At 37.2% G+C, this 456,165-nt stretch overlaps 3 protein-coding genes across 25 annotated transcripts; 1 reads left to right on the top strand and 2 right to left on the bottom strand.

Moving 5' to 3' along the window:
• The first annotated feature begins 42,764 nt into the window (after nt 1–42,764).
• DNAH7 (dynein axonemal heavy chain 7) lies at nt 42,765–305,522 on the top strand. Of its 12 annotated transcripts, none has more exons than XM_021075816.2 (65): nt 42,765–42,917; nt 48,754–48,816; nt 62,472–62,534; nt 68,043–68,151; nt 69,179–69,326; nt 78,815–78,902; nt 80,324–80,504; nt 82,218–82,293; nt 83,544–83,669; nt 89,118–89,237; nt 96,928–97,111; nt 97,738–97,917; nt 100,881–101,153; nt 103,387–103,514; nt 105,652–105,730; nt 109,845–110,069; nt 112,187–112,333; nt 113,763–114,448; nt 116,670–116,856; nt 130,004–130,197; nt 131,834–132,032; nt 142,150–142,290; nt 147,965–148,177; nt 151,803–151,912; nt 156,940–157,108; nt 158,652–158,754; nt 158,875–159,002; nt 165,323–165,535; nt 168,312–168,410; nt 171,278–171,526; nt 174,699–174,848; nt 176,765–176,947; nt 177,576–177,752; nt 181,470–181,601; nt 182,900–183,124; nt 185,684–185,881; nt 187,870–188,025; nt 189,042–189,210; nt 191,681–191,807; nt 193,349–193,568; nt 196,617–197,489; nt 198,718–198,947; nt 202,365–202,695; nt 205,118–205,464; nt 207,139–207,319; nt 211,034–211,219; nt 216,151–216,314; nt 228,406–228,560; nt 235,350–235,540; nt 239,343–239,476; nt 240,202–240,537; nt 246,255–246,381; nt 247,594–247,788; nt 249,260–249,352; nt 256,938–257,114; nt 257,847–258,008; nt 260,486–260,686; nt 266,431–266,592; nt 274,745–274,930; nt 276,457–276,594; nt 280,474–280,704; nt 283,835–283,987; nt 285,377–285,554; nt 302,918–303,021; nt 305,182–305,522. In XM_021075816.2, exons 1-65 carry the CDS (start codon nt 42,903–42,905, stop codon nt 305,386–305,388), a joined length of 12,075 nt encoding a protein of 4,024 aa, XP_020931475.2. In that variant the 5' UTR covers nt 42,765–42,902; the 3' UTR covers nt 305,389–305,522. The 12 variants fall into 12 exon arrangements, 11 of the variants coding, with proteins under 11 accessions (XP_020931475.2, XP_084856351.1, XP_084856352.1 ...); XM_085000227.1 differs by lacking the exon at nt 42,765–42,917 and adding an exon at nt 43,945–44,055; XM_085000225.1 differs by lacking the exon at nt 48,754–48,816.
• Nucleotides 305,523–305,606: 84 nt separating this feature from the next.
• SLC39A10 (solute carrier family 39 member 10) lies at nt 305,607–445,913 on the bottom strand. Of its 12 annotated transcripts, none has more exons than XM_085000272.1 (12): nt 445,809–445,913; nt 425,134–425,222; nt 418,692–418,790; nt 353,354–354,375; nt 350,049–350,256; nt 328,518–328,687; nt 326,533–326,721; nt 321,383–321,503; nt 319,777–320,145; nt 318,311–318,391; nt 310,462–310,652; nt 305,607–308,389 (listed from the first exon to the last, which is right to left on the bottom strand). In XM_085000272.1, the coding sequence occupies exons 4-12, from the start codon at nt 354,362–354,364 to the stop codon at nt 308,231–308,233; spliced, it is 2,499 nt and encodes an 832-aa protein (XP_084856398.1). In that variant the 5' UTR covers nt 354,365–354,375; nt 418,692–418,790; nt 425,134–425,222; nt 445,809–445,913; the 3' UTR covers nt 305,607–308,230. The 12 variants fall into 12 exon arrangements, with proteins under 12 accessions (XP_084856398.1, XP_084856400.1, XP_084856402.1 ...); XM_085000274.1 differs by lacking the exons at nt 418,692–418,790; nt 425,134–425,222; nt 445,809–445,913 and adding exons at nt 360,089–360,251; nt 361,341–361,464; nt 361,775–361,840; XM_085000276.1 differs by lacking the exon at nt 318,311–318,391.
• Nucleotides 370,548–375,621, bottom strand: LOC146396060 (uncharacterized). Its single transcript, XM_085000279.1, has 2 exons — nt 371,811–375,621; nt 370,548–370,869 (listed from the first exon to the last, which is right to left on the bottom strand). The coding sequence occupies exon 1, from the start codon at nt 375,595–375,597 to the stop codon at nt 375,097–375,099; it is 501 nt and encodes a 166-aa protein (XP_084856405.1). The 5' UTR covers nt 375,598–375,621; the 3' UTR covers nt 370,548–370,869; nt 371,811–375,096.
• Nucleotides 445,914–456,165: the final 10,252 nt, after the last annotated feature.

Genomic DNA, 456,165 nt, shown 5'->3' with positions numbered 1-456,165 from the left:
ACATTACATTTTTAAAAAAGATGAATAAGTTTCTTCAGGAGGTTTACAGTCTGTTTGTGGATTAAGGTGTAATCAATTCCCATTATTTATTGTAGTTACGTTCTAATACATTTGCACAAAGAAACAGTGAATACTGAAGCATTACTCCTAGGGGAAATACAAGCCTACATTCCTGCAAGCTTCTGTTCATAACATTTTTGTAAACTGATCAATACGTAATTTTGTTTTATATGTGTTTCTATTTAGAGACATTTAATATATATGTTAATTCATGAACATTGAACTCAACCATCGGCTCTATAATTTACACTTGAATGAAGCTTATCTATTTTCTCCATGAGCACATTACAGCCTTGCGCATTATTTAAACACTGCACAGCACTTCAGAACTGTGCTTTGGAGCCATTTTGAACTGTGAAATCACCAACAAAAACACAAAAATGCAGAAAACATGACACTAAATAGACTGCAGAAAGGACATCAGTATGAAATCTAAAATAAAAAGGCGAAGCTTCATCTTGCACAACCTCAGCTAGGAACATGTGTATTAGGCAACTCAAAATTTTCACCACTGTGAACATGTCTGCAAATGACTGTAAACGTACCAGGCATGTTGATTTGGGAGTGATAAATACATTTTAGCAAGTACATGAATTCACAAATACAGAATCCACAAATAATGAGGGTTAAGTGCACATGCTAAAATCACCATGGAAGATGTATGAAGTGTGACAAGAGAGAAATGGTGTCCAGATCTGAATAATTTAAACAATAAATCAACCCTGAGAGACTCCCAGTTCTGTCTCAAAGGTAAAGATAAAGTCTACTGCACATTCCTCTGTTTTTCTGCCAGAAACCATACTCCAACCAGACAGAGTGGTGATAAGCACATAGCCTCCCCTGACTGGCTGGAGCCTGAAGGTTGATAATGTTAACCTTTGACCTCACCTGGTTACCTCCTCACCCACCAATCAGAAAATTGTGCAAGAACTGACCACGTTCCCTATAACCCTCTTCCTCACTTTGTCTTTAAAAACTCTTCCCCCAAAGCCATCAGGAGTTTGAGTCTTTTGAGTATTAGCTGCCTGTGCTCCTTGCTTGGTGTCTTGCAATAAACACTGTACTTTCCTTCACTACAACCCAGTGTCTGTAGATTGGCTTTGCTGTGCATCAGGCCAGCAGACTCAGGTTTGCTTTGGCAACATCTTGAAGTTGTTTCCTTGATAAAAAGACATTGGTATCACTTTCTACTGGGGATTCTAAGCTTGGCCATGCCTTGCTTGGCTTCCAGAACCAGCAAGCTGCCCTCTCACTGCTCCTTCATCTCTATCAATTTAATTCATTAGTAATACATTCCACACCTAAAGGCAAAGGTCTTATACTAGCTATCTCTCCAGAAACAGAACCAGTGGAATATACAGATATATGGAAGAGAAGATTTATTATAGGAAACGGCTTGTGATTTTGGCTGCTGCTAAGCCCCCCACCCCCACCTGTATCTATGAGCTGAAGAACTAGGAAAACTCAATGGTGTAATTCCAGGCTGAAGCCCAGAACACCAAGAGGGCCGATGTTGAGAGCAGGAGGAGATGGATGTTCCAGCTCAAAAAAAGAGAACAAATTTTACCTTCCGCTGCCTTTTTGTTTTATTCAGGCCTTCAACTGACTGGATGATGCCACCCACGTTGGTAAGGATGATCTTTACCCACTCTACCAATTCAAATGCTAATGTCCTCCAGAAACACTCTCACAGACACACCCAGAAATAATGTTTTACCTTAGCTGTGTCAAATGGACACATGAAATTAACCATTATAGGTCTTTCCATATTTTCTGATTTCTTCCTAATGTATCAAAGCTTTCCTATAATAGAGAAGTCCCAACATTTTCCCATATAGTTTCCTCACCACGCACACACACATTTCTATCTTCTTAGACAGAAAAGTAAAGGTTTTACTTACAGAAAACAAATAGGTCTTTCAGCTTATTGAAATAAAGTCCTTTCCTTTAAAATATATTACTAAGAAATCTGTTTAAGAATCTCTCTAATGTGCAACGGTGGATGCAAATGTGGCCAGTATCAAATGAATAATCTCTCAGTTTTAGATCCGATGCCAACTCTATGCCATGGTCAACTTTCAGAATAAGCAAAAAAAGGGATTGTTTTATAATTAGTCGGAAGGATTCCGCCCTCTGTGGTTCACCACTGGAATTTAAATTTAGTGATTGTAATACCACTTTGGAAAGGCCAAAAGAAAGATATGTGCCTATTATGCCAATATTTCTAACCAGATCATAAAATACAAAAGGGTCGTCAATTACAGATACAATTGTAAGTTTCACAGTCTCTCTAGTTATACTGAATAGTAAACAAATGTATGTGGGCACATTTATAAGACAATATTTTTTAACAAAAAAATATATATTCTCCATGTCATAGAAGGCCTATCACAGACCTCTCTTCCCCTATAAATCAATCATTGTAAATAAATTTATGAGATTTTCCTGCTTATAATTGAATTAAGTGCCTATATTTTCATATGATATCGTTTCAGAGATGAAACATTGCAATTTGTTTCTTCCTTTGAAAGAAGTTGTTAACCCAATTTATTGAGAACGTGATTGGTTTTTTAATTGGGATTTGCACAAAAAGGCTTCTGAAATAAATGAATATTTAAGTAATCACAGACTAAAGACCATTGAAAACAAGTTATAAAAGGAGAAAAAGAGCTGGGCCATTTATTTAGAGGCCTTTTTGGCCATTTCAACCTGTGTGAACATCAATTACTTTCTTTCACAAAACAGTAGTAATCAACTGTTTGCTTCTTTGATTAGTTCTGGTCCTAATTCATTTAATACTAATGATTAAGCATGGGATACTGCAAATAAACCTGTCTCCTTTCTACCCAGAAGTAGAATAATTATAATGGCCAATGGCCGGGCCATTTATATCACTAAATTTGTAAGAGATTTAATTACTTTGGCTTTGCTCCCATGTGGCAAACAACACACACAAATAGTCCCACAATATTGTATCTAAGTATCAGTTTAATTCTGCAACTATACCATGTGTGTGTATAAAATGGAAGTTTGCATGTCTATGTAAAAATATTGCCTGTGAGTTTTCAATTCAGAAATATATGAGATATAAATTAAAAGAGGAAGAATAAAATTTACTAAGGGCCGACTATGAATCAGGAATTATATTTGGCTCTTTTATTCATGCTGTTTTATTTAATCTTTACAACTCTCCAGATTAAATACAGTTGGCCCTCTTTAGGCACTGGTTTTGTATCCATGGATTCAAGCAACAGCAGGGGGAAAATAGTTGAAAAAAAATTCTGGAAATTTTCAAAAAATGAATTTGAATTTGTGGTGTGACAACCATTATTTATGTATCATTTACATGGTATTTGGTATTAAAAGTAATCCAGAGATGATTTAAAGTATACTGAGGCTATGCATAGGTATATAGGAATATGAAATTTTTTAGGGGACTCAACCATCTGCAGATTTTGCTGTTTTCAGGTGTCCTGGAACCAATCCTTCAAGGATACTGAGATATGACTGTATTATCATTTTTTAGGTGGGGAAACTGAGTCTCAGAGAGATTAATCAATTTTTCAAAGTTACTTAGTTTCCATGTGTGGGGCCTTGAGCTCAAGTCCACCTGGCTTCAACTGCCCTTTCTATCACAGCAGATTTGAATTAAATTTTCCAGGATTAAATGAGAGAAAAAAACAAACAGGAGAAAGTGATTAGAATATATATCATTCAAAAAAATGTTTGGGTTAAAATTTTTAATTCATACATGTTTCGAACATGTATCATAAAGTTAATCAAAGTTAGGACTGAATAATCTAAATTGCAATATTTACTGTTTATGGAATGCAGTGTTTGATAAATAGAAAAGAGAGACGTATAATTCACTAGTGTCTCCTAGTTAGCCATGTGTACCATACAAGTAGGTATTGTACAGAGTGCATTTATTCACACATAATTTTCTGTATGTGAAGCATAGATGGGTTTAAAATGAATCTTTCATAATTCTTTATCTATAACAGCTGAGAAACCTCTTGTTAAAGAGCCTTCACAGGAAGACCTTCTCCAGGCAGAATTGGCTCCGAAGCACAGAATGCCTGAGTAATTCAAGGAACCGAAAATCTCCAGAGAGGTGAGACAAGGGGCTGGAGGAGTGGGCAGCCGCCACGTCAGTAGTTTTGGCTTTTACTTTCATGTAAATGAGCATTTCACATAACCTTGACTTGTGTTTCAGAAGGATGGTTGTTCGGACACTGTGTGGAGAGTGTATTGAACTGAGGTAAAACAGAAGGCAGAGACTCACCTAGGAGAATTATTTCAGTCATCCTGGCAAGAGATGGTGGTGGCTGAGGGAAGCGAAAGAAATGGACAGCTTCAAGTGCGATTTGGGAGTTAGAACTGAGTTTCCTAGTTAATTGGATGTGTAAGTTGATGGAACATGGAAAAGATGAGTCTCAAGTGTTCTTTGTCTTTTTTGTTTTTGTTTTTAGCAGCCATTTCAGCGGTTGTTTATGTAGTAATACAGGCAACAGTGGAGCATGTTTGAGAGGAAGATGAGTTCGGCTTTAGAGGTGTTGATTGTGATGCTGGTTTTTGGTTATATGGATTTGGCTCCACAGTGTGGCTAGCCATGGAGCTATAAATTGAGGTGTTGTCAGTGCACAGTTTATTGAACAAGGTGACTAACTCAGAATGGACCAGTGAACTTGAGCAATGCCCTTCAGTGCCTTCCGCAATTCAGAGCTCCATTTTAAAGTCATATTAACCTGCTATGAAGTCTTCAGTAGGATGTGGTTAGGGAGAAGCAGAAAGGTAAAAGAGGATGGAGAGAAGTGATTGAAGAATGGAAGGAATTCAGAGTGTTTTTTATAGCATGCCCACCATTCCTACCAACAGAGAAGAATAATTAGTAAGCTAAAATGGTGTGGAGGGGAGGGCAGTTACATGGTCATGGGTTCCCCACAAGAGCTGGTGGTAGGTAAAACCTGCCTCTACTTCTGTAAGCACCTCATTTCTTTCTTTCCTCTGGGCTTTCTTCCCAATTCCTTTGAGGTTTTTTTGTTTTGGTTTGGTTTGGTTTGGTTTTTCGGTTTTTGTCGTTTTAGGGCCACACCCATGGCATATGGAGGTTCCCAGGCTAGGGGCTGAATAGGAGCTGTAGCTGCCGGCCCATGCCACAGTCACAGCAAGGAGGGATCTGAGCCATGTCTGCCACCTACACCACAGCTCATGGCAATGCCGGATCCTTAACCCACTGAGCGAGGCCAGGGATGGAACCCACAACCTCATGGTTCCTAGTCAGATTCGTTTCCGCTGCGCCACGACGGGAACTCCCCTTTGAGGTTTTGTGCTCAGCTTCTCTCCTTCTTATGGAAGTTTTGTCTCAGCAAGGATCTGAATATATTCATGCAAAAGTGCAAATGACTAATACGAGCTTCAAAAGTCAAGCCTGGTGGCAAGTTATATTTTCTGAAGAATAACCAATATTTATGGCCCCTCAGGTTCTTCCACACCTTCCTCCCTACCATGTGGCTGCGCACAAATAGGTGGCATTTGTGGCCTGTCCAAAATGCTTGTGAAAATTAAATGCCAACGAAATTAAACTGGCTAGACTACATTTATTCTTAGACTGGCTAGAAATGGAAATAACCTCACTATGTGAGATTTATATAGACTTTTTGTCAAAAATGATGGCAACGTAAATAAATCATATTCCAGTTCCTGGATGTGGAAAGCTCACATTTACGTTGAACTTAGAGTAAAAGCCTGTGAATTAGATTAATTTCTCTCAAAAATAATTCTTTATTTTCACTTGGGAAGCAGAAACCTGACTAGGAACTTAAATAATTATTGCCTGTGACTATAAGAACATCTCAAACATGTTTCAAAAAATTTGATACCGAAGGGTGCTTTGCAGCCAGGAAAACTGTCTTGCCCAGAATATGGTGGGTCCATTATTGGTACATTTAAACTGTGAAAAGTCAGCCCAGGGTCTGAACAATTCTCACAATGTGCTAAGATACCCTTTTAAAATAACAGCTTTATTGAAATATAATTTTCATACCACACAGTTCACCTATGTAAAGTATACAACTCAATAGTTTTTTAATATAGCCACAGAATTATACAATGATCACCACCACCTAGTTCTAGAACATTTTCATCTCCCCACAAAGAAACCTCATACCTGTTAGCAGTCACTACCTATTTTCTCCCAGCCTTCTCAGCCCTAGATAACCACTAAACTATTTTCTGTCTCTATGGCTTTGCCTCCTCTGTACATTTCATATTAATGAGGGCAGAAAATAAATAATCTTTTGTGACTGACTTCTTTGACTTAGCATAATGTTTTCAAGGGTCATCCATAGGCTAGTATATGTCAGCACTGCATTCCTTTTTATTGCTGAGTAATATTCTGCTGTATGGATAGATCATGTTTTGTCTAACCATTCATCAGTTGGTGAACATTTAAGTTGTTTTACCTTTTTGGCCATTAAGAATAATGTTGCTAGGTACAAGATTTTGTGTGGATATGTTTTCATGTCTCTAGGGTGTATACTAGGAGTAGAATTGCTGGGTCATATGGTAACTCTGTTTAACAATTGAGGAATTGGGAGTTCCTGTTGTGGCTCAGTGGTTAACTAGGAACCATAACGTTGCAGGTTCGATCCCTGGCCTCGCTCAGTGGGTTGGGGATCCGGTGTTGCCATGAGCTGTGGTGTAGGTGGCAGACGTGGCTTGGATCCCGCGTTGCTCTGGCTGTGGCATAGGCCGGCAGCTGAAGTTCCGACTGGACTCCTAGCCTGGGAACCTCCATATGCCAGAGGTGCAGCCCTAAAAAGACCAAAAAAACCAAAAACAAACAAAAAAACAAACAATTGAGGAACCACCATTTTCCAAAGTGACTACATCAATTTACATTCCCACCAATAGTATATGGGTTCCAGTTTCTCAATATCCTTGCCTATACCTGTTATTGATTTCTTGATAATTGCCATTCTAGTGGGTATAAAGTTAAATCTCTTTGTAGTTTTGATTTGCACTTCCCTGATGGCTAATTATGTTGAACATTTTCTCATGTGCTTACTGGTCATTGGTATATGGTCTTCAAAGAAATATCTGTAGAAACATTCTGCCCATTAAAAAAATAGATTACTTATATTTTACATTTATTTTTAGGAGTTCTTTGCATGCCCCAGATACAAATGAGTCTCCTTAATTTTTGAGGAACTTCATCAAAAAATGTATAAGGTAAATCAAAATATCTTGTGTCAGTACCCAAAACTGAGATGCACACATATATGAACAAGTAAATATAAGGTACAATTCTTTCATCTTTTAGCAAGAAAAGCTCCTCATTACTTGCAATAAGAAACATTCAAAGAGCGTAAAAATGTACAAAAGAATGTGCAAAATATACAATAACTGGAAACAGTTAAGCAAAATGATAATTATGAAGCATTCTCCATGACCTTGGATAATTCTATGATACACTAAGTGAAAACGTGTGCATGCACACACACAGTGTAGTTTCAACTAGTTTAAAAAATATATACGTAGGAAAAGTCAAGAAAAAAATATGCCAGGATCCTAATCATATTAGCGCATGGGAATGATATTTCCCCATGCTTTTCAGTTATCTACAGTAAGCATGAATTTCTTTTCTAATCAGACATTTGAAGGGTGGGGGTGAGGCTGTCTTAGCAGTAGCACACAGAAAAGTAAAACTAAAATTATATACTGTCTTTACTGTCAAATTCTGATGATCTTGGAAGTTCTTCATGGCACTGTGTTCTATCTTTTTGAGTAATGCCAGTAAGCTAGTCATCTTACCTACAAAATCCCACAGCCATTTATCTTGGACTGTATTCCTCCAAAAGTTTAAGATACTTCTCAGAGAGGAGCTTGGCACCGTGAAACATATTTCCATGGTATTAAACAATATCTTACAGTGTGAACACATCCCTCCATTTTGAAATATCTGAAATCCTGATCAAGAACAATTTTCTGTGCTTATTTTTTGTTTGTTTGCTTGCTTCATGTATTATTGCAAGAGAGGCCCATAAAGCTTTATTTTGTACCACCGTAACTCTGTGCAGCTTCTTTTTTCTTAGAGGCCAGGGATATTCCCATAATGTAGGCAGGCCGTGGGTCTCTGGCCACAGTTCTTGCAACTGCTATCATTTCAAGACAAACCACTAATTGCTGAGGAATTCGCTGGGAGCTAAAAAAGAACTTTTCTTCACCGTATGCTTCTTGAGATCGCCAGCAGATTTCTCTTGTTCTCAAGCCCCAAGTTCTCATTATCCGCGACACTTTGCATTCCCCGCTCCCCACGTGAATGTATTTTAAGGCAAAACTACTTTTGCAAAACAAAATGTTCTGGTGGGTTTGGATCTGCAGCAAGAGAGTGATGTTGGCGCCGAGCTGTGGACACATGTCCAGAACTGCTGTGTGTAAATGTGATAGCAATTTTGCTAAAAATAAGGACTTTTCTTTGCAATTTATAGAGGTATGGATAGAGGAGAAACTGGAGTTGTCCTTTAGTTTTCAAATGCCCTTTCATTTCCTGCTGTGCTGATGTTTCAAAGCCTCCACATGAATTAAAGTTCCAGTGAGATTTGCCATAGCGGTTTCTTGGGAATGTCCATAAATATTTTTTTGCTTTGGTTTTTGTTCTCAGCAGAAAGTGTTGCTTGTGATTATCCCTTTTCTAAATTATATCTCTTTTTAAGATCTGAAAAAATAAGCTTTTGTGTTTTTCAGGAAGCAAACAATTTTTCCCCCTGCCCTGCTCAGAGCCAGCGTTTTCAATTATTGATTCAACATGAAGGCAAGAGTGAATTTACCAACCCGGTCCTGGTTTAAGTAAACTTTTCTTACATTTTTTTTCCTATAAGTGATCCTTGTTTTAGCAGGTTAATTATTTTACCACATAAAGTAGTCACTGTTGTCAAATCAAGCTCAGGCTTCAGGACTTGCCGTGCCCTGGGACACTCAACTCCAGGCTTCAGCAACATTTACTAGTTTACTTGGCGACTTTCATCCATCCAGAGACTTAAAAGTTTGGTAACATTTGAACAAGCTTAAAGAGAAAAGGGTGAATACAAAGAGGATTCCTTGAAGCCTAACCTAACCACTGCCAGGGCGCTGGTTCACAAAGCAGTGAGTATATTACTCCCCGAGGTTTTGCAGTATTAACTGTGGTGAATGGCGCCTCTTCTTCCACTGCTTTTTTTTTTAAAAAAACAAACAAACAAACAAAAAAAGTGCTTCCATTAAGGCAAATGCACAGATGTGGGCATACACGCGTGCATGCACATAGAAATGCAAGGGCATTTCCCACTTCAATTCCTTTCCAAGGATTGCATTTTTTATTCCCTGCGGAACATGAGGAACGTGGAGGAAAGTGGGAGGTTGTTGACTGATTTTGCTGTTTGACATCTTGCCTGTGGTCCAACCTCAGATGTGCCGATCAGCTGTGATGAACCTATGGATAGGGATTATAGCTAAAGTTTATTGGCTACTTATTTGCCCTATGTAATACAAATTTTACCTTTATCACTCATTATCTCATTTAAATCTCACAACTGCCAGAAGGCGTAGAGATTATGTCATCCCTCTTTTGCTGGAATTCGGTGAGTTGGCCAAGGTTACAGCCAATGAGGGGCAGCAGCAGGAATTTTAGTACAGGCCTCCCCAGACAGCAATGAGTGTTGACTTACTACCCCTATTATTTTGGACTCAAAAATACCTATATCTGTCAGCTCTTCCTATTATTTCCACGTGCTTCCCATGGACAGGAGTGCAAGCTTGCAAAACCCAGCTGTCCACTGAACTGGTGCAAAACCACCTCACATATTGTATAGAATGTCTATGCATTTACAGCATGTTCAACAAATATTACATTTTTCTATATTACTTGGAATTAAATTGATAAAACTAGTAAAATGTAAACTTCAATAAATTTACTCTCTCAGATTATAAGGTGAAGGCCATTACATATTTGCTTGAATAGCATTTAGAAGTTTATACAAATTTAAGAAGCATTACATTATGGTTTATACATTTTCTTATTGAAAATTATAGTTTACAAGTCTTTTTAAAGTAAATGCATTCAGGAGTTCCCATCATGGTTCAGTGGTTAACAAATCCGACTAGGAACCATGAGGTTGAGGGTTCGATCCCTGGCCTTGCTCAGTGGGTTAAGGATCGATGTTGCCGAGAGCTGTGGTTTAGGTCGCAGATGCGGCTCAGATCCTGCATTGCTGTGGCTGTCGTGTAGGCTGGTGGCTACAGCTCTGATTAGACCCCTAGCCTGGAAACCTTCATATGCCACGGGAGTGGCCCAAGAAATGGCAAAAAGACAAATAAATAAATAAATAAATAAATGCATTCATCATAAAGAAAAACAAAAAATGAAAAAAAATAACAAATCAACTTAGATCACTTAGGTATAAGCATTGCTTATAATGATGTCTTTCACTTAATACATCATAAATATAATCTTGCCGCAAAATATTATAACAACATTATATTTAATGGTTATATACTATATTGATATATGGATATAACAGTTTTATTTAACTAATCCCCTATTTTTGGACATTGAATTTCTTCAACTATTCATTATCGAATATGATTCAATACAGCAACTTTTTTTAAAATAACGATTTTCATTTTTTCCATTATAGCTGATTTACAGGGTTCTGTCAATTTTCTGCTGCACAGCAAGTCACACATATATGTATACATTCTTTTTTCTCACATCATCATGCTCCATCACAAGTGGCCAGACATAGTTCCCAGTGCTATACATAAGGATCCCATTGCTTATCCATTCCAAAGGCTATAGTTTGCATCTATTAACCTCAAATTCCTAATCCCTCCTACTCTCTCCCTCTCCCTCTTGGCAACCACAAGTCTGTTCTCCAAGTCCATGATTTTCTTTTCTGTGCAAAGTTTTATTTGTGCCCTATATTAGATTCCAGATGTAAGTGAAATCATATGGTATTTTTCTTTCTCTTTCTGACTTACTTCACTCAGTATGAGAGTCTCCAGTTCCATCCATGTTGCTACAAATGGCATTATTTTGTTCTTTTTATGGCTGAGTAGTATTCTGTTGTGTATATATTACCACTTCTTCTTAATCCAATCATCTGTTGATGGACATTTGGGTTGTTTCCATGTCTTGGCTATTGTGGATAGTGCTGCAATGAACATGTGGGTACATGTGTCTTTTTTAAGGAAAGTTTTGTCCGGATATATGCTCAAGAGTGGGATTGCTGGGTCATATGGTAGTTCTATGTATAGTTTTCTAAGGTGCCTCCATACTGTTTTCTGTAGTGGTTGTACCAATTTACACTCCCACTAAAAGTGCAGGAGGGTTCCCTTTTCTCCACACCCCCTCCAGCATTTGTTATTTGTGGACTTATCAATGATGACCCATTCTGACTGGTATGAGGTGGTACCTCATAGTAGTTTTGATTTGCATTTCTCTAGTAATCAGTGATGTTGAGCATTTTTTCATGTGCTTGTTGGCCATCTGTATATCTTCTTTGAATAAACGTCTCTTCAGGTCTTTTGCCCATTTTTTCCGTTGGGTTGTTGACTTTTTTGCTGTTGAGTTGTTTAAGTTGTTTGTATATTTTAGAGATTAAGCTATTGACAGTTGCATAATTTGAAACTATTTTCTCCCATTCTGTAAGTTGTCTTTTTGGGTTTTTTTTTTTTTTATGGTTTCTTTTGCTGTGCAAAAGCTTGTCAGTTTGATTAGGTCCCATTGGTTTATTTATGTTTTTATTTCTGTTGCTTTGGGAGACTGACCTGAGAAAACATTTGTAAGGTTGATGTCAGAGAATGTTTTGCCTATGTTCTCTTCTAGGAGTTTGGTGGTGTCTTGTCTTACATTTATGTCTTTAAGCCATTTTGAGTTTATTTTTGTGCACGGTGTGAGGGTGTGTTCCAGTTTCATTGATTTACATGTGGCTGTCCGGTTTTCCCAGCACCACTTGCTGAAAAGTCTTTTTCCCATTTTATATTCTTGGGTCCCTTATCAAAGATTAATTGACCGTAGGTGTCTGGGTTTATTTCTGGGTTCTCTATTCTGCTCCATTGGTCTGTATGTCTATTTTGGTACCAGTACCACACTGTCTTGATTCTGTGGCTCTGTAATATTGCCTGAAGTCTAGGAGAGTTATGGCTCCTGCTTGGTTTTTGTTCCTCAGGATTGCTTCGGCAATTCCAGGTCTTTGGTGGTGCCATATAAATTTTTGGATGGTTTGTTGTAGTTCTGTGAAAAATATCATGGGTAATTTGATAGGGATTGCATTGAATCTGCAGATTGGTTTGGGTAATATGGCCATTTTAATAATATTAATTCTTCCATTCCAGGAGAATGGAATATCTTTCCATTTCTTTGAATCCTCTTTAATTTCCTTGATTAGTGTTTTGCAATTCTCAGCATATAAGTCTTTCACCTCCTTGGTCATGTTTATCCCAGGTATTTGATTTTTTGGGGTGCAATTTTAAAAGGTATTGTGTTTTTGTATTCCTTTTCTAATATTTCATTGTTAGTATACAGAAATGTGACTGATTTCTGAATGTTAATATTATATCCTGCTACTTTGCTGAATTTGTTGATCAGTTCAAGAAGTTTTTGGTTTGAGTCCTTATGGTTTTCTACATATAGTATCATGTCATCTGCATACAGTGACAATTTTACCTCTTCTCTTCCAATTTCAATACCTTTTATTTCTTCTGTTTGTCTGATTGCTGTGGCTAGGACTTCCAGTACTATGTTGAACAACAGTGGTGAGAGTGGGCATCCTTGTCTTGTTCCAGATTTTAGTGGGAAGGCTTTCAGCTTTTCTCCATTGAGTGTTATATTTGCTGTGGGTTTGTCACAAATGGCTTTGATTATGTTAAGGTATGTTCCCTCTATACCCACTTTGGTAAGAGATTTTTATCATGAATGGATGTTGGACTTGGTCAAATGCTTTTTCTGCAACTATTGAGATGATCATGTGGTTTTTGACTTTTCTTTTGTTAATGTGGTATATGACATTGATTGCATATGTTGAACCATCCTTGTGAACCTGGGATGAATCCCACTTGGTCGTGGTGTATGATCTTTTTTATATATTGTTAGATTCAGTTGGCTAAAATTTTGTTGAGGATTTTTGCGTCTACATTCATCAGAGGTATTGGCCTATAGTTTTCTTTTTTTGGTGGTATCTTCGTCTGGTTTTGGAATTAGGGTGATGGTGGCATCATAGAATGTCTTTGGGAGTGTTCCTTCTTCTTCAACCTTTTGAAAAAGTTTAAGGAATATGGGTATAAGTTCCTCTTCGTATGTTTGGTAGAATTCACCTGAGAATCCATCTGGCCTTGACTTTTATTTGTAGGGAGTGTTTTTATTATATATTCAATTTAATTTCTATTGGTCAGTCTATTCAGTCAATCTATTTCTTCTTTTTTTTTTTTTTTTTTTTTTGTCTTTTTGCTATTTCTTGGGCCGCTCCCACGGCATATGGAGGTTCCCAGGCTAGGGGTCCAATTGGCAGCCACCAGCCTACTCCAGAGCCACAGCAACACTGGATACGAGCCGCATCTGCAAGCTACACCACAGCTCATGGCAATGCCGGATCGTTAACCCACTGAGCAAGGGCAGGGACTGAACCGGCAACCTCATGGTTCCTAGTCGGATTCGTTAACCACTGCACCACGACAGGAACTCCTTTTTTTTTTTTTTTTTTTTCTATTTCTTCTTGATTCAGTTTTGGCAGGCTGTAAGTCTCTAGAAAGTTGTCCATTTCTTCTAGGTTGTCAAATTTGTTGGCATACAATTGTTCATAGTATTCATAGTATTCTCTTATGGGTTTTGTGTATCTATTGTGATTTATCCTTTTTCATTTCTTATTTTGTTTATTTGGGTTTTTTCTGACCTCTTCTTGGTGAGTCTGGCCAGAGGTTTGTCGATTTTGTTTACCTTTTCAAAGAACCAGCTCTTGGTTTGACTGATTTTTTTCTATTGTTTATTGAATCTCTATTTCATTGATTTCCTCTCTGATCTTTATGATTTCCTTCCTTCTGCTGCCTCTAGGTTTTGTTTGTTCTTCTTCTTCTAATTCATTTAGGTGATGGGTTAAGTTGTCAATTTAAGATTTTTCTTCTTTTTTGAGGAAGACCTGTAATGCTATGAATTTCCCTTTGAGCACTGCTTTTGCAGCATGCCATAGATTTTGAGGGGTTGTGTCTTCATTATCATTTATCATTATCATTATCAAGGTATTTTTTAATTTCCTTCTTGATTTCCTCATTGACCCATTGGTTTTTTAGTAGCATGTTGTTTAGTCTCCATGTAGTTAGTTTTTTCTCATGTCTTTTCCTGTGGCTGATTTCTGGTTTCATGCCATTGTAATCAGAGAAGATACTTGGAATAATTTCTGTACTCTTAAATTTGTTGAGCTTAGCCTTGTGTCCCAGCATGTGATCAATCCTTGAGAATGTTCCATGTGCACTTAAGAAGAATGTGTATTCTGATTTTTTTGGATGTAATGTCCTGAAAATGTTGATTAAGTCTAACTTTTCTATTGTGTCATTTAGGATCTCTGTTGCTTTATTGATTTTCTGTCTAGAGGATCTGTACATTGATGTGGGTGGGGTGTTAAAATCTCCTACTGTGATTGTATTCCCATCAATTTCTGCTTTTATGTCTGTTAGTATTTGTTGTAGGTATCTGGGTACTCCTATATTAGGGGTATATATATTGATGATTGTAATGTCCTCTTCTTTAATGGATCCTTTAACCATTAAATAGTGTCCTTCTTTGTCTTTCTTATTTTTTTAAAAAAAAACTTATTGTTATTTCCCCAGTACAATTTTTTTTCTATTGTATAGCATAGTGACCCAGTTACACATACATGTATACATTCTTTTTTCTCCCATTATCATGCTCCATCATAAGTGGCTAGACATAGTTCTCAGTACTACACAGCAGGATCTTATTGCTAATTCATTCCAAAAGGAATAGTTTGCATCTATTAACCCCAAGCTCCCAATCCATCCCACTCCTTTCCCCTCCACCTTGGCAACCACAAATCTATTATTCTCCAAGTCCATGACTTTCTTTTCTGTGGAAAGTTTCATTTGTGCCATGTATTAGTATTTGTTGGAGGTATCTGGGTGCTCCTATATTAGGGGCATATATTTTGACAATTTTAATATCCTCTTCTTGAATGGATCCTTTACCCATTAAATAGTGTCCTTCTTTGTCTTTCTTCATGGTCTTTCATTTTAAAGTCTGTTTTGTCTGATAGGAGTATTGTAACTCCTGCTTTCCTGTCTTGTCCATTGGCATGAAATATCTTTTCCCATCCCCTCACTTTCAATCTGTATGTGTCCTTTGCCCTAAGGTGAGTCTCTTATTGACAGAAGATTGAAGGGTTTTGCTTTTTTATCCAATCTGCCACTCTGTGTCTTTTGATTGGAGCATTCAGTCCATTGATATTTAAGGTGATTATTGATATATATGTATTTATTGCCATTTTAAACTTTGTTTTCCAGTTGGGGTTCTATGTTTCTCTTTTCTTCTTTTCTTTTTTTTGGTTAGATGGTTTCCATTTGTTTTATGCTTGAGTACTTTTCTTTTCAGCTTTTTTTTTCTTTTCAGCTTTAGTCTGATAGTCATAAAGGCTCAAACACATCATTAAAATAAAAAAAGAATCTGTATTTTCTTACTTTCCTTCCCCATACTGTATGATTTTGATGTCTTTTTAAATTTTATTTTAACACGTTCATGTTTAGATCTGTATGCTGGCTTATTTAAGTGACTGCTTTCCAATTGTTGTTTCCTCCATCTTAATTCTTCTTACTTTTTTTTTTTAAATTTAAAGAAGACCTTTCAGTATTTCTTTTAGAATGGGTTTAGTATTGCTGTACTCTTTAACTTTGTTTGTTGGAGAAATTCTTTATTTCCCTTTATTTTTTAAATGATATTCTTGCTGGATAGAGTATTCTAGGCTGCAAATATTTTTCCTTTCAGCACTTTAAATGTGTCTTGCCACTCCCTTCTGGCCTATAGTGTTTCTGTAGAGAAATCAGCTGATAGCCTTATGGGGGTTCTTTTATAATTAACGCTTAGTTTTTCTCTTGCTGCCTTTAGAATCCTCTCTTTGTGTTTAACTTTTGCCATTTTTATTAGAATATGTCTTGGTGTGGGCCTATTTGGGTTCAACTTGTTTGGGGCCCTCTGTGCTTCCTGTATCTTGATATCAGTTTCCTTTAGATTTGGAAAGTTTTCAGCGATAATTTTTTCAAATATATTTTCAATCTCCTTTTATTTTTCTTCTCCTTCTGGAATTCCTATATGCATAGATTGGCCCACTTTATATATCCCACAGATCTCTTATATTGCTTTCATGTGTTTTCATTTGGTTTTCTGTCTGCTGTCTTGATTGATTTCCATTATTCTATCTTCCATGTCACTAATTCATTCCTCTGCATACTTCATTCTTCTCTTTAGTGCCTTTAGCTCAGTTTGCATCTCTGCAAATGAATTTTCTAACTTTTCTTGGCTCCTCCTTATATTTTTAAGTTCCTTTCTAAAGGAATCTGCATTTCTTTTTATCTCTGCTTGTAATTCATTCATATTCAGCCTTAATTCCTTCAGTATTTTCACTACCTCCCTTTTGAACTCAGTGACTATCAGACTGCAGAGGTCTGTTTCATTGTATGCTACTTTAGGTGAATTCTCCTGTTCCTTTAACTGCGAATAGTTTCTGAGCTTATTCATCTTGCTTATGTTTTACTTTTTTTGTCATTTTAGGGAAGCCACACTGTAGTCTTGGGGGGCTACTTCTAATCAAGACCACCCCTTTGTATTTTGTGGGAAGTTACTATTTATTTTTGCTGCGGGAATTTGAATATTAGTCAATACAGCAATTCTTCTTGAAGGCAAATCTTCGTGTACATTGATAATTATTTCCTTTAAGATCATTCCTTAAAAGTAGAATTTTAAGGTCAAAGGACACATAAAAATATTAGGTTTTTACCCCTTCTGGAAAAATTATGCTAATATTTTAAGGCTCAACAGCAAAGTGAGAGTGCCTGTTATTCCACTCCTGCCAACATTGAGTATTATCAATTTTCAAGTAATTACCAATTTTAAAGGAGAGAGATTATATTTTATTTTTCATTTCTTATATTATGATGAAGCCAGGCATATTTTCATAGTTTATCAGCCACTTATATTTTTCTTTTTTCACACTTTGGTTCTGTCTGAGCAACATCAAATATCATGATGATAGGTTAGCAAAAATCTTTATTATTATTTTTGGAGTATGCTTTCTTTATGTAGATGCCACGGGCATACAATTTTGGATTTGAAGGGGTCAAACCTTAAAATTTGACACCTTGCAATGACTTTGGTCAGCTTGGTGGGTTTTTGTGCTCTGGGTAGACAAACACATGGTAGACACTAAATGAAATTCCGAGGAAATGTGCAAATGAATGACTAATCAGACCCAAAGTGGAGATTTTCCTGACCGAACTCAAAACTAAAATGCTGAATCACCAGGTTATTTGTGGCTACAAAAATATTATTGGCAAATAGTCAGTTCCATCTGTAATTGAATTAAAGATTCACATTCTTCTCTCCAAGGAGATTGGTGTACCAAATCTGTCTTTGACCTTGGAGAGTACTAAACAGGCTTTCAGCCAACAAACAAAAATTTCTATTTATGGAAAGTGTCATGGGTGATAAGCATGAAGCAGTAGTAATACCATTATTTTCTCTCACTAACTTAATAATTGCACAAGAACAGTGAGAAAATTTCTGCCAAACAAACACAAATGTTCTGTGCTGAGAAACCACGTTACAGTTTTGTGGCATCTTAAATAATGCAGAGCAAATATTTCAGATGGGGGCAATTATAGGTAGAAAGTCCCATGGAAACATACATATGCTCCAAGTTGGGGGAAAAAAAGGAACTGTTTCATATTTCTGAAAGTGATTGGCCAAGATGCCAGCTATTGTTCTCCTGTTCATGGTTGGTGTACCTTCCAGAATTTGAAACTTGTTCTTTGTAATGGGAATATTGGCTTCTGGTCTTTCCCCAGCCCTGCAGTCTCATGAAGGGTTGCACCCTTCAGTCAGGCTTGCAGTTCTTCTGCCCAAAATTCCTCAAGGTAGAGGACTTTGCATGTCCCCCAACCCACACTGATCATGCGTGGCACAGAGCAGCTGCTCACCAAGTGTGCGTTGCAGAATGAAAGCACAAAGCTGCCAGAGTGCGCCAGAACAAAGCATGCAGGAAAAGCAAGACTGGCATCATTATCTCTGCTGTCAGGTGAGAAGACAGAGGCTGATAGCAGTGAGATTTATCCAGGGGTGTATGGTTAGTGACAGAGCCAAGACCTGAACTGTAGCTCCTGGTCCTAGAATTATGTTCTTCCAACTTCAAAAGAAAGCCAGCTTATGCATTTTTAAGCCTCCACTTAGTATCATAAAAGTGGATTTATTAATATGATAGAGGCTATTTTTCCAGAGAGAGAGAAAAGATTACACACTGGAAAATATACACTAGAATTATAATAGTTGACATTAATGTGCCAGGCAATGTTCTAAGTGCTTTACATGGATTAATTCATTTAATACACACCATGGCTCTGTGAGGTATGTACTACTATTTTACAGTTTTACAAGCATAGGGAATGAAGCACAGAGAATCCCATTTATTTTCTCTGGTCACAAAGCTAATATGTTGTGAAAACTAGATAATAAACCTAAGTGGTCATGGCCCTCAGAGCCCTGCTCAAGGTGCTATCCTAGCCCACTTTCCAAGCATCCTTGGGGATCCAAGCCCAGGGAAGCTATGCCCCTATATCTACCCTCATGCTGGTTCTGAGAACCAAACTCTAGTTTGAAAACAAGAATAATCTCTAGTGGTTTCTAGATGAATCAAAAACACCTTTAGATATCAAGTATTAAAAGAAGAAAACCTAGATCATTACTATTGCTCCTCTACTAGGTCAAATATATGACTGTTAGTATCATCCAGGCAAATGAACAACATTTTCATTTTTCTTTCTGGACATTTGAACCAAGTAGAGCCAGAATTGCATTAGCATACTGCCTCAATACAAATTGGTTTTTTTGGAGAATTTTTGAGTTTCATGTTTTGCATTTACCATAAATTAGCTTCCTTCTTCCCTTTATGTATTTTACGATTTTACATTCTTGAAGGCACTCTTTGGTTTACTTTGCATCATGAAATCTATAATGTCCCATCTTTAAAAAACTACCTAGCTGTGCTTAACCTGCACTGTCACCTCTGAAACAATTCAGATGATGGAATTTTTGTCCCTTGGTGTAGAAATTCCTACTATTTTGTAGATGATTTAAAAAGCACTTCAGGACTTCCCGTTGTGACTCAGTGGTAATGAACCCAACTAGTATCCATGAGGACACAGGTTTGATCCCTGGCCCCACTCAGTGGGTTAAGGATCTGCCATTGCCTTGAGCTGTGATGTAAGTCACAGATGCAGCTCGGATCCCATGTGGCAGTGGCTGCAGTGTAGGCTGGCGCCTGCAGCTCTGATACAACCCATAACACGGGAACTTCCATATGCCATGGGTGTGGCCCTAAAAAGACCAAAAATAAGTAAGTAAATAAATAAATAATAGAAAGCATCTCAATCTTTATTGCAGTGCCAGCCAACCAAGCATAATGGAGGTGCCAGCAATTGCAAGCACCATCTCTCCTGAAGGGAATCATAACGAATTTAACATGAAGTTCATTACTGTCGGTATCTGTATGTAAGAACGAATGAAATAATTTATGTCCATTATATCCCAGACCAGTAGCAGTGAAGTGGATAAATAGTGATTAGAAAACCCCAGCAGGCAAAACATAACAACATGAACCTTTTTTGTCTAGAATATTTGTGGCACAGCATCTCAAACATGTTTTTAAAAGAAGATGTTCATTCAGAGAAAAGTCAAAGTAATTCTACAAACACATAAGAGCCATTCAAAATATTGGTCTCCAGCTAGGGAAAGCTGAATGATCTTGCTTTCAAATCAACTCTTTGACATCCCAAGTTTTTTCACTGGTTTATGACTGTTGGATCACACTTATAAAGTTTTTCTGTTCATATATTTCCCACAAACGTACTTTTCATTTTGTCCCATGTTTTCATCCACTGCTTAGTTTATGTTTGACTGCTGCTTGTATTGTTTAATTTTACATCAAAAAGAATACCATTGAAATATAATGCAAAAATTCCCCTGTAGTGTATACCATGTATCAGGCCATTTTTCCTAAATTGTTTTTGTTTCTATTTATTTATTTACTTATTTATTTAATCTTTTTAGGGCTGCACCCACAGCATATGGAGGTTCCCAGGCTAGGGGTCCAATCCGAGCTATAGCTGCCAGCCTACACCAGAGCCACAGCAACACCAGATCCAAGTCACATCTGTGACCTACGCCACAGCTCACAGCAACACCAAATCCTTAACCTGCTGAGCGAGGCCGGGGATCAAACCCGCAACCTCATGGTTCCTAATCGGATTCGTTTCCACTGTGCCATGATGGGAACCCCTTTATTTCCTTTTAAAATATCATTAGACCACCACTCTTTGCCTTGGCTTAACCTTATCCAAGGAGGAAGTTATGGATTGGCAATGGTTTTCCTTTCTGTGACTGAATTTCTTCCTTTATAAAATGGAGATTAAAAACAGTACTAGTTCATATAGCTGAAGTTAAATGGGTTACATGAAGCCCTTGGTATAATGACAGGCTCAGAGAAAATGTTATGTAAGTGTTAGTATTTTTATTTTTTATTCAACCAAACACAAATATCTATGCTAATGAAATCTCCAATAGATTCTAAATACCTGCCCAACTGTTTAGAACCAAACAATAAGAAAATAATAGCATTAGAAGCATGAAATAACAATCGTGTCCTTTGATTCAGTAGTCACTTATTTAGGAGTACTGTAAGCAAAGAAAAATATTAATTAAATGAATGTACTTCCAGGTCAGCAGATTTTGAGCAAAAACAGAGAGGGTTATGGCCCTTGTCTCTTTTGGAAGATTTTTCTCCACGATGCTGTGGACTGCTCAAACAGGACCTTGAGGAGGAAATGTGTGTGTTTGCTACACACCATCTAATGTCCTGCTTCCTGCTCACTAATACAGCCTAGAAAGTAGGCTGCAGAGGACTTCAGTGGGGTCTGGCCCTTCCTCTGTCCCGGAGCTGAATCTTAATTCTGTTCTCCTCCCCACTGACTGATTTAGAAATCGATGAATCATGCAATTCTTGCTAATGGCACAAGAAGCAAAGTTTTCTTGACAACTTCTGGGAAACTATTCTGGTACGTAAAAAGTGACACGTAAAAGAAGTTACTTTATCTTTCATACTTTGGACATTCATGTGTAAGGTATAGTCATTAAAACCACAGCAACCATTTTTGACCATGAGTGGACCAACTTGAAGAGATAAACCTTCATGCTGAGAATGGGAGAGCAGGAATTTGGGGGGGGGGAAGAAATGTGATCTCTGATGATGATATTGAGTTCTCGAATAAGCCAACCTACAACACCTCAGCTCTGTTACTCTGTTTCTGATATATAAGATAAGAGATCCCTTAAGCCATGTTGAGCTGAGGCTTCTGTCACTTGCAGCAGAAACATCCAAAGACGGGATAGGGACGTGTCTCACCTGGTTAGCCAGAAATATTAGTTTCTTATTGCTGGTGTAAAAAATTCCCACAAACTTTGGCTTAAAACAACAGAATTTTCCTCTTACAGTTCAGGAGGTCAGAAGTCTAAATTCAAGCTGTTGGCAGGGCTGAGTTCCTTCTGGAAGTTTAGGGGAGACTCTGATTCCTTGCCTTTTTTAGCTTCTAGGGGCCACCTGTATTCCTTGGTGGTGGCCCCTTCTTCCCATCCCTGCTGTCCCTTGCTCCCATGAGCACACCTCCTTCTACTGATTGTGGTCCCTTCTGCCATCTTGTAAGAGCACTGGGCCTCCCTGGGATAGTCCAGGATAATTTCCCCATCTCTAGTTCCCTTTCTTAATCACCTCTGCAATGTTGCTTTTTCCATGTAAGGGAACAGGTTCTGGGGAGCAGGACCGCTGTCACGGCCACGTCACCCCTATATGCTTGTGGAGGGAATGAGTGTGATGAAGATTGTTAAACTGTAATTATTGTCTCGTTTATACATCACCAATCTCAGCCATAACCTCTTCTTGGTTTCTAGCAGGTAGCCCCAGTTTAGCCCACAACCATCAATCCTTCTTGCCTCCTCTCCATAATAATAACATTTGACATTTAAATTGAGTCTCTTCACTGTGCTCTATTTTAAGAGCTTTATCTGGAGTTCCCATTGTGGCACAGTGGTTAACGAATCCGATTAGGACCCATGAGATTGAAGGTTCGATCCCTGGCCTTGCTCAGTGGGTTAAGGATTTGGCGTTGCAGTGAGCTGTGGTGTAGGTCACAGATGCAGCTTGGATCCCGTGTTGCTGTGGCTCTGGCGAAGGCCGGTGGCTACAGCTCCGTTTAGACCCCCTAGCCTGGGAATCTCCATATGCTGCAGGAAGCGGCCCTAGAAAAGAAAAGGGAAAAGAAAAAAAAAAAAAAAAAAAGCTTTGTCTGTACTAACTAAATTAATCATCCTATTGTTACTACTTCTAAATCCATTTTACAGATGAGCAAATTCAGCTACAACTGCCTCAGCTCACATAGCTTCCCATGTATATTTTCTCTGCTTGTATAAAAGCTGATAGCCTGTGGCTTTGCAACACTCTTCCAGAGATGGAAAGTAAATTCAGGTTCCTACCACAGAGAACCAGTAAGCATGCTTAAAAAAAATTTTTTTTAATTAAAGTATAGTTGATTTACAATGTTCTGTCAATTTCTGCTATACAGCAAATTCACCCAGTAAGGATGCTTTTTGTTGCAATTTCCACCATATCCAATGGGATTTAAATCTTAAGAAGTATATCTTCTCCCTAGACAGGAAGTTCAGAGGTAGGATGACAGGATGGGTTAATTCAGTGGCTCAGTCTTGTCAAGGTTCCTTTTATTAGGAAGGAAAGCCTATTACAAAGCCTCTAACAGTGTTTCTTTTTCTTTTCTTTCTTTATTTCTTCATCTTTTTTTTTTTTTTTTAATGTGATCCTTACACCAATCACTGGTCAAGTGGACGGGCTGCTCATGAATCATCCCTAGGCCTGAGGCTAACTGCTGAGAGCACATTGCTGCCTGATCCCTGATTGAGGCCAGAGGTCTGTAGGCACAAGGAGATGAGAGGGAACCATGGGGCTCCCACCTGTGACACACCCCCCCACACAGTGCAGAAGGGAAGCTGTCTGACACATTTATGGCAAATAACTCCCCAGGTGAACCCCAGGTATGTCCTGACATGTGGAACTTACAGGCCCTGGGACCATTCATTGGCTGGTACTGTTGTGGCAGCGCATGAGGCGGGGGCGTGCTGTCCCCAAAGCCCAGCAGAGTGTCACTGGAAGTAGTGTCTGCCTCCCCCCTTATCAGTGTGATACACAGGGTCCATGCTGTAAACAGTTCTCGGCAACTTTGAAGATAACATTTTTTTCACAAGGAAGGAAGACATTCTTGTCATGGCCCAAACATGCACCTTTTCTGATAAGGACTTTTAATATTGACTGGAATTTTTTTGAAGTTACTTTCTACATCTTTCCCTAAATAACCTATTTCACCAAGAGTAAAGCACATGGCACCCGATTTATCTTCCCAGAGCAGAAGCAGAGCTGAGTCACTGACACAGGGATTCAAACCTTGACTTTTCGTGGTCTCAGGAGGCCGAGCCAGAGTGTGTGCTCAGATAGCCCAGTTCTCCTGCTCTCATGACATCGGCTCAGGTCAGAATCCGATTCGCATGTGTCAGAGTTAGTGAACAAACCGTACCTGCATCAACATGCCTGTTGCCATGGGACCATTTCCATGTTCATCTCTTAAGAAAAGTAGGATTGTTTAGCCTGGAGGCTCAATTGACTAGATGCACATATTGAAGCTGTGTTCTTTCTTACTGTCTGAACATCCAAACAAGGTTCAGAGTCACTTAATCAGTAACCAGACTGTCTGCTGGGGAGGACTTCTGCTCCAGTGGCCTAAACCATGCCTCGGGCACATCCAGAGACATGTGGGCTGGAAGTAGTTGACACAGTTGAAATATGAAAGGAGGCAAGTGTCAGGGGATGTTACCAACCTGGGTCCTTGGCATCGCCATTCAAGAGAAATGGATAAAAGGCTAGACGAGAAATTTAGGCAAGGCTTTGCTGGGACTCATACCATAATGCATAGCATGAGGAACGAGATCAAGTAACAGGTGCTCTTCCTTGCTCCATGAGGGGGCGAGAGCTGGTCTGTTAAGTGGGGTGAGGGTAGGGGCAGGCCCAGGGTCAGGCTGGATGGATGACTTAGGCAATTGGCCCACCCTTGATGGTGCCAGGTGCAGGAATTATGCCTAGTACCCTGCTTTTTTTCCCAGATACCTCAGAAGTGGCAGTTGGGTTTTTGGTCTTTTTGCATCTTGTTCATAATTTGCCCCAACTGTGCATGCATGTGGTTATTTTTATTCCCTTATAGTTTCTTTGTGTTCTGTTGCTTGAGGAGATGTTTGTCCAGAGGTAAGCACTGCAGCCTAGGGTCCCAAGTCCCAGTCTGCCTCAGGGCCACCTCTTGTCCTGACTGCAGCTTTTATCACCCAGTCCCTTTCCTGCACTGCCTTTTCTGCCTTTCTCCAGTGGGTCAAAATCCCAGAAGTGATTACCCCTTAGCAAGTTCAACAGTGCCCTTTGTACAAGTGGGGGTCCTCCTTGAAGTTTGAGCCAGAGTGTGTTTTTAAATATAAATACAACATTACAGAGAGTCCAGGGAGTCCTAATAACTCCTAATAAATGGTCTCGTGGATCTGCAGAGCCAAGGACAATGTTACATGGGGCAGTTTGAATTTGGGGAAGTATAAGAGCTTCTTGGCCCGTTGGGTTGCAAGAGTGCCCCTAGAGCCTCTGCCCTGGGCTGAGGAGCAGTGAGTGATGGTGCCAGGTGTTATCTACTTCAGAGTAGCCTTTATTCTCTTCATCACTTCTACAGGCCTCCACCAGGACTTGGCCAGAACTCTGGATGCTGGAATATCAAAGTCCTTTTGCATGTTGGTCATCCATGTGGAAAGCTAAGGGAGGGACTGGCAGCAGTCTATTTTTCTCTCCCTCATTTCTCCCTTCACCCTATACTTGTCTTCACTGCCTTGATATATCCACACAGTATGCTGCTGGCAGGTCTAAGATAATTTCTCTAATTGAAAGCCAGAGGTTATCTGATTTGCTTAGTTTAGCATGAGTCACTGTATGCCTGAGAAGTGAAGTCCAAGCCTCCATTATTGACACTGGAAACTGTACAAAAGGAATGATTCTCTGAAGTTTGGAACACACATCACAAACCAGTGGTGCCTTGGCTGTTCAGAGAGATGGAACGAGAGAGTCAAGTCCCTAAGGTGGAGGTGATTGCGAAAATCCCAGATTTTATTAGAGAGATCTTTTGAGTACATAACATACTGAACTTCAATATTATGGGCTTGAAGGAAAATATTTCCTTTGTAGTAGGAAGCCTCTATTATGTTTTGGAGGAATTTTCCAGTAAATCATCTAACAGCTGCTTTACTGTACAGCCTTGAAATTTTATCCTTTCATTGGTTACATACTCTTTTGCTTTTGGAAACTTCACATGCTTCTCTTTACCAGTAATATTTTGTTCCCAAAATATCAGTTCCTGGGGAAGATTTAATAAAGGCTGACCCAACAAGAAATGTTTTGGAGCAAATCTTCTAGATATCTTTGGCTAAGTATCATGTCTTATTTAAGTATACTTTATGTAATATTATTACCAAGAATCCGAAAAGCCAACCTATAGAGATAAAGGTTTTGTGATCGTAAAAATGTTCAGCATCTTATGACAAAAAAGGATTTTGTATCTGTGAGTATAGAAACGGTAACTATGGTAGGTGACTATAGTAGAGGTATACAGTGGGGTGTGTGTGTGTGTGTGTGTGTGTGTGTGTGTGTGTGTGTGTGCATGCACTGGAGGAGTGTAAAGCCATGCTGGGACAAAGCCTTGGCAGAAGTACATCCAGTGGAAACTCTTTCCTTCAGATTGCAGATGGAAGCTTCCCTTGACAGAGGAGAGCCATTCAATAAACCCCTCCAATAGAAACAGCTTGCTCAGTGCCAGGTTATTGAAATGAGTCTGCATTTACCCAAGTTTGTTCCACATGAAGGTCACCTGGAAGGTACATGCTGCAGAACAGAGACATGTTGTGTTGATTTCTAGAAGGGGCTTCTGGCCAATGAAGACTGAAAAACAGAGGGAAAAAAAATAAGGCTGATAACTTACCAAGCATGACTTCAGTTCATGGGGCAGATTATTGTTGGAATCCTTTAAGAAAGTAAGATTCCCTACTGACATTGCAAGAAAGAAGTGGAGGGAGGGAGAGGAGGGTAAAAAGCTATGCTCTAAGAGGTCCATCAGATGCTGGTCACACTGTGTTATGCAGAAATATAGGAGGACAGGTGGCTTAGAGTGGAGTTGGTCAATGAAAGAGTCTTCTTGAAGATTTTTCAATGATAAGTTAGAGAGCATGAGAGCCTCAGTGGGGCCATTTATGAAAATTTTTGCAGTAGGTGAAAGTTTGCAAATTACTGGGGAACCTGGGTTCGATTTTGGCTCATTATCAATTTTGATTCAGAGCAACCCCCCCATTTTAGAAATTATATGCATTGATCTATTAAGGAGTCAATAAACAAAGTAGCTCTTTCCCACTTAGGTTCTGGACCAGTCAGACCAAGGGAGGTAAAAATTTTTAGCTCGATTACTGAAAACAATTACAATGGGAGGGTATGAGGAAGTGGTTAAAGAGGCTTGCTAATACTGCGTCTTCCACCTTGGCCTTGATTCAGCCCAACAGAGGGAAGTTTGCATTTGCAAAACATACTCTTACCCATGATTCTTGTGTCACATTAATTCAGTCATGGAAAGAAAAGTAAATTCCTAGTAGTTACCAATTTTAAAAATTTTAAATAGAAAAGGTCTACTCAAATGAAACCAGTGAATTTCATCTACTAATTAATAGAGGTAGAATGATAGGACAAAAGAGTTACCCATTTGGGCAGAGCTCATCTATTTTTTTAAAGATCTCTGCTTTTTCACATTACATCACATGTAGAAAATTATACTATTCGTACATAACAATAGAAAAAAAATGAATGAAGTTGGAGAAGAAACAAGTTTAAGGGGTCCATCCAGCCTTCAGAAGCCTTCACAACCTTGGTACACCTGTCACCCAATTGCAATCCACTGTGTGCATTGATTTGGGATCTAAGCAAATAGGATTAAAGGATCTGCCACTGATTTTCTTACTATATTTTTGAAATAATCATATGATTTGTATTTAATTTATTAATTAGTGTGATTCTTTCCAGCAACAATTCTCTGATTCTCTGATGCCAATTACGTGTTCTACCAGTCAATTCAATTCTGCCACTCAGCACCCTGAGTTAGCACAGACCCCCACAGGTTAAGGGCTCATTGCCACAAGACTGACCTCACTTCAGATGTTAGTCACAAGTCACAGGGCCCATACCTCCCACTTACTTGTATCCAACTGGATATAAATTCAAGACTTCCTATGACCACCACACTCAGGTTCCATAATTCCGTAGAATGACTCACAGATCTCAGGAATGCTCTATAGTTCTGATTACAGTTTTATTCCAAAGGACACAACTCAGGAAAAGATGGAAGTGATGCATGGGGCAAGGTACTAGGAGGTAGAGGAGGGTGGGCACAGAGCTTCCATGCCCTCCCCAGGCACACCAGCATCCCAGCACACTGATGTGTTCACCTTCTGGAAGCCTCTCAAATCTTATTGATCAAGGAGGTTTATCAAGTCTTCATTAAATAGGCCTGATTGTTCTACCACCAGTTGTCAATGAGTTCATCAATCCCCAGACCCCAGTTCTCCCCTCCTCAAAAGCAGGAAGGTAGAACTGAATGTTCTGAGCTTCTAAGTCTATGCTTTTCTTTCTAATGACCAGCTCCCATCCTGAAGGTCTGATAGGGCAGGGCTCATTATGAAAAACAAAAAACACTCCTGTCTTTCAGGAAACTCCAAGGATTTTAGGAGCTCTCTGCCAAAACATGGGGCAAAAGAAAAAATATATTTTTTATTACACTACCATGAGATAAATTATATTAATAGATTTTTCTAATGTTAAACCTTTCTTACAGTCTTATATTTTATATACCATGCAATTTGGCCTACCAATATTTTGTTTAGGGTTTCCCCATAGTGAGAATTGCCTATAGTTTTCCTTGGTCAACACTGTTACTGTCTGATTTGATTAGTTTATTTAGTTAGGGGTATTTCCTTCATTTTCTAATCTTAGGAAGAGTCTGTTTAAGATTAGAACATGTTCCTTATACGTTTCATTGAATTCACAAATGGAACATTCTGTGCTGCTTTTAAGAAGTATTTTAGGAGTTCCTGTCATGGTGCAGTGGTTAACGAATCCGACTAGGAACCATGAGGTTGCGGGTTCAATCCCTGGCCTCGCTCAGTGGGTTAATGATCCGGCATTGCCGTGAGTTGTGGTGTAGGTTGCAGATGCGGCTTGGATCCCGCGTTGCTGCGGCTCTGGCGCAGGCCAGTGGCTACAGCTCCGATTCGACCCCTAGCCTGGGAACCTTCATATGCCACGGGAGCGGCCCAAGAAATAGCAAAAAGACAAAAAAAAAAAAGTATTTTAATTACTATTCAATTACAATGATGATTATAAGATCATTTAGGTTTTCTATTTCTTCTTGAGTCTGTTTTTACAAGTCATATTTTTATAGGGATTTGTCTATATGATTTATTTAAACAAGTGGACATGTTATTCATAATGTTTTCTTCATCTAATATTTGTTGCCATTGTAGGTGTGCCCCTGTTATGAATCTCAGTGGTTTTATTTTCCTGAAGTATCAAAGCAGAAGTCATAGATTATAATTCAATGGAACTATTGCTGCGAACCCTGGCAAAATTTCCCTCCTTTGGATAATGAGGGATAGCACTCATTTCTGCCATCTGCCCCCAGACCACCTCCCCATCCCAGGATTTGATGCTTGTTTTGATATGCTTCCTTTGCTGGAGGTGGAGGGAAGTTCCAGAGGCTTCCATTTGGCCTTCCTACTATGATAGCTCTTACCCCACAGACCAAGGACCCAATGCGGTAGTTGTACTAACTGCCAAGTATGCAAATCCCAAATATCTAGTCAGAGACAAAATCAGCCATTATAAAAAGAATTAGAAATAACTGTGTTGATGAAATTAGTGTAGTATATGAGACCTTAGAACCACTATTATAAATATATTCAAGGATTAAAAGGAAAGCACAAACATGTTGAGGTGACAACCAGAGACTGTCAACAGAGGAATGTTGTCTTTAAAAAAGGAATCAAATAGAAGTTCAAGAACTGAAAAATAAAACATATAAAATGAAATTATCATAAGACAGGTTTAACACTGTAAAAAGAAAAAAGACTTGAAGACAGGACACAGGGACTATCAAAACCGAAGCACAGAAAGCAAAAACTGGAAAAAAAAAAAGTGGATGGATCCTCAGGGGCATATGTATATATATAATATACACTTTATATAAATTTAGAATATATATAAAATTGGATTATCTGAGGGAGATGGCATAGACAGATATTTGAAGAATTGCTGTCAAATATTTTCCAAATGGATGAAAAATATAACCCAAGGAAACTGGTGAAGATGAAGCAAGATAAACACAAAACCATATCAAAACACATCTCATAATCAAATCGCTGAAAATCTATGAAAAAGAAAATATTAAAAGCAGTTATAGGAAAGGCACATTACATACAGGTGAACAATGTTAAAAACAAGTGCTGATTTCTCAGTAACAATGCAAGCCAAAATCAGTGGACATCTTTGGCCCATCACTTGGACTACTTCCATCCATTTCATTAATTCAGAGATTCTAAATGTTGCTCTAATACAGAGAGACTCTGGATGGTGCTACTTCCAATCAGCCTCCACCTCCAAGTTTCTGGCTTAAATAAACCCAAATTGTAAGTCAGGACCCGATCACATGGCAGAAAAAAGGATTTGTTGAAACACTTTAATATATGTTCTAATTAAACATCAATGTGTTCTATAACTGTATGCATGCTGCTTTATAACTAAAACCACTCTTAGATAATGATCTGATGTGTTCAGAAGAGAAATAGTACAAGAAAAACAGAGATAGATGCCTCTGTGTAAAGAGACTATTGTATAGATAATTGGGAAGTCTTATAACTAACTCACTTTGAAGCATCCTGAGAAGGGATATCAAGAACTCAGATACAAATACCAAGAAAACAATAATGCAGCTTTAGAAAGTGATAAAGGAAATGAGTTTATTCAGGCTGCAAAGTGAAAGATGATGGAAAACTTATAAATATTGCTTTAAGATAAAGCGGTTTATATTAGGTGATTATTAAATATTTTATTGTAGAAGAGTATTTAATGACAGGGAAGATGCCTATAATATATGATTAAGTATTTTAAAAACTAGTCACATAATAATGGGTAAAGTACCATCCAGTAATAGATAGATAGATGATAGATGATGAATGGATAGATGGATAGATAGTTAGATAATAGAGAGACAGAATGAATTATAGATAGACTGAAGGGATACCAAAACAAACCTTGGCAACAATATATTAGTAGGCTTAAAGGTGTTTTTAATTTTTTTCTTGTGCTCTTTTACAGGACATGGTGCATTTTGTACAATAAATGTTACTTTTTTCATTGACTTTATTTTTTTGGAGTAGTTTTAGGTTTACAGAAAAATTGAGTGGGAAGTACAGAGAGTACCTATATGCCTGCTTGACATCCCTACCCCAGTTTCCCCTATTACTAGTATTAGTATTAGTCTGGCACATTTGTTGCAATGATGAGCAAATATTGATGCATTATTTTTAACTGCAGTCTATAGTTTATATTATGGTTCACTCTTTGTGCATTCTATGAGTTTTGACGAATGATTACATATGTTCACTGTTATGGTATATATCTGTTATTTTTGTAATTAGAGAAAAAGTTATAAAAGTAAAACTAATGATTATTATATATACTGTCTTGATAAGCACTTCAAAGATTGTAGTGATAAGCTATTGCTTGATTTCACAGAAAATAGAATAACTCTTAAAAGTTCATTTCTATTTATTGCTTCTACTAGTAATACCAGTCTTAACCTAGAAAAACATCATCATCCCCAGTTAATTTACGTATGTATCCTTTGGGTCTGAGAAGGCAATTAACTTCATCGAGGTCATTTTTCTCCAAAATATAGAACAACTAGAATATCTTTGCACCTGTTCAACTGCACGTCTAAAACTATGCCAGGTATGGGATACCAGTCCTGGGAGGGCCAGGGAAGACTTTATAGAGGAAGTGATCTTTGAACTGAGACTTAAAGAATAAGTAAGTAGAAATAGAAATGTAGAAGAGAGAATAGCATCATTGCAAACAATAAAAGTTAATAAATTGTAAGATTATGCCATGTGAATTCTTGTTTTTATGAAGAATAGACTGGTGATCTTTTGAGGCACAGTGGGTTAAGGTCCAGCATCACTGCTGTGGCTTGGTTTGCTGGCGTGGTGTGGGTTCAATCCCTGACCTAGGAACTTCCACATGCTGTGAGCAAGGCTAAAAAAAAAAAAAAAAAATCTTAAAAAAAGACCATTTTGGACATTCAAGCAAAAGCTTAATTGAGGGAATGCCTTTGAGCTTGATTGGAATAAAATTAAAGAAAGATACAGAGGAAAAGTAAACCCAGTCAAAATGTGGAGGATCACAATCTGAGTAGAAGTCCTATGCCACACAATATAGAGACTGCAAAGGGAAGAGAGTGGTGGGAAATAAGGCTGAATTGGTAAAAAGAAAGAAATTGAAAGATTATTCTGAAATAGAGTTTGATGACACCAAACACAACATGGAGTCATTCTGGATTGTTTTACTGGTTTTTGTTTTTGTTTTTTTTTCCTTTTCTAGGGCCGCTCCCGTGGCATATGGAAGTTCCCAGGCTAGGGGTCTAATCAGAGCTGTAGCCACCAGCCTACGCCAGAGCCACAGCAACGCGGGATCCAAGCCACGTCTGTGACCCACACTACAGCTCACAGCAACACCAGATCCTTAACCCACTGAGCGAGGCCAGGGACCGAACCCACAACCTCATGGTTCCTAGTTGGATTCGTTAACCACTGCGCCACAATGGGAACTCCTATTTTAGTGATTTTTTTTGCCTTTCAGTGTATATACTGGATACAGTGGGGACCATAACCAAAACCAAACAAAAGAAAATGAATCATGGAATTCCCTTTGTGGCTGGACGGTTAACAAACCCGACTAGGATCTATGAAGATGCAGGTTCAATCAATCCCTGGCCTCGCTCATTTGGCGTTACCGTGAGCTGTGGTGTGGGTAGCACACACGGCTCGGATCCCGTGTTGCTGTGGCTCTGGCGTAGGCCGGCAGCTACAGCTCCAATTAGACTCCTAGCCTGGGAACCTCCATATGCTGCAGGCGCAGCCCTAGAAAAGGCAAAAAGATAAAGAAAAAAAAAACAACAACAATCAAACAAAAGATAATAAATTTAAAGACTCATACAATTATCTAGATGTTCAGATAAGTTTAAAAAGTGGCAGTAGGGAGTTCCCGTTGTGGCTCTGCCGGTTGAGAATCCGACTAGAATCCATAAGGATGCAGGTTCAATCCCTGGCCTCACTCAGTGGGTTAAAGGATACAGCGTGGCCCAGAGCTGCAGAGTAGGTCTCAGACACAGCTCGGATCTGGCATTGCTCTGGCTGTGGCATAGGCTGGCAGCTGTAGCTCTGATTCGACCCATTGCCTGGGAATTTCCATATGCCACAGGTGCCACCCTAAAAAAAGACAATAGATAAATATGTAAATAAAAATAGGCTGTACCTACATAGCTACTCTTTATGAGTTTCATTGCCAAACTGCATGCCACAAAGAAAGTTGAAGGAAAGCTAACAAGGAAATACATCCAAATACAGCCTGCTTCACCTAGAACACTGTGAAATGTGTTATGGTGAAGCACTATGAATATGACATAGTGGCAACCATGCCTTATAAGAACCTACCTGGTTTGGGAGACACATGTAGATGGAAAGGTTAAGCAGCAATGCAAGACATGAGTGGCCAGATGGCTGAACTGGATAAGCACTTTAGGTGTTTGGAAAAGTGGGAATACCTCTTGCAAAAAGGAGGATTTGAACTGGATCTTTATGAGAGGGTGAGGGGGTGGAATTTACCTTTGCGGAGGGAAAAGACAAGTCATTCCTTAACAATCCACCCCAGATTTTCAGGGCCACCCCACTCCTCTTCCAGCCCACAAGCCCGTATTTATGAGTGGTTGATCACTTGGAAAGGTCCTATATCTGTCCTGGTCATGTAGAGCACAGGGCAATGCAGCTGCCATGTGGCCCAGGTCACATTCTGTACACGTCACCAGCACTTGACACAATCCATGAACAAATGATTTATAGGGTTATTTTAGAAAGCCTTTCACATAAAAGTAAAGAGGAAGGCCCAGGGAAGTTGCAATGCCTACTTTTTACTAAGAGCTAAGCTTTCCTTACAGTATCTGAATCAGGCCCCAAAGCAGTTCTAAAACGTTGTGATTCCAGTTTTGAGAAAAGAAAATAGTACTTCAGGAATGCAAAGCAATTTGTTATCCTTCAACCAGTACAGACAAGGTCTGGATTTTTTTTTTTTTTTTTTTTTTTAGATACAATTGTCATATAACACTGTATTCGTTTTAAGTTGTACAATAGAATGATTTGGTATATGTATATATTGTTACATGATCATCACAATATGTTTAGTTAACATCCATCCAAAGTCAGGATTCATACTAGCTTTGATTCCAGAAAACAGCCTCTTTTACTACACTATACTCCTTCCCTAGAGACAGAAATCATATCTTTCCTCCTTCAATTACCAGAAGCATTTTGGTGTTGAAGTTACAGAAAACAGGACTTATTAAATTAGTTACAAGGTCAAATAAAGTATTTGGCAGGCTAAGAATTGTTGGATTGGGCTTATACTCAACCTTTGATCAGGAAAAGAGGACACTTTACAGTATGTTCTTTGGAAAGATTACCAAAGTAAATAAAGAGAAAGTTTTCTAGCTGCCCCAAGCAATCATGAAAACACTGCATATCTATGCGATTACCTAGCAAAGTCTAAGAGCATTTTATTGAGCAAATAAAAAGTCCAGAGCGAAGTCAGTGCCAGTGACCTTTAAGCCACCTGAAAAACGCTGAACGTGATGAAGTACAGCACGTTCCCAAAGTCCATAGACATAAGGTCGAGAGTCAAAGCTTTTGACTCTTTGGCTTACAGTGAGCATATTACCAGAATTCCTGGGGAGGAAGAACTGATGTTTCTCCAAATAAAAATGGACTGATTTTTTTTTATTGCTTCACATAGTCCAGAAGAAAAATGATTCAAGCATCACCTGAAAATATAGCATATCATAAGCATATACAAAATAGCCTTTTAGTAAAACCTGGTTCAACAAAGAAATCAGGTTACTTTCCAAACGTGTAATTTATTTGTTAGCACATGACTAATTTCTTGATGATTGTTAATGTATTAATTTTAAATATTCTATGAACCTGTGGTAAATGAATACTTTTATAGGGGAAAAGAAGTCTTTTTTTCCCCTCTGATTTGCAGGTGTATAATATCTCCCTCTAGTGTTCAAAGAAACCATGAACAAGAAACAAAGAAACCTGTGTTTTTCCAGATCTGTTTGTGATTAGTCAAAGGTCAAGGTGTGGTAATAAAACAGCATCGTGACTTGTTTTTAGGGGAACTGGTCCATATATAGCTCTGTAATTTCACAAACAAATACTGCATACATGAATTGTCAACCAAACGTCATAGGATTCTTTCTTTTCTAAGCTATCTGTTGTAACCCTAAATTTGTACTTGCATAACTATTTGTTAAAGGGTTGACAAAATATGTAATTTTTGAAATTCTAGTTTCCAGAAAGAGAATGTGAGAGCCTTGGGGCCTGAACCTTGGACCACCTTTCTTTTTGTTTCTATTTACTCTCTTTCACTCAATTTCATCTAAAACTCATGGCTTCAGTTACCATCTACCTATGGATGTGGTTCTAATCTGTTCCTTGATCTGAGCTATATCTAGTGCTGAATAGTTTTCAGTCCCCTCAATGTCTCACTTGGAAATATAATAGAAATCTCAAACTTCACATGTTTGAAAACCAAGTTTTTATTTTCTTGCACCTTCCATAATGTGCCCCAACCCTCACTTTCTCCATTTCAGTGAAAAGTACTACCATCCACCAAATAGCTCAGACAAAAGAAAAAACCCAACAGTCATTTCATCCTATTCTCATCCCTTACATCTTGTCCACCAGCAAGTCCTATCTGGTTTTTCTCCAAAATATTTCCCTGATTTGTCCCCTTCTCTCCATCTTCATTACTTTCCCCAAGTTCAAGCCACCATTGTTACTTCCTGAACAGTCCCTTGGAGGCTCCTAATTGGCATTCTTGCTTCCCCTCTTGCCCCATTTCAAATCATAGTTTCTCCACCTGATTAAAATGAGATCCTTCCTCACTGGGTTCCCGGCCTTCTTCAAGTCCTTGAATGTGTCAAGTTCATTCTCACATCCAAGCTTGCCCATTTCCTGGGAAACTCATTCTCGACATCTTTGAAAGGCTGGTTTCTTTTTGTCATTCCAGTCTCAGCTCAAAAGTCTTCTCCTCAGAGAGAATTTCTTTGACTGCCCTCTCTCTCATTGCCCGGTTTGATTTTCTTCAACTTTTCATCATCGGAAATAAAAAATTAAATAATGTCCTTTTTTCTCACTAGTTCTCTGTTTCTTTTTATTTGAACAGGAGCTGAGGTCTTGGCTTTCCCTGTCTCTTGCATGCCTAGAATAATGCCTGGCCCACAGCAGGTGTTCAAGAAATATTTGTTGACTGAGTAAATAAGGACAATGAAGATGAGTCCAGGTTCACAAAGAGAGAAAGTCATGGGCAGAGAAAAGAACACTATATTCTGGACTCTAAGTTGTACGTTCTATTTTCTCAACCTTATACTGTGCCCTTCAATCATAAAAAGTTGCCATACCACCTCAAAAGGAGCATGTGTAACTCACACCAGTACTCCTTCCTTCTACACATGCTATAGTTTCAAAAACTGAAGGTAAAAAAATTAAGTGGTGACAAATAAAAACATAACTCAGAACTCAGCTGCATAAACTTATATTTTAAAGGCAAATAAAATATTGTCTCATAAAAGATTCCCTTAGAGTCAGCAGAAATTTGGGCATAAAATCCTTAAGCAAGCATTTGGTTCATGTCTAAAAAAAAATCATTTTAGCAAAAAAAAAAAAATGCCTGGAACTGTCAAAGAAAACATAAGATCATAAGTGCAACTGACCTTGACACTGAGGGAACCAAAATATCAGCAAGTCAATTTCTGTTCTCCATGTGGTCTTTCGTATTTGATTAACTGAGGTAAACAGTTTCTGTTCCCAGATTTCTTCTCTTAAAATGGACTTCCATATTTGTAGATTAGTAAATCAAAGGTGTAAGTTACTGTATAAGGCAGTCTTTCAAGGAGATAAATAACAGAAGTAATAAACTGCCTTTCTAAAACTTGAGAGATCCAAAGGTCTAACATGTCTAATCTAAGATTAATTCACAATTCCTAATATTTTAAAAAAATATTGATTCTTGTCAGGTTTTTTGAACTGAACAGTGAGGAGAGGGGTAATATCTCAGCAGCTGTCTGGTTGCTGACATTATGACTGAATGCAAATTCATGTACTTGACTCAGGCCAAACCTAAATGTCAGCATTTGGAGCAGAGAATGGTTTATTGCCAAGCCATGCAAGGACATGGATGGTTCATGCCTCCCAAACCCTGAACTCCTGAAATGGTTTCAACAAAGCATTTTTAAAGGCAAGGGGAGAGAGAGGTGTGGTTGGTTGTTGCAGATTTCTTAGTGTAGGTATCCTTTGTTCTTACAGCTGAACACATAGGTCAGGTCATGATGTTCTTGTAAACCTTCAACAAAACAAATGTTACTCTCTGTTCTGCAACTTTTTATCTCTATATGAAGGGGGGGGGAGGAGTGTTATACCTTTAAAGTTAAGAGCCTTGAGAATAGGCTATTCTGTATATTTCAGGCTATTGGCAATATCTTCTTACAAAAGGTATAGCGCCAGCAAAACTAGGCACAGGCAACAGAGAACAAAGGTTCAAGGAAAAGGAGTCAGATTTGCTCTTCCTGTTACAACATTACTGACTGCTATGAGAATTGTAATGGGAATTTAGTCCCAGGAGCCACATTCCTCTTACTTGACAGAGATCACAATAACTGACAAATACAAAAGAATTGTCTTTGCTGATTTTTATAAAAGTACCTTTCCTCCCATAATTCTGGCAAGGTGCCCTATAGAAGACAAATTTAGATATAGGGTTCTACGAATGAGAAACTGACCTGTAGAAGAGATAGAAATTGAGGCAGCAGAGAAAGTCAGAATAACCTGATAGTTGTTTATTTCAATTATGGCTTTTGAGGTTGGGGTGAATGGACAGAGAGACAGCAGAGGACTGAAGAAGGAAAATTTGCAGCTGGGGAAAGGGTGAATGACTGACTTTTTTAGACTCATCTCTGTCTATGCCGTTGCTATGACTCCTAGCTCTCACTGGCTGGCTCATGTTGACTAGTACTCTCTCTGAAGCAATCCAGTTGATGTTGAGTTTCTATCAAGAAACCTAAATATCTTCTAAACATCTGGGAGCTGTTGGGACTAGTTCTTTTGGCAGCATGTTGGCAGGCTTTAAGCTAATCACACCTTTATATCTCTTGGATATTGCCTGGGATTTGAGCCCTTAAGGTCATTTTTTCTTCTTCTTCTTGTATTCTTACTTTCTAAGTACCTTTGCTTCTCCTTGGTTGACTCAACCTTACAGTACTGTAGGGGTTTTTATGTCTTTTCACTGTGCCCTTGGGCTATGAAAACACTCTATATCTTCAGCTGAGTTTCTGAACCTTACCCCTACCTCCAGGTTTCTACTGAAATTTGTCTCTCCCTCAAGGCTCTGTTTGTATGTGGGAATTTCAGTTCTTCCACATTCCAAGCTCAGGAGATAGGGTCGGCAGCATTTTTTCTGTTTTCTAGTTAAAAATTCTAACTAATTTTACTCACAGCATCTTCTCTCCTTGTCTCCTGCTTCATTCATTGAAGACCTTTGGCTCATGGTTTTCCTTTCCACTCTGCTACTTCAGCATCCATGGGAAAAGCCATAGCCTTAGCAGCTTAGGTCCCTGATCTTCTATGGTCAAACTCCTGTAGTGTAGTCACCCTCCATGGCTAAACTGGGGGCCTTGTCAGGGTCTGGAATTATTCTACTTCTGAAATCACAGAGTCAATACGCTTACTCATATCCTTTCTGCTTTGACAGTTAGTGCCTCCCATTGTGCCACTCTCATGAAGACCCCACCTGCCCTGTTTAACAAAACTTTCTTCCTCTATTGATTTCAGGTTCTGCGATTTTTTTTTTTTTTTTTTTTTTTTTAGGGCCTAACCTGTGGCTTAGGAGAGTTCCCAGGCTAAGGGTCAAATTGGAGCTGCAGCTGCTGGCCCTATGCCACAGCCACAGCAACACAGGATCCAAGCCACATCTGCAGCCTACACCACAGCTCATGGCAACACCAGATCCTTAACTCACTGAGTAAGGCCAGGTATCGAGGCCACATCCTCATGGATCCTAGTCGGATTTGTTAACCACTGCGCCACAAAGGGAACTCCAGGTTCTGTGTTTATTTATTTCAGCTTTACTGTTATCAGATTCCTGATGATCCTCAACCTTATTTCTCCCTTTTAAACATCCGAATTCTGATGAAACTGCACTCCTCTCTAATACTTCCCTCATTAGCCCAGTTCTAGTCACCATCATCTCTTGCTGAGCTCTTTTAATAGCCTCCTACAGGACTCTCTTTTGCCTTCATCTTACTTTTCTCTCTCCACTATAATGAAGAGAGGATGCTGTTTCAAAAATGCAAAGGTGATCTTGTCATTTCTCCTCCTCCACCTCTTCTCCTTTTTTGGCTTCGGCTTTCCTCTTTTTTAAAAGAACTTTTAAAACTTTTTAAGTTTGTAAAATGTATAACATAAAATTTAGGATTTTAACCATTTTAAGTGCAGTTTCAGTGGCATTACCTACATTCACATGGTTGTGCAACCATCGCTGCCATTCATCTTCAGAACTTTTTTTCATCTTGCAAAACTAAAACTCGGTACTTTAAAAAAAATAATCTCTCATTCCCTCCTACCCACAACCCCTGACAACCACCATTCTGGTTATAGGAATTTGGCTATATACCTTAGGTAAATAGAATCATACAGTATATGTTCTTCTGTGACTGGCTAATTTTAGTTAGCTTGATGCCTTCATGGTTCATATATGTTGTAGCATGTGTCAGAATTTTCTTTTTAGGGGTGAAAATTGTTGCCATGTTATCTATCACTAATAGACTGGTTGAGAAATTGTGGAGAAGCTGCACTGGAATGCTATGCAGTGTCCGAAGGAATGAGAACATGATATGGATCCATCTCTGAGCTATATTGTGAGAAGGAAAAACAAATTACAGACTAGATTGTGTAGTGTTCAAAAATTTTTATAAATAAAATAGTTATATATGTCTATTTATGTATGGAAATGTCTAGAGTCTGCCAAAGAAACTAGTAACACTGGTTGTCTCCAGAGAGGTAAAAGATGCAGCATGAATGGGAGGGAGACTTATATCTTGCAAAATTTTGTTCTATTTGAGCCTTTTTCGTATGCCTTAGAACTTTTTAAAATAAATACCAGTATGCACACTATGAAAAAAATTCCAGTTTTATTACCACATTTTGTTTATCCATTCATCTTTCAAAGGACACCAGTTTCTTCCACCTTTTGGTGATTGTGCATAATGCTGCTATAAACATGGGTGTGCAAATATGTTTGATTTCCTGCTTTTAGTTCTTTTGGGCAAATACCGGAAGTAGAATTGCTGGATCATATGGTAATTCTATTTTTAATTTTTTAAGGAACCGCCATATTGTTTTCCATAATGGCTCTGCTGTTTTACATTCTGACCAGTATTGCATAAGTGTTCAACTTTTTCCATTTCCTCATCAATGCTTTTTATTAATAATAACTCTCTCTCTTCTTAATAATAACCACTCTAGGAGTTCCTGTCGTGGCTCAGTGGTTAACAAATCCGACTAGGAACCATGAGTTGCAGGTTTGATCCCTGGCCTTGCTCAGTGGGTTAAGGATCCAGCATTGCTGTGAGCTGTGGTGTAGGTCGCAGATGAGGCTCGGATCCTGTGTTGCTGTGGCTCTGGCATACGCCGGCGGCTATAGCTCTGATTGGACCCCTACCCTGGGAACCTCCATATGCCGAGGGAGTGGCCCAAGAAATGGCAAAAAAGACAAAACAAAAACAAACAAACAAAACCACTCTAGTGCATGTGAAATGGTATCTTCTTCTTATTATTATTTTTTCTTTTTATGGCTTAGGTTCCCAGGCTAGGGCTTACCTCGGAGCTGCAGCTGCTGACCTATGCACAGCCACAGCAACGCTGGATCCAAGCCACATCTGTGACCAGCCGCAGCTTGCAGCAACACCAGATCCTTAATCCACTGAGCGAGGCCAGGAATCGAACCCACATCTTCATGGGTTCTAATCAGGTTTGTAACCCAGTGAGCCACAATCGAAACTTCTCATTGTGGTTTTTATTTTCATTTCCCTGATGATTAGTGACGTGAGCATCTTTTCATATGCTTATAGGCCATTTGTATACCCTCTGGCAAAATGTCTTATTGAGTCCATTGCCATTTTTTAAGTCAGATTTCTTTTCTTATTGTTGTTGTTGAGTTTTAGTAATTCTCTATATATTCCGAATATTAGTCCCTTACCAGATATGTGATTTGCAAATATCTGCTCCCATTCTGTAGGGTGTACCTTTTACTCTGTGGGTATTGTTCTTTGACGTATAAAGATTTTAAATTTTGACGAAGTCCAGGGTCTGTTTTTTTCTTTTGTTACTTATGCAATTGATGTCATTTCCAAGAAATTTTTGCCAAATTCAATATCATGAAAATTTTTCCTAAGTTTTCTTCTAAAATTTCAATAGTTTAGCTCTAACATTTAGAACTTTGATCAATTTTTAGTTAATTTTTGTATATAGAGACCGATATTCTTTTGCATTGGATATTGAATATCCCAGCTACATTTGTTGAAAAGACACGGTTTTTGAATTCTGTAGCTTTGTACTAAGTTTTGATACAGGAAATGTGAGTCCTCCAACTTTGATATTTTTCAAGAGAGTTTTGGCTCTACCAGTTCCCTTGAAATTCCATGTAAATTCCATACCTCTGCTACCAAGTCCAAGCTCATACTGCTCATTGCATGACAGGCCAATTAATAAAGAGAAAAGTTGTTGGGGCAATGAATAGTGACTTTATTCAGAAAGTAAGCAGACTGAGAAGATGGTGGACTAGTGTCCCAAAGAACTAATGTACCCAAGTTAGAATTTAAGCCTCGTCTATACTAAAAGTATAGGAGGTGTAGCTGGTTGTTGCAAACTCTTGAGCTAGAATCCTTTATTTTTGCAGGCATACACATAGGTCAGGTCACAGGTCACGATGTTCCTATAAACCTCTGACAAATGTTATTCTCTATCTGCAAATTTTTATCTCTATATGAATGAAGAAAGTGTTACATCTTTAAAGGTCAGAGCATTGAGAATGGGCTATCCTGTATATTTCAGGCTATAGGCAACATTCTTGTAGTGAAAGCAAAAGAATACAAAGGTTAAAGTAAAGAAACAGATAAAATATGAAGTCAGATTTATTCTTTGCTATTAGACCATATTTCAAGGGTCCTTTAAGATATAGCACCAGCATGTCACCTTGCTTCATCTCTAGATTTTTCTAACTCCCTTTACTCAAATCTACTTTGTAAACTTTCAGAACTTCTTTCACCAGTTTCTCCACCAGCCATTCACACTAGTCTAGAGTCTTTATATACATGTTGGTTTAAATGAATTCTTGCAGGTTTATATATATATATATATATATATATATTCTTCTAAGGAATAGTTTTCTAATGTGTGGGAAAAGTCAAGAAAAAAAGCTGGAGTTGGAAATATATGGAAAACAGAAAAAAGGTGTTTACTGGGTTCAGCCTTTGCATGCTTTGGTTTCCTAATTCGATTCTCCCACATCAGTATTTAAATTTGCAATCCTTTCATTCCACTAGCCCTCTGCGAATTCTAGCCACAGAAAGTTAAATAGGAAAATAGGAGTTAAGGCAGGGACCTAGAACACCCAGCTAAATTAGGCGGAGGGTGTAGAAGTGGCCCAGGCGCCACCAATCGGTGAGAAAGCACCTCCCGTGGGAACGCACTGCCAGTTCCCCAGCACTGTCTCAGGAGCAGCAGACGACCGGAAATGGAACTTGCGAGGGCCTGTTGCTTAGCAACAAACGGAGCCAGGACGCTAGACGGCCCCTGCGGAGGGAGCGGAGCCTGCCCTGTCCCCGTTGCTGCATCTCTTGTCTGAGGGGTTCCCGGGGCGCCGGGCAGAAGCAGTCCAGGAGGCACCGGGTGCTGCCAGTAAATCCTCGCAGCCATGAGCAGCGAGCAGGTGAGAGGGCGGCTCCTTCCCAGACTCTTCCGGCCGCGAAGCTTCTCTCACATTTCTAAACGGATGGAAACCCGGTCTTCTGAACTCCCCAGTTGTAACCCCGCTGGGTACAGCTTCCTTCACCCCACTTATGATCTGGGATACTGAACGTTCTCGGGGAAAGCTTTTATATGTTCCCTTCCCAACTGTTTGACTTGGTGTTGTCGTAACAACCAAACATCAGCGGGGCAGCGGACCAAGGGGTTTAAATTATAGCCTCAGAATGCTAATAATAGTAGGTGTGTTTGGGCGGGGGGCAAACTTGGTGGGGAGTTGCCTTGGATTTGGTTTCTAGGGTTGGAATCCAAGCCCCTCCCTGGCTGTGAAACTTTGGGCAAATCAATTGGTCTAAGCCTTCTCTCCCTTTGAGACAAAGAAAAAGAATCAGAACTACTTTTCCTCCTTTCTAAGGTCATGAAGTTCAAATAATATGATACCATGGCATACCATGCTACACATGAAAGTGTTTGGTAAATGGCAAACGGAATCTCAGGAAAATATCCCCACGCCATGTAACAAAAGATGCCAGGTGAAACCATAGGTAATCATTAGTCAAATCCATTTCACCCACCTTCACAAATCAATTTTGCGTTTAATTGTTGCTGCGAAAGACTGGCGTGTCCTCCAAGCAGCATGGAGCCTAAATAATAGGATGCTTGCCTGAGTTGTTTCCAAGAGCTTGGAGTCAGCTGTGTCTATTTTGGGCTGAGGTAGTTAAGACTGGGTAGCTCCCCCACCTTCCAATTGGGCATGTGCAAGTATCTGGCTTGGTGACCTTTTGAGGACTAGAAACTCCATCCTCAGATCATGTTAATTGCCTCCGTTTTTCAAACTGGAGAGGCCTATAGGTTAATTATATCTGCGCAGAATGATAACTACGGCAGCTACCACAGCATTTCCCAATCATCTTTCCCCACGTTCCCCACGCCTTAGATGGCCCTGCTACTTTCTTTTTTATCCCATAAATACCGCAGCCCCTTGTCTTCTGGGAGCTAGATTTGAGATCTCCTTGGCTGCTGCCTGAATAAGTCCTCTCTCTGCTGCGAACCTCGATGTCTCAGCGTTTTGGCTTGCTGAGCTTCTGGCAAAAGGAACCTGGGTTGGTAACACACTGTGCAGTGGCTACTTTTCACAACTCTTTCTTTATTGAGCTAAAGAGTAATTTTAAACAAAAGAAATGCTGAACAATGATCGACCATTTTAATACCAGAACAGCATGGGAAGATGTTAAATGCAGGCATTATTCTGGGCTAGCTTAACTCTCTAGGTTTGCCTTTTAGCATCCTGGTTTTTAATGGAAAACAGTTGGTTTTAACCCTGCAAATTTTGGTTTGCTGTAGACTGCAGCTTCTTAAGTCTGCAGGTTGTAAGCCTGCAAATTTTGGTTTGCTGTAGACCACAGCTTCTTAAGCCTGCAGGTTTTAAGCCTGCAAGATAAATTTGATTGAAGTCTGGTTGATTTATAATGTGATGCTTTCTGCTGTACAACAAAGTGATGGTTATACATATATGCATATCCATTCTTTTTCAGATTATTTTCCTATATAGGTCATCACAGAATTGTGGGTGGAGTTCCCTGTACTATTCAGCAGGTCCCTGTTCTTGTTTTGACATTGAAGTGTAATTCTTTCCTTTTCAAGGGTTTATAAATTTTTTTTTTGGTAGTGTTCTTGTGGAAACAGCGTTAAAAGTAACATTGAGTTGTAGACTACTACAGAAAATGTCAAAACCCTAATTCGTTAGTTAATAAATAATTTGCTTGATGCTTCCATTAGCCTTTGACCTGATCTTGAACCATATTCTATGGTGTTGAACTTTAAAATACACATCTACTGTATTTGCAGTGGTATTTCTGCATAGTTATTTCACAAAGCCCCAATTAACCAATTACACCTAAAAAGCATCCACTAAAAACTTACTGGCAGTTAAGTTTTAAGTTTTAAGTTTTGTTCTATCTTAATAAAAGTGATGTTTGGATTGACACCTCCTCACCCCTACTCCTTCCTCTCTCCAAAGGGACCTATAGTTTTGAAAAGGCAGTGGGATCTTGTAAGAAGTGGCGTGAACCCATCAAGGATTATTTCCACTTTTCACATACTATTTTTAAGCAGCAGAGGTCCCTCTCTCACTGTAACTTTAAAACTCTTGATACTTTCATTTATCCTAATTTTGAGTAGAGTTTTCCTTTTGGGGGGGGGCATTTTTATATTTTAACCTGGAACAAACAGAATGGATTATATTTTTGGAAAAGCCATTTTTTTGGGTGACATTTACTTATGTATTCATTTAGTTTGAAAAAGTGAGCAGGTGGTAAAATCATATTTGCTGAAGGAGATTTTCATATATTCCCCTCATTAGTGGAAGGTTGAGAATGACATGGCATTTTTCAGGAATTGCAGTCTGAACTCGTAGGTATTTTAGAGAAATATAAATCTCTTGCAACTGCTCATTTCATCCTTAAAGTTAGTTGAAACATAAGACATTTTGAATTTCAGTCGAAGAATTTTCAGGGGGTTAGAAATACAGATAGCCAAAAAGCATAAGCTCCCCACAAAATCCACCTCAGATTGTGAGCAGAGAAAAAGGAAAAGCTGTCAGCCTATCTCTACCCTAGTGTTCTTTCTAGTTGTTAAATTAAGTAGTTTTGCATTTATGTGATGCTCATTCTGTTTCCCTTCATCATATCTTCTTGATATTGCTCAAAAAGGAGATCAGAGTGAAAACAGTTGGATATGAGGCCAACAGCATGGTGATAATTTTAACAACCATAACTCAGAACATATGACTATATTTAAATCAACCCCATTAAGTTTTGAGAGGTTGTTGTTGATTTAACCAGATAACTTCATAAGATTATTGTTGATTTTAACCAGACACATTCATAGATTCTGGTCACTTTTTATCAGAATATTTAAATTTGGATTATACTAGGTTTAAAATATCCCTTCCAATAGATAAGTAGTTGAAAAATCAGCAAAATAAAAACTAAGCACCCAGCCAGACTACTTAAGGAAGACCTTGACTCTTTAGCAATTTTTATTCTGGTAATGCAAAATTATATTAGTCAGGATCTCAATGGAAAACAGCATGCTCAAAAGGATTGAAGAAAAATTATAAAAGACCATTTGGAGAGGTGTGGGCAAGGTTAAGGGATGGAAGAGACAGGGATAAGGAGGCACCCAAGGATTAATAACAGGATGTTAGTACGATTCACAGGCCTGATGAGTCAAAGAAACAAAACCCCATAGTCACAACCCGGTGAGAGCTGAGGGCTTGGAATTGTAGTTTCCTGACAGGAGCTGAGCTCTGAAAGAAATAAGTCACTATCAGAACTATGGGAAACAGGGAATGCTAGGAAAGAAATAGCCCACTCTCCCCTCATCCTCTCTAGTTCCCTCCTGGTGCCTCTTACTGCTTAATCCCCACCAGAAACCAAAGGGCTGGGAGCCCAGATGATGCCCATAGTAAGAGTTAGCCTTCCAGGCACAGAGCTGGAAGGAAGACATGGAGACTGGACTGGGGCAAAGAGAAACCATCACAGAAATTACTATAATGTAGATACAGCCTTTACAGACCTCTCCCTGTTTACAAATCAATTGGGATTAAAAATTTGTAAATCAGAGTTCCTGCTGTGATGCAGTGGGTTAAGGATCTACCTTTGCCTCAGCTGTGGCTGGGATTCAATCCCTGGCCCAGGAACTTCCATGTGACACAGTTGTGGTCAAAAAAGAATAAAACATTTGTAAATCAGTTATTTAGATCTCCTGATACTCTTTTCACTCAAAATCTTTATACCTAAGAATAGTCTTGATGGTAGATGTCTAAGAGTATTATAAAACTTTGTTTGTAATATGAAGAATATTAAAGTTTTGTTTTGTTTTTTTGTTTTGTTTTGTTTTTTTTTTTTTGGTCTTTTGTCTTTTAGGGCCATACTGATAGCATATGGAGGTTCCCAGGCTAGGGGTTGAATCCGAGCTGTAGCCGCCATCCTATACCACAGCCACAGCAATGCAGGATCTGAGCCACGTCTGTGACTTACACCACAGCTCACGGCAACACCAGATCCTTAACCCACTGAAGGAGGCCAGGGATCGAACCTGCGTCCTCGTGGATGCTAGTTGGGTTTGTTAACCACTGAACCATGACAGGAAACATTTTTGAAGGACATATTCCCAGGATGTGAATTAAGAAATATATTGTATTCATGAAGAAGAGTCAATATCAAAATAATGTCAATTTCCTCCAAATTATTCTAGAAACTCAATGTATTTCTCTCAAAATCCCCCAAAGTTTCAAGCAGTGTGGATCCCAAAATTAACATGGTAGAGGAAAGGTCAAGATTGTGTATGATAATTTTTAAACATACTAAGGTGGAGAGAATTGCCTTACAGATTTCAAAACCTGTTGGAAATCAGAGTAATTTAGACAATGTCATAAAATTTTTTTACGAATAGATAAATCTACTAACGTGACAGAAAGATTTTCTGTGTTCATATGTGTATTGTATGTATATTATATAGACACTATGGCATATATGCATGTGAGATAAAATTGCGTGTGCATTAAAATATATGCCTAAAGATGTTTATTGAAACATCTTTTGTAATAGAGAAACATTGGAAATAAGCTAAATTTTTATTTATAGGAGAATATAATGGATAAATTGCATTATATTCATACAGTGGAGCACTATACATCTGTAAAAATCAGTGAGGAAAGTATCAATATGGGAAAGGAGAAACCATCTTGCTTGTATGCTGAAAAATTTCAAAGTCTCCCTCTGTAATAACTTGAGGATGTATTAGCTTGAATACATTGTTACCTTAGGAAGTAGAGAATACTGGGAAAAGAAATGAAGTTTTAGCCATGAAGAAAGGAGGTGGGGGCTGAGTAAATGGACACTAATTAGACTCAGATAAATTCCCAGAAGAATATATGACCAAGATATATATAAATAACAGGGTCAGTATGCTGTACATCAGAAATTGGCACAACATTATAAATCAACTATACTTTAAAAAGTGAAAAAAAAGAACCCAGAAATTTTGAAACCGAAAAAAAAGATTGCCCATAAATGTATGGGTTTATTTCTGAACTTCCAATTCTATTCCTTTGATCTATAGATATATCTGTTTATCCTTATTCAGTCTTCATTACTGTAGTTTTGTAGTAAGTTATGAAATCTGCCAATTTTCTATTCCTTTTTCAAGATTGTTTGGCTATTTGGGGCCCATAATATTTCCATATGAGTTTTATGCTAATCTTGTTAATTTCTACAAATGAAAAAGGAGCTGGGGTTTTGATAGGAACTGTATTGAATCTGTAGACTATTGGATGAAGAGTATTGCATTTTAACAATATTAGTCTTCCAATCCATGAGCATGGGATGTCTTTCCATTTATTAAGGTCTTTAGTTTCTTTCAGCAATGTTTTACAGCTTTCAGTGTACAAGTCTTACACTTCTGTTGCTTATTCTTAACTACTTCATTCTTTTTGATACTATTATAAATTGTTAATTTCAGGTTTGGATTTTTCATTGTTAGCATCTAGAAATGTAATTTTTATGTATTGATCTTGAATCCTGCAACCTTGCTGAATTCTTTCATTAGCTATAACAATTTTTTGTGGATTCCTAATGACTTTCTGAACATAATATATCATCTGTAAAGTATGTTTTAAAGTATTTTGGATAATATATGCTTTAATATTGGACACTGTAATATTTGGTTGAATGAACCTATTTTGGCATTAACAGTAAATAGTTTGGGTTTTTTATTTTTTGTATTTTTTAATGCAGGATAAATCACCCAGCAAAGAAAAATTCAAGACACCAGGCAGGTTTTTACCACCGTTGTCTATGGTAATTTACCAGTATCTCATTGTACTTTATTGATTTTGTAATAATGTTATTTATTTTTCAAACTTGCAAATAAGTTAGTTAATGAATTTCTGATTTTAACTTTCTGTGATCCATTTATTTTCTGATGGATAAGATCTATGAGGTATATATCTTGGGAAAAACAACTATCTTAATAAAGGAGCTGTAAGCTATAGTTAGCTAATGCATATAGAACATTTGAGTATTCAGAATAAAAGAATTGTGAAGATGGGCTAACAGAAGCAGGGTGAGTGTTGGGAAATAAGGACTTGGATTATAGATTTTTGACTAATGGTTCTGTGATAGTTGGGGAGTCACTTACCTCTCTGAGCCCCAGTTTCTGAATTTGAAATGAGAATAGTTGATGTTCTCTGAAGAGATGCCTCTTCCAAGGCTTTTAGCTATAGGAGTGTTCTTATATCATGGCCATCCTGTTTCATTATTTTGACATTAAATTATCACTGTCCTGTGGAAGAGGTAGTTCTGGACAAATGACTTCACTGTTAAATAATTATGTTGAATTTAATACCATTGAGTTTAAGTGAGGTTTAATGCAAACATTATTTGTTTTGAAACCTATTTTAAAAGCTCAGAATGAACTATAAGATGGAATTTAGGTGGCTTCATACAGAGAAGATTTCTAATATCTTGAAGTATTCTTTTAGATTAAAAAACTACAAAAGAATTTTAGGTGAGTACTCTTAAATGTTTCAGAGTATGCATTTTAATTGTGAACCTATTTTGGGGGGGGACCTCACCCATGGCACATGGAAGTTCCCAGGTAGGGGTTGAATTAGAGCAGTAGCTGCCAGCCTAAGCCACAGCCACAGCAATGCCAGATCTGAGCCACATCTACAGCCTACACCACAGCTCACAGCAATGCCAGATCCTTAACCCACTGAGCAAGGCCAGGGATTGAACCCACATCCCCATGGATACTAGTTGGGTTCATTACCTCTGAGCCATGATGAGACGTCCTGTGAACCCATTTGTATCACACCAAGGTTATTACACCATGTTCTATAAAATCATAGCATTTTAAAAAATTCTGTAAATATCTACCTTAAGTATTCTGTGTTTAGAAAAATACCTGAAATGGAATTGACATTTTATTTTCTCTTTAAAAATTTAACAAATGTTAAAATGGAATAAAATTTCCACTAGTTTAAGATAATGTTATTAGTATAGAGGCTTAGAAATATCGACTAAATTAAAATTACCTACTGGATAAATATTCAGTGACTGGTACGAAAAACCCTTTCTAGACAGTGAAGCCTATAATTGTTTAAAATGTTTATTTGGCAGATTTAAACTTTGTACTGTGCTCATTTTTTACTTAATCCTGCAATTTTTCTTCCATATCATTTGAGATCTATGTCTTAGAACATAATATTTTAAAAATATTCCACTGATTAAAAATAGATTCCTTTGAATAATAAGGTTTGCACTTGGATAAAATTTTCTGTCAGTAATGTTTTATTGGAGTAATAATTGCATTTATTTACAATTTTGGTAAATAATCTTAAATAATGGACATTGTAAATGTTTATAAGAATAAATGGCAGAGTTAGAGCCATCAGGCCATTTTTAGCAACACACAGCTTTTTTTGAGGAGGTGGGGTGATTTTTGCAGAAAACACTGAAGTTACATACAACTTTTTAAGCCACCTCTACCCTCACAGATTCCATGGAAATAAACCCTTTCAGTAATTAAAGAAAGGTGCTGTGAGTGGGGGTGAGGATAGTGAGGGCTGCTCTGACAACCCAAGTCATAAAGAAATGGACCGCTTGCTCTTTAGCTTCTAGCAAAGCAACCATTTTTTTTTTTCCAAAGTCAACTTCAGTGTTACATCTAAAGGGTTCTTCTATATACTGTGTGATCACCCAAAGTTTGGAGTTATCACAACTGGCAGAAGATGGAATTGTCCTTGAAAAAGTAATGGATTTGCATCCCAGAAATTTGATGAGAAAAATAATCCCCAGGGATCTAAGCCCACATGAGGCCTTTCTATCTGGAAGACCTAGAGTGACTTTAACTAGAGAACTTTGTGCTCCCAGAGGTGATCCTTGAACTAGAGACTCTTATACTAAGTAAAGTAAGTCAGAAAGAGAAAGACAAATACCATATGATTTCACTTATATCTGGAATCTAAGATACGGCACAAAAGAACCTTTCCACAGAAAACAAAATCATGGACGTGGGGAACAGACTTGTGGTTGCCAAGGGGGAGGGAGTGGGATGGACTGGGAATTTGGGGTTAATAAATGCAAACTATTGCCTTTGGAATGGATAAGCCATGAGATCTGCTGCTGTATAGCACTGGAAACTATATCTAGTCACTTATAATGGAGCATGATAATGTGAGAAAAAAGAATGTATACATGTACGTGTGACTGGGTCACCTTGCTTTACAATAGAAAATTGACAGAATACTGTAAACCAGCTATAATGGAAAAAAATAAAAATCATTTTTAAGAAAAAAAAAACTGAGGGTGACCCAGCACTGGTGGCTCCCAGCCTCTCAGAGCTTGTAACCAGATTCTTGCCCTTTCTACACACCTCATCATAACCCTCCAAAGAATCTAAACTCCTTTATGAAGTAAGATGAGAGTGGGAGAATGGAAGCGGAGATGGAAGGATGGAAGAGCACTGCTTTTTAAAGTAGTCTTAGCTTATTTTCCTTTGAAAGAGGAGCCTGAAAATAGGATATGTGTACCATTGGAGAGGTGATCCCAGGAAGCAGGAGTAAAGGATTGGGGAGAGTAAAACTAGGAAGAAGGAGAAGCCAGTAGGAGGCAACTGGGATGATCCTGCCATGACTTTCTGAGTTGCATATAGAATGCTTCCTGGGAAGTTATCTGCCCAAGGATGATCAGGGTAGTAGCAGTTATCCATCACCTCTCATCCCAGGTTCATGGAAGCTGCTCCCAAGCTGCTTCTACCTACTTCTGGCTGCTCATGTGTGAGTGCATAAAGGACTGCCCTGGGGGTCCCATATTATGTCATCAAAGAAGCCCAAAGTAAAAGACATTTTCTTGAGCTGAGACACTGTCACCCCCACCTGAATTGAAGCCAGTGCAGAACTGTTCACTGCAGCCATGTCTGGAATGGAGAAGTGGGGCCAAAAGGATGTGAAAGGAAGTGACATAAGAATTATCTGCTAGTAAAGCCAATGGAATTCTTAGTCCAGCCTCACAAAAGTTGCAAAGTGGAGGGAAGGAATGGCGTGTGTCTAAATCATCATCTGAAATACAAACAGACCAAAATGGAATTGCTTATCAACACTAAGAAAAAAAAATACGGATGTTACCTTAAAATCCATCCCTCTGGTTTTTGTGAAGAAAAGCATTGCTCATCTAGATGGTGTTCTGGCTTAGGTGTGGCTGGTCTTTTTGGTTAGCCAGAGGACTACTATTTATAAAATATCCTATTATTATATTATGAAATATATAATTATATATAACCTATGTAAAATATATATAAAGTTTTTTCTCTGCAGTGCAGTGTAAAGAGGAAATATTACCCTTACTACCCTTCCCCACCCAGGGCACTGAGGATACTGGGGGTGGTAACTCAGCATGCAGAATGGGTGCTGTAGAGATCCTAAGAAGTTAAGTGTGTGGGTATCTGTGTGGAAGGCTGTGGTTAAGCAAGGTGTTTTGTACATTTGTAGTAGCTCCAGTACAATAGACCTCATTTGAATTGCCTCTGTATACCAGCACGAAAATTCTAGGGCACTTGAACCATATATCTTTTCCTTCTGTCATCTACAGCTGTGTTCTTATCAGGTCTTTGCCACATCCTCATCTTCCCCCAAGGGAAGCCTTCCACTCTGAGAATACCTATTGCAGTTTTAGCTTGCAAATGTTGTGCTCACATTTCCCTTCATACCCTGTGGTCCACTGGAGATTAAAGAAAACAGCCATTTGTGGTACAGCACTGTATGTATATGAAATGTTCACTTAATTTGGTGTTTGTACTTTGGCAAGTTCTGTCTGAAGCTCATTGCAATTTTCTTTACTTTCCCTTCCCTTATTGAGATATAATTGACATTCAACAACGTACAGGTTTAAAAAATATGTACAACATAATGATTTGACTTAACATACATCATGGTTAATACAATAGATTTAGTGAACATTCAACATCTCATATAGATAGCAACATTAAAAAATTATAAAAAAATATTTTTGTCCTGCGATGAGAACTAGAATTTATTCTAACAACTTACCTACGTTCCATATGGCAGTATTATATTTATCATGTTGTACATTACATCCATGGTACTTATTTATCTTGTAACTAGAAGTTTGTACACTTAGACTACTGTCAATCCCCCCGCCCACTACCCTCAGCCTTACTGCGTAACCACGAACCTGATCTCTTTCTATGAGTTTATTGTTTATTATTTTTTTTGAAGTGTAACTCTTACAATACTGTTAGTTCCTGGTACACAATATGGTGATCTAATGTTTCTATACATTTCAAACTTATCACCACCATAAGTCTGTTACCATCTGTCACAGTGTAAAGGTGGTACGTAATAACTAGCTTCCCTATACTGTACTTTCATATCCATGATTCATTTATTTTGCAACTGGAAGTTTGTACCTCTTAATCTCCCTCAACTATTTCCTCTTCCACAGTCCCTTCCCCCTCTGGCAACCACCTGTTTGTTTGGTGTATCTATGACTCTGTCTGTCTTGTCATTTTTGTTCATTTGTTTTTTTTAGATTCCACAAATAAGTGACATCATATAGTATTTGTCTTTTTCTGACTTATTTTACTTAGCATAATACCCTGTAGGTCCATTTATGTAGTCACAAATGGCAAGAGTTCATTCTTTTTATAACTGAGTAATATTCCATTGTATTTATATATACCACATCTTTATCCATTTATCTGTTGATGAACACATAGGTTACTTCCATAATGTGGCTATTGTAGATAATGCTGCAATGAACATTTTTAAATGTGTTTTCATTTTCTTTGGCTAAATACCCAGGAGTGGAGTTACTGAATCATATGGTAGTTCTCTTTTTAATTTTTTGAGGAATTGCAATTATTGGCTTCATCAATTTACATTTCCACCCTCTATACCCTCACCAAAACTTGATATTCCCCTACCCCTGTCTTATTGAGAGATAATTAACATACGGCACTATATAAAACTAAAGTGTACAGGAGTTCCTGCTGTGGCACAGTGGGTTAAGAATCTGACTGCAATGACTTCGGTTTCTGCAGAGGCATGGGTTCAATCTTTGGCCCAGCACAGTGGGTTAAAACATCTGGTGTTGCTGCAGGTTTGGTGTAAATTGCAGCTGCTATTCAGATCTGTTCAGATTCAATCCCTGGTGGTTGGGGCACTTCTATATGCCATGGGTGTGACCATACAAAAAAATACTAAGATGTACAACATAATGATTTGACACACATGCATCATGAAATGATTACAATAGGTTTAGTGAATATCCATCATCTCAGACAACATTAAAAAAACAGAAAAATTTTTTTTCTTGTGATTTTCTTTCCTTATCTTTTTAACAATAGTCATTCTGACAGATGTGAGGTGATATTTCATTGTGGTTTTGATTTTGATTTGCATTTCCCTAATGATTAGTGATGTTCAGTATCTTTTCATGTACCTATTGGCTATCTGTATGTCTGCTTCAGAAAAATGTTTATTCAGATACTCTGCCCATTTTTTAATTGGTTTATTTATTTGATGTAGAGTTTTATAAGTTCCTTGTATATTTTGGATATTAACCCCTTATCAGATATATCATTTTGCAAACATCTCCCATTCAGTAGGCAGTGTTTTCATTCATCGATAATTTCCTTTGCTATGAAAAGATTTTTAGTTTGATGTAGCCCCTTTATTTTTGCTTTTGTTTCCTTTGCCTGAGAACACAGCAAAAAAATATTGCTAAGACTCATGTCAAAAGGCATACTGCCTGTGTTTTCTTCCAGAAATTGTATGGTTTCAGATCTTACATTTGTCTTTAAATCCATTTTGAATTTAACTTGATATATGGGATGGGAAAGGAGTCCTATTTGATTCTTTTACATGTAGCTATCCAGTTTCCCAATACCACTTATTGAAGAAACTGTCTTTCCGTATTGTATATTTCCCTCCTTTTTTGTAGATTAATTGCCCATATAAATGTGGTTTCATTTCTGGATCAGTGGAACTCATTCTGCTTCATCGATCTATGTGTCTGTATTTGTGCCAGTACCACACTGTTTTGATTATTGCAATTTTGTTGTGCAGTTTAAAATCAAGGAGCATGATACCTCTAGCTTTGTTCTCTTGCTCAAGATTATTTTGGCTCCTCAAGTTCTTTTGTGTTTCCAAACAAATTTTAGAGTTATTTGTAGTGAAAAAAATTCCATTGGTATTTTGATAGGCATTATGTTGAATCTATAGGTTGCTTTGAGTAGTATCGCCATTATTTGGATATTAATTCCTCCAATCCATGATGCTGAGAGTCAGAGATACTGAGTAATATCTTCCAAACTGAGAAGGAACTTTAAGACTGAGAAATGAAGTGGACAACATCATAAAGTGCAGTTAGAAAGTGTATTGTGGATAATTTACACGCAAGCAGGAAGGATTGGGTAGACAAGAGATCCAGAGGCATTTGCAGCTGCACTTAGCAACACTGCAAGGGGTGCGTGGGAATTGAAAGGGGCCAAAGCTAAAATTAGAATTTGACTACTAGAGAGAAGCATGTCTGCACTGATGGGAAGTGGGGGGTTTTTCCTTCCTGTGGATGTCTCATAAACATTAACCATCTGCATCAGCAAAAGGCGCACTTCGGTTTTCATATCAGATGCAGACAAGGGTAAAAGCTGAATGGGAATTCATCTGGCTTAGATGCATTCCTTGTTAGTTAAAATAAAGCTCAGTCACAAAAGGGGAGGGAGGGGATAGGGCAGTGGGTCTAAGAGCTGACAAAATGGAGTCAGTTTGGTTCAGCCACACAAGTGAGCACGGATTATCTTTCCATTTGTGTTATCTTCAATTTCTTTCATCATTGTCATAGTTTTTCAAGTATCTTTCATCTCTTTATATTTTTCTTGTACATTCTTTTTTGGTTGCATTTTAAAGGGATTGTTTCCTTTATTTCTCTTTCTGATAGTTTGTTTTTAGTGTATAGAAGCACAGCAGATTCCTGTGTATTAATCTTGTATCTGGCAACTTTACTCAATTTATTGATGAATTATAGTTGTTTTTTGGTAGCATCTTTAGGATTTTCTGTATATAGTATGATCTCATCTGCAAGTGACAGTTTCACTTCTTCCTTTCCAATTGGGATTTCTTTTGTTTCTTGTCTGATTGCTGTAGCAAGGACTCCAGTGCTGCTTTGAATAAAGGTGGAGAGAGTGGGCAACCTTGTCTTTAGCCTAATCTTAGAGGAAGTGCTTTCAGCTTTCAGCTTTACACTGTTGAGTATGATTTTAGCTGTGGGCTTGTTATATATGGCCTTTATTATATTGAGGGATATTTCCTCCTTAGCCACTTTGTTGAGAGTTTTTAGCATAAATGGATGTTGAATTCAGTCCAAGATTTTCCTGCCTCTATTGAGATGGTCATATGATTTTTATTCTTCAGTTTGTTAAGAGTATCATGCTGATTAATTTTGTAAATATTTAAACTATCCTTGCATCCCTAGGATACATTCCACTTGATTATAGTGTATGATCCTTTTAGTGTATTGTTGAGTTTGGTTTACTAATATTTTATTGAGAATTTTTATATCTGTGTGCATCAATCAGCCTGTAATTTTCTTTTTATTGTGGTATCTTTGTCTGGTTTTGGTATCAGGGTGATGCTGGCCTCATAGAATGAGTTTGGAAGTGTTCCTTCCTCTGCAATTTTTGGGAATAGTTTGAGAATGACAGATGTCAACTCTTCATTAAGTGTTTGACAGAATTGACCTGTGAATCTGTCTAGTCCAGGACTTTTGTTTTTTGGGAGTTTTTGTTTGTTTGTTTGTTTTATTACTAATTCAGTTTCAGTACTAGTAGTTGATCTGTTTATAGTTTCTATTTCTTCCTGATTCAGTTTTGGGAGATTGTACATTTCCATTTCCATTTTCTGTTTCCTCTAGATTGTCCATTTTATTGGCATATAACTGTTAATAGTAATCTCTTGTGATCCTTTGTATTTCTGTGGTATAAGGTATAACTTCTTTTTCATTTCTGATCTTACTTATTTGTCCTTTCTTTTCCTTTTCTCGATAGGTCTGGCTTAAGCGTGATCAATTTTGTTTATCTTTTAAAAGAAAGCTCTTGGTTTTATCTTTTCTATTTATTTATTTTTAGTCTCTGTTTTGGCTCTGATCTTTATGACTTTTTTTCTTTCTACTAAGTGGATTTCATTTGTTCTTTTTCTAGTTGCTTTAGGTATAAGATTAGGTTGTTTATTTGAGATTTTGCTTGTTTCCTGAGGTAGGCTTGTTTTGCTAAAACTTCCCTCTTAGGACCGCTTTTGCTGTGTACCATAGGTTTTGGATCATTGTGTTTTCTTTTTCAACAGTCTCCAGGTATTTTTTTATTTCCTCTTTGATTTCTTCAGTGACCCATGGGTTATTTAGTAGCATATTGTTTCGTCTCCACATGTTTTCTTTGAAATGTTTTTGTTTTACTTTTTTTTTTTTTTTTTTTTGTCTTTTTGCTGTTTCTTGGGCTGCTCCCACGGCATATGGAGGTTCCCAGGTTAGGGGTCAAATTGGAACTGTAGCCTCCAGCCTATGCCAGAGCCACAGCAACGCAGGATCCGAGCCGTATCTGCAACCTACACCACAGCTCACGGCAATGCTGGATCGTTAACCCACTGAGCAAGGGCAGGGACTGAACCCACAACCTCATGGTTCCTAGTCGGATTCGTTAACCACTGTGCCACGATGGGAACTCCTGAAATGTTTTTCTTGTAGTTGATGTCTAGATTCATGCAGTTGTGATCAGAAAAGATGCTTGATATGATTTCAATCTTCTTAAATTTACTAAGACTTGTTTTATGGCCTAGCATGTGATCTAGCCTGGAGAACCTGGAGAATGTTTCATGTGCACTTAAAAAATATGTGTTCTCCTATTTTTGGTTGGACTATTCTATATATGTAATCTATTAGGTCCATCTGGTTATGTATTATTTAAGGCCAGTGTCTCCTTAATGATTTTTTTTTTTCTGCCTGGGTGATCTGTTCATTGACCTAAGTGGGATGTTAAAGTCTCCTACTATTATTGTTACTTTTAATTTTACTACTTTTATCTTTTACTCTTCCTCTAGCTGTAAAAGTGGTTTATTTACCTTACCATACATTTTTCCTAGCCAGTGAGGTTTTCCTTTCATAATTTTCATATTTTGCTTAGAGAACTCCCTTTTAACATGTCTTATAAAGCATATTTTGTGATGCTGAATGCTTAGCTTTTGCATGTCTGTAAAACTCTTGATTGCTCCATAAAATCTAAATGATAGCCTTGCTACACAGAGTAATCCCAGTTGTAATTTTTTTTTCCTTTCATTGTTTTACATATATCATGCCATCCTTCTGGCCTGCAAGTTTCTTCTGAAAAGTCAGTTGATTGCCTTGTGGAAGTTCCTTATCCGTAATTAATTGCTTTTCCCTTGATGCTTTTAACATTCTCTCTTTATTTTTAATTTTTATCTCTTTTTTCTTAGGGTCACACCCATGGCATATGGAAGTTCCCAGACTAGGAGCTGAATCAGAACTGAAGCTGCTAGCCTATACCACAGCCACAGCAATGTCAGATCTGAGCTGCGTCTGAGACCTATATTATAACTCATGGCAATGCCAGATCCTTAATCAACTGAGTGAAGCCAGGGATTGAACCTGCGTCCTCATGGATACTAGTTGGGTTTGCTACCACTGAGCCAGTGGGAACTAAAATTTTTCCCACTTTAATTACATTGTGTTTTGTTGTGGCCCTCTCTTTGGGTTGATCTTGTTTGAAACTCTGTTTCCTGGACCTGGATATCTTTCCTTTTCCAGATTAAGGAAGTTTTCAACTATTATGTCTTCAAATATCTTCTCTGCTTCTTTCTTCTTCTCTTCTTCTGGGACTCCAATAGTGCAAGTGTTCGTAAGCTTGATGTTGTCCCAGAGGTCTCTTAACTGTCCTTACTTTTAAATTTTTTCTTTTTTTACAGTTCAGCTTGAGTGATTTCCACTATTCTGTCTTCCAGTGCTGATCTATTCCTCTGTATAATCTAATCTACTGTTGGTTCTTTTTAGTGTATTTTTTATTTGAGTTATTGTAAGTTTCAACTCTATTTGGTAGTTCTTTATTTTCTCTTACTTTTGTTAGAAGCTTCTAACTTCTCATTCTGTTTTATCCATTCTCTTGTTGAGTTCTTTTAGCATCTTTATGACCTTTACCTTGAAGTCTTTATTGAGTATATTGCTTATCTCCACTTCACTTATTTCTTCTTTTGGGGTTTTATCTTGTTCTTTCATTTGGATCATATTACTCATCTCCTAATTTTGCCTAATTCTGTGTTTCTATTTCTATGTATTTGTAGGTTTATTAATTTTTTCAGTCTTGAAATGGCCTTATGTAGATGTCCTGTGGGGCCCAGAAGTGTACTCACCTCTGGTCACCAGAGCTATATGCTCTAGGGTGCCCCTCTATGTGTGCAGACTGTGTAGTCCCTTCTACTGTGGCAAGCTGACTACTGACTACCCTCCATACTGGTTGGTTGCCAGGCATTTCCTATATAGAGGTTACTAGCTACTGGTGGATGAGGCTGGGTTAGGAGGAGAGATTATCCCATGAAGTCTGATGTGACTCAGTTAGCCCTCCTTCACTGTATAGCAATGCCAACAGAAACACTTGGCCTCCCCACTGGCAGTGGCAGGGATGAGAAAGCTGTGCACCTGCTTTTAACTACCTGTCCTATGGTGCTCCCATTTCATTGGCTGACTCAAATCCCTTGGCTATGCAGTAGTTACAAGAGAGGCTGGAAAGTGAAACATTTAGGGCATATTGAGAAGGCTTTAAAAACCAAGGTGAAGATTTGTGTTTACTTTAATATGGGGCTTTTCAATATTTCTGACCAGGGGAGCGGATGATCAGAGCTGTGCCTTAAGAAAATTGTGATAACATTCAGTTCCTAGCATTTTATCTAAATCAAGCCCATATCCTGTTCCCTGGTTTCAAAGCTATTAAACTATCCTCAGTGATGACTCTAGTCTCCTTCTCACTTATTTATTTCTGCCAGAAATGTTAGTAAAATAACCCTTTGTATGTCCTTGTAAGATATAAAAGGTGACAATATAATTTAATCACCTAAACTGAGATGCCATTGAAAGTGAAAATGCTACTAATAATGCTTGGGCAAGAGATATGAACTAGGACTGTCCCCAGCAAACTGGGACTGGAGGTCACTCCAAGAGGAGTCTGTGGTGGTTATCTGTTACCAGTGTAGCCAGTCCTCCACACTCATGTCTTCCATAATAAGGCAGTACCCACCTGTCCAGCCCTCCCTTCTCCTTGATTTACATTTCTATTCAAACATAACCTCTGAAAGAGGCCTCACTACCATCATCTAACTGAGCACTTCTCTACTTTTTCCCTTGCTAGCTTCCCCAGTTTTTTTTCCACTGTACTTATTACTTCCTGACATTATGTTGTATACTTACTCTGAAATAACTGTCTCTATCCCCAGTATAATGTAAGCTCCACCAGGGGAGGAACTTTTTTTTTGTCCATGACTCTATATCCAGGGCCTTAAAGAAAAATTGACACATAATAAGAGTTCAATAAATCACTGTTGAATAAGAGATTTATTATACCTCCTACTTCACTTGGATCAATCCCCTCACCATCGGCCCCCACATCCCTTCCAAAGTCATTGTTCCTGAGGCTCCCTCTGTCTTTAGTGAACTTGACGCTATTCTTCTGGGAGCACCAACTGTGCCTCAAGGCTTAGCTTATACCTTTTCTCTTTTTGGAACTTTCTTTGAATACTCTGTTCCACACCATTTCTTGTTCTGGATGAAAGCATATAGTTTTTAATAGCAACTGGACTGTGTGTTTTGTGAGCAGAGACTACATCATATAAAAAGTCCTCATCTGTACAGTAGGCACAGAAGTGGGCACTATTTAACCTTGCAGAGTCATAAAAAGAACTGAATGAGATAATTCATGTAAATTTCTTGAAACTATACACAATGTAAATAATATAAAATATATTCAGTATAAAGATAGACAAGATAATTTGAACTTTTTGTATTTTGTATTGTCTTCAAAACCTAGCATATATTTTACACTTAAACACAGCTCACTTCAGAGCCACACTTCAAGTGGTCAGTAGCTACAGGTAGCTAGTGGATCCTGTTTTGGAAAATGTACCTCAAAAAAATGTAGAAATAGCAGACATAAGGAGTAGCCATTCCTTCTAAGACTAAGGGAGATTGCTCAAAGAAGAAATTTGGAAGGTTAATTTCTTTGCCAAAGCTTAGGTTAAGACCTCTTGGAGGTGGAATGGCTGTAGCCCACTTGAGCTTCAAAGACATTTGCTGAGGCAGTGCAGGCTTAGGCTGGAAGGTGAGAAAACCACCTGCTTGCATGCTGAAAAGTTTGAATGTAACTTATGATATAAGGGAAACTTTCTGGAAAGCTCCCTTTAGGGATGCCTGTGAAACCTGCAACCCTGCTGGAGGGAGTCTGCTGCTGGGTCAGCCACATACCATAGGCTGCAAAGGTGCCCATGGGCAAGGATGCTGACTGCTGGCAGCCACACCATGGGAGCAATGAGAGAAAGCCCTGGGACCAAAGAGGTGTCCTTTCTTCTCATGATGTCATTTTTTAAAAATTAGAGGTAATAGTTGATTTACAGTGTTGTATCAGTTTCTGCTGTACAGCATAGTGACCCAGTCATATTCATACACACACACACACACACATGTTCTTTTTCTCATACTATCCTCCATCTTTATACTATCCTGGTTGGTAAAGGAGAAATGTTTGAGCTCTACTCAAGAATGACAAATGAGAGCCACAAGGGTATATTTGAAGTTGAGAGGCAATAAACTGAGAATGTGCAAAAGCACAACTTGTTTTACCTGCTTTATAGATCAAAGTAGTATTCTCAACAATACTTGCCTCTTACTTAGGGGAAATCCCTACTGTGGAATCATCCTCTGCTTAAAGGAAGTATCAGACCTTTTCCCTGAAAGTTGCTGCTAAAAATATGTTACTTATGGCAACTTAAATGTATGTAATACTGAATACGTTGTCAGCTTAAGAAGTAGAACATTCTGGTTATCAATAAGACAAAAATGATATTTTAGTAACAGAGAAAGGAAGTGTAGTAGAATGAACTCTGAACATTAACTAGGTTTGGATAAATTCCCAGAAGGTGATGTAATGGATAAAAGGCTTTTTTTTTTTTTTGCATATTGTCATAGATTTCTGATAGGTATTATTGGATAACAGTTTCTTTTCTTTCTTGCTATAAAAAAAAAAGCAATTCTAAGGCAAACATTGAGAAATAGAAAGGTAGTAGAGTGTGTCTTTGAATATTTTGGATACTAAGTTCTTTACCTTAGAGTATATGCTCTTAATCAATTTTAGCATTAACAGAGTAAACATTTTTCTTTTTATGTAGGATAAAGCAGCCAGCAAAGAGAAATCCAAGATGCCAGTAAGAATTTTACCGCAATTGGCTATGGTAATTTACCTATACACTCTGATTGTATTTTGCCCTTTTAAAAATGTTTATTTTCAAACTTGTAAATAAGTATGATTTTGAATTTTGTGTTCAGTTTGACTATTTTCTGATTGAGAAGTTCTGAGGTACACATAAAAGGAAAAATAACTATCTTAATTTCTTAGTAGTACATACAGACCATTTGAATATTCTGAATAAAAAGTATTTCCAAGATGGTCTAGCAGAAAATATATCGGTGTTGGAATTGGAGAGGGGTTTTGGGTTACAGCCCTTTCACTTATGGCTCTGCCATCTAAGGGGGTCACTTACTTTCTGAGCCTCAGTTTCTGAATTTGAAAATAAGAAGAGCTGATCGTCTTTTGAGATGCATCTTCCAGCATTGAAATGCTGTGCCACTGAGGAGGTTCCTTAGACCTTGCTGTCTTTTTTTTTTTTTTAATGACTATAAATTTTATTGTTGGGAGTTCCCATTGTGGCGCAGTAGAAACGAATCAACTAGTATCCATGAGGACATGGGTTCAATCCCTGGCCTCGCTCAATGGGTTAAGGATCTGGCATTGCCATGAGCTCTGGTGTAGGTTGCAGACAAGGCTCGGATCCCACGTTGCTGTGACTATGGCATAGGCCAGCGGTTATAGCTCAAGCCCTAGCCTGAAAACTTCCATATACCTTGGGCATGGACCTAAGAAAAGCAAAAAAAAAAAAAATTGTATTATCCTGTGGAAGAGGCAATTAATAATAAGTGATGGGTAAGATATACTTGACTATAATAAATTTTATCATTTAGCAATTACATTTGAATTTAATGCCATTGAATTATGCTCTTGTAACTCTTGGAAGTTGAGCTTAAGTGGAGGTTCATTTTCTTTACCTATTCATCTATTGATGGACATTTAGTTTGCTTCCAAGTCTTGGCTATTATAAATAGTGCTGCTATGGACATAGAAGTGCATCTATCTTTTCAAATTAGAATTTGTCTGCATATATGCCCAGAAATAGAATTGCTGGATCATATGGCAACTCTTATTTTAATTTTTTGAGGAACTTCCATACTGTTTTCCATAGTGGCTGCACCAATTTACATCCCCACCAGCAGTATAGGAGGGTTCCCTCCTCTCCATACCCTCTCTAGCATTTGTTACTTATGGACCTTTTAATGTTGGCCATTTTGACTTGTGTGAGGTGTGAGGAAAATTTGTTAAATTTTCATTTCTCTAGCAATATTGAGAGTCTTTTCATGTGCCTGTTAGCCATATGCATGTCTTCTTTTGAGAAATGTCTATTTAAAGAAATAACTATTCTGCCCATTTTTAAAATGGTTGTTTGAGGGGGGCTTTGTTGAGCTGTATGAGCTGTTTGTTTTGTCTATGATTTCCTTTGCTGTGCAAAAAATTATAAATTTGATTAGGTCCCATTTTTATATTTTTGCTTTTATTTCTATTGCCTTGGGAGACTGACCTTAGAAAGCGCTTGTATGATTTATATCAGAGAATGTTTTGCTTATAATCCTAAAATTTATATGGAGCCATGAAAGACCCAGAATTGCCAAAGAAATCCTGAGGTTTTTCCTAAGGAACAAAGCAGGAGGCAGAACCCTCCCAGACTTCAGCCAATACTACAAAGCTACAGTAATCAGAACAGCATGGTACTCGCACAAAAACAGACATATGGATCAATGGAACAGAATAGAGAGCCCAGAAATAAACCTACACACCTACAGTCAATTAATCTTCAACAAAAGAGATAAGAATATACAATGGAGAAAAGATATTCTTTTTAGCAAATGGTATTGGACAAGTTCAACAGCTGCGTGTAAATCAATGAAGTTAGAACACATCCTCACATCATACACAAAAATATTCTCAAAATGGCTTTAAAGACTTAAACGTGAGACATGACACACTATAAAACTCCTAGAAGAGAACATAAGCAGAACGTTTTTTATGTGTAGTAGCATTTTGTTTGCTAATATTTTGTTGAGAATATTTGCATCTATATTCATCAAATGTAATGGCCTATGATTTTCTTTCTTATAGTGTCTTTGGTTTTGGTATTGGTGATAGTGGTTTCATAGAATGACCTTAGGAGTGTTCCCTCCTCTTCATTCTTTTCTAAGAGTTGAGAAAGATCAGTATAAGTTCTTCTTTGTATATTTGCTAGAATTGCCCAATGAAGCCATCTGGTCCTGGACTTCCATTTGTAGGAAGGTTTTTTTGTTTGTTTGTTTATTTTTATTACACTTCCAGTGGTCAGTATGTTGAAATTATCTATTTCTTCTTAATTATGTTTTGGTTAGCTGTATCTTTCGAGAAGTTGTCTATTTCTTTGAGGTTGTCCAGTTTGTTGGGATATAATTGCCCATAGTATTCTCTTAAATTTTTTTTTTATTTCTGCAGTTTCAGTTGTTATTTTTCCTGTTTTGTTTCTTATTTTGTTTATTTGGGTCCTCTCTCTTTTCTTCTCTGTGAGCCTAGCCAGAAATCAGGCATTTTTTACCTTTTCAAAGAACCAGCTCTTTGTTTAATTGATTTTTTCTATTTTTTTAAATCTCAGTTTTATTTATTCTCTCTCTGATCTTTATGATTTCCTTCCTTCTGCTGACTTTGGGTTTTGTTTGTTTTTCTTCTTCTAATTCTTTCAGGTGGTAGGTTAGGTTGTTTATTTGAAATTTTTCTTGTGTTTTGAGGAGGGCCTGTATACTATGAACTTCCCTCTCAGAACTGCTTTTGCTCCATCCCAAAGATATCATTTAGTTGTGTTTTCACTAAAATGTTTGGTTGACTGATTTAAACCTGGTTTTATGTTCATATTTGGCCATATATTATATTTTTCAGCATTCTTTGAGCTTTATATGTTTTAAGGGTGAGCATATTTTTAAGAGATTAAAAAATCAATTGAGAGGTACCACTTCACATTGGTCAGAATGGCCATTATTAAAAAGTCCACAAATCATTTCTCCATTAATAGTGGAGAAAAGAGAACCCTCCTATGCTGTTGGTCAGACCGTAAACTGGTGCAGCCACTATGGAAGACAGGATGGAGCTTCCTCAAAAAACTAAAAATGGGAGTTCCTGCCATGGTGCAGCAGAAATGAATCCGACTAGGAACCAAGAGGTTGCAGGTTCAATCCCTGGCCTTGCTCAGTGGGTTAAGGATCTGGCATTGCCGTGAGCTGTGGTGTAGGTCGCAGACGTGGCTTAGATCTTGTGTTGCTGTGACTGTGGCATAGGCTGGCAGCTACAGCTCTAATTCGACCCCTAGCCTGGGAACCTCCATATGCCACAGGTGCGGCCCTAAAAAAAAAAAGAGACAAAAGACAAAACAAACAAACAAAAAAAACCACCTAAAAATATGAATTGATATATTTGTGTGATTGATTCACTTTGGTATACACCTGAAACAAATACAACATTATAAATCAATTATACTCCAATAAAATTAAATTAAAAAATAAAGACTAAGATGCTAAAAAAAAAAAAACTAAAAATACGTGTTTCCATATGATCCAGCAGTGCCACTCCTGGGCATATAAGCAGATAAAACTCTAATTTGAAAAGATAGATACACCTCTACATCCACTGCAGTACTATTTACAATAGCCAAGACTTGGAAGCAACCTGAATGTCCATCAACAGATGAACAGATAAAGAAAATGTCCACACACACAATGGAATACACTTTAGCCATAAAAAATAATAAACTAAGGCCATTTGAGGCAACATGGATGGACCTAGAGATTATCATACTAAGTGAAGTAAGTCAGAAAGAGAAAGACAAATATCTTACTGCTTAATTGTGGAATCTAAAAAATGATACAAATAAAATTATTTACAAGCCCAGAAACAGACTCACAGTCACAGAAAACAAACTTTTGGCTACCAGAGAGGAAAGGGGGTGGGGGGAATAAATTAAGAATTTGGGATTAGTAGAGACAAACTATAATGTGTAAGTATATATACATTGTTTATATATTTATGCATATAAACAACAATGTTTATAAATATATCAACAATGTTTATAAATATATAAACAACAATGTCCTACTGTATAACACAGGGAACTGGAATTCGTGTTGTGGCTCAGCAGCTTAAGAACTCGGCTAGTATCCGTGAGAATGTAGGTTTGATCCCCAGTCTCACTCAGTGGGTTAAGGATCTGGCGTTGCTGTGAGCTGTGGTGTAGGTCACAGTTATGGCCTGGATCCTGCATTACTATGGCTATGGCGTAAGCTGACAGCTGCAGCTCCACTTCAGCCCCTAGCTTGGAAGCCACAGGGGTGGCCCTAAAGACAAAAACAAACAAACAAAACCAAAAAACACAAGTAACTATATCCACTATTCTGTAATAAACCATAGTGGAAAAGAATATGAAAAAGGAAAAATTTTCAAGCCTCAGTTAAGACCTAGAGTTATTTTCATTACAGGGCCTTTTGCTTCTGGTGCTGATCCTTGTTGAAATCGAGGGTGACCCAGTGCTAGTGGCTCCCACCCTTAGTGTACACCTTGCTCATAGCTCTCTCACAAATCTCCTTAATGGAGCAAGATGAATGTGAAAAAATGGAAAAGCAGGCAGCCAGATGGAAAAGCATGAACTTATTAATTGACTTAGCTTGCTTTCCTGTGAAAGAAGAGCCTGAATAAAAGCACTTGTGTGCAAGTAGTTTATTTTGAATGTAGGAGTAAAAGATTGCGGAGAGTAAAACTGGAAGCCATTACAAGCATGGGCGATCAAGTTGTTCTTGACATGAAAGAAAGACACAGATCCAATTGTCAGTGTTTAAAAATATGTACATTTTACCTTAAATTCCACTCATCCGGGTTTATTGAAGGGCCATAGGTTCTAGCAACAGTGGGTCTCTGTTTTGGTATTGAAATAATTGGCTTGAGCTAATTAGTTTTTACCTTTTGAGGAGACATGGGGTTTCTCCCATCAGCCAAAGTCCCCAGCATCCTCTGTTTCTTAGCACTGAAGCTGAGTGCCAAGTAGCTATCATCACTAGCCTTCCTCCCTCTTCTATGACTCCTGCCCAAATCATGTAAGTATAAGAATTTATGATCCCTGCTTTAAATGATGGAATGAATTTGTGAGTTTCAAGGGTAATCTTGAGCTGCTGAAGCCTGAGAACAGGAAAATCCTTTGGAACTGGAATAAGGGGAACTTAATAGCATTGGAGCCCAGCCAAGAGTGCCCCTTGTTAAAATAGAAAGCATGCAAATCACTTGCCAGTGTCTGGGGGTGAGTAAACTCTCTGCAACCAACACTCCAGTGTCAGGTAACGGGCTCCCACATCAAACAGCAACAGAGCTTTTGGTAATGCCTCCCAAATGTCTACACACAATGCCATTCGCAGACTTGAATAAGATTTAATATTGGGTGTTTGTGCCTTCTTTCCAAATGTCCTAATTTGTTTGAGAAAATGTCTGTGTTTAGACATTCTCATGCATTTTATGAAAAAAGCTTTTTTTCCTGATCTTGTTTGGTTAATGATATTTCAATTTCATATTTCAGGTGAGTACGAAGCCCCAGTGGCAGCAGACAGCTCCATCATTCCATCTGAATGTAAAGCAGGATGATGATATTCCAGAGCAGTTTAGTATTAAAAATGAACAGTCTTATGGTAAGAACTTTAATATACCAACTTAGACTTAGAAAAATTCATGTAACATTTAGTTTGAGTAGTGAAATTATAACATTGAAATCTTTATGTTGAGTAGAAAAATTTACCCCAAATATTTTTCCTCTCAGAAAATAATTTAGTCTAGTTCATAATTTCAGGCTATTGTAAATGCTATAAAAACTGATATTTTAGGAATTGAGATGTTTATAATAAAATTTTGATTTATTGTGTTCAAATTTTCCTCTGCATCAAAGACTAAAGTTTTTTCTTCTTCCTTTTTTTTTTTTTTTTTTTTTTTTTTTTGTCTTTTTGCCATTTCTTGGGCCGCTCCCGCGGCATATGGAGGTTCCCAGGCTTAGGGGTCTAATCGGAGCTGTAGCTGCCAGCCTACGGCAGAGCCAACAGCAACTTGGGATCTGAGCTGCGTCTGCAGCCTACACCACAGCTCACAGCAACGCCGGATCCTTAACCCACTGAGCAAGGCCAGGGATCGAACCTGCAACCTCATGGTTCCTGGTCAGATTCGTTAACCACTGAGCCATGATGGGAACTCCTAAAGTTTTTTCTAAAAGGGATTTTAATATGTTGTAAACATTACTTCTAAATTAGTCATATTAATATATTTTATTTTGAGTTATCAAATTGGTCACATTAAATATTGAGTTTTTCATCATGGTTCTTTAAATTTTCTGAAATAGTTATATATTCTGTTTTTATAATAATTTTTATTCATTTTGAGAAGGTTCTATGCAAATGTAATTGAAAATTTGAGTTTAGTAGCATATTAATCAAAATGTAAAATAATGAACATTCTTGAAATGAAAGTTTTTATTATGATGAGATAAAACAAGAGTAGTTTAACTTCCTGATAGTGAAAGAAAGTAAATTATGCTTATTGTTACTTGAGAACTTAAAGGAAAGTAGGGTTTTTTTTTTTCTTAAAAAGTGCTTTAGCATTTTATTCTAACCACATAAATCGTTTAGCTCATTTATTAGATGACTTAGTTTTGCTTTCTTAAAATTCCAGCTGAATACATACAATACTTTGGAAAAAAGGGCAAATTAGCCGATCAAACTGATGAGAGTCAAGCTGGACCTTCTACTTCCAAAACAAAGAGCAAATCTCCACATAAAGGACGAGAGAACTTTAGAAGCACTCTTGTTAATGTTATTATGTAAGTTTTATATGCTAACCAGTGTGTGTTACCCTTGCTGGAACTTTTAATCTAAAAGCATAAGAATTCTACATACCTTTAAGGATACCTGAAAGCCTTGTTGGAATGAAGTCAGGGTATAAATAAATGAAAAATTGAGTTTAACTCTATTAAGGTGTCTCACTTTTAAATATCATGAGCTGAAAAGGTATGTTGATGGAAATAATAAAAATATCTCTAATAGGAGTTCTTGTTGTGGCTGAGTGGGTTAAGAACTTGACTAGTATCCATGAGGATGTGGATTTGATCCCTAGTCTCGCTCAGTGGCTTAAGGATCTGGTGTTGCTGTGAGCTGTGGCATACATAGGTCATAGATGCAACTTGAATCCAATGTTGCTGTGGCTGTGGTGTAGGCCAGGAGCTACAGCTCTGAGTCGATCCCTAGCCCAGAAACTTCAACATGCCATGAGTGTGGTCCTAAAAAGAAAAAAAATCTATCGTAGGAATAGGAAAGAGTTTTATTTGAGCCAAACTAAAGGCTATAGTCTGGGGGAGACAGGTTAAAGAAGCACTTGAATTGTGTTCCACTGAACTACAAAATGGGGGAGGCTCTAAAGGCAAGGTTAACAGTTAGTTTCAAGAGTTGTTGGAGTTCCCGTCATGGCTCAGTGGTTGACAAATCCGACAGGAACCATGAGGTTGCGGGTTCAATCCCTGGCCTTGCTCAGCGGGTTAAGGATCCAGCGTTGCCTTGAGCTGTGGTGTAGGTTGCAAACGCGGCTCGGATCCCGAGTTGCTGTGGCTCTGGTGTAGGCCGGTGGCTACAGTTCCGATTCCATCCCTAGCCTGGGAGTCTCCATATGCCACGGGAGCAGCCCAAGAAATAGCAAAAAGACAAAAAAAAAAAAAAAAAGGAGTTGTTTATCAAGGATTATAATTGATTCTGGTGAGAGGAAGTGTGCTTGTTAAATAAGGATTAATTGGGGTCCAAAATGGTTGGATAGTTACAAGGGGAGACTTAAGACCATAAGATAGAAGCTAGCAGCTGCTGACGAATACTGTTTTGAGCTCACCTGGTGGTGTCCTGGATGCTGGTGCAGTTCAGAAAATTCAGGTTCTCAGGGATACTGTAACACATCTGAAACCACATCGACAATGGCCCCCTGGCTCCATTTCAAATGCCTGAACCACAGTTACTCCATTTAGATTTTTAAAGGCAGTATTTCCTTTAATGGTTAAAACAGATGTATAATGTATGTTTGAAAGGCCATAAGACATGCCTTTCAAGACAGTTCTGGTTAGTATGAAGTTCAAGCCAAATCATCTATAAGCCAGAATGACTTTCCACTACCTCAATACGTGAAAATTTTTTCCATCAGGTGCAAATGTTAATACTTGATATTGGTTGAGAGTGGAGTGTCTAGGAGTGCTGGTTGTAGGCATGGTAGTGGTAGAACACTTGGGGGCAGTTTTACCCCCATCTTGTCTACTCAGGTAATGTGAACACTTTCCTGGCATTAAGGGCTTTCTTGGGTATGAAAGGTGAAATGATCAGCCATGTGAATAGGGCAGGGCTTGCCCAGTCTGAGCTGCAGATCTCTTTATGGAAGGCAGTGCAAAAGCAAGTTGCCAGTTCCTCTTTGCTTGTTTTTTTCACAGCGTGGTGCTAGTTGCTCAGTAGTCTCTTTCTTTTGTTGTGACTCCCAAGGCACACTCACTGCCATCTGTAAACAGAATTCAGTAAGTCACTCACCCACAAAGCCCCGTTTTACTCTGCCCACATGATATCTTACTGGCCAGATGCGCATCTTGATTTGTGAAGATTCTGTGCAGTTAGATCTGTGTATTTGCCTCTGCAAGAGGATTTGAGTTGCTTTGGCCAGGCACTGCTAGACATGACCAGCTTGGTTCACTTCCGTCACTTTCTTTAATTAAACACTCCCAGACTGCAAAACTGTAAAATCAACACCCCAAGCCATGGGTGAGAAGGCCTCTGTTTACAAATCATTAGAAGCAACTTTTTCTCTCCCCAGTATTCTGGCCAGGACAGATGATCTTGACACAACTTTCCTGAGCCTGTCATGTTTGGTCTTCCTGTGGTTGCAGATAAAAGCCCATCTTGGGTTTCATCTTCATGCACGTTTGGATTTGAATTTTCCATTTCACTCTGATCTGCAGAATCATGTCCTGACCTAACTGGGCCTTAAAGGCCAAGGCTCTGCCCCACAATGGCAGGTGTAGCTTGAGGGGTTTGCTGTTGCTCTGCCTTATCATTCCATTTTTTCTCTCCTGAGTATTTCCCCTTTCTCTTGCAAGCTCAGCTTTGTGTTCAAAGGAGCTCTGAGACATATTATCCAGTATTTATAGAATGAAACTGGGGAGTTTTTCAGATTGTCTTTGCTGCTGTGCTATAAGAAAGAGAAGTTTCTTTTTAAACCATTTATGCCACTTTTTAGTTATGCCTTTAATAAACACAACATGGATGGACTAATTAAAACTCAATCTCAGACCTTTTATATTTCAATAGCATGTTTAATCTCTTTTTATAGTTGATATTTTTACACATGTGGGCTTAACTTCCAACAATTTATTTTGTGTTTTCTATTTACCATATGTTGCCTTTGCTTATTTATTTTTTCTTTTTTATGCTTTCTGTTGAATTAAATTTTATATCTTCTCCCTTTATTCTTGTTGGCTTAAACGCTGTCACACATATTTTTATTCCTTTAGTGGCTAGCCTTGCATTTATAGCCATAGATTGTAATTTATATTTTTTAAAGTTTAAAATTCATTTGATTTATCTTCCCCATGAGTAACATGAAAGGACCTTGGGATGCTTACCTTGGCTCTGAACTTTCCTTTGCATTTTTCATATGATCATTATTTATTCCTTCCAATACTTCTGTAATACTTTAGTTCTACTAGGTCCTTAAATTCCTTATACTCTTTTTTTTAAGTTAACACTTACATAGATTTACTAACATGTTTTCCTATTTCCTAGAAAATTGTTCTTTGCATTCCATTCTTCGCTTCTGTGTTCATTTTCTATTTTGCTGAAGTTCCATCGCTAAGTAGTTCTTTCAGTGAGGATGTGTGGAGAGTAAACTTGAGACTTTCATCTCTACTAAAAGTCTCTACTATTTTGCCCTTACTCTTGAATTAATGACTATGCTGGCTACAAAGTTAAAGGATAATAGTTTTTTCCTTTTAAATCTGAAAGATATCAGATTGAAAAATATTAACCATTTTATCCAGCTTTATTGACAGTTGTAATATATTTAAAGGGTACAATGTGATTATTTAATATACATCGTGAAAGGATTTCTACCATCAAATTAACACACCCATCACCTCACACATTTACCTTTTTTGTTGTTAAGAACCTTAAATTCTATTGGCACATGATGGTAAATCAACTATACTTTAATAATAATAAAAAAAGAGAAGCTTAAGTTCTCTCGTAGCAGATTTCAGTAATGCACTGCAGTGTCATTATCTACAGCCACATGAAGACATGTATTATTTTTTATGAGAAGCCTATGTTGCTTTGTTATTACTTTGCAGTGTGTGTGTGTGTGTACTGTCAGCTTGTCTTTTCCTTTTTCTTTTTTTAGCTTTTTATTTTCAAAGCTTTCTACCTAGGCTTTAAGAAACACAACTAACTTTATTGAGATAATTTACATAGCTTTAAATCCATCCACATTAAATGTACAATTGAATGAATTTTAATCTTTTTTTTTTTTTTTTTTTTGTCTTTTTAGGGCTACATCTGCAGCATATGGAAGTACCCAGGCTAGGGGTCTAATCAGAGCTGTAGCCACCGGCCTACACCACAGCCACAGCAACATGGGAAATGACCCATGTCTGTGACCTACACCACAGCTCACAGCCACTCCAAATCCTTAACCCACTGACCAAGGCCAGGAATTGAACCCACAAGCCCATGGATACTAGTCACGTTCATTACTGCTGAGCCATGGTGGGAACTCCTGAATTTTAGTAAATCTCTTCAGTTGCACAACTTTACCAAAATCTAGTTTTAGAATACTTCTGTCATCCACAAAATTTCCTAGGCCCATTTCAATTAATCCTCTCTACTGTGGGTGCCCCAGGCAATCATTGATCTGCTTTCTGTCTCTATGGCTTCATTTTTTCTAAAGTTTGATATAAACAGAATCATATAGTATATATGTTTTTGAAATCCATTCATCTTGTTTATTGTTTCTTGGCCAGGGCTATTATGAATGATGCTACTGTGAGCTTTGCATGCACGTCTTTTTGTAGACATAGGCTTTCATTTCTCCTTGGTAGTTACCTAGTTATAGAAATTCTGGGTTGTGTAGTAGGTGTATGTTTAAATTTTTAAGACATTCCTAAACTGTTTTTCAAATCATAGTACCATTTTACATCCCCACAAGCAATGTATAGACAAGTTTCTGGTTTTTCCACATTCTTGTCCACATTGTCTTTTGCTCTTCTAGCCATTCAGTGTGCTGTATCTTATCATGGCTTTAATTTATATGTCCCTAATGACTAATAATCGTGGGCATCTTTTTTGTAGTTGTTTGGCGTTCACATAATTTCTTTGTGGAAGTGGAAGTGTCTATTTAAATCTTTTGCCCATCCCTTTTATTGGGTTGTTTTTTGTCTTATTGCATTGTAAGAGTTCTTTATTTTCTATGTAAGTCCTTTATCATAAATATCTTTTGCAAATATTTCCTCCTACTCTATGGCTGATTTTTCAATTTCCTTAATGGTATTTTTTTGAAAAGCAAAAGTTTTAAATTTCGATGAAACAATTTATCAACTTTTTTTATTGTTCATGCTTTTGGAGTCATGTCTAAGAACCTTTTCTTATCACAAGAGCATAAATGCTTTCTCTATGTTTTCTTAGAAATTTCAGCTTGGCTCGAGTTTTATGATTTATGTCAATGATATGTCTGTGGTGTGAGGCTTGTTTTTTTGCCTATAGATATCCAAATATTCACCGTCATTTGTTGCAAAGACAGTTCTCATTGAACTACCTTGGCATCTCTGTAGAAAATCATTTCACTCTACATAGTGTTCTATTTCTGTTCCATTGATCTATATTTACATAATAATCTATATTTACATAATAATTATGTTATCTTGATCACTGTAGCTTTATAGAAAGTTTAATTGGGGCATATAAGTCCACAACATTTATTATTGTTTTTCAAAATTGTTTTGGCTATTCTAAGTCTTGTGTTTCCATATACATTTTAAGATTAGCGTGTCAGTTTCTGCATAAGAAAAACGCTTACTGAGATGCAATAGGTGATACATTAAGTCTATAGCTCAATTTTGAAAGAATTGCCACTTAAATAATTTCAGCCCTTCAGTCCATGAACATGTTATTTCTCTCCATTAACTTAGATTTTTTTTAATTGCTCTTAGGAGCACCTTATATTTTTAATGTACAAGTTTTAGACTTTAAAAATTTTCATTTTTCTTTTTGAGGTAAGTAAAATTATTTAATTTCATTTTCTGATTGCTCTTTACCAGTTATAGAAAAATCAACCGGTTTTTGCTTGTTAATTTTATATCCTAAGACCTTACTAAACTTGCTTACTAGTTCTGGAGGTTCTGGATTCTAAGATTCCTTAAAATTTCCTATGTTTCAGTCATGTTATCTGCAAGCATAGTTTTATGTTTTTATTTCAATTTAGATGCTTTTCATTTCTTTTTCCATTTTGCGCTTGTTTGGTCCTTCAGTACATTGCTGAGTAGAATTGCTGACAGTGAAATTTCCAGTCTTAGAGGAAAAGCATTGGGTCTTTCACATTTATGTAGGATGTTAGTAGTAGGTTTTCTAAATACTCTTTATTAGATTAAGGAAGTTACCTTCTTATCCTAGTTTGATGAGACGTTTTATCATAAATGGATGCTGAATTTTTGTTAAATGCTTTTTTGATGTCCATTGAGATAATTTGATTTTTGTCCTCTTTTGATATATTATATTAATTGCTTTTCAATTAAAGCAAATTATGTTTAAATTTTCTTTTTTCTTTTTTTTTTTTTAGAATTTTACTCATTTATTTTCAGTCTAAATTCTTTTTTTTTTTTTTTTTTTTTTTTGGTCTTTTTGCCTTTTCTTGAGCCGCTTCCGCAGCATATGGAGGTTCCCAGGCTAGGGGTCGAATTGGAGCCATAGCCGCCGGCCTACGCCATAGACACAGCAACGCGGAAGCGGAGCCGCGCCTGCAACCTACACCACAACTCACAGCAATGCCAGATCTTTAACCCACTGAGCAAGGCCAGGGATCGAACCCACAACCTCATGGTTCCTAGTCGGATTTGTTAACCACTGCGCCACAACGGGAACTCCTAAATTGTTACTTTAGCAATGTTAAAGAAAATTTGCATCCCTCCCATTTAGTCATTATGTATAATCCTTTCTATATGTTGCTGGATTTGTTACTTTTAAGGATCTTCAAGTCCATATTACTGAATGATGTGGGTCTGTACTTTTCTAATTTTTTATTAGAGTATAGTTGATTTACAATGTTGTGCCAATTTCTGCTGTACAGCAGAATGACTCAGTCATACATATATATACATTTTTTCTCTTCTATTATTAGCTAAGTATAGTTGATTTACAGTGTTTCATCAAGCTCTGTTGTACAACGAAGTGGCCCAATCACATGAATTTCCTTGTGCTGTACAGTAGGATCCCATTACCCATCCATTCCAGATTCTCTCTTTTTTTTTTTTTTTTTTTTTGTCTTTTTGCTATTTCTTTGGGCCACTCCCGTGGCATGTGGAGGTTCCCAGGCTAGGGGTAGAACCAGAGCTGTAGCCACTGGCCTGCGCCAGAGCCACAGCAACGCGGGATCCGAGCCGCGTCTGCAACCTACACCACAGCTCAGGGCAATGCCGGATCGTCAACCCACTGAGCAAGGGCAGGGACCGAACCCGCAACGTCATGGTTCCTAGTCAGATTCGTTAACCACTGTGCCACTACGGGAACTCCCAGATTATTTTTCTTTTGTAAACTTCCACCATAGTTTATCCCAAGAGACTGGATATAATTCCCTGTACTAATCCTGGGATGTCTTTGGCTGGCTTTAGTATCGGGGCACTACTGGCCTCATAAAATGAGTTGGGAAGTGTTTCTCCCTCCTCTGTTTTCTGAAAGAATTTGTGTAGAATTGGTAGTATTTCTTCCTTGTGTTTGATAGAATTTATTAGTGAGGCCATCTGGACCTGAGCTTTTCTTTGTGGAAAGATTATTACTTACTCAATTAGTTTACTTGATAAAGCTTTATTCATAGTTTCTATTTCTTCTTGAGTTATGTTTGGCACTTTTTTTGTCTTTCGAGAAAGTATTCTTTTCATTGAAGTTGTCTAACTTGCTGGCATTAAGTCATTCAGAGAACTTCCTTGCTTTCAGCCTTCCTACTCCTTTCCTCCCTTGGTACCTGCTGACTGTGAGATCGCAGATACATACAGGTCTTCTGGGAAGATTGGTTTACTTCTTGCATGAGTTATGGGCTGTGGTGTTTTCAGCTGTTTCAGCTTCCCTGTCATTTTTTCATGTTCCAAAAATTTGTTGAAATATCTCCTCAGCTGATGACCCACTAGTTGATTCACAATCATGGGTTAAAATCACTTAATTACTATTTTCACAGGGAAGCTTGAAAAAAAGGGATGTTTATGTTACCACCTTGAACCAAAAATCTGTAATGATTTAATAGAGAACAATATCAATATGATTCTTCCATTTTTGAAAGACAAAGTACATCATATTTTCCCTTGAACTAGGTAAGGTGTCTCCAGCGTTGATTGTTTTGTATCTGCATGGAATGTTGTTTGTTTGAAAAAGCACGGCAGTTTGGAAGCACATATGGATAGACAAATCCTTGTTTTAGTATTAATTAAGGACATGATAAAGTCATTTAATCTTTCTGACATTGTTGCTTCATCTGTGCAATAGGGATAATTATGTCGTTGTCTCATAACAATAAGTGTGAGAATTAGAGATAACATATGTGAAACTATCTAGAGTCTGACCGAGTGATTGATAAAAATCTTCTGTTATTGTTCCCAATGAAGAACATCTTTGCCTGTGGCCACAAAATGGTCATCGTAGAGTTTTAGAGCTGAAAGGATCTTCATTCTGGCTGCAAGAACTTCTGCAGCCTCTCTGACGGGCCCCGACATCTTCCTCCTCACCTACCCTGACCTTGCTGCTTCCTTCTAGGCCCGAGTTATTCACACAGAGGATGAAGTTTGAGTCTCAGGGTTTTGCCAGGTAGATTAAATAAGCATTTCTGCCATTAAAAAAAATTAACGAGAACCCAGTTATTAGGATCATATACTTTTACAGTGGCTGAATCTGAACCCAGACATCCTGATTCCTGAGGTATGTTCCTGTCATTTGTACCTTTCTACTGTGCAATCACCAAAATAGGGAGATAGGTTTTGTAGTTAACCCTTCTCTTTCCAATCACAGAAAATCTTGAACATCTCCCACCACTCCCTTCATACTCTTATTCCCTCACTTGATAAATGTTTCCTGAGTACCTACTAGGTACTTACATAAACTGAAACATGGCCTTAACTGTTTTCTCTGGTCCAAAGAGTAAGTGCGAAGTTCACAAAATATTGGATGCCTGGATTTGCAAAAGACGAAATAATTCAGAAGTTCCATTCTGAGGTACCTACTTCATATTCTCTCTCATACAGATGTTCCATAACCCTCCAGTTCCCACTCACTGGACAGTTAGTGGGAAGAAGTATTTTATTACACAGCATCACTCACTTGTATCTATCCCAGATGAAGTTGTGTCTAGAGCACTAGACCTTCACTGATAAAGAGGTTAAAACTATCTCAGAACAACTGGATTTTTCTGAAGATGTGATCTATGACTTTCTACACATTGCAGCCCAAGAGAAAGTCACATAACGTGGCTCATGTCTGGTAGAGGTTTTGAATTGAATTATAGCTATAAATAAAATAGTATTATATGAACAGATAGCCAGTAATAAATACATGGGTGCCTACGAGCTTCTATGTCACTTGTTGCTAATGTTTAACATGTGTCTCTAGAAGTCCAAGAAGTGGTCTTTTGAAGAATGTATCTGTATCTTTGGCAAAACTACATTTAAAGGCTTTCTCATCGCTGCTCTTTTAAACCTCATATTTATAAATAACCATACATGCGTTACAAATAATTCAAGAATATTCTTATAAGATCCAAGAAAAAAAGAAAGCTTGATTTCAGAGCAGTGAAGAAGATTGAATAAAGCCCATCAAAAAGGATGTGCCCTTTGAATTAAATCCTTCAAATCACTTCTGTGAATAAAGAGGAAGTATTCTGGGAGGAATAAGTTAACAAATAAATTTGTTTACTATTGTTTAAATGTTTAACAATGCATTTTTCCTTAGGATTTTATGGAAGACAATCTGATATTTTTATATCCATTGATTTATGTTCTAACTGCCCTTTATACATATTTGAATAGTGTGTTTATCATTTTTTTAGGCAACAAGATGCTGTCTTAGACTCAGCTACTTCTGATGAAAGCACACTTCCAAAAATGACCTCTTCTGTGATAGAGAAGGACGTCTTGGTAATGAGCAATTTCTTTTGTCAGTATAATGCAAAGTAAAGGAAGCACTTGAAGATGCTTTTATACTTTTGAGATTATTCTGTGCTCCTTCCTTAGGGAACTGTGTGGTTGTAGCAGCAAATATGAAGTTGTATAAAATTGCTCTATTGGATTAATGGAGGAAATCATTCTCCCTCTTGTCACCTAAGACCACAGTCAGAAAATGCTCACTCTACCTGTACCTATGTTAAAGCTAGCCAGAGTCATGTGTAGCTCTTACATGTCTTTGTTGTTTTAGGAGAAATTGTCTTAATTTTATAATATATACCTTACAAAATATATTAACTTAAGAAAAAGTAATTCTTCAAATATTTCAAATATAGAATTTTTTTATGTATGTGTGTATGTATTGCTTTTAGGGCTGCACCTATGTCATATGGAAGTTCTCGGGCAAGGTGTCTAATTGGAGCTGCAGCTTCTGGCCTTCACTACAGCCACAGCAATGCAGGATCTGAACCATGTCTGAGACCTACAACATAGCTCACGGCAACGCCATATCCTTAACCCACTGAATGAGGCCAGGGACCAAACCTGCATCCTCATGGATACTAGTTGGGTTTGTAACCGGCTGAGCCATAATAGGAACTCCCCAAATATATATTTTTAAAAAAATAAATAGCAAGGACTTTAGCATTGCTAATTTGAAAGCATTTTTTAATTTTAATTTTTTGTTTTTTGGCTCTCCCAGTATATATAAGTTCCCAGGCTAGGGACTGAATCCAAGCCATAGCTTTGATCTATGCTGCACCTGTGGCAACACCAGATCCTTAATCTGCTGTGCCATAGCAGGAACTCCAATTTGAAAGTATTTTAATGTTTAAATTTTTTTCTAATAAATGACATGTTAACACTTGTGAAAATACTGTGAAGTTAAATGTCCATTGTTAGAGAAGTACTATCATGTCTTAAATTTTTTGTGCACATATCTAACAACATCTACAAATTATGGTATGGAATATTAATAGGCCAGTTGGAAATTTCCTAAATCTTGTTGTATAATATTTCTGAGATTACTGTATAGGGATACTGATTCAGTTATAGCTTTTAAAATCTGCTTATAATTGCAAAGGACAAAAACTAACATACCAGATTTTCACACCTTTATAGAACACAAAATTCTACTTCCACATGGGTTCTATTTAGTGCATCATATATTTGATAATGTAACTTTATGTTTTAGAGTGGATTTATAAATTAAGAGCTTTAATTTTCATGAAAGTTTTTAAATTTTTGGAGCTCTCCAGTAATGCCAACATGAATTGAACAAAATAAATTTATATGATTTGTAAATACTTTGTTATTTTAATTTTGCTCAGTAGTTTTATTTTTGGTAAATGCTTACATACTAAACCCATCTCTGTTTCTCCATCTCCTTTGTGTAGAGATATTACTATTATATCCATCATGGAATTGATACGGACCACGTAGCCCCAATGGAAGATTCTTGGCTGGAGCATGTATTGAATTTAGTCCCTCAACATCTGAAAGTCCTCACTAACAGCATACTTGTATTATCTGATGAAATGAGAGAAGATTATCTTCTCAGTGTAAAAAAATCCATAGGTAAATCAGTATTTCTCTTTGCTTTCTTATTTGAATGTGTCTTTCTAAAGATAAATTTTTAAAAATTTAAAGTTAACACCTATACTTGAAATTATTTATTGTATGAGTTATGCTGTTTCTCGTGTTACTGTTATTGCTTAACATCTCAGGCAAATTTCATTAATAAAGTATAGCAAACAGTTTTAAAAGCAGTCTTTATTTTTAGGGATATATCTCCTCAACAGACCTAACTGAAGAAAATTAGAGAATATTAATTAGAGAATGTTAATATTACTGATATCATGAACTAGAATGTAATTATTTACAGAATCATTGCTATGGACCAAGGGTTGGCAAACTACGGCTCGCAGGCCCAACCTGGCCCACTGCCCATTGTTGTTAATAAAGTTTTATTGGAACACAGCCTATACATTCATTTACATATTGTCTATAGCTGCTTTTGAGCTGTAAGAGATTGTTGAGTAGTTGTGATAGAGATTTTGTGGCTCACAAAGTTGAAAATACTTGCAATCTTGCCCTTTACATAAAACTTTGCTGACTTGTGTATAGACCAATAGACTCTAAGACTGACTAATCATCAGAATAATTTTAAAAATACTCATTTCTGGACCTATCTGAATTAAAATCTCTTGAGGCAGGTCTTCTAAATCTATGCTTTTAAAAAAGTTCTCCAATTGGTTGTGATAGTAAGCCTGGTATAATTGATGCTATATTCAAAGTTGGAGAAATCATAGTGCTTTGGAGTTTTCTGGGTACCCTTCGAGGAGGAGGGCATTCATTCCATTTTAGACTCCTATTGAGTGTCTTAGTAACTTAAAGAACCAATTCCTTGCTCCCAAAGAGTTCATGGTGTAAAGAGGGCATGGACAAATCAGTAAATTATACAGCAGAGTAGCAAGTGCAATGAGAAGAGAAAGAGAGAATATGTTCTAAGGGAAAAGAAGTCATGCTTGACTTCTTAGGGCAGGACCCAGGAGCACCTGAACTGACTTGTAAAGGATGAACATGTACTAGGGAACATGCATGGCCTAGAAAATGGCGTGAATGATGGCAGACATGCATGAAAGGCTCTTCCAGGTTTGCAAGCTGTTCTGATGGCTAAAGTGGAGGGTGCATTTGAGGAAGGGGACAGAACATTAAGGGTCTTATTTGCCTTAAGCGTGTGAAGGTAAGGGAGAGCCACTGACGGATTTTAAGCAGAGAGGTAATAATGTATTTGCATTTTAGAAAGATCATATTCAAAGAAAGGCAAGAAAATTAACTGAATTAAAGACCACAGAAACAAAAGTAGCTCACTTGACTGACTTCATAACAAGATTGTTTTACACTCTTAAGTAATTTAAGAGAACAAGAAAGCAATGTGTATCTTTCCTTAGTGAAGGGGAAAAATCTGCTAGTCTGTGCTGCTGACCTTCAGTTCAACAAGAACTACTTTTGGTGGAACAGCTATAAAGGAAGATTAATCTCAAAAGCAATTATTTTCAAATGAAAGAATAAGGACATTGTTAAGAAAGGGTACATATATTGTCAAAGACACAGACGACTAGAGACTTTCTCATCAAATTTTTAACATTTTCTTGTGTTCATAAATGCACAATGTGCTCATGTTGCTAAAAGTCTTAAACACTTTTAAAGGAATTAATTTTGCAATTACTTGGGAACAAACTGTTATTACTGTGAGGTTACTTATCAGAACTTTTCAATTTTTTTTAGTTGATTTTGTTTTAAAAGATCCTAGAGAAAAAGAAGATGATAAAAAAGATGAGGAACTTCCACCCCATCGTGTTGAGTAAGCAATCAAGTTTCTCCAAGAATAATGATTTTTTTGACCAGTTCTGTGTATGTGTATATATTTATACACTGGTTATATTTTCTCATATATGTGTTTATAATTTGTGTACTTAGTATGAACAATTAGTTGTATAGTCATCATCTAACACACATTTATTTATGTATTTAAGCCCCAACATGTTAATGTTTACAAATTGCAAGGTAGGTGGGAAGGCAAACAGACACGCTGACAGATGGACCCCTAGGTGGTTAAGACATGAGGTACTCAGTCAAAGAACTTGATGCAGATCTTCGTATCACCACAGCTCCAAGCACAGGCTTCAGATATGACAGGGACTTGAAAGCTTGACGGCAATTTGAATACCCCCAAACACACTGGGAACATTGCAGAAAATATGCCCATGTAGAATATTTTTCACTTTATTACATGGATTAAAATATAGGACACGTAATGAGAAAATCTACTTGCTATACATTTTCCCTAGAATAATTAACCTTTAGGAATAAATCTCTTAAAATTGTTTGAAGAATGGAATTTATATTTATATGATTAAGTAACCACCTTCCTTTTACTTTGTTCCTTTTGTTAAGTATAAAGGTAGTTTGGCCCCAAAAAAAAGCTGAATTAAACTTACTATGCATTAAAACAAGACTAAGTGTTTAAAATCAATGAGAGTTAAAAAATTATAAGCATAATGTGTAAATGTTTAAATATACAGTGAAAGATAAAGATGACACATCCTTAGCATAGAAAAGATGATTATTCAAGTCAGAGGAGTTACAGAATAAATAAGAATGTTAGTGTTTGTGATTTTCTAAGTGACATTTCCACATTCAGAGGGGAAGTTTAAGATTTCCAGGTTGGACTATGTTCTTACAATGTTTTAAAAATAATAGGGACATAAAACTTTTAAATGTTTCCTTTAAAAAAATCTTTCAAGATGTATATGAAACACAGTTGGCTACTGTTTCTATTTGATCATTATTAGTTATTTGTGGATTCAATCAGATCAAGTATTTAGAGAAAAAAAAGCCTTACATGATAAAAATTTAAATCTCATTTTATATGTGTTAGAAATTATATGAATATGATTTTTATGTATTTTAAAATATAATTGCATGTTTTGTTATCATGAGGGTAATTTTTATTAAAATTAAACCATTATTACTCAAAAAGGTATTTTGATTATAAAAAAATACTTTTTGATTTTTAAAGATGATAACTGAATATTTACTCCTTGCTTTCAGAATGAAAATTCTTCCAAAACCTTGGAGAAAATCTTTTTTAGCTGCAAGCAGTTATATTAGGGATCACTTGAATGCAATGAACCCTACAATGTTGGCTGTGCTAGATTTGTGGCACAGTACTTTTAAGTAAGTATTTCTGGCCTTACTGAGGTGTTTTTGTTTTTTGTTTGTTTCTGTAAGAGTGATGAAAGTTATTACAGCTGAATTATTTCTTTTACTATTTTAACTACACATTTTTAAAATAGTTACACATTTAACCTAAGTATTTAAACATGATTTTAAGTAGAAGTATATAGAGTGAAAAAATGAGGGTGGGCACTCTCTCTAGTCCAATCCCCACCCCTACCACCACCAGATTACCATGAATACTTGAAGGGGTGATCACAGTTAAGGGGCTGAGGTGCTCTGCCTTGTTTTAAACCCCACAGAACATTAGCTACTACAATTATCTGCATTGTTTAGAAACCTAGGGAAATGGTGCCCATGTGAATGGCATGAGGGGAAGTGTCTAGGTGTCAGTGGGGGTGGGGGGTGGGTCATGCATCACCTTGTTGGTGTTGTCAAGGTGTGAACAGTGCAGAGCTGGATGTGAACACTGGTGGGCGCTGTGGAGCTAAATACCTGGGCCCTGGGGCTGAGGACAGTTTGCCTCCCAATTTAGAAGCTCCAGCTTCATATTCCCTCCCTTGTGCCACCCCTTCCGAAACACTGAGGGGCAGCCTAGCAATGAGTACATGTGGCCATAGGTGTTTACAAAATATCCAGTAGTATATGAATTTACATTATTTTTCTTAAAGAAGGCCTCTCACCAGGCCCCTCAAAATCTGGATGGGCCCTTGTCTCATGATAGAGGAGATGATACCAGGGTCTCCAACGTGGTCTGTAAGTCTTTTCTCATTCCCCCCGCCCCCCGGCCAGCTGCAGCCCTGGTTTACGTGCAACCTGCTCTCCATCCAGGGTCTGCTAGTTCTTGACTGCTGGTATTGTCCTAAAAACACAATAATGAGCACGTTTTCTGGCCACCTGCAGGCCAGCACTGGGAAGACTAAGAGCTTTGTGCGTTACACAATAGGAAGTACCCAGGACATACACTAGGGGGCCTCCCATATTGACTTCTCTGAGCTCCTTTCACAGTTGGATCCTTGATGCACAGGAGCACCTAATCCTCATCCTGCTAATCCACCTCCCCCAGGAAGCCAAGGATCGTCAGCTTGACCCAGCTCTGCCACCCTCTGGTCAGAGGCTCTCCAGTCCCACCTGTGAGATGAATGTGGGTTTGCACTGTCGAAAGATCCCCCCTCACATCATCCCTCTCTCCCTTTTTGTTATTGCTCAACAAATTTTAATTTAATTTTTTATACAGATATGTATGTAGTTACATATGATTACGCAAATGTGATCATATATACTTTTTAAGTGCAGTTTTTGTTTCGTTTTGGCCTGACTGCTACCAATTGGGCCTTTCTTTTCCTCATACCTGCCTTTCATTCCACTAACCCTGCCAAAGACATGGTAACCATTAGCGGGGTTATCTTCCCACATTTTTTCATGTAGCCAAATATATATGTATGTCCATACACTCGTGTGTATATATGTCATAGATATATATACTGCGGCATTCAGATTATTTACTGCTAGAATTCTTTCAACTTTCCATTTTATCATGTGGATTTCTTTGTCTTCTTGAATTTGTCTTATAGGAATAGAAAGAGGCCATCTCTCGGCCCCAGGCTTTTCTCATTTCTTTTCTTTGGGGTATTGGAGCTCAAATTCCTGTCCCTGACAAGGCCCGTGATCTTATTTTGCATGCAGTGGTGAGGTCATACAGTATAGCATGTCATTTTCAAAAAGGATGTTTACATGTAGTGGTACATTTGATTTCCAAAACATCAGAACACACTGGCCTGGACACTGGAGGCCAGGCATCATTGCCTAGTATTGTCCTTAAAGGGCTAGACTTTGTTGTGCAATGTCAGGAGGCAAGAGACAAGAAAATGAAAGGAGAGAGGGGAAGAAGGAAAAGTAACAAAGCTGAGATGAGAAAATAGTAAACAGTGGATGTGTCCAAAATGAGTGTCTAGGGTTAGGGTTTTGGTTGCAACAGGTGAAGCAAACCTCAGAGCTCCCAGGATAAAGAAATGAGAGAGAAGATTTGCAGTCTGGGGGTAAGAAGAGAGCCCCACCAATTCCCAATGTTGCCTTCACCAGCATAAGTCGTTTTAACTCTCTAGGCGAATATTAAGAGCAGGATGGGCAGTCACCAGCGCTTCCTCTCTGTGTCGAAGCCAGCATGGAACACATGGCTCATCCTTACTCTAGGTTAACAGTCATTCGCCCTGAACCTCAGCAGCTCTTGAAAATATAGGACATTGCTATAGGGATGGAGGATGGATGTGCAGCAAATCATCTCAATGACTCTACAATGCTTGAATGCGGAAACCTAAAGGAGTGCTCTCTAAACAGAAATGTGCAAATTCAGGCCATTCAGTATTTATGCTCACAGAACCCACTTAATGTCAGAGATGGCATTTTAATACAGTCACAATTTGCATAGCATAAAGGTATTTTTACTTGAAAATAGTATATGTAGAACATGTATATACAGTGTATATATGAGTTTGAAATTGTCATGGGATATAAATTACAGTAGTTTACTATAATGGGATTTTGTCTGAGAAAGTAAAACTCAACAGTTGAATATAATGGGAGTATGTATAAGAAAGTAAAAGTAAAACTCATCTTAAAAAATAAAATGGAATTCATGATTTGACCAAGGTGAGCTCAGGAAAATATTACTAGAACACTTTGAATTCACTTCCTGTACAGTACTTAGAGACGATGCAACTTAAATTACTCTTAAACGTATTTAAAGGATACTTAACCTAACTTGTAATAAGAGAAATGGAAATAGATTAAAACTACAACAAGATATTCTATTTCCCATAAGACTCAACAATAATCCAAAATGTTGTTGTCACACATTACTAGTGAAGTTTGGAGAAAGGGGCAACCCTTTTGAGAGGAATCCAGTCCTCTATCAAAACTACAAATTATAAATACTTACATTTGAATCCAAAATCTCACTTCTGGGAAATTAGCCTACATGTAGGGAATTGTAGGGAATGATAGAGATTTAAGGTTCTTTATTGTGCTGTTGAGGAGTATAAGCCTGGAACCTACTAAGTAACCACTGATGGTGGACTGGTTCAATAAGTGATGGCACATTCACAGAGTGGAATATTACACAGCTATAAAATACAAGTGAAAAAAATATCAACGTGCTAGTATGAAAAGGTCTCCGGGATATAATAGTAAGTGCAGAAATCGAGTGCAGAGCACCACCTAGCATGTGCTATTTTGATTGTAAAGAGGACAACTGGCAAGAACAGAACATGTTTCTAAATTCATGGAGCAAGCAAGAAATATGTCTACTTGGAGTGGGATCTGAGGGGCAACTTGGGCCAAGTGAAGAGTAAGATGAGCTTTGAGAGCTGGAGATTCAAGTCAGAGACTGACTTAGTGTTGACTCCAGAGTGTAGGGCCAGGACTATTGAAATCCCTCCTGCATGAAATCGGTGATGGCCCAAGGGTCCATGTGGGTTTCAGGCTGTGATGAGCATCAGCCTGTGAGGAGGTGTGAGGGTGCGAGGGATCCCTGACTTGACAGCACAATCTCCAGAAAGTGCCGTCTGCTGGAAGAGATGTCAAGAACTAGGAAGAGTTCGGAGAGAAACCTGAGGGTCACAGTCTGGGTGATTTGGGGCTGTTATTTGGTTGAGTAATCTTCCTTCTCCTGACTCTTTCTATGGTCTTAAACCAGTCATTAAAACTCTTGTTCTATTGCTTAGATTATTGTAGGAGTTGTCCTGAGATAGTAGGACCAGTGTCTGGTAGTATTTTTCCCATCTGCTTAACAGTTCAGCCTATTGACCAAACAGGGAATGTTATCTGCAAAGATTTCATGGGCAAGTTGTATTGTAAAACTTCTGTAAAGGCCTATCAATCTTAAAACGTGAAAGATGGGTAGCCTGTGCTTACAATTCTGTCTCTAAATCAAACACTGACAAACTGCAGAGAAAGTTTATCTGGTTGCTCAGAGGCAGAGTGAATGATAAGATTCCTGCCCTAGCAACTGCTCTTACTCAGTGCTGCTTCACATGGCATGCACCTGTACCCTGATTTATAGCTACAGCTTTAAAACATAAACTCATGTGGAAAATGTGGACCAAGAAGCATGAAGAGAGCAGATTATGTTTAGTATGTGCCATTATGCTACATTTTAGAGGTATTTTATTTATTTATTTATTTATTTATCTTATGTTTTTTGCTTTTTAAGGGCTGCACCCGTGGCATATGGATGTTCCCAGGCTAGGGGCTGAATTGGAGCTTCAGCTGTTGGCCTACACCACAGCCACAGCAACACAGGTTCTGAGCCACATCTGTGACTTACACCACAGCTCACGGTAACACTGGATCCTTAACTCACTGAGCAAGGCCAGGGATCAAACCTGCATCCTCATGGATGCTAGTCAGATTCATTAACCACTGAGCCACGATGAGAACTCCTAGAAGTATTTTATTTAAAACATTGCTTTAAACTGTTTGATTTTCCAGAATAACGCCAAAGATTCTCCAGCAATGGTTATACCTACTTTGTGACCCAACGTTATCATCAATGTTATGTACTGAATGCACTGTAATCTAAAAGATGGACTTTTGTTCATGAAAGCAACATAAATATGTGAAAGGTGTTTTGTTTACTAAGCAGTATTTTACATTGGTCTTTAGGTAAAAAATAAGATGTTCTTAATAGTGTTTACTATCTTTCAGATGACACAGAAATCATTTAATCATGTGGAAATTAAATAGTAATTCCTCTAATAGAGAAGGGATCTATAGTTAAATTGGGGTGAATTTCACAATGATGCTAACAGGTAATATTCTTTCATTTTAGTTAAGCTGCCAGAGCTTAACTAAAATGAGTAAAGCATGTATATAACTAAGTGTATATATTAACAGAGTAAAGCATTTATATAACAAAGATCATAGTGGTTGTAATCAGAATAGGAGTTGTATTAAAAACTGTTGGCTGAACTAAAAACTGTGTGTTCTGAAAAACTCAAAACCAGACAAGTTCAAAAGATTTTTATACACTGGGTTTTAATTAGATGTGAGAATTCCCCCACCTCACAGTTCCCCAGTATCCAGGGTTGCTCTCTTCTCAGAAAATGTGCAGTTTTTGCTTTAAGAGAAGTGGACCCTGTAAACATTGAGCCATTTTTCTTTTCCTGTTGTAACTGTTTCAGTTTGAAAGCAGAATTCATGCTAAACTATCCATCAAATTTTAGTTATTATATCCTTTTTCTACTGCACAGCACAGTCTCATAATATCATACAGTTTTCCTGTTGAATTTATTATTTTTAAATTTAATTGTCTTATGTTGTACATTTTTATAAAACAAATTTTAATGATAAAACCTAGGAATATCATTTTCAAGAGGGATCACTTAAGAAAATACTCTACACAAAAAATGCCTCTCATACTTAAATCTCCATTATTTTTATCTCTTGCAGAAAATTACGTTTGGTTGATGTAGAAGAATTTCACAATCGCCAGGATGCATTAGAGCTGTCGACTTTTCAGACCATTGTCATGAGACACATGGAAACTGCCAAAGAAACTCTACTTAAAATGTAAAGTTTTGAAATTTCATGTAGGAAAACATAAGTTTAAAAACATCACTGGTGGGCTACTGCAGTCTTACTGCTTTGAGAAAGTCTCATTTTTTTTTTTTTTTTTTCTTTTTGGCCACCTTGCGGCATGTGGAGCTCTGGGGCCAGGAGTCAGATCCAAGAAGCAGCTACAGACAAAGCCGCAGGTGCGGCCATGCCAGATCCTAAACCCACTGTGCCAGGCATCGACCCACATCCCAGAGCTTCCAAGATCTGCCAATCCTGCTGTGCCACAGCAGGAGTTCCAAGAAAGTCTCATTTTAACAAGTTTGTAATCATTTCTGATTACAAATCAGAATTAAACATGATTTCGTTAACTGCCTGCTCTGTAATGCCTAGTGTAGTTTGTACAGAAACTAAAATAGTTATAATTGACTGTTCTTTCTCAGTGTCTGGTTTCCACCCTTTGCTCTGAGGGTTGGATAACATGGGGAAATGATTGTCAACTAATCGTTCCCCAGGTATTTTTTTGATATCTACTATTAATACATGCAAGGTACTGTGCCTATTTCATTTTGTTTTTGGATGGGGTATGCAGAAGAGTTTAATGATTAGGTGGGGAAAATATGTTCTTTAAGGAGTTTACCATCTTCCTGAGAGGTTAGATCAAATGATAATTAAACATCATCTTGGCCCTCTAAAGTGGGATAGCCACATATATTACTGTACTAATTATACAGTATATTATTGATACTGGTGCCAGAAAATTTTCTCCAAAACAATACAGGAAAGTTGTCTCTGTCCATGAGTCATTAGGTTGTTATAGATGGGACATTAAAATTAGATCAAATTTAAGAAAACAGAGTACATGAATCTCCAGCATGTCTTCATAATTTCCAAAAGGTACTTAGAGATGTATCTTGACAGTTTAAAACTTTAAATCTTTCCTTTATATTTTTCTTCTTTAATATGTTAGAATCAAATTCTTTGCCCAACATAACTTGAAAGAACTTTGGATTTTTATTTAATATTAGTATTTAGTTCACGTAAAAAATAGAGAAGTGCAGAATGAAACTTCGTAATTAATGGCAAAGAAGAAAATGATCTCGTAAGGACAGAATAAAAATAAGTTATCTTGGTCTATAATTTCAAGTTTATGCTCCAAGAATACATTTCCACTACAAATTTTAGTGGACTGGTTGTCAAAGTAAAGAGTAGAGGATAAATCTTTATTGAATAATTTTCTAAGAGATGTAGATTGATTAGCTGTATCTCTTGATGCCTCCTGATTGATTCTAAGAACCCTCTGACCATACTTTAAATAGTGAGCCAGATGTGTTTATCCTGGCTGAAAGGCAGAACATCAGCTCTCTGTAGTGGAGAAACAATTAGTAAATGACTAATTATTACATCTGCACCAGACCCAGAAATCTTAGTCTTCATCCTCTGCTCAGCGACTGCTATGGTTTATCACTACCACCTTCTCTTAAGTCTCTATTCTGTGTTCCTATTTCCTTTTTTTACATTCTGTTTTGATCTCTCCCCTTATCTCCCCACCTCCCAAAGAGCCTCTGGAAATCACTAATATAATTCCTGACCTTATGGATTTCCCTACTCTGGACATTTCATCTAAATGGGATGACATAATATGCAATATGTAGATAGCTATTTATGTCTGACTTCTTATACTAAGCATAATGTTTTCAAGGTTTATCCATGTTATAGCATATATCAATACTTTATTCCTTCTCATGGCCAAATAATATTCCATTATAGGATATACCACATTTTGTTTATCCATTCATCAGTGTGGGTTGTTTCTACTTTTTGGCTATTATGAATAATTCTGCTATGAACATTTGTTTTGTATAAACATATGTTTTCAGTTCTTTCGGGTATATACCTAGGAGTGGAATTGCTGGATTTTGTGAAAACTCCGTATTTAACTTTCTGAGGAACTGCCATGATGTTTTCCTAAGAGATTGTAAGATTTTACATTCCTACCAATAATGTATGAGGGTTTCTGTTTCTCTATATTCTTGCCAATACTTGCTATTGTCCATATTTTTTATTATAGCCATCTTAGTGGATGTAAACTGCTATCTCATTGTGGTTTTTATGTGCATTTCCATAATGACTAATGATGTTGAACAAGTTTTCACATGTTTATTGTCTGTTTGTTTATCTTTTTGGATAAATATTCAAGCCATCACTCATTTTGTACTCACTTATGACTTTTTGAATTGTAAGTGTTATTTATACAGTTGTCCCTTGGTATCCATGGGGGTGTTGGTTCCAGGACCCCCATCCAGCCTTTGCAGATACCAAAATCCATGGGAGATCAAGTCTTATATAATATGGCATAGTATTTTAATAAACCCATATATATCCTCCAAATTATCCCTAGATTACTAATAAAATTTAAATAGAATGTAAATTGTGTGTAAATAGTTGCAAATACAATATAAATGCTATGTAAATAGTTGCTGGCACACTGAAAATTCAAGTTTTGCCTTTGGAACTTTCTGGAGTTTTTTTCTCTGAATTTTTTTTTTTTTTTTTTTTTTTTTTTTTGTCTTTTTGCCATTTCTTGGGCCGCTCCTGCGGCATATGGAGGTTCCCAGGCTAGTGGTCGAATCAGAGCTGTAGCTGCCAGCCTATGCCACAGCCACAGCAACGCGGGATCCGAGCCATGTCTGCAACCTACACCACAGTCTCTGAATATTTTTAATCTGCAGTTGGTTGAATCCAACATGGGGAACCCATGGATATGGAGGACTGACTATATATTCTGAGTACTTTATTAGACCCTTGTCAGTTGCAGTTTTCAAATGTTTTTCCCATTATGAAATTTGTTCTTTCATTTCTTGATAGTGTTATTTGAAACACAAATTTTTAAATTTGATGAAGTCCAATTTATTTATTGTATGTTGATTTTATATCCTGCAACCTTGCTTATTAGCTCAAATAGTGTTTGTGTATGTGAATCTTCTCTCTTTTTTTCCCCTTTGTCAGTCTAGCTATAGGTTTGTCAATTTTGCTGATTTTATCAAAGAACCAACTTTTGGTTTTATTGATTTTCTCTATTTTTCTATTCTCTATTTTGTTTATTTCCATTCAGATCTTTATTTCTTCCCTTGTGGTTTTGAGTTTAGTTTTCTCTTATTTTTCTAATTTCTAGTAGAAATTTAGGATATGAAGATTTTTTATATATTTTATTTTTTATTTTTATTTTTTAATTTATTTTTTTATTTTCCCACTGTACAGCAAGGGGATCAAGTTATCCTTACATGTATACATTACAGTTACATTTTTTCCCCACCCTTTGTTCTGTTGCAACATGAGTATCTAGACAAAGTTCTCAATGCTATTCAGCAGGATCTCCTTGTAAATCTATTCTAAGTTGTGTCTGATAAGCCCTCCCCCTCCCATCAGGCAGCCACAGTCTTTTCTCCAAGTCCATGATTTTCTTTTCTGAGGAGATGTTCATTTGTGCTGGATATTAGATTCCAGTTATAAGTGATATCATATGGTATTTGTCTTTGTCTTTCTGGCTCATTTCACTCAGTATGAGATTCTCTAGTTCCATCCATGTTGCTGCAAATATATATTTTAATATATTTATAAAGTTCCCTCTAATCACTGCTTTTCTGTATCCCATAAATTTTGATTTATGCTATTTCCATGTTCATTCACCTCAAATTATTCTCTAATTTCTGTTTTTTTTTTTTTTTTTTTTTTTACTCATTCCTTGTTTAGGACTGTGTTGTTTAATTTCCACATAGTCGTGAATTTCCATAGCATTCTTGTTACTGATTTTCTAATTTTGTCTTATTTCAGTCACTGTAAATTTATCAAGACTCCTTTTATGAAACCAGCTATTCTTGATCCTCTCTTGGAAGCGTCTTCCATGTGTACACCTTTCTCATAATTCCCATTGCTACTATTCTTGGAAGGCCATGTTATCCTCCCACATAGCTTACAAACCACTGCCAGATGAATCTTAAAATATCCCTCATTCAGTGCCTATCTTTTACTGTCCAAATTTCCTAACCTGCCTTTTAAGGTCTTCTGCAACCTGGATTTAACCTATCTTTTCCATTCTCAGTTCTGAAAAAAACTTTAATCTTGGGCCATGCCTGTAGAAATAGTCATGTTAAGTTAAAAAGGGTATAACTTATAAGATTAGCCTGCAAACCATACTTTAGCCTGTTACTGTAACTTACCACTGTTAAATATCTATCCAGTGGGTAAATTTGTAGAGTCTTTGTTCTACTTTTTAACCAACTGTTGATTTTTTTAAATAATTAATTACTTATTGTTTGCTTCCATCTCTGAGATAGGAATTCCAGGGAAATTTGAAAATTGCTCAGTTGCTCCCCACTTAAACTCTGTAACTCTTAGCATTGTCATCTTTGCAGACATAATTGTATCAGATCAAATGAGAGGTTAAGGGGATATAAACAGAATAAGAAACTTTTCCTTAGGTACTATTAGCATAATTTATCCTTATTATAAATTATATAAATTATTAAAAATAAATTATAGGAATAATGTATAATTATATAAATTATTATAAAATAAATAATTTATTACTATTAGCATAATTTTATATTTTAAACACATATGTATGTATTTAAAACTTTATACAGCAAAAGCAACTATCAACAAAATGTAAAGGCAAGTTACTGAATGGGAGAAAATGTTTGCAGCTATATATCTAATAAGGAGTTGATATCCAAAATATGTAAAGAACTCATATGATGTGTTGGCAAAAAACAATTAAATTAAAAAGAGATCTGAATAGACATTTTTCCAAAAGAAGCCATATAGGAAAATAACAAGTACATTAAAAATGCTCAACATTACTAATTATCAGGGGGATGCAAATCAAAACCACAAGAGATATCACTTCACACTTGTTTAGAATGACTATTATCTAAAAGAAGAGAAATAACAAGTGTTGATGAGGATGTGTGGGAGAGGAAACCCTTGTGCATTCTTGCCGGAAATGTAAATTGGTACAACTGTTATAGAAAACAGTATGGAAGTTCCTACAAAATTTAAAAATAGAGCTACTATATGATCCAGCAATTCTTCTTCTGGGTATTTACTTGAAAAAGATGAAAACATTAATTTGAAAAGATGCATGCACCTCCAAGTTTATTGGAGCATTATTTATATAAGCCAAAACATGGAAGCAATCTATATGTTTATCAGTGGCTGAATAGATAAAGAAAATTTTGCAACATCATGGATGGTACTATGCTAAGTGAAAAATGTCAGGCAGAAAGACAAATATACCATATGCTCTCACTTATACATAGAATCTAAAATAGCAACAACAACAACAAAAACCAGGCTCATAGATAGAGAGGGCAGAATAGTAGTTGCTAAAGGAAGGGAGTAGGGAGGTGGACAAATAGGTGAATAAGGATAAAATGTACAAATTTCCAGTTATAAAAAAATAAGCCATGGAGATGTAATCTACAGCATGGTGACTATAGTTAATAATAGCGTATATTTAGAAGTTGCTAGGAGAGTAAATCTTAAAAGTTCTTTTCACAAGAAGAAAAAAAATTTAAATTTTATATAGAGACCAAAGTTGACTTATTGTGATCATTTTGCAGTATATACAATCATAACATTGTACAGTTAAAACTGATATGTCAATTATACTTCACTAAAAATATATATGCATTACATTATTTATAGTACTTAATGAAACTCATTCCTGGAGAAACTTTACCTTATGCCCTTAAATACCCAGCCCAACTGACCCTTCTTCCATGAAATCTTTGCTGTTACCAGATCAAAAGTGATCCCTTCCTTCTGAATGCCTCTAATAGTTTATTCTCTTATTAAACTTTCATTTTACAATATGTATTTATGCATATGCCTTTTCCCCTCTACTATCCTGTAAGCACTTTTAGGACTGAGTAATATTTACCCAAATGTTTTGTATGTAATAGGGAACCCTCTAAGTATTTTTGAGACAATGACAGCACGAATACTTTTTAAAATGTATTTTCTGTTATTTGCCCTTTTTCCAGTTCTCTAGCCCTAGAACTGTTCCCTCTCTTGCCTCAACTACTGGCAAATTTTCAGTCCCCTTCCTTAATATGGCATTGCCCTTATCTACTTACTATTTGCCACTTATTCTTTTTACCTATTGCTTTAATGGTGAGGCCCCTCTGCAGAAGGATCTGCCATGTGTTCATAGAGAATGAGCCTGTCCCAAGTTCTTGTGTTTAGCTCCCAAATACTGCAAAATTCCTTCCAGATTTCCCCACTTATTTATTCCTCTTTTCTAGCCTATAATCTCTATCATAGACAGCGAAATGATCAGCTATATTATCCCTATCTCTCCTTCATATTGTTCTTATTATCTTTTACTTCAGATCCTTTTCTCAGGGTTGTCTCATCTCATTTTTATCTATTCTTCAGTGAAATTGCCCTCTTCCCTATAAAACCCTTCTCTATTACTCAAATAGAAAATTATGTTTCTATCCTTTGACATCAAAGCTGTTTGCTATGATACATTGCCTTCATTACTATAAAATAGAAAGGATGATGTCATATCATTTCATATCTCCCATGACACTATCCCTAGCACAGAGTAGACACTAAACACATATTTCTTAAAGGGATGAATATGTCTGTTGAAAAGTTAAGTCTCTTTTGGAGCATTCTGGCAACTCCTGAATTTATGTAGACTCCCTATTTAAAAACTCACCATTATCTCTTTTGAAAGAGGTACCAATATTCCCTAATTTTGTAGTGTTGGAGAGTAGTTTTGTAAACTGAAAACTTCACTTGTTGTCATAATGTGTCTGTATATGAATTTTACTGTTTTCCTTTTATTGCAAAGATGCATACACATTTGAAACTTGTTTTAAATCAGTTAACTGATATCAAATTAAGGAGCACAAGAAAATAACATACTTGATTTCATTGATTTGTGTCTTGTTTTCAAGTCATTGTAAAACTAATAAAATAGTGTAAAATACCAAGTGGGTTTAACTGAATAAACCCTCCATTGATTTGATCAGTTAATCACTGAATAAACCTTCCATTGATTTCATCAGTTAATCACATTTTTTTCCTTTTTCTGGCAGCTCTGAAGTGTGCAGAGTTCCCTTTTTTGGCAGCTCTGCAGCATACAGAGTTCCCGGGCCAGAGATGGGATCTGAGCCACAGTCGTGACCCATGTCGCAGTGCCAACACTGGGTCTTTTAACCCACTGTGCAGGTCCAGAAAATCAAACCTGTGTCCTGGCACTGCAGAGACAACACCAATCCCATTGTGCCACAGTGGAAATTCCTCAGTTAATCACATTTTAGCTTTAAACTAATAAATCCATTCCCTGAAGAACATTTCAGAGACTGGGAAGTAGTATCTTGTAATAGCCAATAAAGTTAATTGTCATATTTATTCAAAAAGTGCAGGAATCATGGTTCCAGAAGTTAAATTTATCTTTTTCTCACAGCATCATGTCATTAAGCCATTTTCCATTGGCTATGATTAAAATTTATTTTCCTAGGAGAAGTGAAATATGCTAGAGCTTACATTTTGGAGAGTGGATAATGTCACTTAGCAATATCCCTCTCTATGAAGACCTTTGGATGTCCAGAAGTTACTGTTAGTGCTTAATGTAGAAGGAGTAATTCACTGGAAGTATTAACTTTTAAAAGTCTTTCATTCTCTCAAGGTGGTTTCCAGAAGTACAGAATATTTATTACCAAGGTAATAAAAAAAAGTTATTGCCAACTGGTGACAGCAGTGCCAAACTGGAATCTTTTTTCAACTGTGCTGCTGCACTTATGACTTTACAACTGCAGGACCTGGCTTTGGTTTCCATGCAAGATTTCACAGACTTAATTGCACAACCCCCGGTAAGTATGGTTCAGTTGTACTCATATACCACTTTGTTTATTTTCAATTCTTTTAAAGTGGAAAGTGATAAAATAACCTTTACTAGTAGGAGAACAGAAAGTAAAACTTTAGCCCTATTGCGTTTATCTGTTTAAAAAAAAAAAAAAGAAGACCTTGTATCAACCTGTATATGTAGGATAAATTATCATCATATTTATGAAGTTAGTGGAAATAAGTGAAATTCCCATAATTGGGAAATGTGGGTCATGATAGCTGTAAAAGGTTTCTACTAGGAACTCTTTTCCTTCTAGAAGAAGATCCTGTTACAGTGTGAGCAGAGCCTGGGAATTTGAATGCTCCCCTCCTCGACTCCTTCTTGCATGATTCTGAGCCCCACTGTTATGCGTGTCTTCCATTTTCTGGAATCTTAACACTATAGTTGATCTGTAGGCCCAGTGGATACTAGATACCAACAGATCTAGCTGGGAATGGTTCTTGCCCTTTTTTGGTGGAGCCCCTCTTCAGCATACCTGTCTATGTCCTAAAAGGAAAGGTGAGTTCCCATGTATCCTAATTGGGACCAGTGCACTCCTGAGACTATCACAATTCATTACTTTATAATATGTATATAACTTCTTTGTTGCAGGATTCTGTCAGAGCTTTTGAACATCCAGGTTTTGTCATGAGGCTAATTCTTGATAATGACACCATTAAGTTTGAACCTGAGTTCAGTGACTATATACACATCCTTCTAAACGTTTATGATGTCATGATTAAGGCTGTCAGTTTTGTGCCGAGAGTTGAAACCAAATTGTATTCCAAGTGGGTAAGTCACAAAGATATTCTGATTGCTTGAATTTGCATGATGATATTTAATGCAAATAACTTCTGAAAGGTGTAGACAGATGTCTTCTGCTTTACAGAATATAAATGGCCTAGTAATATTGGCTTATAAGGAACTTTAGTTTCAAAAAATACTGTTTTCTCACTAGCCTCTCTGATATGCCAGTGTCTTAGACCAGTCTTCCATTGAAGGTAGCTAAAGACTTTCTGAGGGGAAAGAGTTAAAGTTGGGATCAGATTTGAAGCAGTCAGTGAGCATTTGCTGTAGCACTTACACAATGCTGTTGACCTCCATTATACCTTCAGACTCATTAAGGTAAAGCTTAGACCCCCAGGGATCAGCAGAGTGTCCAGGGCAGCTGCTCACATCCACACACAGTTACCTCCTAATTCATGTTTTCTTATTATTTTGCTTCCTTAACTATGCATTATAAAAGTTATTTTTGGCATTTTCCCTTGCATATTTATGTGTTTTAAACTAGGTAGTTGTTATCGGGGTATCCATGCATCATGTTGCCATCAATAGAAGTATGTCAAAAACTTACTGTTTACTTTGTTTTTTGTTTAATCCCAGTTCACCTATTGTATCCTTTTCTCTTCTATTTATACCCTACATGTCCACAAGAGTGACTAGACATAGCTTAATTAAGCATAAGTTCAGTTTATGAAACAGATAAAACAAGTTAGGGGTCCTAGAGAAAGTTGAAAATGGAGAAAAGTATAATCAAAATGAATTAGAGTTGCTAGGATTTTATTCTTATAAAATATAGCTCTAAGCTTCCTGGTTTCCAAAGTGAAGAGGAAAATATGACAAGTTTTAGACTGCTCAGTTTATTTTTTCTGGTATCAAATTTTGAGAGATAGGTCTTCCATGGGGCATTATACCTGGGGTAATGATTCTAAAACCCTATATACCAGCACCATGTGGTGATATTTTAAAAGTACAAATCCAGGAATCCCCTCACCACTACCAAAGATTTACAGTGTCAATCTGTAGTCAGAAATAGATACTTGTAAGATAAATATCTCTAAATGATTCAGGCAACCAGTCAAGTTCTGAAACAAGTGATATAGATGGTACTTTGAGGAAGATGGTTGAGGATGGCTCAATGATCTTTGACAGCAACTGCAGAACTGGAATTCATGTAGCTGTTTCTTATCACAATCTTTGATAGAAACATAAAGTGAAATTAAAATACACTTTCCCCTAAGGAAGGAAAACCTGCAAAAGTCTAAAGTGTCATGAGTCCAAACACATCACCATCTCATGATATAATAGGATGTGCTTTTGAACATTTGAGTAGCCATATACAAAATTTCTCTTAACTCTTGATAGGAACTTACTATAATTCACAGCAAAAGTTTACTTTGTAGTAGAGCTATTAAATACCAGTGTGCAGTTCTTTTAAGAAAGATAGATCATCTATAGGCTTTAGAAATTTTGACAGGCTGTTAATAAATTTAAGAAATATTCTTTTAATGTGCTTCACATTAGATCTAAAAATTTCACATTGCCTACGGTACATAATAAATATTGCTTTATCCTAAAGTTCCTTTTTTGGAAAGGATGACACCAAGCATCTACTATGTCCTTGGGGGTGAGGTGGGGGTTGATGGTGGGATTCAGACATGTTCTCATGAAGCATCTAGTTTTTACAAGTTGTGATTTCCTGAAATGCCCACTAGGAGGCATAGTGGGTAAATACATGCTGGATATCTGAACAAATTAACCCAGTTCTTTAAGAAATCCTTTGATATTCTCAATTTGGAAGCTGTAGAATATCCACTACTGGCAATGATTTTTGTTTGTTACAATTAAAAATCCCTCATTCTGTATGGCAAGTAGAATGTGGGTGCAGGTGCCGGTGCGTGTGTATAGTGTAACTTGTTTCAAGATAATAAACCATGTAGGCACATTTGCTTGTCCTCTTATTTGAAAAGAGAAGGAGACAAGCTGTTGAGACTTGTTTGCTTATTTAAAACTCTTGCCCACCGTTATTGTAATGGTGGTAGCAGAATGCACATTTTGTAACTAGGGATTTTAATCTGCTCTAGTTGCTGTTCACAGAAGATAGAGGTCAGTGAATGAATAAACAATCTTTTTCTAGTTACATTACTCCTCAAGGTGAAGAAGTATTATAATCAAAGAGTGTAATGATATGACATTGAACTCACTTATTTTTTAAAAATAAAGTACAGTGCAAGCAATACCTTTTAAACTGGCATGTACAATTGCACAAATAAAATGTAGGTTTTGCTGGTTTTGTATTCTCTTATTTTGTGTATATTCTCAAATGACTGCTCTTTCATCCAAAATGAAAAACAAAATACACCTAGGCAGTCTTAAAGAAAAACAAAACATTATATGAAACCTAGATAGAAGGAGGAATTAGGAGGATGGCAATAACATATACACACTACTGTACAAAATAGATAATTAACAAGACCCTACTGTTTAGCACAAGGAAATCTACTCAATATTTTGTAATAAGCTATTTGCGGAAAAAAGAATGTATATTATATATATTTATATATATATTTATAAAACTGATTCACTTTGCTGTATACCTGAAACTAATACATTGTAAGTCAACTATACTCCAATAACATTTAAATAATAATAAGTAAAATTTAAGCTGGTGTTAAAATTTTTTTTTAATAAAAAACCACTCTGATTAGATTGAATATCTTTCTATACATAGATTAGAAAATCCAAAAGACTTTGTGAATTTAAAAAAATAACAATATGAGAAGATGGGCATCTTTTTTTGGCCATATCTGTGACATGTGGAAGGGACTGAAGCCGTGCCCCAACAATGACAATGCTGGAGCCTTAACCTGCTGAGCTACTAGGGAACTCCAGGATGGGCATTTTTACAAAGCTAAATGATATGGTTAATTTAAGATATTTTAAATAACTCATGTTGTTTTTATCCTTCTGTTTAGGAAAGTAAGTCTAAACCAACAACCTTGAAGCCAATAATTCTGAATGAAATTGTCGAAGCTCACAAAGAAAAGATTAAGGAGGTAGTTATGCATGAGAGTGTGGCACCCACTGAGCACCTCAGACTCTATGACAAGTATGACTTCTTAATTACTAGAAAAGCTGAGCAAGATGCTGACGCTTTCCTTGCAGAAAATCATAATTATGAGAAGATAATACAAGAGATTCGCAAATACCAAAAACTAATAGAAGAGATACAGTATACATCTAGAAAGGTAAATGACCCATTTTGTACAACTGTTCTTTGTACCTAATGATATTTTCCCAGTTGTATTGGGCTATGTTTCTAGACCATACAGTGAAAGAATTAGACCGTTATTATCAACAAAAAACTATTTAGTCTCTTATGTGCCAGGCATAGTGGTAAGCCCTGGATATATGGAGATAGACAAAAGAGTTCTTGTGCTCATAGAGCTGAAATTCTGTACTACAAGCCTGACTTTTAAGTACTTTATTCAATTTGATCTCTCAAAAATATCAAGAACTAATTTTTTAAAACAAAAAGACAACCTACGGAATGGGAGAAAATAGTTGCAACTGACAAAGGCTTAATCTCTAAAATATACAAACAACTTAAATAACTCAACAGCAAAAAACCAACAACCCAAGTGAAAAATGGGCAAAAGACCTGAACACACAGTTCTCCAAAAAAGATACACAGGTGGCCAACCAGCACATGAAAAAATACTCAACATCCCTAATTACTAGGGAAATGCAAATCAAAACTACTATAAGATACTTCCTCACTCCAGTCAGAAGGGCCTCACTCCAACAAATAACAAATGCTGGAGAGGGTGTGGAAAAAAGGTACCCTCCTACACTGTTGGTGGGAGTGTAAATTGGTATAACCACTATTGAAAACAGTATGGAGGTTCCTCAGAAAACTAAATATAGAACTAGCATATGACCCAGCAATCCCACTCTTGGGCATATATCCAGAGAAAACTTTCATTAAAAAAGATAAATGCACTTGTATAGTCATTGCAGCACTATTCACAATAGCCAAGACATGGAAATAACCTCATGGAAAACAGTATGGAGATTCCTCAGAAAACTAAACATAGAACTACCATTTGATCCAGCAATCCCACTCCTGGGCATCTATCCAGAGAAAACCACGACTCACAAAGACACATGTACTCCAGTGTTCATTGCAGCACTATTTGCAATAGCCAAGACATGGAAACAACCTAAATTTCCATCAACAGAGGAGTGGATCCAGATGTGGTACATATATGCAATGGAATATTACTCAGCCATTAAGAGGAATGAAATACCAGTATTTTTAGCAACATGGATGAACCTAGAAATTATCATGCTAAGTGAAGTCAGTCATACAATGAGACACCAACATCAAATGCTTTCACTGACATGTGGAATCTGAAAAAAGGGCAGACTGAACTTCTTTGCAGAACAGATGCTGACTCACAGACACTGAAAAACTTATGGTCTCCAGAGGATACAGTTTGGGGTTGGGGGATGTGCTTGGGCTATGGGATGGAAATCCTATGAAATTGGATGTTATGATCATTATGCAACTACAGATGTGATAAATTCATTTGAATAATAAAAGAAAAAAAAGAATAAACTCTTCCCCTATCCACTAGACATATCAAAGTCAGTTTGGTATCTACTGTTTGCTAAATCTAAAGTTTAAATTCAAATCAATAAAAAATAAATACTGCCAAAAAAAAAGAAACAACCTCAATGTCCATTGACAGATGAATGGATTAAGAAGTGTGGTATATATACACAATGGAATACTACTCAGCAGTAAAAAAGAACAAAATAATGCCATTTGCAGGAATGTGGATGGAACTAGAGACTCTCATACTGAGTGAAGAAAGAAAGAGAAAAACAAATACCATATAATATCACTTATATCTGGAATCTAATATATGGCATGAATGAACCTTTCCATAGAAAAGAAACTCATGGACTTGAAGAACAGATTTGTGGTTGCCAAGGGGGAAGGGGAGGGAGTGGATAGACTGGGAGCTTGGGGTTAGTAGATGCAAACTATTGTGTTTGGAGTGGATAAGCAATGAAATCCAGCTGTATGGCAGGAGGAACTATATCTTGTCACTAGTGATGCAACATGATGGCGGATCTTGTCCTTTTTGTATATTTTACAAAATTGCTATCATGAACATGCATTATTTTTTGTAAAGAGCAAATATAACATTTAAATCCCATGCTATGTAGCAATAACTCAGTTTTCCAGTTTTTATGTCCATTATTATACTGAAATAGAATTAGCGTCCAAGTACAATGTTCAAAGTGATTACCCAGAAGATAGTTGTAAAATATTTACAAAACCCTGCCTGCATCATATTAAAAAAAATCATAGTAGATCACACAACAAAAATCGATATGATGAAAAAGGTAAAACTGTAAGGATCTTTTGTCATTTCATGTTTATTAAAATTTTAATGTCTAACATTGCAGACTATTCGTTTAGGAATGTTTGAAATGCGCTGTGAGGAATTAATCAGAGCTTTGGTGAAGCGAGCAGATGTTATTTGTGGAAAACTTATAGCTAAAATGTTCAGAGACCATCAGGAAATAAATACAAGGTATTTATGTGATATTGATTATCTTTTTATTTTGGAGAAAGGGGACATAAATAGAATTCACTGTCATTCAACTAAAGTAATAGACTAGAGCAGTGTCCTAAATGATTTAAAAGCAAAGATAATGCTAAACCTATTTCTACATGGCTCTGTTATTTTGCAATATTTAGTAATTTTTTTCCATCATGAATGTGCCTTCCCAACTATCTGAGTTAGGATGGTATTAAAATATGTTTGTATATCTTTTGTACAAGTCACATGGACATTCTCTAATTCTACATTTTTAAGTTTGTGTAATCAATACACAAAGTGGGTTTTCAGAGTAGATATACACAGGTGTCAAGGATCCCAAATCTGGTACTTTGTTTTACTGTACTTACCCTTCGAGGCCATGATAACATGTTACCTTAACAACAGATTCATTTGTTGTCCAACCTGGAGATGTTTGGGAAAACAGACGCATGTTTAATAAACTCACAGAATGCTAAGATGTAAAGCAGTAAGCCTGTTTATTTAAGATAAGACATTTGATTAGTTTTCTAACACTAGTGTTTCTGTGGCTTCAGGAACCTCTTTTTGGGTATCAGTTACATGGAATTAAACCCTAGAATAATCAGAATATTTTTATAGTTATGACATTAAAGAAAAAATAGGTCATAGCCTGTCTAGCAGCCTGGAGGATGCCTCGTTTACCTACTGTATGTCAGGCACAGCTCTAGAGACTTGGACTGAATATGGACAAAACATTGAAGGAAAATCACTGTAAAAGCGGAAGGAGACGTCCAATCCAGTACTTTACAACAGGGTGCCATGAGTGCTGTACTGAACCACAGGGGTAGAACAGTAGAGAAGGAAATAATTAATTCCTTTCAGAGTGAAGGTTAGAGGAGAGGGGAAAATCAAGGAAGGCTGTGAGGGGAAGTGGTGAGTGAATTCATTTTGAAGGAAAAAAGAACTCCAGGCAGAGGAAATAATATGTAGCCAAGAGTGTGGTATGAAAATGGCATGATGTAGTCCAAGAAGTAGGCGTGGTTTGTGTTGCTTTCACAGATACTGTGAGGGATGGGAAGCAAGGGGTGGGAGGATGAAGAGGGAAAAAGGGCTAGGACTTGGGTAGCTTATCTAAGAACCAGAACTGTATATTCAGCTTAAAACACCATTCCCTCTAAAAGCACTGGAAGAGTAAAAATGTCTTTTACTTAGAGTGTTTCATGCTGAGTGAAATTCTTATTTTAATTTCATTGCTATTTCCCTGCCTCTTAACTGTCTTCTGAGCTCATGCCAGTTTTGCTTTCCCTCTTTTCTCTTGATTATGCCTCTCACCGGGCTCACTGGATGAGCAGAGATCACATCAGGACTATTACAGGAACCATTAGATCCAAGTGCCCTCAACGCCTTGCCCCTACATGTCACAACTCACCTCTCCATGAAGCCCTTCCTCCCTGCCTCCCCACATTGTCAGAGGGCAAGAGTCTGTCAGCCATTCACAGCTCTTCTCTCCACCTATGAGCTCAACCTCTTCACCAGCCATCCCTCTGGACCCTCGTTATCTCATTTTAAATCTCTCCATCCTCCGGCCCTCCACGTCATCAGCATCCACTCCCATCTCCTTCACCTCACAGCCAATTAATCTTAAAGAAATTTCTACTCATGTTATCTGAACTTCCTTAGCTCCCACTACTCTTAAAACAACAAAAAACCTCATAGTAAGTTCACTATTTGTATTACCCACAACCCAAATCAATAGGGAATATTTGCATATTACTAGAAGTTTCTGGGCACACAGGCCCATTTTAACTGTGTCCATCTCAACTAAATCTCTAGTAGAGACCTTGAAACTATAGGTTAGAAGTGATTCTTCATGATCTTGTCTTCTATACTAGATTGGAAACTGGTTGACAAGCAGTTATTGCATCTCATACATTCCTGTATCTCTGTCACTTAATACTGTAGTTGGGAATGTAATGGATGATCATTAAATGTGTATTGAATGAACAAGTAACTGAGCACAAATTTGCTTTTAATTAACTAGATGTCATATAGGTAATACTGTATTTTTCATGGAATGGGACATTTAAATAGTATACAGGAGTACCTTTAGGAATAAAATTTAATTATATGAGTTTTGTCTATGTTTCAGATTATGTGAGGAATTTGAGAAGATAGCTGAAAAAGCTCTTAGCACTCCTCCAAATACAGCAGAACTAATGGAAATGAAGGTATTATTTATAAACTCTCTATAGTCATGTATTTATATGTAAAGTGTTTTTTTCCCAGATTTGATCATTATTGACGTGATAATACAACAACAAATCATTCTAAAAGTTAAAAGAAAGGCCTTAAATAATCAGTCACACGCACTCACCCCCACACACGCTCATGTCTGAAGTTTGGTGATTCAGGCTGGGCACTCCTTGATGCTTCTTCAGGTCAGTTGGGTTCTCTCAGTCAGAGTTGGGTCAGCCAGTTCGCAGTTGGATTGATTAGTGTTATTATCTTTAGCAGCTTGACTCTGTCCCACTTGTCTCCCAAACTCCAGCAGGCTCGATCTGGGTATGTTTTCCTGGTATGGTAGAGGAACAAAAGCAAGCCCAATTGCATAAATGCCTTGCAAGTTTCTGCTTTTGTCACATTAGCTAATAGCCTGTTGCCCAAAGCATGTCATGTGGCCATAGCGTCAGTGAGAGGATGCTACAAGGATAGATAGTGGGAAAGGTGAAGTATTGGAGCTAATAATGCAGTCGTCTACAAGGGTATTTTTGAGAGCACTATTGAGAATCACTATGCTGGAGTTCCTGTTGTGGCCCAGCAGAAATGAATCTGACTAACATCCATGAGGACACAGGTTTGATCCCTGGCCTCATTCAGTGGGTTAAAGATCCGGCATTGCCGTGAGCTGTGGTGTAGGTCACAGATGTGGCTCTGATCCCACATTGCTGTGGCTGTGGCATAAGTCAACGGCTATAACTCCGATTTGACCCCTAGCCTGGGAACCTCCATGTGCCGTGGGTGCAGCCCTAAAAAGACAAAAAAAAAAAAAAAAAATCACTATTCTGATAAGCATGAGCCAAGACTGTCTTGAGCAACCTGAGATACATGGTCATCCTTCATTTTTTCAGTCAGTAAATATTTAATTCTCAAGTAATATTTTATTTTGTTTTCTGTAGGCTTTCTTTGGTCAACATTAAAAATTTCTGTGGTAGTCTTGCTGAAAAATGTTTTGAGCATAAGACAGTACTGAAAATATTACATAAGTCTCACATCATTTTTCTTGCTACTTCTGTGCTTGATATCTACCTGATGGTGAATAAAATAATATAAAACACTTAGTTAATCATCGTTTCATTTTCTTCCTTTTCCATTCTTAGAACATTAAACTTTTACAGGATCTTCTTCCCTTTTTTAGCAATCTCAAGATCCAAAATAGAACCCTTTTATTTCTAGAATTTTATTTATTTATTTATTTATTTATTTATTTATTTATTTATTTATTTATTTTTGCTTTTTTAGGGCTGCACCCATGGCATATGGAAGTTCCCAGTCTAGGAGTCAAATTGGAGCTGTAGTGGCTGGCCTACACCACAGCCATATCAATGCCATATCAAGTCATGTCTGCAACCTACATCACAGCTCATGGCAATGTCAGATCCTCAACCTAATGAGCAAGGCCAGGGATCAAACCTGCATCCTCATGGATCCCAGTCGAATTAGTTTCTGCTGCGCCATGATGGGAACCCCCTAGATTTTAACATATTTAAACAAAACATTTTTTAAAACCCAGAAAAGTAGTTCCCGTCCATGGCTCAGTGGTTAACAAATCTGCCTAGGAACCATGAGGTTGCGGGTTCGATCCCTGGCCTTGCTCAGTGGGTTAAGGATCCTGCGTTGCCGTGAGCTGTGGTGTAGGTTGCAGACGAGGCTCAGATCCTGCATTGCTGTGGCTCTGGAGCAGGCCAGTGGCTACAGCTCCGATTGGACCCCTAGTCTGGGAACCTCCATATGCCGCGGAAGCGGCCCAAGAAAAGTCAAAAAGACAAAAACAAAACAACAGAAAAACATGTAAAATTATTCAAAATGTTGTATAGGTAGGAAATTACAAAAGAAGTTCTAATGATTATGTACATTCAATTATTCATTTAAAAATTTCAAATCATTAGAACCAACTTACATATCAACCTCTAAAGAGTTCTGTTTCCTCTGAAGTATTTGTACTTGGATTGGGTTTTTTATATGTATGTATACATGTATGTGGGAATATATATATATGGCACTAGATAGGGAGATGAAAAGGGAAGGCCAGAGAATGATAGATTTAGTGATTTAAAAGAAGGTAAAAGCATTTTTATTTTTATTTATTTTTTTTTTTTAAGGGTAGAGAGACTTTTTGGAGTGATAGAGACTTTCTTTCTTTCTTTCTTTCTTTCTTTCTTTCTTTCTTTCTTTCTTTCTTTCTTTCTTTCTTTCTTTCTTTCTTTCTTTCTTTCTTTCTTTTCTTCCTTCCTTCCTTCCTTCCTTCCTTCCTTCCTTCCTTTCTTGTCTTTTCTATGGCCATACCGGTGGCATGTGGAGATTCCCAGGCTAGGGATCCAGTTGGAGCTGTAGCTGCTGGCCTACACCAGAGCCACAGCAATGCCAGATCCAAGCTACATCTGCAGTCTACACCACAGCTCACAGCAACGCCAGATCCTTAACCCACTGAGCAAGACCAGGGATTGAACCCGCAACTTCATGGTTCCTGGTTGGATTCATTAACCACGGAGCCATGACGGGAACTCCTAAAAGCATTTTTAAAAAGAAGCCTTTACTTCAGAGACAGGAAGGTGTGGGGTGTAACACAGGGAAGGTAAACCCAGTTAGTTACAAGTAATTGTCAGTTTTCTCATTTCTCAATGGGGTAGCAGGTTTCCTTCAGTATTTGTACTATCAAGATATATAAATAAATTAATGTGTCTCAAAAGAGCTTTGAGAGAGCTACCCGTATACATTAACCCACTCACACACAGAGAGAGGTTTGATTTTGCAAAGATAGAATCAATACTCCCGCAAATTATTTTATTCACCTAACAGTATACTTTCTCTGTACTTCTACTAAATAAACTGAGCTCTTATTTTCTTTCAAAATCAATAGCCAATTACTCCAATAGAGTTTATTAAATGACTTGTCATTTCACTCCTGTTTTGACATAACTCTTTTTTAACACTAAATTTCCATATGTACTTGGATCTCTTTCTGAGGTCTGTTTTGTTCCATCTTGTACTCCTGAGCCAGAACAGCAGCTGTTTAAATGACTGCATCTTTATAGTCTATTTTGATATTTAGCAGGCCTACTCGCTGTCATTTTCCTTTTTCATAATTATCTTTGCTACTTGTGAATATTTACTATTTCAGAGACTTTATAGAATTATATCAAATTTAGTTTTTTAAAGTGACATTGCCATTTTGACTTAAATCGCATTGGCTTTATATTCTAATTGGAGGAGAATTTACATTACAACATTAGGTCTTAACATGTGCTTCTATATTTATCCGGTAATTTTAAAATGTCCTTCAATAAAGTACTGTAGTCTTCCTCATATAAATTTATCACATTCCTTGTAAAATTTTTTTATAGTTATATTTTAGTTTTTATAAGTAGGTATTGCAATACTGGTGTCTGTTGCAAGTTTGCAATTTTACATTTGTTATGGCGGTTATTGGATGAATTGTCTCCTCCACTAAAGTATAAACTCTGTGGGGAAAGCCCTCAATTGTCTCACTAAATTGCCCGTACCAGGCACATAATAGGTGCCCTACAAGGTTATTATGAAAGAAAAAGATATCACTGATTGTATGCTTCTTACCTACCAGAAAACCATACCAGTCTTTGGTTTTCCAGTGCTTTTATAGTGTTGTTTAATATTTCTGCTTTAGCCCCTGCTCTTTTAGTAAAGATGTTAGAGATAGATGAGCAGACTGCTACAGTCCCCTGTACTTCTCATAAGACTCTATTATAATTTGTACAATATTATTTCCTTAATCTATTTTTTTTCTTTTTATGGCTGCACCTTCAGCATATGGGAGTTCCCGGCCTAGGGGTTGAATTGGAGCTGCAGCTATGGCCTGCACCACAGCTATGGCAACACTGGATCCAAGCTGCATCTGTGACCTATGCTACACTTTGTGGCAACACAAGATCCTTAACCCACTGAGTGAGGCCAGGAATCGAATTCGCATCCTCATGGACACTATCGGGTTCTTAACCTGCTGAGCCACAATGGGAGCTCCCCCCACAAGTTGTTTTTCAATATGAGGTGTTCATTAAAATGCTACCTGTAATTTTTGTTTTCCCTCAGGCTTATATTCAGAAAGTAGAGACAGTCGATATGATCGAACTGGAACAGAGATTGGTGGATTCTAAAAACTGTCTCGCCTTCCTCATTGAGTGTACCAACTTTTCACCAGCAGATATTAGGCTAAATAATAATGTCTTCCAGTGGTATGGAAGAATGGATGAAATTTTTGATGAACACAGGAAAATCATTAAAGAGAAAACAGAACAATATCAAGAAGGTCTTAAGGTGGGCATCATAGATATTTTAAATTATTTCCATTTTCTGGAAATATTTAAGTGTTAACTTCTTAAGCAGTGTTATCAGCTCCTCTCTTTAACAGTTCATATATCTTAGCTCCCTCCTCCCATAAGTCTTAGAAGAAGACAGTACCCATATTGGATCAATGTGGCATCATTTCTTGATTTTTCAAGCAGAAAACATTTGAATATGTTTTCCACAAATGACTATTAATAAAAAGAGTATTTATAGTATTGTTAACAGTTTATAGTACTCTTTTGAGCTATTGTATTTTCATTGTTCAGTGTTAAAATTCCCTTGGTAAGATGTGCCTTCACAACTCATAGTCACCAAATTCATCTAAGTACTCTGCCCAGGACCATCACTCTCGTGTTTAATAACTCAAGCTTTCTGTGAGTGTGTCCTGCATGTAAGATGGTTTATGACTTCCCTTGTCTATCTGCCCAGCCTCATCACCTTCCTTTCCCTACTCCTTGCTCTGGACTTTTCAATAACCCTAAACAACTTCTGGTCCCTGCTCTCCTTCACCTCTTCTCTCTGGAGCGCCCCACTGACCTGCATACATGTCTGTCCATCTTGCAAAGTCAGTTGACTTTCTGGGAAGCCGTTTTAGTCAGACCTCCGTGCTGCTTCTCCTCTGTGCCCATGACACTTTTAACACAGCTCTACGGGGCCAAATTGTCTGATCATTATATAGCTATTTTCAGATCTATCTCCCCATTAGTCAGTTAGCTCCTTGATGGCAAGGCTGTTCGCTTTTACCTTCTCTCCATTTATAGCCTACTGGCTAAAACAGTGCCTGATGCACAGAAACGCTATGAGCACTTCATAGCTGTTATCTGAATAAATGACAGAGTATTTTCAGTCTCACTTTACAGATGAAGAGACTAAGGGTTCCCAGGTGAAGGTGAAGAGGTTTGTTTCAGGTTAGCTGATAGAGCCATTTTTGATAGCAATTTTAGCTTCTTTCTACCATACCATAGCAAATACAGTTTATTGGCAGAATATGTTATTTGGAGAGTAAATTATAACTTAAAAAAATGCTAATTTTAAACTGTCAGTCTATAAGTCTTTATCTCTGTTTTACATTCAGGCCATTTCAGAATTTTTAAAAACCTATAGAAAATATCATGAATATTATTAGATGCTTATGCTCCAATATAATATACATTTAGAAGATTTCTAGGTGGCCCAGAGGTATGTATACTTTGTTGGAATGTATACCATTCTACAAATGACACATAATGTTGATGAATTTTTCCTCTCGTTTTCCTTCCCCCTCTGGACGAGAGCAATAAATTGGCCAGGAAACGAAAGAAAAGAGGAAAGATGTCAACCTAGATAATATATAAAATACAAAATCCATTTTTGAATAACCTAGATTTGACTTCTGAATATTTTATTAAGAGCTTCTTTTTAAAGAGCCGTTTAATATGGAGTACCTTACCAATGACAATTTTGTATGATTTTCTCATTAAAAACACACACACACCTGTTTTATACTAGAAGGATATAGTTTTTAGGTATTTATATCTGGATTTATTTACTTATTTCTGATGAAGAGAGCTCATAGGACAAGGAAAAGAACCTTGGGACACATTATTTTAGCACTCTAATTGAGGAGATATCTGAAAATCAGAACACAGTTAAAGAAATTCTGTTTTTCCCCGTTGCTTGTAAAAACACTGCATATACCTTTACAGTCCTTAAAAAATTAGAGTTCACTTTTAGCTCCATACTAGATTATTAGGAGATTTTTTTCAAGTGCTTATATTTCATTAGTGTAGGAAGGAATACCTTGTTTAATACGTTCGTATTCATTTCATAAATGCCAGAAATTCCCTACATTGATGATACAAGGGTAAACATTCTCTAATTTATGAATTACAGGAATCTTGATCCATTAATTTAAATCCCGACTTAAAAATTCTATATGTTTTGGATCCCTGTCATCTTCCAGATCATCCCTTTCTTTATATTTTACCAGTGATAAAATATAATAATAATAATTCTGATAATCCTTACAAATAGTAAAATCTTCTCTTGATACCTAGGGAGTTTTGCTCTTAAAAACAGTAACAGCAAAGAAAATTTTTTTTTATTAGTTACGGTGTGAACGGTTTGTGGAGGAATTGGAGAGTTATGCTAAACAGTCAGAAGAATTTTACTCATTTGGAGACCTTCAGGATGTACAGCGATACCTGAAAAAGGCACAAACACTGAATGGAAAGTTGGATTTAGCAGCAGACAAGGTAGGATTTTAAAATTCCTAAAGAGGATGAGTTAGTTCAACAGAAAGAACATTTGAATTTGGACTGTGTATCTACCTTTAAGAAATGGAGTCAAGTAAAAGAGCTTAACTGCATTGAATTAGCGATTAACATAGATGACATAAATGGATTTTACAGATGTGCTTCAAGGCGGAGCAGCATTGCTGTTTTCTATTGGTAGTGATAACAGTTTAGTGACTTTCATCTTTCGTTTTAAAGATAGAAAGCAGATGGAAATATAACTCTTAAGTTTGATTTTGTGCCATTTGGTCATTTACATTATGTCATAGGGCCTGGTTACTGTTTTGTTTTCCCATCTTCATGGAAGCCAGTTTATATTTGATGGCCATATTTTTAAATTAAGCCCACTATTTTCTTCCATTAAGGCACTTTGTTTCCAATACCACTATTTTAGAAATCAGCGTTCTTATTAGAAGCTGGATAGAGAAAAGCCATACCCTTTGCCATGTGAGATGCTTGAAATTTTTAACTGCATTTTTTATAAAAAAGGGAAATATGAAAACAGACCATATTATGATGCTCTACCTTTTCTATATATTGCTAGATTTTTGGTATCTAGTTCAGGGAATTAAATAATTTATAATAACATATTTGTAAATATGTGTTGAGAGAAATTAGAGGTTTTTAAAAACTGATGGCGCTGAAATTTTAAGTAACCTTCATAATTTATATATCTAGCTCACTCTTTTCAACTCTATAGATTTCTCCTTTATATCGCCCACATTCTTATAACTTTACTATAAACTAAGAGGAAATTAATGCTTTCTTTGCCTTTCTTATCCTACTTATCTTCAAGACCTAGCTTATCAACAGAAGCATCTGTGATTGCAGTATTTCAGCAGGCTCTCTTGTCTCTGAGGGAGAGCATTTTTTAAAATAATACTATTCATTATGTATTGAATGTCTACTGCTCTGAGATATTTATTCTATTGCCTTATATTATTAAATAATTGGTACTTAACTCCCCAGCTGGATTACTGACTACTTGGAATTGATAGTTTGAAATATACTTTTTTCTGTTTTCCATGGTACCTAAGACAGTGATGTGTTTATTAAAAGTACTTAAGTTCTTGTTAATTACTCAACGAAGCTATATCCTCAGAGTATGTAGATGGGCAGATACTTCTTTATATATATAAAGTTACTGTTTTAACTAACTTAACCAGTCATTGTTCTCTGGAAACTGTAATAAAAAAGAAATAGTAAAAGCAAAAACAAACAAAATGCATAGGAAAGAGAGATTACTGCTCAGTTTATCTAGTTATGACCTAATTTAAGTTTAATTTTAAGGTTTAATAAAAGGTTTGGGGGTCGAATTTGATATTTTGAAAAACTTAATTTTGAATATCATTCACTTTCAGAATAATGTATTTAATACTTGTCCTTCCAGATTGAGCAGTTTAATGCTGAAGAGGAGGCATTTGGTTGGCTACCATCAATATATCCTCAACGTAAAAAAATCCAAGATGGCTTGAACCCTTATCTGCGTCTCTATGAAACATCTGTAGAATTTAGCACCAAATATAGAGCTTGGACAGAAGGGCCATATCACAAGGTGAATCCAGACCAGGTAGAAACAGATGTTGGAAATTACTGGCGAGGACTCTATAAGCTGGAGAAAACCTTCCATGATTCTCCAAATGCACTGGCAATGACAAAAAAAGTAAGAGCAAAGGTGGAAGATTTCAAGCAGCACATTCCTCTCATTCAAGTGATTTGTAATCCTGGGTTGCGCCCCAGGCATTGGGAGGCCATGTCCAGCATCGTGGGCTACCCCCTGCAGCCAGCAGATGATTCCACTGTCTTCTCTTTCTTAGACATGAATCTGGAACCATATTTAGATAGGTTTGAAGGGATTAGTGAAGCAGCTAGCAAAGAGTATTCTCTCGAAAAGGCCATGGAGAAGATGATTAATGAATGGGATGCAATGGAATTTGTCATTCTTCCTTATAGAGAAACTGGGACATTTATTTTGTCATCGGTTGATGAAATTCAGATGCTGTTGGATGACCACATTATTAAAACACAAACTATGCGAGGATCTCCTTTCATTAAGCCTTATGAAAAACAAATGAGGTAAAGTGTTTAAACCTTGTTACCAAAATCATCACTTGTATATAATACACAGTTCTTTTTGAAAATTGATTCTGTACTTCATACCTAATATTTTAAATGTTTCATTGTAAGGAATGAGAACTTTTACTGTTTTGGGGACTAGACCTAAAACTTTTGATGTCATCTATATTCTCAACAAATATAGTAGAGTCAGCCTCCACATACTTATTTTTATTACCCACAGTAAATATGGGCATATTTATGACATATATATATATATATATATATATAAACACACACATATATATGACTCAAAAAAAAGCTCATGCCTATGAACATATAAACTATAAAACTAAAGATAAGTGATTTTCCAAACATACTAATTAGTTGGTTATAGATGATCCCTGAAAGTCTGTTGTAATTTCCACTCATATACATGAAGGATGGCTAGGTAAGTACAAAAGAATGAAACTATGATTCTAGTCTGGAATCTTAAGCATCTGTTGCAGTTGATTAAATCTGACCTTTATCCTGTCAATTTTTTCAGCTTTTGTAATTTGTGTTAAGCAGTTTATATTTTACCTTCAAAAAAATTGTAAATCCAAATCAGACTGCCTTTCATCAGTGTGAATTTGCATGGCAAGAGAAAGCTAGCTGCTTGGTGGTATCGGCCTCTGGCTATTGATATGGCATCCTAAATTTGAGCATCCTCAGTTGTTGCCATTGGCTCAGTCTCTGATTGCTCTGCCTCCTGCCCAGCTTGCTCCAGTGGCTCATCAAGAGTAGATTTTGAACTTCCCTGAAAGTGGTATATCTGGATTCTGTGTTTAGGGAGTTGCTGTTGTGGCACAGTGGAAATGAATCCTACTAGTAACCACGAGGTTGTGAGTTCAATCTCTGGCCTCACGCGGTGGGTTGAGGATCCAGCATTGCCGTGAGCTATGGTGTAGGTTGTAGATGTGGCTTGGATCCTGCATTGCTGTGGCTATGACATAGGCCAGCAGCTGTGCCTGTGATTCGGCCCCTAGCCTGGGAACCTCCATATGCTGTGGGTGCAGCCCTCAAAAGCCAAAACAAACAAAAAGAGTCTATGTTTAAGGATATGCATGAGATCATTAGCTGTGAGAAGTTTTCTTCCTTAGTCTGGGCTTTGATGGGGAAGGGGGAAGAGCATCAGAAGAAAGCAGAAGCAAATTTATTCATCAACATGAAAAGAAAGGTATGTTAGAAAGACATTTAAAAATGCCTGGGACTTTTAGAACTCCTATATACATTTATTGGTTTTAATGATCAAAAGTTACAGATCACCACCTACAAATGATGAGTAATACATCAATCTACACATAAAGCCATCCCATCTCTAAGTTTTGTTGCCATTAACCATCATTCTTCTTTATGGCTATGTTGTATAGCATAGTGGTTACAGCTGTCTGGGTTCAAATGTGGCTCTGTTTTTCATTAGTCGAGTGAGCTTGAACCAGTAACTTAGCTCTATATACCTTAGTCTCTCTACTGGTAAATAGATAATATACTCTGGACTCCGCCTTCTACGGATAGGAGCAAACACAGAGACCTTAGAACTATGCTTATAAAATTGTTAGTTAATACTGTAATTATAATATTCTTGATGAAATCAAGTTATCATTTTTGTGTTCCCTATTTAGAAATGATCTGATAATACTGAACACTCAAAAATGCTTCCTTCTTGGGAATGCAACACTTATGTATTTAAATTTCTGTAGATTTTTCTTTAAATGCCAGTTACATGTTCTGAATTGAAATATTTTATTCTGAAAATAAAGCCTTAATGGGCCTAAATTTTTTTAAAGGAAAAAAAATAGATGAATGATAAAGGAAATGAATCTTGGATGTAATTAGCTTTCCTAAGACGTTCAGAGTGCCCTTGATTGAGAACACCATCACCATTTCCAAAATCTCATTTTTTAATGTGTTCCCTCTGGTCCTGGGATTGGATTGCAGAAAGGTTTATAACTATGACATATACAGAAACCAGCCCATTTGTAGATAGGTATATCTTAACAGGTAGATATACCTACATGTTATTTAGAAATTGATTTTGTAGAAAACTCTAGTGATTTACCTTTGATTGTGGGTAGATGAATGGAAATTGGAATAACAACCTTTCATACAAGATTGACAGTGTAGTCACGGTTTTGAGTTTTATCATCTGAAACACTGCTTAGTTTGCTGTTGATAAGAGCCACTGTGTTTTGCTTCTCAGGGAATGGGAGGGCAAACTTTTGCTGCTTCAGGAAATTCTGGATGAATGGCTCAAGGTCCAAGCCACGTGGCTGTATTTGGAGCCCATTTTTAGTTCTCCGGACATTATGTCTCAAATGCCTGAGGAAAGCAGACGATTTACAACTGTGGATAAAACATGGAGAGATATAATGAAGAGTGTCACACAAGTAGGTAAAAAATCTCTGAGAATGGGATTATTTTGTTGAAGTGAAATAATTTTTGTTTCCAGAACAAACCAAAAAAGCCATTGTCTTTTTTCCCACATAGTCTTCTTTTTCAGTTATTATTTTAGAATGTCAGGAGCAAGAAATATCAAAAGGAAAATAGATATTTTGTCCTGAATACTTCTTGAGGTCCAAGCTGAATTTGCATTATTTAATGACAGAAGTTCTAGCAGTGGCTCCTACCAGATGCTCTGGTAGGAAGACACTATACTCAGCACGTGCTCTCCCATTTATTCTCTGACTCCCTTTTTGTGGGTTGCACCTCCAATGAAATGCGCTGTGATGGGAAAATGTCAACATGCCAGCCACTCAATCAACAAGTTTCTCTGTGGGAAGCTAAAAAGAAAAGAGCTGCAAAGATCAATGTATCTAAAGAGCCCAATAAATACAAACAAAATGCAATCTGTAAATCAATCAATCAACACACAAATACTGTGGAGAACTTAAAATTTAAATTGAGGAAGTTTAATAAAACCCAGTAACTCTGAAAAAGGCATGATTTTTATTCAGTTCAAAAGACATTTATTTTAAATAAACAAATCTACCTGCAAAGCATGGTTTGTGCATTAGTGGAAATTAAGACTAAAATAGAAATATTAGTTACTGAATTATTCCATTAAATGAATGTAAACTTCTCCATTGGTGTTTTGATCAAATAGAAAATTGTAAGATAGGAAGAGTGTTAAACTTTTTCTACTCTAAAATGGAAATATGCATATTTTTATTATTTAAACTTTGAAAGTTGTGACTAACTCTAAATCCTGATAATACTGTATCAATGTCAACTATTTGATTTGATAGAAAAATAGTGAGTAATATTGACATGGGTCTTTTTTTAATTTAAATTTTATTGAAGTATTGTTGACTTACAATGTTGTCAATATTGTAGGCAGAGGTCTTTTTATTTAATGTTTAATTTGTTTTATGCAGTAATACTTGAAACAAAGATTTTGTATAAACCAAACTTTTCTAGAATTAATCACACTGGAATTCCATATTTAAAGGACCTACTGGTGAGGAGTCACTTTGCAATAATTTACTCATTTCTAATTTGTTTTATGAATTTAGTCTTTCCTGTATTGTTTCCTTAACAACAGGCAAAACCCTTACAACATGTATACATTTTTGTTTGAAAGTGTATGAAGTAGAATTTTTTGTTGCTCAACAGAGAAAAAAGGAGATGCTTGTATTCTCCTAGTTAATATAATTTTAAAAGTTAAATTTCCTCTTTTGGCATTCTATCAAAAAACTCTTCGAAGTCCACATTGCTAAGGAAATTTTAGAGATAGTTCAATGCCTAGGAAAGAATAGCGAGGCTGGGACTGGTAAATAAAGGAGAAAGATTTTCAGTTCTATAAAGCTACTGAATTAAAACCATAGTAACAAAAAAAGCATTGCTTACTCTCATTCCCAAATAAACAGTTTTCTTTGGATGACACTTCCTTTACTTTTGCTATAAGACTTGATTATCTTCCTCAACTGGCTTTACATATTCTTTTTCTCAATATGTTAGTATTCAGGACAGCTTTTGTCTGTACTCTCCAAAGCTTTGAAAATAAATGTAAATCCTTATTCTCTCAGGAAAGCTAATGAGGATGACCTGTGTAGTAGAGGCGGCTAGATTAAGTGCTTGGTACAAAGAGCATCACTCTCAGTTGTAGGGATTCCTATTAAATGTTCTTTTAGAACTATGCCAAGAGAAAAAGGCTCAGAGGTTAAAAATAGAATGTAAATGATATTGTTAATAATATAAATGGCCTGGTTGAGGTTATCTTGGTTCCTTAAGGCATAAACATTAAATAATTTTATGTTTTGGAGTTCCTGTGGCGGCGCAGTGGTTAACGAATCCGACTAGGAACCATGAGGTTGCGGGTTCGGTCCCTGCCCTTGCTCAGTGGGTTAAGGATCCGGCGTTGCCGTGAACTGTGGTGTAGGTTGCAGACACGGCTCGGATCCTGCGTTGCTGTGGCTCTGGCGTAGGCTGGCAGCTACAGCTCCGATTCGACCCCTAGCCTGGGAACCTCCATATGCCGTGGGAGCGGCCCAAGAAATAGCAAAAAGACAATAAATAAATAAACAAACAAATAAAAATAATAATAATAATAATAATTTTATGTTTTGGAACCTGCTCCCAAATACGCTTGGCTAAAGGCTGTTTCTCACTAGCGAATGCTCCTTTGTTAACCTTTCAGGGTAATTCCAGAATTTTCCAGTCACCTTTGGTTATTAAGATAGTTTGGCCTTGGAAGACTAAGCTGAGTCTGTTTCAGAACCTTGATCTTATGTTCTACTCTGAGCAATTCTTCTCCCCTTAGAGCAGGTAAACCCGAGGCTTCATTGGGGGTTGGGGGCAGTGGGGACTGTGCTCTCATTCCCGTGCTCCTACTGGGACAGGGAAGAGGTAAAGAGGATGATAAAGGCAGGGGAAGGTGAGAAAGGTAGGAAGAGGGAGGGGCAGGGAGAGAGAATTTTCCCATGTAACTGATTCAGCTAAATTGGTTGTTATTTCTGTTGGGTGTCATTGTAAAGTGGTAACCTCCTGTCAGTGGTGCCCATGCACTGTGCCTTTACTGTTGGCCATCACAACTAGTCAAGCTTTTAGACCAGTTGTAGACAGGTGACATCTGCAGATTAACTCAGTGTGGACAGATGAAGACCCCAACAAGCTGCAGCTTCTGAGCGACTCTTATCTTAAGCATCTCCTCTAAACGTGGTCATCCCCTGCCAGGTTTGGCTGCTTCTTCAAAATGACCTACCAACAGTGGCTTTTGCCGCATTCCTCTCACAGGTTTGTCTTTCTCCCCTTGGTACAACAGTATTTCACAGGTCTATGGCCCTTAATCTCACCTGGGGTCTGTAGCAAGGTGGGCTCCATCTCTAAGTAACCTTGAGCACGTGGTCTTTGCCCCTCCTTCACCTAGTCATCACACCATGCCACCCTCTCCCAGGGTTCTTTTCCTGCTCTGATAGCACTGAAGCAGATCAATACACTGGTGATGGTGAAGACCTTCAGGTGGAGAAGTCATCATTTGCAGTTCAAAGAAGTGAATAATCTTGCATCATGTATATTGCATGTACCCCAAACCGATTTTTGATCCATGTTGGATGTCTTTTGTTTTTCATGCAAGACAGAAAAGGCGACTCTTGAATTTCTTCCCAAACCTTTTATTTCTGTAGTTTAACCCCATCTCAATAATTTTGAACACCATTCTCCCTGTTTCTGAGGCCAAATACATAAGAATCTTTCTTTTTCTTTTCTTTTTTTTTTTTACTATAGTAAATATGATCACTTGGCACTAAGCATCTCACCTCTTTCCAGTGAGCTGGAAAGCTCAAGTCTCCCAGACTCCTTAGCATTTCATTTCCCTGAAGTACATTTGATTTTAAAGAGTAGGTTCACTCATTTGGAAGGCATACAGTGGCCATCTTCTTGCCATTTTAGCTATTTCTGCTGTCAAAGTCATAGACACTTCACTTTTTTTCTTTTTTTTAAAGATTTTTATTTTCTATTACAGTTAATTTACAGTGCTCTGTCAACTTCTGCTATACAGCAAAATGACCCAGTCATTCATACATACACATCATGTATGTACATTCTTTTTCGCACACTATCCTCCATCATGTTCCATCACAAGTGGCTAGATATAGTTCCCTGTGCTATATAGCAGGATTTCATTGTTATCTATTCCAAATGCAGTAGTTTGCATATACTAACCCCAAACTTCCAATCCATCCCACTCCCTCCCCCTCAGCAACCACAAATATATTCTCCAAGTTAATGTGTTTCTTTTCTGTAGGTAGTTTCATCTGTGCCATATATTAGATTCCAGATATAAGTGAAATGATATGATATTTGTCTTTCCCTTTCTGACTTACTTTACTTAGTATGAGAGTCTATAGTTCCATCCATGTTGCTACAAATGGCATTATTATGTTCTTTTTTATGGCTGAGTGGTATTCCATTGTGTATATATACCACACTTCTTAATCCATTCATCTGTCGATGGACATTGAGGTTGTTTCTATGTTTTGGCTATTGTGAATAGTGCTGCAATGAACATGTGGGTGCTTGTATCTTTTTCAATGAAAATTTTGTCTGGATATATGCCCAGGATTGGGATTGCTGGGTCGTGTGTTAATTCTATATTTAATTTTTTGAGGAACCTCCATACTGTTTTCCATAGTGGTTGTGCCAATTTACATTCTCGCCAACAGTGTAGAGGGTACCCTTTTTTCCACACCCTCTCCAGCATTTATTATTTGTTGACTTGTTAATGACGGCCATTCTGACTGAAGTGAGGAGGTACCTCATAGTAGTTTTGATTTGCATATCTCTAATAATCAGTGATGTTGAGCATTTTTTTCATGTGCCTGTTGGCCATCAGTATACCTTTAGAAAAATGTCTATTCAGTTTTTCTGACCATTTTTTGATAGGGTTCTTGGTTTTCTTGCTGTTGTGTAAGTTGTTCATATATTTTAGAGATTACGCCCTTGTCAGTTGCATCATTTGAAACTATTTTCGCACATTCTGTAGATTTTTTTTTCTTTTTTTTCTTTCTTTTCTTTCTTTTTTTTTTTTTTTTTTTTTTTTTACAATTTCCTTTGCTGTGCAAAAGCTTTTAGGTTTGATTAGGTCCCATTAGTTTATTTTTGTTTTTATTTCTGTAGCCTTGGGAGTCAGACCTAAGAAAACATTTGTATGGTTGGTGTCAGAGGATGTTTTGCCTATGTTCTCTTCCAGGAGTTTGATGGTATCTTGTCTCATGTTTAAGTCTTTAAGATATTTTGAGTTTATTTTTGTGCACGGTATGAGGCTGTGTTCTAGTTTCATGATTTTCATGCAGCTGTGCAGTTTTCCTAGCACCACTCGCTGAAGAGACTGTCTTTTTCCCATTTTATATTCTTGCCTCCTTTGTTGAAGATTGATTGACCATAGGTGTCTGGGTTTATTTCTGGGTTCTCTATTCTATTCCATTGGTCTGTATGTCTGTTTTAGTACCAGTACCACACTCTCTTGATGACTGTAGCTTTGTAATATTGTCTGAAGTCTGGGAGAGTTATCCCTCCTTCTTGATTTTTTTCCCCCCTCAGGACTGCTTTGGCAATTCTGAGTCTTTTATGGTTTGAAATAAATTTTGGGGTTGTTTGTTCTGTTCTGTGAAGAATGTCATAGGTAATTTGATATGGATTGCACTGAATCTGTAGATTGCTTTGGGTAGTATGGCCATTTTAACAGTATTAATTCTTCCAATCCAGGAGCATGGAAAATCTTTCCATTTCTTTGAATCCTCTTTAATTTCCTTCATTAATGTTTTATAGTTCTTAGCATGTAAGTCTTTCACCTCTTTAGTCAGGTTTATCCCTAGGTATTTAATTTTGGGGGATATGATTTTAAAAAGTATTGTATTTTTATATTCCTTTTGTAATATTTCATTGTTAGTATACATAAATGTAATTGATTTCTGAATGTTAATCTTGTATCCTGCTATTTTGCTGAATTCATTGATCAGTTTGAGTAGTTTTTGTGTGGTTATTAGGGTTTTCTAATATAGTATCATATCATCTGCATAGAGTGACAATCTTACCTTTTCTCTTCCAATTTGGATACCTTTTATTTCTTGTGTTTGTCTTATTGCTGTGGCTAGGACTTCCAATACTATGTTGAATAAAAGTGGTGAGAGTGGGCATCCTTGTCTTGTTCCAGATACATCTTTTTCTTTTCCAGCAGACTTGAATGTCTCTTGACCAGTTTTGTGGGTATTTAGAGGTGGTAAGATGGCGGTTTCCTGGTCCTCTCTCTGATCCTAGGATCACAGCCACCACAATATGTTCTTGAACACAGTGGTTCCAGTCGTGGAATCCTTTGTCCTCACTGGGGCAGAGGTAGCAGCACTCCTGGAAGATAAGTTCCCCAGTGTTCCAGCTGTCTTTCCTGGAACTCCAGCCTGGAGTGTGCACCTCTAGACCTTCCTGTGATTTTGTAATCACTTAATTCCTTGTATTAAACTTCTTTTTTGCTTATTTACCCAAATTCTTCACTGATCTCTGAAAAAAGATATTACAACCTCAAAGACGGGATCTAGGATTGTTTATATGACCCAGTTGGGTTTTAGGATAGTGAAACTCTAGTTACCATTTTAAAAATGAAACATTGGTTGTACCTGGCATGCTGCACAAAACTCACTTATTTAAATCATGGTGTCCTGGAATTAAGAGTCTATTTTACAGGCAATGCTTTGGTGGACCAAGTGTATGCTGGGATAAGTTAATACAGTACAAATTTGAAATACAAGTGATGTGCAATTGACTGAGTTTTTTCTAAAGCCCTGGAGACATTAAAGAAATGGCACTATTCAGGGTGCAAATTCTCTGCTCAAAATGTAGTCAGAGGACTAAGGTGCTTCTGTGATTGCCCTCAGAGAGCCTTTTAATTCTCATAGCTATAAGCGTGATATAGCCAAAAGTTAGTTATGGATTCTGATGCAATGGGTTGCCAAATTACAGTGTAATTTAATTTACAGCCTTGCCAGATCTGTTATGTGAAAGGCAATTTACTTATTTGGAAACAGCAGGATAGTGAGAACCAGGAATGGGGACATTTGGGTGGATTTGATTGACTTGAGTATGCTGATCCTCACACTGCAAAGCCTCTCTTGCCAGAAGCCTTGTCAGAATCCTAAGGAAAATCAGCAGTATGTATTACAATGGTGCTGGTCTAGGGAGAACCTAAGTTAGATGGAGTCAACTGCGCTGATGTGAGTATACTAGCCAGAGATCTTGTTTCTATGTGCTAGTCAGGGAGATGGGGATGGTTTCAATTGCTTTTATGACCAAAACCTGTCTTCCATGATGTCCTACCTATATGAAATTGAAATGCCAGAAAATCCTTGATATAATTTTAAAAAATCAAAGACTGATCTATAAGTATTTCTGCAAAGTATGCTTCCATCATCCAGAAGTAGAAATTACAGCCTCCTTTTCAGGGGTGGCCTAAAAAGGTATTGTTGAAGGAAATCCTTCTAGTGGGCACAACTTAAATAAATGTTAGACATAAAAAAGAAATAAAACCGGAGTTCCCATCGTGGCTCAGTGGTAACGAACCCAACTAGAATCCATGAGGATGCGGGTTGAATCCCTGGCCTCGTTCAGTGGATTAAAGGATCCAGTGTTGCTGTCAGCTGCAGTATAGGTCACAGACATGGCTTGGATCCAGCATTGCTATGACTGTGGTGTAGGCTGGCAGCTACGGCTCTGATTCAACCCCTAGTTTTTGGAATTTCCATATGCCATGGATGCAGCCCCCCCAAAAAAAAGAAAAAAAAAAAAAAAAAGACAGCACTGCAAAGCAGAGTTTAGGACTTAGGGAAGGACTTGTCATCATGGACTATCCCTTACCCAACAATGCTAAGTGCCCAAGCTGCCAACAGGGGAAACTAACATAGTGCTTCTGATACAGGACCATGCCTGAAGGGACCAGGCAGTCATTTAGAAGGAATTAAATGCAGTGGACCTTTTTCAACCGAAAAGGGGTCAGTGATTTGTGATTAGTCTGTACCAGATGGATTTTCCTTTCTTATCCCAAGTTTCTGCCAACACTGTCATTCATTGACTTACTGAATGACTTATTGTCACAGTTTCCACACAACATTGCTTCTGCCAAGGAACTCACATTACCAAGGAAATGAGGCGATTGACTGATACTCAGATGATTTACTGGTCCTCATGTGAGCATTGACCTTATAAAAAGTGGAATGTCTCATGTTGAAGACTCAGTTGTTATACCAGCAGGAAGAAAATTGTTGGTGAGTTTGGAGTGAAGTTTTAGAGGATATATCGCATATGTTCTTAAACCAGCTCCGAATAAAAAGGTTCTTCCCTAGGCAGAGTACATGGGTCTGGGAAGTAAGGAGTGAAAAATGACAGTGACACTTTTGCACCAATTCACCCAATTAAATACAACAATTTTGCTTCCCAACTTTTGGTTTTGCTAGTTGAAATATTTTAGTGTCCAGGGGAGAAATAATTCTGTATGGGACACATCAATGGTTTCATTGAACAGGAAGGGTTTTTTTTTTTTTTTTTTTTTTTTTTTTTTTTTGGTCTTTTTGCCATTTCTTGCGCCGCTCCCGCGGCATATGGAGGTTCCCAGGCTAGGGGTCCAATCGGAGCTGTAGCTGCCAGCCTACACCAGAGCCACAGCAACGCGAGATCCAAGCCGCGTCTGCAACTTACACCACAGCTCAGGGCAACGCCGGATCGTTAACCCACTGAGCAAGGGCAGGGATCTAACCCGCAACCTTATGGTTCCTAGTCGGATTCGTTAACCACTGTGCCATGATGGGAACTCCAGGAAGTTCTTGATTTGCTCTCTCTACCCTTTTACCTCTCCGTTCTTATAACTTTCCACCTTACTTACTCTATTCGAGCCACACTGGCTTCTCTTATTTTTTTTAATCACACATGCCAAATACACTCTGCCTTAGAACCTCTGCACTGACTGGACCCTATTCCTGAAAGGCTGTACCTCTAAATATCTGAGGAGCTAATTAATGCTTTTGCTTCCTTGAAGTCTTTTTTTGAATATTACCCTTATAAAGAGTCTCACCTCAGGAGTTCTGCTGTGGTTCAGCAGAAATGAACCTGACTAGCATCCATGAGTACATGGGTTCAATCCCTGGCCTAACTCAGTGGGTTAAGGATCGGGCATTGCTGTGAGCTGTGGTGTAGGTCACAGACATGGCTTGGATTCTGCATTGCTGTGCCTGTGGCCAAGGCCGGCAGCTGCAGCTCCAGCTCCAATTCAACCCCTAGCCTGGGAATTCCCATGTGCCACAGGTATGGCCCTAAAAAGAAAAAAAAAAAAAAAAGGCGAAAAAGAGTCTCACTTTTTTTTTTTTGTCTTTTTGCCATTTCTCGGGTCACTCCCACGGCATATGGAGGTTCCCAGGCTAGGGGTCGAATCAGAGCTGTAGCCGCTGGCCTACACCAGAGCCACAGCAACTCGGTATCCAAGCCTCGTCTGCAACCTACACTACAGCTCACGGCAACGCCGGCTCCTTAACCCACTGAGCAAGGGCAGGGATTGAACCCGCAACTTCATGGTTCGTAGTCGGATTCGTTAACCACTGCGCCATGAAGGGAACTCCAAGAGGCTTACCTTGAACTGGGACTTGCCTTTGCCTTTCCTGACAATCCCCATCCCTTTTCTTATTTGTAGTGTCCATCATCTTCTAACTTACCATATGATTTATGAATTATTAATCATTGTTATTTGTAGTCTGTCTCCTCGTGGAAGCTGGGAGCTTTGTTTTGTTCACTGTTGTGGCCCAAACACTAAGAACAGTGTCTGACATGTTAGAGGCTCTCCATAAATATTTGTGGAGTGAGTGAACAAATAATTAAATTGAGATTGATCCTTGAATTATTGCAACTTCTAAGAATTCTGAGTTTATTCTGAAAAGCCTCTCTGAAAATTCAGTTTTAGATAACTGAGTCCTATGTGCTGGATTAATCCTAGAAAAATCCTGCATCTTGAAAGACTTTCAATTCTTGGTGGAGGTCCAAGGATCTGAAAGTTGTAAGGGAACATAAACGTCGGCTCAGTGAACATTTCCTTTCTTAGCACCTAAAAGGTTTAATGAGGATCTTTCAAGTTTTCTGTCATCAAGGGATTTCTGATTAAGAAGTTTATGCTTCTGGAAGTTTACTGAACTGGCTTGAGCTTAATTCCATTAAGTGTGCTTTCTGCGAAGCATCCTGGCAGCAGTAATTAGAATGTTCTTTCTATGTACCCCAATTAAAGTTTCAGGCCCTGATATCACAGGCATTTGGTTTGGAAATGTAGATCAACCAGTACGTTGTCATTTGAGCTGATGAGAGTGGTGATACTTATGAAGCAAAAGAAGACATATCAAATTTGTAAAATTATTCCTTTAACCAAAAAATATGGCAGTTAATAATTCCTTTTCTCCTCTAGGAGACAGAAAGTAATTAAAGTGTCAAAGGAGCCGTACTTAGTTTCAAATTTCTGGTAGCTTCCTGTTATAACATCTTATTGTTCTATCTTGAAAGCATTAACTAATAATGGTACAACAGGGAGGGTTATACATTCTTTGAGTTTCTGTCTGTCTGTCTGCGGGCTTGACTCACCCTCATTCACTCAAGTATTCAACAAATGTGCATGGCATGCCTGCTCTGTACCAGAATTTTGTGGCAATGCTTAAAGGAACTTAAAGCCAGTTTTATTCTTTTATGATAACTACCTTACTGGAAGGATGGCAGTTTACAAAATGTTCATTTTAACTCCATTAAACTGATGGAGTGATATAAGTGCTTTATTCTATCCATTCCAGCAGAGTAATGTCTGTCTGTCTCTAGCTCTTCAAGAGGCAGTTATAGAAGGGGAAATGGAAAGGGTAGTTTCAGGTATAAATTTGAATTTGTTCCTCATAACAGCTTTGAGAGAACATTTTTTTTTCTTTTTTGGTCACCCCGCAACATATGGAGTTCCCAGGCCAGGGATCAGATCTGAGCTGCAGTTGCAACCTAAGCTGCAGCAGCTGCAACGTCAGATCCTTAACCCACTGTGCCAGACTGAGGATCAAACCTGCGTCCCAGTGTTCCCAAGATGCCATAAATGCCCTTGTATCACAATGAGAACTCCATCCCTATTTCATTTATTTTGTTTTATTTTATTTTATTTTATTATCTTTTTAGGGCTGTGCCCATAGCATATGGAGGTTCCCAGGCCTAGGGGTTGAATCCGAGCTGAATATGCTAGCCTATGCCACAGCCACAGCAACGCCAGATCCAAGTCACATCTGCAACCTACACCACAGCTCACAGCAACACTGGATCTTTAACCTACTGAGTGAGGCCAGGGATCAAACCCACATCCTCATGGATGCTCATGGATACGCCGAACAAATGGGAACTCCTATCCCCATTTAAAAAATAAGAAAGTAAGAGACTCAGGTTAATTAAGTGACCCAAGGTCACATGGGTAAGAAGGAGCAATGTGGGCTAGGAATCAGGTCTATGCGTTCCTTCATCTTATGCAGTCTCTATTTTGTTCATCTTCTCGTGGGAAGGGAGTGTTCAGTTTCCATAAGGAAATGACTACTTTTCTATGATTCTCTTAAGTCCCTATACCACGGTATAGATTATCACCTCTGTTCATTCACAACTAGCGTATTTGGCTCAAAGTCATTGAGCTGATCTAGACAAATAGGTTTGACCTAAAGAATTCAATAAAAAATTTTGCTTGAATGCTAAGTGCTTCCAGAGGTATTTCTTCTCTAATTATAATGTTCAGGAAAATAAATATGAGCTGTTGTTTTAAATTATTTTTAGCTTTCAAATCTTAGATCCAAAATAGCAAATTGCAATAAATTTTTTGGCTAAGAATGAAATAATTGTTAAGTAGTGAAAGGGATTTTTTTTTTCCTAACAAAGAAAGGCGTACTTTTCCAGAAGGTGGCACTCTAAGAACATCATTTGGGTTTTTGAATTTTAGGAGTACAAGAGTATTTATTACTCCATACTTTTTGAATGTACTGAACATTTAAATTATGACCTGAGTCTCTGTCATGCTTCTTTTTATGTGTATTTTAAATGTTTATTTGAAACAGAACTTTTAGGAAATATAATATGCCTTTAAAAATTGTGCCTCTTTAAAGGTAAGTGAATCTCGTCATATGTTGCATATTTCACAGGAACCTGTTTTACTGAAAAAAATGTTGTTCTTTGATTAAATTGCTGTGTTCTCAAGTTACATTGTTATAACTAAAAACCAAGCAAAAAATTCTTTCCTTTCCAGTCACATTGAAAGTATGTTAACAAAAACTTATTCCTGTGGTAGAATAAAATTTCTGTATAAAACGATTTACAGCTGATGTTTTGGTTGACCTCTCAGTGAGTACCAAATTCACTTTGGCTAAGTGCCAAAAGTAAGTTTAGTGAGTTAATCTTAAAATTCTATTTAATTTTTAACAATATTTCCTTGATGTAATTCCATGTAAATTTTCTAAAATGCCCTATAAATGTGCCAGTATGTTCTCATGAGGCTTAAAAAAGTCTGGTGGTTAAAATCTCTAACGTGTTGTAACACCTCTTTCTAATACCTTTATTTAGTAAAGAATGTTTCTAATTTTGTCACTGAGTTTGGCATTATAAGACCTAGACTAGACCTGGATGACATCAATCATTTCAAAGAAAAAAAGTTAAAAGAATTTTATTTTAGTTCTATCTAGATTGTGTTTGAGTATGTATTTCTAAAGATGTTCATAGACCCGATGGTTACTTGCATAGGTATTTAAAGAAATCAATAAACTATTTACTTAAGATATCAGTTCTTAAGATCAGCTTTTGGTTATAATTCTTCTTTTGAATCCCACAGCATAAAAGAAAGCTTTTTAAAATACTTGATTGAGTTTGAACCACTTTAAAGCAAAGAGCTCACAGAGACACTGTTGAGTGATAGAATGCTCAGAAATTCATGCCTTAGAGGTACAAGTCTTAGTCTCTAGCGAGTTCAGGAAGACACCTTGAACTTAAGTCCTTCAGCAAGCAGTGTTATAATGCAGTTCTAAAGGTAGTTCTTTGCAGCGTAAGATCGTTATCTAAAGCTCCTTCCTCCCTGCTCTCAAAACCTTATTTCTATCTATAGATATAAAACAGAAATTGTGTTGTTTTTTATTGATAATAGTAATATTCAAAATAATAATTATACCAATGACATCTTTTTAGAGTATTTTCCCTCAAAGAATAAAAGACAAACATAAGTCATACTATTTTGTTTCCTCCTGTACTTCTTGAATAATTCAATTCAAATTCTCGCCTTGTCTCTCTCAGAATTCCCAACTTAGAATGAGAAATTTGTGACCAGCATCACTGAAGATCAAGTCAGCATCACTTTTACATAATTAAAGAGGCTGGTTCCGTTTAGACTGTGCGAGAACACTTTTAAAAAATATTCACTTTAAATTCTGTATAGCTTTTATTATATTAAATTCATGTGATCGCAAATATAATATGACTATAAAGTTAATATCTAATATTTTTGAGTTGAACATCTTCTCTTATTTTTAGGATAAACATGTTCTAGCAGTTGTAACTGTTGAGAGAATGCTGGAGAGGATGAAAAAATCTAATGAACTTTTGGAACTCATTCTTAAAGGACTGAATGAATATTTGGAAAAGAAACGTCTCTTCTTCCCCAGATTCTTTTTCTTGTCTAACGATGAACTTCTTGAGATACTTTCTGAGACTAAAGATCCCACTAGGTAGGTTATATACACACCTATATAATATATAATGGCTAAGGCTATCTACTTGAATTTAATTTTCAAAATAATGCAGAACTTGAATATGATTATGTTGTTTTTTCAAGACCATTCTAAATATTAACAATAATCAGCTTAAAATAATATTGAAACCATAAGTAATATCGCTGAATATTTTGCAAATGTGATCAATCATGGAGTGGATTTCTTTTTTTTAATTGAAGTATAGTTGATTTACAATGTTGTGTTACTTTCAGGTGTACAGCAAAACAATTCAGTTACACATATATATATTCTTCTTCAGATTTTTTTTACCATTATTACAGGATGCTGAGTGCCTATCCTCTGGATTTCTCATTTTATCGCATGTTGCTATACAGATCTTCCAGAACACATCACTCTTTCTATATCCCATGCAGAATAAAAGTCTCTGTCTCTTAGTGGCTTGCATTGACTCACAAAGGTTCTCCCACAGAATCTTTCCTATTCATTTCCTGTTGGTTTTCTTCTTGCTGTCTCTGCTTCAGCCCTGGCAATTCTCCCATGAAAGGGGCAGCCTCCTTCCTCCGTGTACTGTTATCTTTGCCTAAGATCTTCCTTATCCAAATATCCATAAGACTTCTTTTACCTCCTCTAGATCTTTGTGGAAACCTACTCAAACATCTGCCACTCAAGACAGCCTTTCCTGGCCACTATATTTAAAGTGACCACCCCTTTCAGCACTCTCTTGCCAACTTTCCTGGTTTTCTTTGCCTTATTTTCCTTCAGGATACTTTGAATCATCTGGCTTACTCTATAGTGTACTTATTTGTTTACTGTTTGATTTTCTCTAGCAGAATATAAGCTCCTTGATGGCTAAGATTTTTGACTGATTTTTTTTCTCACAGCTGATTTCTCAGTTCCTTAGAAGAGTGTTTGGTGTATAGCAGACAAAGATATTTGTTAAATTTGTTAATTTTGTCTTGTTCCTTCAAAGTAGGAGACAAGTAATCCAGATAAAAGGATAAATTTAGGTTCAGACTTCCATCTGAGTTCTTATACTCCGCCTCCCCCCCCCCGCCCTTTGAAAGATGAATTCAGCTGGTCATTGGTAATGTGTCAAAAATGAGGAATTTAGTCTGTTCCCTCAATAGTACAACAAATAGACTAAAGTTGGGCACCTTCAAACTAGTTGATTTCCTTAAGCCCTAAAACCAGTTCGTAACTTGCAAGCAGTCTCTGAAGTTCCCAGTTTAAATGTCTACTTTTGTGCATTTGAAGATTCTTCAGATTAGTGTATTACCTGTTAGTCAAAATTGGTTTGATCCTTACTTAACTTTAACATCTTTCAATTCATTGCATTGGAAACAAAGCCTGATGGATTCCTCTTCTGTAGCTCTTATTAAAATTATAATTTTACAGATATTTTTGTGATTTTTCAGTTAATGATAATCTCCCACTGGAATGTACAGTCCACACAGGCAGGGATTATCTTTTTTTTTTTTCCTTAGCACTTCATCTCCAGCATCTAGCAGGGACCTCACACATAGTGCATGTTTATAAAGTTCAAATGAAGATTGGAACACAAAGAGCACTGATATTTAGGGAAGTGCTTTAATTTTGTTAGCTCTCTTAAACTTTTTTTTTTTCCTGACAGGGTGCAACCTCACTTGAAGAAATGTTTTGAAGGAATTGCAAAGGTGGAATTTACGGAAAGCTTAGACATAACTCACATGAAGAGTAGTGAAGGAGAGGTGGTGGAACTTGTAGACACCATTTCAACAGCCAAAGCCCGAGGTCAAGTGGAGAAGTGGTTGGTTGAGTTGGAGAGAATTATGATTAAATCTGTCCACAAGGTAGCCAGTTGTATTTATTTTTATTTCTAGTACATATGATAGAATATGAATATATTACTGATAAATGTCCCGTTATTTAGACAGGTCGACGCATGAGTTACCAATTCAGTTGTGATAAACTGACAGCAGAGATGTGGTCTATGATATTAATTGCATAGTGAGTCACTTGAAAAGTGGGATGAAACACTCTCCATTCTACAGAAAACTTGAGTTTTTAGTCATGAGTCTGTCTCATTTCCTGTGCTTTCAACATTAGACACACTTTGTTCTACATGGTCTCTCTGCATAGTCTTTCCTTGAGAGTAAGCCTCTCTCTACAGTTCCACATCAATCTCCTTGACATGTATGTTTCTACAGTGCATCCTTTTGTTCTGTGTATGTATAAAATATGTACTGAAATGTCAGAAAATCATAAAACACTTTCTACACTTAACGGTAACTTCATATTTTCCATAGATCTTGAAGCATTATTAACTGAATTATTTGTAATTTTTTTTTCTTTTTAAATAAATTTTATTATAGTTGGTTAAAAAATTTTATTATAGTTGATTTTGTGCCTATATTCTTTTTTAAATTAATTTATTTATTTTTATTTTCCCACTGTACAGCAAGGGGATCAAGTTATCCTTACATGTATACATTACAATTACATTTTTTTCCCCACCCTTTGTTCTGTTGCAACATGAATGTCTGGACATAGTTCTCAATGCTATTCAGCAGGATCTCCTTGTAAATCTATTCTAGGTTGTGTCTGATAAGCCCAAGCTCCCGATCCCTCCCACTCCCTCCCTCTCCCATCAGGCAGCCACAAGTCTTTTTTCCAAGTCCATGATTTTCTTTTCTGAGGAGATGTTCATTTGTGCTGGATATTAGATTCCAGTTATAAGTGATATCATATGGTATTTGTCTTTGTTTTTCTGGCTCATTTCACTCAGTATGAGATTCTCTAGTTCCATCCATGTTGCTGCAAATGGCATTATGTCATTCTTTTTTATGGCTGAGTAGTATTCCATTGTGTATATATACCACTTCTTCTGAATCCAATCCTCTGTTGATGGACATTTGGGTTGTTTCCATGTCCTGGCTATTGTGAATAGGGCTGCAATGAACATGCGGGTGCACGTGTCTCTTCTAAGTAGAGTTCTGTCCGGATAGATGCCCAAGAGTGGGATTGCTGGGTCATATGGAAGTTCTATGTATAGATTTCTAAGGTATCTCCAAACTGTTCTCCATAGCGGCTGTACCAGTTTACATTCCCACCAGCAGTGCAGGAGGGTTCCCTTTTCTCCACAGCCCCTCCAGCACTTGTTATTTGTGGATTTATTAATGATGGCCATTCTGACTGGTGTGAGGTGATATCTCATGGTAGTTTTGATTTGCATTTCTCTTGTAATCAGCGATGTTGAGGATTTTTGCATGTGTTTGCTGGCCATCTGTATATCTTCTTTGGAGAAATGTCTATTCAGGTCTTTTGCCCATTTTTCCATTGATTGATTGGTTTTTTGTTGTTGTTGTTGTTGTTGTTGTTGCTATTTCTTGGGCCGCTCCTGCGGCATATGGAGGTTCCCAGGCTAGGGGTTGAATCGGAGCTGTAGCCACCGGCCTACGCCAGAGCCACAGCAACGCGGGATCCGAGCCGCGTCTGCAACCTACACCACAGCTCATGGCAATGCCAGATCGTTAACCCACTGAGCAAGGGCAGGGACCGAACCCGCAACCTCATGGTTCCTAGTCGGATTCGTTAACCACTGCGCCACTACGGGAACTCCCTGATTGGTTTTTTTGCTGTTGAATTGTATAAGTTGCTTATATATTCTAGAGATTAAGCCCTTGTCAGTTGCATCATTTGAAACTATTTTCTCCCATTCTGAAAGTTGTCTTTTTGTTTTCTTTTGGGTTTCCTTTGCTGTGCAAAAGCTTTTCAGTTTGATGAGGTCCCATGGGTTTATTTTTGCTCTAATTTCTATTGCTTTGGGAGACTGACCTGAGAAAATATTCATGATGTTGATGTCAGAGAGTGTTTTGCCTATGTTTTCTTCTAGGAGTTTGATGGTGTCCTGTCATATATTTAAGTCTTTCAGCCATTTGGAGTTTATTTTTGTGCATGGTGTGAGGGTGTGTTCTAGTTTCATTGCTTTGCATGCAGCTGTCCAGGTTTCCCAGCAATGCTTGCTGAATACTTTCTTTTTCCCATTTTCTGTTCTTGCCTCCCTTGTCAAAGATTAATTGACCATAGGTGTCAGGGTTTATTTCCGGATTCTCTATTCTGTTCCATTGGTCTGTCTGTCTGTTTTGATACCAGTACCACACTGTTTTGATGACTGTGGCTTTGTAGTATTTCTTGAAGTCTGGGAGAGTTATGCCTCCTGCTTGGTTTTTGTTTCTCAGGATTGCTTTGGCGATTCTGGGTCTTTTGTTGTTCCATATAAATGTTTGGATTGTTTGTTCTAGTTCTGTGAACAATGTCATGGGTAATGCGATAGGGATTGCATTGAATCTGTAGATTGCTTTGGGTAGTATGGCCATTTTTACAATATTGATTTTCCCAATCCAGGAACATGGAATATCTTTCCATTTCTTTACATCTTCTTTGATTTCTTTGATTAAAGTTTTATAGTTCTCGGCATATAGGTCCTTTACCTCCTTGGTCAGGTGTATTCCGAGGTATTTGATTTTGTGAGGTACAATTTTAAAAGGTATCATATTTTTGTATTCGTTTTCTAATGTTTCATTGCTGGTATACAGAAATGCAACTGACTTCTGAATGTTAATCTTATATCCTGCTACTTTGATGAATTTATTAATCAGTTCGAGTGGTTTTTGGGTTGAGTCCTTAGGGTTTTCTATGTATAGTATCATGTCATCTGTGTACAGTGACAGTTTTATCTCTTCTCTTCCTATATGGATGCCTTTTATTTCTTTTGTTTGTCTAATTGCTGTGGCTAGGATTTCCAAAACTATGTTGAAGAGCAGTGGTGAGATTGGGCATCCCTGTCTTGTTCCAGATTTGAGTGAGAAGGCTTTCAGCTTTTCTCCATTGAGGATTATATTTGCTGTGGGTTTATCATAAATGGCTTTGATTATATTCAGGAATGTTCCCTCTATACCCACTTTGGCGAGGGTCTTGATCATGAATGGATGTTGAACTTTGTCAAATGCTTTTTCTGCGTCTATTGAGATGATCATATGATTTTTGACTTTTCTTTTGTTCATGTGGTGTATGATGCTGATTGATTTGCGTATGTTGAACCATCCTTGTGAACCTGGGATGAACCCAACCTGGTCATGGTGTATAATTTTTTTGATATGTTGTTGGATTTGGTTGGCTAAGATTTTGTTGAGAATTTTTGCATTTATATTCATCAATGATATTGGGCAATAGTTTTCTTTTTTGCTGGTATCTCTGTCTGGTTTTGGAATGAGGGTGATGGTGGCATCATAGAATGTCTTTGGGAGTATTCCTTCTTCTTCAACCTTTTGAAAGAGTTTAAGGAGGATGGGCACCAATTCCTCTTTATATGTTTGATAGAGTTTGCCTGTGAAGCCATCTTGTCCTGGACTTTTATTGGTAGGGAGTGATTTTATGACCTCTTCAATTTCATTTCTAGTGATCGGTCTGTTCAGTTGGTCTGTTTCTTCTTGATTCAATTTTGGCTGTAAGATTCTAGAAAATTGTCCATTTCTTCCAGATTGTCAAACTTGTTGCCATATAGTTGTTCATAGTATTCTCTTATGGTTTTTTGTATTTCTGCTGTATCCATTGTGATTTCGCTTTTTCACTTAAAATTTTGGTTATTTGGATTCTTTCCTCTTTTTAGTAAGTCTGGCCAGGGGTTTGTCAATTTTGTTGACCTTTTCAAAGAACCAGCTCTTGGTTTTATTAATTTTCTCTATTGTTTTTTGAATCTCTATTTTATTGATTTCCTCTTTGATATTTATAATTTCCTTCCTTCTGCTGACTGTAGGTCTTTTTTGTTCTTCTTTTTCTAATTCATTTAGGTGGACGGTTAAGTTGTCGATTTGGGATCTTTCTTCTTTTTTGAGAAAGGCCTGTATTGCTATAAATTTCCCTCTGAGCACTGCTTTCGTAGCATCCCATGGGTTTTGAGAGGTTGTGTCTTCATTATCATTTGTTTCAAGGTAGTTTTTAATTTCCTTCTTGATTTCCTTATTGACCCATTGGTTTTTTTAGTAGCATGTTGTTTAGTCTCCATGTAGTAGGTTTTTTCTCTTTCCTTTTCCCATGGTTGATTTCTAATTTCATGGCATTGTGGTCAGAGAAGATACTTGAGATAATTTCTATGCTCCTAAATTTATTGAGATTAGCTTTGTGTCCCAATATGTGGTCGATTCTTGAGAATGTTCCATGAGCATTTGAGAAGAATGTGTATTCTGATTTTTTTGGATGTAGTGTCCTGAAGATATCAATTAAGTCTAACTTTTCTATTGTTTCCTTTAGGATCTCTGTTGCTTTATTGGTTTTCTGTCTAGAGGATCTGTCCATTGATGTGAGGGGGGTATTAAAGTCTCCTACTATGATTGTATTCTCATCAATATCTCCCTTTATGTCTGTTAATATTTGTTGTATGTATCTGGGTGCTCCTATATTTGGGGCATATATGTTGATGATAGTAACATCCTCTCCTTGGATGGATCCCTTAATCATTAAATAGTGTCCTTCTTTGTCTTTCTTTATGTCTTTTGTTTTAAAGTCTATTTTGTCTGATATGAGTGTTGCAACTCCTGCTTTTCTGTCATGTCTATTGGTGTGAAATATTTTTCCCCACCATCTCACTTTCAATCTATATGTATCTTTTGTCCTAAGGTGAGTTTCTTGTAGGCAGCATATTGAAGGTTTTTGCCTTTTTATCCACTCAGCCACTCTGTGTCTTTTGATTGGAGCATTCAGTCCATTGACATTTAAGGTGATAATTGATAGATGATTATTTATTGCCATTTTGAACCTCTTGTTCCAGTTGATTCTATGCTTCTCCATTCTTCCTTTCTTTTTTTTTTTTTTTTTTTTTTTTTTTGGTTGGATGGTCTCCTGTTATTATCTGCTTGAGTGTTTTGTTTTGTTTTGTTTCATTTTTTGTGAATGCAATATTTGGTTTTGGCTTGTGGTTGCCCTGTTTTTTAAGTATGCTAACCCCTTCCTATAATTGTGTGTTTTAGCCTGATGGTCCTGTAGGTTCAAACGCTTCATTACTATATTAAAATTAAGAAGAGAAACATACAAAAAAACAAACAAACAAAAAGGGTCTATTTATTTCCTAACATCCCTTGCCCATATTTTATGGTTCTGATGACTCTTTTTTATTTTTTTCTTTTTAATTTTATTTTGTCTGAAGCATGTTCATGATTAAATCTGTATGCTGGCTTATTTGAGTGACTGCTCTCTGATTGTGGTTTCCTCAGTCCTAGTTCTTCCTTTTCTTTTTTTCTTTTTCTTTTTTCTTCCCTTTCCATCCTTTCTTTTTGGTTTAGAGAAGCCCTTTCAGTATTTCTTTTAGCCTGGGTTTTGTGTTGCTGTATTCTTTTAGTTTTTGTTTGTTGGAAAAAATTTTTATTTCTCCTATTTTAAATGATATTCTTGCTGGATAGAGTATTCTAGGTTGCATATTTTTTCCTTTTAGCATTTTAAATATCTCTTGCCATTACCTCCTGGCCTGTAGTGTTTCTGTAGAGAAATCAGCTGATAACCTTATGGGGGTTCCCTTGTAGGTAACATTCTGCTTTTCTCTTGCTGCCTTTAGGATCCTCTCTTTATCACTAACTTTTGCCATTTTTATTATGATGTGTCTTGGTGTGGGTCTGTTTGGGTTCAATTTGTTTGGGGCCCTCTGTGCTTCCTGTATCTTGAACCCAGTATCCTTTAGATTTGGGAAGTTTCCATCGATAACTTCTTCAAATATATTTTCCATCCCCTTATCTTTTTCTACTCCTTCTGGAATTCCTATTATCCATAGATTGGCCCGCTTTATATTATCCCATAGGTCTCTTATATTGCTTTCCTGTTTTTTGATTCAGTTTTCTGTCTGCTGACCTGATTGGGTGATTTCCATTATTCTATCTTCCATATCACTGATTCGTTCTTCTGCATTATTCATTCTGGTTTTTACTGCCCTTAGTTCAGTTTGCATCTCTGCAAATGAATGTTGTAGTTTTTCTTGGCTCCTCTTATATTTTCTAGTTCCTGTCTGAGGGTATCTGCATTACTGTTCATATCTTCTCTTAATTCCTTCAGTATTTTCACTATTTCTCTTTTGAACACCAGGTCTGTCAGACTGCAGAGATCTGTTTCATTGTTGACTGTTTTAGGTGAGTTCTCCTGTTGGTTTGGCTGGGGGTGGTTTCTCAGCTTCTTCATCTTGCTTGTTGTTTTCTTTTTCCTGAGGGAGTTGTACTCTCCGTGACCAGGCAGTGTTTGCCTTGTCAGTGCCGTGGAATAGTTCCTGAGGGCTGGTGTTGTTGGTCCGTCTTTTTTGAGGCAGTGTGGCTTTTCTGGAGTGTTGATGGGGCTAACAGCATCTCTTTGAGGCAAAGAAGGACTTGCTGAGGGCAGACAGGCCTGGGAGGTCCACACCACGATGGTAGCAGATTTCACTTTGTCATGCAGAGCTTGCTCTGGTGTTTTTAGGCTGTGGGGTTCTTGCAGGGGGTTGGCGATATTGGGAAGCTGTTCCTCAGGAGTGCAGCACCCCCTGAGAGCTGGAGCAGATATCTGGGCCACTGCAAAGCCAGGAGGCTCCTCCCCAGGGCAGCCTGACTCAGAAAGACCGTCCGAGAATTAGGCAGATCTTTTCACGGCCCAGCCAGGCTTGTTGTAGCTTTTCTGGGCTGCAGGGGGTCCTGCCTGGAGCTGGCAGCCCTACGCAGCTGATCTGTGAGAGCTCGGCACCCCCCTGGGGGCTTGGGCAGCTAGCTGGGCCACTGCCAACCCAAGAGGCTCCTCCCCAGGGCAGCCCGACTCAGAAAGACTGTCCGAGAATTAGACAGATCTTTTCAAGGCCTGGCTAGGCTTGATCTAGCTTTTCTGGGCTGCAGGCCTTTTCTCGGGGGCTGGTGCTGTTTGGTGCTGCTCTGTGGGGTGTAGCCCCTCCAAAGGGCAAGCAGGCGTGTGCAGGGACAGCCCCTGTGGTGGTAGACTTCAGGCAATTGTTGAGGCCAACCCTCCTGCATGGCAGGCAGCCCCAGGTCCAGCGAGTGCGTAGGGGGTGGCGGGGGTGGGGGGAGGGGGTGCACTGGGAAGCACAGCTTTCTGCTAGCTAGCAGGCCAGTAAGCTTGCTGTGACGTGGGGAGTATTCTATGGGGACCCACCCCTTCTTCCCTCCCCTCCCCAGCATGGGTGCAGACCAGGCTCTTCTCCCAGGCTCCCTCTGATATGGCTTTCCACTCCCCAGCCCCTAGAGTATTGCTCCCTTCCCCTGGGACAGCTTTTCTTTCTAGTCTCCCAGGCAGTCTCTGCCCCGTCAAACTTGACAGACCAGTTTCTAGACCTCCCAAGCAGTCTCTGCTCCACCCCGCCCCCAGCCCTTTCCTGGGGACTAACCTCCAGAGCCGAGGTCTCAGTGCCCAGCCCCCACCCAGGCGTCTCAATTTTTGGTGACTGCGCCCATAGTTTAGACGGTCCGTTCAGTTCTCAGTCTACTTTTCAGAACTCCAACTTACTGCTACACTCTTCTCTGCATCTGGAGATTCCTCTGGTTCATTTGATCTTTCCCCCGAGTAGGTGACTTTCCAGGGCACAGGATCCCTTTCTCCTCCGCAGTTCCCTTTCGGGAGCACCCGTCCCACTCGGATTCACCTTCTCTCACTCTCCTCTTTTCTCTTGTTTTACCTAGTAATGTCATGAACTTCTTGCCGTTATTGGAGTTTAGGTTCTTCTGCCAGTGATTGGTTGCTGTTCTGTGAGAGTCATTTGTCCTGTAGATGTGGTTTTTTTTGTTGTGTTTGTGGGAGAGGGCGAGCGTGTCCCCCTACTCTTCCACCATCTTGTCTCCTCCTTGTAATTATTTTTGTTAGTAGAGAACCTCAAGTCATGGAAACAAATAGTGATTAATGGAGCAGTTAGTCTTTTTTCTTTTTACTATAATGTAGACTTTTAAGTTCTTTATTAAGAATAAAAATCATTATTGATCAGGGACACATGAGGGGAAGAATAAGAAGGAAAAATGGCATCAGATCCTAATCAATAACAGTTTTTATTTTTCAGATTCTCTCACACATTACTGAAGAAAATCATTGGCATCTAGGTGTTTAATGTACATCATGTGTCTTAATGCTGCTTTCTCTTCTTAAAAATAGTTTTGATATCTATCTACATTATATTTTTTCCTATTGACATAAAATCTTTTGGACAGTTTCCTATTTCTCCCTATTATGGATTAAATATGAACACCCTTATGCATAAAGGTAGTTTCTTTGATTGTTTATTTGTTTTCTTATGATAACTTCTCATGTGTAGGACCACTGGGCCAAAGGAGATGTGCTTTCATAGACCTTGATAAGTATTGAAAATGGCATTCTCATTCATGTAGGTGTTAGTATATAAAGGAATTACGCTTTGACCACTACTTGGCAGCATTCAATTGGGTTATATGGTTTGTTAATTGATGTTTACAGTAATAACTCATTATTTTAGACCTATATGATATGATTTCAACAGTTCCTTTTTTTGAAAGTACTTAGAGAAAATATTTTGGTTATCCTTTCAGAGCACTAAGATGGGATGACAAGGGTGTAGGAAATATCTCCCTCAAATGTTTATGTGTAAGCTTGTGTTGGTGGGAAATTCAAGGAAATGCAATATAAACTACTCAAACAGGAGACATGTGTGTCACTGTGCAGTGCTGTATGTATTTGCATACTTGAAAGGCATGCCAAAATTAAGTTAATTTTATGTCATTTGTAAATAATTAAAAAATCATGCTCTTGGCCCCTTTGTCCCTTTGTCTTGCTTGATCACCATGAGTTTAATGTAGCTTGCAACCTCCCAAATATACACATATATATGGGATGGATAGTTATAATAATATATTTTACATATGATATTGTAGAACTTTATGCAATCATATTTCTCCTCATTCCACTATATAGAAATTTGTGATTCAGATGCTGATGACTTCCTCTTGCTCTCTCCACAGTGTCCTTCTAAAATACATATTCATTCCATCCTTGGCATTTCTCTACTATACCTTCTATTCTTTCTCCCAGCTTCAGTTCCTTTTCACCTGCTCTTTCTGTGGCTCATCCTGGCCTTTTACATTTTCTTTATTGTGAATAGTCAACACTGACCTTCATCTCTGTTCAGCTCCATAGATATGCTAACTAAACTAGAAATCCAGAAATGTTCACCTGTCCTTAAGTATTTCTCAGAAAAATAAAATTTAGACAATATTTTCTGAAAGTCAAACATTAAGATGGTTATCCCCTCACAGATGATGTTGCTGTTTTTGGTTGACTATAATAGATTAGAATGTTTCCCACTGATATAAACAGTGGATTTATGAATCCACTGAAAACATGTACACACCTTCTTCCTGCATTTACAGCTCTCAGCTGTCTGTGAATGCGTTATATATCCATCATGATCATCATAGCCTTAGGCATCAAACTACAGGATTGAGAGGGAGTGAGGTTTGGAGATATAGGAGAAACTTCAGAGGAATTGTGTGGTTTGTTGAGTACGCCTATACATATATGCACAGGGCTGAGTGGGGATCCAAGTTCAAAGAAAATTACTCATAAATAATTTTGATAGATCTTATTTTAGAATTATTTGAACTTACATTTTACAATAAAATTGCTTGTTCTTGTTCAGTTTAAATGTATCTAGGACATCTCTGACTACAACTGGTCAAAGAAATATTTTATGTAATGTGGTTCACAAAAATAGATTGTGCATCAGCAAAATAAAATGTTATGCAGTATACTTGTTTTGCTCACAGGTCTATGAATATACTTTAGTCACATGTTTTGAAGCTTCATAATTGGATAAAATGTAAGAAGTTGAGCAGTGCAAGTTAATTCATTTAAGAGTTTAGCTCTTCCTTGTTTAGCTTGTCCAACTAAAGTGTGACAATGCTTACCTTTAGCATTTTCTTTTGCATTTAGGTTATCAAAGATGCAATTTTTGCCTATACACAATGTGAACGAATTAATTGGGTAAGGGATTGGCCTGGACAGACAGTTCTCTGTGTGTCCCAAATCTTTTGGACTTTAGAAGTACAAACAGCAATTTCAAAAGGACAAGAGGTAAGCTTTTTATTATGCCCAGGTTTTTTTTAGCATTTTTTCAATAGCAATTATAGCCAAAATACAATTAATCTAAAATATAAAGGCAATACCCTCAAAAAGTCGAGGATAGCTGAGCCTCAGTCTTATTATTACATACATTTTTGTGCCTTTAAAATAGAGTGATAATAGAACAAGGAAACTTCCTAAACTCAGACAAATTAGGAAAAAATACATAATATAATTCTCATTTATGCTTTTAGTAAAACTACTTTATGAAGACAAGGGATATTAATTGACTTATTTTGGCTATTTTTACTTTAATGTATTAATTTTTAATAAACAATGTTTTGAATGATGCTTAATTTTAAATATTCTAATATATTAGCTATGTAAATTTAATAGTATTAATTAGATTGCTGTTATTAATTAAAAACAGAAACTACCTTCCAGGAAACTTTCTGATCCTTGAGGTAGGGTTTCAAGCAGATCAACTTTCAGTTGACTGATGGAACAGTCGGAATTCAGCAATTGCTGATCTTGTTTAAAACCATGAGTTTTTAATGTATTTTTGACATGGAGTTTTGTATTATTAAGATATTGTTGAACCCTGGTGAGTATTGGGTTTGAGAGAGACTTGCATTTTCTATAAGCAGGCAGAGCTCAAAGAGGAAGGAGCTGAGTGATAACATGCTTAGTTCACTAAGACTTACCCGCCAGTTACTTCTTTCTCCTCTGGGTAAAGCATAAGAGCATAGGGGCAGGAAGTCAGGGATTTTTAGGAAAAAAATCTGTCTTTATGGAAACCATAACAAGGGGAACGAGGGTTCCCCTTATAGCCATAAGTCCTTGGGCTACTACAGGGCTTTGGCGTTCTTTCCCCATGTGCATTTTTTCTTATTTCCTCAGTAAGTCCAGAAAACTCATTTTGGCTTTTCATTTTTAAACTACTACACATCCAACCTACCACACAAAGGGGTTTCTCCATCACCAGCAAGGGTTACTGGGGGGACATGTAGCCTCCTGGAGCTCTCTCCACGGATGCCGGGCCCCCAAACCACCATGACAGTTTTTTCATTCATCACTGTGGGAAATGGAACAAAGAAGCAAATGTGAGCAATGTAGGCGTCTTGCAAATTTCTTCAGTTTAGAGGTGGTGGTTATCAAACCTCCACCTGTCTCGCAAAAACATATTTTGCTCTGGAACAGGTAAGAGTTGAAATAGAACATTAAAGAGTAGTCTGTAGCCCTTTCATGCTTCCACCTATCTGCCATGCATAATTTGAATCTCAAGGGACATGCAGTTTAGATCACTCCATTTCAGTGTGTCCTCTGCTTAAAGCTATCTGCCTACAATTCTTACCATATTGTATACAGATACAAATAGTTGTGTGTTGTGTTGGTCTTTTTTTTTTTTTTAACTGAGATAAGGTTATTTATTTTCTCATTTATTAGCCTGTTCCATCCATTTTTCCCCCACTCGTGTAATATAGTGCATGCATGGAACCATTCACAGAGAAAGCCAAAATGAGAACCTGTGCTTTGAGTGACTGATACTCCAGGGAAACTCAGCTTCATAGACACAGGTCCTCTGAGCTATAGATTAGTGAGTCTTAGCGAATCACTCCTTTGTTGTTGCTACCTGCTGGATTGCTCTCTTCTTCTATGGTGTTTTATGGTGCTTTGTTTACATAGCTAAATTTCATGGAATGAAATGAAGCTTTGCATGTGTCTTTAAAAGTTCTTTTTCCTCTGCTTGTGCTTACTCTTCTTCATCACCTCTTTATTACTACGCTCCATCTGCTGCCTGTGGACCTCGTTCACATTTCACATGAAATGGCCTGTTCACATCTCATGCATGTTCAGGCCATTCAAGTTCTGTAGCAGCATCAGGAGGGGCTGACCCATATTTTAGTATTCTAAAGCATTGATGATTTAAGGATATTTAATATGTGGGTTTTTTGTGGGATGATGGCATAGCTTTTAGTATTCTATGTGCTGATAACTTTTTCCTTAATTAATGTGTAGTTCGCATTTGAAGCTGATGACTTAGGTTGAATAGCTAGAGACTCTTGGTAGCCTTATAGAAGATAGACATTTTTATATTCTACAAATACACCATATATGTAGAGCTTAATGTTATAATAGCACTCTTACTACCAGGAGACCTAGTCACCCCAGGATCTGCTTCTATTTATTTACTCAAAGAATATTGACTTTGGAATTGGTCAGTATGAGGTATTATAGGAGGTAAAAATGAGTGAATCACCACTTTCCTGGAGCTTTGGTTATTGCAAATATTGATCTGATTTTGAATCAGTTTATCATTATATATGTAGAGGAAGCCAGCTGTGATAAAAATGTTTGATTCCAGATGGGGTTTATTTTAGCCAACTATATGATAAAATAGTAAACTTTAGATTCATTAGTTCACTAATTAGTGAATTATTAGTGAATTAGTTCACTACTTCACTAATTAGTGAATTCATTAGTTCACTGTACATACAAACTGTTCACAGTTTATGTGCAGTTTACAAGGAATAAAATGTAGCAAAAATAATTCAACATCATAATTTTCTCAATTTAGCTGATCTGACTTCTCATTGATTCATATAATATAGTTCCTAAAGAACTTAGCATATCACAGCTTGAGGTGAAATTTTAGTTCTAAAATTGCTTTTATAGTATAGCAGAATACATTCTGCTAATGTAAATAGCATTGAATGCTTATAGATGTATAATTTATACTGATGGGTGTAAACATTATATTTTTAATCTTATACCTTGTGTTGAGCTATAGAGTATGAGCAATGTTAAGGCTTGCAGAGATTTTGACTTTTACGGATGAGGAAACTAAGATGCACCAACTGGCACAGCTTGTGTTACTTGGAGCAAAACTATTTTTACTAATTTATATACTCAGTATAGTTAAATTCTCTAATTGGCTCCAAGAATTTAAACAGTTAGGGTTGCTTAAACATAGATGGGACAGAAGTTTTTTTTCCTACCACTTATGAAGCAAATGAATAGCAATTAAAATGAAAATGATATAAATGGGAGTTCTCACTGTGGCACAGTGAGTTAATAATCTGACTGCAGCAGCTCAGTTTGCTTCAAGTTGTGGGTTCAATCCCTGGCCCAGGAACTTCCATGCACTGTGGAAGTGGCTATTAGGAAAAAGGAAGGAAGGTAGGGAGGAAGGAGGGAAGGATATAAATGGAATAGTATATAAGCACCAAGCTTCTGAAAAACTGACTTCGTTTAAAAAAAAAAAGTATAAAATATTTCAAGGAATAATAAAAGTTTCACTTAAAGAAACATAACTCCAATTCTGCCTTTTAAGCTTTTCACATTCTTGGAAATCCTCACTTTTAGTTCCATTGCTACCACTTATCTGGTCCTAAAGGAGTGAAATAAACTCATGGGTGCACAATGTTTATTAAATATTAGTAAAGTGTTCAGCCTGCTAGAACACATTGACACTTCCCTTAAGCACAGCAGTTTTCATTGATTTTCATTTGATTTTCTTAAACCCTCTTCTCTTTTTAAAATATTAACCGGATTTACCCACCAGAAAAGAGACCTTCCTCTTCCCCATCCAGAGCAAGCCTGGTCCTTAGAGGTGGCTTTAGCTCACCATAAACTAAAATGTTAGGTGTTTTGTTGATTAGGATTTTTACATTTCAAGTGGCACAAATCCTACTCAGAAGGTCACACAAGAATGCTAGAAGGACTCATGGACTCCAAGGTGGAGCATTTGGAATCAGAATCTTGGGGGTTCATCACTTTGGCAGTTTCTCTTATTTTCTCTACTGGTCTCTGACAGGCTTTATTCTGCAGTGAGGAATGATGGCTTTTAGTCACTTCAGATTGGCTGCTCAAAGTCTACCAAGACTAGTGAAAAGTACTTCTATTCCTGTCTGTATAGCAGTCTCTGAAAAGAACTGTAATGGGCTCTGCTTGGGTCACACATGCCCTCCTTCATGTTGCCTTGGAGATAGGGCAGTATGACTGACAGCTCACCACAACCACAGAGCATACAGGGAGGCACAAACCATTTATGTCCACGATATCTGGCCTGCTTGAGTTTGTTCACTGATACCTTCGTAGTAAGAAAAATTGATTTTTTTACAGTTCTGTCATTTGGAAAATTATGATTAAAAATGTAGAAAATACCCTACATGCTAGGTCAAATTTTTTTAAATTTATTTTTATGTTTTTAATTTTTATAGAATGATTTTTATTTTTATTTTCCATTATAGCTGGTTTACAGTGTTTTGTCAATTTTCCACTGTATAGCAAGGTAACCCAGTTACACATACATGTATACATTCTTTTTTCTCACATTATCATGCTCCATCATAAGTGACCAGACATAGCTCCCAGTGCTATACAGCAAGATCCCATTGCTAATCCATGCCAAAGCAATAGGCTGCATCTATTAACTCCAAACTCCCAATCCATCCCACTCCCTCCCCCTCCTCCTTGGCAACCATAAGTCTATTCTCCAAGTCCATGGCTTTCCTTTCTGTGGAAAGGTTCATTTGTGCCTTATATTAGATTCCAGATATAAGTGAAATCATATGGTATTTTTCTTTCTCTTTCTGACTTTCTTTCACTTTGTATGAGAGTCTTTAGTTCCATCCATGTTGCTACAAATGGCATTATTATGTTCTTTTTATGGCTGAGTAATATTCCATTTGTATATATACCACATCTTCCCAATCCAATCATCTGCCAATGGACATTTGGGTTTTTTCCATATCTTGGCTATTGTGAATAGTACTGCAAAGAACATGTGGGTGCATGTGTCTTTTTTAAGGAAATTTTTGTCTGGGTATATGCCCAAGAGTGGGATTGCTGGGTCATATGGTAGTTCTATGTATAGTTTTCTAAGATGCCTCCATACTGTTTTCCATAGTGGTTGTACCAATTTACATTCCCACCAACAGTGCAGGAGGGTTCCCTTTTCTCCACAGCCCCTCCAGCACTTGTTATTTGTGGACTTATTAATGATGGCCATTCTGACTGGTGTGAGGTGGTATCTCATGGTAGTTTTGATTGGCATTTCTCTAATAATCAGTGATGTTGAGAATTTTTTCCTGTGCTTGTTGGCCATCTGTACATCTCCCTTGGAGAAATGTCTATTCAGGTCTTTTGCCCATTTTTCCATTGGGTTGTTGGTTTTTTTGCTGTTGAGTTGTATAAGTTGTTTGTATATTTTAGAGATGAAGCCCTTGTCAGTTGCATCATTTGAAACTATTTTCTCCCATTCTGTAAGTTGTCTTTTTGTTTTCTTTTTGGTTTCCTTTGTTGTGCAAAAGCTTGTCAGTTTGATTAGGCCCCATTGGTTTATTTTTGCTTTTTCTATTTCTTTGGGAGACTTACCTGAGAAAACATTTGTAAGGTTGATGTCCGAGAATGTTTTGCCTGTGTTCTCTTCCAGGAATTTGATGGTGTCTTGTCTTATATTTAAGTCTTTAAGCCATTTCGAATTTATTTTTGTGCATGGTGTGAGGGTGTGTTCTAGTTTCACTGATTTGCATGCAACTGTCCAGGTTTTGCAGCAATGCTTGCTGAAAAGACTGTCTTTTTCCCATTTTATGTTCTTGCCTCCTTTCTCAAAGTAGGTCAAAAATCTTTTGTTCCAAAGGATTCTGATCACTTTGAGTAATTATATCTTATTTTCTTTCAGGCTCTTGAAGAATACTTGGATAAATGCAACAAACAAATTGATGATATTGTCACTTTGGTTCGTGGCAAATTGTCCAAGCAGAATCGTGTTACTCTGGGAGCCCTTGTGGTGCTGGATGTCCATGCTAGAGATGTCCTCACAACACTTGTTAAAAAGAAAGTTAGTGATGACTCTGACTTTGAATGGTTAAGTCAGCTTAGGTACTACTGGCAAGTAAGTAATAGCACTGAATGTTTTTACACAGCAATTTTAGCTCATAGCTATTTAATTTGTGCTTGCTAATTCACATGGGAAAAGGTATCAGTAATGTAGGACTTTTTGCTGATGACTAACTATATACCTAACAAAGCACTCTCTAAATTGAAGATTAAGGCAGCCAAAAACTATATATCATGTGTATGAAAACTATACAAATATATAGTTGCATATAAATATATATAGATGCACACAAACTGAGTAGTTATTTTAAAAATTACTCATTGTAAATTAGTCATCATGCTTGCTGAATTTGCAGAATGTTGAAACTAATCAGTTTAAAATGATGTTTTTAGGTTCCTGATACATCTAAAGGATGTCCGAGTCAGACTGTTTTAGTCTGATTTAGTCATTAAACTTTCCTCTTATTGATCAATTGGAGGAACCAGAAACATGGTCTGGAAGGAAGGTTCTTATCAGGGGATCTGGGTGGTTGGCGATGGCAGTCTCCATCAGGAAGGCAGGAGGAGCAGGAACAGTACAGTGAACACAGTTGGGCCTCTTGAGAGTGTTAGAGAGAGAGCTGATAATGGAGATACAGTATTGAAAGTTCTCATCATAATCACTTTTGTGAAAGGCTTTGGGAGAGACATGGTGCCGGGAGAGGAGTTACAAGAACCAGAACCCTGGAAAATGACATGAGGTCGTGTGTACAGTGGTTAGGAGCTCAGACTGTGGAATCATTGTTTCAAATGCTACATTCTCCCCTCACCAGTTGTTTGGCTTGAGCAAGTTACTTATCTCTTAAGGGACCAGCTTCCTTATCTGTAAAATGGTGATAATGATGACACGCCCTCTATAGTGGAAACAATTGAACAAATGTTGAAAATAGAGGAGAATAATGAACTATCAAAAAGAGAAAATAAGGAAACAATCCCATCTACAGTTGCTCAAAAAGAATAAAATACTTAGGAATAAATGTAACCAAGGAGGTAAAAGACCTGTAAACTGAAAACTGTAAGATCCTGATGAAAGCAGTTAAAGAAGACACAAATAAATGAAGTATCTGTGTTCATGGATTGAAAGAATTAATGTTGTTAAAATGTCCATACTACCCAAAGCAATCTACAGGTTTAATGCAATTCCTATTAAAATTCCAATGGTATTTTTCACAAAAATAGAACAGTATTAATATTTTTATGAAACGAGAAAAGACCCCAAATAACCAAAGCAATCTTGAGAAAGAAAAACAAACCTGGAAGAATCACACACCCTGATTTTATTTTTATTTTATTTTTTGTCTTTTTAGAGCTGCACCCGTGGCATGTAGAGGTAGCTAGGCTAGGGGTCAAATTGGAGCTGTAGCCACCAGCCTACACCACAGCCATAGCAACACAGGATCCAGGCTGTCTCTGCAAACTACACCACAGCTTATGGCAATGCTGGATCCTTAACCCACTGATAGAGGCTAGGAATCAAACTGTGTCTTCGTGGATACTTCATCAGATTTGTTTCTGCTGAGCCATGACAAGAACTCCCTGATTTTAAATTATATTAAAAAGCTAAACTAATCAAACTAGTATAGTATTGGCATAAAGACATACACATAGATCATTGGAACATAGTGGAGAGTCCAGAAATAAACCTACACACATATGGTCAACTATGTCAAAAGAGCCAAGGAATATACAATAGAGCAAGAACAGTCTTTTTAATAAATGGTTTTGCTAAAACTGGACAGCCACATGCAAAAGAGTGAAATTGGCCCACTATCTTACATTCTACCCCAAAACTAACTCACAATGGATTAAAAAATTGAGTGTAAAACCTGAAACCATAAAACCTCTGGAAGAAAAGAGAAGTGGTAATAATCTTGACATTTGAACTAGTGACTTTTTGGATTTTACGCCAAAAGCAAAGACAACAAAAGCAAAAATAAATAAGTAGGACTACATCAAACCAAAGAACTTTTGCACATCGATGGAAACCATCAACAAAATGAGAAGGCAACCTACCGAATAGGGGAAGATATTTGCAAATTAAATATCTGGTAAGAGGTTTGTATCCAAAATATATAAAGAACACACATATAATTCAATAGCAAAAAAAAAAAAAAAAAAATCCAATTAAAAAAATGGGCAGAGTACTTGAATAGACAATTTTCTGAAGAGAATATATAGATGGCCAGCAGGCATATGAAAAGATGTTCAACATCACTAATCATCAGGGAAATGCAAATCAAGACCACAATAGGATATTACCTCACACTTGTTAGAATGGCTGTTATCAAAAGACAAGAGGTAACAAATGTTGGCAAGGATGTGGAAAAAAAAGAACCCTTCTGCACTTTTGATAGGAATGTAAATTGGTGCAGCCACTATGGAAAATGGCATAGAGGAGCCTCAAAAAAAAAAAAAATTAGAAGATAGAACATTATATGACCCAGCAGTTCCTCTTCTGGGTACTTATCTGAAGACAAAAACACTAACTCAAAAATATATATGTACCCTCATGTTTATTGCATTACTTTTTACAATAGTCAATCTGTAGAAACAAACTAAGTATCCTTTGATGAATGGATAGATAAAGATGTGGTGCATTACATATATTACTTATCCATAAAAAATGAAATCTTGACATTTGCAACATGGATGAACCTTGAGGATGTTATGCTAAGTGCAATAAGTCAGAAAGACAAATATCATGTGATCTCATTTATATGTGGAATTTGAAAAACAAAACAGGTGTTCCCATTATGGCTCAGTGAGTTAAGGACCTGATGTTTTCTCTGTGAGGTTGCAGGTTCTGTCCTTGTCCTCACTCAGTGGGTTAAGGATCTGGCATTGCTGTAAGCTGTGGTGTAGGTGGCAGATGCAGCTCAGGTTTGGTGTTGCTGTGGCTATGGCATAGGCCCCAGCTGTGGCTCTAATTCGACCCCTGGCCCAGAAACCTCCATATGCTGCAGGCGTGGCCATGAATAGAAAATAAATAAAATATAAATAAATAAAAAACAGAACAAAACCAAAAAACACTACAACAACAAAAAAAGCTTATAGATACAAAGAAGAGATTCAGGGTTGCCAGAGGCTAGGGGTAGGGATGAGGGTGGTGGAGTGAGAGAAATAGGTGAAAGGAGTCAAAAAGTACAAAATTCTGTTGTAAAAAATCATTTATAAAGATGTAATATGCAGCATGGTGATGATGGTTAATAATACTGTATTGTGTATTTGAAAGTTACTAAGAGTAGATCTTAAAAATTCTCTGGATGTTGACCTATTGTGATCATTTTGCAATAAATACAAATGTGGGATCATTATGTTATATCCCTGAAACTAACATAATGTTGTATGTCAATTACACATTAAAAAAATAATGTTAGCGAGTTAAAAAAACAAAATATGAGAGAGATAAAGGACAAATACATTTTCCAAAGATTTTTCTGGGAAAAATTGAAGCCAGAGACTTTAGTTATTATCAAAAGAAAGTAGATATTGAATTCTTCTATCAAATTAAATGATTTCTGAGAAGTGAATTTTAAAGATGTTGTTTAGAACATGGCTTATAGTTATTAAGGAGATTGAGATTTTGTATAATTTGCATTTTTATTATTTAAGCTAACTCCGTTTTATCTGATTTATACTAGGAAAATCATTTGGAAACAAAGATGATCAATGCTGGTTTACGATATGGATATGAATATTTGGGTAATTCCCCTAGGCTGGTTATTACACCACTTACTGACAGATGTTACAGGTAAACTCAATAACTTAAGGATCTATTGGAAATAACTTTCACTCACTCCTAGATTGCTATTTTTTTTAAAGTACCCAATTATCTTCCATCTGGTAAATGGATCTTCTGTTATCTTTTCCTAGACCCTTAATTCTTTTCTCAACTTGATCTTCAATTCCTTTTTGTCTACTGGCTTCTTCCTCTCAGCTCTATAGCTTAAGTATTATTAGGCATTGCTGATTTGGGGGGTTTTGTTTGTTTGTTTGTTTGTTTTACATTGTTCATTTCTCTGTCCTCTTTGAAACTTTCTGACTCTTCCTGTTGGATCATTTGAGACATCCTGTTTCTTCCCCTAAAACATGGATTTTCTAGGATTTTTTTTTTTTCATGTAGTGTTTTGTCTCATGCTTCATGGTTTCCTGAATATTCTTATCCTCTCTCAGGCTTTAACAGCCTACATCCCAAAGATCCCCAAACCTATACCTCCAGCCGAAGTCTCTCCCATAAGATTTCACCACACACATGCCTGCTGGATATCTCCATTAGATATCTCATGTACATTGGGTTTGGTTATTTTTTGGAATAATAAAAGGGCTTTAATTATTTCAAACTTAATTTTCCATCTCCTATATTCCAAATTATTGTCAAATACTAAATTAAACTTTTTTTCATTTTCTTCCCATTGTAACTAGTTTATTAACTAAACCAGTCTTAGGATGCAAGCAGAAAGCAATTTTAGTCTTTCTTATCATCATTCTTTTTTTCATTCTTTTTTTTTTTTTTTTTTTTTTTTTTTTGGTCTTTTTGCCATTTCTTGGGCCGCTCCCGCGGCATATGGAGATTCCCAGGCCAGGGGTTGAATCAGAGCTGCAGCCACTGGCCTACGCCAGAGCCACAGCAACACAGGATCTGAGCTGCATCTGCAACCTACACCACAGCTCACGGCAACACCGGAACCCCAACTCACTGAGCAAGGCTATGGATCGAACCCACAACCTCATGGTTCCTAGTCAGATTCGTTAACCACTGAGCCATGACGGGAACTCTCATCATTCTTTTAAACTTGCTCTATCAAATATTTTTCCCTATTTCTGGGTGAAATCTAGGGTAGATTCCTGGTTACTTTAAGGTATAAATGGATATCATTATTCTTACCAGATATTTAAAGTCCACTTAGATCTAAAATCAAAGTTGGTATCTTTCATCCAATTTAAAATAGCCCTCTTTCACCACCCTCCAGCTTTAACCTAACTTAAACTTGTGGTCTGTATTTGGGAAAGTAAATGTGGTCAATCTTTTGCCATTGTTATCTCTGTCCTTTAAATCCCTTCCTCAATAGCTTATCTTTTGTCTCCTCCAATGTTGGGTGTTGATGGAGGAGGAGGGCTCAGGTCTGACCTTTTCGATTGTGAATGGCTATTATTTGTTTAGATGTTAGTTGGATTAGTCATTGTTGAATGGAGATTATACGGTTATTAATTAGTCCTTTGAATGTTGGAAATAGTAAACTAGGGAACATAATAATTAAAGTGACAATAGGTAGTCCTATTATCGTAGGAGAGGTAGGTTTGTGGGTGACAAGCATCTTGGCTGTTCACTGCCCCCAGTGATCCCACAAGTCTGGATGCCCCAGATCTCCCAGGGAATGTTTATGTGCTTCTTTGGAAGCTTCTTATCACTGGATCCTCCCACCTGCGGAAAATGCCTCCTCTGGCCGGCTGCTAGTGACTTTTGCTTCAGCTTCTGTCTGAGGTCCACCACACACAGATCCTCTTCCTGGCGTCTTCTCTGATTCTAGACCAGCCTTTTGCACAGGGTCCCATTCAGCATGACTCAACTCCAGCTCCCTTTCAGTGGGATCTAGGTCAGGCCAGATGATACACACACATTTGTTTTACCTTCAGTAAGAGTATGTCTCTCTTATTGTGCCTGTTTTTTCCTACTCTGCCACCAGGAGAAGCTGCAGGCATTCTCTTGACTTTAAATATTTTAAGTTGTAAATCAGCTACCAGTTCCTGTATTCCACAAACTCCAGAGACCAGTGTGCCAAGTTTTCTGAGACATTTTCTAAAGCCCCTCAGTTAGCTTGGCAGAGGGACAACTGCTGCTCTCTCTTCCTCCACTGGGGAGAAGAAATATACCACCCACCGACAGCAGCTCTTCCCAAAGAAATCCTCCTCCCTGGCCTCTCATTTACAGTCTTCCTAGCTGATTTCTCTATGCCCTGACTCTAAGTGACCAGTTTCATTTTCTAAAAGATGATCTGGCATACATTGCACTCAGCTTGGGATCTTAGTCAAAATTCTAACACAGAATGCTCCTTATTTATATACTGTTACATATTGTTTACAACCAATATTTTTGAAGGTTTACCAAAAATTTTATCATTGTCTTTACTCAGCATTGCTTCTTCCTTTGTCTTATTACTGGATTAATTTTCCTCTTTACTAGGCAGTAGCCTTTAGTGATTGTTCAGGTGAAGCCCTGCAAGTAGTGAGCTCTATCAGTATTTGTCTAAAAATGCCCTTTTTTCTTTTCTTCCTTTCTTTTTGATATTTACTTGATTATTAAATGATAGGTTAACATAGGTATAAAACTAGATGAACTGTAATTTTCCCTTAGCTCACCAAATATATTATCTCCTGGCATTCATTGCTTCTGCTGTGTTGTCTATTTTTCTAATTTTTATTCCTTTATAAGTAATTTTCTCGATTATATTTTTTAAGACTTTCTTTTTATTGTCGATGTTCACTGGATATTATTAGAAGTGGATGAGTTTTTGTTTATCCTGAAACTTTTTCAACTAATATCTTCAGTTTTAGCAAATTCTCAGCCATTTTTTAAATAATTTTTATTTTTCCCATTATAGTTGGTTTACAGCAATCTCTCAATTTTCTATGGAACAGCAAAGTGACCCAGTCTCTCTCTCTCTCACACACACACACACACACACACACACCACCCACCACAGGAATGTATTTATCACATTATCCTCCATCATGCTCCATCACAAGTGACTGGATATAGTTCCCTGTGAAATATAGCAGGATCTCATTGCTTATGCATTCCAGATATAATAGTTTGCTTCTCTTGACCCCAGATTTGCCGTCTATCCCACTCCCTTCCCTTCCCCCTCCCCCTTGGCAAGCACAAGTCTGTTGTCCAAATTCATGAGTTTCTTTTCTGTGGAAAAGTTCATTTGTGCCATATATTAGATTCCAGATATAAGTGATATCATATGGCATTTGTTTTTCCTCTTTCTTTCTTCACTCAGTATGAGAGTCTCTAGTTCCATCAGGTTCCTGCAAATGGCATTATTTTGTTCTGTTTTATGGCTGAGTAGTATTCCATTGTGGATATATATACCACATCTTCTCAATCCATTCATCTGTCAATGGACATTTGGGTTGTTTCCATGTCTTGGCTATTGTGAATAGTGCTGCAGTGAACATGAAGGGTGCATGTCTTTTCAAGGCAAGTTTTTTTTTGGACATATGCCCAAGAGTGGGGTTGCTGGGTCATATGTTAGTTCTATATTTAGTTTTCTGAGGAACCTCCATACTGTTTTCCACGGTGGTTGTACCAATTTACAGTCCCACCAACAGTGTAGGAGAGTTCCCTTTTCTCCACACCCTCTGCAGAATTTGTTATATGTGGACCTATTAATGGGGGCCATTCTGACTGATGTGAGATGGTACTTCGTAGTAGTTTTAATTTCCATTTCTCTAGTCAGTGATGTTGAGCATTTTTTCATGTACCTATAGGCCATCTGTAGCCATTGTTTTTTAAAATTTTGGCTTTTCTCCATTCTCTTCCTTCTTTCTTCTATGTCTCTTAACTTCTCTTATTATTGATTTTTTTCCCTGTGTGATTTCCTCATATTTATCTTCTAGTGCATATTTCTATATTTTTATGTTTACTCTGATTTTTATTCCATTCACTGAATTTTCAAAAGTTTAATGATTTTCATTGCTAGATTTCAGGTTGTCTCTTTTATGAAACTGGCTTCTTTTCCCACAATTTTCTGATGTCTGTTGCTTTTTATTTAAAATATTATTAAACAACCATGAGGATACCAAAGAAAGGCAAAGTGCCCTGTATGCAATAACCCTCCCAGACATTGTCCAACTGCCTTTGTCACTGCAAGTCTAACTCTTAGCTTTAATCTGTCCAGTTTTAGCTGAGAGCTCATTTTAGGAGGGATTGTTTCCCCATGTAGTCTTTCATTTTCTTGGCTGTGGAGGTGTAAACATGAAGCAGTTTAACATTCACCTCTGTGAAAGGCTCTAGGATTTTCTCTGGCCCAGAACAAAATTTTAATGTCAGTTTCTCAGTTTGTGTTCATGTGCCCATTGGCAATGAAAATTTGATCCCACCCTCCATGAATGATGTAGGCTTCCCTTTGGACACCCATGAAGGGTAAGCTTCCTGTTTCTTCCATAACGGACTGTGTCTCTTGAATAGGTTGGTGGGGGTAATTTTAGTTTCCATTTACAGACGAGGCAGCCTTTGAAGACTTCTAGGTTTAAATAGTGAATCTATCCCAGCTCCTCACCTTGCTCAGTTCTGAACATTTATTTTTCATTTCTATGTGGGTGTAAATACATGTGTTTATATGCAGATTTCAAAGCAGTGTGAACCTCTACTACTTTAGCACTGAATTACTTTTCCACCTGTGCAACCCTTCTTCATTGATGATTTCCTTTTCATTCTTTCAAAAATGGCTACATATTTCAAAACATTATTTTCCTTTTATGTAGCATTTCCATATGCTTGCAGTAGGGGGATTGGGTGGTTCAGGATTGGCTGAATTCTACATATTGACCAGAATTCAGCACTGAAAAGTGAATTTGTTCTAATTTTGTCATATATACAGATATCCAGAAGGAAAATATAATGACAAAGTAATGCACAAAGAATTTCAGAGGTTAGTAGGAAGGAAGGAATTATTGAAGAGGAAGTGGAAAAATTTAGCTAACGTTTAATTTTTTCCTCTTTTCAGAATGTATATAAAACTCACATTATTCAACAAAGATTGTTTATTTCAGAACCTTATTTGGAGCCCTTCATCTGCACCTTGGAGGAGCACCTGAGGGGCCAGCTGGCACTGGAAAGACTGAAACTACCAAAGATTTAGCCAAAGCTGTAGCCAAACAATGTGTTGTTTTCAACTGCTCTGATGGGTTGGATTATCTGGCTTTAGGAAAATTCTTTAAGGTTTGAATTGGCTTCTCATTTACAGTATGATAACTTTTTATTTATTTATTTATTTTTTGTCTTTGTCCTTTTAGGGCTCACCCACAGCATATGGAGGTTCCCAGGCTAGGGGTCTAATCAGAGCTACAGCTGCCAGCCTACGGCAGGGCCATAGCAATGCCAGATCCAGGCCACATCTGTGACCTACACCACAGGTCATGGCAATGCCAGATCCTTAACCCACTGAGTGAGGCCAGGGATCGAACCCGCAACCTCAGGGTTCCTAGTCAGATTTGTTTCTGCTGCACCATGAGGGGAATTCCAATATGATAACTTCTCTGAGAGAGAGGTCCTTTATGATAAACATAATTTGATGCAAGTAAAAAAATTATTGTTTTAAAATTAAATTTTATTACCTCAATAATGCCCAAGAGAAGTAGGGTGATATCAAAAGCTTATTCGAGAAGCAGCTCTACCTCCCTCTCCAGTTCTTGCTATACCGGGTCAGTTTCACAGATGGAAATGAATGTGTGGTTTCCCTTTAATACTGCTAAAAGTTTGGGAACCTCTGCATCATGTAAAGATTGTGGTATCTCAAGCCTTCTTTAACCTGTAGATCTTATTAACAAGTTGTAGTTCAATAATTTACTCTTATAGCCACACTCTAGTTAATCTTGATGATGAACTTGAAATCCTTCTGTTCTCTGTGATTTCTAATCCTTTTATGTCATGTTTTAGAGTTCTAACTCATAATGAAAATATACTCTAAATAATGAAATATACTATTCTCTAAATAATGAAATACATACTATTTCTCTAAACAATGAAAATATACTATTCTTTGATGTGCATGAAGTTCATGTTTGATCCATTGTGTTTCAATAGATTGAACTGTACACAAATCCCAGGTCAGCCACTATTAGATGTACTAATTACTTAACATTTTATGTGATATAGCCTTAGTTTCCTTGCATAAAAAACATATACAAAGTGCCATGCAACAAGCCTGACATATACTAGGTATTCAGTGAAACACACATACGTATACAGTCTATAGAATGTACATTCAATAAGGCCAAATTTCAACTTGATTTTGCGGTTTTTCCTTATGACCAAATGGCACATATTTATTAGGTATCTGTGAGTTTGAGCCTCAGACTGTGTCAGTGGGTCATTAACGTGTTCAAGCAACAGAAGTCATCTTATTTAAAGGATTGTTACAATCCATTTTATGAAGTTCATATGGAAAAAGCATATAAATAAAGCACTTAAATAAAAAGTAAGAAAGGCTTGGAAATTATAGATATGCATCTAAATGCCAACAGATAAACAGAAAGTAAAAAAAAAAGTCAATTGGAAAAATTTCCAATTGATCAAACTCTTTGTTCATGTAGAATAATGGCTTGGTAATAAAAGAATAAGCCATCTTTAAAGATAAAGGTGAATAAGCAATTTCTTTGATAGGATATTATTAAATCCTTGAAAAGATCAGGTGAAAATGCAACATTTCAAAGCAATATTCAATCAGATAAAATTGAAAAATTTCATTACTCTTTTCTTCCAGGGACTGTTATCTTGTGGAGCCTGGGCTTGCTTTGATGAATTTAACAGAATTGATTTGGAAGTACTGTCTGTGGTTGCTCAACAAATTCTTACTATCCAAAGAGGTAATAGATGAATTTGTCTTTGCATTGTGTGAAAACAGTAGAAATACAGGAGGTAATGAATGGCACTAGTCACATTTATATGTGGAATTGCTAAGTCATTTCATTCTTGATTACCCACAGGTATTAATGCAGGTGCTGATATACTGATGTTTGAAGGAACTGAACTAAAACTTGACCCCACATGTGCTGTCTTTATAACAATGAACCCTGGATATGCAGGGCGATCAGAACTGCCAGATAATCTGAAGGTACAGAAAAGCCAGTTATATCCTCTATTTCCTTTCTATAATTAAAAAAATTAATACGTAAAAAGAAAGAACATGCTGTTCTTGAACTTTATGTAAAATATTTGCATTTAGATGTTGTATTTTAGAAAACTGTTTTAGAAAATAATTTCTAAAGCTTTGAGTACCTTTAGAAAATAAATATGCAATCTAAAATATTTTTAACCTAGTGGTAATTATAAAAAATTAGAAAACACAGGAAATACTGGAAAAAGCACCTATTCTATGGCTTATTATATTGTATCCCCCCAATTTTAAAAGGCTGAAATCAGCCGATTGTAAATACTGGGTATTTTTTTCCAAGTTAATACTATGATATGAGCATTTTCCTATTTTTATAAATATAATTCATACTGTAAATAAGTTTACTGAACTGTGCTTACTTATTTGACATTTAGGTTGCATTTAGATTTCCTTCATTATAAATAATATTGCAATGGACAGTTTTTACTTAAGGCCCTTCTCTATTTTTAGACATTACCCTAGGTACAGTCAGAAGACCAAGAGCTATGTTCCTAAATTGCCTTCTAACAGAGATTAAAATAATTTACAGCCCCTATCAATTCTCAATTCTCCTTAATACCCAGCACTATTTTTTTCTTTTTGCAAGAAGAACAATAGAGTTTGCTAATTGAATAGACTATAATCTTTATTTTATAGATGATTAACGAGAACCTACTGTATAGCACAGGGAAATTTACTCAATAGTTTGTAATAACCTTTATGGGAGAATTACTCACTTTGTGCAACTGAAACTAATACAACATTGTAAGTCACCTATACTCCAATAAAATTAAAAATTTTTTAAAAAATCTTCATTAAAAAAAACTTCTTTGATTATTAGTGAAGTATGACATTTTCCCCATATCTTTTGGTTAGACATTTTTCGTCCTTTATCTGGTGAATTGGATGTTTATGGCTAGCACATGGAGAACAAGGTTGAAGAATAATGCAGTGGTAATTGCAGATCCAAAACCAAGTCTCCTGACTCTAAGTCCTACATTCCTTCCACTATTCACTTGTTTACAATTCACTTGTTCTTGCTTCTCAGACTAGTTGAGGAACTTTTCTTTTCCAAGAAAATACTTTTGATTGGAGTGACTGCTGCCAAGTATTTTTGAGTTTTCTCCAGTCCATGCACTTTTATATGTTAGATGTGATGTTTTAGTACCTTGCCTTAATGAAGGAAGGTGTGATGTAAAAACAGAAGCTGGTAAATCCTCCTTCATCTAAGAAACATTTTGCAACCTTTTATTGCAGTTTACATTTGGAAGGCTCTTTTTAGAGCAGTTCTTTTGTTCACTCATGTTTTCCTTTTATTCAGTAGGATCTGAATACATAAATATTTGTAAAGGAAAATTCTGTGGGTAGCTAATCACAAAAAGCTGAGACCGTTATTGGTTGAGTCTGTTAATGCCCTTGAGGACTCTTCTGGTTTTTGTTTTGTTTTGTTTTATTGTGCATGTTGAAACAGTGTCAAAATATTCACCTTGTGGTCCTTGGAATATTTTCGTTCTATCTTAGGCCAAAAAGCTGCTCTCAAATTCTCACAGCTTTTTGTTGTTTCTGTTATGCAACCTTCTTGGTTAGAGCTGTTTTTAAGTATGTATGGAAATACCTAATAATTCTGAAAAAATGTCTTAGTCTGAAAAGAAAGATAGATATATATATATATATATATGTATATATATATATAATTGAAGTGTAGCTGATTTACAAAGTTGTGTTAGTTTCAAGTATACAGCAAAATTATTCCATTATACATACACATGTCTTTTTTCAGATTCTTTCCCCTTATAGGTAATTTCAAAATATTGTGTATAGTTCCATGTGCTACATGGTATGTTGTTGTTGGTTATCTATGTCATATATAGTAGTGTTTATATGTTAATCCCGAACTCCTAATTTATCCCTCTTCACCTTTTACCTTTGGTAACCATAAATTTTTTCCTATGTCTCTGGGTCTATTTCTGTTTTGTGTATAAGTTCATTTGAATTTTTTTTAGATTCCACATTTAAGCAATATCATATGATATTTGTTGCTCTCTGACTGGCTTACTTCACTTAGTATGATAATTTCTAAGTCCATCCACGTTGCTTCACATGGCATTACTTCATTCTATTTTATGGCTGAGTATATATGTACCACATCTTCTTTATCCATTCATCTGTCAGTGGACATTTAGGTGGCTTCCATGTCTTGGCTATTGTGAGTAGTGCTGCAGTGAACATTGGGGTGCATGTATCTTTTAGATTTATGGTCTTCTCTGGATATATGCCCAGGAGTAGGACTGCTGGATCCTATGGTAGATGTGTTTGTAGTTTTTTGAGGACCCTCCATACTGTTCCCCAAATGTTTTTTTAAAGCCTGCTGAGGCCAAGAGAGTCATCAGTCGTCAGAGTCATCCTTAAAGCTTCCCTCTTCGTCACCCAGTGATTGAGCCAGTTACCAAAACCAATGATCCTATTTCACAAAAATCTTATAATTCCTGCTGCTCCTGTCCAGTCTCATGGCCACATCTTTCCCCCACCCCTCTTCAGTCTTCTCTTGTGTGTCTTATTGCAAAAGCTCACTTGTCACCAAGAATCTGAAATTCCTTGTAATGAATTCCCCCTTGTGATGCTACCAGTGTCATCAAAAGAAAGCTAATCATATAATTTCCAGACTTAAAAAGCTATCAGGTTCCTTTTGCCTACAGAAGAAAGTTCATATTTCTTGGCCTGATCTGCAAGAGCCTTGGCATTAAACCTAATTGCATCTATACCACCATCCCCTTGTATAGCCTCACTAGCCTCTGAAGGTCCCATACCTTTGCACATGCTGTTTACCCTCTCTTGAGTGTTCTGCTAAACCACTTTTCCTGCTTGACAATTTCATACTGATGCATTAAGTCAACAGTGAGCCACTGAACTTACATACAGTTCAGACAAGACCTTCTGTGCAGTCTGTGGAGCTGGCAGAGGTTTACAGATGAGTCTTTCTATCCTGCACACATCATGCGTTCTTCAGGGACTGCTGTTAGGTCTCCCCACTTGCAGCGCCTGAGACTTGAGTAATGGATTCTGCTTCTCCAGTTGTCATTCTCTGCACTCTACGTGGATCTGCAGTGGGTGATTCCACATGGATTTGCTATTGGAGAGCTCTCACTTTGCCACAGGTCACTTTGGGCAAGACTTAAAATGGCTGCAACTTGACTCCCTCTTTCCCTTATCATGTACATCTCATGCACATTTTGTCCCAACAAACTGTAGGAATGAAGTGATCCTGCTGCCACAGGCCACTTTTGCTTTCTCACACCTGAGTCAGGCACCAATCTATTCCCCCCACCCCCCACCATAGGGAAGACACCCATCAAGCTCTCACTGAATGTGGGAGTGAGGAGAGGGGCTTGTGGAGACACAGCATAAGACAAACTCCCATCAATGGAAGTCTTTTCACAGATCCTCCCTCCTTCCTTCTTCTCCCAAATAAGTTGTGGTCTTCAAGTAAATGGGAAGGTTCAAGAATGGCGCATATACCCTTTGTACAGTATTGGACAGTTCGTGCATACTCTGGTAACTGATGTGTATCATGTCATGCAGAAAGAATCCTATTTTGACATCCCGTACACCTAGATAAAACCTGCATGGTGGGGGCACGTTCTTAAACACGTCTCCACCTTAGAGAAGCTATATTTAATATTGAAACTATTCTAAGGAATCAGTATTCAATAATCGTTTCAGAATAATTAAATGCTAGAAGTCATGGTAAAATGGGCATTTTCTAGATCTTCTGATTCACAAAGTCAATAACAGGATAACATAGCTATCCGGAGAGTATATAACATGAAATATGTGAAGTAGATCCTGAGCCTTCCATTTCACTCAGCTAAACCTAGAACATTTATAGACAGCTCATAACACATAAAATCTATTTCTAATCTCTAAAGAAAAAAATGTTAAGAAGTTATTGTTTGAGGTTTTGTTATTGTTGTTCTAAAATGCAGTCTTTTGGAAGCATAATCCTGGAAGTGTCTATCATTCCTTAGGTACCACCTGATGTCGTCCACCCTATAGGGTGGAGCAATAGTATAACTATTCTCGGAGTGCCCATCGTGGTGCAGGGGAAACAAATCCGACTGGGAACCATGAGGTTGCAGGTTCAACCCATGGCCTTGCTTAGTGGTTTAAGGATCTGGCATTGCCCTGAGCTCTGGTGTAGGTCGCAGATGCAGCTCGGATCCCGCATTGCTGCAGCTATGGTGTAGGCAAGCAGCTACAGCTCCGATTAGACCTCTAGCCTGAGAACCTCTATATACTGCAGTGTGGCCCTAAAAGGACAAAAGATAAAAAAAAAAAAAGTATAACTGTTCTCAGTCATTTATTTCTGCTGAGGTAAATATGGAGGGTAAAGCTCATTTTTATTACATGAACTGGAGTTTATTCAAGCCCTGGCAGGTTACCTGGATCTATATCCTCCTGTTTTCTTTTTTATACTCAAAAAGTATGCCATTGGTTAAGCCAGAATACAAATTAATTTTTTAAAGCACTTAAATTGCCTTTAGACTTACTGCTATGACTAAAAAATTATTTGACACATCCCAAACCATATCATGTCAGTATTTCATTCACTGCATTTGAGAACCATTGAATGAGAACATCTACCACCATAGCAGCTTAGGCCTAAATAATATTTTGACCAGGCCGCTTTTCTCTGTGAGAATAATCTGCAGTGACCCCTTGAAGCCTCTGTACCACACTCTATTTTTTGTTCTCTTGGCCACTGATTTGTCTGTTTTAGGGTCTTCCACAATCATTTTGCTAACAGTGCTGAGAGAATGTGAATAGGAGTTTTCAAAATACCTGGAGTGTCAGAGGGAGACCTGCAACATAGAGACTTGATGTGGATCCCAAGCCAGTAGGAATTTGTACTGTTGTAGAAAGACTGTATCACCTTAACCTGGCCATTGACCATCTAACTCATTTAATTCATTCATTCTCTATTTGATTCATTTTTAAAAAGTTGGTGAGAACGTACCCTATAAAAGAGGTGCTGTCTGTATGGTAATTCTCTTACATTCTTTTTTCCTCAGGTATGTAGTGGTTTATAGCACTTGCTTAAGCTTCTCTGTTATTTGCTCCTGCTATATACATTTAACATTCTATTCTTTCCTTCCTTGAATGGTGACCTTATTTATAAAGTAACAGTACTAAGGCCTCTAGCTAGTAATTAACATAACATGTTGTAAGCATCTTGTTTGATGCAAATGTTTTATCCTCAACTAAGAGTCATAAGAGATCACTTATGCAAAATGTTCTCGTTTTCTATTTGCCCCTGTGTTTTTGGTAACTCAGCTAATTCCCAGAAGGTATTTATTAACTGTCTGAATATAACTGTCATTCACTGCAATTGTTATTCACTATATGAATACAATTGTCATTTTTCTGGAATATGTTGTTTACTTTCTTTAGTACAAGAAAGCTACATTTTCATGCTTCCATGAGCTATTGAAATAAGTCCTGACACATACCAACATTTTATAGTTAAATTATCTTATTAATTCCTTTAAAATCTATTCAGTTTCTTATTTTCTTACTATCATGCAACATATATTGGTCCCACAATATTTAAAATACCATGAGGAAAAAATATCCATAATTTGGAAAATTGATGTATTTGTAATAATAATTATCCATGACTTATTTCCAGTTATTTTCCCTTTATTTTGTTTGGTAAAAGACTGATATGATGACTACAAACTCAAAAAGGTTAAAAATAGGTCAAATTATATCATTTATCTAACATGGCCTTTTTATTAGGAGTCACCTGATGAGCCCCAAATCATTTAATTAATCAGATGCCTAGAGTGCTTCATTTGAAGCTCAGTCTTCCAACACCAGGTACTTTCTCACCAGCCGAGATGAGAAACCCAGCTCTTAGACATCCCAGCAGAGTTTAATGCTTTTTCCCTATAATTTGTTGCTTCCCACAAAAAAACAGAATGTAATGTGTGCTTAACACTTATGTTAGTAATTCACCAAAGATCCAGATAGAAAGTTGAGCGTGTTCTTGAAACATAATTTAAGGAAAAATATTTATATGGAAAATAATGTATGTTTATTACCCAACAGGAAATGCCTTTAAAGTGTTTTCATCTATATGATCTGGACACTACAATTTAATATCATTGTGGAAAAGCTATAACACCATAGCATGTTATGAAATAAAAGAGTAGGGTTATCTTCGTGATGGTTTTTTGTTTGTTTGTTTGATTGTTTAATGCACCTTTTCTCCACTCCAACAGGCACTCTTTCGGACAGTAGCAATGATGGTGCCTGACTATGCCATGATTGCCGAAATAGTCCTGTACTCCTGTGGCTTTGTCACAGCTCGGCCCCTGTCTGTCAAGATTGTGGCTACATACCGCCTGTGCTCAGAGCAGTTATCATCGCAACATCACTATGACTATGGGATGAGGGCCGTGAAGTCAGTGCTTACCGCTGCTGGGAATCTAAAGGTAGAAAACTCAAGTGGCTTCTTATTCATTTCCTATTTGTAAATCTCAGGACCATATGTCTTCACAGAGTTCCAGTAACTGGTTGCATTTATCAGCTGAATAAAAGTTCAATTATTGTACAAAAATAATTGATTATTTGCACATGTGAAAAAAATCATTTTAAGATTGGTAAAACCTTGGCCATGCGATTAGTAATTTGAGTTCCATTCCACAGTTTTAACTATATGAAACTAGGTACTCCCAAGGAGTAAAAGTCCTTGCTGCTGAGAAATACTTTGAAAACTCTTAATCTATATGACCATATATAGCTTTAAAGGAAATAATTGTGTAATCAATACATACAAATGTCCCTAGATATCGTTACCTAATATCATTATACAATTGCAGCCAACTGTAGATTAGCAGCAGTAAATTTGCAATATAATGTTTGCATTTTAAGATGGTATAAATCATAACTATATCAGTAAAAAAATCCAGATATTTTAAGACTTAGTTAACTTTTCACTGAAAATATTTTGTGGAAGCATGAAATATAACTGTACATTTGTTCTTTATGAAAGTTAGCAAGATAGGCTATAATTAACAGCACGATGCAAAATGTGACCTTGGAGCTTATAAAATTTTCATATCCATGACTATAGAAGATAAAGATTTTAAAATATCTCCTATGTGATTAAGAACAATGGCATGCATTTTTATCTTCTGTAATAATGTTACCAAGAATTCTGATATATAATGGTGATATTCTATTTCACATTAGCCTAACATGACTTCAAGTCATTGTTTTTGTAATAAACAAAGGCATCTAGGAGCAACAATTTGTATTATTGTTGGCATGTCGTGATTACATTGTGGTCAGATAATGGGAAAGATGATGCTTTGTCATAGTGTATGTCATCGTTGACATCCTGACTATGGAATTGAGCTATTAAAGTTATATAGCAAATGAATTCTGCAAATGAATCCTATCCTTCTTTGTCAAAAAGATAATTTAGAATTGTTGAATGTGTTGGCTTGAATATTTTGAAGTTTGTTTTTATTATATCAAGAAACAATTTAAACATTTTCTTTAAGATAAATAGCCTCTTGAAATAACAAAATAGACTTCTGACACTTATGTGTGGTTAGGTTGATCCAAAGATAAAGTCCATATGAGCAGGACTAGTTTTGGCTTTGGGAGCTCTGGAAATTCAGAGATAGCTGAACTTGACTGCCAGGCATGACTGACTTTGTAAGGTTAAAGCCAGTTAAGTAGGGGCATGGAATTTATTAGAAAAAGAAGACGGTTCTGGAAAATTAAAGGCATGATGGTAGTAGAAACTTTGGAGTGAGATGTTGTGTAGAGGATGCAAGTTGGGAGAAATATTTCTGAGTTCAGAATTTTTTGTGTATTATGTGATACTCATCTCATGGGCATGAGCAACGAGTTCAGAGTACAACCAGATTTTTAGTAAACTTTGGGTTTAATACTGGTGTTCTGTAATTTATTGTAAGTTTTCTGAAATACCTACTGAAGTGACTTGGCATGTTAACTAGCCCCTTGTACTCTGCCTGGGATATGCACTCATGCAGGCTGTTACTGAGCTGCTGGGTCCTCCCCCTTCCTAGCAGAGGAGTTTCATTCCTACCCAGAGTCAGGTGGCAGCTTCCCCAAACTTTCTGAAGCCAGTCAGACGGGTTACTGTTGTTAGATCATTTAATTAACTGTCAGTGAAACTGATGGTATATAAATGTGAAAAAAAAGAGTTTTGTTTTTATGAAAACTAAGTTCATTGTTTAACAAAGAATCAATAAAGATGAAGGGCTAGAAAAATTGACTTTGAATTAGGTGTGGATAAGAAAAGTAAGTGAGGAGTTGCCGTCGTGGCAGTGGGTAACGAATCTGAGTAGGAACCATAAGGTTGCAGGTTCTATCCCTGGCCTTGCTCAGTAAGTTAAGGATCTGACATTGCCATGAGCTGTTGTGTAGGTTGCAGACGCGGCTCGGATCTGGGGTTGTTGTGGCTCTGGTGTAGGTAGGCAGCTACAGCTCTGATTAGACCCCCTAGCCTTGGAGCCTCCATATGCCATGGGTGCAGCCCTAGAAAAGACAAAAAAAAAGAAAAGAAAAGTGAGTAAGACTAAAAAACGACCTGAAAAATTCATAAGGGTGCTACAAGGATGCTAGATTGTCTCACAAGTGTTATTGAAGAGCAAGATCATCTTCAAAAAACAAAACTAAAACAAAACATAACAAAATTGGACCCAGCAGATGATTCATTACTGATGTGTGTTTTTGTAAGAAAAATAGTCCAGAACTCTACCCTCAGAGAAATGGCATTGGCACCAAAATATGTGCAAATGAATCAATGTTTTAAATTTAAGTGCATCTTTTCAAAATGATTGCCCATTTTTAATGATTATTTTCATGTTACCAACCCACTGCTGCTCTTGAATGCAAAGGGCAAGCACACTTTTACCCAATATAGAGGCAATGGTAGCTCTCAAACTATACCAAATGCATAGGCAATAGCTTTTTACCCAGAACATCTGTGGAAAGGCAGTTAGTTCAACTTAGGTTTTCATTACAAACTAGTAGAAAAGTCAACAAGTATAATAATTAGTTTCTAAAATGAATAACAGTCCAATTAAATGAAAATAAATAAGAACAATACTTTTGCAGGGACTTAAATTGCCTCTTGGGCCTGGGTACTTGTGTGTGTGTGTGTGTGTGTGAGAATATTCAGGGGTTGTACTTAGCAGATACAGATATCACTGTGACTATATTTTCTTTCAGCTGAAATATCCAAATGAAAATGAAGAAATTCTGCTACTTCGATCTATTATTGATGTAAATCAGCCCAAATTTTTATCCCATGATTTACCACTCTTTGAGGTAAGAGCATTTGTTATTTCCGTGTATCCAAACTCTTACAATAATGTATTTATCAAATGTCTGAATTTGCAGAACTCCCTATGAGAAACTTCCACTGTAGAAAACAATGATATGGCACAGAGAACCACAGAACATTCCTTGTTTTATTTGAAGTATGTTTATAGCTTTGTTGTTTCAGATAACTTTTAACAACTTGGGATTTTTAAGTAGTACTCTTTTTTTACTGAATAATATAATAAGCACACAAAAGTTACAAAATATGTTTGCTTACAAATTTCACTAGAATGTAGGCTTCTTGAAGAAAAGTAATTGGTATAACACACCACTGAGTCACTTGCACAGAAGGGGTACTTAGTAAGTGTTTGTCAAATTAATGATTGAAGAAATTAAAAAGTAAGTAAGTTAAATTTCTTTAAAAGAGTACAATGGCTTTGATGAAACTGTTTCTGCAGGATAATTTAAGAACTAGGCTTAATAATCTCATTATAATTTAAGATTAAATGGTGGGTAGTAGAGAATTTTTCAAATGCTGATTAAAGTTTCTATGTTGTCATGTGATGGCTTCCTTTTCCTTTTCCTCATTAGTAGGTAGAAAAAATTGGGGGGATGGAGAGTAGGCTCCTGACAAATGCTAGATGTTGCTCTATCTTGTGCTGCCTTGAGGTCTGGGCAGTTAGCTTCCAAGGTGTAAAGACTGAAGTCCTAAGGCTGTCATGGGGGGAAGGAGTGACACTGACACTGGAGTGTGGTCCAGTGCCATTAGCTATCCACAGCAACCATGTTTCATTATTCTGAAAGGAGCTCTTCCCTAGTATTTAGAGTTGACTGTGAAAGTACTTTATAAATCAAATCTGCAAGGAATAGGTTTAAACTTTCTTAAAAATTTCCCTCAGTTTCTTTGGTACTAGTTACACCATACAGATTTTCCAGGAGAAAAGCTATATTTATTCTTATAAAGCGGAAGTATACCTCACTTGGATGTATTGTCACATGATTGTGTACTCACTCAGGGAACATTTATTGAGCAATATTTTCACAAATGGAGCATAATTGGCATTTTCAAATAGGACAATTCCTGTCGTGCAAGACTGTCCCATATGCTACAGAACATTAGGCATCTTCGTTCCCCCAGTGTCCCTAGACTCTTCCAGTATGACAATCAGAAGGACAATTCCACATATTTCCAACACTCTACTTGGCAGGAGAGTGAGAGGAACTGGTCTTGGTTGAGAACCACTGGCTACTAGACATGATTGATTAAAATACCATTGAACAAATTTTTGTAAATAGAATGATACGTGGATTGAAGTTCCTTATTTTGGCAAATCCAGATATTCTAGCATAATTACTTCAAGACTATCTTTTCTCTACTGGAGTGCTTTTGTGTTTTTGTTAAGAATGAGTTGTTCACATGTGTGTGGATCTATTTCTGGTCTCCCTATTCTGTTCCATTGATATATTTGTCTATTTTATACTAATATGACACTGTCTTTATAATAAGCCTTGAAATTAAATACTGTTCATTCTCTAATTTTTTAAATTAAAGATATTGTAGAATTACAACATTTCTAGGTGAAAAGAGGAAAAATGCCTTGTGAGTTTGTTAGGCAAAAGTTTCTTAAATATAACACCAAAACCACAATGCATGAAACAATGAATTGATAAAATAAGCTCATCAAATTTTAAAAGTTTGCTCTCTGAAGACACTGGTAAGAGAATGAAAGACAAGTTAGATACTAGAAAAAAAATTTGCAAATTAGATGTATGATGAAGGACTTGTGTGCAGAATATTTAAAGAATGGTCAAAACTTACCATTAAGAGAATAAATCAATTAAAAATAGGCAAAAGATTTGAACAGGCATTTCACTAAAGAATATGTACATATGGCACATAAGTACATGCAAGAATTTGAATCTTTGGGAAATGCAAATTGGAGCCACAATAAGATACTGTTCCACAATTACAAGTTTGCTAAAATTAAAAAGATTGACCATACCAAATATTGGAACTCTCATACACTTCTGGGGGGGAATGTAGAATAATACAACCACTTTGGAAAGCAGTTTTTTTTTAAATGTTATACACACTCACCATATTATCCAGGTATTCCACTCCTCAGCATTCACCCAAGAGAAATGAAAGCCTTTGTCCATACAAAGACTGGTATACAAATGTTTATAGCAGCTTTATTTGTAGTTGCCAAAAACTGGAAACAATGAAAATGTCCATCAACAGGAAAATGGATTTATAAACTGGCACCTCAACACAATGGGCTACTTCAGTACTGTGAACTGTTGATATATTCTTTGACGTGTGTGAATGTCCAAATCTTTATGCTGAATGAAAGAAGCCAGACCAAAAAAAAGTAGTACATACACATAATGTGTAAATTTATCCATGTTAAATTCTAGACAATGCAAATAAAAATAGTAATAGGAAGCAGATCGTTGTTTGTTGGTCATCTGGGGATGGAGGTAGGAGATGGCAAGGGGAGGAGAGAAGGCGGATTACAAAAGGTCACAGGTAAATTTTGGGGGGCGGTGATGGATATGTTTATCTTGCTTGAGTTGGTGGTTTCACTTATCAAATTGTACCTTTAAATATAAACAGTTCATTGTATGACAGTCATATCTCTATAAAGCTATTAAAGATACTGAACTATTATTTAATGGTTCTATTTCCATCAGTGATTAAATATGAGGGAAAGAAAACTGTATCATGTTTTTGTATCTCTGTGTGTATGTATATGTGTATATATATGCATATACTCTATATGATGTAATTACTATATATATAGATAAAGAGAGAGAATATGAATGAGAATGTATAGATAGATAATGTAACTCCCCAAATCATCTGTCTTCAGGGAATTACTTCAGATTTGTTTCCTGGGGTGAAATTACCAAAACCAGATTACAATGATTTGCTGGTAGCTATCAAAGACAACTGTGATTCCATGAATTTGCAAATGACCAAATTCTTTTCTGAGAAGATTCTCCAGATATATGAAATGATGATTGTGCGTCACGGTTTTATGATTGTTGGAGAACCATTTGGAGGAAAAACCAGTGCATATCGTGTCTTAGCTGGAGCACTAAATGATCTGTGTGAAAAGGTGAGTATATTATCAATGCATTCATTTCTTCATAATCAACTTTGTGCAAGATAGAATATATGGACATTTAAAAATTTACTTTAATGCTGCAACTTGAAATTATGAAAGTACAGAGAAAATAAAACTAGAAAAGTAATACGAAGCAAGTAGGAGGTTCAATTTATAAAGAGTACGACAGATTTGCCTCACAACCTTTTGTTTCTTTTTTAAAAAATTTAATTATAAAGGTAACATGTTCATTGTAGAAAAAAGTCTGAAAACCTGAAAAAAAAAAAAAACAGTTTTCTGTTTTGTGCTTTCAGGAGAGAATTTTTTACTTTTCTGAGTGGTCAGATTTATAATGCCAATTTCTGTTACTGACTCCTAGTGGTATTGAATTGAAGTGGTGTGTGTGCACACGTGTGCATGCTCACGCATCCTTTATATTGCATATGTATGTAAATATAGTGATGGTGATTATATTATTAAAAATCCCTGCCCCATACATCTCTGGTCTACTTTGATATGCTAAAGGAGTGAGGCAGTTTCAAAGTCCTGATTTAAATTCAACCAATACTGCATTTCTCTACTTCCCCTTGTATTTCAAATAGTTTTTGCTTCATTTATTTCACTATCTGTAGCCAGGTGGGATATGTGGTCATTAGGCTTTCATTGTGGAGTCTCCTCTTCAGCCAATATAAAATTATGTACTTGCTTTGTTATTTTCCTTGGATCCCCTGTGTCTGATTGCAGTATCACTGCCCTTCCTTTCTCCTTGCATATATATTTGCTCATGTCTTTAATTGTGGCTCTGGCTGTCACTGTGATTTACTTTTTTTATGGAGAGTAAATAGTTTGACTTTTATTTTCTCCAGTTTGATGGTCTTTATCTTCTCAAAGGGGAATTTAACTTTGTTTGTATTTATTATCATACAAACTGATATGCTACTTATTTCTGTCATCTGTTCCTTTATGTCTTTATCCTTCCAGGCTATTTCCTTTCTTCACCTCCCTTCCCTTCATCCTTCCTACCTTTCTGCCATCCTGCCTTCCCTTTCTCAGTTTTTGTTTGCATTTTTCCTGTTTTGTTGTTTTATTGTTCTGTGAACACTAATTTTTTTGCTATGAAAAATAAACAAGTCTCTGAAAGAGCCAAACATGGTGCCACTCAAAGATTAAAGAAGGTGAAGGTACAAGTACATATTATGGTCCCATATGAAAGCCCCCAAATGATTTATTACCAGGAAATTCTAAGAGTAACTCTGTAGTGACATAAAAGAGGAAGGGCTCCATAGCCACTGCCTCCAAGCTATAGCTTCACACTAGCCTCACTTCTTTTGGGACAAAAACCCTACTTTGATGGCAGCACCTTGATCCTGGCTAAGATGATAGAGTTTTCCAGTACTTCTGAATTAAGGATGACACATTGTTATTCCTGGGTACAGAGAAGGCAAAGACCTGAACTTGTTTCACTGTCTAATATTATTATTATTCCCACATCTTTTTTTCAGTGTGGAACTTCTTTTCCCAAACTCTGGTGGTGGTGGGCAGAAAGCAGTATGGGCAAGAGTTGAAGTTATGTTATTATACAAAAAAAGAAATGATTGTGAATAAGTAGGGCACAGGGGATTTTTAGGGCAATTAAAACTATTCTGTATATATTGTTATGGTGGTTACATGACGTTATGTATTTGGCAAAATCCACAGAACTGTCCAATACAAAGAGTAAATTTATGTAAACCTCAGGCTTTAGTTAATAATAATGTATCCATTTATCAGTGAATCAATCATAACAATGTACCACACCAAGGCAAGGCTTTAGTAATAGGGGAACCTATGTGTGGGATTGGGGGGTGGAAAGAATATATGTGAATCTCTGTACTTTCTTGTTCAATTTTCATAAAACTGAAGCTACTCGAAGTTGTCTATGAATTAAAAATATAAAAAAGCCTATATCCCGAGGGTAAGCTTTCAAGGTTCTGGTGGAAATTATCAACTGAAGAGTATTAACTTTTCCATACCATGAGAATGATACCTATTTCCCTATATTTAAATCATTTAATTTTCTCTAGGAGATGGCTTTGTAGTAGAGTCAGCCAGTTACAGCCCATGGGACATATGCAGCCCAAAGCCTGTTTTTGTAATGCCTTGAGCTTAGAATAGTGTTAACATTTTTAGGGTTCGTAAAGAAAAATAAAATCAGAGATGAAGATGTAACTTGTAAAGCATGTAATATTTACTATCTGCCCCTTTGCCAAAAAAAAAAAAAAAAAAACAAACAAACTTACGAACTCCCATTTCTAGTTTTGGATATATAGATCTTGAACAACAATTGCTAATTTATTCCTATTTTATGAGTTTTAGAATCATATTGTAAATAGTATCTTTAAATTGCTCTTTTTCTTTTTAGGGCCACGCTCGCCTCATATGGAGGTTCCCTGGCTAGGGGCCAAATCAGAGCTTCAGCTGCCAGTCTACACCACAGCCACATCAACACAGGATCTGAGCCACATCTGCAACCTACACCACAGCTCACAGCAACACTGGATCCTTAACCCACTGTGCAAGGCCAGGGATTGAACTTGCAACGTCATGGTTCCTAGTCGGATTCGTTTCTGCTGCATCACGATAGGTAAATAGCAAGCCCAAGAAGGGAGAATAGCTGAGCCTTGCCATAGGGGCTTGCTATTTTATTTTTCAGCTGTCCCTTGACATTACATAGAAAATACAGTTGTTGGGTTTTTTTCGGTTTTTTGTTTTTGTTTGTTTGTTTGCTTTTTAGGGCCATACTTGCGGCATATGGAAGTTTCCAGATTAGGGGTTGAATTGGAGCTACAACTGCCGGCCTATGCCACAGCCACAGCAATGTTGGATCTGAGGCACAGCCATGCAAGCTACACCAGCTCATGGCAATACCAGACCTTTAACCCACTGAGCTAGGCCAGGGATCGAACCTGCATCCTCACAGATATTACTCGGATTCATTTCTGCTGCACCCCAACAGGGAACTCCGACAATTGATTTTTATATAATGACCTTGTACGGTAGATTCTTATTAAATGAACTCCTTACTTCTGGTAGTTTTTTTGTGGACTCTTAGGAATTTTCTACACACTCAACCATCTTTTCCTTGAAGAAAGACAGTATTCTTTTAAATAAGTAAGTTATCGATTTTTTTTTTTTTTCTGTTAAGGGCTTAATGGAAGAAAACAAGGTTCAAATTACCGTTTTAAATCCCAAGTCTGTCACCATGGGTCAGCTGTATGGACAGTTTGATTTAGTGTCCCATGAATGGTCTGACGGGATCCTCGCTGTCAGCTTCAGGGTGTTTGCTGCTTCATCGGTAAGTGGTCACACTTTGCGCATGCGTATTTAGAGAGTCTGTGATAGCTTGGATATTTTCAGTTGTTTCAAATAAACATTCATATGTATAGCTCAAGGTACTTATTTAAAACACGAGTGGAGAGCCTGGCAGTGTTTCTGTGAAGAGCAGTGTTAGTGCCTACAAAGATGCCAGAGCCCACGGAGGCGGGCACCTTTCCCACGGTGTGCACAGCAGGAGGGCAAGAGAAAAAAGGTCTGGAGAGAGGCCAAGTGACCCAGGAACACAGTGTCTGAACAAAATGATCCTATTGATCCTTCAATAACATTCTTCCTTTGCCTGCTGCTTGGCTGACTGTCACTGTCACACCCACCAATTGTTAGATAGCCTCCTGTGCTTAGAAGATTACAAATGAAGTCTTATCAATTGCAGCACTTCCCTCTGCTGTTGTGAGAAAGAGAATGGGCTGTCTGTGGAACCCTAAGGGATGTGCCAGCTGCTGACTGCTGGGAAGGAGCGGGAGCTTACCTGCTCCTGGCTTGTCCTGCTGAGTGGAGGCTGCCCACTCTTACAATCAATGTCCACTTGGCTGTTGTATGTTAACAGGCTCTCCGGGGGGGTACCATCAAGTGGGAGATGGTTTCCTAAGGCTGGTCTTACAGGAGAAGAGGCCCAGGCTAGAGACATTTGTTTTATTGAATCTTTTTTTAAATATAAATATTTCCTTTATTCTGACTATCGTACATCATAAATTTGGGTGCTCTTTATTCGCTGAAGGACCAGCCAATCATAAGAGGAGTGTAATAACAGGAAAACATGAAATCTCAGCTCTGCTCTTATTGGCCTTGAGCGATAGGTAACATACAGATTGGATATTGTGGGGCAGAGATCTTGCCCAATGTTAGGCTTTACTGGATAAAAGTAACTGGGAGGCACAGGTGGGGCAGGCAGAGGTCTGGGATCATTGATGTAACTTCTCTCAGGTCCTTTCTTGTTATTGTGGATGCACTCTGGTCCAGATTAACATGAGAAGTCTCCAGATAATGTATGCTATTACATTATCTATAAAGAAATAATTGTGAGATAACCTCCCATTTTACATTCATCTATGCAGCATACATTATATTTTCTAGAAGGTGCGGGGATCCTGGACCCAGACAGGCCCACTGGATTAATGCATTTGACCACAGAGACTGAGAATGTGTTAAGGTAGATTCAAATCCTTCACTGCTAAACTCAAATTCTCAGGTGCTGAAGGTGAACAAAGGCAGCCGCTGTGTCCACAGAAGGGCTGCTTCTTAAGGATCTGGAAAGGAGAATCAGTTTTTGTTCCCTCTGGCTAATACTTGGCCACTCTATAATATTCGTTGAACATTTGCTATATTCTGGACAATATGTAAAGATTTTTGTGTTTATCATTGTAGGACTATGAAGGTTTTATTGCTACACTGCCCTGTACCACCACGAGACAGTTCAGCCAAGAAGAATGCATATGTGGGTCGATTCATTCAGTGGAGGGAACAAAAAGCTTTACTTAACATAGGAGAATAACTAATCTGTATAAACATGATATAGAATCTCTATAGAGTCAGACAATCCAAATAAAAATTGTTTTCCCTAGCAATTACATTTTATAACTATAAGTAAAAGTATTATAATACTTCCTAAAATATGTTATATATGAGTTTGGAAACATTGGGAAAAATAGAACCTCAGAAAAGATGTTACGTATATTTGCCTCATCCATGGCATAGACACGCTTATTTAGTGAATATATATATTCACACGCATATACGCATTTTATTCAAAAGATGCCTTTAACATTTTGATGGTGAAATTAATTTTAGGAGTTCTGTTTTAAAACTGTAGAATAATATTTTTGAGCTGTTTCCTTCCATGACTATTTCTGCCCTTTATTGACCGTATGCATCAACCAGACACCAGATAGGAAATGGTTAGTTTTTGATGGACCAGTAGATGCCGTATGGATTGAGAATATGAATACCGTGCTGGATGACAACAAAAAGCTGTGTCTGATGAGTGGGGAGATTATCCAAATGTCACCACAAATGAATCTTATTTTTGAACCAATGGATTTAGAAGTTGCTTCTCCTGCCACTGTAAGTTCTCAGTTTTCACATCTGCTTATAAATTTGAAATGCTATAAAGGTGTTTATTGCTTCATAATTTTGACTTTGGATGAAAAGTTATTTAAAGGACTCATTTTAACAGTTGTCTGCAATTCTCCAAGAACAGACATATCTGTTGATATACTGGAATAATTTAAGAGTCAGGGATTGGGAGTTCCTGTCATGGCTCAGCAGAAGCAAATCTGACTATTATCCATGAGGATGCAGGTTCTAACCCTGGCCTCGTTCAGTGGCTTAAGGATCCGGCATTGCCAAGAGCTGCTATGTAGATTGCACTCGAGGCTCTGATCTGGTGTGGCTGTGGCTGTGGTGTAGGCCGGTGGCTACTGCTCCAATTCGACCCTAGCCTGGGAACCTCCATATGCCTCGGGTGTGGCTCTAAAAAGCAAAAAAAAAAAAAAAAAAGGAGTCAGGGATTGTTCCCTCTTTGTGTCAGACCACCATTTGGTGAAGTCATACACAAAAATCTAGATCAGGAAATTATATAAATATATGCTTTTCCCTCAACAGTTTTCTGAAGGTTATAAGAAATAGATGTACCAAGCCATATTTCTTTTACAAGCATTACCTTGGTGGTAAACAATGATTGTTTTTCCAGGTTTCCAGATGTGGTATGATTTACATGGAGCCTCACATACTGGGCTGGAGACCACTGATGTTGTCCTGGATTAATCTCTTACCTGCCTCGATCAGTGTTATTCAGAAGGAATTTATAATAGGCTTATTTGACAGGATGGTCCCTGTTTCTGTTGAATTTATTAGAAAGCATACAAAGGTAAGATGGATGAAAATTTGAAGTTCCCATTGTGACTTAGCAGGTTAAGAACCCAGCATAGTGTCTGTGAGGATGTGGGTACAATCCCTGGCTTCAGTGGGTTAAGGACCTGGCAATGCCTCAAGCTGTGGCAAAGGTCATAGATGTGGCTTGGATCCAGTGTTGGTGTGGCTGTGACATAGGCTCCAGCTGCAGCTCTGATTCAGCCCCTGCCTAGGAACTTCCATATGCCATGGGAGCAGCCCTAAAAAGAAAAAAAGAAAAAAAGGCAAATCCAAATTATCTATCTATCTATCTATCTATATATGTATTTTAAAATGTCTGTTTTTATTATCAACTACCAGACATTAAAATAGTTTCCTAACTGGTTTGACTAAAAACTTTTTTTGTAAATATTTAAAATATTTTAATATAATTATTCACCCCAAAATATTTTAAATAAAGCATCTTATGGTTTGAGAAAAGGAATGGGTATGAATCTTTTCTCTTAAAAAAAAAGAAGCAGAGAATCAAAGTCTCAACGTCCCGCCTAATCTCATCTGGGTGAAAATATCCTAAAATGTTCTTTCTCATTTCTGAAGGACTACTTTTTTTTTAATAGTTTTAAAATTGCTTTGAGAAAATGGATTGGTGTGAATCTTTTCTCTTTAAAACAAACAAAAAAAGCAAACAATCAAAGTCTCAAAGTCTCACCTAATCACATCTGGGTGAAAATATCCTAAAATGTTCTCTGTCATTTCTGAGGGACTACTGTTTTGTTTTGTTTTTTTAACAGTTTAAAAATTTTTTTAATTAAAAAATTTTTTTCTATATTTTCTAAAGGTTTTAGGATAAATATATATTATTTAATAATTAGAAAAAAGAACAAATTTAAAAGTAATCTTATTCGTGATATCTGAAGAACTGGATAGTGACTCATATAGAAAAGAACGTATTACTGCTGTTTAGACCTTACTGAGGAATCCATGATATTTAGCATCAGTGCATCTATTTATTTAGGGATTACGGTGGCTAGCTAATGAAACTGATTCACACAGGAAAGTTAGTCCCTGGTTGGAGAACTGAAAGTGGTCCTAAGGTAAACAAACCCATTTTCCTTTCTTTCAGTACATCTTGGAGGTGGGGTAGGGGGAAACGTGGAAGGGAGAGGCGTCTGCATTGTGAATTTCCAGAAGCACAGATGTCTCCTGCCTCTGAGAGTTGATGGAGCTCCAGCGAGGCTCTTAAACCCCCTCCAGCTGGAAACTATAGGGAAGGATGCTTAATATCTGCTTTGGGAGATACAGACCAAAGGTCTTTTAGGATGATTCTGCTCTGGGTCAAATATAGAGAAACAGGGCTGGAACTTTGCTGTTGGAAATAACATCGAAAAGCTTGAGGCAGGAGTTTGGCTCCAAGTACAGAGCTGGAAAGTGGAATTGAAAATTCTGGTCATGAAGATTACTTAAAGGGAAAATCTGGAGGAAAAAGAGCAAAGGATGGGATCCTGGGTATACCAGCAATTTAGAGAGAGGGAAGAGATGAGAATATTTAAGTAGCAGGTAGTCAGTATTGTCCAGAAACTACTGAGAGGTCAGGTGAAGGCACGAAAGGATGACATGTGTCCCTTGGATCTAGCAGCAAAGATCATGGGGGGAAGGGGGGGTGCTGGCCTCAGCACTTTGAGAAGAAAGTCAAGGGTACTGAAGTGGTTGGTTAGGAATGTGGGTGGTACTTGACCGTGAGTATAGGGCTGCTCTTTCAGGAAACTTGGCTATAACCAACATATATCTATATGTTGTAGATATGAGATAATCATGTTTCAAAATCAATTGACTATGTATCAGTTGAGGGGCATGATAGAATAAGCTTTAAGGGTTTTTTCACCCTCCTGGAATGGTCAGAGAATGTAAGTATTACAGATAAAAGAATTTTCCATGTAACCGGAACTGATCTTTTTTCTTTTGTTGTTGTTGTTGTTGTTTTCTATATTTTCTAATATATATTTTCTAAATATATATTTATTCTAAAACCTTTTCCTTTCCTAGGGCCGCTTCCCATGGCATATGGAGGTTCCCAGGCTAGGGGTCTAATCAGAGCTGTAGCCACCGGCCTACGCCAGAGCCACAGCAACGCAGGATCCGAGCTGGGTCTTCAACCTACACTACAGCTCATGGCAACGCCGGATCCTTAACCCACTGAGCAAGGGCAGGGATCTTGAATCCGCAACCTCATGGTTCCTAGTCGGATTCGTTAACCACTGTGCCATGGCGGGAACTCCTGGAACTGATCTTTTCAATATCAAACAGAAACAAAACTTTTTTAATTGAGGTGTAATTGGTATACATTATATTAGTTTCAGGTGTACATCATAGTGATTTGCATGTTCCGTCAAATGGTCGCCAAAATAAGTCTAGTTAACATCTGTCACTATAGATATTACAGAATGTTTCCTTGTAATGAGAACTAAAAAACAAAAAAAAAATCGCTTTTAATGTAAATTTTCTTAAGTGTACTTATGCACTTTTGTCCTCTGAAGAAATTTTGAATGCCCGTTTTTTATTAAGTAGTAATAAGTATCTGTCTTATTTGTAGTAGTATCTTTTTGCATTTTAGGATTGCATCAGTGACACTGAGTCCCTGTCCTTAGCTGCACACTCAGATGTCACTTCTGCCTGCTTCTACTGGAGCAGTGACTGAAGATGAAATCAGCTGTTCTCATCTTGAGAGAGTCCATTTCAGAGTTAATTCTTACTTGTTAACCTTGAAGCAATACAACTCCAAGGTTGGAAGAGAGCCTGGAGGAAAGAAGACAAATGTTTATTGAGAACTTGCTGTACTCTGGATGGTTCTAGGAACTGTAAACCCGTTATTTCATTAATTTTATAATTCCTCGTGGTGAGACCCAGAGAAGTAAAGCACACAGCCTTTACAGCCTTCCAGCAACATTTTATGCTTTTCAGGACTTAAAAATATATTTCATAGAAATGAAATTACTCTGAGTACTGCTGTAGCCTATAAAGATGTTTTGAATGGGTTTTGTTTATTAAACATTTTAAATAAATTAATTGCCTGCTCTGGAAGATTTTATATATATATATATATATATATATATATATATATACTTTGATTTTTGAAATTGGTATAGCATAAACTCTATGTTTGTAATTAAGTTAACTAAACATGGAACAATGTTTTTTGTTTTTTTTTTGTCTTTTGTTGTTGTTGTTGTTGCTATTTCTTGGGCCGCTCCCGCGGCATATGGAGGTTCCCAGGCTAGGGGTCGAATCGGAGCTGTAGCCACCGGCCTACGCCAGAGCCACAGCAACGCGGGATCTGAGCCGCGTCTGCAGCCTACACCACAGCTCACGGCAACGCCGGATCGTTAACCCACTGAGCAAGGGCAGGGACCGAACCCGCAACCTCATGGTTCCTAGTCGGATTCGTTAACCACTGCGCCACGGCGGGAACTCCCACAATGTGTTTTTTAAAGTTGGAAATCGGTATAAGAGTGGTTAAAAGAGCACACGCTGCCTGGATATGACACTCACTGCTGCTACACTCTAGGGGACTAATGTGTGCCTCAGTTTTCTCACTGATAAAACTAGAATTATCCTGAGAGTACCTTTTCATAGAGATAATGGCTGTTAGAACCACATGAACTCAGTTAAAAACTAGTTGATGCTATTTCAATGAGTGCCTAATTTGTTTCATAGACATTTTTCTCTGACTTTTCAGGAATTATCTCCTACTTCGGATACTAACTTAGTCCGATCCCTAATGAATCTGATAGACTGTTTTATGGATAACTTTGCTGATGAAGTGAAAGTAAGAGAGAGAAATGATCGGGAAACTTACTCTTTACTAGAGGTAAGTCCATTGCCCTTTGAATCTTGAATTCGAAAGATAGCTACTGCTTTTCCCAATGCTTCCTATTTAATTAACCTCACTTTTCCCAGGACTGGAAGCTAGACAATGGGTGGTGGATGAACAGTGAGGGAAAAGTCAGGTCCCAAATACCAGGTGCTGGTAGGAAAACTCCTTGACTGGCAGTTCTCTTGGATCATGAAGTTTGGGGAGAGCCCAATGATCCTCATAGATCTGCTGCTTATATCTTGGGTCATTGGGCCGGTCTCAAAGATGGCCAGTCCCCAAAATGTCGATGGCCATTTGACAACAAGATTCACCTCCCCTTCAGCATCTCAATGATAATTCTTATTTTTTCTTTCTTCTTCATGAGATAAAAATATTTTAAATATATGTGTATAAGTGTGTATAAATATACATTTGGATTGTGGAAAGCAAGAAAATATGTAATCTATGAACATCTTAAAAAGAGTAATAAAGTTATCAGCAGACCTTGGATGTTTTTTTAATTATAAATTATGTGTTGCTAGTGTTAGTACTTCTAATGTAATCAGTGTGTTACCTTTTGTGTATATTTTATGAAATATGCAGTTTCATTTTTAATAGTTTATAGAGAGAGGTAGCCTGTAAGCAATCTAAGAGTAAGTGAATAGTGTTAAGCTAGAGTTCACAAGTTTTATAAGCATAGTCAAAACTGTTTTAGCTTTGGCATTGGAAAGAGGATTTGATTTTAAAACAACAAACAGGTTTTCTCATTTGAGTGATGTGTCTTGTTGTCTACCCCGTTCCCTCTGCCTGAGTCTGGTAAGAAAGCTTGCAGGGTAACAGTTCTCAGGTACCTATTAGAACAGGTAAATAAAAAATATGAATTTGTTTTACTTTTTTAAAATACACTGTCAAAATTTAAATTTAATGAGCATGTATGTTGTGGGTTGATTATTCCTTATTCAAATATGCTTTTGTACTTTAATAAAAAGTTTTCTCAATGTTCTTTTTAATGTCAAAGTTCAGCTATGTTCTTAAAATATTACTTGATTCACCAGACTAGTCATTCTAAGATTTTACTATACTTAGAATTTATACTTTGCATTGTATTATCTTCTCTGAAAATAATGTTTTCTAAGACATGCAATTTGATAGAAAAAAACTAATTATTACAAAATCCCGAGATAACCTACTATGATGTATCAGTTTATTCATTTCATTTCAAAGATAGTAAACTGGCTGGTATGATTTAAGCTTTGAGGATAGATTAAAGTTATTCTTTAATGCATGCTTACCCTCTCTTCTCTCCAATTCAGGGCATTTTTCTGTTTTCACTGATCTGGTCCATCGGTGCTTCTTGTAAAGATGATGATCGGTTGAAGTTTAATAAGATTCTTCGTGAACTAATGGAAGGCCCAATTTCAGAAATAACTCGAAATAGGTTTAAATTACTGAGTGGTACTGAACAAACATCTTCAAAAGCACTAACTGTCCCATTTCCTGAAAAAGGAACAATTTATGATTATCAATTTGTCACTGAGGTAAGAGTTCTGAAGCAGGATTTGCACCTGTCAACCAGGCAGAGTCCCTTTGGAGACACCCAGAACATAATGGCTCTGGTGCCACCGTGTCACCGCTGTTCACCTTAAGAGGCAGCAAGGAGCAGGGGAAGGTGTGTAGGGTGTGAAGTCAGGCACACCTGGGTTGGAGTTCCAGTAAAACTTTCTATATAGCCTTGGAGTAGTTCTTTAATCTCCTTGAACCTTGTTTTTCTCATTGACAAAATGAGATAAATGATAATACTTATTGGGTTAATAATCGTCATTACATAAAATAACACATCGCGACATCTGAGAAGTTCATGGTGCATGTTAGGACATCCAAGGTGAAGAGGTCCTGCAGGAACGTAGCTGGGTTGTTATGAATTCAGCACTTCCCAAATGGATTGGACAATGCAGCCTGAGTCGTGGTCGTTTGCTTTGTGTGCGTGTGTGTAACAACTCCCACAAGTACTGTATCAAGCACACAGTTTAGGCATAAATATTAAATATATGCGAATTTAAGTGACATTGGGATCACACTATATCCCCAACTGGATAGTTTTATATCCTTCTTCTTCCCTTAATAAAGAAAACAAATTTCTACCTCACTGATGTTCTTTTAATAAATTAATTTTTTTTACAACCTCCCTATATCCTACCATCTGGATGGGCCATGATCTTTTCTGTTTCCTACTCATAGATATTGAAGTGTTTGTGTTATTTTAGTTTTAATGCTTCTGTGTATATTCTTGTACACAAGTCATTGTGTGCATATCTATTTCTTAAAAATAAATTCCTAGGAAAGAATTACTCTGTCAATTTTTAGTTTTTGTGGCTCTTGAGAATGTCTTGCTAAGCTCACCTCAGAAGAGATTGTTCATTTTTCCAGCCTTAAGATACCTTTTTAGCTTTGCTAATTTTATTTCAAATTACTAACAATTTGCATTTTCAGAGCACTTTGCAGTTCATTAAGATTTTCCACAATCATGTCTATTTTGTTTCCCAACCTCTCTGTGAAATCAGAAAGATAGGATTATTTTTCAAATTTTACCATTGAGGAAATTGAGAATCAGAGATAGTTTGCACTTTTCCCGGGATCACACAATCTCTAAATGACTATCTGTTCCAGTTTTTCTGATTGTTAATATTCCCTTCCCCATTTGGTGGCAAAAAACCCACATTAGAATAGATTATCAAGAATATCAAAAGGGGGAGTTCCATCGTGGCACAACGGAAACAAATCCAACTAGGAACCATGAGGTTGTGGGTTCAATCCCTGGCCTCACTCAGTGGGTTAAGGATCCAGCATTGCTATGAACTGTGGTGTAGGTCGCAGACGCATCTTGGATCCTGCATTGCCGTGGCATAGGCCGAGGCTGTAGCTCCAGTTTGACCCCTAGTCTGGAAACTTCCATGTGCTGTGGGTGTGCCCCCCCAATCAAAAAAAAAAAAAAAGAGTATCAAGTGCATCAATTCTTCATCAGTTTTAGAAAGTTCTAGAAATTTTTTTGGCAATATTTTTTTAAGACTGATATGAATTCAGCCTCCTCAAAAAATTCTCTACAGCACATATGCAGAGCACTGCCAGAAGATACAAAAATGAAAAAAGCACAGGGCCACCCTTAGTGAGTTTTTAACCTCTTCAGAAAAGTGTCATGTATACTGTAGGACAAGAGTCCTGTATCTCAAGGCTCAGGGACCCAGGGCATGTTTAGAACCAGTCGACCCATCAGTGAGGCTGGGTTGTGAGGCACATAAAGATGTGAAGGAAGGTTGGGGCTGAATTTGGATGTGCTTTGAATGACCAGGAGCTTGAATTTGATTTTGTAAGAATCTTTGAGAGGGCAGTGGTGTTTTTCTAAGGAGAGAGAGTTGACACAATGTTTTTGAATTTTTTTGTTATAAGCACTATCATAGCAAATTAAAATTTTTGCTCATAAGCTAATTGGGTGCAAAGATACAGTGTAATATTTATTTATAATACCAATCTCATATTGGAAAAACTTGTCTCTTCTAGGTATCTGTGGCACAACAACATGAGTATAATTAACACTACAGACCTGTACACTTTGAAAATTACTGAAAGTAACTTTTAGATTTTTTTTTACAAGGAAAAAGAAAACTTGCCTAAAATGATAAGCAGATGTTATAAATACCATTATAAAAGTCAATATGTAGCCATTGTTCTATGTAGATAATTTTTCTATGTCACTTATTGAATAAAATTATCTTTTAATACATTGGTTAGACCAATTTTCTCAGTGACATTAAAGAACCTAACATTTGAATAAAATAACTGATCTTTGGGTTGACAGGGATTTTAGGGCATCAGCATTGCCATCTCATTTTTATTATAGAAGCCTAATTTCTCTTTAATTTACCACAAAATTTAACTTTAAAAAATCAGAATGAAGAGTTTTAAAAGATAAAAACAAATGTGTAAATATCACAGACAGTTGGTCTTGATTTTTCATCTTTTCTACAATGGCACTGGAGTATAAAACTTTTAAAGGTATTTTACAGCATAACCTTCACTATTTGGTTATTTATTATAAACAGGGAATAGGAAAATGGGAACCATGGGTAAGGAAGTTGGCAGAAGCTCCTCCAATTCCTAAGGATATGATGTTTAATGAAATCATAGTACCCACTCTGGACACAGTTCGATACTCTACACTAATGGAATTGTTGACCACCCATCAAAAACCATCAATATTTGTAGGACCAACAGGAACTGGAAAGAGTGTTTACATTATTGTAAGTATTGTGGAAATCTACATATTAAAATGTGCATAGTCATCCTAAGAGTATAATTTTTTAAATTACCTAAAATGGTAGATGATATTTCAGCATTGGAACCATGGAGAATTTTTGAGTAATTGCCCATTTATTTTTGAGACTTGGTTAAAGGTGTAATGCTACTATGTATCTCTAAACTACTGTTCCTTTTTAAAGATATTTTAATAAAAACAGCTTGTTCAGGATGAAATTTTTCTTCTCCCTTGCAAAGGATATATTAGTTACTTATTTGATAATTTAATTTTCTAAATTATTTAATATGTGAGTGACTACTATATGGTAATAAGACTGATTTTCCTTAATTATTTCTATAATCATACCCATTGTGGGTTAGTTAAGAAAATGCCAGATGCTGTAACAGACATGCCCCAAATCTCAGTAGTTTTGCAAAGCCTATGTTCCCTTGCGTTTTGGGGGTCATATAGATCAAAGGCCAGTTCTTGTCTTTAGTTTCAGACTTCTGAAAGCAGAAGCTGGCTGGAACTAATAGTAAGTAGCACCTCCAGCCTTTGGTACTGCAAATAAGTGAGTTTCCTCAGGGTCAGTTGGACAATGTGGAAGATAAGTGGACTCAAGCCTTCCTGGTACTTCATTCCATGTAACTGCCCACAGCAGTAGTGGAACCCCATTTGTTCCTTTAGGTCAGGGAACTGTGCAATGCGATGTCCTTTTGGCTATTCAAGGACCCTTAACTTCTGTTCTCAGAGAGCAATTATTTTGAAGCTTGCCACAAGAGCAGGCAAGATAACATTAGCCAAGAGAGAACCACAGCGACAACAGTGAAGTAGGACGTTTGCCTCCTCCTCCAGCTCTGCCTATTACCCAACCATGGGACAGGAAGAGGTTGGGAAGGCAGGTGGAGGAGAGGTGAGGAGTTGTCAGTGACCCTTCCCCATTGCAGGTTCCCAGTCAATTCACACTCTCCCAATTCTGACAGTACCTGTTACTAGTTCTTTGCTGATTTTGTATTTTAATCCAATCCTTTAATCCTTTTGGAACATATTTGGTTATATAGTGAAATAATTGTCCTTGTATTATTTATTGAATAAGCTCCTAACAAATTGAAATGTCACCTTTATCATAATAAATGTCATATATCTGAATATCCAAGACTGGGGAGGGGAGGAATTTAGACTGAGGTTTTAAATCAAGGTGCTGAGTTAGTCTGGATTTGTTAAAAAAAAAAAAAAACTGAAAGTGAATAGAATGCTAAAGGACTTACCTAAGATGTTGTCATGAGTCAGGGAATGGAGGCTTGACATGGTTAAAGGCAATGGGCGAAGAAAAATAAAGCCCTTTGTCATTTGTACTCCCATCAAATTCAGCCCAGGTAATAAACTGCCCACACCTCTTAAAATAACTTTTCATGAAATTGGGAACATCTTTGCATCTTATTTTTCATCTGCTTTTTTCTACTTAATATATTTTCCTGTTTCATTATTCTTTTATAAGATGATCTGTAGAACACATCTTGGTAAGAATCATTGTAATTATACCTGCTTTCCAGTTAATTCCATTTTGAAAGTGAAAATTATATTATGTAAGCTTCCTAATTTACATTTTGAAAGCTTGGTTTTTAAGTGAAAAGATAACCTATATTACAAAGAACATTGATCTAGAGAGAGACAAATGGTAGTCTGAATTCATGCCCCAATCTCTGAAACCTTAAGCAGGTTTCTTAACCTCTGTCTCTGTGACTTCATGTCAAGAAGGAATGTGTACTCTGCACCGTGGTTTTGGAAATCAGAGAAGCCACATGTCTGGGGCCTGGACAAATAGATACACTCTGTTGACATGATAACTGTCATTTTTATTTATTCTATCTCTTTTTACACTATGACATTCTAAGGTTAATTTGAGTGTGCCAAAATGATGCTTAATCATTACTTTGAAATGTCAACACAAAATTGCAATTATGCCTCATTTTATTATTTCCTGTTGTACAGAATTTTCTTTTAAATCAACTCAATAAAGATATCTACAAGCCTCTGCTGATTAACTTCTCAGCACAAACAACAGCAGCTCAAACTCAGAATATTATCATGTCAAAACTGGACAAAAGAAGAAAGGGAGTTTTTGGTCCTCCTCTGGGCAAGAGAATGGTAATTGGCTCTCTGTTTTTATGCATATCACACAGCACTTGTCCTATTCATGTGCATTGTTACATTCAGAACAAGGAAGCCAGGCACACTGGGGCTTGACATCTCTTTGCCCAGATTTCTTTTTTTCCAATCACAGTTTTGATTAAGAAGTTTTCCTGAAAGTGTGTTCATATTTGTGTGTGCATCAGGCAACTTGACATTAAGAACAAGTGGTTGCCCTTTGAATTAAAGTAGAATATTCATCTGGTAAATCATCTACCTTCCTAATTCTCTCATTAACATTTTTATTCAGCAAACTCTTTGCTACTAGCTCTCTGGGCCTTTAAGTAATCCAGCCATCAATTGACTTATCTGTCAAGAATACCCTTCTCAACCTCGTTCTTATCACTCAGAGGTTATTGTCAATTTTAAAATTGCACCTTCCTCACTTATTTTAATGTATTGAAGAAGTACAAGGGAAAATGAAAAGGCATACTAAGAAATTATCTGAGAGGATTACTAGGGCCTAAACTCTTAACCTTGGAGTTCCTGTTGTGGCTCAGCGGGTTACGAACTTGACTAGTATCCATGAGGTTGCGGGTTTGATCCCTGGCCTCGCTCAGTGGGTTAGGGACCCAGTGTTGCCACAAGTTGCAGTGTAGGTCGCAGATGTGGCTCAGATCCCATATTGCTGTGGCTGTGGCATTGCTGTGGCTGTGGCATAGGTTGGCAGATACAGCTCCAATTTGACCCCTAGCCTGGGAACTTACATATGCTGCAGGTGCAGCCCTTAAAAAAAATAAATAAATAAACTCTTAACCTATACAGGTTAGTGGCGAGACTGCCTCCCTGTCCCTTGGAAACATGGATGCTAAGGGAGATTGTTCTTTATTTGAAAAGAAACCATCCCTTCTCACATATGTGTGCTGTATGCTACAAGAGGATAATCTGATTCTCTGCCTGGACATTGTTTGCACAATAGTATACTCTATTAAGATGGCTGTATTTTCTGACACCTTTTCTCCTTTCATTCTCAGGTTGTCTTTGTTGATGATGTCAATATGCCTGCTCGGGAGGTATATGGGGCTCAGCCTCCCATTGAGTTACTTAGACAGTGGTTAGATCACTGGAATTGGTATGACCTAAAAGATTGTTCTATGATTAAACTAGTGGACATACAAATCATGTGTGCTATGGGACCTCCAGGTACATTTTCTGAGTTTATGAATGAGATTGAAAATCACTCTGGCTAAATTTAAAGAGATAGCTGGAGAAAGAAAGAGAAATTCAGTTGGACAACTTGCATTATGATGTTTTGTGTATTTTCTATGTGTGTAAGTTGTGACCTGACGGAGTACCCACAGTGGTCAGCACTGCGGAGTGGGTTGCCTTTCTTTGAGTCATTCTCCCCAAACCAGCCAGTTCTTCCATGTCCTTTTTCTCTTACCTTCTGGGACATTGCTCCCGATTTCCTATCCCTGCATTCCATATCCCAGCTGCCCCAAGAAACTAGATCTGCACACCCCCACCCCCACCCCCGGGGAAGCTCATCCTCCTCAGTTTCATCCCTTAAACTTTGAACTGTATAAAGACTTCCTGCTTCAGAGGTCCCCTTTACTCTACCCTAGTCAAGACTCAGTGTAGTGTGTTTCTGGACTTAGACTGTTGAGAATTTAAGTAGGAAATGGCTAAAAGAATGAACTCTTCAGAATTTCTGTCTTGGCACAGCAGAAATGAATCTGACTAGGAACCATGAGGTTGCAGGTTTGCCTCGCTCACTCAGTGGGTTAAGGATCCGGCATTGCCGTGAGCTGTGGTGTAGGTCGAAGATGTGGCTTGGATTTGGCGTTGCTGTGGCTCTGGCGTAGGCCAGCAGCACCAGCTCCGATTGGACCCCTAGCCTAGGAGCCTCCATAGGCTACCAGTGGCTCTAAAAAGCCAAAAAGAAAAAAAAAAAAGAATGAACTCTTGGAGTTCCATTTGAGGCTCATCAGGTTAAGAACACAACATAGTGTCCATGAGGATGCAGTTTCAGTCCCTGGCCTCATTCAGCGGCTTAAGGGTCCAGCATTGCTACAAGCTGCAGGATAGATATAGATGCGGCTCAGCCCCCACCTTGCTGTGGCTACAGCATAGGCTGGCAATTGCAGCTCTAATTCAACCCGTAGCCTGGGAACTTCAATATGCTGCAGGACTGGGCCATTAAAAAAAAAGAATTCTTAAAGGTCCTTCACATTTTTCAAGGGGAATTTATAAACTCAAAACTCAATGTAAGGGATTTTTTTTTATATCCTGGAATATCTGAAATGGCTTGATTCAACTAACTGGGCATCTTTAACACTTCTTTTCCTGAACTCAAGCTGGCACTCTGTTTTTTAAAAATTCCTTTTCTGGATGTACCATGCCTTCAGGGAATCTCTGTGTTTTTTAAATAACTCTCTTGCTCCTGGGTACTCAGACTTCAGTTCTGCTTTGCCTCTCCCCCACCACCCAGCAGTCGCTGTACTGCATGCCCATTTTCCCTGCCTTTTCAGGGACTGAACAGGCTGAATCCTTGAGGTATCTTTGCCGCTTGGACCCCATTGTCTAAATAGACCACCATTGCTGAATGTTCTCTGGGAGGAAGGGCTGAAGACAGAACGGGGTGTGTGGTCTCCCTTTTCTTTTTGCAGCCCTTTCACCATCTCCTTAAACTTGCCCTGGTGAATCAGTGTTCATTATAAGCTTCTAAGTACATAAATATACATAACTGTTTTGATCTATAGACTGCTAGTAATGTGCTTTTACACATGTTCATGTTTTCAGAATCAGCACAGTATAATTCAGTGATAAAAGCAAAACAAAGATTTACCTCGTTTAAAACATGAACCTAAATATTTTAAGCACAATATATACATTAAAGATATTATGCTCTTTTAAAACCACTTGTTTACTAGAGATTTCATAATAGAATCCCTTTAAAAAGCAAATGTGTTTTGTCTATACACGTAAAGATGTTAATATCAATTTTGTAAAATGATGTGTTACATTCCAAGTCAGTTAACAAAACCTCATATTTGAAAATGTGATCATTGTTTTATGAAAAGAGATAATTGCCAAATTTTAAAAATTCTAAGCAGCCAGTGAGGTGGCTACATGAAGCAAATAGACTAGTCTTTGGGAAATTTATTTTCAGATTTGGGGGAAGAATGAGGCTCTTATGCCAAAATCATGCTGCATTTCAGCTGTGTAAGAACGACCTTAAATTTTGGTCAGTAAAGATACCAGGGACATGTTAATATTACATGTATTATTATATTAGTATTGTATAATATACTATCTTAATATTGTATTGTGGTAAGAATATTTTACAGTTTATGGCTTTGGACTGTGACTGAGTCATGGAGAAGGTGGTGTATGGCTCTGTCTGGTTAAATTGTCTTTGGTAAATAGACCTGACCAAGATTATAACTAATTAATTGAACTAATTCATATCATTCAGCTAGAAAGCAACACCTTGAGTTTAAGGAGAAAACTGTTTTTGAGTTCAAGGTTATCCAAACAATCGATTACTCTTAACATATCTGTGTGGGAGGAATTTGTCCATCTTTCAAGTTGATTTATGCTGCAAAACGTATAGAAAATACTCTGGTATATACGAGTAACATTGTTAAGAGTTATGCTTTCTAATATTTAGGTGGTGGTCGAAATCCCATAACTCCTCGATACATGCGACATTTCAATATTATAACAATCAATGAGTTTAGTGATAAATCCATGTTTACGATCTTCTCTAGAATCTTAACCTGGCATTTAAAAATCTGGTAAGTAATTGAAGGTGTGTTTGTGTTTTCATTTTGGGAGTGTAAAATCTTTTGAGAACGTGTCAGTACAAACTGTGCTTCTCAAACTTTTCCTCGAAAGCATCCTTAGACAAGAAGAAAGATACAGGCAACACTGCTTCCCTCTTTTGCTCCCATCCCCAGGCATGGGAACACCACCCAAAGAAGCCACAGTATCTTTCTCTTTTTCCTCTGTCTTAAATCTTAGATTTTAATCTAAAAGTCCTCACAAACTTTGCATTCCACTGTATAATACGCCCATGTTAGAATAGTCAATATTTAGAATTTTTGTGACATAGTACAGTTAATGTTGGAAAGAGTGCTAAGTTTATCCCATGACTTTGATGCCCTCTAGTAAAACACTTTGAGTTCCCCAGAGGTGTTCATGTCTAGGTTTGAATGTGGCCTTAGACCCTGTACCCTGGGGAAATATTGCTCCTTAACTCTGGACACTCAGTCCTTCTTCACAAGAAGCTTGGAGGCTGGGGAGCCAAGTGGATGTGAGCTGTCCAATTCTCGGCTCCCTATAGTCCATTCTCAGGAGGTTGTTGTCTCTTTCCCTATCCAGTGTTGATGGGGGAGCACAGCTGGACAGCTGCCTTATCAAGCCCACAGTGAAATATGGCCTATTATGCTAAATGGATATTCTTTCCCTATGTTCTTTCTACCCTAATAATTCCTTTTGCCCTGAAAAAAAAAAATGTCCTGCTCATTATTTACTTTCTTTCTAATTCTCCTTTTTATCTTTACCTTTTTTTTGTATTTTTATTTTCTTCCTTCCCTTTCTCTGAAAACACCCATTTCACCAGTGTTCTTCAGGGATTCTACCTACATGCAGTTAAGAATGCCAGGGAAATCAACTATACCTCAATAAAAAATAAGTACATAGAGTTCCTGATGTGGTTCAGTGGGTTAAAAAACAGACGTAGTGTCCATGGGGATGTGGGTTGGATCCTTGGCCTTGCTCAGTGGATTCCTTCCCCTCAGTGCATTCTTTCTGACATTGCCACAAGCTACAATGTAGTTCGCAGATGCAGCTCAGATCTGGTCTTGCTGTGGATATGGCATAGCCCTTCAGCTGCAGCTCCAATCTGACTCTAGCCTGGGAATTCCCATATGCTGCAGGCCCAGCCATAAAAAAGAAAGTAAATAAGTAAATATTTAAATTTTTTAAATTTAAACAAAAAAATAAAGAAGAATGCCAGGGAGTAAAGAGGCAGAAGCATCATCTAGTGGGTGATAGGTTTAAGTGACATAATGTAGGTTTCTTGGTTGGCTTTTCTGTCCATTCATTTAAGTAGTTTAAGTCCATTAAATTGGAGTTACTTTGAAAATAAAATAAAATAATGAAAGGAAAGTAGCTTTAAAACAAGTGAAAATTCTGTTATTATAACAAGAAATGGTAATTTTGTCAACTAAATTCATTTGATTTAATTGTAAGAAAAAGTTCAATACGTCATACTAAATATTACTTATGTGTCAATTCTATATTTGCTAACATTTTTTTCTTGAAATTTTTTAAGTTATAAATTTCCAGAAGATTTTCTAGATTTGACTACACAAATTGTAAATGGTACAATGAATCTGTATAAAGAAGCAATGAAAAATCTCTTGCCTACGCCAGCTAAATCTCACTACCTGTTCAACCTTCGAGATTTCTCCCGTGTAATTCAGGGTGTGTGTTTGTCAAGACCAGAAACAGCAGAAACCAAAGAAGTGATTAAACGGCTTTGGGTTCATGAGGTAAATCTCTGTGTCACTGAAATATGATTATGCAAGAAACAAAGATTTTACTATGTCAACAACTGGGTTAAAAGAATTATTCAGGAGTTCCCATTGTGGCACAGCAGAAAGGAATCTGACTAGGAACCATGAGGTTTAGGGTTTGATTCCTGGCCTTGCTCAATGGGTTAAGGATCTGGCATTGCTGTGAGCTGTGGTGTAGGTCGCAAATGTGGCTGGGATCTGGTGTTGGTGTGGCTGCGGTGTAGGCTAGCAGCTGTAGCTCCAATTTGACCCCTATCCTGGGAACCTCCATATGCTGTGAGTGTGGCCCTAAAAAGCGAAAAGAAAAAGGAAAGAAAGAAAAATATTCAACAATTTGTACTGTTGAAAAGCATTTCACTATTGGACATTATAAAGGCCAATGGTGAAGATAATTTCTAAGAATGAACTAACATGTTTTATGACATTTAAGATGCTTTATCTCATTTTCGGGAATCTCTGTTGATTTATAGTCTATTTCTTTTTTAAATTAAAGTATAGTTGACTTATAATGTTGTGTGATTTATAGGCTATTTCAAAGTAGGTATCATTTAAGTGACTTAATCCTTCTTAAGAAGTTTCGAGATGGAACACTCTTTGTTTTTATAAGAGGTGAATGTATTTATGTACATTATTTACTTGTAGTAATACCAGCTGCCAAAAGAACTACAAAGCAAAGTAGCTTTGAGAGCATGGAAACTATATAAAAATACATTTAAGTTATCTTTGGGAAGAGATCTGTGGGTGAACATTTTCTTGCACAAACATGTAGAGGCAGGAGAGAGAGGGAACACAAAAAATAATGCATCAAAAATGATAGCTCAGGAGTTCCTGTTGTGGCTTAGCAGGTTAAGAATCCAACTCGTATCCATGAGGATGTGGGTTTGATCCCTGGCCTTGCTCAGTGGATTAAGGATCTGGGCTTGCCATGAGCTGTAGTGAAGGTTATAGATGTGGCTCAGGCTCCGCATTGCTGTGGTTGTGGCATAGGCCAGCAGCTGCAGTTCTGATTTGATCCCTAGCCAGGGAACTTCCATATGCTGCAGGTGTGGCCCTAAAAAGACAAAAAAAAAAATAGCTCATTATTTTAAAAATAGGCAAAGAATATAGGAAAGTAGAAGGGCAAAATATTCTTTTTAATATGTAAATAATATAGTTAATCTTAATAATGTAGTTTAAAAAGCTAGAAAATGGAAATGTGCTGCTATGTTAAAACCATATGTTAGACATACATTTTTAAAAGTCTTTAAAAATTCCATTTTTGTGGGCTTTTAGATCTACAACTTTAATTCCTAAATCCTCACAGATTCAAATATGTGCCCAAGCCAATGTCCGTTCCACACAGCAAGGTCCCTAAAAGTGATTCTTTGCAAGGGTATGATATGCACATTCTTACTCTACTCCACCGTAGGTCACGTAATCACCTGAGTGAGATCCGTATTCTGGGTCATGGACACAGGCTGTGAGTCTGGTAGGCCACATGGGAAACAGAAATGTGCTCAAAGGTGGGGAGGAAGAAAGACAAGAGGGGAAGATGTCATTGACTTCATGGAAGGAGCACGTTGCCTAAGACAGCATTTGGTCATGGGCCAAATCTTACTCTAGGAACTTCGTCCTTGGTATTCCTTCTACCTAGGACACTCCTATCCCGTTATCCATGAGGCTTGCCCACTTACCTCCTTAAGATCACAGCTCAAATATCCCCTTACTATTGAGGCTTCCCATAGAGAACCATCTCTACAACCCATAGCTCTTTATTCCTTCTCTCGTTTTATTATTCGTAACATTGAACATCACTTGACCTCAACTATATTTTTGCTTACTTACTGTCCCGAGTAGAACAGAAGCTTTCTGAGAGAAGCAACTTTCTTTATTCACTGCTTTTCCCAATGCCTGACACAGGGCAAGCACTTGGTTAAACATTGTTAAATGAGTGAGTAAAGGGAGGAACGAGGGCATCTTACTACACATAACACGCTTCATCACTTGGGATTATGATGCCTTGTGTTGTTCCAGTCATGAGAGCAATTCCCACTGGCTGTTGTATATTTGTGGTATGTACAGTTACTTTTAGGCATTGTTCAGATCCTGTCCTGCCTCAGATGTTAGATGATTGAGTTTTCACAATGGCTATTAGTTCTCTGGGCATATAATAAGATTCATAATATAATAACTCATCATTTCAATGACTACTTCATATTTATATAGCATAATGAGTTTAGGTCCTCAGCTCAAAATTCTGAAGTAGCACCTTGCTTCATTGGAAGTAATACAAAAATAGAAGCCCAGTGGTCTGTAATACCTAGTATGTGAACCTTATACTTAACCCACTGAGCCACATGAGAACTCCCAGGGAAATAATTATTTTATGTCACAAGCCAGATTAACTATTTTTTGCAGTCCCACAAAGTGCACATAAGCAGAGATTTATTTTAGTAGATTGCCTTCTGAAATTACTTACAATAAAAATCATTAACAAATGTCCAAAACAAACTTGCCCTCCACCTGAAACACTCCCTTTTCCCAGAAAAAGCACTTTTATAAAAAAAATAATAATGTCTATTGATTTTCCAATCATTTTCAAAATGTTACCTAGCTGGGAAAAGGAAAAGATCATTTAAAGGGAGTTGCAGATCCCTAGATGCCAGTGCCCAGCTCTGTCCTCTACATCTGAGTGACCAGCAAAGTCGGTCACTCACTTTCTCTAATCTTTTTTCCTTCTTTAGTCCTAATACTCTTTGCATCTCTATAATCTGCTTCAGTCCCCCAATTTACCTTTATTTATTGATAACAATGCAACTATGTATTATTCCAAAAATACATGAACAAAATTAATGTTTAAAATACATTTTTAAAAATTAAAAAATAAGTACTATTATGAGCCAATCCTTGTTGTTTGGGTATGCGTTTAATAAAACTCATAGAAATTTCTTGAGAATACTTTTATATTACTTGAGATTAGCACAGAAATAAAACTAAAGGAATAGAAGGAGTGGTTCTTAAAGCTGCCTTTCAATTGTGATATAGGTCCTTAGAGTGTATTATGATCGCCTTCTGGATAATGCAGACAGAAGATGGCTTATCAACTACATTCAAGAAATCTTGAAAAAATACATGGATGAAAATTTTCATGAGCTTTTTCAAAACTTGGATTTTGATAATGATGGAGTGGTTGAAGAAGATGATTTACGCAGCTTAATGTTTTGTGATTTTCATGATCCCAAGAGAGAGGATACCAATTACAGAGAAGTTGCAGACGTGGATGCTCTCCGGGTGATAGTAGAAGCTCACCTAGAAGAATACAACAATATGAGCAAGAAAACCATGAACCTTGTCTTATTCCGATTTGCCATAGAACACATCAGCAGAATTTCCAGGATCCTGAAGCAGCCTCGTAGCCATGCTCTTCTGGTTGGCGTTGGAGGGAGTGGGAGGCAGTCTGTCACCAGATTAGCTGCCCACATGGCTGATTCTGCAGTTTTCCAGGTTGAAATTTCCAAGGGCTATGGTAACACTGAGTGGCATGAGGATTTAAAAGTGATCTTAAGGAAATGTGCTGAAGGGGAGATGCAGGGTGTCTTCCTATTTACAGATACTCAGATTAAAAGAGAGTCATTTCTAGAAGATGTCAACAATCTACTCAATGCTGGGGAGGTTCCGAATCTCTTTGCATTGGATGAGAAGCAGGAGATATGTGAAAAGATGCGTCATTTAGATCGACAAAGGGATAAAACCAAACAAACAGATGGAAGCCCCATAGCTCTGTTCAACATGTTTATTGATCGCTGCCGCAACCAACTGCATGTCGTCCTTGCCATGAGTCCCATTGGAGATGCCTTTCGGATTCGTCTTAGAAAGTTCCCTGCTCTTGTTAACTGCTGTACCATTGACTGGTTTCAGGTATTGTCATGTAAATTTTAGATAAACTTCTAGAAATGTTGAATCTCTATCATCAGTATGACATTTTATAACTCTCCCCAAATTATATTTAACAGGATTTTCTAATAATAATGTATTTTATGAAATTATCATTCAAAAAATCATTATAATAGAAAAATATTTTATGACTAGTGTGTGCCATCACTGACCGCGGTTTATCATAGAAAGTTTTAGGATAAAATTGTGTATCATTCAGCTTCCTGACAGGGAGCATGAAGGACAAAAAGTGCCAGACTCAGAGGGTTTGGTCAGAATAAATTAGTGAAGACAAGGAGCCAAATAGAAGGAACGAATGGGGTGAGAGATAACTAAAGTGACAGGGGCACAGTAACTGAGGAGGATGTCGTAGAGTTGAGGTTGGAAAGGTGGGAAGGGTCAGGCCAGGTGGAGATTTACAAGGTGGCTTTGGAATTTATTTTTAATATGCTGAGAAGTCTTTGGAAGGATTAGAAATTGAGAGTATGATTTGAGCTCATTTGCATTTGATAAGACCACTCTGGCAGCTATATAGAGCATAGGACACTCTTGGAATATTCCAGGGAGATGATAACAGAGAGTCGAACTGGGTTGATGAATAGAAAGGATTTGAAAATTATGTTAGGTCTGGTGCCTGTAGAACTTGATACGGGTGGATGTAGGATTGAGGAAGAGGAGAGGGATCAAGGATGAATCCTGCATTATGGCTTGAGCAACCGGTGGATGGTAGTGATGTTTACTAAGCTGGGGAAGACCGCAATTATTTGGGGAGAGATAAGGGTCATGTTATAGGTTTGTTGAGTTTGAGACGGTTATGAGAAAAATCAAGGAGATGGTCGTTCATATAGTTTTGGAGTTTAGAGTAAAGGATAGGAGTATTACCTCAGAGAATTGCTGGCAGAATTAAATGAGATAATAGTAGAAGGCACACAAAAGAGGGTCATTCTCTAAGTTTGGTTCCTTTCCTCTTCCTTGCTCCTGTAACACTCATGAACAATTGCTCTAACCCCTGAATAAACCATGAAGGGTTAATATTACATGCACTAGTGACTGGCTCCCTGTCCTTGCAAGGACTTGAAGTTCCTCATGAGTATCTGTCCCATCCTATGCCTCATACTTTCCCCTGCATTTCCAAAGTTGTGAAGGACTGCAGTAGTAACAGACTCCCATCAGTAACTTTGATCATGTGCTAAAGCGTTTATCTTAAATTTAGTCCTGGCCTGAAGATGCGCTGCAGGCAGTTGCCTCCCGCTTCTTGGAAGATATTGAAATGTCAGAGGAAATACGAGGTGGCTGTATTGAGATGTGTAAAAGCTTCCACACTTCTACTATAGATTTATCGACATCGTTCCATGTTGAACTTCAAAGATATAATTACGTGACTCCTACCTCTTATCTTGAATTAATCTCTACCTTCAAACTGTTGTTGGAAAAGAAAAGAAGGTAACAATGAAATTTCTTTTTTTTTTTCTTTCTTTCTTTCTATTTTTTTTTTTTTTAGGGCCACACCTGCAGCATATGGAGGTTCCCAGGCTAGGGTTCTATTCAGAGCTGTAGCCTCTGTCCTATGCCAGAGCCACAGCAAAGCTGGATCCGAGTCTGAGACCTATACCACAGCTCATGGCAACACTGGATCCTTAACCCACTGAGCAAGGCCAGGGATCAAACCCATGTCCTCAAGGATGCTAGTTGGGTTTGCTAACCACTGAACCACAATGGGAACTCCAAAATTTCTTGTTTCCAAGTAAGCTGAGGTGGTTTTAAAACACTCATGTCGACAAAAATAGCACAGCATGACGTGATACAGACATTTCGTATGTTATGTGTACACACACATATATGCTGTGAGTTTTGTTAAATTGTTAAATGATTTACTCCACAAACATTTTTAGGGTAGGAAGCAGGGCATATTCTCTTGTGCAGATGCATTGCCTAGTGTATCACAAATGCATATTCATATTTGTTTAAGGAATGAAGATGTGCCACTTAGAGCTGTGGTAAGGCCCCAGGATACTTTGCAATACTGTTGAGTAAATAGAACTAGTGAGTAATTTTTCTTCAATAAGTAATTAGATAACAGATAAACCTTCTCTTTAGGTATTGAACAGCTGAAACCCAGAAACAGCCAGTCAATATATATAGCCAATTTTCCTCCTTTAAATAAACTCTCGTGTGAAAACATCAATATAAGCATCAATAAACTTGGGTACTATAGAATTTGTCAGTGTGAGCTTTTCATATCATTGAGGTTGACTTTTATTGCAGAAAAGTTTCTTTGGTTCTAAAAATTAATACTTGGACCTCCCTTGTGGCTCACAACATAACTACTCAGCTTTGCTTCTACAGTGGCTGTGACTCAATCCCTGGCTTGGAAACTTCCATATACCACAGGTGGAGTCAAAAAGAAAAAAAAATTTTTTTAAAGAAAAAAAAAGAAAAATTAACACTCAGTATATATATTATAAAATGCAAAAACAAATTACCTGTGAAGTTCTAAGTTTAGAAATTTTAATGATCACCTTTGAGAAAATTATTTAAGCAATTTTTATATTGCATTTATAATTTTTAATATTTTTATTTCCCTATTGAAGTCTGGTTTAACAAACTAGACTTTCCCAAGTACTTAAATAATAAAACCTAGTAAGTTAAACTTACATATATAGTAAGCCTTAAGTTATTTTAAGTATATGACTATTATCTATAAACTTAATGAGATTTTGGAGTTCCTGTTGTGGCTCAGTGGTTAACGAATCCGACTAGGAACCATGAGGTTGTGGGTTCAATCCCTGGCCTTGCTCAGTGGGTTAAGGATCCAGCGTTGCCGTGAGCTGTGGTGTAGGTCGCAGACGTGGCTCGGATCCCACATTGCTGTGGCTGTGGTGTAGGCCGGCGGCTATGGCTCCAATTTGACCCCTAGCCTGGGAACCTCCACGTGCCATGGGAGTGGCCCTAGAAATGGCAAAAAGACAAAAAAAAAAAACAAAACAAAAAAAAACAAAACAAAACAAAACAAAAAACCTTAATGAGATTTTTTACTTAAAAACACAAATTAACTCCATTGTTCAATTTCATGACTTACATTGGACTAAAAGGCAGATCTGTTCATCTAATAAACCAAATTCTTTTAAATACTATATACTTAAAATACCAAATGTGCACAAGATTCTGGACACAATATTAATGCTAAGTTTAATTTTTGCATACTCAATACAGTTCATTCTGAATCTTCCTATGGCTAACCCACTATCGCAGGATTTTAAAGCATGTTCTCTCATATTGTCCAATATGCTCCCTAGATTCTGGTGGAAACTTGTAATGCCTTCCACGGTGGGGGTGTTGTAGCTTTTCCATGTATCATGGCCCATGCTCCTGTGTTTCAATCATACCAATACAAAAAACTCTCCTTTACTTCAACTAGAATTCCCACCCTGTAGCTATTCTTCCCTATTAAGCTAAAGCCTTCACATCTCCTTATAGCCAGGTCGTCTGTAACCCAGAAGCAAGTTATCAGGTTACCTGCCAGGAAACCAGTGTTTTAGCCCACAAAGAGTCACATGGAATGAACCGCCACACTGAAAGTGCTTCATGCTGTGCTTGCTCCACAAGCATTCGACTGAAACCAAACCCACAGATAATATGATAGCCTGTATGAAGTCTCTCAGATCCTACTGCTGTAACATGTTTTGCTCAGAGGGAATCAACATGTGACAAAAGCATAGCATGCCCTCACTTATAAAAATTTTTTTCCTATGATGGCTTTTTCAGTCTTCTCCTGGATACCTATTCCAGCTCAAGCCAGTGAAGCACAGTTAAAGGGTATGCTTCCACCTTTAGGCAGTTATCTGGTTGGTGTGTTACCTACCCCAGCCAACTTTTTGAAGAGAATTTCTAAAACATGTCACCTTTTACTTTTCAAAGTAATGTTTACTTTGAAACATTAGGGCATATCTCAAATATTTAAAACGAAACAAATTATAAACAAGAGTCTTCTCTGTTCATCATGTATAATTTCTTCTAGAATATATATGAATGCAGATACAAATTACATTAAAATATTATGTTATTTTGAATCAGTTATTATTTCCTTATAATAATTTTCACCAAAAGATTATAGAGCTTTATTAACTATTGGGAACTTTTAAACAAAAAAATTCTTGTTTCAAGGCACATAATACATCTTAGAATTATTCACCACATTTGGCAACACTCTAAAGAATATTTTGGGCACTGAAGTCTATTTAAAAGAAGTGATTATAAGAAGATTTTAAGGAACAATAATGCTTTTGGAGTAACCTTCCCAAGGTGACTAATTTTGGAGACACATCATTCATTTTGATGTAGAAGGTTCCTTGCCTTATATTTAGTGTATTTAGCTTTTGAGTTTGTTATATGCCTAGATATTGTGTTAGGTACTGGAAATACAAAACCTCCCAAGACTTACCGTCTACTTTTAGTTACACACAATCTAAAGTTCTCAAGTTCAATTAAAGAAAATTTGTTTATGGCCACATCCATGGCATATGGAAATTCCTGGGCCAGGGACTGAATACTAGCCGCAGTTGCAAACCATACTGCAGTGGTGGCAACAGCAGATCTTTTAACCCACTGTCCAGGCAGGGATGGAACCTGTGCTTCTGCAGCGACCCCAGCCACTGCAGTTGGATTCTTAAGCCACTGTGCCACAGTGGGAACTCCAAGAGTTCATGTATTTGACAAATTGTTAATACAGTTGAAAATCTTTCAATCCACTTCTTTAGTTACACCTTGCAAAAGCCTGAAAAGCTCAAGAAAACTTCATTTTTTCCTTGAATAAGGAGTTAGAGCCTGATAGCTAACCTTGTTTTATCTCTTTGCTTTCAGCGAAGTAATGAAAATGAAAAAGAGATACGAAGTGGGTTTGGATAAACTGGATTCTGCTTCATCTCAAGTAGCCACAATGCAATTTGAGTTAGAGGCGCTGCACCCTCAATTAAAAGTTGCTAGCAAAGAGGTTGATGAAATGATGGTAATCATTGAGAGGGAGTCTGTAGAAGTTGCCAAAACTGAAAAAATAGTGAAGGCTGATGAAATAATAGCAAATGAACAAGCTATGGCTGCCAAAGCCATCAAAGATGAATGTGATGCTGACCTGGCAGAGGCTTTGCCGATATTAGAGTCAGCACTAGCTGCCCTTGACACTCTCACTGCACAGGTAAGAGCATAGCCATGGACTTGCTGGGAGACATGGCATCAGAGCTTAAGAAAGTACTTAACATTGTGTGCTACAATCTAGTCTGTCTTTCCACATTAGTCTCCACATTTAATGCAATTGAAATCATTGTCGAGTTAGCAAAAAGTTCCCCTGATTTACACGGGGAAAAAGAAAAGTAATATACATGCATGACTAAGCAACTTTGAAAAAGAAGAAAGCTACCAAATGTTATAACCTACCATGTGACAACTGGTATTTCAGGAACTTTACATAACAACTTTAACTGACTCAATTATATATTTTAATTCTAGGCTCACCTTTTTCATATTTTAGACACCTCTAATTGGAATATGCTTTATAGCATATGTGATAAAGTGTTGTGTCAGGGTTTGTCAATGTTTAATTTTATGTGATACATAAAATAATAATATAGTTTGTTATATTCTATGATACCATATCTTAGCTTTGAAATGTATTAAAAATTAAAATGTAAAAAGGAACATTTCAATTAAGAAAAATAAAGATAAATTTTAAAAAATAGTGTTGGGAATTTCCTGGTGACTCAGTGAGTTAAAGATCTGGTGGTGTCACTGCTGTGGCGCGGTTTTAATCCACTGCCCAGGAACTTCTGCATGCTGTGGATGCAGCCAAAAAATAAAAAATAAAATAAAACAAAATGAGGGAAATGAGTGTCTCTAAGAAAAATAGTGTTGGGGATCTTGGCTAAACTTTTAGGTGAGGTCAGGGAGAAAGTGTTAGATACTTTCTTCACACTGTACTCCCAAATAGATTTCAAATTGAAATTTAAACATAAATAGTTATATTACTATAAAATAGTAGACAGTGTAGTTCAGATATTAATAATCTTATAAAATAAGACATAGGATTTATTTGGTATAAGAGAAATTAGAAAAAAACCACTAAGCAATATTGTTTGATAGCTATGCTCCAGATACTTTTTTTTTTTTTTTGTCTTTTTGCCATTTCTTGGGCCACTCCCGCGGCATATGGAGGTTCCCAGGCTAGGGGTCTAATCGGAGCTGTAGCTGCTGGCCTACACCAGAGCCACAGCAACACAGGATCTGAGCCACATCTGCAACCTACAGCACAGCTCAGGGCAATGCTGGATCCTCAACCCACTGAGCAAGGCCAGGGATCGAACCCGCAACCTCTTGGTTCCTAGTCAGATTCGGTAACCACTGAGCCATGATGGGAACTCCCTGCTCCAGATACTCTTGTATTTTTCATAAATAATAAAAAATTTTTTAAGGTAATGAATTTTGGTATCTAAACACCAACACATTTTGTTTGATGTAAACACCATGGATCTGGAGTTCCTGCTCTGGTATAGTAGATTAATGATCCAGCTTGTCTCTGTGGAGATGTGGGTTCGATTCCCAGTCCAGCACAATGGGTTAAGGATCCAGCGTTGCTATAGCTGTAGCACAGGTCACAGCTGTGGTTTGAATTTGGTCTCAGGCCTGGGAACTTATGTATGCCTTATGGGTCAGCCGAAAAAGACAAATACAAAACATCATGAATTGAAATTTAGAAATGTTGAAAAAAATCTTTAAACTACATGATAAATAAAAGACTGATATGCTCTATGTGAAAAGCTCTTATAAATCAATTAGGAAAAAATAACTCTGAGATAACATCTTAAATTATATAAAAAGTACTAACTCACAAAGGAGGAAATTCAAATAGTATCATGAAAATATATATCACTTATATTTAAAAAATACAGATCAAGATAAAATTTCTTTTGCCTGTCAGAATGCCTGCCAGTGTCACTAATGGTTTATGTAGTAAAACATGCACCTTTACATACTTTCTGGAGGGCAGTTTGTCAATATTTGTTGAAAGTTTTAAAAAATATATTAAAACTTTAATTCAACATGACAATTGTAATAGTAAAAAAGAGAAAAAGCATAGCTAGGATATTAGAATTATAGTTCATATATATAGATATATACACACACACACACACTGGAAGGCTGTGCAGCCATTAAAAATGATGTTTAAAAAATTTAAAAAGTTATAACTGATGTGTTTACTAACATGAAAGGATGTTCACTATATATTGCTATTGAAATAGAACAGATTTTAAAACAGTAGGTATGTTAGGTACACTATGATTCCATTGGCTAAAATATGGCATATACTGGTTTATAGCATATCAACAGAGAAAAAGATACAGAAGAATTTAATCTCACATAGATTATCTTTCCCTTATTCTCTTTTGCTTGTAACTGTTCTTTTGGGATAAACTTCTCAACACTTCTGAACACAATTCTATCTGCCACCATTTCTACCCAATGAACTGTGAGTTTCTTTGTGTTCTGGCTTAGTTTGCAAATAGGAACCAATTACAGGTTGTATATAAATGGTTCTTTTTTAAAAATTAGTATGTTATTTTCAGGACATAACAGTGGTAAAATCCATGAAGAGCCCTCCTGCTGGTGTCAAGCTTGTTATGGAAGCTATATGCATCTTGAAAGGCATCAAAGCTGACAAAATCCCTGACCCAACAGGTTCAGGGAAAAAAATTGAGGATTTCTGGGGTCCTGCTAAAAGACTTCTTGGTGACATTCGATTTCTTCAGTCACTTCATGAATATGACAAGGACAATATTCCTCCAGCTTACATGAACATCATAAGAAAAAATTATATTCCAAATCCAGATTTTGTTCCAGAAAAGATTAGAAATGCTTCGACAGCAGCCGAAGGTCTATGCAAATGGGTCATAGCAATGGATTCATATGACAAGTAAGTACTAACAAAAAGAAAATGAACGGGTGTGTTTCATTTTCAGGTTTGATCATTTAGGTAATATAAAACTTAAGAGCTACATAAGTGAGAGCCTCCTTAGAAAACTATGTGAAATACCTGCCATGACATGATATGACTGGAGGCAAAATTATACCAACTAAATGTTATATAACACAGTGATACTAAAAGTTTTTGGACTCAGGCACACTTTACACTCTTAAAAATTATTGTAGACCCCCTAAAGTGTTAATAACTACCATATTAGAAATTAAAACTGAGAATTTAAAAAATATATACTACTAATTCATTTTTATTTTTTATATACATATTTTTTATTTTCCCAATACATTATTTTTTTTCCTACTGTACAGCATGGTGACACAGCTACACATAAAAGCAATAAAAACTTTACCTGTTTATATAAATAATTTATTTTATCTTCTAAAAATGCACATTTTCAAAAAATTTCTAAGAAGGTGTTTTAAGAAGGGGTTTTTTATTATACATTTACAAATCTCTTTAATATGTGCTTCAGTAGAAGACATCTGGGCTCTCGAATGTGCATATTCATTCAGTCTGTTGTGGGATATATTGTTTTGACTGAAGAAATGAAGAAGATACTTCATCACACAGATGTCTAGTTGCACAAGGGAGGACTTCATGGAGTCCCTGAAGGGGAGGGGACATGTTTTGGACCACATTTTGAAAACCACCCTTAACATAATATTCTTTGTTGAGATCAGCAGCCTTTTTTGATGACTGCATAAGAAATATTTATATCATATACACAACAGGGTAAAAATTTGATTATTTCTTCAGAAAGCAACTATTATAGGCTGTCTTTCAAACTCATATACAGTATGAATCATTGTACATGCTATATGTGTTTTGGACTATGATACACTGTGCTAATGATACATTTTAGTTTTATGTTTTATCATTTATTTAGAAAGATAACATGGCTGATTCCATTTTCCAGAGAGAAGAAAATTTAGACCCATTCTTTTTCCTATATAATCCCTTTTATTACCAACACCTATATGCATAAGATAGCTGGTTTTAGTTAAGGGTATATTCTGAATTTTTTTAAAAAAAGTAAAATATAAAGACAGAAGTGGTATTCTTAGATGTAATTAATAAACCTAGAAAAGAAAAAGAGTTTGGGAACTGAGGAGGTTGGGGGGCACAGAAAAAATCGTTTTAACTATTGTGAAATGAAAATAAAATAGTAATATTAATCCACAAAAATAATAAATTAAGATGAAAAAGTAAAATAAGATTGATAAAATACCCTTCTTCTTATCATCATTAAATTTTAATGAATTAGGCTACTTTCTGCAAACATTGTAATATTTTACATGTATGTACTTATTCCCTTTTTTCCAAAATCGCAAAAATTCACCCTGGCAACAAGTTGAATATTTTATTTGGAGTAAAAAAATGACTTATTTGAAAACATTATGTGTATTTGGTGTCTATTTTAATAGCCATGTTTTATGTGCTGGGGTCAGGTTGACTGTTAGATGAAATATAGAATAGAGTAATCCGTGTAGGTTGTACATAAAGGTGTGTTTTGAGTTATAGTAAGGATATTAGAGAAGTAAATTCAGGGATGGAAAATGCACTAGATTATGAAACATGTATTTAATTTTCCAATTTTACTTTTGGCAGAGTGGCAAAAATAGTAGCTCCTAAAAAGATAAAACTGGCTGCAGCTGAAGGGGAACTTAAAATTGCCATGAATGGTCTTAGAAAGAAACAGTCAGCCCTTCGAGAAGTTCAGGACAAGTTGGCCAAGCTTCAGGACACACTTGAACTTAATAAACAGAAGAAGGCTGACTTGGAAAACCAGGTATGGGATAATATAGACTAATATGAGCAAATCCTCAATTATTATCAATAAGAATGATGTCACACTGGCACAAATACAGCAATCCTGTTTTCCTCCTGGTAGGAGGTTAGCAAACAGTGGCCCACGGGTCAAATCTACCATTCCCAGTTTTCGTACGGCCCATAAGCTAATGATGGTTTTGACATTTTTAAATGATTACACATTAAATGATTATATAAGTACCTATAGAATATCCTTAATTTTGCCTCTTGGTCCACAAAGCCTAAAATATTTACCTTCTGTCTCTTTATCCTCCAGAAGAAAAAAAAAATTGCCAACCATCTCTGCTGTGGATTACTAGAATATTGAGCTATTATTTTTTTTTTGAAGTATAGTTGATTTACAATGTTGTGTTAATTTCTGCTATATAGCAAAGTGATTCAGTTTATATATATATATAAGGTATACATATGTTTTTTATATCATCTTTTCCATTATGGTTTATCTCAGGATAGTGAATATAGTTCCCTGTGCTATGCCGTAGGACCTTGTTTTATCTATCTGCCCTATATAAAATAAGTTTGCATCTTCTAAGTCCAAACTCCTATTCTGTCTTTCTCGAATCTTCCTTGGCAACCACAGGTCTATTCTCTATGTCTGTGAATCCGTTTCTATTTGGAAGATAGATTTATTTGTATCATTTTTTTAGAATCCATATATATTTATTCTTTCTCCGGTTTTCTTCCCTTAGTATAATAATCTCTAGGTCCATCCACATTCCTGCAAATGGTATTATTTCATTCTTTTTGTGTGTGTGTGTGGTATTTATACACACATATATACCATATATTCTTTATCCATATACCTGCTGATGGATATTTAGGTTGTTTCCATTTCTTGGCTACTGAGAATAGTCCTGCTATGAACATAGGGGTGCATGTATCTTTCAATTATAGTTTTGTCCAGATATATGCCTAGGAGTGGGATTGCTGGATCATATGTTAGTTCTATTTTTAGTTTTCTGAGGAACTTCCATATTGTTTTCCATAGTAGCCGCACCACCTTATGTTCCTACCAACACTGTAGGAGGATTCTCTTTTCTCCACATCCCCTCCAACATTTGTTATTTGTAGACTTCAAAAATATTTTTGGCTGTGCCCACAGCATACAAAAGTTCCCAAGCCAGGAATTGAATCTGCATCACAGCCATGACCCAAGCCACAGCAGTGAAAATGCCAAATCTTTTAAATTCTAGGTCACCAGGGAACTCCTGTAGATTTTTAAATGATGGCCATTTGACCACTGTGAGGTGGTACCTCACTGTAGTTTTGATTTGCATTTCTCTAATAATTAGTGATGTTGAGCATTTTTTCATATACCTGATGACCATCTGTATGTCTTCTTTGGGGAAATGCGTTTTTATGTCTTCTGCATAGCTATGCTCTTTCTTGCTATACTAGTCTGCTTCTTTCCATGGGATAAGTGCACAAATTCTGTGTTTGAACATTAGGTGTCATTGTGCTAATCTTATAAAATGTGATCTATTATTAGGCTTGGTTTCAAAGTGATCAGTTTTAGTTTAAATAATATAACTAAAAGATGAGTATGTGATTGCACATTCTGATCATTTTCAGCTGTTTTCTGTTTAAAATTTTTTATTTTTTATAATAAATTGTTGGAAAATTATGATACTGTGAAATGTATGTATGTATGTGTACTAAAAATCTGCTTTTAAAAGAGAAATTTTAGCTGAAGTATTTTTACTTAGTAGTTTCTGCTGGCAACTTTGTTATATTCTAAGACTTGATTCAACATTTTAATATCATTAAAGAAGAATGGGTAAAGAAAGAAACTAGGAAGCAAAAGATACTAAAAGAGGAGTTCCCGTCGTGGCGCAGTGGTTAACGAATCCGACTAGGAACCATGAGGTCGCGGGTTCGGTCCCTGCCCTTGCTCAGTGGGTTAACGATCCGGCGTTGCCGTGAGCTGTGGTGTAGGTTGCAGACGCGGCTCGGATCCTGCGTTGCTGTGGCTCTGGCGTAGGCCGGTGGCTACGGCTCCGATTAGACCCCTAGCCTGGGAACCTCCATATGCCGCGGGAGCGGCCCAAGAAATAGCAACAATAACAACAACAACAAAAAGACAAAAAGACAAAAAAAAAAAAAAAAAGATACTAAAAGAGGGAAAATTAAAAGAGAAAGATTTCCATTTAGGAAGTATAAAAAATACTGCCAATTTGTATATCTTTGCCTTTTTAAACCTATCTTTAGATAAACTGATATAGTGTTTTATATCTTTTCATCTAAAAGCATTTGTTTTGTATAAATATTAACAGCATTGGAAAAATTATAAATGAAATTTTTTTCAAATATTATTAATGTATAGTTGATTTAAAATATTGTGTTAATTTCTGCTGTAGAGCAGAGTAACTCATATGTATGGAAAAAATATTTATGTATACTTTTTCATATATGTATTTGTGCATATATATTTTTTTTCATATTCTTTTCCATAATTGTTTATCTCAGGATATTTAATATAGTTCCCTGGGCTGTACAGTAGGACCTTATTTTTTACCCATCCTATGTGTAATAGTTTGTCTCTGCTAATCTCAAACTCCCAATCTTTCCCTTCCCCAGTGGCCCCCTTGGCAACTACGAATCTATTCTCTGTGTCTGTGAGTCTGTTTTCATTTTGTAGATATGTCCATTTGTGTCCTATTTTAGATTCCACATATAAGTAATATCATATAGTATTTGTCTTTCTCTTTCTGACTTACTTCACTTAATATGATAACCTCTAGGTCCATCCATGTTGCTGCAAATTCTTATTATAAAATAATCAAAATGTCTCTGCTTTTATCAGTTATTTACTTCTTGTCATGTAAATTATTTCATTTTGAACTTTAAGATAACTTTTATTACTTAACCTTGTAATCTCTAAAAATAATGATGCTAAATCACTTAAAATTAATCAAAATAATTCAGGTATTCTACTGGAATATTGCTACTGCATGGGTTGAAATGGCTTTTCCCCCAGTTTGCCACATTCATAATTACCCTTCCTCTTTTTTAAAATGACATTACCTAATTATGTATAATCAAACTTGGTTGACAGTCTTACACATAAAGTAGTCTCTCAGCTGTTGATTGATGTCCTAATTTAAGGTTAATTGCAAGTGTCTGGGTGTAGGTTGACACAATTTAACAACTTGAAAATTGTGCTTTGTAAGTAAGTATAAATTATTAAAACTTTTAAACATTTAACCTTTAAATTATCATTAAATCAACCAAATGAGGGGAAAACGTTCATAGAATATTTAAAGTAAAATGCGTTTAGATTATTAAAATGAAGGGGAAACATCTATATTTGCAAGAAAATGTCCTTTATTACTTAATTAACTTTCATTTCCTCATAATGTAGTTCACTTCCGTAAATAGAGCTGTTCTCGGCATTGTATGATAAATATCTGTTATGAATTTCATAAATTATATTAAAGTACACACTTTATTATGGAAAAAAATTCTAAAAGGTCATGGACTTTCTAGTCTTCATAGCGAGACATCTCAATATGTTTCTTTTATTTTTTTATTTTTTAACATGTTTCTTTTAGAGTGTTAAAAAATTACGGGTGTAAGTTTGTAATTAAAAATTTTATGTCTGAGGGCAAAATCTTGCAGAATTTTTAACTTATTCTACTTGTGGATGTTGATAAAATTCAATTCTATTTTTGAGGTTGATTTGTGCAGCAAAAAGCTAGAACGAGCCGAACAGTTGATCGGTGGCCTTGGGGGTGAGAAAACACGATGGAGCCAAACATCTCTGGAGCTGGGGCATCTGTACATCAACCTGACGGGGGACATCCTCATTTCCTCAGGGGTCGTGGCCTACCTGGGAGCCTTTACATCTAACTATCGCCAGGTAAGAAGTACTAGTCAACCTCTAAGTTCTCTTCCTGACTCTCCCATTACAACCAACATTAACCTTAGGGGGTTTTGCTTGTTTGTTGGGATTTTTTGGTAAGTACAGGGGAGAAAAATATTTTCAAGTGATTTCTAGTTGTGTATTTTAGTTATTCTATAAATTAGCTTGGTAGCCAAAATGTATCAAATTCTCTTCTAAAATCAAATTGCCCTAGACACAACAAGATCTACTCTAGAATGTAATGTGAAATGGTAGACCTTAATGATAAAATTTCAGTTCTTAAATATTAAAATATCGGAATTTTTTAAGGTGTGTGTGTGTTTAATTAACTACTCTCTGAGTCTCAATATCATTTTGGAAACTAAACATTTATGGGATGAAAAGGTGAGCGTGCCTACAACCCAATCCATAAGTGGTTTCTTTCCTTAGAAAACAAATACCAAGTTCCCTGCTTTGAATTCCTGCCTCTTTGATTGATTCTGCTTCATCTTCTCCTTGACCCAACTCTTAGGCACCCTTCTTCACTCAGCTTTTTTCTTCTACATTTCACTCCCTTTCTCAATGAGACCTAGCATATTCTTCGGCTCTATTTAGGTGTACAATCCAGGACATAGCCCTGTCAAAGCAGGAGGAGAGATTTAGATAAAGGTAATGATAATAAGGAGAAGGGAGAAATTCAAAACATTTGGCAGTGGCTTCTGGTGTCAAGAGAAGAAGAGAGAGTGTGGGTGTGGGGCTTTATTGTTTTACAAAGCATTTGCTTATGCCTGGTCTCTATTGAGCTTCACTTAATTTCAGGGCTTTCTCTTAACCAGGGATAATTCTTGGTGGCCACTGTTTTGGTTTGTTTATTTTTAACCAAACTGGTTTAAAATCCTCACATTGATCATGCTTCTGTCTTTAATCTTTTGAATTCTGGTAGCCCTTGTCCTGGTGCCTTCATATTCTTCTTAGTTTTCTCTCTTCATTTGTGTCTTTGAATGACTGTAGTTATGGCCTTAACATCTCGTAGTTCAAATAATTAACATTTAACATGACACTACTTACCTGGTCATAGACTTGTTTGCTCGACAGTGTTAGAGACTGAGGTGTATAAAGATTAAGAGAATTGCTCAGAGCCACACTCCAGTTAATGACAGAGAAGAAGTGAGATTCGTTGTTGCCTGAATCCTAATTTAGCACTGTTTCTACTCTTCTATATCAACTTGGAACAATGAAAGAGGTAGCTGCAGACCCCTCTACCCCTTCCCTCCTCTCTTGGTTCCCAGCACACCTCAGGGTGTCTGCTCTGGCTCCTGGTTAGCCTTCCAGTGCTGTACTGGAAGTCACCAGCCAAGACCACTCTTCCCAACCCAGCCCTCTCTGACAGACTTGTTCCACTGGATCTTGCTGATTCTCCAGGCCCCTGCTTCCACCAGAGGGGTGGCTGCCAATCAGACCAACCCAGAAAGGTTTCAAGGAGCACTGAGGTCCAGGACTGAGTCCTTGGAATTTACTGGCAGAAGCAAAGCAGCTATTGAGCTAGATACAGGCTTATAGGTCCTTCAGTGACTCATGTCCACTCTCCCCACCCCTGATCCAGGCAGACATACTTTCCCATCCCACCTCAACTGTAAAGACAGCTTTATCTCTTCCTTGCTTCACTACAGCAAACTAGCCTTTTATTTAACTAGTCTCTAATGTCATTTTTCCTTCCTGTGAATTCATTCTCTGAATCCTACTCTGTAACCATCTCTTTTATCTATTTCTCCCAGGCCTGGGCAGCCAGCATCTAACACTCCCATCCAAAGCTTCTAAGCATAAGGTTATAGTGGCAACTTCAGTGCTCTGCCCAGATTCCCACCTGGCTTCCTGTGCTTTCATGTCCAACAACCAGCACCTGTAGCTATTTTGGCAGACTTCCCTTGGGTTCTTAGAACTTCCTTTGTCCATTGCTGGGGAAGCTAAAATTGCCTGGGAACTTACTTTCCTCGGGAGTGGACCTTAATGAATGACTGACAGAGGTGGGAGCGTGAGAATGTCTCCCTTTCCTCTGGTTGGAGCAGCTCCAAGGAATGACATACACTCCCTGTAGGATCAAGCTGAAACCACCTGTACAGAACTTTGGCTGATCCCTCACTTTTCATTGGCTTCTTCCTGATTCCTGTACTGCTCCCTCTGTCATCCCTCCCTTGATAAATCATTTCACATAAATCATGTCAGAGTCTGCTACTGGGAAACCCAAGTGAGACAAAAAGGCCTTACAATGATCTTGGCTCTAACATCAAGGTCTCTGGATACCAAGAGCCCTTACTAAGTAGCTAAACCCCCTCCCTCCAGGCTTGAGTCTGAATAGTTATCAATGATTCATCAACTCCTTTGTAGAGTTTCTGGTACTCTTCATAATAAAATGTAGAAAACTCCAATTCTCCTGGTCTAACTCAGCCCATAGTATTTGATTGCAATGCCCATGCCAAGCCCCCAAACCAAATCCTACAATGTTGTAAGGACATAGTGCCCTGAAGTTGAATTAATTTGTACTTTTTTTTTTTTTTTTTTTGTCTTTTTGCCATTTCTTGGGCCACTCCCGTGGCATATGGAGGTTCCCAGGCTAGGGGTCATATTGGAGCCATGGCCACTGGCCTACACCAGAGCCACAGCAATGTCTGGGTCTGCAGAGCCGGGTCTGCAACCTACACCACAGCTCACAGCAACACTGGATCCTTAGCCCACTGAGTGAGGCCAGGGATTGAACCCACAGCCTCATGGTTCCTAGTCAGATTCGTTAAGCACTGATCCACGATGGGAGCTCCTTGAACTTTCTAAGAGACATTTTCCCTACCAATATCAAAGTCGAAACTGGTGGTGGATATTTTCACAAGATGACACCCTTAATGGTCAGTTTTCCATTTTCACCATCTATCTTATCACCCGATTACTAGCCAAGGCACTTGGCTTGTATTTTTCGGTGCTTGATCAGAGTCTCGTGTTCATTCCGCTGTTCTCTGTTGCTACGCCCTTATGGATGTATAATTGCGCCACTTAAATTTCTAATCCAGAGTTCATCTGTGATAACATCCTATAATTAGCAACATAAACGTCATTCCACAGCTACTATTGCTTTCATTTTCCCTACTTCTCCCCCATGTCATTGGCTATGGTGCCTATACCAGCATCAAGCAATATGGAGAAAACCTTCAGACCTCTCCCCCTCAAATCTTCAGGCCAAAAAAAAAGGGATCAAAACATGCCAGGAAGAACTATGTACTAGGAGACAAAAGCAAACTGGAAATGCTACCTACCTACCCCGCCATCCATTTGGTCAGGCCACCTGTTCCTCTTATCAACAACCAACTCAAACCAAATACAAAACCCAGATGATCGATATTAAGTATTCCTGAGAGTCCTGTCTTAACTCAGTTTTGAATCATTATTAACAATTCTCTTTTGTGGGCAGTTTGCTAAGCCCTCACCCCATCCATTTCCTTATCAGTCTCTGATGCAACCGAGTTACAATTAGCACATACCCAACTTCCAGATACCCTCCAGCTTCCTAATACCCCAGCACAGCCTCTTCTTCCTTGTGCTTTAGGAACTATTCAAAAGACCCCATCCTCAGGAAGCCCAAAACCTAGCTAACCCCACCCCACACTGCTTGATGTATAGAAAGCCCCTTACAGTTCCACCTTGCTGTTACCCTGTGTCTAGGTGCAGCCTCCTGTGCGGCACCTTTCTCTCAATAGGAGCTGTAAGTAATAGAGTTCTTCCTTTCATCTATGTAAGTGTCTCTGTGTTATGTCCCATCATCCAAGGAAGCTTTTATCATACCTAAGATCATGTAATGATGAGACAGAAGCCTGGCACACAACAGCTTAATCAAAAGAAAAATCAACGTCATCAGTAAATGAGGAATTTGAAATCATGAGCCATTGATGGAACACAATGGGAAGAACACATTATCATTTCTGTGGTATTCCTGCCAAAGTAATTAATCTGCATGACCTGAACTGAATCATGAGAGAACATCACAGAGGCCTAATTGTGAGGCATTCTCCAGAATAACTGGCTAATCAAGATCATGAAAGTTATCAACTGTCCCCAAACTATCATAGCCTTTCATGTGCAAACGTAAAGGAATATTGGTCCAATCTATTGCACAGGAACCCCAGAGTGATTGTAGTGTCCACCATGCCCTCTCAGACAGTGTCAGTTGGCACACACAGCATCCTCATTTGCCCATGAACTGGTACAAACCCCACATTTCCACCTTTTCCTCACCTCTTCCTAAACTGTTTTCTCTCCAATCATGTCTTTCACTATTTCTGAACCCTTTGATCTGTAACCTCAAATTGGACCTTGATTTCTGATTTTCTAAGTGTGCACCTAGACTTGAAGTACCCTTCTGGTTCCTGAGCATTTTAGCAAACTGTGCCCCAGATGGGGTATCCCAAACTCCAGTACATGCCCTGATATTTATTGGCGCCGAAAATCCTGCTGTGGTTTCTCCCCAGGACACATGACAGCCAGACGCAAATGTTTTCTATGTCCCCTACCACTTCCAATTAGATTTATTTTTATACATAATTTTGTAGTATGGTGTGCTGATATTTGTAATTCGAAGAAAATAGGTAGAAAAACCTGGCGATTTCCATATACTTTGTAAAGTGAAGCTTTGAAATCATAATTGGCAACTATTTTTTCCAGATACTAAATTCTGGGTAAGTGGTCTGTCTAAATTTTATCTTAACATTAGATAGAATTAATTTTCACTTGAATACATAGTAGAGCTCCTAAATTATAATTTTACTTCAAAATGTGAAAAAAAAGTTATTTTGAGGTAGAGTTTCAGTAATGGTTTGTTGACTCAAAGTGTAACCAAGGAGTTTACAAAGCATTTATTTGGCAACCTCCAGCCTCATTTCTGTATCCTTCTGTGTATGTCTTAAAAGAACCAAATCAAAGAGTGGACAAACTCGTGCAGAGGAAGAGACATCCCCTGCTCTGATGATTACTCGCTTATGAATATCTTGGGAGAAGCAGTGACAATTCGTGCCTGGAATATTGCTGGATTACCTTCTGACTCATTTTCTATTGATAACGGGATCATCATAATGTAAGAAAAATATTTTTCTCACCAATAATCTATTAATCAGTGGATTTATTTATCTGTGCACCTTTTTAACACTCACAGCTAGTAAACTTTTATAGTTGAAAAAAGCTTTACTTAATTAGCTAAGTTAAATATGAATAATCACTTCCTTCTCCTATTAAGATTGGAATAGTTGAGTATTGAAGACAGTAGTAAAAAAACCAAAAACCCAAAATGACTTTTGCTTAATTTTTCATCAATTTCTAACACATAGAGCAAAACCCTGCCTTAAATTCTGAAGTCCAAAATTTTCGTTCCCATAGAATATAGGCTTTTGTTATTGCAAGTCAATAAATCGTGCAGAAATGGATTTGTGGTGGTGATGTCTTAGTCTCTGCTGGGTGTGGGACCAACATAAATGATACGGATGCATTTCTGGGTTCTGGGCTGGTTGGGGCTTTTAAAATAGTGGTACTGTTCCTAGGAGTCTCCTGGTGAATAGGAAAATCCCATGGAGATTGGGCTGAGAGAATACTGGAGGCTTATCCAGCCTCACCTTTCCCCCACTTCTCACCTCCCAGAATCCAAAGGCCTGAATGGGAGGACGAGCATTAACTGTGTTATTTTCAAGGTCACGTTACCATGGGTTTCCTATCACTGAGCCTGTCTTCTTGGAGGTCTTAACATGTTGGGAATAGCGTGGGTAAACTATCAGTAGGAATGTTCAGCTCTGTGTTTCACGTCTATTTTGATTAGTTGTTTACTCCTGAAAAAGCAATTGATCTGATAGGACTTAATTTAAATTAAAAATGGTTGAGGCATGTAAATTTTTTAAATAGAATCAACCACTCTGTGAAAGTCAGCTGTTATTAAAATTTTGTGTATGTTGGGAGTTCCTGTCATGGTGCAGCAGAAACAATCTGACTAGGAACCATGAGGTTGTGGCTTCGATCCCTGATCTCACTCAGTGGATTAAGGATCTGGTGTGGCCGGGTGAGCTATGGTGTAGGTTGCAGACTCGGCTCGGATCCTGCATTGCTGTGGCTCTGGCGTAGGCTGGCAGCTGTAGCTCCGATTAGACCCCTAGCCTGGGAACCTCCATATGCCACTGGTGTGGCCCTAAAAAGAAAAAAATATATATATGTGTAATATTTATGAAGATTATTCTACCAATTTAAACTTAGGTGAACAAATTTCTTTACTGCTCAACAAATGATCCTGACATACAGACTTTTTTAGCATTTGTTTACTGAAGTGTTCTAAAAAGATTTGAAGTATGTGCAGTTTGAATATATCATAAAACAGGATAAAATCTGATGAAACCACCTACAGAAGTTAAAGAGGCAGTTACCATTAGGTCCTTGAGACAAACTAATCCCTATGATTGGGTCTTGAATTAAGTTCACGGCTTTCTGAAAACTAAAAAAAAAAAAAAAAAAAAAAAAAAAAAAAAAAAAACGGAAAAGTTGTGTCACACAGTTCTCATTTTTTTAATCAAACAGATCTTACTTAGGAAAACAAATCTTTTCAGGAAATAAACTTACATTTAATTATTCCATTGGTTTGGAGAAGATAATCAACTTTTCTTTGCAGGACTAAAATTAAGCACAATGTATTGTCCTCCCTGATCCAAGGGGACCTAATTAGCACTAATGGAGGGAAAATAGCAAATGAGGGCAGGAGTTCGATACTATATCAGGGGAAATATCCTAATGGACAGATTGATGAGTTAATGGAAAATTCCCAAGAGAAGTAATGTAAATGCAACTGAAAGGAGGCAGAGAGTATGGGGGGAAAAATAAACATACTATTTGTAATTCTTTAAAAATAAATAAACAAAATTAAGCACAAGGTACTCTGCTCTGATAATCTAAATTAATCCAGAAGAGAAATAATAGAATATAGATAAATGATAAATATGTATATTAGTTTGCAGCTAAAATAGATTTTTTTTAAGTGCCTTTTAAAAAGTGTAGTTCATTTTTTAAATTACTTAACAAGTAAGTGGCATACAGTTTGCATGGACATTTAAGGTTAGAATACACTTTAGGCATTGACATATATAGGAGGTTTCTGAACGTTTAAAAGTTCACCTTTTGAAAGCCTCATATATGGTTGGTGGGAATGCACACAGGTGCAGCCACCGTGGGAAACAATGCAGAGATTCCTGAAAAATTAACAATAAAACTGCCATATGATCTAGCCATTCCACATCTAGGTATTTATCCAAACAAAAACACTAGTTTGAAAAGGTATATGCATCTCTATGTTCATCACAGCATTATTTACAATAGCCAAGATAAGGAAGCAACCCAAATGTAACAGATGAATAATAAAGATGTGGTGTATATATACAATGACGTACTACTCAGCCATTAAAAAAAAAAAGAATGAAATTTTAAGTTCTCTTGTGGTGCAGTGGGTTAAGGATCCAGCACTGTCACTGCAGTGGCTTGGGTCACTTTTGCGGCATGGACACTTCCACATGCTGCAAGCGTGGCCAAAAAAAGAAAAAAAAATTAATGAAATCTTGACACTTAGGACAACATGGATGAACCTTGAGAGTACTGTGTTAAGTGAAATAAGTCAAATGGAAAAAGACAGATACTACATGATTTCACTCATATGTGAAATACTAAATAAATAAATAAATAAATACATACGTACGGAGAACAGAGTACTGGTTACAGGGGGGAAGAGGTGTCGGGGGAGGGTGAAATAGGTAAAGGAGTCAACTATATGATGATGAATGGAAACCAAACCTCTGGTGGTGAGCATGCTGTAGTGTGTACAGAAGTCAAAATATAATATCGTAGATATGATAAAATTTTATTTTAAAAATTTAAATAGAAAAAGTCTACCTTTTACTTTTGTCTAGCTGAACCAATTAACTTCAGCCTAAAGAATAGTCTGATTTTATTTTTATTATTGTTGCTCTTGTTTCCCTCTTCCCAGTCAGTTATGAATATAGTTGGTCCTACCCTGTATAGTGGTAGATAGATAATTACCATATTTGCAATTTATATACCTTTGTTCTACCTAGAAGGACATTTACAACCTATTTCTATAACTCTGTCCATTCAGTGGAGGGTAAATTCCTTCTTTTTTCTAGCAAATAAATGTACCCTTTCTTTGGGGTCCAGTCATATTTCAATAATACTCCAGTGGTATTCATGAATATTTCTGCTTTAAAGCTTTCAAATCTTTCAGTGATTATTTTTCAAGACAAACTTCTATTTTGGGAGAGACTGAGATAGAAAATGGTTTTTATGAGCCATAACCCCTACCTACATTTTTGTTCTTTGTAAAAGTATTGAAATATTAGCAACAAGTTATGGTAGCGACCTTACTAAGAAAGAAATATTAACATTTTTCATTCTTGGCTTTTTTGTCAATGATTTTGGTAATCTTACACTGAGAGCTTTCAGTAGATAGGTCAAGGTGATTGTTTTGAAGTATCAGGCCAAGTATCTTACCTACTTGCTAGAGAGTTCTTCCATTCACCATACCTAATAGGGAGCATTACTAAGGACCTGACCCTGTGCTGAGTGATTTTCATAGACTATCTCAGCTGAGGGAGGAGTCAATTATTTAGGGAACTGGAAGAATATATAAAATTTGGACAAGTTAGAACATAATTAACTTTTGGAGATACTGACACTTGAAGGTCCTTGACTAATCAGAATTTCAAGTGCTAATGATAACATTAAGTATAATTGAATTCTATCTGAATGTTTCACAAAGTATTATTAGGATTGTTCAACAGCTTGGTAAGTAGATCAGCCCTATGTCTAATATAACTCTGCTTTTTAAAAATGCCTTTAAATTTTCATTTCAATAGAATCAGATGAATTAGGTTTATTTCAGCAGTAATAACTGAGAGGAATACTAACCTTTCTTTGTCTGTTTTCGTGTGTATGTAAAGAGGAAAATAGCAAAACTCTTTGAAATGCACCACTGCTGTATATTCGGATTCCTTCGTTCCATGCAGACTACAGTGAATCTGTATTATCATGCTAGAAGTCTCTATTTTACAAAAACCCAAAAGAGCACCAAATATAAGTCCTCTCTAGACTATAATAAAAGAACAAATACTATCAAAACTTGAAGTTGTGGGTGCTATAAAAATTCAGTTTCCATTTGGGAACCACTGGTTTTAAAGCATTTCTGGATTCAAGAATGTTTGGTGGAGAAAATAAGAAAGATTGTATACAGAAATGTCTTTGTCTTTGTCTTCGTCAAAAAAATAATGCAAACTCATGATGGAGAGGAAATAATAAATATAGTACTCATTCATTTCAAATTCAAGAATTATATTCTTACAAAAAGTGAAGATATTTAAGAAATATGTTGTATATAGCTCTCCACAATAATTATTGTTAGATATATATACATAATTTAAAACCAGTACATTCTTTTCTACCTACCCTGAAGAATATCTCCCAGAAATTTTATTCATCTGATATGTTATTCTATGGAAGCTCTAATCTTCAAAAACAAATATTGTAAGCTGAAGCCACAACATTGTCCTGTTTTTGAATCAAAAAGATGTTATATTTATTAAAGGCATTCTTTGGGGAAAGTAAGTTTTAATACCGCTGTAAACTTGGTATTGAACAATGAGTGTGTGTTTATTATATTTTGTATATGTAACGAATATACAAAGAGAGAAAGACAGAGAGACCGAGAATAGATACCTAGTTGTGCCTAAACAATTTATTTGAAAACATTTTCATTTTTTCCGTTGCATCTTTGTTGAAAATCAGTTGTCCATATTATGGGCAGGTCTATTTCTGCATTGTATATTCTGTTTCATTGATATATCTGTCTTGATGCAAATGCCACATTCTCTTAATTAGTGTAATTTATATTAAATCAGATAATGTGTCTTCCAACTTTGTTCTTTTTCAAAAAGTTGTTTAGTTTTTACCTTTCAATATAAATTTTCGTATATCTACAAAAGATTCTGCCAAGATTTTGATAGAGATTGCAGGATCTATAGGTCAAAATTTGGGAAAATTTGACAACTTAATATATTTTCTATTCAGTGAACACAGTCTATCTCTCCATTTATTTAGATCTTTGATGTCTTTTATCAGTGTTTCATTAGATTTATACACAGTACTTTAAAATTTTTGTGTGCTATTGTAAACGTTACTTTTAAAAAATTGTTTAGTTTTTCACTGCTAGTATTAGGAAAGCAATTTATTTTTGAATATTGACCTTTTTACCTTGTGACCTTGATAAATTCATTTATTCTGGGATCTTTTGTGTAGATTCACTGGGATATTCTATAGAGAAAGTTTATTGCCCACTTTCTAATCTATATATTTTTTTCTTGGCATGTAGCACCGACAAGGACTTCCTATACTGGCAAATATAATATATAATATTTATACTTGTTATGCAAGTATAACTTATACTAGCAAGTATAATGGATAAACATAATGGATAATATATAATATTTATACTTGTTATGCAAGTATAACTTATACTAGCAAGTATAGTGGATGAACATTGTTGTCTTTAACTCAATTTTCTGAAAAAGCAGGCAGTCTTTGACTATGCATATGGTTTTTGATAGGGTTTTTTTTGTACATCCTTTTTATCAGGTGAAGGAAATTGCCTTCTCTTCGTGGTTTGCTAGGGGTTTTTATCACTAATGCTTGGTAAATTTTATCATGTGCTTTTTCTGCATCTGAGATGATCTTATGGTTTTTAAAATTTAGTCTGTTAATGTGGTGAATTGTATTGATTGATTGATTCATTCATTCATTTTAAACCTGCCTGCATTCCCAGAATAAGCCCTACCCTGTCATCATCTATTTTCCTATTTACATGTTTCTGACTTAATTTGTTAATACTTTGTGGAAGATTTTGTTTTTATGTACATGAGGGATATTGGTATGTGTTTTCTTTTATTGTAATGTCTGTATGGTTTTAGTAGCAGAATAATGATTGAACTGGAAAGTGTTCTTTCCCATTCTATTTTTTGGAAGACATGATGTAGAATAGAATTCTTTCTTTCTTCAAATGTTTGATACAAATGACCAAAAAGTAGTTCCTGTTGTGGCGCAGTGGAAATGAATCCGACTAGGAACCATGAGGTTGCAAGTTCAATCCCTGTGGGTTAAGGATCCAGTGTTGCCGTGAGCTGTCGTGTAGGCCCCAGACGCAGCTCGGATCCCACACTGCTGTGGCCCTGGTGTAGGCTGGCGGCTACAGCTCTGATTCGACCCCCCTAGCCTGGGAACATCCATATGCCACGGGTGCGGCCCTAAAAAGAAGCAGAAAGAAAAAAAAAAGAAATGACCGAAGAAACTGTACCTGGACTTTTCTTTGTTTGATGATCTTATCTATGAATTCGACTTTAAAATACTTGTAGGATTTTCACGTTATCTGTTTGTTTGCAAGATTTGGAGGTATCCATCTTTTAAGAAATCAGTCCATTTCAACTAAGTTGTCAGATTTATGGGCATGGAGTTGTTTGCAATATTCCCTTATCACCCTTTCAGTGTGTGCAGGGTCTGTGATAATCTCTATCATTCTTGATGTTAGTAATTTGTACCTTATTTGTTTAGCTGGACTTGGATAAATTTTTTTGATCCTAAAACAAGCCTTCTATTTAATTGTTTTTCTCCTTTTTTTTTTTTTTCTTTTGGTATTCAGTTCATCAACTTCTGGTTTAATATCTATTATTTATTTTTCCTTTGTTTGCTTTTGACCTAAATTTCTCTTCTTTTTCATAAGGTGGACCCTTAGGTGATTGATTTTGTATTTTTATTCTTTTCTAATCTATACATTTAATGCTATGCATTTTCCATTAATAATCGCTTTAACTACATAGCACAAATTTTGATATGGTCTATTTTTTTAAATATTTTCTAACTTGAGGATTTTTCTTTGAGCCATAAGTTATTTATAAAATGCATTATTTAATTTTCAAATATTTGAGAATTTTTGAGGTTTCTTTCTGCTATTTGCTTTTTAATTTTTAACTTAATTCCATTATGTTCAGAGAGCATAATTATGATTCCAATTGCTTTAAATTTGTTGCAGTCTGTTTTGTGGCATAAATATGGTCTGTGAGAATGTTCCATGTACACTTGAAAAAAAATATGTGTTATTGGATGGAGAGTTGTTTAAATACCAATTGGATTGAGTTGTTTAAGAGTGTTTTTCACATCTTCCATGTCCTTGCTAATATTCTATCTGCTTGTCTCTTTGTTCCTATCAGTTTTAGCTTCCTGTATTTTGGAGCTCAGTTGTTAGATGCATTCAAATTTAAAATTATTATGTATTCTTGATGAATTTTTGTCCATATGTATTGTTCTTCTTTATTCCTGACACTTTTCCTTGTTTTGAAAGTCTCCCTTTAGAACTTTTTCTTGTTCTGAAGTCTCTCTTTTTCTCATAATATTATAGCTGGTCCAGCTGTCTTTTAATTGGTGTTTGCATGATATATACTTTACTGTCATTTTGCTTTTAATGTAAATATCTTATTATACTTAAATGGGTTCCTTATAGACAGCATACAGTTAGATCTTAGATTTGTTCCAGTCTGATAATCTCTCTCCTTCAGTTAGTAAATTTAGACAACTTTATACTTGATGTGTTTGAGATCATTGAATTTGTATTTACTGTTTTATTATTTTTCTGGTTTTATATCTGATTTTCATTGCCTTGTAACCATACAGATCCCGTTTACCCTCCTGTTATGCTGTATTAGTCATATGTATTATGTCCGCATACATTGAAACTCTGTCCCTCTCCCCCACATTGTTAATATTTTGTCTCAATATTTATATTTTAAGGAACTTAAAAGGGGGAAATAGCCTATAATTTTTTGCTATTTTTCACACTTATTTTATTTTTAAAATTCACTATAATGTCATTTCCTTTAAGGGTGAAGAACTTTAGCATCTGTTTAGAGTAGATTTGCTAGCAAATAATTTTTTTAGTTTTGTTCATTTGAGAATGTCTTTTTATGCTTGAAAGATATTTCTGGTGGATTTAGAATTCTGGGTTGACAGTTCTTTTCTTTCAATACTTTAAATATGTTCTCCTCTGTTATGGCTCCATAATGTCTGATGTAAAATCTGCAGTATTTTAAATTATTGTCATCTATATGTAATATATCATTTTTCTCTGACTACTTTTAAAATATTTTTTCAAGTCTTTGATTTTTAGCAGTTTGATTATGATGTTGCTGGGTGTGGGTGGATTTTTTTTCCCTTAGTTTCTCCTTTTTGAGAATTGCTGAGTTTTGTGAAGCTGTAAATTTATGTGTTTCACTGAATTTGGAAATATTTCAACCATTTTTAAAAATGTTTTCTACACTAATTTCTTTGTCCTCATCTCTGGACCCCAGCGACATGAGTGTTTAAATATTTTTTTCACAGGTCTTTGAGCCTCCCATTCTTTTTTATTTTCCACCTTTTTTTCTCCTCATTGTTCAAATTGTATTATTTTGATTCATGGGTTTCTTCTGTTGTCTCCTTTCTGCTGTTGAGTCCTTACAGTGAAATCTTTATTTCAGATGTTACATTTTTCAGTTCTAAAATTTCCATTTGGTTCTTTTTATACATTCTATTTCTTCTGCTGAGAACACCTCCCTTTCCATTTATTTCAAAATGTTCCTTTACCAAATGAAGTGCGGTTATAGTAACTGTTTTAAAGTTTTTTTTTTCTGATAATTCTAACATTTTGCTTTTACTTGGAAAATTAGTCACATTCTGGTTCTTTATATACCAAGTAATTTTGGATTGAATCCTGTTACAGCAGCCTGAGCAGATTATGACACCTTTCAGGCTTGATGCACAGCAGAGGCCCCTTTCCCAGCATTTCTCTCCAGAGAAATGGGTTTCGCTCAATGTTTCAGGGGACTGCTCTGCTATGGTATTACAACTCTGTGGCTTGGGTTAACCTGGGGGTAGGGACAGAAGAGAAGACAGAGATCCCCTCAGCACTCTCTAGCTTACATGTGATCATTTTCTCAGTCTTCTAGTTTGAGTTTTTGCTACCTGTGCCTGCTGCACAGTTTCCCCCAATGGGGCCTGTTGTCAGACCAAATCCAGAAGATAACCCCCCCACCCATACACACACATGAAACTCACCACCCCCTTATTGGTCATTCCTCAAGTTTTAACTTTCTTCCAATTCACTTGTTATTACTTACTTTTTAGAATCTGCAAGCTTTTGATTTTTGTGGCTTTTTCCCTTGAAGTTTTCATTGTAATCAGTGACAGAGATAGGCTATGATGGACTTTGCCCACTTTGGTCAACACCAGAAGACCTTTCCTTTAATTTGAGATGGTGTTCTTTGGACCAGTATTCTCCATGCAAGGATAATCTCTTATAAAATGTCCATTTTAGAATAAGTTGACTTGTATGGTGTTTGTCAGATTTTTTTTTTTTTGCTCTTTCCTTTTCAGTAAATTATTATATGCAGATTTTATTTGATCTGGGGGAAAAAAGGGTAAAGAAGAATCAGCATGGATCCTTCCCTCGAAGAATACACAATTTAACCAAATGATGCAGTTAAGAAATTACCATAGTAGAATATTATCATTATATGAAAGTACCATAAATGTAATATGGATGAATGGGTAAAAATGGTCAGAGAGAATAGAGATCAAGACAGGCTTTTGTGGACTGCACGGCATTTGAATTAACCTTAAAACATGAGTAATACTTGAACGTGAAAGGATGGGGAAGAAGTGCACTTTGGGTAAAGAAACAGCATGAACAGGTAGCTAAAAAATGTAGAAACAACAGAAGGAAGAGTGAGTCATTCAGTTTCTTTAGGGAGGCATGAATGCTAACACTCACATAATCCTCCAACCTTAAAAATATTTCTGTGATGTAAAAGAGACATGGAAACAACCCAAATGTCCATCAACAGATATTTAGATTAGGAAGATGTGGTATATATACACAATGGAATACTACTCAGCCATAAAAAAGAACAAAATGATGCCATCCTCAGCGACATGGATGGAACTAGAGTCTCTCATACTGAGTGAAGTAAGTCAGAAAGACAAAGACAAATACCATATGATATCACTTAAATCTGGAATCTAATATTTGGCACATGAACCTTTCCACAGAAAAGAAAATCATGGTCTTAGAGAATAGACTCGTGGTTACGAAGGGGGAGGGGAAGGGGGTGGGATGGATTGGGAGCTTGGGGTTAATAAATGTAGACTATTGCCTTTGTGATGGATTAGCAATGAGGTCCTGCTGTGTAGCACTGAGAACTATGTCTAGTCATTCATGATGGAGCATGATAATGGGAGAAAAAAGAATGTATACATGTATGTTTAACTGGGTCACCATGCTATACAGTAGAAAATTGACAGAACACTGTAAACCAGCTATAATGGAAAATATAAAAATCATTATACAAATCAAAAAAAAATTCTATAATGTAAAACAATGAAACGACTACATACTTATAAGTTTTGTTCCTTTCTAATTTCCCTCTCACTCCCTTTAGCTTCTTATGGATATGATTCTCTTTTTTATTTGTTGATTACATCTAAGATATTTCACTACACTTTTGTTCTAATTTCTTTCTAAATTAATATAATGAAATGAATTATCCCCCCCAATCATATGTTGAAGATATAACCCACATTGTGATTGTATCTGGAGAGAGGGCTTTCAAAGAGGTAATTAAGGTTAAATTAGGTCATAAGGACTCATCCAATAGGACTAACATCCTTATAAGGAGAGAAAAAGACATTAGGGATGTTCATACAGAGCAAAGACCCCCTGAGGACATAGCATCAAGAGGGCAGTTTTGTCTGCAAGCCAAGGAGAGGGGCTTCTGGAAAAACCAAACCTGCTGACACCTTGATCTTAAACTTCTAGCCTCCCAAATTATGAGAAAATACATTTCTGTATTTATTATGGCAGCCAACACTGACTAATACATTATATAATGCTATTATTGGAAAGTTGTGGTTATTTTCATTTGGGACAGATTATCCAATGAAACTTTAAATTTATGTTGAGATGGAATTGAATATATTATCCTTTTTCATATCCAGCTTTTTTTTTCTTTTTTTTTGTGCAAGTCACCTTTTATTTTCTCTTCCTGCTCTTCTGATACTCTGCCTGAATTTGCTGTGCTCACTTTTGACAAATATGGCAGTATCTTTAAGATACTGGCCAAAATTATGATTTTTGTTTACTGAAATTTCTAAGAGAAAGAAAAAGAGCGGTAATCTTAATACTGATTACATTTCACACGAGGAAAGAAGCTTTATGGTTGGATACCATGTGGTGATGGCAGATACTGGTTAACTCTTTGTGACCCCACAACAATCTGGACAATAAACTGGGTGCCTCATGGTTCACTGCTCTTGTTCTTATCCTAACACGGGGATGTGAGTGAGAATAAAGCAGTAAGGGTGATCTCTCACAGTGCCAGAACCCTGACTTTCAGAGAATACATTTCTGTCCATAAGCTCACAGTCTCTAGGCAAGCATGTAGTGAACTACATACATGACATTAAATATACAGGTGTTTGAAACAATTTCTGGGTCAATTGGGTTAACACTTAAGGGTCGGTGGTTATTATGAAGGTTAGATGATAAAATTTTCTTCCCACCTTTTTTTTAGACCATTCCATTTTTAATGGTCTAGATTCCAAAGAGAGACATGATGTCTCCATCCTTTATTTTTCCATCTTGTACAAATGATACCAGGGAGAAGCTGAAATGAGGTGGCTTGGCCAAAGTTACATGAGTAATTAATGGCAGGACCTAATGAAGAATTGCAGTTTTCTTATATCTAGTACTCTTGATGGTTAGCATTATGATTTAAAAAGCAAGAGCAGCAAATATTTTCAAAACCATAATTAACATTTAGAGAATTGTAATTTTCCAAAAGGAGTAAAAGAACTTGTGTTAAATTTGCCAGATGGCTTTTAGAGTTGCCAATCTAGTAGCCTGCTGAATTTAAATGTCTCTGCTTCAAGAACACAGTCTTATAGAAAAATAAAGAGTAAAATATTACTATAAAGCATAAACTGAAAGAAGGTGATTCATGCATCAGCTTAGATATGAATCATGACTTTACCAGCATTGTCTTTCTTTTCCCTTTCAGGAATGCAAGAAGGTGGCCTCTGATGATAGATCCTCAAGGTCAGGCTAATAAATGGATCAAGAACATGGAAAAAGCCAATAGTCTTCATCTAATCAAACTGAGTGATCCTGATTATGTCAGGACTCTGGAAAATTGCATCCAGTTTGGCACCCCTGGTATGTAGTTGAACAACAAACATACATTATAGAAATGCCTGGAGAGGGCACAATAAACCCAAAGAGATATAGGAATTTTTTTTAAAGGTATTTGTGTTAGACTTCCCCTCAGCTTTAATGATTACTTTCTTAATGTCTTTCATTATTTATTGATGGTTAATCAAATGAGCGCTTTAGAGATCATAGCTCTAGCAGGTTAGGATGCTTTCTTTGTCTCAAGATTCATTTGTGATGTCTCCTTTAATTTAGCTGTTTTCATTTTTGTCTGTTGTTTGCCATTCTTTAGTTCTCATTGTAGCTCCACTTGTACAATTAAAAGGGCCATTCGATATGCCAAAAGTATCTTAACTCAGTAGTCCAACTATCTATTTATTCTTTTCTCAGCTTATCCTACGAGAAAGTGGCAGAGAAGTGTGTATGCATTTCACATGGCTGACTATTATCTGCCATTTACAATGGAGAGATTAGAAACATGGCAGTGTTTCAGTAAAGCTCTATGCACAGGTCTCATTTGTCAAACAAAACAAAATACTTAAATGATTTGAGTATATTGGGGCTGTTCTTCACGTTTTAAATCCATGTTACCTATCAAATTTTGACTATTTATTTGACCAAATAAATTGCCAGCGTTATGAAAGTACAACATATTTAGCCTCTAGACAAGTTTAGCAAATCCCAGTTGCTAATAGAGCCAGGGTTACATGGAACAATCATAACAAATATACCAGATAGTCTTACAGTTTATTTTTGCATATTAATAATTAACCTTTAAAATGTTAATTATAATTTTAGGCTTGGTTTGGGTAAGCATAAAATGGAAAAAGTCTAAATCTACCTACAAAGTCTTGTGTTTATGTGTATGGACACACAGACACACACACAGTTGTTATTTGATTCATCCAACTGGTGTTCTAGAATTATAATGTAGTGACATGGAGTTACCAAGAAAGGGAGAACATGATCTCTACTGTCAATATCTTGCTTGTTTAATGGGCAAGGTCAGACTTGCAACTGTCATGTAAACATGTGTAACTGTTATAAAAGTAGAAAATGGACATACTTCAATAACTTTGTTAGGACTGCTGTGCTGGCTCTGGAATAACAGTACCTGCCTTTCTTACTCAGTTACAGAATCCCAGAAAGGTCAGTTCAGGGACCTTTCTAAGACTCAGTTTCCGCATCTATACTTTGACTGTATAGTGTGAGGAAGAAAAGAGTTACTGTAATTTGAGTACTTACAACAGTGTCTGATCAGCTCAGTTTATATTATCTTTTGGTTTGGAGTTTACTATGTGATTTATGTTTATTATCTCTTAATTATATTAGAATCACATTTAATTATCTTGTAAAATAAGAAAGGCACAGATGGTGAACTTAGGAGAATTTAGAGGAATCAGTGAAGACTTCTTAAAAGAACTGGCACCTTACATACCTTAAGTAATTAAAATTACTTAATTTAAATATTTAAGTCATTTGCTGAAACAGTAAAGGCAATTAAGTGATAATTGAACATCTACCACATGCTGGACATACTGGAGATTTCTGCGATCATAGTCATATATCTTGATGTTAGTATTGCATCATTTTAGAGAGGAAAGGGTCATACAGACAATCCTTCTAGAGTTTTTCAAACTATGGGTCACAGCTATGAGAGAGAGAATCAGCTTAGTGGGTCAAGACCAGCATTTTTAAATGAAATGCAATAAAGAAGAACAGAATGTATTGAGCTACATAGCATAGGGTAAAATTTCATGAAATTTTAAAAGTTTTATATGTACATGTGTATATTAGATCAAAATTTAAAATGTATTTCTTACTTGGAGTTTTGGCCATAAAAATCTGAAATCCAAGAGTAACTCTTTTTCATTTTTCTTTGTGTGTGTGTATGTGTGTGTGTGTGTGTGTGTTTTGTTTTTGTTTGGGGTGTGTGTGTGTGTGGCGCACGCACGTGCCACATCCATGGCATATGGAAGTTCCTGGGCCAGGGATCTAATTGAAGCCATAGCTGCAACCTACACCACAGCTTCGGAAATGCTGGATCCTGAACCCACTGCACTACAGCGTGAACTCCCCAGTAGTAATTCTAATAACCACTACATTTTAAGTGCTAGAGAATGTTAAGGTAAGCAAGGTGCTAGAGGATGTTAATTACGTGGCCTAGCTAGTACTGTATCCCTAATTAGAGCAAGCATTAAAACTAATCCCCAAGTCTTCTGCCTCTGTCCAGTGCTTACTACATCCGTCACAGTTGCTTTAACCTACTTTTTGGAATGAAATACTTTAAAAATGGATAATGATTATTCACAATGCCTTCTAACATTAATCATCAGAAAGAAGTGAAAAGTTTTAAATCTATTATAGAAAGAGAAACAGATGGCAAATTTTGTAACTATTTTTATATTTAACCTTCAAGTAAAAGAATCAGTTACTGTTCCAGTTTGAAAACATAGCAGTTAAAGACTCTTCCATTTAAGAAGTTATCTTTAGATTTTGGCCCATATCAGGACAGTGGTTTCTGATCTGTCGTCCCTGGCAGGCAGCCTGGGTAGGGAAGACAAAGGTTTCACCTTCACCCTCCTTGCCTCTGCTTCAACCAGAGCTGGCCTCCACTTTCTTTGTTTATATTGAGCTTTAAGATAAAAATCCTCTTTGGAAAAAAAAAAGGATCCTGCTGCTTAAAAAAAAAGTTCGAAAGCCAGTGTTCTAGAAAGTGAAGGTACCTCTATATTAGCTACACCAATGGATAAGGTGTACATAGAATGTTATTCATATTAATATTGCTGATAAATCAATTTACTTGAAAAATAAACGAAAACAATTTTTTTGATTTTTAAAAAGAAATCAACTTGTACGGAAGATCTTTAAAGGGCTTTCCATTAACTCTACAGAAGAAATTCTTTGTCTTAAGAGCTGCATCCGATTTCACAGAAGAAATTCTTTGTCTTAAGAGCTGCATCCGATTTCACTTTGTGAAATCAGATTGTTATGATCATTATACAATTACAGATGTGATAAATTCATTTGAGTAATAAAAAACATGAGAAAAAAAAAAAAGAGCTGCATCCGGCATTATCTGAGCCTTCCGTACTTTTATCTTATCTCCTAGCACTTTCTTTTCTCTGCATGTAACATATAAGGGAGGCGAAACTACTTCTAGTTTAATGCTTTTTTCACTTGCTTCTTTCTTTGTTCACTCATTCACCTAACAAGCAGTTATTTTGCAACTACCACATGCCACTGAAAATACAGCATGCACTGACAGACTTGGTCTCTGCTGTCTTAGAGCTTTGGTTTAAAGAAATGGATTACACGTGGAATGAGGGTTGGAAGGTGGTACAAAGAAACAAACAGAACCAAGTATTCTTTTCAAATTTCTTTGAAAATGTGAGTACCGGGGAGTAGGCAGTATACATAACAACATGGCATTGTTTCACATTTCTTAGCTTTCTGCTGCGCTCTTCCTTCCATTTGATGAATTCCTTTAAATTTCATCCTGTAAGATGCAGCCCAGACACCATTTTCTATGACATCTCCCTTGACCTCTCCAGTGAAGTGCCACTACCAAAGCTTTTTACAGATTTCTAGGATTGCCCTTGTCATTGTGTGCATAAGTGTTTGTTTCTTACCTCCAGCTCTTTGAGGGTCCCCAGGAGGTGCTCCATAATTTTTGAATCTACTTTGAATACAGTGTGCTGCACAGCTGAACAGATTTGTTCCTATTAATTTGAAAGCTTACATAGGGTAATATAGGTAATTCATAATTTTAAAAAACCCTGATATCGTTAATGTCCTAAATGCAGAAGAAATTTGAAAAGAAGCCTAGGTTCTCTTTGTCTGTTGCTAAGGACAACTGTTTGCAGTGAGATGATCTGCTTTACTCAAAGATAGTAGCAGCCCTGTGTTTGGATTCCCAGGCCTGGTTTCCCACAAGCTTTGCAAATACAGGATGGGCTGGTGCTTGGGAATGAGAAAGGAGGTTTTTACATAAACATCAGCATTTTGTTAACTTCGATGATAGAAATATGAAGAGAGAAAAGCCTGTCTCATAAATTCGCTCCTATGTTTTAACATGAAACATATTTTGATCTAATTAAACGTTAAAGACATAAGTTCAGGTCAAAATAAAATAGTTAAATTAAGGATAGCATTTTGTATAATTCATGTACATATGGATTTTGGTTTTTTTCTGTTTTCAAATTTAAAATACTTTTGATTTTCTAGTGAGGCTTATAATACAATAAATATTCAATGCTAAGAGCATATTTCTTTGAAATCTGGATGCTATAGAAATCTTTCCTAACAGGTTTGAGACTTTATTCTACTAGTGAGGAAATAAATTTTCACTTTTGGGGAAAAGAATCAAGTCTGTAGTACTTAAGTTTTTTGGTGTGTTTGTAATACTTAAGTTTTATGATGTATATTTTAGCTTTGAAAAGAGACACTTATACATGTTAATGTAGACATTCTTAATTCCATGTCAAACTAAGAAACAATAGAGGGAGAATAAGAGATGAAATTGTGTAACATAATATTAATTTTTAGTAAAGGATAATTTTAAATATCAGATTTTATGCAAAAATCCTATGAGATGCCATGATTTGAGTTTGGCTATGGTAGCACCCCCAAACACCAAAATGTAAGACTTCAGTTTGGCAAATGTATCAAGTATCTTAGCAGTGTCACTGACACTTCAACCCAGGCTTCCCCTTCTACAGTGCTATCTTAAGAAAATATTCTGAAACACAAAGTGTTTGCAGCAGTACTCTTTATAATATTGAGAATAGGAAACAATCCAGATATCTGATAATGGACTATTGGTTTAAAAAAATGAAAGAACATTAATATTATGATTTATCATACAGTAATCAAAACATGTTTGTTTGTTAAAAACATGAGGAAATATTCTATAACGGCAAGCACAATAATGAGGATGTGAAATTAGACATATTGTTCAGTCTCAATTGTGTATAGAAAAATAATAAAAAGTACTGAAAAGGGGAGTTCTCGTTGTGGCTCAGCAGGTTAAGAACCCAACTAGTATCCATGAGGATGCAGGCCTTAATTAATTAATTAAAGTGGGTTAAGGATCCAACCTTGCAGCACAGGTCATGGATGTGGTTCAGATCTGGCATGTTGCTATGGCTATGGTGTAGGCTAGCAGCTACAGCTCCAATTTGACTCCTACTCTGGAAACTTCCACATGCTGTGGGGTGTGACCATAAAAAAAAAAAAAAACCTGAAAAGGAAAATATAATTTAAATCCAAATAATTATCATATATATGTATATAAATATATATGTATACATGGTTTGGTGTCCTATGTAAGTTTGGTGTCACAACTTACACATGCTGTGAGTCAACTACATAAAATATTTCTGGAGAGGGAGAGAAAGATCAAGAAAATCTGACTAGACACATAGTTTTCCAGTGTCTTCTGTTGAAAGATAAAGTGAAGCATTTGAAAATTTTTAAGAGTTTATTTAGGCAAAAAATCCATTCAAATCAGGCAGTGCCAAACCAGAAGTGATTAGAAGTGCTTCTCTGACAGGAGCTGGAGACAGACTTGGACCATGTAGAAACATAAGGAAGCAGAAATCCTATTTGGGTGTCTGTAATTGGTTGGCTTTGAGCTTTTTTTTTTCTCTTTTGGTCTTTTTTAGGGCGCCACCCATGACATGTGGAAGTTCCCAGGATAGGGGTCAAATTGCAGCTGCAGAGACTAGCCTACACCACAGCCACAGCAATGCCTGATCAGAGCCGTGTCTGTGACCTACACCACAGCTCATGGCAATTATGGATCCTTAATTCACTGAGCAAAGCCAGGGATCGAACCTGCATCCTCATGGATACTAGTTAGGTTTGTTACTGCTAAGCCCAACGGGAACTCATATCTTTGAGCTTTAATTTCATAACCTTGAGGCATTTACAGTCTTACATTTTGATTTACTTATGTAAGCTATTACAACTTAGAGCCATCTCAGTCTAGTGGCCTTCTTGTTTAATTAATTTAACATTTATTTTCCCCTACATTTTCCACGTGTTCTACAATAAGTGTGGGTTACTTTTATCATTAAGATATAGTAACTGTTTAAATAACTACACCTAGAGCTGCTTTTTTCCTGGAGTCTTAGACAAATATGTCGCACTAACATCATACCTGGGCACAGAGTGAATCCCAGACCCAGGGAGTGGGGAGGGTCCTGAGTAGGACTCTGACTAAAAGTGTGAAATAGGCAGGTAACCACATGGACTCACCAGTTAAGCTTCCCACAGATATCTGTATTTTTATGGCATCATCCCTTTATACTCAGAAGACAAAAATAATTTCAGGGGGATTTCTCACGCTGGCGCAGTGGGTTGAGAATCTGACTGCAGTGGCTCAGGTTGCTACAGAGGTACTGGTTTAATCTCTGGCTGGCTCAGTGGATCAAAGGATCTAGCACGGCCACCTGTGACTCAGATATAATCCCTGGCCTGGAACTTCCACATGCTGTATATGCAGCTGTAATAATAATAATAATAGGAATAATTTTATAAGTAATTAGAAACAGCAGCAAGTTAGAAGTCTGAAAGAATTTGCAGGGTTGAAAGTTTATAGTCAGATACATTCCCTGGCCCAGGAACGTCCATATGCTGTGGGTGTAACCATAATAATAATTATTATTATTATTATTATTTTATAGGTAATTAGAAACAGCAAGTTAGAAGCCTGAAAGAATTTGGAGGGGGAAAATTTAGAGTCGGTCAATACTTAAAATAACATGAAATCTTTTTCTGATTTTACTCCAGTGTTGCTGGAAAATGTGGGAGAAGAACTGGATCCAATTCTGGAACCTCTTCTACTAAAGCAGACCTTTAAGCAGGGTGGGAGCACGTGTATCCGACTTGGGGACTCCACCATTGAATATTCACCAGACTTCCGCTTCTATATCACTACCAAGCTGAGAAATCCTCATTACCTTCCTGAAACTTCAGTAAAGGCCAGTATCTAAAATAACGTTTCTTTATCAGATTTCACAATTAATGACTATATTTTCTTCCTGAGCCATTAGAAGAACCAGGTCTTCCGGAGAAAAATGGACTTCGTCCTTGCTTGGCATTTCCTGAAATTGCCATAGTAATTTCCCCATGTTGCTTTTGTATGAGCATGTAAGTAATAAAGGAGACTTCAGTATGCAGTGAAAAAAAGACCATAAGAATCTAATTTCGGCAATTGATATTATTCTTAGATTTTCATTGTTAAAAATAGATGGCATGTATGCATATTCTTTCTTTGTAATAAATGATAATATGCTAATTCTTAGAATGAGAATTCAGGAAGAGAATTCCATTCTTGCTTAGAATAAGGTTGCTGCTATCGGATTTTATATAATTACATAAAAGAACTGTTTTCAAATCACCAATTCTTTTAAAATACTAAAAATTCTTTTAGAAAGTAAAGTTACTTTAAAATTTTAGTCAGTGATTTAAAATGACTTGAGATGTTCGTCTGTAACCGAGCTCCTGTAGGCTATCCCCCCCTCTTCTTTTTTTGCTTTTTAGGGCCGCACCTGCTGCATACAGAGGTTCCCAGGCTAGGAATCGAATCGAAGCTACAGCTGCCGGCCTATGCCACAGTCATAGCAACGCAGGATCCAAGCCGTGTCTGCAACCTACACCATAGCAATGCCAAATCCTTAACCCACTGAGCAAGGTCAGGGGTCAAACCCACAACCTCATGGCTCCTGGTCCAATTCATTTCCACTGCACCTCAACGGGAACTCCAGTTATTCCCTTTTTTCCCAGTCCTTAGCCCTGGTTGGCACCTGATAAATGTTTGACAGATGTTTGTGAAATGAGCAAATGAGTGAGGGAAGGAAAGAAGCAGAGATGGCTTTCATTTATAGAAGCTAGAAGCAGAGGACATTAAGAAATACTGCTTCAGATTTTGAAAGACACATATGGAGATAAGATTTATCCAGAGAGTTCGAATGCTATCCTTTATTAGAAATATTTAAATTAACATAGGCATTGCTCTTTAGAGTCAGGGGAAGCACTAAGATGGCATAATTCATTCCCTCCAAGCACGATCCCTGCTTTTGAGCGATGTGAAAAGCAAATAATCTATGTAAAATGCTTACAATAAGGCCCAGCAATAGAAATACAAGAGTGTTAACTATTTAGCGTTATTATTTTTAAATGTAAGTGAAAGGAGTTCCTATCATGACTCAATGAGTTAAGAACCCAACTAGTATCCATGAGGATGCAGGTTCAATCCCTGGTCTCCCTCAGTGGGTTAAGGATCTGGCATTGCTATGAGCTGTGGTGTAGGTTGCAGATGTAGCTCAGATCCCATGTTGCTCTGGCTGTGGTGTAGGCTGGTGGCTACAGCTCTGATTTGACCCCTAGCCTAGGAATTTTCATATGCTGCAGGTGTGGCACTAAAGAATAAAATAAGAAATAAAAATTTAAAAAATAAAAATAAATGTAAGTGAAAGAATGGTTTTTTTTAATAAATCACATGGAAAATCCTTTTTACTTTCAGTGAAATCTATGCAAATATCACAAATAATATAAATAATCATTAGTACACTAACAACTAGTTATAGCAGAAGCCATAACCACTGTGGAGAGGAGACTATTTTATGATTCGAAATCCTTCAGGTCCCTAGAGGGTCTTATTGCTTCATTATTTTTAATTGTTGGGATTGATTAAACAGGGATTAGAAAACATAGTGAGACAGTTCATTGCTTTTGTTTACAAATTACAGTGTTTTCTCTTGATCTTACTTTTAGGATTTTTGATGTACCTTTACTTTCACAAGTACCCAAAGGGTGATGCCAAGCTGCTATCATCCTTTTGAATCTAAATGAAAACAAAACCACGAAGCCACATTTGTATGATTTTAAATACTTGTTTGTGAACAAACGGCTAGGCTTACAAAATCCTGATCTCAAAAGATCTAACATTAGTGGAATATAAGCAAGTCCTTCCTTGTGTCTAAATAGAATGAGGTAAAAATTGTACAACATGCATTTCACCAAACTCTGTGACCTGTTCTGTGTATTTGGTTTCTCATGCCAGCAGGAAATATCCTTGAAAGCACTAAATATAATTTTTCCATGAATAAATTCCAAAAGAGTAGAGAATTGCATAACAACATTTAATAACTTTTTTGATTGCTCAGTTTTAAGAATTGCTTATTATCCCATATAAATTTATGATTATGCTCATGTAATCTACACTTAGTGCCATCCAAGGCCCACCATGGGGCAGGCAAGGGGGAAAAGCTTAACCCAAGGACACCACCATGGAGAAGGTGCCTGGCTTTGGGAAGAGGAGAGTGTGGCCCTCACAGGGATTCCATAAAGAACATTTTACACTTCCTGGTCATAGGAAATTTCTGACAGAAAACGAAATTACTCTGTTCCTGCGAAGGAAATATCCTCTCACTAGGAGAGGTAGGGAGGGAAACACAGGTTCTCCCAACTCAGCAGCTGGAGCTGAGGTACATGCGGACGTTTCATAGTCTGTGTGTGCAAGATTCCACAATCAGTTCACTGCAGCTAAAATGAAAAGCACGTGAAAGGGAGGAGTGGGACATGATGTTCAAGGCTAGATGCCAACTTTAACTCAAGACATGAGGGCAAGCAGACTGCAAAATAGATGCTTAAAAAAGCAGGGGGGAAGTTCCCTGTGGTGCAGCAGGTTAAAGATCAAGTGTTGTCTCTGCACGACTCAGTTTACTGCTGTGCAAGTTTGATCCTTGGCCTGGGACCTGCCACATGCCTTGGGAGTGGCAAAAAAAAAAAAAAAAAAAAAAAAAGGCAGAGAGGGTCGGGCGGGGGAAGTTGAATTAAGCCAAGGTCAAGTGTTACTAGCTTATGAATTTGTTGGTGACCAGAGGCAAAAAGTTTCTGTATTTTATTTCCATATATTGATGGGTATGTGGAGAGCAGATTGCGTAGGGCTGGGGAATGAAATGAGACAGGGACAAAAAGCGTAATCAAAGACCATTCTCAGTTTGTATCGTTATGAGGGAACAAAGAGAGATCACTCAGTAGCTAAATGGGATTGTGTGGATGATTTGTTTTTTGCATTTTTAAAAGAGATATCTAAGCATGATTACTTTCCCACTTATGGGAAAGACTCAGGAAAAGGGGGGATTTTAAGATGTAGGCAACAGAGTGAGACCTGCCTGCAAGAGCTATTAGATACCAGGATAAAGCAGATATTAGCAGACTGCAACTTGATGGACAGTGTGGAAATGCACATTCCTTAGTTCACAATAGTGACTGAGTACCATATCATAGTATAATATGCTGTACTGTAATATGATTTATTGCATTAAAGTATACATTGTTGTGTTATATAATATGATTACTTATGACAAGTAATCACAGTGTTCTTTTTACTCTTATCTCACTTTGTAAGATCTCCTTTACTTTTTGGCACCGCTAGGATCCTTAAAACATAAATCAGCTAGCCCAGCCAAGATGAAGGATAGCTTCCAGCCTGATTCTAATCGATTTGGGGATTAAGGAGTTGTAAGAAATTGGACCAATTTGAAGTAAGAGTAAATTGATCACCACACAAAACCCTTTAAAGTATTACATTTATGACCAAGAGAAACTTGAATGAGCTTTGAATCCAACAATCAAGCTTGACTGTATCCTTAATACAGTCTCTAAAAGTTTCACTTTTCACACTTACTACTATGGTAGAGTCATTTTGAAGTGTGTAAGCAGAGGCTGTCTCAGTAGAAACACTGCTGTGATTACTGTGTATTCTTTCATTTTCAGGTGACGCTATTAAACTTCATGATCACGTCTGAGGGAATGCAGGATCAACTTTTGGGAATTGTAGTGGCACGAGAAAGGCCCGACCTTGAAGAAGAAAAGCAAGCCTTGATATTACAAGGAGCCGAAAACAAAAGGTTTTAAACGTTATAAAACCCAGAATTATTCTTACTTGTTTCAAGATCACTTAGAATGAATGAAAGTACATTTTAAAGATCTCCTTTGTTAGATTCAGTAGGTACATTGGATGGAAAGACTTAGTGGAAAATATAAGGTTTTAACTTGCCTCTATGTTAATTTGGAAGATTGCATTGCAGAGTATAATTTTATACAAGCACTGGGAGAATTAGAGGGCCTGCCACACATCAAAGCCATATATTTTCACCTGTTCAAGTTTTAGCACAAAAGTTTTAGGATTCATTATGTGGCTGAGGTTACCTGTTTTCGCTGGGGCACAGTCTTGAATAAATAAATTGCTGCAGCCCACTTTCTGCCTGTAATATCTATATCATAGGTAAAAAGGGTAAGGCTTTGTAAGTCATGAAAAATTTCAGAAAATAAATGGAGTGATACTTTCTGTTCATTGGGGGCTGAGATATTTGATGGCAGAGTAGATTGGCTTAGCATCTCTCTCTCAAGTTACCGCATAAATGACCATTAGAAAGAGAAGTGAAGCAGAAAGGCCTGTCTTTTTGACATTTTGCAAGATAAGAAATTAATTGTATGGCATCACGGTTACGGATGTTCGTCACAATGTAATGCATTTCTTTAGGTTACAAGCTCTTTGTCTCTTATAAAAGAACATACACGTGAAGTGATTTTTAATGATTTCTTCTGCTGAGAACATTGTGTTTTATTCCAGGCAGTTAAAAGAAATAGAAGACAAGATTTTAGAAGTCCTTTCATCTTCAGAAGGCAATATATTAGAAGATGAAACTGCCATTAAGATATTATCTTCCTCCAAGGCTTTGGCTAATGAGATTTCTCAAAAGCAGGAAGTAGCCGAGGAGACAGAGAAAAAGATTGATACCACCCGCATGGGCTATCGACCTATTGCTGTTCATTCCACCATCCTGTTTTTTTCTATTGCTGATTTAGCTAACATTGAGCCCATGTACCAATACTCACTGACCTGGTTTATTAACCTTTTCATCCTGTCTATTGAAAATTCAGAGAAATCAGAAATTTTGTCAAAAAGGTACGTAAAAGCAATGCTAATTAATAGTAATTTTAAACGTGCATGGAAAATACATAGTGATCAATGTCCTTCATTGTTGCTTCAGGGAGTGGTGTGTACTTCACAGCCACATAGCTAGAATTAACTTGATTAATAACTGTAGCAGAAATAGATTTGAGGGTTAGAAACTGAACAGATGTGATCAAATTCAGTCTGTCAAGAAACTGTTTACAGAGATATGGGATTATAATGCCATTCTAAAAAGAGAAAGCATTTACCTCTGTTTATCATTTACAGAATATAGTTATGATTGGAGGTATGGAAAGAGAAGGCAATACTCCTAAAAAATAGGACTCTTACTCTCTGAAAGCTTGCATTCCACAAGCTACAGATTCACATTTTGATATACACATATATACCGTTTGTCTGATAACAGGGTTTTTAAAGGAAATAGTCTATCATGATTATTATGTTGTTCTTATTTATATGAAATATTTTCCTGTTGGCTATTACAGTAAGTAATGGAATTAAGGCCTACTTAATGGTAAGTCTATAAGAGAAAAAAAGTTCATTTTATTTGTTGTCAGTGAGATAAATTTTAGTTTGGCATTAAAACATGTTTTTAATAGAGTCTAACATTAAATTATGTCTTAAACAAAGAAAATAATTGCCACCTTTGCCCTTTATAACTTTATTGATCAGTATGGAGCTAGATACTTCAGTTTCCTAATTCTTCATACCCACAAAGGAAACTTAGTTTACTGCTTAACATAATTAAGAAAAATCTTTTAGAAATCCAAAATTCTCATCTCCTGAAATCTGAATTGAATTCCTTTCATTTATCATGGTAGAATTTTGCCAAAATTTAAATGTTCTTAGACTGAGCGATTTTCAGTTAGTATCATTCATTTTTTTACAAACTTGCATGTAAGACTAATGTAGGTATAAGACTGACACTTGGCTTAACAAACAACTTTTTTAAATCTTTGCCCATGAAAAGGAGAAGAAAAGGAGGAAGAAGATTTGTCTTTAGGGAAGGAATGCATGATGATAGAGTTTAAATTTTCTTTTTATATTACAATATTTGAAAATGTTTCCTTTGTTTCTCTATTTCTTTCAGTATCTTGACATTTTCAAGGTTAACAAGGATTACTGAAATACAGAAATCAAAAATTTGTGACTTTTCTTAGAAAAGTCCCCAACCATTTGCATTACATTATTTACTCAATCAAACAGGCATGTCTAGTTTTCACGCTAGATCCCAAGTTCCTGGAGGCAAGGATTTAAAAAAATACATTCCTAGAAATGAGAATTTGTCACAGAGCTGATCACATGGAGTGACACAGTAAATCATCTTCTGCTTTTTTGCTGCAGTTCTTAATTTCTACCTTGGTTAAAACAAGACCACCAGAATGCTATCATTTTAGTTAGTTTAAAATCAAAGTTTGGGAGTTCCCGTCGTGGCACAGTGGTTAACGAATCCGACTAGGAACCATGAGGTTGCGGGTTCGGTCCCTGCCCTTGCTCAGTGGGTTAACGATCCGGCGTTGCCCTGAGCTGTGGTGTAGGTTGCAGACGCGGCTCGGATCCAGCGTTGCTGTGGCTCTGGTGTAGGCCGGTGGCTACAGCTCCGATTCGACCCCTAGCCTGGGAACCTCCATATGCCGCGGGAGTGGCCCAAAGAAATAGCAAAAAGACAAAAAAAAAAAAAAAAAATCAAAGTTTGGCTGGAGTCTAGAGAAAAAACTTTTGTTTTATCTCTTAAAAGACACATTTTGTGTACAAGATTTAAAAATTAGGACACATTTATGCTTTAAAAATAGTTATTGGCTCTTTCATTATCTTATTATATCTCATCCACAGATATGAAATCTGCTTCTTCATAACTGTGACATAGCTTATGATGTATAGAAAATCAGATTCTTGTACCCAGATCTAAGATTTGAATGAAATCCAGAAAACAAAATATGACTTTCTTTTTTTAGTTAAAATCCTTTAATTTAGAAACAATAAGATTATATTGGTGACCACAGCAATGTTAAAAGTATAATTCTGGAGCCAACGAATAAATAGGAAAAATGCACTTGAAAACTTTTATTGAAGATACACATACAAAAACATGCAGAAATCAGAAGTATTCGCTTGATAAATTTTCATAAGTGAGCACTCAGGTCAAGACATAGAACATTATCAACAGTCCAGAGAGCACTCTGTGACCCCTTCTAGTCCCTCTAACCCCTACCCTGAAGGTTAATCACGGTCCTGACTTTGAACACTAGAGATGAATTTGCCTATGTTAAAACACCATGTAAGTGAAATCACATGGTCTGTGCTTTCTTTTTTCCCCTAGCCTCTTGCACTTAACATCGTGTTTGTGAAGTTGGTATTGTTTTGTATAGTGCTGTGGTATATTCACTTTCATTGTTAAATAGCATTCCATGTGCTCCTATACTGTTGGGAAGTGTAAAAGCAAATCTTTTCCCAATTCAGAAATTTTCTCCACAAAGTGGTAGAGAAAAAAAACAAAACAAAACAGGTTTTTATTGAGTAAATATTAAACCAGAATGTGACCTGCATCACCAGCAATCCACTAAGATATTGGAAAAACAGAAATCTCCTAACTTTACTGACTGAGTTAGCAAACTGGCTTCATCCAGAAGAAAAACAAATGTCTCTCATCTTTATGACAGGATGTAGTTTTACAACTAAAAGCCAGGTGCCCATGAAGACAGCTCTCAGGTCTTTGAGAAGGACATTCTTGGGTCATAAATCTGACAAAAGACCTACCTAGTGTTCACAATAATTTATATATATTTCAAAGAGGCAAGAAACTACTTATAATTTTTCCTATTTATTTTTATTATAACTGATTTACAGTGTTCTGTCAGGTTCTGCTCTACAGTAAAGTGACCCAGTTATATGTATATTTATACATTCTTTTTCTCACATTACCCTCCATCATGTTCTATCATAAAAGTAAATGCTCTTGAAAAAGGAGAGGGAAATACCTTTAAAAATTTTTTGATATGAAAAAAATTAAACCTCTTTTTTTTTTTGCCTTTTCACTATACCACAAATTATTCATTCATTGTACTGTTAAGGACATTTGGGTAGCTTCCAGTTTGGGGCTATTTTACATTTTTGCTGTCCTGAACACTCTTGTACATGTCTTTCATATGTACACATGACTGGTAGGTATATATCCAGGCATGGAATTGATGTTCACAGGATATGCATATATTCCATTTTAATAAATATTGCCAAATAGAGTTTCAGAGTGGCTACAACAAGAGACTTTGTCAGTAGTCTTAAATCTTCCCTTTTTTTTTTTTAAGGAAAAAGAAGCTAGCTCCCATTCACAAGTCGAAAATAGAGTTCTCATGGGAATCATTTGTTTATTTGTCAATCATTGATAAATATCAGATAACCTTTTAAATATATACAACTTTTACTTGTCAATCATACCTCAGTAAAGCTGGGGGAAAAATCACCAAAATCGGATAACCTGTGGACTCTGGGCAGCTATAGGATTATAGCAAAATAATAAAGGCAAAGAAAGCATGTGACTTTTTGCAGCAAACTACTAAATTGTTTGAGAGTCTTAAAATTGGTCTAAAATTATCTCTTATTTCCTTTTATTCAGAGATAAAAATTATTTCATTTTTGTCTTCTGATAGTTTTTATTCATAATAATCATTTAATTTTGACACCAAACATACATTATAGCTACTATGGTATATACCATGAAATAGGCGTAATAATAGGGATTATCTGTTTTTTATAAAATTTAATACATCAGAATTTATTATAGCAAAATTAATAACTGCAGCAAAAAATAAGTACAGAAACAAAAATCTAACTAGAATATAGCTGTGTTACAGGAACCAAACAAATTAATTACTAACTCTCTCTCTCCTCTATCTTAGAAATACACGTAAGATGACATGAGCATGCACACAGTTTCTTTTCCTTCTACCTATTTCAAAATAGTTTTCTCATGTTATTAAATACTCTTCTAAAATATAATTTTTAGTAGTTGCACAATATATGAATGTACCAAAATTTTCTCTTGTGAGACTGGCACATGGTCTCTAACTTTTGTATTATAAATAACTGCAATAAATATAAATCTCCACATCATTAATTATTTCCTTAGGCTAAATCTCAAAATTAGAACAAAGGTGTTCACTTCTTTCAGATTCCTGACATAAATTCCTTTCCTGTAAGTTTATTCAAATGTACAACTCCATCAGAGGAGCCTGAATGATCTTACAGTACTGCGTCATGAATCAGCATTGAAAATAATAATCTTGATCCTCTCATACTTTAACAGATTTTTAAAATATCAGTTTTAATCTGCATTTTTATCACTAATGAAACTGAATTTGAATTTCTGGTATGATTGACCCTTATAATTTTCCTTTTGATCTTCCTATCTACAAGAGGAAATTTTTCTTAAGTGCAGAAATTTTTATTTTATTCTAGAGAGACCAAATTTGAGTCACCCTATATTAATTCTACTGTTACAGATGTGAGAAAGTAAATGCCAAGTGTGGAAAAACCATCTATTAGCAAAAAAGTAAGGACAGGAATGGTATGATTATTTTAAATCTTCCAAAAATTCAGCTATATTTCAGCAACTAGTTTTAAGACCCTTTCTATCAAGGCTTTTACAGACTTCTCAGAAGTAAAATATATGAATTTGTTATAATTCTTTTTATGGGAATGCTGACAGGGAATAATTAAAGAAATAGGGAGGTAAGGAAAAAACTAGAGCTGGGATGATATACAGCTCAGGCTAAGAGTCTGGAAATAGCCAAGATATGGTTGTGCTGCTAGACTTTTTTTTTTTTTTTCCTAGACATATTAAGAAAGGCCAATATAATGTTGCTTATTCATAATCAACCTTCACTAATTTTTCCCTTAGATAATTGATCTGTTTGATAGTTGAGGTCATTAATCTATGTCAATAATTAGCTCTCTACAATTATTTTTAGCCAACTGTTTATTTCTATTATAACTGCTAAAACCAATGTAATAAAAATATGTTTTAAATTTTTGTCTCAGTGGTAGTTTATTCTTCATGAGATAATTAGTGAAAATGCTTAAAGTGCTAGATTCATACTAAGAATTATTGTGAATACAGATCACACAAGTTAATGCTTAGAAGCTGTTAGTTGCAAATATTGTGATTATTAATATTTCTGTGTTTATGTGGTAAATAAAAATGTAGGTTATCAAGTTTTATATTTCTCCTGCTTTTATGGATTTATGAGCCGAGTAACACACTACTAAACTTAATGTTAATTTAATAAAGGAGCTTTAAATGAACTTTAGTCTGTTCATTTACTATAAAATATAAAATATTTGGAAGTGTTGATGGAATAAGGAAGTCCAATTTTATCCTAAGACATGTTTTATAAAAATAGTCCAAAAACTATTAAGTGTAAGAGATTAATATACTGTGCATTGGCTTTTTTTCCCAGAAAGAAAATTAAGTTTTTTTAAAAGACCAGTCGATGGTAAAAATGCAGTTCTACTCAAGTGCTTCTACATTGTGTAGCTCTCAAATTGGTGCTCCCAGTTAATAAAGATCCTTGATTGTTTTGGGAGTAATTGACCAGAAAGCTTATTAGAAGAGCATATGTCTAAATGGTTTATAATAATTTTCCTCAAGCGCATTTTTTTGAAAGGATAATGCATTTTTATTTATTTACTTTTCTTCTATTGACCCTTAGGCTTCAAATTCTCAAGGATCATTTCACTTATTCACTTTATGTTAATGTCTGCCGATCCCTTTTTGAAAAGGATAAACTACTCTTTTCCTTTTGCCTTACTGTAAATCTGATGATACATGAGCATTCGGTCAGTACTATTTTAATTTATAGTGAAAAAGCCATATTAATGTTAATTGATTAATGTATGAATTCGTGTGGGGACATACACAAAAGATTGTAAATAGTAATTATCATAATTAATGCCAGAAATCACAACTAGACTGAAATTTCATAGAGGTGAAAAATAATCAGCATGCATTGTGTAACTACTACTACTTAAATTGTTGTATGTTTTAATTTAAAATAGTTTCTATCAGAATCTCATATAAGTATGCATATAAATTTACTAAATATGTATTACACCAAGTAATAATATAAAAGAATGTTTTTAGGACCTTTTGCAATTTTGTCAAATCTAACCATTGGGCTTAACAGTAACATTTATTAATTTTTTTATGTGTTTCAAATCAATTTACTTAAGCTATAGGAATCACTTTAAGAATGGTAAATTCACTGTTTTATATACTCATATGTTTAAGATTTATGATTTCATATGGTGATGTATTAATTACATTCTGAAGGAGTAAAGTCTTTATTTTTGCATTTCTTGCAAAAACGTTATAACATTATCTCATTATATTTTATACAAAATAATTGAAAACATGGCAGGTTGATGACTTTTTGTCTTCCCACAATTTTTAAAGCCAATAAAACTCTAAGCAGTCATTTCGGAAATATGTTCAAGCAGAATAAATTTCAAATTGTCATGTTTAGATCAGTAATTCTGGAAGGAAATTATCAGAAAGTAGCTATCTAGAATGGAACTATTTTTGAAAACTGGTTATAGTAGGTACATTGGTTTCTTATGAAGAAAGATACCAGTATCTATAGAATTTTTTTTCTTTTTTTCTTTTCTTTTTTTTTTTTTTTTTTGTCTTTTTAGGGCCACACCAGCAGCATATGGGGGTTCCTAGGGGTCAAATCAGAGCAGTAGCCACTGGCCTACACCACAACCACAGCAATGCCAGGTCCAAGCCGCGTCTGTGACCTACACCACAGCTCGTGGCAACACTGGATCTTTAACCCACTGAGCGAGGCCAGGGATCAAACCTGCATCCTTATGGATGCTAGTCAGATTCATTTCCTCTGAGCCAGGATGGGAACTCCCAGTAACTGTAGAATTTTATAGGGATCATATCTGTCTTTAAAATCCAACAGTCAATTCTTTTCAAATTGTTGTTAAGTTTACCATGTTTATGATGAACTCATTTCTGACTCATCATGCTGCTTTGTTACAAAGATTAATAAATCTGAGTGGAGATTTCTGTTAACTGGTGGCATTGGACTGGATAATCCTCATGCCAACCCTTGTCCGTGGCTTCCTCAAAAGTCTTGGGATGAAATATGTCGACTAGATGATTTGCCTGCCTTCAAAACCATTCGTAGGGAGTTTATGCACCTAAAGGATGGATGGAAAAAAGTCTATGATAGTTTGGTATGTTTTTAACCCTCTTATTTCAAAGTTTTTAAGTGGAGAAAATAACGTTAAATAATTCATCCTTATATTTGAATGAAAACAAGATTTAAGTACGCTTTTAACAACTGGTCAGGTATTAAAATCAATGTTTCAACATTGATTATCCCCACCTTCTGAATTGGTGGTTCTGTTTCCACTTCTATTTGACTTCCTCAAAATGTGTAGGGTTGCAAAAAACTTCATAGTCCTTAAAATACTCTTTGAATTTCGATGCCAGGTTTTTATTTATTACCAACTTAGCCTTTAGCAATAATAATGGAAGATGAGTTAAAATTGTACCAAATAGCTATCGTTTAAGTTTTCTGACTGCAGGATACAAGCTAATATTTTTGTCATTGGAAGGGAAAGAAAAGCTAATAGTTCTCAAATAATATTTACGGGACCCTGTCTTGCTAATTGGAGACTGTTATAGCATACCATGATATGCAATTTTCTTCCTGGAATATATAGATATTGTTGCCTTCCCCCATTATTTCTTTAGTACAAGGACTAATATTAGGCTGATTCTCAGTTAATTTTTTCTATTGTTTCTACTCTTTGGACATTCTGCTTTCCTTGGGTTTAATATGCAACAGCTCTGTTTGAGAGAGGTGGAAGGAGCCAGATATGTGGAGAACATGTTTTGTTCAGTTAGGTATTTATTATATTTACATGATAGTAAGATTGTGCCTACATATTAATTCAATATTCTGGTCTCGAGGTATGTTTTGATATGTAGCTCATTCTAATTTAAATGGAAATTTCACTGTGCTGAAGCATGGAGATTTCTAATCACAGATATCACATAGCCTTCCCTGAAGTTTCAAAGATACAAATGTCTCTCTTTTTTTCAAGGTTTATCCCTCCTCCTGGGATCTTGATACCTCTCTTCTTGTATATTTTTATTGGCACACTTTGACTTCTTTATTATACACATTTTCAAATGTCATTAAAAAGATAGCAAATTTTTTTCAAAACAAGAAGTAGCACAATAAAATTTAGTACAATATCCTTTTTCCTTCTTTTGTAATAAATGTTTACTTTTATAAATAAATTTTATATCTATTTTTGTTTACTTTTATAAATAGATAATGAGAGTAGTTGGTAGATTTTTTAAAAATTCCTTTGGCGAAATAATGGAAAAAATGCTCCTAATGCATGTTTATTTTTTAATAACAGAGATCACTTTGTCTGTTGATTAGTATTCATATTGATATTAAGCTGCTTAATTCTTGTTCCAGTTTTTATTTTTTTAATGACATTTAAAATTTTCTTTTTATTTCTTATTTTATAACTTTGCCCCCAACCTAATAAAATTTACATTAGCATTCTTGATTTCTTTTAGGCACTATATGTTTTCTTTTAAAATTGGTATAAAAGTCAAATTACTGGGGCTTTTATTAGAAATAATCTTCCAAATAAGATTGAATCATATCCACTGTCATTTTAGGAACCACATCATGAGGTTTTTCCTGATGATTGGGAAGATAAAACGAGTGAGTTTCAAAGGATGCTTATCATTCGTTGCTTGAGGCCAGACAAGGTAAATGTGGGCTTTGAAAGCAGCCCGAGACTCCAGTCCCTCTTTATGTGATCATGGTGGGGAGTAGGGGGAAGTAGGGGAGGTTGAAGGAGCTTGGGGGAAATAACCGTACTTCCTTCTAAGGCAGCCATTTTTCAACGTTTGTATATTTCTTAAAACAACATTATATTAGTAACCCATCCCACTGTATTTTACAGTTTTATTTGTTACAATTCTTCCTTTTAATGTATGCTTCCCCCAAGTCCTCACAGTCTACGTCCTTTACATGTAGTAATCTCACTTTTATTTTTATTGCTTTGATAAAATTAATCAATGTTGTTTACATGAAGCTCATTTACTAGAATTTCTGGCTCTTCAAATGCTATCCTATACAGAGTTCTTTGTTGGGTTTTGGAAAGCTAATAGAATATTACTTTAAAGTCAGTCATCATTGCTGACTATGAAAGGAAATGTAAATGCTGTTAGTTTTCATTACTTAAAATAATAAATTATATAACCAGCAAATCAGCTGACCTGTCATATCAGCAAATTACAGTACTCCTTACCATCCTCATTTGTATTATTGAACTCCATTTGAAAACAAATTCACTTAAGTGTAAAGACCCATATCCAGAGAGATTCACAAACTCTGAGAAATGTAGGCTTTAGGAATGCTAGAAAAATATTGGCAATATCTAATTGTGTACTGTTACTACTCAAGTAAAAGTAATACTTGAGTAATTACTTTTACTTTTAAAAGTAGTTATTTCAGGAGTTCTCACTGTGGCACGGTGGGTTAAGAATCCAACTTCAGTGGCTTGAGTGGTGAGTTCGATCCCTGCCCTGGTGCAGTGGGGTAAAGGATCCAGCATTGTTGCAGTGTAGGTTGGATTTGGTCCCTGGCCTGGGAAATTCCATATGCCATGGGTATGACCATTAAAAAAAAAAAAGTAGTTATTTCAAAAATTGTTATTATATTCACAATTTAAGTTGCTCAGGAATATGACAGTAATTCCAGTCTTACAAAAAAAGAAAAGTAAAACTTAGATGGTAAAAGCAATATATTTTTTAAAAAAGTTTTTCTACACCCAGTGATAATATAGGGCCCTTAAGAGTCATAATGCTGCCACGCTCTTAGATGCTAGAAGGACCGCCAGTTGTTGAAGGTCATGATTAAACTGATGAAACATCCTTCCCCTTGGCAGCCCTTTTAAAAATGAATCTTCACTGCAACTCACTGAAACTTCAGTGTTAAGCCTCAGAAGTTTCTACTTCAAATATTAAATATGGAAGAATATAAAATGCTTCAAACTCTTGCCTAACATGGCTTCCTCCTTTAAAACCTTTTATGAACATTTCCAAAGGTTTTTACTTTCTTTTATAAGCTAAAGCCTATTCTACTGAATGACTCTACATGCACCCTTGACCTTCTCCCCTCAATGTTTGACAAAGAAGTTTCTGTTCATTTTTATATTGTTTAATTAAAAATGATTAATGAGCCATTTTCCTAATTGTGGCAGTTTAAGCTATAAATATCTTCCCAGTTTTATGTTTTTAAAAATTTTTTTTTTTTTTTTTGTCTTTTGTTGTTGTTGTTGTTGCTATTTCTTAGGCCGCTCCCGCGGCATATGGAGGTTCCCAGGCTAGGGATTGAATCGGAGCTGTAGCCACTGGCCTACGCCAGAGCCACAGCAACGCGGGATCTGAGCCACGTCTGCAACCTACACCACAGCTCACGGCAACGCCGGATCGTTAACCCACTGAGCAAGGGCAGGGACCGAACCCGCGACCTCATGGTTCCTAGTTGGATTCGTTAACCACTGCGCCACGACGGGAACTCCTGTTTTTAAAAATTTGATATTTTAATCTCAAAATACATTGAACTACCAAGTAGATCAAATATTACTTTCTGTAGTCTCTCTTCTTCTTAAAGTCTTTTGGGGGGGAGGTGGGCAATTAAGAGATTCAAGCTGGAGGATTTTTAGTTTGTATCTTTTTGTTGTTAAATCAACTGAGGTTAAACTTAGGGTTTCATACTTCTCTTAGCTACTCTATATGGCACTTTAGCACCTTGTCTTACATTTTTTATATGCTTTCAAACCTCCTATAGAGTTTCCCTTGAATAGGTGGCGAATGTAGACATTAATGCTACTCACCAGTATTTCTGGTTCCCCTCTTCTGCGTACACTCAAGGTGAAGGCACTGTGACCATAAACCTTTCTTTGGCCAGGAAAATGTGAGCCAGAGTGTGAGGGAAGAAGCACTTAACTACCAGTGTGAGGTTCTCCAGGGCATTCCCCCTGCCATCAAAATTGTGGAATCATATGTTGACATTTAAGTAGCATAAACAGGCTGGAATGCTGACCCATCACAGGGAGAGTTAGTTGCCTGGGCATGACTTTGCTGGGAGAGTTAGTTGCCTGGGCATGACTTTGCTTGGATAAGAACTAAGCTTTTGCTGTGTTAAACTACTGAGATCTGGAAATTGTTTGCTACTGCAGTGTAATTCAGTTTATCCCAAGTGATCACCTAGTTACCATTATCTATACTATCACACTCATAATCCTTAATATAGAAATAATTATTAGTATGCTCTTATATTACTGGCAACCTCAAACCCTTCAATTTTGCTAGTATTAGGTACTTTAATTTCTAATGGTAGATTGCTGACTTTAGAATCTATGTATTTAAAAATAATATAGGGCTATTACACTTTTAAAAGAATAGTTTCCCAAGGCAAAATGGTATTAACACGCCAAAGAAAGGAACAGTGCTATATGAGACTAATAATTGGGCTGGTATGATATGGATTTTACTTCTTTTCAATCCTTAAGTCATGAGATTACATAGATATCTATAGAGATAGCAATAAATTCATCACTGTATCTATATTTATACCTATATATAGTTATATATCTATGTATATCTCCACTAGGAAAATCAGCTGTTGCTTGATCTCTACTTTAGTGTATACATTATTACTATCATTATTATTATTATTATTATTTTGGCTGCCTATGACATGCAGAAATTCCCAAGTCAGGGATTGAACCCATGTCACAGCAGTGACCCAAGCTGCTACAGCGACAATGCCGGATCCTTAATACACTGCTTCACAGGAGAACTCCTATAGTATATGTTACTTGTCAGCACAGCTTTTTTCTGTCTCCTTTTCACTACTCTTCCTTCAATACCAACTCCATCCTGCGGTAAGAAGCTACAAACACCAGGTTCTTTAATGCTCTAGTTTGGAAAAACATAAAAGATGCTGACTAAATCACCAGTATGGAAAAATGAGATAGGTTTGCACTTTCCATAGAACTTAATGGTTTGTAGTGTTTTATTGACAAAAGAGTATCAAAGGGATAATACTGAGGTGTGGAATGTTTAAAACCCATTGCAAAATGAAGGGCTTCTGAACTATAAACAAAAAGTAAATTGATCAGCTTTCAATAAGCAACTGGTCAAATATAAATTAATATGTTTATCTGGTTCTCTGACCTCAGATAAATCCTATAGGAACTTGCAAAAACATGCATAGAGGACCACAAACTTCTTGTCTGCCTTTGGGAAGATGGTTGTCTAAATTAGTCTGTAATTTTTGTTACTGACAGATTTCATTTTATAAATCTGATGCTAGTATAATCAGATTGCAGAAGCAAAACTCAATTCTATTGCCTTCCAAAGTGAATAGCTTGCTCAGCTTCACTTACCTCAAGAATTACAGCTCAGTCTTGGAATAAAGCAAGTCTTACTCAGTTTTAACTTAACATTAGAAAGGAAACCATGAGGAGTTCCCATTGTGGCACAGTGGGATCGGGGGCATCTCTGCAGCACCAGGACTCAGGTTCGATCCCCAGCCAGCACAGTGAGTTAAAGGATCCAGTGTTGCTGCATCTGTAGTGAAAGTTACATATGTGGCTAGAATCTGGCCTAGGAATTCCCTATGCTGCAGGGCAGCCAAAAAAGAAAAGGAAACAAAGAAATAAGTCTATGTTCATCCCCCGGTGTAGACCCCTAACAGGGGGGCACTAACAAAAAAATCACTTTACACCAGCCTTGTATGCTCAATGGATAATACCAGACAAAACCGCATACAGAGCAGAGGCCACTCAGAAGTCAAGCTCCGTAAAAGTAAAACAATGCACTTGAAAGCCATGTGCTTTCATTTTGTTTGTAAAATTGTAATTTAGTAAAGAAGTTAGCTTTGATGTGACATCACTTATAGGTGGAATCTTTAAAAAGGATACAAATGAACTTATCTGCAGGACAAAAACAGACACATAAACTTTGGAAAGAAATTTATGGTTACCAAAGGAGAGAGGTGAGAGGGAGGGATGGCTAGGGATTTGGGATTGGCATGTGCACACTGTGGTATATGGAATGGTTGGCAAATGGGGACCTGCTGTACAGCACGGGAGCTCTACCCAATATTATGTGATAATCTTAATGGGAAAGGAATCTAAAAAGTAATGGATTGTATGTGTGTATAACTAATTCACTTGTTGTATAGCAGAAAATATCACAACATTGTAAATCAACTATACTTCAATGAAACTTTAACATTTTTTAAAAAATCAAAATAAATTTAAAAAGAAAGTAATAAAAGAATTTAGCCTTGAGAAAAGAGAGGTTATTGACAGAACATTATAAATCAGCTATAGTAGAAAAAATAAATATCTTACCAAAAAAAAGAGATGATTTAAAAAAAATCATTTTATTTTCCTTTGTTTTGTTTTTAATCTGGTAAGAAGAGATAAGCCATAAAGAGAATAATAGGTAAAAGAGCAAGGACAAGCCCTGGGACAGGCAATTAGGATATTTTTAGTTTTCCACCATAAGCTTGATATCTGTGCCCATTCATAATATCTGGAACATGGGAGTTCCCATTGTGGCTCAGCGGTAATGAACCGGACTAGTATCCATGAGGATGTATGTTCGACCCCTGGCCCAGCTCCATGGGTTAAGGATTGGGTGTTGCTGTTAGCTGTGGTATAGGTCACAGGTGCATCCCTAAAAAGCAAAAAAAAAAAAAAAAAAAAAAAAAAAAAATCTGGAACATGAAATAACTTATCTAGAAATGAATCTTTATGTATAGGTGAATTTATTATTCTGAGTTTTTTGTTTAGAACTTCTGTAATTAGAATCCCATCTTCATCAAAGAAAGCCTAATTTATTCATTCATTCGTTCAATAGATATTTATTGTGCAGGAACAATATATGAGTAGTCTTGTTAGGTAGATCTGTGCCAACATGGCACTTATATATTAGTTATTACTCTTCTCTACTTTTCCATATTTTTTAATTTTTTAAAATTTGTTATTGAAGTATAGTTGATATACAATGTACTAGTCTCTGTTGTATAGCAAAATGATTCAGTTATACATATATGTGTATATTCTCCTTCATATTCTTTTCCATCATTGTTTATTACAGGATACTGAATATAGTTCCCTGTGCTATACAATAGGACTTCATTGTTAATTTTATATATAGTAGTTTGTGTCTGCTATTCCCAAACTCCTAATTTATCTCTCCCCCTCTACCATCAGGTTGTTTTGTGTGCCTGTAAGCCTATTTCTGTTTTATGAAAATATTCATTTGTATCATATTTTAGTTTGCACGTATAAGTGATATGATATTTGCCTTTCTCTGACCTCACTTAGTATGATAATCTCTAGATCCATCCATGTTGTTGCAAATGGCTTATTTCACTATTTTTATGGCTGAGTAGTATTCCATTGTGTATATGTACCAACCATACCAACCATGTCTTCTTTATCCATTCCTCTGTCAATGGACATTTAGGTTGTTTCCAGTGGACTATTTATACCTTTGCATGTTTAAATGAATCTAGAAAACTGTTGGGGAAGGATTAAAAATTTTAATTTAAGCATAGATATTTCTTCACTGTTTCTCAGTCCCCGACTCTGACATCCTCAGTCTCTCTCTCTCTTCCCACCCCCCACCCCCAACACACACACACACATACACACAAACACCAGGGCTGACATTGTTCTTAAAGTATTATGACTGGTCAATGATTTTTACTTATTAAAACTTGTAGGGGAGTTCCCGTCATGGCTCAGCAGAAACGAATCTGACTAGTATCCATGAACACGAAGGTTTGATCCCTGGCCTTGCTCAGTGGGTTAAGGATCCAGCATTGCCATGAGCTGTGGTGTAGGTCGCGGCTTGGATCTGGTGTTTCTGCGGCTGTGGCATAGGTTGGCAGCTACAGCTCCAATTAGACCCCTAGCCTGGGAACTTCCATATGCCATAGGTGCAGCCCTAAAAAAGACAAAACAAAAACAAAAACCACCTTGTGTGAATAGATGTTTCAGAGAGTGCACTATTAAAATTTGGAAATATTTGTAACTTTCTTCAGAGAATACTGTCTTTTTGAAATTCTTGGTATCTGCAAATTGCTCCTGCTATTTGCTTTAAGTACAAAAAAGTCATAGGCTGGTGGAGTTGCCCTCCTAATTTAAAGTTCCATGCTTGAGATAGAAGCAGGTGTCCAGTTGAAGTGATTCTGAAACTTTCAAAAAATTCTTTGTGTTCTTGTCACTCATTTGCACCATCGCCCAGAGATGCCAGGTGTAGACCTTTCACCAGAAAGAAGGAAAGGTGTACCTGGGGCTGTACATCAGTCATGCTGCTTAATGCATTTCCACTCCTGCTTCAGTGCCTGAAAGTCACCCCCAAGCCCCAAAGTTCTACTCTTTCTCAAACATGCTCCCAGAAAATGCACAGTCATGTTATCAGAAGATTTATGCAATGTAGTTTTACCTGTTTCTTAGGAGTATGGCTTGTTTCTCTTCCACAATACTTTTCCTTTTTCAGCTATATCACTTCTTTCTTGGTGGTATAGTATTATATAAACCATGTTAGAATTTCTACTTTTGAGTTGTGGACTTTGGAACATAGCCTTTTAAAACTTAAGAATTAATGTTTCTTATATTCTTCATCCAGGACGTGTTAAATACTCACTAAAATGAAGAAAAATGCCTTTAAATTCTGGCATCACTAACCACTCACCTTTTATTATTTAAATAACATTTAGTTTCTTTCCATCTAAAAGACAACTATATAAAGTAATGCCTTTGACTCTTTACCAATCTTTTTCAATACCTAAGTGAATGTAGATAGAATCCATTGTTTTAATTTTTTAATTTTTTATTTTTAAGGCCACACCCAAGGCACTCATAAATTTCCTGTCTAGGAGTCAAATCACACCTTCAGCTGCACACTAAAGCTGCAGCTTGCAGCAACATCAGATCCTTAACCCACTGAGCAAGGCAAGGGATCAAATCTACATCCTCACAGACACTATGTCAGGTTCTTAACCCACTGTGCCACAACAGGAACTCTAGAGTCCATTGTTTTAAAGCACAGTTGAGGAGTTCTTTTGTGGTTCCAGGGTTTAAGGAGCCAGTGTTGTCGCTGCTGTGGTGCAGATTCAGTCCCTGGCCTGGAAACTTCCATAAGCCATAGGTGCAGCCAAAAATCAATCAATAAATAATAAAATACCTTCAAATGTGATGCTTTTAATGTTTTAGGCAGATTTTAAATATTCCTTCAAATATATTCTTGTCCTTTCTAGGTTATTCCAATGCTACAAGAATTTATAACTAACAGATTGGGGCGTGCATTCATTGAACCACCTCCATTTGATCTGTCCAAGGCATTTGCTGACAGTAACTGCTGTGCACCACTGATTTTTGTGCTCTCTCCTGGGGCGGATCCCATGGCTGCTCTTCTAAAATTTGCTGATGACCAGGTACCTTAAAACTCTATTTTGTTTTCTGCTGCTTCTAACTGCTTGTGTCAGTCTGCTGTGGACATTCAGGCAGGGCCTACTCCTCCACTGCTCCCATAAGTCAAGTTCTCTTCCAGAATGGAATTTGGGTGGTAACAGCCCTAGAAATAAAGACCAGGGAGTCATAGACATGGTATCAGGAAGATGCAGATGATTTAGGATGTAGGAGAAATGCATTCCAAGTAAATATTCCCACAGGATTCTTTAAATAAACTCGAATGGGAATTAGGAGCTAATGGGTTTTTCCCCTTCTGAATTTTAGGTAGTAGCCAAATTAGTTAAAAATGTAATTATTCAAAAATTTGGAGGGAGCTGGGCAAGTTCATTTGTCTATTCATAGTTTTCTTTTCGGCTTTGAATAGGAGTTGCTGCATGATAACCAGGCTCTTCCATCACTTCCTCATAGTAAAAGTCTTCTTCATTTTTTCCTGTCCTTATCTCAACAATCAAAAACCCTACAGACATTTTCATTTACTACTGTGACTGTTCCCTACTTGAATTGGCTTGCTTTTTATCTGTTTATTGGCTTCTTAATCAGTAAGAGGTTTCTAGGGCTCTATGTGTTTGGGAACTTTGGGAGTTGCTATATCATTAAATTTTAATATATTTAATATTAACACTTCCTGTCATGATGTTATTGATTCTTCTGTAAAATGTGATTTTAAATAACTTCTTCACTATTCTCGTACACAGGGATATGGAGGATCAAAGCTTAGCTCTTTATCTCTTGGTCAAGGCCAAGGGCCCATAGCTATGAAGATGTTAGAAAAAGCTATCAAAGAAGGAACATGGGTTGTTCTTCAGAATTGTCACCTCGCCACCTCTTGGATGCCAACCCTTGAGAGAGTTTGTGAGGTAAAAATGCTAGTGTATTTCTGTGAGATTGTGTCCCCTTATATAATTGGTAATAGACATACCATCTAAGTAACTCCATTCCCATCCTCTAATCTGAGGGTTGCAGGTTAGCAGCAAGGCTGGATTACAGGGGAGATGGGCTCCTATGGGGATCCAGAGGACAGCACATGGCCAACCTCACCAGATCCCTTCTACCACGGGCAAGGGTTCATCCTATGTGTCAGAAAGCTCTTTAATCCAGAGGATCCGTCTCAAAGATGGGAGCAGGAGTTCCCGTCGTGGCTCGGCAGTTAATGAACCCGACTAGTATCCATGAGGACACGGGTTTGATCCTTGGCCCCACCCACTGGGTTAAGGATCTGGCGTTGCTGTGAGCTGTGGTGTAGGTTGCAGATGCAGCTCGGATCTGATGTTGTTGTGGCTGTGGCATAGGCCGGCAGCTACAGCTCCAATTCTACCCCTAGTCTGGGAATCTCCATATGCCGCAGATGTTACCCCAAAAAGACAAAAAAATAAAAATAAAAAAGATGGGAATAAACCACAAGGTAGACAGAAACCAATTTACTTGTGGCAGCAGTGGATCAAAAACAACAAAGAAGTCTTTTCAGGGTGAAATTTGTGTGGTTCCTCCAAACCAAAAGGCTTCCGGATGTAACTTTTCTTTAACTCACGTCTCACCCACTTAGTCGGTGCCCCTGCCACAGAGGATGAATCTGAAGCCAAAGAGCACTCCTCACACCCTCCTGGCAGTGGATCACTGTACTTCCCTATTTTGGTAGGCAGAATTTCCTGGATGAAAACCCCACGTAGCTCAACTGAGTAAATAGAGAACCTGAAGTTTGATTTCAAAAAACAGAGAAAAATGTATCCACTGTAATGACATGTGACTCCAGCCCTCTCCTAACTCACATCCCTTAGGCTACTAAATTGACATAACTTTCCCTATCCAGGCATCCAGCTGATACTTAGGGAGCAGATGCATTGTTCTTCATGCCACTTGTCACCATTTTATTTTGTCTGCATCTCCCACTAGAATGTGAGCACTGTTTTGTTCTCTGGTTTATCTCTAGCACCTTGAATAGTGCCTGGCTCATAGGACGGAATCAATAAATACTTAACTGACCTAGTGAATGAATAATGCCTCACCATTTAAAACCTTTTGATGGCTTCCCACTGTGTGAAGACAAAGTTCACAGCCCGTCCTAGCTTAAAACACCCTTCATCTGAACTTGGCTGCCTCTCCGGTTCTGTCTCAGGCCACTTTCCATCCTGACTTCTGTGCTCTAGTGATGAGACCTTCTTTTCACTTTCACCGGGGTAGCACACTTTCTCAAGAATGTCTGCCTCCATAATTGATGTTATTTCTCTCCGAAAAACTCTCCTTTAATATTTTTTGGCCTTACTAACATCTACTCATGCTTCAGGCCTTAAATTAGGGGCTTTATATTTGTGTCTGTTTCCTCATGGTTCCCCTATCTCTAGGTCTTTCTCATGACCTGTTGAATTATCGCATACATGTCTATCAGAGAGTCATCTAGGAGAGAAGAGCTGTCCCCAGTGGATGGTGAACTTGGCCCAAAGTCCCATGAGTCATGCTATTCAAGTCACTGGGCGTAGGGCAGCTGTAGGAGGAAAAGATGGTGGCTTCGCCATTTATTAAAGAAGATACCTGGGGTACCTAAGCATCCTACAGATTCCCCTGCCCGCCCCTTCACCACATGAATGTACAAATATTTTTTTTTAACTGTTAAAGATTTGCAATTTAAAAATATAGAAACCACTGACATGGACAATTGGAGGAGTTAGCATTAGGGAGTGGGTTACAACAGGAGGGAAGGAAAGACCCTTGATTCCAAGGCTCTGTGCAGCCTTCATGATGGTCATTAGTGAGGGTTCTGTCATCCTCCACAGAGCTGGCCTGACTATCCCCATAAACAGTGTCGCTAATAGTGATATGGTTTAATGCTTCAGGATATACTAGTTCTCCTCATCTTTCAAAAACCTCTTTTTTTAATGCCTATTTGGTTTAATATTGATTTTTCTGAATGCATTGCTTATTCTCACAACCTGGTTACAGCAAGAAGAAGGCATCATTCTTGATCTGGATCTAGGGCAGAGAAATATTTCTGTAAATATTTCAGCAACATCAGTGAAGACACAAGATTTGGGGGAATGTCTTCGTCTTTACTGGGGCCAACTCTGGGTTATGTAATGCCTTTGTAAACCTTCCAGTCACGTGATTTAATTGTATCAAGGAGGATGGTGACAGTCTGGGCCTTGTCAGTGAAATATGTTGTTTCAGGAACAGAATTGGATTTTTACGGCTTTTGCCTTAAACTGCAGCAATAAGCTATATTTTGTAAAAATGCTTCCTCCCACTTGCAGCCCATCCCATGCGCATGCTAGCTAGAGATAATTCTTGCATTTTATGTACTTTTTTGTATCTCATTTCTTTCTTTTTTTTTTTTTTTCTGCAGGAGTTAAGTGCAGAAACAACACACCCAGATTTCCGACTTTGGCTGACAAGTTACCCATCTCCAACTTTCCCGGTGTCTGTACTGCAGAATGGAGTGAAAATGACCAACGAGGCACCGAAAGGTTTACGGGCTAATATCATTCGATCTTACCTCATGGACCCGATCTCTGACCCTGAGTTCTTTGGCAGCTGCAAAAAGCCTGTTAGTAATGGCTAAGTCTTGTTACCTCAGCCCTGTAAAGCAATTCAAGTGGTCCCTGATGATCCTGGATGTGTGTGCTGAGTAAAACTGAAAATTAAATAGGCCTCCTGCATTGTAGTGCAGTTGGTTTTGATTACTGATTATTGACTGTACTGAAGTCAATTTTATTAATATTTTATTTTAATTTTACCACCAGCCTCATTCCTGCTCAGCTGAGATCTTGTGGGGTGTCATTAATTATGCAGCTTTCTATTTAGAAAGTCAGCTGTAAGCCATTCCCAGTACAGATCTGCAAGGTTGGGAATCTTGTTTCAGGATATTAACTGAGCCCTTTGCTATTTGGAGCCATATCTTTAAATTAAAACATAAAAATATTTCCTCCATATAACTATAATGAGAGCCAAAATGATTTTACTCCCTGATTGATGGGGCTCATAGTCTTTTTTTTTTTTTTTCCAGCATCACCCGGCAAGCAGGGAAGCCACCCACTGCTTTCATGATTAGAATTCTGTATGTGAATGTCTGTGACCTAAAATTGTTTCACAGTGTTTTGCCGTAATTAAAAATGGAAGGGTTTCTTTTTAAGAGAGGTTGTGAACCTTGGTAAATTTTTACCATTAAAAAACTCACACTCTTGGTGTTGGAATATGTTTTCAGTACACATCAAAAGATTGCCTTAAGAATGAAGAAGTGCTTTCATTAAATGAAAATCTGGGGTACTGAAAAACAAAAGAGGGCCTGTATTTAAAATTAAGTCAGACCTTATCCTGAGCATCCGAGACCTTCTATAGGACAAAATTTTGCATTTATTTGGCCCAGAGAGAGCAGGTTACTCCTAGGTAAGTGGTGAGGGCATTTCTGCACATGATGGCTGGACAGAAGCCCTTTTGCAAAATTTTACTCCCCCGCCCGTTCTTCTAGATCCAGAGGTCTCTCTAGTGGTAGTCACAGGCATGAGAAGTCCAAACCAAAACCTCAGATTACCAAAGCAGCACACCATAATTCTTCTGTTTTGACATTTTATTTGGAAATCATTTTAAACTTGAAGTTGCAAGTATAAAAGTAGTACAAAGAACCATCTTATGCTCTTTACCTGTATTTGCCTCCCATTAACATGACCAGCTATAGGTAAGTTACTTAAGTCACTGTCCTTTATTCCTAAATAAATACTGCAGTGTATATGTCTTAAGAATAGAGAGAGTATCTTATCCCATTACAGTTATTATTTTAGTAAATTTAACAAGAATACACTATCATATCTAATCTCCTGTTTGTGTCCCCCGTTTGTCGGTTGATGTAGTAATGTCCTTTAGAGCATTTTCCCTGTTCACCACGGATTGATCCAGGGTTAGTATCACATTCAGTTGCCATGTCTCCTTTTCTTCTTTAATCTGGACCATGGCCTCAGCCTTTCTCTGTCTTTGATGACACTGACATTTCTGAAGGATTCATCACCCCCTGTTGTTTTTAATAGAACATTTCTCACTCTGGGCTTGTTTATTTCCTCGTGACTTGGTTCAAGTTCTCCATCCTCATCCACACCAGGACATGGGTGAAGTCACATCCTCGGAATATCTCATGATGCCTGTTTATCCCTAACTGATGATACCAATTTTGTTCACCCAGACAAAATGTGATTTGATTTTTTCACTATATAACGGCTTTGCCCCTTGAAGCCAATAATCAGTCTGTGAGGAGACATTTTGGACCATGCAAATATCCTAGTCCTTGGAGTTCCCTGGTGGCTCAGTGGGTTAAGGATCTGGCAGTGTCATTGCAGCAGCCTGGGTCACTGCTGTGGCATGGGTTCAGTCCCTGGCCCAGGAACTTCCACATGCCATGGATGCGGCCGAAAAAAAATATCCTGTTCCTTATCAAAATCTGCCGTGACCCAGATTTAGTAGCCAATGATGATTCTTGCTTGACCCACTTATTCCCTGTGGCCACTCCAACTCCATTTCTCCCTCCACATTTGACACTTGCCATGCTATTGTCAACAACAGCCCTCCCTTCTACCCTATTTATCTTTTATTGGTGTGGTCTCATGAATTTTTCCAGTGGTTTACAATTCATTACTATTCTTAAGTCTTTTGTTTAAGTTGTCCCAGAATTGGTCAGTGGAAGATCCTTTTGTACTTGCTGTAGGTCCCATCATTTATTATTTACTTTTCTAGTCCTGGGATCAGCCATGTTTCTGAAGAACCCTGGTTCCTATATAGTGGTGAATGGTATTAGAGACCAAGAGCTGGATGCTGGATGAGCTCCTTGCTACTGCATTTACTGTCTGTGATTCTGACCCTTTTTGTGGAGAGAACTTGAAAATATATACATGTATTATATATAGCCATATGTACAAATATATGTATGTACATATAATACATACAAACGAGTTCATGCACACAGAAACACTCATAGCTTTTAGAAATAACAAATTTGTAGCAATACCTCCAACTTCAGTTCATTTGCCAATGGTTCTTTCTTGCTTTTCCTCCTTCCACAGTTGCATGTCCCTTCTGCTACAGTGAGAAGCCTGGCTCCCACTTCAACACACTTATTGATTTGCCCAGTTCACTGATTATCCAAAACAGTTGCAGAATTAGCACAGCATGTTTAACTTTTCTTCTCTCACCTATGTGATTGAATTTATGCTACCTTCTTACTCTCCCTTTCAATTTTATTCCATGAGGGAAAGTGCCCCCCAGCCCTTGGATGAAACTTTGGGCAGTCTTATGGCTTTCCTGGTTACCATCTAGTAATAAAATGACCTGTAGTTATTGCACTGCAAAGCCAATCTTGCTTCAGACACCAGAAAGTGCAACACAATATATTAAGCAATACTTTGAATTTGAATGAATAACCTACATTATTCAAAATGTAGGTTTCAACTCTGTAGCATCTCACCTTCAGCCTCTAATTGGTGGGCTTCATTCCACTGGGGAAAGAAGATAGAGTTGGCATCTTTCTTTTTTTTATTGTAGTTGTCTTAGTTTCAGGTGTATAGAAAAGTGACTCAGTTATATTTTTTCAAGTTATATTCCATTATATGTTATTACAATATAATGAATATAATCCCTTCTGCTATACAGTAAATAAATCCTTGTTGCTTATCTATCTTATGTTTAATAATTAGTTTAATAGTATCTGTTAATCCCATACTTCTAATTTGCCCCTTCTTCCCTTCCTCTCCCCTTTGGAAACCATAAGTTTGTTTTCTATGTCTGTGAGTCTGTTTTCTATATTATATATAGATTTGTTTTATTTTTCATATTCTACACACAAGTGATATCATAGTGTTTGTCTTTCTTTGACTTATTTCACTAAGTATAATATTCTCTAGGTCCATCCATGTTGCTACAAATGGCAATATTTCATTCTTTTATGTGGCCGAGTAATATTCCATCGTGTATACTGACCCAATCATCTATTGATGGGTGCTTGGGTTGTTCCATGTCTTGTCTATTGTGACTAGTGCTGTTGTGAACATTGGGGTGTGTTATCTTTTTGGATTAGATTTTTTGAGTTCTTTCTGGATATATACCCAGGAGTGGAATTGCTGGGTCATATGATAATTCTATTTTTAGGGGGGTTTTTTTGTTTTTTTGTTTTTTTGGCCTTTTTGTCTTTTTGCCATTTCTCGGGCCGCTCCCGCGGCATATGGAGGTTCCCACGCTAGGGGTCTAATCGAAGCTGTAGCCACCAGCCTATGCTAGAGCCACAGCAACGTGGGATCTGAGCCGCGTCTGCAACCTACACCACAGCTCACAGCAACGCCGGATCCTTAACCCACTGAGCAAGGACAGGGATCGAACCCGCAACCTCATGGTTCTTAGTCGGATTCGTTAACCCCTGCGCCATGACGGGAACTCCCTATTTTTAGTTTTTTAAGGAAACTTCATACTGTTTCACATAGTGGCTGCACCAATTTACACTCCCACCAGTAGTGTAGGAGGGTACTCTTTTCTTTACACCCTCTCCAGCATTTGGTATTTGTGGTCTTTTTGATGGTGGCCATTTTGACCAGTGTGAGGTGGTACCTCATTGTGGTTTTAATGTGCATTTCTCTAATAACTATTAATGTTGAGCATCTTTTCATGTGCCTGGTGAAGATCTTTCTTTTTGTAACTCCTCCTGCACACGATAGCTGCTGATACTGATCACTCAGATCAGAGCATGTGCAGGGGTGAGGCAGGAAAGGCAGAGGTTCCTATTCTGGACTGCTTTAGCCAGAAGCTCTTTGCACTTGGCAGGGATTTAAAGCTGACTTTTTGCCTTGTGAGTTCTTTCATAGGTTCTCTTTTGGCTCCCCTGGCAGACCTCTCTGTGACCCCATCACCCCTGGCTGTGCCTCCCCTGCAGCCGGCTGTTTCTGACACTCCAGACTTCACTTCATACAGGCTCTTGCTGTTGGAGTTTCCTTATCCTCCGACACAAGCTCTCTTAAACAGGAAAACTTTAAAATGACCACTGGCTGACACTTCTGGTCCAGCTCCCTGTCTTGCTCCCTGGAATTCACATCAGATTGGTCCACCATCTGAGAGAGGGCTACCCATTTCCATCCCACAGCCCATCATCATATGGCGCCCACATGGCCATAGACTGAGTTTTGCATTTTCCCACTCCATCCCAGCTGCTGGGCACATGTATCAGCTCATGTATCTCTCAAGCTCTATTTTGACCACTTTTACATCCTCTTTGTGGAGGATATAAATGGTAAATATATTACATCGTACTTTTTTTTTCTCTTGCTTTTCAGGGCCGTACCTGCGGCATATGGAAGTTCGAATGGGAGCTGCAGCTGCTGGCCTACACCATAGCCACAGCAATGCGGGATCCGAGCCACATCTGCAACTTACACCACAGCTCACGGCAATGCCAGATCACTGACCCACTGAACAAGGCCAGGGATGGAACCCATATCCTCATGGATACTAGTCAGATTTGTTTCCACTGCACCACAATGGGAACTCCCACATCGTGCTTTCTAATTTCTAAATCAAGGCTGGCTTTGCAATCAATGGTGACTACTGGACTTTTTTTTTTTTTTCCTTGCTTTTTAGGGCCATACCCATGGCATATGCAGGTTCCCAGGCTAGAGGTCCAATCGGAGCTACAGCTGCCAGCCTAAACCACAGCCACAGCAACATCAGATCCCAGCCGCGTCTGCGACCTACACCATACCTCACGGCAATGCCAGATCTTTAACCCACTAAGCAAGGCCAGGTATCAAACCTGCAACCTCTTGGTTCCTAGTCAGATTCGTTTCCACTGCTCCACGACGGGAACTCCAATATAGGACTTTCTATTACCTAAGAGTAACCAGAAAAACCATGAGGCTGCCCAAAATTTCAATCTCAAAATGTTTGTAGAGCTTCTTTTTGAGTTGTCTCCTTTGAAATTTCTCTATGGTCATCTGGGACCAAATATTGGAATTCACACTTCTTGCCTTGTGATGCCCAAATTGAAACTCCCAAAACCCTGTTAGGTAATGTTAAATTAGACTAGCCTAGTATGCTTTCCGAAGGCATAGTGTACATAGTAGCTGTGTGTGTCAACTGAATGTGCATACAAATGGGTAGTTTTGCCTGAATAGCTGGTAGAAACGGTGAATTCTGTTTTAGTTTTACTTTGAGATGGACATATTTATTAGCAAAATGAATTAATTACTTTCACTTTAAAAATGTGATAAGCATAATGCAATGTTAGGAGAAAAAATAATGATGTTACACCATTTCTTCTCATTACAGGAAGAATTCAAGAAATTACTGTATGGCCTCTGTTTCTTTCATGCTCTGGTGCAAGAGAGACGGAAATTTGGACCCCTGGGGTGGAATATTCCTTATGAGTTCAACGAGACTGACCTGAGAATCAGCGTTCAGCAGCTCCACATGTTCCTGAACCAGTATGAGGTACCGTGAAAGTCCTAGCAAAGGCATTACCTAGTGGCTCTTCATCAGGCTCTGCTTGGACAGTACACGAGACTTCTGATTAATTTCTATTTTTATAAAACGAATAGCAGGATAGTTCCCAAAAGCTATTAAGTAGGACTTTATTATAACAGGATATTTTAACTGCCAAAGTAGGTAGGTAGTTAGGATGTCAGTTTGTCTATTAGGAACTTGTATTTTATCATTTATTTTGACACATAAACACCTATGGGAGTCTGAAAAGTGATCTTATTGTGCTTATTTTGAAAAGGATTTGAGAAGACCGTATATCAACTAGTCATTGAAATAAAAACAAAAAACAAACAAACAAAAACAGACTGATTTCCCTCTGTTTTAGAGAATGACTTTATTTTTAGAGACATATCATTGTACTTTTATTCCAGCGTTGGACTATTTATCCTGATAAAACAAGCTGCTTAAGCCATTGGTGTTAACCTGAAAATACAGATTCTGGGAAGAAGCCCAGCAGTGTAATGTCATCGCATCAACCACTTTTCACCACTTTTCCTCCCCTACAGTTCTCTCCCTCTGTCTCTGTCTCCCTCATGTGTGCACACAGCTATGCACACACACATACACACACTCTCTTTCTTACTCTCTTGGCTACTTATCTATCAATTGGATCTTAACACTGAACTTTTGAAGAATTGCTTGGTAAATCAATCCAGGTGTACTACAGAGAAATGGAGCTTTTTGAAAGCGAATCCTCTAAACGTTGATAGAATATTGTTCAAAATTACTTGGAAGTCTTTAACTAGATTGATCAATCAATGGAGTATCAAAAACTTTTGGTTTTTGAAACTTTTAGTGAACTATGTTTTTTTAGAAGGCTTACAAGCCGAAAGTCATTGAATTCTGTCTCTCTATTAAAGCAAAGGAAAAAAAAACAGAACAAAATAAATATTGAGAGCTCAAATGACATATCTAAACTTAGGTAAAGAACATTCAGTCTGGTCATCTGTGTTTCTTTGGACAAATTCATATTTACCAAAGTGAAATGAGTTAAGAAGGCCTTTGATTTTGCAGCATTAAAATTTGGTAAACATTCAAAAGAAGTATAGATTTGATGAATTTCTTTTCTGTAGTAATATTTATTTTTTAAAAGATGCTAAGAATAGAGGCAAAAAGTATAATGATCCAGTGCCTATGGAAGTATTTGAGCTATATAATTATACTTTTCAATACAAACAAAAAGAAGAGCTTCTTTAATTAGCAATTTGTTCAAGCACCATAGAGTATATTCTAATTTAAAATATTATAGTCTGTAGTGAAGAGTCAGTTAAAAGTGTCAGCCATTTAAAATTTAGTAACCATGAAATGAAACTTTGCAAAAGACTATGGACAATTTCACCTTAAAAATTAAAAACAATGAGACCATATTGTAAAGTATATTCTCCAAGAAAATATCAGAGATATTTTCTAAGAAGTTAAAGAACGTGTATATATACTAAGAAAAGTTATCCTGCTTAAACTCTTTAAGATAATTATAAAATTTTTACTTCAATTTTTTTTATTATTGTAAGTAATAATCTTATTTCAAAAGCAATGTTTGGATGGAACTACTTATAGTTCTACCAACATAAAAATAGACATGTGGGGGCATATGTATACACTTGCTATTTTAAAATTCCATAATAATAATTATCTTTAGTGCCCCCTTCCCTCTCAAAGTGTTCCAGTTTGAACAATAGCATATTTGGTTGCCACAGCTTTTTAAAGATTTGAGCACAGGAGTTCCCGTCGTGGCACAGTGTGGTTAACAAATCCGACTAGGAACCATGAGGTTTTGGGTTCGATCCCTGCCCTTGCTCAGTGGGTTAAGGATCCAGCGTTGCCGTGAGCTGTGGTGTAGGTTGCAGACGCGGCTCGGATCCTGCGTTGCTGTGGCTCTGGCATAGGCTGGCAGCTACAGCTCCGATTCGACCCCTAGCCTGGGAACCTCCATATGCCGCGGGAGCGGCCCAAGAAATGGCAAAAAAAAAAAAAAAAAAAAAAAAAAAGATTTGAGCACAAACAAGGAGGTAAATGACTCTGCTGGATGTGATGAGGGAAGAAGGTTCCACAGAGGAGGAAGTGCTTGAGACTTAATGAATAGAAGATTTTTGGGTAGGTGGTGGAAAGAAGCAGCAATAAGATGGTTTTAAAAAAATACAAGTAAGGAAAAAGGTATGGTTAAGTATAAGTGATTTGGAACATCCTTATGTTAACTGATTTGGGATTATTCTTTTGTTATTGGGCTGCTTTTAGGAGGGTATTTGCATTTTAGAAAGACTACTCTGGCAACAGTGAAGAGTAGATTTGAAGGGTTTAAATGACAGGCCAGTTTTAGATGATAGGAGTTGGATTATGTTCCCCTGCCAAAAAAAAATATGTTGACGTTCTAATCTATAGTACCTCAGAATGTGAGCTTATTTGACAGTGGAGTTGCTGCAGATATAGTTAAACTAAGATGAAGTCATACTGGAGTCGGGTGGTTCCTTACTAGAATATGACTGGTATCATTTTAAGAAGAGGGAAGTTCGGATACACAGAGAAGACTGCCATGTAAAAAGGGAGGCAGCTTGGTGTTGTGCTATGACAAACCAAGGAGGCTGCTGAAGCTGCAAGAGGCAAGGAAGGATACTCTTAGAAGTTTTGGAGGGAGTGTGGCTCTGCCAACACCTTGATTTTAAACTTCTAGCCTCTAGGAGTATCAGACAATAAATTGCTGTCATTTTAAGCCATCTATTGGGAGCCCTAGAAAACTAACACAGGAGACCAACATGATAACCCAGGCAAGAGAAGATAAAAGTTTAAACTAAAGCATTTGAGCTAGAATGGGGTCTGTTAATGTTAGATTTGGGATCTCAATTGGTGATCCTACCATTCATTAATCCAAACAGGGAATAGCACTGGGAAATCACAGCTATATAGCAGGTGGGTTAGTAGAATGGGGACGTAGGTGAGTGGGTAAATAATTCAGTCTCATACATTTATACCTCTGGGGTGTCTACATGTAAGATATCAAAGATATCGGATAGGCTTTTGGTATATAGATATAAAGTCCAAGAGAAGAGAATGAGCACAGAGAATTGTGAATTGCTAATGTGTAAGGAGAAGCCTGAGAATACCTAAGATTTAAAAGGGAGCCCTTGCGGCATAAAAAAGAACTAAAGCCTGGCTCTCGGTGAGCACCCGAGATCAAAGGTAGGAGACAGGACAGGAGAAATGGAAAGTGCAGACTGAGCAGCCAGGTAAAAAGGGGGAAAGAGCATATGGAGTAAATAAGGAATATCAGGTAAATTGTTCATCCTGGCAAATGCTGCAGAAAATCTTCTAATGACATTCGGGACTGACTGAATTGATTCCTCCTACTGGATGACAGTTCAGCAGCATTTCCTATTCCTCCAGCACAGTGATCATATGGCAAACTGGACAAAACTGCTATTCACACATCACATACAACTCACAAAGGGGTAAAGAAGGATTCTCTGAGGCATGTGATTCACAGTTCCCTTCGATGGTAAATCTAGTGTAATCTTTCTTCGGCAATCAAAATTTTGTAATTTTTTATTGAAGCATAATTGACCTTCCATATCATATTAGTTTCAGGTGTATAGTACAATTCAACATTTGTATATATTGCAAAATGCATATGCCTAGTTATCTGCCAGCATGCAAAGTTAAAAAAGTTTTGTTCTTGTGATGAGAACTTTTAAGATTTAATTTCTTAGTACCTTTCACATTTGCAATACAACATTTTCAACTAAAGTCACCATGCTGTACATTACATCTCCATGACTTATTTTGCAACTGGAAGTTTGTGCATCTTAATCCCTTTCACCCATTTTGCCCTCCTTGCAACTCCCTGCCTCTCTGGCAGCCATCAGTCTATTCTCTGTATCTGTAAGTTTTGTTTGTTCATTTGCTATTTTTTTTTGATGCCACATATACATGGAATCATGCAGTATTTGTTCACCTCTGACTTATTTCACTTAGTATAATACCCTCAGAATCCATTTATGTTGTCACAGATGGCAAGATTTCATTTTTATGGGTGAGTAGTATTCCATTGACTATTCCACATCTAGTCCACATCTTCTTTATCCACTCTTCTATCAATGGGCACTTATATTGCTTCCATATCTTAGCTATTGTGAATAATGCTGCCGTGTACACAGGGGTGCATATAACCTTTCAAATTAGTGATTTCATTTTCTTTGGATATATACACAGAGGTAGAATTGCTGGGTCATATGGTAGTTTTATTTTTAATATTTTTTAGGAACTTCCATACTGTTTTCCATAGTGACTGTGGCAATTTACATTTCCACTAACAATACATGAGAGCTCCTTTTCACCACATCCTCTTCAATATATGTATTATTTCTTGTCTTTTTGATGATAGCTATTCTGACAGGTGTGAAGTGACATCTCATTGTGGTTTTGATATACATTTTCCTGGTGATTAGTGAGGTTGAGCATCTTTTCATGTGCCTATTGGCCATCTGCATGCCTTCTTTGGAAAATAGCTATTCAAGTCTTCTGCCTATATTTGAATCAGATTGTTGGGTTTTTGTTACTGAGCTATATGAGTTCTTTATATATTTTAGTTTTAAAAAACTATATAGGAAAAATTAAAATGTAAAAGTATAAAATACATACATATATATAATATGCTTGGCAGATGGGTAATTCTTTTGTTGCTTTTGCTTTGATTTGTGTGTGTGATTGTGTGTGAGTGAAAGACCTACTCCTCACTCCCACCATAACTTCACCTCAAAGCAACCAGTTTCACAGTTTAGGCCTCTCCAGACTTTTTACATATCATTTTCAGCTTGCTTTTCTCACTTACATGTGTTGTGGACAACTTCCAAAGTAGATATAGACCTTTATCTCAATAGCCGCATACACAGCATTTCTCCTTTTGACTCTCAGGATTTTATTTCCTTTTTATTTCTTACTAATAAGCAATGTTAGAGTGGGTAACTTCATATATAACCTTGCATAGTAGCTGCCGACTTCTGCACTCTCTCCCAGCCATGATCTCAACCCTCTAATAACAGAACAGGGAAGCAATCCCAGCTGCAAGCTGCTGCTGTTTCTGCAGCCCCAGCCTATGGATCCACCCCCTGGGAGAAGGCACTCTCGTATTCGATTGGGCCAGATTGTGATCAAGCTGCTGAGAGTTTACCCGTCAGCTCTCAGGGGGAGTGTTGGCAAGTTTAACCCTTTATGCATAAATCAAAGTCCTTCCCTTCCAGTTCAGCTTATGTCTGCCTCACATAGCCCTCCCAGGGGCCAGCTCAGCCTCATATACTGTTTAATTTGCACAGAAGTTTTCCTCTATATTTCATTTTTATGAGGTGGGGACCTGTCCACAAGGCAAGCCGGGGCAGTATCTGCATCTGCAAACTCCCCTCACACTTGGGGAGGAGCATCACCCTGCTGTGTCCTTCCTCTGATTCTGCTTGTTTCTCCACCAGGTCTCAGTCACTGACTTACTTTCCAAACTTCAATCCCTCCACTTCCATTTCTGTCTAGTAACAAGTCTTGTGATTCCCAACCCCAAATGCAATAAATTCCCCATCTCTCATCACTACCACCTATTCTTCCCAAGTGCTGTTTTTTTCTGAGATCCCTCAAAGTGAGATCAATAAGACATAGGATATATATATTTAGCTTTTGCAGGTAACTTGCAAGAAGGGCACGTAAAGTGCAAAAAATGATGAAAAAAATGCCAAAGTAGAACATTGCTATATTCAAGTAGAAAACATTTTTTTAATTGCTATATTAAAATGTAAACAATTAAACATCATAAAATAAAAGGCCAAAGAAAATTGGATAAAACGTCTACAATGTGTCTGACAAACTTATTCAGTATCTTTATAAAGAGCTTTCAATAATTAAAAAATCATCTGGGAAAAACACACAAAAGAACAAAGCAGATAATTTAACAATGAGAAAAAGAAGTGGTAAATAAACATTTTAAAATGTCAATATCAAAAAGTAAAATTACAGCATGGTGATGATAGTTAATAATACTGTATTGCATAATGAAAATTGCTAAAGAGAATGGGTCTTAAAAGTTCTCAACACACACACAAAAATTGTAATTATGGTGATAGATTTTTTTTTTTTTTTTTGTCTTTTTGCAATTTCTTGGGCCACTCTTGCAGCATATGGAGGTTCCCAGGCTAGGGGTTGAATCAGAGCTGTAGCCACTGGCCTACACCAGTGCCACAGCAACACGGGATCCGAGCCACGTCTGCAACCTATACCACAGCTCAAGGCAACGCTGGATCCTCAACCCATTGAGCAAGACCAGGGATCGAAGCTGCAACCTCATGGTTGTAGTCAGATTCGTTAACCACTAAGCCATGACGGGAACTCCCTATGGTGATAGATGTTAAATGGACTTACTGTGGTGATTATTTCACAGTATATACAAATATCAAATCATTATATTGTACACCTGAAACTAATATAATTTTATGTTTCAATTATGGTTCAAAAATTAAATTAAAAATTAAAAACAATTTTATTGTTAATTATCAATTTTTTTCTAAATTATAATACTCAGTTTTCTTGTAAGCAGAGAGAGAGAGAATTCTCTATATTGCTCGTGGGTGTGTAAGTATTTGTGCTTAGGATACATAAAATCACAATATGAAACACTACTCATTTTGCATTCATAAATCTTTAGAAATTCTGTATACTATAGAACATAAAAAAGTAAACTAACAGGAAAAATATTTCTATAAATGTGATAAAGTTTGTTTTTTATATAAGAGCTTATACAAATAAAACTATTTTAACTTTAATTGAAAAAATTGGTAGGAGGGTAGTTCACAGAAGTACAAATGTTATTAAATATGTGAAAGATGATAAATTTCATTAGTATTCTAGAAAATGCAAATTAACACAATATTAATTATCTTTGGGCGATCAAATAAGCAAAGATTTTAAAACTGATTCCTACAATTGCTATAGCCTTTCAGGAAAGCAATTTGGTAGCATTAATTAATTGCCTTTTATAAAACCCCTTTCCGTTGACATTGTAATTTCCTTTTCAGGGATCTAGGCTAGAGAATCATTAGAAGTTTTGAGGAGTATATATTTAATGAAACATAATTTAACAATGTAGAAAATTAGGAGCAACTGAAGTGTTCAATTTTAGAAGACAGTTATTAAAAAGTATTTTCAAAGAGTATTTCATGAAATGGTAAAGGATACCTCATAGGAGTTCCCATCATGGTGCAGGGGAAACAAATCCAACCAGGAACCATGAGATTGCAGGTTCGATCCCTGGCCTTGCTTAGTGGGTTAAGGATCTGACATTGCCCTGAGCTGTGGTGTAGGTCGCAGATGGGGCTCAGATCTGGCGTTGGTGTGGTTCTGGTGTAGGCAGGCAGCAACAGCTCCAATTAGACCCCTAGCCTGGGAACCTCCATATGCCGTGAGTGCGGCCCTAAAAAGACAAAAAGGATACCTCATGATATGAGATTTGGTTAAAATTATATGCAAAAAAAAAATGTATATACAGTGTAATTCCAATTGTGAAAATATCTACAGATATTAAAAAAGTGGTAAAGGAAATTAACACTGATTATCTCTGAATTAAATTGGATTTGATTTTTATTGTTGTGATTTTTTGGCCGCACCTATGGCATATGTATGTCCTCTGGCCAGGGATGAATCCCAGCCACAGGTGTGGCTGGATCCTTACTTAACCCACTGTACCACAGCAGGAACTCCCATATTGGGTTTGTTTTGCATGTCACTCAGCAGTACAAGATTTTCAAGGATAGACTATGGTCTAACTTACTTTGCATCAGACACATAGTAGATGATCCATTCACGTTGGTTGACTAGTACGTGAGTTCACAAGTAAATAGAGGGTTTCTAGTCACATCGACTCAATGAATGGAAATGACAAACCACAAAAGGAGAGAGAGAGAGAGAGACCCTGGGGAAAATCGCAGCAATTAGCCAGGAAGTATCTTACGGGAAATTGTGTTGCTGCAAACTTTTTGTAAACTGTTTAATAACATGAGCAATGCAAGAAACCTGATTCTCTGTAATGTGCCACGACTACCTCTTGACTAGCTGAACAATTGTGCTGTCACCCTAGGAGCTGCCCTATGACGCCCTGCGCTATATGACCGGTGAATGCAACTACGGAGGCCGCGTGACAGACGACTGGGACCGGCGCACGCTGCGCACCATCCTGAACAAGTTTTTCAACACGGAATTAGTTGAAAATCCGCTCTACAAATTCGACTCCAGTGGCATCTACTTTGCGCCTCCTTCTGGTGATGTAAGTAAAATTAAAAGCAGTAAATCATGAAATTCCTCTGATCTTGAAAATGGTGGGTGTTTTTCACAGACCTTTTTGTTGTTGTTGTTTGTTAAGTATTGTGGGCACTTTCTTCGGTCTTGTAGGGACAGAGCCAACCCCATGCAAAGATGGAGTTGGTTTCCTAGCAATGTGAGGACTATCAGAAACATTCCTCACTCAAGAATGGTTTCACTTAATCACTTGAAATTCTGTTATTGTGCATTCAGCTCTTTGAGTAAAAGATATTATCCTCAGTTAAAATGGAAATACACAGGAGAAAGGGCTACAAAATATTATTAACAATAATAGTTAATATTTAGATCATGCTTAATTATTTACAGTTACATGTAATTATCTACTAGAGCATCTAATTAACATTGGTGTTATTCTTTCCCCTTTACAACTGAGAAAGCACATTCACTAAAGTTAAATGACTTGCCCAAGATCCCACAGGTAGAAAGGGGCAGAGCATCATACCTGCTTCACAAGGCCAAGCTTCTCTTCTGCTGTTTTTTTCCAGTCCTGTCTAATAGAAGATATAGTATTTGCCTTCAGATTATCACACAGTAGATTTCCAGGGACTGCCAGCACATTTAATTGGTTCTCATTTTATTCCCAGAAGTCAAAAGGGCACATAGTGAGAGTTAAACACACAGGTACATGCAACAGAGGCACATACCATGACCCCATCATCCACTGGGATGAATTCTAGGGATAGAGATGCAGAGAAAAATCAATCCCAGAGCCAAAATCACTGACTGGGTAGGGCAAGCCAACATGGGGCATCAGGGTAACAAGATCTCCTATGATGAACAGGCCAGTGAGACGATGGCATGATGAAGTCAGTTATGTATCATGACTCATGTCAAAAAACCATCAATGACCAGTTTCCCCCTCAACCATATATGTATATGAATGTTTGTATATGATTATATGAGCATCAAGAAAACTATGGAATTTTGATAGAAGTTCATGTAAATAAAATATAAAATGTGTTTGCATATATATAAAGAGATTTACCATATCAATAATAGTTATCTCATGATGATAAAATCTCAGGTAATTTTTGCTTTTCTGAATTATGTGGATTTCTCACAATAAGAGTAAACAAAAAAATCAGAGTAAAGCAGACAAAATTATTGTTGTAAATTGTTATAACTATTGTTATAACAAATTGTTAATCGTGATAAACTAAGAATAGTCATCAGAAAATGCGGCACAGAAAGATTACTCTGGAAGAAATTTCTAAATGAAGTGACCAGGGTATCCGTCTCCATTTTAAAATCCATTCCAATTGAATGGTATATTTTTTCTCTCTAAATATGTCCATATTCTTTTTTTTAAGCTTTGGCCCAGGTTGAAAGAAAATAAAAGCATTCAGTGTCCAGTCTCACAGGCTCATGCACTCAATAACTTGAGTATTGAAAATTATCTCTTTTCAGTGAGCAAGTTCTACAGGATAATTGATTTCTAACCTTCTGACCCCCTGTTATTCATCTTTGCAGCACAAAAGCTACATTGAATATACAAAGACACTGCCGTTGACCCCAGCACCGGAAATCTTTGGGATGAATGCCAATGCAGATATCACTAAAGATCAGTCAGAAACTCAACTGCTGTTCGATAACATTCTTCTCACACAGGTGTGTGATCTGTACAGGAACTGGCTTCTAAGGCTGGAAAGGATGCTCCCCCAGGAGCATGAGACAGCACCGTAAAGGCCAATGTACAGAACTCCATCGGTTAAAGTGGAGGCCCATTTTAACGAAAAGAAAAATGTACCTCAAATAAGGGTTTCAGTGTACAGTAAATGAATGTGTGGGTTTTGTTTTCATAAGTCTTTTGACTGGGAAAAAACTGAGTTTCACTCTGCTGCCAGGAGTTTTGTGGGTAACATTCTTTGAGAATCTCTGGATACTTTTTGATACCATTCTGCTGCTAGGAGTTTGGTATAGCCTTTCTTGCTTAAATCATGACCAAATATGTTATATAGTATGTCCCTTTTTAATTCTTTAAAGTGGAAGAAGAGTTTCAAAGATACCTGGAAGCAGTTTGATGCAGAATCCATCCAGTATTTTGCCTATTTTATTTTATAGTCGTTTACTAGGTCAATATTTTTTAAATGATTTATCTTTATCAAATGTTCTAGAACATTTAACCTAGTCTGCATAGGAACAATTCTTTCACATCAGTATTTTATCAGATTACATACTATGTATAATTGCAGTAGTAGGTACAAACTAATTAAAAGGTTTAGGAGAAACTTTGACTCAGACAAGCAGCTCCAGTGGTGAGAGCATGAATGTAAGGGCATATCAGAGAATGCCCTTCCAAGGCTCCAGAATTTAGCATGCCATGGGCATGAGTCTGTACATTTGAATGAAAGATATTTAATCTTGCTTATCTATTAAGAGATCTTCTCTTATATTCTCCCCTTAGGAGACATGCTTATTATTTTTTTTTTTGAGAGCAAAGCAGTCCAAATGATGTGTTCTCTTTGTGACTAAATGAAATTTTAGCAAACTAAGGATGATTATTTAGTCAAGCACATTATCCCATGAGCTTATTTGAGGTGATCTTTTTTGTTCCTATGAAATCTCAGAGTAATAATAACAATGGATAATACTTACATGGTGCTTCCTGTGTGGGAGCACTGTTCTAAATGCTTTACGTATAACAGTGTAGTGCTTATGACAGTCTCGTGAAGTAAGCGTGCTACTTATTCCCATTTACAGCCAAAAAACTCAGAAAGATTAAGTAACTTATTGAAGGGCAGCTAGTACAATTTCAAACCAGGACTCAAAGCCAAGCAGCCTGACTCCCACTAGTTTGGCCTCAGAATCTGTGTTCTGAACCACTATGTGATACTCTTTCTAGACTCTAAAAATGAGATAGGACCTAAAGGCAGATAACCAGAGATGCTATGCAGGAAGGAAGAGGCTAAAAAACTGTATTAGGGAGATGAAATAGTGAGCTCTCGTTGATAGATGAGTTCATGGAATTTTTAGCTCTGGTTTGCTGTAAGATGACATTTTCTAATAAAGCAGAAAGGACAAAGACTATTTTTATGTCCATTTTACATGTTAATAGCACTAAAATCAGTTTACTGCGTGAGTATAAAAGTATATATACAGACCCAAATAAGTAGAACTTTAGGAACATCAGTGCATGTAGTATGCAGAGTCTGACCACAGGAGATTTATAGTGTCTTTTGGCTTTATTTAAACTCGATGGGCTGTGCCACATGACAGAATACATAAAACAGTGGGCTCGTTCGGACAGGAAATGACTCAGAACCAAACAGATAAGTTTATACACACTTGGGGTATCTTCTTGGTATATAAACAACCTCTTTCCATAGCCTCCAACTCAGATTGGCAAGTACAATTATAGCAGTGGGTAGGCAGGAGTCAGTGATTCTGCACTGGGTTCACCACAATTTAGAGGCAAAGAGAGGCCAGAGCTGCAGGTTGAAGAGCAAGGTAACGATGATAAGATTTTTACATTATGTATTTAACTAAAATTATGTATTTTTCAAAATGAGAGTGGCCAACACTGAATGTAGCAGAGCTCTTGTGTTTGTGCTTCACTGCCAGACTCTCTTTTAAATAAGAACATCATTTCTACTTAAAATATTATAAAGCTAGAAATGGAAAGGTTAAATTCTGTGATGTCTCTTTGAAAATGGATCCAAAGAAAATGAATCTTTATTTGTTTAATAAAAAGAAAACAAACCTTAGAAGATTTCAAATGGTATTTGTGAAAACTCTAAGGAAAGGTGGTAAAAAGAAAAAAGCTAAATTAAATAATTACAAATAACACCTTTTCTCTCTGAATTCTCAATATCAATTGGCTATTACTTTCAGTACCTATAACCCTGATTATGTGATTTTGGTGTGTGAGAACTAGGTATAGAAATGTTTGTGTTACTAAAATATTTTACTTATATTTTTGAAGGGCTACAGGCCTGGGACTTATTTTTTGTTTCTGGGGGGGGGGTTGTTTTTTTGGGTTTTTCTTGAGGGGGTGTTGGTGGAAACACAACTCTTGTTAGAAAATAAGAATGTTTTTAATGAGTTTGTAGTATATTGCAAATAGAAATCAGTACTTGATTCTTTAAATACAACAGAAAAAAATATTTCACTAATTTGAGCCAAATATTCATTACCTTCTATATAATTTGTTTTGTATATTTAGTTGTAAGACTAGCACTTTGGAATCATGATAAAGGATTATTATACTGGCATATCCCTTTTTTTTTTTACTAGCATAGAATTAACACTTAACCACCATTCAATTATTATTATTATTATTATTATTATTGTCATTTTTGGTCTTTTGCCTTTCTAGGACCGCACCCACATCATATGGAGGTTTCCAGGCTAGGAGTTGAATCAGAGATGTAGCCACCAACCTATGCCAGAGCCACAGCAACACAGGATCCAAGCCACATTCGCGACCTACACCACAGCTCAGGGCAACGCCGGATCCTTAACCCACTGAGTGAGGCCAGGGATCGAACCCACAATCTCATGGTTCCTAGTCAGACTAGTTAACCACTGAGCCATGACGGGAACTCCCCATTTAATTTTTTCATTGTGCAACTTCACAGGAACATGGTAAGGAGCATTAAAAATCTCACTAGAAACTTAAGTAGAACTAATAGTCAATATTTATAGAATAGATCCAGTATAGGAACTAGGAAATATGAAATCTGAAAGAGACAAAACACAATTTCCTAGGACTGGAAAAATATAAGATATATTCATTTATATTCTAATAGTGCTTTTTCTCTCTCAAAACACACACACACACACACACACACACACACACACACACACACACACACACACATTCATTCTGAGGACTTAAAGGGTTTTCCCAGAAAATATAGATTCATTTACATGGTGCCACTAGAAACATAAAAAATAAAAATTGAAATGAAATTCCCCTTCCTTGCTTCCAATGTGAATCACTGAAGTCTGCCTTTTCCCTATAACTCTTCCAACTGCTTGGAAGAGATGAGCTTATTTTCTTTGTCCTCCTGGTTCAAGGAGAAAACTATATCTCTGTGTTTGGCAACCAGTAGGCACCAGAGTTATTAGCAAATATATTTTGTAGCAGGCTTTCTCAAAGCAAGATCAGATTTCCCCCTCCTGTGTTTTGATGCCCATCATCACTCGGCCATGCCACCATTTGCACACTTTTCCCCCTCTCCCACAGCATCTGCTCTCCCAGCCCCCCAGACAGCTCGATGTGCAGCTTGTTTGCCTCCCCTAGACCCTCTTCAGCCTCTGAACATTGTGCCTGCCCTTCTACCGTCTCTCTAACAATCATTTTTCTCCTGAAACTCCATTCCCATGCCTGTTATCATCCCTTCAATAAATCTTACATGGAGAAGAATCATAGATAAAATAGGAAAGTAGTCCTTGCTCTTATAAAATTTACTTTAGGAGTTGTCCCATCCAGCAGCTCTCAGACCTTTATGAGGATTTCTAACCTGTACTTTGGATTCTGCCCAGTCTCGTTCAGCAGGTGCTGGCGCAAAGTCATCAGATGAGGTGGTCAACGAGGTGGCTGGTGACATCTTGGGTAAACTTCCCAACAACTTTGACATCGAGGCTGCCATGAGGAGATACCCAACCACTTACACTCAGAGCATGAACACGGTGCTTGTCCAAGAGATGGGTCGGTTCAATAAGCTGCTGCAGACTATAAGAGAATCATGTGTGAACATCCAGAAAGCAATCAAGGTAAGGGGAAGTACAGCAAGGAGAAATCACTGAAGTAAATGTATCATTCATTTACTTAGCAAATATTTATTGGGCACAGATTCTGTGAAAGTACTGTTCCTGGTTCTGGGGATAGAAAAAAAAAAAAATCCCTGCCCTTGAAAAGCATATAGAATTCTGGGGCTGACAGTTACTAAACAGGTCAATAAATATAGACTATAGAAGATAGCAATCATTTGCTGGATGGGATATATGCTAAGAAGGCATGAAGTGTTACGGAGTAAGAAGGACAAAGCTGCCACCCTTATAGGACTTAACTTTAATTGGAAGTAACAATTTAAAAATAAGCAAAAATAGGAGTTCCCGTCGTGGCACAGTGGTTAACGAATCCGACTAGGAACCATGAGGTTGAGGGTTCGATCCCTGCCCTTGCTCAGTGGGTCAAGGTTCCGGCGTTGCCGTGAGCTGTGGTGTAGGTCGCAGACGCGGCTCGGATCCTGCGTTGCTATGGCTCTGGCGTAGGCTGGCAGCTGCAGCTCCGATTTGACCCCTAGCCTGGGAACCTCCATATGCCGCGGGAGTGGCCCAAGAAATGGCAAAAAGACAAAAAAAAAAAATAATAATAATAAAAATAAACAAAAATAGTCCTGTGGAAAAAAAAAATCAAATGGAGTAAGGATGTAGAGAATGATGGGTGGGAAACTCAGTCATTTGGGATCCAGCCCCTCTGAGGAGCTGACCCATGAGCAGAGAGAGGCCTGAGGTGAGGAGAAAGCTATGAAACGTTTGGGCAGAGGGTCTGGCCAGCACAAAGGCCCTGAGAAACCCAGTTTGGTATGACCTGGAAGCACGATCTGGAAGGCTGGTTTGGCTGAAACGCAGTGAGCAGGAGTAAACAGTAGGATGGGGGGACAGGCTTTGTGATGGCCTGGTCAGCCAAGGATAGGATCTTCAATTTTACTCTGAAGTATAAAGCTAAAAGGAACCCTTCAGACGGTTTTAAGCAGTGAAGTGAAATGATCTATTTTACATTTTTCAGTTTGCTCTGACCACTGCAGAAAGGACTATAGGGAAACAAGAACACAGGCAGAGTCAAGCTACAGGATTAAAGTAATACAACTGAGCAAGTTTCTTGTCATAGTGTTGGAGGTGGAGAAAAGTGGTTGGGTGTGAGTTATTATTGAGAGGGGGAATCCCCCAGGCCAGCTGTAGTATAATCCAGCCAGGCCGTTTGGCTAAGAAACAGTCAGTGTCATGGGTTTCTCCTTAACCTAGTTCTTCCTATGTCCTTGGAAGATGAAGGCCTGGCTTCCTGTGTTCCAGGAGATAAAAGGGGAATGAGGCCTCAGGGGACTCAGCATCTGAAACCCATGCGTTCAGTGAATTCCCAACCTCAGTGTGGGAATTCTGACCCAACTGAGCCTGCATTTTCCCACTGCAGGGATTTTTTCATTTTCCTTTCCAGGTTTCGTTCAAGGTAGATGATGTGTAGTTTTGTGGGAGAAGACCTAGGATTCTGTTTTCTAAGCCAGGTTTCATCACTCTTTTTCATTTAGCACCACCTCCTCTCCTCCCTTTCAGCTAGAGCCAGCCACCAATGCCAAATATTGTTGAGTTTCCTGTAGTGTATATCTGGTCGATTCCCCTCTACCAGTTTAGGATCTGGTTTCTCCCGACTCCACTAACTACAAGTCAGCCACCAGTTGTCCATATGCTTTCTAGCTCCCAAATTGCCTTGCCTTTTCCTACCTTTTTTCTGCATTTGTGGGCTTATGCTTATATATACATACATGCATACACACATACACATATATGCATTTTTAGGACCACACCCATGGCATATGGAGGTTCCCAGGCTAGGGGTTGAATCAGAGCTACAGCTGCTGGCCTAAGCTGCGTCTGCAACCTACACCACAGCTCGCTGCAGCACTGGCTCCTTAACCCACTCAATGAGGCCAGGGATGGAACCTACAACCTCATGATTCCTAGTGTCAGATTCATTTCCACTGTGCTGCAAGGAACTCCCTGGGCTTATGCTTTTAAAAAATAAATTCCTTTATTGTTTCAATGGTTTTGGGGAAGGAGGCAAATGAAATGTGGGTGTTTAATCCATTTCATTTACTCTAAAATCGTCTCCATGTTAGTTGGAAGGATATTGTCAACTATGGAGAAAACAGAAATAATGATGGCAACCCGCCCTGAAAGATCAAATAGGAATTTGCAAGGACATCAAAGTTTTACCATCTCTACATCAGGCATTTAAAATGGAATAAAATCAATTGGATTTCACAATTGCAATCCAGGATATTTTAACTTTTCAAGGCATTTCACATCATTTTCCTCATTTTATATTTGTCACTATCCTTTTAGGAAGGCGAGTAGAGAAATATTAGTTATCCATTTAATAGATAAGTAAACTTTAAGTCAAAGTTAGGCTGTGATTTAACAGCTAATAAGTAGCCATGTATTGATTAAGAAAATCTCCCATAATAATAATAAGAAAAAAAAGGGGGAAAAACTGTAATTGTAACGTATACATGTAAGGATAACCTGACCCCCTTGCTGTACAGTGGGAAAATAAAATTAAAAAAAAAAAAAAAAAAAAAAAGAAAAAAAAAATCTTCCAGGGTGGTGCAAAAGGGGGTCAAAAGATGCGAAATTTCAGTTACAAAATAAATAAGGCATGGAGATATATTGTGCAGCTTGCTGACTGTAGTTAATAATAGTGTATTGCACATTTGGAAGTTGCTAAGAGAGTATATCTTAAAAAATTCTTATCACAAGGATAAAGATTTTATAACCATATATGGTGATGGATTTTAACTAGACTTATTGTGGTAATCACTTCACAATATATGCAAATATCAAATCAATATGTTATATTAGACACCTAAAACTAATGCAATGCTGTATGTCGTTTATATTTCAATAAAAGAAATTTTCCTGTAAAATTTTATTAAATGAAAATTATTAATGTTTTTCTAAGGAATAATGCAAAGACTCCATGACTTACATGTGAGTAAAAGAAAATTTCTCTTTTTTTACTATATGACTCAACCGTAACTAATCACAATTGCAAACAAAGGATAATTATAAAATTATTCAAAATCTAGTATCCTATGGTGTTAAACAAGGGTTAAATGTGTTTCAGGGGCTTGTAGTGATGTCTACAGATCTTGAGGAAGTGGTTAGCAGCATTCTGAATGTCAAAATTCCAGGGATGTGGATGGGTAAATCATATCCAAGCCTTAAACCACTTGGGAGCTATGTGAATGATTTCCTTGCAAGATTAAGGTTTTTGCAGGTGAGTTCTTCCAAATAATCATTTATTAATTTTCTTCTGATTTTGTTATCTTCACCAGGATGTCTAATGTAATGAGCGTTGCTCTGTAGTTTTTCTGTGCATTCCAGGCACAAATGACCAGTACTTCATATCTGCACAGAGTTTATGCAACTTTTATATTGAGCTGTCAAAATCCGAGTATTGGAAGGATAATCTCTGAAAGCATCTTTAGGAGCAGGTGTTCATATCCAGTGAAGTTTCACATGCAAGTCAATGACATTCGAAGAAAGAAAACAACTGGCGGTGTTGATTTTTCCATTAAATATTAAAATAGATCTTTACAGTAGAGCATCTTAGAAAGCCAGACAAGCTACTAGCATGGAGCATTGTTTCTTCCTTGTCCAGCACTCTTGCAGGTCATGAAATCACTAGATTACTGTTTCAGCCCAAGACAGTAATAACCTCAATGGCTAATTATCTTGGAAATGTTGAGAGGGCAGAAGTCTACCTCCTGATTAGCTGGCAATATCAGTGCTTAACTATGTTCTATTTAACAATTATATTCATTAGACATATTAATTTCCTAGCTACTGTACATAATGCATCAAAAATTGCCTGTGAGGAAATTTCTACAGGGGTAAAATGACTAAGCTTCCCTTCCTTAAATCAGGGCTCCTTTGGCCCTAAATTTGGTACTAAATTAAAACTGCTCTTAAAAAATGACTCTGCCTTGGACTCTTCTAGGGGAAAGTAATTCAAATTCATTTCTTCAGACTAACTTACATAATTTACTATTCAGTTAGAGTCATTACACAACTACTTATATGAACAGAATATCCAGGTCTTGGTATTTATAAAGGCTTTATAAGCTTTATAAACCCTCACTACCCTGTTTCTTCTGGGAGTTCCTTGTACAATACACTATTTTTGTATGTTGGAGTTCACTGTATTTTGGTGAAGTAGGAGGGAAAACTTCTGAAGGAATATTCTACTAATAACCAGAGAGGAAAAAAGTGAGAAAACATTACCATCCGACAAGACCTGGTAGGGGTATCTTCTTTTATTCAACTAAACAACATGGTATAGCGTGTAATAATGTATGTTAGATATTCACTATTGTATGGAGCTTTTCTGAAGGAGTCAGTGGGCAGATACATTTGTATCTACATTCACACACATGATGATACCCAAGTTGGTGCAATGGATATGAAATTGAAGTCAGAACAAATGCTGAATATACTACTTACTTTTCAAACTTCGAGAGTATGGCTTTTTATTCCTCCAAGTGTTAGCTTGTTAATTCGCTTACCTAGAAGATAATAGCAGCAGTGTTTGGGACACATTTTATTAAGTGTTTCTTTCAAAGTTAAAAGGCTCTATTATCAGGACACTTGTGCTTTGACACCATAGCAATGGTACGAGGTCGGCCCTCCTCCAGTCTTCTGGCTTTCTGGCTTCTTCTTCACACAAGCCTTCCTGACTGGTGCCCAGCAGAACTACGCCAGGAAATACACCATCCCCATTGATCTCCTTGGATTTGACTACGAAGTGATGGAAGACAAAGAATACAAGCATGCTCCGGAAGATGGTGAGTTGTGGTGATGGAGTGTGTGGGCTTGTATCTTGCACTGAACAAAAACATAATATTCTTGCTCATTTTTCTCAGCTGTTGAAAAATTTAATCATTATGTATGTAACTTACCCTCAAATAGTTGAGAGGAAAAAAATTATGAACAGAGTGAAAAGAGAGAGAGAGAGCAAGAGTAGGAAAAGTACAAAACAAGTTGAGATAACATGAATCTGAATAAGGAGTACATAGCCCTTTGTTTTAGTTTTGCAAAATTTTCTAAGTTGGAAGTTATTTCATAAAAAAGTTTTGAAGACGATAATCATGAAATTAACACACATGGGATAATCAACCATGATCATATGGTGATCTTAGGGAATGAAGGTGGAACAACATTAAAAAGATTTTCTTGGTCCCTCAAAGAGGGGCATTTGTATTTGTAGACTCCAAAAATATGTGTTATTTCCTATTACATACATCCTTCCAAAATGTACTATAACTGATAGCTAATATGAGCATTTGTTTTGTGATTGAAAAACTGTAAGGAAATTTATCTTTTTTATTTTTTGGCTGCAACCACAGCATGTAGAAGTTCCTGGGCCAAGGATTGAACCTGCACTGCAGTTGTGACCTGTGCCACAGCTGTGGCAATGCTGGATCCTTAATCTGCTATGCCACAGGGGAACTTCCTTAATCAACTGGACTATATCTTTAACACTCAGTGGCCATCCAAATGCTTTATTTCAAATTTAATGGACAAGGCCACAATTTTTTAGAAGTAGTATTTTTAAAATCCTAATTTCACCAAAATGGTGTTATCTTTAAATGGCAATCTCTAAATGACCATTAATGTGTCCTGCTTTGACTAATATGTCAAAGGCCCTTCTGCTTCTTATTCATCCCCGAGTAATGACTTCATTGGCTCACTCTGTTAGACACTGAGGGGTCTCAGCAGTGAACAGTTTAGACAGGATCTTGACCCTCAACTAACCTACATTCTTGTGGAAGATACTAACAAATACATTTTCAGAACAGTTGAGATAATCACATTAGAGTGCCAAGTGGTTTTACTTCACATTGACTGTCACAAATCTCAAGAAGGGTTGTAACACTGTGAGGCAATCCTACTGCTATTCCCTGGGAGAATTACTTTCCCACTCTCACATGTCTTTTTCAGTGAAAGTTTTGTCCAGATATATGCCTAGGAGTGTGATTGATGGATCATATGGTAGTTCTGTATTTCATTTTCTGAGGCACCTCTGTACTGTTTTCCATAGTGATTGTACCAATTTACATTCCCACCAACAGTGTAGGAAGGTTCCCTGATCTCTACGCCCTCTCCGGCATTTGTTATTTGTAGACACACTAATGATGGCTATTCCGACTGGTGTGAAGTGGTACCTCATTGCAGATTTGCATTTCTCTAATAATTAGTGATGTTGAGAATTTTTTACATGTGCCTATTGGCCATTTGTATGTCTTCTTTGGAGAAAAATTGATTCAGGTCTTCTGCCCATTTTTCTTTCTTTTTTTTTAATTTTATTTTATTATTTTTGTCTTTTTGCCATTTCTTGGGCCGCTCTCGCGGCATATGGGAGGTTCCCAGGCTAGGGGTCTAATCAGAGCTGTAGCCACCGGCCTACGCCAGAGCCACAGCAACGTGGGATCCGAGCCTTGTCTGCGACCTACACCATAGCTCACGGCAACGCTGGATTGTTAACCCACTGAGCAAGGGCAGGGATCGAACCCACAACCTCATGGTTCCTAGTCGGATTCGTTAACCACTGCGCCACGACAGGAACTTCCCTTCCCATTTTTCAATTGGGTTGTTTGGGGGGTTTTTTTGCTGTTGAGTTATATGAGTTGATGGTCTATTATAGAGATTAAGCCCTTGTCAGTTGAATCATTTGAAACAATTTTCTCCCATTCAATAGGTTGTCTTTTTTTTTTTTTTATGGCTTGCCATTTTGATTAGGTCCCATTGGTTTATTTTTGTTTTTATTTATATTGCTTTGGGAGGATGACCTAAGAAAACATTTGCACTGTTGATGTCAGAGAATGTTTTGCCTATGTTCTTTTCTAGGAGTTTTATGGTGTCTTGTCTTATGGGTAAGTCTTTAAGCCACTTTGAGTTTATTTTTGTGCATGGTGTCAGGGTATGTTCTAGTTTCATTGATTTACATGCAGCTGTCTACTTTTCCCAGAACCACTTGCTGAAGAGACTTTTTCCCATTTTATATTTTTTGCCTCCTTTGTTGAAGATTAATTGACCATAGGTGTCTGGGTTTATTCTGTGTTCTCTACACTGTTCCATTGGTCTGTATGTCTGTTTTTCTACCAGTATCATAATGTCTTGATGACTATATCCTTGTAATATTTTCTGAAGTATAGGAGAGTTATTTCTCTGGCTTGGTTTTTGTTCCTCAGGATTGCTTCAGCAATTCTGGGCCTTTTATGTTTCCATATAGATTTTTGGATTATTTGTTCTAGTTCTGTAAAGAATGTCATGGGTAATTTGAAATGGATTGCATTGAATCTGTAGATTGCTTTGGGTAGTATGGCCATCTTAATGATATTAATTCTTCCACCCAAGGAGCATGGACTATCTTTCCATTTCTTTGAATCCTCCTTAATTTCCTTGATTAATGTTTTATTGTTTTCTGCATATGTCTTTCACCTCCTTGGTCATGTTTATTCCTAGGTATTTAATTTTGGGGGGTGTGATTTTGAAAGGTATTGTGTTTTTATATTCCGTTTCTAATATTTCATTGTTAGTATGCAGAAATGCAATGTTAATTTATATTTACATTATAAATAATGTAACATATACATTATATTTCTGTAATGTCATTTCCGAATGTTAATCTTATATCCTGCTACTTTGCTGAATTCATTGATCAGTTTCAGTAGTTTTTGTGTGGAATCCTTAGGGGTTTCTATATATAGTATTGTGTCATCTGTACAGCGTGACAGTTGTACTTCCTCTCTTCCAATTTGGATACCTTTTATTTCTTTTGTTTGTCTGCTGTGGCTGGGACTTCCAATACTATATTGAATAAAAATGGTTAGAATGGTCATTCTTGGCTTGTTCCAGATTTTAGTGGGAAGGCATTCAGCTTTTCTCCATTAAGTATTTTTTATTATAGCAGCTTTTTATTACTCAATTACATTTATAGTTGTACAACGATCATTACAACCAAATTTTATAGTATTTCTAACCTAAACCACTAGCACATTCCCACACCCCTAAACCTGTCTCATTTGGAAACCACAAGTTTTTCAAAGTCTGTGAATCAGTATCTGTTCTGCAAAGAAGTTCATTGTGTCGGTTTTTTTAAAAAATTCCTCATGTAAGTGATAGCATTTGATGTTGGTGTCTCACTGTCTGGCTGACTTCACTTAGCATGATAATTTCTAGGTCCAGCCATGTTGCTGCCAGTGCCATTATTTCTTTCCTTTTAATGGCTGGGTAATATTCCATTGTGTATATGTACCACATCTTCTTTATCCACTCTTCTGTCTATGGACATTTAGGTTGTTTCCATGTCTTGGCTATTGTATATAGTGCTGCAGTGAACATTGGAGTACATGTATCTTTCTGAGTCGTGGTTTTCTCTGGATAGATGCCCCGGAGAGGGATTGCTGGATCAAATGGTAATTCCATGTTTAGTTTTCTGAGGAATCTGCATGCTGTTTTCCACGGTGGTTGCACCAATTTACATTCCCACCAACAATGCAATAGGGTTCCCTTTTCTCTACACCCTCTCCAGCATTACTTCCTTGTAGACTTTTTGATGATGGCCATTCTGGCCAGTGTAAAGTGGTACCTCATAGTGGTATTGACTTCCATTTCTCTAATGATTAGTGATGTTGAACATCTTTTCATGTGTTTTTTGGCCATCTTCTTTGGAGGATTGTCTGTTTAGATTTTCTGTCCATTTTTTGATGGGATTGTTTGTTTTTTTGGTATTGAGCTGCAAAAGGTGTTTATAAATTTTGGAGATTAATCCCTTGTCATTCGCTTCATTTGCAAATATTTTCTCCATTTCATGGGTTGTCATTTCATTTTGTTTAGGGTTTCCTTGGCTGTACAGAGACTTATAAGTTTAATTAAGTCCCATTTGTTTATTTTTGTTCTTATTGTCATTATTCTAAGGGGTGGATCTGAGAAAACATTGTTGTGGTGTATGTAAGAGAGTGTTTGACCTATGTTTTCCTCTAAGAGTATTGTAGTATCTGGTCTTATATTTAGGTATTTAATCCATTTTGAGTTTATTTTTGTATTTGGTGTTAGGAAGTGTTCTGATTTCATGGAAAATGTGACTGTCCAGTTTTCCCAGCACCACTTACTGAAGGGGCTGTCTTTTCTCCATTGTATATTCTGGCCTTCTTTGTCATAGATTAGTTGACTGTAAAGTGCATGGGTATAATTCTGAGATTTCTATCCTGTTCCACTGATCTATTTCTGTCATTGTGCCAGTACCATATGGTTTTGATGACTGTAGTTTTGTAGTATAGTCTGAAATCAGGGAGCCTGATTCCTCCAGCTCCGCTTTTCTTTCTCGGGATGGCTTTGGCTATTCTGGTTCTTTTGTGCTTCCAAACAAACTAAAATATGTTGTTCTAGTGCTGGGAAAAAATGTCCTTGGTAACTTGATAGGGATTGCATTGAATTTGTAGATTGTCTTGGTCATTGTAGATTGTCTATAGTCATTTTGACGGTATCTGTTCTTCCAATCCAAGAACATGGTATGTTTTTCCATTTGTTTGTGTCATCTTTGCTTTCTTTCATCAGCGTCTTAGAGTTTTCAGAGTAAAGAACTTTTGTCTCTTCAGGTAGGTTTTTATTCCCAAGTATTTTATTCTTTTTGATGCAATGGTAAATGGGATTGTTTCCCTAATTTCACTTTCTGATCTTTCATTGTTAGTACATAGAAATGCAGTCAATTTCTGTGTATTCATTTTGTATCCTGCAACTTTGCCAAATTAATGGATGAGCTCTAACAGTTTTCTGGTAGAGTCTTTAGGATTCTCTAGGTATAGTATCATGTCATCTGCAAATGGTGAGAGTTTTACTTCTTCCTTTCCAATTTGGATTCCTTTTATTTCTTTTACTTCTCTGATTGCCATGGCAGGACCTCCAAATCTGTGTTGAATAGTAGTGGTAAAAGCAGACATCCTTGTCTTGTTCTTGATCTCAGCAGGAATTCTTTCAGCTTTTCACCATTGAGAATGATGCTAGCTCTGCGTTTGTCATATATGGCCTTTATTATGTTGAGGTAGGTTCCCTCTCTGCCCACTTTCTAAAAGGTTTTTATCAGAAATGGATGTTGGATTTTGTCAAAGGCTTTTTCTCATCTATTGAGAGGATAATATGGTCTTTATTCTTCAGTTTGTTAATGTGGTATATCACACTGATTGATTTGTGGATATGGAAGAACCCTTGCATCCCTGGGATAAATCCCTCTTGATCATGATTACAATTCTTTTAATGTATTTGTTGGATTTGGTTTGCTAGTATTTTGTTAAGGATTTTTGCATTTATGTTCATCATTGAAATTGGCCTGTAATTTTCTTTTATTGTGTTATCCTTGTCTGGTTTGGGTATCGGAGTGATGTTGTCCTCATAGAATGAGTTTTGGAGTGTTTCTTCCTCTGCAATTTTTTGGAATAGTTTCAGAAGGATAGGTGTTAGCGCTTCTCTAAATGTTTGATAGAATTCAACTCTGAAGCCATCTGGTCCTGGACTTTTGTTTGTTGAAGGTTTTTTAATCACAGTTTCAATTTCAGTTCTTGTAATTGGTCCGTTCATCTTTTCTATTTCATCTTGGTTTATTCTTAGAAGATTTTACTTTTCTAAGAATTTCTTCTAGGTTTTCCATTTTATTGGCATATAGTTGCATATAGTAGTCTCTTATGATCCTTTGTATTTCTGTGATGTCCGTTTTTGCTTCTCCTTTTTCATTTCTAGTTTTATTGATTTGAGTCCTCTCTCATTTTCTTAAGTCTGGCTAAGGGTTTATCAACTTTGTTGATCTTTTCAGAGAACCAGCTTTTTGTTTCACTGATCTTTTCTATGGTTTTCTTTGTTTCTATTTCATTGATTTCTGCCCTGATCTTTATGATTTCTTTCCTTCTACTAAGGTTAGGTTTTGTCTGTTCTCTCTCTGGATGCTTTAGATGTAAAGTTAAGCTGTTTATTTGAGCTTTTTCTTGTTTCCTGAGGTAGGCTTGTATTGCTATAAACTTCCCTCTTAGAACTGCTTTTGCTGAATCCCATAGGTTTTGGAGTGTCATATCTTTGTTGTCATTTGCTTCTAGGTATTTTTTAATTTCCTCTTTGATTTCTTCAGTGATCCATTGGTTGTTTAGTAACATGTTGTTGAGTCTCCAAGTGTTTGTGTTTTTTGCAATTTTTTTCTTGTTGTTGATTTCCAGTTGTATAGTGTTGTGGTCAGAGAAGATGCTTAATATGATTTGTTTTCTTAAAGTTACCAAGGCTTGATTTGTGGCCCAGAATGTGATCAGTCCTAGAGAATGTTCCATGTACACTTGAGAAGAATGTGTATTCTGCTGCTTTTGAATGGAATATCCTATAAATATCTATTAAGTCCATCTGGTCTAATGCTTCATTCAGGGCCTGTGTTTCCTTATTGATTTTCTGTCTGGATGAGCTGTCCATTGCTGTAAGTGCAGTGTGAAAGTCCCCCACTATTCTTGTGTTACTGTCAATTTCTCCTTTTAAGGTTGTTAGCAGTTGTCCTATGTATTGTGGTGATCGTATGTTGGGTGCATAGATATTTAAAATTGTTGTATCTTCTTCTTGGATTGATCCTTTGATCATTATGTAGTGTCCTTCCTTGTCTCCTATAATATTCTTCTTTTTAAGGTCTATTTTGTCGGATATGAGCATTGCTACTCTAGCTTTCTTTTGATTCCTGTTTGCATGGAATGTTTGTTCCATCCTCTCACTTTCAATTTGTGTGTGTCTTTAGAAGTGAAGTGGATCTCTTGAAGAAAGCATATATATGGATCTTGTTTTTGTATCCATTCAGCCAGTCTATATCTTTTGGTTGGGCCATTTAGTCCATTTATATTTAAGGTAATTATTGATAATTATGTTCTTATTGCCATTTTATTAACTGTTTTGGATTTGTTTTGGTTGCTCTTTTTTCTTCGCTTCTCTTGTTTTCTCCTTTTGAGGTTTGATGACTATCTTTAGTGGTATATTTGAGTTGATTTTTCTTATTTGTATGTGTATCAATTGTAGATTTGTGGTTTGCAGTTACCCTGAAGTTTTGATATAGGAGTCTATATATATATACGAGATTGTTTTAAGTTGTTGGTCTCTTAATTGCAGGTGCATCTCCAGTGTCCTGCATTTGTACCCTTCTCTTCTCATGATTTCTGATTTTGGTAGCATATTTGTACGCGGATGATTTCCTGCCTTTACTGTATATATGCCTTTACTAGTGAGCCTTGTCATTTGTGGTATTTTTGTTTCTAGTTGTGGCCTTTTCTTTTCTGCCTAAAGAAGTTCCTTTAGTATTTGTTGTAAGGCTGGTTTAGTGTTGCTGAATTCTCTCAGCTTTTGCTTATCTGTGAAGGTTTTTATATCTCTTTCAAATCTGAATGAGAGCCTTGCTGGGTAAAATAATCTTGGTTGGAGGTTTTTTCCTTTCATCACATTAAGTATATCATGCCACTCCCTTCTGGCCTGCAGAGTTTCTGCTGAAAAATCTGCTGATAACCTTATTGGGGTTCCCTTGTATGTTATTTGTTTCTTTTCCCTAGCTGCTTTCAAGATTTTCTCTTTGTCTTTAATTTGGTCAGTTTGATTAATATGTGTCTCGGGGTATTCCTCCTTGGGTTTATTTTATATGGTACTTGTTGCGCTCCCTGGATTTGAGTGAGTGGTTCCTTTCCCATGTTAGGGAAGTATTCGGCTATTATTTCTTTGAATATTTTTTCTGTCCCTTTCCCTCTCTCTTCTCCTTCTGGCACCCCTATAATATGGATATTGGTACATTTAACATTTTCCCAGAGTTCTCTGAGACTCTCTTCATTTGTTTTCAATCTGTTTTTTCTATTCTGTATCAATGATTTCCATTACTCTGTCCTCCACCTTGCTTATTTGTTCTTCTGCCTCCTGTATTCTGCTGTTGGTTGCTTCTAATGAATTTTTTATTTCAGTTATTGTATTTTGCATCTCTGCTTGCTTAAGTTTTAAATCTTGTATTTCTTTTGTCAGTGTTTTCTCCAAATTATCAATCTTTGCCTCCAGTCTATTTCCAATGTCCAGCATCATCTTTACTGTCATCAGTATAAAGTCTTTTTCCTGGAGGCTTATAATCTCCTGATCACTTATCTGATTTTCTGGGGTTTTTTCTTTCTCCCTTATCTGAGTTATAGTTCTCTGTCTCTTCATTTTTATAGGTTTTTGGCATGGTGACCTTTTTACAGATAATAGAGTTGTAGCCACTCTTACTTCTGGTGTCTGCCCCCCTTGTGGCTGAAGTTGGTGTAGGCTTCTTGATGGGAGGGACTGATGCCTGCCCACTGGTAGATGGGACTGATTCCTATCCCTCTGGTGGGTGGGGCTTTGTCTCTGGGTGAGATTAGAGGTGGCTGTGTGCCTGGGAGGTCTTTAAGCAGCCTGTTTACTGATGGGTGAGGCTGTGATCCCACCTGGATTATTGTTTGGCCTGGGGCTTCTCAGCGCTGATGGGTGGGGTCAGACTTTCCCAAAATAGCCACCTCTAGAGGATCACACACAGATGAATATTCCCAAGAGCTTTACTTCCAATGTCCTTTCCCCACAACAAGCCACAGTCCCCCCCTGTTTTCCCAGGAGCTCCTCTAAGAACTGTAGTCAGGTCCGACCCATATTCCCATGGAGCCTCTGCTTTGCCCCAGGACCCAGCGCACATGAAGGCCTGTGTGTACCTTTCAAGAATGGGGTCTCCATTTCCCCCAGTCCTGTGGAGCTCCTGCACACAAGCCCCACTGGCCTTCAATGCCAGATGCTCTGGAGGCTCTTTCTTCCAGTGCCAGATCCCCAGGCATAGGGACCTGATGTGGGGCTCAGAACTCTCACTCCTGTAGGTGAGTCTCTGTGAACCAGTAGACTTTCCAGTCTGTGGGGCTTCCCACTGGGAGGTATGGGGTTGCTTATATCATGTAATCACCCTTCCTACCTCTTGATTTGGCCTCCTCTTTTTCTTTTGGAGTAGGATATCTTTTTGAAAGTTTCCAGTCCATTTGGTTGAAGATTTTTTTGGTTTTAATTTTGTTGTTTTTAAGAGAGAAGGTAAGCTCCAGTCCTTGTATTCTGCCATCTTAATCCCATCTCCCCTTTCCTCCATTGAGTATTATATTGACTGATGTTTTGTCACAAATGGCTTTGATTATGTTAAGGTATGTTCCCTCTATACTCACTGTGCTAAAAGTTTGTATCGTGAATGGATGTTGGATTTTGTCAAATGCTTTTTCTGCATTTATTGAGATGATCATGTGGCTTTTGACTCTTCTTTTGTTAATGTGGTGTATGACGTTGATTGATTTGCATGTATCAAACCATCCTTGTGAACTTAGGATGAATCCCACTTTTTTTGAGAATTTTTTCATCTATATTCATCAGAGATATTGGCCTATAATTTACTTTTTTGGTAGTATCTTTGTCTGGTTTTGGTATTAGGGTGATGATGGCTTCATAGAATGTCTTTGGGATTATTCCTTCTTCGTCAACCATTTGGAAAAGTTTAAGAAGGATGGGTATAAGATCTTCTTTGTATGTTTGGTAGAATTCACCTGTGAAGCCATCTTGTTCTGGACTTTTGTTTATAGGGAGTGTTTTTATTATATATTCAATTCCATTTCTAGTGATTGGTCTGTTCAGTTGATATATTTCTTCTTGATTCAGTTTTGGCAGCTCTGTTTGTCTCTAGAAAGTAGTCCATTTCTTCTAGGTTGTCAAATTTGTTGGCATATAATTGTTCATAGTATTCTCTTATTCTCTTATGGTTTTTGTGTATTTCTGCAGTATCTGTGGAAATTTCTTATTTTTATTTCTTTTATTTTATTTTCTTTTATTTTGTATTTTTGAGTTCTTTCTCTCCTCTTCTTGGTAAGTCTGGCCAGATGTTTATCCATTTTGTTTATCTTCTCAAAGAATCAGCTCTTGGTTTTATTGATTTTTTCTATTGTTTTTTGAATGTCTGCTTTATTGATTTCCTCTCTGTTCTTTAAGATTTCCTTCCTTCTGCTGACTTTAGCTTTTGTTTGTTCTTCTTTTTCTAATTCATTTAGGTGGTGGGTTAAGTCGTTGATTTGAGATTTTTCTTCTTTTTTGAGGAAGGCTAAGGTGAGTCTCTTGTAGACAGGAATATTACAGGCTATTGCTTTTTTTAATCCAGTCTGCCACTCTATGTCTTTTGATTGGAGCATTCAGTCCATTGACGTTTAAGTAATTATTGATAAATATGTATTTATTGCCATTTTAAACCTTGTTTTCCTTATGATTCTATGTTTCTCCTTTGTTCCTTCCTTTTTTGATTTTGGATGATTTCCTTTTATTTTATGCTTGTGTCCTCTTCTTTTTAGTTTTTCTGAATGTATTGTCTGGTTTTGATTTGTGATTGCCATTTTTCAAGTATGTTACTCCCTTCCTATATCTGCTTGCTTTAGCTTGATAGTCATATAGGCTCAAACACATTCTTTTAAAAAAGAGTCCAGATGATTTTAATTTCTTTCCCCACATTTTATGATTTTTATGTCCTTTTTTAACATCTTCATGTTTCTTGTTTTGCTGTTCCTTGTGTCTACTGTTGCTTTTACAATAGTTCTTTTTCCTTTTAGTTCTCTATACTAGTTAATTTAAGTGATTACTTTCCAATTGTGATTTCCTCTATCCTATTTCTTCCTACTTCTTTTTTATTTAGAGGAACCCTTTCAGTATTTCTTTCAGAATGGGTTTAGTATTGCTGTACTCTTTTAGTTTTTGTTTATTGGAGAAATTCTTTATTTCTCCTTCTATTTTAAATGATATTATTTCTGGGTAGAGTATTTTAGACTAAAAGCTTTTCCCTTTTAGAACATTGAATATATCTTTCCCCCCTCTTCTGGCCTGTAGTTCTTCTATAAAGAAATCAGCCAAGAGACTTATGGGGGTTCCCTTAATAAATTCTTTGTTTTTCTCTTGCTGCCTTTATTTTTTTTCATTTTATTGTTTTTATTTTTAGAAGTCATACATTTATAGAACTTAAAAATGTAGTCTTACAAGGTGCATTATGGAAAATAGTGATCTTTTTTTAACTCAGTGAATTTTATTACATTTATAGCTGTACAATGATCATTACAACCCAATTTTATACCATTTCCAATCCCAAACCCCCAGCCTATTCCTCACCCTCAACCTTTCTCCTTTGGAAACCATAAGTTTTTAAAAGTCTCTGAGTCAGTATCTGTTCTGCAAAGAAGTTCATTGTGTCCATTTTTTAGATGCCACATGTAAGTGACAGCATATGATGTTGGTGTCTCACTGTCTGACTAACTTGATTTAGCTTGATATTTCTAGGTCCATCCATGTTGCGGCCAATGCCATTATTTCTTTCCTTTTAATGGCTGAGTAATAGTCCATTGTGTATATGTATCACGTCTTCTTGATCCACTCCTCTGTTGATGGACATTTAGGTTGCTTCCATGTCTTGGCTCTTGCATATAATGCTGCAGTGAGCATTGGAGTACATGTACCTTTTTGAGTCATGGTTTTCTATGGATAGATGCCCCGGAGAGGGATTGCTGGATCAAATGGTAATTCTACTTCTAGTTTTCTGAGGAATCTCCATACTGTTTCCCACAGTGGTTGCACTAGTTTACATACCCATCAGCAGTGTAGGAGAGTTCTCTTTTCTCCACACCTTCTCCAGCATTTATTATTTGTGGACTTTTTTATGATGGCCATTGTGGCCAGTGTAAGGTGGTACCTCATAGTGGTTTTGATTTGCATTTCTCTAATAATGAGTGATGTTGAACATCTTTTCATGTGTTTTTTTAGCCATCTCTATGTCTTCTTTGGAGAACTGTTTGTTTAGATCTTCTGCCCATTTTTTGATGGGGTTGTTTGTTTTTTTGGTATTGAGCTGCAGAAGGTGTTTATAAATTTTGGAGATTAATCCCTTGTCAGTCACTTCATTTGCAAATATTTTCTCCCATTCTGTGGGTTGTCTTTTCATTTTGTTTAGGGTTTCCTTTGCTGTGCAGAAACTTTTAATTCGGTTCTTGCTGCCTTTAGAATCTTTAATTTTTGCAATTTTCATTATACTATGTCTTGGTGTGGGCCAGTTTGGGTTCAACTTGTTTGGGGCTCTCTGTGCTTCCTGTATCTTGGTATCTGTTTCCTTTAGATTCAGAAAGCTTTCAGCCATAATTTCTTCAAATATACTTTCAATCCCTTTTTCTTTTCTTCTCCTTCTAGAATCCCTATTATGTATGGATTGACCCACTTTATATTATCCTATAGATCTTTTATATTGCTTTCATATTTTTTCATTTAGTTTTCTGTCTGCTTTCCTGATTGGGTGATTTCTATTATTCTATCTTCCAAATCACTCTTTCGTTCCTTTGAATTATTCATTCTGCTCTTCAGTGCCTTTAACTCAGCTTACATCTCTGCAAATGAATTTTCAAATTTTTCTTGGATCCTCCTTATATTTTCTAGTTCCTTTCTAAAGTAACCTGCATTACTGTTCATATCTGCTTCATATTCATTCTTAATTCCTTCAGTATTCTTACTTCTTCCTTTTTGAATTTGGTATCTATTAGACTGAAGAAGTCTGTTTCATTGTTTGCTCCTTCAGGGGACTTCTCCTGTTCTTTTAACTGGGAATGGTTCCTGAGCCTCTTCATTTTGCTTATATTCTCCATATTCTGTTTAGGGAGAGCTATTTATATGTGAGAGCTCCCTTGGGTATTTTGCGAGGGCTTACTATTTATTTTTGGTGTGAGGGCTGCTTTTGGGTTGGATGCTTGCTGTCACTTTCCTCAGTGTGTGCAGGCTGTTATCACCTTGATAGGGTGCTGCGTGTGTTTCCAGGGAGATGGAGGGAGTGGGCATGGCTAGCAGCCAGTGCCTGGTTGCTGGGCCCTTGACAGTGGTAAGGACCCACAGGAAGGTGGTGCAGGCTGCTCCTAGTTGCAGGGCCCTGGAAAGTGGCAGTGACCCTCAGGCAGGTGTAGGCAGTGCTTGGAGTGATTGGCAGTGGCAGCAGCAGGGTGCGTGCATTCCCAGGGGAGTGAGAGCAACAACAGATGGTGCTGGGTTCAGTACCCTGCTCTGTGCCGACCTCTCAGGTGACTTGGCCCATGGGTGGCACCTGTTCAAGACCCCTAGTGGTGGTGGGCCATGCCCACTTCTGGAGTCTGAGATGACTGAGTTTGCCCCCACCATCTGTAGACCATGCTAGCAGTGCATTTAGCCCACATAGGAGGCACCCCCATCTGTAGCCAGTGCAAGAGGGGTCCATCACCTATAGTCCCTGCCCTCTGAAAGTCCATGCATGTGCAAAGAAAGATATTCCTATGGTAGTCTGCCCCTCCTCTTCTTGCCCTCCCCAACAATGGCACCTTGCTTCCCTGCAGGCCCAGACCTCCTCCCAGTTTCCCTCGGCTGTGGCACTCTGTTCCCCAGGTCTTGGCACACCGCTCCCTAGCTCCCTCAGGCTGTCTCCATACAGCCAACCATAGTCTGGAACTGACCTCTGAAGCCTAAGTCTCAGCACCTTGCCCCCTTCCCAGTGTCTCAGGCTGTGGTGTCCCAGGAGGTTGTACTGATTGTCTATGTATCTCTCACTCTGCTTTGCCCTCCTCAGTCCAGCTGCTGAGCTTTTCTCCATAGCTTTTAGGTCCCTCCATCTTGGCTGATCTCCCCATCAGTTAGGTGGCTCCCCAGGGTTGTGCATCCCTTTCCTCTTTCACAGCTCCCTCTCGAGAGTGCTAGTCCCATCCTGATTACTTTCTTTTCTTTCTTTTTCTTTTGTTCTTTTGTTCTACCCAGTAATGTGGAGGGTTTCTTGCCCTTTTTGAAGGTTTAATGTCTTCTGCCAGTGTTCAGTAGATGTTCTGTGTGAATCGTTCCACATGTAGATGGGTTTTTTTGATGTGTTTGTGGGAGAAGGTGAAGAGCACGTCTGACTCCTCCACCATCTTGATCCTGCCCTATCATCATCACACTTGTCAAGGAAAGTTCTCTTAAAGGGCTGTGGTTGATTCTTAAGTAATTCAGATGCAATCATTTTTTCCCCTGAATTTTCCTCATATCATTATGATCAAAGGCAGAATATGGCATTTGAATTGAAGTGTGAATAGTACTATGCTGTCCCTCAAAGTTATATGTTCCTGAACTCAGCTAAAAGACAGAATTTATAAAAGCATTACCTGAAGTTTATGAACTAGCTAATATTGAAGATTAAAACTGTTGAGTTACCAATTGAACTCATTGTACAAGGTAGTTAGTATTGTTTTTACATGATTTACTAAGTTAACTCACAATTACTCTTATTAAAGATCCAAATTTTTTAAAATCCAAAATTATCTTGACAACAGTGGAGCAGGTATAAAGCACAACTTATTTAAAGATCAGTAAAGAACATTTAGTGTTCTACGATCCCATAGCAAAATAAAGAGGAGCCATCAGTTAGACAAACCAGTTTACTGACTGCCAAAGAATCAACCTAGTTCTGATTATAGTAGCTGATGTAGATTCACCAAATCATGAATTTTAATATTTTTATACATGTGTGCATGCGCACACACACAATTTTCCCCTAAACAGATATATCCACAACTTAGCCTGTCATTTCAGTTTTATCCTTCATTAAAAGGAAGAACACAGATCAAACCTGACAACATCTTGGGCTAGAACCACAGTTTCTTTTTTCGTTATCACATTGACCAATTCCACAGTCTGTCTTCTTCATATACACTTCAGTATGTGCCTGGTTCTGGGTCCTTGGGCTCATAAAGGAGTCAACCTCATTTACCTAAGGTTAAATAAGACATAATGAAAAAGCGTGGAGTTCCCATTGTGGCTCAATGGTAAAGAACCTGACTAGTACCTTTGAGGACATGGGTTCTCTCCCTGGCTTTGCTCAGTGGGTTAAAAGATCAGGCGTTGCTGTGAGCTGTGGTGTAGTTCACAGACGCAGCTCGGATCTAGCATTGCTGTGGCTGTGGTGGAGGCCTGCATCTGTAGCTCCAATTGGACTCCTTGTCTGGGAACTTCCATATGCTGCAGGTACGGCCCTAAAAATTAAAAAAAAAAAAAAAAAGAAAAAGAAAAAGAAAAAGAAAAGGAAAAAAGAAAAAGAAAAAGCTACTCATTTTTAAAGTGACTTTTAAAGTGGCCATAGTGCCACTGTAAATCTCCCTAGATTTAGCATCATACATTCTAGATGTTATTGCTTAATATTCCTGTTATCTGAGCTGCCGGGCACTACAGGGTGACTCAGGGTCATCAATGGGTGGAGTACCACAAAGCAGGAAGAGGGACAGAAAATAGTGAACAAGAGAGGGGCTGGGACGCTGTGGCAATACCCTGTGCTGACCACTGATCATCGACATGAAGGTGTGACTTAGAGGAGGAGCAGCTATGAAGCAAGACCTAGTTTACATCTCCTGTCATTTTGTATTTTGTTTTCCATAAGGCCCTTATTGACCATGAGAAACAGAATATAAATTGGGGGTCCCCGTAACATTCCCTATAAAATTGTTGCTTGATTGGAGGGAACTTTTATCCCTATGGCCGCTTTTCTTAGATGTTGAAATGAACTCTTCTCTTTGCTCTCTCTGACATTATCCTTTTTTCCCAAGTAAGAAATAGATCATCCAGTCCCTTAGAACCAGAGATTTACTGGGCTATGTTTAGAAGTCAGCAGGGACAGGGTATTAACAGCCCTCTAGGGCCTATTCATAGTCTCCTTTACTTTCTCTGTCTCCATTTATGATTGTGACTGGCCTGCAGGCTTAGATCCTACTGAGAGGTTAGCATGTAGGATGTGCTTTCAGACCTGTCTTTCTCCCTCAGGCAGGTCCACTCCCATAGGGCTCCAGTTCAAGATGCATTTTGCAATTCAGTTTTACTAATACTTGGGAAGTTATTGGAAAAGTGCTTTGCCAGTTAATAAAACTGACTTTTATTCCAACCAGAGAGAAGAAAGGGTAACTCCCCTCTCAACTTCTATCACAAGACTAGCCACATATGGCTTCTTAAAATTTATAGCTACAATAAAAATTCAGTCCCTCACTCACACTAGCCATGTTTCAGGTGTTCAACAGCCAGTGGCTACTATATTGAAAAGCACAGGTACGGACTATTTCCTTCATTGCAAAAAGTCCTCCTGGCTAGCACTGCCCAAGTGGATTTTTATCCCACTTTTTACAAAGTGTTTTCACCAGTATAGCTGATTGGATTCTAACTTTTACAAAGCAGACAGCATGCATTGTTGTTTTACAAATATTTTCCAGTTGTTCTCTGGATAAAAAACAAGTCTAAAGTTCTCTGCATAAAAAACAAGTCTACAGGGTCACATAGCAGATTAGGAACTAAAATCTAGATCTAAGTTCTCCTTTGCTTTCCCTCTCATCTGTGCAACAATCACAGTCAATTATTTTTGTGTGCAGATACCATATTCAGTTCCTGAGGCTTTCTTTACACAAGTGGATAGCCAGAGCAAGTGATCTGAGTTTCATGGGTTCCTTAATTTGTGTTCTTCAGCTGTTTGTGGATTACATTACATCCTAGAGGGAGTTCATCTGTGTGTTCTCTCAACCATACTAGAGATTCTAAAAGGGGAGAAATTTAACTCACAAAATTAAAGAGCAGAAGGGTGTTTTATTCGCATGCTGTCTAGAAGCTACTCGATCCCTAGTTACATTAAGAACTTCTCTTGCAGATTTCATGGACTCTTACATAACCATTGGTCAGTTAAAATATAAACCTGATAGTGTTTACCTAAACTGAGAACTTCACATGTTGACTAATTTAAAATTCCTTTTTGTCTTCCACATCTAATTTTATTATTGAACTGACTAGGCAAAGTACACAGATATTCTTTTTTTTTCCTTTTCTTTTTTGGCAGCGCCTGAGGCATGTGAAAGTTCCCGGGCCAGGGATTGAACCTGCACCACAGCAGTGAGTGACAATGCCAGATCCTTAAACCACTGTGCCACAAAGGAACTCCAGATAGTCTTGAAGTAAGATTATTAAGACAAAGGACTCAGTGCCTTCATTTTAGAGCAGGCCTCAGTATTCACCTGCAGGAATTTCAGATTCAGAACTCAGTATGCTTATGTGAAGTGTTGTTTTAACCTGCTTCTTTTATATTTAGGAGTTTTCATTCATGGACTATTTCTGGATGGAGCTTCCTGGAATAGAAAGATCAAGAAACTTGCAGAATCACATCCAAAAATTCTCTATGATGCAGTGCCTGTGGTTAGTATTTCCTCATGATTTAGACGTGGGGGGCTATTTTATACACACACACTCACACACGCATGTATACTTACATAGTCAATTGTTATTCACAGTAGTTATGCTTTGTAAACTTTCTATCAACATTGATTTAGTGAACACTGAACTAGGCAAAAAATAAGGTTTAAGTTTCTGCAATCCTCTGGCCACGTTTTTGTTAGGCGAAACATAACCTTGCTTTATTTGTATTTCTGTTCAAGGATACCTTATTTAATATATTCTTTAATATATACTGTTGATTCATTAACCAATGAACTCATGCCTGAATGAAGCTTATCATAGTTTCTCTATAAGGCATATCACAGCCTTCTTGCCCTTCAGAACACTATACAGAACCTCAGTACCACACTTGGGGGGCCATTTTAAACAGAAAAATCAACGAAAACCACAAAAATGCAAAATAACTGGTATAAAATGAACTGTCCAAAAGGGATACTTGTTTATGGTTATGAGAGCTGAAACAAGAAAACAATTTCACCAGGTTCAACCTCAGTTGGGAACATGCCTATCCAGTGACTCACATCTTTTGCTGCTCAGAGGATGCTTGTGAATGAGCAAGAAAACACAGAATATTGGTGTTGCGATTAGGAGTTAAATTTTAGTGATAGGCAAACTCACCAGTATGGATCCCAGGAATAATGAGGGTTGACTGCATGTATGTATCCACACCTACACGCATACGTGATGTTTTTTCTTACAGATACCTTGACCTAAAACTGAGAAACTTGCAGATTGAAAGATTACTGTATGTGAAAACTGTCCATATTAAAATTTATTTTCTAGGCACCCATCTTCAGCATGGGCAGACTAAGCTATATAAATACCAAGTTTCCAACTGTGTTACTGCATCATGAGAAGATGGCTAGATTTTCACACAATTTTCAGGGTCTGGAATAATGATAAAATATAGGCTGTGGATTTACATGAATTCTGTATATAGGACACTGGAAACCACTCAAAGGCAAGCAGTAATCCTTCAGAGCAGCTTTGACAGGTACAGTGAGGGACCAGATGACAGTCAATCTCAAGAAATCTACCATATTTATACCAAGATATTGTGGGCAGAGGCAGTTTCAAATATGGGAACCAAATTGAAAGTCAAAAGGGCAAATGTTTGGATCAATTTTTTTCTTTCACATGGAAACTTTTTAAGTGCTTTGCAGTGAACAGCAGAAGAACTTTATGTGACTAATTCTCAGTCACTTAGTAAGAAAAATTCTCATTAAAAAAATCTACTTGGTTGAAATGAAAGCCATACAACTTGAAGGTTGCAAGTCCTTATATTTTATGATACCTGAAAAACTGCTTTATGAATCCCCCTTATAATAACTTGGACTCCACAATTATGTGGGAGAAAAACTGACAACCCTTGTTAGTTCCTTCATATAATATGAGCTTAAACCCAAGAATCCTAAAAAGGGCACTATCACCTCAAGGATTGCTATCATTACTGGAAAAAGGAATTCAAGTTCTAAAACAAAACAGTTTCACTTTTCTGATAAGTTTGTTTTCTATATTCCGAGATTAACTTGCCCTGAAATCTTATGGAGATTGGTAAGGTTCAACAATGCTTAACATTATAAGAACTTGACTAATGACTCCATAAAAATAATGTGGGAGTAGTTATAAAAGAATGCAACTATGTTTTAAACAGCACAAATTTATAATAGCCCCTATAAAATAGTCACTTAAAATAGGGAGGTGATCTAGTTCTATAAATACGGATAAGAATATTTTGGAATTGGCCTTTAATTAATAAAACAACATGATTTCGAGTATCATTGGTGGTGGTCCTTGCCTTTGAAAGTGTATCTGATTTTTTTTAATTGTAAGCACCAAAAGTCATCCTCAGGTATGGTAGGGAGATGATGAATAGATAGGTAGAATACTTTTTGAGCGAGTAGGTGAAAATGATTATTTTTTCAGTTTCTTTACTAACCCTGAATATAGTTCTGAGAGCTCGGCTCTAACAAAATGTTTTGAGCAATGACAGCAATGCTAACAAAATTTCAACTTTGCAATTTCACCCACAGAAATTTGCAGACCTTACTCCAAAAATACCATATTAGGTTCAAATCTGTGTAAATATAACTGCCTTAAATTTTATGTACTTTCTTGCAGATGTGGCTAAAGCCCTGTAAGAGGGTAGATATACCAGAACGACCAAGTTACACTGCCCCACTGTATAAGACAAGTGAGCGGAGAGGAACATTGTCCACCACTGGCCACTCTACGAACTTTGTGATTGCCATGACTCTTCCCTCTGACCAACCTAAGGAGCACTGGATTGGACGGGGTGTAGCACTGTTATGTCAGCTTAATTCATGATTAGAAGATGTCATTTCTCTGTTCCTATTTCTTATTAGATGGCTGACTAGAAAATACAATTTACCTTTTAAGGAATTTAGTTTACATCAATTTGAAGTTATATTTAATTATAAATTCATTTATGTACAAACACACCCTGTATTTAAAATGATTCCTACTTCAGTGTAAGGAAATGTTCTGACATAGAGACTAAACAAAACACACTAGTATAATCACTCTTTTTAAATAACTTTATTTTGGGAGAGTTCCATAAGCATTAGGAACATACATAAAATGACACACCACTGTTGACAATGAAAAAAAAAAAAAAAACAGCATTTGATCATTTCCAGCTTTATAAATTTTTAAAAAATGATTCAGTTACAACAAAAAAGTTTAGATATTTTAGCAAGTATCACCTTGCAGGACCATAATCACATTTAAGCCACTGACTTACTGTTAATGGAAAAAATTCACACTGCATCTAGTTACTAAAGTATTTCTAAGCATAATCACAGCTGATTGAATGCAATGTGATATACACCAAAATTCATATGTATGTCACACAGTGACAGCATTGTACAAGTAACATTAATGACCTCCAACAAACACATGTTAAATTAGACTGGTCAAGCTAAATGGAATGTTGGAGCCAAACAGAAATGTAGTGGAATTCAGATTGTCTAGTAAGACTTGAAACTATACATTAGATTGATGTAAAAACTAAATACTGGTGGAACCCTAACAAAATACTAGCAGCAACTGTTACAGCCCTCTTAACAGGTTAAAAAAATCTAGCAAATAAAGATAATATTTTTTGAAAGAATATAAAACTTTACATACTTCAGCATAACCTATTCGCTTTAAGTCAGGCATTCATTTTAAGTCTGAGAATATATTCCAGCTGTTGCTTTTCATAACAGTTCTAAAAGTAAGCAGATTTAATGCTGGAATGCAGAATCATCCTTGGGCATAAAACCCCCAAAATTAACTATAAACATATCTTGTTTCAGAAAGCAAGATATCTGAATCACTTGAAGTTGGCAGTACTAAATAAAATATCAGCACCTTTTAGCTAAGTTGCTTGAAGGGCCAAGCAATGAGATGAGGACTGTCCTAATTCAGTGTGCCAATGCTGAAAGTAATCTATATATATATAACCCCTACTTGCTACAGGAGGTCATGGAGAAAGCCAACAGTTTTTCAAATTCAGGCATAAATTAAGGAAATAACACACTAAGCTCCCTTACTTACAGCATAAAGAAGAAACACTGAGAATATCTATTAATACCTGAATGCATATGCTGCTCTGTTTTTTGTTTGTTTTGTTTTGGTGTACATGGTGTAAAAGGAAAGGAAAAGGACAAAGAGAAAACATGTAAAATGGAATGAAAAGAATTTGGCTCTTAACTATCTGAACAGTAAGGTTTTTAAAGCAGCTACATAGATAGCCAAGCAGATTAAAACAAAGCTGCCCACACATAGTTCAAATACAATTTACCTGGCCTAAGTGAAGACCATGTGGCACAAGATGTAAACAGAAAGCTACATGCATATGATTAGTACTATAAATTCTTAGGTCAAAATTCAGGAGAAACATGGCTTGCACTTCTCACAAGTCATTCACAATTTATGGCAGAACAGGGCACCTAAAAAAAGAAACTAATCCCTATCAGGCACCAACAGCATATCTTGGCACAAAAGGATCAAGTGATTTCAGCCAAGTTATTTAAATTTACCTTTCAAGTCACTTGGTAGGTACCATGACAGCCACAGCATCAATGGTGCTTATCCTCATAAGCATTTTAACGACACTCCCTGTACAGACTATGGGCATGGTAAACTGCTGCCTTACTTCTTACTGCCAGCCACAGCATGTGCTCTAGGTTCCAATGCCAAGCTGGTAAAGCACTGCAGACATTTAAAACTTAAATTTCCCAAATAATTAATCAGTACTGTTAAAATGGGAAAACTGAATATTTAGACCATGTTTGGGTTCTTCGTTTTGCTGATATTGTCTAAAGGGTTGAAATTTTAAGGGAGGAAAAAAAAAAAAACTTTTATCACATGCTCCAACCCCTTACCCCCACCAAAAAAACCCAAAACGAAAACAAAAGTTAAAAAAAACCCAAACACCAAGTATAATATTAATACAATGAACCATTATGAATCTTTCATTAAACTGAAGCTCACACAAATGTACAATCACAAATTTCAGTAGTTTAGGCTGCAAGTTTAAACACTATGCAAATATATACAAAAATAGTAACTCTAGATTCAAGAATAGGGCTTTTCCCAATGCTAAATTCATACTCTAATGCAGCCTGAGCTTTTCTCTAGATCCTACAGTTAACTTTATGCAGATTCAAAGCTGTGTCAAGTTGATCCCTATTACCATATGTATATATGGAACTGAATTAAAAGGACACTACAGTTCATTTTTAGCACAAAGAAAAGTCTGCCTGAAGTCCAGTTAAAATATTTTTAAAGTTTAAGTGATTTTTTTTTTGGTTCCATTTCTATTTCTGCATAGCCACAGAAGTTTCTACTAATAAAGAGACTACTTTAGTGTTTTTTATGATTATTTAAAAAAAAAAAAAAGTCTTAATCAAACCTGTATCTACATTGGTTCATGGAGTCCCATTTTCTCCTTTCTTTACCACAAGCTTTATATTTTTAAAAGACCCCTTCACACAGGGAAAACAGTACTGAGCACCGGTCTTTGTGGTTAGGCTCAAATCTTATGAACTTGTAAATAGTGCAAGCCACTGACTTTTCTTTGAGCAACGTGCTTACAGTACAGGGAACAGATGCAAAGCTGCATGGTAACATTCTCATAATCAGCAGTGATTGCTGGGAATGGTCAAAACTGGAGGTCAAACACAATTTTGTCTTCATAGAGGGCAATTACCAGCATGATGGCAAATCCAAATAGCAATCCTAAATTCTGAAGAATGAACTGCCCCACTGGACAGAAGCCATGCTCTTCATTGTCACCATCACCATGCAACATTTCTGGAAGCTAAAAAAAATTATTTTTTAAATATTATAAAGCAATTTATAATAGTCTTCTCATTTTTAAATAACATTTTCCCACCAAAGAAAACTAATGACTAAAGCCCAACTATAAATATTTTACTGAACACAATGCTAACCATAAGACATATTTTATAAACTCTGAGAAAGAAATTTTATGCTCTAGCTATATATGAAGTAAATTCTATGGAGTTCCGTCGTGGCTCAGTGGTTAGCAAATCTGACTAGGAACCATGAGGTTGTGGTTTTGATCCCTGGCTTCGCTCAGTGGGTTAAGGATCTGGCATTGCCGTGAGCTGTGGTGTAGGTCGCAGACTTGGCTTGGATCCCGTGTTGCTGTGTGGCTCTGGCGTAGCCCAGCGGCTACAGCTCCAATTCGACCCCTAGCCTGGGAACCTCCACGTGCCGCAGGAGCGGCCCAAAAAATGGCAAAAAGACAAAAATAAAACAAAATAAAATAAAGCTACTGTCCACTGATCTTATCAACTCTGGCATTTACTTTATGCTAAAGTATATAAGACAGGTTACTACTGCCAATTAAACTCTCAGAAAAGAACACAATTCCCACATTTACTTATATATCTTAAGTTCACTGAAAAAGTAAGATTCCTTTGGGGGACATTTCATTCAAAACTATATTATTTCTTCACCCTTTTTTATCTAAAAGTCTCATTTCCAACTGCACATTTCATCAAATACATATTTACAAACAATTCCAAAACTGATATGCTATCTCCATGCTCTTAAAAAACCATTATTTCCCTTCTGGTAACAGACAGAGAAAATAGTGTATCAAAGCTATGCAGCAGAACTACTTGCTAAGTTATGCACATGGCCATCACAGTGTACTCTATTCTCTTAATAGTGACAAATTTTTTTAAATTTCAAAGTTTCCAGTATCCTTAAAGGTATAGTGCATTGAAAAATACAGTTCAACTTCTAAAGCACAAGCATATATTACACTTAAAAATAATCCAGAGAAAGACCGTATGTGCATTATTATACGCATAAATTCTTCCCACCCAAAGATAATCAAAATTGCAAAAATAACTGCCATTTCTAATCGTCACGTTCACTTTTCTGTTATTTGTTTTTCAAGTTTGCAATGAATACAGAAAGATGACATTGATATGCTGCTTTGACACTAAGCTTTACTCCAAACCATATCTTTGATGCTTATGGGTTTAGGGAGGAGAAATGTAGTATTAACCACATAATGCCTGGCTAGGAAGAAACACCGTTACTCATTTTTAAATAATGAGTACAATTAATCCATCTACCATACTCTGACATGCTACAGTATATTTAAGAATCTCCTGACGGTTCTATTTAAGAATGACTTCACTCTGATCATCTATTCTGTTTAGAAGTCCATGACAGGAATGTACACTAATGGAGGTTACTGCCCTTATCCAGCAGAGTTAAGTAGTTGTGACAGTGACCATTACAAATGTCCCTTTACAAAAAGTTTGCCAACCCCTGGCTTAAGACTAAAACTGGCAACTTCCTGCCTGTGGTTCTAGTAAAACTATTTTATTACATTTTTTCCTCCAAGTTTTTACTGTTATAAAAACTTTAATATTTAAGTATAAACAATGTGTGTTTACAGAAATATATCCCCCAGACACGTGCACATACCAGAGAGAGGAGGCACCACGGCTCCCTACATTCAATTCTGTTCTGAATGCCAATACCAATAGAGTCTGTCATAACCACAGCTAAGAGCCAGTCAGTACCTACCTGTGCAGCCGTGCTTGTTAAAATGCACCAATGCTCCAATAGGTGCTATGCAAAGCCCCCTAAAAACCAGATACTTCCAAATGGGTATCCTAAACGTATCTCAAACTAAAACTTGTGGTATTGTTATTATCTTATTGAATGACTATAAATCAACAAAAATTTCCCCCTTATAGCCAAAGTGGTCTTTCTAAAAATCTTGAAAATGGGTTATATTTATTAGCCTTTCAAACCACATTCAAAGATTTGTTTCATTTTGGGAAGCTTCATTCTATTTACAGATTTAGTAAAACAACAAAAATATAAAATAAGCTCTCTTACCATATCCACCAAGGCTACGTAGAGGAACATGCCTGCAGTGATTGCAAAGATCCAAAGGGTGATGTTATTGGCATACTGACCAACAGCTGTGCCTATAAGCATGCCTATGTAAGCCATCATGGCAGAAAGGAGGTTGTACACAATCGCTTGCTTTACAGTCATGCCTGCTTTAAGAAGAACTGCAAAATCACCTGCAGTTAAGACATAATGTGAGGTTTAAAACCATAGGATTTTCCACACAAATGTAGAAAAACAATAAAAAAATTAAGAATTATATAAAAAGATATACCTTTAATAACTGAAATTTTATTATGAAATTTTACTTTTTACTTATTAAATTAAACCTTCATACATGCAATAACCTGGGAGAATTTTAAAGGCATGATGCTGAAAGACAGGCTGAAAAGTTATATATGATTCCATTCACATGATATTCTTAAAAAGATAAAACTATAATGATGGAGAACACTCAGTGGTCACCAAGGAACAAGGGTAGGAAAGGGATGTGACTATAAAGAGACTGCATGCAGCGGTTCATTGGGATGATGGAACTGTTCTTGTCCTTGATGGTAGTAGTAGTGGTGACATAAATCTATATATATGCTAAAATTCAAAAAACTGTACATCAAAAAACAAGGTCAATTTTACTGGGTAATATGAAATGAAAATTTTTTTTTTTTTTGTCTTTTGTCTTTGTTGTTGTTGTTATTGTTGCTATTTCTTGGGCCGCTTCCGCGGCATATGGAGGTTCCCAGGCTAGGGGTTGAATCGGAGCTGTAGCCACCAGCCTACGCCAGAGCCACAGCAATGCTGGATCCGAGCCGCGTCTGCAACCTACACCACAGCTCACGGCAACGCCGGATCGTTAACCCACTGAGCAAGGGCAGGGATCGAACCCGCAACCTCATGGTTCCTAGTCGGATTCGTTAACCACTGCGCCACGACGGGAACTCCTGAAATGAAAATTTTTTTAAAAATAAGAGAGAACTTCACGACTGCTCTCTGTGAGCAACAACGCTCTCTTCTTTGATCTCTGCCCTTTTTTCAAATAGAAATGGGCTAAGTAAGAACAGAGATAATAGACTCTAAGTATATTGTATGCTGTTTATGTTTTCATTTTTTCCCAAGAAAAATTAAATCTTAATTCTGAAAATCCTAAAAAGGTATAGAAGAATGAAGAGACTTTTCTCCTTCATCTGTCTGAAGTTGGAACACCAGGTAAAAAAGGATTAAATATTGTTTAGTCATTACTAGAAAGGCAAAATGCTGCTGGAAATAACAGTTGTAAAGCCAAAGGATAAAAAGCAATAGTTTTACTAAATTATAAGAATTTTTTTGTTTTAGTCACTAAATGTACAAACATCCAATCAATTACTGAACACTCAACATATCTAAGGTACTATATAGAATAGCAAAGCATTATTTTCCATGCTCCAATGAATTGCTACAAACTACAATACATCCTGCAACATTATTTGGGAAAGTTAATACACCTAAGGAGATTATCTTCCAATGGCTTCTAAAGTGCTATTCTCCAGTTTCCATCAAATACTATTCTTCTTACATCTTTTCCCTCTAATCCTAAATACTTAATTCCCTTGGTGAGATGTGGATTCAATGTCAGCTTTTATCACCTCTCATCCCTAGAATTTTAATTTCCTCTGGCCTTTTTTCCTCAGCCTCCTCCAAGGAAAGAATTCCCCAAATTCTTCCTCTACAAATTTCTCATCATATTTTCAATAATTCACCCACCAACCTTGTTAATGGAACAATTTCACTGGGGGGGGGGGGGTTACATAATACAAAATGAAGACTACAGAAATACATTTTAGGTTATAAAATACAGCTTTTCCTTTTATAATTTCAAAATAAGATTTTAAAAGGAGCATTGCTGAATACTCAATAAACAAAACTCTCATAGGTACAAACTATCAACTTCAATGTCTTCCCTGGTATTACTGGATAGGAAGATGATTTGCTTTCATCCCTGAATAACAACCAAATACCATGAATTAACTAGTCAAGATTCAAAATGAATTTAGTTAATACTTCCTAAAATTAAGGTATAAATGACATCCACAATTCCTCTTTTGTTTTGATGTTGAGTTCTATGAGTTTTCACAAAAGTACATACCAAGTAACCATAACCACCATCAAACTCTGGAACTATTCCATTACTTATCCCCCCCAAAAAAATTCCTTAAGCCCTCAATTCCTAGGTAACCAATGATCTGCTTTCTGCCTTTTCCAGAATGTCATATAAACTGAATCATACAGTATATAGCCCTTCAAGTCTAGATTTTTTTCACTTAACATGTAAGATTCATTCATATTATAATTTATATCAGAAAATCACTGCTTTTCACTGCTAAGTAATATTCCATAGATGCGCAATAGTTTATTTACCCATTCAGCAGCTGAAGGATATTTAGGTTTCCAATGTTTGGCAATGATAAATAAAGCCATTGTCCACATTTGTAAATAGGTTTTTGTGTCAACATAAGTTTTCAACTCTTGTATGTAGATACCTAAGAGTGGGATTTCTAGCAGCAATTTATGAGAGTTCAGGTTGCCCCCTATCCTTTGCAGCCCACAATCACAAATCTAGTACCTGAACGCTCATGTGTTTTATCTGTTATCCACTGTTGTTATTGTTGTAGAGGTTTTCTTATCACTGAGTTGAGAGGTCTTTAAATATCCTAAAAGTCTTTTGTCAGATACACATTTTCCAAATACTTCCTCCCAGTCTGTGGCTTGTCTCTTCATTCTTTTAAGTGCCTTTTGTGTAGTTTTTACTTTATATGAAGTTCATTTTATTACTTTTTCCTTAATGGAGCATACTTTTGGTGTTATATCTAAGTACAAACTGCCTAATCCAAAAGACGCAGAGATTTTTCTCTTGTGTTTTCTTCTAAAGTCTATTTTAAAATGTTTCATTTAGATCAATGATCTATTTTGTGTTAATTTTTGTGTATGGTAGGAGAATTTTTTTTCAAGTAGATATCTAATTATTGCAGCAACATTTGTTGAACAAGCTATTCTTTCTACATGGAATTTCCTTTGCACTTTTGTTGAAAATAAGTTGCCATATGTGTGACGACTCTATACGCTGTTCCACTGATTTGTGTGCCTATTCTTTAACCAATATAAATTGCTTCGATTACTATGGATTTACAATAGTCTTAAATTCAACTTTGGTGTACTTTTCCAAATTTTTTCTGGCCATTCTTTTCTTTTCCATAAACATTTTTTTAAAACACTCATTTATCTCCAAAAAAGTCTTCTAGGATTTTACTTGGGAATATACTGATTCTATACAGAGAATTAGTATCTTAAAAACACTAAATCCTCTAGTTCATACACCTAGAATAGCTCTTCATTTAAGTTTTCTTTGATTTCTTTTGTTGGTGAATTGCCGTTTTCAGCATACAGATTCTATGTATATTTTGTTAGATTTAACCAAAGTATTTTGTGTTTTTTGGTGTTACTATAATTTTACAATTTTTGAAAATTCCATTTCCAATTTTTCATTGCTAGTATATAGCGGTATAAATGATTTTGTATATGATGATTTTGTATCAAGATGAATTATTTAAAATCTATCTTTGTCCTAGTCTTATATCAAGGTTATAATTTCTCAGTTATCTGTATATTTTTCTATCCTTCCCTTCTCAGTAAGAACCTGAATAAACATTTGAAAAAGGAATAATATTCCTAAAAGAATATCCAGTTGGGATTTATACTGAATAAGCAAATCTATTCATCTTTTGATAAATCAATATTCTTTCCTTTCTGCTGACAAAGGATATCATTAGCACAAAGAATGAGGTGTGCCTGCCAAAGCTGTTAAATTAACAGGATCCAATGCTGTAATTATGTTAATACCTGCTAATATCGACTGGAGATTTTTTTCAAAAATAAGCATATATTTTAAGGTACTTTCTTTTTGTCTTAAATACATTTATGCACATGTACAAATCTATACAATGAATGCTCAGTTTTCCCTGGACAATTCAGCACATTATGAATATTTTTATTTTCAATTTATATTTAACTCTTGATATACAAGAGGAAAGAAAAAAATGGATAGCACTCTATAGTCTCTCTGAGCTGAGTCTTAATAATATAGCTACATTTATTTATCAAAATCTTTTTTTCCTTGACATTAAAACACATTACTTCATGTCAAGAAGAGTTTAGATCATCCACTTTCTGGATTATCTTCAACCTCATTTCCCCTTTATATGTTCTAAGATAGGTTTTCTTATAAATTATTTTTCAAATGTTTATGCAGCTCCTTACTGAAAGAATGTGAAAAACTGAAGAGAATGTAATAGAATAATACTGAAATTACCTAAATTCAGCTACAGAAGTTTGGCAAAAACAGAAGAGTAGTAATAAATCAGTAATTTCCTTCATTACCACACCTCACAGCAAACATGAAATAAGAAATGCAGCTTTTCTCTTTCCTCAGATGGTTTCAATTTCTGCACACCTCTTAGAGTGAACCTCCCTATGCTGTTCTAAGGCTTAAAAGTACACGTTTTTCATATCACATTCCTAAACACACACACACACACACACACACACACACACACACACACACACACACATCTGGTACAATATTAGAGAATCAGCAATCTGTTCAGAAGAGGAACACCAAAACTTGGAATTACTGACTAGATTGAGGGTCAGTCTCCAAAGTACTGCAAAGTAGCTTAAATATAACTGACCTGTGAACAACACAGGGGCCCAGTCGAAAATCTGCATATCACTCACAGTCAACCCTTAGTATCCTTGGTTCTACATGTGCAGATTCAACCAACTGCAGATCTGTAGTATCATAGGATTTACTACAGAAAAAAACCCACATATAAGTTGACCTGCATAGTTCAAACCATGTTCAAGGGTCAACTGCACATGTTTTTCCCCTTAGGGTATGACTTCAGTATAGAAGTCTCAGGATAGTTTTAAGAATTTATAATCAAAAATTTAGCTAGGGGGAAACGAGTTTTATATCAAATAAATTATCCTGGAATGTGTGTGATGTATCATGTTGCTTTGGCAACAACCTATGGGAAGAGGACATTCCCCTATCCATCTACCATGCATCTATTCCAGCCTCCAGGGGACTGATTTTCTCCTTGTTTGGGAATTCTGATGAAGGGGCTTCTACGCCTCTCTCCGCACTCTGTTTTCCCCCAAGTGAGTAAGAACATATAGTCTAATCATGGTAGAGACCTATATCTGCCCCTATTTTACCAAAGTTCCCCATTACTGTGCCTTAAAGGCAAAATTTAGGCTCCACAAGTTTTTTTAAAACTTCCTTTAAAACACTTCTACCTTGTTGATAGGTTAAAAAGCCAAAGTCTTTTCTATCACCTCCAGAAGAGGAACAAGAGTCATTTCTTTGTGATTTTTTTCTTCCCTAGGAGCCTAGGAACTAGAATATGGGGTAATTTGTATCAATTTAGCACTAGGCATTGGAGGAAAATGCACATTATCCTAATGTCTCAGTCTTCTGGCAAAGTTGCTGTATACTCTGGACTGATGTTTCCTCTCATAGCAATAGTAGTAGCATCTTAACCGCTGGTTCGTGGAGTAAAACAGGCAGAGATTTGGAGCCTCAATGTCTGAGACATTTACCAGAGCTCTTGATACCCATCAAGAAAGGGTTTAATCTAACCACTAAGATACGGACTGCATTTGTTTTACATGCGGCTATCATCCCTTGAGTTTCACTCCAATAAGAAACTAAAGAAAGAAAAAGGAGTAAATGACAGGAAGGTAACCATCCCTAATCACCAAACTTTCTGCTGTCAAATCTTTGTCAAAATGGATCATGAGGTGTTAAGGGCAATTCAGTATAACCACACTTAATTATGAGGTGGGCTGGCATACTCCTTTTAGGGAGTAGCGGTTGGAAGTTGAAGGTGTGAAGTTGAAGATTTTCCTAATAAACTGTGGATGTATATGTGACTATCCAAGTCTATTATTAAGTAAGTTTTTAAAAAAAGAAAGGTTAAACCATTAGGTAATGTTTCTCATATACAAAAATTGATAGAAATTCTTGATTTGCGTTGCTTACAGAAATGTAAGGAAGTATTTGGCGTATCATTCTTTTACTAACATAGGAAAGTAGTTAGAAAAGGGTGTGAGATACAGTATCTGCACACAAGCTGTACTGTAAAAAACAGGATATCTAACATGGAAATACACTAAACACCAAAAGAAGGACCTACAGGGAGTAAGTGATAAAGTTTAGAGGAAAGAGTAATGCAAGGCATTGGATACTAGAGGACAGTATGGAAATTGGAGGAAAAAGACTCTTTTAATCGATATACTAGGGATAGAGCCAGTACGACAAGCCAACTTAGGAGGAGGGTATAAGCAAACAAACAGGTTCAGGCACCTGAATGAATGTTTGGTGAATTGCATTTGGGTAAAGCAAAAAAGAAGCAACAGCAAATACAATGAGTAAGGCTGGAAAGGTAGATAGAAATCTCATATGAAGGTCATTGAAAGTAGAACTAATCAGCTTTTACCTCACCTGTAAGGGAAGGTACTGAAAGATTCTGATTACATAAGCAAGTCACATCTAGCCACATAATAGCATTGTCACATGGCAAGAAGATATATCCACCAATAGGTATATAAGATACACTGGAACAGAATGAACTATAGCTATAAACACTCACTGTGGAAACTGTCCCAGCAAAAGACAGTGAAGGGTCTGGGGAAAGGATTATGGTGTATAAACAAGATATAACACTGCATGCCCAAGGCTGACAAGGTAAACAAAACTGTAAGGAATCAAACCCTAAAGAATCAGCACCAAGTAAGCACTAAGAGATTTTTCTGTTTATATGAGCAGTAGTAACTTTCTAAGAAAATTATATGAATAAATTCTATTCAAAGTGAGCCAATCAGTGTACTGCCAATGAAGACAGTCAAATGATATACATTTCACAGCCAGATATACCTAAGAAAAATCTAAAATTGGAAAGGCCACACAAAGAAATTCCTTGGATACTCAAAAGACAATTTTTCCTTTCTAATTAACATCATCTCTACATCCTTCAGATATTTTCTGTGAATGCATGTTCACTTTTTTTCTTGTTTTTCAGTTTATAGAAGGAAACCAAAACACATGAAGAGAAACTAAACAGCATTGCTAGATTGATAATTTCCAGCTTAAAAAAATGTCATTGTATATCTTATAAATTGGCAAAACTTAGAAAGTTAATGCCAAGTGTTGGCAGGGATGTGGAAACACAAGAACTCTCAGGTATTGCTGGTTAGAGAGGACACTAGTTATTCTGGATAGCAATATAGTTCAGGCATGCATATCTTAAGACCCATCAATTCTGCTCCTGGGTATAAACCCAAAGATGTTCTCATAAGAGTCTATTAAGTTCCAAGTCTACAGATGTTCAATACATCATTATCTGTGGTGGCAGGAAATTAAAGAACACATGGTGTATCCAATATTAGGTGCTAAATATGTAAAAATGTGATAAATCCACACCTCTGAGTAGAAACAGGGCAGAAACAACATATCAAATTAATTCATGACAATGTGCTTGGAGTTTAAAACATAATGACTAGCAAATAAGAAACAGAGTAGGCTATAACATAATATTGTTTACATAAAATATATACATATGCAACAATACACATTTTTAAGGAACTTATTAACAAAAATTATACAATAAGAGAATGATGACACTTTATACTTGCCTTCAGTCATTTTTTTTTTAATGTTTTAACATCTCTAAAATTTAGATGCATTTAGATTAATTTTCTTAATGTTGGATGAAATCTAGTAAAAATTTTAAGGTCATATTACCTAATTCATGTGGCAGTTCATGACAGAAGACAGCTATAGAAGTACTGATTCCTCCCGTCAATCCGGAACTGAAAGCTGCTCCTGGGGGTGGGGGAGGGGTGGGGGAAGAGGGGGCAGGTGTTGGAAAAATTCAGGTGACACTTTACTGATCTTCTGTTTTTCTATTTTCATTAATAATGACATGTAGTCTCTTGCTCATCTAAACTAATTTTATAATGAATGAGTGACTCACTAATCTTACACAACATAGTTTTTGAACATATTGTGAGGTACAATAGGTATGTGACATCCAGAGAAAAAGCTACTTACTCAATGAAAGAAATATTCCCTATTGAATTAAATTCTCTATTTCTGTAGCCTTCTAATTCACTAACAGCTTTGAAATAGTAATGGTTTTCAGTGTTTCTATCTCTGATTGGCAAAGAAATGCTCAATTTTAAGTCATGTAAGTCTGTAATTGCACATGCTCTTGCATACTAACATTTATAGATGTTTAAATGCCTAGTATCCTTATCCAAACTCTTCTAGGTTTACAGCATAAATAGCATAGATTGTCATTTGAATAATGAAATCAGAAGTATAAATGCATCTGATTGTACTGGTAAAATTCTTTACTTTTAAGACTATCAGTGTGGATTAATAATATGGTCTCTCCTGAAAGAGACCAAAACCTACTTCTGAATGACTATTTAATAGTCTGAATCTCAAAGAAAACTATGTATTAAACACATTTATTATTCTCCTAAACTGGTAAGCATCAATTTACATTTGCAAGATTCTTTTCTTTTCTTTGTTTTTTAGGGCCACAAGTTCGGCACATGGAAGTTCCCAGGCTAGGAGTCGAATCGGAGCTATAGCTGAGGGCAGACACCACAGCCACAGCAACGCGGAATCCAAGCCATGTCTGGGACCTACACCATAGCTCACGGCAATGCCAGATCCTTAACCCACTGAGTAAGGCCAGGGATTGAACCCGCATTCTCATGGATACTAGACGGATTAGTTTCCCCTGTGCCACAGTGGGAACTCCTGCAAGATTCTAATATAATGTTTGAATTTCGCATAATGGATTTTTACTATTGTAAAATTTTTTTCAACTTTTTCAAATGTAAAAAAAAAGTTTAAACCTAAGATTGAAATTCATTTGTTCTGGTTCAGAGATGTGTAAATGTTTCTGAAAGTATGTTAAGATAGCTTTTTCAATATGGTAACTATGCCTTCAATAGGACATCAAGTTACTAAAGAAACATAGTACAAACATTTGTTTACAGGTACAAAGAACAACCCTCAGAAATTATACCCTGATGTCAAATAAACTTACCAAAATCATTAATATAGCCTTTGGAAAAACCAAAAATAGGAATACTATACAATAGTTAAACTCCAAGATTAGTATTAAAATACTGGAAGAAGGAAAACAGTCTTAAAGAATAACAAATTAAAACCCAAGTTTCAAGTCTACTTACCAATTGCTAAACCATCACTGAAGTTGTGGATGCCATCCCCCATGATTACCATCCAAGCAATATTAGCTATTCCTGTTTCCTTAAGATCTGATCCAGAATGACAGGGCCCATGTGAATGGTGAGAATGTTTGTGGTGCCACTGGTGATTATGCTTCCTCAGCACAGTTTTACTCTCGTCATGGTGGTTGTGTGCAGCAGCATGGAGATCATGCTCATGAATGGCGTGTAATCCATCACTGTGAGAATGGTCCATGATTTTCTCCTCTTCTATACAAAGATAATTTTTAGGAGGGGATTCTTGTTGGCCTTCTAAATCTGTCAGTTCAGTTTCATTAAGTCGATCTTCAGAAACAACTGAGTCATCAGTTCCTATAGTTATAAGTGCAAAGGATATGCTTTATCAGCAAGTAAATGAATGCATATTTGCTAATTTAAACCCAGGCAAATAGCAGTGTAATGAACATTTCCTAAGTAAATGTATTTTAAAATTCTTATATATATAAAAACAAATAAATATAAATATGTGAGTGCACACACACACATGAAACAAACTTCAGTTTTAAGAGTCCAAAAGATGAACCAGGTGAGGTAAATGGAAGGGAACTGAAATCAAGAGCCAGCAAAGTGAGGAGAGAAATTGGCACGCATGAAGATACTGCAAAACATAATGAACACATCATCATGAGTTGATAATAAAAATTAAAATAAGTAAAAGGGTGAAAAGTTACTATAGCATTTACAGGATAACAAAATAAACTGACAAGTTTTCAGAGAAAGAAGGAACCTTAAAGTTTACCCACTTTAGCCTTCTCTTATACATTTAAGAAAACAAAGACAAAATGTCAATCACTTGCATCCTCCAAGGCTCTATCTGACAAAAACCATCACTAGATCATTACCAGAATGAAGTTCAAAAACCCATATAAATGATAACATCTGATAATGTTTTTTTTTAAATTAAGACAGCCCTCTTACTTAGTTTTCAAAAGCTATTTATTATGTGACAAAGATCCTAATGCTTCCCAAACTGTATTCTGGGGCAGTGTTAGGTTATGCCTTTTCTACAAAAAATCATTGGTACACTCAGGGGAAACATAAGTTCACAAATAAAGGGGGAAAATTATATTTAAAAATTATTATGTTTCCCTGAAATTGTAAGCTACCTCATTATATCATGCAACAGAACAGATGCATGGATGAGCAGAGATTTCAAAGACAGAGACCATTCTCCTTTAAGTACAAAGGCCAATTCTCTGTTTCTCATAAGAAAATAATTACATATGAAGGGTATGGAGATTTTTGCATTACCAAAAAATAAAACACTAATCCAAAAGCCCTTTTGTTTCATTTTTTCTTCTGTAAAGTAAAAAATACAATATGTTCCCTGCCCTATAATATAATTAATTGGTCTCATATTCCAATATAAATAAGGCTGAAAATAACAAAAACACAAAATGAAATCACAATTAAGACACATAGAAAGTTAGAACCACATGTTAAGGAAGCCATAAAGACAAGAAATTTCAAGCAACATGGGCACAGTTTAGAAATAGTATTTCAATTTTTATGTTTAAAAGATTTCTCTTTAGTCAGAACTATTGTCTACCGGCAAGAGGCTTGAGCTGAAGCCAGTCAGCATCTGGTGTATTATTTAACTTATGATCTGAAAGCTTCCTTCCAATAGCTGATTCTTCTGTGTTCTGCTTCATAAACCATTTCTGTTTTCCCTGGAAAAAAATCAGGTATTAAATAAATCTTCAGCCACAATTAGCAACAATATTCACTTTTTTACATCTAAGGGTATAAATGGCAGTGACTTTATAAATTATTGAGAAAATGAGTGAGAAAACATTTTTAGAAGTTAGTCAAGGGATCTAACCAATGACATTTGCATGTTTTTCCCCCCAAATAGTCAACTGAAAGGTCCGATTCACAGACCTTCCCAGTTAAAGATAGGGTACACAGGAGTTCCCATTGTGGCTCAGCAGGTTAAGGGCCTGACGTTGTCTCCGAGGGTATGGGTTTGATCCCTGGCCTTGCCGAGTGGGTTAAGGAATTGCCAAAAGCTGCAACACAGGTCCCGATGCAGTTAGGATCCAGTGCTACCACGGCTGTAGTGTAGGCTACAGCTGTTACTCCAATTCGACCCCTCATCCAGGAATTTCCATACACTGCAGGTGCAACCATAAAAAGAAAAAAAAAAAAAAAAAGAAAGAAGGTACACAGTACAATATTATATGCAACCCAAGTGAAATGTGTGAAATATGTATGATCTCATTTAAAAGTGTGTGGGAATTGGAAGCCCTAAAAAAACCAAAAGCTTATTCTTTTGAATTTCATTCTACGTTTAACAGCTTTACATTTCCCTACCTGTGACATAATGGACAAAATTGATTTGAAATCCCAAGTTTATAGTTTACTTCTATGAGACTTGGACAAGTATGTTAAATTTATTAAATCTAAGAATACTCATCTATAAAATGAAAAGAGAGTCTTATGAGGATTAAATGAGATGCATGAAAATGACTTATCAGTTACTGACTTAACAGCCTTGCAATAAAGACAACTTTTCTTTCTCATTTAATCTGTTCTCAATTATTAATAAACTCTAATTATTGTATTTCATTTAGTTTTGGATTTTCCTATATTCTCTCTTAAGAGTATGGTTTCTTTTACTAATCTAACTACCACTACCAACTCTTCCAATTTAAACTTTTTTTTTTTTTTTTGTCTTTTTAGGGCCACACCTGCGGCATATTGAGGTTCCCAGGCTAGGGGTCAAATTGGAGCCAGCCGCTGGCCTACACCATAGCCACAGCAACTTGGGATCTGAGCCTTGTCTGTGACCTACACCATAGCTCATGGCAACACCAAATCCTTAACCTACTGAGAGAAGCCAGGGATTGAACCTATGTCCTCATGGTATTAGTCAGATTGGTTTCTGCTGAGCCACGATGGGAACTCCCCAACTTAAACTTCTAATCAATGTTCATTTAAAAGAGTAAATAATCAAGTATGTTAGAATAGTATGAAAGTAAAAAACAAGTTTTCCAGGAGATGCTTACTGACTGGCAGAGCATTTCCTTGTTGGTTTTGCTTAGGGGCTATGAACCATGCCTAAGATGTTTAAGTCTTCTAAATGCTACATAAGTAAGCTTGTATGGCTAGTTGACTGTGCGGTAGAGTCTCCAAAGATGGCCACCATCAATTCTTCGCTCCCTATAAAAGCATTCTTCTCCATCTGTAAGGAGGTGGAGTCTATTTCTTGCCCTCTGAATTTTAGAGGCCTTTTGACCTGCTTTGACCAACAGAATACAATAGAAGTGATGCCTCGATAGTTCTAGACTAGCACCTTGGGCTATGAAGTAACTCAGTCTAGACTCAGGCCAAGTAGAAGAATACAAAAATGCAGACATTGAGTGAAGCCTTCTTGGACCTTTCAGCCCTGCACCGCCCTGGCCAGCACAGACCAGCTGACTTTGAGTAATTCATTGTAGCTGATGCCAGGCGGAGCAGAAGAACTGCGCTGCTGAATCCTGCCTAAATTCCTGACAGAATTTTTTAAAACTAATAGATTGCTGTTATAAGCTATTAAGTTTTGGATTGTTCTGCATTGTAGCAGTAGTTAACAGAAACTGGGGAAACAGAAAATGTTCGAAAGAAAATAAAATGGAGACATCCTAAAGAGAAGAAAAGAAGCAGTGGTTTTAACATGAGTTAAAGAAGAAAAAAAGGAAGGAGCCAATAACAGTACAAAAGTCAATGAAGGATATATAAGGTAAAACGCCAGCTGGGATTTTAATTGCTTTGGTTCTGATTGTCCATTTTCCTAAAAACTTTGCCAAATCATTACCCTCAACACCCCAACTTGCTGAAACCAGTCAGCATCTGGTTTACTCATGTTTTGAAAGCTTCCTTCCAATAGGTGATTCTACACAGCAGGTCAAATGCTGTTTGAGTATCTCCAATTCCCTTTCTTCTAAAAATGCTATGTACTTTTTCATCCTAAGTTACTTATTGTCCTATTTAACATTAAGGAGATGCACTAATTTATCTGGCCAGACTACTTTTTTTAAATATATCTGAAGCTTTTGTTTTGTTTTGTTTCTGTTTTTGCTTTTTAAGGCTGCACCTGCAGCATGTGGAAGTTACCAGTCTAAGGATCTTATTAAAGCTACAGCTGCTGGCCTGCAGCATAGCCACAGCAACGCAGGATCTCAGCCTCGTTTGTGACCTACACCATAGCTCATGGTACTGTCAGGTCCTTAACCCACTGAGCAAGGCCAGGGATACTAGTTGGGTTTGTTCCCACTGAGCCACAACAGGAACTCTTAAAGAATTCTTAACTGCTACATTTTCATATGCCAAAGGTGTTTCCTTCAGTTTTTTTACTTAACACACCATTTCAAATTTACAAAAAAGCTGCCATGTTTTGGGGACTCCATTCTCCTACATTAGTTTACTTTATAAAAATAAATGTTTTAAAAATAAATGTTTAATACTGCCAGCAAATTCTAGTTCAAATGAGATCAAGACTATATTATTTAAAAAAACATAAATTTGTTTATTTTTAACTATTTCTTGAAGGACTACATTTTATACTTATCTGTAAAGTATACAGTCTCTAATATTTTCCACACATTAGCTTCAATGTTAGTTGGTAACACATTTAAAAAAATTAGGGCTTCCCAGTAATTCCAAAGCTTTATATACTTTGTAATTTATAATTGTGTTCTAAATTAGGTACCCACAGAGATGGACTCTAAATTCTTTATCCAACCAACTTCTTCTGATTCTCTCATTTAGATAATTCTCTTAATCACCTTTTCTTCCACATTCCTTATGCCAAGACACAAGCCCCCTTCACTTCTCCTCTAAATTATCTGGCAATAATCTCCTTCACTGACTCATCTTCCTCCAGCTACCTTACCTTGGCATCCCTCCTACCATCTGCAATTCTTCACCTGTCCACATGACCTTCTACATGGCCTCTCCCAAACCAAATGCTGTTAGATCTCTTTCAGTTTTCTCTAAGTTGATCCTTCTCAGTTCCTTTGACCACTCCTCAAGTAATACTTTACTGAGTATACCATCTTGATCAACCCTCCTTTAGAAGCAATTAAATATCCTGTCCTTACTAAAATATGGCCATTAAAATTAAGCACACCATTTGGAATATTATATGAAAATAGAGAGAATTAGGATTTATTTCCCATGTTTTTAGATAGCAACTGGAAATCATGATGGATGAGTCACAATTTCATAGCTAATTTGTGGTTGGACAAGAACTCGAATCACTCTGGTTCAGTGCTCTGTTATAAATCATATTTTGTCTCAAGGGAATATATACAAAATATATACATTCACAATAATATATCCATAAAAATAGCATTAAAGTTTTACCATAAGATTGGGCTACACCTTATGATGATGACTCCAGCATTCTTGAAGAAAAAGAAATGATTTTTTTTACATACGTAGTTAACTAACTTTTTCTTATGGAAAGCTTTCTAAAAATGTTCTCTAGATTTACTTAAACAGCATATACTGAAGACAATTAGTATCACAAACATGTTAGTGAGATGTATTCAAAGTAGAGCTCTAAAGATAGATATGAACTAATGTGAACAGGAAAGAATGTAAATCATAGCAAATAGTAGTATCCCTGAACTTAATTTTCTTGGGAGAAAAATTCTTGTAGATATTTGTCTTATTCTAATAAATGTGACGTGAAAATACAGACTTGATGACAAGTAGGGCATTTAATCAATGGTCCAAGTATCATCGTAGTGTTTGTCAATCTTGAGATGAATCACCATTTTCTTCATTTCACTATATTTTTTTTCCTACAAAACCCCCTGAATCTAAATTCTTCTTACCTCTATTACTTCTACCACTGGCAAGGCATTTTTGGTAAAGAAATGTGTTGTGTGAAAACATTTTCATTAAAAATGTGATAATGAGGAGTTCCCATCGTGGCGCAGTGGTTAACGAATCCAACTAGGAACCATGAGGTTGCGAGTTCGGTCCCTGCCCTTGCTCAGTGGGTTAACGATCCGGCGTTGCCATGAGCTGTGGTGTAGGTTGCAGAGGCGGCTCGGATCCCGAGTTGCTGTGGCTCCGGCGTAGGCTGGCAGCTACTGCTCCGATTGGACCCCTAGCCTGGGAACCTCCATATGCTGCAGGAGCGGCCCAAAGAAATAGCAAAAAGACAAAAAAAAAAAATATATATATATATATACATATATATATATGATAATGAAAGCCACTTATACTAGGAAATACCACTTATGAATACTGATGAGACTTGCTTCTATTTATATATTTTTATAATAAGCATAAAATAGCCAATAGCTTTTTCTAGGCTATTTAACTCAATTAGATGAGAAGCAACCAAAATTAACTGAAACTGAGGCTCTTTTATCTTGATAATAAATACCAAAACAAATGTAATGACAAAAAAAAATGGCAAAGATCAAAGTTGGTTTTCCTCTGAAGATGATCTATTAAAAAATAGAGATTTAGGAGTTCTCTTGTGGCACCAGCAGGTTAAGGATGTGGCACTGTCATTGCAACAGCTCATGTCACTACTGCTGTGGTGCAGGTTTGATCCCTGGCTCAGGAACTTTCACAGGCAAGGCCCCCAAAAAAGATTTCATATATACCAACACCATAATTAAGAAAAAAACAAAAAGCCAGAAAACAATGGTTTATGAGTTTCATACCTCTGAAAATAAACAATTAAAAAATACTTACTCTTTGCTGTTTGTAGTGCTTAAACATTCTAATGCAATGTTCGATGATAAATAACAAATAAATGCCTCCTAGAGCAATAAGTCCTTTCAACACAGCATCATATTCTTCTAGAAACTTCTTAGATTCATGTCCATGAGAATGTCCATGCCCATGTGCATGTTGATGACTATGATCATGTCCACCCTGAGACTATTAATAAGAATAAAAGAAGATTCTAAATGAGTAATTAAAATGCTATTTTGAGAATATAATCTCCAGAAAAAAAAAATCTCCCTAATATTATCTCACTTATATTATAAGTATTCTTTCCTTTAATTTTGTTATACTCAGTGGCCTAGAAAGTACTACATTTCAAGGTAATTCTAAAACAATGACCAAAAAACTCATATGCCTATTGCGGTTAAGAAACATTGTATAGTGAGAGAATCAAGCCAGCAGTAAGATAAGAGGAAATGATGGGTCTGTTGCAAAATGAAGTGAACATGACCCAAATAAATGCTTAATATTTAATAAAATTAAAACAAATTAATTCACCAGCAGGTCATCATGATTCCCTGTAATCTAAACTTTTTAAGCTGATTTTATTTTTATACTATTAAGTGATGAAATGTTATCTCTGCAAATATTATTGAGCACGAGAAAAAGTATATCTTAAACATGTGTTTAATTTTCTACATTTTAAATCTTCGCAAAAATAAATATGTATGGAAACAGGATTCTTTTAAAATTATGAAATGCATAAGTTCTATAATAATAATAATTAACATTATATTAGTATTAATCTTTGAGCATGTAAAAGAGAACTAGTCTTCAGTATTTTCCTTCCTTGTAAAATTTATTTGTATTCTTTTTCTGTTTGCTAGTTGTCAACAGAAAGAAGTTTCTAAGCCTCTCAAACAAGATGAGACCATCATAAAAGTTAATAGCTTCATTTAATTAATATTTCTTAAGATAAAAAATAAGTTGTTCTCACGTCAACTGTTCTTATTAGGCCCAGTTCTGAAGTAAGACTGTTGCTATGCCTGATGGCTGGTAGAAAGAGCAGGTAAGGCATAGAAATAAAAGGGGAAATAATATATAATAAATCAACTTAACAAAAAAATGCATATTCACAGTATTAACATCATTTATTTTAAGGCAATGCCTTACACTATTCTAGATACTAAATCTGGAATTCTCAACCAGGAATGCAGAAGGAGAAAAGAGGTATACACAACACACAGACACAATTCTGCCTCCTAAATACTCCCAAAGAGAGATGATGACAACATTAAAAAAATATATTTAGACCTGTAATTTTACAGTTGGAAAAGAAAAAAGCCCCACTGTTTTTACAATGTGAGGTAAAAACAGTAATACTGGTTCAAACACTTAATTGGTGAAAATTTTTTAAAGGTTGATAAGCTAGGTACTAGGAGTGTGGACTTATGATCATATCATTACAAGGGTTTTCAAATGGAAGAAAACAAGCGGTACACCAGGTAAAAAGATAAACCCCTATAGTTAACTGAGTATGTCCACCTATTCCTGTTCAAATAAAGATGCCTATGGAGCACTGGCTATGTACACAATCATTATAAAAGCCCTTATATATTTTTCTAATTGTTTTCTTGACATACCATAAAGATAATGAAAAATCAATCACTGATGTCTAAGTATTCACTTTTAGATAGAATACTTTTTAAATTTCAACTTTACTGGGGTATAACTGACATGAAATTGTAAGAAAGTTAAAGTGTACACTGTGATGATTTTATATGTATACATGGTGATAGGAAGATAAAACTGACACTGCCAGTTTTTGTTGCTACTTGAAAATCTAATGATTCAATTTATTTCAAAAATAGTGCTTAATTTAAAACTATACAATTGCAAAAAATATCTCTTATAAGTAAATAGAAGATTAGTATGCTACAGTTTGCTAATGAAGGACCCTTTTAGCTTAAATATTTTCACTTTTTTTAAAGATTTAAAAGGTTTCTTACATGGGGCAGTAGATGAAGAAGGGCATCTCCACTCATTGTTCCTACAGCTAGTGCAACAAGGAATGTGAGAAGGAATTTGAAGCATCCTTGGTTAATGATGGGAACCAAGATCACGCCTAGCAAGGAAAGCAGGCTAATAACAGTGATAGAAATGATACCACAAATCCACGCTGTAGGAAGGAAAGAAAGATTCAACATTAGTATGACAATATAAACCAAAAGCTCCAAAAAAAGAACATAACATAAATGAGTCTTGGAAGACTGATTATCTTAGAATATGATTTTTAAGAAGCTTTATATTTTGGCACTGCTGTGTTTAAAAAACAAAACAAAAACCAAATAAACACATAACCAACTTGAATACTTAAAAAAAAATTAAGAAACTTATACCAGTTGTAAATATTATCTTCAGTGGCCCATCTTTTTAGAAACAGGGACTTAAAATGACTTAAGGGTGTGATTCACTTATGCCACCCAGACTTAAGTAAAAATTTTCCAATATCTAAAGACAGAGCCACAGCAATAAAACTCTATTTAGAGAATATAATTATAAAACTCGCCTGTGAGCATTAAAGGACACCAAATATCTAATGCAGCTTTATCTATGGAAATCTTTCAAAGTTTAAGAAGCTTAACTTACGGGCCCCAAAGAGAAATATACTCAGATAAGACATAAAACAGCCTTATTACTGACAGCTTTATTATTTTCATTTCTTATTTTACAAATGATAATTCAATCCTATTTCCCCTGGTATCATCTTTCTTTCATAACCACTTCCAAACTCCCTTTCCTACAATTTAGCTTTCTATACAATTTACTACTTTTTAAAAATTTTCACTATATAATTTTAACTGGATCAAAGGAGAAAAGTTTTTATAATACAATCTGTGAGAAACAGGTATAATTCTGTACACATTTATCTAGGCTATTCATATCAGAAATATATGCCAGTGGTTCAAAAGATGAGGAATTTTCACTTAAAATGAGAGATTACTTTCCATTAAAGACCTAAAACAAACAGAAATGTTTTAAGTTTAAAATTTCTACTTAATAGAAATTCTACTTAATAGAATCTACAGAAAATTCACTGAAGAGTGATAACTGTAAAGTTTAATCTAAAATGCTAGTTTTATTTTTAAATTTTTTTATGGCCAAAACCACAGCATTTTTTTTTAATGGTTGCACCCAAGGCATATGGAAGTTGCCAAACTAGGGAATGAATCTGAGGTGCAGCTGCAACCTATGCTGCAGCTACAGTAATGCTGGATCCTTTAACCCACTGTGCTGGGTGGGGAATCAAAACTGTTTCCGTAGCAACCTGAGCCAATATAGATGGATTCTTAACCCACTGTCCCACAGCAGGAACTCCTAAAATGCTAATTTTCTAATCAAATCTAACAAGACTATACATCTGCTGAAAGACTGTATCAAGTCTTGTGATAAGTGAATAAAGTTAAAATTCATTTCTTCATCAAGATAACTGAAAATTTTCAAAGACAAAGAGAACTAAGGATAGATAAAAAAAATGAAATTTTAATGATGCACTAAAGGCTAAACCTGATCAATAAAACTATGTTTATTCAGTGGACATTTTAGTCACATTATCCAATAACATTAACACAATAACCAACTCTCATTAGCTAAATTAACTCCAAATAAAATAGGTCATCTATTCTATGTCAAACAGATAATTACTATGATATAAACACTGGGAATCTAAAAGACAAAAAAAAAAAAAGACTGAAACACACAGCCAGAGACTGAACACAGTAGCTTCAATGCTTTTCAAGGATTTGGGGGGCAATAAGGAATAAGAACTCAATTCCCAAAGAACCAAGGTCACAGAAGGATTCATTATCAAAGCAACATCCTGGTTAGTGGACTCAAATAATAAGAGACTCCTCTACTAAGATTGGGACTGCAAGGCACAAGGAAATGAGGTCAAAAACTCTGCTGCATAAAGCAAAAAGTAAAGTCAAAGTTTAAAGGTTCACTTAATAATGATGACCAAGTTACTTCATTTGTTTGTCCCCCACATACAGACTAGAACAACAGAACAATAAAATCAGTGAATGGGAAAGCCTGAGGGAATAGGTTGGAGCATAGTGGCCACAGGTATATATAAAGTCAGGTAGCCAATAAAGCCACTGGCCAACTAAACCAAAAAAGGTTTGTCAAAATACTGCAGCTGGAGTTCTGGTCATGGATCAGCAGAAATGAATCTGACTAGCATCCATGAGGACACAGGTTTGATCTCCGGCCTCACTCAGTGGGTTAAGACTCCAACATTGCCATGATCTGTGGTGTAGGTGCAGCTCAGATCTGGTATTGCTGTGGCTGGCGGCTACAGCTCTGATTAGACCCCTAGCCTGGGAACCTCCATATGCTGCAGGAGTGGCCCTAGAAAAGGCAAAAAGACAAAAAAAATAAAAAAAAAAAACAAACCCTTATAGGAAGATCTGGGATCAAGATGGTGGAAGAATGGGATGTGAAGCTCACCTTCTCCCACAAACACATCCAAAAACAAAAACCAAAAAACCCTCTACATGTAGAATGATACTCATAGAACATCACTGAATGCTGCCAAAAGACCTCAGACTTCCAAATAGGGCAAGAAAACCTCCACATAACTGGGTAGAACAAAAGGAGGGAAAAAAGAGAGAAAGAGAGAGAGAGAGAGAGAGAGTTGGGGGGGGGGGGGAATCAGGACAGTACTAGCACTCCTATGAGGGAGCTGTGAAAGAAGAAAGGAATCTGCACAATAGGAGGCCACCCAACAGGTGCAGAGATCAGCTGGACTGAGGGAAGCCTCAAAGCCTTGGAGAAAAGCACAGCAGCCTGTCTGAAGAAGGCAAAGCAGAGAGAGAGCTGGACAGATGGTAGGATCCACTGTCCAGCACATCACAGCCTGAGACACTCAGGCAGGGGCTGGGTGCTGTAGCTTGGGCTTCAGAGGTCAGTCTTGGAGAAAGGACTAGGGTTGGCTGTGTGGAAATAGCCTGTGGGGGCTGGGAAGTGGTCCACACAGCCTGGACCACTGGAATGCTGGAGGAGGCCTGGGCCTGCCAAAGAAGCAAGGTGCCATTGTTGGAGAGTGAGAGAGAGCAGTCAGGGCTGCCTTAGGAATTTCTTTCTCTGCTCACTTGGCTCTCAGGCAGCAAGGCACCCCTTGCCCAGGCTACAGGAGCAGATGCAAACAACTGCAGCCCTCTTGGACTCCACAGGTGGGCAGAGACTGCCACCATTAAAAGTGCTAGGCCAGGCACTGCCTGCCACCCCAGTCACCCTGGGGGGTCATTGCCACAGAGGGCCCTGCAACCTAGCACTGCCCACTGCCCTCAGCTCCCTAGGAATGCACACACCCTGCTGCTGCTGCTACTGCTACTACTGCTGCTGCTGCTGCTGCTGCTGCTGCTGCTGCTACTGGCAAGGGCCCCCAGGCACTGCCCTCATCTCTCTGCGGGCTGCAGCCACTGCCAAAGGCCCAGCAACCAGGCACTGGCTGCAGGTACTGTCAATTGCCACCATCTCCCTGGAAGCACATGCTGGCCATGCACCTGCCCAATCCATATTAACAGCGTAATGGCCTGCACAGACTGAGGAAAGAGATAGCGAGCATCCAAACCAAAAGCAGGCCTTATGCCAAAACAGTAACCAAAATAAGATAAACAGGGGCACTCCAGCATACAAATAGCCCTCCAAGAATACAGTAGATAACTGTTTTCCCTAAACTCAGAATAAGAAAAATATAAGCAAAATGAAAAAGCACAGGAACCATTTCTAGTTAAAAGAACAGAATTCCCCTGAAAGAACAAACAGGGAAACAGATCTCTACAGTCTAATAGGAACTGAGTTCAAAAGAGAGTTAATGAAAATACTAAAAAATTTAAGAATGGCTATTGACAGTAATGCAGATTACTTTAAAAAGGAACTAGAAACTAACAGTAAAGAGGTCAAGAGGAGGAGGCAAAAAATTAGAAAATTTGTTTGCCAAGACAAAAGCTGACCTAAAGGCACTGAATAGCAGAATGAATACTGCAAAGAAACGAATAAGTCACATAGAAGACAGAATAATGAAAACCAGCAAATCAAGAAAGCAGACAGAAAGCCAAATGAAAAAAAAAAAAAAATGAAAGCAATATAAAGGATCTATAGGATAATATACAGCATGCCAATCTACACATAATAGGGATCCCAGAAGGAGAAGAAAAAGGCAGATTTAAATTTATTTGCAGCGGAGTTCCTGTCGTGACACAGTGGAAACAAATTCGACTAGGAACCATGAGGTTGTGGGTTTGATCTGTGGCCCCGCTCAGCAGGTTAATGATCTGGTATTTTCATTAGCTATGGTGTAGGTCACAGACGTGGCTCAGATCCTGCACTGCTGTAGTGTAGGCCAGCAGCTGTAGCTCCAACTGGACCCCTAGCCTGGGAACTTCCATATGCCATGGGTGCAGCCCTAAAAAGCAAAATAAATAAATAAATAAATATTAAAAAGTGTTGCAATTCTCACTTAAAATAAATTTATTTGCAGGAATTATGGATGAAACTTAAATCTAAAAAAGGAAAGATATATCTACATACAGGAAATGCAGAGGGTTTCCAACAAGATGAAACCAAGCATACCTACACCAAGACATATTAAAATAAAAATGGCAAAACTTAAAAATAAGGAGAGGATTCTAAAAGCAGACAAACAAAGAGTTAGTTATAAATGGACCCCCATAAGGCGATCAGCTGATTTGTCTACAAAAAAGTAACAGGCCAGAAGAGGGTGGCAAGATATATTCAAAGTTCTGAAAGGGAAAAATTTGCAAGCTAGAATACTCTACCCCATCAAGATTATCATTTAAAAGAGAAAAGAGAAATAAAGAATTTCACAGACAAGCAAAAACTAAAACAATACATCAATACTAAACCTATCCTAAAAGAAATATTGAAAGGTCACCTCTAAATAAGAAAGAAGTAAGAAGATATAGGATAGAGGAAATGACAACTGTATACTGGATCAAAAAGAGGGGGGAACATATTGTGAAATCAAAGATAAACACAATGAAGAGCAGAAGGACAAACATGAAGATGTAAAAAAGGGCATCAAAGTCATAAAATGTGGGAAAGGAAAGTAAGAAAATCCAGACGCTTTTTGTTTGTTTGTTTGTCTTTTTGCCATTTCTTGGGCCGCTCCCGCGGCATATGGAGGCTCCCAGGCTAGGGGTCGAATCAGAGCTATACTGCCAGCCTGCGTCAGAGCCATGGCAACACGGGATCCGAGCCACGTCTGCGACCTACACCACAGCTCATGGCAACACTGGATCGTTAACCCAATGAGCAAGGCCAGGGATCGAACCCACAACCTCATGGTTCCTAGTTGGATTCGTTAACCACTGTGCCACGACAGGAACACCCAGATGCTTTTTTTAGAAAGTGTTTGAGCCTATATATAAAGCAAGCAGATACAGGAAAGGATTAGCACACTTGAAAAACAGGGCAACCACAAATCAAAAACAAACAATAGATTCACACAAAAGAAGAGGACACAAGCATAAAATAAAAGGTGATCACTCAACCAAAAAAAAAAAAAAAAAGAAAGGAAAAAGGAGAAACAGAATCAACTGGAGGAGTTCCTGTCATGACTCAGAAGTAACAAACCCAACTAGTATCCATGAGGACGCAATTTCAATCCCTGGCCTTGCTAAGTGGGTTAAGATCTGGCAATGCTATGAGCTATGGCATAAGTCACAGACTTGGCTCAGATCCCACACTGCTGTGGCTGTGGTATAGGTCAGCAGCTACAGCTCCAATTTGACCCCTAGTCTGGGAACTTCCATATGCCATGGTTGCAGCACTAAAAAAAGCCAAAAAGAATCAACTGGAAAACAAGTTTTAAAATGAGAATAAATACATATTTATCAATAATTGCCTTAAATGTCAATGGACTGAATGATATAATAAAAAGACATGGATTGTCAGAATGGATTTAAAAAAAAAAAAACAAAAAAACAAGAGCCTACAATATGCTGCCTACAAAAGACTCACCTTAGGGCAAAGGACACATATAAACTCAAAGTAAGAGTATGAAAAAATACATTTCATGCAAATGGAAGTGAAAGGAAATCCAGAGTTGCTGATACTCATGACAGACAAAAACAAAGGCCACACAGAAAGATAAAGAAGAATACTCTTTAATGATCAAGGGATCAATTTAAGAAGCGAAAATTACACTCATCAACATATACATATCTAATACAGGAGCACCTAAATACATAAAACAAATCCAAGCAGACGTAAAAGGAGAAACTGATGGAAATACAATAATAGTAAGAGACTTTCACAGCCCACTCATATCAAGGGACAGATCTCCTAGACAAAAAATCAATAATGCAAGAGATCCTAAATGACACAATAGAACAGTTAGACTTAATTGATATTTTCATGACATTACACCCCCAAAATCCAGAATATACATACTTTTTAAGTGCACATAGAACATTCTCTAGGACTGACCACATACTAGGCCACAAAACTAACCTCAACAAATTTTAGAAATTATTTCAAGCATCTTCTCTGACTACAATGGCATGAAATTAGAAATAAAAACGCAGAGTTCCCGTCGTGGCGCAGTGGTTAACGAATCCAACTAGGAACCATGAGGTTGTGGGTTCGATCCCTGCCCTTGCTCAGTGGGTTAACGATCCGGCGTTGCCGTGAGCTGTGGTGTAGGTTGCAGACGTGGCTCGGATCCTGAGTTGTTGTGGCTCTGGCATAGGCTGGCAGCTACAGCTCCAATTAGACCCCTAGCCTGGGAACCTCCATATGCCACGGGAGCGGCCCAAGAAATGGCAAAAAGACAAAAAAAAAAAAAAAACGCAGGGGGGAGTTCCTGTCATGGCTCAGTGGTTAATGAGTCCAACTAGGAACCATGAGGTTGTGAGTTCGATCCCTGGCCTTGCTCAGAGGGTTAAAGATCCGGCATTGCCGTGAGCTGTGGTGTAGGTTGCAGACACGGCTCGGATCCCACACTGCTGTGGCTCTGGTGTAGGCCAGAGGCTACAGCTCCGATTCAACCCCTAGCCTAGGAATCTCCATATGCCAGAAGTGGCCCTAGAAATGGCAAAAAGACCAAAAAAAAACGCAGGGGGGAAAATGAGAAAAAAATGACTACATGCAGAGTAAAAAACCAGTGCTCCAATAAGAAAATCAAAAAGGAAATTAAAGATTACCTTGAGACAAAAGAAAATGAAAACACAACCATACAAAATCTAAAGGATGCCAGAAAAGCAGTTCTTATAGGGAATTTCATAGCAATACAGGTCTTCCACAAAAAAGAAAAATCTCAAGTCAACAACAAAACATAACACCTCAAAGAATCAGAAAGAGAAGAAAAAAAAAACCTAAAGTAAGCAGAAGAAGGAAAAAACAAAGATTAGAGAGAAAAATCAATAAAATGGAGATTCAAAACACATAGAAAAAAATCTTTGAAAGTGTAAACAAAATTGACAAACCTCTGGCCAGACTCACCAAGAAAAAGAGAGAGAATCCAAATAAACAAAATAAGAATGAAAAAGGAGAAATCTCAATGGATACTGCAGAAATACACAAAACTGTAAGAGAATACTATGAACAATTACATGCCAACAAATTTGACAATGTAGAAGAGATGGACAACCTTCTAGAGGCATACAGCCCACCAAAACTGTATCAAAAGGAAATAGATCATTTAAACAGACCCATCGCTAGAAATAAAATTGACTATGTAATAAAAATACCCCCTACAAACAAAAGTCCAAGACCGGATGGCTTCACAGGGGAATTCTACCAAACATACAAAGAACTCATACCCATCTTTCTTAAACTTTTCCAAAAGGCTGAAGAAGAAGGAATGCTCCCAAACACATTCTATGAAGCCACCACCAACCTAACACCAAAACCAAAGACATGACAGAAAAAGATTACAGGCCAATATCTTATCAATATAGACGCAAAAATTCTCAACAAAATTTTAGCTAACTAAATCCAACCACATATTAAAAAAGACCATACATCACAACCAAATGGGATTCATTCACAAAGATGGTTCAACATAGGCAAATCAATGTCATATACCACATTAACAAAAGAAAAGTCAAAAACCACATGATCATCTCAATAGAAGCAAAAAAGTATCTGACAAAGTTCAACATCCATTCATGATAAAAATTCTTACCAAAGTGCATATAGCAGGAACATATCTCAACATTGATAAAAGCTATTTATGACAATCCCACAGCCAATATGTTATTACTCAACGGAGAAAAGCTACAAGCCTTCCAGCTAAAATCTGAAACAAGACAAAACTGCCTACTCTCACCACTTTTATTCAATATAGTATTGGAAGTCCTAGCCACATCAATCAAAGGGAAAAAAAGAAATAAAAGGTATCCAAATTGGAAGAAAGTAAAATTGTTACTCTATGTAGATAATATGATACTATATATAGAAAACCCAAAGGACTCCACAAAAAAACTACTAGATCTGATTAAAAAATTCAGATGAGGAGTTCCCGTTATGGCACAGTGGTTAACGAATCCGACTAGGAACCATGAGGTTGCAGGTTTGGTCCCTGCCCTCGCTCAGTGGGTTGACAATCCGGCGTTGCTGTGAGCTGTGGTGCAGGTTGCAGACGCGGCTCGGATCCCGCGTTGCTGTGGCTCTGGTGTAGTCTGGTGGCTACGGCTCAGATTAGACCCCTAGCCTGGGAATCTCCATATGCCTTGGGAGCAGCCCAAGAAATAGCAAAAAAAAGACCAAAAAAAAAAAAAAAATTCAGATGAGTTGCAAGACACAGATTAACATTCAGAAATTGGTTGCATTTCTACATACTAACAATACTAGAAAAGGAATATTAAAAAAACAATACCTTTCAAAATCACCTACATATCCACAGAAAACAAACCCTAGGAATAAACCTGACCATGGAGGTAAAAGACTTATATGCTGAGAATGATAAAACATTAATAAAAGAAATTAAAGTGTATTCAAAGAAATGGAAAGATATCCCATGCTCTTGGACTGGAAGAATTAGTATGTTAAAATGGCCATACTACCCAAAGCAAACTATAGATTTAATGTGAGCCTATGTCAAAATACCCATGACATTTTTCACAGAACAAGAATAAATAATTCAAAAACTCATATGGAGCATGAAAGAGCCAGAATTACAAAAGTAATCCTCAGGAAAAAAATAAGACTGGAGGAAACCACTAAAAAAAAAAAAAAAAAAAAGACAACCTACAGAATGGGAGAATATATTACAAATGATGCAACCAACAAGGGCTACAAAGTATACAAACAATTCATACAGCTCAACAACAACAACAACAACAAAAAAGTCCAATCAAAAAATAGGCAGAAGATGGAGCTCCTGCTATGGCTCAGTGGAAATGAATCTAACTAGTAACCATGAGGGCAAGGTTCAATCCCTGGCCTTGCTCAGTGGGTTAAGGATCCAGCATTGCTGTGAGCTGTGGTGTAGGTCACAGAGGTGGCTCAGATCTGGTGTGGCTGTGGCGTAGGCCACAGCTCTGATTCAACCCCTAGCTTGGATACCTCCATATGCCATGGATGTGGCCCTAAAAAGACATAAAAATAAAATAAAATCAGAAACTTTCAAAAAACGGGGGGAGGGGGGGTAGAAGACCTAAATAGACATTCTTCAAAGACATATGAATGGCCAGTAGGCACATGAAAAGATGCTCAACACTGCTAATTATTACAGAAATGCAAATCAAAACTACAATAAGGTACTACCTCACACTGGTCAGAATGGCCATAAGTCTACAAATAACAAATGCTGGAGAGGGTGTAGAGAACAGGGAACCCTTCTATATTGTTGGAGGGAATGTAATTTGGCACAACCACTGTGTAAAATAGTATGGAGGTTCCTCAAAAAACTAAAAACAGAACTACCATATGATCCAGCAATCCTACTCCTGGGCATCTAGAGAAAGCCATAATTCAAAAAGGTACATGCACCCCAATGTTCACTGCACACTGTTTTGACAGTCAAGACGTGAAAGCAACCTAAAAACCCAGCTACAGAAGAATGGACAAAGAAGTTGTGGTACATATAAGCAATGGAATACTACTCAGCCATAAAAAAGAATGAAACAATGCCATCTGCAGCAACATGGATGGATGTAGAGATTATCACATTAAGTGAAGTTAGTGAAAAACAATCATATGATATCACTTATATGTGGATTCTAAAAATAAAAGGATACAAATGAACTTATTTGAAGAACTTTGAAAACTGACTTATGGTCACTAAGAGGGACAGGTAGCAGGGAGGGATGGTCTAGTGGTTTTGGATTGGTATATGCACATTATGGTACATAGAAAGACTGACCAACAGAGACCTGCTGTATAGCAGAGGGAACTCTACCCAATAGTCTGTGATAATCTATATGGGGAAAGAATCTGAAAAAGAATGGGTGTGTGTACATGTATAACTGAATCATTTGGTTGTACAACAAAAATTATCACAACATTGTAAGTCAACTATATATCAATGAAACTTTAAAAAAAATGAAAAAATAAAGAAAAAAAAAAGAACTACCCTCACTTCTGGGTATATCTAGACAAAACTATAATTCAAAAAGATACATGTACCCCAATGTTCACTGTAGCACTATTTACAATAGCCAAGACATAGAAACAATCTAAATGTCCATCAACAGGTGAATGGATTAAGAAGACGTACATACAGACAATGGAACACGACTCAGCCATTAAAAAGAATGAAATAGAAATTCCCATCATGGCTCAGCAAAAACAAATCCAACTGCGATCCACAAAGATGTGTGTTCAATCCCTGGCCTCACTCAGTGGGTTAAGGATCCAGTGTTGCTGTGAGCTGTGATGCAGGTCGCAGACTTAGCTCGGATACCGTGTTGCTGTGACTGTGGTATAGGCCGGCAGCTACAGCTCTGATTTGACCCCTAGCCTGGGAACTTCCATATGCCAAGGGTGCAGCCCTAAAAAGTAAACTTGTGGCTCAGTGGTAATGAACCTGACTAGTATCCATGAGGATGCAGGTTTGATCGCTCAGTGGGTTAAGGATCTGGCTTTGCTGTGAGGTGTAGTTTAGGTTGCTGACATGGTTCAAATCCTGCATTGCTGTGGTGTAGGCCAGTGGCTATAGCTCCAATTCGACCCCTAGCCTTGGAACTTCCACATGCCACACCTGCAGCCCTAGAAAGACCAGAAAAAAAAAAAAAAAAAAAAAAAAAAAAGAATGAAATAATGCCATGTACAGCAACATGGATGCAACTAGAGACTCTCATACTAGGTGAAATAAGTCAGAAAGAGAAAGACAAATATTATATGATATCGCTTACATGTAGAATCTAAAATATGGCACAAATGAACCTGTGTACAAACAGAGACAGACCCACAGACATGGAGAACAGACTTTTGGTTGCCAAGGGGAAGGGGAGAGGAATGGACTGGGAGTCTGGGCTTAGTAGATGCAAACTATTACATTTAGAAAGGATAAGCAATGAGGTCCTACTGAATAGCACAGGAAATTATATCCAATCTCCTGGGATAAACCATGATGGAAAATAATATAAAAAAAAAGGTATGTTTGCATATATAAGATACAATAAATATCAAATATATAATATATATACCCACATATACATATGTCATATATTTTATATATATATATATACATATATATATATATATATATATATATAACTGAGTCACTTCCCTGTACAACAGAAATTGGCAAAACACTATAAATCAACTATACTTTTATAAAAATAAAAGATCTTTTTAAAAAAACAGCACTAAGCTACTTGGAAAAGCCAGTAATTCATATTCCGAGATACTCTGAAGTAAAAAAAAAAAAAAATATATAACTATATACTCACTAATGTAAATATATATGGATGAGGACTGACAACACAGACAGACAAGACTCAAAATACATTAATTGGAATAAAGAAATCCATTAGCTCTTCATAATTACTAGAAATTTTTATTAATCAGAATTTTCACCAAAAATACACTGGAGTTATTCACCAAAATTACCCAATAAGTATTTCTTATTTCATTCCTATGTCCCAGTGTCCAAGAAAATTCATATAACCAAATTTAGGTGCTCAATTAAAATCTGTACCTGCCCAAATCTACTTGGATAAATCTTAACTTGATTTATTCTTTTTTCTAGGGTTATACTATATTCTACACTGGGCAATATATATTCAATCATTTCCATTTGCTCATTAAGGCATCTGCAATAAATACTAAATTTCTAAACCTTAATATAGAGGGAATACCATTAATTTGATACAACAGGCATTCAAAATGATTAACAACTTTCATACAATCTAATAGGCTAATAAAATGTTTGCAATACAGCATATTTTACAGTTTGAGCTTATTGGGTTATGAAATTTAATACCCTATTAAACCTACATATATATATTCTTATAAGCATATTTATAAAATCTAATTAAAGAGCTGAACAAAAATCTGATTCTGTTCCCTAATCATAAAAATTGTATTTGAAAAAGAACATTATTCCAAACAAATATTTCCTTTTTAAAATTCTAATCACATTAACATTTGAAAAGCAAATATTTCCTTTCTAAAATTCTCATCACATTATCTTGAATCTGAAGAAAAGTTCAAGAGTCTATGAAGGTACTGACATTTTGTAATGGTCTATGATGATTTACAATCTTAAACGGCTTTAGATCAGTAAGTCAAAAACCAAGTTACCAAATAATAAATCCACCAAAGTCGAATTCAGTGAAAACCAATTATCCAACATGCTAACAGGTAAGCTAAATACATTATAACTGAAGACCAATTATTGGCACTTTAGATAAGTGCTTACACATGCAGTTGAGGGAAGGTCTGAGTATGAAAGGATATATGAGTTCCTGTGTGCTCAAATATGTCACATATTACACACTCCCAGGAACAATTTCTCCTGCATTATTTCTGATAATTACATCTCTTTCTCATCCACCTGAGAAAGCAAATCTATAAACTAAAAGAAATGTCTGAAAAAAGAGCTCACTTTTGATAAGAAAATCTCCTGCATTTTTTTATTTGACATCTGAAACTCAAGAAATACAAAAAAAAAAAAAAAAAAAATCATAATCCCACAAAGGCAAAAGCCTTATATAAATCAACCCAAGGTCATACATAGTATTGCCCAACTTCAAGGACACCATTCTCACTGTATCTTTGAATGAATGCCATTTACTTAGAATATAAATGATGACATCTGGAGGTGCTCAATGAGATGGTATTACATTGAGCTTGCACAGTTCCCCTCCAAAATGAGGTGATATAAATACACAGACACATACACACAAACACTTTAAAAAGTATTTAATGCAGATAAATTTGGTGTATTGGTTATATTACTGTCAAGAAACTTGGTTATTGAACAATTAAAAAAAAAAACCAAGAATCAGAAAAAGACTTTGCTCTTACATTAAAATTAAATAATCTGTAAATGAATTTGAACATCTTAACTTTTTAAGAGTTTTCTCATTTTTCCAACTACAGAAAATATGTATAGTATGCTTGCTAACTTCAAAAGCCTTTTCAAATTAATTTTAAAAAATAACAATTTCCAGGACTAGAAAGGATCCTGTAACTTCTAATAACATTTTTAAAACATAAAACAGAAAGTACAATTGGGAGTATTATAGTTTAATTACTCCTCTGTGTATACACTGCCTTGATTGAAAGAGTTGGAAATTATAAAAAATCTCAAAGAGGTCAATTATTCTGATACTTTAAAAAGATAATTAATTTAAATTCTTTGCTTGTTTGTAGCTATTTAAGCTGGCACATACTAGCTATCTTCATACTGTAACTAGAAAGGACTTTTAATCTATAGAAGTATTTCTCAAACTGTTCTCATTTAATTCTATGAGATCAGTGGTATTTTAAGGGGAGTGAGGGGAGAATAATCAAAAAGATTTGGGGAGTTCCCTCTGTGCCACAGTAGGTTAAGAATCCCACTGCAGCAGCTCAGGTTGCTGCAGAGGTGCAGGTTTGATTTCTGGCCCTGCACAGTGGGTTAAAGTGTAGGTTGCAGCTGCAGCTGCAGCTTGGATTCAATCCCTGCTGTGGGTGCAGCCATTAAAAAAAAAAAAAAATTTTTTGGTAATGCTGGTTAAACGCCCCACTGTAACAGTTAAGTAAGATGAATCTTTGCAAGGAGACTACATATGCATGATTTTTCTAACTTACATGATCATGGAACCTATCAGTATATCTCAATGAGCCAGTATCCTGCAGAACAAAATTTTGAAAAGGCTAGTGTACACCAATGTCCTACTTTACAGATCTGCATATTGAGGCACAGAGATGTTAAATGCTAAATATTACCGCTTCACACCTATTAGGATGGCTGTTTAAAAAAATGAAAAACGTATGTTGGCAAAGATATGGAGAAATTGGAAACCTCTTATGTTTCTGGAGGGAAAATAAAATGCACAGCCATTAGAAAAAATTAGGTAGTTCCTGAAAAAGCTAAACAGAATTACCATATGACTCAGGAATTCCCCTCTAGGTCTATACCCCAAAGAACTGAAAGCAGAGACTCAGATACTTGTATGCCTGTGTTCATTACAGCATTATTCACAATAGCCAACTGTCCATCAGTGAATGAATGGGTTTATAAAATGTGCTATATACATTCAATGGAATATTATTCAGCTAAAGAAGGAATGAAGTTCTGATACATCTACAACATAGATGAACTTCAGAAAACTAAAAGCAGAATTACCGCATGATCCAGCAATCCCACTGAGTATATATCCAGACAAAACTACAATTCAAAAAGATACATGCACCCCAATGTTCACTGCAGCACCATTTACAAAAGCCAAGACATGGAAACACCTGAATGTCCATCAACAGATAAATGGATTAAGAAGATGTGGCACATATATATAATGGAATACTACTCAGCCGTTAAAAAGAACAAGTAATGCCATGTACAGCAACATAGATGTAACTAGAGATTCTCATACTAAGTAAAGTAGGTCAGAAAGAGAAAGACAAACACCCTATGATATCATTTACAGGTGGAATCTAAAATATGGCACAAATTAACCCATCTACAAAACAGAGACAGAGTCACAGACATGGAGAAGAGATTTGTGGTTACTGATGGGGGAGAAGGGAGGGAGAGGACTAGACTGAGAGTTTGGGGTTGGTAGATGCAAACTATTAAAAGCAATAACTAGCAATGAGATCCTACTGAAAGTACAGGGAACTGTATCCAATCTTCTGGGATAAACCATGATGGAAAAGAATATTAAAAAGAATGTGTGGAGTTCCCATCGTGGCGCAGTGGTTAACGAATCCGACTAGGAACCATGAGGTTACGGGTTCGGTCCCTGCCCTTGCTCAGTGGGTTAACGATCCGGCGTTGCCATGAGCTGTGGTGTAGGTTGCAGACTCGGCTCGGATCCCGCATTGCTGTGGCTCTGGTGTAGGCCGGTGGCTACAGCTCCGATTCAACCCCTAGCCCGGGAACCTCCATATGCCGCGGGAGCGGCCCAAGAAATAGCAACAACAACAACAACAACAAAAAGACAAAAAAAAAAAAAAAAAGAATGTGTGTGTGTGTATTAACTACATATGCATAGTTATAACTATTTATGTATATATACATACATGTATGTATGTGTATATGTGTATATATGTATATATGAGTCACTTTGCTAAAAAGCAGAAACTTGTACAACATTGTAAATCAACTATATTTTAATTTTTTAAAAGTAAAATAAAAAAAACATGCTGAGTATTTAAAAATAAACCAGACACAAAGACAAATACTTTGATTTCACATATATATGCACTATCTAGAATAATGAAATTCATAGAGACAAAAGGAAGATTAGAAGATTAGAAGTTACCAGGGGCTGGGGGTAAATGAGGAGTTGTTGCTTAATGATTACACAGTTTCTATCTGGGGTGGTGATTAAAAAAAAAAAAAGTGTGAAAAATTGTGACTGTATAAATGCCACTGACTGTACACTTCAATGGTTAAGACAGCACATTTTATGCTATATATATTTTATATATATATTTTAACCATAAAAAAAATTGCTAGCTAAAATGGCAAATTCAAAACTAAACCCAAAGTCCTCTCTTAATCCACTGTTTTCTCCAGTAAATCATACTATTTTCAGAGAATTCTTGGCCAAATGATTTATCACTTATGCATTAATCTCATAGAGGTGGCTTCACATAAAAGGGGATCTATAAGAAAAATATTTCTTCCTACTTTTATTAATCCAAGTAGTTAGTATTTCTTCCTACTTTTATTAATCCAAATAGCAATCACTCTTTCAATATTTGAGCTAATTAGGATAGAGGAAAAGGGACAAAAGATTATTATAAAACAACCTGTAACTACACAAAATTATCAGAATATATTTATACTTATTTCTATGTCATCACAAATATATATAATAAGGCAAATTAATTTAAAGAATTTATATCCCATCTAACATAAACTGTTACTTTTGTCAGTGTCCAGAAAAAAAAAGAGCTGGATTTCCCTTTTCAGATAAATTTTCTACATATTTTCTAGATTATAACTATTTTATCACAACTGTTTCATTAGCAAAACAGCCATACTATTCCGTAAGTGTGTGTTATTATAGATACATGTTTTCTTAGGCTGATTTCTTGTTAATTTTTAACATTATTTTTAGCTTTCTAGCACTAAAAATTTAAGAGACAGTTTCCTAACAATTTAGAAATATTCTTTAAGGAAAATTACAATTCCTCTAATCTATGAGAAGTAAATTTGTTTTGAATTTACTGCACTTGAAACACCTTTCCATCCTATTTAAATACTTATTTTTAGAATTAATAACATTTACATGTAAAGCTCACATGAACTCTATCATAATTTCCTAGGTGTACAAAAAAGCAATTCAGGTAATAAAACTGTTCTTTATTTCTAAACAAATTACTGTGCTTTTTCAATCACAATTTGTTTGGTATAAAGCAAAAAACCCAAAATAACAACAATAAACAAATAATTAAAGGCACCTCTTATAAAACTTATACGAAACTATGAAAACTATTAAATACAACCAGCAAATGTTTTCTTTATTTGTACCCGATATACCTTACGCAATAAAAAACACTAAATGTCTGAAACAAGCTACACTTATTCTGCAAATTAGGTCGCTTAAAATGTTAAAGGTCTTCAAGCTTAGTTATTCACCAACTCCCTTTCTCATTATCTAGAGAGAAAATGCATTCTTTTAAAAAGAAGCGCTCATCTGTGGAAACTTTCTAATTAACTTGGTTCAAAGCATGTGCAAGACGGCAGTTTTCTACACCGTTTCAGCATTTTAATTGGCAGAAAATGCTTAGCGGCCTATTCACAACCCCCCCTTGGTAATTAAGCTAGGGTCAACTCTATGACCAAATGAACCAATCTTGTGAAACAAACGATTTCTACCTTACACAGTATATAGCATATTTGGTTTACAGCGGTCTTCGAACAGTTAATGAGGTAGTAGCTATGTCACTATGGGAGATTTACACAGAACAAGTTAACCTTTCTTAATGGTGCAGCTGTCATTAAAAATAATTACTAGCAGGACATTCTCTCTAACAATTATAAACATCTATCAGGACAATTAATTCAAGCTTCATTTCTGACACTAATAACCACCTGCAAACAACAAATCAATATTCACTATTAGTAATATATTTGCTTTCAAAACAAGTATAATTTCCTCTAAGGCTTTTCAGATTGAATAAACTGTAATTTTCAATGTTACTATAGTCAAGCATCTGTCAACAGTTTTGTTTATAAAATATATAGATTATGTAAACATTACAACACAGACAACTCTAAGTCATAATCCACAGTTGAAAACAAAGAACTAGCTTTTTAGAAACCTTAAAAATAGAAAAGGCTATTTAGTTTTAACTCTAGAAGCCACAATCTTGTCTCCATTTTTAAAAGAACAAATATATTTTATTTTTAATTAAGCTAAATAATCTTAGACCTAGCTTCCCCTTTTCTCCTGCCACAGTGAGAGTTTGTAAGCACCTGAGAGAGATTGTGGCTCTCAAGGTGCTTACTCATCTACAAAGATCAGTGAGCAAGAAGAAGCCAAGAAAGGGACATATTTTATCCATCCAAAGATCATCACTCAAGTCTGGTGTGTGGACTCACTTTCTCTGACTTTCCAGATCTTACTAGACCAAACCCAGCTTGTCTACTAGACTATTCTTGGATTTTGCTTTTTTTAATTACTAATCTTTATTTATAGCAATACTTACTTACATTAATATTTACTTCTAACCACTTTCCTGTATATGTTTGCCTTATCTATCAAAGCACTAGTAAAAATAACTACACATAGCTCTCCTTATCTCCTTGTCACTTACATTCTAGCAAAGCATACTTAAGAAACTTTCTAACAAGAAGCAGTAGAGCACACCACATGAGAGAACAGTGTAGTAAAGGCTTTAGACAGAGGAGACTACTCTAGTTACCTGGCAGCTATGTGACCTTGGGCATGTTAATTAACTTCTCAAAGCCTCATTTCCTCGGCAAAGAGAAGTAAATAAAAGTGCCTAGCTCATGGATGTAACAAATTAAATAATTCTTGTAAAAGTATTGTGGTAAGGTTCCAATAAAGGCTATTATGATTAATTTATCTATTCTGAAGTCATTTTCCTATTGCAAAGAAATTAACCAAGAGTATGTAGGAATCTAGGAGACTCAGTTATGTATGAAAGCAATTCTTTTAATGTGTACTCTATTAAGGTTTAAAGAATATGTCTATCTCAAATAAAACTCTTTTACTAGAACATGATATTCTTAAACATGTCTACCTTATTACTACACTATCAAAAATTTTTAAATGCTGCTTTCAATCATTTATCTATTTTATCAGAATTCTGTTTTCAGCCCATACTCATAAACATCATTTTAGTCATTATAATTACTATGCAAGAGCGCCTCTACATCTTGGGCATTTTAACCAGAACTGCATTCATCATGATTTTGCACATGATGAAGTGGATGAAATATCACTCATTCTGAGAACACTGTATTATCAAAGTACACTAGGCTGACTGACAAGTATTCTTCCTGGGTTATTATCAAAAGCTTAGAGACTAATATTAAGCAATTATTCATTCAATCAATACATGAGTGCTTACTTTTTGTCCAAAGTACCCTTTATCTTAGGCACTAGGGATGCTGAAAGACCCAGTCACTTCCTTTAAGCAACTAAAGTCAAACAAAAACAGATAACCAATCCGATTATTAATGTCGCCAAACTCTACACCATGATGGAGCTATCTAGAGGATATCAAGGTAGGGGACTTAACTAGGCCTCGGATGGTCCGTAAGTTATCCCAGAGAGGCTAATCCTTGAGCTGAACCTTTGAGGGATCACAGTAGTCAGTCAAATAGAGAGGTTTAGAATGTGAAAAGGCAGAAAGGAATGAGGGAGAGCCAGCATAATGTATTGTCAAGAGTTTGTTATGACTAGAGAGCTAGGAGGGAAAAAATGAATGGTGGGGGATAAGGATGGAAAGGTAGGTAGGCATGGATCACATTCTGGAAACCCTGATTGAGGAACAAAACACAATACTCAATTTTTAAGAACATAGTATAATGAAGTATCCTAAAACATGAGGAAAAAAAATAACTATCACATTAAATCCATGTTCTCCTAGATATTACTGCTCACAAAGTTTAAAAAAGTAAAGAAAAATATTAAAGAGATCTAATGAAAAATATTAAATAGTGTAAAGATATGGCTAAAATCATAATGGTGATACCAGAATTACCTAAATTTGGAAAGTAACAACATAGTGATTGCCCAGAATTTTTATCAAGCCTCAGGCTTGCTGGGGTTTTGGGGGTTTTTTTGTCTTTTTGTCTTTTTGCCATTTCTTGGGCCGCTCCTGTGGCATATGGAGGTTCCCAGGCTAGGGGCTGAATTGGAGCTGTAGCCGCTGGCCTACACCAGAACCACAGCAACACAGGATCTGAGCTGCATCTGCAATCTACACCACAGCTCACGGCAACGCCAGATCCTTAACCCACTGCGCAGGGCCAAGGATCGAACCCACAACCTCATGGTTCCTAGTCGGATTCGTTAACCACTGAGCCACGACAGGAACTCCCCGAGGCTTAGTGGGTTTTATCATTTATTAGGCCTAGGAATTGTGGGGAAGTTACTAAACATTCTTATACCTCTGCTTCCTTATCTGTAAAAGAAGAATCATATAATAGCTCCTTCCCATAACTATTCAATAATTATTATTAAAGTTTAGTGATGATAAAACGTAAAACACTCTGCACACAGATAGCAAAATAGTTAAACTTCCCAATATTGAACCCTACCACCATTACGCACTAGCTCTGAGACCTTGGGAAAGTTATTAGGGGTAACATTTTCCACCTGTTAGGACTGTTGTGAGGAGTAAATGAGTTGAGTTTACAACAGTGCCTGAAATATGTTTGTTAATAAATGAAAGAAAAATATGTACATTAAGGAATGCTGGCTTTCACCAAGAAGGAAAAAAACATGTCAGAGAATCTCATTTGTACTTTGGAAAAATAAAACTAGCTTAAGTGCTAAGCATGACCTGCAAGGGAAGAAAAAAAAATAAGCAGGGAAGGTTATGAAGTTATTTCAACAATTCAGTTAAGAATTGAGGAGTATCTGAACTAAAATTATAACAGGGTGGATAGAGTTGGAAGATTTTTATAACCCAACTGATTATATAAGGGAAAATAGGAAATGAAAACAAAAAAGTATATGAGGAAAAAAATCAAAGATTTTCAGATTTTATCAAAAGAATGAACTGGAATGGCATTTGGAATTCAAGAAGAGGTATAAACTTCATGTGGAGTAGAAGCTCCAGAAATATTAGGTGGGAAGTACCTGTAAACATCAAGAGGGAACAATCTGGCCAACTGAATATGACGAAAAAGAACCTAAAGAGAAGATTAAAAATAGCTTTGGTTTTACTCTCTAGAAGTCCCATGATGAAGTTCATGTGCCAATCACTGGCATTTCTGAGAGATTCCCACAGTTTAACTACAATGGCTTCTCTTTTTACTTCCTTAAAAACTTAATAATCTTAGCTTTTCACCAGAGCTCCTCAATTATGCTAAAAGTTAATTATAACATCAAATAACTTTAATTAAGGGCCCCCTTATTAATATCTGCCCATCAAGAATCTATCACAAACCTGTATTTCCTTTCTAATCTATTAGTTCTCCATCCGTAGCAATTCATTCCTCCATATTGCCAGAAGAGATGTAAACAGTAGTGAGCCTCCTGCCCTTCCCCTGATCTTTTCTAAACATACATAGCTAAACCTGATTAAAACATACTGGAAGTCACCAAAAGGAAGGCAATCATTTGGAATTACTTTCTAATTCAACTATATTAAATAAAATAAGTAGAGAGACATTTTGGAGGAGAAAGAACTTAAATCTTTCTTACCTGATGCCCCTATATTTGCCTTATCTTCAGGAACCAGATTTTTATCCTTATTTATATCTTCAACTAAAAGTTTGTCAAAATGCTCAATACAAAGTCTGCTGTCGATTTGATATAATAAAGCAGGGCAAAGGTATGTAAATAGATCAGGTGAGATTGGAGAGTTGGCACCATGACCATAGTATTTTAACAACTGAGTGACGTTCAAACACTGCAACGAAATTGATAAAACATATTAAATAAGAGTGCTTTAAGGTTATGTAGAAAAGGAAATTAATGAATAGTAAAATATATTCTACATTGTATTTGAAAATAATCTGTAATAGGCTAATATCTACTACAAAGAATGATTTGACGGAAATTTATGATAGGAATAAATTCAACTTGATTATCCAAAATTTTTTATGGATTTTAACCATTTTTCCACTGCAACATACAAAAGTTGACTTTCTGTCATCTATAAGAATGACTTACAACTACATTCCCAAGAATTGTCCTTATTTTTTTTTTTTTTTTTTTGGTCTTTTTAGGGCCACACCTGAAGTGTATGGAAGTTCCCAGGCTAGGGGTTGATTCAGAGCTGCAGCTGCTGGCCTACACCACAGCAACTCTAGATCTGAGCCACATCTGCAACCTACACCATAGCTCATGACAACATCAGATCCTTAACCCACTAAGCAAGGCCAGGGGATTGAACCTGTGTCCTCATGGATACTAGTCAGATTTGTTTCCACTGAGCCACAACAGGAATTCCATTCCCAAGAGTTTTAATGAGAAAAAAAAAAAAAAAAAAATCACTTCCCTAGACCAAGTACAATTATTAATTACTCAAGAGTCTTATTTGTGAAAGAGTGTTAAATACACTTAAGACTACTTTAATAACTTTATATTAAAATAACGGAACATAGACATTTTCACTACCTACGATACCCCAAAAGAATAACACATAGGGGAATTCCAGCCCAATGCTAAAACTTACAGATTCAAAAAGGCAGCTTCATCCACCGGTACTTTAAGTACTAAATATAACAAAACAAAGAAGAAAACAAGTAACAACATACCAAAAAAACTATTTTTTTCTCAGTCTTATCATGAGGTTCTACCCTATTCAATGCATTGACCATTTCCAGAAATTCTGAAAAAATTCCCAACACGCATCAAGCCTATGAGGATACAAAATAACAAGTCTGATGATACAGACCCCAAAAACAGAATACAAAGAGTAAACATTAATGACAATGTCCAGTTATTATTAACAGAAGACTCTGGGATATTACCCATAAAAACAAATTTGTGTATTTCTTTAAAAGTACACAAAAAATTTAAAATTTGCTAAAAACTGAATACCTCATGATTTATCCAGTAAAGAAACAAAGATATTTACACACTTCAATAACAGAGACAGAGGAGTTCCTGCTATGGCTAAGTGGTAACGAACCTGACTAGTATCCATGAGGATGTGGGTTCAAACCCTGGCCCCGCTCAGTGGGTTAAGGTTCTGGTATTGCTGCCAGCTGCAGTGTAGGTCGCAAAGGAGGCTTGGATCCTGTGTTGCTGTGGCTGTGGTGCAGGCTGGCAGTTAGAGCTCCGATTCAACCCCTAGCCTGGAAACTTCCATATGCTGTGAATGTGGCCCTAAAAAGACCCCCCCCCCAAAAAAAAACAAACCAGAGACAGAAACAATAAAGGTTGAGGTCATTTTCCACATTAGATGGTGCTGCTTTTTACACACACAAAAAAAACAACTCAACAATATAAACAAATTCAACCACCTTTTCTAAACTTGAAATGAGAGCTAAAAATAAGAATTATTTGATATACTTTTAATTAAACAAAAATAAATGTTTTTAAAGTGAATAGTTTTTTAAAAATCAAGAAAGACAAAAAAATCAAGAAAGACAAAAAAAATCAAGAGAAATCAAATACGAAAGTATTCAAAAATGATAAAAATTTTAGAAAAACAGAACAATCGAAATACTATGAGTTTCCTATTTTATAGTATCTTTTTGCATTCACTGTACATCTGTCTGAAGCATGAGAAAGTTCATGAGAATGTATGTCCTATGATAATGTGACAGAGAAAACAAACCTATTAAACATGTGCAAAATACCTGACAATGGACCTAGATCAATGACTGGGAAGTATTCCATTCTTAATAAATTAACAATAACGGAAAAGAAACTGTGTAATCACTTCCCAAGAAAAGAGGCTGAACAACAAAAAAAGGCTTCAATTTTCAAATATCTAGAAACCAACTAACACTAACATGTAAACTAACTTGGGAAGTCAAAACAAGTCTTAAGCAACATAATAAAGAATGAAAATGAAGAATACATTTTCTAACAACTTTTTTTTTTTTTTTTTTTTTTTTTGGTCTTTTTGCCATTTCTTGGGCGGCTCCCACGGCATATGGAGGTTCCCAGGCTAGGGGTCTAATCTGAGCTGTAGCCACCAGCCAATGCCAGAGCCACAGCAACGCGGGATCCCAGCCAAGTCTGCAACCTACACCACAGCTCATGGCAACGCCAGATTGTCTAACAACTTTTAAACATTTATATTTGAAGGAACCCAAATTTGAGAATCAACAATGCAAGTAAGAAATCCAGATAAAAATCTTTAATCTGTAGTTCCCATCATGGCGCAGCAGAAACGAATCCGACTAGGAACCATGATTACGGGTTCAATCCCTGGACTCGCTCAGTGGGTTAAGGAGCCAGCATTGCCATGAGCTATAGTGTAGGTCATAGTCGAGGCTCAGATCTGATGTTGCTGCGGCTCTGCCACAGGCTGGTGGCAACAGCTCCAATTAGACCCCTAGCCTAGGAACCTCCATATGCCGAAAGTGCAGCCCTAAAATGACAAAAAAAAAAAAAAGACACACAGGAGTTCCCGTCGTGGCACAGTGGTTAACGAATCCGACTAGGAACCATGAGGTTGCGGGTTCGATCCCTGTCCTTGCTCAGTGGGTTAACGATCCTGCGTTGCCGTGCGCTGTGGTGCAGGTCGCAGATGCAGCTGGGATTCCGAGTTGCTGTGGCTCTGGCGTAGGCCAGCAGCTACAGCTCTGATTCGACCCCTAGCCTGGGAACCTCCATATGCCGCAAGAGCAGCCCAAAAAATGGCAAAAAAAGACAAAAAAAAAAAGAAGACACACAAAAAAATCTTTAATCTGATTTTTATTCCTTAATGTATTTTGTAACTGGAAATAAGTTTGAATATGGTTGTCTATTCCTCTTATTCTCTTTTTTATCTAAAGATATTCCACAATCACCTGAGAATTACAGAGCAACCACCTTGTTCTGCTTACCTCATGTTGCCGGTCATCTTCATTATGATCTTTGTGACTAGCAGCTGAATAAATTGCACTTTTTTTAACATGCGGTGCTTCTCTCTTTCTAGTATGTCGAAGTTCACCTTCATTATCAGGATCAAGATCTTGGTGTCCATGACCAGGATCATGACCATTATGTTCTGGAAGACGTACATGAGAATGGCCTGGGTTATGTACACGATCAGGTTTGTGGACCCGATTATGCTCATACTGTTCGCCCTGATCAATGTTAGGGGGAAAACCTGGTGTAATAACCTCAGAATTTTCATTACTTTTCTTCCCTTTTCTCTTCCTCTTTCCTTTCATCTTACTTTCAGATTGCTCCTGTGTTTTATTGGTCTCTGTTGAAGGTTCATGGCTAGGCTCCCCACGCTCACTGTGAGTAATGGAATCATTAGGAAAATGGCGAGTAGTGTTATGATCGAGGTGATGACGCAAACAATGGTGATGACATAGGCGATGATTACGGTCATATATATGTTTATCATCAGATTTGACAGACAGTTCAATCGTCTCTTTCTCTGGATCACACTTATGGTTTCTTTTTGTTGATATACTGGTCACAGTTTGATTTTCTGAATTTAAATGATTATGGGAATGCTGGTGATTATGTGAGTGAAAATGCTTTCCCTCTTGAACTGCCAAAATATCTAAGTGAGAAACATGATCGTGGCCAAGATCCTCATGATTAATCTCAACTACTTTTATCTCTCCAAGGCCCAAGTTTGTTAAAAGTTTCTCCAGACCAAAAAAGGATAATCTTCCATTTTCACCATAACGGTCAAAAAGTTTTTCAATATAATACTTTTTTTCATTTTCAGCATCCAGCACTGAAAATTTGCTTGACTCCGATTCTGTCATTCCACGATGGTGTCTGTGATGTTCTTCAGAACCATGGTTATGTTCTTCATGGCAATGGTTGCAATGATGGAAAATAAATGTCAGCAAACAAATGAGGCAAAATTTTGTGTGCATATGTACCTTCATTTCTATTTCTCCTAAAGGGAAAGAAAAGCAAGCATTAGTTATGCTTACACACATTTGAAATGAACATAAACTTTCCAGGAGTTGCCAATTCACTAGGTAAATGCTGTACCCCACTTTTTTCATGGCTAAGCTGTTCTTTCCTTCTCCAATTCTCTATAAAAAATAGCCCATTTTAATTTGTTAAGCGTATACAGCCCTTTGAATTAATATAAATTTGCTAAAAACTTACCCACAAGACTATTCTGACTCCTTTTAAAAGCACAATACTTAACAGTCTATACACACTTATAAAGGAAATGTTGGCTTCCTTCCTATCAGTCCTTTACAAAAAAGACTGCTGATCTCTGTTCTTGAGGTCCTGGTCAGCACAATAAGGCAGTAAGATGAAATACAATAATAAAATGTGTAAAAATCAGAAAGAAATGGAACTGTCATTATTCACAAATGACAGGACTGAATACGCAGAAAGTCCGTAAGAACCTATAAGAATTAATAAATTTAGTACAATTGCTGGATATAAGGACAGTAAGTTAAAATCAATTGTATTCTCTATACCTGAAATAATTAGAAAATGAAATTAGAACAAAATTATCATTTATCTTAGCAAATGGTTAGAAATAAATCTAATGAAAGATGATCAAGATCTTTTCATAAAAAAAGGATCACATATTATTGAGAGAAATGAAGGACCTAAATAAATAGATGGCCTTATCATGTTCATGACTGGATGAGATAAAGACCCAACATGACCCCAATCAAAATCTCAGAAGTACGAAAATTAATGAAGTATTTTTAATGTTTATATGGATATAAGAAGGGTCAAGAATGGCCAAGATACTCTTAAAAAACAAGATTGGAGCATTTTTATCTATCAGTTACTAAAGACAGTGTGGTATTTGGTGTAAGATAATATAAATAAACCAAAAGAGTCTAATGATAGAGAAAGAGTCTCTTCCTTGGTGCCTGACCAACTAGATTTTCATAAAGAAGAAAAATAAATTATTTAAACCTGACCCCTACCTCACACCATATGTAAACATCAATTTTAGATGGATTATAAACCTCCCTAAACCAGTAAATGTTAAAGTAATGAAGAGGCCAAAATTGTGCTGCCTAAACTAAAGATTTAATTAAAAACTCCACCTCTCAGTCACCTACATTTTTAAATGTTCAATAGCCACATGTAGCTCACAGCTCCTATACCAGACAATGTAGATAGAGAACATGTCCATACATGTCCATCATCACAGAAAGCTCTATTGGACAGTATGCTTCTAGAATATGAAAATATGATGTGAGTCAATTACGCAATTTAAAAAATTTTTTAAAACAGGTGAAAGTCATCTTCATCCTGTATTTTATTTAATCCACTATATCTAAAATATTAACATTTTAACATGAAGTAATTAATATAAAAATTATTAATAAAAATTCATTCTTTTTTTTTTTTGGCCACACCCATGACACACAAAAGTTTAAGTTTCCAGGCCAGGGACTGAACCCGAGGCACAGCAGGGATAATTCCAAATCCTTAACCATTAGGCCACAAGGGAACTCCTACATTCTTTTTTAATACTATGTCTTTGAAATCTGGCATGTATTTTATCCTTATAGAACATCTCAATTCAGACTAGTCACATTTTAAATGCTCAATAGCTACGTGTGGCTACTGGCTACTGGACAGTGCAGATCTAGATTTATTTGGGGACTAGTTTCAGGACCTTCAAGATAGGACATAAACTACATGGTGCATTATACAAGAAAGTCAGATAAAATATACTACATTAAAAGAAATTTCTATTCATCTCATCAAGAGGTATCATTATGAGACCAAAAAAGCAACCACAGACAGAGATCACTACAATGTTACTAGTCAAGAATATATAGGAGTTCCTACCATAGAGCAGTGGATTAAGGATGTGGCATTGCCCCAGTTGTGGCAAAGGTTACAGCTGCAGCTCAGGTTCAGGCCTAACCTGGGAACTCCTATATGCTGAGAGTGTGACCAAAAAAAAAAATATATATATATATATATTAATTTCTACAAATCAATACAAATAGTATGAGACAACTCAATGGAGAAATGGGTAAGGAATTTCAACAGGCACTTTGTAAAAGGATAGTCCAATTACTAAGATGCATATGAAAAGATTCTCAACCTCAAAAATCTATTGATATTCTCAATAATCATCAAAGAACTATAAATTAAAATCACAAGTGAATACTATTCTACACCCATAAGAATGAAAAAAAATAGTAAAAGATGTAGGCAAGAATATGGAGTTAACTGGAACTTGTATACACTGCTGGTGGGATTGCAGACTGGTATATTTTGGAAAACTGTTTAGCAGTATTTGCCAAAAGGTCAACATAAGTGTATCTACTCACATAGCAATTCTACTCCTGGATATGTGCTCAACAGAATACATGTACAGGGGGGCAAAAAGACATGAACATGAAAGTTCACACAATCTATCACAGCTCAAAATGAGAAAAAGGCCAAATATCCATCAACAGTAGCATGGATAAATAAAACAGAACAATTTTACAATGGAAAACTACATGGTAATGAAAACGAAATTACAGCTTCATACATTTACACAGATGACTCTCACAAATATTTGATTAAGTAAAAGATAACAAACACTAGAGAAGCCATAGGGCAAAATTCCATTTATACAAAATTTAAAATAACCAAAACTAAACCAAGACAATGATTACTTTTTCAAGAGAAGGCAGGGGGTGATAACTGAGATAGAAAATTGTTGTGATGTTCGATTTCTTGAGTAATGGTTATACAAATATGTTTACTTTGTGATAATTCATTGTACTTTTACTTTGTGTACTTTTCTGTACATATACTGTATTTCAATAAAAAGCTTTTAAAAATCAAATTTTCTCCAGTGAAAACCAATCAGAAAATGGAATTACAAACAAAAATTATTAGGCTCCTGGAAATAAACAGAACAAGACCATTAAAAGGAGAAATTTATAAGACATTACTGAAGGACAGTAAAGAAGAACTAGCAAAAACTGGAGACATCACCTACATGAATAGGAAAAAATAGCATAAGATAAATCATCTTCCCAAGTGTATATACAAATCTAATTCAGTGTCAATCAAGATCCTGGCAGCTGTTTGATTTTGGTGAGACTACATGATCTCATTCAAAGATTCACATGGGGAGTTCCCGTCATGGCTCAGGGGTGAACAAATCTGACTAGGAACCATGAGGTTGCAGGTTCAATCCCTGGCCTCACTCAGTGGGTTAAGGATCCAGCGTTACCATGAGCTGTGGTGTAGGTCGCAGACATGGCTTGGATCCCACATTGCTGTGGCTGTGGTGTAGGCCAGCAGCTACAGCTCCAATTAGACCCCTAGCCTAGGAACCTCCATATGCCGTGGGTGCGGCCCTAGAAAAAGACAAAAAAAAAAAAAAAAAAAAAATTTCACATGGGAGAGCAAAAACCCAAGGACCACCAAAGACAATTCATAAAATTGGCAAGATGATAAAAACTTTTTTTTATAAAGTTACATTAATTAAAATAACAGAAATGGCACAGGGCCATACATACAGAGAGACCACAGGAATAAAATGGAAATCAGAAAGAGAATCAATATTGATTGTGAAAAAATTATTCTTCCTCACACCACACAGAGTATCAATTCCAAGAGGATTAAAAACCCAAATGAGAAAAATAAAATTCTTAACAACTTTTAGAATAAAATATAGGAGAACATCATAACTTTAGGATAGGGAAAGATTTTTTCTAGATGAGATGCAAAAAGCACAAGCCTTTTTAAAAGGAAATTTTGATTCATTTAATTAAACTAAATAATTTAAATATTACCCTAGACAATAAAGTACACAATAAACAAAACTTATGACAAGTTGTACACTAGAAGGTATTTGCAATGTGTATAAGTAAACAATATATATAAAAAATCAGTATCTAGAATACATCATACAAAAAACCTCCAATACTACACAGACAACTATACAAAGGATATAAGCAAGACAGAAGGTTGAGCAGTGATATGGTTATTAATAATCGAGATAATGCACCAAGACCTTAAGAGGCAAAAATTAGTATCTGAAAATACCAGGTGTTAAGCAAAGATCTAACGTAAAGAAACAAACTTCCTGAGTTCTCTTGTGGCATGGTGGGTTAAGGATCTGCCACTGCAGTGGCTTGAATCCCTGCAGTGGTGTGGGTTCAATCCCCAGCCCGCTAATTTCCACATGCTTTGGGAGCAATCAAAAAAAAAAAAAAAAAAAAAAAGAAGAAGAAACAGAAACTACCTTACACTGCTGGAAGGAGTATAAATTGGTATAACCATTTGACATTCACTGAAGCTGAATACAAACACACTCTATGAACACATCCCAAAATACCACTTCTATCTATCTACTCCAGATAAAACTCCTGCACAGGAGAAAAATTCAAGAATCTTTATTGCAGCAGTGCCGATTTTTTTTTTTTTTTAATGTTAACTATCTCATAACAAGATGCTTTCGTTGCAAATAACAGAATACTGAAAGTGGTTAAAACAAAGAGGAAAATTTCACATTTAAAAAAGTTGGGGGAGTTCCTGTCATGGTGCAGCGGAAACGAATCCAACTAGGAACCATGAGTTTGTGGGTTCAGTCCCTGGCCTTGCTCAGTGGGTTGAGGATGTGGCGTTGCCGTGAGCTGTGGTGTAGGTCACAGATGTGGCTCGGATCTGGCATTGCTATGGCTGTGGTCTAGGCTGGCAGCAATAGCTCTGATTAGACCCTTAGCCTGGGAACCTCCACATGCCTCGAGTGTAGCCCTAAAAGGACAAAAGACAAAAATAATAATAATAATAATAATAAAAAGTTGGGGGAAATGGTGGTTTCAGGATAATTACACAAGCAAAAACCTAAACTCTCAACCTCAGATCTGTGTCAAGAGTCTCAAGAAACTGCTGTTGCTATAACCATTCCATCCTCAAACATGTGAGCTGGACAGTTTATCTTCATGCTTCTCTTCTTATCCAGGGAGAAAAATCTTTCCAGAAAGTCCCTCCCAGATTTCACTTAATATATATCTTTGACACGGACTATATTACATACCCACAGCAAAAAAAGTAGTAAAGAAGAAATTACCACGATCGGCTTAGACAAATCAACATTCAATCCTTGGGACTGGAAAGAAGCCCTCTCCTTTGCACATGGAAGCACATACTAACAGCAAGGGAAAAGGAGGTAAAAGGGGAATGGCAGTTGATTATATAACCATTAGTGCCTGCCAAAAATTTAAATGCCCATCAGAAAAACAGATTTTTAAAAAAGGCATATTTGGAGTTCCCGTCATAGTTCAGCAGAAACGAATCTGCCTAGTATCCATGAGGACATAGGTTTGATCCCTGCCTCGCAAGGTGGGTTAAAGATCCAGCGTTGCCATGAGCTGTGGTGTCAGTCACAGACTCAGCTCGGATCTGGCATTGGTGTGGCTGTGGTGTAGGCTGGCAGCTACAGATCCAATTCGACCCCTAGCCTGGGAACCTCCATATTCCACAGGTGCAACCCTAAAAAGACCCAAAAAAAAGTAAGAAAAAATGGCATACTTATGTAACTAAAGATTATTCTAAAACTATAACTGTATGACTATGAAAGAATACCTAACAAATGCAAATTTAATAAAAACTGCAAAAAGGTACACATCATATCATTACACAATTAAAAATGTACAAAATACCTTAATTTGGGGCATATATACATGTAGCAAGAGGTTAATGTAGAGATGATTACATTCTGGAGAGTGGTTATCTTTTCAGGAAGAGAAAAAGAGGAGTCAGATAGTAGAGGGTGTAGACATATTCAGCAGCATCTGCAGCGTTTTCTTAAAAAGTGAGGGGAATCTGAAGCAATGTAACAAAACATTTAATATTTGTTAAAGAAGCATGATGGGATTGAGATGTTACACAGATCTTTCTTAACTCACAGCGAGATTATGTCTCAACACACCTTAACTTGAAAAATACCATAAATTGAATATGCATTTAATATATATGACCTATTGAACATTATAGCTTAACCTAACCTACCTTAAACGTGCTCAGAGCATTTACATTTATTAGCCTACAGCTGGGCAAAATCATCTAACATAAAGCCTGTTTTATAATTGTTGAATATCTCATGCAATTTATTGAATACTATACCAAAAGTGATACACAGAAAACTGTATGGGTACAGAATGGTTCTAAGTATGTGGTTGTTCATCTTCATGAATGCATGGCTAATTAGGAGCTGTACTTCACTGCCATGGCCCAGCATCACAAGAGTGTCTTGTACTGCATATCAAAATTCAAAATACAGGTTCCATTGAATGCATACTGCTTTTGCACCAATTGTAAAATCAAAAAATCCTAAGTCAGACATCAGCAGTATTGTATGTCCTTTTTTTAAGATGGATACCTAACCATCATCAGTGATTAATCAACATCTGTTGTAGAAGCAGCAGAAGCAGTACCTCAGTTACCTGGAAACTAGTCAGAAACGTAAATATTTGCACCCTACCCAGACCTACTAAATAAATCAAGAAGTCTAGAGTTAAGGTTCAGCAGTGTTTCATCCAGTCTTCTCTGTGAGTCTGATGCTAGCTAAAGTTTAAAAACCACTACCTACAAATAAATTATCAAACACTCCCATTTATTTAAAATGATACTTAATTAAATCAAATACTATTATTACCTAAATGCATTAGGTTTAATTATTATACGTAGCTTATATGGATTAAGAATTTTAGAAAATAGTTTATATTTTTAGTCTCAGAGCTACATTAAGTTCGAGATTTTGTTTTTTTAATCCAAACACTTCAGTTTCTTATATAGCCTCATGGATAAAGTCACCATTTAAAATCTATTTTACCTGCACACCAGTGAAGATGAAAGGGCTTAGATAAGACAATCACTATTAAGCAGAAAGAACATTATACTCCCTGCAATTACCTTGGTTTTCCACTAAAAAATGCTTGTGAAAGGTGATACTCTGAATGTTGCTCTGCTCATCTGATACGTAAATGTGCTACAGTTTGTCCAGTGCACATTATCACTGTCAAATGAATAGGTGCCACTGGTGAAAATAAAACATATATATTTATGTGTGTGTGTGTATACATACATACATATATATGTGTATATATACTGATCAAGCAACATCAAATGAATGACTCCATGAAACACAAAAACCATGGGTCATCTATACAAGCTTTAAATTATCATTTGTCTCTTTTTTTTTTTTTAAAGGCCGCATCTGCAGCATATGGAAGTTTCCGGGCCAGACAAACTGGAGCTGCAGGTGCAGCAACATCAGGTCCTTAACCCACTGAGCAAGGCCAGGAATCAAACCTTCATCCTCACAGAGACAATATCAGGTCCTTAACCTGCTGCACTACAACGGGAACTCCTCATTTGTCTGTATTTATTACACGTTTGGCACTCATTTGTTTACTGCAAAGATTCTAGAATCTTGAGTTCCCTTACCATTTACATTCAAGAGAGCATCACAGGAATGCAAATACAAGAGTGACATCATATAGGTAATATTAAATCTATGTTAGGCATTTTTTTTTAGTGTAAACCATTCATAAACTTGCAACTTTAGAACAGCTATAGCAGATGTGTGCCTAAGAATTATTTAAATGAAGTACGCATTTGTCAGCAGAGACTAAGCAGCTATTGCAAAGAGACCTCTCCCAAAGGGCAGGGGCTTAAGAAACAAGTTTATTTCTCTCCTTAAAACAGTCCAGGATGACTGCTCCAGGTCTGTGGGCCCCAGTCAAAGACACATTTGCCTCACATGGGTGCTACTCTAGCCTGTGGTAAAACAAACAATGAAAGTCCAGGTTCAGAAAATTATTCTTAAGCAACAAATGAAGGAGACATTGCATGCATCACTTCTCAGATTTTGCTGGCAAGAATTTAGCCACATGGGCACAATCAATCAAATAAGGAGGCTGGAAAATACAATCTCACCTACAACATACAGTTTCCTAAGCATTCTCATAGAAGTTAAGGATGCAGGAAATTCTGCGCAGGAAATATCTGGGGAGGAAATTCTGGGCTGTAGTTGGTGTTCTAGCTCTTCCCTTGGGTGCTGGTTATATGGATGTGTTCACTTCATGGAAACCTGTGTCTAGACTTAACATTTGGGCTCTTTTACAGAGATGTATTACATTTCAGACAAAGCAATTTTTAATCCCTAAAGGATATATATTTCAACTTTCAATTAGTAGTATCAGTAACATGAAGTTTCTAGAAACGGACCCATACTTAATCATACCCAACAACAAATTTATTTAACTTTTTAAAGTAATTTAAGGAGCTCTCACTGTGGTTCAGTGGGTTAAGAATTCAACTGTAGTGGCTCCGGTTGCTGCACAAGGTATGGATTCAATGCTCAGTCAGCACCGTGTGTTAAAGGATCCAGCACTGCCACAACTGTAGCTCAGAACCAATCCCTGGCCCAGGAACTTCCATATGCCACATGTGCAGCCATTAAAAATAATAATAATAATAAAAGATTCACAAGAAGTTGTGAAAATAGTTAGGTTTCCATGTCCTTTTACCCAATTTTCCCCAATGGCATTTTATACAATCAGAGGACATTTCCAAAATTAGAAAACTGACATTGATATAATACTAATTAACTAGAAACCTTATTCTTTTTTTTTTTTTTTGGCCTTTTTAGGGCCACACCGTGGCATATGGAGATTCCCAAGCTAGGGGACAAATCCAAGCTCTAGCTGCTACCCTACACCACAGCACAGCAACACACCAGATCCGAGCCACGTCTGAGACCTACACCACAGCTAATGGCAACACCGAAGCCTTAACTCACTGAGCAAAGCCAGGGATTGAACCTGCGTCGTCACGGAGAGTAGTCAGATTTGTTTCCACTCAGCCACGACAGGAACTCCTATAAGCCTTATTCTAATTTCACTAAGTTCTTGCATGCACTCTTAAAAACACTAAAATAGAAAATTCTTTTTTTCCAGAAAAGTATCATTTGTAATCAAAGGCTCTTGCTTAACAAAAATACATTATTATACTTAAAGAGAAAGGTTAACTAGAACCTTAAATGGAAGTAATCAGGGTTGATTATCTCCATAGTAAGTTCTTCTATAAAGGCTTACAAACATTTTAATTACAGGCTTTCTATTAAATGCCAAGTTACAAATTTTTCATATTTTAAATGAGTAAAATATCAAGAACTATATCAAGAACTGAAAGTACACTAATTGCTAACATTAAAAATCCGTCCATAGATATTTTGTCTCAAGACTGTTATATTTCATACAGATTTAAATAGGACCATAAAAAGTTCAAGATGAAAAGATTCTTAAGTATAATTAACTAAACACATTCTTTTATATATACATAGAAATCTAAGACCCAGTGAAGGTATACAATACGATTAAAGTGATATTTCAAGTTTGTGGCAGTCCCCTGACTTGAAAGTCAGGGGCCCTTTCTCCCACACCAGCATATCCATATATCTTAAAACCAGAACATTATGAGATAATTACTAATGTAACCCTTCTAAAATATACTACCAAAACATTTTAAAAGGAAAATAAACTGTCTCTCTTAGAGTCAAATATATATAAAAAAAAGAAGTCACTTATTTAAAATGACTAATCTAAGAAAAATAAATAATAAGCACTCAAGTAATTGTATTTCCAATACTTCATTCTTATTACTGGAGAGGCCAACTAAGTATAAATCCTGTGTGTAATCAATTCATCTGACTAAAAAAATAAAATAAACTTTTATGCAAGGGGGCACTTTTTAAAGGAAAATGTAGGCCTAATGAAAGAATCAGAAGTTAGTAGCTGTCTCAAGTTCTCTCTCTGTCTCATGCACACAGACAAAATACAAAAAAAAAAAAAAAAAAAAATTGCTTAGCAAGGTTTTAAAACTAGCCATTTCAATTTTCCAGATTGGCACTTTTAAGACCAATGAGTTGGAAACCAAAAGAGAAATCACAAAAACTCTCAACCTGGATTATATTAACTTAATATGCTTTAAGTATACTTAATGTGAAAATCTAATCAATAAATATACACAGTATCCTAATGGACTTCATTTCTTGTCTAGGTTTCACTACAAGACTTCTTTAAAGAATGGTAGAAATTAGTTTTATTTATATCCTGAATCACATAAATACAACTGGTATTTGTATCACTATTGACATCATCAATCTTTATCCATACTAAGAGCAGATACCAATTGTTTCCCTCTGTGATTCAATGACAGTAGACACAAAAAGGGTGAGAAGCAATGAGGCTCTGCTTCCTGAAGAAACAAAAGTCTAGGAGCCAAAGGTCTCAGAAACCTGGCTCTGCCTCTGCCTACAACGTACTATCTCTAAGATGTTTGGCAAATTACTTACCCCCTTTTAAGTTTTATGATCTCTTATAAGGTGGGGATATTAATCCCTGTTCTGTTTCATAGCAGTTATTAGAACCAAATAATATAACCTGTATCCTTTTTTTTTTTTTTTAAGTGGAAAAAGGTTTAAATGTTTTCCCATTTCATTTGTAATTTTTTTTTTCTTTTTTGGTCTTTTTAGGGCTGCACCCATGCCACGTGGAGATTCCCAGACTAAGGGACAAATACAAGCTCTAGCCACTGGCCTACACCACAGCCACAATGCCAGATCCAAGCTGCGTCTGAGACTTACACCATAGCTCATGGCAACAATGGATCCTTAACCCACTGAGCAAGGCCAGGGATCTAATTTGCGTCTTCTTGGACCCTAGTCAGATTCATTTCCGCTGAGCCATAAATGGAACTCCTATAATGTTTTAAATGCTATTTAACTGCAAGTTATTTATAGTAATATAATTTAGATGCATTTTAAATCCCAATTCTGATATATCTGCCCAATGTCTTATACAGAGAATAGAACCAGGAGTCAGAAACCTTTGTCTCTAGTTCATCCCAGCACTGTCATTGTTTCTTCTCTGCAAAATGGGGAAATAGCCTCTATACTTATCTATCAACTGAGCTTATGTATATGAAATATATACTTTGTAAAGTATATTAACCTAAAGTATTACCACTATTTGATGTGGTATTACCTATCTTTCTCTTTGGGAAAGTACAGAACTAGAGGGGGAAAAAAAGTCCCATTCTGACTCCTTCCAAATAATGCTATCAAAAATATTCCAGGAACACATGCAGCATCAGTACATCCAAGACCAACTCGAGATTATAGGAGGCACCCATTCACTAGTATTTGAGAAAAAGCTGGAAAGAATTATCACAACATACCAGTTTCACTGACATTATAAAACTCTAAGGCATAAAATTATTTCAGTAACGACTTCTCATTAAGAAACATTAAATCCTCTTACAGCTTCGAGGTTTGTTTTTTCATTCCCTTACTTTACCAGTCTTGGTTTGGAATGTCAACATAGCTATTCCCTAAAATAAGCACAAACTCTAATATTTGCACTGAATATTCCAGATTCATTCATATAAAAACAACAGATGCATGTTAATTGAGCTTGGGCAAAATTCAGTTTTCCCCGTTTAACTATTTTTTTTTAAAGAGAGAGAGAATATAAACATCTGAGCCTTGATGTAAAGTACCAAATCAAGCAATCACACATTAAATCTATCTTTATTGTACTCTGAACATTCATGTACAAACCTACATTTTCTCATTAAATGTCAAAATGGCTATCTGAAGTCTCTGCTTTTCAAGCTTTCATTATAGAGCCATATTCCATATCTGGAACCATATTGTAGAAAGCCACCTATTATATTCCTGTGTCTGTTTTGCTGCTTGTAAATACAAAGAACATCTGGGATTAGTAAACATATGGGCTGGCATACCTTTATCAGCCACAAAATACTGTGATGCCTTTCAAAGCTACTAAACTGTGTACAACTTTAGTTACCCTTTCAATAAGAAAGCTTCAATCTCTCTCCACTACAAATAAACCAAACAACATGTAATCACAATGAGGACTTAAAGACAATGCTAACCTTAAGACCTGAATTAGACCACATGTGCCTTCTCCCTTCAACCTGCAGAGCTGTGTTCTCTTTAGAATCATCATCTGTGGCAGCTGCCTTCATTCTACAGATAGTTACTGCCACTAGCTCATATCTTTATCACTCTGTTCATCTTCACACTTCCTTTGTTTTCCTTTGTCAACATCTTGTCACAGTTAGACACCCCTGATTTTATACCAGCTTGCCATTCATAAGCACCACCAGTTAAAATGATCCTTCCTTTCTACAAGGTTGGGGGAAAAAACACACATACACACACAATGTTCATGGCAGTATTTTTGTAATACTATTTTTTTTTTTTTTGATGCTGTTGACAACACAGGCTACTTCTTCCCCACCAGAAAAGACTTCTAATTGATTTTAGCTATCCTTATAGTTATTTTAATCCATCAAAGGTCCTTTTAATTGTTGAACAAAGTTAAATCATTCAGTTCTGCCACTTAGAATCTTATGAAGGTACAATTCAAACGTCAAAGCTATTTAACTTTTACTAGCAAACAACCAATTTCATTACCAATCAATCCACCTTTATTATCAAGTCCAACTTTGTCTAATATAAACAATGTCTTCTTAGGGCACATTCTCTTTCTTACAGAGTCACATATACAGACCAGGATAGATTTTGCGATATATAGGCACATAAAAAAGAAAAAAAAAAAAGAAAAGAAAATGATTAATGCCAGCAAGGAAAAAGTTGTGCAGGAAAAGTAACGGTTTATGACAATGGCCCAGCTGTAAATAACATTCATAGTCATAAAAATACATTGCTAAATACTGTTCTAAACCAAAATTACAATATACTATACTCAACAACTGGAGAACAGGAAATGAGAAGATACATGGAAAAGCAGAAGAGTGCTAAATTCTAAGCAAATAATGACAAAAATTGAAAATCAACAAGTTATGAATATGTTGGAAACATGGCACTGAACAGCAAAATAACTAAGGGAGTTTCTCACTCTCTAGGAAGAATACGAAAGAAGGAAGACAGGGGACTGAGTTCTCTTTTTCCTAAAAATTTGACAGAACTCTAATTAACTATATTCATGTATAATTTTGACAGAAAAAAGCTAAAACGTCAGCAATTTTAAATCCTAAAAAAGTTTCTGTTAAAGGAAATATTATGTTACATGTGGAAGAAAATGAATTACAGTTTCAAGACTTTCACAAGCATTTGCTTGTAGTTTTAATCACCGCATGTAATCATTTTAATTTCAATTTGTGCTATTATTTTGGTTATTTGCTTGGATATGTCCAAGATGTAAGGAAAGACCACAAAAAAGTTTTAACACTTTTCAAGTCTTATTACATACTTCCAAATTGTTTCCTAGAGAAATTAAGTTTGGTTATACTGCCACCAGCAGTATGATTATAGTATTTTCATTAGTAGTTAGTATTATTAATTTTGGAACAGGTAAAATTACCTTATTTGTATTTATACTTTCAAATTATTCCCGGTGTCTCAATATTTTTTAAATATATATGAGCCTTTATATGACACTGCTCAGTCATATTTTCTGCAAAAAAAATCTTCAGTTTTGTCCAGTGTCTTTTTACTTTGATTACAGTATTTCCCCTTTCATAGATGTTTTCATGTACAGACAGTGAAACTTATGAAGTTATTTGATAATTTCCTTATGAGTTCTAAATTTAAGAAGTTTTTTCTTCCTATATTTTATCAAATTTTTTTTAAAAAAAGCTGTAACTAACAGGACCATTTCTTTTTAGGGAAAATAAAACATCCATTGAACTAACAAACAATACTCTCACATTTGTTAACTAAGAAAGTTTGTATTTTAGCCTCAGTAAAACTTTCAAGTACCTGTGCATAGGCAGAAATCTTCAGAGGAAAAGCTTGAACATATGTATTATATACTATTGTATTTACAGTGAATTTAAACTTTTTCTTAAAATCTCTTTCAGTGATTTGATTTTAGCCACCTTTCTGATTTCCTTCTTCAGGTTTTTAAAATTGACTTTTTTTTTTTTGGCTACGCTGCAGCACACACAAGTTCCTGGGCCAGAGATTGAACCTGCGCACAGCAGGGACACAAAGCCACAGCAGTGATGACGCTGGATCCTTGGTACCAGGGAACTCCCTGATTATTTTCTTTTTTTTTTTTTTTTTTTGTCTTTTTGCCATTTCTTGGGCCACTCCTGTGGCATATGGAGGTTCCCAGGCTAGAGGTCTAATCGGAGCTGTGGCTGCCGGCCTACGCCAGAGCCACAGCAACGCGGGATCCGAGCCACATCTGCAACCTACACCACAGCTCACAGCAACACCGGATCCTTAACCCACTGAGCAAGGGCAGGGACTGAACCCGTAACCTCGTGGTTCCTAGTTGGATTCATTAACCACTGCGCCACGATGGGAACTCCTGATTATTTTCTTGAAAATGAACTTTTTGTTTACACTGGGCATACACATCAGATTTATTTGAAAAAACTAAAGTATACTAATTTAAAACAAAAATCTTAAAATATATGTTCTAGACATTAACAAGTTATGAAGTCATCTGAAATTCTATGTTAAAAAAGGCCTAATAGAAAACATGATCTCACTGATTTATTATATTATATATAATACATAACATGGTATTATTCTGTTTTATTGTAATTACTTAGTTATGCAATAATTATATAAAATGTTTTTCTAATATTATAGTTTTACTTATCTCATTGATTTACAGTGTAATAAAAAATCACATTTTAGTCTATATATCTTGTTAAAGCAAATTAATCAATTAAATCAAATCTTTCCACAGCCCCTTCATCAAGAGGCTATGTTCTTCTCCAACAAGGCACAAAGTGTACTTCTTCACATATAAACAGAATGAAATAATGGTTCATCTTCAGCAGAGGTTCATTGAGAAGTATTCCACCAAAACATTTGTTCACAGGCCTATAAACATGCAATCATGTTTATTAGGGGAGTGGGATGAGAGGAGAAAGGAGGAAAGGGAACAAGAGGAAGGGGCAGGGAGAAGGCATAAAAGTAACTATGAATCATTTTCTGCTCTGAAGGAGGTGCAAGGAAGAAACAGTCACCTTTTTAACTCCAGTAGATAAAGGAGACACTAGGTAAGAGGTAGAAACAGAGTGATAGGTTGAACACCACATCCCAACTCCAAGCATCATAAATAAAGGTGCTATTCCTTCTACAGAGTAAAATGGAAAGGGGGAGGGGGAAAAAATAAGTTATAGGACAAAAAGACCAGAGAACTCACATTATTCAAGTTTATATTTGAATGTTTTTCTACTAGCGTTTTACTCACACAGGTTCAAGGAAAAATGTTTTATAAAAACGGCACCATGTCAAGTAACTGGATCAAGGGGTTGGCTGACCTAAAAGAGGCAAATTTTTTTTTTTTCTTTTGAATGGCCACACCCACAGCATATGGAAGTTTCCAGGCCAGGGATCAAATCTGAACACAGCTGAGACCTAGACCACAGCTGCAGCAGCTTGAGATCCTTTTGTATTTGTTTTTTATTTTTATTTTTTATTTTTGCAACTTGGGATCCTTAACCTACCACGCAAGGCTGGGGATTGAAGGACACCTCCATAAAGGCAACACTGGATCCTGAACCCACTGCACCACAGCAGGAACTGAAAGGGCCAGATATTTAATACTTTAGGTTTTGCAGGCAATATAGTCTCTATGGTACCTACTCAATTTTCATTATGGCACAAACCAGCAATATACATTAAAAAATGAGGAGGCTGTGTTCCATTAATATTTCAGTTATAAAATCAGGATGATTTGGCCCATGGCCATGGCTTGCTGACCCCTGATTTAATCTGTACATTTTTAAAAAAATTACCAATGCAACAGAAAACAGTAGGGAAACCACTACTGTAAAATTCAAAATTCACAGAATGGAGTTTCCGTTGTGGCTGAGCAGAAACAAATCCGACCAAGAACCATGAGGTTGTGGTTTCCATCCCTGGCCTCGCTCAATGAGTTAAGGATCCTGCACTGCTGTGGCTGTGGTTTAGGCCAGCAGCTGTGGCTCCAATTAGACTCATAGCCTGGGAATCTCCATATGCAATGGGTGCAGCCCTAAAAAGCAAAAATTCACAAAATATATAAAGTGAATTCCAGAAAAAAAAAGTTCAGACATAAGAGGGCACATCTCAAAAATTTTATTTACAGACATTCAAGTAACAGAGCAGTGGGACTATGTATTTGTGACCTTACTACAACAACTTAGAGCAATTTAAATTTTCTACTTCAATATGAATAAAAATAAATCTAAAAACTAAAGTGATCATTGACAAGTCTTAGATAACTACTAGAAGATTAAAAATAACTTTTACACATAGTTCACAATAATTCTTATAATGACAATACTCCTGGGTCCTATGAAAGTAATCTTATATTCATGACAAAGATATTTCCTACAACATTCTGATTCACTTTTCTTTTTTTTCTTTGTCTTTTTGCCATTTCTTGGGCCGCTCTCGCCGCATATGGAGGTTCCCAGGCTACTAGGGGTCGAATCGGAGCTGTAGCTGACAGCCTATGCCAGAGCCACAGCAACTCGGGATCCGAGCCGCATCTGCAACCTACACCACAGCTCACGGCAACGCTGGATCGTTAACCCACTGAGCAAGGGCAGGGATGGAACCCACAACCTCATGGTTCCTAGTCAGATTCGTTAACCACTGCGCCACGATGGGAACTCCTGATTCACTTTTCTAATCCCCAAAAACCTCTTTTCTAAATGGGATTGATGGTCCCCCAAATTAGTGTACACATTAAGGGTTAACATGGCTGTTAGAAATATTAATGCAAGAACAATTATCTGATAACTTCTCTTTTAGCAGTAAAATATACCATGGGTAGTAATAGCCTATAATTATAAAATCATAAAACCATTGACCACTAACTCAATGAAAATAATTTAAACACTACGTGAAAAAGATTTTAGATTTTACCCCAATACTTATAAACCTGTAACCACAACTCCAATCTAATATTTTTTAATATGAAAAATCTAATATTAAAAAATCTATTCAATATCCAATCCTTTCATCTGGCAACAACAACAAAAGAGAAAACCTTATGCTCTCATAAGAAAACAGAATTTGGAGTTCCCGGCGTGGCACAGTGGTTAACGAATCCGACTAGGAACCATGAGGTTGCGGGTTAGGTCCTTGCCCTTGCTCAGTGGGTTAACAATCCGGCGTTGCCGTGAGCTGTGGTGTAGGTTGCAGACGTGGCTGGGATCCCGAGTTGCTGTGGCTCTGGCACAGGCCGGTGGCTACAGGTCCAATTCGACCCCTAACCTGGGAACCTCCATATGCCGAGGGAGTGGCCCAAGAAATGGCAAAAAGACAAATAAATAAAACTACTTTAAAAAAAAAAGAAAGAAAACAGAATTTGACACTATTTCTTATGATGTGCTATGACAATAAATTACTGTATTCTGAACAATAAGTGTGGTTTCTTAAATAGCTGGATGTAATTTCAATAATGCTATTGCTATTTAAAACTTCACAATTTCAGTTGAACATTGCCTTCATATCTACTGAACACACTTCAAGATATATCAAGAATATATTTTCTCATTTTGGAAAAACCTGTAAGTCACCATGTGGTCTATTCCTAGAACTTATAAACAGAGAGTGAAAATGAAAAAAAGTAGTCTGGAAAATTGATAAGTGGTGTAATTTGAAATCTGAAGAGTTTACATAAGTGAACACAGAAAATCTTGTGGTTATTAAATGTTCTTGATTTTTCAAAAATCATTCCATAGAAGTCAAAGGTCCAAATGAACTTTAAAAAAGCTCACCATGTGATTTTAACATTTTCAAATTTAATTTTCAGTACAGTGAAGGCAATACAAAGTTACATGGGACTAAATTAAGCCAGAAGCCCAGATTGAACTAACTGCTGCTATTCATACAAAAAGCCAACCTCAAATTACACCTTTAACATATATCCCTCTTCCTGTTTAAAAAATCCACCAACATAATTTGCAAGGAAACGACCTTATACTGTTCTATCGCCACCCAAACTCACCCCTACTCGGAAAACGAGAGTTAAAAGCAATCAAACGTTAACCAGTTCAAAATGACTCTTATTAGCAACACTAATCAGCTGGAGGAAATCTCAAGGTAGACTAGATAAACAGCAATAAGGAATCTAATTGTAACTTAAAATAGTCTTTAGGTGAGCATGAAGGCAAGCTGGTGAAAACTCCAAGGGGAATCAAACACTAGGGGGCAGCATCGAACTGTTGGGAAACACTGAGCACTCACTTGTCAACTTTAAGCTACAGTTAGCATATTTTCAATGAGAATTACATTTAAAATAGGATAACTGTATCCCCTCCCAGCCCTGCAATGACCCAGTAGAGACCATTCATTAAACCTCATTCAGGAATCAAGATAGACTATAGGCCCTCAACCACCAAGAACTGAAACATCTGTATGAAGAAAAGAAGGTAAAATGAATTACCTGTAGCCCCTTGATTCACTACGTCATTTCATGGTCACAGTAAACCCATTAAGTAGGTTTTTTTAGAACTTCCAAGTTCACAGACAAAAGATTAACATAAAGCAACTTGCTCAAGGTAATCAAACTAGTTAATAATGAGTCACAGTTTTGAACCTTAAATCCTACTCCAAAGCCCTACATTCTTTCTAATAATGGCCAAAACTGGGGGAAAAGAGGAAGAGTAGGGGTGGAGGGAAATAGAACAGTAACAATGTAAATTCCCTTTAATTAAAAGCAAATGATTGTTCCTGTTGCTGATTTCCCTTGTAAAAACACCTGTACCCTGTATTTTCCACAAGTCAGTTTAAAAACAAATAGGGCATTCCCTGGTGGTCTAGCAGTTAGGATTCAGCTCTTTCACCACTGCAGCCCAAATTCAGTCCCTGGTTTGAGAGAACTGATCAAGGCATTGCCTGTCCCAACAAAAAATAAACAAAAAACACACCCTAGAGTAGTACTTGCATACCAAACTTAAGGCCTCCTAAAAGTACTTGAAATCAAGTGCTCACAAAAGAAGAACTGTGTTGGCTTTTAAGATGTTAGCGGACTACAAATCAAAAGGAAAAATTAGAACAGGTTATCACACAATGTATTATTGATGTCACCTCACAATTAACCGCTTCTTTTAAAGTAACACAGTCATCCTTACACAGGAGTTCTTAACCAGAGAGCTGTGTATAGAATTCAGGTTTCTAAATCTGGATAGAGATATCAATTTTAATTAACCTCTGAAATTTAGTTATTCTTTCAGTTACACATGTAGGCAAAAAAAAAAAAAAAACGTGATATGCAGTACCTGACACTATTAATTCAAATTAAATTCTAACAAAATCATTTACAGTTCTCACTAGTTTGAAATTAGTCATTAGACCTGCCACTACTCCTGGTATTTAATGCTTTACTAAAGCATCAATTACTTCATCACATTATTTTGGTAATTACATTTTAAGACAATTGGTTTCTGTTGTATACTACATATTCCATACGTTTTAAACCATCATTCTGAGGTTTATCACGCAAAAAATGTTACAGGTCCCTCCAGACATCATTATTTTATTTTCCTCATATAACTTATCACTGATACTACATCTCTCTCCCTATCAGAGAATTCAGGGCAGTCAGGGATATGGGAGATCTGGTACGGACCCCAAAGGTCTAGAACAAGAGACTGACTCAGAAGGTGCTCAAAATATGTAGAATTGTAAGTCTTAATTTAAAAAAACAAAACAAAAAAAGTTTTAACTCAAGACTTTCAGTTGCATGACTACAATTAACTACATTCTAAATCTCCAGCTTTTCCAAGCATATTGTTTATTCTTAAATATGTAGAATTTAGATACCTATCCCCCCCAAAAAAAACCCCAAACGAAATGTAAACCTGTCATACGCTTTTTTGCTCCATCAAGAATGACTCTGCTCCAAGTTAAAACTAGAGTACTATACACCTTCAAAGACGATAAATAAAAGTTTAAAAAAAAACACCACACACACGCAGTATAACCTACCATCTTCTTTTTAAATTATGTGCTTTAATGTCACTCTTTATTACTTAAAACAGGGAGTTGAGTGAAGGACTCTTCCGCCTGAGGGCTGCGGATTCTGCTGTGTTATTTCTTCCTCGTGCCCTGCTCATAAAGACGGCCCATGTAGACAGGCTCCCACGTGAACAGTTCTTTACAGAAGCCACAGGAAGATCTCCAACGTCACATCGCCTGCAACCTCGCCAGGCCCCTTTCTTAGCCGGGACACTTGAGGGTCCCAAGGAAGAAGCGAGGAGTCGAACAGATCCCTAGGCTCGCGAGGGATCCCCTAATACTGACTGCCCCAGCCGGGCCCACAGAGCTCTCCGCCAAAAGGCTTCCAGGAACAAAGCCCGGGCTACCGCGCCACCTCCTGGCCTCCTCCATCTACCCAGCCCCAGCCCAGCGACCCTCAGCTCCTGGGACCCCGGGCTTCAATGTTAACTACCCCGCGCCCCGCCTCGGCTTTTCGGTTGGTGGGGAAGAAAGCAAGCCCCCACGAGGCCTCCCGCCCTAGGAGCGCCGGCGCCACCGTCCGTTAACCTCCGGGTCCCGGAACAGCGGTGCCCAGGCTCCATCCCGGGGTCCCCGTGATACACCGTAGCGGAAAGACCCGGGCGTTCGCCGTCGCCCCTCTCCAAGCCCCTCCGAGACTTAACTGCGGATCCTCCCACTCTCGGGCCACCACGTCCCCGCCTTCGCCCCGACGCCACCTCTGGCGCCCGGGCCGCACGCGCGGAGCCCCCCAACCGCCGCCGCCGCCTGACCAGCGGTCACTCCCCCATTCCCCGCGCGGCACCCCAGTTTCGGCAGGAGTCTGAGTTGGACGCGGATCCCGCACGCAGGGCCAAGGCCGCTTGGCCGCGAAGCCCGCAGCAGCCCAGAGCGCACACGAGGAGCGGCGGCGCCCCACGCGCAGCCCACCACGCGCTCAGCTCGACTCGCCGCGGCCGCCGCCGACTGCAGCAGCTGCGGGAAGCCCAGCGCCCGGATCCCCGAGGGACTCAGCCCCGACTCCCCGGTTCTAGTCTCCCTTTCTAACCCCCCGCTGTCCCGGGACTCGTAGTCTCCACCGCGCATGGGACCGGTTCTGGGGGAGGGAATGTAAACAAATCGGGGTTTTATAGTTACCTCACACTCGAGTGCCGTGTGCATCTCCTCTCCGCTCGGTACCAAACCCCGGCTGCACCAAATCGTGTATTCACCAAAGCCGGCTGCGCTAACTGCGTCGCGGAGCCCTGCGCGTCAGACACTACGCTACGCTAGCGGCGTACCAGGCCCACTCAGGTCCCTGCGCAGCCGCACCCCGACCGCCTATGGGTGCTACGCTCTGGGCGTGCACGCACCACCCAGCCATTCACTTCGGATAACGTAAGTTGCGTAAAAGAACTGCACCACTCGAGGATTCCACGCGAACAGTGAAAGCAAGAGGAAATTCGAGTCTACGCAAACTGCGGAGCTCCGCCACTCCGCGCTAGTTTTGTTCCAAGAAAAGACGCTGCGGGGGAGTTAGGGCGGCTTCTAACGCATGCGTGAAGCGTACTTTCCTCCTTGCCTTTTCTCCCGGCTTTGCTTGTCGGTTGCTGCGGCCCTGGGGAGGCGGATGAGTAAGCGAAGCTCTAAACGCAAAAGCTTTAACCAAAAGGTTTCAGACTAAGAAATCAGAATGCTTTTTTTCTTTTAATCTGTACGTGAATTTAACACCTCCCCTTTATTAAAGTAACCTTCCAGCCTCTAAGGGGAAAAAAGGAACTGATATTTAGGGCTAAGTATGAGGTATTTTGCATAGTTCTCCGTCCCCTTCCCCCAATTTGAACAGCATGTCCTGCGAGTTACCTAGTGGTCTAGTGGTTAGGACGTTGTGATTTTTCAGCTGCGTTTCCCCACCCACCCCACTCGCACCCGCACACCCACCCCCTTCAATCACTGGACTAGGAACTGAGATCCTGTATCAAGGCTGTAACAGCCAAACAAAACAAAACAAACCCAACATAAAGAGCACTTTTTTGGGGACTTCTAAGCCTAAAAGAAAAAGTTGACTTCAGACAGCATGTCAAGCACTTAGAGGAATTCTCCAGACTTTCGACAGCTTTCCAAGGTTTTCCACCTCCTCCTACTCCTTAATTATTTCTTCACACCAAACAGCAAAACCTCCTGATTCAGCCAAGCAATTCCATGGACTCCCTACTACATCGTGCTCATTCTTGCTCCCATTCCTTTGTTCACACCGTACCTGCCATATGAATTATCTCCTCCCCTCTTCATAAGCAATTCACGACCCATACTTTCTTAGGTGGGTTGGCTCTGGACACCTCCCCTTTGCTCCATTACTCTACTTCTTGGCATTTACTTGATTTCCATGGTGAGATGGAGGTTTATCCATCTCATGGATAGATAGGTTTATCTATCCTGTCATGGTGAGGTTTATTCTGTCTGCTGGGTCTGTTACTGTATCCATCCAGGGTACTGGGGGGTTCCTGACGGATGTCTGGTAGAGTGCATAAATCCTTGATCATTACTAATAGCAAGATTTACTGTGTCAGATATTTCCTGTGTGCACTGCATGTATATTAATTTCATCCTCATAACACAAGGAGGTAGGTATTATTATCCTACCTAGGAAACAGACACAAGAAGTTGAGTAACTTGCCTAAGACCACAGAAAAGGTAAGGAGGAAAGCTGGGACCCAAACCCAGTTAGTGTGGCTAATTATTGCTGCTATCCTGCATATTTAATGAAGGAGGGTTGTTTTGGTTTGGTTTTGTATCCCTACAATGAGCATCCTTTAGGTGCTTAATGAATACCTTCTGACTGCCAGGATACTCAGCTTCTCATATCCATTTTTTCTGGTTTGGAAAAACCAATCCATTGATCTCACTCCTGCCAGTTTCCACTGCTGCTATTAGACAAAGACAGAAGTCCTGAAGTGTAAAGGAAAAAGATGAAAAAACAAAACAAAACAAAAAAAAAGGGATGATGTCTGAGTCCTAGCTTCAAGTCTCATCACTGTCACTAACTGTGAGAGACAATGATGGTGGTCCTCAGATTCATGGATAAATTAAGGAATTGGTCTAAATTTATTCTGAAGTGCTTCAGTTTTATAAAATCATAAATAAAGTCTTTAGATTTCATAAAATCAACATAAATATGTACATTATTTTTAGCCCAAAGCATAAAAGGCTTCCAAATTACCCTGATATTTTAAGGCTCGTAATCATTTTATTAAACATATTATTTCAACAATTTTATATGCAATATCTTTCTTCTAAATATCAATAAGATATATTCCTTATATTTGGGGGCACTCACACCCTCACTGCCTTTTAATTATGTATTTACAGCACTAATATTCAGCTGGTACGCACAGGTACAGAGAACCATTAATAAAATACTGAAATATACAGGCTGGTCAACATTTGCAGCTCTGAGCTGAATTCCATCATGACTTCTACCCTGTACCAGCGCTTTCTCTTAGGATTCCCTGGACCTCCCAATTTCAGGAACTAAAGGGTTAATGCCTGGCTAAAAAAGAAGACTACAGGCCCCAACTCTTCTCAGACTTCCATTCTAATTGACTGGTGCTTATGCTTTATTAATTTTACACATTTTAAATATTCTTGCACAAAACTGTGGGGAAATCTAATTGAAACTAGACTATGTCTTCTACAACATTTAAGTACTCACTCAAACATTCATATATGATCACTTATATGCACACTGATTATAGCAAGGCTTAGAGCAAAATTACTAGGTAGGATTGAGTTGTAAACTAGTATATTACTTTTCCTGTTGGGCAAAGGAATGTCAGAAAATGATTTGCAGGCTTACTCAAAATCACTTGCTGAGGTAAACAATGAAAGTGCTGCAAAAATATCACTATAATGTATGTTTTATTTTTACCAGTTTTATATACAAGAGATGTGCTAGGGTAAGTAATTTCTAATATGTTAGAATCATTGAACTTTCTGAAATGTCAGACATTTTTTTCCTAGCCACACCTCATTTGATTCATAAAGAAGCTCGCCTGAACTATAAAAATATATTTGGAGTAAGTGGGGGAAAGTAAAGTATTGAATGATGTCTAAATGGTTTACCTCTCATTTGTTTTGCTTCAGTCACAATTTCATTTCACATGTCTAAAATTTTAAGCATGACCAATCTACCTTTGCTGAGGCATGGTATAATAAATCCAATGTCTTTTTTTCTTTCTTTTTTTTTTTTTTTTTTTTTTGCACCTCAGAGGATTAGAAAAGAAACAGCTACAATAAATAGAGGAAATAAGAACCATATTTCAATCTTTAGTTATGACTAAAGAAAGTCCATGTCATAAACTGGGTTTTCCCCCTAGTAGGGGAGAAAATTGTCATCGTACACAACAAAGTTTAAGAGCCTTTAATTAAATTTAAGAACATGACTGCTTCTAAAAATCAAACCTTTCAAACTCAATTGTTCTTTCCATGAATCAAGATTAGTAATAACCAAAGATAACTAAACCTCCTTAAATTCATGATCAGTTTAAACCGATTTTTACATGGCCAACAAATTTTGGTTCAGACAAGGTTATACATAGAGGAGAAAGAATAAATTATATTGGCATATAGCCTGAGGTGGAGGGTACTAAGTACCAGGATTAGGAGTTAAAGAATTAGGAAAAGACAAACTCAGGAATATGTTCTAAATCTAGGCCTCAAAAGCAACTGCCTACTTACTTTTAGAGATTACATATTTTAGCTGGAAATTCAGGCCCCAGCTTTAGATCTGAAGCCAGAGAAATATAAAAGATACATCCCCCCCCTTTTCTTTGAGCCTGTGGCACTGTGTGACAGCTAAGATGTCAACACCATGGTCAGGATGGGAAGTGGAGCCTGTAGAGCAGTCTTTTTCTGATCCCTTGAGAAATTATGGCTCCCACTCATCTAAAGACTTGTCATCAGAATTTACATGGAAGTTCTTAGGAGTACAGCTGCCCTTGCACCTCTTTCTAAAAAGCAGGTCTCATGAACAAAGAAGGCCATCGTCTCCCACATCCCTTGAAGAAAGGTACCCAAAGCCAGGAAGAGATGAACCAGTCCCACCCTGGTGAGAGTGATTTGACTGACAGGCCTATCAAATCAGATCACTTTGAGTTGGTAGGCTTGTACAATAAAATGAGTTTCAGGCTCACATCAGAAACAAAAATAGATTAGAGAAATGAAACAATTAAAATAACAATTCAAGCAACTCCCCACTCATGGTAGAAAATTAACTTCTATGTGATTTGCCTAGATGATGCCAACATTAGACTAGCCAGATCCCTGCGTTTCAATTCATCACAATACCAACGTAAGGCCTTTAGCATTAGACATCCCTGCTGGAAGAAGAACAATGATGGGGAAGCTTAGAGCCTCTGATTCATCCTAGCTAGGCTGTTCAAAATAGGAATGAAACCTGGCCTAGGAGAAAGAGGAAGAATAAATAAAAGCAAGAAGCTCAGATCTAGAGTGAGAGTAACAGGCCAACCACACATTTAAGCAGGTGATGGTGCCAGAAAAGCTTTTCCCTCAAATCTGCTCTATTGTGCTCACTAGTACCTGGAATTCCACATTTGGAACTTCATTCTTGGGCCTTGAGGGAAGTGACTACTATTTTATTACTCATCCAAACTGCTGTAAGAATATATATTTTTTAGTCATTTCTGAAGAGGAACTTTTAAGAAGGGAGAAGAGTTGATTATATAGATCCTTAAGGGTAGTGTGGTACAAAGGGACAGAAAGAAAAACAAATTGCCAACTTCTCAATCTTGCTTCTAGACAACCTTGTTCACTGGCAGAATACTAAGAGGAAAAACAGTAGGCTTAGTAAACAACCGCCTGTACCAAACAAGGGGGCCTAGAAGCCAACAGTAAGCCATTTTGTCTTTTTTTTTTTTTTTGTCTTTTTTTTTTTTTTTTTTTTTTGTTGTTGTTGTTGTTGCTATTTCTTGGGCCGCTCTCGCGGCATATGGAGGTTCCCAGGCTAGGGGTTGAATCGGAGCTGTAGCCACCAGCCTACGCCAGAGCCACAGCAACGTGGGATCTGAGCCGCGTCTGCAACCTACGCCACAGCTCACGGCAACGCCGGATCGTTAACCCACTGAGCAAGGGCAGGGACCGAACCCGCAACCTCATGGTTCCTAGTCGGATTCGTTAACCACTGCGCCACGACGGGAACTCCTGTAAGCCATTTTGGATATTTTGAAATTCTGGGGCCACAATGTAAATTAGCTTTCCAAACTTTCATTTAGTCCAAAGAAATAAAAAAGTAACATAAATATCCACATAAATATTGCAGATTTGAAGAGTATTTGTAAATAGTTATACTTCAATTTAATAAAGATTATCAACATGTAAAGGAATTAGCAATAAGTTACCATGTAAATATTTTTTAAAACACGTTCATTTGTGCAACTAGTTAAATTAAAAAACTCATTTTAAACTTATTGTAAAATGTCATCACATGAGAGCCAACTTCAAATCTTGCCTAGGGCTTCCAAGATAATTAATAATGAGACCCATTACACAAATGACATTTATGAAAACAATCAAGTACATCTTTTAAAAACAAGGCACACTTGGTTTATCTTAACAAATATTGCTTACCTTTATTTATTAAAAATCTGACAGCAAGAAGGCAGCAAAATGCTAAATATTAGGGAAAGCAATAAATGAATTGTCAAAACAAGAGAAGCTTGTAAGGATTTCTGAATTTTTCTTGCACTGTTTCTCAGTAAAGCTCAAATCATACTGTATTTTTATTAGAAGAAGCCACTTCTGCATTCTTCATGAAATCCCATAAATTACCTCTTCTTACCAGCACACATCTTCCCACCCTAAACACATGAAGATGTATGGTTTAAAACATACCAGGCACTGGGAGTTCCTGATATGGCTCAGCAGGTTATGAACCCGACTAGTATCCATGAGGATGAGGGTTCGATCCCTGGCCTTGTTCAGTAGGTTAAGGAACCAGTGTTGCTGTGAGCTGTGGTGTAGTTTGCAGTTACAGCTTGGATCCTAAATTGCTGTGTTTGTGGTGTAGGCTGGCAGCTGCAGCTCTGATCTGACCCCTAGCCTGAGAAGTTCCATATGCCACAAGCGTGGCCCTAAGAAGCAAAAACAAAAACAACAGCAAACAACGACAACAAAAAGTACCAGGCACCATTTTAAACATGGTAACTCATTTTTATCCCTATGACAGTCTTGCATAGTAGACATTATTTGCCCATTTCATACACGAAGGAAACTGGGTGAGTTAGCATGTGCCAGAGCCAGACCCCTAGTCCAGACAGTCTGGCACTGGAGACTATGCCCTTAATCCTTACATTACTTTGCCTCTTTATATAGAGACTGTGTAGAGGTCCCAATTTTTGTGAGAATATCTATATACTTTCTCTGTAAAAGCTGGTAATTAAAAAGAAAAAATAAGTAGGACCATAAAGGGGTGGCTTCCCAGACTGTAAATATTGCAAGTCAGTGGAAATTTTAACTGAAGAATAGAATAAAAACGTTTAAAGATACTTAGAAAAAAATAAAGTTACTTAGAATGTATTTGCTTTATCTTTCAGCTTGACTAGCTTGAATCAATTCCAAGGGAGCTGTTTATTCACAGTGTCTTAAATTAGAATGTTAATTAGCCAATCTGGTTATACATTTAGATGAAAGCTTTCCCCTCTTTATGGTTATTTGATGTAGTTGCTCAAGTTATTTATTTATACCAGTAAGGTTATATTAAAAATTAGGCAGAATCAGGTGTATGTTAATGACTTTGATCATAGTCATATAAATATGAGCTATTAATGTGCTAATCAATGGAGAATTGGTCAGGTGCAAATAAATCCCAGCAGATTTAAACTGAGATTCATTTAGGGGAATAAAGGTTCATTTCATTCCTTAGATTTAGATGAGTCTACCTTCTCTGAAAGTCTGCCTTGAAAAAAAGACAAGTTTTCTGAACTAAAACAGAAACAAACCCACAGATTTCAGAAACCAGCTTAGAGTTACCATAGGGGAAACCATGGCAGGGAGGGAGGAAATGGTAGGATGGGAATAACATACAAACACCACAGTATAAAACAGATAATTAACAAGAACCTACTCTATAGCACAGGGAAATCTACTCAATAGTTTGTAATAACCTACATGAAAAAAGAAGAATGGAGAGGAGTTCCCATCATGGTTCAGTGCTTAATGAATCTGACTAGGAACCATGAGGTTGCAGGTTCGATCCCTGGCCTTGCTCTGTGGGTTAAGGATCTGGCATTGCTGTGAGTTGTGGTGTAGGTCGAGGACGTGGCTCGGATCTGGCATTGATGTGGCTCTGGCATAGGCCGGTAGCTACAGCTCTGATTAGACCCCTAGCCTGGGAACCTCCACATGCCTTGAGTGCAGCCCTAGAAAAGGCAGAAAAGGCAGAAAAAAAAAAAAGAATGGAGATATATATATATATATATATATATATATGATTCACTTTGCTGTACACCTGAAACTAATACAAGATTCTAAGTCAACTGTACTCCCATATAAATTTTTTAAAGTTTTAAAGAATGAAAACAGGAGTTCCCATCGTGGCTCAGCAGTTAACGAACACAACTAGCATATCCGTGAGAACTCGGGTTCGATCCCTGGCTTCACTCAGTGGGTTAAGGATCCAGCGTCTCTATGAGCTGTGGTGTAGGTCACAGACACGGCTCAGATCCTGCATTGCTGTGGCTCTGGTGTAGGCTGGCTGCTACAGCTCTGATTGGACCTCTAGCCTGGGAACCTCCATATGACAAAAAGACCTACAAAGACAAAAAGACAACAATAAAAAAGAATGGTAATAACTACAGGCAAAAGTCTGTGTTCCTTTTATGTGCAAACCACTATGTAGCTGGAAATTAAGGGCAAACAAAATATAATCCTTGTCCTTAAGTAGCTTACAGTCAGTCAGGAGAGTAAGTAAAGAGGTAAGTAGTAAGTGCTATGTTTGAGATTAGTAGGGGTTGCCATGGTAGCAATAATGCTAGCAGCACTCTCTGCTGTATGTAAGTACATATAGACCAAATCCCCTTCATTCACACTCCCCCTGGCCCACTGGAGGCACAGGTAAACTGAGGCTTCCACATGAAGAATACCAAAACCACGTGTCTCCTGTTCTATATTCTGTGCAGGCTGTAACTTGTGTGTGGAGGCCCAGAGTGTGTGCTCTTATGAAAACCTTTTATTCTCTGAGGGAGGAGAGAATCCACAAGAAACAGTATAAAATATTTTCATAGGAAATTGTGTGTATATGTGTTTGTGTGACTATTATTAGTCTTCACTTGACCTCTGGGAATGTACATGAAATTGAGTGGCTCCTTTTGAGTATGGTTTTAGTATGAGCCTCTTCCTGTATATTTTCCAGTTCTTTACATTTTTATATTAAGACACCTGATTTATTAGCAATGTTAGAAATGTAAGTGGAGGAGTTTCCAATGCAGTGCAAAGGGATGGGTGGCGTCTCTGGAGCACTGGGTCACAGGTTCAATCCCTGACCTGGAGCAGTGGATTAAGGATCCAGCATTGCGGCAGCTGTGGAGTAAGTCAAAACTGTGGCTTGAATTTGATCCCTGGCCCTGAGAGTCCATATGCCGCAGGGAGGCCAAAAAAAAAAAAAAAAATTTTAAGTGGAATGTATCCTGACCCTTCCAGATAATATTGCGAAATAACCAAGCTCTGTAGTAGGGATAGTTTGGGTTTCTTTTCTAAATATTTTTATTAACTAGGAGCCACACTTTGTAAATATTTGTACCCTTGCTATCATCAAAGAAAAATGTTATGAATCACTTGTATTGTCTTCTATGTCCTAATTTTCCTTTTAAATGTATAGGTAATAAGGGAGTAAGAAATGGAAATTAGTCATCAACAGAATTATCAATATTTCCAACTTGCTTTGCTCTATGAAACCCCTGGAGAATTAGCCAGTCCATTCAAAGACTCCATCAAACACTAGATCCAGGAGAATGGCTAGATCCAATATATAAATATGTCCATTAGGACTTTTAACAAAGGTTGAAAAACAAGGTCAGAAAGCCTAAGAGTTTGGAAATCTGTATATGTGATATTAAATTGGTTCAGTGGGCTAGAGTACCAGAGGCCAGGTAGTATGTGTGCTACTGAAATGAAGAACAATTGGAAAACTGTAATGATCACTTAGAAAATAATCTCTTTAAGGAGTTCCCATCGTGGCTCAGTGGAAATAAATCTGACTAGTATCCAGGACACAGGTTCAATCCCTGGCCTCGCTCAGTAGGTTAAGGATCCTGTGTTGCCGTGAGCTGTGGTGTAAACCAGCAGCTTCAGCTCTGATTTGACGCCTAGCCTGGGAACCTCCATATGCTGGGGATGCAGCCCTAAAAAGACCAAAAAAAAAAAAAAGAATCTCTTTGCAATTATGTTCCTAATTTAGTATCTATCAAAGAATGTCTTTTGAAGCATTTCAAGTATTCTTGTCTAAAGGCTACACCAAGAGCCAAGATACTAGATAACGTGATACTAAATGATAATATTAGTTAAATACGAATAATCTTAACAAAGAGTCATAGCGTTTACTATTTGCAGGCACTGATGTTCCAAAGTCTTACATTATTGACGGTCAACAAAGAAATATTAAATATGCAAAAAATTATTCTCAAGCCCATTCTCACTTTTTGCATGAGTACTATTTTAAAAAGACACCAGGAGTTCCCATCATGGCTCGGTGGTTAACGAATCCGACTAGGAACCATGAGGAAGCAGGTTCGATCCCTGGCCTTGCTCAGTGGGTTAAGGATCCGGTGTTGCCATGAGCTGTGGTGTAGGTCACAGACGTGGCTCAGATCCCGCGTTGCTGTGGCTCTGGTGTAGGCCGGTGGCTACAGCTCTGATTAGACCCCTAGCCTGGGAACGTCCATATGCCGAGGGAGCGGCCCTAGAAAAGGCAAAAAGACCAAAAAAAAAAAAAAAAAAAAAAAAAGACACTGCTTTGGTTAAAAGTGCTTTCTTCAGTCAGTAACTTGAAGTCTAGTCAGATTTTAATATTTCTGTTGGAGATAAAGGTAGGAGTTTGAGGTCGACTCTAATAAGTATTGAGAACTCACTTGAGACTTTAGCAAGGAGTCCTATTTTCTACCCAGCTTTATACGACCAGCAAGACCAACTGTATAGCTTTGTAGGCCCCAGTGGCGAATGAAAATGTTGAATGAAAATGTTGGACCACTTGATCAAAAGTACTAAGAATTTCAAGACGGCAACAGCAGAACGATAAACCAAACACAAGCCCTTCTGAGCACAGGGTCCTATATGATTACACAAGTTGCATGCCCATGAAGGCAGCCCTGACAGGCCATTGATTTTTTTATAAATTATTGAAAAAAAAATTCTTTGCAAAAAAACAAAAAATCCTCAAGAATAAATTTATTTATAAAAAGATGGTCAATAGGAGTTCGCATCATGGCTCAGTGGTTAACGGATCCAACTAGGAACCATCAGGTTGTGGGTTCAATCCCTGGCCTCACTCAGTGGGTTGGGGGGTCCAGCCTTGCTGTGAGCTCTGGTGTGGGTCGCAGACACGGCTCGGATCCTGCATTGCTGTGGCTCTGGCGTGGGCTGGCGGCTGCAGCTCTGGTTGGACCCCTAGCCTGGGAACCTCCATATGCCACGGGAAGCAGCCCTAGAAAAGGCAAAAAGACAAAAAAAAAAAAAAGATGGTCAATAAATTAATCAAAATCTTTACAGATTTTTATAAACTCTTTACATGACATGGCAAGTTAGAATAAAATAAACTATTAGAAAGTATGGATCATTTGACTTTGTCCAGATCGTACATGAAGCTACAGCTGAATAAACATTCAAAATATAGCATTTCAATATGGAGGCCTGTTTGGTTCCTAATCTGAAGAATCCATTTGTAAAAAGAAGTATGAGTCAATCAGGAAATTGTTAATATTGATGGGATAGTTGATAAGAAGGAATTATTAATTTTTAAATGTATGGTCATAGGATGGGTTTAAAAGAAAAAGAATCCTTATTTCAGAGAAATAGACTGAAGTACTTATGGAGGAAATAAGATTGTCTGAGGTTTGCTTTAAAATGAGAATACAGATAATGTAAGATAACACCTGTTAAATTGCTGAAGGGGATGATGGTTGCATGGATGTTCATTCTACTATTCTTTCCACTTTGTTTTTAAAATTCCATGATGATAAAAAATAAAGGACTGTAATAAATGCAAAACAAAATATACCCTGTGTAATGTTTAAGGAGTTCAGACCAAATTATAGCACACAAATGATTTTATAAATCTAGAGGAGGTTTTTTTTTTTTTTTTTTTTTTTTGTCTTTTTAGGGCCTCACTTGCAGCATATGGAGGTTTCCAGGCTAGGGTTCGAATCAGAGCTGTAGCCACTGGCCTACACCACAGCCAAAGCAATGCAGGATCTGAGCTGCATCTCCAAACTACACCACAGCTCATGGCAATGCAGATCCTTAACCCGCTGAGTGAGACCAGGGATTGAATCTGCGTCCTCATGGATACTAGTCAGGTTCATTACTGCTGAGCCACGATGGGAACTCCTAAATCCAGAGTTTTTAATGTAATTTTGGGAATAAGTTTTCAGAATTAGTCTGGGACTTTTCCCCCTATATAATTAAATAAGAAGTTCAAATATAGAATAATAGCTTTGTGGCTGGAGCAGTTTTGAGATAACCAAATGACATCAGCTAAGATGATGCTGTCAGACATCTACCTGGTACTCATGTTTTAAAATTAAGTAGTTAGACTTGTCATGTGTGGGGCAAACGGGGCACACCTTGAAAGTAATGCAAATGTGACCTTAAATTATTTGGTTTGATTCCAAAATAGACCCACCCTCTTTGAAGGAAACCAAAAAATAACTAATTTGCATTTAACCTAACTGAACTTTCAGCTATGTTTAGGATGAAACTCTAACACTCCTATTTATACTTCATTTGAATGTCCATACTTCATAGCATTCCACGTTCATACTGGAGGTAAAACGCAGCATTTAAATATTTACTGCATTTGTGCAATATTTAAATTGGTACTCAACATTATCAAAGGATAAATTCAGTGACTGAACACCAGTCAGTTCTAGATTAACCCGGTAATGGGAGTGGTGTTGAGGGGAAGAGAGGAAGTCAAACAGATAACACGAAATTATTCTAACAATGAAGTTCTGATAAGCCCTTCTTTATCAGCCTTAAATGAATTATTTGACTTAGATTAACCACAGTTAAGGGATGATAGAATCTTAACTGTTGGGTGCTGCCAATGATACATGATTGGCCAGTAAAGGACAGGTAAGGAGATTGAGAAATTCAGGTTCAAGTTTCTGGTTTCTACTTTCTTGTCTCTCTCATTCAACCCCAACCTACCATAAATTGGCACTTCTTTCAAACCAATAGTAACTAGTTAGTGATTCTGCAAAATGGTTTATCCATTCCAATAATTAGTAGACAAGGTGATAGTATGACTGAATACCATTCACTGACTTGAATGTATAAGGGAAATAATATTATTTAATGAATATATTTTATGAAACATGGATGGAGATTTTACAGTGTTGAATCAATCCACACAACAGAAATGAAATAAGAATGGATAGCTCTTTGAAAGAAGAGCATGTATCTCTTATTATTTCCCAAGTAAACTATGGATATTCATACATTCTGACTTCTCTTTCCTCCCTTTCATAGCCAAGATTCTTTAGAAGTTTTTTTACATGCTCATTCAGTCCACATTCTCAACTCACCTATGGAAATTAGGCTTCTATCCCTACTAGGTCATCCAAATGCCACCAATGACTGGTTACTAAATCCAGTGGCCGCTTTTTAACTAGTTTTCTCTGCTCCTTTTTGAGGCAGTTTAAATTACTTCCTCCTTCAGGTACTTAGGGAATCTGATGGATTTGGTGGTAGGTTAAGAAAACGTGCCCAGGATACAAAGCTTGAGAAGTAGCCAAAGTGTGATACCTCTCTCCCAGGCTGACTGCTACACAAGTAAGGTACCTGCCTTGCTGCCCCACCACCAGCCTTGCTCTTCTTCAGGTAAGAATGCATTCTCCACATCAACAGCAGATTGCACTCTTCTGATGTTTCATCAACCTCTCTAGCGGCTCCTTTCCTATCTTCTTCAAGGTCTTTTGGTCTCTAAACTCCCATACATGTAGGCAATTTCTTCTGGGTCCTCTTAGTTACCACTCTACACCAGTGTTTGTAAAGAAGCATTTTAAGGATCAGCATCAGAGATTATAGGGGTTCTGATTAAAGGTGCAATTTCCAACCATCACCCTAGTGAACTTGGGGATGAAAATCAAAACCTGAATATTAAATCACTTCTTAAGAAATTCTTATAAGAAAGTCAGGATTGGGAATTAATGCTTTACACACTCAACCTGGATTTTTTAATCCAAGCCTATGGCTTCAGTTACTATCTATAGGTTAGCAACATCTATCTCCCTGTTTTCAGAGGAGACATTGATGTCTCATAGGTAACTCTCATAATTTAAAGATGTCCCAAACTAAACACATTGTCTTCCAATCCTGCCATTCTTCCTCTTGTTTTCACCTGTTCTCAAAATGGTTCTTCTATACTCCCGGGGAGTGGGGCAGGAAGTAGAAGTAAAATAGTCATTCTTATCTCCTCTCTCAGTTCACTCTCTCCTTATGACGCTTGACTCCTACTTCTCAGTACACTCAAGTCACCCTCCTAGAACTAGAACTAGTTGCCTAGAACTATTTGGCGTCTGGTCAAGCCTACCTCTAATCCATTCTCCCCAGTGAAAATGGGGATCACCACTAACTTGGTCAGTGCATTCCCATGCATAAACTTTTCAAAGCCCTCCATCACCTTTGGGTTAAATAATTTCACTAACAAACAATATTCTTCCTAATCTGTTCCCATATCATCCCTGCAGATTTGTCTCTTATTACTTCACTCTATAATTTAAATGTCCAATGTAGTAACCACCAGCCTTGTGTGACTACTGAGCACCTGAAATGTGGCTAATCCAAATTAAGATGTGCTCTAAGTGTAATTCACACATGAGATTTCTAAAACGTAGTACTAAAAAAATGTAAAAATGTCTAATTAATATCTTTTCATATTGATTACATGCTGAGATGATAGAAGGTTTTTATAAATTGGGGCTAAATAAAAATATTATTAAAATTAATTTTACTTGATTCTTTCTACTTTCTTAGTGTGACTCCTAAAATGTTAAATTACATAGGTGGTTCACATTATACTTCTGGACAATGCAGGTGTAGACCACTATAATCCAGCCAGATGGATAGACTTATTACTCCCTCAAATGTTATACTTTTCCTTGCTTAAAGTGCCCTCTCTCCTCTCTTTCCCTTCCCTTCCTTCATCTGATTACCTCTTACTTGTCCTTCAGGATTTATTTAGTTATTACTATGACGAACTTCCCAGACCCTTTTCTTCCCACACCAATTCTGGGTTAGCTATACCTCCTATATGCTTATACACAGAGCACAGAGCTTGCAGTGAGTGTACTTGTGGTTTACTTGTCTACCCCAATCTATGTCTCCTTATACTCTCGATTACTTGTTAGCAGGACTATGACTTGTTCAATGTTGTATGCTCAGCCTCTTGTACATTGCCTGGTGCAAAGAACATATGGAGTAAATGCTAAGAGAACAGCTACTGGAAATGACTTCCTGGGACCCCGAAACATGAAACATGGTTGATGACAGTATATGTGGGAGGAATTACTAACTAATACTGTCTCTTCATCCTTATCCTGTCCACAACCTATCAAACGACACCCCCAAGCCTCTTTTGATTCTTTGGCCCCATTAAAAATTTTAAAACATCATTAGTTAATTCAAATGAGGAAATGATTCAAATAATTCAAGTGAGGAAATGAGAGATCAAAATGAACACAACTTATGTCTGTCTTCTAAATATTTTTAAATTGCTTTACTTCTAAAAGATGTTCACTGTGAGAAAAATTACCTATTCATTACAAAACATTTTTATACCATTTCTGAAGATCAAGTCTTTGCAGGAATTCAAATAAGACCTAAAATCAAATCATTTTCTCTGTAATAGTGTACTGCTGGCATTCACAGAGAGGTTTTGAATACATCAAAAATGTTGGCATATACACATTATAATTAACACTTACTACATTACTCTGTTAAAAGAAAAAAATTAACGTACAGCAAATATAAAAGCAGTAAGAACAGAAAAAACTATTTTCTCAGTTGCATCAGGTATAAATTTTAAGGGACATTCTCAGTGTTTACCCAATTTGATCACTGTGGGAGTTGTTTTGTTTTAAGCTTTGGGACTTTTCATGACACAGCCAGGACTTCCACCTATTTGTGTTTTTTTCCTGAGATTACAATGTCTAGAGGACTTGTAGAGACAAATTTTAAGCTTCATCTTGATTCAGAGCACTACTTAAAGCTTCACCGCTTATTTACTTCTCAACATATGGTTACGCCTGTATTCACCACTCTGATGTAAAGGCTAACTTAAGTCATCACTGAATGGGGCTGTGTAAAAACACATAAGCCACTTAAAGGGCTCCCATTTGCCAAAGCTGGAACAATTCGAACAATAAAATAAATACAGTTTTGAATTACAACCCAAAGTATAAAATAAACATTCAAGAGTCCATACTAATTTAAAGAAATAATTAAATAAATTCTAAATTCTAAGATGGAGGACAACAGACAAATACCGCGTGTAAAAGAATTCCACATAATTTATGTGATACTCTGTCTTCAAGGAGGGAGAGCATAACTCCTCACCTTAAGTGTGGGCTATATATAGTGACTTCCCTTTAGAGGGTATAGTATGAAAGGGGAGGGCGAAGGAGTGGCTCTTCAGGGTAGAAACCTGACAGACACTAATTCAGCTAGGTGATCAAAGTCAACATCAACACTGATAAATCAAGTCGATAGCATACTATCAACTTTACACCTGTGAAAGAATGTGCTTAACAGGACATTTTCCCTTTGTGATCTTCCTCCCTAAAAGTCCATCACCCCAGTCAAATCATGAGAAAAACATCTGACCATTCGACAAATTATCTAACCAATACTCTTCAAATTGTCATGGTTATCAAAAACAAGGAAAATTTGAGAAACTGTCACAGCCAAGAACTCAAGAAGATATGCTAACTAAATATAATACAACCTGGATAAGATTCTGGAACAGAACAAGAACATTAGGTAAAAACTAAGGAGATCTGAATAAACTATGGACTTTAGTTAATAATGTTGCATCAAGAATGGTTCATTACTTATAACAAATATATTATCATACCAATGTAAGATGTAAATATGAGAAACTGGATGTTTGGTATGTAAGAACTCTGTATTATCTACAAATCTACCTCTCTTTCTTTCTTTCTTTCCTTCCTTCCTTCCTTCCTTCCTTCCTTCCTTCCTTCCTTCCTTCTTTATTTCTTTTCTTCCTTCCTTCCTTCCTTCCTTCCTTTCTCTTTCTTGGCCACCCCACAACATATGGAGTTCATAGGCCAGGGAGCAAATCCAAGCTGCAGCTGTGATCAATGACACAGTTGCAGCAACACCAGATCCTTAACTCACTGTGCTGGGCCGGGGATTGAACCTGCATCCCAGCTCTCCAGAGATGCCGCTGATTCCACTGTGCCACAGCAGGACCTTCAACAACTTTTCTGTATAGTTAAAACTATTCTCAAAACAGGAGTTCTCGTCATGGCGCAGTGGTTAACAAATCCGACTAGGAACCATGAGGTTGCGGGTTCGATCCCTGCCCTTGCTCAGTGGCTTAACGATCTGGCGTTGCCGTGAGCTGTGGTGTAGGTCGCAGACGCGGCTCGGATCCCGCGTTGCTCTGGCTCTGGCATAGGCTGGCAGCTACAGCTCCGATTAGACCCCTAGCCTGGGAACCTCCATATGCCGAGGGAGCGGCCCAAGAAATGGCAAAAAAATACCAAAAAAATAAATAAATTAATTAATTAATTAAATTTAAAAAAACTATTCTCAAAATAGGCCTTTTAAAGTCATCATTGATTCTTGCCAAATATTGCTACCTTTTCATAATCTTCATTCTGTACTGTAGGATCATCTCCTTGGGGAAACTCTCTTCATTTAGCATCTTCAATAATACTCCTCTTTATTCTTTTCCTGAATAGCACTATTTTCTAGTCTCCAACACTGGATTCCTCTTTTTCCTATCCTTTAATGATATTTCCTGTGTTTCTACTTTCAACTACCTTATCATTTTATCTCTCAGGGTGAAAGAAATCTTAAAATTCCTACAACTTCACAAATGACTCTCACGATGAATATTCCAAGATCTGTATTTTAAGCCTAATCTCTCTTTTAAAAATCAAACCATACTTCCCAGTGAACATATCTATCTATAGACACAGACTCACAGGGCATATTAAAATAAGTATGTTCAAAGCAGAAACCCTTGTTTTAAACCCTAATCCTCTAGCTCTTCTTATACTCATGATTAAGAGTATTATAATTGTCCAGTCATCTAATAGGATCCTTACACATATCCATGACTGCTTTCTTTACAACTATCCTTTCTGACTTCATATAAATAGTCCTTGATTATATTTATACCTGCTCCCTTTACTGTCACTTCATTAATTTTCCTGAATAATTACCAATCCAGCAATCAAAACAGCTTTAGCTGAACTTTGGAGCCTGAAGGTGAGCCCAGACACAGCCAAGACCACCAGTCCTGGTAGGAGACTGATAGTGGATATCATTGTTTTGTGTTCCTTGGAAAAGAAAGAAACATCCCCATCTTGGTCAAAGAACACCATCACTTTTGGGGGCCAGACCAGAGACTCAGGTTGATCCCCAATGGACATGAAAGGCAACCATCTTTACTTTCTATGTGCAACTTTTTTTTTTTTTTTTTTTTTGTCTTTTTGCTATTTCTTTGGGCCACTCCCGCGGCATATGGAGGCTCCCAGGCTAGGGGTCCAATCGGAGCTGCAGCCGCCGACCTATGCCAGAGCCACAGCAATGCAGGATCCAAGCCGCGTTTGCAACCTACACCACAGCTCACAGCAATGCTGGATCCTTAACCCACTGAGCAAGGCCAGGGACCGAACCCGCAACCTCATGGTTCCTAGTCAGATTCGTTAACCACTGCGCCACGTCGGGAACTCCTCTATGTGCAACTTTTGAAGCAAGCTTTCCCCTAGAATCTGGCACCCAGGAGCATCACAGTATGAGATCCCTGTCCCTGAGATCTGAGAACCCTTTGCCAACATTTCCCAAAGACAAGTCACAGTTTGCTGACTGGCACACGCCGCTGGAAAAATTCTCCTTCAGTCTAACTGTGCCCGGATCATTGCTCCCTAGTGAAGCCTTTACCATTTTGTTAATAGAATCCTGAATTTACTGAGACAACACAAAATCATGTACACAGGGACCAAATGGTAAATCTCTGGACTAAATCAGGTGGTTTTCAAACATTTTGGTTTCAGGATCCTAAATCTTAAAAGTACTAAAGACTGCAAAATACATGTGTTTATGTGAGCCATAGCTATCAATATTTACCATTTTAGAAACTAAAAATTAGAAACATTTGAAATGTATTAATTTAATCAACTATACTACAATTTAAAAAAATAAAAACAGGAGTTCCCTGGTGGTCTAGCAGTTAAGGATCCAGCATTGTCACTACTGTGGCGGACATTTGATCTCTGCTCAGATCTTCTGCAAATAAATAGTTGGGAAAAATATTTTCATAGCCTCTTCGGATAATTTTAGATATTCTTTGATGCTACACTCAAACTCAAAATGTGGTTGTTCCTCAAAGGTTAATTACAACGTGGAATTTAAAAACAGATCAATAAAATTTTGTGCTCCTTTACCCTGAAATCTGTTCATCTATTTTAGTCTTTGAATGAATCTATTAAACATGATTGATTTTGTAACATACATTGGTCATTGGGAAAATACTGCTTCAATGAGTTATGAAGATCTTTCAAATGCTGACATATTTCATCACACCATATCAGAAACTCACTTTTGTTAATATTACCACCAATATCTTAAAAAAATATATTTTAAGTACTGGGAAGCTGTCAAGCTCACAGTAGCGGATACAAGTTATCCAGCATTCTAATTTTTACCTGAAAGCTTGAATTTTAGCATTTGCAACAAATATTGTCAGTTGTTTTCCTAGAAGTGACAGGTCTACTTTGATCATTTTCAAGAAAATGTCTGCAAAATACCCAAGTCTGAATAACCATACTCTGTTTGTCAGTCTTTCAGGTTTTAAAAAAGTGTTCCATGAAAAAAGTGGCTATTTCAGCTCACAACTCAATCATACAGTATGAGACTGAAATAACAAAAGCACTTCAATATGAGCCAGAAAAAAACAGAAACAAACTCTACGTGAGTGCCTGGCAGTAAAGAACACAATGACTATTAGTACATTTTGGGACAACAGCCTTAATTTGTGCAATAGGGAGTGTTACCCACCATTGCTATTTTTTCACCATCAGTGGAATAAAAAAGGCAAATATCATCTTAGCATTATTACAGAAGGCAATTTTAACCCAGTGAGCTCCCTGATAGAATCACAGGGCCCCCAGATTCCATAAACCACTGCTGACTTAAGCTAATGTGATATTCTGTTTCATTTACCAATTCATTCTGGAATAGGTATGTGACATAACTCTGATCAATAAGACAAAGGAGCCTCTGAGAAAGTTTTTTCCTTCCAATAAGATTTGGGAAAGCAAAAATTTCCCTTTCATGATTCTGGACATTGTCATATACATGAGAAACCTAGTAATAACCTGCCCAAGAGGGCAAACACCACAATGAATTTCAGAAAGTAGAAAGACGGAAAACATCTGGGCAAAGTGATGTTATTGTATTCAACTTTGACACTGCCCTATCTCTAGAATTCTTGTTACGTGAGATAATAATTTCCCTTATTGTTTAAATGACTTTTTTGACAGGTTTTTCTCTTCCTTAAAGGTGAAAGCATCTTATACTTCCTGTCAAACCATCACTATTCGAAAGACTCCAAAATCCGCGTCATTAGAGCTTGATACATTCCAAACTCCCTGAGATGTGAGCAAAACAAAATTATTACAAGCCATTAAACAATAGCTAGAGGGAGACACACCAAGTTGAACAACTAAAATAGGTCACTTATGTGGAGGCAAATTGAACAAAAAAGACAACAATAAATTTTAACAAAAACATGAGAACCCTTAAAGGGATTAGAATATAACACCGAAATCTGGGGGACGAAAAAATACTATTTCTGAGTTACAGAGTAATCAGGATCAGAAAGCAACCATGAGGTCAGAGGCAAAACCGTTCGAATCTATTCAAGTGTCAAGAAATCAAATTACAGACTATGTAGTAGACCAACAGGGAGGTATTCATTATTCTCTATTAACACAACTAATATTGTACAACCAAAACTAGAGATGTGGTCGTAAGTAAGAGAAGTAACAAAATGTTTATTTGTGAATTCTCATGTTAGAGTAAGGAGTTCTTTTCAAGATAAAAACAGGCCTATCTTTTGATACCTACATGTGAGTTTGAAGATTTCTAGTTCAATTTTTTTTTTTTTTAACCTTTGAAGCTCACACTGTGAGATTCAGAAAAGAAAATTCTTAAGGCAAAGAAATAAAAGAGAAATAAACTGGGCTTCTAGATTGAAAAACATTTTCTTTTATTTCTCCTTCCTACTTCCTTCCCCTCTGCGTGTCAGTAGAAAAGCAGAAAGGGTCCAGAGCTATTTGTGCCTTACAAGATCACAGTTCCTGCCTCTACAAGGAAAATCTAGTCCACTCTATAAAGAATGGCTTTGGAAAAATAAACATTTTTCTCTGTTAAAGTCAACATCCAATTCCTCTAATGTATCATAATTCTATAACCAAATGACATAAAGATATGTTTTAAGGGCAAATATTAACTACCATTTATTGACTTACATATTTTAATTTAGACTAGCTTTGGAATGAGTAGATGTTAGGACATCAAGATCTATTATTTTAGAGATTTCAAAATAGAAAAAAATTATCTTTTTATCACCAGTTGAAAAGGGAGAAGAAGGTCTAGGTTTTAAAAGGACTGGATGAAACCATGAATCTTAATTCACATTAGTAGATCAAGTACTACAATTGTTTAAAAAGAAGTACAATGAGAGCTGGGAACTTCCCTTTGTATTTGGCACTACCACTCACATTCAACGTCACTGAAACTGCTTTGATAAGAACCATCAAAATTCTTTGGGCATAGCTAATCTCAAATCAAAACATAATGAAATTCCTCTTGTCTAATATCAAAACAAATGTGGATAATGTAGATTTCTAAAATCCTTGAACAGAGAGCCTAAGCAATGAAGATTTTGTTACCCAAATTAAGAGTAAGAGCTATTATATGATAGGGCAGCTTCAGTAATCGTGCTTTATAAAAATAATTAGTGGTCTTATATCTAGTAGTAATTGTGCATTTACTGAAGTTTTCCATCCTGTGTCATAAAATCTAGTTGTTTTGCTTTTATAGCTTATAAACATTGATCAGTATATCCATAAAATTTTGCCTTGCTTTCTACCTTAGAATGTAGAATGTAGGTCTTATGGTAACATCAATGCTTTCCCCACATTCCTGTTGCAAATGGACAGAGATGTTAGATACTGGTAAATATTCTTAATCAGGATTGAGATTGCTTTCAAAGGCTCTTTTTCAGAAACAACTCAAAATCAAAGACCCAGCAAGAATTAATCTACTTCCATTCAATAACATGTTTTTTGAACCATCCTGAAAGCACTAACAGAAAACAAAGTATCGGCAACTTTTAAGTAAATTACAGTTAAGTGAATTAAATTTTATCTAACAATTTGCTCTTATTTTTTAAAAAAAGTTTTTTAAACTTGGAAGTAATTTTGTATTATGAGGAAATTGTTAAAAATATCTTAATTTTTTAAAGCATATGTACAGCTTGGGGCTAGGATATGTTTGGTGTTTTATTTAGAGATTAGAGATTGAATTTGCTAATCAGGGATTCAACGTGATATTTTAAAAACAGATGTCAAGTGAAATAACTTGTTCAATTCTTCCAGCAATAGTAACGTAAATATTTTTTCTCTAAACTGTCCCTTTCAATCAGGTGCCACAGGGGAAAATTAATTTCAAGTTATTGGTACCCTTTTGAAGAAAAAAACTCAAGTCATTTGTATAAATGCAAAGACCTTGCCATGATTTACTCTGGAAACACTGAGTCTCCTCCTCCAATCTAGGACTGACATACCCAGTCTGTGGCTCCAAGGCTGTGGTGGTATCCAGGCACAGACGCTGAGTTTAAACTCACGAGTGCTATTGCAGTGATCCAAGTGAAAGATATGGTATAGAAGTAATGTCAAAAGTAGAATCAGATTTGATATAGACTTGGCTATATCCTGGAATAAAAATATGTGTATAAGATATCTCTCACGTCTCAGTGGGTTAAGGATCTGGTGCTGTCACTGCTGTGGCTCCAGTTACAACTTGATCACTGGCCTGAGAAAATCCTCATGCTTCAGGTATGGCCAAAAAGAAAGGGGTATAGGGTGGGGTAGGGGGATTGAGGATAACTTTTGGGTTTCTGGTAGGAATAACATATAGATGAAGGTATTTTTCACTGACAGAGAGAAAACTGGAGGAAGGGAAGACTTGGAGGTAGGGGTGGAGGATACAGATAATAGTTGGAGATATTTTAAGTTTGAAATACCTAAGAAGTATCTCGGTAGAGATCGCAAATAGGTTATGGAATATCCAGGTCAAGCTCAAAGAGAAGTGTGAGTCAGATAATAAATTTTGGAGTCGTCAGTGTTTAGATGATATCTGAAACCACAGGACTGGATAAGACTGCTCAAGAATAATTGGGCAGAATGTAAAGCAGCTCCCAGGGCCTCTGCCTGGAAAACTTGAGAAATTGTCCTACTGTATTTTTACCTAACTCCTCATATATTTGGGTCTCTGCTTAATTCTTACTTTTTTTCCAAAATATTTCTGACGCCTTAGTCTAAATTAGGCAACCCCCCATCCCACCCAATATGTTTTCATCCATTTTCTTCAAAGTGCTCACCACAATTTACAATTAATTACTTGTAATTATTTATTTTGTATTTGTCTCTCCACTAGAACATATGTTTCAAAAGAGGCCATGTGCTTCAACTTGTATTCCCAGTGCCTAGCACAAAGCCTGGCACATAATAAATACTAAGTAATGAGTAATGAATGAAAGTGGATATGGATTTTGATCAAATATAAGATGAGCCTGTTAAGCTGATCACAAAAAAGTAGCAACTGTTAAAATATAAATACTAATACATCTAAAAAACAATTTAAGATGTTAATCAATTATCATTTATATTTTCCTAAGGGAAGAATAAATCAAATAGCAAAAAATTCAAGCATTTTAGTTTACAGGTTCACTCTCCATGGAAGGTATGTGATATATGAATGTTTATGGAGAACTTTATATGTTCAGAGTACAAACAATTCATCAGCGGCACAGGTGTTCTATCATAAACTCCCAGAGTTTGGAGGCTATGCTATTCATTTTTATCTCTTTCAAGGTTCTCTTATGTATGATGAATGGTCCATAAATGTTTACTGTTTCAATGTACATTTTAGTTGTTACATTAAAACATTTACTAATATGTTTCAGTTATAACTGTAGTAAACAAGGTAGACATGACATTGATTTTGCTCATATTTTGCTAATCTTACTCAATGTGTACATCCTTGTAAATATTCCTTATATCAGAAGTTCATTTCTTTTCTTTTCCTTTTTTTTTTTTTTTTTTTTTGTCTTTTTAGGTCTGCACCCACAGCATATGAAGGTTCTCAAGCTAGAGGTCAAATTGGACCTATAGCTGCTAGCCTACACCACAGCCACACCAATGCCAGATCCTTAACCCACTGAGCGAGGCCAGGGATCAAACCTGCATCCTCATGGATACTAGTCAGATTCGTCTCTCCACTGAGCCACGACAGGAACTCCCCAGGAGTTCATTTCTAAAGTTTCCTTTAATAGGTCTAACTCAGAGAAATTTCTTCCACAAATCTCAACTTAATAGGCTGTACATAGATCAGATACCACCAGAAGTGTCAAGTCTGCAAAATTTGATACTGACAACCATCTGTTCCCATCTGTGACATTACTATTTCCCTTTAAGATAACCAACGGCTTTTTACTGTCCCTCAGTATTTAAAGATTCTCAATGCAACATCCACCATTCAGTATACTATGTATAGATGTACATTTTCCTTCTTTCAGGTTTACTACCTGTCTTATTTCCTTTTTTTTGTTTTTTGTCTTTTTGCCATTTCTTGGGCTGCTCCCGCGGCATATGGAGGTTCCCAGGCTAGGGGTCCAATCAGAACTGTAGCTGCCAGCCTACACCACATCTCACAGCAACGCTGGATCCTTACCCACTGAGTAAGGCCAGGGATAGAACCTGCAGCCTCATGGTTCCTAGTCAGATTCATTAACCACTGCGCCACAACGGGAACTCCTCGTCTTATTTCCTATTGAACAGGAAAATGTCTGTAGATTATTAAAAAACAAACTATTCTAAGGATTACAGAATGTTAGAATTGAGAAGTCCTCAGAAATCTCCCTTTCTTTTCAGCTGTTCAGCTAAGTTAATTACTTTATCTCGGGGTTTTGTTAATTTGGGTAATAGAATTGCCTTTAGGGTATGTTGCTAATGGTAGGAAGCTGGTACACCTCATATCACATCACCAGCCTTATGTATACAGAATGACGTCAATTGACCACTTATTTAAATGAGCGTCTTCATTGTTTACTCCATTTAAAATGGAAGAATGGACAACTATTAAAAGGTGTAGTGATTTTGTTTAAGTAAATCACTATGGTAGCTATGAGTCATCAAGGGAGATTTTGGTTTTGTTTTGCTTTAGTGAAGATTTCTAAGCCTACTGTTTAAAATGTTTTGAGAGATGGATCAGAAAAAAATTATCTAGAATCATGGCAAACTGGAATTCATATATATCCCTGGTTTAAAATTCTCAATTTTCATTATTTCTTTGGTAATATTGAACTCTTGATTTAATATAGAAAAGTAATATTTAAAAATATAATTTTAAGGCAATCTTTGAGGGTTGAGAACTTACTGAAGCATCATCATGAATTTATTTTTCCCAAGAAACATAGATTAATGCTTAGAGATAAAAACAGCCAAGGGACATGGGAAGACATTTATGTGCAAGGAGAAAAATTGTATCTCCAGGCTACAACTATTTATCAATTTTCCTGCCACTGAAACTTGCCAGTCAGTTGGTGAGCCTAAGATACAGATGAGTAACTCTATATAGAAAACGCTTCTCTTGGGGGACAGTTTACTGAGGGAAATTATTACCTATTAATGATATTTTCCCTGACATCCTCTTCATCCTTATCTGCTCTTTGCAGTTAGCTCTCCAACTGACCCTCTCTAGTTACTGTCTGTCTATGCCCTATGATAAGATCCCTAAAATCCTCCCTGAACTCTAGAAGTGGTTTGGTTCTTAAAAGGAAGCTTTTCTAGTTTCATTTCCACAGAATTATAGAAGGCTTACTTGAGTTTTGTTTTGTTTTAAGAAATTATATAGATGAGTAATCATTATTTTGTTGCCATGAAAAAAAGTACTTGTATTACTTTCTTTTTTATATGCCAAATTAAAATGCTGTTCATTACTCTCTCATTTCAAATCTTCCAGAATAGAGCCATCAAAAAGGAAGAGGTAAATTGCAAAGCAGACCCACTCAACAGTCAGACCATCAAGATGCCATCAGATTTACTGCTGCCAGGGTCCCACTGCCTGAATCTGACTGAGCCTTCTTTTTTTTTTTTTTTTTTTTTTTTTGTCTTTTTTGTCTTTTTGCCTTTTCTAGGGCTGCTCCCGTGGCATATGGAGGTTCCCAGGCTAGGGGTCCAATTGGAGCTATAGCTGCCGGCCTATACAACAGCCACAGCCACTGCAAGGCGGGATCCGAGCTGCATCTGTGACCTACACCACAGCTCACAGCAACGCTGGATCCTTAATCCACTGAGCAAGGCCAGGGATCGAACCCGAAACCTCATGGTTCCTAGTCAGATTCGTTAACCACTGTGCCACCACGGGAACTCCAGACTGAGCCTTCTTATCCCAGGGGAATCTGACAAATTTTAGGATTTCTGATCATATCACTGTTCTCTCCAGGGGAAAAAGTAAAGAGTACAGAACAGAAAAAAAATATCAGAGGCTTTTTATCTCAAGATAAGTGAGAACAGAGACCCGTTTAGAATTTTTGAGGGCTGGAGCTCTGAAAAGATTATGATTCTTCATGTACTGGTCAAATAAAGTCAATATCAAGCCATAAACTGCAAAATGCACCACTTGCATCCATACTTCATTAAAAGCTTTTCCCCAGTTACTTTTTTGCTTATAGAAATTTGGATACATTTATCTTTGCTGAGCTTTCTTCAGTTTTTTGTATCCCTGCTTCTTTGGTGTCCATTGAGGAATTAGTCAAAGATGGGCAAAAGACCTTATCTTAGACATTCATTTTCCTTGATCAGCTCTCATCCTAAGGCCTTGGACACAATAGCTACTTCATAAATGGCTTCAGGATAGGGATGGACAGCAATGATGGAGCACTCATAAAACTGGCTGATGATCAGAAGATGTCAACAAAGTTTTAAATCTTTAATGCTTTACTGGACAAAGATTGTGACTATTCTCAAATGTATGTTATTAGCACCTTTGAAATTGCTAATTTATAACATTCACCCTTCACTCCTCCTTGGTAGGCAATCACTACATCATGTATCTTTAATACAAGGGAAAAAACAGGACTTCCTCTACATGTGGATACACCCGAAAGAGTCACTGGATGTTGGCTGGCGAATGATCTCCTTCCTTTTTTTTCTTCCTGAGTACACATTTTCAGTAAATGCTAAAGCCTTTATTTAATTAATTTTTAAAATCATTTGGCCACACCCACAGCATATGGAAGTTCCCTGGGGCCAGGGATCAAATCCAAGCCATAGCTTCCACTTACACCACAGCTGAAGCAAAGCTGGATCTTTAACCCACTGCCTCAGCATGCCCCAGCCACAGAGAGATCCTCAGGTCCTTAGCCGATTGCACCACAACGGGAACGCTCCAAAGCCTTTGTTTTAAATTTTGAGTCCTTGGTCTAATTTTTCCCAATCTATATAGCTATGAGGGTATATAATGTGTATGTGTGGTTTTTTGTTTGAGTATTGCTTTTTTTAAAATGAGTGACTAAAACATCTTTACTTTGATGAAATTCTTTTGCAGTATTACAGGTATATTCACAATGTCTTCGGATCCTTTCATTTTCATGGAACAATAAAGAAAGTCTCTGAGAAAAAACACAATATAAATAAAAGTACTGTGTGTTCATTTTGCCTCATTTGAAGCTTGATAATAAGTTATTTTATAAAGCCAAGTGTTTTCTTTTCAGGGCCAAATTGAGAGCTAAAGCATGCTATTAATGGGTTACCTTAAACTTTAGAGAGGTAGAGCCAAAAATCCTTAAGACTCTATGTGTAGAGAACTCGTTATTTGCTTCACCGTAAATACTTGGTTTAACATGGCTTCTCTTCTTTAAAGAAATGTATACTGTACTCAAAAGAATACATTTAGTTATTCAAAAATGCAACATTAATATTAAATTATCTACCTAGATAATTTATATAATACTGGGCAAGGCTGGAGTGTCTAGGGTTGGTGAGGGACAACAAAGAAACTATGTTCTTATAAAAACTTGTAAGGTCACTAAAGTAATTCTTAACCAACCTTAAACAGAAGTATTAATATTTTAATACTGCAACTTACACTTAGGGGAAAAATCAGATTATTGATGAAATACAACATATCAAACCAATCCTGTAATGAAAACACGTGCTCCTGTCTCATCTGGCAGAATGGCTCTGAATACAACAGACTCTTTTATCAAATGGATTGCAAATTCTATCTGAAAGTGACATCATTCCTTAAGGCACACACTTTCACTTCCCCCTTACTTTTCTTGTATCTTTGCAATTATATTTTCTGGGTTATGATTTAGGCTTCCTAATCTCTGCTATTGTTCTTTTTGCTCATTCTCAAACCCAGACATCATGAGTGATGTCCAAACTTTCTTTTGGCTTTTATTTACAAGTTACTTTTTTTTCTTTGCCATTTCTTGGGCCGCTCCCGCGGCATATGGAGGTTCCCAGGCTAGGGGTCCAATCGGAGCTGTAGCCACCAGCCTACACCAGAGCCACAGCAACGTGGGATCTGAGCCGCATCTGCAACCTACACCACAGCTCACGGCAACGCCAGATCATTAACCCACTGAGCAAGGGCAGGGACCGAACCCGCAATCTCATGGTTCCTAGTCGGATTCGTTAACCACTGCGCCACGACGGGAACTCCTACAAGTTACTTTATCACATTCACCACAATTTCTCTTTCAAACACTTGAGTTCTCCTTAAACCCTCTGTCCTTAAAATATCATGTTGACCTGTGTCTGGAAGGACAGCTGACTACTAACAGCTTTGGTGTTGTTCTCTAACTGTCTCAAATTAAAAAGCTCACTTTAGTAAATCTACCTAACCCCAAACAGTTCTGGGAATGTTGGAAAGCCTCAGTTTTCTGTAAAATGTTCCTTATATTACAAAGTATCTATGAAGATTTAACAGGATAATATTTATAAAGTATCCAGAATATTTTCCTATGGATGGGAAGTTGGTCATTGGATTTACCATGGTCCCAGGTAATTGTTCTATAAAAACACAATTAATTTTGGAATGCTCTGGATCCCTGCCCCCATCCCTTATGGGGTCAAGGAGTCATCCCCATTCATGCAGTTTAAAAACCCACCCATTAATATCTACCTTTCAAAGCCAAACTGTGTTCCAATGCTGGGTCACTTCATACTTTTTTGCTACAACTTTAGTCTAGTTAGTCTGCACATCTCTGAATTGCTGCAAATCTTACCAGTAAAATAATCTTTCCAATTGTGCTGGCCCTGCAACTTTTCTCCTTAATCCTATCTTCTGCGACTGCCACATTCTCTATCAGGAGAATTGGATCAAGTGACATAGGAATATTTCAAAGCATCTGTAAATAAAGATAATGGGAGAAATATGTTTTTATATCCCACAGGTAGCTTCTAAACCAGTATGGTTGACTTCTCCAAAAACAGACACAGCTCTGTGCTCCTATGCTGAGTTTGGTACAAAGGACACTAACCCCATCAGAGTACCTTCAAAGAAATCAAAGAACTCACAATCCATATGGCTATCATTTCCAATTCTAACTATGCCTTTAAAAAACATTCAGCTAATCTCTACACATGTATTCTGGCAGCAAGTATTTTGCATTACTAAACATCTAAAAATACATGGTATATCTACATGTATTACATAAACAGACTACCCCAATGATGTATATTCTGGTTTTGCCTATCTGAGCAATTACAATGAGTCACTCTCTTATTAAAATAAATCTGCAATAACTACCATCATGCTGTCACATTCACTAGTGACAGACAACAGAGAGTCAAAAGGAAATAAGCCCAATGAATAAATTATATCTTGAAGGATTTTGAGACAAATTAAAACTACAGACAGTCTGTGTTCTCTTTGAAAAATATTTAATCCAGACTCTTGAATTTCCTACTTATTTTTGGAGCAGGGACTCTCCAGTCCCCTGTACTGATCTTTGAGATATCAGACTCAGGCAGGAATTTAGGAGGAAACAGATGAGGGATCCAGGAAATGGGGACTATGGCAAGGGGCAGGTTTTCAAGAAGGTGGGTTAAGAGTTCCCGTCATGGCACAGCAGAAATGAATCCGACTAGGAACCATGAGGTTGCAGGTTCGATCCCTGGCCTTGTTCAGTAGGTTAGGATCCAGAGTGGTCATGAACTGTGGTGTAGGTTGCAGATGCAGCTCGTATCTGGCATTGCTGTGGCCGTGGCTGGGCCAGCAGCTGTAGCTCCAATTTGACCTCTAGCTTGGGAACCTCCATATGCTGGGGTGTGGCCCTACAAACAAAAAAAAAAAGAATGTGGGTTTTAGCTAGGTGCTCAGTACCTGATAAAGGGCCACACTCGGTCAATTTTGGATATTTTCCCTCTTCTGTTTTGCTCACCCCCGTATCTCCAAATAATGTCACATGTGTATTGTTCCAAAATAGTTATTGAATGAATGAATGAATGGCTCTTGAAGTGGCACTGATTGTGGAGATGACCTTCTAGAATAGGGATCTTATGGCAGCAACCTGCACAAGATTTGTGGTGGACTTTTGATGATAGGATCAGGAACTGGATTCTTAAGTACAGTGTGCTTGCTAAATAGAGGATTTCCTAAGTAGCTCTCCATGCTTTAGAGATTCATAGACAGAAGATTTCACAACCTCCAGATAATGTGAACCACCAAATTTAACTTTCATCTCAGGAAGTTCTGCCCCATTATCTCATATTTATCAATTTACAATATACTCCCTTTCTGAACTCGGGGCAAATTTTTATTTCCTTAGTGCAATTGTCTATTGTGAATGGAGTCACCGTTTGTTCTTCTGTTCTCCAAGCCAACTCAAGTATACTTTTGTGCCTCAGCTATTATTTCTAATCCTTTAATTATCTGTCTTGCCCTCTGAATGTTCTCCAGGATTATGCCTAAAGTTCTGGAACCAGGTTTGGACACAATATGCTGGGAATGGCAAGTGGAACTAATGCTAAATTATTATTGTAAGATCACCACATGTTTCCTATTCTAGTTTATGAAGACTTGTATCAGCTTTTGCTGTTCTTATTGTTACATGCTGCATTCGCAAGTCATCTTTCCCTACAGTTTCAGGGTCAGTCATCTTTTATATTAGGAATTCATAGACCCAACTGGTCATTCTCTATCTCCTGTATTTCTTTTCTCAGGTAATTACCTCATAGACGTCAACATTAAATCTTCTCTTTATTCCCAAACACATCATAGTCTTAGCCCAGTGCTAGGCAAATTCAGAGTTCAAATATAGTATTTATATCTAAAAGCTAAAACTAAACTCATTCTTTTGTCTTTTCATCCCCAAATATGTTCTTCTACCTAAGTTCTCTGTCTTGGTCTCAGCATCCAGTTTGGGTATTCAAACTATGTGCTCAAATTTGAGGGAATCAATACTTTTTTATTCTATCTTCTCCTTTCCTATGGATAGTTCATTGATTTCCACACCTTGGTGAGTTTACCTCTTGAATAGGGCCCGTACTCTACTACCTGGGTTCAGGTATTCAACATCTCTGGATTGGACCATAATTGCTTTTCATTTCTCTTCTTTAATCCATAATGCCCTTTCCAGAAACACTCATCAAGTCACTACATGCCTTTAAAAACCACACTGTGTCCATTGTTTAATAAGCATTCAAGACTCTAACATCACCTGCCTTTTGGAGCCCCCTCTCTTGCCACTTTTCTTCCTCCTCTATTCCTCCCAAATCAAATCCTACACATTGCAAATATATCAATTTGAGTTAATTGGAAGTGGCTGCCTGAAACAATGTTTCAAGGAAAACTGCTGTGACAGATTGGCCATGTCTACCATGAAGAGTTGGTGGTAACAAAATGGAAATTGTGGCCATCTTGCTACACAAATTGAATGTTTAAATTTCCCTAACCATTCATTTGTTTTGGTACTCCATGTCTTCTTATTTCCCTTGGACTCGAGTCATGCTTCCCTTCCTCAGTGCTCTCACAGTTATCTTTTTAAAGTGGCATTTAATATATGGTATTTTGATAGTGGATGGGCATGCAAAAACATGTATAAGATCAAAGGCTTAAATGTAAAAAAGCAGAATTATAAATGTTTTAGAATGTAACATGGAAGAATTCATTTATAGTTTTGGAGTGGGGAAGGCTATTCTAACTATGACTAAAATATGGAAATCATAACAGGAAATATTGGTAAGTTTAACTCTGTCAAATCAAAAATTAACTGGAAGGTAAAAACAAACAAGCAAACAACAACTAATAAACAAAAACCTGCACAACACTATAAGCAAATACAAAAGACTAGGAGACTTACTAGCAACTCATACCAAAAAAGTATAATACCTTTAAAACACAAAGAGCTTCTAGAAATCAATAAGAAAAGTACCAAAAACCAAGTATAAAAATGGGCAAACAAAGTTTTACAGGAAAAATATACATAAATGGCTCTTAAACAAAGAAAACAAAGTTTTACAGGAAAAATATACATAAATGGCTCTTAAACATATAAGATGTTCAACTTCGGGAGTTCCCATCATGTTGTAGCAGAAATGAATCTGACTAGGAATCATGAGGTTGTAGGTTTGATCCATGGTCTCGCTCAGTGGGTTAAAGATCTGGCCTTGCCTTGAGCTGTGGTGTAGGTCACAGATGTGGCTCAGATGTGGCATTGCTGTGGCTATGGTGTAGGCCAGAAACTACAGCTCCTATTGGACCTGTAGCCTGGGAACCACCATACGCCACAGGTGCAACCCTAAAAAGACAAAAGACAAAAAAAAAAAAAAAAAAAAAAAAAAAAAAAAACACAGATGTTCAATTTCAGTCATAAGAGAAATCCAAAACTATTAAGATCTGAAAAACATTAAAAGTGTGATAAAACACTTTTAGGTAGGCATTAGGGAAAAGGGGTCTCATATATTGCTGGTGAGAATGTAAAATGATACACTGCTTATGGAAGGAAATCTAATAATATCTCTCAAGGAGCTCCTGTCGTGGCTCAGCAGTTAACAAACCCAACTAGGATCCGTGAGGACATGGGTTCAATCCCTGGCCTCACTCAGTAGGTTAAGGATCTGGAGTGAGCTGTGGTTTAGGCTGCAGATGCAGCTCAGATCCTGCATTGCTGTGGCTGTGGCTGTGGCTGTGGCCGGAAGCTACAGTTCTGATTCAACCCCTAGCCTGGGAACTTCCATATGCTGCTAATGAGGCCCTAAAAAAGCAAACAAACAAACAAAAAACCCTCAAAATTACAAATACCTATACTTATGAATCAACAATTTCTCTTCTGGTAAATGATCCTACAGATATGCTTACATATGTGAAAAATGTCTAAAGGACAAGATTATTCATTGTGGCATTGTTTGCAATAGCAAAATTTTGTAAACGACCCAACTACTGGGAATATACAAGTTAATATCTGTACACAATAGAATAATGTTCAGCTTTAAGAGAAGTGTTTTCTTACAAAAAATAAGAGGAATGTCTCTCTGTACTGAAATGAGAATACAAAATAAATTAAGGGGGTAAAGGCACAGCTCAGAGGTGAAAATATAGTTCTTAATGTTCATTTGCTTGAACATGCTTGAAGAGACTGAAAGGATACGTGAGACGCTAATAATAGTTAGCACTTCTCTGGGGACCTAGGTGGATGGAAGCTAGAGGTAGGAAGTTACTTTTTTTTTTTAAGGGCTGCAGGTGCAGCATATGGAAATTCCCAGGCTAGGGGTCAAATCAGAGCTACAGCTCCCAGACACTACAGCCTGGTCTGGGACCTACACCACAGCTCACAGCAACCCTGGATCCTTAACCCACTGAGTGGGGCCAGGGATCAAACCCATGTCCTCATGGATGCTAGTAGGGTTAATTTCCGCTGAGCCACAATGGGAACTCTGAAGATTTTTTTAATTAAAGAAATTTTAATTTATTTTAAAAATCATGCAAACGCTACAGTTTTCTCTATCTGGAATGTTATTTACCCTCATTCCCCATCTCGCCCTAGATATACATGCTTCACATCTTAATCATTTCCTCAAAAAGATTTTCCTCCATCTGGAAAAGTTCAGATTCCCTCAAGTTTCAGTTGAACTCTTCTGTTAGTTTTTTGTAAATTATTTGTGGATATCTGTATCCCTCCTTTGACTGTGAAGCTCCCAGAAGCAGAGAGGAACAAGTCTGCTTTTGCAGGCCTCACCAGAGCCCAACCTGCTTGGCACATCAGCAGGAGGTGAATGTTTGTGGAGTGAAGACATCACGGTCAGGGCACTGTGGGGGCGGGTCACTGCCTGGGAAACCACAGGGAAAGATAACAGTGGTGAGACAATGTCTGCCTTTAGGTAGTTTATCAACTAGGGAGGTTAATATAAATACACACATATCAGGCAGAATGTGGTCATTGCCTTAAGAGTTACGAATAAAGCTGTATGGGATTTAGAGCAAAGTGACTGCCAGAAGAATTTTTAATATGTATTTGAAAAATGCAGTAATACCTGAAGAGTTTTGAAAAACTGATATGACTTCCTCAAAAAAGGGCAGGGTATTTAAAGCAGAAAATCATATGCCTGCAGGGGCCAGGGAAGTGATGCCTGTAAATGAATGGATTGCCAAGAGGAAACCGACTAAAGACAAGATCTAGAGGTTTTTCAACTTGGCCGCATACTAACACCACCTGGGAGATTTAAAAAATCCCGAGACCAGGCCATAACTTAGGCCAATTCAATTAGAAACTCGGGGTGAGGAAGGAAATAGGAGGATAAAATGGAGGAGGAATCCAGGCACCTACAGTTTTAAAAACTGCCCAGGTAATAGCAGTGTGCACCAGCATCACCTGTAACTTAAAATGAAGAATCAGAATCTGCAATGTGAAAAAACATCTCTTATAACTCTTGCATACTATCTCAAATTAGAAAAGTTCTGCTCTAGAGAACTTTGTCCTTTTCCCAGGCAGCGACAATTCATTAACTGCTATCAGCATTTCCCTGAGGGAATGCATACCCCTTAGTTGGAGATGTTCTAATTCTTCCAATTATTCTGCTGGCCACAATGCAAATAAGGGAAATCAGGTGGAAACTATCAAAAGGTGACTTGGGCCTCCCAATTGTCTACAGAGGGAATGGTGAATTAGTGCCGTTTGCCTAAGGCTGAGATTGTTTTAAGCAGAAGTTTTTTAATATGGAATTTTGGTAGTTACTTAAACTTTCCCGAGCAGCTAAACCATGCCTATCAGCAATATCTTACAGCAAAGTTCAATACGTAACTGCTCTCACTGAAGTGAGCAGGCATTTTGGAGTACCACCAGCTCAGGAATCCTCCCTCCCATCTCCCTTAAGCAAAGGTTAAAGGGGATACTAAAAATAAAGATAGGAAGGTGTGGAGGGCTTGGAATGCTAGAGTGAAATTTATTTACTTAATTTGGACAATGTCAAGTCACTTAATATTTTTGAAGTCAGGGTTATAACTACAATACAAACAAAAAAGAAAACTTGTTCCCTCATGATCTGGTTAGAAACATAACTCATACCAAAGAAAGAGTTGAAAAATTTTATCCAACAAATGCTTATTGAGCTCCTACTATGTATCAGGTGCTATTCCATGTCCTTTAACTTCATTCCTCCAGTGGTAATCCTAGTCAGCCAGCCTCCTGGAAAACTGATGTCATTACTCCTGAAATGATCTCAGAAGATAAAAGTGTGGATGAGTCAGAACGGCCCACGGCTTCAACTAGACACTCTCAGCAGCTCAGTGGCCTCTCTTTGAATATCAAGGACCATTGAGATTGGGGACCAAACACAGGGAGGGGGGGAAGTGCAGAACAAGTGAAAATACACCTCAGAAGATCTTTCTCTACTTTGCTACAGGGTTTGACAAGTTACAAAATTTTAAATGGCAATACTAGGATGTGGCTTTCAAAAAATAATAAATATCAGCAACTATTTTCTCTTGTTCCCACAACCCAAGTTAAGTTGTTAGTGCATGTTAGCGCATGAGTCATGTTTTTATCCACCTCTGCTGAACTATATAAAATCACTCTATGTATAAATGTACAGATTAATTACAAATGAAAAAAATCAGCCTAAAGCTTTAATCTCTTGAACCTTGATTGCACTAAAACATGCACATTTGTGAAACACACTAGGTATTTCTTATAAACAATCAAAAATTAAAAAATTCACAAAATGAGTTTTTTAAAAAGAAATTTCTAGCGCTTTTGAAATTTTAAATGCTCAAAGAATATAATCACAGGGAACAGCTTACTATCCCTTTATTATTTTAGAGCATGCATTTATTTTTGCTTTGAGAGTAAGGAAGGAAAAGAAAAATAATGTCATGTATCAGACAAGGCACATAGGACAAAAAGGGGGAAAAAAATCTCCTTTTGAGCTAAAAGGAAAGAGAAAAAAATCGCTATTATCAAGGCAGAAGAAAGGCATCTCTGAAGAAGCAATAAATATTTTCCCAGCAGTGAGCTGGTGGGCTGTCGGGGAAGGAGGATGGAAGGGTACCCGGTGAGGAAGCACATTGCTCAAGGCCCCTATGAACATAACTTCGATTTATAGAACAAATCAATCCACTTACAGGACACGTTTAACCTCACCTGTTGGTCCCTTTCTCCATCTCTGAATGAATGGGGAAGGCTTTCAGCTTGCCGGCTGCCTCCCACCACAGGAATGTGTGCTATCTGCTGAGTTGTTTTGAAACCCAGAGCACTTAAAGGAGCTGTGGCAACAGGTTTCTCTTTCTCCCTAACACCGAGCCAATTGTAAATCTGAATGCAGACCTCGAATGAGTTCAACTCTGTACCAGGAATTTAAAACCAGCTCTAGCTAGAGTGTTGTTGTTGTTTATTAATAGAATCACAATTTATATTTTTATCACTTCAGCCTTTTTGAGCCCAGACCTACAGAGCTAACAAAGGACTATTTCCTGACAACTTAATACAAAGCACGTTTTAAGGAAAGCCTGAAAGTTGGCCTTGGTGTGTTGGTTAAGACAGAGAACTCTCCCAGATGGAGCTGCTAATGTGGTTTTTAAAGAAAACTCAGGAGACTCAAAAATGTCCTTCCAAGCAATGTAACAAATGCCAAGCTCTTTATATATTTAACTAATGCAGTTCTGTGACCACTGCACTTCAACCCAAGTATTTATCTTTTCTCTTTCAACTTTGGCCTATATACTTGCCATCCTGTGTGTAAATAAAGCTGTTTCCAGCAAAACACTCATTGAAGCTTCACTCGTTCAGCCCTAAATGGTGGGGTGGAGGGGGAGGGGAGGGATTTCATAGGCAAGTTCTAACTAATCATATTTTCAACTTCTACCTATGATTATTAAAACCCTGAAACTGACAGGTTTTTTTTCTTTCTTTTTTTTTAGATTAACTCTTTTTGATTAAAGAGTTGATGTTCGGAATTTGGCTTGCCATGATTGCGCAGTCTTTTGTCACTTCACATATCATTTGCAATTTATTCCACAGTACCAAGTGGCATCTCTTAAGAGGTTCTGTGGCTTGATGTAATTTGATTTCTCAGGAAGACTCTCAAACTTCAGTTGACATGAACTTAATTGAAAATAACTAGACTCTGATTTCCAACACTGAGCGATGATGTTACAAAAATATATATATTTTCCCATAACCAAATAACACAATTAAAAATAAGCCAACATTCCAAAAATGAACACAATACAAAAACCCTCCTTAATATTAATGAAAGGCAAATCTCCATTAAAAAAAATAAACTGCTGAAAAATAATTTGCTAATTACCATGCACTGATTATTTTAACTGACCAGTTTCTTAGATGATCTATATATAAAAACTAAAAAGGGATAGTGTTTAGATAATTGTCCAGATAACTTATTAATGTGGTAGGTGCTAGAGCTCAAAGAAATGTCTGATGGCTTTCCACATTTGAGGAACCAATTAAGTAACAACAAAAGCGGAAAAATCTAGGGGAAGTGGAATAAGGAATTAAAAGATCAAGAGTCAGCAAGGGAGCTTTACAAAACACTGTATACTTAAAACTGCATTTTGCTGTTTTCCTCAGTCTCTCTGGGATTTGTTCAAATGTTTGGACTCTTCGTGAAGTTAAAAAAACAAAAATCTTTTAGGAAAAATACTCAAAGTCAACCAACTTTCCTAAGGAACTTGGCTCTAGAAATTGCACTTGACACTGATTTTATCACATTTTAAAGGGATATGTCTAAGCTCTTTAAATAATTTCCAGAGGGCATGGAGTATTTCCAAAAGTGAGGCAAAGAAGTCTGTAATCATGTAAGCATTACTTATTTAGCCATGGCAAAGTAAGATGATCAAATACCTCTATAAAGTAGGAATTATGAGTTTAAGTTTTATACTAACATGCCTATGCATTTCCCTCCTTCTCCTTTGTTCCTTCCTCTTTTCCTTTCACCTTTCTATCTTTCCTTGCTCCCCCTCTCTTTTTTTTTTTTTTTTTTCTTTTAATTGAAAACAGGATTTTTATGTCTTTTGAGTTCTGGTATCAAAGTAACTTGAAGAATTAACCTGGAGCAAGATTAACTGGTGCCTATAAGCCCTCTCCACAATTCCATTCATCACAATCCTAGAGAAAGGCCTGGAGAAAATCAAGAATCCACAGTGGAGGAGTTCCCACTGTGACAGTGGGATAAGGATTTGGCATTGTGGAAGCTGTGGTGTACATCACAGCTGTGTCCTGGATTTGATCCCTGGCCTAGGACCCTCCATATGTTGCAGGTGTGGCAAAAAAAAAAAAAAAAAAAAGAAAGACAGGAAGGAAGGAAGGTTAGAAGGAAGAAAGGATGGATGAAAGAAAGAAAGAATCTACAGTGGAAATGTTTAAAGCAGCTTTACTCAAAACAGCCAAATAAGGAGTTTCCGTTGTGGCTCAGTGGTAACAAAACCAACTAGTATCCATGAGGTTGTGGGTTCAATCCCTGGCCTTGCTCAGTGGGTTAAGAATCGGTGTTGCCATGAGCTGTGATGTAGGTCACAGACACAGCTTGGATCTGGCGTTGCTGTGGCTGTGGCATTGGCTGGCAGCTGCAGCTCCGATTCAGTCCCTAACCTGGGCACTTCCATATGCTTCAGGTGCATCCCTAAAAAGCAAAAAGCCAAAAAAAAAAAAAAAAAAAGCTAAATAATAGAAGCAACACAAATATTCATCAATAGGGAAAGATAAATTGTGGTATATTCACACAATTGAATACTATAAAACAAAGGAAAAAATTATGGACACATGGAACAATATGAACAAACCTCACTGACTTAATTTTGATCAAAATAAACTATGTACCAATAAGAATAGCTCATTTTATATGAAGTTCAAAATTAGGCAAAATTCAGAAATCAGAAGAGTGTTTACCATAGAGGGGTTCTTGATTGGGAAAGGACACCAGGGAGCCTTCCCTGAGTGCTGAAAACATCCTAAGATCTTGTTCTAGTTGAAGTGTACAGGTATAGCAATATAAAAAATTTGCTGAGGTATAAACTTGATTTGTACAAATTGCTGTATTATGTTTTTTGCAATTTAAATTTTCTTAAATGAAATTAAAAGAAAATTCACAGAGGAGGAAGAAAAAAGCAAGTTAGAAAGCCTCCACCAACGAGTTACAACAAAATAATAGTGCCACTTTAAAAAATTCAGAAAGAAAAAAAAAAAGAAGAAGAAGTTGGAGTTCCCATCGTGGCTTAGTGTTTAACGAATCCAACTAGGAACCATGAGGTTGTGGGTTCCATCCCTGGCCTTGCTCAGTGGGTTAAGGATCCTGCCTTGCTGGTAAGCTGTGGTGTAGGTCGAAGATGCGGCTCAGATCCTGCATTGCGGTGGCTCTGGCATAGGCCAGCGGCTACAGCTCCAACTAGACCCCTAGTCTGGGAACCTCCATATGCCGAGGGATTGGCCCTAGAAAGTCAAAAGGGCAAAAAAAAAAAAAAAAAAAAAATCAGAAAGGGAATTCCTGTCGTGGCACAGCGGAAACGAATCTGACTGGGAACCATGAGGTTTCGGGTTCCATCCCTGGCCTTGCTCAGTGGGTTAAGGATTGCAGTGAGCTGTGGTGTAGGCTGCAGACATGGCTCAGATCCTGAGTTGCTGTGGCTATGATGTAGGCAGTCGGCTGTAGCTCCAATTGGACCCCTAGCCTGGGAACCTCCATATGACACTGGTATGGCCTTAAAAATACAAAAGGCAAAAAAAATAAAAATAAAAATAAAATAAATAATAAAAAATTCAGAAAAATAACCCTTCATCCAGGGGATGACCAGCCTGCTTTGCTTTTCAAAAGCATTGAAAAGCAAAAAGATCATTGGGCATGGAATGTGGAAAGAGAAGAGGTAAAGAATGACAATGTCTCCTCCCTAGACTATGAGGGTTTGGGGAATTCAGTTATTTCAGAATTTCCTGATTAGGGACACCCTTCTGTTTCCTCCATCACTGTAGGGAGTAACCTGGTTCTCTTCCCAGGGAGACTGTGGCAAAGAGTGGCCAGGAGACAAAGAGGAAACCAATTATCTGGGTTCAGGTAGAGAATTAAAGTTTATCCTCAAGTTTACTTTATGGTCCAACACTGTTCAACAGAATAGGAAAGGAAGCAGGGCTGTGGGCAGAAGGGCCATCTAGGAATGAAAGGACTTGGCTTTGTTTTCACTTAGTGAAAAAGTGCACATTGGTTCTGGTAGATTGGGAGCTGAAGGGTGAGAAACTCCAATATTTATTTCTATGCAAACCTTACTGGTTTAATTTATGACTCTTTTTTTTAAATTTTTTTTTTTCTTTTCTGAATAGAACCCTGGCAAAACAAATCCCTATCTCCTTAGCCACTTTTCTCCAGGCATTTTAGAACACACTATAAATACTTTTCTCCTGTTCTCCCAGGGGACAACCCCAGCAGTAGCTGATCATTTGTTTCTTTTTTTTGGCCACACCCAGTTCTGGGGCCAGGGACTGAACCTGCACTATAGCTGTAAACAGAGTTACAGCGGTGACAACCCCTGATCCTTAACCTGCTGAGCTGCCATTTCTGACAGCAGAAACAGTGACTGGTGATGAATGTATGAAGTGTTGTGGCTTGGCTCTTGAGCTTCATGCTCTGGCATTCCTACATTGTCTTTGAATTTTGAACAACTAGACTGCTGCCTCATTTACCACCCAAATTAATGCCAATTACAACCTGGTTCCATTTATGAAATTATTTTAAAATTCTTGGGCAAAATTAATGAAGGAAATTATGCACAATGCTAACGCCGAGCATTTCATTTAAATCACATATACACTATGTATGGCTGATTCACTTTGCTGTACACTTGAAGCCAACACATTATGTCACCTATACTCCAATAAAACTCATTTAAAAATAATAAATAAAAAAAAATCACAAATATTGGGGGAGGCTAGACGGTTAGAGCTTATCTCTGTGATAGGTGTTTAACATGCATCATCACACTTAACCCTCTTGACATCTTTGTAAGCTAAAAATTAGCACCCCATTTTATAAGTGGAAATCTTAGTCTTCAAGTAACAAAAGTCCAAGTGTGAACAGCAGGATTCAAGCCCAGGACCATCTGACTCCAAAATCATTTGTCTCCTGACTACTTGGGCAAGGTGCCTATTCAATACACACAAGAGATTAATTAATCTTTCATCCCACGTAAAGAACATAAATGGTAAATTAAATCAGCAAAAATAGATGGTAATCTCCTTGGGGACAAAGGATGATTACGGCTCTTTTTCTGTGGCATAGAATAGTACCTCAATGTATTAGGTTCATACCTCTAAACAGTACATGAGAGATAGATGTTGACTTTCTTTTTTTAAGTTATACACACACAACACCCTTTCTCAAAACATGTGTAAGCATCTACAAAATTGAGATGGATTCAAATAACTGCAGAAAAAAAATAAAATTTACTCATTTAAGTAAAAAGTGAAACTAGTAAAAAGGATGGTTAAATGCCAAAAAACATTACCCAAAGAATTAACAACTTAGATACTGAATTACATCTGCTGGTCTTTTAAGCTTTCAAGGTACTTTGGCTAATATTTCTGTTATACCAGTAAAAACAAGCAAGCATGAAGACTTTCCAGGTATAACTGACCTTAAATGTTGAATCACTTCAGAGAAAAGAACATGCAAATACAAGATGTTCTGCTTATTCAAGATGAAAGCTAAATGAGCAGACTAAAATCCAACAGTTAGTAAAGTTTCACCCTTGATGACCAGTGCTTTACACCAAAGAGTTCAAAAGCCAGCTAATGCTTTTTCTTTACAGGACTTCCCTTCCTGCCCCCATTTCATTTTAGTTTCTCAAAAGCACTGAAGTAGATATAAATTTTTAATGCCTTATTCCTTCTGAAAGGTATAGTCTGAAATTAGTTTATTTACTTTCAAATTAAGTCAGAATTTGTTACTGAAAGAATTGTACCTGGGTCTTTAGTTGCTAATGATTCTTTGCAGTTAAAGACATGCAGAATTCCAAGGTGATGTGCTTTGCTACCTTTTAGTTTGCTGGGTGTTGAGAGTAATGAAGAATTTAATGTTATATCATAGAATAAAGGACTTCTTTCAATATTGGAGGCTCATCTATCTAGGTTTTCAAGTTTGTGATTGCTGTGTTTTTGCTTCAAACTTCTCTAGGATGAATTTGTGACTCTTAACGTACTCTCACGTAATCAATTAATTTCCACTAACTATAAACATTTCTGGTTAGGTCCATTTCTGAGCTTATAAGAAAGAAATCAGTATATCTTTCCTTCTAGATTTTGTCTTTCTGATTTTTTTTTCATGCTAGTTATTACAGTAAGAGGATATTCCTAAAATTTAAATAATGTATACCTATGCAGTGCAAATGTTTTCTTCATTATTCCAAAATGTTTACTCTCATTGTTTACTTCTGTGGTTCTCTACTACTTTTAGAGTAGTCATTATCTGTGAAAAAGAATGTCTGCATTGGCCCATTTTTAACCAAATACATCTTTTCAGTCATTCTGGGTTACTTTTGAGACTCTTCAACTAACTCCTTTTTTTTTTTTTAATCCCTTGTCCACATTGGTTCTTTAATCTGTCTTTGCACATAAATCTCCTTCCTAGTCCTGCTTCTCCATTTTTTATGTTTTCCATAGTCTTAGCATTGTCTTAATTTTAATTCACATTTTTTTTCTATTCCTTTAAATGAATTTACATTTGTCTTCTTTTTGATTGGCAACCACTTTATTCTATTTTAAAGTCTTTAGAAGTTTTAACTTTTGGTTCCCCTGAGTCCACTAGTGATGCCAGTTCATTAATACACCAAAAGTTTCTAGCATGGCACTGTCCCTGAATGTGACATTCCTGGTACATGTAGGGTAGAAGAGACTCAATGAAGACAATGTACCCACAAATGAAAGAGTAAAATAAATGTTCAACTTTTTAGCCTTTGCTAAGGAACTACACCATTTTTTAAAATTGGTAAATAAAACTTACCCTTTCAAGAAGATTTCAGTGGATGATTTAGGATCTTTACCTCTATTTCAGCTCAATCCAATGCATGTAAGAGTCGTAGGGTCCTGCCGGCTCCAGAGGCTGTGGAGACCACAAAAGGAAGGATAAAGGAAGGCCCTCCCTCTAAATTTACATTCATTTAGATCAGTTGGAGAGATAGGGCTTTCAAACCCCAAGCTTTATATAAAGTATTTGCTTGAAGAGTAAGTAGTAACAGTTTCCCCACTTTTAAAGCTTCAACTCTTCTTTTTATGCTGTATAACCCTCAGGGGTTCATATCCGACTTCCATATTTAATGTATTTTAATTCAGCCTTATAATGATCTGTATACGCATTCATGAGCTCATTTTCCCCTCAGGACTTATGCAGGTAGCAGAGACTAAATTGGCATTCTTTACTACTTCCTGGCCAGTGCAAGTCTGACTTCATGAATACCTTTATTTCTGCACTTGCATCCAAAAGTTTCAGAGAGTGTGATTACTTGACTAAATAAATATAACAAGGTCTTTTGAACGGATGCTCTTACACCACCATGACTATACTAAATTGGCAACACACACATCCTGGCTTTTCTGCTTTATCTGCTCCCTCCAACTTTTTGATTCCAGTGAGTGATCCCTTTGGAATCTCAAAAAGTTTGCATCACTTTCTCATGGTGTGAATTATGCCCTTACCTAAACTATACTTTCAGAGTAGTTTGTCTACATTATTGGCCCTCAGCCAAACAATGCCTTTTGCATTGGAAAAGAAAGAAAAGTATTTTCCCTTCCATTACTCTCTTCTTTTGGTGAGGGAAGTGGGGCTGGAATGGAGAAGCATGAGTGGGAGAGAGGCAATGCCGCAAACAGAAACCAGTGACACTTGATCCAATTCTGGTGTGCTGCCTTCAAGGAGGCCTTGGCCCAGAGAAATTCTCAATTGAAATGATATAATACACCACCTCCATCACCAACTCCATAGTACTCTCCTCCACCCCCACCACCAACTGCTAATTCTAAATAGTCTCCTCCTGCTCTATAATATCATTTCTGTACTGTTTCATCTTCCTGTTGATGCCACTAGTCTTTCTACTCTCTGTCTATAGCACCTAGCCTGGTCCTAGGCTTTTTTTTTTTTTTTTTTTTTTTTTTTTGTCTTTTTGCTATTTCTTGGGCCGCTCCCGCGGCATATGGAGGTTCCCAGGCTAGGGGTCCAATCGGAGCTGTAGTCTCTGGCCTACACCAGAGCCACAGCAACGCGGGATCCGAGCCGCGTCTGCAACCTACACCACAGCTCACGGCAACGCCGGATCGTTAACCCACCAAGCAAGCGCAGGGACCGAACCCGCAACCTCATGGTTCCTAGTCGGATTCGTTAACCACTGCGCCACGACGGGAACTCCTCCTAGGCTTTTGATAAATGTTTGCTAAACTGAAATTAATTGCTTAGCCTTACTCAGGATCATGTAGAAAACATTTATCTCAGTTGACATCTTTATCTTGACTGTACACCATTAAGGTATAGTGGCCAAAGACAACATAAAGAATAAGCAGCACAGTTGACTTTCAAATTGGAGAGTAAGAAATTTTCGTTTTTTTCCCTGAGAGTTCTATTTTTTTTTTTTTTTTCCTGAAAGATGAACCATTCTTAATGTGTTTGATGGTACAGGTCTCCAGGTACAGACAAAAACGGTTCTGTGATTTTCTTTTCTTTTTCTTTTTAGGGCTGCACCTGCGGCATATGGAAGTTCCCAGGCTAGGGGTTGAATAGCTACAGCTGCCGGCCTACCCCACATCCACAGCAACACCAGATCTGAGCTTCATCTGTGACCTACACCACAGCTCACAACAATGCTGGATCCTTAACCCACTGAGAGAGGCCAGGGATTGAACCCACAACATTGTGGTTCCTAGTCGGATTTGATTCTCTGCGCCACAACAGGAACTCCCAGTTCTGTGATTTTAAATACTTCTGCCTCGCATGGATAATAAGCAAGGGGAATTAAAATACATGGAGTACAACTCTCATAAGGGTACAAAATAAAATGCAGCTGAAGCTTGTGTTGTCTTCAGCCATATCTACATAGTACACATGATCATAAAATATTTGGTGCATCACTGGATTACATGTCTCCATGTCACCCCATATTCAGGTCTGGAAAAGCCACAGACAGTTGCGTCCATTTTCTTGTTTGCTGGGTCAAGGGAGACAGAGACATAGGAGAGGAACAGACCCTGCAGTGCTCCTCTGTCCCCTCCTCTGTGCCTGTGTTCTCTCCTGCCAAACTGTCACCAGGACACACAAGAATGGAAGTCCAGGTCCAGTGGGTGGGAGGACCATCTGTCAGATGGGTTTATGAAGGGAGGCAGGGGTAACTAGGATTCGAAACAGAAGTTCAAAATATTCCATTCTATCTGGGTCTTGCTATAAATAATCACAATTAGATTTTTAACCTCTTGGAGTCAACAGATTTATCACTACTCTTCCCTGTCAGTAGGCCTTCACACATGCTTAAATAATGAATTAAAAAAGTTATAATGCAACATGCATATTTTGAAATGTTATATATATCTTAAATAATTATCATAATGTTTTACCCAGCCATAAATATGAAGCACAGATATGTATGAAATTGGTTATGAAAAACTTTTTGATCATTTGGAATGAGAAAATTTAGTAAATGTTTCTGACATTAGGTTCAAGGAGCAGTTGCCTAGGGCACTAAGGGAGTGGCTGACATTCCCAGACTGCCAGGGCCCTGGGCCATCATACTAGCAGTTTCAAAACTGAAAGGCAAAGAAGATTGCAATTTTAAGGGATTATTAACATTTTGGGGAAAAAACACTCCACCAGACACTGGGCATTATTTGCCGTAGAGCTGTATAACCAGACCCTTTGTGCCTTGCTGAGGGTGAGGAAAGCTTGCATCTGACCCCAGGGTGTGGAAACCCTCTTATAGATAGATCTCCCCATGGTGTGGAGAGTAAGCACAAACAAGGAAGCAAAATAAGATAATGAACGTGGAGGCTGCAATTTGCCAGATTAGGACACAGGAAGAACCAGAAATCCTCCACTGGCCAGAAAGGTCAAATGTAAACTGGACCATTAGACCCAGGCTAAACAAGTTCTTAATAGAGGCTTGCATTTTGTATTTCTTGTTCCATCTCACTGTATTCAAGACAAAGGCATGTTTAATTATGTTTAAGAGTGTGATATTTGGGGTCAGGTAGACCTGGGTTCAAGTCTTGATATTGTCATTTATTATCTTAGTTATATGGCCATCACTACCTTCCCAACATCCAAGTCTCAGTTTCCTAAAGGATAAAATAAAATAATTACTCATTCTTCATAGGGTACTTGTTGTGCAGGTTGGATGACATAATGTATGTAAATAAAGCACTTAGCACAGTGCCTGGCATTCTCAGTGGATGTCAGCTAAAAACAAACAATGAAACATCAACTGCTCAGCATCTCTTATCTGCAAAAAAAGGCGACAGAGTAAAGGAAAAGCCCTGGTGGGATGGCATATCAATAGATGATGCCCCTCTGATCAAGAGCGGTACACTCTCTGTCCTCTTGTTATTTTAATCACTTTCATACCTCCCATCCTTGCTGCTCTCAGAGCTCCCTAAAGACATTCCTTCATTTAAGGAGTATTTATTAAATGCTAAGTCTGTGTCAAGTAACACAAGCTTTGTGTTATGGGTATATTTGCAAACACTTCATTGAGATAGTTGATAACATAGGTTATAAACAAGAAAAACACACAAATATAATAACTGTCACTTGCAGGAGGAAAAACCATGGGACTCTACTTTGGATGGGTTGACAGCAGAAAGACCTCTTTAAAGAAGGGAAGTTTAAGCTAAAAGGCCAAAGAAAGAGCAGACATGATTTCTTTCCACATCTCATATCCTTTCTCTGAAGCATTTGCAATAATTGCCAGACTTATTTGTCCTGTAACTTCCCTGTAATTACTGACCATCACAATTCAGAGGTGATCTCAAGAGCCATCCAGGACAGACAATTTCCTCCTAAGAATGACCTTAGGGTAATGGTCATAGATGTAGCTACAGGGCAGCCACATGCACACTTATGCAGGCTATTACTATGAAAGGACACTAGGCAGGCAGAATGCCCTGGCACAGGCCTGCACTCACCTGCCTCTGAGGAAGGGGTGCTTTTTTCACTTGGAGCCAAAATGTGTTGATGGCCCTGCGCAACCCCAAAATGAAAGCACACTCAAAAGTGGAAGATTTTGACTGACACTACAGACTCAGGGTGCCACTCTGGAACACCCCAACTTAATTCCTAAGTATAGATGGCATAGAGGACCCACATTTCTGTAGACTTGCACAATGATTCATCACCCGTTTTTCAAAGGAAGCATGTACTTCCTCCCCTTGGCAGCAGAAGGATCAGGGCTCATGATGGCTTTCCAGCTGAGTGGAGTTCTAGGCATTGGAGGGACTTGGGGAAAGGTAGCTTGGGCCCTGTTGCCCAAGTCCCCACATAACCCACTTCTTCCAGTAATTGTACCCACAAGGGGTCTCGATGGAGCAGTAATTGTCCTCAAAGCTGTGACTAAAGGCCTCCTTCTCATTCTCTCAAAAAGGGTAGTTCATGTTGGACTTGGCATGATTATTTTCCACACCAGAGCAGACTCATTCTTCCCAAATATCTAAAAACAAGTCACAAAAAATCCCTTTTGGGTTGTGGTAACCTGTGGGAGTAAGAAAAGAAGAAATAGCAAGGGGGAAAGTCTATGAGACCATGAGCTAAAGACAAGAGAATGTCAAGTTGATATTTGTACACTTACAGCCGTATCTAATTAAAATATTTCAAGGAGGTAGAGGATAGTTTTTACAAAGAACTGTGCTAAATTAGTTTCAATAGGTTTAACACCCCCCCCCCAAAAAAATCCACATATAGTATTCTCTTGGCTAGCTTTCTTACATATTAAAACTTAAAATTAAACAGATAAATTCTCAGGCTAAGACATGTTTTGGCCTAATTAGCAATACCTCAGACTAGCAAGCAGGACTCTATGATTTTAAAGATAGCACTTATACTTAAGGCAAGAACTAACAAAACTGGCTAGACTTGTTTTGTATCAAGGTTTCTTTAGAGGGAGTTAAAAAAGAAAAAGGTCTTAGTTTCTCAGAGCATTGAAATGACAGAAAACAGAGCTGGACATTAATCATGACCAAAAAAAATTGTTTTTTTTTTTTTTTTTTTGTCTTTTTAGGGCCACACCTGCAGCATATGGAAGTTCCCCGGATAGGGGTTGAATGGAAGCTGTAGTGGCTGGCCTACACCACAACCACAGCAGCATGGGATCTGAGCCACATCTGTGACCTACACCACACCTCATGGCAATGCTGAATCCTTAACCCACTGAGCAAGGCCAGGAATTGAACCCGAATCCTCCTGGATACTGGTTGGGGTTGTTAACTGCTGAGCCACGATGGAAACCCCAGTAGTGAACAAATTTCAGGTGGACTAATTTAGATTCATTAATTAAAAAAAATATAACTCTCCCACCACTTTTGGAGACTACACAAAACATTACTCTAGTTAATAGTTTTCATAATTACAAAGCAGTTAAAATTCCGATCCAGAAATCCTGGTATTCTGGCAGCCAGTGTATCTACAGTAATTTGAAGGATGTTGTGAAAGTGTCAAAATAAAATTAAAGTTGATTGGCCTGAATTTTGAAAGGAAATAAATATGAAATGTAACTTTTGGGGGGATGATGAGGCTCCTCTAAAAAAAGACTGATCATTTTGATTACAAGTAATACAGTTTTTATTCTTGGTTCACAAACATGACTAGTATCTCTTTTTAAAAAGTCAGATAAAGAAAGGAAAGCTGGAGTTCCCATCATGGCTCAGCGGAAATGAATCCAACCAGGAACCGTGAGGTTGAGGGTTTGATCCCTGGCCTCACTCAGTGGTTTAAGGATCTGGCATTGCCTTGAGCTGTGGTGTAGGTCGAAGGTGCAGCTTGGATCCCAAGTTGCTGTGACTGGTATAGGCTGGTAGCTGTAGCTCCAATTGGAGTCCTAGCCTGGGAAACTCCATATGATGTGGGTGCAGCCCTAAAAAGCAAAAAAAAAAAAAAAAAAGCAACTACTAAAGAATGTACTTATGACATAAAAATTTAAATGCTACCATCTCCCTTCCTTCTGTCCACCTCCCCTCCCAATCCTCAACTGCCCAACCTGAAATCAAACATGTAGTGACCCTCCTTAACTACATCTAATGCCTTTTCCTCCCAGTGTTTTCTTTCAGAACATTATTAAAAGGTAGTTTACATCTAGAAAGAAATTATAAGCAATCTCTTTAAGTTTAAATAACCAGGGATATGCAGTAAACCCCACAGCTATAGATTTAGAAATAACATAAAAGGGGGAAAATGAGATCTCAATGGCCTTTCAACTTACTCCTTAAACGAGATTGTTTGGAGAATGGTGAGATGTAGGCACTAGTTAAGACTTGAGATTATTCTTCAGCTAGCCCCATATTTAGAATTCTGAGTGGAAGATAAAAATAATAATCATAATCAAGGTATACATCATGTATTCAATCATGTATTCATTCATACAGCAAATATGTTTAGAGAATCAAAAGTTCTAGGTACTTGGAGTTCCCGTCGTGGCGCAGTGGTTAACGAATCCAACTAGGAACCATGAGGTCGCGGGTTCGGTCCCTGCCCTTTCTCAGTGGGTTAACGATCCGGCGTTGCCGTGAGCTGTGGTGTAGGTTGCAGACGTGGCTCGGATCCCGCGTTGCTGTGGCTCTGGCGTAGGCCGGTGGCTACAGCTCCGATTCAACCCCTAGCCTGGGAATCTCCATATGCCGCGGGAGCGGCCCAAGAAATAGCAACAACAACAACAACAAAAGACAAAAAGACAAAAAAAAAAAAAAAAAAAAAAGTTCTAGGTACTTGTGATGCCGTAGTAAACAAAAATCACCAGTGCTATCATTGACTTGACGTAATTGACATATATAGAGCACTCTACCCAGAAACAGCAGAATTCATGTTTTTTTCACTGTATGTGGAACATTCAAGAAAACACTTCAGATTTGGGGTTTAAAACAAATCTCAATATTTGGATAGAAATGCTATAAAATTGGGTTATGATGATCATTGTACAAATATAAATGTAATAAAATGCATTGAGTAAAAAAATCTTAATAAATTTAAAGGAGTTGAAAATAAAAATGTATATTTCTGACCATAATGAAAAGGAAATAACAATCAATTTTCTAGATATCTGGAAAATCTTCAAATATCTGGTTAAGCAACATATTTCCAAATAACACATGTAAAAAGAAAATACTTTGAAGTGAATAAAAATACAACATAGCAAAATTTATGTGATGCTGTTAAAACAGTGTTTGGTGAGAAATTTATAATAAAATGTTTACATTAGAAAAAAAGAAAAAAGGGAGTTCCCACTGTGGTGCAATAGGATTAGCGGTGTCTCTGCAGGTTGGATGGCCCTGCACAGTGGGTTAAAGGATCTCACATTGCTGCAGCTGCAGCATAGGTTGCAATTGCGGCTTGGATCTGATCCCTGCCTTGGGAACTCCATTTGCTGTGGGGCAGACAAAAGAGAAAGAAATAAAGAGAGAGAGAGAGAGAGAGAGAGAGAAGAAAGAGCTAAAGCTTGAAACATTAAGGAACCAAACTAACAATTAAAAAGACCAAATTAAACTCGAGGTAAACAGAAGGAAGAAAAAGAGAAAAGTAGAAAGAAAGTGGACAACAGAAGGAGAAAAATCAAAGAATCCAAAAGACTTTTTAGGAGTTCCCTTTGTGGAGCAGCAGAAACGAATCTGCCTAGGAATCATGAGGTTTCGGGTTGGATCCCTGGCCTTGCTTTGTGGTTAAGGATCTGGCATTGTTGTGCCTCTGGTATAGGCCAGTGGCTACAGCTCGGATTCAAACCCTAGCCTGGGAACCTCCATATGCTGCAGGTGCAGCCCTAAAAAGACCAAAAAAAAAGACAAAAGTCTTTTTAGATAAAGTGAACATCATTACTCATTAGGAAAAATGCACATTAAAATCACATAAATTACCATTATGATTCAAATAAAAAAAGATTAATAATGTCAAGTTTTGGTGATTATGTAGAATAACTGAAACTCTCATGTGTTGCCAGTGGGAAGCAAAATGGCAGAGCCACGTTGGAAAACTAAAGTTTCTTTCTTTTTTTTTTTTTGCCTTTTCTAGGGCCGCTTCCTGCGGCATATGGAGGTTCCCAGGCTAGGGGTCTAATCTGAGCTGTAGCCACCGCCCTACACCAGAGCCACAGCAATGTGGGATCCAAGCCTGAGACCTACACCACAGCTCACGGCAATGCCGGATCCTTAACCCACTGAACAAAGCCAGGGATCGAACCCACAACCTCATGGTTCCTAGTCGGATTCATTAACCACTGTGCCACGACGGGAACTCCTGGAAAACTAAAGTTTCTTTAAAAAAATAAGCATATATTTACCATACAACGCAGCAATCTTACTCATAGCTATCTATCTGAAGGCAACAAAAGCTTATATTCACACAGAGACTTGTGTGGGAATGTTCATAGAAACTTCTTTGTAATAGCGCCAACTCAAAATCCACCCAAATGTCCATTGACTGGTAAACCAACAAACAAACTGCAGTAAACCCATACAATGGAAAACTATTTCACAAAAGGGATAAGCTACTGATACATGTAACAATAAAAAAGAACAAGCTACTAGCTGTGGACAAATCTCAAAGCACTAAGCTGAGCCAAAGAAACCTGAGACAAAAGAATATATGCAATATGACTTGATTTATATGAAATTCTAAGAAGGCAGACTGTGGTGACAGCAAGATGAGTGGCCCTGCAGGGGCTAGGGAAGGGTAGGAAACTACAGAGGGCAGGAAGGAGGTCTTTGGGGGAGGTGATGGAAGTGTTCTGTATGTCGATTTGGGGAGCAGCTACAGGGCTTTATACATTTTTGAAAACTCTTCCAAATAGTCACTTAAAATTATTGGATTTTATTGTATGTAGATTGTACTTCAATAAATCTGCAAAAAAACAGAAGTTGTATGGATAACATGAAAAATCCACTCTAATCAATGGTACTTTTTTTCAACATGTTGCAGAATTGATTTCTGGCATTCTAGGAAAAGCTATCAAAACCTGTCTCTTCTTTTGAAAGCATCAGAATATTCATACTTAAAATTGAAGTAACATGGTTACTAAATAAAATGGGAAAAAGAAAGAAAAAAATGAACAATGAGAAAAAAATGAACAAAGAGAAAAGATAGTGTTTCAAGTCATAAACTAAGAATCGTATATATAATGAAAGAAAAAGCTTTATCTCGATCAGTGGGCAGAAGTAGAAAAGTCCAACCATATGGACAGGGCTCTGTGGGCAACTTTAAGTGTCGGGTTTGTGGCTGCCAGTAGTGTAGGCCATTTCCAGAAATTTAGCTGTATGTTGTATGAATGCATTATTCTGGAGATCTGATATTAATTAAATCTTGGGTTTTGCCACAAGCTTTGTGACATTCAGAGTTCTTCCTTCCTTCCTCAGGACACAGTGCAACCACTACATTCATATCCAAAAGACCCTGTTTCTTCCACTTCAGGATTAGACTTGTGTCCCGGTTTTTGGCAATTAGACCTGCAATTCCCTAAGGAATAAAAATTCTCCACACCTTTACAATGATCCTAACTTGCCTCGGCCACTTTACTGCTGCCCGGTACTCTCCTGATGATCTGCTGGGTCAGTTTTGCTACTCATGTCTGACGAAGCCACAGACTCTTGTGAAAGAGAACAGAGAAAAATCTAAAAGCCAGCGTATTGATTTTAAAAGTTTTATTTTCTAGAGTTCCTGTTGCGGCTCAGTGGGATATGAACCTGGAGTTGTCTTTCTGAGGATGCAGGTTTGATCTCTGGCCTTGCTCAGTGAGTTAAAAATCTAGCATTACTGAAAGCTGTGGCATAGGTTACAGATGTGGCTCAGATCTGGTGTAGCTGTGGCTGCGGCATAGGCCACAGCTGCAGCTCTGATTCGACCCATGGCCCAGAAACTTAACTTCTGCATGCCACATGTGCAGCCCCCCTCCAAGAAAACAAAATTGTTTGGGACTCAAGAAAAAGTACTGCAGATGGCCAAAAAACACATGAGAAGATGCTCAACATAGCTAAATATTAGAGAAATGCAAATCAAAACTACAATGAGATATCACCTTACACTAGTCAGATTGACCACCAACAAAAAAAATCTACAAAAAAATAAATGCTGGAGAGAGTGTGGAGAAAAGGAAACACTCTTACACTGTTGATGGGAATGTAAGCTGGTGCAACCACTATGGAGAACAGTAAGGAGGCTCCTTAAAAAACTAAATAGAGAACTACCATATAATCCAACAACACTACTCCTGGACATACTTCTGGAGAAAATCATAATTCACAAAGATACATGCACCTTAATGTTCACAGCAGTGCTAGCCAAAACATGGAAGCAAAATAAATGTCCATCAACAGAGGATTGGATAAAGATGTGGTACATATATACAATAGATTACTCAGGCACAAAAAGAATGAAATAATGCCATTTGCAGCAATATGGATGGACCTAAAGTTATCATACCAAGTCAAAGACAGAGAAAGACAAATATCATATGAGATCACTAATGTGTGGAATCTAACCAAAAATGATACAAAAGAACTTAAAAAACAGAAACAGACAAAGATTTTCAAACCAAATTTATGGTTACCAAAGGGGAAACCTGCTGGGGGAGAGGTAAGGAAAATTTAGGGGGTTGATTTTGACATATACACACTATACATAAAATAGAGAGATAACAAGGACCTACTGTAGCGCAGGGTAATCTGCTTAATACTGTGTAGTAACCTGTATGGGAAAAGAATCTGAAAATGAACGGATATATGTAAATGTATAACTGATTTACTTTGCTGTGCATCTGAAACTAACACAACTTTTTAAGTCAACTATACGGCAATAAAATTTACTTAAAAGAAAAGAAAAGGAAAAGTACTACACTCTGCAGACTTTTCACTTAAATAGGAGTCTTGGCTAAAATAGAATCACAACCAGATTTTTAATTCAAAAGGATACCTTTCTTCTCCTTAAAGCAAGCTGCAAGCTGGTTCTTTGCCCAGAAAGTTTCTCCTATGGCTTCCAGCTAATCAAAGATCAATGAAGTCTCAGAAGACATATATCTAAATGCTTCTTTCCTTTTGTCATTTCCCTAGTACTCAACCTGAGACAGTTTGACAAATAAGGTCAGAGTTTCAACTTGCACACAGTCTGATCATTAATTCCTCTGAAAGAAAATCACTGATCAAGTGGGAGTGTCTCTGCAGTTTCCATGGGGTTGAAACTAGGGTATTTTGGCTTCTGAAATGAAAAAGGAAACCTAACAGCAAATAGCATTGTAAAGTTTTTCATTTCCTTTGGAAGAAATTACTGAAAAGTGCTACAGTATCTCTTACTTTCTCTTTGTGCATCTTATCCTCTTGGCAGTCCAACCATTGAGAAATCTGGTCTCTGTACTTTCAGGTTTCTACAGCAGGACAAGTAACTCTTATTAGAAGAACTCTCATTAATGAAGTATGTTAATATAATCAGATGTTTTATGTTTAGATTACCAAGGCTACAACTTGGCAATGATAGGAATCATGACTTAGATCAATGTTTATTAAGATTTTCGGTAAAGTATCCGAACAAAACTCTACTTAAAAGAAACACATGCACCCGCATGTTCACTGCAGCACTATTCACAATAGTCAAGACATGGAAACAACCCAAATGTCCACTGACAGATGATTGGATTAGGAAGATGTGGTATATATACACAATGCAATAGTACTCAGCCATAAAAAAAGAACGACATAATGCCATTTGCAGCAACATGGATGGAACTAAAGACTCTCATACTGAGTGAAATGAGTCAGAAAGACAAAGACAAACACCATATGATATCACTTATAACTGGTATCTAATATACAGCACAAATGAACCTTTCCACGGAAAAGAAAATCATGGACTTGGAGAATAGGCTTGTGGCTGTCAAGGGGGAGAGGGAGGGAGGGGGAGGGATTGGGAGCTTGGGGTTATTGGATACAACTTGGAATGGATTTACAAGGAGATCCTGCTGAGTAGCATTGAGAACTATGTCTAGATACTTACATTGCAACAGAACAAAGGGTGGGGGAAAAACGTATACATGTAAGAGTAACTTGGCCCCCATGCTGTACAGTGGAAAAAAATTAAAATAATAAAACAAGGAAAAAAAAAAGATTTTCTGTAAAGGACCCTTTGTTGGCCATATGATCTCTGGCACTTACTCAGCTCTGCCATTATGTCAAGAAAGCAGCCCCAGTCAATTCATAAATGAATGAATGTGGCTACATTCCAATAAAATTGTATTTAAGCCTGAAATTTGAATTTCATGTAATTTTTACATTATGAAATATTCTTTTTGATTTTTTTTTAAATCCACGAAAAATGTAAATGCCATTCTGAGCCAGTAGATTGTAGAAAACAGGTGGTGGGTCTGATTCTGCATTTGGGGAGTATATTGTTGACCTCTGGCTTAAAATCACCTTAAGCCACTCTCTTCCTTGTAATAGCTATAAAAAGATAAATCACTGGCCCCAAATCAAGCATAAATAATTAAATAGTAATTTGGGGATACTGGCACATTGCACTGTATAGATTTGTCCTCAGGCATCCCTAAGAGACTTATTGCTTGAATGATGGCTTCTCAAAATTTTCCCCAAAATAGTAATAGTTAGAATCACAGGGAAGGTCTGGGAGATGCAGGTTGTGTGAAGCTGTCCAGCATCAAATGGGAAATTTCTTTCTAGTTCTGTCTTTTATCTTAAATGTGGTTGTAAATTTGTCATTCTATTCCATAATCCATTTTCCTCTAATTTTTTTTTTTTTTGGGAGGGGGAGTTTCACCTGCGATATATGGAAATTCCCAGGCTAGGGGTCGAATCAAAGCTGCAGCTGCCAGCCTATGCCATGGCCACAGCAACACTGGATTTGAGTGACATCTATAATGTATACCACAGCCCATGGCAACCCTGGATCCTTAACGCACTGAGTGAGGCCAGGGATTGAACCCACATCCTTGTGAATACTAGTTGGGTTTGTTACTGCTGAGCCACAACAGGAACTTCCCCCCTAAATTTTCTAATAAAGCTAATTCTCTAAGGTAATGATTCTTTGTACAGAGCCCTGTTCCTCCCAAGATATGGTACTCGAATCTGAAAAACCAAAGAGACAGGCATAGCTATTAACATACTCAAATAAAAATTAATTAAAAATTCAGTTTATTCCATATAGTTAAATAGCATCACCAGGAATAATTGTTCTGAAAGTACACTGCTACAGTCAGGACTTGTTTCATTTGTGATTTTCTGTGAGAAGGGAAAAAGCTAAATAAATTTATTAATACATGAAAGCAATAATTTCAGAATGAAAAGAGTAGAGGAAAATAACAGGATCAAATCCACTGAAATGGAATCTAGGATGACAAAAGAGAAGCTAAAAACAGAACAGACTTATCTTAAAGTTTCAATTCTTATAAGAATTTGCATATGTAAATTACCAAGTGCCTCCAGATGTTTTTGACTTTCAAAGTCTTTCTTTTAGTCCTACTACCTGGTGTGAATCTTCCCTTTCCTTCTGCTCCCCCTACCACCCCATCAAAGATTTAGCAAGATTTACCAGTCAGTGTATTTCTGTTTTCTCCCAAGGCACCTACTCTTTTAGAAGTCCAACCTAAAATCTGAAATCTGTTTTGATCCATTTCTAAAAGATTTTTCTCTAACTCTTTTCATGCAAGCACTTGATGTCCTCTTTTAAGAATGTAACCCAAAATTGTACCCTGAAGCTGACAATAGTCTTATACCCTGGTGAGTTACCATGACAACCCTCAGATTAGCTTCTGGAAAACAGAATCAAGAGTTTCATCCTATTTCCATCAAGAGTTTCATCCTATTTCCATCACTGTATTACACAGCTCCATCCTGCTCTTTGAGTCCTATCAGGAGGAAGATCAGTGCTAATTCTTCTGCTTCCATTTGCTTCTTTGAAGAGATGAGACTGGGGAAAGAGGCTACACTTGAAATGATTGCAGTCAAGGAAAGAAAACCTGCCAAATCCTGGCATCAGTGTTTTGCTTTGGAGGGTAGTTTTGATTTGGCTTTTCAGTTTTTGGTATGTTTTCCCTTTTTTTAAAATCATGAATATGGTTACAAATCTAGAATTGTGTTTTATAATATGGAGCATCCCACCTCACAGCATTACAAATGCCATTGATGATTTGCTTTGGAGGGTTGCTGTTTCACTCTGAGAAGAATTTGGAATCTGACTAGATACAGCAGCTCTGAGTTTTTATTTTATCTGTAGGTGAACCAGAATTTCAGTCAAAAGCAATACAATGTTCTTCTCCTCACCCTGCCCCCTGCCACCAACTCTAAATCTTCAGTTAGCACATGTAGAAATGTCTGGTAACTAAGCAGGCAAGGCATTTGTCCAAAAAGATAGTAATCCAGAACAGTTCATCTCTGGGTCAAGGTTCAGGTTTAATTTATTGTAAGAAAAAAATAAAAGAAGAATGAGGGAATTCCCGTCGCAGCTCAGTGGTTAACAAATCCGATTAGGAACCATGAGGTTGCAGGTTCAATCCCTGACCTTGCTCAATGAGTTAAGAATCCAGTGTTGCCGTGAGCTGTGGTGTAGGTAGCAGACGAGGCTCGGATCCCATGTTGCTGTAGCTCTGGTGTAGGCCGACAGCTATAGCTCCGATTGGACCCCTAGCCTGGGAACCTCCATATGCTGCATGTGCGGCCCTAGAAAAGACAAAAAAAAAAAAAAAAAAAAAAAAAGAATGAAATGCCAAAATGTGGCTCTTTTGGAAGGCTTCTAGAACCAAGTCCTAAAGACTTTAGGCCTAGGCAGCCTGTAAATATTTCATTTTAGAGCTCTATAGAGGTGTTTAAAATTTAGGGATTCAAACAGTGATCCCCTAAAGAGTGAATTTAGGGATTCAATACATCTTGGCCCTGAAATACTATGCAGTAATCAGGGACCTGCTGACAAGTGGCCTGAATGGTTCTATCCATTGTTGTCCTTCAGGCTCTGCATACAGTCAGGGCTGTGTCTGCCACTCACCTCTTGCACTTCTGCCCTTCAGTCCTTGAACCCTCTATCATTTGAGTTTCACAGCAAACAGTGGGCTATTTTCTTATCACAGGGTGGTTCCTCCTACATGAGGCACCCTTATGGGAAATCCTATGACATACAGCTTTTTTTCTCAGTTCTACTTCCTGAAATCTGAATGTCTCAGTGTCGGCCATACTCCTGTTTGTGGGAATTAGAGGAAAAAGGGGTTTTGGAATAGAAAACTGAGTTGAAGAGGATGCACATTAGCAAAAAGAAGGAAAACTTGAGAGGTAGAAGAAATTCCAGGCTCCTGAGGGGTATTTGGATCAAGTCCTGAAAGAGGCAACTGAGACTTGAGTGAAATAATCAATGTAAAGCTACAAAGAGTTTAAGACTGGATCACTATAGGGTTTAGAGGGGATTGAGCAATAGTTACTAGGATATATGGAGTAGATTAAATAAAGACAATCTAGAACCTAAATTTGTTTTAATTCTTACAATTATTATTATTATTATTATTTTGCTTTTTTAGGGCTGCACCCACAGCCCCATGGAGGTTCCTAGGCTAGGGGTCGAATCAGAGCTACAGCTGCCAGCCTAGACCACAGCCACAGCAATGCCAGATCCAAGCCGCGTCTGTGACCTACACAGCAATGCCAGATCCTTAACCCACTGAGTGAGGCCAGGGATCGAACCTGCATCCTTATGGATCCTATTCAGGTTTGTTACTGCTGAGCCATGATAGGAACTCCTAATTCTTAAAATTATTGTTTGGCAAAACAACTTGAGAACAACCAAAGATAAAAAAACAAGCCACCACCAAGGATCCCTGTGGCTTGGCAGGTTAAGGATCCAGTGTTGTCATCACTGTGGTACAGGTTCAATCCCTGGACCTGGAACTTCCATGTGCCACAGGCATATCCAAAAGTAAAATTAAATTAAATTAAACTAAATTAAATTAAATTAAATTAAATTAAATCAAAATAGTAAAAACAAAAACAAACAAAGCAAAATAAAAACAAGCCACTACCACTCATACCAATTGAGGAAAAGAAAGCTCAAGATTCACGTTATCTGGAACAAGAGGACCTCTTCGAATCTCAGTAGAATTGAGGCCTTCAACAGTTCTGAGCACATTACAAAGCATGTGTAAAAAAAAATTAAGCCTACAAACATCCATTATCATTGATGTGTCACAGATTTATTTAGGTTTATTTACTCTGCCCACGTCATTGCATTGTTTGGGTGAATAGCAGAATAATCCTAAGGGCTTCGTAAGGCTCTTCCTGATCTCCATATCCTGAACACTGTTTCTCCTTAGGGTTTTATAGTTCTAAGTCTTGTACTTTCTATGAGACAAGTTTTCAATAATCTAAATTTAGGATGGGTCTCCTACATTGAGGAGCTGAGGATGTTTCAAGTTGGAAGAGGGTTTGCATCAACAGAGTTAATTCACACTTCAGGCCTTTTAGGAGCCTGGAACCTGAGCTTTCCTCCCAGGGAGCAAACACCCCCTGGTACTCTTTGCAGTTGGCACTGACCTGACGTGCCTACTGATCTGTCTGGGCCTGTAAGTAATTATCTTTTATCTTTAAAATTGTACCCTTGGCACAGCTAATCTGAAGGTGCAACATAGTAAAAAAAATTTGAAGAGCACATAACAATTCCAGCAGAGAACTTATATATATAAGTCAGGATTTGAAAAATTATTAAACTAAGTTCAATATTAGTTCCCAGGAAACACAAATACAATTTAATGATTTCATCTTAGTCTTTGTATTATATAAGTAATGTTTCTATTATCTTTGATTCTTCTACTTTTAAAGTTTACAATTAAAAATTACACATGCTTTGTAAATGTTTTAATGTGCATATTTTATGCAATATGGAAATTTATCTTCATTTATTTTCATCATCTATTGTTTTTCTTAACTTCTCTTTATGTTCATTTAATATTCCATTTCATCATTTCATAAAAGTATTTGGCAAATCGAATCAGAACTTCTAATTGATTGGTTTAGAACAGGAACATATTTTTAGTGTTCAGTTTTGTCCATTGATTTTTTTTTTTTAATATGTTCCCTCATCATATCAGTCAACTATTTGGGATTAATGATCAAGGCAAAGAGATAAAGTTCATGCTAGAGTACATTGTTTTCATTTTAATTTTATGTAATTCACTGATTGAACAATTTACCAGCTCAGTTCTCTGATCAGCCTGAAAATCTTCGCTGATCAAATAGCTTATTTGCTAACTAAATTACACACGAGCCTCAGTCTGTTTATGAAGCTCTTAACTGAAGGATTGTGGTGTGTTATGGTGCAAATCACTGTGATGTTATGAACAGTCAGCACACATATGCACCACTATCTATGGATTCAAAATATTTATTGGGTGAAGAGATTCAAAACATGCCACCCACAAATATGCCACTTCGGCATATTGACTATTTTAAGTTGAAAGCATTTGAGAAACAGCAAATGCATGAAGGCTGTTGGACCTCCACCTAAAAAAGCAGGCCAATGAGAAAGGAGCTCTCCCTGTACCAGGAAGAGAACATTCTTCTCACCAGATTGGGAGTTGTGGCCCATATGGATCTGTACAAGCTTCCTAAACCCTTATCTTCCATTATTTTCATGTAATTTCTAGTCACTGCCCCACAGCTTACTGTCCCCAGCTCAAGTCCCTTGGTCTTGTCACATCCTCCCAAGGCGGGTTTTTTAGCATTTTTATGTAAAAAAGATACACAAGCTTTGGGACAGATGGCTTCTTCAGGACTTCATTTTCTTTCTGAAGAGTACCATCTACATGTCAAAAATATTAAATAAATGTGTGTGTTTTTCTCCTCTTAATCTGTCTTAACGTCAGCTAAATTCTTAGGCCAGGCACAGAATCTAGGAAGTTAAAAGAAATTTTCCTCCCAGACCCATCAAAGTTCACACACACACACACATGCACACCAATTCTTTTTTGCTCAATACATGATGTGATATTGTCTGATAACTGTGTCATATTGCCAACATTCTACATCATCCTAGAATCTCTCGAATCTCAGAATTGAAAGAAATCTTGAGAGTATCAAATCAAACCTGTAATATTTGTCTTTTTTGGTTCTTCACATTTGTAATTATAAGGGGACTATACTATTACTGACTCATAATACCCTGGAACACAACATTATTGAGAGAGATGGTAAAGAACCAGTCACCTGAGTTTTGTTTCTTCTTAAGACTTCCTTTTAAAAACACAGATCTAATAATTTAGAGCTTCAAATGAAACAATTCCCTGTATATACAGTGAACATCAATAATTTAACTTTCTATGTGCTGAATGCTTATAGTCTTCACTATAGTTAGTAGTTCCTGAATTTGTTATTGTGCTAAGAATATAAGAAAGGAGATTGGAAGAGGAAAAGGAATTAGGTACAAGAATCTACAAACCAAAACTGCCAAAATTTCTCCTTGCATAGTCAGTTTCTAATATGAAGAAATTCAAGTTTATATCCTTAACAAAATATTTTGTTAATACCCCAGAAGCGCTCTGCAGTCATCAAATCTTAGTCAAGTGCCATATTCTATGACATCAAATTTTAAAGTTTAAATAGGGAGTTCCTGTGGTGGCTCAGCAGTAATGAACCCAACTGGTATCCATGAGGATGTGGATTCAACCCCTGGACTTGCTCAGTGGGTTAAGGAACCAGCGTTGCCTCGAGGTGTGGTGTAGTTAACAGACACAGCATGGATTGGTGTTGCTGTGGCTGTGGCCTAGGCCGGCAGCTCTGATTCGACCCCCAGCCCCTCCACACGCCGCGGGTGCAGCCCTAAAAAGACCAAAAAAAAACAAAGTTTAAAAGAAAATACATGTTAGAGAGGTTAAATAATCCTCTCCACGGCCTTGGTAATAATGTCTTAAGCCTGGGTAAGTGGAACATAAGACTTACTCTGGCAACAGCTTCTCAAGGTGCTCTGGGTCCAAAGAAAAAGGAGGCAATCCTATCTAGGTGGTGGGAGACAGGGTGAGAGGTCAAAATGATCTCAGGCTGCCTCAGTGAAAAGTCATCCTGAGAAGGTCCTTTGGGAGGGGTTAGATGTTCCTAAGTAGCATCACAATGACTCCCCGCCAAGTCCTAATCCACTGCATATTCTAGCTTTTGTGATTTTTATAGTTTGTTAATTATCTGTTTTCCTCAGCACAGATAGGTGTTCCTGAACTTCCAAGCTCCACTTTTATAATTTTATCAAATTCTAAAAGACTATAATTTCATACCTGAGATATAACCCATCTCTAGATATACACCTTTGAGACAACGAATCTCAGGAGCTTGCCCTGTTGTTTTCACTGGAAAGTGGAAAAATCTAAAACAGTGCTGGCTCTGTGTGTGTGCGTTCTCTCCCTTCGAATGTGGCTCCCACATATTTTGGGATGGCCTTTTCCTTTTTCACATCTACATAACTCCTTAAGTAAAAACTACTGAGGTGTGAAGTTGTCAGGAACAGTAGAGTGGAATTCTAACCTTTTAATTTCTGTATAGACATTAAGTTCTCAACATCAAGGGGTGGGAAGGTGAGGGGTGAGCTTACCTTTTAGTCCAGGTAAAATTAAAGCTCTCAGGAAGACATTCAGAACCCTTGTAGAAGATGCACCATCTTCAATACCATCATTGGAACTGGTAATGTAAATAGCCTGTCTACAGTGTCCCAGACTTTGTACTAACCAGGAATTATCTCATTTAACCCCCTAAACAACCCTATGAAGTAGGGGCTGTTACCATCTTCATTTAAAAAGGAGAAGACAAGGTTTGCTCTGGGGGTAAATTGGTTGAATGTACTAGAGTTTGTAATGAATGGTACTACTATTCTATGATTCAAATGCAGACTATCTGACTCCCTAGTTCCTGCTCTTAAGCTTTCACCATTTAAAACTGGGCATGTTGAGCAATGACTTTTTAGAGATAAAAGCAGTCCTAGATGTTGAGTGTCTCCTTGAATTTGAAGGATTACCATGGCCACAGTACATATTTTATTTATAAATTTTTTTTGAAATTGTTTATCTATTACTCAACCATAAAAAAGAATGAAATTGTCCATTTGCAACAGCATGGATGAACCTAAAGTGCCCTATGCTAAAGCAAGTAAGTTAGACGAAGACAGACAAGTAAGTATGATCTCACTTATATGTAGAATCTGAAAAACAGAACAAAGAAACACACAAAGTGAAACAGACATGTAGATACAGAGAGTAAACTGGTGATTGCCAGGCAGGAGGTGGCAGTGGGGGGTTGAGTGAAATAGGTGAAGGAAATTAAGAGATACAAACTTCCAGCTATAAAAAAAATAAATCACTAGGGTGTGATGTACAGCACAGGGAATAGAGTCCATAATACTGTTATAATTTTATATTGTGACAGATGGCTACTGGACTCTTAGTGGTGATCATTTAGTAATGTACTTGATTGTTGGATCACTATGTTGTACACCTGATACTAATATTATAAATCAACTACACTTCAACAAGTAAGCAAATAAAGAGAATAATATAAGCAAAACAAAATTATTTATCTATTATCTAATTCCCTGGCCAGACTGCTAACGAATCAAGAGTATCAGGTAATTTTTCAATTGTTTACTTATGGAAAATACATTAAAACATAAATTAAGAATTAAGGAAAGCATGTACTGGTGATCATTTTTATAGCAAAATTCTTTTACAAAAAGTGTTTATTGTTTTATGGAAGAAGGGGAAACATTGATTTTTGACAGCTACCCATTTTTGTTTCAGTTTTATAAATTTACAGGAATATTAGTCAAGAAAGCCTAATCACTTTAGTTACTGTGTCAGAGAATCTTCTGCATCTAAAACTTATTTTTGCTCTAGAATGCGTTCTGCTAAAAATGACTTTTCTAATTATCTTTGGTTTTCTCAGATCTCCCACTAATATCTTCTGTGCATCTGCTCATCAAGTTGTACCGATTTCCAAATGGGATTAGCAGTCTTAACAACTTTGCTATTAGCTACACCAACAGCATCCTTTGAGGATGTTTTGCTTATCTTCTGCTTTAGCAAATGTTTTATTGTTTTAGTATCATTTGGTATGCGTAACAATCTGGAATTTGAATCTGAAACATATGAATTTCTTATTTTTAAAAAGCCATACATAAATCATTAATGATAATAATAAATGCATGAAGGAATTTAATTTTACTGTATTTATCCCAATTGCTGAAAATTTTTAAAGAAAACAATTGTTCGAGTCTTTCTAAAATGTTTCTAGCTATCCCTGTATCATTTAAATTGTATACATGTATATTTAATAGTATATGAACTTATATTCAAAGACGGACTTATAGAATCTGGAAAGGATTTTTGGGAAAGCCAATAAATCACTTTTCTATCATAAAAATATATACTTTCCCTCAAGAATTGAAGAACAAATTTCTAGATAAGGTTGTCTTTTTTTGTTAGAAAATATATTCTTACTTCTAACAATCTGGCATCTTCACAAAAATATAGAAAATAGAATAGATAATGAGTTTTCCCCCCTTGAAATAGCTTCCTCTATCAATGTGTAGTACTACTTTTCAAAAAAACTTTGATACTATTACCTTCTAAAATGCTTTTTAAATTTATTTTGAAGTCATGTATGTCTTTAGCATTCCACTCATCTGTATCTACTTTAAAAAAATAACATGACATTTCTTTTTTTTTTTTTTTTTTTCTTTTTGTCTTTTTTGTTGTTGTTGTTGTTGTTGTTGTTGCTATTTCTTGGGCCGCTCCTGCGGCATATGGAGGTTCCCAGGCTAGGGGTCCAATCGGAGCTGTAGCCACCGGCCTATGCCAGAACCACAGCAACGCGGGATCCGAGCCGCGTCTGCAACCTACACCACAGTTCAATGCAACGCCGGATCATTAACCCACTGAGCAAGGGCAGGGACCAAACCCGCAACCTCATGGTTCCTAGTCGGATTTGTTAACCCCTGCGCCACGACGGGAACTCCTTATTTCTTATATTAAATGGAATTTGATTTTCCTTAAGAATTTTTTGTTATGGTTTTGGGAAGCAGCAGTTACTCAGATTACTGGATCTTGCAAGCAGTTTTTTTCTCATTTCGAAGTGATTATATTCTCCTTCTATTCTTCTTTTCTTCCTTTTTCCTTCCCTCCACCTGTCTTTCTTCCTTCTTTCCTTCCTTCCTTCCCTCCCTCTCTCTACTCTCTTTTTCTCTTTTTTATTTATTTTTTATTTTTTTCCTTTTTAGGGCTGCACCTGTGGAATATGGAGCTTCGCAGGCTAGGGGTCCAATTGGAGCCACAGTGGCCGGCCTACACCACAGCCACAGCAAGTTGGGATCCGAGCCAGGTCTGTGACCTGCACCACAGCTCGCAGCAGTGCCAGATCCTTAACCCGCTGAGCAAAGCTAGGGATCAGATCTGCAACCACATGGTCATTAGTCTGATTTGTTTTGCTTGTACCACAATGGGAACTCCCTCTTTTTTCTTTATTTTTATTTATTTATTTTGCTTTTGGGGGACTGCACCCTCTGCATATGGAATTTCCCAGGCTAGGGGTTGAATTGGTGCTACAGCTGCCAGCCTATGCCACAGCCACAGCAAGTTGGGATCCAAGCCACATCTGTGACCTACACTACAGCTCATGGCAATGCTGGATCACTGACCTGCTGAGCAAAGCCAGGGGTCTAACATGCATCTTCATGGACACTAGCCAGATTCGTTTCTGCTGTGCTACAACGGGAACCCCTCCTTCTCTCTTTTTTTTAAAAGAAGGTGGCTTTAAAGAAGGCAATCATTGAGTCCTGAATGTGTTAAGAGCTGTTAATAACATTTAGTAAAACACAGGGGCCATTTAAAAGCAACATGCTGCTCAAAGTTCCAGTCGTGGCTCTGTGGTTAACAAATCCGACTAGGAACCATGAGGTTGCCAGTTTGGTCCCTGGCCTTGCTCAGTGGGTTAAGGATCTGGCATTGCCATGAGCTGTGGTATAGGTCGCAGACATGGCTTGGATCCCGCATTGCTGTGGCTGTGGTGTAGGCTGGTGGCTACAGCTCTGATTAGACCCCTAGCCTGCGAAACTCCATATGCTGAGGGAGCGGCCCTAGAAAAGGCAAAAAAAAAAAAAAAAATTAAATAAAATAAAAGCAACATGCTGCTCTATTTATATTTGAGATTAGGAATATTGCATATTCTGTTGACTTCAATATCAGGTTCATGACTAGATAACTATAAATTATTGAAAATCACAACCCAAAGTTCTCTTGTGATGCAGTGGGTTAAGGATCCGGCATTTTCACTGTAGTGGCTTAAGTTGCTACTGTGGTGTGGGTTTGATCCCCAGCCCAAGAACTTCCACATGCTGCCAAGGCGGCCCCCACCCCAGTCCCAAAATTAAAATCACCACCTTTGTTGGGAGACAGTAGAACAATATATAGAACTTCAGGAGAACTGAGTAGTCATAATTTTCACTTTGAACTCTACACACATATGAAAGGGAGTGAACACGCTCTTCACTGTGCAAAAAGGAGAAGTCCATGGTCTTTCTTGATAGCTTAGTATGGTTAGAGGTCAAAACAGGAAGTGCCTTTGTTAACAGGCAGAAACATAAAAAGTTGTATTCTTAAAAACACCTTGAACCTTCTTCCCCATGAGGACATTTTGAATGCAGGAACTTTGGGTGGGACCATAGGACTTCCTGTATTCTCTTCAGTAACTGTGATAACGTTTGTTTTTGTTTTAAAATGAAGCTGAAGGAAAGATATTCGCCATTTAAGAAGAGAACAACATTCAGTTTCCTTTAGGTTTTTATGAGCATCTGCGATAATTTGTCATATGTGGCTAAAAAATGACCAGTACTGATGAAAAAACATTTTATTTTTAGAGAAAAGCTTCAGCACATTTTCCTAAAATATTTCTTGAAAAAGTCTTTGCTTCCTTCCAGGAAGTTCTGTCCATGGCTAAATATGGGTGCATATACTTTCATGATAAAGACCATCTTTCCCCCCAAATATACTGATGGTAAAAAGCTCAAGTGCTACAGTTTCTAGAACTAGTGAAGTAGAATTCCATTTCCTAGGTTCCTTGTTCACAGATACTAATAAGTCATTCTTACAACACTTGTTGGCTCTAAATAATGTTTTAAACAAAGAGAAAAATACCATAAACATAAAAAACAAAGGGAAAGCCAAGAGAGAAATAACATGGTAAGTTGATGTCTTAGTCTCTAAATTTTCTTTTCTAACCTTATGAATTTTCTCCTAGCCCATGTCTGATGGAAAGCAAATATTCTAGAACAAAACTAATCATTCCAAATAAATATAGGCACACATAGTTTATAGGAAGAATGAATCCAAAATACTTTTTTTCTTTCCCTAATGAATTAAGACTATTTCAAAGTAAGATTATATAATACATTGAGGGAACATTTTCAGCCTAAATGCTTAATGAGAAGTTTATCTTTACTGGTAAGTCATCATCATACTAAAAATATAGCTGAATAGACTACAGATAAAAGACAAAATCCCCTGATAACAGACTAGGAAATGAAGATAAAATAATTCTCTACACAACCCAGATCCAGTCAAGAGCTTGACCATTTTATGCATCCTTCTTTATGGTCTTAAATACCATAAGTATTAAGTACCATAAGTACCATGAGTTTGGAGTTCCTTACATATTGACTTCTGCATACAGTCTATGGGAAAAGAAATTTTCTGACTTATCTAATGTAGAACATGATATTACTTGCCTTAATGAAAAATAGGAAGCATTTTGCAAAATTACTGAACTAGTCTAAGAACAGATGTTGTACAAAATCTCATAATTCAGTAATCAACTGGAACCTGTTTTAATTTTTTTCTATTATCAAACTGTAGAAGAATTAAAGTTATAGGGCCAAAATGAACATCACAAGAGCTTTCTTGATGCCACAAGTGTTAATGTAACAGAATTTGCTTGAAATTCTATTTCTCATGTGCAAAAACCAAGCAAAGCAGCAAGAATTATTAGAGTAGAAGACGCTAAGTCAGTAATCCAAGAGTCTCCATGTTTCAGAGTCGATGTGGTCACGGGGCCATTTAATTTAGCCTCTCACCTTTTCTCTTTCCAAGATCATACTGCTTCTGTTCACTTTTTGTTTTACAAAGTTAGTTGGAAATTTAATGGGTTTTATTTATGTAGCTGGAATTTTGAAATAGAGGAGAAATTAAAAGGGAGGAAGTATTTGAATATAGCATCCAAAATTTATTTTTAAATTGTGGAATTCTTAGAGGAAGAAATTCAAAAGCTTAAAAATCTTTACATTTAAAAAGTATTTTAAAGTTTACAAAGTACTTTTTTTTTTACAAAATTTTTTTTTTACAAAATTATTTTATTTCAATATCCAATGAGGGAAGTCTAGGATCATAGCACAAGTTACTAGTAGCGCTAGGACTATAAACCATGTATCTTGTTCACTAGTCTAAGACTCTGTATTTCCTTTCTCTTTTTCCCTTTCTTCCTCCCTCTTTCCCTCTCTCACTCTCTCTCTTGCCTTCCTTCTCCTAACCCCATAATTGATTCTGAAACTTACTTTATGGATGTTTAACAACATAAAAAAACAAAAGCTTTTTGAGGGCAAATTTGGTGTTCTATTTATCTTTGCATCTTTTTCTGTTTTGTTTTTTTATGGCTGTTCCTACAGCATATGGAAGTTCCTGGGCCAGGATAGTTCTCTATGCCATAGCTGCAGCAACACTGGATCCTTAACCCACTGTGCCACAGTGGGAACTCCTATGTTTGCATCTTTAGTATCTTATCCAATATAAGTATACAACTAATATTTGTTGAATAAATGAATGAATGAAATAAAATAAAGCAAACTGAAACAGAAATGTCTCTTCAGGTATTAAATAAGTAAATGAGAATAGAAGGGCAATACTACAGATTTTAAGTGCTATCTAATCATCTATCTTGTTACCTTCATTCCAAATAATACATAATTATTATTTACAAAATTTCAGGTCACTAAGTCATAATTGTAGTTTAGAAAAAAATGATTCTGTTTTGACAACATAGAAGTTAGAATTCATTCTTGAGTAACAGAAGACATTTTGTAATGCAATAAATAAAAATGGTCTTATTTTCTCTGTCATATCTGGCAGAGCACAAAACTGACACCATTAACTCATATTTACATCTGTTTTTCTTGTTCATTGCTGTTATATTTCCTTTATAAATTTCACATGTTTCTGAATGTATCAACTGATCATTTTTATATTTTTCTATCAGTATGGCTTATCCATGACTAAAATTCAGGGAATCATGTTCAGATAAAACAAGTTCATTTATATATTTTTTCCTACCTGCATGTCTAGATAAAGATCCTGGATGTGTATGGCTTTATTTTAGTTCTGCAGCATGTTTATAAGTAAATATTTGTGTATGTGACTTGGAAGAAAATTTAGAGGAAGAAACTAATTTATTATATATGTAACACTAATTATTTGGTTTACATACCACCAAGATATCCTGAGGAAAAAGAATCTCAAAGACTATACAAATTTTACAAAGTCAAATCCATAACACAAATAAAGATGAAACATCCAGGATCTGATTTAGATTCTATAGATTCATACCAAAGAAGAAAATACAAAAAATGGCCCAATCTGTAACTTTGCCAACTTAATTACCGCTGTCAAGAAACACTGCGTGATGCCATCTAGTGACAAGTAACCAACATATATAATTAATCACTTAGAAATAATGAGGTGAGGAGGTGAAATTCCCAGGATTTTAGATATAAAGGGGAAAATCCTTTTGAGAGAATTACGCTTGATAGATAGGCTTTATTTCTCAATGTTTCTTAGTGTTTGAAAATTTACCACTGCTCTGCGGCATGGGGATTTTTATGTTGAAGTTCTATGTTGTCACCTACCTCCAAATCTGCACTTCTACCTCCTCAGCAGCTGCCCTTCACCCTGCAGTCCTCAGCTGAGCTCAGAAGCGAGGGTGTTGTCCAAGTCACAGGCCCCTGTATAGTGACAGGTTGGGGAGGTGGAGCCCTTTAGAAACCAGTCTCAACAAATTTTTAAAAGGGGGCTTCAAAAAAGGGAGCTAAGATGATTCCTGAAACAATCTGTGCCCAATTAAAAATAACAACAACAATAATAAATAAACGGTTGGAAGTTCAAAGAGTAAAACTAAAATAGGGACCAGAGGAAATCATATTTGTTTTTCTAGGCCAACGACTGTGCAGACCTGAGGCCGTCTCTTTCCTTGTACCAAGTACTCACTGAAAACACCAGAGAACTCTCTCTGGATGGCTGTAGCATTATGTCCTAAGGGAAATAATTTTCTCCAACATTTCTCATCTTTTGTAAACAGATAGCATAAAAGATTTTTTTTAAGAGAAGGACCAACAATCTGTCAACTGTGAAATTCTCATAGTCAATAGTTCTTTTTACTAGATTAACCAGTGCTGCTGCCATAGATATATTTAAGAAAATGAGACATTTTGCTGTGTTCACATATATCTTATTAAAGCTCAATAGGAATATCTTGGGTGCCTCAGAAAAATATCAAGTTAAAAACCTTTGTGAAACAAAAAGAAAAGCTTATCAGAATCTCCAGCTTCAAGTGTGTTTAGCTGTTTTCTTCTCATTGTTGCCTACATGCTGTGATTGGAGCACAATGCGTGGAAATTGCATAACCATTATTTCCACAAATCAAAGCTATTGAGAAATGGGAAGGCCACTCAGGAGCTGCTACATGAAATGTTGATTTAAAAAATTCTGTCTTTACAGATGGCCAGCAAACATGAAAAAATGCTAAACATCGCTGATTATAAGAGAAATGCAAATCAAAACTACCACAAGATACCACCTCACACCAGTCAGAATGTCCATCTTTAATAAGTCCACAAATAAGTGCTTGAGGGGTTGTGGAGAAAAGGGAACCCTCCTGCACTGTTTGTGGGAATGTAAACTGGTACAGCCACTACGGAGAACAGTTTGGAGATACCTTAGAAATCTTCGCATAGAACTTCCATATGACCCTGCAATCCCAGTCTTGGGCATATATCCAGACAAAACTCTACTTAAAAGAGACACACACACCTGCATGTTCATTGCAGCACTATTCACAATAGCCAGGACATGGAAACAACCCAAATGTCCATCGACAGATGATTGGATTAGGAAGAAGTGGTGTATATATACACAATGGAAAACTACTCAGCCATAAAAAAAGAACGACATAATGCCATTTGCAGCAACATGGATGGAACTAGAGATTCTCATACTGAGTGAAATGAGTCAGAAGGACAAAGACAAATACCATATGATATCACTTATAATTGGAATCTAATATATAGCACAAATGAGCCTTTCCACAAAAAAGAAAATCATGGACTTGGAGAATAGACTTGTGGCTGACCCATAGGAGAGGGAAGGAGTGGGAGGGATCAGGAGCTTGGGGTTATCAGATAACAACTTAGAATAGATTTGCAAGGAGATCCTGCTGAGTAGCATTGAGAACTATGTCTAGATACTCATATTGCAACAGAACAAAGGGTGGGGGAAAAAAAATGTATACATGTAAGAGTAACTTGATCCCCATGCTGTACAGCGGGGGTGGGGGGGGGGGAGATTCTGTCTTTATGTCTAAAATCTTCCCTTCTTTCTTTTAACTATTGTTTAGTTGTAACTATCACTGGGCTTTGTTTTGTTTTTTAACTAAAATCAGAATTAGCCATAGACTAAATAACATTTTTGGGAAAGTGTTTTCTCTATGTTTCATATGTTTTTCCTGAGTTCATCTTTCTTTCTTTTTTTTTTTTTCCTTTTTGGCCACACCTGGCATGCAGAAATTCCTGGGCCAGGGATCCAACCCATGCCACAGGAGTGACCCTGGCACCCACAGGGACATCATTGGATCCTTAACCCACTGAGCACACAGGGGCATTCCAAGTTTAACTTTCTTTTTTTTTTTTTTTTTTTTTTTTGGTCTTTTTGTCTTTTTTTTTTTTGTTGTTGTTGTTATTGTTGCTATTTCTTGGGCCGCTCCCGCAGCATATGGAGGTTCCCAGGTTAGGGGTCTAATCGGAGCTGTAGCCACCGGCCTACGCCAGAGCCACAGCAACGCGGGATCCGAGCCGCGTCTGCAACCTACACCACAGCTCACGGCAACGCCGGATCGTTAACCCACTGAGCAAGGGCAGGGACCGAACCCGCAACCTCATGGTTCCTAGTCGGATTCGTTAACCACTGCGCCACGACGGGAACTCCCAAGTTTAACTTTCTTTTATTAGTTTTGTTACCTTGGACTAGTCTAGGTAAAGACTTCTTAATTTGAGTATTAGAACCATCAAGAAAACATTTCGTGCAATTTCCGTGCCTCAGAGGGAAGTTTTAGTATCCTTGCCCCAATCCATTCCAGGTGTAGGGTGCTTCCTTCACTTTTTTCACAGTTACAACAGTAAACAGTCCGATTGTTATTTGGGTCTAAGTTGACCCGGATGCATTATAGGAAAGGGAAGAAAAACTCTTCTTACTCCAGCTTCTTGTAGTCCTCCTTTGCTCTAGCGGAGACGTTTGGTTGTACTGCTCTGATAATCACAGGCTTCTTTCCTCACAGCCACCCACGCATACTGCTGAAAACTTGAAAACTTCCCCTCTGCCAGTGAACACATCCGGAGTTAGGCTGGGGGTAGATGAGAATCTCTAACACCCTGTTGGAAATCAAGAGATGAAAATGGTAATTTATTTAAAAGTGAAATGCGCTTTTCACTTTTTGTTGAGAGAAATTCTACCCAGGTCTTTTGTTAGCCCTTTCAAAGTGCAAACTCATTTTGAGGAAGTAAGTCTGCAAGAAAGTCATAAAATGTAGCTATGTGTTGATGCTTTCCAGCACCTGGGATACAATGGATACAAATATCTTTTTAGATTGCAGATTTTTGATTAAAGATTGTTTTCTTCTGTAATCTTTCTGCTTGAAGAGGGTTTCAGACGTCTTCAAAGTAAATTCTGAGATTATAAATCTAAAACCGTGATTAAAGCAAAAGTCTATGATCACTCAGTTTAATTTTTGAATAATGGTGACACCTTTTCTTTTATCTTTAAAGTTGGTGCTGTTTCCTTCCTATCATTTTCACCCCTGGTATCTTTCTGGTTAGAGTGGTACATAATTTCCTTTCTGCCCACATCACCTTCTAAAAGTATCTGTCCCCGCCCACAAACCCTGCTGAGCAGATGGGCCTCGTCACCCATGGTTATATCAAATGACCCTACCACTCTATAAAAGATGAGGACCAGTGTGTAGAGACCTACGGTGAGCATCAATCTGTGGTTAGGCCAAACCAATTAGATAATATCATTTGAGAATTTTGAACTAGGTTGCAAAAGTCATGGATTGGTGATGGAAATTGGATTTGCAGAGTCACAGGTTTGAGAGTTGTTCCATGACTTAGCCATGTGAAAATCAAATTTATGAGGGAGTCCAAAGAAAAAACCCTGCATGTGGAGCCAGCCTAGGAGAGTGGCATAAGAAAAGATATGCAGAGAGAAGCAGCTAACAAGAGTTACTGCTGACATTTGTGAGATTCCTCCTCAATATCCAGGCCTCTTTCTACTTTCTAAATAAATGTTATGTTTCCTACAATGGTCTCAGTTGGATTTGCCCAGCTGTGGGGGTGATTCCTAATTGTTTTAAGTCAATCAGCAATATCACATACTCCTGTCCAGGTGATTAGTTGAGAGTAGGCCTCTCAATCAGGCACAAGACGTTAAGGAGACAGTTGCAGGAGTTTCGGGAGGGAAAATTTCTCTCCAACTCATGGGATTTCCCTTAAAAATACTCTTTGCCTTTGTAGATATGAAGTAGGAAGTGTATAGTTTTGTTTTTTCTGACTACATTTTAAAAACCATTAGAGGAGACAGGCTTAGATGAAAATCACATCGTGGAAGGCAGAGTAATGGAAACAAAAGTAGGACTTTGTTGACATCATGGAACCAATGGTTTTTTTAAAGCCTGCCCAATTTTTGGATTTCTCAATCATATGAGCCAATAAAATCCTTTCATTGTTTAAACTGTTTGGATCTTAAATTTGAGTGAGACTAATGCTTTTATAGGTCTCAGAAAACCAAGCAGTCCCTTGAATTTCACCAGTCCCTCTGATGAGCAATTCTTAGCACCATTTTCTCCATTGTGTTTTGCCCAGTTCTGTGTCATCTAGCAAAGTGCCTGGCCCATTTTAGTTGAGTCCTAAATACTTACTAAATAAGAAATCTCCTCCTCTCTTTTTTCTCTCAATAATATTTTCTGCATACAATCTTTGAACATAGTGCATTTTGAGGAGGGACCTGACATATGTTGTATAAAGTGGTTCTGTGGTTTTTTTTAATAGGCTGCACCTGTGGCATATGAACGTTCCCATGACAGGGAATGAATCCGAGCCACAGCTGCAGCAATGCTGGATCCTTAACTTGCTGCACCATAGCAGGAACTCCTGGGGAAGATTTAAGGATAATTAAACTAACAATGAAATGAGGGTAATTAAGGAAGAACCCAGTCAGCTTCATCAAGGCCAGAAAAGTAGAGTGATAACGCTATGAAAATATCATGACACGGGCTTCCTTTTTATAGATATTCCACAGATGCCTTCATCCTTATCTTGATAAGTCTTGATCTTCTAGTAGTGATGTTGATCATCTTTTCATGTGCTTTTTGGCCATATGTCTGTCTTCTTTGGAGAAATGTCTATTTAGAGCTTCTGTTTTTTTGTCTTTTGACTTTTGTCCTTTTAGGGCTGCACCTGCGGCATATGGAGGTTCCCAGGCTAGGGGACTAATCTGAGCTGTTGCTGCCAGCCTATGCCAGAGCCACAGCAACGCCAGATCCGAGCCATGTCTGTGACCTACACCATAGCTCACGGCAACGCCGGATCCTTAACCCACTGAGGAGGGCCAGGGATCGAACCCGCAACCTCATGGTTCCTATTCAGATTCGTTTCTGCTGTGCCATGACAGGAACTCCTTCTGATCATTTTTTTGATTGGTCTGTTCATTTTTTTAAATATAAAGCTACATGTGGTGTTTGTATATTTTAGAGGTTAATCCCTTGTTGGTTGCTCCATTTGCAAAGATTTTCTCTTATTCTATGGGTTATCTTTTCATTTTTTAGTGGTTTACTGGGCAAAAGCTTTTAAGTCTAATTAGACCTTATTTATTTATTTTTGTTTTTATTTCCATTACTCTAGAAAGTATATCAAAAAAGATATTGCTACAATTTATGTCAGAGAGTGTTCTGCCTGTGTTTTCCTCTAGGAGATTTGTAATACCCAGTCTTATGTTTAGGTCTTTAATTCATTTTGGGTTTATTTTTGTGTGTGGTGTTAGGGAATGAGATATCATTTTACAAAAGCCAGAATGGCCATCATCAAAACAACTATTAATGATAAAGGCTGGAAAAGGTGTGGAGAAAAGGGAACCATCATTGTTGATGGGATGTAAATTGGTACAACCACTATGGAGAACAGTGTGGAGGATCCTTAAAAAACTAAATAGAGAACTACCATATGACCCAGAAACCCCACTCCTGGGCATATATCCAGAGAAAAACATAATTCAAAAAGACACATGCGGAGTTCCCGCCGTGGCGCAGTGGTTAACGAATCCGACTAGGAACCATGAGGTTGCGGGTTCGGTCCCTGCCCTTGCTCACTGGGTTAACGATCCGGCGTTGCCATGAGCTGTGGTGTAGGTTGCAGACGTGGCTCGGATCCAGCGTTGCTGTGGCTCTGGTGTAGGCTGGTGGCTACAGCTCCGATTCAATCCCTAGCCTGGGAACCTCCATATGCCTCGGGAGCGGCCCAAGAAATAGTAAAAAAAAAAAAAAAAAAAAGACGCATGTGCCTTAGTGTTCATTGTAGCACTGTTTACAGTAGCCAAGACATGGTAACAACCTAAATGTTCATTGACAGAGGAATGGAAAAAGAAGATGTGGTAGGTATACACACTGGAATATTACTCAGCCTTTAAAAAGGAATGAAATAATGTTATTGGCAGTAACATGGATGGACCTAGAGATTATCATATTAAGTGAAGTAAGTCAGACAGAGAAAGGTAAATATCATGTGACATTACTTATCTGTGGAATCTAAAAAAATGATACAAAGGAACTTATTTACAAAACAGAAACAGACTCATGGACTTTGGAAAAAAACTTAGGGTTACCAAAGGGGAAATTGTGGGGGGAGAGGGATAAATTGGGAGGATGGGATTAACACACACACACACACATATATGTATGTATACACACACACACACATTTGCATATATATATAATATCTAACAAGGACCTACTATATAGCACAGGGAGATGTACTCAATGTTCTATGGTAACCTATATGGGGAAAAAAGGATATATGAATATGTATAACAGCATAACTGCAGCGCAGTGGTTAGTGAATCCAACTAGGAACCATGAGGTTGCGGTTCCCTCCCTGGCCTCGATCAGTGGGTTAAGGATCAGGCGTTGCCATGAGCTGTGGTGTAGGTCGCAGATGTAACTCGGATCCCACGTTGCTGTGGCTGTGGTGTAGGCCAGCGGCTACAGGTCAGATTAGACCCCTAGCCTGGGAACCTCCATGTGCCTCTGGAGTGGCCTTAGAAAAGGCAAAAAAGACAAAACAAAAACAGAAACAAAACCTGAATATAATACAACATTGTAAATCAACTACCCCAATATAATTAAAAAAAAAATATTTCATTCTCTGCATTTTATTTTTATTTTATTATTTTGTCTTTTGCCTTTTTAGGGCCGCATAGGGGCATATGGAGGTTCCCAGGTCAGGGGTCCAATCAGAGTTGTTGCCACCGGCCTAGCCAGAGCCACAGCAACGCTGGATCAGAGCCGCGGCTGCGACCTACACCACAGCTCACGGCAACGCGGGATCCTTAACCCACTGAGGGATTGAACCCGCAACCTCATGGTTCCTAGTCAGATACATTTCTGCTGCACCAGGACAGGAACTCCCCCATCTTCTGCATTTTAAATGCAAGTAGATAGGACAAAAGATTATATTTTCCAGTAGTCAAAATCAAAGGGGTGTATCTGGATCTTACTTCACTTAATCCTGACAATCCTGCCTGATAGGGATCATTAATTCCATCATATAGATGAGGAAGTGAAGAAGAGAGATTAATTAATTTGCCCAAGAGAAAAAATGAAAGAGCTGAAATTGGAATTAAAAGTTATACCTTATGTTAATTATTGAATTGTGATTAATTTATGACTTCTCTGGCCTTGTCAGGTGTGCTGCTCCTGTTGAAAGAATATCATCACAGGCATAGATTATTCCTGGAAAAATCAAAAAAAGCTAGTAAGAGTTATACCTCTCTAGGGACACAAACTGGTGCCTGGGAGTAAGAAATGTTTATTTTCTGTTGTCCAATGCTTTGTGCCTTTGGACATTTGAACCATGCACTTATATTATCCAAAAAAAGTGATATATTTTGAAAAAAAAATCATATCATGAAAAATTTTTTATCTGATAAAATGGTAGGCTTGTATTAGGTGAGTTGGAAATCCTTTCCATCTATAAAATTATCTTATTGTGCAGTTCCATGCATGGTTTCCCAGCTTAGAGAATAGAAAAATTCCTATACTGTCTTCTCAAACCACTGAAAATTCCTAAAAAGATCTTTAAAACCTCGCCTATATTTGGGGCAGTATCAATGGCTTAAAAAAAAATCATATAAATTAAATAAATTTTGGAAATTAACCTTCAGATTGAGATTAGGCCAAATGTCTGAAGGGTCCAATAAAACCTACAGGGGAAGTTCTCCTTGTGGCCCAGTGGTAACGAACCCAACAATTAACCCTGAGGACAAAGGTTCAATCCCTGGCCTTGCTCAGTGGGTCGGGGATCCAGTGTTGCTGTGAGCTGTGGAATTGGTCACAAACGCAGCTTGGATCTGGTGTTGCTATGGCTGTGGTGTGGGCCAGCAGCTACAGCTCTTGTTCAACCTCTAGCCTGGAAACTTCCATTTGCCTCAGGTGTGGCCCTAAAAAGACAAAACAAAACCAAAACCCAAAGGGACCTGTCAGCATTTTCACTTGAAAGGACAACTTTTTGTTGTGATTTACATCAAACTATGTAAGGTGTGGAGAGCAGGGCAATTAGGAGTCGGCCACTAATCACTCTAGATCTCTCCCATGGGTGAGAACAAGCTGAAGGTAAGTGTGTTTTCCCCATTTTATTTTTTCAGGAACATAGCAGGCACCTCGTAAAAACACCAGGATTGGCTCCATAACCAAACACAGGAGAATAAAGAAAATTCACGAACGTAGGCATTGGCAATTTGCCTTCATTCCCTAATGGCAAAAAATCTACAGGAGACTGGAACCCTTTGGAGCTGACCTTGTCTCTTCTTATCAAAGACAGGTTCATATGTGCATGTGTGTGTTTAAATTAAATGCTTCACATTTATAATTTTTTCAAGTGTCAGAAATCTCAATTGAATTTTATCAAATTTTAACAAATCTCAACTGAATGTTATCAGAAGAAGATATTTGGTCAAAATGGCACAACTTTTCAGTATACCTACCTGAGTGTTCATATTTTTGAGTGGCCTGAAATACTAAAAACACTGAAAACTTTGTAATGCTCTGAAATTAACACAGATATGAGCCACACATCTAAGCTCCACTGTTAGCACTGAAGACAGTCACATCTAATTTTGCTGCTATAGAAAGCAAATCAATTCTGTTAACTAAAGCCCACAATATTTTGCACATTATTTTTCTGAATTCTATTTTAGTATTTGAAATGCTAAAAAATTCTGCCCTGGCACCCTTTCTGGAAAAGTTCGTGTGTTGTTTTTTGATCTCTGCTATTGGTTCACAAGTCACTCATGGCTAAGTTATAAAGATGCCGGGGGGGGTATTTATGAAATTTTATATTTATTTTTTCTGTTCACCATATTGCATTTCTTCTTCTGAGGCCTCAGAATTCTGCTAAAAATTACAAAAGGAAGGGACAATAACAGACTTTGCTAATACCTCAGTCTAGGAAAAGGATCTCTATGTGGACCTGGCTTAAAAGGTATTCTTGTCCTTTGGTGTAAGACGTTAAATCCAGAATCTTAACTATATGAGGGAAGAATAGAAACGCACCAGTGGAGTTCCTGTCATGGCTCAGTGGTTAATGAACCTGACTAGCATCCATGAGGAAGCGGGTTTGATCCTTGACCTTGCTCAGTGGGTTAAGGATCTGGTGTTGCCATGAACTGTGGTGTAGGTTGCAGATGCAGCTTGGATCCCACGTTGCTGTGGCTCTGGTGTAGAATAGGTCTGAAGGAAATGCCAGAATCATGCCCCTGTCTCTCTTTGCCCACAGGGGCTTCTGTAGATAAATAACCTTCCCAAGTCAGACTAGGAATACTGGGCAACTAGCACTAGTTTCACAAGGGCAGTGCTAAGTGGAATGCATTGAACAAAATGCTGGGTGTTATTGTCAGGTGTGGATCTGCCAATGTTGATATCAGGTCTCACCTGGCAATGCAAACTGGCCAGTCTAATAGATATCCCCCCAAATCCTTATTCTTGTTTCATAGATAGAGCATAACTTTTAGTTTGTCTCCCTCCATACCAATTTGATTATAGCTTGAGGCTATCTCCTAAAGCTTCATCAATTCAATTATCTCATTTAGGTCACCACCAGGAGAAATTCCTACTTCCCTACTGTAAATTTTAATTTATAATGTGGTTTCTTCTCTACCTATGGCCTGGCTTCTATTCCCTATATAATTGTTTAATAGAAGAGGGTAAGGTCCTTTGAGAAAAAATAGTTCACAACCTTCTCTTTCTCATCTAGAGATCTTTGCTCCATTTTGCTTGTTATAGTTTTGTAAAAGTGTTGAGACTTTCCTTAATGAAGAGAACTCAGAGCCTCTATCATGAACTTTGCTGAACTCAAATCAGAAAACCAGGATACATAAAACCCATTAGTTCATGAAGACCCGTAAGGAAAACCTTAACACTCTGTGGCTCAAGCTCTATGTAATTCTGAAATACAGATGAAAATGCCTTCCTTAAAAGGATGTTATTATGATAAATGAGAAAATGTGTTCTGAGTTCCTGAAGCAAAAGTCTCATATAAGGGAGCTATTATTATTTATTATTATTATCCAGATGCTGGGACTGTATATTTCCCAAGGATAAAATAAAATGTAGGACAGATGTAAAAATTCCAGATTATTAGCAAGCTCTAGGGAAACTAGCATATGGTGGAT

The sequence above is a fragment of the Sus scrofa genome, chromosome 15 (genome assembly GCF_054392235.1).
Source record: "Sus scrofa isolate SSC_HxYL_T2T_F1_AM1 chromosome 15, Sscrofa_HxYL_maternal_Yorkshire_Landrace_v2.0, whole genome shotgun sequence".
Lineage (NCBI taxonomy): Eukaryota > Metazoa > Chordata > Mammalia > Artiodactyla > Suidae > Sus > Sus scrofa.
Note: the sequence above shows the minus strand (reverse complement) of the source record. Positions and strands in the feature narration are given on the sequence as shown.

Bases quoted from the DNA above. Each gene is read 5' to 3' on its own strand.
- DNAH7 (XM_021075816.2), top strand. The intron at 158,755-158,874 runs GTAATAGATGAA...GATTACCCACAG, and splicing joins AATTCTTACTATCCAAAGAG to GTATTAATGCAGGTGCTGAT. The intron at 247,789-249,259 runs GTATGTTTTTAA...CTGTCATTTTAG, and splicing joins AAAAAGTCTATGATAGTTTG to GAACCACATCATGAGGTTTT.
- SLC39A10 (XM_085000272.1), bottom strand. From the start codon at position 354,364: ATGAAGGTACATATGCACACAAAATTTTGCCTCATTTGTTTGCTGACA. The intron at 350,257-353,353 runs GTAAGCAGAACA...ATTTCGTTGCAG, and splicing joins AAGATGACCGGCAACATGAG to TGTTTGAACGTCACTCAGTT. The intron at 318,392-319,776 runs GTAAGTAGACTT...CCCCACCCCCAG, and splicing joins CAGTGATGGTTTAGCAATTG to GAGCAGCTTTCAGTTCCGGA.
- LOC146396060 (XM_085000279.1), bottom strand. From the start codon at position 375,597: ATGCACACGGCACTCGAGTGTGAGGTAACTATAAAACCCCGATTTGTT.